Genomic DNA, 427,551 nt, shown 5'->3' with positions numbered 1-427,551 from the left:
AATTATCCTATATAATACTAGGATACATAGAGTGTGGAGTAGGATCATATAGTATAATACTAGGAAAAATCTAAAATAGATGGGTATGATCATATAGTATAATACTAGGATAAATAGATGGGGTATGATCATATAGTATAATACTAGGATAAATAGATGGGGTATGATCATATAGTATAATACTAGGATAAATAGACTGTGGATGGGGTATGGTCATATAGTATAATACTAGGATAAATAGGTGGGTTATATAGTATAAACAGGGGTCAAGTCCTGGGAAAAACAGTGTGGGGAACTCACCCAAGATTCCCAGATAAACCTCAAAAATAAAAAAAGTGTGTGTAATATACGCACTCCTTTTATACTAAAAAAACACAATGTGTGATAATGGTTCAATGCAGACTCACTGTGCCCATCATTGCAGCCTCACTGTGCCCACCAATTCAGCCTCACCGTGCCCATCAACGCAGCCTCACTGTGCCCATCATTGCAGCCACACTGTGCCCATCAATGCAGCCTTACTGTGCCCATCAATTCAACCTCACCTGTGCCTATCAATGCAGCCTCACCTGTGCCCATCAATGCAGCCTTACTGTGCCCATCAATTCAGCCTCACCTGTGCCCATCAATGCAGCCTCACCTGTGCCCATCAATGCAGCCTCACCTGTGCCCATCAATGCAGTCTCACCTGTGCCCATCATTACAGCCTCACCTGTGCCCATCATTGCAGCCTCACCTGTGCCCATCATTGCAGCCTTACTGTGCACATCAATGCATCCTCACCGTGCCCATCATTGCAGCCTCCCCCAAGTCCAAGGTGGGAAGCGCTGCAAGCCAATGGGAATTTGCAAAAATCTAAGCACATGCTGTCCTTCTCAGTGGCGGAGTGTAGCATGTGTAGTACTGCAGCAATGGTTAATAGATCATTAGGCACTCGCCAAGCTCACGCTGTTCACTGCCAGATTGTCAGGCTCGGACTGACTGACACGGTTCTATACCACCTATGGGCGCCGCTACCAGTGTGCTCAGTGCTGCCTGACAGGGTGGGCGGGACTATGGGTGGCGCTCCCAGTGTGCTCAGTGCTGCCTGACAGGGTGGGCGGGACTATGGGTGGCGCTCCCAGTGTGCTCAGTGCTGCCTGACAGGGTGGGTGCTCCTGCTGTGTTTAATGCTACCTGTCGGTGTAGAACCATGCCAGTCAGCATGAGCCCAACAATCTAGCGGTGAACAGCATGAGCTCGGTGAGTGCCCAATGATCTATTAACCCTTGCTGCAGTACTACACATGCTACACTCCGCCACTGACAAGGACATCATGTTTTACACAAGAGGAGGAGGGAGGACAGGGTCAGCCCCCTGCAGCCACAGTGCAAAGGGAACGTCGTTCCTGCTGTAGAAAAAGTACAGGAACGACGTTCCCATGTGTTCCTGCAGGACTCAAGCCCTGAGTATAATACTAGGATAAATCTAGAATAGATGGGGTATGATCATATAGTATGATACTAGGATAAATCTAGAATAGATGGGGTATGATCATATAGTATGATACTAGGATAAATCTAGAATAGATGGGGTATGATCATATAGTATGATACTAGGATAAATCTAGAATAGATGGGGTATGATCATATAGTATGATACTAGGATAAATCTAGAATAGATGGGGTATGATCATATACTAGGATACATAGAGTGTGGAGTATGATCATATGATATAATACTAGGATAAATAGATGGGGTATGATCATAAAGTATTATACTAGGATAAATATAGAATAGATGGGGTATGATGATATAGTATAATACTAAGATACATCTAGAATAGATGGGGTAAGATCATATAGTATAATACTAGGATAAATCTAGAATATATGGGGTATGATCATATAGTATAATAGTAGGATAAATCTAGAATATATGGGGTATGATGATATAGTATAATAGTAGGATAAATCTAGAATATATGGGGTATGATCATATAGTATAATAGTAGGATAAATCTAGAATATATGGGGTATGATCATATAGTATAATAGTAGGATAAATCTAGAATATATGGGGTATGATGATATAGTATAATACTAGGATAAATATAGTATTGATGGGAGTATCCTCATATAATACTAGGATACATGTGTCACTGTGCTCTACTGTGGATGTGGGTATCCTCTTATAATGCCAAGTTATATATGTCACTGTGCCCTAGTTTGGATAGGAGTCTTCTCCTAACTCTATTATCTCCCAACTGCTACAGATCAGAGGGGAAAAGTACATAAAACTTAGTTGGATGTACAGGCATCTTTTTATTGTGGATTTATAACCTGTAGCTACTGCAGAAAACAGAAATAGCAAAAATGTCACATCAGTGGTGACTGGGGAAAGTTTTTCTATAAACAATATATTAAATTGTAGCACAATGTCATATACTGTATATGTGATCAATTGTAGCATTTTCAGCATTCTAATGCCGCGTACACATGAGCGAATCGTCCGGCGTACTTAGTCCGGCAAACAATCCGGTGGATAGTCCGACGGACTTTCTACCGAACGGACTTGGCCACACACGGACACACAGAAAGTCCGGTGTTTGCTAGCGCGATGACGTACAGCACGTATGACGGGACTAGAAAAAGGAAGTTCAATAGCCAGTAGACAATAGCTTCCTTTTTCGTACTTGCTTCTGAGCAATGCGTCATTCTTAGTCCGCCGGACTAGCATACTGACGAACGTATTGTCCGCTGAAACCCAAGTCCGGCGGAAAGATTGGAGTGCAAAACTACTTTCTAAGTCCGCCGGACTTTACGCTGGAAAAGTCCGCTGAAGCCCACACACGATCGAATTGTCCGATGAAATGCGTTTCGGCGGACTAAGTACGCCGGACAATTCGCTCGTGTGTACGTGCCATTACTTGTACACCTGTCCTTTGCAGATACGTATAGGAGAGCATTTCTGTGATGGTATGAACCTTAAAGCAAAGTGACTGATCTAATCTGTGAAATCATTTATGGGAATTTCCTGGGGGCACTATGTCCTCATCTTTTTACAGCATAAAATGGGTGCATCTTGCGGCCAGAGGTGGGATTCACACCGCAGGTTACTTGAAAGGGAGGTCTGGTGGATTCACACAAGAGTCTCTCTGGGCTGGCATCAGAGCTGGGACCTTAGTTTGTACCCTAAATTAGGTGTGTGTGTTTTGCAGATCTCCTCAGCCTGCATCCATTTTCTTTTTTCTAGCTGATTTCCTGCAGCCTATTAGCATCTATTCTCTCTCTCTCTCTCTCTCTCTCTCTCTCTCTCTCTCTCTCTCTTTCTCTCTCTCTCTTTTATTATATTAAAGCTTACCAATTCTTAGACATGATGGTTGAATGAGTTTCCATTTTTTAAGATTTCTTTCTTCTATTTTCATCTAAATATCTGGCCAGTAAGCCTGTTGTTTTTCAACAGAACAAGCTCTTTGACAGTGACATGGATGAGATAAACCATTTAACACTGCCAGGAGTGCTTGCAATTATCAGTTTTTTATTTATTTATGTATAACCTTTATCACAAAAGGAAAAAAAAAACAGTTTGCTGTAACTGATTATAAAGTATTAGCTGGAGTTTAGCTTTGTTAGAGTATTTAAATCAGCTAATACATTTAACACTACCCTCCCCCAGACTGTCATTGTTGCTGTCTGCTGTGCCTCCCCTTGTCATTCCTCCAGAGTTGTGTCTCACTAATACAGGAGGTGTGTCACTGCCTAGATCACCAGGTAAATGCAGAGGGGAAAAAAAGAAAACAAATGCAGACACCACATCTAATGATTGGTAAGCTGTAACATATTACATTTTTGGTTTAATAACACTTTAACTTTTTCAGAAATTTCAGCTACAGTAGTTCTTATATTAGAATGGTCTACATGGCCAGCCTTCGCTCCTCAGGTGCATCGATGAGCCTTGGCCACCCATGACCCTGATTGCTGATTGTTGTATGTATTTATGAGATGTTAGGTAATATCAGTTTCGATAGGAATAATGGACACACAGAGTTGGCTCAAGAGCAACACCGCAGCTTGCTATGGTAGGCACTTGATGGGGAGTGGGGGCTTGGAGGGCTAGGAGCCAGGAGCGCCGGCAGGGGACCTGAGAAAAGGTAGATCAGGCTGCTTGGTGGAAAACCATTCCCCAGAGCCGGTAAGTATAAAATTTTTGTTATTTTAAAAAAGTATGAGGTTTTTTCAATAAACTTTGTTCCTATTTAAAGCGGAGGTCCACCCTAAAATGGACCTCCGCTCATCGGAATCCCCCCCCCTCCGGCGCCACAATCGGCACCTTTCAGGGGGGAGGGGGGTGCAGTTACCTGGATAATCCAGGTAACTGCACCCACTTCCGGGCTAGCTCTCTGCGGAAAGGGGCATACGTTACGCCCCTTTCCGCAAGCACCCGCCCCCTTCAGCAAGTGCCCCGCTGCCTGCTGGGAAACACACAGATCCCAGAGGCAGCGGGGACCGTCCGGATTGCGCCGCGCGGCTCGCGCATGCGCAGTAGGGAACCGGGAAATGAAGCCGAAAGGCTCCATTTCCTGATTCCCATACCCAAGATGGCGGCGGCAGGACCCGACAGACGAGCGAGCGATCGGCTTCGGGGGCCGACATCGCGGGCGCGCTGGACAGGTAAGTGTCACTATTTAAAAGTCAGCAGCTGCAGTATTTGTAGCTGCTGGCTTTTAAAAAAAAAAAAAACGCGGAGTCCCGGTGGACTCCCGCTTTAACTAAATAACTCTTAATTTACTCCAATCGGCCCTAATTAACTCCTTTGCAAATGTCTCTCTTAGGCTAATATTTTCCTGCTGCTTCTTCTGGTTCTTTTTTTTTTAAACCATTTCTTTCTTAATTTTTGTTCATTTAATAATAAAAAATAATGAATAAAAAAAAACACAAAATAAAAAAATAAAAAAAGTTCTTTAATTTGTAAATAATTTTGCAATGCATTCTACTATGATTTTAATTTTAGTGTAATATTAAACAAAACAAATTATAGAATAAACAATATACTTTTTGTATACAGCAAAATGTATTTATTTTTAAACTAACACTGATCAATGTGGAAACAACAGTATTTTTTTTTTTTTTTTTCATGTAAAGTGATTGTAAAGGCTAAGCAAGCGTTATACTTACCTGCTCTGTGCAAAACCATTCTCCTCTTCATGGGGTGCCCCCCTGGAGAGCTGCTTTCCATGGGGGCACCCATGCAGGCGCTCATGTGTCCTACTGCAGCATCCATTGACACAGACAGCAGAACTCTGCCCCACACCCCCACTCCCTTGTCATTAAATATGATTGACAGCAGCAGAAGCCAATGGCTCCTGTTGCTATCAATCTATCCAATGAGGATGGAGACAGTGGCTGGTGTTGCTGGGCTCATGCACATCACTGGAATGGATGGGCTTAGGTAATAAAAAGGGGTGGGGGGGGGGGCTCTGGGGGCAGTTGCAGCACAGAAGGTTTTTCACCTTAATGCATTAAGGTGAAAAACCTGGAGGCTTTGCAACCCCTTTAATCACATTTTGTCTATGGATTGCATAAAAAAAAAAAAAAAAACATGTTTTTGCAACACAGTGTCACCAAAAGAAAGCCGTATTTGTCCTGAAAACACTATATACTGTACGTATTATTTTGTTATCCACATCTCCTCAAAACCAGCATTACACTTCTTTCTTTCCAGAATATTTTTCAGTTTTAGGGTGCTGTGATAGTTTGAATGACAATAACTTGGTCATGCAATTGTGTACCAAAATTAGTTTTATATATATATTTTTAAAACAGGTAGAGCTTTCTTTTTGTGGTATTTAACAATCTTTGAGGTTTTTTTTTTGTTTAGCTATACAAAGGGGAAAAAAAATAACACCATATTTGGAAAGTAAACACCCCATTGTGATCCAATTTTTTGCATGCTGGTATTGCTGTGGCAGCAAATCTACATTCACATAGCTGTGCCATGGTCATTAAAAAGTTCACTGATCATTAGGTGAGGAACAAACATTCCTATGTAAATGATCAGTAAATAGAATGTTTTCAGATGCAGACTTTTAGATTTTTGGTTACGGATCTGAATGCAGTGCATGTTTACCCACCTTTGTTCATTTCTCTGTTGAAAACAATGCAGCTGTGTTCAGATTCATAAATAAAAAATGGTTGTAAATACATTTTCCCGACGCCAACATGGCAGCATACTAGTGATAGAGCTCCGCCTCTTGACCACTCCCTCAGGACCAGTGAATAGCATAAATGAAGACATGGTTAGCCGCCACCCCATTTTTCCTTTTTTCCTCATACTTCCACACACCAGTGATGAAGTAAGGAATTTTATGTCCCCCACCCTGCCGATGAGCAGTAACCGGCTGGGTTTAGGCCTCTCCCAGTGCATAGTCTCAGTGCTTGGGCTGCTAACATAGCGCTAATAAGCCTGAGAGACCCTCGTCTGTGTGGTCTTGATGGGTCCATGCAGTGTTTCCTCTTTAGGAATGAAATATGCTATTCAGCATGACTTGGTTCCGGAGCTTTGGGGGGGGAAGCCTGTCATTTCTTTTTCTAGGGGCTTCCTTGTCCGTTAGGCTATGACTTTACCTGTTTTATTCAGTTCCTGCTCTTATCCCTTCTTATTTGGCTTTAGATAGGTTCCGGGTGAGTGAGCTGTGGGCCACACGTGCAGTAGGTGTCAGTGTATCCCTATAGGCATGGGGCAGCCCCCCAGTGCCATATTTACCGGCTTAGGGCGCTCCCGATAATATCAGGTGCGCACATGAGCACTGGCCAACGGAAGCTCTGGGCGTCATTTCGGTTCTGGGCAAAACGATTTGTTTTGCCCACAAACAACAGGAGCCTGGGGGCAGGTGCTGCCTGTCCCAGGATCAACTAAGATTGTCAGTGGGATGGGTAATATACAGCCTCCTGACTGTGTCTTCTGACTGTGAAGTTTCTTCTTGGATCCAGTCTCAGCAAACTTCTGTGTCGCCATCTGCTGGCAGGAAAGTTTTCTGTACTTAAAAAAAAAGAAAAAGAAGGGTGCTTTTTCTTTGGTTTGTTTCAGCTGTTTGCTTTGTAGTAGCGTTCAGACTTTCATGTTAGAAGATTACTGGCAATCTCCATCCTTCTGTTTCTCTTTTCAGCTATCTCTCTTTTTCCACTGGCCATCCCTTATTCTCTACTACCAGTCAGCCACCACTTATGTAAGACCTTCAATATTTAAGGTAGGGGGGCCACCAGTTGGTAAGTTTTCAGGTGTCCTTAAAAGAGTGCCCTCTAATGCAGTTTGCTTTGTTTCAGCTCTGCACGCTCACGCTCTCGGAGTTAAAGAAGAAGAGAGGATAGGCGTTCTCCAAAGGAGCATAGCTCCAGACGTCCCTCCCAGTCAAAAAAAAAAAAAGATCCAGAAGAGCATGTCGCGCCTCCTCTTCTCCATGAAAAAACAGAAGAAATCCCCTGGGTGGACTTTATAGGCAACTACAGAAACTAAGTAAAAATATGTCACAATAATATAATAACAATAGATTTTATTAACCACTTCAATACAGGGCACTTTCACCCCCTTCCTTCCCAGCCCAATTTTCAGCTTTCAGCGCTCTAGCGCTTTCAGTGACAATTGCGCGGTCATGCTACACTGTACCCAAATGAAATTGTTATCATTTTGTTCGCACAAATAGAGCTTTATTTTGGTGGTATTTATTCACGACTCCGTTTTTTTTTTTTGCGATATAAGCGCAAAAAAAGCGGAAATTTGGGAAAAAAACAATATTTTCTTTTTTCTATTTGAAAAGAAATCCAATAAAATCAAATTTTGTCATAAATTTAAGCCAAAATGTATTCTGCTACATGTTTTTGGTAAAAAAAATTCCGTTAAGTGTATAATAATTGGTTTGTGTGATCACGGACATATGTACGCAAATGATCATGTACATATGTGTGCAGGTGATCACGTACATATGTGTGCAGATAATCATTGGGACATGTGATTTTAGTGGGACTGTGGGGGACATGTTTTTATTATTAGGGACATGTGTTTTTATTATTTGGGGACATGTATGTTTTGGGACATGTGTGTTTTGGGGACATATGTGGGGACTGTGTTTGTACTGTGTGGTGTGTTGTGTGTTGACACTACACTGATGATCAGTGAGTAAAAAGCTGTGAAAAGCAGCCCATACTCACTGATCATCAGCCGGCTGCAGCGATCCGCTCTCCTCTCCTCTGCGATGACTTCCGTGTGAGGAGAGGAGAGCCGATTGCCTAGCAACCGGCTGTTTGTTTACATCACATGACGGCCGTGATTGGCCGTCATGTGATCAGGAGGGCCAATCACAGAGCCCTCCTGCCGATCTGAGATGTGCCGTGTCCGGGTGACACGAGCACATCGGGATCGCGCCGCTGCGCGGGCGCGCGCGCGCGCGATCCCGCTACTCCTGAAGGACGTTCCTGAACGTCCTATCAGGAGCAGGCGGCTCCCACCCGGCCGTATATATACATTGGCCGGGTGGGAAGTGGTTAAAGATCAAACATGATTAAAAATAGAAAGATTTGAAACATTGATTAACTGAATGCAGTCAGTTGGTACTGACTGCATTCAGTTAATCTGCATTATAGTAAAACCTCCTTACACCCAACACATTTCGAGGTAAAGTGCAGTCCTTCTTCAGGGGTGCAAAAGAAGGAGGAACTCATATAGGCAGGCTGGTTTTCAGTGTTTCATTGGTTAACATTAAAAGCATTTTGTAGACAAAAAACAGCACATGAAAGGTGGGGCCGCTGTCTCAGTGCATGAGAGATGTTAGGAGAGTCTAAGAAATGGACTCAAGATTGCTGTCTCTATGGGGGGCAGTCACCTCCCCACACTCCAAGGCCAATGGCTGGCCAGATGGATAAGCTGGGACCAGATATCAAAATCCCTGTTACTGTTTGAGGTACACCAGCAGAGCTGGTAGCCAAATTTGAGGTGAGGCAACCCATAGCAACTTGTATATTAAGCAGTAAAGAGGAGACACCTACATGTCCCAGCACCCAGCCATGCAATTGCTGGGTGCAATTCCAAAGCGGAACTGTGCGTGAAACGCGTAGGCATATCTTCTCTATTTTGTCTGGGACTGGCACACCCTGACTTCAAAATTCCAAGACTGTAACTCATTTTAACTTGTTTATTCTCAGAAAACACTGCCGTAGATGGCAGATGAATAAAGTTTGTATATTTTTCTATAATTCAAGTATGTGTATTTTTTATTATACTCCTCTGAGGCACAATCAAAATCCCACTCTGTTCTAAACTTTTTTTTGAAACATAGTCACATAATAAATCATAATGTATGTAATACAGTGATATCCATCTTTATATACTGGAGCCAGCCATTACTACAGACCTAGCACTAAAAATCAAGGAAGGTAACCCGAATTTGGGTTTTCCCAGATCCAATCAGGGTATAAAAAGATCTGTAGAACAAAGAGAGGAACTAGAGGGGGAGGTGGGTTAAATCAAAAAAGAAAGAGAATATAAAAGGAGTGGGGATTTACTAATTTAAACCAATAAGTTTTAACAGATCAGAAGAAGTTGATTCTTGACCTAAAGTTTGTCCACCGAAGAAGCTGAGCAAATTCCAGAGATACAGTATCTCACAAAAGTGAGTACACCCCTGACATTTTTGTAAATATTTTATTATATCTTTTCATGTGACAACACTGCAGAAATTACACTTTGCCACAATGTAAAGTAGTGAGTTTACATCTTGTATAAAGGTGTAAATTTGCTGTCCCCTCAAAATAACTCAATACTCAGCCATTAATGTCTAAACCGCTGGCAACAAAAGTGGAAATGTCAAAATTGGGCCCGATTAGCCATTTTCCTCCCCGATGTCATGTGACTCATTAGTGTTACAAGGTCTTGGGTGTGAATGGGGAGCAGGTGTGTTAAATTTGGTGTTATTGCTCTCACTCTCTCATACTGGTCACTGGAAGCTCAACATGGCACCTCATGGCAAAGAACTCTCTGAGGATCTGAAGAAAAAGAATTCTTGCTCTACATAAAGATGGCCAAGACCATACAGTGGTTTAACAGGACAGGTTCCACCCAGAACAGGCCTCGCCATGGTTGACCAAAGAAGTTGAGTGCACGTGCGCAGCGTCATATCCAAAGGTTGTCTTTGGGAAATAGGCGTATGAGTGCTGTCAGCATTACTTCAGAGGTTGAAGGGGTGGAGGATCAGTGCTCTGACTATACGCCGCACACTGCATCAAATTGGTCTGCATGGCTACCATCACAGAAGGAAGCCTCTTCTAAAGATGATGCACAAGAAAGCACGCAAACAGTTTGCTGAAGACAAGCAAACTAAGGACATTAATTACTGGAACCATGTCCTGTAGTATGATGAGACCAAGCTAAAGTTATTTGGTTCAGATGGTGTCAATCTTGTGTGGCAGCAACCAGATAAGAAGTACAAAAACAAGTGTGTATTGCCTACAGTCAAGCATGGTGATGGGAGTGTCATGGTCTGGGGCTGCATGAGTGCTGCGGCACTGGGGAGCTACAGTTCATTGAGGGAACCATGAATGCCAACATGTACTGTGACATACTGAAACAGAGCACGATCCCCTCCCTTCAGAGACTGGGCCGCAGGGCAGTATTTCAATATGATAATGACCCCAAACACACCTTCAAGACTACCACTGCCTTTCTAAAGAAGCTGAGGGTAGAGGTGATGGACTGGCCAAGCATGTCTCCAGACCTTAACCCTATTGAGCATCTGTGGGGCATCCTCAAAAAGAAGGTGGAGGAGCACAAGGTCTCTAACATCCACCAGCTCTGTGATGTCATCATGGAGGAGTGGAAGAGGACTCCAGTGACAACATGTCAAGCTCTGGTGAACTCCATGCCCAAGAGGGTTAAGGCAGTGCTGGAAAATAATTGTGGCCACACAAGATATTGACACTTTGGGCCCATTTTCACTTAGGGGTGTACTCACTTTTGTTGCCAGTGGTTTAGACATTAATGGCTGTGTGTTGAGCTATTTTGAGGGGGCAGCAAATGTACACTGTGAGATACTGTATTTATAATATATATATATATATAGTATATGTGTGTGTGTTTATATATGCGTATGCACAAAAGACAATATTTGGGAGGTGTGGGACTTTAAAGGTGCTTAATACTGCAGACATGTATGCCACTATAACTATATTAAAAATATATTTTTATTTCATGAAAAGACATTGATAAAAAGTCAAATTTGTCAATTTGCATGCTATTATTCTACATTTTTCACCTTGCGGCTTCATCAGGGAAATCTACTGAATAGATAAAGAAATAAATCAGTAAAACATCATTACAAATTCAGATAGATACATATCTATACATACATGGGTGCATCCGCATAGGGGGTATGGATTCCCAACCAATGGTTCCTGCCTCAATGCTTTGAGGACTCAGGGCTGATTTATGGTCAAAAAATGAGGGAGAAATAAGGTCCGCTGGCCCGGTGCATCCCACCGACCAAGACCGCCCAAAATATGCCGGATTACCCACAGAGAGGGATATAGATCAGTGATGTACATATGTTTAAAACAATTTATCCTGTAAGTCAATCAGAATATAAAATGTTTGCATCAGTACATGTAAATGTATATAACATCTTTGAATAACCACTGTACAAACAAATAATAATGCTTACTTAAAAACTTCCTTTAATTGGGTGGCTGGGAGCCTATGATTTGATGCAGACGACAGTAGTTACCTGACCCAAACTAGGCCAGTCTCAAATTTCTGAAAGTAAGATAAGGTCAGAATGTAAAGTAAATGTAAAATAATTCTGGTCATGGCAAATCCCCAATATATGGTTCCTAATTGGTCATTTTCTATTTTTGTGAAGACTTGCCTTCATGTGGTATGCAGTCCATGGGTTCTTTAACTCCAAGGGAAAGGGAGGCATACATTTAACCAACAATGGTGGTCAAAGAACCTATACATGTAAAGGGGAAGAGAGAAAAGCCATGGGAACGCTGAAGCTTCCTGTGAATACAGTGCAACACCCAGACTATGAGTATGGTGATATAAACTACCTGTTGCGGGCATGCGCTGTATGTGGCTCCCAGGGACTCCAGCAAATTGGTTTCCGCCATGTGGGTCCTTTTATACCCCTCCTCATTGCGTCAGATAGACGTGAAGTAATACGTCACACCGTAATGACGCAAAGCGGATGCGAATGACAGGTCACAGGGAGTATACTGCCCCTCTGCAGAAACCACGCCCCGTGGCATCAGCCAGTGAGAGATGGCTCCACCATGTATGGACACGCCCAGAGGTGGAGCTTCATGTCCACGGGCCGTGACATGACAGAGGCTAGCTGCAAAAAAAAAGGGCTTTAAAAATCACTCCAAACATTATGCTGCAGTGCATAATAGGGACCCTTCTAATACTCTGTTTCTAGGGATAGATAAATATAGACCTCACTGGAGAGGTAGCTCTCTGGTGAGGGAGATTTCCAAAGAAGAAATGGCCTGGATGTATAGGTTCAAATCTTATGTCCCCTATGGTCTTAATGTCGATATAGATGGTCTATGGTGTCTATGGTCTTAATGTCGATATTGATGTCAATGCATTTATTAACAACTCTTAGTCGGTTAGAAATACAGATGAAGACTGTGATTTAGGGTTCTTTGATTATGATGTTTATGTTTGTGAGTCTTGGGCAGCCTTTATGAGTATAGGGTGTTTTTCTTACATTTTAATTTTTAAACTGTGAATAGTCCAATATGATTTTAAGCCACTAGATGCCGCCTCTGTGTGGGTGACACTTATGGCTTAATCATGTGGGCTTTGTTTGGTGACACTTATGTTGATTTATATTGGATAGGTTCACTTTGCACTTTGTCCACTAGAGGACACTTCTAAGCGATGTTTATACTGATTAATCTAAGAATATTATGAGCCTCTTAAAGGTTTATATGGGTAAATTGAGATTTATATTTTGGTATATTAGGGATTATTTTGACATAGTTATAGTAGTGTAGATGTCTCATGGATATATTTATATATATATATTATATATTATTTAAATAGTCTTCACTGATACAAGGGGGTATATGGTTTATTCTTTTTGAATAATACGTTTTTAATATGATATGGGTGACACCTTTGATAGAATCATAGCGGCTCTGTTCGGTGCCATCCATATAGGAAATTATTAGATGGGTTCATTGAGTAATTTTTCCACCAGAGGACACTCTTGTGTCCTTTTTTTGTCCACATCGATCAATTTATGATGATTCACATAAATGGTGGCCCAATATATAACTATGTATATGGGTAAAATGTGATCTATATTTTGCCATATTATAATGGGTATTGCTCTGATATAGTTATTGGAGTGTAGGGGTCCCTATTATATATATATATATATATTTTTTTTTTTTATATTTTGAAATTTTTATATTTTTCATTTTTTTTAACCTATTAGTTCAAATACACAGATGCTTGCTTAAAAGCAATTATGTGGGATGGTAACCACTTGTTTTTCTGCAGTCCTCTGATTTTTAATGTTATTAGGGGGTTCCTATAATAAAAAAGATTGATTCATATAGAAATACCAGAAGCACCTCCGAATCAGAATGAGGCTTGATGGTTGCATTTTGTAATTAATAATATGGCAGACCGACGCTCAGATTGAGATGTAGCTGTTTTGTTGAGTATAAGAAGCGGTGATTCTGTGCGCCACCCGTGCCCCTGGACAACATCACCCTATGACGAAACGCGCAGGGTGGAGCAATGCGTTGACGTCACCAATACCCTTGAGTCCCGGAAGGACAGGTTCTTTGGATGTGTGCAGGCTGACGTTCCAAACGTAAGGCGATTTTCTTTCTACATTTCTGTAAGTGCAATATATTGTATGCATGAATAAAGTTTTTACGGATTTACACCATGTGGAACTCTTTTATATTTCCGTACTGGGTAAGGAGTTTGCTAAGGACAGGAGAGCTCTGGGAATCATTAAAGGCCTTAAATGGGCACAACATTTGGAGCTGGTAAGCAGACATTTCTGCCTTTGATGGTGGCATTGATGCACACATCACTTTCTATGGCGTTGGATGGTTAAGATGCACATTAAGAGTATCATGATAACACTTTGGATATAAGATTTATAGTCACATCACTTGTGGACATTCTTCCTAACTTTTTTGTTTTTGTTTTTTTGTTTTTTAAATAATTTAGTGCAACTCTATACATTTACCACTTACATGTATATAACATAAGTTCAACAGTTAAAATCCAAAATCAAATCCTTCTGTGTAGATCTAATCCATGCTGTTCCTGAACCCTATTAGAAAAGTTACTGCAAGATGCACCAGGTGAGGAAAATTTTAAGACAGTGATTAACATAACTAATTGTTTTCTATATAAATCATATAAGACATCCCATTCTTAAACTCCTTAAACATTAAACAGGAATCATGAAAAAGAGGGGAGGCCAAAGGACCATTTAGTGACAGTGTCGTTATTGCAGCTCATGAATAGGTGGGTTATGTGGCATGGGTAGTTGCTCTAGAGCAGCCTTTTTCAACCAGGGTGCCTAGCCACTCTGGGTTTCCTTGAGGTTTCTTCAGGGGTGACTTGGTAAAAATGTCTAAAAATTGCCCCAAAAATATATAGAAGCCAGCAGGTGGATGAAGCTTGCCTTTAAGCTACACAAAGACATAGGTTTTCATTGTGCACCATTGGGAACGTCTATGCAGCAGATATCCTAACAACCAATAACCCTCCCCTACCCCTCTCTGTCAGTGCTGGGGTCACATTAGCTGAGTGATGGAGAAAAACTGATGAAGAAGAGAAACATTGGAATACTAGTCAGTACCAGTGGGCAAAAGTGTATTGGATTTGGAAGAATAAGTCACCTCAAACGTTGGGTGTCCTATGTGTGTGGATGTTGATTTATTATTTAGTTTTTTACATTTTAGAATAATATGCCTCAAGACTGTCCATAATTTTAGAGGGTGCCTTGAGATTGTAAATTTTTTAAAGGGTGCCTTGACTAAAAAAAAACACTGCTCTAGGGGGCGCATGCGCGGAGACGGACATGTCCCGCTGAAGCATCGTAACTATTGGGATTCCATGGCCTTATAAAACGTCCACATGGTTCGGTTCCTGACAGAACCCAACTCACTTACCTTCACAGAGCTACAGGGAACAGAAAATGGTACTCAGGGGTGCCCGTCTGAAGAATAATATTAAAAATACTAAAGACATTTAGCTCAGAGCTGTAACAAAAATGGCGTCGCCCTTTTCCTTACAAGCACATCACGAGCAGAAACAGCAGTCACAAGCAGCTTATGAGGAGACTGACTATGATTTTAATGACTCTGCACACAATATGAAAACAGACTCCATACATCCTAACATATTAAAACAATTTGAAAAGATGCTTTAGAAAGCACTTAGACAGACATCCGACCATATCACAAACAGTTTGTCTAAAAAAAACTGTGAATTAGGTCAACGCACATCAGACCTAGAAAATAGAGTTGAATAAATGGAAACAAACGTACAATCTCACATACACGAATTAGAGAATATTACGGAGGAAAACCTTACTCCGCATGCACGTTTAGAAGATTTTGAAAATAGAGCGACTGGCTCTAGTTTGTGTATTCGTGGGATTCCTGTGGCAAGCATTGATTTCCAGTCCACTATAACTGCCTTATTCCAAGAGTTCCAGTTGTCAATCCCTGTCGAGCATTTGGAGCTAGATAGGATTCACAGGGCTTTGACACTACGCAAAGCTGAAGGGCCGCCTCGAGACATAAAGTCCAAATAGAGGTGCAAATCTGCTAATGAGTTGCAAAGTGTATTACAGGATCTACATCACTTGGACAGATCGGTTTCTTTCTATGATGGTCCTCGCCGACGTACTACATCTTATTCTTCAAGTGAAGCATCCAATACCAAGGGAAACAAAGGCCAATACAGTCCAAAGGCCAATACACTAAGCGTATTCGCTTCAATTCTCCTGTCAGAGATCTTGCAGACAATATGGACTGAACGCGTCTCTTTTTTTTTTTTTTAGATCCTATTTTTTCCAACTGTTCCGACTTTCTGTGACCTAATGGTTACTGTTGGCATCTTTATCTCTAATTTGATCTTAATCAAACTGAAATATTTATTACTGAACTTTAAGCTTCTCCTGCACCTCTTATAACTAGGAAATATACTTTTTACATTATACTTTTTTATCCCTCTTCCCCAATCACAACCCCCCCCCCCCTCCATTCTTTTAAGGTTTTATCTCCGCCATATCATAGCTACAAGTGTAACCCAATACCTTCTCACATATAATCCAATAATCTTATACTTAGAATATTAGTTATTTTAGTTAGTTCTAAATATTGTTTAAGGATATACAAGACAACTTTTTCAAATATAGAGATATCAACCATTTTTTCTGTTAACAGATAAGTCCATGGACTTGCTGTACACATTAAAAAGTTATAATAAAATATAATAGATGTCTAGTTATTTTACCCCTTATCTTCCCTCACCCCCCCCCCCCCCCCCCCCACTCTCCCTTACCTATCCATATTTCCTATTTACTTTCCCTTACTGAGTACATATTAAAGCCGATTTTGGGTGCTAGCACATTTTATTTTCCAGATGTTTAACATTTTGGCTGTTGTGGTCCTGAGAGCTTGTCACTGCTCTCCCCATTACTCTATCCTCAGGTGATCTTCCTGTTTGTTTTCTAGGAGGGTTTCCTTGGATAGATTTTTAGCCCTCAGGTCTGTATTTCCTACACACCCAGTACGCCATATTTTTACTTGTTACTTGCATAACTGACTTACTGTTAACTCTTCATATGACTATTATTCCTGTTCTTCCTTCTACAATCTTTTCTATGTTCTTCTATAGATCTTTGCCCAATATGTGTGGCTATGCGATTCACAAATAAAATGCTTGACCGTATTGAGTTCATGATCTATCTATGATCCCCTTAAATGTACTTACTTTAAATGTACAGGGCCTCAACATACCACAAAAGTGTACTAAAGTATTTCATTCCCTAGCTTCAACAAAAACACATATTGTATGTCTCCAAGAGATTCATTTTGCTAAAATGTCATTCCCCTAAATATTTTGGCTCTTTATATCCTCAAGTTTTCACAGCTTCTGCTGAGACAAAACAATGAGGAGTATTGGTGGCATTTCATTTTACAATACCTTTTTCCCTCCAGGCAGAGATTAACCGCTTCCCTACCAGCCGCCTAAGTTGAACTGCGGCAGAATGGCACGGCAGGCGAATCGCCGTTACGTTACATCGGGCACGCGACCGCGATGATTGGATTCGATCCAGAACTGATCAATCTCCAGGTCCAGGCCAATGAAATCTGGCCTGGACCTGGTGATCGGTCCTGGCGAATGAGATCCTTCCCCTGTCGTGTAAGCTCTTTTCCGTTCCAGACTGAGGAGAGATAACATCTAATCAGAGTTTTTTTGATTGCTGTACTGGTGTCATTAGTGACACTAATTAGTGTTAGGGTAATTAGTCTTAGGCTCAGATAGGTCTAGGGACCCCCCTAACCCCCCCAGTAAAGGTTTAACCCCTTGATCACCCCATGTCACCAGTGATCACTGTATAAGTGCAGATTAGTTATATATTTTTATAGCGCCAAGGCACGGCTATAAAAACGGCGGGTATATTACCCAATAAAGGTTTAACCCCCTGATCACCTGGCGAGAGATCAAAGTTAGGTTTTAGCATCAGATAGGGTCTACATCGCCCCAGGTAGTGTCAGATCAGTGCCAGTAGCGCTAACACCCACGCACGCACCATACGCCTCCTTTAGTAGTATAGTATCTGAACAGATCAATATCTCATCTGATCAGAACTATATTAGTGTCCCCAGCAGTTTAGGGTTCCCAAAAACGCAGTGTTTGCAGGATCAGCCCAGATACCTGCTAGCACCTGCGTTTAGCCCCTTCCGCCCAGCCCAGCCCAGCCAAGTGCAGTATCAATCGATCGCTGTCACTTACAAAAACACAAAACATATAACTGCAGCATTCGCAGAGTCAGGCCTGATCCCTGTGAATGCTAACAGTTTTTTTGGTAGCACTTGAATCAGTCGCTGACAGTCAGCTGCTTGTCTTCTTGTGAGTCTCACTACTGTACCAGTACATTTAGAGACCAAAATGTCAAATCGAAGGTACAGTAGTGAAGAGGCCTACACATTTCTGAGCATGACAGATAGTGAAGAGGAAGTCAATCATCTGTCAGATTCAGGCTCAGAAAACAAACCTGTAGACAGCAGTGGCACACTGACAGATAGCTCTGATGGTGGAGTTGTGGTCCCTGCCAAGGCCAGGCATACCAGACATCATTCTTCTGCTGTCATTGAGGTGCAAGAACCGCAAGTCCCTCGTATATAGAGCAGAGAGCCAGTACTAGCACCGCTCATCCTTCTGGTGAACTGACAAGCACCAGCAGCCTAGTACATCCTGGTCATACATTCAGCACTGCAGTAACACTTGGTGACTGCAGTGCTGAATGTATGACCAGGGCAGCGCCGGCAGCGAGGAGAGCCATAATTGGCCACAGGCAGGATGCTTTATTTTTACTATGTTTTATTGTATTTGCATTGCAGGTATGGTATGTTATACTGTAATGTTTGTTTTATTGTAAACCATCATTTGCTTAGCAGGTACGCCATTCAGCTGGATGGGTTTATTTATCTTGACAGCAACAGCGTTTGCTCCCACGAAACACAAAGCCGTGACTCCAGCGCTGATGGAGGTGATTTCACCACCATAGTAAAAAAAAAGAAGAGCATATATGCCAAAGCATGGGGGCAGGGGTGGAGGAGAAATTTGCTCCTAACATTAGGGACGGATTGCCCCCATGCTTTGGCATATATTTTTTAGGCACAGATTGCAATGTTTTATTTTTACTATGTTTTATTGTATTTGCTTTGCAGGTATGGTAAGTCTTACTGTTATACTGTAACGTTACTTTGTTTTATTGTTAACCATCATTTGCTTAGCAGGCATGCCATTCAGCTGAAGCACGGGTTTATTTATCTTGACAGCAACAGCGTTTGCTCCCACGATACGTAAAGCCGTGACTCCAGCGCTGTCGGAGGTGATTTCGCCACCACAGTTAAAAAAAAAATGGTGCATGTATGTCCATCATTAGAAGTGGGTGGATGAAGAGCGGTATTTTAATGGTGGGCATACCCACCGATCAATCTCCTTTTTTCGTTCAGCCCACAGGCTGCATGAAAAAATGAACATTACAATGTATGCCCAACAAGGACTTTGAGTGGCTAGACCAGAATGATGCCTGCGGGTTTAGGTATCATCTTGGTATTATTCTTTTCAGCCAGTGGTTGGCTTTCATGTAAAAGCATAAAAGCAATCCTAGCGGCTAATTAGCCTCTAGACTGTTTTTTTATAAGCAGTGCGAGGGAACCTCCCCCCACCCTGGTTTTCTTGGGCTCTCCTGTCCCAACAGGGAACCTGAGAATGCAGTCGGTGGTTCCGCAAGCTGACCATAGAGCTGATCAGAAGAGACCAGAATGGCTCCATTCATCTCTATGGCCTAAGAAACCGGAAGTTACGAACATTTCCTAACTTAAGTTTTGCCAGATATAAACAGCGCCATTGGGAAATTGGCAAAGCATTTTATCACACCGATCTTGGTGTACTCAGATGCTTTGAGAACAGAGGAGAGATCTAGGGTCTAATTGTCAAGGCTGGCTTAGCCCTTCCTTCTCTGGGCTGGCTGCTCAGCTGTTGGCTAATTGCCAGCTTTCATCTCTCTCCACAGTTACCAGCTGTTCCTGATCCTGCTCGTCTGACCTGCCTACTTAAAGCTGTCCAGCTCACTTCATCTCTGCCTTCGCCTTGGTCACATCACAAGAAACCATCTCCTGCATACCTGGTTAAAGACTGGATTGCTGACATCCCTTCTGGCTCCTTATCCTGCTTGCTGTTTCACCACTTGGATCCCTGACTTCTGGCCTGGCTGAGTACCCAATCTGGTTATCGAACTCTGGCCTGCTGACTACTCGACCTGGTTACTGGACTCTGGCTATGCTTTGACCATGCTTACACTATTTACCTTTTTATTAATAAATAAGTGTGATTTAATTGTACTTCTGTCTCGGTCTGATTCATGGTTTCTGACAGTAGGCGAAGGCCATGAATTCAGAAGATACAGTCAATCCACTTGTTAGTAATATTTTTTACAAATTGGATGAGCAAGATCACTGCACGGATCAGTTTGCCATGGCGTTACAAATGCTCCTGAGTCGCACGGCTCATATGTAATCCTCCACTGTGGCTGCTCCGGTACAACCTGAGTCGCAGACCGTCCCTGCTGCTGCGCCAGTCTCTGTGCAAGCACCTGCCTCACGTATTACCTCTATAAGAGGTATGTCTGGTTCCGCTCCACTTCCCCAGCGATTTGGGGGTGATCCAGTTCAATGCAGAGAAAAATGGAGAAACCCCCTAGAAGTGGGACTTTATAGGTACTACCATATTCACATACGTAGAAAAATATATATGAAAAATGTATTATACAAAAAAAAAATACATAGTTACAATATCACAGAAACATATAAATAATCAAGGATGCATAACAATAGGATAGGTGATTAAGTGGGGGAATGCAATATTATTCCCTTGCCTTTTCCAATTTTCCTTTTTTATTTGTTTACCATCTATATACTCTTTAAAGAATATCTGGTTGGATGGGATTCGGATTGGCCCCTACGTCAGGATGTCTCTTCTGCATTTATTTTAAAATTGTTTTGGATGCTAAAATGTACCTATCTAGTGATTAGGATATATGGTGTTACCTGAAAAAAAAACCCTGATGAAGGAGAATACGACTCATCTCAGAAACGTCATTGGGTTTGGGTTGCTCCATTACACCTATCCATGATTTTTTGTGTATTGTTATGCATCCTTGATTATTTATATGTTTCTGTGATATTGTAACTATGTATTTTTTTTGTATAATAAACGTTTTATATATATATTTTCTATGTATGTGAATATGGTAGTACCTATAAAGTCCCACATCTAGGGGGTTTCTCAATTTTTCTATCCTTCTGGGGATGTGGTACACCTTTATAGCAGATTTATTTCAGATAGCTCTGTTTCAGTTCAATGCAGAGGGTTTCTTAACCTCCCTGGCAGTGATCCCAAGTCTGGCTCGGGCTGGTATTTCAGTACCATAAGCGGTAACCCCGAGCCAGACTCAGGATCGCATTGTTGGATACAGGGAGACTTACTTACCTTGTCCTCCGCGCTGTGTGAGCGAGCTGTCTTCGGCTCGATTCACACAGTGCCTGAGTGCCGCCGAGCTCTATGCCCTGCGATGTTACGGCGCACGGGAGTGGAGATCGGCGCCAAATTCAAAAAAGTTAAAACACACAAAACATAAACAGTACTGTTACAGTACTGTGTAAAAAAATTACACACCCCCTTTGTCCCTAGTGGTCTGTCCAGTGCCCTGCATGCACTTTTATATTATAAATACTGTTTTTTCTGCCTGGAAATTGGAGATTGCCCATAGCAACCAAAAACTGTCCCTTTATGTCAAAAGTGATTTTAGACCAACTAGAAAACAGCGATAATAAATTATAATCACTTGCAGAATTGAGCGATAGCAATTTGTGGGGAAATTCGTCATCAAACACTAAATCTAATGACAGTGACAATTCTGCAAATGAGCAAATTTCTGTGTTTTTGGATTTGATTACATTATTGAATCATTTTTATTATTATTTATTATATTATAAATGCTATCATACCTGTGATTTCTGCTAGACTCTGGTTTGAACAGATTTAAGAGAGTAATTCCTAAGAATTGCAGGCCTACAATATAAAAAACGCCAAATTGCCATGCAAAATAATTGTACCGCTTTCAGCACCTAAAATCAGAACTAATCATACCACTAGAGAGGTTAATCAGGTTGAGATATACTTCGAGATGCTGCCCCAGGCGTTCCCCATGGACAGAAGCAAAGTAGGTTTCGTGATATCTTTGCTTTCTGAGAGAATCTTGGCCTGGGCTAACCCTCTATGGGAGACACAAAAACCTGTTGTCTTGAGTAACCCTGAGTTTGTGGCCTCCTATAAAAGGGTATTTGACGTTCCCGCATGCTCCGTTTCTGCTGCCAAGTGCCTCATGTCCATGAAACAGAGTATGAGAACTGTTGCCGACTACGCCATTGAATTCCGTACTCTGGCAGCAGAGGTTGCTTGGAACAATGAGTTCCTTTTTCTCATGGTCTCTCGGATTCCATCAAGGATGAGATAGCAGCCTGAGATATACCTACTGAGCTGGAGAGCTTGATCTCGTTTGCCATCCTCATTGACTCCAGACTCAGAGAAAGACTTTCTTTTAAGGAGCACTTGCGGAAGCCTCCTGTACATTTGCCTCCGAGCTTTGCAGTCCCACCCGTGCCTCCCTCGCCTCCCATGCCTCCTGGTACAGAATCGGTCAGTGAAGATGAACCCATGCACCTGGGCTTAACGCGTCTCTCTGCGGATGAGAGAGCCTTTAGGAGGAGGGAGAGATTGTGCCTTTATTGTGGCCAGGCAGGTCACTGTTTAAAGTCTTGTCCTACTCATCCAGGGAACGCCCAAACCTTGAGGTCCTGTCATGGACAGACATTAGGTGGCGTTGTTTCGTCCCCAGTTATCCAGAAGGATAAGCCCCTGGTTTCGGTCAGCCTTTCTTGGGCTGAGCCGTCCATCGAGATACAGGCTCTAATCGACTCTGGGGCTACAGGCCTGTTCATTGATGCTGCATTTGTTTCACAGCACTCGATTCCGCTGCAGCTGCATGACACTCTACTTGCCATTGAGGCTCTTGACGAGAGACCTTTACAGCCTGCCCATGTGACTCATGAGACGGTTCCATTGTCCATGGCTGTAGGGGGTCTTCACCATGAGATAATCCAATTCCAAGTTATTTCCTCACCCTGGTAACCCACAGAGTTGGTCTCCATTAAGGCCTTTGAGACTCTCAAGGCTGCCTTTGTTTCTGCTCCTGTGTTGGCACATCCTGATCCAACGTTGCCTTTTATCCTAGAAGTTGATACTTCTGAGACTGGAGTTGGCGTCCTTCTGTCTCAACGTCCTAACTCTGAGAGCGCTATGCATCCATGTGGCTACTTTTCCAAGAAATTGTCACCTGCTGAGTGCAATTATGAGATTGGTGACAGAGAGCTGTTGGCGATCATTTTAGCCCTGAAAAAATGGAGACATCTCCTTGAAGGTACCACTGTGCCCGTTCTTATTTTTACTGACCATAAGAATCTTACATTCTTGTCTGAGGCTAAGCCCCTCTTTCCCAGAAGGGCACAATGGGCTCTTTTCTTGTCGAGCTTTAATTACCTTGTCTCATTCTTACCCGGTACTAAGAATGTAAGGGCTGATGCCTTGTCACAACAATTTTCCTCCACTTCCAAGTCGGAGTCAGTTCCGGTTCCTATGATTCCTCCTGATCATATCTTGGCTACGGTTCGCACCAGTCTTACTTCTCCTTTGTGTGACAAAACTCTTGCTGCTCAGGTCCATGTTCCTCCTGATTAACCTTGTGACCACTGCTTTGTCCCAGAGAGTCTCCGTACTGCTGTGCTCCAGACTTACCATTCTCCCAAGGCAGCTGGCCATCCTGGGAAGAATCAACTCATTTGGGCCATTTCCCAACAATTCTGGTGGCCTAGTCTACGGGCTGATGTTACTGCCTTCGTAGCTGCCTGTCCCGTGTGTGCTCAGAGTAAGACTCCACGACACTTTCCAGTGGGCCTCCTACAACCCATACCCAATGGAGAGAGGCCCTGGACTCACCTGTCTATGGATTTCATTGTGGAGTTGCCCAACTCCCAAGGCAACACTGTTATCCTTATGGTGGTTGACCGGTTCTCAAAGATGTGTCATTGTATTCCACTTAAGAAGTTGCCCACCTCTAAGAAACTGGCTTCCATTTTTGCTTGGGAGATCTTTCGCTTACATGGGCTACCCAAGGTGATTGTCTCGGACAGGGGAGGTCAGTTTGTCTCCCGGTTCTGGCGAGCCTTTTGGGCACAGTTGGGAATCCAGCTTGCGTTCTCTTCTGCGTATCCCCCGCAGTCTAATGGGGCCACAGAACAAGCCAATCAGTCCTTGGAGCAATTCCTACGTTGCTATATTTCTGACCATCATAACAACTGGTCTGACCTATTACCTTGGGCAGAGTTTGCTCACAACAGTGCCTTCAATTCTGCCTCTTGATTGTCTCCATTTATGGCGAATTATGGTTTCCAACCTTCCATGTTGCCTGACTCGTTTGTTTCGCAGAGTATTCCTGCGTTAGAGGAGCATCTCCGTGGTCTTCGTTCCACTTGGGTACAAGTCCAGGAGGCTTTGCGTCATGCTAATGATATGTACAGACTCCATGCTGACCGCAGATGCCTGCCTGTGCATTCCTACCAGTTTGGGGACAGGGTCTGGCTGTCATCTCGCAACCTCCGGCTTCGTGTTCCCTCACTGAAGTTTGCACCTCGGTTTATTGGGCCTTTCCGCATCCTTCACAGGATTAAACCAGTGGCTTACGCGTTGGATCTTCCTCCTAGAATGCACATCTCAAATGTGTTTCATGTCTCCTTATTGAAACCGTTGGTCTGTAACCGATTTACCACCTCGGTGCCACGTCTTCACCCTATTCAGGTTGAGAACCATGAGGAGTATGAGGTACTCCATTGTACCTCATACTCCTCAACTCCTCCATTGTTGACTCCCATAGGTTCCGTGGGCGCATACAGTACCTGGTGCATTGGAAGGGGTGCGGTCCGGAGGAACGCTCCTGGGTTTCATCCACTGACGTACATGCCCCTGTCCTCCTCCGCGAGTTCCATAGAAGGTTTCCCCTCAAGCCCGGTAGCCCTCCGGGGGAGAGGGGTCATTGAGGAGGGGGTACTGTCAGGGCTGTTTTAGTCCTTCCTTCTCTGGGCTGGCTGCTCAGCTGTCGGCTAATTGCCAGCTCTCTTCTCTCTCCACAGTTACCAGCTGGTCCTGATGATGCTCGTCTGACCTGCCTACTTAAAGCCTTCCAGCTCACTTCACCTCTGCCTTCACCTTGGTTACATCACTAGAACCCATCTCCTGCAGTTTGTTTAAAGACTGGCTTGCTGACATCCTTTCTGGCTCCTTATCCTGCTTGCTGTTGCTCTTCTTGGATCCCTGACTTCTGGACTGGCTGATTAACCGATCTGGTTTGTGAACTTTGGACTGGCTGACTACCCGATCTGGCTACTGGACTCTGGCTATGCTTGACTACGCTTTTTTCTATTTACCTTTTTATTTTTATTATTAATAAACAAGTGTGATTTGATTGTACTTCTGTCTCAGTCTGTTTCATGGTTCCTGACACGCTCCTAGTCTAATCTGGAAACCGGATCATTTTGCCCACAATTAACAATTAATCCTTAACTATCTTTGGCACTCAATATTTCCCTATCTCCTTCAGAAGTACAAAAAGCACAGGCATCTATTCCCTTCTTGTTGTCCACTACTCTCCTTTCTGATCTAGGAGTCACTATTACACCCAATCTTACTGAACTCTTCTCAGCCAATTTACCACCTATTTTATGTCACATTACTTCTTTATTAACACAATGGTCTTCTCTTCCCATATCCTGGATAGGTAAAATGAATGCTATTAAAATGACTATATTGCCCAAGATCCTTTCTTTTCCGTGTTCTGCCCATCTCTGTTCCGGCGCACTTTTTAAGAATATTGCAGCGTAAAAAATAACAACGTTTTTTTGGGGCTCTTCAAAACCCTGTTTACCTAATCATACTCTCTACCTTCCAAAATGTAAAGGTGGTTTAGGATTTCCTAATCTATCTACCTGTTATTATGCGGCCTATCTGGCACAAACAACTAAACTAATCATGCAACCTCTGAAATCCCACTCTGGGTAACTCTGGAGTCAATAGATTGGGATCCACTATCTATTTCTAATCTATTATGGCTGCAATCCTCTGATCATAAAACAATGACTATTCCTATTACCAAACATTCTCTTACTATTTGGAATAGATTTAAAGCAGCAAAACGGCCTACAATCTCCACATATCCCACTTTTATCGTTCTTTAAAAATCCCCTTTTCTACCCTGCCTGGACCTCTCCTAAATCCTTTAAAGCCTGGACCACCTCTAACTTAACTACATTATCTGATATCCTTAACTTCCTTTATACCGTTCCCTGACTTTCTTTACACCCCATATCCAAGGAAAATATACACTTAACAAATTGTCACGTTTTGAAAGCATATGCAAAAATTATCCCCATGCAAAAGGACTTATTTCGACCCTCTATGCCCAACTCATTAATAAACATGATTCTGATCCATGCTCGTATGTAGCTAAATGGAAGGCTGATCTTGGTCTTTCGCTGGAAGCAACCAAATGGGACAGCAACTGGAATACTACAAAATCCTCTTTTGAATCCTCTTCACAAAACATAATTGCTTTAGAAATGAATTATAAAGTGCTTATGCGCTTGTACTTAGTCCCTGCCAGAATTGCAAAATTTGCCCCCCAATTACTCCTCATTTGCTTTAGAGTCTGTAGTGATCTTGGCTCTCACCTTCATACCTGAGAGATATATTTTTTATGCTTTCAACCTTATTTGCAGCATCTATACCTCCAGATCCTTTGATAGCGCTCTTAAATCTACAGCCGACAATACTTTCATACAGCCAATTCAAACATTTACAAAAGATTACTACAGCTGCAAAACAAACAATAGCTAAAACCTGGAAATCTAACAATTTGGTATTAAATGAAACCAGGCATAGAATCAATCAAGTTATGGTTCATGCCAAAATAGAGGCTATAACTCAAGACAAAATAAGTTATTTAAGAGTATATGGCTCCCTTGGATGACTCACTATTTACTATCAAATTTACTGAAACCCTGTTGATGCCTTGATAATTTTACACACATACACACTCTCTGTTCTATAGCCATATGATTATTAACACACTCAGCCCTGGGGATTTTTCTATTGCTTCTCCTTTTTCATTTTCTCTCTTATCTCTTCCTTCTTCCTTTCTCTTCATTATACCTTTCTCTATCTTTTTTTTTCTTTAGGCTCAAATAGCAATACTTTTGTATACTGTACCTGGTTTCATAAAATCATAGACATAAGCTCCTAGAAGCTTTATAATAGTGATTAGTGATGGACGAACGTTTCGCCCGGCGGTCGTTTCGCGGCGAATTTCCGACTTTCGCCGTCCGCGGGTTCGAACGCCTTTTTCCGTCGTTCGCCCCGGCGGACTTACGTGTTTAATGTATACAAGAACTTTAACCTTTCGTGACACGTTTATCATGTGTTACAGGACAACCAATTGAGACATGACAGCTCATGGACACTTGGACATTCCCCCTAACCTATAAATACACCCGATCCGGTGGCCATTTTACATTCTTTCTTCTGTCACTGTAGGGAAAGGATCCTGTGTGGAGTAGGGACAGAGAAAACGCTAGCTATTTGGTACACAAAAGTTCTTTTCAGGACTGGTATAGGTGTTAGGTCAGCAGCCTGAGTTTCTTTTGTCAGTTTAGATAAAGGGACAGAGCGCTGTATGCTGCTATTTTAGGGACAGCTCAGCCAGATTAGTCTTTCTTCATCATCATCATCATCATCATCATTAGCTGTTACTATCAGGTCCACAAAAGAGCTGTTCCAGCTAATCGTTCCAGCCTACTCTTTTTTGCCAATTTGTATAGGGACAGGCAGGAAGCAGTGTGTCAGGCAGTGAGGATAATTTTAAAGACTTGCTGTTACTATTAGTTCCACAAAGGTTCTTTTCAGGACTGGTATCAGTGGTACGGTAATAGGCTTGTACACGTATAATATTCTTTCTTCCAAATATAGAAAGAATATTATACTTGACTGCTGCCCTTCTGCTGCAGTCTGCTAATCATTCACAACTCACTTGTTCCACAAAGCTCTTTATCAGGACTGGTAACTTGGTCTGTCTAGGGTGCTACGGTACATAGGCTTGGGTGCGGTACAGTCTGCTGTTCTGTAAGGACCGCTATCGGTCCACAATACATAGGGTTGCCGTGCACTACTGCTGACCGCTGCCCTATACTGCAGCAGTCCTTCAGCGGTATAGGGACTGACGCACAGTCTGCTAAACACTAATACACAACCTGCTTGGTCCACAAAAGTTCTTATAAGGACTGGTAACTTGGTATAGGGTGCTACGGTACATAGGCCTGAGTGCGTTACAGTCTGCTGTTCTGTAAGGACCGCTATCGGTCCACAATACATAGGGTTGACGTGCACTACTGCTGACCGCTGCCCTATACTGCAGCAGTCCTTCAGCGGTATAGGGACTGACGCACAGTCTGCTAAACACTAACACACAACCTGCTTGGTCCACAAAAGTTCTTATAAGGACTGGTAACTTGGTATAGGGTGCTACGGTACATAGGCCTGAGTGCAGTACAGTCTGCTGTTCTGTAAGGACTGCTATCGGTCCACAATACATAGGGTTGCCGTGCACTACTGCTGACCGCTGCCCTATACTGCAGCAGTCCTTCAGCGGTATAGGGACTGACGCACAGTCTGCTAAACACTAATACACAACCTGCTTGGTCCACAAAAGTTCTTATAAGGACTGGTAACTTGGTATAGGGTGCTACGGTACATAGGCCTGAGTGCAGTACAGTCTGCTGTTCTGTAAGGACCGCTATCGGTCCACAATACATAGGGTTGCCGTGCACTACTGCTGACCGCTGCCCTATACTGCAGCAGTCCTTCATTGGTATAGGGACTGACGTACAGTCTGCTAATCACTAACACACAACCTGCTTGGTCCACAAAAGTTCTTATAAGGACTGGTAACTTGGTATAGGGTGCTACGGTACATAGGCCTGAGTGCAGTACAGTCTGCTGTTCTGTAAGGACTGCTATCGGTCCACAATACATAGGGTTGCCGTGCACTACTGCTGACCGCTGCCCTATACTGCAGCAGTCCTTCAGCGGTATAGGGACTGACGCACAGTCTGCTAAACACTAATACACAACCTGCTTGGTCCACAAAAGTTCTTATAAGGACTGGTAACTTGGTATAGGGTGCTACGGTACATAGGCCTGAGTGCAGTACAGTCTGCTGTTCTGTAAGGACCGCTATCGGTCCACAATACATAGGGTTGCCGTGCACTACTGCTGACCGCTGCCCTATACTGCAGCAGTCCTTCATTGGTATAGGGACTGACGTACAGTCTGCTAATCACTAACACACAACCTGCTTGGTCCACAAAAGTTCTTATAAGGACTGGTAACTTGGTATAGGGTGCTACGGTACATAGGCCTGAGTGCAGTACAGTCTGCTGTTCTGTAAGGACTGCTATCGGTCCACAATACATAGGGTTGCCGTGCACTACTGCTGACCGCTGCCCTATACTGCAGCAGTCCTTCAGCGGTATAGGGACTGACGCACAGTCTGCTAAACACTAATACACAACCTGCTTGGTCCACAAAAGTTCTTATAAGGACTGGTAACTTGGTATAGGGTGCTACGGTACATAGGCCTGAGTGCAGTACAGTCTGCTGTTCTGTAAGGACCGCTATCGGTCCACAATACATAGGGTTGCCGTGCACTACTGCTGACCGCTGCCCTATACTGCAGCAGTCCTTCATTGGTATAGGGACTGACGTACAGTCTGCTAATCACTAACACACAACCTGCTTGGTCCACAAAAGTTCTTATAAGGACTGGTAACTTGGTATAGGGTGCTACGGTACATAGGCCTGAGTGCAGTACAGTCTGCTGTTCTGTAAGGACTGCTATCGGTCCACAATACATAGGGTTGCCGTGCACTACTGCTGACCGCTGCCCTATACTGCAGCAGTCCTTCAGCGGTATAGGGACTGACGCACAGTCTGCTAAACACTAATACACAACCTGCTTGGTCCACAAAAGTTCTTATAAGGACTGGTAACTTGGTATAGGGTGCTACGGTACATAGGCCTGAGTGCAGTACAGTCTGCTGTTCTGTAAGGACCGCTATCGGTCCACAATACATAGGGTTGCCGTGCACTACTGCTGACCGCTGCCCTATACTGCAGCAGTCCTTCATTGGTATAGGGACTGACGTACAGTCTGCTAATCACTAACACACAACCTGCTTGGTCCACAAAAGTTCTTATAAGGACTGGTAACTTGGTATAGGGTGCTACGGTACATAGGCCTGAGTGCGTTACAGTCTGCTGTTCTGTAAGGACCGCTATCGGTCCACAATACATAGGGTTGCCGTGCACTACTGCTGACCGCTGCCCTATACTGCAGCAGTCCTTCATTGGTATAGGGACTGACGTACAGTCTGCTAATCACTAACACACAACCTGCTTGGTCCACAAAAGTTCTTATAAGGACTGGTAACTTGGTATAGGGTGCTACGGTACATAGGCCTGAGTGCGTTACAGTCTGCTGTTCTGTAAGGACCGCTATCGGTCCACAATACATAGGGTTGCCGTGCACTACTGCTGACCGCTGCCCTATACTGCAGCAGTCCTTCAGCGGTATAGGGACTGACGCACAGTCTGCTAAACACTAACACACAACCTGCTTGGTCCACAAAAGTTTTTATAAGGACTGGTAACTTGGTATAGGGTGCTACGGTACATAGGCCTGAGTGCAGTACAGTCTGCTGTTCTGTAAGGACCGCTATCGGTCCACAATACATAGGGTTGACGTGCACTACTGCTGACCGCTGCCCTATACTGCAGCAGTCCTTCAGCGGTATAGGGACTAAGAGTTTTGTCACAGGGTGATTTAAAAAATGACAGGCAGAGGAAGAGGCAGGCCCTTCCGCAGGGGTGGTAGGGGTAGGGCAGGAGCAACAGCCTTGAGCCAAAGTGGGAAGTTGCAGAAGGTGCGTTCAATTACTTTAAAGGACGCACCAGACTTGGTTGAGTGGCTCACTCAGCCTTATTCTTCTGCACCCTCCTCATCCTCTCGATCTGCACCCTCTTCTTCACTCTCTGCTATGTGCACCCCCAAAGACACTACCACCAACAACACCACCACCACCACATACCTTCCGCTTGAGTGCAAATGGGGGCCTTCATGCTCCAGTGTTTTAATAGGGACCCCCGTATAAAAAGCATGAGGGTCAAGGACCAGTACTGGGTGGCAACGTACTTAGATCCCCGGTACAAACACAAAATGGCGGAAATGTTACCGCCGTCGCAGAGGGCTGTCAGAATGCAGCACTTCCAGGCCTTGCTTCGAGAAATGCTGCATTCTGCTTTTGCGTGCGCTGGCAGAGGAGCAATTCCCACTCCCAGAGAAGGATTTGCGGGTACCAATCCAACAGCGCCTGCAAGAAGAGGCCGGTTTGAAGATGTGTTGGTGACTTCGGATATGAGGTCATTCTTTCAGCCGACCCATCGACAGGTGTCATCCGGATCCAGCATCAGGGAACGCCTAGACCGTCAGGTGTCCGACTACATTGGGTTAACGGCCGATGTGGACGCTCTGAGGAGTGATGAACCCCTAGACTACTGGGTGGGCAGGCTTGACCTCTGGCCAGAGCTTGCCCAATTTGCAATCGAACTGTTGGCTTGCCCCTCATCCAGTGTCCTGTCCGAAAGGACGTTCAGCGCAGCAGGGGGGATTGTGACCGATAAGCGTACTCGCCTAGCTCACGACAGTGTTAACTACCTCACATTTCTAAAAATGAATGAGGCATGGATCTCGGAGGAATTCAACACATGTGATCAGTAGACCATGTATATGTCTATAAACAATTTTTGGAATCAAGCACACAGACCTTCTTAATTCATTTGGCTCACTTCCCTGACCCAAAAAAGCACACCGTACTATATGCCCCTACCCTCCTCTTTGAAGAGGTTGAGCGGTGTCATATTTCTACTGGGGCTGCTTATTATGAGGGGTTCCCACCATCCCTGTGCTGTGCTGACTTCCTCCTGGGTGTTCTTATTATGAGGGGCTCCCACCATCCCTGTGCTGTGCTGACTTCCTCCTGGGGGTTCTTATTATGAGGGGATCACACCATCCCTGTGCTGTGCTGACTTCCTCCTGGGGCTGCTTACGGTGCTGCTGTCAGCGCTGTATGTCACGGAGCTGCTGTCAGCGCTGTATGTCACGGAGCTGCTGTCAGCGCTGTATGTCACGGAGCTGCTGTCAGCGCTGTATGTCACGGAGCTGCTGTCAGCGCTGTATGTCACGGAGCTGCTGTCAGCGCTGTATGTCACGGAGCTGCTGTCAGCGCTGTATGTCACGGAGCTGCTGTCAGCGCTGTATGTCACGGAGCTGCTGTCAGCGCTGTATGTCACGGTGCTGCTGTCAGCGCTGTATGTCACGGAGCTGCTGTCAGCGCTGTATGTCACGGAGCTGCTGTCAGTGCTGTATGTCACGGAGCTGCTGTCAGCGCTGTATGTCACGGAGCTGCTGTCAGCGCTGTATGTCACGGAGCTGCTGTCAGCGCTGTATGTCACGGTGCTGCTGTCAGCGCTGTATGTCACGGAGCTGCTGTCAGCGCTGTATGTCACGGAGCTGCTGTCAGTGCTGTATGTCACGGAGCTGCTGTCAGCGCTGTATGTCACGGAGCTGCTGTCAGCGCTGTATGTCACGGAGCTGCTGTCAGCGCTGTATGTCACGGTGCTGCTGTCAGCGCTGTATGTCACGGAGCTGCTGTCAGCGCTGTATGTCACGGAGCTGCTGTCAGCGCTGTATGTCACGGAGCTGCTGTCAGCGCTGTATGTCACGGAGCTGCTGTCAGCGCTGTATGTCACGGAGCTGCTGTCAGCGCTGTATGTCACGGTGCTGATGTCAGTGCTCTGTATTACGGTGCTGCTGTCAGTGCTCTGTATCTCCTGCACCCTCTTGTTTGCCTACCCTGGTCCCTGACCTTCCCTCTCCTCCATTGCCTTCATTAGCTCCATAGTCCTGAATTGTCAGAACAATTTCCCAAATAAAAAAAAAATGCTTGTAGTTATCGATCCCAAATTCACCTCATACATGTATTATGCTATTGTCCAGGTGGTGGGACTACGTGCTACCCCCTAATAATTACCCCGTGGCCGCAAATTCGACCTAAAGGTTTGCGAAATTCGCCTCCCATTGAAGTCAATGGAGCCCGCGGCGAACGGTCGTTTTCGCGAACGTTTGTGTCCGTTCGCGTTTCGCGTTCGCGAAACGTCCCGTCGGAAGTTCGTCCATCACTAATAGTGATAATCCCTTATCACTCTTTTCTGATGAATATTTTAGTTTAGTTGTAACTTTTTACTTATCTGAGGCTTTGTTATACCTTTATTATCCATTTTAGATTCCAGCCTCTATTTACCAAACTATAAAATGTTATTTAATCACTAATCCTAAAACAGACTATGCAAAATAGGCTATTTTCAGTTATATTGTGGAGCAATAGTTGTTTATTATACCTTGACTTGTTACTTTCTAGCACTGCTTTTGAACCTATCTTTGTGATTTGTTAAACTTTAATAAACAAATTTGACAAGAGAAACACTGCACTTTAGTGACTTGGAGACATTTGGGAGCAGGAGCCATTGGCCTCTGCTGCTGTCAGTTAAATCCATTGAGGAGGGAGTGGCCTGAGATGCACTGTGTAACTATGCATGCACACAGCTCACCGCAGGAGCACTATGGGGGCACATGGAGAAGAGAAGAGGCAGGCAGCGCTGGCAGGGGGCCTCAGAAGAGGTAAGTGGCAACTCTATCCTTGCACAGAACAGATCAATAAACTACTTTTTTATTTTAGGGAAAAAACATTAAGATTTTAGTATCACTTTAATTATTATGTGTATCACTTTTTCAGAGGATACCCCACCTAATACATTTTGCAGTCTCTTCTCCTATGACACTGGGAGATCACATAGATTAGACCTACACAGAAGGATTTATTTCGGATTTTAATTGTTTGACTTGTGCTATTATATACATGTAAGTCAAAATGTATAAGGATGAATATTACTGTATTACATACATTATTATATGTTTAGGAGTTTGTAACAGTACATTCTTGATGTTTTATATTCACACCTCTGGACATATCCTGAGGAAGTGGACACCAGTCTATGAAATTTGTATGGATACAAAGCTACTCCACTAATTATGAAACTACAAGCAACATTGGATGATACATACATTGAGTGATATCAGGTGATAAGTTGATACTGTATAATATTTGTGAATTTTGCACTAAGAAGTCCTCACTGAAGGATTATATGCAATTATTTGCCATAAAAAGTGTGTGGGGACCTGGGTACTGCCCCAGGGGACATGTATCAATTACATTTTTTTTTGCATTAAAGTTTTTTCAGGAGCAGTGATTTTAATAATGCTTAAAGTGAAACAATCAAAAATTAAATATTCCATTAAATATCATGCCTGGGGGTCCCCTTAGTCTGCCTGTAAAGTGGTGCATCTTGCACCATGTTGATGGGGACAAGGACCTCTTCCCGACAACCATGGGATGTGGTTGTCAGGGTCTACGGGTGGAGGGCTTATCATAATCTGTAAGCCTCCTTTAACAAGGAGGCCCCCAGATTCCAGCCCTCCCATGTGAATTGGTATCAGGTACGTTGTACCGCTATCCATTCACCAAAAATGTTCCTTTATTAAAAATGTCTTCTTCTTCCCCGCTTCTTCCTCCTTCCTCCGGTCTTTTCCTTTTGTTCTCCAGCTTCTTCTTCCCCCGCTTCTTCTTCCTCCTCCACCACCACCGCTGAAGATTAAAATATGAACCTCCTACGATGCTGCAATGCAGCGGATGATGTCATTAGAAAACCCTGCACCTTGTGACACCACCCGGGGAGTGATGGGTCCGTGATGTCATAAGGGGGTGGGTTCTCCAGATGGCGTCATCTGGTGGCCACGTCCCATCGTTATATATGAAATGTGCACTATGGAAGCAGAAAGATTGGCTGGCCGCAGCATCGGAGGAGGGCAGTTTTGTTCATGTTAAGCGGGTCGGTGACAGGAACAGCTGCAGAGGAAGAAGAAGAAGACCGGAAGAAGAAGCAGAGGAAGAAAAAGCCAGAGGAAGACCAAAGGAAGATGGAGAAAAACAGGAGAAGAAGTAAGGTAAGAAGAAGCTGGAGAAAGACCGAAGGAAGAAGGAGAAGACCAGGAAAAGAAACAGGGAAAGAAGTAGCCAGAGAAGACATTTTTAATAAAGGAATTGTCAAACACTGGCTACTGTCTTTTGTCACATTACACTACTTGTTTTGGTGAATGGGATCTGGGGGTCCCCTTCTTAAAGGGTGCTTACAGATTCCGATAAGCCCCCTGCCCCAGACTCCATCAACCACATCCCAGGGTTGTCAGGAAGAGGCTCTTGTCCTCATGAACATGGGGGCAAGGTGCTTTGGGGGGGGACCCCAAATCAACTTCCCCATGTTGAGGGCATGTGGTCTGGTATGGTTAAGGAGACAGGTCAATCTTTTTTTTCATATTTTGGCGTGGGGTTCCCCTTCAAGTTCATACCAGATGTAAAGGGCCTGTTAGGTACTGGGGGGACCCTACACAGTTTTTTTCCTTGATTTTTGAGTAGCTGGATTTTTGGAATTCCACACCATATTATTTCTTAATTGCATACCAGCGCTTGTATTTGAAGAGTTGCAATTATGGAATAAACCAAACTGATGTGCATTGGCTAATTATGCAGAGTACAATGTACATTTTCAGGAGGAGATACCATCAGTGGGTTTCAAACCCACAGCTTGAACCTTTGACAGTAGCAGGCCATACCACTACACTACGGAGCTGAGCAAGATCCAAAATTCCATAGAAAATACATTTACTAATGTTTGATTATTTTCATTCTATACAATAATGTTTTGCATTTGAGGCATTGATATTATGGTACATGTGGCATTGGCTATTAGGCATTCACCTATTGTCAGCATATGCTGCTGATTAAGATGTAAGCTTTGTGGTTTTTATTTTCACAGTATATAGCTGGTTGCTAAGCAAGGGGCTAAGTAAGGGGTGGGAGTCCTCAGCTGTCAGCAGGGTGAATGTAAATAAACAAAAACTTTCCCAAGAAAAAAAAGCGGAAAAACAAACGGTGTGGGGCCCTCCCAGGTCTATACCAGGCCCTTTGGGTCTAGTATGGATTTGGAGGGGGCCCCGCACACACCAACATTTTTAAAAAAATGGCATGGGGTCCCCCCAAATCCATACCAGGCCCTCTGGGTCTGGTAAGGATTTTAAGGGAAATTCCACAGCAAAATGTAAAAAAAATTGGCGTGGGGTCCCCCCAAAATCCATAAAAGACCCTTATCTGAGCATGCAGCCTGGAGGTCAGAATAAAGGGGGGACGAGCAAGCGCCCCTCCCGAACCATACTAAGCCACATGCCCTCAACATGGGGAGGGTTCTTTGGGGTCCCCGCCGCCAGCTTCTCCTGCCGCTGTCTCTCCCACGACCATCTTCTCCTGCTGCTGTCTTCTCCATTTGCAATCTTCTCCCCGAGCCATCTCTCCTGCAGATGTACTGTGGAATCCCAGAGAGTCAGTGAACAACCTGTTTCTGGCATATGCCATCTGTTTTGAAGGCTGGGTATGGCTGATTACTGTCAGCATGCTGAGAGATAAAAAGCTGCCATTTTGTGGGTTTTGGCTTTCTAACAGGCTGCAATTAGTGGTGGTGGGGAAATGTTAAGGCTAATTATAGTCTTTGCCCATGGAAAACATATGACACAATTGCCAATTGTGGTGGAACCCTCCTACACATAAATACTACATTTAGGGAAGTAAAGTCAGGAGATATGTTTAACAACAGAGGAAGAACCGAACTTCTCTAAATGAAGTGGCATGTTTGGGATTGGAACCCAGAAACTCAGTGCTGGTAGGCAGAAATGCTAACCTCTAAGCCACTGTGCTGCCACATGTGGAACCCTCCTACACATAAATACTGCATTTCTTTGGACATATAGGGGTGAAATACATTGGTCAGGAGTTATTCTTGATTTATTCTGTGATATTTGGTGGTTCTTGGTGTGTGAGTGTAGAATAGTAATGTTACCCTGATGTTGGTATCACATATCACATTTTTGGTTCAAATTATGATCATTTGTAAATATTAAAAATCACAAAAAATTGTGACTCATTTTAAATTTGCATCAGCAATAGTATTGTTTGTGGTTTGTAAAGAGAATGTGACAGAGAAAAATATATTTTACCAAAACATTATACATTCTACCATTCTTAAAAACAATAATAGATGGAAAAGAAGCAACATTGTTACAAGGACAATTTCTTTGACAGAAAGACACATTTCATCTCTTTCATTTCATCTCTCCCAAAAAAACACTCTTTAGCCCAGCACTCATTTTGGCATTTACTATAATTCTTGGTAAAAAAGCCATGGGAGTTAAAATTAGTAGTTTGCAGATATGAGCATGCTCACTTGTGTTGGCACCTAGTTGTAAAAAGACAGGCAATTTATCTCTTCTCAGACTTTTAAAGATATTTCAGTGTAGAAATCACTTTTTTACACCGTTTAAAAGAAGATTATCTTTAAACAACATACTGCATGTTTCAGTAACATTTAGGCGATTATATCATGCTCTAAACATTATTTCCATGTGCAGTAGTCGTGGTCCTGACAAAAGTAAGGGTTTGGGCGCTATTTGTTTTCTGGGAGCTATAGTAAATTCGGCTTTGAGAGTATTTTTGCACCAGCGCTATAGTGAATACTCTTTTAGCGCTAATTAGTGTTATTACTGCTAATTAGCGTGATTTGCACTAATTAGCGCACTACGCTATAGTTAATGACCCCCAATGCGTTCTTGTTAAAGCAGCAAACCAATATAATAATAGCAGTTGTAATAATAATCATAAACAAACACCAATGCATTAACATAAGTAGTATAAAAAATTGTTCAAACAGTCCATAAATAGTGATGGACGAACTTCCGACGGGACGTTTCGCGAACGCGAAACGCGAACGGACACAAACGTTCGCGAAAACGACCGTTCGCCGCGGGCTCCATTGACTTCAATGGGAGGCGAATTTCGCAAACCTTTAGGTCGAATTTGCGGCCACGGGGTAATTATTAGGGGGTAGCACGTAGTCCCACCACCTGGACAATAGCATAATACATGTATGAGGTGAATTTGGGATCGATAACTACAAGCATTTTTTTTTTATTTGGGAAATTGTTCTGACAATTCAGGACTATGGAGCTAATGAAGGCAATGGAGGAGAGGGAAGGTCAGGGACCAGGGTAGGCAAACAAGAGGGTGCAGGAGATACAGAGCACTGACAGCAGCACCGTAATACAGAGCACTGACATCAGCACCGTGACATACAGCGCTGACAGCAGCTCCGTGACATACAGCGCTGACAGCAGCTCCGTGACATACAGCGCTGACAGCAGCTCCGTGACATACAGCGCTGACAGCAGCTCCGTGACATACAGCGCTGACAGCAGCTCCGTGACATACAGCGCTGACAGCAGCACCGTGACATACAGCGCTGACAGCAGCTCCGTGACATACAGCGCTGACAGCAGCTCCGTGACATACAGCGCTGACAGCAGCTCCGTGACATACAGCGCTGACAGCAGCTCCGTGACATACAGCGCTGACAGCAGCTCCGTGACATACAGCGCTGACAGCAGCACCGTGACATACAGCGCTGACAGCAGCTCCGTGACATACAGCGCTGACAGCAGCTCCGTGACATACAGCGCTGACAGCAGCTCCGTGACATACAGCGCTGACAGCAGCTCCGTGACATACAGCGCTGACAGCAGCTCCGTGACATACAGCGCTGACAGCAGCACCGTGACATACAGCGCTGACAGCAGCTCCGTGACATACAGCGCTGACAGCAGCTCCGTGACATACAGCGCTGACAGCAGCTCCGTGACATACAGCGCTGACAGCAGCTCCGTGACATACAGCGCTGACAGCAGCTCCGTGACATACAGCGCTGACAGCAGCTCCGTGACATACAGCGCTGACAGCAGCTCCGTGACATACAGCGCTGACAGCAGCTCCGTGACATACAGCGCTGACAGCAGCACCGTAAGCAGCCCCAGGAGGAAGTCAGCACAGCACAGGGATGGTGTGATCCCCTCATAATAAGAACCCCCAGGAGGAAGTCAGCACAGCACAGGGATGGTGGGAGCCCCTCATAATAAGAACCCCCAGGAGGAAGTCAGCACAGCACAGGGATGGTGGGAGCCCCTCATAATAAGAACACCCAGGAGGAAGTCAGCACAGCACAGGGATGGTGGGAGCCCCTCATAATAAGAACACCCAGGAGGAAGTCAGCACAGCACAGGGATGGTGGGAACCCCTCATAATAAGCAGCCCCAGTAGAAATATGACACCGCTCAACCTCTTCAAAGAGGAGGGTAGGGGCATATAGTACGGTGTGCTTTTTTGGGTCAGGGAAGTGAGCCAAATGAATTAAGAAGGTCTGTGTGCTTGATTCCAAAAATTGTTTATAGACATATACATGGTCTACTGATCACATGTGTTGAATTCCTCCGAGATCCATGCCTCATTCATTTTTAGAAATGTGAGGTAGTTAACACTGTCGTGAGCTAGGCGAGTACGCTTATCGGTCACAATCCCCCCTGCTGCGCTGAACGTCCTTTCGGACAGGACACTGGATGAGGGGCAAGCCAACAGTTCGATTGCAAATTGGGCAAGCTCTGGCCAGAGGTCAAGCCTGCCCACCCAGTAGTCTAGGGGTTCATCACTCCTCAGAGCGTCCACATCGGCCGTTAACCCAATGTAGTCGGACACCTGACGGTCTAGGCGTTCCCTGATGCTGGATCCGGATGACACCTGTCGATGGGTCGGCTGAAAGAATGACCTCATATCCGAAGTCACCAACACATCTTCAAACCGGCCTCTTCTTGCAGGCGCTGTTGGATTGGTACCCGCAAATCCTTCTCTGGGAGTGGGAATTGCTCCTCTGCCAGCGCACGCAAAAGCAGAATGCAGCATTTCTCGAAGCAAGGCCTGGAAGTGCTGCATTCTGACAGCCCTCTGCGACGGCGGTAACATTTCCGCCATTTTGTGTTTGTACCGGGGATCTAAGTACGTTGCCACCCAGTACTGGTCCTTGACCCTCATGCTTTTTATACGGGGGTCCCTATTAAAACACTGGAGCATGAAGGCCCCCATTTGCACTCAAGCGGAAGGTATGTGGTGGTGGTGGTGTTGTTGGTGGTAGTGTCTTTGGGGGTGCACATAGCAGAGAGTGAAGAAGAGGGTGCAGATCGAGAGGATGAGGAGGGTGCAGAAGAATAAGGCTGAGTGAGCCACTCAACCAAGTCTGGTGCGTCCTTTAAAGTAATTGAACGCACCTTCTGCAACTTCCCACTTTGGCTCAAGGCTGTTGCTCCTGCCCTACCCCTACCACCCCTGCGGAAGGGCCTGCCTCTTCCTCTGCCTGTCATTTTTTAAATCACCCTGTGACAAAACTCTTAGTCCCTATACCGCTGAAGGACTGCTGCAGTATAGGGCAGCGGTCAGCAGTAGTGCACGTCAACCCTATGTATTGTGGACCGATAGCGGTCCTTACAGAACAGCAGACTGTACTGCACTCAGGCCTATGTACCGTAGCACCCTATACCAAGTTACCAGTCCTTATAAAAACTTTTGTGGACCAAGCAGGTTGTGTGTTAGTGTTTAGCAGACTGTGCGTCAGTCCCTATACCGCTGAAGGACTGCTGCAGTATAGGGCAGCGGTCAGCAGTAGTGCACGGCAACCCTATGTATTGTGGACCGATAGCGGTCCTTACAGAACAGCAGACTGTAACGCACTCAGGCCTATGTACCGTAGCACCCTATACCAAGTTACCAGTCCTTATAAGAACTTTTGTGGACCAAGCAGGTTGTGTGTTAGTGATTAGCAGACTGTACGTCAGTCCCTATACCAATGAAGGACTGCTGCAGTATAGGGCAGCGGTCAGCAGTAGTGCACGGCAACCCTATGTATTGTGGACCGATAGCGGTCCTTACAGAACAGCAGACTGTACTGCACTCAGGCCTATGTACCGTAGCACCCTATACCAAGTTACCAGTCCTTATAAGAACTTTTGTGGACCAAGCAGGTTGTGTGTTAGTGATTAGCAGACTGTACGTCAGTCCCTATACCAATGAAGGACTGCTGCAGTATAGGGCAGCGGTCAGCAGTAGTGCACGGCAACCCTATGTATTGTGGACCGATAGCGGTCCTTACAGAACAGCAGACTGTACTGCACTCAGGCCTATGTACCGTAGCACCCTATACCAAGTTACCAGTCCTTATAAGAACTTTTGTGGACCAAGCAGGTTGTGTATTAGTGTTTAGCAGACTGTGCGTCAGTCCCTATACCGCTGAAGGACTGCTGCAGTATAGGGCAGCGGTCAGCAGTAGTGCACGGCAACCCTATGTATTGTGGACCGATAGCAGTCCTTACAGAACAGCAGACTGTACTGCACTCAGGCCTATGTACCGTAGCACCCTATACCAAGTTACCAGTCCTTATAAGAACTTTTGTGGACCAAGCAGGTTGTGTGTTAGTGATTAGCAGACTGTACGTCAGTCCCTATACCAATGAAGGACTGCTGCAGTATAGGGCAGCGGTCAGCAGTAGTGCACGGCAACCCTATGTATTGTGGACCGATAGCGGTCCTTACAGAACAGCAGACTGTACTGCACTCAGGCCTATGTACCGTAGCACCCTATACCAAGTTACCAGTCCTTATAAGAACTTTTGTGGACCAAGCAGGTTGTGTATTAGTGTTTAGCAGACTGTGCGTCAGTCCCTATACCGCTGAAGGACTGCTGCAGTATAGGGCAGCGGTCAGCAGTAGTGCACGGCAACCCTATGTATTGTGGACCGATAGCAGTCCTTACAGAACAGCAGACTGTACTGCACTCAGGCCTATGTACCGTAGCACCCTATACCAAGTTACCAGTCCTTATAAGAACTTTTGTGGACCAAGCAGGTTGTGTGTTAGTGATTAGCAGACTGTACGTCAGTCCCTATACCAATGAAGGACTGCTGCAGTATAGGGCAGCGGTCAGCAGTAGTGCACGGCAACCCTATGTATTGTGGACCGATAGCGGTCCTTACAGAACAGCAGACTGTACTGCACTCAGGCCTATGTACCGTAGCACCCTATACCAAGTTACCAGTCCTTATAAGAACTTTTGTGGACCAAGCAGGTTGTGTATTAGTGTTTAGCAGACTGTGCGTCAGTCCCTATACCGCTGAAGGACTGCTGCAGTATAGGGCAGCGGTCAGCAGTAGTGCACGGCAACCCTATGTATTGTGGACCGATAGCAGTCCTTACAGAACAGCAGACTGTACTGCACTCAGGCCTATGTACCGTAGCACCCTATACCAAGTTACCAGTCCTTATAAGAACTTTTGTGGACCAAGCAGGTTGTGTGTTAGTGATTAGCAGACTGTACGTCAGTCCCTATACCAATGAAGGACTGCTGCAGTATAGGGCAGCGGTCAGCAGTAGTGCACGTCAACCCTATGTATTGTGGACCGATAGCGGTCCTTACAGAACAGCAGACTGTAACGCACTCAGGCCTATGTACCGTAGCACCCTATACCAAGTTACCAGTCCTTATAAGAACTTTTGTGGACCAAGCAGGTTGTGTATTAGTGTTTAGCAGACTGTGCGTCAGTCCCTATACCGCTGAAGGACTGCTGCAGTATAGGGCAGCGGTCAGCAGTAGTGCACGGCAACCCTATGTATTGTGGACCGATAGCGGTCCTTACAGAACAGCAGACTGTACCGCACCCAAGCCTATGTACCGTAGCACCCTAGACAGACCAAGTTACCAGTCCTGATAAAGAGCTTTGTGGAACAAGTGAGTTGTGAATGATTAGCAGACTGCAGCAGAAGGGCAGCAGTCAAGTATAATATTCTTTCTATATTTGGAAGAAAGAATATTATACGTGTACAAGCCTATTACCGTACCACTGATACCAGTCCTGAAAAGAACCTTTGTGGAACTAATAGTAACAGCAAGTCTTTAAAATTATCCTCACTGCCTGACACACTGCTTCCTGCCTGTCCCTATACAAATTGGCAAAAAAGAGTAGGCTGGAACGATTAGCTGGAACAGCTCTTTTGTGGACCTGATAGTAACAGCTAATGATGATGATGATGATGATGATGAAGAAAGACTAATCTGGCTGAGCTGTCCCTAAAATAGCAGCATACAGCGCTCTGTCCCTTTATCTAAACTGACAAAAGAAACTCAGGCTGCTGACCTAACACCTATACCAGTCCTGAAAAGAACTTTTGTGTACCAAATAGCTAGCGTTTTCTCTGTCCCTACTCCACACAGGATCCTTTCCCTACAGTGACAGAAGAAAGAATGTAAAATGGCCACCGGATCGGGTGTATTTATAGGTTAGGGGGAATGTCCAAGTGTCCATGAGCTGTCATGTCTCAATTGGTTGTCCTGTAACACATGATAAACGTGTCACGAAAGGTTAAAGTTCTTGTATACATTAAACACGTAAGTCCGCCGGGGCGAACGACGGAAAAAGGCGTTCGAACCCGCGGACGGCGAAAGTCGGAAATTCGCCGCGAAACGACCGCCGGGCGAAACGTTCGTCCATCACTATCCATAAACAATATGATATTCTTCCAAAGTAGGTCCTATTTTTAGCTACAGTATATGGTCCCAATATGTAAGGGAGAGTAATGGGAACAAAAAAAGCATCTGCAGCAAAACTGTCTCTGCAAAAATATGCAGGGAATCATGAGCTGGATGCATATAGCCTATTGGCAAGTCAGAGCCCTTTAAGTGAGTACTAATGACCCAGGGGAGAGAAACGTTGTAAAGGGAAGATGGCGTAACAGTCATGTGCTATGTGCTGCTTTCACATAATGAATGTTATGGTAGGTCCACTATATGTGTTTGGCAAAGAATGCCAAGTGGCCCTGGACAATATGTCTGTGTAATGTGCTGTGATTTGTCACTGCCATCTTTAAAGCGGGAGACCCGTGAAATTTTATTTTTTTTAAAGCCAGCAGCTACAAATAATGCAGCTGCTGACTTGTAAAATAAGGACACTCACCTGTCCCAGGGTCCAACGATGTCGGCACCCGAGACCGAACCGTCCCTCGTCCTCGGATGCTGCCGCTGTCATCTTCGCTATGGGAATCAGGAAATGAACCTTGTGGCTTCAATTCCCGGTTCCCTACTGTGCATGCACGAGTCGCGCGGCGCAATGTAAATGGTCTGTGCTGTCTCTGGGACCCGTGTGTGTCCCAGTAGATAGTGTGGTGGGACGGGAAGAGGCATAGACTCCCTGCCCTTGAAAGTGCACTTGGAAGTGCAGTCGCTCTAAATCTAAGGGGTAGATCTGAAATGAGTGGAAGCTCTTCTGATTTTATCATCCAATCATGTGCAAGCTAAAATGCTGTTTTTTATTTTCCTTGCATGTCCCCCTCGGATCTACGAGTTCCAAGTGCACTTACAGTGCACTTTCAAGTGCACTTGCAGTGCAAAGTGGATTTGCCTTTAGTAAATAACCCCCTATAAGTGTATGGTAACTTTTATATCATATTAACTACTTAACGACTGCGCTATAGCCGAATGAGCCAGGCTGTAGCCATCATTCGGCTATAGCACGGTCGTTAAGTAGTTAAAAATATAACTTCTTTGGGATGGGATACAAAGTTGCCCAATGATTTCCTTAATTTATGGCTGGTCATGTGATATCCCTGACATCCTGTGCTCCCAGAAGTAGGTGGAATGACGCTGGGCATCTTTCAGTCTGGAAGAAGACCAGCCCTAGACCACTGAACAGTGAGTCTGTGGGGGGAGATAAGATGATCATTTCAAATGTGTCAACCCCTTCATGATGGCAGTATGCATATATGTGGCTTCATGGACGTGGGTCTTTATCTGTGGGACCGCATATATGTACTGTTGCTTTTGTGCTGACAGCGGGCTGCACAGCGTGCTTCCAACACATATCCCAGGTTTTTACCAAGAGCTCAGGTCTTGTACTAACGAAATGTAAATTAAATAGTTTTTTTTTAACAGTATCCATCTTCATAAAGAACAACTTTATGCCACGTGCTGCCATAAAGTCCCAGGACAGTCAGAAGCAATACTAAGATGCTATTTGCTGACATCTATGAGTACTAAAAAAGTATATATACTTCAAATATGTACATATTCGCTGCAGAACTATGCACCCCTTTACCTATGAACATCATGGCAACCCTTTATATCACATGGTATGCTTTAGCCTTTTTGCAGTCACCTGCATGTGACGGTTTTAATGCATGAAAAGTTGCTAAGTATTATTTTCTTTTTACAAACAATGTTGTTATTTGCCACTCCAGCCTACAATGTGGTAGAGAACTCATTAGTACAGTAAGAGGATTGCTATGACGGTAATACTCAGCTGACAATTCAGTTGATGTCAGAGCACACTTACTTCTCTGATAAGAAGTTAAGAAGTTAAATTGCCATGACACTTTTTAAAAAGAGTGGGAAACAATTAGTGCTTGTGTTGTTTATCATTCAACAGTAAGTACGTGTAATGCTTTGTCTATGCTGACTTGAGTTAAAACTACTACTGCCTGAACTGAGCAAAAATGTCAATAGGCTGCTTTAAATTGTTCAGAAATGTCCAAATGCATGGAGTGTATTTAATTTTTACTGTACAGTGAATCCAGAAAGTATTCACGGCGCTTCACTTTTTCCACATTTTGTTATGTTACAGCCTTGTTTAACCACATGCTGACCGCGCCATAGCCGAAAGACGGCTACATCGCGGTCGGCTTATCTCACACTCCCTGAGGCGCGCTCCTGTAAACATACGTGACCGATGGGTCCGGAAGACCAGGCGCATCACGGATCGCGGTAAATGGCCGCTGGTAGCAGCCGTTTACCACGTCATCGCTCTGTCAAATGACGGAGCGATCACTTGTAAACAAACCCGCGTCATGTCATGCTTCAGCAGATTCACTTCAAGATCACTTTTATTGGCAGGGGGAGAGGGCCCCCCCTGCCGCGGCACTCTGGTGCCCTCTACCGCTTACCGGAGCTGTCGGCAGTGGCAAAGGCGATCGGATCCTCTTCCTTGCTGGGTATGGAGATGAGTGAGGGGAAGATGGATGCTGGGACTGTGACATCATAATGGGCGGGGACATCATCCGGAGATGTTCCTATATAAGTCGCTGCACGCCACTTCTCTGTCATTGTGACCGGAGACAGCGACGAGGCAACATCTCCAGATGAGGAGAAGAGAAGACGGCGGCGGCAGCGGCGACAGAAAAGAGCTAGAAGAAGGCGCGGTGGCCCGGCAAGAAGAACCGAAGAGGGGAACAAGACCCCCGAAGTCAGAAGAAGAGGGCGGCGGCGAAGAAGAAAGCCGGGCTCCTCCGCTAGTAAAAGAGCTAGCAGAAGATAGCTGAGGAGTCCGGCGAGAAGACCCCCGAAGACGGAAGAAGACCCCCGGAGCTGTGCAATAAACAATTTTAACCCTTGTGTGTTGTGTTTTTTTTTTACTTTTTTTTACAGGTGAATGGGTAGGGGTACATTGTACCCCATACTCATTCACATAGGGTGGGGGGCCGGGATCCGGGTCCCCCCTTATTAAAGGGGGATCACGGATTCCGATAAGCCCCCTGCCCGCAGACCCCGACAACCAACGGCCATGGTTGTCAGGAAGAGGCCCTTGTCCTCATCAACATGGGGACAAGGTGCTTTGGGGTGGGGAAGCCACCCCCCCATGTTGAGGGCACGCAGCCTGGTACGGCTCAGGAGGGGGGAGCCGCTCGCTCGTCCCCACCCCCTCTCAAATGCCACTAGATATTCCCACACATCTTTGCTTCACTGGAAACCAGACCGCTGGCCAAAGAAGAGGATACCGGGGTTATGGCAGCTAGCTGCTGCCATAACAATGATATTCCTCTTCAAAGTTAGGACGTATATCGGCGTGCGGCGGTCTGGAAGTGGTTAATGCCTTCGACTTCTGGAATTAGATAACGTTTTAAATAGGTGATTTGAACCAGACCATTTAAGGGAGAATTCTGGTACCCTTATGTCTTTTCTTCCTCCACTGGTTTGAGATTAAAAACTAGATACAGCACACAGGGTCTAGCAGCTTCCTTCCAGCAGTCCACTCTTCACAGGTTCAGTGGGCAACTACTCATCCCTAACCACATCTCATAGAAACACTCAGAAACATCTGCCTTCCTAGTTCAATTCTTTTGATACAAAGACTCAGTGTCCCAAGTCAAAATTCCATTGAGGGCATAAGCCAGTGGGTTCCAAGCTTTCCAGATGCTGGGGAGTGCTAGAGGTGAACTTTTCAAGTCTCTACCCGACCCATACTTTATGACACACGTTACACACACCAACAGGACAGCCCCGTTTTCTGGAAGAAGGAGTCAAGCTTGGTTTTGGCATTTAAAAGCTTTACTTTGTAAACTCTTCAACAAGGTACAAGGATTCACATCCATACTTTAATTTAACATGTTACTTGTTTAACACTAATTGGTGCTCCCAAGAATAGTCATCCCACAGTATCTTTCTTGTCATTCTAGGATTGCTCCCTGATGGGGCAGCCACACTCCCTCCAAGTGGCAGATCCCCAAATCCCAATGCACTTACATGCCTCAGCTGTATACTTTCACTAGGAACAGTGGTTCCCCTCAAGTCAATCTTCCAGAAATGTAACTCCACCCACACTTACATATACATGCCTAAAATCTACATCTTGAGTGGCAGGACAGCCGCCCAGCAATCAACAGGGCAGGAATTTCCCTATAAGGGTTCTACACCAGTGAAGCAAAGATGTGTGGGAATATCTAGTGGCATTTGAGAGAATTACACATCTTACTATGTGAGTAACAATAGGGACATGCAGCCTAGCTACGAATGTTGTATATCTAGATTTTTTAATTGCCAGGGGACTGCACACATGCCTCATGTGTAAGTTATGTGTCTTTGGTTTAGAAAACACCATGGCCTGATGCACCAAATGTAAAACACTTCTAGTAATGAGAGAATCAATATATAAAGTAGGTTACTTACATCTATTTAAATTCAATTAGATATATAAATGCAGACAATCTGTGTAGGTTCGAACAGTTCATAGTTTGCATGTTGCCTGTTGACTAGACTGTTTGATTCTAGACAGAAGCGATAAGCTTCCATGAATACATTTAGGATCATACAAAAATTGCGATTCATGTTATCTGCAAATTGAGATGTTTATCACTAAATATTATTCCTTTTTATATCACTCATAATTTAAAGTGATTGTAAAGTCTAATTTTTTTTTTTTATAACAAACATGTCATACTTACCTGCCCTGTGCAGAGGTTTTGCACAGGGCAGCCCAGATCTTCCTCTTCTCTGATCCCTCTTTGGTGCTCCTGGCCCCTCCCTCCTGTTAACTCCTGTTAAGTGCCCCTACAGCAAGCAGCTTAGTATGGGGGCACCTGAGCCAAGCCACACCTCCCTGTGTCTAGTTAGACATGAAGCCCTGGCCCGACCCCAATCCCCTTTGTCTTCTTATTGGTTGACAGACTTTGATTGACAGCAGCGGGAGCTAGTGGTGCCGCGCTGCTGTCTCAACCAAAGAGGAGTCCTCTGACTGATACACTTCCTGTGCAGTCTGCACCAGACATCGCTGGCTTCTACTCCTATATCAGCAACACTAGAATGGAGCCCCTTTGTTACATTGTTCCAGACATTCTGGGTTACATCCATACTCATGTTCCTTGTGTTTCTGTTGGACCCTACTACCACAGCTTACGGAACAGGCATTCCTTTCGGCCCTAGCACCCCGGCAGTGTGGTTGTTTCAAACTAAGCAGAAACATGTATCATGCATCTGCCCCTGATGCAATGTATACATACCCACATGGTCTTCGGATTCAGGCAATGCCGTGGATTATAACATATTACAATGATTTTTATTATTGAGGACAATACTATTGTATATTCTACTCATATTTTTTAACATGTAAATGTTTTTGGATACATGATTTGTTATGTTATGTGCCATTATTGCATGGATTGTCTGCCATGTACCTACTCAATCATGGTAAACAAATAAATACTTGTTCAGGTTTTACTTTGACTCCTTCGATTAGCTACAATATAGACACCTCATTTAAAGTCCCAACCCTTTTTCTCTATGCAACCAAAGAGGAGGGGAGTCCCGGGCAGTCGAGTCTTTCGTGCAACAGCGCTGGATCTAGATGGGGCTCAGGTAAGTATTAGGAATGCTGCTGCACACAGAAGGTTTTTTATCTTAATGCATTGAATGCATTAAGATTAAAAACCTTCTGACTATAAATCATTTAATGGTTAACATTTCATTAATTAAAGGAGAAATTTGGAGTATATAAAAAAATCAAACATTCATACTCACCTCTATGCTGCAGCATCAGTGTGGCTGCAGCTGTCCCACATCGGCTCTAAGACTGAGAACAGGGCAATCACATGACCATCGATCGTCCAGTTTTTTTAAAGCTCGTGGTGTGTGAACACACTCAAAAAACTCCAAAAACTTCACCCGATGCAAAAAAAGGGCACATCAAAAAGTGAGACACAAAAGGTGCACAGGTTATACATATGGTCCTCCTCCGAAGAGAAGGGACCTTTGCCCTGATCCCCTGGGGCGTTAGGCTCTAGATGGGGACTAGGGTACTTTCACATGGTCCATTTGGCCGAAACCAGATGAACCCCGTTCTCTGGGAGGTCTGCAGGAACAAAACACCCAAAGTACTAGGTGAGGCTCCCTGAAGGGAGACCCCATGAGAGAGGACATATCAAGCCATAAAGTCATGTCCACCCCCTTCCAAGATGTTCACGGCAGGCCCGAGGACCTACACCCTATTAATCAAAGGTGAAACATGTACAAACCCAATAACCCCAAAAAAATACATAAAGCTACAAACACGAGTGCATCATTGCCATTGTGTAGTAAAATGGTTGGGCTTCCGACCAGGAATAAAAATTCCTCTGGTCCTAACCAAAAAGCCTGGCCTAAGAAAAAGGTGAAAAAAAGTGCGATGGTGCAGTGACCTAGGGGCCATAACTCAAAGTAACCATCACTCACAGTGAGATTACAGCACCCCTCCCTAGACTGCCACTCCAGGGGCACATGCACCATGGGCTTTCTTCGGGACCTAGCCTTCGGCCAGACCAGTGCAACCCTCATCCTCACCAGGGGTACCCTTCTGGCTTTCTTGTGGGGAACCTATTGCCGAGCCTCCAAGTTCGTTAGAACGGTTTGGGTTCGGTTTTCACCCATACTAACCATCTAGGTACGATTACACCAGAGGATTTGCATAGCCACCACCCCAACCTCCACCATAGTTGGAGCAGTAACACATCGCCTCCTTTTGGCAACGGATAAGAACAGATAATTTTTTTCTGAAACCCATGGCCTGTGAAACACAGTCAAAAACTTCACCCAGTGCCAAAAAAAGTGCACACACATAAAGAGTGAAACACAAAAACATGCAACAGGTGTACACAAGCCCTCTAAAATCAGAGGGCCTTGCCCTGATCCCCTTGGCATTAGGCTCCAGACGGGGACTGGGGTACTTACACTTGGTCCATCTGGCCGAAACCAGAAGGACCCCATTCTCTGGAAGGTCTGCCAAAACAGACTCATCCAAGTACTAGGTGGGGCTCCCCCAAAGGAAGACCCCATGAGAGAGGGTGAACCAAGCCAGAAGGCCATGTCCACCCCCTCCCAAGACTTTCAGGGAAGGCCCGAGAACTGACACCCTACCAGTCACATGTGCAAAATCATGTACAAACATAAAAATACAAAAAGTGAAAAACAAAGGGCTTAAATTAATGAAAGTGGGGAAGAAGGAAGTGGAGAGAAGAGGAGAGGAGAGTGAAACAATGACCAGGCCCTCCAGCCAGGAATCAAAAATTCTTCCGGTCCCAGCCAAAAAAAAGTGTGATATAGTGCAGTCACCGTGGCTACATAAATCAAGGTGACCCTTTTCTAGCATAAAACCTGGTGTAAAAAACAAACAGTTTTTTCCCCCAGGGGGCCTCAAGAAAGTCACAAATACCCAGCAGGAGAGGGATCAGGCTATAAGGGACCGTCAATTTTCCAATAGAATTGATGTCAGTCAGGATAGTTTTCCAGAATTCAACCACTCCAGGGCATGACCAAACCAGGTGGTTGAAGTCAGCACTGTCCAAGCCACATCTAGGGCAATCTGCCATTCGGTCAGGGTATATTCTCGCCAAGCGTGCCGGAGAGTAGTATGCCCGTTGAAGAAATGTCAATTGTATGAACCTGTCTCTTGCAGAGATTACAAGGGGCAGGTATTGCTGGATACCCTCTTCCCAGTCATCGTCTGCTAATTCTGGAATGTCCTTCTGCCAGAGCTTGTACAGCTGGGAGACCTTAGATGTATCCAGAGCAGCTAGCATATTGTACATTGTGGACAGTATTTTCCCACCATCAGGGGATCGGAGCTCACTCTCCAAAGCTGACATCTCCAGAACCACCAGAGAGGGGAATTGAGATCGAAAGGTATGCCACAATTGAAGAAATCTAAAGAACATGTGGTTCGATAGGCCAATATCTCTCTTTAGAACGTTGAAGGGAATTAGTTGTCCTTGAGACACTGTGTCACCCAGGGTCGTAACCCCATGCCTAGCCCAAACGACTGGGTCTGGGATGGAGCGGAAATGTGGCAAGCGAAGGTTGCTCCAAAGAGGAGTCCCTGGGGACCACACACTGGGCCCCACAAGTTTCTTGTTGACAGTGTCCCATAGGTAGGGTCATGTGTGGGTTAGATCGGGGGCCTCTGTGCACCAGATTCCTCAATTCCGCATATGAACCAAGGAGCGTCGCCTCCAAGGTGGATGCAGGGTTAGCCGGGTTCCTAGAGAGCCACCATTTGACAGTTACCAAGACCGTAGCCCAATAATATTTCAGGAAACAAGGTAGGGCCAGTCCCCCTAATGTAACAGGTAATTGTAACATTGTTTTTGCTATTCTAGGAGCCTTCCCATTCCAAACAATGGAAGAAATTATACTGTCCAGTTGTGTAAAAAAAATATTTGGTATTGGCACAAGGGTCTGTCGGAAGAGGTAAATAAACTTGGGCAATACCGACATCTTAATTAAGTTAACCCGGCCCATCAGCATTAGGGGTAGAGATTTCCATGTATAACATTTTTGAGATCATTTAGTGACCACTGGCTCAGGTTAAGGGTAACATGCTGTCCCAGGTCTCCATGAATTTCCACTCCCAGATATTTAAATTGGGAGACCCTCCAGAGCTGCCCATCCACCCGTGTCATATCACCTATTTAAGTATTGTGCTGATTTAGTAAAAAGAAAGTGTATTTAAAGCATATGTCTGGGGAAGATTAAAAAAAAAACATATGCAGTACATTTCTGCAAAATATGTACATTTTCCATTGTATTTATTTAAAGGTCTGGCAAGTATACAAAAATACCTGTTGATCTGCAGCTTACAATGTCCTGTACTGAAAAAATAGTAAAAATCCCTCTTCAATAGAGCACATTTTTATGACTGGATGGCCATTGAGAAGACAGTTCATTGCAGGTTCTAGCTTGCATGCCCTTTGGTATTAGGGATGCTTGGAGAGTGGGTCCAAAAGAAGAAGCACCCCTCTTGGTGTTCGATTATTACAGTCTTTGACCTGAGTGTTACATAGATGGAAGTTATTTTTATTTAGGCAAATAAACATCTCCTGTCTATTGTATAATGCAGGTCAGTGACCAAACCTGAGTCTGTAGCTGTCATCCATCTGTGTCTGCCCCATTTTGACACTAGGGGATTGATATACTAAAAGCGTGCAAGAGTGCAAAATCTGGTATTTTGTCAAAGCTCAATTGAATAAGCTGAAGTTAGAAGCTCGCTGAAGTTAGCAAGAGGCTACCATGCACAGCTGCACCAAATTTTGCACTCCTAAGTTTTAGTAAATAAAGCACCATATGTCAAGTAAAGAAAGCTGTAAGCAAGTATTTGGAATTTTGCACAGTAGAGCAAGGACTGGACAGAGACAGTTTACTTTGATGCAGTTGGCCAGCTTAAACTGTTGCCGGACGCATAATGCATACATGTGGTGGCAAACTGGCGGGCTTTAATGCCCACATACCACACATATGCACCACACATCACTGGGCAGCCAATGTTTCTGGGCTGAGAGCATGCTCAATGTGTGCTCTCAGCACAGAGACCAAGCTATCAAAGACAGTTCTTGTTTGCCACTAACGATCAATAGCTGGTAGGACCAGCTGCTAATTATTTGACCACTGTGACTGCCAATTACATGATTGCCAATTCTTTTTGTATTGTGGATGTATGCAAACCAAGAAACCTTTATGGAAAAGTATGCTAGAAATATGCAAGGATATAGAGCAGTATGTAGAGGATTAATTTAGAATATTTAGTGCTAACTTCCTTCGTTACCAGTGATAGGATGAATTGGGGGGAGCAAAAGAAAAAGTAAGTGTAATCGGCTGGCAGGAACAACACTAAAGTGAATGTGCCATTTTGCCATTCATGGGCAAAGCACAGTTCACTTTAATCATTTTCAAATTGTGAGGGTGTTAGCTTTGTACATCAGCACAGATGGGAAATTGGATACATCATCAAACATCGTAGGTGTTTACAATTGTGGTTTGAGATCACAGCCATAGTTAAATATATATATATACATATTTACAATAAAACTAGGAAGCAGTTTGAGAACAGCGCTGACCACAAAGAGATGTGTGAAAAGCGTCATTTCTGTATAGAGGTAAGATTTAGGCTTCATGACTTGGCCTCTCCCTTACACAATATCTGCTGCCTTCTGGTTATCTGATCAGAAATGAAGAACTTGAAGAAGCCAAATGGATACAAACAAGCGTGTTAGGCTGTGAGTAGTGCATGAGATGCAATTTGTTATGGGGAAGGAGGCTGACTGATAGGCATACTAAGCATTATTCAGCATGACTATGAGGCAGTGCTCACTTCCTATTCATTATAATTAGCATCAGTCACTATAGTTAGAAGTCTGCATTTGGGACTTGTAAGACAAAAGAATACATTTTAAATGGCATCTTAAATTGCCTTTAGAAAACCAGAATTAGAAAGTTAAATAGTTTATAAACTTAAAAGTTAACATACAAAGGCCATTTTAGAAAGGAATATGTCAGTATAGACAGAAATGAGCTGTGGTTGTTGACTTGCTGTCATCAATCCTTACCTGTTCTTTACTGCTTGATAAGTGACTGGCCTGGAACATGTAACATATTGCTAACTTCAGAAAAGGTCTGACTTTGGTCACAGTCATTGGGATCCTCAATCTTTGCATGCCCTTTACTTTCTTGGGATTGTCGAGTATGCTTAGTCTGGATATGACATGTCTAGTGGTTGCACTTCTTGGCTTTCGGCTTGGTTCATACTATAGCGCGCAGCGGCTCACAGCAGGAGTCCGGTGCTTCTCCATTCACCGGTTCAGCTCCGATTTCAGCCCGAAATGTTTGGCTGAATTTGGACCTGAAATGAGCCAAAAGACAGACAGGACTCCTGTGCAATTCGCACTGGAGCCGCCGTGGAGATGTGTGAACCGGCTCCATAGAGAGCCAGTCACAAACTCCTGCTATCCAATTCGCAATAGTGTGAACCCAGCCTCAAGCTTGCTTCCATACTGGTGTAACTGGGTCAACATAGTGTGCCATATGGTGCTTGATTGTGGCAGAAAACACCCCTATATTGTCTAAATAGATCAGGATACTTTCCTGGTTCATTTCCCCAAGGCAGTGTTCTATTATTCTCTGTAATTTGTTCAGCCTGAAGGGTATCTTTTTGAACTGGCCCACCTCATGCAAAAAATGAAAGAGGTCTTCAGCCAGGCTGCCTTTCCTGTCCTGTGGCAACAAGGGATTCCTCAATCCATGGAAGAAAACAGGCACCCCTCTTGGTAACAGAATTCAGATGCCAATAGTCCACATAGAAATGGAGGGTGCAATCCTGTTTTCTCACTATTACAAATGGAACCACCCATGACCAATTCTAACCGTTCCTGGAATTTCAGAGCAGGGTTGCTTCTATCATTTTTTCGGACAACAGTCCATCTACAAATTATTCCTTTGGCCATTCATCCGCTACCCAAGATGGACTGTTTTACACGGCCCCTTTCAGCAGTGCGTGATTATACTTATAAATAGTGTCCCTCACAGTGAAGTCCACTGAAGCTCTAGTAACAGAGATGAACAGTTGGGGGATCCAAGGCCCAGGAAAATTGAAAGGAGGATGTGTAAAAATGGTAGATAAAGAGGGGGGGGGGGGGTTAGTGTGCTGCTGTGGCCCTAGAGCAGTGGTCATCAACCCTGTCCTCAGGGCCCATTAATAGGCCATATTTGCAAGATCACTGAAATACGTGACAGGTGATATCATTTGCTGCGCAGTGATTGCAGTATTCTAGTCTGCATCTCCCCAAGGTCATACATAAAACCTGGCCTGTTAGTGGGCCCTGAGGACAGGGTTGATGACCACTGCTCTAGAGCTTCCCAAAAGAGTATGCACTAAATCTATGAAATGTGTCCCAGTAGAACCATGTTCTATGGAATGTACTTGTGCCTTTGAGGAAAGGGACGAGGGCTTCCATGTTTCATACTACATTTATTTTTACTTTTGAGAGGCTCATAGGGGATTATGTGAATATCCAGTACAGTACACCCCCCTCTTATTTCTCTTCTATTTATGTATTGCTGAGGTGATTGCCTCAGCATTGTTTACATTTTTCTTTTAATGGGATTTTTTTGTGTGGTGTATGTAAAAAGACAATATTATTGGCTTGTATTGTTTATATCTTTCACTGCAGTTTTCTTCTTTGCACTCATCCAACAGGTGAAATAAATGCCTGAGTAACTATTCTAGTGTATTTGACCATTCATCTTAGTATACCTATTCAGTCCCAGCAACTGAACAGTGGTCATGTCATGTACAATCACTTCAGTTGAACACACACATTGAAATTTGATTGTGTAATCTACCATATTTATCGGTGTGTAACATGCACAGGCATATAAACACAAACATTTTAAGAGGGAAGTTTCAGGAAAAAAACTCAAATTTAAATAAGGAACTTTGAAGCAAAATAAGGGTCAGTGCCCATCTGCAGCATTACCATTGCCATCAATGCAGCCTCATCAGTCCACATCAGTGCAGCCTCACCATTGCCATCAATTCAGCAGCCTCACCATTGCCATCAGTGCAGCCTGATCGATGCCCATCTGCAGCCTAGAGGGGACAGGGAGGGGGGCAGGATTACATACAGTGAGAATCTCCTATTATAGACAGAACAGTTGTCCAATGGCGGCCCAGAAGACGTGACTTCCTATTACAGGAGCTGCAAAGTAAACAGGAGATTCTCACTGTATGTAATCTGACGGCACTCGCCACACTTTCCTCCCTGTCCCCTCCGAGGCAGCTAAAATGTAAGTATTGGTGTATAACACACACACGCTATTTGCACCCGATTTTCATGGTGAAAAATTAAGTGTTATACTCCAACAAATACGTGTAGCACTAACCCCCAAAGAAGCTTCTGGTTTTGATTGGGCCTGCACTCTACCAGAAACCCCACTAACTTGACTCGATCCCATTGGCACAGCTGTGGTGCAGTGTAATACAGTACAATATGAAACAATGCAAAGTACCTGTATTGTACCTGTATTGTACCCTCAGCATCCACTGGCTCCACCTGGTGGGGAAAAACAAAATGCCACATAACTGAATACTTAACCAGAAATATTGTTTACTATAAAATATTTAGACAGGTGGTTAAAGTAATTGTGCTATCATCCCAACATAGGACGACAGCACAATATATTTCAATATAACAGAATATAACATATGTATGTAAATATATTTATATGAACCTGGGAGCTCCCCTTGCTTTAAAGGCTATACGTGAGGCCTCACTTAAAGTACTTTAATCCGGGGTCTTCTTTTCTTCGCTAGCTAAAGTCACTCCTTTGTATTTGTAATCCAAATGTTCATGGAGGATTAAGCTAAAATGCTCCTGGTTTAACTCCAGTAATCTACATACGCTGAGGCACCAAAGTAAATAGGCCCCAAGCCTGCTCATTGTCAGTGGCTCTGCTACGCCTCCATGGAACTGCAGATTCCAGTGAGGCCTGTATGTGAGTCTAACTGCATGCAAAGATTAACAAATGGTGGGCCGTAACCCACTCACCAACTGGATCAGAGTTCTGTGTGATCCCTTTATTCCAGTGACTGTAGCTTGTCTTTCCATCAGCTTGGCCAGATGCTCTGTATCGCTCCGCTGAATCGATCTGGTTCTCCAATTCTCCGCTGAGTGTCTTTGGACCTTCTAAATCCGGCTACCATCTCTCAGGCTCTGTCAGGTCACCTCACAAGAACAAACAGGCTGGCGCTCCGCGATAGCTGCCGGCGGTTGTCTCTTGGGACACCCCTCCACAGATCCGCACAGGCAGGTAATGTGGTCCCAAGAGACCTAAAATGGCCGCTGTAGTCCCTTATATCCCCTACCTAGCATGCACTGCATAAGAGAGTGTTCATGGGTAGGCCACACATGGATTCCTGGCTAACGAGGTCCTCCGGAATCCAAAACAGTCACTTCCTGTACAAGTCTTTAGGTTGTTCTGAGGTAATGATAAACAGGTGCGTTACCCATATTTGGTCACTAGATGGCTCTAGTACGAAACCACAGTAATGTCCATATACCTCACATTAAAGCATGTATAATCACATCAATAAACAAGGATGTCAGCGCTACATACAGTACTTTAGATCTACCAACAACTATGTATTGCAAGGAGGTTGGATTCATGTTGGATAGATTATTTAGAAAGGTCCTCGAGGTACATAATTTCGATAACTTCAGAAAATTGTACAATCCCAATGTAATGTTTTTGGCCAGTATCTCACTACTGTGTTGTTCCACCATATTCCTAGCAGAATCTGCAGTATACCCCTCAAAATTCCATATAAAAATCCTGATTTGGCTACTAAATATTTTTCAAAGCAGATGTGTCCCAAGCACATCTTTATGTCATCAAAAAATTGTGACTATTGATCACTATCACCACATTTTTTTAAAAACCTCCAGGCTGAAAAGTGATAGCAGAGAAAAGCAAGGCTATGTCTGTTAGGTATCTACTGCTAAAAAACAAATTTCTCCACATCTGCATTGGTTTGAAGGTTAGAGAAGTGATACCTGATAGAATTCTGAGTAGGAAACTAACTTACAGTAAACAGATTCATTTCCCTATATCCAGTTCATGTTTCCTGATTTCCCCAAATGTTCACAAGTTTCAGGATGACTATGTCTAGGTTCATGTATCCTGATTTCCGTAAACATTAATATTGATTGTGGTGTACTGCTATGTACAAAAAAAAAGATGTTCAGGTGCACAGGGCTGAGGACTGACTTGTCTGAGAAGCTAATCGCTAAGCACAATCACTGTAATTTGGGAGAAAGTGCTTTCACATGCTTTCCCACACCAGACAGTGCCAGGTTTTTTACTCCACTTTTCTGGCGAACCTTGTTTACAATAAGTGTGAAGAAAGGGTAGAACCATTTCTTCATTTTATTTCTGTCCGCGTTCCCATTGATTACTGGGGCCCAGAGGGAGAGAAAGTTATTGGAAATTTCTCCAATGGGGACAAAGTCAACAGGCAAAAAAATTATTTTCAGTAGTAGGGGAGGTTCAGAACCTTTGTGGTGTTATGTTGCTGTCTGTGCCTTCCTGCCCTGTTTTCCCTATCTCTTGTGCTTGCATGGAAAATTGTCAAAAGCCTGTCCTAGATGGTTCAAATCTCAGGTGGTTCAGCAGGAACCATGTATGGGCAAGCTGATTGTAATCAAGTTGATTGATTGATCAACTCTGGCACAACCAACCTGTCAGATTTTTCATGCGATTACTGCCATCGGTTAGAGCCACTAGCAATAATCACTTTGTGTTCTCCCAGCCGGGAATGCTCCCCCCTGCCAGGTGAACACAAGAGCTCCGCGGGTGGGATTCCTCCATCGAAACTGACTGCATTGATGGGGGAATCAAATCATCTATGGCTAAAGTTCTAAACCTTCCCCGCTCTAATCAAAACTTAAAATTTGGGGTTTTAAAAGTCAGTTTGTGAATGCGAATACTAAGCATAAGATTGATTTTCTTGTATTATTTACCTCTTGCAATTAGAGGATTTCACAATGTATTTCGAAAAATCATCAGTGTTTTGTTCATGAGCCAGGGTAGTACACACTTACGGTACTTACAGGAAGCAGTTTTAATTCAGTAAAGATTATTTAAGCCATTAAAAATTATTTTTGAACTGCTGCCAAAAATCTGGCCAGATTCCCATGTCTAGACAGATTTAATCCTGTGCCCTGCTCTTTTGTGTGCATTTCCTCTACCTGTAGGCTGTTTTAATTTATACTTCTCCTTAGTCTTTCTTATAAGCATTTACTTGTATCTGGCGCTAGTTTCTCTTTTTGCCCTCTATTCTCCCATGTCAAGTTTCCTACCACCTATGGCTAAATAAGTCCCTATGAAGTAATGTTAGTGATACATCCGTCAGTGATCCAAATAGTTTTTATTAGTGTGGTATGGTACTTTGTTAACATTCTACCCCTCTGGGTAGTTCCAATGTTTAGCTGGCTCTCTGGATCTTTATATCTGGCTACATCATCTTCTTAGTTTTCTTAATTTGCCTAGCCATCCTGGTTTCTGAATACAGCACGTTTCATGCTCTCTTTAATTCCTGCATCCTGGTTGTCCCTAGGAATGATTCAGATCTTTTCTGGTTTTTGATCATCTGTCTATTACCAGCCTTGTTCTTGAAGACCAAAGTTTATTGAATACTGATAATTTCTTTCTAGACAAGAATATACATAAACATTTCACCAACCTTTGAGAAGAAGGATTTTTAAGTAACGAACAGGAATGTGACAATTGGACATGATTCTTGTTGGATGAGACTAATGTTGATGAAGAATTGATTTTGCAATTAGGGTTACAACTGTACAAAATTAAAAAAGAATAAACATGTAGAAAATTTGCAGCATTAAAAATTACTCAAAACCATTATCTTTTCATTTAAGGATTTAATTGCTTCATTTTTTTCTTGTCATATGTAAAAGTTTCTTATTCAACTATATTGTTTTTATTTTATTTTTAGGGATTTTGTTCCCATAGAGAATGTCCTTGCTATACTTTGTTTAACATATTTAAAAAAATGGTCCATCAGGTTTTAATGTGTTTACTAAATAACATACCTTCCTTTTATATGAGAATAAGTGCTTCTCTGAGTTGATTAAACTTTGTTCATTAAAGGGGTTGTAAATGTTTTTTCACCTTAATGCATTCTATGCATTAAGGTGAAAAAACATCTCACAGTGCCGGCACCCCCAGTCCCCCCGCTTTACTTACCTCACCCCTCGAAAGTCCCGCGCTCGCCCCCAACTTCCTCTTCACCACTCAGCCTGGCCGCTGATTGGCTGGAGTGGATGGATTGAAGCCAGCGCAGCCATTGGCTTGCGCTGCTGTCAATCACATCCAATGACGCAGCGCGCCGGGGGGCAGGGCCGTGTGATACAGCGAGCGGCTATAGCCACCGGCTGTATCACGGGAGCACGCCCGCAGGTGCTTCCCACCATGCGAGGGAGCTCGCATGAACGTGAGAAGTACCTGTGGGAAGAAGCAGAGACAGCCGCCGAGGGACCCTAGAAGAGCAGGTTCGGGGTCACTCTGTGCAAAACGAGCTGCACAGTGGAGGTAAGTATAACATGTTTGTTATTTTAAGAAAAAAAAATACTTTACAATCCCTTTAAGCTTTTTTCATAATTTATGTTTATGCAAATTTGTAACCCTTTTGTACAAACCTTTACCAAAATAAATGTTGCCATATTGTTTTCTCTTTTCATAGGCCTGCAGATTAGCCATCTTTTAAAAATGACTCAATCTAGAACTAGAACTTTCCGTCTGGTTGGTTCAGTCATCATTTGTGTATTGTAACTGCTTGTAGAAGATTGGGTTGGCCTGTAGGCAGGTCAGATCAGTTAGTTAGGTGCTGTCCCAGCTGGGAAGGTGGGAGTTAATTCTTTAATTCTTACTAAGCTTCCTTGGTCTTTTTTTGCGGGTCCTGCACTGGGGCCAACCCATCTGTCCTGTATCATATAAATTGGGCCAGCGGTCCAGTGAGAGTGCTCATCCTCTAAAGACAGTTGGAGAAAAGAGAGTTCCCAGGGAGTGCCAGCACAGTTGTGGGTTGCGAGACTCATGAGGCATGGAGACAGATGATGAGATTCGTAGGAGTGGGAGAAGGCCGCTTGCTATGGCCTGCATGTAGAGACTTTTGACTTGGGGTTCACCGAAGACACCAGTGCTTTAAAAAATGCTTCTGAAGAACTATAATTACTGGACTACACTTTTTCGTGTATGCCAGGGCAGCACACAAGCCTATAGTCATAATTAGGGAAGTATGAAAGTATCATGTCTTGCCTGCTGGACTGGGAAATGTTCATTTTGCATATTTTCTAAATAAAGCATTGACACATTGTCCTTGCCTGGTCTGAAGTTACTGAGGTGTAGAGGTGCATCGTAAGTAACTGTCTCACACATACAGTGGATATAAAAAGTCTACCCACCCTGTTAAAATGTCAGGTTTCTGTGATGTAAAATAAAATAAAAATTAGACAAAGATACATAATTTCAGAAGTTTTCTCACCTTTAATGTGACCTATAATTTGTACAACTCAATTAAAAAGCAAACTGAAATCTTTTAGGGGGAGGGGAAGTAAAAATAAAAAATAAAAACTAGAATAATTTGGTTGCATAAGTGTGCACACCCTCTTATAACTGGGGATGTAGCTATGTTCAGAATTAAGCAATCACATTCAAACTCATGTTAAATAGGAGTCAGTACACACCTGCCATCATTTAAAGTGCCTCTGATTAACCCCAAATAAAGTTCAGCTGTTCTACCAAAAGCCATGGTCCGCAGAGAGCTTCCAAAGTATCAGAGGTATCTCATTGTTAAAAGGTATCGGTCAGGAGAAGAGTACAAAAGAACTTCACATGGAACACAGTGAAAACAGTCATCAAGAAGTGGAGAAAATATGGCACAACGGTGACATTACTAAGAGCTGGATGTCCCTCCAAAATTGATGAAAAGACGAGAAGAAAACTGGTCAGGGGGGCTGCCAAGAGGCCTACAGCAACATCAAAGGAGCTGCAGGAATACCTGGCAAGTACTGGCTGTGTGGTACATGTGACAACAATCTCCCTTATGCCACGTACACACAATCAGACTGTCGGCGGACTTAGCCCGGCGGACAAACCGCCGGACTTTGAAGCGGAGGTCCGCCAAACTTTCCAAAGGAGCAGACCTGCCCACACACAACCGGACCTTCCAGCAGACTAGGTCCGCTGGACTATGGCGGGAGTTCGCCGTACTTTTGAAAATGAACGGACTTTCCCGCACACGGAGGCTTCCCCTTTAAGTCCATACCAGGTAGACGGGACTAGCGCAGGAGGTCAATGTCACCGCCTTCGGCAGCGAGATGGACACATCGCTGGCCCCGTCACCTGGTATGGCCTTAAAGGGGAAGCCCTACGCTGAAAAAATGGTGGGGCCCCCCCAAGATCCATATAAGATCCTTATCCGAGCACGCAGCTCGGCCGGTCAGGAAAGGGGGTGGGGACGAGCGAGCACCCCCCCCTCCTGAGCTGTACCAGGCCGCATACCCTCAACATGGGGGGTGCCCCACCCCAAAGCACCTTGTCCCCATGTTGATGAGGACAAGGGCCTCTTCCGGACAAACCTGGCCGTTGGTTGTCGGGGTCTGCAGGGGGGGCTTATCGGAATCCGGAGCCCCCTTTAATAAGGGGGCCCCCAGATACCAGCCTCCCACCCTATGTGAATGAGTATAAGGTACAATGTACCCCTACCCATTCACCTGTGAAAAAAATGTAAATAAAACACAACACAAGGTTTTCACTTAGGGATGTAATTTCTTCAGTGTTGTCACATGAAAAGATATAATAAAATATTTACAAAAATGAGAGGGGTGTACTCACTTTTGTGAGATACTGTGTGTTTGTGTGTGTGTATGTACAGTGGTGTGAAAAAGTGTTTGCCCCCTTCCTCATTTCCTGTTCCTTTGCATGTTTGTCACACTTAAGTGTTTCGGAACATCAAACCAATTTAAACAATAGTCAAGGACAACACAAGTAAACACAAAATGCAATTTGTAAATGAAGGTGTTTATTATTAAAGGTGAAAAAAAATCCAAACCATCATGGCCCTGTGTGAAAAAGTGATTGCCCCCTAAACCTAATAACTGGTTGGGCCACCCTTAGCAGCAACAACTGCAACCAAGCGTTTGCGATAACGTGCAATGAGGCTTTTACAGCGTCCTGGAGGAATTTTGGCCCACTCATCTTTGCAGAATTGTCCTAATTCAGTTACATTAGAGGGTTTTCGAGCATGAACTGCCTTTTTAAGGTCATACCACAACATCTCAATAGGATTCAGGTCAGGACTTTGGCTAGGCCACTCCAAAGTCTTCATTTTGTTTTTCTTCAGCCATTCGGTGGTGGACTTGCTGGTGTGTTTAGGATCATTGTCCTGCTGCAGAACCCAAGTTCGTTTCAGCTTGAGTACACGAACAGATGGTCGGACATTCTCCTTCAGGATCTCTTGGTAGACAGCAGAATTCATAGTTCCTTTTATCACGGCAAGTCTTCCAGGTCCTGAAGCAGCAAAACAGCCCCAGACCATCACACTACCACCACCATATTTTACTGTTGGTATAATGTTCTTTTTATGAAATGCAGTGTTCCTTCTACGCCAGATATACTTGGACACACACCTTCCAAAGAGTTCCACTTTTGTCTCATCGGTCCACAGAATGTTGTCCCAAAAGTCTTGGGGATCATCAAGATGTGTTGTGGAGAAACTGAGACGAGCTTTGATGTTCTTTTTGCTCAGCAGTGGTTTTCTCCTTGGAACTCTGCCATGCAGGCCATTTTTGCCCAGTCTTTTCCTGATGGTGGAGGCATGAACGCTGACCTTAACTGAGGCAAGTGAGGCCTGCAGTTCCTTGGACGTTGTTGTGGGGTCTTTTGTGACCTCTTGGATGAGTCGTCGCTGCGCTCTTGGGGTAATTTTGGGCGGCCGGCCACTCCTGGGAAGGTTCACCACTGTTCCATGTCTTCGCCATTTGTGGATAATGGCTCTCACTGTGGTTCGCTGGATTCCCAAAGCTTTGGAAATGGCTTTATAACCCTTTCCAGACTGATAGATCTCAATTACTTTCTTTCTCAATTGTTCCTGAATTTCTTTGGGTCTCGGCATGATGTGTAGCTTTTAAGGATCTTCTGGTGGACCTTACTGTGTCAAGCAGCTCCTATTTAAGTGATGCCTTGATTGTGAACAGGTGTGGCAATAATCAGGCCTGGGTGTGGCTAGAGAAATTGAACTCAGGTGTGGACAACCACAGTTATAGTATGTTTTAACAAGGGGGGCAATCACTTTTTCACACAGGGCCATGATGGTTTGGATTTTTTTTCACCTTTAATAATAAACACCTTCATTTACAAATTGCATTTTGTGTTTACTTGTGTTGTCCTTGACTATTGTTTAAATTGGTTTGATGTTCCGAAACACTTAAGTGTGACAAACATGCAAAGGAACAGGAAATGAGGAAGGGGGCAAACACTTTTTCACACCACTGTATGTATATATATATATATATATATATATATATATATATATATATATATATATATGTATATTTGGTTATTAACCATAAACTGAGGCTCCGGCGTACCTTTGGAGTCAGACACATTGGGAAATCTAAAGCTTGGACCTTCTTGTTCCAAGCCGATAGGATACTGTTTTACAGCAGCCTCAAACGAAACTGAGCATAAGGAATGGCCTCAAATGAAGCCACTATCTTTCCCAACAACCTCATGCAAAGCTAAATAGAAGGATTCTTGTTTGCTTTGACCACCTGAATCAATTCCTCTATAGCACTGATCTTTGCCTGGGACAAGAATACACTTTTCTGGGCGTATCTATGATCAGACCCAAGTATTCTAGCCTCCTTCATGGTTTTAAGGAAGATTTCTCTAGGTTGAAAATCCAACATACAGTAGGTATTCCAGGTAGTTGAATGCGGTAACCATACTTTGGTCTAAGCGAGCTACCGACTGGTCTATCAAGAGCAGATTGTCTAGGTAAACTAAAATTGTTATACCTTGGGCCCTTAATCTGGCCAGAGGAGGGGGCAGAAGCTTTGTAAACACTCATGGTGCAGTAGCTAGATCGAAAAGCAGAGCTACAAACTGAAAATGAAGATTTTCTACCTTGAAAAGTAGATATCACTAGTGAGCGGGGAAATAGGCACATGGAGGTATGCATCCTTGATGTCGATTGAAGTTCTCCTCCTTGTAGGATGGAGACAACAGATTGGATTGACTCCATTCAAAAAAAGAGTGGATTTTCAAGAACCAGTTTAGATCTTTGAGATCTAAAGTGAGTTTAACATCTCCATTTGGTTTTGGCACCATGGTAAAAGTTTTGAACAAAACCCCAACCCCTGCTCTTTCACAGGGACTACCATGATCACTTTTTTGCCAAAAGATGGTCCAATGTTTGAAAGAAAGACTTATTTTTCTCTGGATTCTTAGGAACGTTTGATCTGAGAAAACGAGGAGACGGGAACTCTTGGAAATCCAGTTTGTACTCTGGAGCTATGGAGGAAGTCCCCCATCTGTCTCAACACTCTTCCTGCCAGACCCTTGAGAACTTCAGAAGTATTCCCCCTACTCGAGCGAGCGGGGGCACCTCCTCATAAGGAAGCTTTAGTATTTTGTAGGTTTCCTCCCCCAAGAATGTTTTTGTCCCTGGGGTTGACCCTGAGGATTACCTCTTGAACTTGACAGTGGAGGCCATCGTGACTGCCTGGAGGCTGATGCTTGTTTAAATTAAATACGTTTACTCTTTTATTAAATATCAAAGGGGTACTTTTTCCACTAGAAATTCTTTGGATGTATTACCCAAATCATCTGTTTCACTGCAAAAAGGAAAACTAGCCAGGAGCTTCTTGCGTGGAGCTTAGCGAAAGGCACAAGCCCTGAAGGATAGAATTTCTCAGCGAGTATTGCAAACATAAAGCTGCTAGTAGCTTGCCAGATCCTGGGTCTCTCAAGCATTGACCAATTACTGTCAGCTCGGGCTGAAACACTCAACCTGGCAGAGAAAAAGGTGTTTTTTATTAGGAATTATTTTTATCCGTTGGATCCCTAAGCATTTGAGCATTGTCTGCCGGACAAGTCAAACTTTTATTCACAGAGGAAACACCTTTAGTGATTTTTTTTTCCCATAGGAGAAAGTGTGAAAAAAATTTTTAGGGGGGAAAAAAATGCTTATCTGGGTGATCCCACTCAGATACAAAAAGCTTTTCCAGCAATGAATGGACAGGAAAGGCAAGCACAGCTTGAGGAGGCTTTAGCGAACCCAAACACTCAGTTAAGAGTAGCATAAATGTGGAGCGGACCATTCAGAAAGAAATTGCACCATCAATCTTACAGATTGTGACGCTGATCCCCCCGCATTTGACCCCTCAGAAGAGGAGTCATCAGCCTCACCACGGTCCCCTGAGGGAAATCAGCTTCTCCCTCCCCCAGTTCCTCAGTTTGAGGGTCCTGGGTAATGGAAGGGAACCTGTCCCTTTTTCGCATTCCACACTGGAATGCGATTAAAGCCGCTAACCTTTTTTCCAATCCTATCATGGCTGAGGAAAAATACTTCTTTGGTAATATAGACAGGGGCTGCAGCGTTGAAAACAGTTGCAAACATTTCATGGCCTGAAGCTCACTCTGACCAGCCACTCCCTCTCAAGGGAGGATGCCATTGTAGAGATGAGTAGGCTTTCCAGAGCTTTAGGGAGACACTTTTAGCCCTTTTTTTGGGTTGAACACGGATTTTGATCTTTATTTATTTTCATGATTATTTGGTGCCATGGATCTTTAATATATGGATCGGTCGGCTGAAAATCGGCCGATATGATACCACATTATGAGATCGTTTTGGATATTTTCGTATTTTTTTTTTATTTTTTAAGTGTGTATATATATATAAATTAATCTGATCATTCATTGATTATGTTTTTTTTATATATTTTTTTATAGATGAACTATATCACCAAGCATATTTTCATCTAGGGAAGGATCCTATTGTCCCGTTTTTCAGCTGTTGTTCCAAATGTTTATAGATTAAAAGTGATTTATAAGAGATACAAAGGGTTTACTATGGATAATGATTCCAGCTGATTTGAATTAATTGATTAGTGGCATTTGTTAGCTATGAGCCTTTATATATGTAGATTGTTATATTATTCATTGCAGGTATGTGGTCATGAGGAAGGGCGATATCATGCTTAGCCCGAAACGTCACCTGAAATATACCTGATGTTATGTAATTTTTATCAATACATTTTCATTTAAATGTGCAGCAATCCCTTTTTGTTTTTTTTTATATTGAGTCCCTGGGAAAGACTTGATTGCTGGCACATTTGTCTGATTGACCGTTTGTGCATCTCGACTACCATACTTGTGTTTTATATATATATATAGGGGGGGCTCCAGTGTGGATTTTCAGTTTCCTCATTATTTAGTAAAGTCCACTTTGGGACCTAGAGCCCAGGGTTTTCTTAGAGATCCAGGTGAGATGAAATCCCCAGTCCTGGGTCCGGGTTTTGACACTCAACAGCACACTGATTGTTCAGGTGTGTGTGAGCCCGATAGTAGAGTCAGGACCATGGTTCTGGGCTCCAATCTCCTGAGGAGTCCAGGCTTGCAAGGGAGAATGCAGAAAGTGCAGGTGTGCACTAGAAAACCCAGAGAGAGCAGGTGTGCACTGGAGAACCCAGAGAGAGCAGGTGTGCACTGGAGAACCCAGAGAGAGCAGGTATGTACTGGAGAACCCAGAGAGTGCAGGTTTGCACTGGAGTAGCCAGAGAAGCTTGGCATGGGTCAAGAGGGCTCCGTGTGGGAGCTTGAGCAGTGGTGCTGCTGCTGAAGAGAGCCAGGAGGCTCGGTTTTTTGTTTGCTATTTTGCATGTGTGAGCCAGGAGGCTGAACATACTGTAATTTAATGCTGATTGTGAAGAGCCAAGCCAGAATCGCTAAGTACTGCAACAAGTGACCTCAAGTCTAATTCAGACATGATGGTTATTAATCTGTCATCATTTCCTATTGTGGAACGACACATCCAATTGCTAAGACATGGGATGTCTTTTTCACCAACTACTTGTATAGATGAGTTTACTGTGTACAAAGATGTTGTTTTGTTTCTAAGAAAGGTTTTTTTTTTTTATCTTTATATGAACAAGAAGACATACAAGCTGGAGAAAAACCTTCCCCTATAGAAATAGGCGACCAAAGGACAATTGATATACTTAATTCCCTATTAGAGGAAAGCGGGGATGACCAAATTAGTGATTCCCCGACAAGAAGAACCCCGAAATTGAATATCAAATCCAAGAAGATGCCACCATTGAATAAAAAACGATGGTTGAGCATGTTCTTGGAGATGGTCCAGTCTGATCTTAGTGAAGTGCCATGGAAACATTTGGGGGAAGATAATTTATCTAGCTATGAACATAGGGCATTAAAAAAACTAAAGGAGGCAAAACAGATTACAATAAAAAGAAACGATAAAGGTGGTAATGTTGTGTTGTTAGACAATAAGGACTATGAACTTGAAGTAAAACGTCTGTTGGGAGATACTGATAAATATTAGGGAGTGATTTGTTTCCTAAGTTGGTCAATGAACTCAATAGCAGATTGGATGATGCATTGGAGGTGGGGCTTATTACTAAATGTGAATTCGAACATCTTTCTGTTGAAGATTATAATATCCCCACCTTCTACTATATCCCAAAAGTTCACAAATCGCTAGAAAGACCCCCCAGGGAGGCCAATTTTTTCCGCAATTTATGGTCCCCTCGATAGGTTGGGAAGCTACTTCGACTCCCTACTTAAAGCGGTTCTGCACACATAATAATACATTTTCCCATTCTGTTGCCTCTAGACTGTAATAGCCGAAATCACGCGAGATTTCGGCTGCATTAGCCGCAATGTCTCCTGGGATTACTTGGACGAGATCCCAGGAGACAGTGCGGGGTTCAGCAGGAAGTGATGCTGATCCCCGCAAGAGACCGCCCATCGCCGCAGGGGAGGAAAATCAAATACTACAAATTACAAAAGGTAGATTAATAAAAAATAAAAAAAATGTGGCATTATCAAATGCACGGTCTAGAGGCAACAGAATGGGAAAATTTATTATTATGTGTGCAGAACCGCTTTAAAGAAATGGTGAATGGTCTCAAGTCGTATGTACAAGATACTCGCCATGTTTTGGATAAGATTGCTGATTTGAAGATTGAGGGTGAAGCATGTATGTTAACTATTGATGTTGAATCTCTATATGCTTCAATCCCGCATGAATGTGGTATTGCAGCGGTGAAAAACTTTCTGGATAAATGTTATCCCAACTTTGGTCCACAGAATGAGTTCATCATCGAACTTTTACAGTTTGCCCTCAATAATAACTTCTTTCAGTTCTCTTCAGCATTTTATCAACAAATTCGAGGTACCTCTATGGGGGCAGCGTGGGCACCAGCATACGCTTGCCTTGATTTAGGCAGTTGGGAAGAGGAGGATGTTTTTAGTCATCCAATGTACCTTGGCCATGTCCACACATGGCTAAGGTACATAGATGACGTACTGGTTATCTGGACAGGCGAAGTAACTGCCATTCACCAATTTGTGGATCAGCTGAATGCGAACGATCATAACATACATTTAACATATGTTGTCGATCGGTTTGAATTACCGCTTTTAGATTTGCTGATCGGATTGGAGAATGGCAGAATCAAAACTAGTACTTACCACAAAAAGACTGCAGCAAATACTTTGCTGCAAGTGGGAAGTCATCATCCTCATGGCAGAAAAATGGGATTCCTACGGGACAATTTATGAGAATAAAACGCAACTGTTCCGATGCAGCGGACTTACGTAGGGAGTCCGAGGACTTATATGGGAGATTCCGTGAATGTGGATACTCTCATAAACAGATCCATAGGGCTAGGCGGAAAGCAGCGATCCGTATGAGAGAAAGTTTGTTATTTACTGGCAAAGAGCCAGCATGTGGGAAATTGGTGGAACCAGATCCAGTGAGATTAATTACAACATATGGACCCCAATGGAACTCTGTGCGGAAAATCCTGGAAAAACATTGGGACATCTTAAGAAACAATAAGAAACTGGCTGGAATAGTGGGAGATGGACCAAAAATGGTAGCCAGGAGATCTAAAAATTTAGGGACATCCTCATCCATTGGGAATATGTCAGACCACAAAGTTCCAACTGGCTCTTTGAGTATTCGCGATGTAAGAGGATGTTACCATGCACAAAATGTCAGATATGTCCTTTTGTGGAAAGAACTAATATCTTCTGGGATGCCATGGGACAAAAAAAATGAGATTAGGGACTTAATCAACTGTTCCACCACACGAGTGATCTATATGATCACATGCCCCTGTCCGAAGATTATGTGGAGAAAACAAAAAGAGCTCTCACATATCTCAAGTACGTATAGGTGAGCACCTGAGAGATATAAAAAAGGAAAAGGAAAAACATATGAAAAAAAGGAGAAAAAAAGAGGAGAGACCTGTGGCTAAACACTTTGTCCAGTATCATCAAGGAATGACGGATGGGTTAAAAGTTAAGGGTATATATGCCCTGAAGTTACTGACAAGGAGCGGGGACTTCGATCGTATCCTACTACAGAAAGAGAAATGGTGGATATATACTTTGAAGTCCCTTGTCCCTGCCGGAATGAACACAGAGTTAAATCTACAGTCATTCTTAGATCAGTGATATATTGTTTGCAAATGAAGTCTTGGTTCCCTATTATGGACACTAAAGGGTGCACATGTGCCTAAATTAATTTATACACTATGTCTTGATTAATAGTGCTGTGAACTAAAAAAAGCCATGATTATGTTTGTTGTCATTTGTCTTTTGTTTCTATTCTGTCGCTGTATGTCTTGTCAGCTTTTTGTCCTTTTTTGTTGTGTGTCTTTGACAGTGTGTTGGTTTTGTCTTTGTTCATGATGTTTATGTATATTGGGCCCCTTTAAAACAATTGAGCGTAAAAAAATAAAGAAAACATACTTTTTTTTTTTTTTTTACAAAAAGTATAATTACATGCTCTGTCACAATGTTGAACTCAAAACTGTGAAGATTGGAAACTACAGCTAAAGATATGACATATATCCGAGGTAAAATTAAACTTGTCCCGGGTGAAGCGTTTTTGAAAAAAGATCAGGAGGAGTGACGACACCTTAATATACTATAAAGGGAGAGGGAGGTGTAAGTCGGGATCCTCCACGTCCAGTTGAAGCTACATGACAATGACGTTGCGCAATGCGAAAAAAAAAAAAAATAAATAAAATAAAAAAATATCAACCTCCTTTGGGAAAATCATGGCATTTTTTTTAAAGAGGTAATTTCATTTAGCTCTGAATGTCTGTGTACCCGAGTACCTGTCCCAGCCCATCTGAGTACCCGAGTACCTGTCCCAGCCCATCTGAGTACCTGTCACAGCCCATCTGAGTACCTGAGTACCTGTCAGCCCATCTGAGTACCCGAGTACCTGTCAGCCCATCTGAGTACCCGAGTACCTGACAGCCCATCTGAGTACCCGAGTACCTGTCAGACCATCTGAGTATCTGAGTACCCGAGTACCTGTCACAGCCCATCTGAGTACCCGAGTACCTGTCACAGCCCATCTGAGTACTCGAGTACCTGTCACAGCCCATCTGAGTACCCGAGTACATGTCATAGCCCATCTGAGTACCTGAGTATCTGTCACAGTTCATCTGAGTACCCGAGTACCTGTCACAGTTCATCTGAGTACCCGAATGCCTGTCACCAGCCCGTCTGAGTACCCGAGTACCTGTCACCAGCCTGTCGGAGTATCCGAGTACCTGTCACCAGCCCGTCGGAGTAACAGAGTACCTGTCACCAGCCCGTCAGAGTATCAGAGTACCTATTTGCAGCCCATGCCTCATAGAATACACATTGGGGTGTTTGCTTTCCAAAATGGGGTCATTTTCCAGGACCTTCAAAAGTGTGATAGGTAGGAACGAAATGAGATGTGTAATTTATGCTTCTAGAACGCCTGAAGGTACCACTTCCATGTTGGACCTCTGTATATGGCCAGGCTGTGTAAAGGTCTCACACATGTGGTATCACAATACTCAGGAGGAGTAGTAGAATGTGTTTTGGGGTGTAATTTTTGCTATATACATGCTATGTGTTAGAAATATCTTATGAATGGACAACTTTGTGTAAAAAAAAATATGTTTTCATTTTCTTTCCACGATTTCCGAAGACTTGTGGAAAAAAATTAACTGTTCAAAAGACTCATTATGCCTCATAGAATATACGTTGGGGTGTTTTCTTTCCAAAATGGGGTCATTTTGTGGGTAATTTTACTGTCCTGGTGCTCCAGGGCCTTAACAAATGTAATAGGTCGTTAGGAAATTAGAGGTGTAATTTAGGCTCCTGGAACCCCTGACGGTGCTCCCTGCATGTTGGACCTCTCTGTGTGGCCAGCCTGTGTAAAAGTCCCACACATGTGGTATCGCCATACTTGGGAAGAGTTGCAGAATGTATTTTGGGGTGTAACTGGAAGTATGCATAAAAAAGTATGCATAAAAAAGTATGCATAAAAAACTCACCATGCCTCTTACTAAATACCTTGGACTGTCTACTTTTCAAAAAGGGGTCATTTGGGGGGTATTTGTACTTTCCTGACATTTCAGAGCCTCAAGAAATGAGATAGGCCGTCAGTGCATCAGGTGTGATCAGATGTGATCAATTTTCAATGATTTGCACCATAGCTTGTAGATTCTATAACTTTCAAAGAGATTAAATAAGATCCACTAATTTGGTTTATTTTTACAAAAGAGATGTAGCCGTATACATCTTGGCCCAAATTTATGAACAAAAATGACTTATTTGCAAAATTTTATCATAGAAACTAAAAAAAAGTGTTTTTTTTTCTAAATTTTCGCTCTTTTTTCACTTATGCTGCAAAAAATAAAAAACCCTGTGGTGATTAAATACCACCAAAAGAAAGCTCTATTTGTATGAAAAAAATGATAAAAATTTTGTTTGGGTACAGTGTTGCATGACTGAGTAACTGGCATTCAAAGTGTGAGAGCGCTGAAAACTAAAAATTGGTCTGGTAAGGAAGCTGTATAAATGCCCTGTATTGAAGTGGTTAACTAAGCGCCAATAAAAGTCTCTTCTCTGATCACCATTGTAGGGGGCCATAAAACTGAGCATTAATGTAATTGTAGCACTTTCCACTTATCATCAAAAAAAGCTGGCATTTCCTTACTGAAAACAGAGTGAGGGAATACTTAAATTTGCTGTTTATGCTAATATAATGTGAGCTGTAGATAAAGTAATTATTACCAGGGGGTTCCCTGAACTAAGAAAGGCTTTTTAAAAGGGTACTCAAATGTGAATACTGTATCTTGCACAGGTTGAAGCAAAATAAACTGTGATATACGTTTTTTCAGCAACAATCACCATTAAGGCCAAGACATGGCTACCATGCATGTTTGGAAGGCTATTTTCTTATGTCAAGACTTTAAGTTACAAGATATCTTTAACCACTTTAAGACCGGACCATTTTGCTGGTAAATGACCAGAGGTCTTTTTACACTTTGGCACTGCGCTGCTTTAACTGGTAATTGCGCGGTCATGCAATGTTGTACCCAAACAAAATTTGCGTCCTTTTCTTCCCACAAATAGAGCTTTCTTTTGATGGTATTTGATTGCCTCTGCGATTTTTATTTTTTGCGATATAAACGTAAAAAGACCGCAAATTTTGAAAAAAAATGATATTTTCTACTTTTTGTTATTAGAAAAATCCAATAAACTCAATTTTAGTCATACATTTAGGCCAAAATGTATTCAGCCACATGTCTTTGGTAAAAAAAAAGTCAATAATTGTATATTTATTGGTTTGCGCAAAAGTTGTCACATCTACAAACTAAGGTACGTTTTCTGGAATTTACGCAGCTTTTAGTTTACGACTGCCTATCTCATTTCTTGAGGTGCTAAAATGGCAGGGCAGTACAAAACCCCCCCAAATGACCCCATTTTGGAAAGTAGACCCCCTAAGGAAATTGATAAGAGGCATGTTGAGCCCATTGAATATTTTATTTTTTTGCCTCAAGCGATTGAATAATGACAAAAAAAAAATTTTTTTTTTTTTTTTACACAAAGTTGTCACTAAATGATATATTGCTCACACATGCTATGGGCGTATGTGAAATGACACCCCAAAATAAATTCTGCTGCTTCTCCTGAGTACGGGGATACCACATATGTGGGACTTTTTGGGAGCCTAGCCGCGTACGGGGCCCCGAAAACCAAGCACCGCCTTCAGGCTTTCTAAGGGCGTAAATTTTTGAGTTCACTTCTCACTACCTATTACAGTTTTGAAGGCCATAAAATGCCAAGATGGCACAAAACCCCCACAAATGACCCCATTTTAGAAAGTAGACACCCCAAGCTATTTGCTGAGAGGCATGTTGAGTTCATGGAATATTTTATATTTTGCCACAAGTTGCGGGAAAATTACAAACTTTTTTTTTTTTTTTTTTTTTTTCACAAAGTTGTCACTAAATGATATATTGCTCACACATGCCATGGGCATATGTGAAATGACACCCCAAAATAAATTCTGCTGCTTCTCCTGAGTACGGGGATACCACATATGTGGGACTTTTTGGGAGCCTAGCCGCGTACGGGGCCCCGAAAACCAAGCACCGCCTTCAGGCTTTCTAAGGGCGTAAATATTTGACTTCACTCCTCACTACCTATTACAGTTTTGAAGGCCATAAAATGCCAAGATGGCACAAAACCCCCACAAATGACCCCATTTTAGAAAGTAGACACCCCAAGCTATTTGCTGAGAGGCATGTTGAGTCCATGGAATATTTTATATTTTGCCACAAGTTGCGGGAAAATTACAAACTTTTTTTTTTTTTTTTTTTTTTTCACAAAGTTGTCACTAAATGATATATTGCTCACGCATGCCATGGGCATATGTGAAATGACACCCCAAAATAAATTCTGCTGCTTCTCCTGAGTACGGGGATACCACATATGTGGGACTTTTTGGGAGCCTAGCCGCGTACGGGGCCCCGAAAACCAAGCACCGCCTTCAGGCTTTCTAAGGGCGTTACAGTTTTGAAGGCCATAAAATGCCAAGATGGCACAAACCCCCCCCAAATGACCCCATTTTGGAAAGTAGACACCCCTAAATTTAGGGGTACACTAGTGAGACTAGGTAATAAATGGCGGGTGCCCTGAAACTATAAAAAAATAACTAACCAACCAGCGTCACCTGTAACAGTTATATGGTGATCACTGGTGAAAGGGTTAACTAGGGGGCAATCAGGGGGCTTTATGCGGTAGTATATGGGGGTCCCTGGCGCTATAAAAAGCTGCGGCGAACCTAAATACCTACTTGCCTAACTAGCGTCACCTGTGACACTAATACAGCGATCAGAAAAACGATCGCTTATTAGGCTGGGTTCACACTGGAGCGATGCGGGAACGCCACGAATGCGCGGCGGGTTCCCGCATCGCATGCCTCCCGGCGGCAGTTCACACTGCCCTATGCGAACTGCTGGGAGTGTCAGTGAAATGTTACTGACACCCCCAGATCAGTTCGCATATCGCAGTGCGATCTGAAAACTCGGATCGCATGGTGTGAACACCCATGCGATCCGATTCTGCTGCGGGCCAAAAAAAGGGTCCCGTGCGAATTTGCGGCGGGTGCGGCGGGTGTGGCGGGTGCGGCGAATGGCTGAACTCGAATCGCACAGAGATCGGATGTGATTTGCACTGCAGTGCGGTGCGAATCACATCCGTTCTCAAACCGCTGCAATCTGAACCCAGCCTTAGTGACACTGGCGACGGGGGGTGATCACGGGGTTAAACCTTTATTGGGGGGGTTAGGGGGGTACCTTAGAACTAAAGGGGGCTAACCCTAACTGCCCTAACAGTTATTAGTCACAAATGACACCCGCCGGGTGATCAGGGGGTTAAACCTTTATTAGGTAATAAATGGCGGGTGCCCTGAAACTATAAAAAAATAACTAACCAACCAGCGTCACCTGTAACAGTTATATGGTGATCACTGGTGAAAGGGTTAACTAGGGGGCAATCAGGGGGCTTTATGCGGTAGTATATGGGGGTCCCTGGCGCTATAAAAAGCTGCGGCGAACCTAAATACCTACCTGCCTAACTAGCGTCACCTGTGACACTAATACGGCGATCAGAAAAATGATCGCTTATTAGGCTGGGTTCACACTGGAGCGATGCGGAAACGCCGCGAATCCGCGGCGGGTTCCCGCATCGCATGCCTCCCGGCGGCAGTTCACACTGCCCTATGCGAACTGCTGGGAGTGTCAGTGAAATGTTACTGACACCCCCAGATCAGTTCGCATATCGCAGTGCGATCTGCAAACTCGGATCGCATGGTGTGAACACCCATGCGATCCGATTCTGCTGCGGGCCAAAAAAAGGGTCCCGTGCGAATTTGCGGCGGGTGCGGCGGGTGTGGCGGGTGCGGCGGGTGCGGCGAATGGCTGAACTCGAATCGCACAGAGATCGGATGTGATTTGCACTGCAGTGCGGTGCGAATCACATTCGTTCTCATAAACCGCTGCAATGTGAACCCAGCCTTAGTGACACTGGCGACGGGGGGTGATCACGGGGTTAAACCTTTATTGGGGGGGTTAGGGGGGTACATTAGAACTAAAGGGGGCTAACTCTAACTGCCCTAACAGTTATTACAGTCACAAATGACACCAATGCAAAAAAAAAAAAAAAAAAAAAAAAATGACATTGGTGTCACTGTGACTGGGGGGCAGGGGTAATTGGGGGGGTGATCGGGGGGTAAAGGGGGGGTGTGAGTGTGCCTGGCATGTTCTACTGTGTGTGTAGAGTGTTGGTGCAACTCACCGATCCGCTCTCCTCCGTGTCGGAACGGAAAATACCGACACGGAGGAGAGAATACATCACTTCCTCTCCTGTGTTTACATTACAGGAGAGGAAGTGATGTCACGGGGGATTTCCATTCGTCGAGAGCGATCGCGAGGGGGTGGCCATGAATGAATGGCCGTCCCCTCATCCCTGATCTCTCCCGAACGAATGCCGACCGCCGCAGGCACCGGGGGGGGGCCCGATCGGGCCCCCCACCCGCGGGCAGGCATGGACTTATATATACGCCAATATGCCTGCCCGTGCCATTCTGCCGACGTATATCGTCGTGCGGCGGTCGGCAAGTGGTTAAAATTAGACTTCAAATTACAAAAGGGTCTTTACTTATGGACTTTTCCACTATTTAATAGTTGCTATTAATGTGATTCATGATTTCGTCATTTATTATAAAACCATGAGTCTACTGCTGGGGTTAGACTTATGCCGCGTACACACGACCGGACTTTCCGGCAGAAAAGGTCAGATGGTGTTCCCAACGGAGTTCCGACGGACTTCCGACCGAACGGACTTGTCCACACACAAATGGACCAAAGTCAGTTTTTTTTTTTAAAGGGACGGCATACGGCGGGACTAGAAAAGGAAGTAGCCAGTAGCCAATAGCTGCCCTTGCATCGTATTTGGTCCATCGGACCAGCATATAGACAAACGGTTTTCCCCATAGAAATTGATTCTGTTGGACAGATTTGAAACACACGATTGCAATACCCGACTGAATGATTCCGTCTGACCTTTTCTGCCAGAAAGTCTGATCGTGTGTACGCGGCATTAGACTGCAGTTGCAGGACTTCAGTCAAATCATGTGAGGGTTTAAGGTTCAGTTGATACCAAGGGAAAGGGTTGACATCAGTATTTGACTTTGCGCTTCCTGTAGCAATCCTCACACATTCTTTTGTGAAATGGAGGAAATGTGGTGAGGTAGGCAGGAGAAGAAACTTGTTACAATACAGTTTAACAAGCTGATCAGTAGTAATACATTCAGGAGAGGGTCATAGAAAACCAAGGGTCTCCAAACTTTCTAAAAAAGGGACCAGTTTACTGTCCTTCAGACTTTAGGGGTCCAGATTGTGGCTAGCGGGAGCAGAAAATATCCCAGTATCAGTGTAAGTAAACAATGCCACACCTCTAGTGGGATAATTAATACCTCATCATTGATTTCAGTGGAAGTAATTGTTGGTGTCAATGGGGGTAATAGTGCCCGATTGTTGGTGTCAGTGGGGGTAATAATGCCCCATTGTTGGTGCCAGTGGGAGGAATAGTGCCCCATCGTTGGTGTCAGTGGGGGGAATAGTGGCCCATCATTGGTGTCAGGGGGAGCAAGGGTGCCCATCATAGGTATCAGTGGGAAGAATTGTGCCGCATTCTTGCTGTCAGTGGCAGGAATTATGCCCCCGTTGTTGGTGTCAGTAGGAAGAAAAAAAGCTAGAGTATGTCTGTGAAAATGCATGCACTTTTAGCCAAAAATAATTATAAAATAATTTGTAAGGTCAGGCACTGTTGTTGGATCAGAAGACCTGGCTTTTAATCGGAGTTCCAGTTTACTCTGAAGACGTTCATTAGGGTTGAGGTCAGGGCACTGTGCAAGTCACTCAGATACCTCAACGCCAAACTTGTTAAACCATGTATGCGCACCTTAACTCAGTAATTTAGAATGTGTGTCCACAAACTTTTATCCATTACTGTACATAATGAGGTTAAATACCTTTGCTTTTTCTTTTTTTCAATAAATTATAATTTTTTTGTTAAATATCTGCCTATAGACTATCTTTAATATGAGGGAAACAAAATAATAATTATTACTGATGGAACGTTTCAAGTGTCAAACCTTTTATTCCTAACTGGAAAGAGGGTTTCCAAAACTGATTATAAAAAGAACATGTCAAAAGGTTATGCTATTTGGGAGAAGTAATTACTGGGAAATTCCACTCGTGACAACTTACAATGCACTGAGCGCATTGGTTACCTATTAAAAATTAATTTGTCTTTGTTCGAATTTTCGTGCATTTTGTTGAAGATTAAAGTAAAAGATTCATCAATGCATAAAAAAAATATACACTAAGGCTGCATTTACACTGTGACTATGACCTAAAGGTGAAGAAATGTACATGTTAGTGCATTGCAGGGTCATTCGTTTTGAATGACTGAAGCAAGGCATCTGGGTAGCAGTGCATCTAAGGTAATGCACTACTGTGTGCTGTATTGAAAAATATTATGCCTATTTTTAGGTCCATTGTTCAACGGGCTGCCTTAACATAATGCACATTAATGTAGCACAAAAGCTCAGATAGATCAGAATGGGCTCTTAAAGTCTCTCTTTTTGCCATGAAATTAAGAACCCCCTATCATGCAAGCTGCCCTGTAAAGCTATATAAAGTAATTTTCTTTTAGCTTTTTTTTCTTTTTTCTTTTTAAATCAGAAGAAAGTTTTATTTGAACACATTCAAGCTTACACTTTCCATAAACACAAAGTAATGAAAAGTTGTAATATACAAAACAGTAGAAAACAAATAGGTACTGTAATTACAGCTTCCAACTGCATAGAGCTTGCTAAAGAGAAATAAAACCCCACCTAGTGGCTGAAAACAAAAATGATAGTGCCAATATTACACACTCCAAAGTCAGATAGTGATAACAAGCATCAAGTAACCAACAGCATTCTACCCCAATATCCTATCTATAATCAAGTCTACTGAGGCCAAGCCTGGTGTATCAAGCCAACCTCCCCAAACCCTCTCAAATTTAGCAGGATATCTACGCTGGTAAAAAAAAACTTTTCAAATCTTAACCACTTCAGCCCTGGAAGGATTTGCCCCCTTAATGACCTGGCCAGTTTTTGCGATACGGCACTGTGTCGATTTAACTGACAATTGCACAGTCCGTGACGCTGTACCCAAACAAAATTGATGTCCTTTTTCCCCCCACAAATAGAGCTTTCTTTTGGTGGTATTTGATCACCTCTGTCATTTTTATTTTTGCACTATAAACAAACAGCGACAATTGTGGGGAAAAAAAACATTTTTGTTTTACTTTTTGCTATAATACATATTGAAAAAATATATATAAAAAACAAATTTATTCATCAGTTCAGGTCGATATATATATATTCTTCTACATATTTTTGGTAAAAAAAAAAAAAATCGCAATAGGTGTATATTGATATATATATTGGTTTACAAACTATGGGAAATATTTAGGGACTTTTATTTATTTTTTTATTGTTTTTACTGGTAATGACGGTGATTTTTAGCAGGACTGTGACATTGCAGCGGACAAATCTGACCCCAAATGAAACTTTTTGGGGACCAGTGACATTACTACATTGATCAGTGATATAAAAATATGCTGAACAATGTAAAAATGACACTGTGAGAGAAGGGGTTAACAGTAGGGGGCGATCAAGGGGTTAAATGTGTTCCCTCAGCGTGTTCTAACTGTAGGGAGGATGAGCTGGCATGAACATGACAGAGATCACTGTTTCCGTTCACTGTGAACAGGAAATCTCTGTCATGTCTCCTGTCAAAATGGGGACTAGCCTTGTTTACAAAGGCAAATCCCCATTCAGCCTCTGTATATCGCGATTGCAGATGGACATCGAGTCCACCTGACCCATGGGCATGCTCCCACAGCGTGCAGTGGGCGGGAGCGTGTGCCGCCAGCGGCGCGTGCCCATTCGCTATCACGCCATACAGCTACGACGATCTGAACAGGAGAGCCAACCTGCCACCATATAATGACGGCGGCTGGTTGGCAAGCAGTTAAAGTAGTACCAATATGGTCTAGCAATTCTTTAGGGGATGGAGGATAAATGCTTTTCCAGTGGAGGAGAATAATTTTACATGCCTGAAACGAGGCTCTTGAAACAGCTTCCTTAGTAAAGGCATCTAGTATAATATCATCAAAAACTCCCAGCACTTGGGGTCAGAAGGGATGTCTGTTTGGAATACTCTATTGACCATTGCAAAAACAGATTTCCAGTATCTGTGTAACTTGGGACATCTCCACAGCATGTGAATGAGATCCCCATTATCTCTGCTACATTTTGGACAAACTGGTACTGATTAGGCTTGCGCAATTCATTATGTAATGAATTGAAATTCGGTCAAACTTTACATCTTTCGGACATTCGGATGTATCCGAATGTCCGTAAAATTAAAAAAAAATAAAGAATTTCAACTAATAGAAATTATAGCGTATATAATTAATGAATTTAACGTGATTCGGTAATTCGTTAAAGATCTAATGAAACAAAAGGTCAACTCAAAGTAAATCTAACAGTCCAATCAGCTGATTAATTAATTTTGTGCTGGACGGTTGAATTACTAGCAAAGTGTATTCCTGAGAACTGAATGAGAAGGGTGTTGTATTGTATTTGAGCCGAGGAGAAAAGATATTGTCATTGTGTGTGTTAAAAGATTCAATAAACAAACGACTTTCCAAACTACGAATCATTATCACGAATATATATACATACATAAATGTCGAATTTCAGCGAATACGAATGAAATTATAGCGCATATAATGAATGAATTCGACATGATTCGAGATTCAGTATAACGAATATCAACACTCTACAGAAATAATGAATTATCCAAAAAAGTATTTTACGAAATGATGTATTTTACGAATGACAATAAACCGAAACTAAACAAAATTTTCCGTTGTGCACAAATCTAGTTCTGAGAAAAGCCCCATTTTAAACTATTTACCCTGGGTATAATGAACTTGCAATAAAAGGTATAAATTGCGATAAACGCTCAGAATTATTAAGAGAACTAGCTTGCACTGCTTCCAGTGCATTTTCCCACTTCACCGGACAAGTCTTCCACATCAGACTCAGACAGATTCATGGCCTTACAAGGGTAGTCTTCCAAATACATATTCAGTAGAGATGCATAACAATTACAAATAAGGCCCTCCTGTATTTTCACTGTGCCGCAACAGCCCAAAAATGGGTGCTGGGGAAAGAGTTCTTTTACCCTTTTGCAAAGTGCACATCATTTTTCAATAATGTGCAAATACTGCACCTACTCAATCTCCCATGAACACAGGCTGCTGTATACAGTCACACATTCTGTCAAACAGTAACCTGGGGGATGGAGCTGGTAGTGGCCAGTTACTGACTGACAAGCTAGAAGGTGAGTATTCGGATTCTCAAATAAGACTATGCATGACTGGTTCTCTTTAACAATAGGGATCACCATACTTCTTTATATAACCACCTCTGTTACGAGGCTGCTATATTTTACATGAACACAGAATAAATAATTATATTAAGAGATCCTGTGTGCACAGTTATGGCTGTCAAACCTGGAGTATGAAAAATAGATACAACACAACAATGAAAGGGGGAAATAAGTATATTAAATAATTAAAAAAGAAAAGAAAATGTCCAAAAAGTTAAAAAAGTGAACAGGTGAACGAAAATGTTGTAGCTGTTAGACCTAAAGAATGATCCTCTCTGCATGCTATCTACAGTTTTATTATTTATAGAAGTTCTTCAGTCATTTAAAAAAAAAATAAAAGTCAGCAGTTACAAATAGTGAAGCTGCCGACTTTTAATAAAGAGACATTTCCATGTCCAGGGATCCAGCGCTGTCCTCACTCGGGCTATTTCTTTGCTGATCTTTGGGTTCCTGGCGCTGCCATGTTAACTATAGGAAGCCAGCTGTGACTCCTTGTGGCTTCACACCTTGCTCCCCACTGTGCACATGCAAGCCGCACTGCACCCTGTGAATAGGTGAATGGTCCTGCAGTCTCTTGGGACCTGTGATGTGTCCCAGGAGGCTGCAGGGGGGGACTTCTGGTGGTTCCGCTTAGACAATCTCAGTGGAAGCGGGTACCTTCTAGAAATAGGTACCCGCTCCCCCCCCCCAAAAAGTCCCAAAAGTGTTGGGGGGGGGGGGAGTTGGAGCATCAGCAGGACGTCCCTTTTGGGGTTAAGTTCCACTTTAAGCGCATTTTATGTCAGTGCTAGGTCTCAGATTGTGCTAAGCTTACTATGCACAATACAACAACCTTGTTACATGTGAGAGATAGCAGGGACCATGGGCGTAGCATAAGGGATTGCAGGGGTCACAATCGCAACCCTGCTATTGTCATATTATCATATCCTCCATAAAAGCTCTGATCTGCCCTAGGGCCCCACAGCCATGCTCCAGTACTGGGCTTCTACTTTTCCTTCCACAGTCCACACTCCTCTGTTCCTATTGGCTGGGGAGAAGCTGTGAGCCATTTCCTGAATGGAGAGGAGCACGAGGTGAGAACAGCCCAGGATGAGGACGTGTCTGTGCTGTGTGCTGGCAACATGGAATGGTAACCAAGCTCAGCGATGCAAGAGGAGGAGAGTGTCCCTCTGTAGCCACGATGGGACTGATGTCACTGATGAGGTATGACAGTGTCTCCTAGTCACCAGCTGGGATTCTCTGTACCCCCCACCCAGGGATGTCTACTTACCCCACTTCCCTGACAACTGGGGAAAAGACACACACCTCCAGGAGTTGACCTTCCCCCAACACCTGCCAACACTGACAGAGAAACCTCCATAAATTGCTAAAACAAATCCCTTAACACCTCCTTGGGGGGCCCCTGAAGGGCTGCAGGCTCCAGATTTTTTTTGTCACATGGCTTTGTCCTCCCAGATCTAAGTTGCCCCCCCCCCCCCCTACCCTGCATGCTATGCCTGGCTGATGAGCTCCTTTCCCATTACAGCACTCTATACTGTTCCTCCTCCGCAGGGTTCAAATCACATTCCCTTACAACACAGTCAGTCAGCCATGATCTGCATAGGGTGTATCTGCTTACTGCAACTACACTGCCATTCTGACTAGAGAATTTCACAGGTCAGAAGGGCAACATAAAAGCCAGATACACCATGTGAAGGCTGACAGACTGTGTGTAAAGGAATGTAACTTCAGCCCTGTGTAGTGTAGGGGGGAGCTGTATACAGTGCTGGAATGGGAAAGGAGCTCTGCCAAGTGACCTACCAGGGGTCCCTGTCCTCTGATTCTCCAGCAGTAATCCCTGTCCTTTGATGTAAAGAGGAACTCTGGTAACTCAAAACTCTTAAGCCACTTTGAGTATCTTGGCGTGCGGTGGATATATCTGCACGCATGTTGGAAGTAGTGTGGGAGGGGGGGCCCAGGTTAACTTTTGCCCTGGGGCCCACAAGCTTCAAGCTACGCCTCTGGCAGGGAGCACAGAGTGGGATGTTCTTGGTCACAAGAAGTCTTTTCTAAACACAAGTTTACTCATCATCGGGAAAGGACTGGTATACTATAGCAGCAATGCTCAGATGAAAAACTGAGGCCCTGAGCAGATTGTGTTTTCTGAGGGCATTTTTTTCAAACAGAAATAGTCATGCACATTAATCAGAATTTGAAACTTTAACCACTTGACCACTGGCCACTTAAACCCCCTTCCTAACCAGACCAATTTTCAGCTTTCGGTGCTCTCACATTTTGAATGACAATTACTCAGTCATGCGTATCTATATGAAATTTTTGTCCTTTTTTTCACACAAATAAAACTTTCTTTTGGTGGTATTTAATCACCTCTGGGTTTTTATTTTTTGTGCTATAAAAGAAAAATTAGCAAAAATTCTTTAAAAAAAAAATGCATCTTTCTTAGTTTTTGTTATAAAAGTTTGCTAATTAGTAATTTTTCTTCATAAATTTTGGCCAAAATTTATACTGCTACATTTCTTTGGTAAAAATAACCCCAATCTGTGTATATTATTTGGTCTTTGTGAAAGTTATATGGATATGGAAAAGTGCAGTGCTAATTGTACAAAACAAGTAAAAGTGTATAACTATACATAAACACCTCTAAATCATAATAACTCAAAGCATATGTGTAACACCACCATGTGAAAGCAAAATATGAAGTCACTAGTCTAGTGATAATTAAAAAACTTCAAATGCTCAAATACACAATGAAAAAGTCCCAATATATATGTGATCGATTAAATGTATGTGGAAATCCACCGGTAGAGCCCTGAAAATGGGAAGATAGCCAGAAACGTAGATAGGAGGCTTACCAGATCTCAATAACTTGGAGAGGCTTATACCACCCAAGTCCTAAAGGCTTGTTAGGTTAGTCAAACCCAATGAAGGCAGCTGGTCCTGGATACTTCTCATTCGACTGACATCAAAACATCAAGGGATATGGAATATGTGTGAATCGTGACTTCTGTTTCACGTACCAATCTGTGGATGGCACAAGACCACAGCCACCACAACCAAGCCTCATTATGAAAAAGAGGCTAGGAACCCTAACTTTCGTATTGCGGACCAATCCATGGATGGCACAGGACTGCAGCCACCACAACCAAGCCTCACCATGGGAAAGGAAAACACGTGCGGGCCAATCGCCAGAAGGCAAATGGTTCCAATGTTGACAGCCAAGCCTCAATATGAGGAACAGACCGAAGTTAGCATTGGCGTGATGTCAGATTATAAACCCAGCTTTATAATAAAGCGGATTTAGGGAGCGGTATTAGTAAAATTACAGCTTCAGCTGGAATTGGGGTCATCAAATGGTATAAATAAACTGAATATATGGACATATTAATAGTTCATGGCAAAAAACAAGTTACAGTTTAAAAAATTAGATAAATAAAAATTACCAAAAATTGTAAAAAATGCATTGCTAACACTTTATGCAATACCCATAAAATAATTTAAATAAAATCAATAAAAATACAAAAATCGCTCCTTATAACATGAATCCCCATATTAAGCAATAATGTATCATTAAGTTCTATTTATAAAAGAGTTGATATCCCACCCCACATTCATCCCTTGTGGGTGATGAGTCTGCAGCTCGTATATCCAAAAGGTTTACAATCTGGATACTCCTCTAATGTTGGGGCAATGTATCTATCTATAATGAAAAATTGGGTCCCTGTTGGATCACGAGCAAGATGTTGTCGATAATGTCGGGGGGCTGTATGTTTAGTACTACCAAGTTTAATTAAGCTAATGTGCTCAGTAACCCTAGCTGTAAATGACCATATAGTTCTACCAACATACTGCTTGCCACATGGGCAAGTCAGTAGATAAACTACATTGGTAGTGGCACATGTACAACACTGTTTGTGAAAGTTATAGCGTCCACAAGCTATGGTGCCAATCTCTGAAAATTGATCACACCTGAAGTACCTATGATCTAATTTCTTGAGACCCTAACAAGCCAGGAAAGTACAAATACCTCCCAAATGACCCCTTTTTGGAAAATAGACATTCCAAGGTATTTAGTAAGAGGCATGGTGAGTTTTTTGAAGTTGTGATTTTTTTCCCACAATTCTTTGCAAAATCAAAATTTGTTTTCACAAAATTGTTATATTAGCAGGTTATTTCTCACACACAACATATGCATAGCACAAATTACACCCCAAAGCAAATTTTTCTACTCCTCCTGAGTATGGCGATACCACATGTATGAGACTATTAATGAGCGTGGCCACATACAGAGGTGCAACATGCAAGGAGCACCGTCAGGCATTCTTGGAGCATAAATTATACACACAATTTCTTGACTACCTCTTATGCCACGTACACACGACCGGACTTTCTAGTAGAAAAGGTCAGACGGTCTTCCTGATGCCCGTTTGTTTACAAGTTATCGCTCCGTCATTTAATGTCACGTAACGTGGTAAACGCCCACTATCAGTGGCCATTTACCGTGATCCGTGATACGCCGGGTCTGGTCACAGATGTTCCCGGGTGCAAGATTCTGGGAGGAATGTCAATGTATGCCCTCCCAGAGTTATCGAGCCGCGCTGTAGCCGTCATTCGGCTATAGCGCGGTCGTTAAGTAGTTAACATCTGTCTACTGTAGGCTAGAAATCTTTAATATCTGAGATAATGCTTTATAACTCAATTAAATGTATGTTAGTGTGATTATTAGAGTATTAAATCAGATCACATTTCAATAAACTAAGTAGAACTAAATGACCAATTGGTTTCTGTTGAACAGAGAGGAGTACACACATATCAAAAGTCGGCCTGTTCCTGCTGAACCAGCCAACTTAGTATATGTATACCCAACGTAACTCTTAGGCCTCATGCCCGCTGGATGTTTTTGCAGCTGCTTCTAGGGGTGTCTGGCATTTTTTTTCCTGCCTCTAAACTCCCCTGCATGTTAACCTATGTGTCCATGCACACATAGGCTTTTAACAGTGTTTAGTGGCAGGAGCTTTTAGATGCAGAAAAAAAACCACTGCCAGTGTGTCCAGGAGCAGCAGATTTTTGGCAGAAAAAAATGCCAGATGCTGCTAAACGTGTCTAAATGTACCTAAACGCTAGGTGCGTTTAGAGCTTGAGCGTTAATTCATTTAACTGACCAGAATAAATTATTGCCCAAGCTCTTGACGCCTGCAAATGTGTCTAAAAGCTTTAGATACTTTTACAAGCATCAGGCTTTTTTCGGCCGATATGCTGCTACCAGGAGGAAAAGTTTCTTCTAGGTTGCAAAACCTCTTGTGTGCATGAGGCAACACAATACAGCAAAATAAGACCAAGTTTTCTCTTAATTTAACAGTTAAAAAAACTCAATAGATGACCTAGTATAAATAATAGATAAAAGTAAAGGTGAGATTGCGCTATGGATATCAAATTAAATAAAGTACAAAGGGTAAGAGCTGCCTCTACCATATATTTCCAACCGAATCGGGTGGAATAGAATATCTAAAAGGGGAAAAAAGGGTAGACTTGGCGCTATACCTTGGTAAATCTTAATTGGATAATTGTCCGGGGGCTCCGGATGACATCTTGATGATGAAACGCGTAGAGCATGGCCATAGGACACACACTCTCTCTCCAGTAAAGCTGTAGCGGCCGGCGGCAGATACAATTGTATTGCGGTTTTAAAGATTGATAAATGTGAGTAGTTTTTTACTTAATAAAATTGATATTTGGAAACATACTACACATATGAATGAGACAATAATCCATGCTGAGGAAAAACGAAGCTCCCAGGGGGACACCATAAAGCAACACAGGGGCTCACACTGTGAAGGCACATTTACCCCTGCAGGGGAAGGGTATCTGGTGAGTGCAAAATCATCACCTTGCACGGAAAAACACACCGGGTGTTTCCTTCAGCCATTAAGAAGCAGCTAACTTGTGCACAAATCCCTTTCATCACTTTTTTTGGACTATTAATTTAATTATTTAATTATTTATATGTACATTTATTGGTTGTGAATTATTATTTTTATTTTCTCTCTCACAACTTTTAAGTTTTCAATAACGTATAGAGGGTTCAACATCTAATTTGATTTTTTTCATCTAATTAATCCTTCTTATCACATTTTTAATAATTAAAAAAATATTTTTATTAATTTAAAAAATTGTATTCACCCACCTGTTTATTTATTGTCACATATTTATTAATTTTACAACATCTTTTATTACCACTCAATAGGAGCACATCACTATATATATTTTTATAATTTATTTTTCAATTTTTCGATAATAATTTGAACAGCACTGCACAGAATTTAATTATACCCTGAGTGCGATATTGAAACTATCATAGTTTCTTTACGATAAACACTCCAGGGGATCTAACACTAGTATAAAAAGCTTCCTCCCAACTTTAGTGGAAGCAAATACACTGAGGCACAATACAAAAATAACTCTCTTATAGATTTCAAATAGACAATTATCTAATTAAGATTTACCAAGGTATAGCGCCAAGTCTTCCCTTTTTTCCCCTTTTAGTATAAATAGTAGTAAAGGTCTTGCGAGCTACCAAATCAAAGATCCCCTATCTTATAATAGTATGATGACAGCTGCTAGCACTAATCACGTCCCATACTAACATGTGAGAATCACAGATAAATAAATAAATCATGTGCTGTGCTATTCCCTTAATGATTTGCTGAACCTGCAGCACAAAAAACCTAAAAAACTAAATTGTTAACTAAAGTGATGTGCCTATAAATTCCAAGAATAACAAATAAATAAAAAAAAAAAAAATAGAAAAAAAAATTGATTTTTTTTAATATATATATATATATATATATATATATATATATATATATATATATATATATATATATATATGCGACTGTTGTTGTCATACAGCTTACAAAATCCTATAGCTTGAATATATATTTCATAAAATATAAATATTGATACAAAAGTGATCCATAAAGTGCTCAGGTGCATATAGGCTTGTGATACTCTGACTATCCAGGGTCTGTTTTCAACGTCCTTAATCTAAAGATAATAAACTTGATAAGTGACTGTGAATATAGCGATCTTCAATAGTGATTACACTCAGGCTCTCCCCACCCCAAAGTACTGTAATGACCGCTCACCTCAGAGCGTGTGACCTCGCAATTAAGTTTGGTCAGTACACGCTTTTGAATCATCAAAACTGATTCCCGGTCAGGTTGCAAGGTCCAAATACTGCTCAAAGATGTGGCATCCTCATATATAAATATCAAAAAGAGACTTCCCTAGTGTAATAACGCTTTAAAAGATTTTATGTAACGCAAACAAAGCCCTACTATAGGGTACTCACACGGGTCTGGTGCGTCAGTGCACCGTTCTATACCATACCTTAATAGTTCCAAGCCTTGGATGAGATCGTGTTCTCCTACTCATATGACAGACCAACTGCCTCCTGCGCTGTCCAGTCCCCTCCCCTACGCGTGTCGATACAAGGGAAATCTCTTCATCAGGGGGATGACCCTGGATGGTCAGAGTATCACAGACCTATATGCACCTGAGCATTTTATGGATCACTTTTGCATCAATATTTATATTTTATGAAATGTATATTCAAGCTATATGATGTTGTAAGCTGTATGACGAAAACGGTCGCTTATATATATATTTTTTATTCTTGGAATTTATAGGCACATCAATTTAGTTAACAATTTTGCTTTTTAGTTTTTTTGCTGCAGATTCAGCAGATCATTAAAGCGGGAGTTCCGCCGTTTTTTTTTTTTTTAAAAGCCAGCAGCTACAAATACTGCAGCTGCTGACTTTTAAAATAAGGTCACTTACCCGCCCAGCGCGCCCGCGATGTCGGCACCCGAAGCCGATCTCTCGATCGTCTCTCGGGTGCTGCCGCCGCCATCTTGGCTATGGGAATCAGGAAGTGGAGCCATGCGGCTTCATTTCCCGGTTCCCTACTGCGCATGCGCGAGTCACGCTGCGCAATAAGGATGGTCCCCGCTGTCTCTGGGATCCGTGTTCTTCCCAGCAGACAGCAGGGGACCTGCGGAAAGGGGCGTAGATTCTGCGGAAAGGGTCGTAGATTCTGCAGATATCTATGCCGGAAGTGGGTGCAGATACCTGTACTGTACAGGTACCTGCACCCCCCTCCCCCCTGAAAGGTGCCAATTGTGGCGCCGGAGGGTTCCAATAAGCGGAAGCTCCACTTTAGGGTGGAGCTCCGCTTTAAGGGGATAGTGCAGCGCATGATTTATTTATATACAAATGACATAGTATGTCCACATTCGCAATGCTAAGATGTTCTAGAAGTTTATAGCACTAGGATGCTGTAAAAGCACTAGTGTACACCAATTCTAACAGTATAATATAAAAACAGGTTAGCAAATTGCACCATTTTTCAGCCCTTCTCTGCTTTTCATACATTAGACCTCTAAGCCTTGATTGCTGAACAAGCTGGTAAACTGGCAACACATATTCCATTGCTGACATACACACAATCTTAATCTAAATTGTCAAAATATCCCTTCCTTTTTACTGTATGTGTGTGCTACAAACATAGCATGCATGTGTAGTTCACATCACTGAAGCAGGGAGAGAGAGAGAGAAAGAACAGCCTGAAAGCCCCGGTACCCATCTAATCCTGTATAAAGCAATAGCAGTCAGCCAACAAAACAATCCAGTATAACTAAGTGCTAGCTCCAATAAAAAAAAAAATGCCCACGGGGAATGTCTGCTGCTGCCTGCTAAGTACCTACAGAAATGAGACTATGGGGATTATTTACGAAAGGCAAATTCACTTTGCACTACAAGTGCACTTGGAGGTGCAGTCACTGTAAAGCTGAGAGGTAGATCTGAAATGAGGGGAAGCTCTGCTGATTTTATCATCCAATCATGTGCAAGCTAAAATGCTGTTTTTTATTTTCCTTGCATGTCCCCCTTGGATTTACAGCGACTGCACTTCCAAGTGCACTTGTACTGCAAAGTGGATTTTCCTTTCGTAAATAACCCCCTATATCTCCAGACATCAGTGGGGTAGGAAGAGGTTTGTCAATTTCAGGTTGCTCCTCTAGTCTGTACAAAAGTCTGAGGTAGTTGAAAAGCCTTTAATTATTTTTGTTGAACTCGTCTCGTGTCAAACAAAAACTGACATACTAATTATTATACCCAGAATAAACATTTGGAAACCTGTTGAGTCACGAACTGTGTCAAGGTGTTTACACATTTTTTTTTTCGTAACTAATGTATTATTCTAGAAACCAGTGAATTAGGACAAATATTAATCATGCTACACTGATAAAAATGATTTGGTTGGCTTGTAATATTAACATAAAAATGTTATCATTTTCAACAAATAAATAAATGTTAATTCATTTACTTTGATATTTTAAGTACCATACTTAATTTTCATCAGTTCTTAAAGCACAACTTTTACAAAAATAATATATAATATTTAGTAATCTAGACAAAACTTTTAAGAAGTGTGCATTTCTATATTCTAATTGAGTTACATTTTACTTTAAAAAATTATCTTTTCATTTGACTAAAATTTAAGCAGATGTTTGCCAAACGTGCAACCGCACAAGTTTTTATGCTGTAATTTTAAAGAGTTTGATGTCTTTTGGAACTTTGAAAACCTGCACAAGGCAGTTGACCATACATTTGAGGCCCATCAGGACAGATCCTGGCTTGGTGTTCCTCCTGTTCCTCTTCCTGCCTACTCAAGGGTACCCCAAAAGAGAAACTTCCTGTTACCACCATCCCAGTATCCTCTGCTCTTCCCGCTGTATATAGCGATCTCTGGGATGCGTCCTGCAATAGTCGGACTGATGCACTCTTTAGGTCATGTGGTACTCTGGATGAGGGGCCCACCTATGAACCTGAGTAGACTCCAGTTTGCATAACCATTTACATTTGCCTGTCCTTAATCTCCCTTGGACGCACAGCCAGGCTAACTTGTCTGCAAGTTCCACAGTTGCTATGCCCTGTGATGCGATTGAGATGGTCGCTACACCTGACGATACTATTCAGTCGGCCTCTGCACCAGTTTTGCCAGTCCAGCCCATGCCCAATGAGCTTCCTGCTTCTTGTTCAGGACCTTCGGTGACCCGGCCTCACCCTACTGCTACTATGTCCATTCAAACCCATTTAAGAGGCTCAATCCATCCTTTGGATAGACTGCCTCATTCGGCCAGGTGGGGTTTTCAATCTTTTTCTCAGGGTTCTCTGCATTCTGTTTGTGTTTCAGCTATCCGGCTTGACTCTTGTGACATGTCACCTTCTTACCAACCCGACCTCAGGGATCCACTGACCTCTGCCCAGTCTAGTGGTCCTGTTCTAGATGCCCAGCTCATCTTTAAGGGCCTGGGGGACCCTGCCCAGGCTCCTGATCTTCTCATGCCCTTACCCATTCCTAAAAAGCCTTTAGTCCTCAAGTCCTCTCCCTACCTCGGTTCCAGTCTCTGAGGATAATCTAAAATACGAGGTTAGTCAAGTTTTGGATTCCCGGCTCCGTAAAGGCATTCTTCAGTACCTCGTACATTGGAAAGGGTTTGGCCCTGAGGAGAGGTCTTGGATCACTGCATCTGAGGTCTTTGCTCCTAGTCTGTTGAGGAGGTTCCATCTGGAGTTTCCCTTTAAGCCTGGACCCAGGCGGGGGAGGGGGAGGCCTCGTAAGAGGGAGGGTACTGTCATGGTTATGCAATAGAGTTAATCTGCTTACCTGTTTCCATGTGTTCATCTCTAGAGACCAGCCGACCCTCACCTGACTGCTTTTGTAATCCATCCTCTGGCATGACTCCACCTAGCTCCTATCAGAGAACTCTATATTAACCTGTGCACTGCAGGCCAACCCTGCTGATCAACCATTGTGTATTCCTTTGTGTGTTTAGCTTCCTGTTACCTGCCGTGTGCTCGTCTGTTGTTCCGTTACCGACTTTGGCGTGTCCTTGACTATCCTTGTTTGCCTGTGATCCTGACCTATTGGCGTGTCCCTGACTATTCCTGTCTGCTTGTGGCCCGACCTTGGCTTTATCCCTCACTGTCCCTATCCTCCTGTTGCCTACTGTGGGTGCGAGCTGGGGGTCGCTACCTGGAGCCAGTTGCAGCCAAGTCCATCCTCACCACTAGAGGCTCTGGTGAATACCTGCTGGCTCTTAGATTCCGTGCCCCAGGGAATCTTACGCTCTAACCTCTGTGGGAATCTGTCTCCCGTCCGCAGCAGTCAGCCGTAGGGTCCACAACCTTGCGGTGCACTCCTGATCCCTACGGTGTGCACCTGTCACCTCGCCTCAAGGTGACCTGACAGCTTTCTTTTGGTGGTACTTGATCACCTCTGTGGTTTTTATATTTTGCGCTATAAACAAAAAAGTATGACAATTTTGAAAAAAATAACTATATTTCTTACTTTTTACAATAATAAATATCCTCAAAAGTTTTTTTTTAAAAACATTTGATCACCTCTGTGGTTTTTATATTTTGCGCTATAAACAAAAAAGTATGACAATTTTGAAAAAAAAAAACGATATTTCTTACTTTTTACAATAATAAATATCCTCAAAAGTTTTTTTTTTTAAAACAAATTCCTTCATCAGTTTAGGCCAATTTATATTCTTCTACATATTTTTGGTAAAAAAACAAATCGCAATAATCGTATATTGATTGGTTTGCACAAAAGTTATAGCATCTGCAAACTATGGGAAAGATTATGGCATTTTTATTATTATTTTTTTTTACTAGTAATGGAGGTGATCTGCAATTTTTAATGGTACTGCAACATTGTGACGGACAGATGGGAGACTTTTGACACTTTTTGGGACCATTGGCATTTATACAGCGATCAGTGCTATACAAATGCACTGATTACTGTGTAAATGTCACTGTCAGGGAAGGGGTTAACACTAGGGGGTGATCAAGGGGTTAAATGTGTGTTCCCTCAGCATGTTCTAACTGTGTGGGGATGGGAGTGACTAGGAGAGGAGCCATATAGTTTTTCCTACTTAGAAGGAAGAAACTATATGGATCCTCTCCTCTGATAGCACAGGGATTTGTGTGATTACACACAGATTCCCGTGGCTGGCGCTCGTGCACGCGACCGCGCACACATGCCCTCTGGTGGTCGAAAACGGGTACGTTTGCAATAAGTCTATATTGATTGGTTTGTGCAAAAGTTATAGCGTCTACAAACTATGGGAAAGATTTATGGCGGTGATCTGCGATTTTTAGTGGTATTGCGACATTGCAATGGACAGATCGGACACTTTTAACACATTTTTGGGACCATTGACAGTTATACAGCGATCAGTGCTATAAAAATGCACTGATCACTGAGTAAATGACACTGGTAGAGAAGGGGTTAACACTAGGGATTGATCAAGGGGTTAAATGCGTGTTAAATGTGTGTTCCCTCAGTGTGTTCTAACGGTATGGGGATAGGACTGAGTAGGAGAGGAGACATATTGCTGTGCCTACATAGTAGGAACACACGACATGTCTCCTCTCCTTTGAAAGCATAGGGATTTGTGTGTTTACATGCACAAATCCCTGTGCTGGAGCTCGTGCATGCGATCGCGACTGCCGACTACATGCATCGGGTCCCCCGCCATGCAGCGGGCGCGCACCCCTCTGGCAAATCCTAAAGGAACCCCATACATGTACAGGGTTTCGCGCAGGTGAGCCTCTACCCCTGTATATAGACGTGAGCCGGTTAATATATGTAGCGATACCCCCGAAGGAGCTGCTTAAGTTTTCTCAGTCAGTTACTCTGCCTCTCAACCCTAATAATAGCCTCCGCCCCCCAATGGCACACCTGGCAATGGTGTAAGTACAATGACCAATGAGAAACATACATGTTATAATAAAACACAGAAATTGTATTTATTGCAATATTTCTGTGGAAGAATAACAAACAGTAACAGTATATAGTCAAGTAATCAACTAGAGATCAATAACTGATATTTAAAAGCAATAGAGCTCTCAATCCTATATTCAAGCTGCTTTCAGGGGATTCCAAACTTGAGAATGTCCCCAAGAGCAGAGGCACATTTTAATAGTAAATAAGCACAATATGTCACTTCAAATTAGATTGGTTACCTCTACTTGGATTGGCTCTATGAGTCCAGGCAGAGTCCAGGCAGGAGGAGAGCAGAGGAATGACTCCCTTTGTGTCAGGCCTCTCTCTACTGTCCCGTGACACCACAGGCCCAACTTCACACACCTATTCAAGTCAGCAAGTAATGGCTTAACTTTATAGATAAACTGTCCTACGCACCCAATACATACGCAGAGCCCTGAATATGTGTGTGCAGATCCATATGGCCCTAACAGCTTCAGTTCTTTTTGGTGTTTCAGCTAGCCACTTTCCTTGGTGCACTTTAACTCCTGGGTAGCAGCGCCAAACAATATAATTGTCCCATATTATCAAGTGAAACAGACAGGATTTTGTTCAACAAGGTGAGAGGACAATGGTGTCTGTATACAATGTCACAGAAATGGATAATGGATAGCCTTTGGTATACTAGGCAGAACTATATATATATATATATATATATATATATATATATATATATATACACACACACAACGGTAACACAATTTCATTAAAAAATTACTGGACACATATATACGTTGAGTTTAATGGCCGCGGCCTTTTATTATAGGTCTATATATAATGTTATATATATTTCATTAAACTTTAATAATATAACTGATAACACATTAATAACAATAACATTACAACGGCTTAGCTATCAGAGCTCAAGCCAATTAAATAACTAAAAAACAGTCCCTTTTCAAAGAAAAAGACAGACAACCTCATAATACAGGCTGCGACAAGGGAAGGGAAGTGCAGGATGTGATCTTCTCTTCTTGTTCCGGTAAACTGCAGCTTATGATGCATTTTTTTCTCTTTTATAGGCGAACAACTCGTGGCATGACCATTGATATTCATTTGGACCAATCAAAGGTAAGTAAATCAATATACTTCTCAGTCCAAGTCTGAGAATACACGTCTGCGGATCCTCTAGAGATGAACACATGGTACCATTTGGACTGTCCGTTTTCTCCCGTCTCTGTTCTTTCGTTGGGGAGAGCGTCATAGACTTAAACTTAGTTTTGGAACCCTCTACCAGTTCGGCATCTGACGGATACCCCTGGACTAACTTTTGAGGGATCGATTTTGGCCATCCATCCATTTTGGAGCTACCTGTCTGGAATCGTGCACTCCTACTGACGTGGATCCGAGCCCCAGTCTGGGTGTTACCATCAAGTCGGGCACTGACCACCATTGCCTGTTCAGCCCCTCAAGCCTGTATGACGCATTGCCTTATTGCGTATGTGCCCACCAGTTATGGTAAGAGTATCCATTCTCTTATCTGTGTTTATTAGCCCATTAAGTAGGTTATTTGGATTGTAAGCTGGTAATAGAAGATACAGTCTCCTGAGTGGACTCCAACATGTGGACATTCATCCTTTGACTATGGTCACTGCTATTGCCCTTTTGACACACTGCCAAAGACTTATCACTTTGTTGGCATTTTATTTTTAGTGCTACACTTTAATTTAGATTTTTCTGTTTGGACTTTGTTTGTCTGAGTGTTAGCAGCTTTATTGTGTTATTTCACATATTTTCATCTATTCATGTATTTGTTGTTATATTTTTATGGTTTAGCGCAGTATTTTCTCAATTGCACTTTCCCAATCCCTGGCTGTATTATCTAGCCTCACAACTGCAACATATTGCACGAGTTATGCGCCCAGCGGCAGAGGCCAAAGTGGGGGACTTGGACCCCTAGACCAGACTGCTTCAACATACAGCAGGTCGGAGGGAAATAGCTAGGAGGCTTGGAGGGCCTGGCGTTTAGCAAGTCAAACAAGTTATACCCTACATATGTACTCATGCAAAAAGTATAGAAAAAGGCCAGAGAGCTACAGCAGGTCACAGGATTCACACTGTTCAGTCCCATTTGGGGAAATGCCCACTACCCAGAACTGGCAATGTTGCCATATGGGAGCAAAGTGGATGGGATACGGCGTCACTCACTAGAGACATGTTTTTTCTGGGGGGACATTGCACCCCTTCCCCAAACTGCAGAACATGTTTTGTCTGCCCTCCTCGATGCCGTTTTATTATATATGGCTGCGTCATGCAGACAGCATGGAGTTGATTTATGGGTCCGGTCTCATGTCCCAAAATCTAACTATATGAGCGAGGTGACTACATATAAAGGGGTTTATATCGCAATGTTATTCTATGCGGTTAAACAATTTCCTTAGAGACTATCCCAATGAGGTGTTCACCCATTGGGAAAAACACATAGGTGCATTTTAAGAAGAGCAATGGGAGGATGCCCTCCTGGCAGTAAAACAGTGTTCCTTGAATGCAGCACAAAGCCTATCACAACTTTATCTACTGTTAAAAGTCCATTGCACAACTGTAAAACTCTTTTGAATGGGTATAAGAGAAAACCCTACTTGTACTAGGTGCTCTGGGGATCATGGAGATCGAATTCACAATATGTGGTTGTGTCCAAAATTGCACTTGTATTGGAAAGGGGTTATAGCTACTATCAATACAGTATTTCAAATTTCCCTTGGTGAGGACTAAGGATGAGCCGAACACCCCCGTTTAGTTTGCACCAGAACCTGCGAACAGACCTAAACTTCGTGTGAACTTTAGAACCCTATTAAAGTCTATGGGACTTGAACGTTCAAAATCGAAAGTGCTAATTTTAAAGGCTAATATGCAAGTTACTGTCCTAAAAAGTGTTTGGGGACCTGCCCCAGGGGACATGGATCAATGCAAAAAAAGTTTTAAAAACTGACGTTTTTTTCAGGAGCAGTGATTTTAATAATGATTAAAGTGAAACAATAAAAGTGTAATATTCCTTTAAATTTCTTACCTGGGGGGTGTCTATAGTATGCCTGTGAAGGGGAGCATGTTTCCGGTGCTTAGAACTGTCCCAATCACTTTGAATTGTCGGCTACCGTAATACAGAGAACTCTCAATGAGTGTACTCTGTATTACGGGAGCTGACAATTCATTCATTGATAAAAAAAAAGTGTGGGGTTCCCCTAAATTCAATTACCAGGCCCTTCAGGTCTGGTATGGCTATTAAGGGGAACTCCGCGTCAAAAAAAAATTGACGTGGGGGTCCCCCTAAATATCCATACCAGACCCTTTATCCGAGCACACAACCTGGCAGGCCGCAGGAAAAGAGGGGGGACAAGAGAGCGCCCCCCCTCCTGAACCATACCAGGCCACATGCCCTCAACATTGGGAGGATGCTTTGGGGGTCTGTGACCCCTCAAAGCACCATGTCCCCATGTTGATGGGGACAAGGGCCTCATCCCCACAACCCTGGCCAATGGTTGTGGGGGTCTGTGGGTGGGGGGGCTTATCAGAATCTGGAAGCCCTCTTTAACAAGGGGACCCCCAGATCCTGCCCCCCTCTTTGAAATGATAAGGGGGTACAAAAGTACCCCTACCATTTCACAAAGAAAGTGTAAAAAATGGTTAAATAAGACAAACACGCTTTTGAAAAATTCCTTTATTGAAAATAAAATTCCAGAGGTGCTAATCCACTCTTGCTATCCAGCGATGGATGATCATCTCTCCGGGGTCCAGCGATGGCTGATCTGATCCAGCGACGGGTGATTTTCAGTCCAGCGCACTCCATCCATGCATCCGTCTTCTGTCTCCACTGAGGAGACACTGCGCGGATCCCAGCGCTGACGGTTCTTATAATAGGAGGGCGGGGCCACCCGTCACCTGACCCCACCCCCTCTGACGCTGGTGCGGGAAGCCAGGGGTTCCCCAATGACGTATGGGTGACCCCGCCCCCCTCTGATGTAACGGAAACCTGTTTACATGCGGCTGCGTTTAGCTGTTGGAACATTCTTGCCATTCCTGATGTGCTTCCTATTAGTTTTCTTTCCTTGTTGCTGCTGCTATCCACAGGAGAAATCGTACACTGCGATTACCTGCAGTTCTGTGCAGATAGCTGCAATAAATCGGTCCTGGACGCAGTCAAATTTATTTTTACAACTGCACAAAACCCCATGTAACGAAACCATTGCTAAATGCAGTGTGTAAATGGGGCCATTTATACACCACACTTTAAGGTTATTATCTGATTAGTGAATTAATCAAAACAATAATCGAGCAACTAATTGATTATCAAAATAATCATTAGTGGCAGCCCTATATATATATATATATTGTACAGAACGCCGTGGCTGGGTCCTGGAAGGACGCTATGTTTCCCCTCTGTTTGGACTGTGGTCCCTTTAAGGGAACAAAAGTGGTTAACTCACCTGTCAGAAGTAGTGGGTTTAAAACAAGACAGGAAGTTGTAGATGGGTGAGCGTAGAGGAGATGGTGGTTTGCAGCAACAAAAGTGGACAGCAGTGTCCCTCCCAATGTTGAGGGCATGTGGCCTGGTACGGTTCAGGAGGGGGGGCGCTCTCTTGTCCCCCCCCTTCTTTTCCTGAGGCCTGCCAGGTTGCGTGCTCGGATAAAGGGTCTGGTATGGATATTTAGGGGGACCCCCACGTCAATTTTTTTTTTTGACGCAGGGTTCCTCTTAATATCCATACCAGACCTGAAAGGCCTGTGTCCTGCGATCTAGCTGGTCCCCCGAACTTTATAATATAATATATATATACACACATATACATATATAAACACACACACACACACATGTTTTACAATATTAAGTGGATTTCGTTATTTACCATATACAGTATCTATTACTAAAAGTTGTAATTTTTTGTAATTCTCTGTAATATTGTCCATGCAACAATAACATGGAGAAATTAATACATATTTGTAAAATAAATGAAACAGTGCCACCTAATGTATTATACTGTAACCTTTTTGCCAGCATGAAGTTAATAAAATTTTTATTATTTGATTTGGTAAATAGGTGGCACATACATTGCCACAATTATCCAAGTTAAATTCAATTATATCAATATCAACTGAAAAACAGCTGTCCATAAGATATGGAATGGAAGCCCATCGTTGATGTCACTGCGAGGAATGGAAGTCCATCGTTGATGTCACTGCGAGGAATGGAAGTCCATCGTTGATGTCACTGCGAGGAATGGAAGTCCATCGTTGATGTCACTGCGAGGAATGGAAGTCCATCGTTGATGTCACTGCGAGGAATGGAAGTCCATCGTTGATGTCACTCCGAGGAATGGAAGTCCATCGTTGATGTCACTGCGGGGAATGGAAGTCCATCGTTGATGTCACTGCGGGGAATGGAAGTCCATCGTTGATGTCACTGCGGGGAATGGAAGTCCATCGTTGATGTCACTGCGGGGAATGGAACCCCATCGTTGATGTCACTGCGGGGAATGGAACCCCATCGTTGATGTCACTGCGAGGAATGGAACCCCATCGTTGATGTCACTGCGAGGAATGGAACCCCATCGTTGATGTCACTGCGAGGAATGGAACCCCATCGTTGATGTCACTGCGAGGAATGGAACCCCATCGTTGATGTCACTGCGAGGAATGGAACCCCATCGTTGATGTCACAGGTGGGGGGGGGGGAATAGAACCCCACCGTTGGTGTCAGTGGACTACTGTTCTATTGTTGGTGTCACTGGGAGGAATAGAACCTCACTGTTGGTGTCAGTGGAACTTTATTCTATCGTTGATGTCACTGGGAGGAAGAGAACAGTGGTGGAATAGAACCCCATCGTTGGTGTCACTAGGAGGAATAGAACCCCATTGTCTGGGTCAGTGGAACACTTTCCTGTTGAGGACGTCACTGGGAAGAATGAAATACTCTCCTAACGTTGTGGTTACAGGGAGGAATAGAACCCCATCATTGGGGTCACTGAGGGCGGACTAGAACTCCACCGTTTGTGCCACGGAGGGGGGGGGGGGAAGTGATAGAACCCCACCGTCGGTGTCACTGGGGGGGGGGGGAGATCCCCATCATTGGTATCAGCGGGGAGGGACAGAATAGATACCCATTGGTGTCATGGGGGGGCGGGCAAGAATAGATCCCCACCTTGAAGTCAGTGGAACACTGTCTTATTCACTGGGAGGAATAGAACACTGTCCTGTCATGGATGTCACTGGGTGGAATAGAACCCCACTGTTGGTGTCAGTGGTGGAATACTATTCTATTGTTGGCGTCGCTGGGAGGAATACAACCTCCATCGGTGGCGTCGCTGGGAGGAATACAACCCCCATCGTTGGCGTCGCTGGGGGGGGGGGGATACAACCCCATCGTTGGCGTCGCTGGGGGGGGGGGGATACAACCCCATCGTTGGCGTCGCTGGGGGGGGGGGGATACAACCCCATCGTTGGCGTCGCTGGGGGGGGGATACAACCCCATCGTTGGCGTCGCTGGGGGGGGGATACAACCCCATCGTTGGCGTCGCTGGGGGGGGGGATACAACCCCATCGTTGGCGTCGCTGGGGGGGGGGGATACAACCCCATCGTTGGCGTCGCTGGGGGGGGGGATACAACCCCATCGTTGGCGTCGCTGGGGGGGGGGGATACAACCCCATCGTTGGCGTCGCTGGGGGGGGGGGATACAACCCCATCGTTGGCGTCGCTGGGGGGGGGGGATACAACCCCATCGTTGGCGTCGCTGGGGGGGGGGGATACAACCCCATCGTTGGCGTCGCTGGGGGGGGGGATACAACCCCATCGTTGGCGTCGCTGGGGGGGGGGGATACAACCCCATCGTTGGCGTCGCTGGGGGGGGGGATACAACCCCATCGTTGGCGTCGCTGGGGGGGGGGATACAACCCCATCGTTGGCGTCGCTGGGGGGGGGGGGGGGATACAACCCCATCGTTGGCGTCGCTGGGGGGGGGGATACAACCCCATCGTTGGCGTCGCTGGGGGGGGGGGATACAACCCCATCGTTGGCGTCGCTGGGGGGGGGGGATACAACCCCATCGTTGGCGTCGCTGGGGGGGGGGGATACAACCCCATCGTTGGCGTCGCTGGGGGGGGGGGGGATACAACCCCATCGTTGGCGTCGCTGGGGGGGGGGAATACAACCCCATCGTTGGCGTCGCTGGGGGGGGATACAACCCCATCGTTGGCGTCGCTGGGGGGGATACAGCCCCATCGTTGGCGTCGCTGGGGGGGGGATACAACCCCATCGTTGGCGTCGCTGGGGGGATACAACCCCATCGTTGGCGTCGCTGGGGGGGGGGGGGATACAACCCCATTGTTGGCGTCGCTGGGGGGGGGATACAACCCCATCGTTGGCGTCGCTGGGGGGGGGGGGGGATACAACCCCATCGTTGGCGTCGCTGGGGGGGGGGGGGGGATACAACCCCATCGTTGGCGTCACTGGGGGGGGGATACAACCCCATTGTTGGCGTCGCTGGGGGGGGGGGGATACAACCCCATCGTTGGCGTCGCTGGGGGGGGGATACAACCCCATCGTTGGCGTCGCTGGGGGGGGGATACAACCCCATCGTTGGCGTCGCTGAGGGGGGGGATACAACCCCATCGTTGGCGTCGCTGAGGGGGGGATACAACCCCATCGTTGGCGTCGCTGAGGGGGGGATACAACCCCATCGTTGGCGTCGCTGAGGGGGGGATACAACCCCATCGTTGGCGTCGCTGAGGGGGGGATACAACCCCATCGTTGGCGTCGCTGGGGGGGATACAACCCCATTGTTGGCGTCGCTGGGGGGGATACAACCCCATTGTTGGTGTCGCTGGGAGGATAAGCATCCTATCAGTGCAATAGTATTGTATATATCAATGGAAGGAATCATGTCCCATTGTTGGAATCAGTGTGGGGAGGAGGGGGATTGTCCCCCAGGGGCACGATGAAGGCAAGTAAAGGGCCGCAGTTTGGAGTGAGCTGGTGTACAAAGTTTGGAGCTGTTCTGCGGTATGCCAGTGAGGGGAGGTGGGCAGTGTGCCGTGTCACTGAGTAGAGGGCACAGCTCGTGCACCTCATACAGTTCCATGCCTCTCCTCATACAGCCCTCTCATACTCCTCCTCGCTCAGCTCCTGTGCCTCCATGTCCCTCCTCGTCTCCCTGTTCTCCTCCTCATGCACACAGCCGGTGTATACAGCTTTTGCACATTTGAGGCGCGGACCCGTCAACCCGTGCGCGCTCCCGTTCCCTAACCGCCCTCCGCCGTCAGTGTGTGGGCGGACGGTACCGTGTCGGGGGTGGGCGTGTTCTCGTATGTCTTCCTCCGTGTGTGCGATGTGACGTCCGGTATCCCGGTTGTAACGCTCCTTAGGGTGACGTATTGTCTAGTGGGTGTACCGAGTATCGGTTGAGCCGTCATACCGTAGCCGTGATGGAGGGGCTCTCGGATGAGGAAGTCTTACCTTCCACTTCACGGGAAGCGGCAGACTCGCCTACTGAAGAGGTAAAAGCGAAAAAAAAAAAAAAGGCGGGCGAGTGGGAGGGGCGGGGGTGAGAGTAATGGCGGGAAGTCTGGGCGGGTGTTGTGTAGCGAGTAATGGCGGGAATCCGGGCCCAGCAGGATCATTACCACACAGGCCCTCACTCACATGGCTCACCTACATGTCAGCAGGGGGACCCCATCCAACACAGGAAACTTTTATACATGTTGGTGTTTGTAAATAATTCTGGACTATTCCACTGAACCTTAAAGGCATAGCTCATACTAACACCTGCCAATACAGTAAGGGGCGTCTGTAGTACTTCCTGAACCCTAACTGTAAAACTTGCAGCGATCAGCCTGCCTCGTTGCTAGGATGTTGCTAAGAGACTCCCAGCGCTTACTGTTCACCACCCTAATACCACAGACCGTTCACCATCACGGGAGTGAGCTCACGAATGCTGAGCTATTGTGCCAGGTGAGAGAGTGCATGTGAGGGGTTGAGTCACCCCTGTAATGGTGGAGGTAAGCAGTAAGAGCGGAGTCTTCTAGCAACATCTCTTAACCACTTCCCGACCAACACACGCCGATGTATGTCGGCAGAATGGCACGGACAGGCAAATGGGCGTACCTGTATGTCCCTTTTAAATTTGCTGCCGTGCCATCGCGTGCACGCCGCTTGGGACCTCTGTGAGTCAGAGGTCCTGTGGACTCAATCACCGTGGGAATACCCGCGATCGTCTCACAGGGGAGGAAGACCGGCGAGATGCTAATGTAAACAAGCATCTCCCCGTTCTGCCTAGTGACAGGGAGCAGAGATCAGTGACGTTTCACACAGCCACGCCCCCCACAGTTAGAAACACGCCCCAGGACACACTTAACCCCTACACTGCCATATGGTGGTTAACCCCTTCACTGCCAGTGTCATTTACACAGGAATAAGTGCATTTGTATAGCACTGATTGCTGTATAAATGACAATGGTTCCAAAAATGTGTCAGAAATGTCCGATGTGTCCACCATAATGTCACAGTCACGATAAAAATCGCTGATCGCCAGCTAGTAAAAAAAAAAATACTAATAAAAATGCTATAAAACTATCCCCTTTTTTGTAAACGCTATAACTTTTGCGCAAACCAATCAATAAACGCTCATTGCTTTTTTTTTTTTTTTTTTTATTTGGGGGGATATTTATTATAGCAAAATGTAAAAAATAATGTGTTTTTTTTCAAAATTGACGCTTTTTTTTGTTTATAGCGCAAAAAATAAAAACCTCATAGATGATCAAATACTACCAAAAGAAAGCTCTATTTGTGGGGAAAAAAGGACGTCAATTTTGTTTGGGAGCCACGTCGCACGACCACACAATTGTCAGTTGAAGCGACGCAGTGCAGAATGGCAAAAAGTGGTCTGGTCTTTGGCCAGCAAAATGGTCTGGGGCTTAAGTGGTTAAAAGTGGAGTCTATTAGCAACAAGGCAGGATAGGATGATGCCATTTCTAGGAGTTTTTCAGTCAGTCCTCAGGAGGTACGTAAGTGGGCCACACCTATAGCAGGAACATTTTTCCACTTTAGTCAAAGCAGCTCAGTTTGTCTTTAACCACTTACAGACCGGACCATTTTGCTGGTCAAAGACCAGACCACTTTTTTGCGATTCGGCACTGCGTCGCTTTAACTGACAATTGCGCGGTCGTGCGACGTGGCTCCCAAACAAAATTGACGTCCTTTTTTTCCCACAAATAGAGCTTTCTTTTGGTGGTATTTGATCACCTCTGCGGTTTTTATTTTTTGCGCTATAAACAAAAATAGAGCGACAATTTTGAAAAAAACGCATAATTTTTTACTTTTTGTTATAATAAATATCCCCCAAAAATATATAAAAAAACATTTTTTCCCTCAGTTTAGGCTGATACGTATTCTACATATTTTTGGTAAAAAAAATCGCAATAAGCGATTATTGATTGCTTTGCGCAAAAGTTATAGCGTTTACAAAATAGGGATAGTTTTATGGCATTTTTATTAATAATTTTTTATTATTATTTTTTACTAGTAATGGCGGCGATCAGCGACTTTTATTGTGACTGCGACATTGTGGGGGACCCATCGGACATTTTTGACACATTTTTGGGACCATTGTCATTTATACAGTAATCACTGCTATATAAATGCAGTGATTCCTGTGTAAATGACACTGGCAGTGAAAGGGTTAACCAGTGGGTGGCAGTGTAGGGGTTAAGTGTTCCTAGGGGTGTGTTACTAACTGTGGGGGGGTTGGGCTTTAATTTAGTGAACACTGATCTCTGCTCCAATCACATGGAGCAGAGATCAGCGTCACTAGTTGCTAGGCAGAATGGAGAAATGCTGTTTACAACGGCATTTCTTCATTCGGCCGCTCCGTGAGACGATCGCGGGTATGCCCGCGGCGATCGAGTCCGCGGGTCCCGCGACCGGACTCACAGGGGTCCCGACCAGCGCGGGAGCGCGCCGCCGGCAGCGCGCTCCTGATGGCAGGGCGGCAAATTTAAAGGGACGTACAGGTACGCCCATTTGCCTGCCCGTGCCATTCTGCCGACGTACATCGGCGTGCGCTGGTCGGCAAGTGGTTAAGTGGCGCTCCACCCAAAAGGGGAAGTTCTGCTTAGACACATTTGGCGTGTCATTTTTTTTTTTTTTTGGAGGGTAGCGGGTACTTTGTTTTGACGGGTACCTGCTTCCACTTCTGCTCAGCCTGGCTACCTAGGCGTTCCAAGCGGAAGTTCTCTCCATGCAATCTTCTGGGACAGGTCTCAGAAGATTGCCCGACCGTTAAGGAGGCGGAGTGTGACATGCACACTGCGCACCCGGCTGTGAAGCTGCAAGCTTTCTCAGCCAGGTGCTCACACTTCTAATGCCAGTGCCAGGGAGAGAATCGATGATTCAGGTGACCACATCACTGGGTCTATTAAAAGTCAGATGATGCACTTTTTGTAGCTGCTGACTTTTAATAACCCCAAAAACGACTGGATCCCTGCTTTAATCTATAGGTACCCCTCACCTGCATAGACAGATATTCTTAAGTCATCTTCCAGAACGGCACCCTGAGAGATGACTGGTCCCACCTGACAGGAAACACAACAAAGAGGTTAAAACCCTCACCCCTCCCTGTGCTCCTCAGTTATTGATTGTGTTTCCCCACAGCAAAACCATTTATTTTTTTCCCAAAAAAGACCCGAGGCCTGGAGCTGGTAGTCTCCACCTGGCAGCTGGACCACAAGCTTTTGAAGCTTTTTGGGTCCGGTAGGATGTCTTTCCTTCCTGGAATGGTCTCCCTTTCTCTTGGGGGGGCACCAGATTTGGAAGAGCACCCCTGAGTACTGAAGGACCCTGAGTACAATGGGGTACCCAGAACTTCAGGGACCACTTTCCTGCTCCCTCCTCCTCACCTCCTATCCTTGTGGGACTGGGAGAGATGAACGCTGGACAACAGGGTTCCCGTTCCAGCAGAGGTAAGGGAGTCTCTACAGTGGTGGCTCTACCCTCAGAGGCTGCAGGAGGGCCACCTTTGGGGTTAACTCCAACCTCTCAGGATAACAAAGGATGGAAGCGCTTGGGGCTGGGGTGCCCACTTAGAGGAACTTTGAGTCCAGGGTCAGAGGAGTGCTTCCTCCAACTTCCGAGAACTCTTGGTGGTCAGAGAGGCCTTAAGGGGTCTAAGAGGACCTTGTTCCCTTCCCTGGGAAATTGGTCCTTAGTTTCCCCTCTGCATCTTCCGGTCTGGCAAGATCTTCTCCTTCGGGGCCCAGTCTGCTGCTCAGATCCCGGCTTCTTCAAGCTGACGGCTTGGCTCTTGAAAGGGAGAACCTACGAAAAAGGGGGTGTTCTGAGAAAGCAATCGACACACTTCTTTTAAGTGGGAAGCCAATTACCTGGCATATTTACGCAAAAGTCTGGGGAGTCTTGTCACGCTGGTGCCAGGCGAAGGGGACTTCCCAACGAGAGATCCCTGCCATCCTGGACAAACAGGATGGCGTAGATCAGGGGCTGGCGACCAAGAAACTTAGGGTTCAGTTTGCAGCTTTGTCCTGCTTTTTGGACAGGAGATTGGCTCTGGACACCCTGATTAAAAGGTTCTTGTCTGTCAGAGAAAGACTGTCCCCAGCACAGATGAGCAGATTTCCGCCCTGGCACCTTACTTTAGTTTTGAAAATGCTAACCGGGGGAACCGTTTGAACCATTAGCTCTTATCCTTCTTAAGTCGCTTACCTTAAAAATAGCTTTCTTGCTGGCAGTTACAACGGCCAGGAGGATAAGCGACATTCAGACTCTGTCAATAAAAGAGCCCTTTTTTCTATTATTTGGTGACAGGGTTGTACTTAGGTAGGGCCCCCTGTATCTCCTGAAGGTAGCCTCAAAGTTCCACAGAACTCAAGAGATTGTCCTTTCTTCTTTTTGTACCAATTTTCAGAACGAGAGAGAAAGTTCTTTTCATTGTTTAGATGTTAGATGTTGTCTGTTGGCTTATTTAGATAAAGTAAAAGAGTTTAGAAGTTCCAGCCATTTATTAGTTAATTTTTCTGGCCAGAAGAGGGGTCAGCAAGCATTTAGAGCATCCATAGCAAGATAGATCAAGCAGACTATTTCTTTAGCCTATGATTAGGCTGGTAGGGCAGCCCTGAGTGACCTTAAGGCACACTCCACTCGGTCTCTTGGGACCTCTTGGGCAGAAAGGGCCGGAGCATCGGTGGAACAGATATGTAGAGAAGCTACTTGGACAAGCCAGAGCACCTTTCTGAGACATTACAGGGTGGAGATGCTGTCACCTCAGGATCTGGCATTTGGTAGGAAAGGTCCTACAAGCTGTTGTCCCGCTCTAAGGTAGGCCTGAGCTACTTGCTCTTCTCTCAGGGTGTCGTCCTGGAAAATGACTTGAGAAAATGACCATTTACACTTACCAGTAACAGTGTATCTGGGAAGTCTTCCAGGACGGCAGGCCTACTTCCCACCCACTCTTTTGGTATGTTGGTTTTGTATGGAGTTTTGAGGTGTTTCACTCTCGTGCACTGGTGTGGTTCAATACTTTTTTTCACAACTGAAGAGCACAGGGAGGGGCGGGGCTTTTAACCTTTTTGCTGATTGAGTTTCCTGTCAGGTGGGACCAGTCATCTCTCAAGGTGACGTCCTGGAAGACTTCCCAGAAACACAGTTACTGGTAAGTGTAACTGGCCATTTTTGTATAAAGATGAATGTCATTATAAGACTGAAGTAAAGGAAATACCAGCAATGAGAACCAATAAAGCAGAATTGCACCTGAAAGTGGAACTTACACTCATTTGTCCCCCCCCCTCCGGTGCCACATTTGGAACCTTACGGGGGGAGGGGAGAGCAAATACCTGTCTGACAGGTACCCTTCCGGGAGACCAGGCCGCAGTGAATTACGTCAGCAGCTCAGCTCCCTCCTTCCCCGCCGCTGGGACAGTAGGAGAGCACAGAAGTGTCTCGCACATGCACAGTAGGGACCCAGCGTGAAGCCATAATGCTACGCTGCCAGGTTCCCTTATCCGCAATGGCGGCAGCAGCACCTGATAGCTGATTGAAACTATCAGACTTTGTAAATAATGCAACAAGAAATGTAAGGGTGCAATAAGGACGGCTAAGATGGAACATGAAAGACACATAGCGGAGGAGAACAAAGAAATTCTTTAAGTATGTAATCAGTAAAAAAGGGAGGACAGACCATATTGGCCTCATAAAGAATGAGGAAGGACATCTGGTTACAAAGGATGGGGAGATGGTGAAGGTATTGAATTGAATTTTCTCCTCAGTCTTCACGAGGGAATCGGGTGCTTCAGTAACCAAAACTGCAGTGTTCATCCTCATGACACATCACAGGAAGCACCTCCATGGTTAACAGATGACAGAATTAAAATTAGACTTGGGAAACTTAACATTAATAAATCACAAGGACCAGATGGCTTGCACCCGAGGGTACTTGGGGAACTCAGTCAAGTAATTGCCAGACCATTGTTCCTAATTTTTACTGACAGTCTACTGACTGGAATGGTACCAACTGATTGGAGAAAAGCCAATGTAGCACCAAAATTTAAAAAGGGCCCAAAATACATCCCTGGGAATCAGGGGCGGACTGACAACTCATGGGGCCCCCGGGCAATAGGGGATCATGGGGCCCCCTTTTTACCCACTCACACACAAGCCACACCCTCACAAAGCCCCACGTATATATTGCACTGCTACATTTCACACATTGGTCACAGAATTTCTCTACTGTATGTTCAAAATAAATGTTTAAAGAGTTAAGAAAATAAAGAAAAATAAACTCACATTAACCACGTACCACGTACATTTATTGCAGGGCTGCATCTCCTGAGAGCAGAATCACGTACAGGTACTTGATTCTGCACTTGCGGGTCTACGCGCTGTTTGATTGGACACACAGAGAGCTAATCAGCGGGTCTGGCGGGCCCCGCCGATCGTTTCCAACAGAGGCAGAGTGGTGGTCTGCCGATGTAAACATGTCCCCAGAGAGCCTCCCTCACTTGCATCAGGGTCTCCAGAAAGCCTCCCTTACATCAGGGTCTCCAGAAAGCCCCTCCCTTACATCAGGGTCTCCAGAAAGCCCCCCCTTACATCAGGGTCCCCGAGAGCCCCCCCATACATCAGGGTCCCCCGAGAGCCCCCCATACATCAGGGTCCCTCGAGAGCCTCCCCATACATCAGGGTCCCCCGAGAGCCCCCCATACATCAGGGTCCCCCGAGAGCCCCCCATACATCAGGGTCCCCAGAGAGCCCCCACCATACATTAGGGTCCCCAGAGAGCCCCCACCATACATTAGGGTCCCCAGAGAGCCCCCACCATACATCAGGGTCCCCAGAGAGCCCCCACCATACATCAGGGTCCCCAGAGAGCCCCCCCATACATCAGGGTCCCCAGACTTAAACCCCCCCCAGAGATTCCCCTGTACCTGGCTGTGCACCTCCAACCCCCAGCACAGGGGGAGGTGGGAGGGGGCGATCAGCAGCTCTATGGTGCCTATGGACCACGGGATCTCCCTGAGGCTTGTATTTTTCCTTCACAGTGTTTAGAGTGGAGAGGGGAGGGGCCTCTGACCTGGGCAGCAGTCGGCAACAGTGTACAGAGCAACTCACAGAAGAGTGAAACTTGTAGCTGCCCGAGTCAGAGGCCCCTCCCCTCTCCACTCTATACATTGTGAAGGAGAAATACAAGCCCCAGGGAGATCCCGCCATTACCATAGAGCTGCCGATCGCCGCCTCCCATCTCCCCCCACTGCACTGAAAGCCAGAGGTGCAGGGGGAGATGCTGTGTCTTGATGCCCCCCCCCCCCCCCCCACAGCGTCAGAACGGCTTCGCCGCAGCACTGCCAGTGGCATAGGAGCTTCTCACAGGCCCCCTACTGGCCGCGGGCCCTCGGACGGCGTCCGAATGGTCAGTCCGCCCCTGCTGGGAATTACAGACCAGTTAGCCTAACATCAATATTATGGAGGGGATTATATACAAGATTTTAGTAACATCGGTATCATTAGTGGAAATCACCATGGATTCATGAAGAATCGTTCTTGCCAAACCCATCTATTAACCTTCTATGAGGAGGTGAGTTTCCATCTAGATAAAGGCCCGTAGATGTGGTGTATCTGGATTTTGCAAAAGCATTTGACACAGTTCCCCATAAATGTTTACTGTACAAAATAAGGTTCGCTGGCATGGACCATACGGTGAGTACATGGATTGAAAACTGGCTACAAGGGCGAATTCAGAGGGTGCTGATAAATGGGGAGTACTCGGAATGGTCAGGGGTGGGTAGTGGAGTCTCCCAGGGTTCTGTGCTGGGACCGATCCTATTTAATTTGTTCATAAACGACCTGGAGGATGGGGTAAACAGTTCAATCTCTGTATTTGCAGATGATACTAAACTAAGCAGGGCAATAACTTCTTTGCAGGATGTGGAAAACTTGTAAAAAGATCTGAAAAAATTAATGGGGTGGGCAACTACATGGCAAATGAGGTTCAATGTAGAAAAATGTAAAATAATGCATTTGGGTGGCAAAAATATGAATGCAATCTATACACTGGGGGTCCTACCTATTGGATGGAATCTAGGATAGAAAATCTGATGGAATCTAGGATAGAAAAGGACCTGGGGGTTCTAGTAGATGATAGGCTCAGCAATGGCATGCAATGCCAAGCTGCTGCTAACAAAGCAAACAGAATATTGGCATGCATTAAAAAGGGGATCAACTCCAGACATAAAACGACAATTCTCTCGCTCTACGAGACTCTGGTCCAGCCGTACCTAGAGTATGCTGTCCAGATCTGGGCACCAGTCCTCAGGAAGGATGTACTGAAAATGGAGCGAGTACAAAGAAGGGCAACAAAGCTAATAAAGGGTCTGGAGGATATTGGGTATAAGGAAAAGGTTGCCAGCACTGAACTTATTCTCTCTGGAGAAGAGACGCTTGAGAGGAGATTTGATTTCAATATACAAATACCACAATGGTGACCCCACAATAGGGATAAAACTTTTTCACAGAAGTGAGTTTAATAAGACTCGTGGCCACTCAATAAAATTAGAAGAAGAGAGGTTTAACCTTAAACTACGTAGAGGGTTCTTTACTGTAAGAACGGCAAGGATGTGGAATTCTCTTCACAGGCGTTGGTCTCAGCGAGGGGCATTAATAGTTTCAAGAAATTATTAGATAAGCAACTGAACGACCACAACATACAGGGATATACAATGTAATACTGACATATGATCACACACATAGGATGGACTTTGTCTTTTTTCAACCTCACCAACTATGTAACTATCAGCGATGTTGGCAATGCAGCTAGACTCCAGGACAGGTAAGTGTCCTATTATTAAAAGTCAGCAGCTGCATGTATAGCTGCTGGCTTTTAATTTTTGCAGGGATGGGTAGACCTCCGCTTTAACCACTTGCTGCCCGACACACTTCTAAATAATTGGGCATGAATGTAATTAGAAAAACAGAACGGGAGTAAGTCAGGTAATGGCCCTATATATAACCCCCAGGAGAAGTCAGGGCATATCCCCTCTTCCTGCCTCTGCTAGACAGATTAGCTGTAAATAAGTGAAAAAGACAATGGGGTTGATTTACTTAAACTGGAGAGTGCAAAATGTGGTGCAGCTCTGCATGGCAGCCAATCGATTTCTAACTTCAGCTTCTTCAATTAAGCTTTGACAAAATATGCAGAAGCTGATTGGTTTCTATGCTGAACTGCACCAGCTTTTGCACTCTCCAGTTTTGGTAAATCAATGCCAATGAGTTTTTGATCTGGTACTCTGTACTCATGTTTATGAGGGAGCATGAGGAAATATGCCAGCAATTACAGTAAACTGACTCAGCCATCCATGTGCAAGAGCCCATATAGGCAGGTGAAGTTATATGCAGAGGTTTAGCTTGGCCCCTGTGTCTTTCACATCCCAAGTCTTTCTATTGGTCAGTGATGCTGCCCATCGCTTTATCCTGTTGTGGACCGCCCACTGTACATTTACTGCGGCAAGGCGACCACTCTGCGCCAGATCGCGTACCTATTATGTGATCTGTGCTTCCGCTGACTTGGTGGTGCTGTGATTCGTGCCAGCACCCTCCAGTCTACAGATCCAGGCCAATCATTTTTGGCCTGAATCTGCTGATCGGTTCTGACTAAAGATGGGCTCGGCCATGTTCGGGATCCTAGTCCCAACCCACCTGCCCGATCCTACCAGAAAGCCAACACTGCACACCGCTAATCACTGGCAGTAAAACATTTCCTGGTTCATGCAACTGCGGACTGGGAAATGCCTCACTGCCTGTAAAAAGCGGTGTGCAGTGTTGGCTTCCTGGCAGGATCAGGTAGGTGGGTTGGGACTAGGATCCTGAACATGCCTGAGCCCATCTCCAGTTCTGACAAATCACAGAACCGCATGTGCCTGTGTTTACAAAACATAGGCACAGGAAATGATGGTGTCTTCTGTTGTGGAGCCCTTTTCAGTTCCACAGAGAGAAATGACAGTGGCTTCTGTGAGTAAAAGCACTACACTTGCACCAGATGACACATTTAATCCCCTGATTACCCCCCAGTTAACCCTTTCAGCCCCCTGCCACAGTGTCATTAGGTACAGTGAACATATTTTTTGCTGATCACTGTATTGGTGCCATGGGAGATGCCAGATAGCTATAGTGTCAGTTTGCCCGCCACATATTCCCTAATGAATTTTAACCCCCTGATTGCCCCCCAGTTAACCCTTTCACTGCCATGTCAGTGTCGTGGTCAGATCTATTTTCTGATCACTGTATTCCTGTCACAGGTGATGCCAGATAGTGTCAACGTCAATCCTAGATAGTGTCAGTTTGCCCACCACATATTTATTATCACGTTTAACCCTTTGATTGGCAGTAATACACACACACACACACACACACACACACACACACACACACACACACACACACACACACACACACACACACACACACACACTATAAACCTCCATTGCTGTATAGTGCCTGAACGGATCACTATCTTTAAACAGACCAGAACTATACATGTGTCCCCCTTAGTATAGTATAGCCCCCCAAATATCTTGTTTGTCCAATAGTATAGTGTCCCCAAAAGCGCAGTGTTTACCGGAATCACCCCGACAGCTGCCATCACCTGCGTTTAGCTCCTCCGCCCCCCCCACTCCCATCAGTGTCAATAGGTCACTGTTACTTATGATACACACAAAACCGCAGCATTAGCAGGTAAATTTTATTTGCAGTGTTTCAAACAGTCCCTGACAGCCAGGTGCTTTTTTTTTACCTGTGAGTTGCCCTAGGTACCTGTAAATTTGGTGGCCAAAATATCCAACGAAAGGTACACTAGTGAAAAGTCCTACAGGATACTGAGCATGACAGATGAGAGCGATGGGGAGTCCTTATTGTCAGAGTCAGGCTCATTATAAGAACCTGTAGAGAGCAACAGACCCCTGACAGATAGCTCAGACAATGGATGGAGAAGAGGTCCTTGCTAAGGTCAGAGCCTGACCCAACCCCGTGCCCAGGTTGCTGAGGTGGTACAATCGCATGATGATTCCTGTATGCAGCAGAGTGCCAGTACTAGTGCTGCTCTACCTTTTGGTGAACTGGCGAGCACCAGCGGCTCAGTACATCCTGGTTGTAGACAAACCAGCATTGCAGTAACACTTGGTGATGTGGCGAGTTCCATAAGTGAAGTTCAAGCTGGTGCTGTGGCTAGCACAAGTAGTGTCCTGCAGCCACCAAGAATTCAAACACAGGCCGTAGAGCCCATAGTGCCCTTCCTGATGCACTCGCGAATCCTGATGGGCAGCCCACTGTTCTGCAGTTCCAGTATTTCCCTCGTATTCACGGGCCAACCTGGAATTCAGGTGGAAACAGCTAATTTAACACCCCTTGGTATTTTTGAGCCGCTTTTCACGGAAGATCATCTCGGATCGATTGTGAACCAAAGCAATTTATATGCCGAGCAATTTATCACTGGAAATCCAAATGCAAATCTTGTTAGACAATTCAAATGTAAACGTATCTCGGTTTCTGCACTGAAAACTTTTTTGGGCATTGCTAAAAAGAATTAGTTGCGGTCATATTGGTCCGAAGACCCAATTCATCATATGCCCGTGTTCTCTGCTGCCATGACCAGGGGTCGATACGAGAATATAATGCAATTTATGCATTTTAACCGAACATTTGCAGACTTGTATATGGCCCAACAAGCTGTCTGCGTAGATGAATCCCTCATTAATTTTTCTGCCTGCCTTGCTTTCAAACAGTTTCTCCCCAGCAAGCATGTCAGATATGGGGTCAAAATGTATAAGCTCTGTGAGAGGGCAACAGGCTATAGATGGAGTTTCCTGATTTACAAGGGAAAAGTTAGTCATGTGGAGCCCCCCACGACTGCCCAGATTACATAGGGAGCAGTGGCAAGATTGTTTGGGACTATATTGCGAAAGGGGTACCACTTGTACGTGGACAATTTTTATACAAGCGTGCCTCTTTTTAGACACCAGTGGATTTTGGAAAGGGGCATATGTGGCAGCGTGTGACTTAATCGCCGGGGTTTCCCCCAATGGCTTGTAAATACCCGACTTGTGAGAGAGAGCCTGCATGAGAAATAAAGAATTGCTTACAGTGCTTACAGTGAAGTGGAAAGACGAACAGGATTTCTTCGTTCTGTCTTCTATTCACAGAGTCCGAATTGCAACGGCAACTGGTGTTATTGAGAAGGCCGACTACAACCTTATCATAGGAGGGGTGGACTTCCACATCCAAATGATGGCGCCATACTTAATTTCCCATAAAGCCAGACGCTGGTACAAGAAAGTGTCTGTATATTTATTCCAATTGGCCTTGTTCAACGCTTTTGTACTATACAAAGCATCATGAAGAAGTGGATCCTTCCTAAAATTTCAGAAAGAGATTATCATAGCCCTTTTGTATCTAGAAGGTTCTGTGGCCCAAACCCCCAATCCAGATGCAATGAGCAGGCTGCACAAGAGGCATTTTCCGAATGTCCTCCCTGTTACCCCGACCCAAAGAGCACCTCAAAAAAGATGTTGTGTCTGTAGTAGACAGATTTAAATATGACACCCGTTATTTTTGTCTTTCCTGTCCTGGCCAACCTGGTCTCTGCCTCAAGGACTGTTTCCGTCGCTACCACACACTAGTGGAGTATTAGTGTAGGGTACAGCATGGCATAGTCTAGGGCACACAGGGTCTCGAAAGATGTTAGATAATCAGGAAACTGGCTATTGCATTTTGAGAGACCCTAATCTGGAACATTTACAGTTACAAAAAAAGTTAAAAGAAGCATAAAAAAAAGCCAAAAATAGTTGTCTTTTTATTGAGTTAATGTCCTGTTGTTACTGTGTTTTATTGTTAACCGTTATTTGCTTTGCAGGAACGCCATTTAACTTCAGCACTGATCTGGTTATTCTGACAGCAACAGGATGTGCTTTCAGAATACATATGTCAGCGATTGCAGCTCTGTAGAAGGAAGTTTCTCCACTGCAAAAAAGAATGTATATGACGAAGCATGGGGGCTGGAGTGGTCAGTGAGTGGATCGCCCCCATGCTTCGGGATATATATATTACTTTTTTTTTTTTTGGCACTGATTGCAATATTAATAAAAAAAAGTTGTTGTTTTATTGAGCTAATGCTCTGTTGTTACTGTGTTTTATTGTTAACCATTATTTGCTTTGCAGGAATGCCATTTAGCTGCAGCACTGATCTTTTTATTCTGACAGCAACAGGTTGTGCTCTCAGTCAGTGATTGCAGCGCTGTAGGAGGAGATTGTACCACGGCAGTAAAAAAAAAAAAGAACGTATATGCCGAAGCACGGGGGCTGGAGTGGTCAGTGGGCGGATCGCCCCTATGCTTTGGCATTTTTTTTTGCACTTTTCCTGGCAGAGATTTCTTCATCCACATCGATGTGGAATCTGTTAGGTTCTCTTTTGTCATTCAGCCCACAGGCGCCATGAAAAAAAGAACATTACAATATGTGCCCAACAAGGACGTTGCTAGACTTCAAGTGGTTTTACTAGGATGATACATGCAAGTGTAAGCATCATCTTGGTATTGTTTTTTTCATCCGGCTGTCGGCTTTCATGTAGAAGCAAGCCTAGTGGCCACTAAATGGCTTTTACAAACAGTAACGCCCCCCCCCCCTTCCGTCCTGCTGCCTTCTATGGTTTTCTTGGGCTCTTCTGTCCCACCGGGGAACCACAAGTAGGAGATGTATGGCATAAGCTACTAATGTTGGCCATAAAGTGCCAGGCCAGTTCAAACACCCCCTAAATCACTCCTTTTTGGAAAGTAGACACCCCAAGGTATTTGCTGAGAGGCATGTTGAGTCCATGGAATATTACATTTTTTGCCAAAAGTTTCTGAAAAATTACAAATTTATTATTATTATAATTTTTTTTATTTTTTTACACAAAGTTGTCACTAAATGATATATTGCTTACACATACCATGTATGTATGTGAAATTACATCACAAAATACTTTCTGCTGATTAGAATGGGGATACCACATGTGTGAGTATGGGGATACCACATGTGTGAGTCCAGCCACATACAGGACCCCGAAAAACCAATCACCACCTTCGGGCATTCTAAGAGCTGAAATCTACCAAATACTCACCATGCACCTTTATCAAATTCCTTGGGGTGTCATTCCTTTGGGGGGGGGGGGGGGGGGGGAGTGAGTTGTGCTTTCTATCTTAGTATTTCAGGGCCTCCAAATCAGTGATATTTGCTTTCAATCTAGGAGCTAGCTAAAAAAGTTAGAAGCCAGTGTTTTTTCACTTAGCGTGCATTGTTAGCGCCCAGGACAAGGCAAGTAATTTGCGCCCCCCTAACCCTAACTTACGGCAGAGCGGCCAGCCAATAACCCCCGATATGTCGGTGTTATAGGCTGGCTGGAAATAGGAACCTGTCATAGGAGAAAAATCTGCTCCATTAGACCTGGTTCACACCTGGTTGCTTTGAGATTGTAGCGAATCTGCCCGCAATCTCAAATTGCACTACAATCGCAAAACACAGCATCAGGTGTCATTATTTTTAGTGCCACCTAAAAAGTGGTGCGGTTTTACTGTGGGGCAATTGCAGCAAATTGCATTGCATGAAGCTTGTCATCCAAAAAGGAACAGGGACTTCTTTAGAGTGAAAAAATTCACACGAGACAATTTGCTGCTGCGATTGTCATGCAATTTACTGCGTGGCAATTCGCATGGCATAAAGCTTGTCACCTAAAAAGGAGAAGGAGCTTCTTTTGGGGCGACAAGCTTCATGAGATGTGTTTTGCCGTGTGACAATCACAGCAAAACTGCACCATGTTTTAGGTGCCATTGAAAATAATTGCACCTGAACCTGCATTTAGTGATTGCGGGCAGCGATTCTGCCTCAATCCCAAAACGCCCAGGTGTGAATGGAGCCACCCTGGTTCACACATATTCGGTTTCAAACTCACAGATTTGCATGACAAGCTAGATATTATGTGTTTTTATTGAGGTGGTTCCCACAGATTTAATCCGTACGCATGAGTGTCATTATGAAAAGGGTTCTGTGCCATTTTGTAGTGCTGCATTCCAGACCAGCAAATGATAGAGTAGAGTGGCATGCCGAGATAAGTATTCACATAGGATTGCTATTGACAGGCGTTTTTGCATTGAAGTCAATGGGACGCGTTTTTGCATTGAAGTCAATGAGATGTGATTTTGCATTGAAGTCAGTGAGAGGCAGTTGTGGAGAGAGGGAGAAAGAGCCAAAATCGCACCTGTACTGAAATTACACAGAAACCTGAATGACGTTGCGAATTCAGTACACACAGGTGTGAACCCAGATGCCAGAACACAATTTCTAGTCACCATGGCGACCTGGCACCTGGTATTTTTCGAGCCCCGATTTAACACTTTTACTACTAGCACTACAATGTGGCAGTATTGGGATGTAAACAAACTCAATTTTATTAGCAGCCCTGAGTTTGTTTACTTTTTTTATTCAGCCACCTTCAGTTTGCCAAATAAAAGTGTAAGCCCTTGTACACATGGTCGGAGATTCAGACGGAATGTGTCCGATCGGACCGTTTTGTCGGATATTCCGACTGTGTGTGGTCTACATCGGACTGTTTCTGTCGGAGTATCCGACGGACCAAGTTTTCCAACTTGTTGGTAAAATTTTCCGACAAAATGCTCCGATCGGACATACTCCGATCATGTGTAGAGAATTCCGATCGGACAAAGTGCCACGCATGCTCAGATCAAATTCCTACACCAAAGCTATTGGCTACTAGCCTGAACGTAGTCCCGTCGTAACGAAATAACGTCATCACGTCGGATTTTCCGACAACTTTGTCCTACCGTGTGTATGCAACAGTTTTGGACAAAATCCGACGGATTTGGTTGTTGGAATCTCCGACCGTGTGTACAAGGGCTTATAGGCAATCGCTCCTGTATGTTAGAGATGGTGTATCCCCTGCCTGGCCTCCTTTCACGTGTGTGGGGCTCACTTGGTGGTGTTAGGATATGAAAATGGAAGGAAAACCATGAACATCAGATTCCCCATCTTCTCTAAGAGCAGGGAACCCTAAAGTGCTCAACACCAAGCATTTCCTGGTTCAAATGTTTAGTGAAAAAAGGGGTTTACATTTTTTAAATATTAACCACTTGAGATCCGCGCTATAGCCGAATGACGGCTACAGCGCGGACCTCCTTTGCCGGGACGACGTCTATTGACGTCGTCCCGTGCACGAGCGGCCTGCGCGCCCCCTGTGATCGGTGAGTTTATGAGACTCGCCTGATCACTGATCCGAGCAAGGAGTCGATCCCGACCCCTTATCACGTGATCAGCTGTCAGCCAATGACAGCTGATCATGTGATGCAACGGAGCCGGTAATCGGCTATTATTCCTCCTCGCGCTGACAGAGCGAGGAGAAAAAAAAAGAGCCGATCACCGGTGGCTGATGTCCCGATCACGGCCAGCCCTGCCAGTGCCCACCTGCCCCCTGCCAGTGCCACCTTAATAAAACATAAGTGCCCCCGTCAGTGCCACCCAGCAGTGCCCACAGTGCCACCCAGCAGTGCCACCCACAGTGCCCGCAATCTGCCTCAACAACGGTGCTGCACCCCAGTGCCACATATCCGTGCCCATCAGTGTCATCTACCAGTGCCCAGCAGTGCCGCCCATCAGTGCCCAGCAGTGCCACCTATCAGAGCCACCTATCAGTGCCACCTATCAGTGCCCATCAGTCCCATCTATCAGTGGTACCTATCAGTGCCCCTTAGTGCCACCCATCCGTGCCCATCTTTGCCCATCAGTGCTGCCTTATCTGTGCCCATCAGTACTGCCTTATCTGTGCCTATCGGTGCCACCTTATCTGTGCCTATTAGTGCCGCCTTAACTATGCCTATCAGTGCCCGCCAGTGCAGCCTATCAGTGCCCACCAATGCAGCCTATCAGTGCCCACCAGTGCAGCCTATCAGTGCCGCCTCATCAGCGCACTTCAATAAAGGAGAAAAATTACCTGTTTGCAAAATTTTATAACAAACTATTAAACATGATTTTTTTTTTTTTTGCATTTTTTTTATTTGTTTAGCAAAAAATTAAACTCCGAGCTGTAATTAAATACCACCAAAAGAAAGCTCTATTTGTGGGAAAAAAATTATAAAAATGTAATTTGGGTACAGTGTTGTATGCCCGCGCAATTGTCATTCAAAGTGCATCAGCGCTGAAAGCTGAAAATTGGTCTGGGACTGAGGGGGGTTTAAGTGCCTAGTAAGCAAGTGGTTAAAACCGATTAAAACCCTCAACTGACCCCCCCCCCCCGCCTCCACACTCATGCATAACGCGCAAATGTGTGCATATGCCCCACAGTGATACATAAACTATGATTGCGCAATACATATTAGGCATCGCCACCCATAGTAAGAAGATTTTTTTTTTTTTTTTTAGGGCTATCATTATCACTAAAAGACCCTTGTGCAGCACCATCAATATATTTTTATGAAAATCTCCTCAAATACTCACAAAGGTAGTTGATAAAACAGCAGTTACGTTTGTCCCTAACTGCACATAACCACTTGCTGTGTGGCTACATGTGTACAGTGGAGGCCACTGTCAGCCTTTCATTAGTTTATATAGGCTGCTGTTTGCATGCACCTGTAATTCCAGCAGCAGGAATCCTCTGATACTTTACGCTGGAATCCAGTGTATGTGGTTTAACGGCCATGTGAAGGAGTCCTAGATTGCAGCTTACCAGTCCTTGGATGTAGTCACTTCATTCAATTTTCCCCCTTTATTTTGGGCAGATGATCCTGCCCGTAATGCACGTCCTAGAGTGACAATGTTTACTTACTGTACTGTACAGTGGGGAAAATAATTATTTGATACCCTGCAGATTTTGTAAGTTTGCCCCCTTACAAAGAAATGGAAGGTCTATAATTTTTTTTTTATCATAGGAGAATTTTAAATGATACAGACAGAATATCAACCAAAAATCCAGAAAAAGCCAAATGTTATAAGTTGAGTTGCAGTTCAGTGAGTTAAATATTTGATCCCCTACCAACCAACAATAATTCTGGCTCCCACAGACTGGCTACAGTATGTGCTCATGTGGTACACAGATTTTCCTGTCAATTTAAGAAGGTACTCCTAACGACACCTCATTATGTGTATAAAAGACAGCTGTCTACAGAATCTTTCTTCCATTCAAACCTCACCATCATGGGTCAGATCAAAGAACTGTCAAAGAACTTCAAAGACAAGATTGTAAACCCGCACGAGGCTGGAATGGGCTACAAGACTATCAGCAAGAAGCTTGGTGAGAAGGAGACAATTGTTGGAGTGATTATTCGCAAATGGAAGTAACACAAAATAACCATCAATCGCTCTCGGCCTGGAGCTTCATGCAAGATTTTTCTTCATGGGGTAAGGGTGATCATGAGAAAAGCCCAGAACTACACGAGCGGAACTTGTGAATGATCTAGGCAGTTGAGACCACAGTCACCAAACAAACCATTGGTAACACAATACGCCGCCATGTATTGAAATCCTGCAGCGCCCGCAAGGTCCCCCTCCTTAAGAAGGCCCATGTACAGGCCAGTCTGAAGTTTGCCAATGAACATCTAAATTAGGGGTCGACCAATTATCGGTGCTGCCAATAACTTTTTTGAAGCATCACTATTGGCCACAAACCTACCGATGATACCTATATTGCTTCAAGGGGTCGTACCGGGATCATGCCTGCAGGCATCAACTCGATGCCATTCTTTAGAAGGACACTCAGCTTTCTTGTAATAACAACCGATGCGGCTCAGCAACCGCTCGACTGTTATTACAAGCAGCGGGAGGGGACATCCCCCCGCCCCCTCTCCCACTGCCTTCCGCTGCTCTGCCCGGGCTGTCCTGTCCCACCAGGAGGTCCGAGCAGCCAGCCGGTATGTCCCGTCTGGCCGAAGATTTGAACAAAGCCAGATAGGCTTTGTTCGGTTCTTGCATCTAGCAATCTGTGCGCAATGTCATGACATCACTTACGGATTACTGGCGCCTTTACCAGTTTTAAAAAATAGAAAGTATTTAAAACGCTGATTGTGACGTTTTAAATACTTTGAAGCGCAGAGGAGTAAGGCTCGGTTCACACAGTACGCGGCACGACTTGCAGCGCCGCGACCTGCCGCGACCTCAGCGGCGACTTGCAAAACGACTTCTGTATAGAAGTCAATGCAAGTCGCCCGAAGTCGCCGCAAAAGTAGTACAGGAACCTTTTTTCTAAGTCGAAGCGACTTGAGTCGCTCCTATTAGAACGGTTCCGTAGTACAGAACGGGGAGCGACTTGTCAGGCGGCGAAGTCGCCTGTACAAGTCGCCCCTGTGTGAACCGAGCCTAATTGTCACTGCCTATTACTGTTACAAGGGATGCTTACATTCTTTGTGACAACAATAAAAGTACTAAAAAAATAATAATTTAAAAGGACAATGTAAAAATAAAAACTTCACATGTAAAGAATATTGCTGATACTGGAAATATTGGGAATCGGTATCAGCCCTAAAAAAACTATATCGGTTGACTCCTAATCTAAATTATTCAGAGAAGGATTGGGAGAAAGTCCTGTTTTCAGATGAGACCAAAATTGAGCTCTTTGGCATTAACTTGACTCGCTGTGTTTACTTGAAGAAAAATGCTGACTATGACCCTAAGAACACCATCCCTACAGTCAAGTACGGAGGTGGAAACATTATGCTTTGGGGCTGTTTCTCTGTTAAAGGTACAGGCCAACTTTGCCACATTGAGGTGCCAATGGACAGGGCTATATTGGAAAATCTTGGATGAGAACCTTCTTCCCTCAGCCAGAACATTGAAGTTGGGTCTTCCAGCATGACAATGACCCAAAACATACCGCCAAGGCAACAAAGGATTTGGTCAAGAAGAAGCACATTAACGTCATGGAGTGGCCTAGCCAGTCTCCAGACTTAATCCTATAGAAAATGTATGGAGGAAGCTGAAACTTCAAGTTGCCAAGCAACAGCCAAGAAACCGTAAAGTGATTGTAATGCCCTGTACACACGATCGAATATTTCAAAACAAATGTTGGATATGAGCTTGTTGGCGGAAAGTCAGACCCTGTGTATGCACCATCGAACATTTGTTGGTTCACTTTCCACAAACAAATGTTGGCTAGCAGGTTCTCAAATTTTCTGCCAACAAAACTTTGTTGTCAGACTTTCTGATCTTGTGCACAAAAGTTCATGAATGCTCGGAATCAAGTACTAGCTGGAAGTGTTCAGTCTTGTAAAAGCGTTCGTAATGGAGATATCACGTACGTCTTGTATGTCACTACGTTCGTAATTGTTGGCCAACATTTGTGTGACAGCGTGCATGCAAGACAAGTTGGAGCCAACATCCTTCGAACACAATTCCACGGTTTTGTTGTCGGAATGTCCGATCGTGTGTACTGGGCATGAGGCTTCATTTAAATTTTTTTTTTAAATAGCAAATATGTCATACCTCCACTGTACAGTTTGTTTTGCACAGAGTGGCCCTGATCCTTGACCTCTGGGGTCCCCCGGCAGAACTGGTAGCTCCTCCCCGCATCGTATAACCCCTAGGAGAAGCACTGTCCTGGGAGGTTACCTTGGGGGGTGTGCTTTCAGCGTCCATAGATGCCAAATGTTGCCCACATCATTGGATTTGATTGACAGCAGTGGGAGCCAATGGTTGCATTGCTATCAATCAAGAGCCGGGAACCCTGGGCAGAGAGAAAGAGTGTGTCTCTGGCGGGAGAATACAGGACTAAAACAAATGAGGATTTACAACCCCTTTAAGGATTTAGAGACGATCTATAAAGAAGAGTGGACCAAAATCCCTCCCGAGATGTGTGCAAACCTGGTAACCAACTACAAGAAACTTTTTTAACTTGTGCTTGCCAACAAGGGTTTCTCCGCCAAGTACCAAATCATGTTTTGCTTGGGGATCAAATACTTATTTTACTCACTGAACTGCAACTCAAGTTATAACATTTGTGTTTTTTTTTCAGGATTTTTGATATTCTGTCTCTATCATTTAAAATACACTTATGATAACAATTATAGACCCTTCATTTCTATGTAAGTTGGCAAACGTACAAAAACTGCAGGGGATCAAATAATTACTTCTTTCCCCACTGTATCTATCGGGGAGCTGCATTGCCACCCTAGGACAGGAAGTGTGAAACTGGACAAATGTAACCATGCAAAAAAAAAAAAAAAACATTCCTGGAATTCAGTATAATGTGTTGCTGCTTTGTACATTGTAATGTGTAATTCTCTTTAAATTATCTTGTTCTAGAAAAATGGTCCCCCCTTTCAGCTGAAACTCCCTCCTAAAGCTCAGCGTCCTGAAAAGGAAGTGGATCCTGAATATGAAGAAAAGATGGTAAGTGTTGTGTGAGTGGGCCAACAGACAGTTAAATATACTGTTAAATAAATGGCTTGAAGGAACACAATAGCAGGAAGCACAAATTTTACGAACAGGATGTGACAAGGAAAGTTAGAGAGGGAGCAAGCGAGGAAATTGTCAGTACCCATTCTTTTTTAAAACAGCCTTTGTCAGCTTCTATCAGTTTCGTGGAACACTCTAGTTAACTGACTGATAAGGTTTGTTGAGACTAATTGACAAGCTTGAATTTTGACATGAAACATACACTACAATGTTGGTACATACTGGAGTAATGTTTTTAAATGTACTAGTGTATTTTGTAGTGAAATCTTATCTTGTGTACACTGAAAGAATGGGGTCATGTGAAAACTAAAGGAAAGTATGTTGTAGGTACTCAATGCTAATAGTGAGATTTAACGACTTCCCAACCCAGGCCAATTCTGCCACTTCGTTCCTACATGTAAAAATCATTAAAAAACGAAATCTAGAAAAATACTCAGAACCCCCAAACATTATATATGTTTTTTTTTTTTTTTAGCAAAGACCCTAGGCAATAAAATGGCGGTCGTGGCAACTTTTTATTTCACACGGTATTTGCGCAGCGATTTTTCAAATGAATAAAGAAAACAAAAACAGTAACGTTAACCCAATTGTTTTTACATAATGTGAAAGATGATGTTCTGCTGAGTAAATGGAGACCTAACATGTCACGTTTTAAAATTGCGCACACTCGTGGAATGGCGCCAAACTTCAGTAATTAAAAATCTCCATAGGCGACACTTTAAACTTTTTTTACAGGTTACATGTTTAGAGTGGCAGAGAAGGTCTTGGGCTAGAATAGTTGCTCTTGCTCTAACGCACGTGGTGATACCTCACGTGTGATTTGAACGTCGTTAACATATGTGGGCGTGACTTACGTATGTGTTCACTTCTGTGCGCGGGGACGAGGGTGCTTTTTCTTTTTTTTTTTATTCTTTAACATTTTTTAAAAATTTTCTGCTTTCTCATTAAAAACATTTTTTTTATCACTTTTATTGCTATTACAAGGAATGTAAACATAATACAAATTGTGCGTGACAGGTCCTCTATATGGAGAGATGTGGGGTCTTATTGACCCCACATCTGTAGAAAAAGAAACAATCCAGATGGCCGCACTCCTTTATTGAAAACAGTCCATACAAAATATGTCAAGGCTGGGCCTCCGAGGGTCATACAGATGACTGGGGACAATCTGGTCACCGGAAATCTATATGCGCAACTTCCGGCGGCGAAAACAATTCATTCTCCGGATCGCCATTGGCATGGGTGAGACTGGAGAAGCACCTGACCACCCCTCCCGCAGCCTGTAAGAAGGATCAGGTGGCTGAACTGCCGATATGATTGTTCTTATGGTACACAGAATCAGCAGCTGAAAAAAATGATATCTTAATGATGCTTGTAGCTGCAGGCATCATTCAGATATCACCACTCAAGGTCTATGACGTCATATGATGTACCTTGCACGGGAAGTGGTTAAGCTTTACATTTTATTAGTTGTTGCTAGAAAATGACAGAACCATGGAGTTACTAAAATTTGAAGATACTGAAATCACCAAATGAAGGCAATGAAAACTTTACCTACCTACTTTCATACAGTGGGAGGAAGGCCAGTGCTCAGTGCTTTAACTAATAAATGTGTTGATCATAGTTATTGCCTCCACTACATCATGCAAAATAACATCACATTTTGCACAGGGTACTACACATTTTTTTCTGTGTAAAGACCTTCATTAATTGTTTTTCACTGACATATCACTAGACCAGCAGTTTCTGTTATTTTTAGCATGGAGTCAGAGTAAGATTTATGCTGAACCAATGGCTTCAGAATATTTTGAGTCACGGAAAAGTAGAAGCCCTTTATCTACATGTTTCTCCCTGTGGGCAGCACAGTGGTGTAGTGGTTAGCACTCTCACCTAGCAGTAAGAAGGTTGCTGGTTCAAATCCCAACCACGACACTACCTGCCTGGAGTTTGCATGTTCTCCCTGTGCCTGCGTGGGTTTCCTCCGGGTACCCCAGTTTCCTCCCACAATCCAAAGACATGCAGGTAGGTTGATTGGCTTCTGTCCAAGATTGGCCCTAGTATATGAGTGGGGACCTTGGACTGGGGGCTCCTTGATTGTAGGGACTGATGTGAGTGTGCAATGTACAGGGGTAGGGACAATTGTAGACACTCACTCAGGTTGAACTGGATGGACTGGTGTCTTTATTCAACCTAACTAACTATGAAACTATGAGGTCAGTGTTTTGGAGTATTGAAGCCAGAGGGTCAGCATGACAACCAGACAGCTAGCATTTTCAATTGAAAAGCTTTGTGTTTTGGTGATAAGGTGATATTCTTGGTAAAACATATCCTTAGGTGATATGATCAGCAGTTTGGCCCTTTGTCATCCACTATGTTGCCTTTTTCTCTTCACCCAGCACCATTTTTTACTGGTATGCATGTTTTTTTTTTTTTTAATAACCACTGTACAACCCTAATGTCAGGAAATTGGGTATGGGTCATTTACAACATTGTAACATGGGCCCGGAAGTAGTGAATTATTGACTTTAAGTTACAAAACTTTGTTTCCTTTAAAACATTAAAAAATTGCCAGTCAAAACTTCAAAACTTTTGGATAGAGTGGAAAAGAGTAAATACCTCTGTCAAATTTATTGCCTTCTCTGCCTGATAGGGAGATCTCCTCTCGCTTCCTCTCAGGACAGGAAGTGATGGGAAATCTCATCAACTGAGACACAGACAAAAACTAAAAAGCGTTGGGAAGGGTTAGAACTTCTGACATTGTTTTAATGCTGTGTGTGCCTTTCTGTCCCAAAGATGCCTGTACCCCCAATTTGTTGTATTGGGGGAACAGGTAGTGGAAAAACATTTTCTCAATAAGAACTTAGACAGCAATAAAAAATGTACATAAGTTCTGACTCTAAGCCAGGGGTCTTCAAACTACAGCCCTCCAATTGTTCAGGAACTACAATTCCCATCATGCCTACTCATGTCTGTGAATGTCAGAGTTTTACAATGCCTCATGGGATGTGTAGTTCCGCAACAGCTGGAGGGCCGTAGTTTGAGGTTCCCTGCTCTAAGCCCTTGTACACACGGTCGGACATTCCGACAACAAAATTCGTCTGATTTTTTTCAGACAGATTTTGTCCGAAACTGGTGTTGCATACACCCGGTCAGACATAGTTGTCGGAAAATCCGATCGTTCGGAACGTGATGACGTTTGTTTGTTGCGACGGGACTACGTTGCGGCTAGTAGCCAATAGCTTTGGTCTCGTAATTTGATCTGAGCATGCGTGGCACTTTGTCCGATTGGAATTCTCTACAAACGATCGGAAAAAGTCAGATCGGATTTTGTTGTTGGAAAATTTGAGATCCTGCTCTCAAATTTTTTCTGTCGGAAGTTCCGACAGAAAAAGTCTGGTAGAGCCCATACACGATCGGATTATATTGTCGGAAAATCCGATCGGACCTTTTCCGTCAGAATTTCCGACCGTGTGTACAGGGCATTACACATTCTATTGAAATCTTAAAAAATGTTTTTCTAAGGCCGCGTACACACGCGCGGACTGTTCGCCCAACTTTGTCCGTCCAACAGTTTCGGCAAACAGTCCGCTCAAACTTAGCATGGACGGACATGGCCACACACGACGGACGAACAGTTTGCTGAAACCGTGCGCGATGACGTGAACGGCACGTACGACGGGACGAAAAATACGACGTCCTATACACTGCATTATAGCTTTCGGCGTGAAAATCCTTTCTGAGCATGCGCGCAACTTTGTTTGACGAACAAGCCTACACACGGGCGGACTGTTCGCTCAAACAAGGTTTCAGCGGACAGTTTTTCGGAATTTCCGAAAAACCTTGTCCGTCCAACTGTCCGCTGAAACTGTCCGCTGAAAGCCCACACACGAGCGGACTGTCCGCCCAAACACTGTTCAGCGGACAAAGTTGGGCGAACAGTCCGCCCGTGTGTACGCGGCCTTAGAGTTGGGCTGTAATTACTAGGGCAATCACTTGAAAAACATTCAAATAAAATTATATTCAGAAAATTGACATCAAAATGTTTAAAACCTGTTAACACATGAACCCTAAAAACATGAATATTGCTTTGGACATGACATTTTAATACACCTCCTTGTCCTTAGTAATTTTATTCAACTACATTGCTAAAGGCCCATGCTATTTTTTTTTACATTATTTGAAAGGCATATAACATGATTGATGTTGCTGATACATATTTGACTTTAGTTATGACTGTTTTTGAAGAACAGAGTGAAAGTGTTCGCTATATTGAACAAGTATTTGCAGTGTGCAGTTGACGGGAAAGAAATCTAGTGGCGGGAACACTGGGCTAACAATGCAGAAGTAATTGACTAATGTTGTAACCTTAACATAACCTGCTTGTTTCTTTGTCTCTCCAAAAGTTCACAATTAGAGTAGACAGGAAGCAACCTTGTAGTTAAATTCAGACTGTCTTTGGTTTTCATTTTCACTGTTTGTTTCCTGCATTTCCAGAGGCTGGATGGAATGTAGATTGTACTATTAATATCCCACATTTTGGCAAAAAAATATATTTATAATAAGTATAGTTACAAATACCCTTGTGTGATTATCTATGCTTTTGAAAACAACAGATTTTTTAAAACTGCTTATAAACAGCAGTTCTAAATATGTTGTCTTAATGAGAACAGTCAGGAATCCATTGCCTGCAGTAATTTATCATGCCAAGAAAGGACAGCATATCCTTTTTGGTAATTTGGCGGGGCAGACCCAGAATGGCCTGGATCCTGGACTGACTCCCCTTGGATTTCAAGGTTTGGTATGTTTCTGTCAGTTCCTGGGTCCATTGTATTTGGTTGGCAGCCTCAGCCTTAGAAACATACTTCTGCGGTGGACATCACTGCATTGGCTCAGGAATAAGTCCAAAAATCTTTGTCTGTGAGCACAGCTCACGTGTCATCCAAATATGCAAGTTAAAGCTTTATCATGCAAAGAAGCCATATCTGCTCTGGACCAAAGCACATTTAAAATGGTGCATTGGTGCATATGGAACGGGCAGCTTGCATATCTGGAAAGGCACCATAAATATTGAAAGATATTGAAAGATATAGCCAGGATTTAGAGCAGCATAGTTTTTTTGGGAAGGTCTTGTATATTTCAGCAGGTCAATGTTAAACAGAATGCTGCATTTACTGTATAACAAAAGCATGACTTCGTAGTAGTAGAGTCCCGATGCTTAACTGGCTTGCCTGTAGTCCAGACCTTCCATCAATTGAAAATATTTGGCGTCAAAGACAAAGAAGACCCAGGACTGTTGAGCAGTTAGAATCCTATATCAGGCAAGAATGGCACAACATTCCTCTCCGAAAACTCCAGCAACTGGTCTCGGTTCCCAGACATTTACAGAGTGTTGTCAAAAGAAGAGGAAATGCTACACCGTGATCAACATGGCCCTGTCCCACATTTTTGAGATGTGTTTCTGCCATCAATTTCATAATTACCTTATTTTTATCTTAAAATTATACATTTTCTCAGTTTAAACTTTTATTATGTTTTTTTTTTCTATTGTGAATAAAATATGGGTTTATGAGATTTGAAAATCATTGAATTCTGTTTGTATGTAGATTTTACACAGCTACCAACTTTTTGGGAATTGTTCCTAGCACCAACTAAACAATGTACTTTGCATATATTGCTGTTTTGGGGATGTGAAGTGTGGAACAAAACCACTCTTGCTTTTTGCTTGATTGTGCAACAGTAGTGCAATGAAACATGACAGTTTTACTATTACTGCAACTAAAAGCACTACCACTCAAGGCAGTGGCGGCTGTTGAAGTGTTAGGTTGTGGGGGCTCCAGACCCCGCCCTTTTTTGGACCCTTCCCACTTCTAATAAGATATTTCAACCTCCTAAAAAAACAAAAAAAAAAAACAGCAAAATTCTGGCACACTGTGTAGAGTGTTTCCAGTGATGCTTTGCAGGTTGGAGAGAGGAGAAAGCAGCATTATCTATAAAGAGGCCCAATAGTATTCATAAAAAAAAAAAAAAAAAAATCATATTTACTTTTTTTTCGTCCCTGTCATTATAAACTAAGAATCACACAATCCTCTATATGTAGGAATACAGGAATTATACGTATGTATAGTGCTACCTATGCAAACTGAATCGCTTCAGGGTGCTTTCTTGCCACCAGAGTCCATCTGTGGCTTTTTGTGTGGTCCTTTACCCCGTAAGGTCCTGACACGCTTATAAACACATACAACATTGACATACACATATGCATATTAAGGCCAATTTTGTTTTTTAGACAAGGTCTAATTAACCTACCAGCATGTCTTTGGATTGTGGGAGGAAACTGGAGTACACGGAGGAAACCCGTGCAGGCACAGGGAGAACATGCAAACTCCAGGCAGATGGTGTCGCGGTTGGGATTTGAACCAGTGACCCTATTGCTGCTAGGTAAAAGTGCTAACCACCTCACCACTGTGCTGCCCAGCACACAGTAGTCTAAGTATTTTGCACCATAGCTATAATCTTCACATCTTCAATTCTTTGTGCAATGTTCTGAATAATTTCTAATAATTAGTAATAGTTCAGAAAAGAAATAGGTTTCTTGCCATGCCATATAGTTATCCTGCTTAAACTTTGCTGCCCTCTATTGGCGTATTGAAAATGCTGTATATTTGAAAGAAATGACAACACTATAACCCAAATGTATTGGAATGTTTACAAAATTACAATGCTTATTAGTTGCTAGATGTGAACAATGTGACAATTTGATGATGGATTTTTAAAATATACCAATTTGTATTGTATTCTAGAAAACAGATTGTTCAAAGAGATTTGAATTCCTTCTCAAGCAGACAGAGCTGTTTGCACATTTCATTCAACCAGCTTCGCAGAAGTCACCAACTTCTCCCCTCAAAGTGAAATTAGGACGCCCCAGGATAAAGAAAGATGAAAAACAAACCTTACTGTCTGTTGGAGAGTATGTAAATTAAAATAAAACATTTATAATATGTAAAAAAGTACACTCTCTCTCTCTCTCCCTCTCCCTCTCCCTCTCTCTCTCTCTCTCTCTCTCTCTCTCCCTCTTCCTCTCCCTCTCTCTCTCTCTCTCTCTCTCTCCCTCTCCCTCTCCCTCTCTCTCTCTCTCTCTCTCTCTCTCTCTCTCTCTCTCTCTCCCTCTCCCTCCCTCTCTCTCTCTCTCTCTCTCCCTCTCCCTCTCTCTCTCTCCCTCTCCCTCTCTCTCCCTCTCTCCCTAAGTGTCATTGCTAGAAGTTGATTCCAAAATTTTAGGAGCCATCCCTATACATATAAAGTTGCTAAGTGCAAGTGATTTTAACCACTTCAGTCCCAGAAGGATTTACCTCATTAATGACTAGGCCATTTTTTGCAATCTGGCACTGTGTTGATTTAACCGACAATTGCACGGGAGTGCGACACTGTACCCAAATAAAATTGATGTCCCTTTTTCCCCACAAATAGAGCTTTCTTTTGGTGGTATTTGATCACCTCTGCGGTTTTTATTTTTTGCGCTATAAACAAAAAAGGCCAACAATTTAAAAAAAAAAAAAACATTATATTTTTTTACTTTTTGCTATAACACATATCCAAAAAAAAAACATTTATTCATCAATTTAGACCAACATGTATTCTTCTACATATTTTTGATAAAAAAAAAAAACCAATATGTGTATATTGATTGGTTTGCGCAAAAGTTATAGCGTCTACAAAATAGGGGATAGATTTATGGCATTTTATTTTTTTACTAGTAATGACGGTGATTAGTGATTTTTAGTGGGGCTACGACAATGCTGTGGATAGATCGGACACTTTTGACACTTTTTTTGGGACCAGCAACATTACAGAGATCAGAGCTAAAAATATCCACTGATCACTGTATAAATGGCACTAGCAGGGAAGGGGTTAACACGATCAAGGGGTAACTGTTCCCTAGGCAGTTGTTTCTAACTGTGGGGGGAGTGGACATGACTGAAGCACCGTACCGGTATGACGATTCGTGCAATAGAGCCACCCTGCCACAGTATATACTGCGGCGACTGGTCGGCAAGTGGTTAATTGACTCTGATAATTTACATCAGTAAATGTGTGTTAAAATACAATGGGGGTTGATTTACTAAAACGGGAGCGTGCAAAATCTGGTGCAGCTGTGCATGGTAGCCAATCAGCTTCTAAGTTCAGTTTGCTCACTTACGCTTTGACAAAAAAAAACTGGAAGCTGATTGATTTCTGTGCAGATCTGTACCAGACTTTTATTTTACTTTTAATTGGAGATGCACCGATATTTTAGCGGCGAAACATATCATCTTTGGCCGATGGAGAAAAAGGTGCCCATTAATGGTGCTGAAAATGCATGTGATTTTGCTGCGATTTTATCACAATTTTACTCTGCTTATGGTGTGTTTTTCATAGGTCATGTGACTAAAAAATTGCATCAAACAGATGCGTTATTGATGCATTCTTTCTGTGTTTTCAATGCATTTGAGGTGCACGTTTTCAAAGCACGGGGAGGTGCGTTTTTGGTGCAATTTTTTTTTTAACTGACCAATAATGCAGCAAGCAAGATTTTTAACACCACAATGGAAGCGCAATGGACCAGTGTGAAGACATACATATAATTTAAAGGGATGCACTCTTCTTGCTCTAAAGGTGCCAATAATGGCCAATAATAAATTCTTGAAAAATTAGTACAGACCTAGCGCCAAAATATTTTAATAATCGACATACAAAGTGTAATAATAAATTCTTGATCATTTAAATTCACGATACTAATTAAAAGTTAATTATAATACAATAATATATCTAAATATATATATATAAAACTGTCATTTTCGGTTTCGGCCAAGTGCATCCTGAATTTTTGGCTTCAGCACCAAAATTTCCATACGGTGCACCTCTACATTTAATACCGGACTCAGTCTGTATTCACAGATTAAAGCTGATGTCCAAGTTTAGGTTCACTTTAAATGGTTTCTTTGGGCCAAGCTGGCCCAAATGAGCTATTTGCTTCACTGCTGGGCATGTTGTATAAACTGTATGTAGCCTCAGCTACATATGGTATACAGCACTCCATTCTGGGTTTGAGACGAGACCTTCCTGTCTCACACCGGGACAAAGTAGCGTCGAGATTGGGCACTCAGCCATTCATATGCAGTTTTGTATTCTATCGGTGATCGTGGTGTCATCAGCCTGCCTTTCTGAATTGGCCAATCAGAGAAAGCTTTTTATACATTGATAGAATACAAAGCTGCTTATGAATGGCTGAGTGACGCTCTGCTGATGCTTTTTAGTTCCGGATGCGAAACAGGAAGGTCTTGTCTCAAACCTGGAACACAGTGCTGTATACTGTATGTAGCTGAGGCTACATACAGTTTATGCAGTGTGCCCAGTGGGCACTCATGTTAGTGAATGAAATTAGTTCAATTGGGCCAGCTTGCCCCAAATGAACTATTTAAAATGAAAGTAAAACTAAACATCAGCTTTATTTATGTGTGATAAATTTGTATAGTTATGACAATGTTAACAGTTTGTAATTTTTACTTTGTAGCAATCGACACCGACGGACAGAACAAGAAGAAGATGAAGAATTGTTATCAGAAAGTCGAAAAACATCAAATGTGTGTGTGCGGTTTGAAGAATCACCTTCATGTATGTTGAGTCTGATTTCTTTAAACGCACTTCTGAGATTGCAGTTGCAGTTGCATCCTAAAAAAAAAAAAATTCTGAGCTGGCTTGCAAGCATAAGACTGCATTTACAAAGAAGGAACAGCTCATTATCGTGTATTTATATATCAGCATAAATCAAAGAGTTTCTAATTTTCTTGATGAACATGGAAAACGCCTTTAGACACACACCAGTGATCTTCATGGGTATATTGGGTAATACTTCCTAAGTAGCTAATTTTGTGGTGAAACCTTTTTATTTTTATGACTGCACTTGTTTGAGAATGGTTGCTTGCCTGGAATTTGGGTTAGTTTACCTAGAAGGTAAGTAAATAATCTGATTCACACCAGATGTGGTATTACTGCATTGTGCAACTATTCCAGAGCAGTCTCCTCTCCAAAGACAAGTCAAAATGTCTTGTCTCCTACCTGGTCGGTTCACACCGCCACGCTGCAGTGGTGTGTGCTTAAACAAAGTACTGCATGCTACTTTTTTCAGTGCAGCACAGTGTGACACAGCCCTCCACCTCATACTGTGCTGCAACCTCTAGAACTTAATGAAATGTCACTCTGTGACATTTCAATAAAATGAAATTAAATCAATAAAATTAAATTGACTCTGTCTAACAATTCAAGTTAAAAACAGAGGGTTTTATTGCACACATTTGCAAATATATGTGGAAGCTGCAGTCCTCTGTGTACTGCGGTCCTAACTCTATAATTTTGAAACCCTCTGTTTTTAGCATGAATTGGTAGACAGGGTCAATTTTGTTTGTTTGCAGGCTAGCTGGTACGTGTGCTGGGAAATATATGTTTGTTTGTGATGTGCAGTGCCCTTCAAGGTGCACCTTATTGCAAAGGCTAGTTATAAAATGGGGTGGTTGCCATCTTTTTGTATAGCTTATTTCAATAAAAGTTTTTTTTTTACTTAATGTGAACAGTTTATCGGCTCTTCTGTCATCCTAGTGCACACCAGCGGCTGCATTCGAATGCAGCTGCTGGTGTGAACTAGCCTTTACTGTTGGAGGCAGGTGAAGAGCTAGCGAAAAGCAGTGCAATTCTCATTGTACTGTTGAGTTGAGGTATGGTGTAGTTACAGCTGCTCTCTATATGGTTACTTGACAAAGTTATTAATCAGCAGGCTCATTTTTTTAAATTGTTGTATGACTCTTTTGTTAGCTTATTTTTAATATATTTATTGTTTATTTGTGCTGTAGATGTTAAAAGAGGGACACTGCGAGATTACCAAATCAGAGGCCTTAACTGGATGATTTCTTTATATGAAAATGGCATTAATGGAATATTAGCCGATGAAATGGTAAATCATATATATTGTTTCTGAAACATGTGAAAAAGCAAATATCAAATTATAATAAATTATCAGGAAATACATTTATAGTAGAGATTAACAAACAGTCTTATTAATCAGATGGGTTCTATGTATTATGTGACAAACTGGTCTAATAGCTTATGTTATGTATACAGTATTGGAGGAAAAATATGGGTGAATGCTTGTAGATGGCAGTGCGCATTGTGCATGTGCAGTAGGAACCCAGCTGTGAAGCCGCAAGGCTTCACTGCCAGGTTCCCTCACCGGCAATGGCGGCGGCAGCACCCGACAGCCGATGGAAACATCGGCTGGGGTGTCGTCATCGCTGGATTCCAGGATAGGTTAGTGTCCTAATATTAAAAGTAAGCAGCTACAATATGTGTAGCTGCTGACTTTTCATTTTGAATTCTGCTTTAAATCAACAAAATAACTGGCTCCTCTGTTTACATGCTTATAGGATATTAGTACAGATATTTGTGTGTTTGGTGGAAAAAAGTGTTTCTTGGCCATACAGTACATAACAAGGGCTCTTTAATTATTATGTCAGGTTTATATGCTGCTATAACTGGACAAAAGAAGGCTGCAAGGAAATCCCCCTATGTAACCCCTCCCACTCCCAGCTTTTTGCTAGCATCCTTAGGTGATGGACCTCTTCTCCTCATTAAGAGAATATTACCTCATTATGTAGTTTTCTCCCCATCTCTTTCTCTAAATGATTATATTTCCCCAAGGTGATTCTTCTATTAAGTAGCTTTTGTATTGGTTTACTCCTCGGCAAAGCCTTTGGGGACTGTCCCAGGATGTCGCTGGTTAGAATATACAGAGCTGGCTTATAGACCCCTTTCACACCAGGGCGTTTTGCAGGCGCTATAGCGTTAGAAATAGCGCCTGCAATCCGCCCTAAAGAAGCTGCACCATTGTATGTAGTGTGAAAGCCCGAGGGCTTTCACACTACAGCGGTGCGCTGGCAGGACGTCAGAAAAAAGTCCTGCTAACAGCTTCTTTGGAGCGGTGAAGGAGCGGTGTGTTTACCGCTCCTCCACTGCTGCTCCCCATTGAAATCAATGGGGCAGCGCTGTAATACCGCCGGGAAAACGCCGCTATTGCGGCGTATTGCCAGCGGTTTTAACCCTTTCGTGGCCGCTAGCGGGGGTAAAAGCGCCTGAAAGGCGCCGCAAATCCAGCGGTAAAACGCCGCTAAAAATAGCGGCGTTTTACCGCCGACGCAATGGGCGGTGTGGTGTGAAAGGGGTCATAATGTTACTGCCATGCACTGGTTATTGCCGTAGGCGCTTCCCTTGGCATGTAAGTGTATGACATGAAGTTAACACCGAGGGTCTTAACAGGTCCAGGGTCATGGTCTACTTGTCTCTGAAGTCCCCTGTAGTGGTATGCCCATTGTGGAGGGAAAAGTCAAGATGGGGTATATCCCCGTTCACTCCTACCTACTAGCTCTCCTATGGTAAGTACAGGACAAAAGTCTTTTAAACATTTAGCCATTTGGTGTGTGTGGAAGCTGCTTACCCCCTTTCTGGTGGTTGAGGCCTCTTATATTGCGTAACCAGTAACACCAAATAAAACCAAAAGGTAACCAGGAGAGGGTGCCTCAATACCATTACGGTTCATTAGGCCATTAGGGTAATAAGGATCAGTGCAGCTCTTCTGGACGATCCAAGCCTAGAGAATGAGCTACACTTAAACAATATTTCTGAAATCATGTATAATACACTAAGCAGCACCTGAGATTGACCCATGTTCGTATATAGAGATAGAGCCTGAGAGCCCTCTCAGGGGCCAACAAAAAATGGAGGGGGGGGATTTCATGCTCTGTCTGTATGTCCCACCTAGACTGGCAACCTCTCCTTCCATTCTCCTGTGGGCACAATATAGCAGCTCTCCAGAGAGGAATTTTCTGCTACCATATCAGATTTTATAGGCAGAATGTCCTCATGAAGGCCTTAGGCAGAAGGGTGTCAGGGCTGGGATCTGAACCCACAACCTCTGCTGTGTTCGGCAGTGGCTCTCTTTGTTGAGCCACCTGAGATGCTGGACAGCTCCCTATCTGATCCTTTGGACTTTCTTGCCTCGTCTCCCTACTGCACTGCTTTTTTGTGTGGATTTCCCTAGAACATGTCCTAAAACATATTTACACAATGGCCCTAATCTCTATTACCATACAGTGGTGTGAAAAAGTGTTTGCCCCCTTCCTCATTTCCTGTTCCTTTGCATGTTTGTCACACTTAAGTGTTTCGGAACATCAAACCAATTTAAACAATAGTCAAGGACAACACAAGTAAACACAAAATGCAATTTGTAAATGAAGGTGTTTATTATTAAAGGTGAAAAAAAATCCAAACCATCATGGCCCTGTGTGAAAAAGTGATTGCCCCCTAAACCTAATAACTGGTTGGGCCACCCTTAGCAGCAACAACTGCAACCAAGCGTTTGCGATAACGTGCAATGAGGCTTTTACAGCGTCCTGGAGGAATTTTGGCCCACTCATCTTTGCAGAATTGTCCTAATTCAGTTACATTAGAGGGTTTTCGAGCATGAACAGCCTTTTTAAGGTCATACCACAACATCTCAATAGGATTCAGGTCAGGACTTTGGCTAGGCCACTCCAAAGTCTTCATTTTGTTTTTCTTCAGCCATTCGGTGGTGGACTTGCTGGTGTGTTTAGGATCATTGTCCTGCTGCAGAACCCAAGTTCGTTTCAGCTTGAGTACACGAACAGATGGTCGGACATTCTCCTTCAGGATCTCTTGGTAGACAGCAGAATTCATAGTTCCTTTTATCACGGCAAGTCTTCCAGGTCCTGAAGCAGCAAAACAGCCCCAGACCATCACACTACCACCACCATATTTTACTGTTGGTATAATGTTCTTTTTATGAAATGTAGTGTTCCTTCTACGCCAGATATACTTGGACACACACCTTCCAAAGAGTTCCACTTTTGTCTCATCGGTCCACAGAATGTTGTCCCAAAAGTCTTGGGGATCATCAAGATGTGTTGTGGAGAAATTGAGACGAGCTTTGATGTTCTTTTTGCTCAGCAGTGGTTTTCTCCTTGGAACTCTGCCATGCAGGCCATTTTTGCCCAGTCTTTTCCTGATGGTGGAGGCATGAACGCTGACCTTAACTGAGGCAAGTGAGGCCTGCAGTTCCTTGGACGTTGTTGTGGGGTTTTTTGTGACCTCTTGGATGAGTCGTCGCTGCGCTCTTGGGGTAATTTTGGGCGGCCGGCCACTCCTGGGAAGGTTCACCACTGTTCCATGTCTTCGCCATTTGTGGATAATGGCTCTCACTGTGGTTCGCTGGATTCCCAAAGCTTTGGAAATGGCTTTATAACCCTTTCCAGACTGATAGATCTCAATTACTTTCTTTCTCAATTGTTCCTGAATTTCTTTGGGTCTCGGCATGATGTGTAGCTTTTAAGGATCTTCTGGTGGACCTTACTGTGTCAAGCAGCTCCTATTTAAGTGATGCCTTGATTGTGAACAGGTGTGGCAATAATCAGGCCTGGGTGTGGCTAGAGAAATTGAACTCAGGTGTGGACAACCACAGTTATAGTATGTTTTAACAAGGGGGGCAATCACTTTTTCACACAGGGCCATGATGGTTTGGATTTTTTTTCACCTTTAATAATAAACACCTTCATTTACAAATTGCATTTTGTGTTTACTTGTGTTGTCCTTGACTATTGTTTAAATTGGTTTGATGTTCCGAAACACTTAAGTGTGACAAACATGCAAAGGAACAGGAAATGAGGAAGGGGGCAAACACTTTTTCACACCACTGTATGTAGAATCTTGTGGCTAAAACCTGGGCAGCTGAAGCCTGCTGAGGGAGAACTGAGCTATCGTGACATTTGACCACTCAGTTCTATGCGTAGAGCCGGCGGGGGCATAGATGCAGCATCGGATAGATGCTGCATCCGCCTAGGCGAGTAGAATATTTTTTTTTACCATAGCCCATACTTCTCTTTTAAATCCCAGACATTATTCTGTACATCAAATTCTGGCCTACCTACAATCTAGTCTTGACTAGAACTTGGCCTTAGGCAATTTGAAAGAACAGGTCGACTCTCTTATTCATTCTCTTTCTGGCTTCACTCTACCTTGTAAAAGCTTTTCTTCAATAAGTATCTCACATTAAGCCCCCCCTCGCAGCACCCTGTGCTTCATTGGGAGCTTTACTTGTTCTTTCTAAGCCGAAACCAACCTTTGAACCCATTAGGGATATTCTCTTTGAAAAAATCTCTCCTGCAAAATAGCCTTTTTGGTTGCTATCACATCAGTCAGGTGTGTCTCTGAGTTTGCTGCCCTCTCCTGTAAGAGGTTGTTTCTCACACAGGTATGGTTGGCTCAGTCCCGGTTCACAGCTGTGCACTGTGCGATATTGCATGTGATTTGCACTGTACTGCAGTGCAAATCGCATGCAATGTCTGCGATTCTCATTGCACTCGGATCAAACTCGCACAGGTCCGCAGCAGAATCTGATTGCATGGGTGTTCCCGCATCGCACTAGTGTGAACCAAACATTACTCCTAAGACCACACCTTCTCTCTATGATGGTATCAGTCTTTCACCTCAGTAAGGACTTAGTCATGCCATCCTTATGCCCTGCTTCAAAGCATCCTAAGGAAATATCTCTTGTTTGCTTGGATGTAGTCAGAGCCTATTAGAGTCTACCTCAAAGCTACAGCTTTGACCAAACAGATGGATTCCCTATTTGTTTTTACCTCAGGACTTTGTAAGGCATACCCTGCTTCTGAATCTACCATTGTGAGATGAATTAGAACTCTGAATACTAGCGTTTACACTCTCAAGGACGAATGTCCTCCTGTGCTTTTCCTGGGCATTTTGGCACCAGGCCTCTGTTACTCAGCTGTTTAAGGCATCCATCTGGTCCTCTGTTAATAACTTCTTAGGCCGCGTACACACGCGCGGACTGTTTGCCCAACCTTGTTCGTCAAACAGTCCGCTCAAAATTTGCATGAGCGGACTTGCCCACACACGAGCGGACTGTTTGACGAAGAAGGTTGGGCAAACAGTTCGCTCAACTTTTGAAATGAACGGACTCGCCCACGTAAGGAGGAGGCAAATCCGCCCATTTCGAGCGCGTGTACAGGTAGGCGGGGCCCGCGAAGGAGACTTCGCGGGCTCCGCCGCCTGGAATGGGCTTAAAGGGGAACCCCAACGCCGAAAAAAATCGGCGTGGGGGGTTCCCCCAAAGTCCACACCATACCCTTGTCCGAGCACGCTACCCGGCCGGCCAGGAAAGGGGGGCGAGCGAGCGCACCCCCCCTCCTGAGCCGTACCAGGCCGCGTGCCCTCAACATGGGGGGGTGCCTTGGGGAAGGGGGGGCCGCGCGGCCCCCCCACCCCAAAGCACCTTGTCCCCATGTTGATGAGGACAAGGGCCTCTTCCCGACAACCCTGGCCGTTGGTTGTCGGGGTCTGCGGGCGGGGGGCTTATCGGAATCCGGGAGCCCCCTTTAAGAAGGGGGCCCCCGGATACCGGCCCCCCACCCTATGTGAATGAGTATGGGGTACAATGTACCCCTACCCATTCACCTGTGAAATAAAGTACAAAAAAAAACACAACACAGGGAAAAAATATTTTATTGCACAGCTCCGGGGGTCTTCCGTCTTCGGGGGTCTTCTCGCCGGACTCCTCCGCTATCTGTGTGTAGCTCTTTTACTAGCGGAGGAGTCCGGCTTTCTTCCTCCCCGCCGCCGGCCTCTTCTCCCGACTTCGGGGGTCTTGTCCCCCTCTTCGGTTCTTCTGCCGGGCCACCGCGCCTTCTTGTAGCTCTTTTACAGGCGGTGGCCCGGTCTTCTGTCGCCGCTGCCTTCCGTTCTTCTGTCGCCGCCTTCGGTTCTTCTGCCGGGCCACCGCGCCTTCTTGTAGCTCTTTTACAGGCGGTGGCCCGGTCTTCTGTCGCCGCTGTCGTCGCCGCCGCCGCCGCCGCCTTCCGTTCTTGTTCTTCTTGTTCTTCTTCTTCTTCTCCAGGCGATGTTGACACGTCGCTCCCTCCGGCCGGAATGCCAGAGCCGCGCTGTGCGGTCACTTATATAGTGACAATGGGGCGGTGTCACATGGTATATGTCACATGGGTTGGTCACATGGGTTGATGTCACATGGGGACTATGACATCGTAAGGGGGCGGGGTCACCATGTGACCAACCCATGTGACATATACCATGTGACACCGCCCCATTGTCACTATATAAGTGACCGCACAGCGCGGCTCTGGCATTCCGGCCGGAGAGCTCGTCGAGTCAACATCTCCAGGAGAAGAAGAAGAAGAACAAGAAGAAGAACAAGAACGGAAGGCGGCGTCGGCGGCGACGACAGCGGCGACAGAAGACCGGGCCACCGCCTGTAAAAGAGCTACAAGAAGGCGCGGTGGCCCGGCAGAAGAACCGAAGGCGGCGACAGAAGAACGGAAGGCAGCGGCGACAGAAGACCGGGCCACCGCCTGTAAAAGAGCTACAAGAAGGCGCGGTGGCCCGGCAGAAGAACCGAAGAGGGGGACAAGACCCCCGAAGTCGGGAGAAGAGGCCGGCGGCGGGGAGGAAGAAAGCCGGACTCCTCCGCTAGTAAAAGAGCTACACACAGATAGCGGAGGAGTCCGGCGAGAAGACCCCCGAAGACGGAAGACCCCCGGAGCTGTGCAATAAAATATTTTTTCCCTGTGTTGTGTTTTTTTTTGTACTTTATTTCACAGGTGAATGGGTAGGGGTACATTGTACCCCATACTCATTCACATAGGGTGGGGGACCGGTATCCGGGGGCCCCCTTCTTAAAGGGGGCTCCCGGATTCCGATAAGCCCCCCGCCCGCAGACCCCGACAACCAACGGCCAGGGTTGTCGGGAAGAGGCCCTTGTCCTCATCAACATGGGGACAAGGTGCTTTGGGGTGGGGGGGGCCGCGCGGCCCCCCCTTCCCCAAGGCACCCCCCATGTTGAGGGCACGCGGCCTGGTACGGCTCAGGAGGGGGGGCGCGCTCGCTCGCCCCCCTTTCCTGGCCGGCCGGGTAGCGTGCTCGGACAAGGGTCTGGTGTGGACTTTGGGGGAACCCCCACGCCGATTTTTTTCGGCGTTGGGGTTCCCCTTTAAGCCCATTCCACGCGGCGGAGCCCGCGACGTCTCCTTCGCGGGCCCCGCCTACCTGTACACGCGCTCGAAATGGGCGGACTTTCCGAGCGGGAACAGTCCGCTCATTTCGAAAGTACAGCGGACAGGCCCACACACGGGCGGACTGTTCGCTCAAACACAGTTTCAGCGGACAGTTTTTCGGAATTTCCGAAAGACTTTGTCCGTCCAACTGTCCGCTGAAACTGTCCGCTGAAAGCCCACACACGAGCGGACTGTCCGCCCAAACACTGTTCAGCGGACAAGGTTGGGCGAACAGTCCGCCCGTGTGTACGCGGCCTTAGGCTGCATTCACATCTGAGTGGACCATGAATATGCAAACAAATATGACTTGTGCTTGCAGTACAATTGCTTGTTAATGCCATCCCAGACACTGCAAAATGTCTGAGAAATGCGTCAAAACACATAGTAAAAAAAAATGTGAAGCTTAACACCCAAAAAGATACATATGTTTCTTTGGCATGCATAGGGCAGCCCATTGAAATGAACCACAGGCTGCAGGAAAGAAATTTGCACGATTCCCCAGACAGTGCTGACAGCGGAATCAGCAATTGTGTTATCCCAGCGGGGGAGTGGGGGTGGGCGGGGAAGCAGTTTCCGCCGGGAGAAGACAGTGATTATCGCTAGAGGCTATAGCAGCTGCTAGTGATAATCTTTAGAGAATTTGGCAGGCTGGTTGTACCCAAGTTGATCGATCGATTACTTAGTACATTTAGCCTGTCCATTAACAGTTCGAATCTTGGAAGATTCAGCAGAAACTGTCCGAGTTTCAAACCATGTATGGCCAGCCTAAGGCCTCCTTTCTAATGATTTGCAAGGCTGCTGTTCACATTTGTTAAGTTCTACCAGATGGGTGTTTGAGCCTGATGCCATTTTCAGGTACTTCAAGCTGCTTTCTGCGTCTGTCAACCCTCCTTGACCCTTTGTTATGTTGGTGGGTTTGCTATGTTACCCACTCCTCAGTTGGACTGCTTTTGGTCATCTCAGTCATAATGATTAAAGTGCCTATGTCCTGTACTATACAACAGTACAGTACAGCATGGCACACAGGACAGGCCTTCCCCTCTGCCCTCATCTCCATATTGTTTCCTACAAAACTAAGACTAGCATTAATTGGGAGGGGATATATAGGGGAATGTCCCCGCAGCCTTCCTTTTTTCCAGTGTTCAGTCACCTGAAGGTAGCTTCAAATGTCCTAGTCGTAATGATTAAAGGGCCTGGGCCTCATGCTCTACTGGATTTTATTGGTAAGTCAAATATCCTGTTTCTTTTCTTACATCAGGGGACACAGCGCCATAGTAATAACTATGTGGGTTATCTCGGACTATCAGGTTCTGGACACTGGCACGCCCCTTAAGGCGTGAACTTCCCCCATGTAACCCCTCCTATTACTGGGAGTCCTCAGGTTTTTCGCCAGTGTCTAAGGTGTTGGGCACGTGTAAGGATGTGTGTACTGAGCTCCACGGGCAGTAATCCTTTGATGATTGCCAGCCATCCTGACCGGATCCATTCTAATGTCTCCGTAATGGACTAAATGAACGGTTACCCAGGCCTCGTCATCTGAAGAAACAAGGTTTTGCCTGCGAATGCTTTTAAGCTGGGCCCTGGGATCCAGTACTTTTTGGTAGTAAGGCCAATAAAAGTTTACTGGCAGGGTCTTCTCGCAGGTCCAGGATTAAAGGATTACCTGTTCCTATAGGTTTCCTTTCAAGGTCTCGGAGCCTACCGTGAAGGGCGAAGTTTGGGCTTTTTATCTCTGATAAAGCCCTGCGGCGGAAAGGTAGGGGAGATTTTCTGCAAGGAATCTCTCCTTCCATGTATTTATGTTGTCATGTCTATGTGTCACCACTGGAGGCTGTATTGAGCACTCACCATTCTAACGCTGGAAACAGCAGAAGCTTTCACTCTCCTCTCCGTTCAAGCCAGCTCAGGCCCTCAGGTATGAATGGGGGGTTATGATCACCTCCTGGGCCCCAGAGTGGCGTTTTTTGTTCCTTTTGGATGCCAGCCCGCTGCCTCTTTTTTTCTTAAAAAAAAAAAAAGTTTTGTTTTTGGGGCAATTCGTGGCCGTTTTATCCCCCCCGTCGCCTGCCGCCATGTTGCTAGCACTCATACACAGGGGGGACGTTTTCACGTGGGGGGCGTGGCTAAACGGCGTCAAACGCCGGCCACACGTGGAGGAAGTATTTTTAGCTATACAGGAAAAGCTGAAGGCTGGGGGTGGAGGGACAGAGCAGAGTGGTTGCTGGTCAGGTTTGGTGACACAGGCATCTCCCTTTTGTTGACAACATTTTACTGTATAGCTAGGATTAATAACAGTTATTGTACTGTACTATAGCCTAGCAAGTGTAGCATTCTTTTGCTGGTACTGCCTCTGCTTTGTACTGTAAGCTATGAGTGACAAAGGGACCAGGAACCCCTCTAAGGGTTCTAAGGGGTTAATGGTATACAACAAACTAAAAACACTTCCAAAAGAATGTCTGTCTTCCTCCCCTGAGCGGTAAAAAGAAAAATACGGCCAGTCAGATGAAGCCGTCAAGGGTAGAACACTTCTGTCCCTGTATTTCATACAAACAGGTTTTTCTCCTACCATTAAAAGATTATTGCTATGATGTCTCTCCATAGTAGGACTAAACATAGCAGATTCCCATCTAGTCCTCTGGGCCCTTTTGTTGAGGTGCAGGAGGCTGGGGATCAGGTAGATCTTCCCAAATATTGGAAGATACTTATTTTCCTCTTCAGAGGATCCTAACAGGGAGGGAGTAGCCGCACAAGTCAGGTGTTGGTCTACTCCCTTACTTAACCCTTTTGTTGCCTGCCACAGGCTCTTGAGGTATCTACCTATAATAGGGTTCATTTGAACCTCCCCCACCTGGGAGTCCATTTAACATGGTGCCCTATTGAACAAGTTCTGTAGTGCAAATCTGCAAGATGCAAAAGCACTAAAAATGCATAACTATGTATTCTGAATGGGAACATTTTTATGAAAGAAGTGGGGGGGGGGGGTTCCAGCTATTAATGCTGTAATCACCTCAGTGGGCAGAGTCTCACATGTCCAGTGGATAATGCAATGATGTTAAAGGATCCAGCAAGTTAAGGTTGGATTTTCCTTTTAAAGACAAGATGTCTTTTGCAGTTCTGGCTGCAATTGGAGTGGCTTAGTCCATTAATCCCTTAACGTCTGCTCCACTATTGTGGTGGAGCACAATTTGAGTCATGCCAATGCATTGGAACGAGGACTCCAAGGGGTTAAGGAACAGGTGTGAGATAACTGAAAGATCTGCCTAATCAGCAGGCCCGGCAAGGGGCTGGTGTATTTGACGCATTGTGTCTCACAGATGCTATGAAGGACCCGATCATTTAAGCCCTATAGCTTATACTTGGACTAGTTCATTTTTGCAGAGGTCTGTGGCTGAGATATTGGTCAGCTGAAGCACCAGGTGAAAACCCTTAGCCAGTCTGTGTCCCTTCCTGGGGTACGACTATTTAGAGTGGATAAGTACATCCAAAAGGCAGTAAAAGGAGGTTCAAACAGTTCTCCTTTAATCATGCAGCCTCTCATATGCCTGGGGTGTCTGCCTTTAGCCAGTCTCAATGGTCTCAATCATCAGGTTCAGGAGAAAGTTCCCAGGGGCAGCACCAGGATCTTGGGGGCAGAAAGCCCATGAAGCAGAATGCTAAGGCCTTCTCATGAAGGAGCACCCCCACTTGTTTGAGTAAGGGGAAAGGTCCTGCGATTCTCAAAGTTTGGCAGGAACAATGTTAAGAGCAGAGTGATTTCTGCAATTTTTTTCTCTAGGTTACATCTAGAGTTTCAAGAGCCCGGATGGCCCAGTCGGCTTTCGATCCGAGGGTTCGGGTCCTGTTTGGGTGCTGCCTGTGGGGTCCTTGGGGCTGCTGATGCGGCAGTCTTATGCAAGAGTGTCCTTCTCCTCAAAGAATGCTCCTAAGGTTCCAGAGAAAAAAGAAAAAAAAAAGAGGAGAAAGAAAGAGAAAGGAGAAGTGTCTTTTTCTGGTCTCTGGATCAGCTGTTATCCCAGTCAGTGATATCAGAGATTCCCTTAGTGGAACAGGGTTTTTTGGCTCAAACCTTTTTAAGGTCCCAGAGCCAAGCAGAGAGGTAAGACCCACTCTAGATCTCGGAGATCTGAATTGGCACTTAAACATCCGATCCTTTCATAATTCGATCGGCTGTGTCCATCCTGCAAGGAGGGGAGTTGCATATCTCCATGTGCCAAAGTTTCCCGCTTACCAGAAATCTCTGCGGCTTGAAATATAAAATTATTTCTATCAATCATGGCACTGCCATTCAGCTTAGCCACAGCACTACAAGTGTTCTGAAAAATTCTGACACCTCCTTTAGGCAGGTTAAAGGCTCAAGGCATAGCGGTCCGAGCCTATTAGAAGATCTACTTTGAATAGATCATTCAGTCTCAGGTCTAAAGCCAGAGACTGATCTCAGCTATAGATAGCTGAAATCTCTAGGTTGGATTCTCAGCCTAGGAAGATTCTCCTTAAAACCATCAAGGAGGTTACTTGGGGGATGGTTATAGATACCATACAGAAGAAGGTATTCTTACCCCAGTCGTAAATCAGTTCCATTGTAGGACTAATTCAACTTATCAGGTAAGAAAAAATCATTCATTTTGGCTGCAGGAGATTTTTAGAGGAAATGGTGGCCTCCTTCAAGGCCATCCCTTACGCGCAGTTTTATTCAAAGACTGCTTCAAGACACCATCCTGTTGGTCTGGAATAAAGAGGATTCAGGCCTTGTTTGTTTCCAATACGCTTGGCTCCTGACATAGGTCAGAGCCTAAATTGGTGGTTGTTGTCCAGCAGGAGGGAAAATCTTTATCCTGCAAAGTGTTAACAACAGATGCCAGCCTTCTAGGCTGGGGAGCAGCCCTGGAAGAAGATTCTGTCCAGGGGAGTTGGTTCAGGTTAGAGGGCCTTGCTTATCAACTTTGTTGGAAGTTTCAGGTAGTACATCTGGCCATAGAATCTTGGCGGTCAGATTACAGGACTGTCCTGATAGGATTCAGTCTGACAGAGCCACTGTGGTGGCTTACATCAAAAAAAAATAAAAATAAAAAAAAATAATAATAATGTTCTAGCTTTGGCAGAACACAACACTCCTTGCCTATCGGCAATTTTAATATTTCAGGCGTACTACTTGAGACGCCAACAATTATTTCCTGGGAGAATGATCTCTTCATCCCGACATCTTCCTAGCAGTATGTCATATGGGGTACACTGGACATGGACCTATTCACGTCCACATTCATTAGTAAGGTCGACAACTTTATGTCAAACAGAGGGTCCGCTAGCAGGCGGAACAGACGCATTAGTCTTCCCGGGGGATCAGTTCTCACTGATCTATGCATTTCCTCCAGTTCTGCTACTTCCGCACCTTCTCCGCAGGATTACGAAGGAACAGAAGGAGGTGATTCTGGTGGCCCCAGTGGGTCCCAGAAGATCTGAATTTATCGAGATCATAAGGAGGGCAGTTGAAGTCTTTGGACTCTGCCATTATAGCCAGACCTTCTTGCCCAGGGTCTGGTATTTCATTCTACTTTACGGACAAGGAGTTTAACAAGTTTGACTGTTGAATCCCACTCTCTAAAAGATTGTGGGTGATCTCCTTCAGTAGTGTCTACTTTGACTAATGCCAGGAAGCCAGCTTCCAGAGTCACTTACTATAGAATCTGGAAGGCATAGGTTTCTTGGTATGAATCCAGGGGTTGGCACCCCAGGAGGTATGTCAATAGGCAGGATTCCTGCATATGGGATCTGAAATGAAGCTGGCCTTGACTTTTATCAAGAGCCAGATCCAGGCAGATGCCGATGTCTTTTCCTACGGCCTCTTGCTTCCCACTCTTGTTGCGTAGCTTATTCAAGGGGTAACACGGTTTATTCCCCTTATCAAGGCACCTCTAAATCCTCAGGATTTAAGATTGGTCTTGTCGGCTTTGTTAAATCAGCCGTTTGAACCTTATGAGAAATTCTCTTGGTTCTTTGACAAGAAAGATAATCTTTTGCTTGCCATTTCTTTTGCTAGAAGAGTATTGGAACTAATAGCTCTGTCTTGTAAGAGCCATATTTCATCGTGTATAAGGACGAGTTGATTTGATGTCTTCATCCTGAACTCTTACCAAAAGTGGTAACAGGTTTTCTCGTTCAGAATTTTTTATTTTATGTTAAAATAAATTACATGTACAGAATATAAGACAAATTATGTGATATCAGAAATAAAAAGTAGACATATTGAAGTACGGATGATACAAAGCAAAGAAGAATTTCAAGATATTCTTGTGGGAATGACAATAAATGGCCTTATATATTTTAGAATTTGAAAACATTCTTATAGCTGAGTTTTAAACATTTTAATCCCAAGAAAATATAAATATGTCTAAAAGAAAATATATGATTTTAAAGTTTTGACCATAACTTCTAAAGTATGTTTATAGTAAGTATTATATAGTAAGGGAAGAACATAAAAGGTATATAGGAGGGGAAGGGGAGGGAATAATTCTCCGGAGGAGGTTTTATATATCATCTAATGTTGTAATTCTAAAAAAGGTAACAGGTTTTCATTTAAACCAAGATATTATTCTTCCTTCTTTCTCCCCAGAAGCCTTAATCTGGGGAAGAGAAAGCACTACAGTCTCTTGATGTAGTAAGAGCGATCAGAATGTATTTAAGGGCAACCGCTCAGGTTCGCAAAACACAGGTTTTGTTTGTACTGCCAGAGGGTCCAAGATATGGACAGGCAACGTCAAGATCCACTATTTTCCAAATGGGTTTGTCAAGTGATTGATCAAGCTTCAGCTTAAAGAAGAAAATTCTTCCTTCTCATATTAAGAGCACACTCATCCAGGGCGATTAGTGCCTCTTGGGTGATGCATCATCAGGCCTCTATGGCTCAGATCTGTAAGACCGCAACATTGGTCTCTGGTTAAGACGTTTATCCGATTTTTTTTTTTTAAATCGAGTCTAAAGGTCATGAGGAGATTGCCTTTGGGCACAGCATATACTGCAGGCTGCAGTATGAGTCCTCTGGCCTCCTGTTTCCTTGATTCTGTCTCCCCCCGCTTCAGTTGTCATTGCTATGGGACATCCCACATAGTTATTACTATGGCGCTGTGTCCCCTGATGTAAGAAAAGAAAATAGGATTTTTAAAACAGCTTAACTGTAAAATCCTTTTCTTTGATGTACATCAGGGGACACAGAGGTCCCTCCCTTCTTCTTCTTATACACTTTGATTGCTTAGCTACAAAACTGAGGACACCCAGTAATGGGAGGGGTTATATGGGGGAAGTTCATGCCTTAAGGGTCGTGCCAGTGTCCAGCACCTGATAGTCCGAGATAACCTACATAGTTATTACTATGGCCCCTGATGTACATCAAAGAAAAGGATTTTACAGGTAAGCTGTTTTAAAAATCCTATTTTTTGGTCCTTGGATCACTTACTATCTAAAATTAAAGAAAACTCTATAAGTATTGTACCAAAAAGTTTTTATCAAACATATTAAGTCAACAGGATATAGACACTCATGAAACATAAATCAATACCTTTTTAAGATACGCAAATATATAAAGACATGCAATTAAAATGTCAAAAATCACATCTTCATCTTCGCATATTACTTCTTGCTTTGACATAAACATAGAAGTTCACCCTGTGTATAAGAGAGATTTGAATAGGCCCCTTCACATTTAGGAGTAGGGTTCTTAATGTACAATAAATCTTCTTCAACCAAAAGTGCACCGGGAAAGTGTTTTTACCTAATCTACTGGTTATACTAAATACTATCTCATTTCTCTGAGTACCTGTTGCAGGCAAAGTATAAGATTAGGAAAATATAAACCACATAGGTCTCATGTCAGTTATATCTAGTTACTTTCTGTCAAGAGTGATGAATAAAGACAAATGGAGAATGACAAATTAAGATAAATGAAGACAAATTATGAAATACTGCCGGTCAAATCTGGCAAACTCCGTTTTCATTGTGCTGCTGGTTTGGTGAAAGCTTTCCTCTGTGTACACCTTTTAAGTAGAGATAAACAGAGAATGCACTGTTCTTTTGAAACGGTTCACAATGCTAAGGTGTGCATGTCCCCATGCACATCTATGACCTGAATGCTTTCTCATTATATATGCTAAAACTGACAGTTCCTGATTATAGTGAGCGGTTGCACTTTAGTTCATGTTGAGACACTACACTGTTACTTCCATGTATTTTTTCTGTTTCAGTAACATAGTCTTGTTAGATTTCTATCTGTGCATAACCAAGAGCTTTATGCATTGACTTACTATATTGCTATGTATATTTCTAGTATTTTGAAGGTATTTTTTCAAACTGTTTTCTTTATAGGGGTTGGGAAAAACCCTGCAGACAATTGCTTTACTGGGTTACCTTAAGCACTACCGGAACATTCCAGGTCCTCATATGGTTTTGGTACCAAAATCTACGCTTCATAACTGGATGAATGAATTTAAACGCTGGGTGCCATCTCTTTGTGCAGTGTGTTTAATTGGTGACAAAGATCAACGGGTAAGAAAGCTTATATAATTTCTCCAAGAGATTCATTCGCATGCAAAAGAAGCAACAGCAGGCTGCAGAATTCATGTATCATAAGAGTATCACTTTATTGTAAAAGGCACACTTACATGTAAGAAGCTTAACTTTGGATCCAGAGGCAATGAGTGGTGGAAACAGAACACAGAGCAGTAATGAAGTTTACCACACCAGCAGCTACTGTGCATGGGAGAAAACCCGCCAAAGGGATGAATGGCCAGCGGTGTCTACATTAAATCCTGCACCCTGCTGCTGTTTCTTTTGCATATCTCGCTGAGGGATTCTTCCCAGAACTGTTTACCAGATGTGGCAGGGCTCCACATTCCTTTTTCATCCCTCTAAGGAGTTTATGGACTCCATGGATTTATATCCTCGGTCTCTGGAGAGCTGAGTCTGACTTGTACTTTATTGTAAGTAGTATTGTTTATTGTTAGATTCGCTCACATAAATGTTACAAAATATAGAGAGAAAAACTCTTTTATCATTCTGTTTTGTTTTTTACCACCTGCGTCTCATTGGGGAGATTTTCCTTCATTTCCTGTCCCAAAGGCAAGTAAGAGGTCATCACCAGGGTCTCCATTCAAATATTTCCCCTGTGTTCTGGTTCTCCTGACAACTAATTTTCTCATTTTCACGCCCAGTCATAACGGTAAACAAGACTAAGGCCGTCCATACATGGGTCGAATTTTGAATGAATTTTCTTTTGAAAATCTTATCTAAGAATCTTAGTTTGAATTTTGCACCATTAGTGGGCTGCAGCAACAGCCAATTTTCGTGGGACCATCAAATTTGCGTGATTGAGCATGCTGGAAATCTTTGGAAAAAGGAATGATTGTGTAAGAAATATAATCGAAAAAGAAATGCACATGGGTGCAAGAAAAAAAATTCCCAGAAAGAAGAAAAATACATTTCCAGACACAATTTTTTTTTTTTTTTGCTGTAGCAAAATGAGATGAAACTGAAGGCTTGGTTGGTCAAATTTCGAAATCATTGGTTGCACCCAGGGCCGCTGTTAGAAATCATGGGGCCCCATACAGCCTACCTGACGGGGCCCCATTGACCCCGCCCACAACCCATCCTGGCTCCGCCCATAACCCCACCCCTGCCTCCACGCTGTCAGGGCAGGAGGCAGGAGCTGGAACATTTAACATTTACAGCGCCCCACCAATCATAACTGCATCTGAATGGGAGAGATGTCAGTGTTTTGACATCTGTGCCCATTCAGTTTGTGTCTTCATACGGAGCTTTCAATCAGGTCTGCATGAAAAAGGACCTAATTGCAAAGCTTGGGTGAAAGGTTATGAAAGGAGAGTGGTTTGGGGGTGGTAAAAATGCAGCTTGGCTATGTATTTTTACTGTCCCTTCCCCCATCACATGTGTAAAAGTAGCATCTCACTATGTGCTCATGGTCATTATCATTATGATGATCAGAGCACAGCAGGTGCTGTGTGGCTCTGTCAGTGTAACATGACTGTGTGATGCTGACTTTGTTATGGCTGTGCTGAGTTATAGTCTTTAACACACAGTACAGCCATGTATCAGGAAAGTCAGCACCACACAGTCATGTTACACTGACAGAGCCATACAGCACCTACTGTGCCCTGATCATCATAATGATAATAACCATGAGCACACAGAGTCTAGGGACTGCACATGCTACAATAGTGTGACCTGTCAGTGTGTGTGTGTGTGTGCAGGGGACTGCTTGCCTGTGCACCACTGCCATTGTCCAGATTACTCCTGCTGCTCTGTCTGTCTCAGCCGTCCCAGTGATAAATCCCTCAAGCTGCAGCACTTACTGGATGAAGGGAGCCGTATAACAGTAATATCCATCCGCCGGAGAGGCATACAGTGAGCAGGAAGAACTTTAGTTTGTGCAGGTATACTGAGAACAGCATGCGGCACAGCATTGTATCCCTGCACCCGAAAATAGAAAAAAAGTCCCTCTTCTGCTTTCACCTCCTGGGCCCCTCTGGTAACCTGATGGGGCCCAGGAAATGAATATATATTCCTTATATATGTTAGTAATCAAGTGGGTGCAGGTTAATATAGTTATTTCGTTTTTTTTTTTTTTTTTTTTTTTTTAGCTAGAAGTTAAAAGCTGCTCGGGCCCCCCCTGCTGGCCAGGCCCGGTACAACAGGGCTGGTTGTACTGCCCTATCAGCGGCCCTGGTTGCACCTCTGAAACACAAAACACACAAAATTTCAGATTTTCAAAAGAAACTTTGTTTGGAATTTGATTCATGTATGGCCTGCATAATAGAGAGGGTGAATCTTTGTAACAGGAGCAAAGACAACAATACAAACCTGAGAGGGGTTCTGATCCCTCTCTACTCTATCCAAAGCTAAAAAAATAGTTTTGCCTTTAGGTATAATTTAAGCTAATTTTTAAGTATTTCACTAATAAGAGATCCAACTTGTTATATCAAAACCTTAAGGTAACATGAAAGTCACTTTAACACCTCTCACCCACCTCCCTCCCTAGTAACTGTGCCTTCAGTCTCTGCCAACTACTTTACCTCCCAGATGACAGCACATATGAGTTCAAACTCCACTCCATTATACTCACCTTTTACAGCCTCCAGAACTTCCCTACTACCCATTTTCCCCCAACCTATTTCAGTAATTTTAGTATACAGTATTCGTGCCATGCACCTCTCAAGCAGCGGCTCACAGCTCCTACCTTCTATCCTAAACACCACCCTAATCCCGAAAGGGGGGCACAGTTTGACATCTTCCCCAAACAATGTAGCTTCTGACTTTTAATATAAGGACACTTACCTGTCCAAGGATCCTGTAATGTCTCAGATGTGGAAATACAGGACAACTTGGGATCTAGTGATCATAGGATGATCACATTTAGCTTAAATCATAGAAAAAGGAAGCACGAGGGTAGTACAAGAACACTGGATTTCAAACAAACCAATTTTTCTAAACTGCAGTCACTGCTATATGACATCAATTGGGACCAGATCCTAGAAACATTGAACACGGAAGAAAAATTGGAATGCTTTAGAAGCATATTAAACAAAGGTATCACACAGTGCATTCCAATGGGCAATAAATATAGAAGAGCAAAGATTAAACCTGGGTGGCTAAACTGTAATGTAAAAAGCCTTATTAAAGAGAAAGAAATGGCCTTTAAAAAATATAAAGGGGATGGGTCATTGTCAGCATTCCAACACTACAAGGAATGCAATAAGAAATGTAAGAATGCAATAAAGATGGCTGAAAAAAGACTATGAGAGACATAGCGGAAGATAGAAAAAAAAATTCAAATACATTTTTTGAATATAATAACAGTAAAAAGGCAAGGTCAGGATGATTACAGATGACACAGAGAAGGCTAAATGCCTTCTTCTCCTCTGTTTTTATGCAGGAAAAGGAGGGGTATACCGACTGCGACAGTACTATTAATGACACATCACAGGGCATACCCTTGTGGCTAACAGAGGCCTGAGTGATGGGAAGACTTAATACAAATAAATCACCAGGACCGGATGGCTTACACCCGAGAGTCCTCAGAGAACTCAGGTTATTTTCAGACTATTGTTCCTAATCTTTGCGGACAGCATACTGACAGGAGTTGTACCAGCTGATTGGAGAAAAGCCAATGTGGTACCAATATTCAAATAAGGGCAGAGACAAATCCCTGGAAACTACAGGCCAGTCAGCCTAACATCAATATGAGGTAAATTATTGGAGGGGATGATAAGGGACTATATAAAAAAAAATTCTGAAGAAAAAAGTATCATTACTAGTAATAAGCATGCGTTTACGAATGTTTGTTCCTGCCAGACCAACCCGCTAACATTCTACAAGGAAGTGAGCTGCCATCTAGACAGGGAAAGGCCTGTGGATTTAGTGTATCTAGATTTTGCAAAAGCATTTAATACCGCTTAATTTACAAGATGAGGTCTGAGGGCATGGACTATACGGTTTGTTCTTGGGTAAAAAACTGGTTACAGGGGGGTGTCCAAAAGGTGGTGATAAATAATGTGTACTCAGACTGGTCTTTAGTGGTAAGTGGGGTACCCCAAGGTTCTGTCTTGGGACCAATTCTATTCAATTTATTCATAAATGAGATAGAGCAGGGGTCTCAAACTGGCGACCCTCCAGCTGTTGTGAAACTACAAGTCCCATCATGCCTCTGCCTGTGGGGAGTCATACTTGCATTGTAACTGTCAGCCTTCCAATGCTTCATGGGACTTGTAGTTTCGCAACAGCTGGAGGGTCAGTTTGAGACCCCTGATATAGAGGATGGGATAAATATCTCAATTCCGTTTTTCGGACAGCATAAAAATAAGCAGGGCAATAACTTCACATCAGGATATAGAAATTTGACAGAAAGACCTGAACAAATTAATAGAGTGGGCAACTGTTGTGATTAAAATGGTATTTCTATATACTTGACAAAGACCAGCTAGAGGTATAACTAACGCAATTACCAGTGGCGGCTGGTGAAGTTTTTGGATGGGGGGGCGCCAGACCCCGCCCATCATGACCCCGCCCACCATTTTGGCCCCTCCCACTTCTCATAAAACACGCCCCTTATGTAATCGGAAAAAAATTGACGTGGGTTCCCCCTCCCAGAGCATACCAGGCCCTTAGGTCTGGTATGGATTCCAAGGGGAACCCCCTACGCCGAAAAAACGGCGTGGGGTCCCCCCCAGATCCACACCAGACCCTTATCCGAGCACGCTACCCGGCCGGCCAGGAAAGGGGGTGGGGACGAGCGGGCGGCCCCCCCCCTCCTGAGCCGTACCAGGCCGCGTGCCCTCAACATGGGGGGGGTGCCTTGGGGGAGGGGGGGGCGTGCGGCCCCCCCACCCCAAAGCACCTTGTCCCCATGTTGATGAGGACAAGGGCCTCTTCCCGACAACCCTGGCCGTTGGTTGTCGGGGTCTGCGGGCGGGGGGCTTATCGGAATCCGGGAGCCCCCTTTAATAAGGGGGCCCCGGATACCGGCCCCCCACCCTATGTGAATGAGTATGGGGTACAATGTACCCCTACCCATTCACCTGTGAAAAAAAGTACAAAAAAAAACACAACACAGGGTTAAAATTTTTTATTGCACAGCTCCGGGGGTCTTCCGTCTTCGGGGGTCTTCTCGCCGGACTCCTCCGCTATCTTCTTGTAGCTCTTTTGCTAGCGGAGGAGTCCGGCTTTCTTCCTCCCCGCCGCCGGCCTCTTCTCCCGACTTCGGGGGTCTTGTCCCCCTCTTCGGTTCTTCTGCCGGGCCACCGCGCCTTCTTATAGCTCTTTTAGAGGCGGTGGCCCGGTCTTCTTCTGCTGCCGCCGCCGCCGCCATGTGACATCAACCCATGTGACCAACCCATGTGACATCAACCCATGTGACACCGCCCCATTGTTCTTCTATAAAAGTGGCAGCGCAGCGCGTCCCTGGCATTCCGGCCAGGGAGATCGTCGAGGCAACATCTCCTGGAGAAGAAGGAGAGGAAGAAGAAGAAGAAGAACGGGCGGCGGCGGCGGCAGCAGAAGAAGACCGGGCCACCGCCTCTAAGTTTTTTAAACTTTTTTTTTTTTTTACACCTAGGGAGAGGGGGGGCGGCGTTTTATATGCACCCTTATCAGCCAATCATTGTATAGAACATGGGTGTGGTTAATACAGAGGCGTACATTACACATCATCATTACATATCATTACATATCATTACTCATGTCATCTGCTTCTGAATCACAGTCATGGGATATGTGGCTCAGACATATTGTGACACAATTTCTTTATTTAGACAGCACAGAACAAAACTGCCTATGCAAGCTATATTCTCTTATGTGCATGTCCACAGAAAAACTGCCTATGTCTGCAGATACAGAGTTTAAGCTAACTAGCAAAGTTACCCAAGTTAATCTCATATGAACTTACAAAGATGGAGTCACTCGGGTTCAGCCATATCACAACAGCAACTACATGGCAAATGAGGTTTAATGTGGATAAATGTAAAGTAATGCACTTGGGGGCAAAAAACATAAATGCAAACTACTCACTAGGGGGAGAACCAATGGGGGGAATCAAGGATGGAGTAAGAGAATAACGAGAAATGACTACAAGCACTAAATTTATTCTCGCTGGAGAAGCTTTGCTTGAGAGGGCATATGATAGAGATTTACAAATACCTCAATGGTGATCCCACCATAGGAAAAACTATTCAGTCTCAGGGAGTGTAAGAGGACACAGAGCCACACAATGAGATTGGAGGAGAAGCGGTTTAACCTTAAACTGCGCAGGGGTTTTTTCACTGTCAAGACAATAAGGCTGTGGAACTCTCTTCCACGATCGGTGGTGGCAGCGGGTAGATATATTTAAAAGACTCTTGGATGTGCAGCCTAACCACTTGCCGACCGTTTCACGCCGATATAGGTCAGTAAAGTGGCACGGGTGTGCAAAGCGGCGTAACCGTCACTCTGTCATCAGAACAGAGAAATGTAAACAAGGCATTTCCCTGTTCTGCCTAGCAACATGACAGGGATCTACTGCTCCCAGTGATTGGGAGCAGTGATCTCTGTCATGTTCTAGTGAGCCCACCCCCTCTACAATTAGAAAACACTGAGGGAACACACTTAACCCCTTGATCGCCCCTAGTGTTTAACCCCTTCCCTGCCAATGACATTTACACAGTGTCCGATCTGTCCACAGACAAATGTCGCAGTCACGATAAAAATTGCAGTTCTCTGCCATTACTATTAAAAAAAAAAAAAAGAATAACAAAAATGCCATAAATCTATCCCCTATTTTGTAGATGCAATAACTTTTGCGCAAATCAATCAATATACGCTTATTGCGATATTGTTTTATTTTTTTATTTTTTTTACCAAAAATATGTAGAAGAATACCTATTGGCCTAAACTGAGGAAGATTTTTTTTTATATATATATATATTTTGGGATATTTATTATAGCAAAAAATAAATTTTTTAGCTTTTTTTTCAAAATTGTCGCTCTTTTTTTGTTTATGGCGCAAAAAATAAAAATCGCAGAGGTGATCAAATACCACCAGAAGAAAGTTCTATTTATGGGAAAAAAAGGACTTCAATTTTGTTTGGGTGCCACGTCGCACGACCGCACAATTGTCAGTTAAAGCGACTCAGTGCCGTATCGCAAAAAAGGGCTTGGTCAAGAAGGGGGTAAATCCTTCTGGGGCTGAATTGGTTAAAGGACACAACATACAAGGATTTGGGAAATGATTAGTTACACTGACACACGTACACTTACACAGGTTGAACTGGATGGACTATTGTATTCAACCTTACCTACTATGTAACTATGTAACTATAAAATCTTGGCTTGAAGTCTCCCGCAAAAATTCAGATGTAATCTTGCGAGCACCTTCAGATTGCTGAAGCAAAGGTAGATTATTATAAAACAGAGAAAGGAATGTGGAAACAATACATTGTACTGTATTTCATGTCCAGCCTGGATCTGGATGTCTGTGCAGACTGCAATCAAATTTGAACCAAGGGCTCCAATATTTACCTCCACTCCAGCTATTTGATATCAGCAAGCTCCCTTGACATTTTCTCCTCGACTTCTTATGCATTCAGGATTTTTCCCCATTTTGATTGCCCAGGATCACACAATTCCAACGCATGTATATGGGATTCATTCATCCCATCATTGAGGCATACTGAAAATATATGCTGAGCTAAGAATACTGGGAAAAGGGAAACAGAATTCTATTGGTCCCTGTTGGCAAAAAAAATTCTTCTGGCAGTTGGCATAGTCTACATTTATTTTTTTTCAGCTGTGTATTCAGTTGTGTGCCTGGAAGCTAATGATAATGTACAGTTGCTAACTATAAATGTGTTATTTTAGTGATTTCAAGAGCTTTTTATTTCAAAATTGGTTGGTTTTCTTGTGTGATTTAGGGTGCTTTTATACGAGATGTCATGATGCCTGGAGAATGGGATGTCTGTGTTACATCTTATGAAATGGTCATACGGGAAAAAGCTGTTTTTAAAAAGTTCAACTGGAGGTACTTGGTCATTGATGAAGCTCACAGGATAAAGAATGAAAAATCAAAGGTTTGTTTCCTGCTAATATGTGGTTTATATTAATTTGGTATTTAAATTGCTTATTTATTAATAACACAGATGGATACATCCTCCCGGAAAAAAGAGGCTCTCTTCTGGCTATATATAAATATATATAGCGCCCGCACATCAAAACGGTGTCCAAACCACACATGTGAGGTATCACCGCAATCGCTAGAGCGAGAGCAATAATTCTAGCCCTATACCTTCTCTGTAACTCAAAAGATGCAACCTGTAGAATTTTTTGAACGTTGCCTATGGAGATTTTTGAGGGTAACATTTTGAAGCGTGACATGTTGGGTATGAATTTACTCAGCGTAACATTATCTTTCACAATATTTAAAAAAAAAAAAAAAATGTGCTAACTTTACTGTTGTCTTATTTTTTATTAGAAAACGTGAATTTTTTCCCCAAAAAAGTGCACTTGTAAGACCGCTGTGGAAATACAGTGTGGCAGAAAGTTTTGCAACAACAGCCATTTTATTCTCTAATGTGTTAGAAAAAAATATATAATGTTTGGGGGTTCTAAGTAATTTCCTAGCAAGAAAAAAACTGTTTTTACAAAAAATCTCAGAAAAAGGCTTGGTCCTTAAGTGGTTAATTTTAACCTGTTTGTCCCACCTTCTGTGTCTGTACCAAGGCCAAACATTCTAGGGTATGTAAACTTTTCATCAGGGCCATTTGGGTGATTTCAGTTATCATTATGATTCAAAAAGGATCCAAAAAACTATGTGATAATAAATGGCTTCATGTGATCACTATCCTTAAATAAAAAGACAGTTTTTGGCATGATATTTTCAATATTAATGCCAACATTTCACAATTTCTGCCAGGGTATGCAAACTTTTGAGCACAACTGTTTGCGTATGTATATATATATATATATATATATATATATATATATATATACACACTATAGTGGTGGGGCAGGAAGTGGTTAATTTGCATGCAGTTTTGATGGATAAACAGCTGCGTTTTTTTTTTCTCTAAATAAAGCCCTTGATGTTGTGCTTGGTAAGTCATCTTTTAGATTCAGGCAGACATTTTCCATGTTCACAGATCATCCCCTGCAGCGATTACCTTCTGTACCACCTCAATAGGTAAAACCTTGTGATCTGCCACACTAGGCCTAAATTAACCGAAAATAAACACAGAAGATATAAATATACTCAGCTGCCCGCACTTCCGACACTTCCACAGATTGTGATAATGCAATATACATAACACACTGTGCAGCGCTGATATAGATGGTAACAATATAAATATATGAATCCAATAAACACTATATATAACATAACAACATATAAACACTATAAATAAAGTGCTCCGTGATATTGCACTCATTTTTTAATGAGGTTATTAAACTAAACAGCAACAGTCCATATATATGAAAATAAAGTGCTTGTGCTCGGTGACTTTCAGTTAATCCTTGATGAGTAAACAATATATACAAAATATATTGCGCTGTCCCTTTAAGTTGTACACAAGCAGCCAGCACAGCAAAGGATCAATGTTGCAAAATATGCAGTGAGAATAAACAAGTGCAGCGCTCATATAAGATCACATATCAACAGTCACCAACAAAATTTAAAAAAATACAAAAAAACTTGCGTTACATATGATAATGATAACATACAATCATAAATCAGCCAAAAGTGTCAAAAAGGAATTATATTGAAAAAGTCCCAAATACTATTAATAAATAATGTCCAGAATAACTCCAGAAAGAAGACAGACATGGTGAATCAACCGGTGAAAAAATTATATATTCTGACAAGTGTTCAATGGGTGAAAAATGATTGGACACAGATGGGCATGTACCTACTGGGTCAATCAAGCTTAGATAATGACAATGTTCCACAACGACAGACTCCAGAAATCCCTTACAGAACTTCGAATAGCATGTATTAAAGATTTAATTGCCAAGGAGGAAAAAGAATAAAAGGGCACATAGCGTAATTCTATTAAAAATACAGCTTTTTTATTGTAAAAGGAATAACACTCACATTTATGATGAAAAATCAAGCGCTTTACAAAGAGGCAGTAACAGTGGCATCAGCAATCCTTTCCGACGCGTTTCGTTCTATGGGACATCATCTGGGGTACTGATCCACTGTTTTTACTGTCTATATATATATATATATATATATATATATATATATATATATATATATAGTAGTGGTCTCCCTAATTGAATTATGGCTCAAAAAAATTAAGCTAATTTCCGGATAGACCAAAATGGCGACGACATTCGTTTGGAAACAACTCTGACATCACCGGCATGTATTACAGATCCCTGATTGGTGCATCGCGGCCAAAGGTTGCCCTTACACGTGAAACTAACGTGCCGACCAGAAGCCTGCTACACAGGAGCCATAATTCAATGGGGGAGTCCACTACTATATATGTAGGCAGTAAAAACAGTGGATCAGTACCCCAGATGATGTCCCATAGGACGAAACACGTTGGAAAGGATTGCTGATGCCACTGTTACTGCCTCTTTGCAAAGCGCTTGATTTTTCATCACAAATGTGAGTGTTATTTCTTTCATAATAAAAAAAGCTGTATTTTTAATAGAATTACGCTATGTGCCCTTTTATTCTTTTTCCTCCTTGGCAATTAAATCTTTAATACATGCTATTCGGAGTTGTTGTCAGGGCTGGCTTAGCCCTTCCTTCTCTGGGCTGGCTGCTCAGCTGTCAGCTAATTGCCAGCTCCCATCTCTCTCCACAGTTGCCAGCTGTTCCTCATCCAGCATCCAGCTCGTCTGACCTGCCTACTTAAAGCTGTCCAGCTCACTTCATATCTGCCTTCGTCCTTGGTCACATCACAAGAAACCATCTCCTGCGGTTCTGTTCAAAGTCTGGATTGTTGATATCCCTTCTGGCTCCTTATCCTGCTTGCTGTTGCTCTACTGGGATCCCTGACTTCTGACCTGGCTGATTACCCGATCTGGTTATTGAACTCTGGACTGGCTGACTACTCAATCCGTTTACTGGACTCTGGCTTTGCTTTGACTACTCTTTCTATATTTACCTTTTTATTTTTATTTAATAAACAAGTGTGATTTAATTGTACTTCTGTCTCAGTCTGATTCATGGTTTCTGACAGTTCTGTAAGGGATTTCTTTGGAGTCTGTCGTTGTGGAACATTTTCATTATGTAAGCTTGATTGACCTAGTGGGTACATGCCCATCTGTATCCAATCGTTCCGGTAAGCCTCTTTATATGTCTATGGTGGAGGATCATCAACTATTTTTCACCCATTGAACAACACTTGTCAGAATATATAATTTTTACACCAGCTGATTCACCATTTCGGTCTTCTTTCTGGAGTTATTCTGGACTAGGATTTGGGACTTTTTCAATTGAATTCCTTTTTGACACTTTTGGCTGATTTATGATTGTCACATTATCATATGTAACACAAGTTTTGATTGTATTTTTATTAATTTTGTTGGTCACTATTGATATGTGATTTTATGTGAGCGCTGCACTTGTTTATTCTCACTAATCCTTGATGAGTGTTTAAACTACACAGCAAAAGTCCATACGGTATTAACATCAACCATGTGATAATTGTGTCTTCATGCGTTGTGCACACACAACCCCCACCAAGTGTACCCTCACCTTAGGGGCTTAAAAAATAAGCCTGTAATTGATAGCAATAGCCTGCAGAGATCCTCCTTTGCTTCCTTTATCCTATGCAGGTTTATGGGACACTTGTATGGAACACAGGCCACCTCCTACTTCTGATAATAACCCAGCTCAGAGGCCACTATTTTCTTCTGGTATGTTCATATACTCTCCTCATATACATCACATGCGGGAAATGACAGATGCATGCAATAGTCTGATAATATTTAAAAAGTTTTAATTGCAAACAGAACTCCACATATAAACAACTCACATTTCAAATAAATAAAAAAACGCCTTTAAAAGTGCTATAGTGCTGAAGGGTGATAGTCACCTGTGGTCCAGTTCTGCAGCCCCGGTTTTCATGGCGTTCCCCTGTCCTATGCCAGCTCTGCAACACTTCCTGGTACCTCTCTCGTCAGCCGGTCAAGTTCCTCCTACTGGTTTCGTCACAGTCTCGTGACTTCCTCTGTACCACCTCCCCTCCCTTTAGATTATAAGCTCCATTAGCAGAGCCCTCCTTTTCCTTCTGTGTTGAACTGTATTGTAATTGTACTGTCCCCCTTTATATTGTAAAGCACTGCATAAAATGTTGGCACTATATAAATCCTGTATTATAATAATAATAGTCATCTTCTCTAACAAATGATATATAACTACAGTAAATATGTTATGCAATTACAGTGCACGAAGACACAGCAGTGGTGGACATTCTCTGTGGTGACATTCACCTGTCTTATATCTTAGACAATTCTGTTTCAATATGCCTAGGTTATAAGATACCAAAATATGTTTTTTTCTGTTTTAATTGATGTAATTGTATGTCTGGTCTCACACATGTAAATTACTCACTTTTATTTTTAAAGCTATCTGAAATTGTTCGTGAGTTTAAGACAACAAACCGACTATTACTAACAGGCACCCCTTTGCAGAACAACCTCCATGAGTTGTGGGCATTACTGAATTTCCTTTTGCCTGATGTATTTAATTCAGCTGAGGTGAGTGTTTCTTCTTTTTAGAATTAACATTACTTGATTGCTAGTTTATTAGAAAGATAAAAACAGATGCATACTCACAAACCTGAGGACTCATAGGTACAAACCCTACAGGTAGGCTTATAGGGGAGCCTCCCAGGGGGCGTGTCCTCGAAAATCATCTCAGTGTCCAATTGTCTGGCGGTACGAGCCTACAACCCAGTGTCTATGAATACTCTGCTTGTGCCTCGTACTGTACTCCAAGATATGGAATTTACAGGTAAGTCAAAATTCCACTTTTTCTTTCCCAAATGTGAGCTAAATCCTCTTTCAATTGTGTCTAACATGCTCACTGCAGTTCACAATGGGAGTGTTTCACACAACAGAGGCAGTTATATAAATACAGAAAACAGTGGACAGGACTAGCTGTGGCCAGGTCCTGATTGACAACCCCCACTCTTGTAAATCTGTAGATTCTCTTTATTTTGAAGCAAAATGTGAAGGAATTGCATAAATTAACAAGATTGTTAACAATGTTTTTGTTAATTAATGGATAACTAAAGCAAAAAAAAAAAAAAACATATGCTTCAAGTTTCAGTTCTCAATTGTTTCATCCTTTTCCTGTTTCTTTTTTTTTAAAAACATCTTTTTTTTTAAAACATCTTTTTATTGGTTTTAATGTCACAGACAAATAACCAACGTACAAACATAGGGTTGAAAAGCACGGTGACCCACACATGGGTATTATAATATTATTCATACAAATAATATCATACAGTGAAATACAGTGAGGGGCACCTTAATAAAAAAATAGGTAAGGCTTCCTTAGGCCATCAGATAATTTAAGTATAACCATTGAACCCACTGTAAAACACTGACCATTCCCCTGCAAAATTAAAATGTTTTCCAGGGGTGTCTATCAGTTCTAAGATGGATAATTGTACGACTTTAGGAATGGGTCTATTTCCTCTAAGCATACATCTTGCTTTTCTCATGCTCCATATATACAGTTACATGCCTGAAAGCATCATTAGTGGAGCAAAGAAATAGCTTGTTTTAATATGTCGACTGAAACCTTCAGATGTGTGATACGTTCCTGTGCAAATATAACACTAATCATATATTCTCCTAGAGCAGTGGTTCTCCGTTCCTGTCCTCAGGACCCACTAACAGGCCAGGTTTGCAAGATAGCTGAAATACATCACAGGTGAATGAGGTGATATAATTTGCTGCTCATTTACTGCTCAGTAATAGCAGTATTTTAGTCTGCATCTCCCCAAGGTAATACCTAGAATCTGGCCTGTTATTGGGTTCTGGGGACAGGAGTACAAACAATATAAACCCTGCGTAAACAGAGCCCTGTACCACAGTTGATTTGAACAGGGCCTTAAAGCAGAACTACACTGTATGTGAACAGCACAAAACATAAACACTTTCATTTATTTTTATTACTCAAAGCCAACTCCCCCATTTATCCACCTCTCCATGCTTTATTGTGCTGAGAAATCACTTTTAAAAACACCACTAGCTCTAACCGTGGCCATCTTGAGTAAGGGAAGATGATTCACGTAACATATATGTGATCCCCAACCCCCCCCCCCCCCCAATTGGGACCCGAAAATTACCTGAGCGATTAAGATTAAGTGCAATTGTATAGTGCCTCTGTTTTTGTGCTTAGGGCTATGCCTGCTAAAAAAGACACCACAAAGACCAAAAAGGTACTTTCACCCTCAGGCGCTAGGATCTCGAGCCACATTTCCATGCTGTCATCCTCGCCTAAATTACCCATTATGGCAAGCCAGGGTGAGCCATTGGAACAAATTGATGGGGGAACTGTTTCTCACATCTCAGCCCCTGTGTACATGACTGAAGATGTCCTTGTCTCCACCCTGCAGGGTCTGGAAGGCAGATTAGCGGCTTTAATCACATTCTCCATTCAAATGGATAGTAAGCGTGCTAGATTCCCCTCCCCCACTTCAGAACCCTTGCTAGGGGAACAGTTGGCACAGGATGAGGTGTTCCCCACAGGTGATCAGGAGGAAAAACAAACCGATGATTCCTTTACGGAGAAAACAACGGTAGATGAACCTTTTTCAGCCTCACAATCTGAGAAATTGCTGATACAAACTCTTACAGAGATGGTTCGTTCCAATTTCATGCTGCCCCTAACGGAGTCTCCTGAAAGCTTGGTTTCTTCCTTGGGTTCCTTAAAACCTTCTCAGCCTTTGCATGCGTTTCCTGTCCATGCATTACTAGAACAGCTTATTTTTGCGGAATGGGGTCACCTGGATAAGCATTTTCTCTCTCCTAAAAGATTTTCACTTCTCTATCCCATGGAGGAGAAATTCACCAAGAGATGGAAAGTACCAGCAGTTGACACTGCGATTTCCAGTGTGAATAAAAGCCTAACTTGTCCTGTAGACAACGCACAAATGCTTAAGGATCCAACAGATAAGAAGTTGGAATCCCTGTTAAAATCAACTTTTTGCTTGGCAGGTGCTGTTTCTCAGCCTGCAGTCCCTGCAATAGGCGTCTGCCAATCCCTAAAGGAACAATTTAGACAGACCATTAAAGAGTTGCTGCACAACAAGCCCGGGAACTGGCTGAACTACCAAAAGCATTATGCTTTGCTATAGATTCCATTAAAGATTCTATTCACTAGGCGCCTTGCCTTATGCTTATACTTGTACATATGCGTAGAATCTTGTGGTTAAAAAATTGGTCAGCCGAAGCACCATGTAAAACCCTCCTAACTGGGTTCCCTTTTCATGGGGAGCCACTATTTGGAGAAGATTTGGACAAATATATCCAATTTCTAGTGGGAAAAGTACTCCTTTGCCAGTCAAAAGAAAGTATAAACGCCCTTCATTTAAACGGGCTCTTTCTCCTGCACCAGGGGTTTCTGCCTCTAGGCAGTGGCGACACCGTCAGACTCAGGCTAAAAAGAAGTCCTGGGGTCGGAAACCTGCAAAGAAAAATCCTAAAGCCTCATCCTGAAGAGGCAACCCCCCTCACCAAGGTGGGGGGAAGACTTCTGCAGTTTTCAGAAGTCTGGCAAGAGAAAATTCAGAACAGATGGGTCATCTCCACGGTAACGCTGGGGTACAAACATTTCAAGCACTAGAGCGATTACTATCTCAAGGGGTGATCATACAGATCCCCACAAAACAGCAAGGTTTGGGGTTTTATTAAAATCTTTGTATGTTACCAAAACCAAATGGAGATGTCAGACCCATTCTAGATCTAAAAAATCGAAATCAGTGAGACAATCGGGTCAGTAGTTTCTACCCTTTTAGGAGGAGAACTTCTGGCATCAATCGACATCATGGATGCATATCTGCATGTTACTATATTTCCCGTTCACCAAAAGTTTCTGCGGTTCGAGTTATAACAGCAGCATTTCCTGTTTGTAGCCCTGCCCTCCAGGCTAGCAACAGCACCCCAGGTGTTCACAAAAGTGCTGGCTCCACCTCTAGCCAGGTTAAGGGCACAGGGCACAACAGTTGTAGTTGTTATGACTAATTTCTGATTGGAAATCTAAAACAGACAACAGACAAACAAAGTTAATACTCCAGCTGCAGGAACAGATTCACAGGACTCAATCACTGTGTTTAAAATGTCCATTCAGTGTCAAAGTTTATTATTAGATGTTATTTTATACATAGATAAGAGAGGGGTGGTGTGAGATGTTATTAAAAACTAACAAATAGAAATATGTTATTAAAAGCTAACAAATAGAAATATATTATTAAAAGCTAGCGAATAGAACAATTTCAAAAGTAAAACATTGAGAAGGGAGGGGGGAGTAGAGAGTGTTTAGTAGGAGATGTGTCTGTGTGTTAGGTGAAGGTTACAGAACACATTTCAACAGTGAGAACAAAATGGAGTCTCTTGTGCTTAAATGAACAGTACAGTGAATGTCCATGTCATTTCCCTCCTTTTGTTTATTTCACACCATTCTTCTCCGCGTTACATTCAGCCGATTGCTGGTAACTCATGTTACATTGGCGCAGAGAGACAGCGTCCTGTTCAGCTCTCTCCTAACTTTCTCACAATAATAGGTTCATCAGGGCTGGTGGACCATTTGTTGGTACAGCGGGTAGTCACACAGAGGAATAGCCTGATGAGGAAGTAAATAACAAATATGAGAAATAGGAACATCACAATGTAAGCGCCTAGTTTCTGTAACCATGTTGCTATGCCATATAAAAAGTCACCAAAACCTCCTAAACCCTTAAAGGGGTTACATCCATCTTTAGCAATATCTCTGGCCTTATTCTGTAGTTCTCTTATCTTAGCAAGATGCCCTTTAATAATGTCCTCATTATCAGAAATGTATATACAACAGTCAGTCCGAAAATAACTTGCACATCCCACCTTGAGCTGCAGTGAGAAGATTTAGCGTTAATCTGTGCTCTAATACTACTTTTTTAATCTGAGCCATTTCTTCACTTAATAAACCTGTATCAGTGGTAGTAAGGTTAATAATCTTATCTACAGTTCTAGTGTAATTATTTATTCTTTTCATTGCTTCAATTCCCAATCCTGTCCAGGAAGGGAACCATGACCATGCCATGTCACCTTCAGTGAACAGCTGTCTTCTGAACACTAAAGGGTATTCTGAACTTTGATCTGGTCGCACTGTATCTTTGCTAACAGCAAAAGCAGGTGCTAACTTCCCAATAAAACATGTACCTGCAACATTAGTAGGAAGCCAGGCGTAAGCTTTATTTCCACATATATAATATAACCCTCTACGTATGGACGGTATGCCTGCGCCTAAAAAACTGGAAGCAATAACATCTCAGGTAGATCTCAGGTAACCGATATTTTCACATATTAGGAACTGTGAGCAATTTGTACTATAAAGGGTTCTATTTAGTTCTGGATCTGGGATATAATAATATTGACCATGGTTTCCTCCATAAACTGTAATGTTTGCTCCGGTGCAATCTGAATTGCCCAACCGTGTACATTCAGTGTTAAACGGACATGTAATGTTTAAACAAGTCTGTGGAGTGTCTGTTTTGAAACCATCAAAGTTACTGATCTGTGCTCATTAGCTGTGTAGACTATATATGAGCCATTTATTCTGGTCCTGTTTAGATCAGTGATTTTGAGAGGCATTGCTATCATGGGTATTGTTCCTGTTTGGGGATGTAAGTGAGAACACACCCAGCAGTCACTAGCGTTGCTATGGGTTGCATACAATTTTAACATTTGGATGATAGGGTTATTTTTTCCATGTCTCAGTTCTCACAAACAGCAAAAAGAAAAGGAACAACATCATAATTTTTTTTGAAGGATATCATCACTTCAGGATTTTCTTGCAGTGACTGGCGTGAATCCAGGTGGGCTTTCCTACTTGACAGCGGACCCGGTTGTCAAAAGCACCAAATGTAGTCCGTCAAATTTTGGTTCTAGCGGCTTTCTGACATGTCGCTTGACCACCACCCAGTCACCTGGTTGGATTCTGTGAATACCTGAAACAGAATCTGGGTCGTGGATAGATTTATAAACACCTTCATGTATTTTATTCAAAGTTCTTTGCAAAATCTGAACATATTCTAACAGACTAGAGTGAGAAGCCTGCAACTGTTGGGGAAAATATAGCCCTGTTTTGGGTGGCCCTCCAAATAAAATATCATAGGGGGACAGCCCATGTGGTTGTTTTTGGGGTAGTTCGTACAGAATATAGGGCTAATGGCAAAGCTTCCACCCATCCTTTTCCTGTATCTGCTTTAATTTTTGTACATCTGTTTTTCAAAATTCCATTAAGTCTCTCAACTTTACCACTACTTTGTGGATGATAAGGTGTATGGAAAGCTTTCTGTATGTGAAGGGCTTTCATTCCCTATTTCATTACTTCCCCAGTAAAATGGGTTCCTCTGTCACTCAATAGTTTCAGGAACTCCATATTTACAAACTATTTCATTCAAAATTTTCTTTGCTGTTGTTTTTGCATTTGCTTTAGCTACCGGCCAGCACTCTGGCCAACTTGAGAACATGTCAATACAAGCTAAAGCGTACTCATAGGTGCCTATTCTGGGCAACTGAATTTAGTCTATTTGAATTCTTTGGAAAGGGAAATCTGGCTTAGCAGAATGCTTTTAGGGAACATGGACAGGCCTCCCTGCATTGTACAGAGCACAAGTGAGACATGAAGCACAAAACCTGGCTGCAAATGCACTAAATCCAGGTGCTATCCAATAGCAGTCAGTAAGTGCCAACATCGCGCCCTTAGCAAGATGACTGGCGCCATGTGCCAGTTGTGCTAAAACTGGGTACAAACTCCTGGGTAGACACCACCTGTTGTCAGCGCTCCACAGGCCCTGCTGATTTTGGGTAGCATTACATTTGATCCACTTATCCTTCTCTTCATCAGGGGCCTGGTTCTGCAACTGAATTAGAGTTTCTACATCCCACTGCTCTTGATGAGGGGAATCTGTCCCCGCTACCTGGACAACCCCTACAGTGGGTGTGACTCCAAATGCCATAAGGGCAGCATCCTTTGCCGCTTGGGCCGCTAAAGCGTTTCCTCTGGCTGTCATGTCATTTCCCCTTGCATGCCCTTTTACCTTCAAGATGGCAACTTCTGCTTGTTTCTGAAATGCCTCAAATAGCTGCTCTATGAGTTTTGCATGTCTCATTGGCTTCCCTGCACTAGTCAGGAAATTCCGTGCTTTTCAAATTGGCCCAAAATTCTGAGCGATTCCAAATGCATATCTGCTGTCAGTGTAAATGTTTCCCCTTTGATTCTCTAGGAGATGACATGCTTTGACTACAGCACACAACTCCGCTTCCTGTGCTGACATCTGGGGTGTCAATGCTTCCTGATGTAAAATGGTGTCTGTAGTGGTTACAGCAAACCGTGTGTGGCTGACCATCATCAGTGTAAAATCTGGAACAATCTACAAAGTGTGTGTCACAATCTGATAAAGGCTGATGTGACAGAGGCCCTTTCTACCTCCATCCGAGCCATACAATCATGAGAAAAACTCTCTGATTCGACATCAGTACCATTTGTTGCGTCTTCCTCATCAATTATAGGAAGAAGAGTAGCCGGATTTAAAGTAATGCCGCTTACACACGATCGAATTGTCTGGCGTACTTAGTCCGATGAAACCCATTTCACCGGACAATCCGATCGTGTGTGGGTTTCAGCGGACTTTTCCAGCGTGAAGTCCGGCGGACTAAGAAAGTATTTTTGCACTCCAATCTTCCCGTCGGACTTGGGTTTCAGTGGACAATACGTTCGTCAGTATGCTAGTCTGGCGGACTAAGAATGACGCATGCTCAGAAGCAAGTACGAAAAAGGAAGCTATTGGCTACTGGCTATTGAACTTCCTTTTTCTAGTCCCGTCGTACGTGCTGTACATCATCGCGCTAGCAAACGCCGGACTTTCTGTGTGTGGCCAAGTCCGTTCGTTAGAAAGTCCGCCTGACTATCCGCCGGATTGTTTGCCGGACTAAGTACGCCAGACAATTCGCTTGTGTGTACGCGGCATTACACATCGTTTGATTGTTAAATTCGATGTCGCAAAAAGAGTAGACTGGTACTTGTCAAATCTACTGCCAGACACATGTCTGGTATTTACTTGATTCATGATTTCCTGTACTGCATGTGGCACATACAGGATCAGAGCAGAATCTAGTTCAAGCTCAGTTACTTTTCTAGCAGCAAAATGCAGGCTGCTATGGCTCGCATACAGCTTGGGGAGCCTTTGATGACAGGGTCTAATGAGGCTGATACATACATCACAGGCCTCTGTTTGTCTCCATGTAGCTGGGTGAGTACACCTGCAGCAAATCCATTGACTTCATGACAGAACAACAAGAAAGTCTTAGTATAGTCAGGAAGTCCCATGGCGGGAGCTTCAGACAAAATTTTAATAAGCTCCTTCATCTGCAATTTATTGTCCCATGAGAGTTTGAAAGGGTTTCTAGTGGTAGCCTCATATAAAGGCGCCATAAGTTCTGATGCATTTGGAATCCAGTCCCTACAATACCCTACTAACCCCAGGACGGCACATAGTTGCCATACATTTCTTGGCTTTTCAAATTTTTGTAGAGTTTTAACTCTATCTGGGGTTAGGTGACGGATTCCATGTGAAATGCAGTGACCCAGGAAGATCACTTTCTCTTGGCAGTATTGTAGCTTATCTCTGCTAACTTTGTTGTTACTGTTATAGAGAAACATGAGAAGGCTTACTGTTTCTCTCTTACAAATGTCCTTGTATCAGAACAAATAAGCAAATCGTCTATGTACTGAAGAAAAACTGTGTTTGGGTGTGAGGGGGACCATTGGTCCCATACTTGCTTTAACGCAGTATTATATTCAGAGGGGCTACTCACACAGCCTTGGGGCAGTCTTTTCCATGCTAACTTTTGGGCATCATTGGTAAAAGAAAAAAGGTGCCAGCAATCTGGGTGCAGGGGCACCGAAAAGAAAGCATTTGCAAGATCAATCACTGTAAAGCAGGTGCTGGAGGCAGGTATTCCACTTAGTAAAGTGCGGGGATTGGGCACGATCGGGGTATCTGCCTCAATTATATTGTTAATGGCTCTCAAATCATGCACCAAGCGGTATGTCACCTGCCCACCCTTCTTGTCTGGCTTCTTTGCAATTGTGAACAGGGGTGTATTGACTTGGGACTTAATTGGTACAACAACCCTTGCTGCTTTCAGTTGAGTGATTTGATCCTTTATCCCCTCAGTCTGAGCAATACTCAGTGGGTACTGTTTAATCTGTGGGAGATGGGCTCCTGTTTTAATTTTTATCATGACTGGGGTGCAATCCAGCAGACCTACATCATATTTGCTGGTGGCTCATAATTCAGCAGGAATCACTTTCAATTCTGGTGCAAATGGCGGAGTGGAATCTTGGATTAAAAATACTCCACAGGCAGTATTTAAAACTTCTCCTGACAGACTACTGACCACTTGGACTCCTGTAGGAGTGTAGTTTATGTTTGCTAAAATTTGTTTCAAAATGTCAGCTCCCAAAAGATTGGTAGGAACTGTGTCTGAAACTAACACTTTAGTGACAATTTCTGTTTGCTGTCCTAGCCTGAGTTTAAGTGGCTTGGACTCAACCAAATCAGTAGATGTCCCGGTTAGGCCAACACCAGAGATAACATTTGTAGATAATAATCCTGGAGGTAAGTCCTCTATATTAAAAACACTTCGGCTTGCACCAGTATCTATTAAACAGGTTAATTCTGTTTCTCCTCCAGAATAGGGGAGTTCTTGTAAAAATACTTTTACTCTGGCCTCTGGACCATTGTCTCCCCTATTTAACTTGATTGATACTGGCATGCCATTTTCCTATGCCTGATCCACTGCTTTTGGCAGAGAACTGGGATCAGCATGAGGTGCCTCTAAGCTCTTTTCCAGTCTACGGTCAGGAAGATGGCAGAATCTTGCTATGTGGCCTTCCCCATTACAATTGTAGCATATAATTGGTCCCCTATTGCCATGATTTCTGAAATTGCCTTTGCCTCTTCCTCTCTGCTTCCCCATGTACATAACCTTGGGTTTGCTGTCTTTTTTGATAATCCCGTTTTCTATGGATAACAGGATAGGCAGGACGTCTCGAATAGACATATTGCCTGCCTTAGGCCTTGCTGTGAACAACTTTTCTTTCAACTGGGTTATTAAAACATCAAGAAACCTTTGTTTCACCAGTTGTGTAGATGGACTTGCAGTTTCTCCCGCCTTCTCTTCCTCTATTTCAATGCCTGCTTCCTCAGCCATTTCACTTAACCTCCTCCAATAAGCCCCTCATGCCTCCTCTTTCCCTTGCTTAGCATTCATAAATTCAGCATGTCTGGTTTGTCCATATATTTGGTGCAATTTTTCCTTCAATTTCTCACAAACCTCCCATCCACTAACCACCTTACCTAGATTTTTGACGTCTACACCACATTCTTTAAGTATATAGCCAGACATGTTGCTTCCCACTGCTTTAATAAGAAGCAGATGAATGTCAGTAGCAGAAGCCTGATATGCTTCCTGTGCAGCGCTAAGTTTGTTTGCAAACCCAATTGGAGTCTTTCTAGGATCTCCCAATCCCTCTAATATGGATCTCATATCTTGGGGACTAAAAGGTACATGCCATTTAATTTGAGACATACTGTCAACCGCATTACCTTAAAAAACTAATTGGGTTCTGACAGGTTAAACTGCAACAGATTGCTCTGTGACCGGGGCAGAAGGGGCGACATCTCCCTTCTTTCTCTCTTCATCTTGTTGCCACAATTTGGAAATTATGGTTTGCTCCGGAAGTTCAGACTCTATCTCTCTTTCTCTGGCCAAAACCTTAAGTTCAGAGAGATCTAGTTTTGCATATGTGCCTTTTGATTTATGCCAATCATCTGTTTCTAGCATACGAGCCAAATCCCTCTTTGTGCTCTGTGTCCCATGGTGTACTTTAAAGAAAATAGGATTTTTATAACCGCTTACTTATAAAATCCTTTTCTTGAAGTACATCATGGGACACAGAGGTCCCTCCCCTGTTTTTTGGGTTTTAAGTATATTGCTTTGCTACAAAAACTGATGTGCTCCTGGAAGGAGGAGGGGGTTATATAGGGAGTGAACTTCCTGGATTGGATATACCAGTGTCCATCACCTGAAGGTGGCCTATAACCCACTAAGTAATTACTTAAGGCTCTGTGTCCTCCAAGAAAAGGATTTTACAGGTAAGCTGTTATAAAAATCCAATTTTTTCAAAGCTAAAACCTTGGAACCCTGTAAATGTGTCTCCTGCAATAGGATAATATGGGGTTTGTACCACTTTATTTAATCAAATACTAAAGATTGCTTCACATTTTGAGTTTAGGCCTTTCACATTCCATGATAATAAGCTTATTTTGTTAGCCATGTATACATATCCCGGAGGACAGGTGAGACATCAGGGGTCATTAAAGAGAACTTGTCACCAAAAAATTCATCACAATTTCATGAGAAATAAAGTATAGGAAAAAAAAAAAAAAGTATAAATGTGTTTTGAAGTTCCACTTAAAGTGGTTGTATACTCAAATTTTTAACTTTTACCTACAGGAAAGCCTATAAAAAGGCTTACCGGTAAGTAAAAAAAATATCTCCTAAACCTGTACGGTTTAGGAGATATTCCCCTCGGTATGCGCCGCTGACTGCAGCGGCGCATGCGCACAAGGGGATTCTCGGCCTGAAAATCCGGCAGTGGCCGGCCGGCCGGAATGAAATCTCAGTGACGATATCGCGGCTTCGGCCACTCACAGCGCCGGAGCCGCGATACCCGGAAGAAACGCAGAGGAAGCATGTCAGCTCCCTCGGCGTGGATCGGGCCAGATGTCGGGGCCTCGTTCTAAGGTAAGTATTTCATAATGAGCTAGTATGTGGTGCATACTAGCTCATTATGCCTTTTGCTTTGCAGGTTTAAAAAAAAATTTAAAAAAATTTGCGGGTTTACTACCGCTTTAAGCACTTAAACTACCCCCCCTCCAAATTTTTTGAGCCCTCCTACTCCCACATACATACATACATACATACATGTACAAGCGTTAATACACACCTCGGGGGGCAGCCCATGCACAAAAACATTGATTGCAATACATGTTACATATCGTCACACACGCAGGATTGAGAGAAATAATTGTAGGTCCATCATTCATGGTAATACTAAGCTAATGACCCATAGGGCCTTTTAAAGCTTTGCATATGGAAAATACAAGGTACTTAAGTTGTCACTATTTCGTGGGTCCACATGTTGGGTATTTATTTACTGGGTGCAACCTCATCTTTTGTATTTCACAAAAAAAAAAAAAAAACGGGTAGTAAATTGTGTTTCTGCCCTAAAATTAACTTTAGTGTAATTTTCACTTACATTTTGTAAACCATTGCATTAATATTAAAAAACATAAAAAAAGGAACTATTTTATTTTATTGGAATTACTATTTTATTCTGTAGGGTGTCTGGTTTAGAAAAATATATAAAATTTGAAGGTTTTAACTAATCTTCATGCCAAACATGTATTTTTAAATGTGTGCAAAAACACAAAAACTTATTATGACTGTGAAAGGTTAATGTACAGAAGACAAAATACATGATTGCGGAGTTTGGGAGGACCTGCACCACTCCCCATCCTCTCTACATCGAGGGTGAAGCTGTTGAGATCCTTTACGTTAAATAAAAAGAGTAAAAGAATATCAGTGAACGCCTTTACTTTTTGAGGAGGTTGAAATATGCTGGACTTGGTTTTTCAGTCCTCATGTTGTTTTAACCAATTCCCGCCCAAGGTACATCATATGACGTCATGGACTTTGAGTGGGAATATTTGAATGATGCCTGCAGCTACAGGCATCATCCAGATATCATCTTATTCAGCTGGCAATTCTGTGCACCGCAAGAACAACCATAGTGGCAGACCTGCTGCGTAATCATTCTTACAGGTGGTGGGAGGGGACTTCACCACCTCCAGCCGCCCTCCGGTGCTTCTCCTCGGCTCACCCGTGCGATTGGTGAGTCGGAGAACGAATTGGATGTTATGATGTCACGTATGGGCCGGTGGAAGTAAACAAAGCTGAAGGCGTGGCTGGAAAGGCCGAGTTTTTTGGATCTCAGCCTTTCCAGCCTGGAGGAGAGATGTGAGGTCTTATTGACGCCACATCTCTCCATAAATAGGACCTGTCAAGCACTATTCCTATTACAAGGGATTTTTACATTCCTTGTAATAGGAATAAAAGTGATAAAACATTTTTTTTAAAGAGAAAGTGTAAAAAAATAAAATAAAAGTAAAATAAAGAATAAAAAAAAAGAACGAAAGTAAAGTGCCTCCATCCCCGCGTGCTTGTGCACAGAAGTGAATGCATACGTAAGTCGTGCCCATATATGTAATCAAATCAAATCACACGTGAGGTATCGCCACTTGTGTTAGAGTAAAAGCCACAATTCTAGCCCAAGACCTTCTCTGTAACGCTAAACATGTAACCTGTAAAATAATTTAAAGCGCCACCTATGGAGATTTTTAAGTACCAAATTCTGGTGTCTGGTGCGCAATTTTAAAGCGTGATATGTTAGATATCGATTTACTCAGCGTAACATCATCTTTCACATTATACAAAAAAATTGGCCTAACTTTACTGTTTTCAAAAACTGAAAACAAACACAGTGTATGAACTGGAAAATTAAATTGGCCTCTTACCAAATGACGTGGGCTCTGTGCGCTACTCACATATGAGTTTGCTTCTGCACGCGAGCTTGGCGTGACGGGCGCATATAAAATGTTTTTGTTTTCCCTTATTTTTTTTACCTTTTTATTTTTTATTTTTAGGCCTCATGCACACGGACATTTTTACAGCCGTTTTTTTGAGCGTTTTTTGCAGCTTAAAAACGCCTGTCCATGTCAGTCTATGGCTTCATGCCCACCTAGGCGTTTTTGAGCTGCAAATGGCATAGGCGTTTTTAAGCTGTGAAAAAAACCCAGGACCAGTGCGTTCCATGGTGCGGAGCTAGAGCTGTAAAAACGCAAATCGCGCAAAAAACACGCAAAACGTCTGTTTTCTTTGTTTTCTGTGACATTGTGGGGAATTTGGGAGTGCTATAGCCAAGAGATGTGTTTGTTTAAAAAAACGCTACTTAACGCTAACGCCAAAAATGCGCAAAAACGCCAATGCAAAACGCTGTAAAAATCAAGTTTTTAACGCCGATTTTTCCAGACGTCGGAGCTAGCTTTGCAGCCAGTTTTTTAAAACGTCCGTGTGCATGAGCACTTACACTGTTCTTTAGAAAAAAAAAAAATGTATCACTTTTATTACTATTACAAGGAATGTAAACATCCCTTGTAATAGAAAAAAGCATGGCAGGAGCTCTTAAATATGAGATCTGGGGTCAAAAAAGGCCTCATATCTCATACTTACACTAAAATGCAATACAAAATAAATAATTTAATGTCTTTTGAAAAAAAAAAGGGCCTTTAAGAGCTATGGGCGGAAATGACGTTTCGATTGTCACTTCTGCTCTGCAATGATATGGAGACGGGTGGGGCCCATCTTCTCCTCATGCTCCGGTAAGCACCAGAGCACGGCGGGAAGGGAGGACCCTCTCCCGCCGCCGGTAAAAGTGATCTTGCGGCAAATCTGCTTAACATTAAGGCCATTCTTCCATATATGCTGGATCCATACCAGTTTGCATACCATCCAAACCGTTCCACGGACGATGCAGTATCCTCTACCCTCCACCTGGCCTTTACCCACCTAGAACAGAAAGACTTTTATGTTAGAATGCTGTTCATTGGCTTTAGCTCAGCATTTTATACAATAATTCTTCAGCAACTTATCACTAAATTGAACTCGCCTCATCCTGCCCCTCTGTAATTGGACAATATAGCAAGTATAGGCGCACTGAATCAGTACTGTAAAATCTTCCAATACATTTAGCTAGAAGTCTCTAATGGTAACAGTCCAAGTTCAAATAATATGTAAATTAGTCTGAATTAGTCTAATCTGAACTAAAATCCAAAGGTATACAAACCAGGCAGCCTTCAGTTGGAAATGAAATCATATTCCATATAACTGCAAAAATAGACAAGTAGAGAGGTGCCTTTGGGTGCAGTATTTAAATAAAAGATTTTAATAAGCAACAAATTGTGCCAACGGCATTTCCATCATACGGAAGTATACGATCCAGTGCACAGCGCGATTAGATGGCCACAGCCCATTCCGGGGAAAACGTCTACCTAAACTTATATGCAATGCCTGCTATTATTCTGCTAAATGTGAGTGCACAATTTGTTGCTTATTAAAATCTTTTATTTAACTACTGCACCTAGAGGCTCCTCTCTACTTGTCCCTCTGTAATTGGATCCTTGATTTTTTAACCGGAAGACCTCAGTCAGTTCATTGTCGGCTGCAGCACCTCAAGCACTACCACACTGAGCATGGGTGCCCCACAGGGATGTGTGCTCAGACCGCTTCTCTTCACAATGCTGACCCATGACTGCTACTGCTAAGTTCAGCTCCAACCATATTATCAAGTTTTCAGATGACTCAACTGTGGTAGGTCTCATGAGCAACAATGATGAAACACTCTACAGAGAGGAAGTGGCACAACTGGTTGAATGGAATAGTACAAACAACCTGTCCCTTAATGTAAGCAAAACAAAGGAGGTTGTCACTCACTGATGATCTCTAGAGTATAAGAGATCATCCATGCATGAGGTTAGTAAATGCAGATGCCTGACCACATCCTCTGTGTGTCTCCCGACCTCCAAGATTGATGGATGGATGCATCTGACAGCTCCTGGCTCAAGAGTCCCAACACTGCTCACTCTGGACTCTGACTCCACACTGAGATGGTACTCAACAGTGTCCCAGCACAGCTTGCCTCACACAGGATGATCACTGTGCTTCACTCAGGTGTGTGTGCAGGATAAGGGAACACATAAAGAAGGCTCATCGTATGTAAAAACAGGGGGTTTATTTAAGCTAACATATGCACTTACAACAGAGATAATAATATTAGACAGTGGATGATCCAGCATGGAGATCACCAACAAATCTGAATGCTCATCATGTCACAGCTACCATCACCTTCTAACGCGTTTCCCCTTAACAGGCTGCGTCTCGGAATGGAGGGTCCTCCGTTCCCAGATGTAGCGTGTTAAGGGGAAATGCGTTGGAAGGAGAAAAATAGAAAGAGAAAATAGAAAAATACTCAGAACCCCCAATTATTATATATGTTTTTTTTTAGCAGAGACCCTAGGGAATAGGCATCTGAAACATGATGAGCATCCAGATTTGTTAGTGATCTCCATGCTGGATCATCTGGATGCTCATTGTGTCTCAGCTGCCTATTCCCTAGGGTCTCTGCTAAAAAAGCATATGTAATTGGGGGTTCTGAGTATTTTTCTATTTTCTCTTTATATTTTTCTCCTTCCAACGCATTTCCCCATTAACAGGCTACATCACAAGTTCTGAGTATTTTCTAGGGAAAAAAACGTATTTTACATGTAGGAATTGGCCCACATAGGAAGTGGTTAAATGAGTGTGGTGGAGAGCATCCTTCTGCCGTACATTACCATTTGGTATGGTAATTGTTCTACTACAGATAAACAGACACCTTGCAGGTGGTCAGTTTACAAAATCAGGTGAGATGTAGGAAGATGGCCTTCGGTATTATGGGGGACTCTTCCCTCCATGCTTATGGACTTTGTCCCCATCACTTCAGGAGGGAGGTTATACAGCACCACCAGGCTGAAAAAAAGTTTTATTCCTGATGATGTGAGATGCTGATGTTGTAGGATGAATTCTGCATTACCTTGTATTATTTCTTCTGTTATTTGTATTATTTCTCTTTTTAGGCATTGCTGCAATTTGAGATGAATAATGTTGCACTTTGTGGTTGATAATATTGCAATCTGTTCAAAGAGGGGAGAGTTGTTCTATAGGAAGAGATTGTTCTTCAGGCTTAGGGAAAAAAGGCAAAAATGTGCATCACACACATTTGCATGCACTCCCCATTTTTGGACCAAAGGTGCCTGAGTACACTGCAAAAAAGATCATGCTCTTTTTTAAGTGTAGGGCGACTAAGCATACAAATCTGAACAGGGATAATCATTTCAGGTGTAGGGAAACGAGCAGAAAAAGGCTCAAGTGTGCATTTGGGCTTATTGAACATCCTGCTACTTTTTATTTGTATTTGCTGCTCAGATTGAACACTTTGTTGTTAATTTAATATTGTTATTGTTTATGTTCACACTTTTATTATTATACTTATGTTTACAAACATATTTATTTATTTGTTTTTCATTTTATTATTGTTTACCAGGACCCGAGTACTTTTTTTTTTTGTTTAATTCGTTTTTATTGACAAAGTAAAAGAGAATATATAATGTACAGTACAATTACAGAGAGATACGGAATTGATTCTAGTGAATCATTAGTGACAGTTAACATAACAAAGCCGATAATGGTGTGAGAGCATCTTCTAACCACAACATGGATTATATTGTACATTTCTGCACGTGTATGCGAGGTGTTATTATGAAGTCTAAACAGTCAAAGATTCCCGAACGAGAGCCCTCGTGGGGGTAAATAACATTACTGCAATTCCACTGTACATAGAAATGGTGAGAGAAAGGGGGGTGAGAAGATAGAAAGAAAGATAGGAGGGAGGTGAAAGGTGAGGGTAAGAATAGGGGGGGGGGGGTAAGGGTCTGCCTCAGTCCAACCGTTTGTAGGTATTAGGTGTAGCCTAAAAAAGGGGGTACAAGTTTCATTGAGCCTCAGACAATCTCTGTGTAGGCGGTTGTAAATTTAAAGGCGAGCCAGCAGGACCATGTTTTTTTAACCAGGTCTGACATATTCCTGAGGGACTAAGTAAGACCTTCCATGTTATATGTGTTATCTACTTCCAAAAGCCATTGGCGTAGTGAGGGTATGGTTGGTTGTTTCCAATATCGTGGGATAAGTGCTTTCGCAGCATTAAGTAAGGCTCGGTTCACACAGGGGGCGACACAAGGCGACACACCACTTGCCGCGCCGCGACCTGCCGCGACCTCAGCGGCGACTTGCAAATGACTTCTGTATAGAAGTCAATGCAAGTCGCCCGAGGTCGCCCAAAAGTAGTACAGGAACCTTTTTTCTAAGTCGGAGCGACTTGAGTCGCTCCTCTTAGAACGGTTCCGTAGTACAGAATGGGGGCGACTTGTCAGGTCACGGCACGGCAAGTCGTGTCGCCTCGTGTCGCCCCCTGTGTGAACCGAGCCTAAGTGTGGGGTTAATGTTTTTTTGTATGTTCCCGCTGGTGAGCCCGTACAGTCTGAGTACCTTTTTTTTAACCTGTTCCTTTCAAGTATAACTTTTTTTTGAGTAACAATAAAAATATCCTTAAGCCCCATACACGCTATCAGTTTTTCTGCTGAGTTTTTCCTTCAGATTTACCAAAACCATATAATATGAGGTCAAACCTTAGGAGTTTCAATTTGTATGCAATCAGGCAGGCCCTTCTACTACATGGTTTTGGTAAACTGAAGGAAAACTCAGCAGAAAAACTGATAGCGTTTATGGGGCTTTATAATGTCTTCATTATATTTTACAGAGGTATTTTTTATAAATTTTAAAGCTGAGCAGGAGAAAGAAAATTGTGTAGTTTGTAGAAACTGATCAGATGATTTCAGATTACTCTTTTCTAGAAAATCACAATTGTAGTCTGCGAAACACAATAGGCTCAGTTCACTAAGCTATAACAATCATCACTTGCCACAGTGATCATTATTTTCAGCAATGGGAGCTGCCAATGAAACAAGACTGAAAATAATAATCTTTATGGCTAACATGCATTACTTTGTATTTTTTTTATTCTCTCTTATACTCAGTTAAATACAGTTATAACTTGGTTACAATATGATTTTTTTTTTTTGTGAAATCTGTTTTTTACAGGATTTTGACTCTTGGTTTGACACAAATAATTGTCTTGGGGATCACAAACTTGTTGAAAGACTTCATGCAGTAAGTATGATCTTACCTTTATGTAGACCATTTACTCCCAAAGTTTTAAATGTTACTAAAAAAAGACTCCTATATATAAATATTTTATCAGGTGTTAAAGCCATTTCTTTTGCGACGCATAAAAGCCGAAGTAGAAAAGAGTCTTCCACCAAAAAAAGAAGTCAAAATTTATCTCGGACTCAGTAAAATGCAGAGAGAATGGTAAGACTGAGCTTATTTTTCTTTTGTAAGTGTTCAAACCTTATATTTGTTACCGAAAGATGGATAAATTAACTTTTGAGTTAGGGTACTTTCTGTGAAAACAAAGAATTGATTATTCGTTCAAGTCCAGATTAGATGATCTAAAACTATTTTAGATAAAAAAAGTATGGCCGTGTTAAAGGTGCACTCCATTTTGTTGGTAATCTGTGAACCTTAACTTGCAGGAAAGCTTTTCCTTTACCGCTTACTGACCAGCTCTGGGCAATATATGTCGGCAGAATGGCTCTGCTGGGCGAAACCCAGTATGGGTACGCTGTGCCCTTTAAGAGTCGCCAGAGGGCATGCGCGCCCACTGCATGGAGGTGGAACTCCATGCGCGTCGCTGGTAGGCGCGATTGACGACGGCCATGCGCAATCGCGGGCACGAGAGCCAGCATGGGGATTTGTGTGTCCCTGTTTTTTTTTTACTAAGTAGGAACAACGATATGTCTCCTCCCCCAGTCAGTCCTATCCCCATACAGTTAGAACACACCTAGGGAACATACATTTAACCCATTGATCACCCCCTAGTGCTAACCCATTCCCAATCAGTGACATTTACACAGTAATCCGTGCATTTTTATAACTCTGATCACTGTATAAATGTCAGTGATCCCAAAAATGTGACAAAAGTGTCCGATCTGTCCGCCACAATGTCGCAGTACTGCTAAAAATCGCATCTCACCGTCATTACTAGTAAAAAAAAAGAATAATAATAAAAATGCCATAAATGGTTCCCAAGTTGCATGTTTTGAGTTACAGAGGAGGTCTAGGGCTAAAATTATTGCTGTAATGATCGCAGCAATATCTCATGTGGGGTTTGAACACAGTTTTCATATGCGCTACTCACGTATGAGTTTGCTTCTGCACGCGAGCTTGGCGTGACGGGCGCATATAAAATGTTTTTGTTTTCCCTTATTTATTTTACCTTTTTATTTTTTATTTTTACACTGTTCTTTAAAAAAAAAAAATCTGTCACTTTTATTACTATTACAAGGAATGTAAACATCCCTTGTAATAGAAAAAAGCATGACAGGAGCTCTTAAATATGAGATCTGGGTTCAAAAAAGGCCTCATATCTCATACTTACACTAAAATACAATACAAAATAAATAATTTAATGTCTTTTGAAAAAAAAAAGTGCCTTTAAGAGCTATGGGCGGAAGTGACGTTTCGACGTCGCTTCTGCTCTGCAATGATATGGAGACGGGTGGGGCCCATCTTCTCCTCATGCTCCGGTAAGCACCAGAGCACGGTGGGAAGGGAGGGCCCTTTCCCGCCACCGATAAAAGTGATCTTGCGGCAAATCTGCTTAATATTAAGGCCATTCTTCCATATATGCTGGACCCATACCAGTTTGCATACCATCCAAACCGTTCCACAGACGATGCAGTATCCTCTACCCTCCACCTGGCCCTTACCCACCTATAACAGAAAGACTCTTATGTTAGAATGCTGTTCATTGGCTTTAGCTCAGCATTTTATACAATAATTCTTCAGCAACTTATCACTAAATTGAACTCGCTGGGCCTCAACCTGCCCCTCTGTAATTGGACAATATAGCAAGTATAGGCGCACGACTCTGAATCAGTACTGTAAAATCTTCCAATACATTTAGCTAGAAGTCTCTAATGGTAACAGTCCAAGTTCAAATAATATGTAAATTAGTCTGATCTGAACTAAACTCCAAAGTTATACAAACCAGGCAGCCGTCAGTTGGAAATGAAACCATGTTCCATAGAACTGCAAAAACAGACAAGTAGAGAGGCGCCTCTGGGTGCAGTAGTTAAATAAAAGATTTTAATAAGCAACAAATTGTGCCGGCGGCATTTCCATCATAGGGAAGTATACGATCCAGTGCACAGCGCGATTAGATGGCCACAGCCCATTCCGGGGAAAACGTCTACCTAAACTTATATGCAATGCCTGCTATTATTCTGCTAAATGTGAGTGCACAATTTGTTGCTTATTAAAATCTTTTATTTAACTTCTGCACCCAGAGGCGCCTCTCTACTTGTCCCTCTGTAATTGGATCCTTGATTTTTTAACCGGAAGACCTCAGTCAGTTAGTTGTCGGCTGCAGCACCTCGAGCACTACCACACTGAGCATGGGTGCCCCACAGAGATGTGTGCTCAGACCGCTTCTCTTCACATTGCTGACCCATGACTGCTACTGCTAAGTTCAGCTCCAACCATATTATCACGTTTTCAGATGACTCAACTGTGGTAGGTCTCATGAGCAACAATGATGAAACACTCTACAGAGAGGAAGTGGCACAACTGGTTAAATGGAATAGCACAAACAACCTGTCCCTTAATGTAAGCAAAACAAAGGAGGTTGTCACTCACCAAGAAGGCGCAACAGCGTCTATATTTTCTCCGCTGCCTTAAAAAAAGCCAGTCTCCCTTCATCCTTACTACATTGAGAGCGTGCTGACCAGCTACATCATTGTCTGGTATGGGAACTGCAGTTCTGACTGCAAGACACTGCAGCATCTAGTGAAGACAGCTTAAAGCGGTAGTAAACCCGCACATTTTTTTTTATTTTTTTTAAACCTGCAAAGCAAAAGGCATAATGAGCTAGTATGCACCGCATACTAGCTCATTATGAAATACTTACCTTCGAACGAGGCCCCGACATCTGGCCCGATCCACGCCGAGGGAGCTGACATGCTCCCTCGGCGTTTCTTCCGGGTATCGCGGCTCCGGCGCTGTGAGTGGCCGGAGCCGCGATATCGTCACTCCCGCGCATGCGTGCAGGAGATTTCATTCCGGCCGGTCGGCCACTGCCGGATTTTCAGGCTGAGAATCCCCTTGTGCGCATGCGCCGCTGCAGTCAGCGGCGCATACCGAGGGGAATATCTCCTAAACCGTACAGGTTTAGGAGATATTTTTTTTACCTACAGGTAAGCCTTATTATAGGCTTTCCTGTAGGTAAAAGTTAAAAAATTTAGTTTACAACCACTTTAAAAGATTATTGGTGTCCCTCTCCCCTCCATCCTGGACATTTTCTTTACACAATGCTCCAGTAAAGCTACCAGTATCTTGAAGGATCCTACCCATCCCTTTCCACAGTCTCTTCCAGCTCTTTCCATCAGGTAGAAGGTACCGGAGTATCAAAACCCCCAGGCTGTGAGAGCCCTCAACTCCAATCCCCTTTGAAACCTTTTTTACAACCTATATATTGTAACCAGGAACGTCTCACTTATCCCCTCCTTTTTACTCTTGAATATGCACTAGACACTTTTATAAACACTTGCTGCTACAAAGACTCTTAGAAATACACAATATATGTACAGTTACATAGTTCCTAGATGTGTACAGGTTTATAATTTTTTATTTTAAGTTTTTTGCTGTTTTCTATTTTTGTATATTTATAATTATGTTTAATTAGTATGTAGCACCGTGGTCCTGTGAGATATATAACATTTCGTTCTGTCCTCACGTGTAGCAGAATGACAATAAAGCTTGACTTGGCTTGATGAGATCAATGAGTTAAAAAAATATTCCCACAATCAAATTAATTAAAACTCCCACCTTAAATCTACCGCTGCCTGCTTCACTTTCTGTGATCTCTTTCTTCAATCCCTCTCCTTCCTCTCTATGTTGTGTAAGGAAGGGGGCTCTCAAATGTAAATTCAGGCAGTGATTAGTCTTCACAGCAATCACAAGGCACAGAGCCCACTTTGATTGGCTGTGTGCATTTTGGCTGTGATCTGCACTGTCTAATTACAGTTCGGTCACAGGCATTGAAAGGGTGCACTGGCCACTCAAACTTGTTTTGTACAGAAAATGCACTATTATGTTTTTTTACTATGCATTAGCAGTAATGTGGATAAAGAAGGTTAAAACAATTGTGTGTTGTGTTGTTGTGTGTTAAGTCTGTTTTTCCTCATTGACATTTACATCATTAGCCTTTGATTGATTATTATCTCCACATAGCACTAATTTGTACCATTTTTATTTTTAGGTACACCAAAATTTTAATGAAAGATATCGACATCCTGAATTCTGCTGGTAAAATGGACAAAATGCGTCTATTAAATATACTAATGCAGTTACGCAAGTGTTGCAACCATCCATACCTGTTTGATGGGGCAGAGCCTGGCCCACCCTATACAACTGATAGTCATCTTGTCTACAACAGTGGAAAAATGGCAGCTTTGGATAAATTGCTTTCCAAACTGAAGGAGCAAGGTATATACAGTATCTGGTAAAGTTTGTTGTTATTTCTTAACCTCTTTTCATATGGCAGCAAAGACAAGACTTTAACAACTTAAAAATACTCATAATTCATAAGTTGTCATTATAACCCTGGTAGCATAGTGCAATGACTGCTGTTTGGTATTTTTATCTCAGTGCAAGTGTATGGACATTTTAACCACTTGCCAATTGCTGCATGATGGCTACAGCACAGCTGGCTAGTTCTGGGAGGGTGTCTATTGACATCCTCCCATGCACCTGCTTCACAGTGCTCATCAGTGCCCTACATTGCCACTGCAGTGCTCATCAGTGCCCTACATTGCCCATCAGTGAGTGCTTATCAGTGCCCTAGAGTGCCATCAGTGAATGCTCATTAATGCCACTAAAATGCTCATTAGTGCCACTACAGTGTCCTATTAGTGCTCATCAAGTGCCCAATAGTGCTCAAGTGCCCAATAGTGCACATCAGTGCCTATCGGTGAGTGCTCATCCTATCAGTGAATCCTCATCAGCGCTTGTCAGTGCCGTAAAAAATGTACACATTTACAAAAACTTTTTGAAAAAATGTTCAAAAGACTCATTATGCTTGGGTGTTTCCAATGTTCTGGTGTTCCAGGGCCTTCAATGATGTAATAGGTAGTCAAAAAAATTGATGTGTAATTTTTTTCCCTAGAACAACTGACAATGCTCCCTGCATGTTGGGCCTCTCTGTGTGGCCAGGCTGTGTAAAAGTCTCACACATGTGGTATCGTCATACTCAGAAGATGCAGAATGTGTTTTGGGATGTAGTTGCAAGTATGAATAATGCCCGGCGGACTCTGCTTTGCTCAGCGGGGGATCAATCCGCTGATCCCCGCTGAGCAGGCGAATGACAGGTTTGGCTCCTCTTACTATGTAGAGCGTCCTATCGGTTCGGCCTGAAAAACTGACAGATGGACCTGATCGGAAAGCCCATCTGAAAGGGGCCTAAGTGTCTTTGGAAATGAGATAGGCTGTCAGTACATCAGGTGTGATCAATTTTCAATGATTGGCACCATAGTTTGTAGACTCTTTAACCTTCACAAAGACAAAATAATATACAATGATTTTGGTTATTTTTACAAAAGGAATATAGCAGTATAACTTTTGCCCAAAATGTATGAAGAAAAATTACTACCGTATTTATCGGCGTATAACAAGCCTCCCAAGTTTAGGAGGGAATTTTAAGGGAAAAAATGTTTAGGAGGGAAGTTTAAGGAAAACAAAAACTTACATTTAAATGCCCATCAGTGCAGCCTTATCATTGTCCATCTGCAGCATTGTCCATCATTGCAGAATGATCACTGTCCATCTGCAGCCTTGCCCAGTCTAATTGCAGCCTTGATCGTTTTTAAAACCTTGCTTTGTCCATCATTGCAGAATGATCAGTGTCACTGCAGCCTTGCCCAGTCTGATTGCAGCCTTGCTCAGTGTCATTTCAGCCTTGCAGCCTTGATCATTTTTAAAACCTTGCTCAGTGTCATTTCAGCCTTGCAGCCTTGCTCGTTTTTAAAATTAGCGCCGCCGAGATACACAGAGCCGGATGTCTTGTGTATCTCAGCTCCTCTATGCTCCATTCGGCTCCACTCGCAGTCCCGCTCAGTCCCACCCAGTCCCACCCCTTGGCCTGGCTCCTATGATGGACATAACAGAGGTCCAATGGCGGGACTGGGCGGGACTGCGAGCGGAGCCGAATGGAGCCAAATGCAGCTGAGTACACAGTGCACTCGGCTATGTTGTATCTCGGCGGCGCTCACTCCTGTCACCCTCAGTCAGCAGGGATCGGTGTATAACGTGCACCCACGATTTACCCCTGATTTTAAGGGGAAATAAGTGCATGGTATACGCTGATAAATACAGTCATTTTCTAAATTTTATAATAGAAACTAAGAAAAATGAATTTTTTTACAACATTGTCGGTCTTTTTTTATTTATAGCGCACAAAATAAAAAACCTAGTGGTGAGTAAAAACCACCAAAAAAAAGCTCTGTTTGTGTGAACCAAAAGACAATTTCATTTGGGTACAGTGTTGCATGACTGATTACTTGTCATCCAAAGTGTGAGAGCACTGCAAGCTGAAAATTGTCCTGGTTAGGAAAGGGGTATAAGTGCCCAGTGGGCAAGTAGTTAAACCCATAGTTAGCCACTGAAAATAAGAGTGTCTCAGATAAAGCAGAGACAAGCAGATAAAGCAGAGTATACATGTTTAGTTTTTTGTTTTTTTTGTTCAACCAGTGGGTTAAAAAAAAAAAAACCTGACAGATCCCTGCATCAACACGAACGATGTGGATGCAGTGATCTTTCCCACTGAGCTTCGGTATTCTGACAGAATACTGTACACAGATCAGCACTGCAGCCATTGGCTGAAAGTGCTGACTGAATACTGGTTTTCCAGCAGGACCATTCGAGAGGACCTAATCTTTGTAATGGCTTCTGTTGAACAGACCGCTGCACACATAGACTGAAATTCGACAAGTTCATCTTCAGTCTGTGCATACCCTGCTTAAGATGAGACAGTGCCAGTGTAGTTTCAGAAGTGATTATCCTGTAATCCATGTTTCCACGGTTCCTATTATCCAGGTGAAATTTAGGCATTGTGTTAATTTCTCTTTGAGCACTATCCACTGCATCTGTGACTTAATCTCGGAGACTATAACCCCTGGCAACAAGTATGGAAAATATAAAATATTCATTCAATTGTTTAATTGCGTAAAAATAATAATTACAGACATGCCTCAAAACTATTTTAATTTAACATTGCAACCTTCTGGCTTTAAGAAACAGTTAAAAGAATATAAAACAGTTGCAACTGTTTTTGCAGATCAAGCAGAGGAAAAAAAAATAGAATCACTTAATTTTGAGGAAAATGTTATGGAATCACCATGTACTTTGCAGTTCTAAAACAAACCTCTACATCAGATTACATCCTGAAAATGTCATCATCACCAAATATCCTTTCAATAGATGTAATAAAAAAAATTTACAAAATTTCAATATACCGTATATACTCGAGTATAAGCCGAGATTTTCAGCCTCTTTTTTTAGGCTGAAAGTGCCCCCTCGGCTTATACTCGAGCCACCGCCGTCTGTCTACCCGATCAGTGTGTCGAGCAGACAGACGGCGGCCATTCAACTATTCAAAAGCCGCGCCTCCCTGTCTGTGATAGGCGGAACACTCAATTTCCCAGCAGTCAGTGGTCCGCCTATCACGGACATCCGCTCATCCTCATACTACGGACGAGGATGAGAGGATGTCCGTGATAGGCGGAACACAGGCTCGGGACACAGGCTCGGGACACAGGCTCGGGACTCAGGCTCGGGACACAGGTAGGCTGGACACACAAGGCTGCACACACAAGGCTGCACACACAAGGCTGGACACACAGGGATGGACGGACACACAGGGATGGACGGACACACAGGGCTGGACACACAGGGATGGACGGACACACAGGGATGGACGGACACACAGGGATGGACACACAGGGATGGACAGGCATGTCTCACCCTCGGCTTATACACGAGTCAATAAGTTTTCCCATTTTTTTTGTGGTAAATTAGGGGCCTCGGCTTATATTCGGATCGACCTATACTCGAGTATATACGGTAAACATGTGCAGTTATGAACCACTTCAGCCCCAGAAGATTTTCCTGCTTAATGACTGGGACATTTTTTGCGAAACGGCACGGCGTCACTTTAACTGACAATTGCGTGGTCCTGCAGCGTTGTCTCCAAACAAAATTGTCCTTTTTTCCCACAAATAGAAATTTCTTTTGGCGGTATTTGATCACCTCTGTGGTTTTTATTTATTGTGCTAAAAAAGAATAACAATTTTGAAAAAAAAAACAATATTGTTCACTTTTTGCTATAATAAATATACCCAAAAATGTTTTTAAAAAACAAATTTCTTTATAATTTTTCTGACGTTTTTATTCCTTTTTTTTTTACTAGTAATGGCGGTGATCTGTGATTTTTAGGGGTACTGCGACATTGTGGTGGACAGACTGGACACTTTTGACACCTTTTTGGGATCATTGACATTTATATAGCTATCAGTGCTAAAAAAAAATGCACTGATTAGTGTGTAAATGTAACGGGAGGGAAGGATTTAACACTAGGGGGGGGGGGGGGGGGCGATAAAGGGGTTAAATGTCTTCCCCTCGTGAGGTGAGTGCTTTTTGGGGGGATGGGACTGACTGGGTGAGGAGACATTGCTGTTTGTAATTACTACAAACAGCCAGATCTGTCTCTTCTCTCCTGTCAGAACAAGGATTTGTGTGTTTACACATCCCCATTCTGGCTTTCGTGCCCGCAATCGTGGGTGTCCAGTGGCAGTCACGACTGCTGGCCACACTCATCGGGTTCCCCACCGTGCAGCGGGAACACGCGCCTGCTATGGCTCTTAAATGAGGGGCGATGTACCCACAAGGCGATTCACGGGTACGTGCCACTTTGCCGACGTATATTGAAGTGAGCCGATTGGCAAGTGCTTAAAGATTTTTTATTGGTATAGAAAAATAAAGTATCCATCACAATAAAAAAATAACAGCGGCACTAGGGGTGCCGAGACACAACAAACACAGTAACAACCCTTATTTACAGAGTAACAAAGTATAGAGCAAAGTCGCTCAGCAACAAATTAGTATGACATCAGTAATACCCAAGTAAAATTTCTCACTTCCAATAATCAGTTGTTGACCACGAAGATTCCGTTCATGTTTACACGAGCAGACACTTAGCAGTTGTGGATTGGAGGAAGCCAAATTACAGAGGTATAAGGGTACCCCGGAGGGTGCTGAAACAAAAGGTGATGAATAGAGGGAGGGGAGAGAAGAGCAGAGGGGGGGGAGAAAAAGAGAAAAAAAAAAGGGTAATGGGATGCGCGAGTGCAACAGTATGAATAACAGGAGGGTCTCAATCCCCAGAGCAACCCTCTACGAGGGACTTTCCTTTGTCCGAATAAACTGAACATGTTCCAAAATGCCCATGTTTGCGTATATCTTTCTCTTCTCTTTTTGAGCGGTAAGTACCAAGTCTTCCGGGGTATTGATACTCCTAACCCTATTAAGCCACATGGCAATGGAGGTAGGATTGGGATCTTTCCAATGCAAAGTGACACAAGCCTTGGCGGCTTCAATCAAGTGATGAAGGACAGATTTTTTGTATGTCCGAAGTGGTAATTGTGAGCAATGGAGCAGGAAGAAGGCAGGATCCTGTGGAATAGGAAGGTCTTTAAATAGTTGGGAAATCTTCTGTACCTCTGACCAATACTATTGGATCTTTGAACAACACCAGAAGATATGAAGAAAGGTCACCCTCTCGTCACCACATCTCCAGCATCGATCTGAGGCCTCTGGATAGAATTTACCCAAAGCTGATGGGGTAAGGTACCAGCAAATCAGTAATTTTATAGTTGGATTCCTGTGTGCACATACAGATCTCCCCCCGTACCTTTACCTGACATAAAGCCATATATCATCAATAATTGTGGAAATTTGCATGTTTTCTTCAGGCAATCGTCTTCATACATTTCATTGGAATGGCTCCATCAAAAGCCTAGTGCAGATTCGTAATTCATCATTGAACATCACTTTTATCCAGTCTTCCACAGTCCATTATTGCTTTTCTGTAGCCCACTGTAACCTTGTTTCTTTTCTGTTAATTCATGATGGTTTTTCGTTTGGCTTTTCTGTATGTAAATCCCATTTTCTCTAGGCGATGTCTTATAGTTTGGTCACAGACATTGACTACAGATTCTGACCATTTGTTCCTCATTTGTTTTGTTGTTCATTTTCTGTTTTCTAACTTGACACTTTGATGTCCTCCTTGGTCCTTGGCTTCCCTTTAACAACCTTCCCATTTAATTTGTACTAACAAAAACCATAATTAACATCTAAACAGAAAAAAACAAGGTTACTGACTAAAGAAAAGCAATCATGGACTGGATGACTGAATGAAAGTGATATTCAGTGATGAATTACGAATCTGCATTGGGCAGGGTGATGATTTGGAACTTTTGTTTGGTGCAATTCCAATACATGCAAATTTCCACAATCATTGATGATATGGGGTTGCATGTCAGGTAAAGGTACAGGGGAGATGACAGTCATTCAATCTTCAATAAATGCACAAGTTTATATTGAGATTTTGGACACTTATTCCATCAATTAGAAGGATGTTTGGTGATGATGACATCATTTTTCAGGATGTAATCTGCTGCAGATATTTGTTTTGGAACTGCAAAGTACATGGTGATTCCATAATATTTTCCTCAGAATTTAGTAATTCCATATTTTTCCTCTGCTTGATCTGCAAAAAATGTTGCAACTGGCTACAGATTTCTTTATTTTTTTAACTGTTTCTTAAAGCCAGAAGGTTGGAATGTTAAATGAAAATAGTTTTGAGGCATGTCTGTAATTCGTTTTCTTTTATTATTTATTATTTTTTTCTGCAATTAAACAATTGAATAAACTTTTTCCAAGAGCCGTGAGTCCATAATTTTTGCCAGGAGTTATAGTAAGGTAACTAAGAGCCAGGCTTTTGCTATCGTCTATTTTGTGGCTGTCAGGGCATGTGAACTGATTTTTAGAAATAGGGTTTAGAAGTGAGTTTCTTATTTAGAAGTGCTTTGTGGGGTTGCATGGGTATGGTTTTCTGCAAAAGTGTGTTTAACCACTTTCAGACCGGTCCATTTTGCTGGCTTAAGACCAGACCACTTTTTGCGATTCGGCACTGTGTCACTTTAACTGACAATTGCGCGGTCGTGCGACGTGGCTTCCAAACAAAATTGACGCTCTTTTTTTCCCCACAAATAGAGCTTTCTTTTGGTGGTATTTGATCACACTTGCGTTTTTTTTTTTTTTTTTTTGCGCTATAAAGAAAAATAGAGTGACAATTTTGAAAAAAACGCATTATTTTTTACTTTTTGTTATAATAAATATCCCCCAAAAATATATAAAAAAACTGTTTTTTCCCTCAGTTTAGGCCGATACGTATTCTTCTACATATTTTTGGTAAATTATTGATTATTGATTGCGCAAAAGTTATAGCGTTTACAAAATAGGGGATAGTTTTATGGCATTTTTATTAATATTTTTTTTTTTACTAGTAATGGCGGTGATCAGCGATTTTTATTGTGACTGCGACATTATGTGGACAATCACATGGAGCAGAGATCAGTGTCACTTGTTGCTAGGCAGAACGGGGAGATATTGTTTACAACGGTATCTCCCCGTTTAGCCTCCCCGTGAGACGATCGCAGGTATCCCCGCAGCGATCGAGTCCGCGAGACCCGCGTCCGGACTCACGGGGTCCCAAACCAGCATGTGAGCGCGCCACCGGTGGCGCGCACACGATGGCAGGGCGGCATATAGAAATGGACATACCTGTACGCCAATATGCCTGCCCGTGCCATTCTGCCGACCTACATCAGCATGCGCCGGTCGGGAAGTGGTTAAGATTTGTGTACTCGAGTCCTTCATCTGTGAGCCACTGGGCAGGACCACCAAACATAGAAAAATGTCCCCATGTCCAAGCAGCCATTAAAGCAAGTCAATGATGCATTACCTTATAATGGTCTAGACTGGTAGGCACAGTGTACCACAATGTAGTTAGTTTCAATTGCTATTACATTATGTGAACTGGATTTAGTGGTACGCCAAATATGGTTTAAGTTTTCCCTTTCTGGGGCATATTGAGATCATTCTACCATTTGTTGACACACAAGAGAAGCGAGGGTGAGTACTTGCAAATAAGGGTTTTGTACAAAAGGGAAATCAATCCTGGGGAGTGTAGATCATTTTAAAACTTTGATTCAAATGGGGTAAAGAGGGGCTATTCCCCTCACGGCCTTGCAAAAGATAAAATGTAATTTTTAACTTGGAGATCGTGAAATATTTCCGAGCTGAATAAATAATACGATTTTTGTAGGTCAACAAAAGATTTTTTTTTTTTTATATTTTATATTCACACCACGTCATTACATCAATAATGTATAACCAACAAAACATCCAAATAAATTGCATGCGACATATCTAACCATGACGCCAAAGCAGGATACACATAACAGCATCAGAATATAAATTCATTCTATATCCTGAGAAATGAACTACTAGGGGCCAGTTCACACCATAGAAATACAGCCCGGATTCATTCCAGATGCTTTTCTGGATGCACATTTTTGATGCGTTTTTGGTGTGTTTTTGATGCAGTCAAGTGCTTTTTCCCCCCTCTTTTTTCTTAACCTTAATTAAGGACACGTACGTTCCAGTGTGTTTTTGGTGTGTTTTTAATGCGTTTTACAGTGTTCCAGTCCAGTGCAGGAAAAATGCAGCATCTTCTACTTTTTTTTTCTGGAACTGCAAGCACTGGTGTTGACTATGCCATTGAAAACCATATAACCTACTCTCCATGTGTTTTTGATGCAGAAAAGAAAACGCACTGGACTGCATGTGGTGTGAACTGGCCCTTAACGCCTACACCATTTTCCATGTACATAGTAATAAGAGATTAAAGGAATACAAATAAAAGAAGTTGGGAGAGATTAGTGGGAAAGGGAGGGGGAGGGGAGGGGATATAAAATAAAATGTAAATCCTGGGATCCTGGAATGGTGATGATTAACATCAACCAAGCTAGCAAGCATATTTTAGCTATCCGGTGGCTATGAATCAAACATAGTTATCCCCTCTTCAGACAGGACAAACGTATTCCACAGCCTCCAAAGCTTGGAGTATTTTTCGTGTTTATGCTACGCTGAAAGTATTCGATCGTTCATATTATTTGTTTCTTCTACTTTGTGAAGCCAGCAACTGATAGTTGGAGGCCATGTATTTTTCCATTTGAGGGGGATACAAGACTTAGCGACATTTAACAAGTGGCATATAATCAACTTTTATAAATTTCCGCTGGCATGGAAAAAACATGTAGCAAGAAAAAGGCTGGATCATCAGGAATCTCGTAATCGGTGCGTTTGAACAGTTTTCCAAACCTCTTTCCAGAAGTGTGCTATCTTAGAAGATGACCTTCCTCCTCCTGGCACCTCCAACACCGGTCGTCAAAGTTAGGGTAGGACTTATGTAACATCTGTGGGGTATGATACCACCTTGTCTGAATTTTAAAATTGGTTTCCTGTATCTTTGTACAGATGGACGATTTTAACAAGAATCTAATAGTATTTTATTGTTGGCCTTGTGTGAAAGTGTGGTTCAGCTCCGCTTCCAACTTCCTCATACAAGGTAACTGTGGCTATTCCGGAGGGGTGATCGATAGGTTATACAGTATCTTGAAAAAAAATATTCATACCCCTTGAAATTTTCCGCACTTTGTCATGTTACAACCAAAAACGTAAATGTATTTTGTTGGGATTTTATGTGATAGACCAACACAAAGTGGCACATAACTGTGAAGTGGAAAATTATAAATATTTTTTAAATTTTTTTTACAAATAAATATGTGAAAAGTGTGGCGTATATATTTGTATTCATCCCCCTTTACTCTGATACCCTTAACTAAAATCTAGTGGAACCAATTGCCTTGAGAAGTCACCTAATTAGTAAAAAGAGTCCACCTGTGTGAAAACACCTGTGTGGGAACAGTTGAACAATTTTAGGTGGGCTACTGGTGTAAGTTTGTTTCCCTCTCTGAAGAAGATATGGTTTTTATGAAGAATCGTATTTCCGCAGCCTAGAAACTAATAATGAGTCTTGTTTGTTAGCTTTAAGATAGAAAGTATGCTTCATGCATCTGTTAGCTTTACTTGGCTCAGTGAATGAGCAGTAGGTTGAGGTTTCTCTAAAAATAAATTTTAACAAAGCATGCTACATCTAGCTTTTTAATTGACCTTACACTTACACTGTCAGTGGGAATGAAATTGTGCGAGTTCAGCTGATTTTATTCCCACATGTCAGTCTCGACTTCGGGGGCGATCTCAGAGACACCTGTGCGGGTTTCTGCCAAAGTTGCCAAAAGTAGTACAGAAACTATTTTTGGGAATCGGTGCAGCGCCACAAATGCAGACTTGGTGGACCCTTATTATTTGTTTCTTTAAAACAGTAGATATTAAAATATATTTTTTTCATTTTGGACAGAATAGGGGAGGGCTATAACCACTGACAGTTTTTATCTGTGTCCCATTGGGAGAATTTTATTTCAGTTCCAGTCCTATAGCCAAAGAAGGAAGTGAGAGTAAATCCCTCAAAATGAAGGAATCCCATGTTGTCATCAGAGTCCTCAGAGCTTGTGTCCCCAATGGAAGATTTCCCCTTTCTTTTACTTTCTGTGATAAACAGACAAATAGAGAGTGTGAATCTCTTTAATAGGGACACAGAACAATAAAAATTTGACAGTTGTTTAAATCCCTCTCCACTCTGTCCTAAAAACAGTTTTCCAATCACATAGCTGGAGCGCGTGAACCGGAACAAAGACAGGGGGAACATGTCAGCCTTCTCAGCGGTGACATTACAGCGCTGGATGGCTTTGTTCCAAGGTGAGCATTTGATAATGTGCTAGTATGAGATGCATACTAGGACATTATACCATTGCCTTGCAGGTTTTTTTTTTTTGCAACATCTGTGTTTTACAACCACTTGAATACATTTTTGCCAAAATGTGTTGTGCTACATGTCTTTGGTTAAAAAAAGAAAATCCCAATAAGTGTATATTATTATTATACAGGATTTATATAGCGCTTAACAAAATAAAGGCAGACATTAGAGTTACATTACAATTTGGCACAAGAGGAATCAGAAGGCCCTGCTCATTAGAGCTTACAATCTAAAAAGGGAAGATAAATTGATACAAAAGGTAATAGCTGTGGGTGATGCGCTGATGGAGGAAGTAAAACAGTGTATTCGTTAGAAGCAGGATAGGCTTCTTTGAAGAGGAGGGTTTTCAGGGATCGTCTAAAGATGGATAGATTAGAATAAATCAGTGACGCGTGAGGAGACTAATGGGGCGAGCCGAGGGGCAGAGAGATAGATTTGGATGTCATCAGCATATAAATGGTAGTGGAAGCCATGAAAGGCTGTCAGCTGACCCAGGGAGGACATGTAGATCGAGAATAGTAGAGGTTCAAGGACAGAACCTTGGTGGGGACCCCAACGGTAAGAGAGGTTGGAGAGGAGGAAGTGGAGTGAAGTGACACTGAAGGTGCGATGAGATAGGTAAGATTCAAACCAACAGAGAGCGCAGCCATGGAGACCAAGCAAATTTAGTTTTTTGAGGAGGAGGGTGTGGTCAACTGTATCAAGGGCAATGGAAAGGACCAAGAGTAAGAGTACGGAATAAGGACCATTGGTTTTGGCTGTTAGTAAGTTGTTTGTGAGTTTTAGGAGGGTAGTTTCTTTTTTTTTTTTTGCCACCTCAGTTCACGAGTTTACTAAGGTGGCAAAAAAAAAGGAGGGTAGTTTCTGTGGAGTGCTGTGGGCGTAATCCAGACTGAAGGGGATCAAGAAGGTTATTCTCAATGATCTGGTCACTCAGTCGGTTGTAAACTAAATGTTCAAGGAATTTGGAGGCAAAAGGGAGTAAAGAGATGGGCCTAAGGTTGTTAAGATTAGTGGGATCTAGTGAGGCCTTTTTTGGTATGGGAGTGACTAGCGCATGTTTTGGAGGGTTGGGGAAGATGCCAGTAGAGTGTGAGAGGTTGAAGATATGAGTTAAAGAGTGTAGGATAGAGCCAGATCTTGACCATAGTATTTGAGAAGGAACAGGGTCCAGGGGGCAGGAGTTCAGGTGAGCATTAGAAAAACATTTAGTGACTTCCTCTATAGTAGTTGTGTTAAAAGAGGGAAGTATTAATTGTGCAGGAGGACAAGGAGTGTAAAGTGAGGGAGATATCTGTAGAGTGGAGATCTCAAGACAAATTGTCTCAATCTTATTTTTGAAGTGATTAGAAATCTCCTGAGCAGTCAGTAAATTAGTGGGCGGAGGTAGTGGAGGACGAAGTAGAGTGGTAAAGGTAGAAAAGAGTTGATGGGGGCTGCGTGAGAGGACGTTAATGAAAGTGATAAAATAGGTCTGTTCGGCAGTGTGGAGGCAGGAATGTTATTTTTATAGGGCAGATTTATATTGGCTGAAATCTTGCTGTGACTTATGCCCTGTACACATGGTCGGACACTTTTTCCGACGGATATTGGCCCAAACTTGTCTTGAATACACATGATCGCACAAAGTTGTCGGAAAATATGATCGTTCTGAACACCGTGACGTAGAACACGTACAACAGGACTATAAAGAGGGCAGTAGCCAATAGCTTTCATCTCGTAATTTTTGCTAAGCATGCGTGCCACTTTGTCCGTGGGAATTGTCTACACACGATTGGAATTTAAACGATTGGATTTTGTTGTCGGAAAAATTTAAGATCCAGCTCTCAAACTTTGTGTGTCGGAAATTCCGACTGAAAAAGTAAGATGGAGCCCACACACAATCGGATTTTCCGACAACACGCTCCGATCACACATTTTCCGTCGGAAAGTCTGACCGTGTGTACAGGTGTCAGGCTAGGTGCAGATAACAAGTAACAGTTCAGGTGTGCTGATTATACAAAGAGTTCAAAGCACATACCATGAGCAGGTCTAAGCAGAGCAGGTCAGCTGGGACTTGTAGTACACCGCTGCAGACGAAGGTAGATGATTGCTGGACCTTGTAGTTCACTGCTGTAGGTGAGGATAGATGATTGCTGGACCTTGTAGTTCACTGCTGTAGATGAGGATAGATGATTGCTGGACCTTGTGGTTCACTGCTGCAGATGAGGGTCCTAGTAGAATCAGGAAAAGCGTAGGTCACCTAGAGCCCAGGTGACAGGTGCACACCGTAGGGTTGGGGATGCACCGCAAGGCTGTGGACCCTACGGCTGACAGCTGCAGACGGGGGACAGATCCCACTGGGGTAAGAGCGTAAGATTCCCCGGGGCGCGGAGTCTAAGAGCCAGCTGGTGTTCACCAGAGCTTCGAGTGGTGAAGATGGTCTTGGCTGCAACTGGCTCCAGGTCGCGACCCCCAGGGTCCCCCAGCTCACACCCACAGTAGGTAACAGGAGGATAGGGATGGTGAGGGACAAAGCCAAGGTCGGGGCCACAAGCAGAACAGAATAGTCGGGTACACGCCAATAGGTCAGGGTCACAGGCAAGCAGGGATGGTCAGAACACGCCAAGGTTGGTAACGGAAATCAGAAGCAGAGCACACGACAGGAAACAGGAAGCTAATACACAAAGGTTGATCAGCAGGATAGGCTAGCAGTGCAAAGGTTAATATAGTGTAGTCTGATAGGGGCTAGGGTGGAGCCATTCCAGAGGAAGGAAATAAAAGCAGTCAGGTGAAGCTCGGCTGGTCTCTAGAAATGAACACATGCAGACAGGTAAGGAGAACAACTCTAATGCATAACCATGACAGTGAGCTATCATCGTCAGGGGAGGAGTAATGGTGGGCAGGCTTTATGCAGCCTGACTCCTCCTATAAACACAGTCCGCCTTACACTTGTACTCTGAGTCTTCTTATAGATTGTTTTAGAAAAGGAAGGAGAAATGGAGAATTGACCTGGGGTGTGCCGTAGTCACCTGGCCAGTATGCCTAAAAGGGGGCAAAAATAAAGACTGTAGGATGAAACTATCAAAAGATTTGTTGAAAACTGAATGCAACATTTAATCAGTCAAATGTAGAAAAGTTTGTGACATCTCAACCAGTGGATCCAGGATATAGCTGGAGAAGCATGACAAATTTTCACCTACCTAATTTTTTAAATCATATGAACAGTGACCCCTTGGCAAGAAGCAGCGGAAGCTGCTCCTATTCTGAAATTATTTGCCAGAATATGCTTTGGGTTCCAAACCCAGATTTGACATTAGGGTGCGGCAATGTTTCATAAATTGAGAGCGGGGAGCACTAGGGAAAGGCAACAGTGAACTATCCCTGGGCTTGTCTGCTGTTACCATCGTGAGTTGGTCTAAGACAAAGACCAGGCACCATGCATTACTGGTCTTTAAAAATCTGATGTCAGTACCGACTCCCGTCTGCTGTGTCTTGCAAGCTTACAGATGCAACCGGAAGTGGTCGGGGGTACCTGACTAGCTGATTGACCATGAGAATGTGGGAAACCATAAAAGGCCAGATACATGTCTGCCTTGAGCACCAAGCTAGGTAGCAACATGAAAGGAGACCTGGTGAGTATATCGGACATGCCCCAAAATATATGTCCTGTGATGGGAAGTCTGCTAACCACAGTAGGAGGGCTACTCCTTTGAATTTCTTTAAGGATAGCCTTGATAGGATGTGCTGAAAAAATGCATGGCCTATTGGGGTCCTGCAAAGACAAAAAAATGCTATATACCCGCCAAATATGTTCTGATAGTGCCGTGGGCCAGTTTAACCTGAAAGGCAGTAAAAGCCAGTAGATACTGAATGCTGTAGCCATCAACCCTAGGATACCATGACTGGAAAGCCCGGAAAACATTCCAGGCTTTGACATAAGCCTTTCTTGTGTTCACAGACAATGATTTGTAGATCAAGGCTGCCGTGTCGGCCCAGTGGGTATCTAGTTCATCATTAGTTGCACAAGCGTCTGCTTCTGGGACCTGCCGGAAAAACAGTGGGTAGTTAAAACGGGACAGAGCATCTGCCGCGTTGTTCTCTGCAAAGCTGATGTCTCCGTAAACCCTGGAATAGCCAAAACCTTGTCCGGCCAAGGCCCAGTCAGCCAGTGTATGTCAAAAATAGCCGCATAGCCTTTTGTGGCTGCTGCATCTGTTGAGACTTGAGGGGAAAACTCAGACTCTGCAGGGATAAACATGGTGACACCATTCCAATGTTGGAGGAACTCATCCCACATGTGTAAATTGGATAGAGCTGAAGGATCTAGTTTAACACGAGAATCAGAGTGTGAACTGACTGTAACAAAGCCAATAACCTAGAAATGAAAGACCTCCCCTGGGGAATGATCCTCATCGCAAAATTCTGCATACCCAGCAGAGACTGTAATTCAACCCTGAAACAGACTTGGGAGATTGTAAACGCATGTATACGGTCTCTGATCCTTACTAGCTTATCTGTAGGAAGACTGGCCTGCATGGACTGGGTATCAAGTGTGATTTCCAGGAACGTAAGTGTAGTAACTGGGTCTTCCATCTTCTTAACTGGCAGTAGAATATCGAGTGCTGAGAAAACTCACATCAGTTTCTGTAGATCGGCGGGGGCCTGTTTACAACTCTTCGATAAGGAGAAAATCGTCTAAATAGTGGATAAAGTCTTGACAATTTTCTCTATGTGTGAGGATCCAGCTGAGTGCTTGTGTGAAAGAATGAAACAGCCAAGGGCTACTTTTGGAGTCAAAGGTAAGTTTGGTGGCAAAATAATAAAACCCCAAAAATGGGAAAGACTCCCCCAAAATGAGGTTTTTAGGCAGCTAGAAATTAAATCAATGGTGTATAGAAAATTCTATATTTTATTAATATAAAAGGACTTAACATAATAGTTAAAAGATGAGCTCCAGTAGGAAAATGATTATAAAAAGGTACGGATATACACTTGCAGACAAAAAATTTTCATATCAACATTTTAACGAAATGTCAACAATATGAAAAGTAGCACCGACACGTTTCAACCCACACAACGGGGATCTTCTTCAGAGGGACAATCTGCTGAGAAAAATATATCATAAATATATGTATCAACTATTATTTACACACAGTATATACAATTAATAATATCATGTAGTGTGAACATATACTATAGTTACCCAGTGGTGTATATCCAACAGAAAAAGGGATGTTCCTACATGGAGATCCTTTTAAAAGAGACTTTTTTCTCCCCATAAGAGGTCCCAAGACACTCCACAAATGCCACGATCAAAGAGGGGCAGCAATCCAAAGGTATGGCTCACGAGAGGTCACACTAGTAAGGCACCCCCAAATAATAAAACCCCTTCCACTTAATTCCCTGCCACTGTCAGAGTGGCGGCAGAATCAAAAGAAGTTTAAAAGGGTCCACTATGTCAGCTTTGGACAGCCAAGCGCCCTTGCCCATCCTGATGATACATTGTATCGCCCGATCTACTGATGCATACTTAAGTGACAACTCCTCTGATGGAATCAAAGAGTTAAGGCTAGGTACATGTGAACAATGAGGGGCTGACAAGTCGTAAATTAAACGTAATTTATTAGAAAACTTCCCTTTGACAAGACCCAGGGGGTTGACCCTCCAAACCTAGAAGGGTGGTGTTGAAAAAGGACCAATAACAAAGCCCTTCTTGAGTTCAGACTGAAGCAACAAATCCACCGTCCCCACATCTGTGGCTGATGACCTCAGATTCCGACACTCAAAAGTGCCTAGTGGCAAAGGAAAAAAAACAGCGTGGAACCCCCGTGAAACCTACCAAATATTTGCTCAACAAGGATGACGGATGGGTGGCTAAATAAACCTGTAAAAAAAGGCACGTTAATGCGGCTTAGTCACATGGTCTTCTTCTATCTCAATGAACAGGCCGACTTAGGGTGAGCCTTGAAACAACCGGTACAAATATGTTAAAGAGGACATTGGCTATAGTTGCATGTACCAAGGTTGAAATTTTTTTTTTTTTTAGGTTTTATTCACCCGGCCCGTTTCAGAGTATCTATGTTTCCCTCTTCAGGGGTGTTTATCAGGAGGTCAATCATACATCTATAATGTAGTAATAACAAAAAGTCAAATACAGAGTATGAAAAAGTGTACAGTGAGCAACATTATTTATAGCATGTATATTACAATAACAATGAATATTGTGTAGACTCACATATTTTGTGGCGATATCGTAGGCGAAACATTCCAATAAGGCTATTTAAAAACAAAGAGTATGTATGGAAGTGTGTCTTCAAGAAACTGCCTGTTGGGGTAGCTGGTCTTCACAGCATATTTGAGTATTCCATCAAGTGAAAATTGAGTGCAGCCAGGGTAGCATGAGAGGCTTCGGACAGCTGACAACATTGAAGTCAAGGGAGGGCGTAGCCCTATGAGTAAAAGTAATAAATGGTAATAGGGGACATATTAAATGGTAAGATTCAGCTAGCTTACATTGACTTTTTTACATTTATTTTTTGCTGAAAGTGTTTTTATAACATGTACAAGCAAGATGTATACAGAGAGATTGTATTGAAAAGGTATATATGAAAATAATAATATACATATGTATGTTACCTGAGCTCAATGAGAACAAGTAAATGTTAAAAGGTTGATATAGAACACTATATAGTTGGTGTCCCTGAAATATAATATATGTATGACAGAGTCACTTCTGTGTGTGTGTGTGTGTGTGTGTGTGTGTGTGTGTATATATATATATATATATATATATATATATATATATATATATATATACGTATTTCAGTTTCATTTTATGAAATCATAATTATTCTTCATAAACCAGCCTCTCCTTGTTTCACTATAATTAATGCAACCATGTAGTACAGGGGTGCCCAATCAGTGGCCCGGGGGCCACATGTGGCCCACGTAGCCCTCTGATGTGTCCCGTGACCTCCTGCTCAGGGATAGAATAGAAAGAAGACTGTTATTAAAGGTCAGTTTATTACTAAAATCACAGTGTATATATGGGCATATCTTTTCTGCAGTGGTTATTGGGCTGCTTTAAAACTGATCCGCAAGTGCAGAGCAGTTTACCTGCACTGAGCCATAGACTTCTATTGTTACCTGCGAGTTTGGTGAGCTTTCTGAAAGTGCACGAAACCTTCAGAATATAATAGAAGTCTATTGCAAACTGCAGGAAAGCCAAAGGTACACTGCGTTGCAAACGTGGTGCGGGTAAACCGCAGCGCATCAGTGTGAAAGCAGCCTTGGACTCCTTTCACGCTGTCAGTCTGACAGTCCAACCAATTGGACCCTCCATTCACCTCTAAGTAGTGGCAGACATAAACTAACTTGAGTTCTTCCTCCAAAAAGGTCCGCTAAAAAGTATCGGGGGCTGCGTCCGTGTCCGCTCTGCATCCACTCATTGTGGCCCTTCGACTGGTTACCAAGTCGCTTAAGTGGCCCTCGCTCTTCAAAAGGTTGGGCACCCCTGATGTAGGATATAATGGGGCAGGTTCAAGGTGACTTGTAAAATGTAATTGACGTCTAGAACCACAAACGTTGTTAGACCATATATGTAATGTAAATCACTCTATCTCTATATACGTATATGTGAGTAGATTACTAAGCGATGAATACACACTATGATTGAGCCTGTAAAAAAATGAAGCATATCAAACAATTTATAATATCCTCAGTAGGAGGCAAAGGTTGGCAGCCAAGACAAAAAGAGTGGGGGCTTGTGCACATGTGTATGTATAATGCTTCAAAACATTAGCAGTGGAGATAAATGGTACAGTATCGGTAAAACAACATCAATCAGAGATAAATTCATCACCAGTGAATATAAAGGGGAAGCTTGTAAAGATTCATGTAAATATAAAGGTACATACATGTGCGATACCTGTAATTTTTGCAAATACATGTACACTGAAAGAAACCCCATTCTCCCTAACGGCTAAACATTTAGTTAAAGACATTTCGCTAATTGCAAGACCTTTGGGGTCATTTATATGCTACGCTGCAATTGCAGCTGTTTTTATATTTGTTAGACCAAATTGGAATTTTGGAAACATGCTTGCAGGCACATAAAAAGCATGCAAACTAGTAACCCTGAACTGCCCCTGGGCCGACACACCAAAATAGTACATGGAGGTAGTTTTCCTTAAGTCAAGTTCCTCATATTGGACCGTATCCACCCCAGCCCCAGAGCAGGGGATTTGGACAAGACCCTCCTCCAAATGGAGCTGCGATGGATACACAATCTAAATGCTACCCTACCACCCCGGCCTCAACAAGGCTGTGTGTTTTAAGTCCTTTATGGAAGGTTTCTCTTCCGGAGGTATGGAGAAATAAAACAAAATAAAAGACAAAATATATTTAATACACTCTCTGATGACCTCTGTGAATAGACAGCTTATGAACCCTAATTAGTGGCTCTCTGCAGTTTCTCTTTTCTCTATCTGTAACTTTGCATTATTATTATATTTGTTTGATTTTCTGATTATCTATTATATGTACCTTACTATGTAAGTGGGTAAGGTGGGTTTGCCTTATGTATATACATTTTCCCTAGAATACATGTGTAACTTTTACTATTGGGTTTTGTGTTCCCATTAATCTGCTTGTCATTTGTGCTTTCAGGTCTAGTCACTAGGGGGCCATGTTAACCCATGTCCCACACTGCGCCTTCCTACAGTACCTGATTAAACATTCAAAGTTTATTAAAATATGCATTACATGGTGGCCGACCCTTTAGAGGTGAATCGTTGCAATGTCGGCACACACAGCCGCCTGGATTTGGTAGTTCTTGGTGGCGTTTCTATGGTGGCTACAGCTGATTCTATGCCGACTGGCTGCCATTTTGCTACTCTGATAGACATGCGCTGTTCCCTGGTGAGGCTTGTATATCGGTGGGCCATGGATGCATGCCGTCGTTCCGTTGCGCTGACGTTGAGCATGCACAGTCAGAACGGGGGTGTGCACGCAGGACTCAGGAAGCCTGTAGTGGATGTGCACTTGATCTCCTTTGTCCATCTCAGGCGCAGCTTATAATTATCGGCTGTGCCTGCTATTGGAGGGAGACATGTATATCAGGCATGCCCTGTAGACATGGCTGACATCTACCTGAGGGTTTGAATGTCAGGATGTGTCTCTGTGCAGCTGCCTTTCATATACCAGGTATTATTGACTTTTTATACATTACAATGACAGTGGTTATGTATCAATATCATTGGATGGTTATCACTGCGGCTTTACTGATATTGTACCGTTTATCTCCACTGCTAATGTTTTGAAGCATTATACATACACATGCACAAGCCCAGAGTCTTTCTGTCCTGACTGCCAACCTTTGCCTCCTACTGAGGATATTATAAATTGTTTGCTACGCTTCAATATTATACAGGTTCAATCATAAGGGTTATTCATCGCTTAATAATTTACTCACATAGATGGTGCGATTTATATTACACATATGGTCTAGCCACGTTTTTGGGACTAGACATCTATTACATTTTACAAGTCACCTCTAATGTCATCTATATTACCTCAAACCTGCCTCATTATATCCTACATGGTTGCATTAATGATAGTGAAACAAGGAGAGGCTGGCTTATGAAGAATCATTATGATTTCATAAAATCAAACTGAAATATGTGTATATATATATATATATATATATATATATATATATATATATATATATATATATATATATATATATATATATATATACACACACAGAAGTGACTCTGTCATACATCTATTATCTTTCAGCGACGCCAACTATATAGTGTTCTATATCCACCTTTTAACAATTACTTGTTCTCACTGAGAGCAGGTAACACACATATGTATATACATTATTTTCATATATACCTTTTTATTACAATCTCGCTGTATACATCTTGCTTGTACATGTTATAAAAACTCTTACAGCAAAAAATAAATGTAAAAAAGTCAATGTAAGCTAGCTGAATCATACCATTTAATATGTCCCCAATTACCATGTATTACTTTTACTTATAGGGCTAAGCTCCCTTGGATTCAGTGTTGTCAGCTGTCCAAAGCCTCTCATGCTAGCCGGCTGCACTAAATTTTCACGTGGTATAATAAATACGCTGTGAAGACCAGCTACCCCAACAGGCAGATTTTTGGAGACACACTTGCATTCGTACTCTTTGTGTTTAAATAACTTTATTGGAATGTTTCACCTATGATATCTCCACAAAATATGTGAGTCTACACAATGTTCATTGTTATTGTAATATACATGCTATGAATAATGTTGCTCACTGTACACTTTCATACTCTGTATTTGACTTCTTGTTATTGCTACATTATAGATGTATGATTGACCTTCTTATAAACACCCCTGAAGAAGGGGACATAGATGCTCTGAAACGGGACGGGTGAATTAGGAGAATTTTACAGTCAATAATTGTGGTGATTTTGTACTTTGTACACAGTATTTGTAACCATTCCAATATATTTTGTTTTTACCGTGCTTATTGTGTTTAACCAGTTCCGGACCAGCTGCCGCAGTAATACTGCGGCAGGATGGCCGGCTGCGTGAAGCGTCTTAGCTATATGGCAGCTGTGATGATCGGATTCGATCCAGAACCGATCAATGTCCAGGCCCAGGCAAGTGATATCTGACCTGGACCTGTTGATCGCTCCTGGCGAATGAGATCCTTCTCCTGCATGTGTAAGTGTAAACACAGCAGGGGAAGGGATGACAGTGAAGAGGAAGTCACTCATCTGTCAGATTAAGGCTCAGAATACGAACTGGTAGACAGCATCTCTGACAACGGAGTTGTGGTCCCTGCCAAGGTCGGGCGTACCCGACCCCGTTTTTCTGCTGACGTTGAGGTGCAAGAACCACAGGGCTCTCATATGGAGCAGAGAGCCAGTACTAGTGCCGCTCATCCTTCTGGTGAACTGGCAAGCACCAGTGGCCTAGTGCATCCTGGTCGTACATCCAGCATTGCAGTAATGCTTGATGACGTGGCGAGTCCCATAAGTGCAGTTCAAGCTGGTGAGGTAGCTAGCATGAGTAGTGTCAAGCTGCCACCAAGAAGAAGACAAACACAGGTCCGTTGCGCCCATAGTGCCCTTCCTGCTGCATTTGCCAATCCTAAATGGGAGCCCACCACTTCTGCAGCACCCGTACTTTCCCCATTCACTGACCAACCTGTAATTCAGGTAGAAACAGTTGATTTTACATCACTTGATTTTTATTCGCTATTTTTCACGGAAGATCTCTATAAATAAATTGTGGACCAAAACAATTTGTATGCTGGTCAATTTATTGCCGCTAATCCCCAGTTGACCCTTGCCAGAGATTGGAGACCTATTACGGTCTCTGAATTTAAGACCTTCCTGGGCCTCTCCCTCCTCATGGGCATAACTAAAATGAGTGAGTTGCGGTCATATTGGTCCACTGACTCAATTCACCATATGCTTGTGTTCTCTGCCTCCTTGACCAGGACACAATACGAGCAGATATTCCGGTTCCTGCATTTTAATGACAATGAATTCTATCGTTCTCGGGGTGACCCTGGATTTGATTGGCTCTACAAAATGTGACCCCTCGTAAACCACTTCAACCAACAGTTTGCAGCCTTGTTTACTCCCAGTCAAGTTGTCTGCGTTGATGAGTCCCTGATTAAGTTTTCTGGCCGCTTGTCTCTCATAAACAGTATCTTCCCAGATTTGGGGTCCAGATGTATAAGCTCTGTGACAGTGCAACAGACTATACATATCGTTTTATGGTTTACGAGGGAAAAGATAGTCACGTAGAGCTGGAGAACTGCCCAGATTACATAGGGAGCGCTGGTAAGATTTAAGAAGGACTTGGTGTCACCCTTATTCGGAAAGGGGTACCACTTGTATGTGGGCAATTATTAGACGAGCGTACCACTTTTTAGTCACCTTTATTATTATGAAATTGGCGCATGTGGCACCGTGTGATCTAATCACCGGGGCTTCCCCCAACGGCTTGTAGAATCCCAACTTAGACGGGAGGAGAGAGCCTGCTTTAAGTGTAATAATTTGTTAGCAGTAAAGTGGAGGGATTCACGGAAAGTTTTTGTTCTGTCCTCCCTTCTCGCAGATATGACAGTCCAAATTCCTATGGCGACTGGTGTTGTGGAGAAACCCTGGTGTCCACGAATACAACCTTAATATGGGAGGGGTGGACCTCAACAACCAGTTGTTGGCATCGTACCTAATTGCTCGTAAGGCCAGACGCTTGTACAAAAAAGTGTGTGTATACTTTGTTCAATTGCCTCTGCTGAACGCTTTTGTGCTATACAAAGCTTCAGGAAAGACTGGATCCTTCCTCAAATTCCAGGAAGAGATCATCACAGCCCTTCTGTTTCCAGACGGTGCTATGGCCCACCTTGCTAATGCAAATGCAGTGAGCCGGCTGCATGAGAGGCATTTTCCGTATGTCCTCCATGGTACCCCTACCCAAAGAACACCCCAAAGAAGATGTTTTGTCTTTATTAGTGGAGTATTAGCGTAGGTGCAGCACTACACAGTACTAGGACACAAAAAATATATAAAATAAAAAAGTCAAAAATAGTTGTGGTTTTATTTTTCTTCTCTCTCTCTATTGTTCTCTCTCTTATGTTTGCTGTCTACTGTCTGCTCTATTGTTCTATATCTATTGTTCTCTCTCTCTCTCTCTATTTTTACTGTTTTATTGTATTTGCTTTGCAGGCATGGTATGTCTTACTGTTATACTGTAATGTTACTTTGTTTTATTGTTAACCATCATTTGCTTAGCAGGTACATCATTCAGCTGCAGCACGGGTTTATTTATTCTGACAGCAACAGCGCTTGCTCCCATGATACGTAAAGCTGTGACTCCAGCGCTGTCAGAGGTGATTTCACCACCGCAGTCAAAAAAAGAGCATATATGCCGAAGCATGGGGGCAGGGGTGGAGGAGCAATTTTGCTCCTAACATTAGGGGCGGATTGCCCGCATGCTTTCAGCTGCAGCACTGATTTATTTATCTTGACAGCAACAGTGTTTGCTCCCACGATACGTAAATCAGCGACTCCATCGCTGTAGGAGGTGTTTTTACCACCACAGTTAAAAAAAATGGTGCATGTATGCCCATCATTAGAAGTGGGTGGATGAATGCCGATATTCTAATGGTGGGCATACCCACCAATCAATATTTTTTTTCGTTCAGCCCACAGGCTGCATGAAAAAAAGAACATTACAATGTATGCCCAACAAGGACCAGCGACATACTGGTATGTTGCTGGACTTTGAATGGAATAATACCAGAATGATCCCTGCAGGTTTAGGTATCATCTTGGTATCATTCTTTTCAGCCAGCGGTCGGCTTTCATGTAAAAGCAATCCTAGCGGCTAGACTGCTTTTACAAGCAGTGGAAGGGAACGTCCCCTCCTCCTACTGTCTTCCATGTTTTTCTCAGGCTCTCCTGTCCTAACAGGGAACCCGAGGATGCAGCCAGTGGTTCCGCCAGCTGACCATAGAGCTAATCAGAGACCAGATTGGCTCCAATCATCTCTATGGCCTAAGAAACCGGAAGCTATGAGCATTTCATAACTTGGGTTTCACCAGATATAAACAGCGCCATTGGGAAAGCATTTTATCACGCCGATCTTGGTGTGATCAGATGTTTTGAGGGCAGAGGAGAGATGTAGGGTGTAATACCCCCCAATTTTTTCACCAGAACTGGCAAAACATTCGGACGAACGCATGCACACTGTTAAAGCCTATGGGACATGAACCTGAAAAATCAAAAGTGGTCATGTTAAATGGCCGTTTTTTTGGGAGCAGTGATTTTAATAATACTAATAATACGTTAGTAAAACAATAAAAATGAAATATTCCTTTAAATATTGTGCCGGGGGGGGGGGGGGGGTGTCTATAATATGTGCAGCTTTCCCTTGTTTAGAACAATACCACAGCAAAATTAAATTTCTAAAGGGAAAAGAAGTAATTTAAAACGGATCGCGGCTGTAATGAATTGTCGGGTCTCGACAATATAGATAAAACTCATTGAAAAAAACTGTATGGGTATGAATATTAAGGGGAACCCTGCGCCAATTTTAAATTACATTTTTTTAAAATGGCGTAGGGGTCCCTCAAAATCCATACCAAAAAGGGTCTGGTATGGATTTTAAGGGGAACCCTGCACAAAAATGTAAAAAAAATGGCGTAGGGGTCCCCCCATAGCAAAATCCATACCAGACCCATATACAAGCATTCAACCTGGCAGGCTGCAGAAAAAGAGGGGGGGAACGAGAGAGTGCCCCCCCTCCTGAACTGTACCAGGCCACATGTACTCAACATGGGGAGGATGCTTTGGAGTAGCCCCCCAAAGCACCTTGTCCCCATGGTCATGGGGACAAGGGCCTCATCCCCACAACCCTTGCCTGGTGGTTGCGGGGGTCTGCAGGCGGGGGGCTTATCAGAATCTGGAAGCCCCCTTTAACAAGGGGACCCCCTATGTGAATTGGTAACGGGTACGTTGTACCCCTACCAATTCACAAAAAAAGTGTCAAAAATAGTAAAAATTACAAGAGACACTTTTGGACAAGTCCTCCTTCCTGCCACGTGACGTTAAAGGAAGGCAAGGTCACCCGTTTACGTCACCAAGTGGCCCCGCCCTCAGCTATATTACAGCTGTCATTGAGAAGAAGCGTCACTTAGCCGGAGCCTCCCACCAAGACAGTTTTTTCTGGTCCGTCGGGCGGTGTGAGATGGATTTACATTGCGGGACAATTTTATTTCTGGGTCCCCTTGCCCGCAGACCCCCACAACCACCGGGCAAGGGTTGTGACGATAAGGCCCTTGTCCCCATCAACATGGGGACAGGGTGCTTTGGGGGTGACCCCAAAGCAACCCCCCATGTTGAGGGCATGTGGCCTAGTATGGTTCAGGAGGGGGGACGCCCCCTCTTTCCCTGCGACCTGCTAGGTTGCGTGCACTAATAAGGGTCTGGATTTTGGGGGGACCCCTACGCCATTTTTTAACATTTTGGTTCAGGGTTCCTCTTAATATTCATACCAGACCCAGAGGGCCTGGTAATGGACTGGGGGGACAAGGACTACCCATGCTTTTTTTTTCAATGAGTTTTATCTATATTCCCGAGACCCGACAATTCATTACAGCCGCGATCAGTTTTAATTGACAATTTTTCCTTTAGAAATGTAATTTTGCTGTGGTACTGTTCTAAACATGGGAAAACGGCGCCACTTTACAGACATACTATAGAAACCTCCCAGGCACGAAATTTAAAGGAATATTTTATTTTTATTGTTTCACTTTAAGCATTATTAAAATCACTGCTCATGAAAAAACTTCAGTTTTTAAAACTTTTTTTGCATTGACACATGTCCCTTGGGTAGGACCCAGGTCCCAATACACTTTTTATGGCAATAACTTGCATATAAGCCTTTAAAATTAGCACTTTTGATTTTTCATGTTAGTGTCCCATAGATTTTAACAGGGTTTTGCGGCTTTTAAATTTGCGGCGAATACCGCATATTGTTCGCTGTTTGCCGAACGTCCAAACAACCAAAGTTCAGTCCGAACTTATGCTCGAGCCGAACCGTTCGCCCATCCCTACTTACAACCTTCAGCTGCAACTCTCTTCTGTGGTGGTTACATTAAAATGACGAGTCATTCCTGGAAAATGGTGATCATTAATAAATGTGACTTGTTTTCTTTAACACTAGATGGCAGTGTTGTAATATATTTTGCCAAGCCATGATCAGCTTCTATTTTGGAGATTTTAAAAACTCTCCCAGACATTTTACTTGTGGACAGTATACATATAGGATGCCTGTTTACTTTGAGATTCCCAGGGTTGCTATGTTTAAGCATGTATCCATTTCTAATTCAATAACAAATTATAGAGGGACACCGGAATATGTTTTATTGCTTGCCTCAATGAATAAAATATGATTAGATTTATGTGCACTGTTTGCAGCTGGACACATAACAACAGTAATGCTTGTATTCTTCTGTGATAGGTTCCAGGGTCCTAATTTTTAGTCAAATGACCCGACTGCTCGACATTCTGGAGGATTACTGCATGTGGCGTGGCTATGAATACTGTCGACTAGATGGACAGACGCCACATGAAGAAAGAGAGGTAAAATCAAATCAAAATGTTTTTTTGTGCGTTGCGCTGCTGGATTATATATGTCCAGGATGGGGGGAGGGGGGAAGGGAGGAGGTTTGTGGGGAAAAAACTGAAAAAACGGAGGGGAGAAGAATGGGATGGGGAAATGGGGGTATCTGCTGTGGTTTTTGGTGTATAACAGATTTAGGGTTTCAAATCTGCTGCTCCACAGAATTTTGCAGTTCTTAGTGAATATGGCAGAAAATATGGCAGATGATAGTCAATAGGTAGCTGGCAGGTTTTGATACAGAATCATAGGTTATAGTCAATAGTCAATAGTTATAAGGATAGCCATAGGAAAAGGAGGATTTCTTAGCACAAGCAGGTAGGCAGCATGTTCAAGGGTAGAAGGCACCTTTAAAAGATATACAAACAGAAGAAAAACAGCGCCAACCTAAGTGCAGTATTTTAGATCACAGGTACAGTGGTGTGAAAAAGTGTTTGCCCCCTTCCTCATTTCCTGTTCCTTTGCATGTTTGTCACACTTAAGTGTTTCGGAACATCAAACCAATTTAAACAATAGTCAAGGACAACACAAGTAAACACAAAATGCAATTTGTAAATGAAGGTGTTTATTATTAAAGGTGAAAAAAAATCCAAACCATCATGGCCCTGTGTGAAAAAGTGATTGCCCCCCTTGTTAAAACATACTATAACTGTGGTTGTCCACACCTGAGTTCAATTTCTCTAGCCACACCCAGGTCTGATTATTGCCACACCTGTTCACAATCAAGGCATCACTTAAATAGGAGCTGCTTGACACAGTAAGGTCCACCAGAAGATCCTTAAAAGCTACACATCATGCCGAGACCCAAAGAAATTCAGGAACAATTGAGAAAGAAAGTAATTGAGATCTATCAGTCTGGAAAGGGTTATAAAGCCATTTCCAAAGCTTTGGGAATCCAGCGAACCACAGTGAGAGCCATTATCCACAAATGGCGAAGACATGGAACAGTGGTGAACCTTCCCAGGAGTGGCCGGCCGCCCAAAATTACCCCAAGAGCGCAGCGACGACTCATCCAAGAGGTCACAAAAGACCCCACAACAACGTCCAAGGAACTGCAGGCCTCACTTGCCTCAGTTAAGGTCAGCGTTCATGCCTCCACCATCAGGAAAAGACTGGGCAAAAATGGCCTGCATGGCAGAGTTCCAAGGAGAAAACCACTGCTGAGCAAAAAGAACATCAAAGCTCGTCTCAATTTCTCCACAACACATCTTGATGATCCCCAAGACTTTTGGGACAACATTCTGTGGACCGATGAGACAAAAGTGGAACTCTTTGGAAGGTGTGTGTCCAAGTATATCTGGCGTAGAAGGAACACTGCATTTCATAAAAAGAACATTATACCAACAGTAAAATATGGTGGTGGTAGTGTGATGGTCTGGGGCTGTTTTGCTGCTTCAGGACCTGGAAGACTTGCCGTGATAAAAGGAACTATGAATTCTGCTGTCTACCAAGAGATCCTGAAGGAGAATGCCTGACCATCTGTTCGTGTACTCAAGCTGAAACGAACTTGGGTTCTGCAGCAGGACAATGATCCTAAACACACCAGCAAGTCTACCACCGAATGGCTGAAGAAAAACAAAATGAAGACTTTGGAGTGGCCTAGCCAAAGTCCTGACCTGAATCCTATTGAGATGTTGTGGTATGACCTTAAAAAGGCCGTTCATGCTCGAAAACCCTCTAATGTAACTGAATTAGGACAATTCTGCAAAGATGAGTGGGCCAAAATTCCTCCAGGACGCTGTAAAAGCCTCATTGCACGTTATCGCAAACGCTTGGTTGCAGTTGTTGCTGCTAAGGGTGGCCCAACCAGTTATTAGGTTTAGGGGGCAATCACTTTTTCACACAGGGCCATGATGGTTTGGATTTTTTTCACCTTTAATAATAAACACCTTCATTTACAAATTGCATTTTGTGTTTACTTGTGTTGTCCTTGACTATTGTTTAAATTGGTTTGATGTTCCGAAACACTTAAGTGTGACTAACATGCAAAGGAACAGGAAATGAGGAAGGGGGCAAACACTTTTTCACACCACTGTATTTATTTGTAAAGTAGTACACTCACTCTCTATCGGAATGTTTCAGGCACATCACGTTTTACGTGTAAGAAAAGCTTTTGGGGGACATCACAGGGCTCCCGGGGAGAAGCGGTTCCTCTTTCAGCTGTTTCTTTCGTCCGGTGGCGCCGGTGGTTCCCAGCGTCTCATGGCCCAGTGTCGCAGCGTCAGGGAGGTCCGTTCGTTGGTCGTGCGGGGTCGCGCTGTGATGACGTTCGTTGCACGCGCTCGGAGCATGCGTGCTCCTTCCTCAGGCATATCGACCACCATATTGGAAGTGGTCAAATAGGGAGAAGGCAGTTCTGATTGGTCCATCAGGTTAGCTATGTATATATGTGTGTATGGATGTGTATGTGTGTATATGTGTGTATATGTGTATACCTCCTGGTCCCACCCACATGTTCATATACGTACATGAGTGTGTATATACATAGTGTGTATAGGTATATACCATCTGAACCCAACCTACCTACCTATTCTACCTATTCTACACTATTCGGTTATCATCCAAAGTACTCCCCCCCTCCTTTCCCTTATGTACACATATCTGTGTTTATCAACTCTCCACCATCATCAACAAAAAAAGCTCGTACCATCACCAATTAAATTAATTCTATCTTGCATATATCTATGTTCCCATATATTTTCTCTTATTTCATATCCCTCACACATGTGTGTGTGTATATATATATATATATATATATATATATATATATATATATATATATACAGTGGTGTGAAAAAGTGTTTGCCCCCTTCCTCATTTCCTGTTCCTTTGCATGTTTGTCACACTTAAGTGTTTCGGAACATCAAACCAATTTAAACAATAGTCAAGGACAACACAAGTAAACACAAAATGCAATTTGTAAATGAAGGTGCTTATTATTAAAGGTGAAAAAAAATCCAAACCATCATGGCCCTGTGTGAAAAAGTGATTGCCCCCCTTGTTAAAACATACTATAACTGTGGTTGTCCACACCTGAGTTCAATTTCTCTAGCCACACCCAGGCCTGATTATTGCCACACCTGTTCACAATCAAGGCATCACTTAAATAGGAGCTGCTTGACACAGTAAGGTCCACCAGAAGATCCTTAAAAGCTACACATCATGCCGAGACCCAAAGAAATTCAGGAACAATTGAGAAAGAAAGTAATTGAGATCTATCAGTCTGGAAAGGGTTATAAAGCCATTTCCAAAGCTTTGGGAATCCAGCGAACCACAGTGAGAGCCATTATCCACAAATGGCGAAGACATGGAACAGTGGTGAACCTTCCCAGGAGTGGCCGGCCGCCCAAAATTACCCCAAGAGCGCAGCGACGACTCATCCAAGAGGTCACAAAAGACCCCACAACAACGTCCAAGGAACTGCAGGCCTCACTTGCCTCAGTTAAGGTCAGCGTTCATGCCTCCACCATCAGGAAAAGACTGGGCAAAAATGGCCTGCATGGCAGAGTTCCAAGGAGAAAACCACTGCTGAGCAAAAAGAACATCAAAGCTCGTCTCAGTTTCTCCACAACACATCTTGATGATCCCCAAGACTTTTGGGACAACATTCTGTGGACCGATGAGACAAAAGTGGAACTCTTTGGAAGGTGTGTGTCCAAGTATATCTGGCGTAGAAGGAACACTGCATTTCATAAAAAGAACATTATACCAACAGTAAAATATGGTGGTGGTAGTGTGATGGTCTGGGGCTGTTTTGCTGCTTCAGGACCTGGAAGACTTGCCGTGATAAAAGGAACTATGAATTCTGCTGTCTACCAAGAGATCCTGAAGGAGAATGTCCGACCATCTGTTCGTGTACTCAAGCTGAAACGAACTTGGGTTCTGCAGCAGGACAATGATCCTAAACACACCAGCAAGTCCACCACCGAATGGCTGAAGAAAAACAAAATGAAGACTTTGGAGTGGCCTAGCCAAAGTCCTGACCTGAATCCTATTGAGATGTTGTGGTATGACCTTAAAAAGGCAGTTCATGCTCGAAAACCCTCTAATGTAACTGAATTAGGACAATTCTGCAAAGATGAGTGGGCCAAAATTCCTCCAGGACGCTGTAAAAGCCTCATTGCACGTTATCGCAAACGCTTGGTTGCAGTTGTTGCTGCTAAGGGTGGCCCAACCAGTTATTAGGTTTAGGGGGCAATCACTTTTTCACACAGGGCCATGATGGTTTGGATTTTTTTTCACCTTTAATAATAAACACCTTCATTTACAAATTGCATTTTGTGTTTACTTGTGTTGTCCTTGACTATTGTTTAAATTGGTTTGATGTTCCGAAACACTTAAGTGTGACAAACATGCAAAGGAACAGGAAATGAGGAAGGGGGCAAACACTTTTTCACACCACTGTATATATATGTATGTGTATATATGTATATATGTGTGTATGTATATAATTTTAAAACAAAATTTCTTTCTTTATTATTGATTCTTATATTATCGACTTCTCTATATTTTTTAGAAAAATTAACGTCCGAATATCCCTCAAAGAAATACATCCTTGGTGACTCTTTTTTGCCCTTTTTTATATAATAAGGTGTATACTCAGTTTTATTTTTGTTTTTATTTTTACTCATATAATTTTCATCTGTTTATTTTTATTTTTATTTTTTTACTTTTATTTTTATTTTTATATTTATTTTTATTTTTATTTTTATTTTATTTTATTTTTCTTTGCAAAAATCCTCTTACTTTTAATAATAAAAATTCCATCTTTTATAATTTTTTACTATTATTATTATTTTTTACCCATATTATTTTTTACCCATATATTCATAAATAAAACTTTTTTATTTCACAAATATACCACTCCTAAAAAGGTTTTTCCACAATGACCAAGTCCTCTACATAGGTACACGCACAATGATATGCAGCCAGCCTGCAACACATAGCCTACTAACACCAGGCCCTGGCCGAAATAACCCCGCCCCACAGAGGGTGGCACCCTAACCTGATGGACCAATCAGAACTGCCTTCTCCCTATTTGACCACTTCCAATATGGTGGTCGATATGCCTGAGGAAGGAGCACGCATGCTCCGAATGCGTGCAACGGACGTCATCACAGCGCGACCCCGCACGACCAATGAACGGACCTCCCTGATGCTGCGACACCGGGCCGTGAGACGCTGGAAACCACCGGCGCCACCGGACGAAAGAAACAGCTGAAAGAGGAACCGCTTCTCCCCGGGAGCCCTGTGATGTCCCCCAAAAGCTTTTCTTACACATAAAACGTGATGTGCCTGAAACATTCCGATAGAGAGTGAGTGTACTACTTTACAAATAAATACCTGTGATCTAAAATACTGCACTTAGGTTGGCGCTGTTTTTCTTCTGTAGGTAAAATCAAATGCCTTTCTTCTGCAGATATACAGAGCTTGATTAAAGGATTTGACAGCCCTTTCTGGCATCCTATATGTGCTTTATACACGGTGATACCTAATGGACCAATTTACCTGTGAAGCTGGTTAAATGAGTTTCAAATCTGCAGAGAGTTCATAATTTTTTTTTTACAAATATAATGTTTATTAGAATTTTGAACAATAAAGACATATAATGGGAGAACCCCAAGACAAATAACATCAAACGTAGCAGAAGAGACAAAAGAGGTCGCAGCCTCATCAACATGCGGTATAAGTAATGGCAAGGGAACCCTTAGACTATCAGGAAACCATGATTTATCTGCTGGCCTCGGAGACTAAACCCCCCTGGCCAGGGTCGGCCAATATGTCCCCTCTACTGCCTAAGAAGCAATTACGCCGAAGTCTGAATTAACACTTCGGCACGAGATCATTGGAAGCATGTTTGGAGTTGCGGCCAAGAAAGAGAGTGAAGATGGAAAGGAAAGTGCGAAAGTAACAAAGAAAAGGGAGAAAAGGAAGGGAGGGGCGGGGGGGGGGGGAAGGAAGGAATAAGGTAAAAAGGGGGAGGGGGGGGGGGGTAGGGCGGGATTGCCCTCGCCTGCGCGGTACTTCAGACCCCAGCGGGCGGTAAATTAGCGGCCAAAAAAGGCTTTGCCCTCATCCGAATACACAAATACATTCCAGAGGGACCAAGTCTTACGATACGTCTCCTGCCGCTCCTGAGCTGTAAGCACCAGGTCCTCCATTTTGTTTATATCCTCCACCCTCCTTACCCACATTGCCGCTGAAGGCGGCGTCTCTTGTTTCCATAGCAAGGGGATACAGGACTTGGCCGCATTCGTTAAGTGACGTAGAATCGATCGTGCGTATGCCTTAGGAGGTATGTCCGAAACATGTAGTAAGAAAAAGGCCGGGTCATTAGGGATTCGCCATTCGGTAAATTTCTGGGATATGGTCCGGACTGCGGCCCAGAACTCCGAAAGCTTAGGGCAGGACCAAAAAACGTGAAAAATCGTACCTCGCCCCTCACGACAGCGCCAGCAGTACTCAGATGCGTCTGGGTAAATAAGGTGGAGGCGACTAGGCGTCAGGTACCACCGTACTAGAATTTTATAATTCGTCTCCTGTATTTTGGTACAGAGCGAGGATCGCAAAGCAAAGCGCAGTATGTTATTAACCTGTGATTGCGTAAAAGTGCGGTCCAGGTCTGCCTCCCACTTAGCAAGACTCGCGATGTGTGGTGGTTGTGTAGGTGTATTAAGTAGCACATACATTTTAGAAAGGATTCGGGAGATCGGTCCAGTGTCAGAACAGTATTCTTCAAAAGTAGTGAGCGGTCTGGTATAGTCTAGAGGGTTCGGGAGAGAATGGAGAAAATGATGCAGGCGGCAGGCGCTCCAAAAATGCAGACCATACGGGCCCGAAGGGTCCACAAGATCCGGGATGGAAGTCCAGCCATCCCCCCTGACAAAGTGAGAGGCCAGTAAAAGACCGGAATCCCATAGCGGTCGAAAACATGCCCGTGATAGTCCAGGTGTAAAACATGGGTTACCTAAGATCGGAGTTAGCGGGGACACCGTGGTCGTCAGAGAATATTGCAACGCCGCCTTTGCGCCTTGAGAGACCGTGGTACCTATGAGGGGGTGAGACCGCACCGCTCGTGGTAGTGCCTCCAGGCACCAGAGAGCCGTCTTCAGCGGAAAGGGGCACTGTTGTTGTTCAATTTGTGCCCATAGTATAGTATCAAGATTACGACCCCAATCCAGAATCCTACCCAAGTGTACAGCAGAGTAGTATTGTTTAACGTCAGGAAGTGCCAACCCCCCATAGGATTTCGGTAGAGAGAGTTGGGCTCGAGGTACCCGAGGCCGCTTCTGTGCCCAGACGAAGCGAGTAAACAAGGTCTGGACCTGTCTAAAGTACATGGGCGGAATCTTAATCGGTAGCGCCTGAAAAAGGTACAAAAATTTGGGCAAAATGCACATTTTCAATAGATTGCACCTACCAAACCATGAATGGAGCCCCTTCCGCCATGAGTCCAGAAGCAGCCTCACCTCAGCAAGGAGGGGGGGGAAATTCTTTTCAAAGAGGTCCGACAGGTCCGAGGGGATTTTAGTCCCGAGGTAAGTCAGGGCGGTAGATGTCCACTTAAATTGGAAGGAGGATTGTAGAGCAGACAGCAATCGGGGCGGCAACAGGAGACCCATAGCTTCTGACTTGGTGAAATTGATTTTCATATTGGAAAGCTTCCCATATCTCTCAAATTCCCTTAGCAAATTTGGTAACGATATCCCTGGATTGGTCAGTGTAAAAAGCATATCGTCAGCATAAGCTGAAATCTTATGCTGTGACCGTCCCACTTGTACCCCTTGGATATCAGGGTTAAGTCTGACCGTAGCCAGAAAGGGTTCCAGGGATAACGCAAACAAAAGAGGGGATAAGGGGCATCCCTGCCGCGTCCCATTAGTTATTGCAAAGGGGGTCGAAAGCGTCCCATTAACTTTAACCTGGGCTGTAGGCGTGGAGTACACACCAGCTATGCAGTTGAGCATTCTCTCCCCCAACCCCACATGTCGGAGCACTGCAAACATGAATGACCAGCTCACACGGTCAAAGGCTTTCTCGGCGTCAGTGTTCAATAGAACACAAGGGGTTTTCGTGGTTGTCGCTACGTGAAGCAGGTTTAACACTTTCGTGGTGCTATCCCGGGCTTCTCTAGAGGGGATAAAGCCAACCTGATCCAGGTGGATCAAATGTTGGAGATGGGCAGCTATCCTAGTGGCTAGGATTTTAGTATATATTTTTAAATCAATATTTAAAAGGGATATCGGCCGGTAACTACCACAGGATGCAGGATCCTTCCCTTCCTTGGGTATCACCGAAATATGGGCACTCAAGAAGTCTCTAGGAAAGCACTTGCCCGAGCCTATGGCATTAAATAACGTGAGCATAGACGGACCCAGCAGATCTAACAACGTTCTATAGTACTGTAGGGTAAAGCCGTCCGGTCCCGGGGCCTTCCCAGGCTTCATGGACCCCACAGCCTTATGAATCTCCATCAAGGTTATCGGGGACTCCAGCTCCGCTCTGGCCTCCGAGGAAATAGAGGGCATATGGGATGCCACAATACAATCCTCCATAGCCGACCGCGATTGCGAGTCGGCCTGGATACCATAAAGATCGGAATAAAAACCACGGAACTCCCGGGCGATATCTCGAGGCAAAGTAGCTCTCCGTCCCCCGGGCGCAACAACGTGGGGAACATACGTCAAAAGTTTACGGTCTCTTATCAGTCGCGCCAGCAGTTTCCCGCACTTGTCACCCGATTCGTAGGCCATTTTACGACAGGATTGCATGGCTGCCTTAGCCCTGTAATATAAAATGTCTGTTACTTGTTTCCGGAGAAATTGCACATCGTTGTCAGAGGAGTGTGTAGGGGCATGTTTATGTCGGGCTTCCGCGATATGTAGTTTTTCTAAGAGTTGGTCGAGAAGTTCAGTGCGTTCCCGTTTAAGCCGTGCCCCATGTTTGATAAGAACCCCTCTAACCACAGCCTTATGGGCTTCCCAAAACACCCCCGGATCACAATCCGGTAGATCATTCTCCCGGAGGTAGTGGCGCAGGGTTGCGGTCACATCTTCTAGAACCTCTGGGGTCTGCAGCAAGCTTTCATTGAGGCGCCAAAATCTGGTCGTCAGAGGCGGGGTGTCAGATAAAAGATACGTCAAAAAGATCGGTGCGTGATCCGACCAAGTCCTGGTTCCGATGGAGGAGTGCTCCACCGCATGTAGTTGGGAGTGAGGGATCATAAAGTAGTCAATGCGGGTGTAAACCTTATGTACAGAGGAGTAAAAAGTGTAGTCTCGCTCGCTAGAGTGCTGTAGTCTCCAGACATCAATCAGTTGGGAATTGTGTAGCGCCTTCGCAACCCGTTTAAGCTGACTCACCGGCAAGGAGGTACGACCAGCCGAAGTGTCTACAGATGGCACTAAGGGTACATTAAAGTCCCCACCCAACAGTAACTGACCGGCTCTAAAGCCCTGCAGTTTCTCCATAATTCCCTCCACAAATGTGGCCTGAAGTTCATTAGGTGCATAAATGGATGCCAGAGTCACTTGAACCGTGCCAACGAGACCCTTCAGGAAAACATAACGGCCGGCAGCGTCTATCAGAGAATCCTGGCATTTCCACGGGACTTTGTGAGATAGAAGGATGGAGACCCCTTTGGACTTGGCCGACGGATTGATAGAGTGGTATGAAAAAGGGTAGTGTCTATTACGGAGGTATGGTAACGCACAGGACTTAAAATGTGTTTCTTGTATAAAGGCTATGTCCGTGTGCAGCCTCTTCAGGTCCGCCAGCAGAATACGTCGCTTTTCTGGTGTATTGAGGCCTTTCGCGTTAAGCGATAAAAGGCGGAGGCGAGACGGGGCCAAAATTGGGGAAGGGGAGCAGGAGGGGGCGCGAGGGAGACGGAGGGGAGGTAGGGTGAGGGCAGGGAAAAGACAGAGGGGAAGGGGGGGAAAAGGAAGGAACAGACAGGAAAGAAAGAAAAGACAAGAAAGCGAAGAAGGGTAACTGTGTTCGGAAACCGGGCCTAACGCCCTGCGTCTCCAGTAGAAACTAAATCAGTTATGTGCACACAATGCGTCGAGGGCACATCCTACCCTCTAGCAAAACGCGCCAGCCTACGGGGAGGAATGAACCGGGCAGGTAGCGCAGGGAACAGCTCCCTAAACCCGCCACCCACCTTGCAATATCACTATAGCACAATGCACATCTGCGGATAAAATTATACACAAAACAAGGAAAGAAAAAAGCCCAAGTAAACACAGAGAAAATAAACAAAACAAAATAAAACGGCAAAATAGCAAATGTTCTACATTTAACCAGTGAGCAGATAGCAAGGTCAGAAAAACAGTTGAGGACTTACATTAGCTATAAAGGTTAATCAAACCCAGATGGCGCACGACTCAGGCCACACTCATTCACAGCCAGGTACTGAGATCGCGCACCATTCACAGAGCGCCCATGTACGGGCACCTACCGAACCACTCCCTCCCACCTCCACCCCCAGAAAATGGGTGCCACATACCAGTCACCCCGCCCCACCACAGGAGACCCAACCTCAGCCCCTTCCTTCTCTGCAAACGATCTCCACCCTTACCCTACCCAATTCCCAGAACCATTAACCAAGGGTGGAGCAACGGTCACCAAACATCTCCGGGAGGGTGGCTCCACAGGCACATCAGGGGGAGATCTACCCGCACCCCACCCACCCCCCACAAGTCCCAGAGTCTCCACCAACAAGGCATACAATCCACTTCGGAGCAACAGCTCCTTACGATCTCCAAGCCGTCACAGAAATAATAGTGCACCCACTACTCCCAGGAGGGCGGGCAGGTACTTCCATTGTAGGCCACAGAGAACAGGTGTGATCGGGTAGCAGAGGGCAAAACAACAGGGGGGGGGGGAGCAGAGGAACCCGCCAACAGCCCAGAAAGAATGAAACGACATACGGTGCGGGGGAATACCTCCGCAGGCCAGAGCACAGTATGGTCTAGGTCCCGCAAGGGACTCCAAGAGTCAAAACAGGAGGCAGAAAGGTCCCTGCAGGGTCAAGTAACACTCCGGAAAAGTCACGGGCAAAAACTTGTACAGCCGCAAGGGGGAAAGCCGCACAGCAGTTCGGGCAGAGGCGGTAGACCACCGCAACAGTGTGTGGCCCAGGGAGGCGGATGGGGGATGCCACAGCAGCCATCACAGTGGTGATCATTAAACAAGGGAGAGCTGTCCAAACGCAGCCGGCCACCAGGGGAACAGAGGTGGACAGGCCGTCCCGGGTGTCAGCGGCATCAACCGCGGTAAAGGGGAGGAGGGAGAGGGCGCAGTTCAAAGGAAAAAAAAATAAGTTACCTCAGGGTTCCCGGGAAATCTCCGGAGAGAACGCTCTGGGCCTCCGACGGCCTCTCTGTTGTCTGGGTGGCAGGCCACCCCGGTGTCCAGGACCTGCATCTGTACCCTGGCCGCGGGGCAGAGGAGCCAGCCAATCCGGAAGGGTGATGGGGTCCGCTTCTAAAAAGGCAAACAGGTCTGGCAAGGAGCTAGGATGGCGAAGCGTGAAAAACCGCTGGTCCTTTCTGAACGTGACCGACAAGGGGTAGCCCCAGCGGTAAGTCGCCCCTCTGCGTCGGGCCAGCTCCAGCAGAGGCTTTAACAGGGCTCTTCTCTGCAGCGTCGCTCGGGATATGTCCGGTAAAATTTTGAGCTCCACACCATCAAGCTCCACGGTGGGGGCCTCCCAGGCCTTCCGCAGGACCTCCTCTTTGTGTTGGTAATGGTGCAGGCGGCAGACTACATCGCGCGGCCTGTCGGGGTCGGATGGTCGGGGGCCCAGGGCTCTATGAACCCTATCAAACTCCAGGCGAGGCGGTAGGTCAATACCCGGAATGCTCCGGAATATCGCCGCCACCGTGTCCGTTAGATCCTCCGGCCCCGTCGCCTCTGGGAGACCCCGCAGCCGCAGGTTGTTCCTACGGCTACGATCCTCGAATTACTCCAGCCTCAGCTGCTGCACCAGTAAAGCGCTCGCCTGGGTGTTCCGAACGTCCTCCAAAGCCGCCACCCGTTCCGTTAACACCGCCAAGGACGTCTCGCCCCCAGTCACTCTGGTGTTGAGGGCCTTCACCTCTTCGCGGACGAGAGCGATCTCTTTACGGTGAGCAGCTTCCACCGCTCCAATAAGCGAGGTGATGTCCGATTTAGTAGGGAGGGATTGCAAGAGCGAACGAAGCTCCTCATCCATGTGCAGCATCGGCACCGCCACTGGCTGGGTAGCAGGAACTTCCCGGAGGAAAGTCGATGGGGTGTCCGGTAGAGGATCCGAAGTGGAGGCATCGTGGTCGAGGTCCGTCGAGGCGCAGTCCGCGCGGCCTTCACTGCCGCGGTCACGTGGTGCCGCCATGACAGGGCCCGGGGAGCGGAGCTGAGAAAGCTGAAAAAGCCGTTCAATGTCACCGGACTGCGGCGTGGGAAGAGTCAGCTTAGCGGGTATGCTTTTCCGTAGCGCTGCCCGCTTTTTTGAGGATGGCATAGTGCGGTAGTCTGCAAACGTCCACAGGAAAGGTGGGAGACGGCCGGGAGCTCAGGCAAAGCACGTCTCTACGCCGCCATGTCCAGGCCACGCCCCAGAGTTCATAATTTAAACATATAGAGAAATCACATTTGTCTGCACCGTAAACAGTCATGCTAAGGCCGCGTACACACGGGCGGACTGTCTGACGGACTTGGTCCGCTGAAACGTGTTTCAGCGGACAATCCGCTCGTGTGTGGGCTTCAGCGGACTTTTTCAGCGGACAGTCTGGCGGACTAAGTCTTTCGGAATTTCGGTAATATTGTCCGTCCAAACTTGGTTTCAGCGGACAGTCCGCTCGTGAGTAGGCTAGTTGGACGGACTAAGTATGGCGCATGCTCCGAAAGGATTTACTCGGCCGAAGGTTGCATTGCAGTGTATTGGACGTCGTATTTCTAGTCCCGTCGTACGTGCCGTACACGTCATCGCGCAAGCTTTCAGCGGACTGTCTGTTCGTCGTGTGTGGTCAAGTCCGTTCATTCAAAAGTAGGACAGACTGTCTGTCGGATTGTCTGACGGACTTAGTTGGCCAGACAATCCGCCCGTGTGTACGCGGCCTTAGATTGTAATTCATGTTTTTATGCTTATAAATATGTACTTGCTTTGTTAAGAATTGGATTATGGGTAAATGCATTTTACGCCATCCACTGATATATACTGTATATACAAGATATGTCCCTTTTGGATAAATTACCATCTTGGACCTAAAAATAGTGATCAAACATTTTTGTAGGCTTCATACAATTCTTTCAATCTGCAGTTATGTGCACTTTCTTAACTATATCTGAAAACATGTCTAAATAGCAATTGCAAGCAGTATATTGCAAGCAGTATCTGGTGAGAAGTGGCTGTTGCTGTTTATCAAAATAATGCTTTTGTTAGATTTAAATATAGTGCACAAAAATAATATGGGTACTGGGAAATAGAGTAGCTTGTCACCTTAGCAATAGGTTTCAACAAGGTCTGCTGTCTTAACATAGACATTTAGTGATGTCCTTGTTCACTTTATTATAATGCAGGGCAATTAACTTACCCATGTTTGATTATAGTGAGCCAAATGTGTAATGCAGAGCACATAGGTCTTTTGCTTCACTTGAGGTGCTTTTATGCATTAGATAAAATCTATGCTTCCAAGCTAGCCTTAGTTAACATTAAAATGTGTTTGTCTATTTATAAGAATGGGTTTTACTAGCACAGGGTTGATTTCATCAGAACAACATGGGTTTTCTAATGTATTCATAAATGAGTCACATTACAATGTAGCAACACAATACAGCGAGGACTATGGTATAGTCAATATAAATGTCCATCTGCAAGGCACTATATAATAAATAGAGTGCCTTGACCTTGAACAAAGGAAGTTATAGATCCCTGTGTTCCAGCAAAAAATGAAGGGTAAAGGCAATTTAAAGGTCATAGAACAAGCCCAATGGTGTCAATTATACTGTATAACTAGAAAATGCATTTCCTGGGGAAAATGCTTTGGAATTCTGAATGGGTGAATTGCTAAAGCTAACTGAATGAATAGCTTAAATCCGTTGAAGAAGGTAGAATAGTTGGAAAAAGAGGAATGGTTTTAAAATAAACATGAATTTCATAAAAAAAAGTTTAACACCACTAATGTATCAAAGATGTGGAATATTTAAAGGTTTTTTTAAAAAAGCTTTTTGATCATTTATCCCCACACCTAATCAGTGAGAGACAGTGTGAGAGAACCCTTCAAACAAGCCTCAATAATTCCACAACTGTACATGCTATCGAAACAGTGACTTCACCTTTGTGAACGTATTAGTATAAAATTTATGTTGATAAACCTAAAAATGTGGGCAGGTCAGCGATTTAAATAAGAAGTTGGCTGTGCGTTTCGCTGGGAAATGGGAAGAATTTTATACAGGACAGTCAATGGAAGAAAGTGTAGAACTCTTGCCATTTGGAAGCTCAACCAGCCAAAAGTAAAAGGCGTATCACAGTGCCTGAAACTAGACAAAAATACCCATGTTTTGATGTATAATATGTGTATGCCAAGTAGATCTTGTGGGTGTGAGAGCAATTTATAGAGAAGGAACTAAGATATTATTTTTTTAAGGCTCTGTGCTCTAGCTATGACATTATCCACTCTAAGCAGCCCAATACACACTCTGTTTAATCGATAACATTTCCTGAAATGATCACTAAACTTAAATTACTTTTTCACAAAAACTGTAAAAGATAGAAAACTTAAAAAAATAGTCAGATAGCTGAATATTTTGTGAACATTTTAAAGTTTGTTTGGCGCCTGTAGGTGAAAGTATGAAGGAGCTGAAACTTTTGGGAGCGGAAGAAGATTTTAATCATTTGAAGCATGCTCTTATACACTTCAATGTTAACAAAAAGTATTAAAAAGCTTAATATTTTAAAAAGTATAAATAGTAGAAAAAAAGTTGAAGAAGTTCCATCATTAGCTGAAAGAGCTGAACATTGTTGAATGGTTTTAATAGCTGAAAGTATGCAGAAATTACGCTGAGCCAAAAAACGTACGGAATAAAATTACAATTAAAAATAAATAAAAATGAAAACAATAGTGGGACTGCTGAAGCATTCCCACTAATAAAAATAAATAAAAAAACTAATAACAATAGTGGGACTGCTGAAGCATTCCCACTAATGAGTTTCCTTTATCATCCAATGAGGGACACAGGAATTAGGGTCCATGTACACTAGGTGCCTGAAACAATGCCAGAGCCTCTGGCAGAAAAAAAGAGACATAAAAAACACTCACATTGGCTTGTATTGCACATGTGTTTATGTGCATTTGTGTTTATTAGCTTTTTTTCCAAAACATTCCCCCCTGCTCTTCTTTTTCACTATAATCAATCTATACCTCAAAACACAAATTTTTTTTCTGCGCAAAAGCCCCTCTCAAAAATGCAGTTGTGATTTTTTTTTTCCAACCTTTAACCCCTCCTCTTCAAATATGCTTGTAAATGCCCAAATGCGCATGGATGCCTAGGATAACAGAGTTGTTTCTACAGACTAAAAGAAAAAAATGCCAAACATCTGTATAGGTCAAATTTTCTATGCCCAGTGTGCATAAAAGTCTTTATTGTATTCCTTGCATTAAGGTTAAAAAAATGTTTAGGTGTCAGCACCCCCCTTCCTTTTTTCTTACCTGAGCCCTCATTTGATCCAGCGCCGTGCATGTCTGCAGCTCTTGTCTTACCTCACTTCCAGGTCTTGCTGGCTTTGCTGGAACACCGGGGGGGGTGGGCCTGAGTCAGTGCTGTCTGTGAGGGCACTGGATAGGGGGGAGAGGCCAGGAGTGCTGGCAGGGGGCCTAAAAAAGAGGAGGTTTGCGGCTGCTCTGTGCAATTCCATTGCACTGGGCAGGTAAGTATAGACATGTTTGTTGTTTTTTTTTTTTTTATGTACCTTTACAATCACTTGGGTTTGGCGACTGGCAAATAAAGAAAGTTAAGGGTTATTCCCTTTGTAACCCCACCTCTGTCTATTATGTCTACATTTTTGCTAGTTTCCTGGGAGTTCCTAGGTTGAATGCCTTTGAATCAGTTCTGCTGAGAAATAAATCTAATTATATTTTTACTAGACTTTTTTGTTTTTATTTTATTTTTTCTTTAGTCAAGATACTCGGTACACCATAGATATTTTTTCACTTATGCACCACTGCAACTAAGAGATTGCTGCTAAGACCATCTTGCTGCTACTTCTGAAGCACTGACAGGAAGTTGAATTCTTAGCTTTGATTCCAGTCTGAGTTAACTGGTTTAGCCCCCTGTCCTGTGTTGGAGGTAATTCTGATGTCAGAGCTTGTCAGTATGGAATGAACTCCCTAGGGAAGATCCTTCCACCGTTGAAGTGATATGAAGTACTGTAAATGTCTGGAGCCTTGAGTTTTACTGTTACAGTTTATTACACTCCTCAGAACTTGTTTCCTGCATAGGAATGATGTCTATACAAATGCATAGGGTGCTCTGGCTAAATGTGTGGGACATTAATGAGGCATCTAAGGAACAGCTAATTTGTCACCCCTTTGAGATATGTCGTGTCTGTGGACCAGCACTTGACAAAGTCTTTGACAAAGCATGCTCACAGATCCTCTGAGTCTAACTCTCACTCAGACCTGAGGTTCAGAAACTAGAGATCTGCTAATACCTTTAGCAAGTCTACAGCATGAAGGTGCCTCCAGTAGACAGCAGCCAGAATTCTCCTGAAGGACCCAACTCCTGCAGGATTCCACAGATTGAAGCCTTACAGATGGCTAGTGTAACTATCAGTCACCAGCAAGCAAGGCTGACAAGAGTAGATCCTTCCTGTGTACCGTCTGGGTTAGTGGATTCTTCCCTAAGGGTCACAGTACTCCCCTCTCCTTCCCATTGAGGAACTAGTGGGATAATGGTAGCCTGCCCCCTTTACATTGCTTTTGCTTCTCTCGTTGACCCTTAGTCTCTGTTTTGCCAATTGGGAGGCTGAACTTGAGATGAGAAATGCAGGCAGTTTCTATTTGAATTTCTGAATCCCTGTGTCTCTCAATGCATGATAAAGAAAACACGATTTTTGTTCTACCTACCGTAAAATCCTTTTCTCCAAGTCCTTTGGGGGGACACAGGTCCCACCCCTCTGTGTTTATAGGTCTTATGTAAAGCTTGTGAGCAAAACTGAGTCATAATGGTTAGAGGTGGACTTATAATAGGGAAGGTGTTCAGTGTTTTTTTTTCTCTGTTTGCCAGTGTCCAAACCTTTTGTAGGTGGCAAGTATAACTCCTGCAGTTTCAGAATTCCTTATTTCTTGTGTTCCTCAATGGACTTCAAGAGAAAGATTTTATGCTGAACAGACATACAGGTGATGCTGGAGTTCTCAGTTTTACACAAACCTGGTTTATAAATATTCATGCACTCAGCAGACATGGAGATCGATAATCAGTGTCCAAATGAACCAATATCTTGGTCAATTCTAGCAATTTATCAATCTTGTTTTTAGAGCAGATTGGAAAATTAATGGGAGTAGCTGTTGGTTTCAATATGATCCTTTCCATAAGGCAGAAAGCCCAGTGGTTGTACTGGATGCCCATATTTCTCTTGGCATTTAAGTAAAACTTTCCCAAGTGTTTGTTGAAAAATCCAGGTGATTTTGACAGAAAGATTTTGAAAATTTTAGGAGCAGAGTATCTTATATCTTATGAGTATGTTAAAGGTTCTTTGGTGAGGAGAAATTAAAATTACTGTTTCAGACATTTTGAATCAAGGATCTATGTTAATAAATAACTGAAGGTCTTAAAAATATAATCATTATATGCAAAGATATTCTTTCAAGTTTCTAGGAATTATTGCACAAAGTTAAACATATGCAATGTTTAAGAACATAACTAATATGTTTATAATTATTTTATTACCAGGAAGCCATAGAAAGATTTAATGCACCTAACAGCAGAAAATTCATCTTTATGCTGAGTACCCGTGCCGGAGGCCTTGGAATAAATTTGGCAACTGCTGATGTGGTGATTTTGTACGATTCAGACTGGAACCCTCAAGTCGATTTACAAGCAATGGTTAGGAAACACTTGCTTTTCTGGAATAACACAGTTATTATATTTTAGTAAATGGCAATATATATTACTCTTTCAGGTTTGTTAATTTTGTGTTCAGCATCCAACATATGGAGAATTATTTGGACCACGATGCTCACACTACTAGATAATACGGTTACAGGGTATACAGGTGACTAGTGTTTACCCGGTTACTCCGAATGAGTGAAAGGGTTAATGGGGTGCACAAAATTATCTGCTCTGTTGTAACTTGATATCTGGGAAACAGATACATTGGAAAATGCTATGATGCTCAATAAAGTAGCATTTTGTGTCTGTGCTGTGAGCCTTTATATTAATCACCCGTGCCTTAGAAACCACATGTTGTTTTCTCAAGTTACCTGCAGCAACTTTTTAAACCTTAGGCCGCGTACACACGGGCGGATTGTCTGCCCAACTTAGTCCGCTGAAACGTGTTTCAGCGGACAATCCGCTCGTGTGTGGGCTTCAGCGGACTTTTTCAGCGGACAGTCTGGCGGACTAAGTCTTTCGGAATTTCCGTAATTTTGTCCGTCCAAACTTGGTTTCAGCGGACAGTCCGCTCGTGTGTAGGCAAGTTGGACGGACTAAGTATGACGCATGCCCAGAAAGGATTTACACGCCGAAGGTTGCATTGCAGTGTATTGGAGGTCGAATTTCTAGTCCCGTCGTACGTGCCGTACACGTCATCGCGCAAGCTTTCGGCGGACTGTCTGTTCATCGTGTGTGGTCAAGTCCGTTCATTCGAAAGTTGGACGGACTGTCTGTCGGATTGTCTGACGAACTTAGTTGGCCAGACAATCCGCCCGTGTGTACGCGGCCTTAGGCAACAACACAGTTGTAGTTTGATTATCTATTTCAATTTAAACTTATCTCATACCAGTACCTACTAAAAAGAAACTCCAACAAAAGTCCACTGATGTTAAAAATACTTGACTGACAATTACTTGAGCATGCAACACTGGACCCAAATTTATTTTATTTAATTATTTTTTTTAGAGATTTGGTCTGACGGATTTTGTCCGAAACTGTTGCATACACACAGTCAGACAAAGTTGTCAGAAAATCGTACTTAACGTGATGACATTATTTAGTTAGGACGGGACTACGTTCAGGCTAGTAGCCAATAGCTTTGGTCTAGGAATTTGATCTGAGCATGCGTGGCACTTTGTCCGATCGGAATTCTCTGCACATGATCAGACAAAGTCCGATCAGATCGTGTTGTCGGAAAATTTTATAGCCCAGCTGGATACTCCGACGGAAACAGTCTGATGGAGCCCACACACTGTCGGATTATCCAACAACGCAGTCCTATCGGACATTGTCCATCGGAATGTCTGACCGTGTGTACAAGGGCTTAGAGTTTATCATGTTGAATTACATAATGAAGCAGAGAGAAAACAAACTGAATCACAAAGTGCAATCCCACAATCCCACCAAACAACAATAAATAATATGTTTCAGAAAAAAGCTAAGTGGCTAAATTCGGGTGGAAGATCACAACAGCTGGACAAAGCAATCACAGAGATGATAGTTACGGATAACCCTCCATTTACATTGCTGTCTGACTCTGGATTTCAGCAGTTGATGTCCATAGCTGAGCCAAGGTACCCACTGAAGAGTGAAAAGTATTATCGAACCAAAATTGCTGGGAAAGATTCCCCAAAAGGTGGTTGAGAAAGTAAAGGCTATGCTGCAACAAGAGAATGATGGCAACTCACTCTCATTCAAGACTGACTGCTGGTCAGGACAAACAGAGTCACTAATGAGTCTTACATGTCACTTCACTGTAAGCGGATGGACAAAAAGGCAATTGGTGTAGAATACAAAGGTGAAGCAAGGATCATACACTGGGGAGTACATTAGAGAAATGTTTCTAGGCATGTTTCAAGACAGGGGAATAAACAAAGCCGAGGGATGCTTGTGCTTTGTGACAGCGGTGCAAATGTGGTGAAAGGAATGAGGCTTGCTGAAGTGTCAGACCTCAGTTGCATGGCACACACCCTGCAACTTTTGGTAAATGAGGGTCTGTCAAGCCAGAGAGCTTTGATAGATATAATTTGCATGCTGAAGAGATGCACAGGCTGAGGTGAATTCAGGCAGACCTTTGCCTACCCAAAATCAGCCTAATTCGGCTGTTCCAACACATTGGAATTGAACACTTCACATGCTGCAAAGAATGCTGGAACAGAAGCGAGCTCTGAGCATCTATTCAGGTGAACATGGAGGATATAGTTGTCCTACCGCTGATCAGTGGGACATTATAGCCAGTGTCATTGAGACCCTCCTCCCATAGAGGAAGGGACACTAAAGGTGAGTCATTACGACTCATCGGTGTCATCTGTCATCCCATGTGTGAGAGTGCTGAAGATGCTTCTTCAAGAGAATGAAGGACCCAACACACGTGGCATTAAAACACTCAGGCAGGTCATGAGGGGCAGCCTCACCAAATGCTTTCAGAAGCATGAAGAGAATAAAAATGTTGTGCTGGCATGTCTTTTAGATCCTTGATACAAGAATCATGTTTTCTCCTCTGATATTGGCCATGACAAAACAATGGCTGACAGAAGATCAACACGAGCTGCTGGAGGTATCTGCAGAAAAGTCAAGTTTGGAAGAGAATCTTTATTGTGGTCGAATTGTGGCCATATTCAGCAGTAACCAGTAATTGACAGAAGAAGTGGTGATCCTCTTCAGTGGTGGAAAGAAAATGAGTCACGCTAAAAAAGACTAGCCTCTCATGCTAGAAGGTACCTTTCATTTCCTCCTTCATCTGTACCAAGTGAGCGTGTTTTCAGTGAAGTGGCAGCAATTTATGAAAAAAAACAGAACCCGTTTAACGGGTGAACATGCTGAAATGTTATGCTTTTTGCACTATATTGTTCTACTTAAAGCGGTTCTTCACCCTAAAGGGGAAGTTCCGCTAATCTGATCCCTCCCCCCCTCCGGTGCCACAATCGGCACCTTTCAGGGGGGAGAGGGGTGCAGTTACCTGGATAATCCAGGTATCTGCACCCACTTCCGGGCAGACCCCCGCAGACGCCCCGCCCCCCCCCCCGTTGTGTTCTGGGAAACACACAGTTCCCAGGACACAGCAGGGGACCAGAAGAGACGCGCAGCGCGACTCGCGCATGCGCAGTAGGGAACCGGGCAGTGAAGCCGCGATGCTTCACTTCCCGATTCCCTGACAGAGGATGGCGGCGGGGGCAGCAGCGAGACGAGTGATCGCTCGTCATCTGCCGCCGACATCGCTGGACCCTGGGACAGGTAAGTGTCATTTTATTAAAAGTCAGCAGCTGCAATATTAGTAGCTGCTGGCTTTTAATATTTTTTTTTTTAGGTGCAGAACCGCTTTAACTGAGAGTATTGAAGAAAGTGTAGTGTCAGTGTGTCCTGTCCACTGTCTAGCTTTTTGCACTGCAGTTGTGATTTAAATGTAATCAGTGCAATGCACTAGTAACAGTTATACTTTTCCTATGTTTTAGGAAGCCATTTAAGAAGTTATTGTTTTTCAAGCACTTTATTTTTCCCAGTTGTTTACTTTTAGACCTCGTTCATCACATCATGGTGCACTACAGACAGAGATGTCAATTTTTAAATCTGTGTGTGTTTTTCTCTGATCAATTTTCATGTGAAGTACGAGCCCTCATGTCTAACTTTAATAAACATTGACATGCTCAGTTTATACCAGATTTGTGCAAAAAAATTGGTGTTATTTTTGAAAAGTTTAAATGTACAAAATATTGTCAAATAATATCAGCTATCCTCTGTGTCTCTATGATGCCAGATACTGAAATTGTATTTTCTTCGTGGAAAAATGTGAATAAAAATATTGGAAAGAAAAAAAAAATAATATCAGCTATCGGTCAGGAGAGGTGGCTGAAATATCGCATCAGCACAGAAAAAAACCATATCGGTCGATCCCTAGTCAGCAACACGTGGTACAGATCCATTTGGATTGGCTCTGTACACTGTGTCTGTGACCAGACCTTCTAATGCCGCATACACACGAGCGGACTTTTGAACATCCAAAGTCTGACGGACTTTAGAATATGGAACATGCTTCAAATTTTTCCGACGGAACTCCGCCGGACCCGGTCCCTCCGAAAAATTTGCTCGTGTGTATGCTATTCCGACGGACTAAAACCGACGCTAGGGCAGCTATTGGCTACTGGCTATGAACTTCCTTATTAGAGTCCAGTCGTACGTCATCACGTTCGAATCCGTCGGAGTTTAGTGTGATTGTGTGTGGCCAAGTCCGCTCAGTCGAAAAGTCCGTCAGAACTCTGTCGGAACTCCGGCAGAACTCCGGCAGAACTCCTTCGGAAGTCTGTCGGACATAAGTTCTCTCGTGTGTACGGGGCTTAAGGTGTGGCTTTGTATAGATTTATACATTGCAAATACAGAAACCAGGGAGTGCAGTGGATTTGTTTGCATGGCAGATTGGAGCCTTCCAGTCTCCTACACCTGGCTCACAGGACATGCACCTGTTTATACACACATGGAAAGGATAGAAAATGTAGGTTACAGGAATGGGCAATATATGCTGTATATTGTCCATTGCCTTCCTATTTTTCCCCCTCTCAGAAAAATGTAGAATACTCATACATACTCCTCCCTTTAACCAGTCACTATACTTCACGCTTTATATCGCATGCTTACATGGGTTGTGTAATGTCTCACTATGAACCTTAAACTGCATCTGCTTCATTTTTGGTAGTGTACCACAATGCATGATAGTGCTCTATTGTGTGTTGTGGAGGTGTGTTTGGGTGCCATCCAAAATTAATGGCACCGCAGTACCCCAACATGTGTAATGTGCATACCATGTGCTTTACTGCAGCGCAGTGGTGTGAATGGGTTGTTATTAAATCATAGTTCAGTTTAAACAGGAACAAGTTTCTGAAATTGTTGAGCTTAGCCCTCCACACATGATGTTCCTAGTTTGGATAATATTCAGCAGGTGATTATAAACATTAAGTAAGTGAATAATATACTCAAGTAAAATATATGATGGCTGTTGCCTATGCATTTTATTTAACCCAGTGTTTCTCAAACTTTTTTGCATTGCAGTACACCAAAAAAAACTAACACCTGGAAAGATTTAACAATTTTTGTGGTGAAGAACTTATTTATTTTTACATATATATTTCATTATAAATTTAATGTGAAGGATGTGCCTGCTTTTAAGAGCGAATCATGTTGAAGCGTGGCTCCAAAGTCAACAAATGGAACAAACAAATGGAACGGTCTCTATTATTATAATATAATTAGAGCGATCATGTTTTCCTGAGATCGTGCACAAGTCTCGTGTTTACAAAAGGAACCAATGAATGACAGACCAACAGAGATTGCGTTTTTTTATATATGTTTCTGTTTTAACTTTTGCAACAATAATTTTCCATTTAATTTTTCGATATGTTCAAGGATCCAAAATGCTAGCCATTTTAAATATTTTTCAAAACTCCCAGAGCACATCTGCAAATCTCACGCGGCACAGTTTGAAAATCACTGCTGTAACCTGAATTGCATATTAAGGAGAATTCCTCTTTTGCAAAGAAAAGTAATAGATTAACCTATAAAATGTGCATTAATTCTGTACCAACTTTCAGTGACTGAGCTACAGGAGGTATCAATTGACTACAAGTATGCTGACATCACCACACTTGTGCTTCGTTGAGATCTTCAGTCACCCTGCCATGGTGACAGATAGGACCTGTAGTTTTATTGTTCTCAGCCCTCTGTGAATGAATGACGTGGTTGTGCAGGCTGAGCCACACACATGCCATGCCAAAATCAGTTTTGATAGGAGCCAGCAGATAGAAGAACCTTTGGATTCTGTAAGTCGGACTGTTTGCGGATAGGGGCTGTGGACTCTGAACATGCTCCATGTTACAATGTTACACCCCAGATATACGGGTGTACAATGAAACATGATCTGAAAGATTTAGCTTTTAGTTGCCTCAATCATAGTCAAAATACAACATGAAATGTAAAGAAAAATGTAATATCAATAATGTTGCAAATTCAAGTAGGCAACTATGACATCACCACCCAGCCATGTTGGTAAAAGCAAAACAGTCTTTGTTTCTTTAAAACAGGCAAAGCAAAGTATCTTTCTTCAGCATAAACAAAACAAACGGTCCATATACATGTGGGACAAAGTCAAAGTTACAGCTCACTGCCGGTGTTCTATGGAGAAATGCCTCCTGTTGAAAAAAGCTTCCGATGGGTCTGCGGATGCGCAGTACAAAATGTCGCTCCGGCTGACATGTTGAAAAGCTGGCATGACGTCAACACATCGCATGCACAGATCGTCAGAGGCATTTTATGATGGGAGGCAGTATTTAACGGACAGTTATGAAAGCTATGCAAACAGCGGAGGGAAAATGTACTTGTCAGATTGTGCCTCACTGTTGCGAGGTGGGTTTTCCGTGTGCTGAAGGGCGGGTTTTGTCAGTGTTGCAGAGCGGCTTTGGTGTGTTGAACAGCGGGTTTTGGCTGTGTCTAAGGGTGGGTTGCAACACATACACACACAACCCGCCCTTCAACACACCCACAACCGCCCCACAACAGCAAGGCTTAATCCGCCACCTACATTTCCCCGCTGTTTGCATAGCGTTGGCTTATGCCTCTGACAATCTGTGCATGTGACGTGTTGACGTCACGCCAACTGATCAACATATCAGCTGGAGTGACTTTTGGTACTGCAAATGCTCAGAATCATCTGGCCCATTTTTCAACGGGGGCATTTTTTGATAAAACACAGAGATAAACCCTGTCATATAACAAGGTTTAAAGTCCCCTTCTGCTCCAGGGGTCCAAAGACAATGTCACCACACTCAGTAGTGCTCAGCTGCTTTTCACACATGTGTCCTGCTCCACACCACACCTCATGGACACCTGCTGACTGCTTCCTGCCCTTTTCAGCCCTCTCTTAGCCCTTGTACACACGGTCGGAGATTCCAACAACCAAATCAGTCGGAGTAATTCCGACGGATTAATTCCGGAAGAGGTCCGGAAGTGATGTTGCATACACACGGTCGGACAAAGTTGTCGGAAAATCCGATTGTACATAACGTGATGACGTTATTTCGTTACAACGGGACTGCGTTCACGCTAGTAGCCAATAGCTTTGGTCTAGGAATTTGATCTGAGCATGCGTGGCACTTTGTCTGTCGGAGTAGGCTACACATGATCGGAGTATGTCCGATCAGAGCATTTTGTCTGAAAATTTTACCGGCAAGTTGGAAAAGTTGGTCCGTCGGATATTCCGGCGGAAACAGTCCGATGGAGACCACACACAGTCGGAATATCCGACAGAACGGTCCGATAAGACACATTCCGTCTGAATATCCGACCGTGTGTACAAGGGCTTACAGGTGGGTTAAACCTGGCAGGACCACAGTGGTCAGGGTTAGAGGCTCTTTCCCAAAATCTCTCCAAACCTCTGACTTCCAGGCCAAATATCAGGACTTAACAATCCTGAGGAAACTGTTTCCCTCCCTACCAAATAATTCCGGAACCGGATCCCTGAGTACTTCACAGTGCTTCTTTTTATCCCTTAGTTGGACCACAACCCAAAGACAGGGACACATAGCTCCTAATCAGAACCCATCTCCAGTGTCCTGTACACAACTTAATCCAAGTATAGGTGTGAACAGAAAAAATATTCTCCTGCATTCATGCCGGAGGCCTTAGTAGAAGGTGGTAGTATTTTCAGATGATATAATAAAATGTGTAAACAGACCATGTGTGTCCCACTGCCTAAACTGACTGGGGGAAATCCAAATACGCTAAGTAGCAAAGGAGAAAAAAGGCGCGTGACCTAACGCATGAATCAAGATAATAGAGTTTATTCTAAACAAATAAATAAATACAAGGAAAATACTACGTGTTCATAAATAAGTTGCAATATTCTCATTTGATAAAATAGTAAAAGTTGATGCCCATGCAAGGGTAAAAGCTGAATAAATGGCTAACTCACACAACTTATTCCTACATAAATACATTCATGGTTTAAGAGCAGTTCTCATTTTTAGTGTTTTTTCTTTTTTTTTTTGCACTGTAATGCGGTATACATGTATGTAAAGCATATAGGCTTTTAATGCTTAACTAATTCAGTGTTATTTTAACAATAGGATCGAGCACATCGCATAGGTCAAACAAAAACTGTTCGTGTATTCCGTCTTATTACTGACAATACAGTGGAAGAACGGATTGTGGAAAGAGCTGAGATGAAATTGAGACTGGACTCCATAGTCATACAACAAGGTATTGCATGATTAAAGACGATTTCCTTGTATAAACATTTTATACAGTACATTCAGTAGTTACATTGTTTAAGCTTGGACTAATGTAACAATGTATATAACATACCTGACCAATACCCCTGGAAACCTGAAATCATTGAAGTAGACACCGCTATCCTAGTGATCTCCACTTTCTTCCAGGTCCCAAGCCGAGCAGCTTCTCTACTGCATTCTATACACAAAAGGTTGGCATGGAGGTTGGCATGGGCATGGGTGCCATTCAAAGAATTCTTTGCATTTTCTGAATTAATGCAAAACATTCTCTGATTGGACACAGTGGAGAGCATGACATCACCACCCCGCCTCTCCACCTCATCAAATCAGCTAATGGTTCGCATTCTTTCAGAAAATGCAAAGCATTCTCTAAATGGCACCATGCCAAGTAACCTCCTGACTTCAGAATGCTGCAGGGCAGCTGCTCAGGGTATGACCTGGAATCAAGTAAACATAACTGGGATAGCCATGCCTGCTTCAGGAATTTCCAGCTTCCAGGGGCATCAACCAGGTATAGTATATGCATAATTACATTGGTCCAAACTGGACCAATTTAAGCATGTAAAAAAAAACTAGATGTTTGCCATACCAATAGTCCCGGGTTTGATTCAGACCAGTGAAAAAAAAAAAATAGCCTTTCACCTCATTGGCTGATTTTTTATTTATGATTATGTCACTATCAATACCATAAACATAACACACAATAGCTTACTTGCTTTTTTTATTTGCCTTCACTGCCTCTTTAATCTCACAAAGAATTGGATAGACATAGGTCTATGCTGCAGCTTGGTTATGTAGGTGAAAGTCTGTTGACATCACAAATCAAACTACCAGAAGCTCTTTAAAGCAAAATTCTAAGCCCATGTACACACGGTCGGAGATTTTGCCAACCAAATCCGTCGGATTTTGCCCGTCGGATTTAGTCCGACGGATTGTGTCCGAAACTGTTGCATACACACGGTCGGGCCAAGTTGGCGAAAAATCCGATCTTTCAGAACGTGATGACGTAATTTCGTTACGATGGGACTACATTCAGGCTAGTAGCCAATAGCTTTGATGTAGGAATTTGATCTGAGCATGCGTGGCACTTGGTCCGATGAAAATGCTCTACACATGATCAGATTAGGTCCGTCCGGCCCAGTTGGTCGGGAAATATTTCCAACATGTTGGAAAATTGGGTCGGACGGAGATTCGGACGGAATCAGTCCGATGCATACCACACACAGTCGGATTATCTGACGACACGGTCCGATAAGACTCATTCCGACAGATTCTCCGACCGTGTGTACAAGGGCTTACACAGGTTGTGTTTTTACACATTTCAGTTATGCCGCGTACACACGGGCGGACTGTATGGCGTACTTAGCCCGTCTAAACACATTTCAGCGGACAGTCAGCTCGTGTGTGGGCTTCAGCGGACTTTTTCAGCGTGCAGTCCGGCGTACTAAGAATTTCGGATTTTTCGAAATTCTGTCCGTCGTACTTTGGTTTCAGCGGACAATCCGCTCGTCAGTAGGCTAGTTAGACGGACTAAGAATGGCGCATGCCCAGAAAGGATTTACACGGCGGAAGGGTGCTTTGCTGTGTATTGGACTTCCTATTTCTAGTCCCGTCGTACGTGCTGTACACGTCATCGCGCAAGCTTTCGTCGGACTGTTTGGGTATCCGTGTGTGGTCAAGTCCGTTCAGTGGAAAGTATGACAGACTGTCCGTCGGATTGTATGACGGACTAAGTAGGCCATACAATCCGCCCGTGTGTACGCGGCATTACTTTGCAATGCCGAGTAAGCAATGTCTGTTATACTGCATGGTCTTTTTTAAGGCAAACGCATGTCTGCTAGTCTGCCAAACATTTCCAGAGTATTAATATTTTTTGCTTTCAGCCATACTGCAGTATATGAAGAACTGGATGCTTAAAAGACAATGATTGCCAAAAGACAAACCTTTATTCTCGGATGCTGCTTTGTCATAATTAATTTTCTCAGTCCAGTCCAGCAAGTTAATATGAAATATGATAATGAAGCTTCAAAACTAGAAGTGTATTATTAGCACAACCAGGGATGTATATCATCTGTATTTCTTATAGTTGGCATTGGTGAACTTGAGGTGCCTAGCATGCACAAGTTACTAATATGAGACAATGCAGTTTTGCAACAGGGAATGCATTAGTTATGGTTTCAAAACAGTCTGATTAAAGTGGTATCAATCTCAAAATCAAAAATATAATATATCGCAGCTTGCCAATCCTTAAATTTGGTGGTTGCATTCGTTTTCTTAGGCTTTTTCCATTTCCATTTCATTTTTGATTGTCCACAACAAGTCATTACTATGCCTTAATTTTTTAACTTGTACAGCACACCTCTACTACACTGCACAGCACACCTCCACTACACCACACTGCACAACACACCTCCACTACACCACACTGCACAACACACCTCCACTACACTGCACAGCATACCTCCACTACACTGCACAGCACACCTCCACTACACCACACTGCACAACACACCTCCACTACACTGTACAGCACACTTCCACTATACCGCACAGCACACCTCCGCTACACTGCACAGCACACCTCCGCTACACTGCACAGCACACCTCCACTACACCACACTGCACAACACACCTCCACTACACTGCACAGCACACTTCCACTACACCGCACAGCACCCCTCCACTACAGTGTACAGCATACCTTCACTACACCGCACAGCACACTGTTGCTGTATTTTATGGGCACAGTGGCTGCATATGATGGGCACAGCGGCTGTATTTGCTGGGCACAGCGGCTGCATATGATGGGCACAGTGGTTGCATATGATGGCACAGTGGCTGCAATTGATTGCACAGTGGCTGTATTTGCTAGGCACAGTGGCTGCATATGATGGGCACAGTGGCTGCAGTTGATGGCACAGTGCTGCAATTGATGGGCACAGCGGCTGTATTTGCTAATCACAGTGACTGCATATGATGGGCACAGTGGCTGTATTTGATTGGCACAGTGGCTGCATATGATGGGCACAGTGGTTGCATGTGATGGCACAGTGGTTGTGTTTGATGGGCACAGCCGCTGTATTTGCTAGGCACAGTGGCTGCATATGATGGGCACAGTGGCTGCACATGATGGGCACAGTGGCTGCATATGATGGCACAGTGGCTGCATTTGATGGTCAAGGTGGCTGCATTTGATAGGCACAGTGAGGCTGCAATTGATGTTTTTTTTAAAAGTATTTTTCAGAAGTTTTTTTGCACCCCCCCAAAAATTTTGAGCACCAGCTGCCACTGCCAGTAACACACCTCCTGTATTTAAGTGCCCCTACTCTGGACGGAGGAGAACAGGGGCACCTTTGGACAGCAGCATTCTCAATCTGTGGCGGGGGGGGAGGGGAGCGGTGTTGGATGTACTAGCAGATTCGGATACAGTAGCAAATTGAAGCAAGTTTCCAGCTCACTCTGCAGTTACACAAGCAGTTACCTCAACAGTTTTTATTACTTGTGGGATAAAGGTTTTACATGAATAAATAAAAGCAGATCATTGTAAGCACACATGACAGTGTTAAATGGTTTGTCTCAACAACACTCTAAGCCCTTGTACACACGGTCGGAGATTCCGACAACCAAATCCGTTGGAGTGATTCCGACAGATTAATTCCGGAAGAGGTCCTGAAGTGATATACACACGGTCGGACAAAGTTGTCGGAAAATCCGATTGTACATAACGTGATGACGTCATTTCGCTACGACGGGACTATGTTCAGGCTAGTAGCCAATAGCTTTGGTCTAGGAATTTGATCTGAGCATGCGTGGCACTTTGTCCATCGGAGTAGGCTACACAGGATCGGAGTATGTCCGATCGGAGCATTTTGTCGGAAAATTTTACCGGCAAGTTGGAAAAGTTGGTCAGTCGGATATTCTGACGGAAACAGTCCGATGGAGACCACACACAGTCGGAATATCCGTCAAAACAGTCCGATAGGACACATTCTGTCATTCTGTGTGTACAAGGGCTTAAAGTGATTGTAAACGATCACCTTGTAAAACAACCCATTCAGTTTAAAATATTTTTGTATAGATCTAAAAAAAAAATTATATGTAGCACTGACCCCCGAAAGGAGCTGCTGGTTTTATTTGGGCTTACCGTTACATTCTTGATCTCGTATGCGTCTAGGGGTGTCCCGTGGTAGATGGCCCAAAGAACTGCAGAAACTGACACTGGATCCTCTTTTTGGGATTTTTATTCAAAAGATAACACAGTCTCTTAATTGAAGGGTAGAGGGTTAGGAAGGAAGTTGAGGTACTTTTTTTGGAACTGCAGAAATAGGAAGTTTCTCACAATAGAAATCCAGAGAATTACCGTTTCACAACTGGATTCTCACAGCTACCGGATAGACCTCCTCTCACTAGGCCTAGCTTCCGATAGAGTGTTTAAGTAGAACAAAGTCTCTGCCACAGACTTGAATGTAGAACACTTGAACAAAGTCCCACAGACTTGGACGCAACTGAGGAACGTAGGTAAATTTAGAGAGCTATTATTATTTATTTTACCTTTTATTTTTTATTTTTACACAGTTTTTTTTTTTTTTATTGTGTCAATTTTATTCCTATTACAAGGAATGTAAACACCCCTTGTAATAGAAAAAAAGCATGACAGGACCTCTTAAATATGAGATCTGGGCTCAAAAAGGCCTCAGATCTCATATTTACACTTTAAATGCAATTTAAAAAAAGGCCCTTTAAGAGCTATGAGCGGAAGTGACGTTTTGACGTTGCTTATGCCCTGCATTGTTATGGAGAGGGGTCCTCTTCCCCTCACTTGTCTCCATACCCAGCAAGGGTGAAGATCCGATTGCCGCTGCCGATGGCTCCGGTAAGCGAATCCGCCGCAGAGACCACTCTTATAGGAAACCAGACAGCCGGCCGAAGAAGAGGATACTGGGGTTACCTAGCTGCTGCCATAACAACAATATCCTCTTTCAAAGTAAGTATATCGGTGTGCGGTGGTTCAGAAGTGGTTAAAGAGGGATTCCACCAAAAAAAAATATTAAAAGCCAGCAGCTATAAATACCGTATATACTCGAGTATAGGCCGACCCGAATATAAGCCGAGGCCCCCAATTTACCCCCAAAAAACTGGAAAAAATTATTGACTCGTGTATAAGCCGAGGGTGAGACATGCCTGTCCATCCCTGTGTGTCCGTCCATCCCTGTGGGTCCATCCATCCCTGTGTGTGTGTCCATGCATCCGTGTGTGTGTGTGTGTGTGTCCATGCATCCGTGTGTGTGTGTGTGTGTGTGTGTGTGTGTCCATGCATCCGTGTGTGTGTGTGTGTGTGTGTGTGTGTGTGTGTCCGTGCAGCCTACCTGTGTCCAGCCTGCCTGTGTCCGTCCAGCCTGTGTCCGTCCAGCCTGCGTCCCGTCCAGCCTGCGTCCCGTCCAGCCTGCGTCCCGTCCCGGCCCGGCCCGTCCCGTCCCGAGCCGAGCCTCCGTCCTTCAGCTCTTCGTCGGCGGCCATTCTAGGATTCAAAAGCCGCGCCTCCGTCGGTGATAGGCGGAACACTCAATTTCCCACTGACTGCTGTTCCGCCTATCGGATGTCCGTGATAGGCGGAACACTCAATTTCCCAGCAGCCTGTGTTCCGCCTATCACGGGCATCGTCTCATCCTCGTCCGTAGTACGAGGATGAGACGATGCCCGTGATAGGCGGAACACAGGCTGCTGGGAAATTCAGTGTTCCGCCTATCACAGGCGAAGGCGGAGGCGGAGGCGCGGCGTTTGAATGTTAGAATGGCCGCTGTCTGTCTGCTCGATACGCTGATCGAGCAGGCAGACAGCGATGACTCGAGTATAAGCCGAGGGGGGCACTTTCAGCCTCAAAAAAGAGGCTGAAAAACTCGGCTTATACTCGAGTATATACGGTACTACAGCTGCTGACTTTTAATAAATGGACACTCACCTGTCCCGGGTTCCAGCGATGCCGGCAGCCGAGGCTGATCGATCGCTCGACTCTCGGCTGCTGCCGCCACCATTCTAGGTGAGGGAATCAGGAAGTGAAGCGAATCGGCTTCACTTCCCGGTTCCCTACTGCGCATGCGCGAGCCGCGCCGCGCAATAGGAAATCTCCGCGCTGTCACTGGGACCCGTGTGTGTCCCAGCAGACAGCGCGGCAGGGCAGGAAATGGCGTAGACTCCCACGGGAGTCTATGCCCGGAAGTGGGTGTAAATACCTGTCTTTGACAGGTATCTCCACCCCCCCTCCCCCCTGAAAGGTGTCAATTTTGACACCGGAGGGGGGGAGGGATCTGATCAGCGGAGGTTCCACTTTAGGGTGGAATCCCGCTTTAAGCATGAATACTAGAGAGAATCTTTCTTAAAAATAAACATGAATGACATGGGAAAAAGACTGTCAAGTTGCTGTCATTAACACAGCCAAAAAATCATCTGATTGATCAACACAAAAAGTAGAGTTAAGTTCCAGGATAATCAAATATTGTGTGAATACATTACAAGGGGCATGTGTATTTCGCTATATCTCTGAAGTAATCCATTCTGAAACGTTGCGTTTGTGCAGGAGCTGTAATAAAGGCCAGTTACTACTGCTCTCTCTCCTTGTGCAGTTTGACTGGTCTTGTATCCGCCCCCTCCTCTAGTTTTCTGCTGACAGCCTGTAGTGGGTGAGCCTGCTGGGTTTCTCCCAAAGCTCTGCTCCCTGTACAGGCTGTGTAGCGCAGTAATGATTTCACGGCTAGTTTTACAAGGTAATTACTGGCATTTCAAAATAAATTTATATCTCTTGTGGCTATTAGGAATACATTTAAATAACGGAACAAGAGTCTAATTCGGCATTACTGTGCAATAGTGTTGTGCCACATCCTATATCGTCAGAAAAGAGGGAGAAAACCCCCTATTGTTTGGACTTTAAAGGCACGTACAATAGTCAAATAAGATGACATTTTTTTTATTATAATAAAGTATAAAAATATAACAACCAAAAAAGAGGGTAGGTATCACAAAGCAATTAAAATACATGCAGCAATGTCCGTAGTGTGATATAGATAATAGATGGACAGATCACCCATATAGAGTAAGGTGAGTCAAGGTACTCAAAACCCTACGCGTTTTGGAGATATTCTGGTCTCCTTCATCAGGGGTAAATATAGAGAAAGAGACGTATTTCTAATAGAAAGCACAAATAACAAAATGTTAACAAGTAAAGACGGCCAATAGGAAATGAGGGTACATAGAAGCATTTGTGTACTTACATATCAGGTTACAGAAATAAACGCATGTAGCATGTTGATGATTAAAAACAACACAGGTCAAGCGAATCTCATATGTGGTGTTTCAGTATCCACGGCTCACCTATCCAGGTGAGTAAGCGGTGATGTAAAGAAGCTCCAAAATAATAATAAGGGGGACCAAAAGATCCCCAATCCCCTATCCGATGGAATGAGAATGGCGACGGTGTGTATCGAGGGGGCCACTGAGGCGTAAGTGGCAGGGGACCCTGGGGGAGGAGAAAAATAGAAATATGTAATTGCAGGAAAGAAAAAAAAAAGAGAGGAGGAACGGGGCCCTTGTGGCCAAGGGATGGCTTGCAAAGCACCCTGTCAATAGGTATAGACAGCCGGCAAGGAGTAGTAAAAATCAGGAGTATTAGAGACAGTTATCTGGAAGAATGGAGAGTCAAAGACAGCGGGAGCGTTCGCTCAGCGTCCCACAGCAATCAGCTGTGGAGTGCCAACGAGCGTGCGGCCAAGGTTTAAGAGGACACAACCCTTCAATCAGCTAGTGCAAAACTAATTGCAGCAGCTGATGGAGGGGGAGGAAACACAGGGTCAGCCGCCGTAACGCCCCCCGAGCGGTGAGAGCAGGGTCTCGTCCCAGCGCGCATGCTCAAGACACCAGCCCTGCCCCCTCCACCCACAGACACGTCAAGCTTCACGAGCGGACAGCGCATGTCCGCTGGGGTTGCAAGATGGAGGGCGGCCGGCGCAGAATACGCCGGTCGCATCTTAACATAAGCCGCCATAGGAGAACAAGCCCCGGCGGCTTAGTGTGCTGGGTGGTCCCACATCTAAACCCTAGGCCAAGGGGGAAAAAATAAAAAAACGAAAATAGGAGCTAGAAAATCATAAAGGATGGAAATAAAAAAAGGGGACATATTGCAATGCAAAAAAGAAAAAGGGGAACGGAGGAGAGGGAAGCCAACAGTGAATACATACAAACCACATAATGTGGTTTGATGATAAAACACTTATGTATGTTTAAATCTTAATCCAAATAGCCCGGGAGGCTGGAAAACCACATAGTACCACATAGTACAAATCTTGCGTATACAAATATAAATACAGCTAGCAAATGTGATGAAATTCTTACGAGTATAAATCATTCATACATTGATATAGCAAAATAATGCACAACATGCAGATATGATATACATGATGGAAAATATGAACAAAAAATAATATTTTTTTTTAATAAAATTATTCTTATACTGATTCGTTTATTTTTTCCTATGTCCTGTTGAAAAACCTTCGAGAAATGGTTTAAACCAGATACATTCATTGAGGCCTGGTTGCTGTGTAGCTTTTAATTTGAAAATCCAACAGGATTCCACTTGGAGGAGGGTCTTATTCCAGTCCCCCCCCTTGTGTTGGGATGTACCCGATCTAGGATTAGAAATTGGATCTTGGGGAATTTGCCATTATGGACTGCGGTCGTATGTCGCCCGAGGGGTAGATCTGGATCACATGATTGCATGCTTGTGTTGTGTCTGTAAGCTCTTCTCCAGAACTCTACTTTTGTTTTTCCAACGTAAAAACATTGGCATTCACAAAGCAGCAAATACACTATATTTGCAGTGGCGGTTCTTGTCCTCTCCCCGAAATTCGCTATTCACTAATCTATCACCAATGAAAGTAGCCCGTCTAAAGGTGAAGTGAGGTGTAAAATTGTGAAAAATTTGCCCAGGGAAGGGTCACAAACCAACAGATGCCAGTATTTATCAATGATCTTTTTTATATCATTATGTTGGTTATTGTACCTCGTGATAATTCTAGTAATGTTGGTGTCATTGGATGATTTAGTAGAGTGGAGTAGGGACTCCCTGGTAAGAATACATTTAAATAAAGGTTTTTTTGTGCCTGGGAATTTAGATTTGAAATCCTTTTGTATTGTAATTTTTTATAGGTCATTTACATTCAACAAATTTATCATGAGTAGAGTTAATATGGAATGTTTTTTTCACGAAAGAGAACTAATGCCACGTACACACGATCAGAATTTTGGTCAGAAAAAGCTCTGATGGTTTTCCCGATGGAATTCCGATGGGATTTGGCTCAAGCGGTCTTGCATACACACGGTCACACCAAATTCTGACCGTCAAGAACGCGGCGACGTCCAACACGTACAACGGGACTAGAAAAAGGTAGTTCAATAGCCAGTAGCCAATAGCTTCCGTCTCATAGTTGAATCTCATCATGCGTGAGTTTTTGCGCGTTGGAATTGCATACACACAAACGCATTTTCGGATAGGAACTTTTTCCAACCGAAAAATTGAGAACATACTCTCAATCTTTTGCTGGCTGACATTCGGCCAGCAAGAGTCCGATGGAGCATACACACGATACACAGTAGTCACCAAACTTTTTACAAAAGAGGTAGTTTGATGTCTTTTTAAGGGGGGGAGTAAAATGGTACATTTTTATTGGCACACTAGGCGATGTCAGGAAGGGGACTATACAGGCATCATTGGAATGCCACACACTATAGTTGACACACTATCCTATTTGCCTTGTGGCTAAGCAAAATGTGAAAGTTTGTGCACAGTTTAAGAAGAGTTCAGGCTGTATGGGGAGGTGGGCAAAAGGCTGTTCCCCCTTTTATAGACAATGGGCACATACTGTATGTATTTTCTGTTGATAGGAAGGCTGATAGATCAACAGTCAAACAAGCTTGCCAAGGATGAGATGCTGCAGATAATTCGCCATGGTGCCACCCATGTATTTGCATCAAAGGACAGTGAGCTGACTGAGGAAGACATTACCACCATATTGGAGAGAGGGGAAAAAAAGGTAACTGCTGTTTTTTTGTCAGTTCATCACCTCGTTGATCAATAAATACGTTCCATTTTATTAAAGCAAAAGATAATACTGTCTTGGAAAAAGTATTTACTTGGTGGGCAGTTTTCTCTGTTGCCTCTCAGTGTATAAATAATAAATCTTTGTTGATTAAATTTGAAAAATAGAATGATTAAAGTAAATAATTATAATTGAATGCATTTAAAAGCACTCTACTGCATCCTTCCTTTACTGGTTTAGTTGAGGCTGATACCCTCCACTGTGGCCCGTTTGTGAGTCTGGTATCAGGGTATGGTATGCTGTTAGGGCTAGCAAGCGTCGTTCTGGCTTCCTGAAGATGCATGATTGGATGCAAAATACGTAGAGGCTTCTGTGTAATGCCAACATCACTTCCTGCCTCAAACGACACCAAATCAAGGCTTTGATTGTACGACCGATCCCGGGAAAAGGAACAACGCTTGCTAGCCCTAAGAGCATTGCTGGAAAGACTTAGTGCTGGTCTATAGGCACCAAACTTGTGAGTGAAAATTCCCTATACTTATTTTAACGATTGAATAAAATATAATATGGTGCGCAATGATGGCTGTTTACTTTTTATAAGATCCTGAGATTAATGTGGAGATGCAAGGAGTGATTACTGGCATTCAATCTGGAAATCTTCAGGCATGTTTATATGAGTGGAGTGGTTAACCCAACATAAACCAAAGGTTTTTACTTTGTTTCTGGTGAGTGTCCATTTTAGAAGGTGGTGGTGTCTCACGAATTGGTGAACATTTTCCAATCACGGATGTGGATTTGTGCACGCGGGATTCGGATAACATCTTTTGAAGTGGATTATTGGGACTGTTCTTTGTTTAACATATGATTTTATTCTTGATTAGGAAGGATCATTTTCTTTATAATATTGCAGTTCACTAAATATACACTTTATTTGAATTCATGATGATGAATCACTGATGAAGTTTGTTTTTGATATGTGGTAAGCTAAATATATTATTTAGGGTCAGCGCAGTTTTCATTAAAATTGTTTACCCCACAATATTGTTGGTGGATCTATAACTGTAGCAGATCTGCTATTTAAATCAAAAGGTAAAGTCACACATTATTATAAATTTATATATTTTTGCGCCGTGACACATTTTTTCACATCTACAGCATTACTGAGAGTGACAATGTCCGCCCTGGTACTAGCTGCAACTGTAGATGACTGCTTTCAATGGAGGCTTTAAAGTAGAACTATGGGCAAAACTTTTTTTTTTCATTTTGGATAGAGTAGTTAAGGGTTATAACCCCTGTCAGGTTATTTTTTCCATCTGTTTCCCATTGGGGAGCTTCACCTTCACTTCCTGTCCCATACTAAAATAGGAAGTGAGGGAAAATCCCTGCAAACTACGGGAATTCCTTAGGGATCCCCAGGTCACCAAAATTTGTGTCCCAATTGGAATTTCCCCTCTATTACTTTTCTGGAGATAACCCAAAATTTGGGATTTTCTTTTACTTTTACTTTCAATAATAATGATAAACAGCACAAACATTTAAAAAAAAAAAAACATTGAGGTGAATCTCCTCAATGGGGGCACAGACAGCAATACAAACTGACAGCTGTTCTAATGTCTTTACACTCTATCCAAAATTGCCTTTTAGTTGTACTTTATGTCTTGACTGCTTCTGGTAAGATGGGACACAGAGTCCCTTATAGGTTTAGCGTTTAGGGCTCAGTTTCTTTTTTCAACATACAAATTAATGTGATTTCAAAGGAAATTAGAAGCAACTTGTGTATAATTTAGATGCAATTCAAAAGTACACCAAATGTTGCCATTTTACAGAAACCTTTATGTTACAGTTACATTTTTTGGGGATAAGCAACTTAAATCCCAACTACAGCCAAAGCTTTTTCCAGAAATGGAGGTAACTTTTGTTAGATACACTGCCAGCAATAAAAACCTGACCAGGTTTGTAACACTTTTCCAACCCACTGGAACATAATTCATTGCTGTCTCTGTTTAGGGATATTTTTTTTCACTTTCTGTTCTGTCTGATCTCTGCTAAACAGTCAGGAAATCTCCCAAACTAGGGCACAGAAAAAGGAGAGGGCTCTCAAAGTTTGGTGCATTAAGACTGGCAGTGCACAGAAAACACACTTGCAGCATTTTTGTAACACAACACACCACAACATATGTAATGTGTTTTGCTGTGTGCTGTCTTGCAGGTGCATTGACAGCTATTATACTATTTTACTTGGCCTTCTGATGAAAGAGGACACGCTGATGGGGGCTCTGATGAAAAGGGGGCAGCTCTGATGTAAGGGAGATTTTGATGGGGACTCTCATATAAGGAACCTCTGATTTAGGGGGACTTTGATGGGGAGGGACTCTGAAGCATAGGGGCTGTGTTAGGGATTCTGTTGTAAGGGGAGACACAGATGCAAGGGGGATGCTGATGGGGACTCTGATGTAAGCGGGCTCCAATGGAGACTCCTATGGGCTCACGTTTGGGAAGGTCTTTCCTTTATTTTAGTGATTTATTTTATATTTTTATAAACTATATCACACTGATTACAAAAGTATTTATCCCACGTGATGGAAAAATAACAGGAGCAATAGCTTCAAGTGACAATCCCTTCACCTCCAAGGTAATTGCTTCTCTCACCTCAAGTAATGAACTCCTGACCTAACAGGTAGTCAAAATCTCATGTCCCATCGAATGGGTAATTAGTACCAGGAACTGGAGCTTCAGAAATCCAGAATGATATACCCAATGCAAAAACAAAGACAAATCTAAATGCTCTCTCAGTTTAGGTAAAATCAGTGGTTTATTACGGATAAAAAGCTACTCACATTAAGCCAGCTGATACGAGCATAGAACACAGCACAAATAGATCAGGAAGGCAGCAGGAGTTGTCAAGCGTAGCTCCTCTCCCCGAATGCTAGATATCCGACATGCTGGTTTTACCAGAGTCAATAATTGGATTGACTTGGGTACAATCAGCCTACCCATAGATGGATCAAATCTTGGCCAGTCAATACTGAACTGGCCAAAGTTCAAACCATCTATGGCCAGCATTTTCTTGCCATCTGTGTCCCATTGGGGAGATTTCCCTTCACTTCATGTCCCATAACCAAAACAGGAAGTGAGAGAAAATACCCCCAAAGTGAGGGAACCCCTGGTTGCAATGCAGGTCACATGAACCAGTGTATATAATGGTAGATTTCCTCTCTGTTCCTAATTTGGAAACAGCCCAAAATATGGAACTTTCTATCACTTTCAATGATAATGGTAAGCCGGATAAATAGAGAGGATGAATCTCCCTAATGGGGGCACAGACGGCAATAAAAATCTGGCAGGTGTTTTAGACTCTCTTCACTCTATCCAAAATTTCAAAAAGGTTTGACTTCAGTTGTACTTTAATGCCGTGTACACACGGCCGGACTTTTTGACGGACTAGGTCCGACAGCCTTCCTGACGGACTTTCAGCAGAGGTCCGACGGACTTTCTGAACGAAACGGACTTGGCCACACATGACTGGACTAAGTCCATTCGAAAGTCCTTTCGTTTTGAATGTGATGACGTAAACGGGACTAAACAAGGAAGTTCAATAGCCAGTAGCCAATAGCTGCCCTTGTGTCGTATTTGGTTCGTCGGACTAGCACACAGACAAACGGTTTTCCAGATTTTTAGTCTGTTGGATAGATTTGAAACATTTTATATTTCTAGGTCCGTCTGACTTTTGGGGAAAAAAGTCAGCTGGAGCCCACACACGGTCGAATTGTTTGACGGATTCCAGTCCGCCGGAAAGTCCAATCGTGTGTGGCATAAGGCTTACACCCATGTCTTTCCCAAGAGATCAGCCTGTTTAGCATATTCATCGCAAAGGAGAGTTGGTAGACCATACCAATATACCAATATACCAATATACTCAAAAAGCTCTGTTAAAATAGTTCTAAATCAGTTTATTTAAAGTATATGAGCTCATCAACTCTTGACTGTATTTATGCTTGTGAAAAACATTTTGTGGGTATTCAGAAAAGATAGGAATTTCAAATCTTATATTCAAACGAGTAACATCAGAGGTTCCAAAGAGTCCTAATTAAAGTTGAACTGTAATGAATGAACATTTTTGTTTTCATTGACTGAGAAAAGCTTGAAACCTCGTCAGGCTTTTATTTCTGTCTTTGTTGCCTTAAAAGAGAAATATGGCCAAAGCTTATTCATTAAGCTCCCTGTCCGAATATATATATCCATTACAAACTTTTTCCATTTTGGTTGTGTGAGCCACTGCTGTATGTACCTACATAGGGTGAAATTTCTTTAAAATGGACTTTATACCTGTATGATCTCTAAGCCTACCTCTCTTTCCAGTGTATATATCTGAAAAAACATATTTTATTTTATTTTCAGACTGCTGAAATGGCAGAGCGCTTGCAAAAGATGGGAGAAAGCAGTCTCAGGAATTTCTCTATGGATACAGAAACAAGTTTATATAACTTTGAAGGAGAAGATTATCGAGAAAAGCAAAAGGTAAAATTATATTTGCAAAAGTTATATACTAAAAATTTTACATTATCAGGTAAAGTGTGAAGGAATTTTTTTTGGGCCATAGTACATTGAGTATATTTGGCACAAGGGCTTAAATAGGAAGTAAACCCTGATGGGTTCACTTCCTCTTTGTTTCCCTGCAAAGGCAAAGCATAATGGGCTACTCTGCATGCATCGTATAGTAGCCCATTATGTGTCACTTACCTGACACAGGAGTCTGCAATGTCCCCGATTTCCTCGCTGGCTGGAAGCACCCATCTTCCTTCCGGGGTCACGGACTCCAGCTCTGTGACTGTCCGGAGTCGCATTACGTCACTCCCGTGCGTGTGCGCGTGAGCCGTAGTACATTGTACAAAATTAACAGAAATGGTGCTGCCAAAGTGATATATAAAATACAGTGACTTTATTTAAATTGACCTCTAAGCTTCTGCAAATACAAATTGTGTTCCCTTTAGTGCCTGAAAAATTGCGCCAGTGTGAAAGGGGTAAAGGCTAACTCCAGCTTTAGCAACATGTTACATGTTTCACCCGTATGTAGACTGTAGCATGTTGCTAAGCAACCCCCCCACCCCCAGAGCTTCACCCACCCCCTGTGATAGGTTTTTCCCTGCAGCAGATGTGACTTTTGAAATTGGCACAGCTATGTAGAGCTCCGCCCGCACAGCTGCATCATTTATTCACAGAGATCTGTGAATGAATAACCTGGAATGAATAACATGGAATATGTGAACGGTGATCGGTGTACACGTAGTTCACTGACACATTCTCCAGCTCTGCAACTCCATGCAGAGATATAGACAGAGTGCTAGAGGAAGAGTTTGTAGTAACCTAACATTGTACCTGACATTGCAATGCTTTCCATGCTCCTATGAACAAAAATAATACATGCTATTTTTTTTCCTGCAAAAATATACGCATTTATCATTATTATTTTTTAAGTGAACTTAGGCTTTAAAGCAGTGGTCTCAAACTGGCGGCCCTCCAGCTGTTGCGAAACTATAAGTCCCATCATGCCTCTGCCTGTGGGATTCATGCTTCTAACTGTCATCCTTGCAATGCCTCATGGGGCTTCACAACACCTGGAGGGCCGCCAGTTTGAGACCCCTGCTTTAAAGCTTGCTGTCTACTGAACCTTTAATGTGTAGCAAGAGAGGAGGTGTAAAGCGGAGTTCTGCCAAAAAAAATAAATTAAAAGTCAGCAGCTACAAATACTGAGCTGCTGACTTTTAATATATGGACACTTATAAGCCCAGGGCACCTGGGATGTCCTCATCCGAAGCCAATCTGTCCCCCGGCTCCTGGGTGGAGGTGCTGGCCTCTTCGGTAAGGGAATCAGGAAGTGAAGCCTTGCGTTGCGGCTTCACAGCCTGGTACCCTATTGCACATGCGCAAGTCATGCTGCATGATCTCACTGATCCATGCTGTCTTCTGGGACCTGTGTGTCTCCCAGAAGACAGCGGGGGGGGGGAGGAGGGGCCGGACATGGCGCAGATAGCCACGGATACTGCGGCGATCTATGGTCGGAAGTGGGAGCAAATACCTGAATTATACAGGTATCTGCCCCCCCCCCCGAACAGTGCCAAATGTGACACTGGAGGAATCGGAAAACCGGGAGTTCCATTTTTGGTTGGAACTCCGCTTTAAGTCTGTAAAAAGGCTATGTCTCTGCAGCTGACAATATTTTTTACTGACTCACTAAAAGTGATGAATTTTGCTGTTGCAGTCATGCAATAGTCTTTATATGTTTGGTGCACAAGTAGTTGTAACAACATGTTTCATACAGTTGGCTGGAAAATTGGATGAAACATTTTAGCCACTGTTCTTTTTGTCTCTGCTGATAAAATAGAAATGGATATCTTATTCTTTACTGTTTTGTAAGTATTTATTGGGTGTTGCATGTAAATCTGTATCCTGTGTGCAACTGAACTTGTTTCATCTTAGTTTAAAAGATGATTAAGGTTAGATTGAAAAATGTACAATTAAAGTTGAACACACTTTCAAATGTGGACCTTCTTCTTTAAATGCAGAATGTTTCATGCATTAATACATTGACAAGTAGTCATGCCACAGAGCCATACTTGCATTATAACATTCTTATATTACCTCAGTATACATTGACTTTCCTTGAGTTCTGGGCGCAGCACATTCCTGTGCAGTTCACATGCGATTCAATGTGGTGCGATTTGAGCCCATTCACTTTGAATGGGCTCAAATTGCACTGCATCGCACCAAAAGTAGGGCCTGCCCTACTTTTGGAAAAGCACTGCAACCAGATCACTTGGAACTTTTGTACCATGTGATCTGGTGCAGGCAAATGCACTGGGTTTGCGACCTACATTTTGAGTGTTTTTAAACTAATCATTGACACCCGCTGCAGTTAGCAATTGCAATTGGTTTTGAACATGGAGCGGGAAATGAGTATGGATTGCGGGTTTCATTATTGTGGTCTAGTGTAAACCTAGCCTTAGTTATAGTAACTGACTCATCAAGTAAATTACATTTCTTGGTATACGGGCTTAATTGACCCCGTAATAATAATGTTTTACAGTTTTCAGTAAAGTATACGTTTTTTTAAAGTGCTGCTTTTTTTTGCATGTATATTTAGCTGAGTATGTTGGAGTGGATAGAGCCCCCAAAACGAGAACGTAAAGCCAATTATGCTGTGGATGCATACTTTAGAGATGCCTTGCGTGTCAGTGAACCAAGAGCTCCAAAGGTAAAACCAGCATTAATAATATGATGCGTGAAACTGTGGTCTATATGAACAGTCTGATTTGTACTGTACAGTTGAGATTTTTGTGTTTTTCACTTCAAAAATAAGGAGGCTTTTATATGAATTGATATAAGTATAAGGCATAAATAACATCAAGATTACATATTACTTATGTTTTATTAGGTATTACTACTCTATTTTATATATACCACAGAGGAGAGCAGAATGTTAACCCCCCTGACGGTATTCCCGAGTCTGACTCGGGGTGGATTTTTTATACCAAAAGCGGTATCCCCGAGTCAGACTCGGGACAGCGTCGCTGGATCCAGGAGGAGGTTTCCTTACCTTCTCCTTCGAATCCAGCGTTGTCTCCCCGCTGTATGAGCGAGCCGTGTCTCGCTCGATCTATCACATCGGCGATCTCCGTGCCCTGCGAGCGTTGCGACGCACGGGCACGGAGATCGGCGCCAAATTCAAAAAGTGAAATAAACAGTATACATACAGTATAATGTAATCTTACAGATTACATTGCTGTATGTAAATATTTCACATCCCCTTTGTCCCTAGTGGTCTGCCCAGTGTCCTGCATGCAGTTTTATATAATAAAAACTGTTCTTTATGCCTGGAAACTGGAGATTGTCCATAGCAACCAAAACTGTCACTGTACATCAAAAATGATTTTAGACCAGCTAGAAAACAGCGATAATAAATTAGAATGACTCGCAGAATTGAGCGATAGCGATTTGTGGGGAGATCCGTCATCAAATAGTGAAAAGTAATGACAGTGACAATTCTGCAACTCAGCAAATTTCAGTGTTTTTGATTAGATTACATTATTGAATAATTTTTATTATTGTTATATTATTATTTGGTACAATTATTTATAATTATTTATTATATTATAATTTATGATTTAATTTTTCAAACTTTATCATACCTGGGATGTCTGCTAGACTCTGGTTTGGACAGATTTAAGAGAGTTATTCCTAAGAATTGCAGGACTACAATATAAAACGCCAAATTTTCATGCAAAATAATGGTACCGCTTTTAGCACCTAAAATCCGAAATAATGGTACCGCCAGGGAGGTTAAATTATTTACAGACACACCTCAAAGAATGGATTAGTAAACTTCTATAGGGGTCACTTGTGGATGTATGTATTTTATTGAGAAGTAATACAAATAAGGGATGCTGTTTTTCATAAATCACACAAGTGACAAATATATGTTAAAAACCTTGTAAAGGGACCCGTATGGCTCTCAGAAGCTGAGAATGTGATCAGCTTAGAATTACACATTTTTCTAAACAATAGAGGACTCAGCTGTTTTCCAGTATTAGTACAATGTTTAAACTAAATACCACATTAACATGGCTTACAGTACTTTTTGCTAAAGCATAATACAACCTCTGGTGAACCAGAACATTGATTGTAATTAGTATTGTTTTTGGCCTGTTGGGACTCACTAAAGCCTTGTACACACGGTCGGAGAATCCGTCAGTAATGTGTCCTATCGGACCGTGTCGTCGGATAATCCGACTGTGTGTGGTATGCATCGGACTGATTCCGTCCGAATCTCTGTCGGACCCAATTTTCCAACATGTTGGAAATATTTCCCGACCAACTGGGCCGGTCGGACCTAATCCGATCATGTGTAGAGCATTTTGATCGGACCAAGTGCCACGCATGCTCAGATCAAATTGCTACATCAAAGCTATTGGCTACTAGCCTGAATGTAGTCCCATCGTAACGAAATTACGTCATCACGTTCTGAAAGATCAGATTTTTCGCCAACTTTGTCTGACCGTGTGTATGCAACAGTTTCGGACAAGATCCGACGGACAAAATCCGACGGGCAGAATCCGACGGATTTGGTTGTGGAATTCTCCGACCGTGTGTACAGGGGCTAACACATAACTAGTGGTTGTGGTCATCATATGATTTCACTCGATTACCAAGCAAAGTTGGGGATAGTTCAGGTAATGATTTTTGTGATAGTTCTGTGAATTTCCTTCTACAAATCAGGAAAAAACTTGGTAGTGCTGTCTTTTTATGACAGGGTGCCACGTTCATACGGTTTTCCTAAGCCTGTGCATAGCAGGAACACCAACCCATTGTTAGTATTCTTTTCGAGAATATGGCAATGACACTTATGCTTCTCATACGTAACTCTGCCAGAGCTTAACCTGCTGGCCCTCCCACAGTAACAGGGGTAACAGTATAGTAGATACATACATGACCAGAGTGAGTCTTAAAGGCAAACTGTAATGAGAGAAATCTGTGTGCTGCCATTTCCAATGCTTTTGTAGATGTCAACTCCTTGACTGTCATAGCCTTCCCCCAGTTTTATTATTTAATGAGTCAATGACCCTGAACAAGGCAGGTAGGTAGGTCTTTCCAGTGTTATTAAATGCTTACTTGTTTTAGGTTAGGCCCTCCCTAGGTAATGACATATTCAGAATACACTAACATACTCACGAATGCAGGAATCAATTGCAGAGTCTTTCTTCATGTCTTCTCTTTTATAGTTTCATGTCTATTACAACAGTTTAGTTGCTCTAACAAAAAAACAAAAAAACGGCTATTTAGAAGTTAAGAGGGAGGGATTATGTGGATCCATAACATGATTTCTAAAATTTTAGCAAATTATTAAATGTATGTTTTCTCTCTTTAAGGCACCCCGCCCCCCAAAGCAACCAAACATCCAAGACTTCCAATTTTTCCCCCCTAGACTGTTTGAGCTGCTGGAGAAAGAAATTCTTTATTACAGAAAGACTATTGGATATAAGGTAATTTCAAATATGATCCACATGAAACACCACAAACCTTAGCTTTTGTTATGATAGGATAAATCTTAACCATCTTGTATAGCATTTTCAAATAAATTACCTTTGGTTAGTGATTTCATTCTTCTGATTGAAACGATGGTAACAGATATTCTAGCTTCCATTATTTAGACTGATAGTGTGGATATATTTCAAGAGCTTGGCTGAGCTTGTGTGTTTATTTATTGTTGCGCAGTCATCTTTGTTTCATAAAATTATATAAGCAACGTGCTATCACATTTGAAGTGTTTAAGGTTAAGTGTACAGTAAAACCTTGGTTTGAGAGCGTTTTGCAAGACAAGCAACATGTTTTAATAAATTTTCACTTATTATACAAGGAATGTCTTGATATATAAGTAGTGTCATGTCACAACTGAGTGTAAAAGAGAAGAGATCTAAGTGTAGCAATATGGTTACATTTAATGAAGGTACAACATTTAGCAACTTACATGGTTGATAAATAAAAGAGGCACATCTAAGTATGCAGGCATCCAGGCTAAAGCTGTCCACATAGACCATCTCCCCCCACCCCCCGCCATCGAGGTCATCCCTTCCACGCTGAGCTCCATGAGTGGTTCAAGCCTCGCTTTCAGATCGCTGTACTGCAGGGTAGTCTTCCTGGTCACGATTGCAGACTGAGTGGTGAGAGCCGGCGGTGCAGGGGATGGTCTATGTGGACGGCACAGTGGTGTAGTGGTTAACACTCTCACCTAGCAGTAAGAAGGGTCGCTGGTTCAAATCCCAACCACAACACTACCGGCCTGGAGTTTGCATGTTCTCCCTGTGCCTGCGTGGGTTTCCTCCAGGTGCTCCGGTTTCCTCCTACCTTCCAAAGACATGCAGGTAGGTTAATTGGCTTCTGTCCAAAATTGGCCCTAATATATGAATGGGGACCTTGGATTGTGGGCTCCTTGAGGGTAGGGACCAATGTGAGTGTGCAGTGTACAGGGATGGGGACAATTGTAGACACTCACTCAGGTTGAACTGGATGGACTGATGTCTTTATTCAACCTTACTAACAATGAAACAATGGACCGCTTTACCCCAAATGCCTGCATGCTTAGATGTGCCTCTTTTATTCATCAACCATGGGAGTTGCTATATGTTGTACCTTCATTAAATGTAACCGTATTGCTACACTTGGTGTGGAAAAACCACGCTGACCCAAATAAAAATAAATAGGCATGCTGCAGTGATGTGAGATAAACACAAACAACAGAGGTAACAAAGAAAACTGCACCACTAAAATAGGAAATACACTAAACTATAAATCAATAATTAAAAATAATTGAAAGTGTCCAAAAGGTGAATATTGGAGAGAATTTTTTTTATAATGAATAAAAGTCTCTTAAAATGTCAGTGTCCTGATTATAATGAAATGAACCACCACTGTGCTACACATAAAGATTAAAAACAATAAAAACAGAATGGATAATAAGTCTCTTGTCGTGTCAGTGTCTTTGATAAACCACCACTGTGCTCCACAACTTGGGTGAATACCACCACCAATAAGAAAGCCGCTTACCAGAGAGTAAGTACAGAAGTGTTTGCCTATACCCAGCCGCAGCTTTAAGTGTATGGAATGGGTCCCTCCAGACAACCTCTTCCAGGTAATCAAGATGCTTGGACTCAGCAATTTGTGTGGCTCGTAGCAACATAGGCCATATAAACCAAACAAAGGACCATAGCGTGATACCGTAATGACAATGTATTTATTAAAAATGTAAGATATACTTACAAAGTTCCTGTAATAACAAACACTAAAAACAAACACCGGCCGGCATTCTAGGAGCCCTTCCTCCTTCATAAACGATGCAGTGACATCAGTGCACGCCCTCCCAGACGTGTTTCGTCATACACAGGCGTTCTGAATGGGGATAGGGCGATACAGCGACTCACTGCTTAATATAGTACCATTCTGACATGCAAGGAAGTGGCTACAAGCTATCTTCGCTATGGGAAACATTGCCCATACTTAACCTAATGGCTGAGACGAGCACCCATACGGGGAATTCTATGGCTAAAAAACGTGTTAATACAGCAAAAAGCTAGTAGGCTCTATTGTGTAATAACTCACAACCCACTCTCATTCTCAATAGACTAAAATCATAAAGACCAAAGGAAAATAAATCTAATTAAATAAAAAAATGAAAAAAATGAATGATATTGCCCTGCAACGCCAGGTGGGACAAAAGTCACACGACCCCTGGCGGTAAAGGGTAAAAATGCAGACCTAATAGTTATATTATAACGAAAATGAAAAATGATGAATATGATTCATATAGTAATATATAAAAAATACTACCCACCATAATAAGTGGAGAAAAGACCACCCTCAATATTACTCCAAAACGACTATAAAAAACAACTATATATAAAAAAATAAAATTGTTTTACTTATATTTTTATATATTTATAAGACGGCCCATAATCGTCCCATAATCAATTGAGCCCTCATAGGATGCCGAATATTACTATTACACCGTGTTGATAATATTAATTACAAAAAAGTGAATTTTGAGAGAATATTCTCACAGTGAAAGAAAATTAATTAAATAATACCCTCTACTATTATTACCTACTAGGTACACACTGCCCATTCTTGCATGACACAGTGGGCTAAACTTTAGGGCCAAAAATTAACCGACAATTCTTACATACATAGTGGAACCATGTACATAAATATGATATGAATCTGGTACATTTAAACAAATAAATAAAAATGTAAAAAAATTTGTGAAAACAGAAATAAGTCAAACTTGTATTATCTCCAAGGGCCCATCAAGCATTATTAATAAAAGCGTTGACATCTGTGTCAACGTTTAACCCATATGGGACATTCAAATGGTGGATCCAAGCCATCTCAAGTTTGGAAATTTCCCGCACCACAAAACTCCCCCTCCAGTTGGGTTTAAATTTATCAATCCCCAAAAATAGAGTGTTAGCTGGGTCCCTATTATGTACCTGAAGATAGTGTTTAGAGACAGAATGGTTTTTAAAACCCATTTTTATATTCGTAATGTGCTAGTTGAGGCAAACTTGTAGGGGGCGTTTAGTCCATCCCACATATTGCAGGCCACAAGGGCACTGCAATAAATAGACCACCCCAACTGTAGCACATGTAATACAGGGTTTAATGCTAAACACCTTCTGGGTAGCAGTGGACGTAAAGGAAGTAGTCCTGCTCTGAGGGCAAGAATTAAATTGATAAACCCTACACCGTCTACACTGATAATAACCAGTGAGCTGGTTGAAAAAACCTCTACTGGTAACCGGAGGATTCAAAATGTTGGGGGCCACTCGATTTTGTAACGATGTTACCCCTCTAAAGATCACCTTAGGCCTTGCGGGCAAAAGGTTTCCCAACTCCTGTTTCAGGGCCTTACCCTGTCTGTGTGTAAAAATTTATAAATAAAAATTATATTTGCAAAAAAAAAAAAAAAAGGTTTCCCAACACAGTATCATTGGTAACGATATGCCAATGTTTGCTTGATGCCACTATGCTGTACCAAATACAAGGTCATTCTATTTTTATTGTTTTTAATCTGTATGTGTAGCACAGTGGTGGTTCATTTCATTATAATCATGACACTGACATTTTAAGAGACTTTTTATTCATTATATAATTTTTTGTCTCCAATATTAACCTTTTGGACACTTTCAATTATTTTTAATTATTGCTACACTTAGAGGCGCCTCATACTTGACTAAATTACTGACGCACAACAAATGCTCCTATATTGTTTGTATGGCGTTAGTATGGGCATCAGACAGGCGTCAATGAGCTTTAAAATGGACCATTTTAGAAGCGTAAAACACTCCCTAAACACCCTATGTATGGATTTGTAGCGTTTTGATAAGCATTAAAACTGCTCCACAATGGAAAGTGACTAATTTTAACGCACCGCGACCGCATCAATACCGCATCGAAAACGCCTGCCAGATCGTTTGCGAAGTATTACCATAGACTTGAATGGGAGGCTTTGAAAGGCTTCAAACACCTCCTGACTCGATATAAGGCTTCAATTTTGAAGCGACACAACACTAACGCTTAGTTTGAATAGCACTATGTGCTGTCTATTGTATCTTAGGCCTTTGAGGGGTGTCTTTAATGCCTGCCAAACGCCTGCTCTTAATGCCAGTGTGAAGTAAGCCTTATACGCTCAAACTCATGCTGGATTTTTCTCATGCCCTTGTGGAGGCTTCCAGCTGTGGATGGACATTTTGTGGTTACACAACCTATCACATTTCTATAATCTTTTTATATGGACTTAAAACTGAAGGACTTATGAAAAAATGCTTGTGGAACAAATCATTTGAGTTTTTATTATTTCTTATGGGGAAATTCACTTTGATATACAAGTGCTTTGGATTACAAGCATGTTTCTGGAACTAATTATGCTTGCAATCCAAGGTTTTACTGTATTTCATTAGGGCTAGATTCATACTGTTGCGTTGTTTTGATGCTTGTGGAGTGCCATTCTGAATGGCACTGTAACACACTTTCCCAATGCACCTGCAATGCAGCACATCACATTTGTTATTGCACCCTTTCTGTGCATTTTGGTACATTAGGCAGCCCATTCAGATGTTAATTTATGTGTTTTGCTGGACTAGTCGGGGGGATCAGGAGCTTCTTAGATTGTTGTCTAATAGTTGTCTAATAGTTGGTTTAGGCAGGCTTCACAGCATTTTTCTGCAGGGCCCAGCATCACTGTGATATCAGGGAGGATGTTTTTAGTTTCATCCTCAGTGCTTTTGGTGGTTCCTATCTCACTAGTCTGGTGCTTAGATCTAACCTTTTGCCTACCCGTTTGAGGGTGAATTCATTGCACCCTACTGCCTCTGCCTTGTTGACTTTGTAGGATCAAACATTTGAGCTATCTAATGGTCTTAGGAGTCACTTCCTGCCATGTGGGCTGAGCTTTTGGGTTGTAGTAATATAATACATTTTCTGGTGTGCCTTGCTTAGCAAATTTTGTTTTTCTGCTGGGTAACCCTCATTATTCTCTGAATTTTCTATCTTCTAGATCCTAAAGGGTGTAAGACCTTAGCCCTTTTTTTCATAGTAGTTTCCCTCTTTGAACTTGTTCCTTCTTGGGATTCTCCCCAGTGTTATTTTTCCTGTTAGCCGCATCAGATTTTGGAGTCCTTTTTTTCCTATTATATTCCTATATTGGGATTTTTTCGTTGTTCCACCTGTTTTGGTGGGTTCTGGTTTATTAGCTTCTATTTTGCTCAGGTTCAAAGTTATCTTCTGTGTGGAGTCATTCCCTCTGGTGACCTTCTGTATCCTGGTCTGGAGCATCTGAATAATTCTCTGTGCTTTTGCTTTGTTCATGTGGACAGGTTATGGCAGTGGATCTTGCCTCATCCATTCTTCCTAGTGAGGGGTGAGGTGAGAGTTTGGGGGAAACACTCTGCATGAACACTGCAGATCGCTTCACACAAGAGCATGGAAGCTATTTGTGGAATTCCGAATAATATTGGAGAGCATTATCAGAATTGAAATTGAATGATTTGAATTGCACGGTGTATGGGACTTACGTTATCTATATAGCTGTTTGCACGATGGAATGATTTGTATTCATATTAACTTTGCTATTTATTATTGCATTACTACACTTTATGCATGGTGCACATTTTCTGCAAATTTTTCAATTTTTTTTTGCTGTTTTGTACGTTATTTAATTGCTATTTGCACAAATTCATAATTTGTCACAATTGTATTAATTTTCTATTTAAGAACGCTATTAGTGAGTCAGCTATTTGCTGATTGTGCACTTTCTCTTTTTTTGCACATGTGGTCTTTTTGCACACCTACACTGGATGATTATTGATTTTAGGTATATATATTATCGTTATTCTGAGAGTTTATATACAGTGATTATTGAGGATTTATTGGTTATTGAGGAATATTCTTCATGAGAGCACTATTGAGTTCATTTAGTTATTTGGAGAGCTTTTATACAGTGATCTGGAGGTCTTAAGTAGTGTAGTGTTGTTGTTTTTTCCTTGCTTCCTCACAACTGTATGATCGAAGGGGAAGAGGGGGATTGCTCATCGATTGGCAGAGGCTGTTACAACCGGATTGCTGTCTACATTATCTATGAGATATTAAGCTTCAGACGCGTTTAATCCTTGTGGCGTTATTTTCTTTATAGTACCTCCAGAAGACTATTGTATTTCATTTATATTTATTTTTATATTTATTTTTTTAGATTGGTAAGCGCCACATTCATACCCATTATTATCAGTTTGTTGTTTGGTGTGAGAACACCCTGATGTTTTTTTCTCCTGTTGGTTTGCGCATTGATCTCCCCTTATTTACATATAATGAAATAAAGGTGACCCCCAGTGTTGAAGTGGAGTTTCACATATGATGCGTCTTGGCGGTAGTCAAATCTAGTTTCACAGCAGTTGTTGCTTCTTCAGAAGGAGCCAGTCATAAGCATCTATTGAAATAAATAGTTTTATATTTAAACCATTACTTATGACATTACTATATATTTCAAAACATGAAGGTTATTTTAATATCATATACAATTGATGTGAGTTTTGAGAAGGATTTTAATCAGGACACAAGAAAAGTATTAATAGATCCTGGTTATAGGCTTGTACCTTCAGATGATTGGACATTGACAAGCTTTCAAGGACATGCCCATTGGGCGCCTCCCCTATTGCCTTACCCTACTCCATGAATCCTTTGTTTTTTTTCGAGTGTACTAAGGTGATGGACCTTTACGAAAAAATCAAACATAGCTTACGAAGCAACAAAGGCTCCCACCGACTGCCTGCACCGCCGTCTGACGTCACTGGGTGACTCCTTCCCTTGGCTCTTTAAGAACTGTCTGATGGTGGTGCAGGCAGTCGGCAGAGCCTTCGTTGGGGGCGGATTTTTTTTTCTTCTTCTTTTTCGGGTCCGGTGGTATGGCGGGCATCGTGAATGACAGTGGATCTACTTTAAACATAAAGTAGGGGAAGACGCAGAGCCCCCTCGCCCCGAAAGCATGGTATGGATTTTGGGGGGCCCCATTCTGTCTTTTTCAAAAAAAATGTTGGCGTGGTGTGCATTTGGGGGGGCAGACTATTTTTTAAAATAATTTTTAATTGCCTGCATGTTTTCTTTACATTCAGCTGTCAGCAGGGTATCCACTGAGAGCTGAGTAGTTATTTGACGTTAAAGACGCAGTGACCGGCTTCCCGGCCCACTCCTTATCAACCATCTATTGGGGGGACCCCCATGCTGTTTCTGACACATACCGAATGTGATATCGCCAGCAAAACCCTGGTGATAAATATTGCATGTTTTTTTTACACTCCGTTCTGTTTGTGAATTGAACTTAAGAGCATACTGCATGTTTTTTTTTTTTTGCGATATTTACCAGCACATTTTTCTTTTTGGAGTAAATGCTGCATAATTCATTTTGTGGTAAATACCACATAATCATAATTTTTTTCTTATGTGAATTGGACTTTTTTTTTACTGCATGTGACAATTTATGCAAATGAGTTACGTGATCGTGTTACCAGTATGCGGTAAACGTTAGTAAATTGACCCCATAGCCTTAACATCTTTATGCCCTTCATTCTAAGAAATGTCTCTTCATTGCCTGTATGTACTGTAGTCAGAGTCAGTCAATATGTGTACTGGTGTTCTCTCTGCTACCACCCTACAGTTGTCAGTGAGAACCTGCCTTTGTTTCAGTTAACACAGGACTCTGTTTTTATGTCAGGCCAGTATACCTGGGGATTCCTAGCTAAATTATCAGGCTCATAGCTGTGGCAGTTTTGTCTTTTCTTGTCTAAGCCCTTGTACACACGGTCGGACATTCTGACGGAAAATGTCTGATCGGACCGTGTTTTCAGGTAATCCCACCGTGTGTGGGCTCCATCGGACTGTTTCCGTCTGAATATCCGACCGACAAAGTTTTAGAGCTGGGCTATAAAATTTCCTGACAACATGATCCGATCGGACTTTGTCCCATCGTTTGTAGAGAATTCCGATCGGACAAAGTGCCACGCATGTTCAGATCAAATTCCTAGACCAAAGCTATTGGCTACTAGCCTGAACGTAGTCCCGTCGTAACGAATTAACGCCATCACGTTATGAACGATCTGATTTTCCGACAACTTTGTCCGACCGTGTGTATGCAACACCAGTTTCGGACAAAATCTGTTGGAAAAAATCCAACGGATTTTGTTGTCGGAATGTCTGACCGTGTGTGTACAAGGGCTTAGAAGACTCCCTTGTCAATGTTTGTAGCAGGTCTCTTGCTGTGTTAGGGATTATTGCTCTTCTTGTACCTGAGGTGTTTGTGTGTGTTGTATCGCCACAGAGATGGCAATACAAATAGCTGACTGGTAAGATGTGAAAGGGTCTGTAATTTTTTTTATGAGCTTGTTGGCATACTTTATTAAGTTTACCAAGCTGGCATTGTTTTTTATTTGTTAAAGATCCCTCCCCTTTCTTTTCAGCCTGGCCTTTGATGACACACAGGTTCTGGCACCAGGGGATCAACAGCTACTGTTAGCCTCTCAGGGACATAGAAAAGGTGTATGGGCACATCCTTGTGCTCACTGCCTCACCTAAAGTGGTCACGCTATCTTACTTTGTGTACTTTATTTCACTTTAAGATCATCTGGATGTGGGTATTCCTAAAGGAGTGGGTTAGCTCTTTTTTAATTGGCAGCATGTCTGGTGCTAAATAGAAGGATGTTGGCCCTGTGGCTGCAGGCAACTCACCAGCTCAGGACCTAGTCTGATGTATATCCAAGGTACAGCTTGGTACAAAGAAGGTTGTGCTTTTCACACATCTGCAGTGGCTGTTTCTTCCTGGGGTGTTCACTCTGCTGCTTGTTTCACAATGAAAGAACACTAAAGTTTAAACTGCCCTGCACCGCCTTCCCCAGTGGAATCTGCTATAGAGATGCATAATAATTATGATACTGTTGCGGATCCCCCAGAGGATTTTCCCTTCTCTGCCACCTGAATTTCAATCAGCATTTGTTTTCTTCCTGAACAGAAAATAGTATCATTTCTAATCAAGGTTGTGTTCTATTTTAGAATCAGTGAATTCCATCACTCCTTACTATGTGGGCTCTGGTTGTCTGGACTCGGTTCTCATAGACCCAAATATGATTTTATCTTCAAAGGTTGAAAATACCCAGACCATTGCTTGCAAAGGAGACACAAGAGGGAGCTTCTAAATGTGCAGCAAATAAATATTTTTTTTAGTAAAAAATGCAAATTAGCCACTCACATGAAGTAAGAATAAAAACACATATCAAGTTTAAAAGCCATCATCCATGAGGACCTGGGTTGTCTGAAGCAGATGGGAGCAAAACCACCAGCGATAGGAGATGCATAAGCTCAAAACCAAAAATACATCAGCTCAGGAGCCAGTCTGACAGCATAGGAACTTGGCCAATGACATCAGACGCCTGAGGGCGTGGAGAGGGCGTAGCTCATTTTTATTATTTTTCAGTCTTCTCTGTTGTACATATCCTATACATCTAAATTCAGATATGTTTTTGTGTTTGTTTATGATTTCTAACGATCTTTATAACCTCAGCTTATCCGTGTGACTCCGTGTGGTTACATTTATCATGTGTGATTTTTAATATGGTGATACGTTTTTATTTAGTATTGTTATTTGGGTTGGGATATATTTAATGTGAACAATAGCTCCATTACCATTGCTATTATTATTATTGTTAATCCCTTGATTCTATTCATGCATAGCCATATGTATATGTTTATATCTTATGGCTTTCTCTACGTATATGCAATGGTGAGTACATAGTACATAGTACATAGTTAGTCAGGTTGAAAAAAGACACAAGTCCATCCAGTTCAACCTTAAAAACATAGGAGTAGTCCCGTTCTATCTCTGGCAAGCAACATCTGAGCTGCAGTAATATATCTGAGTGTTTATTCCTGCTTTCTGAGTTTGGTGGGCGGGGTTTACTGGCCCATGTATACATATAAAGGAAGTGTAGGTATTCCTCAGTATGACAGGCTTGAGAAAGAACTATTGCTGCCTGGAAACGCATAGCCATGCCCCCTCCACACCCTTTGGTGTCTGATGTCATCGGCCAAGTTTCCATGCGGTCAGAATGGCTCCTGAGCTGATGTATCTTCTGGTTTTGAGTTTGGGCATCTCCTACCACTGGTGACGTTGCTTCCATCTTCTTCAGACAACCCAAGTCCTCATGGATGAAAGCATTACTACATATATTCCTCCTAACTGCTGAGTAGCTGCACTAAGTCCTTTGAAGCTAGCTGCTATACCTCATTTGACTTTATGGACTATTTAACTAGGACTTCACCACTCTAAAGTCTACTGGCTTGTTTTGTTGCACTGTAACAGATTTTTATTCTAACAATTTCTTGCACCTAAGCAGTTTCTGGCAACCTAGCCCTTTGCTGAGGATTTTGTCACAAAATGCTGTATTCTTCCCATAATTTCGTAGAAGATGCCTCTTTTTTTAAGGACCCTACTGGGAAGAAAATGGAAGAAATGTATCGATCGATTCACTTCTTGGTGGCCTTTGCCTTTCAACCCCTGCTTGCCTCTGTGCTCATTTCCCAGACTTTTGGCTGACTGGTCAAAATCTCTAAGCAGAAATCTGCTGCTGGATAGAGTTGATCAGATGATTATGCTGCAGAATGTCCTGTGCGATGCAGCACTGGATGTCTCAGGTAACCCTTTTATCTATTCAGATCTGCTCCTTTTTCTTTGTTTTGAATAAACTTTATGCTAAGTGTACAAAACGTACACTTCATTCACTGCAATGTAGGGAAGTGCTGGTATGACTTGCATCAGCTTTTAAAGTGTTACCTATGGAAAACATAGGGTACTGAAGTCAGTCATCGTTTGCAGACACACACAATTTTAAGGCTTGAAAGGGTTGGGTATCTACTCAGCACAACCTCATCTTTTACATTTTACCAAAAAAAAAAAAAGGGTAATATGTTGTGTTTACCCTAAAATAAACGTTAGTGTATTTTTTTTACTGAAAGTTTTCTCATGTAAAACTGTTGCTTTATATTGTGTGACAATAAACATTGGAACTACTACTATTTTATTCTCCAGTGTGTCTGCTTTCAGATGTTTGGGGTTTTTACCTAATCTTCAGGCCTTCAATGATTAAAAAAACCTTTGTGCAAACATGCATAAATGACTCTGGCAGGGGAAAATGTGTAAAGAAGGAACTGGGAAGGTCCTCCATACATTTAATGGCATTTTGAATTGAACCGTTGTACGTAGGTAGGTATACACACACTCACACACACATTTACTAAATGCAGAAAATTTGATCTCTTGGAAAGTTTGTAGGGAATAAAGTTATAATGTAATAAAAAGAAAGCAGTGTGTGTTGGAATTGTAAAGTCAGTAAATGTCTGCATAGTTCAGATTAGCTTTGCTAATCATACGGTATCATCGGTCATTCAAAAGTCTCAGCTGAAGATATAGGCTGAATAGAGAAAACATAATTGTCTCCATCTGTAATGTTTCAAGGGTCCTAGGTCAGTATCTAGACGAGAGACGTGTCCTTTCTTTTTAATGTCACTGGACAATACACAGATTTGTACTTTCACACAAGTTGTTACCCCTTGTTAGGCCTCCACTCCCACTGTGGGTTTTAAATTTAGTATTGTTGTTGTTACAAAATGTGCTATCGTCGGTGTTACCTAACTTCAAACCTATCTGGGACATATCCTTAGCTTTCTTTCTTACGAGGCAATATTTCTTTTGACCATCACTTTGGCCAGAAGAGTTTTTAAGTTGGCAGCATTGTTCTGTAAGGAGCCCCATTTGATCTTATATAAAGACAAGATTGTTCTAAGACCAAGGACCTTTTTTATCCAAAGTGGTCTTTGCTCTTAATTTTTATGAGGATTATGTGTGATCTTCCCTATATCTGGCACTGTTTGATCCCCAAGAGATATCCCTCCATATCCATCCATTGGATGTTGTTAGGGTCATGTGTGTTTATCTTTCAGCCATTGCTTCTTTCAGTCTGAGAGATTCCCTGGAAGGTGGAGCTGGTGCAAACCTGTCCCCCATCAAACGTATGGGACCGTGGCAAACTAAAGAAAGTTCTAGATGTCGCATAAATAATTTGCATTACTGGCTAATTTACATAATTACATGTTATTGGTGATTTGAATTTTCACATGATTCTTTAATAGTTAAAGCTCGTTCTCCCTGCTATAAAAGGAGGAGAAATCACTATCATAGAGACAGATAGCGATAGACAGAAGGAAAAGAAGATCTGTTGCTGCTTACAATGAAATCCTTACTGCATCATCTGACTACGGTCCTCCAGAAGCTCTTCTCATCACGGATGTGATCGGCAAAGAGGTGCTTGTTCAGCTGCTCAGAGAGAGGCTGGTTCTGCATCTGCTGGTGAGGCTACAATAGTAAATGCGGGGTCTCCTTTACTGTCATGCATGGGATTGAATGATGTTAATGCATGTACTTACCCTTTCCAACTGATGCCCTCTCTAGATGTGAATTTGGTAGATGGGGCAGCCGTACCTGCAACGGGTGAGTTTACGGATTAAAATTTTTTCTCTTGACGGACACAGCATCTTCATCTTGACCTTAGGGTTATATCGCCCCTTTAGGAGGGAACTAGGCAGAAAGTGTTAAAAACAGCAATTCTTGAATAATTTAGATCCTGGTAGTCTCCCCAGCCTGGCCATTGAGCATGAGCAGGCCCTAGCTACGCGTTGGGTCAGCCACGACATGCCCCGTCTGATCCAGGGGCGGCCGGTGAGCTATATGCTCTGGGGCACACATATGACCTGGCTACTGCTGTCTGTGTCACAGTGTGCCGTGGCCGATGGCCACCCTGTACTACTCGGGCGATGTGTCTGTCCGTGAAATGCGTTAAGCAGTCCCTGCAGGAGGGGTAAGTATGGTTCCACCTGTCTCGGCAGGATGGAGCAGCTGGGCATTCCCTGGGAGATCGACTAGGGGGTCTCTCACTCTCCCTTTCTTCTCTCCCTGTCCCTTTCCATGCCGCTGTGTGACTGGGCACATGGGGGTGCGGTGCACGTACCTAGCCGGGGGTCCTCTGGGGGGGCTCTGGGTCCTGGCAGGGGGCTGCGCTGGGTGTTGGTTGTCTGCTCATCCTCTTCCCTGTCCCTGTTTCTGGGCCACGGTGGGGTGTTTTGGTTTGTATGTCATGTGGGGAGGCCGCCGCGCGCTCCGTGGCCATTTTTCTGTAGCCACAGACAGTTTTTTCCTTTCGGCCATTTTCTGGAAGTCCGGCGGCCATTTTCCCCGACGCCCTCAGACGTTTGTTGCTGAGGCTGCCGGCGGCCATTTTCTAGTAGCCTCAGCTTGTTTTTCCTCTGCGTGCTTGTTTCCTTCTAGAACAGCGTGCTTTTTACACAGAACACCTCGTGGCTGACACAGGGGAGAGCAGACATCAGCAGCACAGCGCAGTACCTGGGCTAGGGTGGTGAGTCCTGGGGGGGCCCTCAGTCTATGGCAGCTAGGAGGGTGGACATTTTGTGTTACTTGTCGTAGGTTCCTAAGTGGTGACAGGCGAATGTGGGTCAGCATGGCGTTGGAAGCTGGTGCTTCTTCCCCAGACATCCCTGTTATTGCAACTGGTTTCCCTGCACCTACGATGCCTATGGACACTCTGTTAGCGGTCCTGGAGGCCTTTGTTACTAGGGTGGAAACGGCATGCAGGCGCAAGGGGGGTAAAAAAAAGCCCCCTCCCCCACCGTCTGTGATTTAGACTCGGGCCCCGCTGTGACAGGTGGCCCCTGTTCTGACATTTCAGAGGATGTGGACCAGGACCGTTCGGACAGTGAGGATGACTCCGTGTCTGGGTCAGCGCAGGAAAAGCCGCTTGTAGGAGCACTTATCACAGCGGTGCGGGATACCCTAAAGATGGAGGATACGGCGGGGGCATCTACAGAGGTGTCGGTCCCTTTTGGGTCCCACAAGCCGGGCCGCGCGGCTAAGGTGTCTCCTTACCCAACTTATTTTGATAAATTTATTTAGAAGGAGTGGGGAAAACTGCAGCGGGCCTTTTCAGTCCTGAAGCGCATGGGGGGGCGATACCCCTTTGAGCAAAGTTTCCTGAAGAAATGGACATCTCCTACGATTGTTGACCCCCTGGTATCCAGGTTAAAGCGGGAGTAAACCCGCAGATGTTTTTTTTTTTTCTTCTACCTGCAAATGAAAAGGCATAATGAGCTAGTATGCACCGCATACTAGCTCATTATGAAATACTTACCTTAGAACGAGGACCCGACATCTGGTCCGATCCTGACATGCTCCCTCTGCGTTTCTTCCGGGTATTGCGGCTCCGGCGCTGTGAGTGGCGGATATCGTCACTCCCGCGCATGCGTGCGGGAGATTTCATCCCGGCCGAGTCCGGCCACTGCCGGGCTTTCAGCCGAGAATCCCCTTGTGCGCATGCGCCGCTGCAGTCAGCGGCGCATACCGAGGGGAATATCTCCTAAACGTACAGGTTTAGGAGATATTTTTTTTACCTACAGGTAAGCCTTATTATAGGCTTTCATGTAGGTAAAAGTTAAAAAAATGAGTATACAACCACTTTAAATAAGGTAACCACAATTCCAGTGGAAGGGACTCCTGCCTTCAAGGACCCTGCCGACAGAAGGACCAAGGCGGTTGCCCGGTCCATGTTTACGGCGGTGGGGTTAGCATTGCGGCCTGTGTTAGCCATAGCCCTGGTGTCACAGACGCTTACCGAATGGGCAAAATTGTTGCACCGTGAGTTGGAAAAGCAACAGGCTTCCCCTGGTCTGCGTGGAGTTGGCGGACCAGTTGGTGCAGGGCCTTAAGTATGTCTGTGATGTGGCCTTAGATACGGCCCCCTTGCTCTGTAGAGCCTCGGTATCAGCAGTATTGCTACGTCGCCTGATTTGGCTGAAATGCTGGTCTGCAGACCAGGCATCTAAGAAAGCACTGGCGGATTTGCCCTTCCAGGGAGAAAGGCTATTTGGAGCCTCGCTGGATGACATTATTAAGAATGTTACTGGGGTAAGAGTACGTTGCTCCCACAGTCCAGAAAAGGTAAGGAGCCACGCTGTAGGCAAGGGCCCTCCTTTTCCACTCAGAAGCAAATTTTTCGTCCGCCTGGGTCGGCAGGTAAGCGCTCCCAGTCTGACAAGGTACCCGCTGAGGGACAAAAGAGACCCTGGTTTCGCAAGCCAAACAAGCCTGCAAACAAATCTGTTACCGCATTAAGGTTTGCCTCCGCCCGACTCTCGGGTGGGGGGGGTCATCTTTGGGAGTTTGCAGCCCGGTGGATCTCCCTACTTTCCGACCAGTGGGTCTGCAAACTTGTTTCATCAGGATACAAGATAGCGTTTCTTGTCCGCCAAACAGATTTTTTCCCTCCAACCTTCATCTTCTTGTTCGAGGCAGTAAAGGACCTGCTGTTGCGTGTGGTGATAGTACCTCTGCCGATGCCGGAAAGGTTTCAGGGATTCTACTCCAATCTGTTTGTAGCCCCAAAGAAGGAAGGGGTCTGTCCGTTCCTGGACCTCCTAGTCCCAATTTCGGCTTTGCTAAGGCAGCGAGGGATCGCAATCATTGGTGACCTAGACGACCTCCTTCTGAGAGCACCTTCAGCCTCAGAATTAAGGGAGGATGTGGCAATCACCATGCAAATTCTTCAGGAGTTTGGTTGGGTACTGAACCTACAGAAGTTGGTGTTGGTGCCGACTCAATGCCTGGAGTACCTGGGCCTGCTTCTGGACTCCTCAGAGGTGAGAGTCTTTTTCCCTTCGGACAAGCTGCAGACTCTTCAAGCTGCGGTGAAGTTGTTTTTTGTCCCGCAGGTGGTCGTCACTGTATTTTTGCATGCGAGCCCTGGGTTTCACAGTAGCCACTTTCGAGACAGTACTGTATGCTCAATTCCACGCTCGAGTTTTGCAAAAGGACATCCTGTCCAAATGGGACAAATCTCCATTGTCCCTGGATTGTCAAATTCGGGTGAGCCAGCTAGTCAGGGATTCCCTGCTCTGGTGGCTGAGGTCTCCGACCCTTTAGTCTGGGAAGTCATCCCTTCCTCTTCATTGGACGGGGATCATGACGGACGCTAGCCTGACCAGTTGGGGGGGAGTTTGGGGCATACAGTCAGCCCAGGGTCACTGGAGCCAGGAAGAATCCCACCTGCCGATCAACGCGCTGGAACTTTGGGCGATCAAGCGGTGCCTCTCCACATGGTCACAGAGGCTGCAGGGGCGTCCAGTCAGGATCCAGTCAGACAATGCCAAGGTGGTGGCATATGTCAACCATCAAGGAGGATCAAGGAGCTTGGCTGCAGCACTGGAGGTCGCTCATATCCTGCGGTGGGCAGAGCGGCACGTGCAGGCTCTGACGGCCATGTACATTCTGGCAAGCAGACTACCTAAGCCGTCAGATGCTGGACCAAGAGGAATGGTCTCTATATCCGGATGTATTTTGGCTCCTTTGCCTAAGGTGGGGCACATCAGATGTGGATCTCCTGGCTTCTCGACTCAATCGGAAGGTGCAGAGGTTTGTGGCCAGATCAAAGGATCCCTGGACGGACGCAGCAGACGTGTTGGTGGCTCCATGGAGGCATTATTGGCTGATTTATGCTTTTCCCCCACTCAAACTTCTACCACGTCTGCTTCGCAGAGTGGAGGCGAAGGGGATTCCGGTAATTCTGATTGCCCCAGATTGGCCTCAGCGTCCGTGGTATGCCGACATAGTATGAACAGTGGCGGATGTTCCTTGGCTGCTGCCGATGCGAGAGGACCTTCCGTCGCAAGGTCCAATACTGCATCCTGCTTTACCGTCACTGGCTTTAACAACATGGCTGTTGAAAGCCAGGTGCTAAGGGACCGAGGTCTGTCGGATTCAGTAATCTCCACTATGCTGAGGGCACGGAAGTCTTCTTCCCAGGAGATTTATCATCGTACGTGGAAGGCCTACATCTCCATGTGTGAGGAGATGGGATAGTGTCCGCGCACATACTCGATTTGAAGGATCCTGCTGTTTTTGCAGTGAGGAGTGGATCAGAAACTTGCCTTAAGCACCATCAAGGGGCATATTTTAGCTTTGGCTGTTTTTTTTTTCAGCGACCCATTGGCTCATTCATTGGTGAGTACATTTGTTCAGGGGGTTCGACATGTGGCTCCTCCGGTTAAACCACCGCTGCCTCCGTGGGATTTGAATCTGGTGCTCTCATGCTTCAGAAACTGTCCTTTGAAAACATTAGGGCAATCCCCTTATTGACACTCTCTCAATAAGTAGGCTATTACATCTGTCAGGAGGGTTTCTGAGTTGGCGGCCTTGTCTTGCAAGTCTCCCTACTTGATCCTCCACAAGGATAAAGCGGTGCTGCGTCCGCAGCCTTCATTTCTGCCAAAGGTTGTTTCGGCCTTTCATCTAAATGAGGTCATTGTGCTTCCGTCCTTATGTGCTCGGCCGTCACACCCCAAAGAGGTGGCTTTGCATTCCTTGGACATGGTCCGGGCTCTGCAGGTGTATCTGTCTGCTACGGCTCCTTTTCAGAGGTCAGACTCTCTGTATCAGTGGCTGGTCCGAAGAAGGGACTGGCGGTCTCATTGGCCACCATTTCTCGGTGGATCAGACAGATTGTGGTTCAGGCTTATACCATAACTTTCCTGTCACTGCACATTCTACCAGGGCAATTGGTGCCTCTTGTGCTTTCCAACATCAAACGTCTGTTTCCCAGGTGTGTAAGACGGCGACCTGGTCGTCCGTTCTCACTTTCACAAAATTTTACAAGGTTGATGTGAGCGCATCTTCAGATGCTTGCTTCGGCCGCAAGGTTTTGCAGCTTGCAACTCCTCCATTGAGGAGCTCTGGTTGTTATGGGTGGAGTTATTTTCTTGCTGTTCCCACCCCTCGTTTTTTGACACTGCTTGGGGACGTCCCTAAGGTCAAGATGAAGATGCTGTGTCCGTCAATTAACGAAAGAGAAAATAGGATTTTTGTATTCACCGTAAAATGCTTTTCTCTGAAGTTCATTGATGGACACAACACCCACCATTTATGTTTGTACTGCTTTTGACGAACTGGGCTGCTGGATGCAGTGTGAGGGGTTATAGCTAGTAGGACTGCCCCTGGGCGGTACTGTGCCAGTGTTGCTGTTTTTAACATTCTGCAACTCTTCCCGAGTATGGCAATACCACATGTGTGGGACTTTTACACAGGCTGGCCACACAGAGATGTCCAACATGCAGGGAGCACCGTCAGGGGTTCTAGAAGCATAAATGACACCTCTAATTTCCTAACGGCCTATTACATTTGTGAAGGCCCTGGAGCACCAGGACAGTAGAATTACCCACAAAATGACCCCATTTTGGAAAGCAAACACCCCAACGTATATTCTATGAGGCATAATGATTATTTTGAACATTTAATTTTTTTCCACAAGTCTTCAGAAAACGTGGAAAGAAAATGAAAACATATTTTTTTTACACAAAGTGGTCAGTTTATAAGATATTTCTAACTCAAAGCATGTACATAGCAAAAATGACACCCAAAAATACATTCTGCTACTCATCCTGAGTATGGCGATACCACATGTGTGTGACTTTTACACAGCCTGGCCACATACAGAGGCCCAACATTCAGGGAGCACCGTCAGGTTTCCCTGGAGCATAAATAACACCTCTAATTTCCTAACGACCTATTACATTTTTTAAGGCCCTGGAGCACCAGGGCAATGGAATTACCCACGAAATGACCCCACTCTGGAAAACAAACATGAAGCATTATGAGTCTTTTGAACGGTTAATTTTTTTACACAAGTCTTCAGAAAACGTGGAAAGAAAATGAAAATCTTTTTTTTTTTTTTTTTTACACAAAGTTGTCCATTTATAAGATATTTCTAACACATAGCATGTATATAGCAAAAATTACACCCCAAAACACATTCTGCTACTCCTCCTGAGTATTGCAATACCACATGTGTGAGTCTTTTACACAACCTGGCCATATACAGAGGTCCAACATGGAAGTAGTACCTTCAGGCGTTCTAGGAGTATAAATTGCACATCTCATTTCACTCCTACCTATAACACTTTTGAAGGTCCAGGAGCACCAGGACAATGGAATTACCCCCAAAATGACCCCATTTTGGAAAGAAAACACCTCAACGTGTATTCTATGAGGCATGGTCTGCAAATAGATACTCGGGACTCTGACGGGCTGGTGACAGGTACTCCGTTACTCCGACGGGCTGGTGACAGGTACTCCGTTACTCCGACAGGCTGGTGACAGGTACTCTGTTACTCCGACGGGCTGGTGACAGGTACTTGGGTACTCCGATGGGCTGGTGACAGGTACTTGGGTACTACGATGGACTGTGACAGGTATTCGGGTACTCAGATGAACTGTGACAGGTACTCAGATGAACTGTGAAAGGTACTCAGGTACTCAGATGGGCTGTGACAGGTACTCGGGTACTCAGATGGACTGTGACAGGTACTCGGGTACTCAGATGGGTTGTGACAGGTACTTGGGTACTCAGATGGGCTGTGACAGGTACTCGGGTACTCAGATGGGCTGGGACAGGTACTCGGGTACTCAGATGGGCTGGGATAGGTACTCGGGTACTCAGATGGGCTGACAGGTTCTCGGATACTCGGATACTCAGATGGACTGTGACAGGTACTCGGGTACTCAGATGGGCTGTGACAGGTACTTGGGTACTCGGGTACTCAGATGGGCTGGCAGGTACTCAGGTTCCTCGTGTACTCAGATGGGCTGTGACAGGTACTCAGGTACTTGAGTACTCAGATGGGCTGGGACAGGTAATCGGGTACTGAGATGGTTTGGGACAGGTACTCAGGTACTCAGATGGGCTGTGACAGGTACTCGGGTACTCAGATGGGCTGACAGGTACTCAGATGGGCTGACAGGTACTCAGGTACTCGGGTACTCAGATGGGCTGACAGGTACTCAGGTACTCGGGTACTCAGATGGCCTGGGACAGGTACTCTTTACTCAGACGGGCTGGGACAGGTACTCGGGTACTCAGATGGGCTGTGATGAGTGATGACAGGTACTTTGATGGCTGGTGACAGGTCCTCTTTATTGGGGTGGTAATCAGTGTGGTTGGTGTGTACACTAGGCGGTAATGAGATGTTACCGCAGTCTCCCCCGCACACACGATCAGTGTGTGAGGAGGAGAACCCGGTGACATCTCGTTACCGCGGTTTGTTTACATTCTGTGACCGGCTGTGATTGGACACAGCTGGTCCCTTGGTAAAGAGCCAATTTCATTGGCTCTTTACTGCGATCGGGGTTGGGCTGTGTCAGGGTGACAAGCCGCATCCACCGATCGCCGCTCTGCACACGCCCTAGGCGCGTGCACGAGTGCTGTGAATGTACACAGTACATGTGACCGGCTGTGATTGGACACGGCCGGTCACGTGTATGGGGAGGTGGATGGGGATGGAAATCCCACAGATCGGGGATGGGCTGTGTCCGAGGGACACATCTCATCCACGATCGCTGAGCTGCGGGCCCCCGGGGGCCCGCAGGAGCGCCGAAATACCGAGGACGTCATATGACACCCACCCAGGATGGGAGATCCCATCTGTGGGCATCATTTGGCTATGGCCCGGTATTGAAGTGGTTAAAGGTCACCTTCATAACCCCCTGAAGAAAAGCCCTGAAAAAAGGATTTGAAACTAAGATCTTCGTTTAAACCAGGAGGTAAAGTCGCATTTAAATTTGAAATCCATTTCATTTCGCGCTGTAACAAAATTTTATTAAGGTCTCCGCCCCTCGAGGTTTGTTGAAGTCTATCAAGCCCTAGCACTTTAATTTGGGGCATACGGCTATTATGAACCGTTGCCACATGACGACCTAAAGGAAAAACAGGATCTGCACCTTGCATCACAGTTATGTGACGATATAGACGTTTCCACAATTTTTGGATCGTCTTCCCAATGTAGTAGCATCCGCATTTGCATTGTAGCAGATAAACTACAAAGTTTGTGTGGCAATTAGCATAATGTTTGTATATTAGTGTGTTGCCATTGGGGAGACGCGGTTTTCTATCGGTGGCAATAGCCGCAAGCTCCACAGGAAAAGGTGCCCAAGGTGTTGCAGGGATCACCTCATGTCAAACCTTTAAACTCGCTTTTTACTAAGCGGTCATCTGCTGATGTATTACGTTTGAACGTTACAAGAGGGGTCGGAGAGACAAAAGGGCCTATCACTGGATCACTGGCCAGCACATGCCAGTATTTATTCAAAATTTGTTTAATTTGTGTATGCTTATTTGAAAACGTGGTTACAATTCTAGTATATGCGTGCTTGTTAGGTGGAGATTTTTCTTGTACATATAAAAGGTCCTGTCTGTCTCTATTCTTCACTTTTTTAAATGCCCTTTTCGGGCATTTATGGCTGTAGCCTCTATCCAGCTGACGTTTTTTTTAAAGTCTTGCTTCAAGGAAGAAATCCTCCTCACTGGAGCAATTTTGTTTAATTCGCAAAAATTGGCTATACGGGATTGAATCCACCAAAGTTCTAGGATGAAAACTGTCAGAATGGAGTATGGTGTTACCTGCGGTAGGTTTCCTATATAGCCTGCAAGACAGTTTATTAGCCACATTTTTGAAGATTTCAACATCTACGAAAGTTAGAGATGTATTATGATGATATTATTTTAATGTATTCTTTAGTTTCCGAGCATGCGTGGTCTTGCTCTTCCAATTTTTATTTTTTTGGTGAATATTGTACTGATTAAATGAAAATCATATTATCTGGTATCATACGAGAAAAAAATTAATGTTTGTCCCTTTGGATAATTTCAGATGAACTGTTGTGATCATCTCTCGAAAGCTGTGTACTAACGATCAGATTATCATACCATACCATCTCTTTGAAAGCAGTATATTTTGTCAGATTTTCTGATCATGTGTGCATATTAGTTGCAAAATAAGATTCCTCCTTTTGCAATTAAAGCCCACTCCACTAGAGCTTCTTGGGCTTTTCATCTTAATCAGACTTCCCTGTCTCAGATTTGTAAGACTGTAACCTGGTCTTCTGGACATATTTTCTCTAACTTTGATGATATAGAAAATAGGATTTTTGTACTTATTTTAAATCCTTTACTCAGTTTAGCCCACTGAGGGAAAAAGCTCCCTCCTCTGCTATCATTCTTTATTTAGACGGCTTGTTACAACTGATCAGGTGGGAGGGGTTACAGCCTCAGGTGGTCTGGCCTTCAGGTTTCAATATGCCTAGTCCTCATCTCTCTTGTAAGTGGCTGCTTTAGGTTGCTTACTAAAGCTGTGTCTCCCAATAAACTCAGAAAAAGGGATTAACAGTGTGTACAAAAATCCTATTTTTGATGCTACAGAATTTCTAATGCCGCAAACACACGATCGAATTGTCCGGCGTGCTTAGTCCGGCAAACAATCCGGCGGATAGTCCGGCGTACTTTCTACTGAACGGACTTGGCCACACACGGACACACAGAAAGTCCGGCGTTTGCTAGCGCGATGACGTACAGCACGTACGACGGGACTAGAAAAAGGAAGTTCAATAGCCAGTAGCCAATAGCTTCCTTTTCGTACTTGCTTCTGAGCATGCGTCATTCTTAGTCCGCCGGACTAGCATACTCACGAACGTATTGTCCGCTGAAACCCAAGTCTGGCGGACATATTTTGAGTCAAAACTACTTTCTGAAAAAGACTGAAAAAGTCCACTGAAGCCCACACACGATCGGATTGTCCGGTGAAATGCGGTCCGGCGGACTAAGTTCGCCGGACAATTTGATCGTGTGTACGCGGCATTATAAAACTTTACTTTCAAAACTTGCAAACTAACCACCTCTATGCTCAGTTTATAACATATCTGTAAACTATACATTGCATTTTGAGAACAGTGGAGAATTAGCTATTTGCAAACTCAGACTTTAAAAAAAATATCAGAATTCAGAAAATACTTTGCTTCTTCATCTTAACTTCCCCATTACTTACCAAGATGCATTTTTTTTTTTACCATCCTTGCTATATGGTTAGAGGTTTTCAAGGGATGCGATCTCAGTATCTTCTCTATATCTGGGCAGAAAACCCAGCTAGCATGCTGTACGACTGCAAAAACTCTAGAAATGACTGCTGTATGCTATTGTTATTTCAAGTGATTTCTACAGGTAAATTTTAATAGTTCAATCTTGCTAGATCTGTGAACATCATAATAACTGTGACTATCTCTTTATACAAGACCTTTTCTTTTTATCCCTGAGGCCTGTTCTTTTGCTCCCTCAGTTTTATTTATAATATTGTGGTTGAAGGAATCATATTTCAGAAGAAAATTGAAGCACTATAATTTATTTGTGATAGTATTTTTTTTATACTGAAAATACCTTGCAACAAATCCCTGTATGAAGCAGCTCCCTTTTTTTGTGTCTGATTTGCAGCCAGAGTTTACTATAAGCTTGCAATATAATAATATATTAGTAGCACTACAGTGCTGCTATAATAGACAGTATATAATAGCAGGACTATGGTATCCATTAGACTAGAAATACAATATGCAATACTTTGCTGAACATATAAAAAAAAATATATATATATATATATATATATATATATATATAATATATATAATATACACAGTGGGTAAAATAAGACAAATCTGTTGGGTGTACTAATTTATTCTAGAAAACATTTCGCCAGCTAGCTGGATGAATTATTTCTTGCCTACATCCTTAGTATAGACAATGAACAAAAAAGGGGTTCCTGAAAAGTTGGGACTTTAACAGACCAGAAACAGTAGGGTATAATACAAAAATACTAAGTTTATAAATGAGACATTGAAAAAAAAAAAAAAAGAAAAACACATAAAATTAATCCATAAAAGCCAAGCACATAACATCACATATGAAAACATTGATCAACTGCCTGTGAATATAGGGCAGAAGTGCATCAAACAAGTTTCAACAGAAATAGTAAAGGTCTTATTCAGGGACAAAAGGTTATGCAGTTCCAAATTTCTCAAAATTATTCCTATGTGCTGATGATTCAAGGATTGGAAGTCATAGCTCAAGAGCAAGATAAAAAACCGCAAAAAAAAGTGTGCCAACTGGTAAGGAGAGACAGCACCGCCAGGCGGGACCCCAAACCAGTTGACCCCAAAAGAGGCCAAATTCCATGAAGGAACAGTGACTATTGATGGTAACTCCAAATATCTTAAGTACATGGAGTATATAGGGTCACTGGATGTGAAGGTGATAACATGCAATTCAATTATGGATGTTTTTGCTGGATGCAAAATGCAACCAGCATCAAGACTAGGGAGAGGACTAAAGATGGAGCATTAGTTACAGGTATTTTGCCGATCCAGGTAGAAACATCCTACATCATACTGTAGTGTTCTATCATATCTTGTAATGCAGCAGTGCAGTGTGCAGATGGCGTCTCCCATTCCACTTAAAGAGTAATTTGAAGTTGCTGGCCTGTCAGCTGCCTGGTCTCACACACTTGAAATTCAGAATTGGGAAAAAAAAATTTCAGGACAGGACAACTGTCAGACTTCATGACAATCTATGACACCCAAGTGCATTGACCATCTGGGTTAAATTTCGCCAATACAGTGAGGGGAAAAAAGTATTTGATCCGCTGCTAATTTTGCTCACTGACAAAGAAATGATTAGTCTATAATTTTAATGGTAGGTTTATTTTAACCACTTCAGCCCCGGAAGGATTTACCCCCTTCCTGACCAGAGCACGTTTTGCGATTCGGCACTGTGTCGTTTTAACTGACAATTGCGCGGCCGTGCGATATGGCTCCCAAACAAAATTGACATCCTTTTTTTCCCCACCAATAGAGCATTCTTTTGGTGGTATTTGATCACCCCTGTGGTTTTTATTTTTTTCGCTATAAACAAAAAAATAGCGACAATTTTGAAAAAAACACATTATTTTTTACTTTTTGCTATAATAAATATTCCCCAAAAATATATAAAAAAAAAACATTTTTTTTCCTCCGTTTAGGCCGATACATATTCTTTTACATATCTTTGGTAAAAAAAAAATCGCAATAAGCGTTTATTGATTGGTTTGCGCAAAAGTTATAGCGTCTACCAAATAGGGGATCGTTTTATGCCATTTTTTTTTTTTACTAGTAATGGTGGCGATCAGCGATTTTTATCGTGACTGCGACATATGGCGGAGACCTCGGACAATTTTGACACATTTTTGGGACCATTGGCATTAATACAGCGATCAATGCTTTAAAATTGCATTGATTACTGTAAAAATGTCACTGGTAGTGAAGGGGTTAACCACTAGGGGGTGGGAAGCGGTTAAGTGTGTCCTAGGGGAGTGTTTCTAACTGACTGGGGGATGGGCTTGTGTGATGTGATCACTGATCGTTGCTCCAGATGACAGGGAGCAGACGATCAGTGTCCTGTCATTAGGCAGAACGGGGAGATGCTGTTTACATCGGTATCTCCCCATTCTTGAGCTCCGTGACACGATTGCGGGTATCCCCGTGGTGATCGAGTCCGCAGGCCCTGCGGGCACAGTCACGGAGCTCGCGGCAGGTGCGCAAATTTCAAAGTAACGTACGGGTACGTTACTTGGCCCAGCCATGCCATTCTGCCGACGTATATATGTTGGCAAGTGGTTAATGACCAGAGCATTTTTTACAATTTGGCACTGTGCTGCTTTAACTGGTAATTACGCGGTCATGCAATTCTGTACCCAAACAAAATTTGCATCCTTTTTACCTCACACATAGAGCTTTCTTTTGGTGGTATTTGATGACCTAAAAAAATAAAAAAAATAAAATAAAAAAAGATATTTTCTACTTCGTTATAAAAATAAAAAAATACAATAAACGAAATTTTAGTCATACATTTAGGCCAAAATGCATTTAGCCATGTCTCGGGTAAAATAAATTCAATAAGCGTATATTTATTGGTTTGAGCAAAAGTTATAGCGTCTACAAACTTGGGTACATTTTCTGGAATTTATGCAGCTTTTAGTTTCTGACTGCCTATCTCATTTCTTGAGGTGCTATAATGGAAGGGCAGTACAACCCCCCCCCCAAATGACCCCATTTTGGAAAGTAAACACCCCAAGGAATTAGCTGAGATGCATGTTCAGCACACAGAATGTTTTATTTTTGTCACAAGTGATTAAAAAATGACAAAAAAAAAAGTTGTCACTGAAATTATATATTGCCATGGATATATGTGAAATTACACCCCAAAATACATTCTGCTGCTTCTCCTGAGTATGGGGATACCACACGTGTGTTTTTTTTTTTTATCAGTCTAGCCATGTAGAGGACCCGAAAACCAAGCACCGCCTTCAGGCTATCGAAGGGCGTACATTTTTGATTCTTTTGATTGAGTCAATATATATAATATTTTTTTTTAAATACATTTTTAAGGTGTATATATATATATATATATATATATATATATATATATATATATATATATATATATATATATATATTTTAGGGCCAGTTCCATGCATTTCTGTTTTTTTCTGCACCAATACACTCAGTTCCGGTCAGTTTCTGCACCAGAAACCAACCGGAAACTGACCAGAAACTGCATGGTGTGAACTAGAGCCATTGGAATACATGGAAAACACTGTGCATGCATTTTTAGTGCAGAAAAAAAGAGCACGGAACTGCATCTGGTGTGAACTGACCCTTAAATATGGTGGTATTGTATATATGTATATTCTTTAGATTAATTTAGATTAATTAATTTTAACCCGGGGTCGTTATTTTATATTAATGTTGTTTTAAACAAATGAAACGCCACTCTTAAATTATGGTCTTTAATTTAAACTGACATTGAAATAATTTATCTTAAAGGATAATGAAGTTGTTAGTATTATGGTATTATTATGACTGTATATATATATATATATATATATATATATATATATATATATATTGTGCAATAGAGTTTTTATATAATAATGCGGAATGAATATCAAGTCAGTTATGGGTGATTGTGTTTGGTACCGTGCTTGCCTCCACATACACATACGTTTGTCTGTGTGTGTTTGATGGCGCTGGCTTCCTGATTGCAATCTGGCTGGATAGCAATATCTGGATTGGATTTGCAATGCTGCACAATACCATGGGTTAAACCTCCCTGGTCTATTAGCGGTATAAAGGAGGGGTCAATTCACCGCAAAGCCACGCCTTCAAATGATGACGTTGATGAAGAAAGGCGTCAGGGTGTGACTTTACGATGACCATCAGTGACGTCAGCACGGCGCTCGGAGACACAGCGCTCACCACTGCTAAAAAGGCAGCTTAACGTGATAGGAGACACCGCGCGATCCCAGTTCTGATTTTCTGGTGCGACCTTGTGTGATACTATGCTGTTTTATTATGTTTATGTAAGTGCAAGTCCTAAAAGGGGGTGTTGTTGTGGATACTAATAAATCGTTTGTTAATGGGATTACACTATGGAGTTTGTTTTCCTTTTTCTATGATTTGAAACGAGTTTATCACTGTGTGACCCAACCCTCTGGTGCAGTTTTCCCTGGGAGATTGGATATAAGGATATCAAAACAGTGTGTTTTTCTGCCTATAATCCTGTTAAATCCAGTAAGGAGGACGGAACAAAAACATTCTGTGTATCCCTCCAATTCACTGCAAGCAAATGACTACATCTCAAGCAAGTTCTCTCCCCCTGTCTGTAAGTCAGGACTTTACAAGCCGTTGGGGGAAGCCCTGGCGATTAGATTGCACGGTGCCACAGGTGCCATTTCCAAAATCAAGAAGGTAACTAAAAAGTGGCACACTTGTGTAATAATTGTCCATGTACAAGTGGTACCCCTTTCCGAATAAGGGTGACACCAAGTCCCAAACAATCTTGCCAGCGCTCCCCATGTAGTCTGGGCAGTTGGGGGACTCCATGTGACTGTCTTTTCCCTCGTAAACCATACAACTTTATGTACAGTCTGTGGCCCTGTCATAGCTTATACATCTTGACCCCATATCTGGCATGCTTGCTGGGAGGAAACTGAAAGCACCATTGCTGCACGTACAGATAGGTGCAGCAGTAAATGTATGTGAGCTAGTCGGCAAGTGGTTAACAGTGACAGGCAGAATAACAAAAATATCCCCCAAAAAAATGCATTTCAAAAAAGTTATAAATTTATTTACATTTTAATGAGTGAAATAAGTATTTGACCCTTTCGCAAAACATGACTTAGTACTTTGTGGCAAAACCCTTGTTGGCAACTACAGATGTCAGACTTTCTTGTAGTTGGCCACCAGGTTTGCACACATCTTTTGGTCCGACTCCTCTTTGCAAATCCTCTCCAAGTCATTAAGGTTTTGAGGCTGAGGATTGGTAACTCGAACCTTCAGCTCTCTCCACATATTTTCTATGGGATTAAGGTCTGGAGACTGGCTAGGCCACTGCACGACCTTAATGTGCTTCTTCTTGAGCCACTCCTTGCATGTTGCATTGACTGTGTGTTTTGGGTCATTGCCATACTGGAATTCCCTCCCAGTGATTCAGGTCCTCATATACACCGGTTTTCAAACAGGGTCCTAGTGATTCTGTCCACCTGGTCTCTCAATAAGGTTCTCATGAGTGGATAATTTAGCACAGATAAAAAGTCTGTGTTGTGCATTTGTAAGGTTTCCCTAAAGCAGTCATATTGTCTTATCCCCTTATGATCTATAAAGCAAGTCTGTAAAGACCCTTGTTGATCAACCATGTGAATTGGGTGATCTGTTGGCCCTTGGGGAAATTAGGCTTATTGAAATGTGGAGCTAAGGATTCTAAGCTGAGAATAAAAAGAAAAGGTGACAGAGGACAACCCTGTCTCATACCATTAATGGAAAGGGAAAAAGATTATGAAATATGGGAGGAGAGCTGGACCTGTGAGGTATGACTTGAGTATAGAGCTTGAAGAGCTTGTATGAAGGGGCCTGAGATACCACATTTCGATAGGATTGCAAACATGAAGGGCCAACTGAGGTGATCGAACACCTTCTGGGCACCTAGACTAAGGATCATTGAGATATATTGTGCGTCGCGTATTATCGCCTGCATGTCTCGTGGGGACAAATCCCACTTGGTCCCTGTGTATCAATGATGACAGTATCACTGAGAGTTTATTTTCTAGTATTTTTGTGAAAATTTTATAGTCCGAATTTAGGAGAGCTATGGGTCGATGCCAGGTTTAGAAATGACGGTGATATATGCGTGGGTGAGGTAAGGTACCTTTAAGGAGAGCTCAGAATAAGTTTAACATGTGCGGGGCTAAAATTGGGGAAAAGGTTTTTTAATAGAAGTATGAGAGTCCATCAGGGCCAGGAGTTTTATGCACAGGGAGAGGTTTAATCATGTCAACTAATTCTTCAACAGTTCTAGGTACAATAAGAGAAGAGCATTGGTCAGGAGACATTTTTGGAAGTTGTAGAGATGATAGAAAGTTATTTAGCTTTTCCTGTGTGAATTGGGTTGTTGGGTCTGAACTTAAGCAGTTGTAGAGTTTGTTGTAAAAGTCTCCAAATACCCTGGACATAGTCTGTGGGCAATAGGTAGGGGTACCATCTTATTGTGTTATATGGTCAGGAATAGATAGGGGTTTGAGTTTATGAACTAGCATTCTATGTGGTTTATCCACAAATTCATAAAATTTCTGCCTCGACCATAACATAGACTTGTAATTTTGCTCATGTCTAAGGATTTGATTCGGTTCCGGACTGATACCACCACCCGTAAGTGAGCTACTGTGGGAGAGCAAAGTAAGTGCATCTCTGCTGTGCGTAATTGAGACAGGAGCTCCGATCTCTGCTTAATAGAGTCTTCCTTCAGGCCAGCAGAAAAGCATTCACCTCTGAAAAAGGCCTTGTGGGCCTCCCACAGAATGGATGTATCCATAACAGAGCCTTCATTTAACTGGAAATATTCTATTAATTTCAGTTGGAGTCGGTTGCTAGTTTCAACATTCCGTAAGAGACACTCATTGAGATGCCAATGACAGGTTTTGGGTAGGGCGGTATGTAGGTCCAGGGTAATGGGGGCATGATCGAACCAAGTGATGGGACTCATTTCGGAGGCAACAACATTAGGTAGTAGAGGAGCGGATATTAGAAAATGATCTAGATGTGAGTACATCTTATGAGAGGGTGAGTAAAAAGTATTTCTCTTATATTCACCGACTGACACAGCTCCTCTCTTAGCCATTGAGTTGTCACGCCACCTTTAGGAGAAGACTAGGCATAACATGTTATGAAAAACACAGAACTTTTATTTCTGCCCAAGGGGCGATCTCTTAGGTAACAACCCCCCAGCCTGCCATGCAGCCATCAGTCTTATTTTGACTAGTGAATGAGAAGGGCCTAGGAACCCTGACGGGCCCATCGGTCCGTGTTTTTTCTGCAGAAGCTTTGCTTTTTGCGCAAGATGAAAGATCCTGTGATCTGCTATCAAGAGCCGACTGGGTGACAGGCTGGATACCCTTATCCTTGTAGTCTCCCTAGTCTGGCCATGTGCAAGTCAGAGCTACACGCTGGGCCGACCACGACATACCTCCGCTCCAGAGGTGATCGGTGAGCTTTTATGTTCTGGGGCGCACATGTGACCGGGCTACTGATGTCTGCGTCACAGTGTGCCGAGGCCAACAGCCACCTCGTACTGATCGGAGAGTGGGTCTGTGATGGAATGTCTTCTAGCTCTTCAGGACTGGTAAGTACAGCTCTCCCTGCCTCGGTGGAACTGAGCAGCTGGGCATTCCCTGGGAGGTCAATTCAGGGGTCACTCACCTCCCTCTCTTCTCTCCCTGTCCCTATCTTCCCTCCCCCTCCCTGTGGGGATGCTGCCTGTGGCTGCTGAGCAGTGTGTGTGTCATGTACAGGGGCTCTCCGGGGGGCTCTCACCTGGGGGGGGGGGGCTGTGCTGGCTGGCTGTGCCCTGTGGTGTGCTTTTTCTCTCCCTGGGGGTGCCTGTAATCCCTGCATCGCTGATCACTGCTATTTTCTGCCACTGTTCCTCATGTTTTCAGTGTTCGCGCCCATCTTAGGTGAGGGCAAGGAACAGCATGCTCTCCTGTAACTGCCGGACATTTTCCCTGTGATATTGTCCTTTATACTGGATGCTGGTGGCCATTTTCTTGAAGCCTGAGCCCATTGCAGCTTGTTTTCAGCGCCATAAGCAGCAGCTTAGGATGACACAGTGGGAATTCCTCTGCACCTGGGAGCTGACAGAGAACACAGGCACTATTTGCTGGACATCGCAGAACCAGTCGAGGTGGGGAGTCCTGCAGGAAAGAGCCCCTCAGCCAGCAGCAGTTAGGAGGGTGGGACCATCACTGTCCTAAGTCCCCTTCAGGTGGCAGACACGGTAAGGTCAGCATGGCTTCAGAAACTGATGTTTCTTCCCCTGAAATGCAGGCAATTGCAACCGGTTCGCCTGAGAAATGCGCAGTGCCCTGGATGCTTTGTCGGCGGTCCTCAATTCGTTCGTTGCCAGGATGGAGGCAGGGCGTGGCCGCAAAGGTGCTTAAAACCGGCCCCTACCCCCCCCCCCCGTCCTCTAGGGAGAGCTCTGATGCAGACTGGGACCCTGCTGAGGCTGGTGACCCCTGCTCTTTCGTTTCAGATGATGCTGACCAGGACCATTCGGACAGTGAGTCCCCGTCCGGGTTCGTGTGCGTTAAAGTGGTTGTTGGAGCACTTTTCACAGCTGTGCGTGATAGCCTGAAGATTCAGGAGCCAGCAGATCCCTCTGCTGATGTAGCCGTCCCTTTTGGGTCCCATAAACCAGCCCGTTCACCTAAGGTGTTCCCGTATATGACTTATTTTGACAAGTTTATTTACAAGGAATGGGGTGGACCGCAATGGACCTTTTTGGTCCCCAAATACATGGCGGTGCGTTATCCTTTTGAGGAAAGCCTTCTCAAGAAGTGGTCGGCTCCTCTGGTCTTGGACCCCCCAGTATCCAGGTTAAACAAAGTAACCACGATCCCGGTAGAGGGGACTCCTGCATTTAAGGCTCCCACGGACAGGAAGACCAAGGCAGTGGCTCGTTCCTTGTTTATGGTTGTGGGGTTAACCATGCGACCAGTACTGGCATCCGCACTTGTGTCACAGACACTGTATGGGCAAAAACTTTTGCACCGCGAATTGGGAGAACAACAGGCTTCTCCTGTCTGCGTAGAACTAGCAGACCAACTAGTGCAAGGCCTTAAGTACGTTTGTGACGCGGCCCTGGATACTCTTCCCCTGTTATCCAGGGCTTCAGTGTCAGCAGTGGTGCTGAGGTGCCTGATTTGGTTAAAATGCTGGTCTGCTGACCAGGCATCTAAAAAAGCCCTGATGTATCTTCCCTTCCTTGGCGACCGGCTCTTTGGAGCCTTTTTGGATGACATTATTAAAAATGCCACAGGTGGTAAGAGTACACTACTCCCACAGGCCAGGAAGGCTAAGGAGCCACGCCGTAGGCAAGGGCCCTCATTTTCCACTCACAAACGGCTTTTTCGTCCGCCCGGAGCTTCGGCAAAGCGTCCCCGTCATTAAGTGTATAAGGGGTTGATGTCAGATGATGACCAGAGGTTGGTCATATAATTAGGCAATCTGATTTAAGCAGCACAAATACACACCTTTTTTCAATCAGCACTTACCATTGTGGGAACACAATTTGTATTTGCAGAAGCTTAGAGGTCAATTTAAATAAAGTCACTGTATTTTATATATCACTTTGGCAGCACGCAGCACCATTTCTGTTTATTTTATACAGTACTAATGACACTGTGACAGGGAGTGAAAGGGTTAACGGGGGGGGGGGGGGCGATCAGGGGTAAAACTTTATTAAGGAATATGTGGCAGGACCCTCATGCTAATTAGCTAACTAGCATCACCTGTGACACTAATACAGTGTTCAGAAAAAAAATCTGTACACTGTACGAATGACACTGTGACGGAGTGAAAGAGTTCACTGGGGGTGATTAAGAAGTTAAACCTTTATTAGGGAATATATGCTGGGTACCCTGAAACTATCTAGGATCTAGGATCTGGAAGTGACGCTAGCTACCGCTAACTGCCCCTAACGCTGTTTAGCATCACAAGTGACACCAATACAGTGATCAGTAAACAAATCTGTACACTTTACTTTGTGTCAGGGAGTGAAAGGGTTAACTGGGGGGGGGGGGGGTGATCAGAGGGTAAAATATGTGCCTATGTGTACTGGTGTCAGTGTAGTGCTTGTGTACTCTCCTCCTTGCATGCTGGAACCGAAAAGGGCTCCAAGAGAGAAGATTGCATAATTTCCTGTGCCTGTGTTTACATTACACAGGTACAGGAGGTTCTGTCATTCACCATAACCGATCAGCAGGTCCAGGCCATAAATTATTGGCCTGGACCTGATGATTGATTGGTTCGGTAACAAATCAAAATGATGCTGGGGCGCATGTGGGCCCCCTACCCATGTTCGCGCACAATGTACAGGTACGTTGTTTCACGCAGCTGGACTGTCCTGCCGCAGTAAATGTACGGCGGAAATCCGGAAGTGGTTAAGCATGCACCTGCAAGAGCACCCACCTAATACATTTATATGAACAGATGATTTCCATTTAATGCCCTGCAATTTGCAGTAATAAAAAAAAAACGATAAAGTAAATGATGCTGGTGGGGCCAGAATGGGCTCATTACTTGACAGATCTAAATGGTAAAATGTACTTCAGAATCTCTGCAGTTTCTATTTAAAACCAGTGCCTGTAGCTGGTATGTTCATGCTATACACTTTACAGTACAACAGTGTAAGCCCTTGTACACATGGTTGGACATTCTGACAACCAAATCCGTTGGATTTTGTCCGACGGATTTTGTCCGAAACTGTTGCATACCCACAGTTGGACAAAGTTGTCGGAAAATCCAATTGTACATAACGTTACGACGGGACTACATTCAGGCCAGTAGCCAATAGCTTTGGTCTAGGAATTTGATCTGAGCATGCGTGGCACTTTGTCCGTCGGAGTAGGCTACACATGATCGGAGTATGTCCGATCGGAGCATTCTGTCTGAAAATTTTACGGACAAGTTGAAAAACTTGGTCGGTCGGATACTCCAACAGAAACAGTCCGATGGAGACCACACACAGTCGGATTATCCGACAAAACGGTCCAATAGGACACATTCCGTCAGAATCTCCGACCGTGTGTACAAGGGCTTTCAAGTAAGTGATTTTCTGTGGTCGATTTACTAAAGGCTAATAGATTGTGCACTTTGCAAGTTCAGTTGTAACAGAGCGTAAATAAGGTAAAGCTTCACTTTGCAAATACCCATTCACATGCAAGGAAAATGTAAAAAAATGAATTTTTACTTGCACGTGATTGGATGATGGAAGTCAGCAGAGCTTCCCCTCATTTACTAAGCTCTGGAGAAAATTTGCTTGGAGTGTGCAACTTCACTGCAAAGTGCACAGTTTTTTTTGCCTTTAGTAAATTGACCCCTGTATCTTTTTGAGAAAACAGAACCCTGCTGGATTTGGTTGGGATGGACATACTGTCTGATGTCTGTAGCCACAGTTGAAACATTGTTCTCTTCAGTCATCCAATTATGACCCCTTTCACACTGGGGCGTTTTTCAGGCGTTTTTCAAGCGCTTTAGCGTTAAAAAAACGCCTGTAAAGCGCTTGAAAGAAGCCTCATCTGCAGTCCCAATGTGAAATGTCAGCGCCCGAAAAACGCTCGTAAAGCGCCGCTTAAACTAGCAGCGCTTTACCAGCGTTTTTTGAGCGTTAATGGCGCGCTTTTAACCCCTGCTAGTGGCCAAATAAAGGGTTAAAAGCGCCCACAAAACGCTGCTGCCAATAGCGTTTTTCAGGCGTTTTTCGGGCGTTTTACAAGCGCTTCCCATTGATTTCAATGGGAAGGGGCGTTTTAGGAGCGTTGTATTCACCGCTCCAAAAGCGCTGCAAAGAAGCTGCTTGCAGGACTTTTTTTGACGCTCTTCCAGCGCAGCGCCTCAGTGTGAAAGCACTCGGGCTTTTACATTGGGATTGCAGTTGCAGCTTCTTTCAGGCGCTTTTTTTAACGCTAAAGCGCATGAAAAACGCCTGAAAAACACCCCAGTGTGAAAGGGGTCTATGTGCTAGCAAAAATCCAAGGTTTGTTCCCTTACATGTGATTGGATCAGTAAATGTCACCTTATTTACTAGGGTAAATAAACAACCACTTTGAAAAATTAGCATTTATTTCGCTTTATGTTTAGAAACCCAACAGTATGCGACATAAAAAGCAGAGGTATACTGACAGACAGAAATAGAGTGCATGTTTGACAGCAGCAGATGAGCACTGAAACAAAGGCCGCGTACACACGCGCGGACTGTTCGCCCAACCTTGTTCGGCAAACAGTTTCGGCAAACAGTCCGCTCAAAATTTGCATGAGCGGACTTGCCCACACACGAGCGGACTGTTTCAGCGAACTGTTTGCCAAACAGTTCGCTCAACTTTTGAAATGAACGGACTCGCCCACGTAAGGAGGAGGCAAATCCGCCCATTTCGAGCGCGTGTACAGGTAGGCGGGGCCCGCGAAGGAGACGTCGCGGGCTCCGCCGCCTGGAATGGGCTTAAAGGGGAACCCCAACGCCGAAAAAAATCGGCGTGGGGGTTCCCCCAAAGTCCACACCAGACCCTTGTCCGAGCACGCTACCCGGCCGGCCAGGAAAGGGGGGCGAGCGAGCGCGCCCCCCCTCCTGAGCCGTACCAGGCCGCGTGCCCTCAACATGGGGGGGTGCCTTGGGGAAGGGGGGGCCGCGCGGCCCCCCCACCCCAAAGCACCTTGTCCCCATGTTGATGAGGACAAGGGCCTCTTCCCGACAACCCTGGCCGTTGGTTGTCGGGGTCTGCGGGCGGGGGGCTTATCGGAATCCGGGAGCCCCCTTTAAGAAGGGGGCCCCCGGATACCGGCCCCCCACCCTATGTGAATGAGTATGGGGTACAATGTACCCCTACCCATTCACCTGTGAAATAAAGTACAAAAAAAAACACAACACAGGGAAAAAATATTTTATTGCACAGCTCCGGGGGTCTTCCGTCTTCGGGGGTCTTCTCGCCGGACTCCTCCGCTATGTGTGTGTAGCTCTTTTGCTAGCGGAGGAGTCCGGCTTTCTTCCTCCCCGCCGCCGGCCTCTTCTCCCGACTTCGGGGGTCTTGTCCCCCTCTTCGGTTCTTCTGCCGGGCCACCGCGCCTTCTTCTAGCTCTTTTGCAGGCGGTGGCCCGGTCTTCTGTCGCCGCTGCCTTCCGTTCTTCTGTCGCCGCCTTCGGTTCTTCTGCCGGGCCACCGCGCCTTCTTGTAGCTCTTTTACAGGCGGTGGCCCGGTCTTCTGTCGCCGCTGTCGCCGCCGACTTCCGTTCGTGTTCTTCTTCTTGTTCTTCTTGTTCTTCTCCAGGAGATGTTGACACGTCGCTCCCTCCGGCTGGAATGCCAGAGCCGCGCTGTGCTGTCACTTATATAGTGACAATGGGGCGGGGTCACATGGTATATGTCACATGGGTTGGTCACATGGGTTGATGTCACATGGGGACTATGACATCGTAAGGGGGCGGGGTCACCATGTGACCAACCCATGTGACATATACCATGTGACCCCGCCCCATTGTCACTATATAAGTGACAGCACAGCGCGGCTCTGGCATTCCGGCCGGAGGGAGCGACGTGTCAACATCTCCTGGAGAAGAACAAGAAGAACAAGAAGAAGAACACGAACGGAAGTCGGCGGCGACAGCGGCGACAGAAGACCGGGCCACCGCCTGTAAAAGAGCTACAAGAAGGCGCGGTGGCCCGGCAGAAGAACCGAAGGCGGCGACAGAAGAACGGAAGGCAGCGGCGACAGAAGACCGGGCCACCGCCTGCAAAAGAGCTAGAAGAAGGCGCGGTGGCCCGGCAGAAGAACCGAAGAGGGGGACAAGACCCCCGAAGTCGGGAGAAGAGGCCGGCGGCGGGGAGGAAGAAAGCCGGACTCCTCCGCTAGCAAAAGAGCTACACACAGATAGCGGAGGAGTCCGGCGAGAAGACCCCCGAAGACGGAAGACCCCCGGAGCTGTGCAATAAAATATTTTTTCCCTGTGTTGTGTTTTTTTTTGTACTTTATTTCACAGGTGAATGGGTAGGGGTACATTGTACCCCATACTCATTCACATAGGGTGGGGGGCCGGTATCCGGGGGCCCCCTTCTTAAAGGGGGCTCCCGGATTCCGATAAGCCCCCCGCCCGCAGACCCCGACAACCAACGGCCAGGGTTGTCGGGAAGAGGCCCTTGTCCTCATCAACATGGGGACAAGGTGCTTTGGGGTGGGGGGGCCGCGCGGCCCCCCCTTCCCCAAGGCACCCCCCCATGTTGAGGGCACGCGGCCTGGTACGGCTCAGGAGGGGGGGCGCGCTCGCTCGCCCCCCTTTCCTGGCCGGCCAGGTAGCGTGCTCGGACAAGGGTCTGGTGTGGACTTTGGGGGAACCCCCACGCCGATTTTTTTCGGCGTTGGGGTTCCCCTTTAAGCCCATTCCAGGCGGCGGAGCCCGCGACATCTCCTTCGCGGGCCCCGCCTACCTGTACACGCGCTCGAAATGGGCGGACTTTCCGAGCGGGAACAGTCCGCTCATTTCGAAAGTACAGCGGACTGGCCCACACACGGGCGGACTGTTCGCTCAAACACAGTTTCAGCGGACAGTTTTTCGGAATTTCCGAAAGACTTTGTCCGTCCAACTGTCCGCTGAAACGGTCCGCTGAAAGCCCACACACGAGCGGACTGTCCGCCCAAACACTGTTCAGCGGACAAGGTTGGGCGAACAGTCCGCCCGTGTGTACGCGGCCAAACAGACTGAACCATGGCAGGGTGAAGATAAAATGGAGCAACCCTCATCCTTGGCATGCACAACATTGAAGTTTGGGAACTTTGTGAAATTAAAAATGTATGCTCTCGTTTACTTTTTGATGAAGACATTTATGAGTGATTTATTTACAGTATTTCATAATACCAATTCTTTTTTAACCAGCATCTTCCAAAGTTTCTTTTTATCTTTAGCAATTCTGTATTGACAAAAAAAAATAAAAAATCACATGGGGTTATGTTGTAGAACTTTAGATGCTTTAACTTTGTAACTTAGTTTAAAAAATACGTTATTTGCACGGGTTCTAAACATTTGTTTTCTTTGTGGCTACAGCAGGTTATTAAAAACGCAACAAAAGTGTTTTGTTGTTTTGGCTTTACTGCAGTTATATTTTATGGTTAGTATGCTTCTTGTTAATGCTCGAAGTGTTGTAAAAGGGGCTGCTTTGTATCACAGTGCTAAAGTGTTCTTACTTCCCAGTCTTGGGTTATTAGCACAGGTTCAGGGTTATTCTTCGTGACAAATGTTTTACTGTGAAAAGTCCGTCAATCCTTTTATCAGCTTTCCCTTGCTCCATTTCTGTATTATGTGTTGTAAAAAAAAAAAGAGTGATATGAGTGTGAACGCCTAATAACATTGCCACACCGCTGCAGATTCTCATCTTAACTTCTGATTTCAGGTCCCCAGGAATTCAGACCTCCCAAATGCATCTCAGGTTCAAAAAGAAGAACAGAGAAAGATTGATGAGTCTGAGCCTCTCAGCACTGCAGAGTCAGAAGAGAAGGAGACACTTTTAACCCAGGTATGCAGAGAATATTTCTGTAGTTGTCACAATATAAGAGGTAACTTATGTTGGCAGCTCATGTGGGCAGTTGGGTAATGGTGGACAAAAAAAGCAAAAGAGAATATACAGTAGTGGATGTTACCTTTTTGATTTTCAGACAGAAAAGCACATTACATATCATTGATAATACAGCTTCTAGTAATAAATGTCAGTTTTCATATTAGAGTAGTAGGTTCTTTCTTTGTAGAAGGGGTGAAAATGACTGCACACAGGGACTATTGACAGATATGAAGCGCAGATCAGAAGATGGCTACACCTAAGAACCAATGAATGACAGTAGTTCTGTAAAATAAATAAAAGAAATGTACAAAGCTGGCTAATATGCCTTAAAAAACACCAACCTACAAAGAACTATAGTTTATATAAAAAATACATTGATATCAGACACAAATAGCTGTACTGTACGGTATGTTCCCTTGCTTGTGTTAATCTAACATACAGCATCTCTCCCTTAAGCTGGGAGACTTTTACATCTATTTTTACATCTGTTTATGGGTGACTTGATACAAGTCCTCCTTTGTTTGTATAATTCTTTAATATGTAGAGCAGGGATATGCAATTAGCGGACCTCCAGCTGTTGCAGAACTACAAATCCCATGAGGCATAGCAAGACTCTAACAGCCACAAGCATGACACCCAGAGGCAGAGGCATGATGGGAGTTGTAGTTTTTCAACAGCTGGAGGTCCGCTAATTGCAGATCCCTGATGTAGAGTATCTCACAAAAGTGAGTACACCCTCACATTTTTTGTAAATCTTTTCATGTGACAAAACTGAAGAAATTACACTTTGATACAATGTAAAGTAGTGAGTGTACAGCTTGTATAACAGTGTAAACTTGCTGTCCCCTCAAAATAACTAAACACACAGCCATTAATTTCTAAACCACTGGCAACAAAAGTGAGTACACCCCTAAGTGAAAATGTCCAAATTGGGCCCAAAGTGTCAATAGTTTGTGTGGCCACCATTATTTTCCAGCAGTGCCTTGACCCTCTTGGGCATAGAGTTCACCAGAGCTTCACAGGTTGCCACTGGAGTCCTCTTCCACTCCTCCATGACAACATCTTGGAGCTGGAGAATGTTAGAGACCTTGCGCTCCACCACCTTCCGTTTGAGGATTCTCCACAGATGCTCAATAGCATTTAGGTCTGGAGACATCCTTGGCCAGTCCAACACCTTTAGTGGTCATCTTGGAGGTGTGTTTGGGGTCGTATGTTGGTATACTGCCCTGTGGCCCAGTCTCCGAAGGGAAGGCATCATGCTCTTCTTCATTTATGTCACAGTACATGTTGGCACTCATAGTTCCCTTAACCTCCCTGGCGATATGATTATGTCAGATTTTTTAATGTCAATGCGGTACATTGTTTTGCATTGAAATTTGGCGTTTTATATTGTAGGCCTGTAATTCTGAGGAAAAACTCACTTAAATCTGTCCAAACAAGAGTCTAATAGACATCCCGGGTATGATACATTTTGAAACACAAAATCATAAATTATAATATAATAAATATATATATATATATATATATATATATGTGTGTATATATATATATATAAAATTAAAAATAATAATGCATTTTATTCAATAATGTAATCAAATTAAAAACACTGAAATTTGTCCAAGCAAGGGTGCAATATTACTAGTATAATAATAACACGCTGTAATATTAGACACTGCATTTTGGTTTAGTAAACATCCCGGGTATGAAACATTTTGAAACATGGGATTTCACAAATTCTGACATCACAATGAAGACAATGGAAAGCGTCCCTCTACATCAAACACGGTATTAGACTAGCTAGAAAACAGCGATAGTGAATTAGAATCACTTGCAGAATTCAGTGATAGTGATAGGTGGGGAAATTTGTCATCAGACACTGAAAGTGACGACAGAGACAATTCTGCGACCAAGCTCAGTGCTACGTGATCTGTACCACAGTCACTAGGGCACCAAGTTTGCACACCACTGAGCTCAGTCGCAGAATTGTCGCAATTGTCACTTTCAGAGCCTGATGACGAATTTCCTCACGAATCACTAGCGCTCAATTCTGCAAGTGATTCTAATTCACTATCACTATTTTCTACTGGTCTTAAACCACTTTTGATGTAGATGGACACTTTTTGGATACCACGGATGTTCTAAAGTTTCCAAGTTGCAGAAAGAACGGTATATATAATATAAAAGTGCAGGCAGGGCACTGGACAAACACCAGGGACAAAACTGAGGTGAAATGATTTCATACAGTAATGTAATCTACAGATTACAATGTATTTTGTGTGTTATGTTTTTATGTACTTTTTTGAATTTGCCTCCGGGCTCCACCCCATGCTTGGCGATGTTTGCAGGGAACATTGATGCATTTGGCGAAGCATCTGGCGGAGAGCACAGCAGGAGTACATCGCAGGATCCTAGGGACAAGGTAAATAACTGTACCTGGTTACTGCACTGCAATCCCGTGGCTCGAGATTTCCACTATTGGTACTGAAAATTAACCCCGGGCCACACTTGGGAGTACCGCCAGTGAGGTTAATGAACTGTAGCTCCCCAGTGCCAGAAGCACTCATGCAGCCCCAATTATGAGACTCCCACCACCATGCTTGAATGTAGGCAAGACACACTTGCCTTTGTACACCTTACCTGGTTGCCGCCACACACGCTTGACACCATCTGATCCAAATACGTTTATCTTGGTCTCATTAGACCACAGGACATGGATCCAGTAATTCAGTAATCCAGGCTTCCTTCTGGGATGAAAGCCATGCAGACCAATTTGATGCAGTGTGCAGCATATGGTCTGAGCACTGGCAGGCTGTCCCCCCCCCCACCCGTTCCACCTCTGCAGCAATTCTGGCAGCACTCATACATCTATTTCCCAAAGACAACCTCTGGATAGGACGCTGAGCACATGCACTCAACTTATTTGGTCGACCATGGCAAGGTCTGTTGTGAGTGGAACCTGTCCTGTTAAACTGCTGTATGGACTTGGCCACCATGCTGCAGCTCAGTTTCAGGATCTTAGCAATCTTCTTATAGCCTAGGCCATCTTTATGTAGAGCAACAATTCTTTTATTCAGCTCCTCAGAGAGTTCTTTGCCATGACGTGCCATGTTGAACTTCCAGTGACCAGTATGAGAGAGTGAGAGCAATAACACTAAATTTAACACACCTGCTCCCCATTCCCACCTGAGACCTTGTAACACTAACGTGTCGCATGACATCGTGGAGGGAAATGGCTAATTGGGCCCAATTTGGATATTTTCACTTAGGGGTGCACGCACTTTTGTTGCCAGTGGTATTAATGGCTGTTTGCTGAGTTATTTTGAGGGGACAGCAAATGTACACTGTTACGAAAGCTGTACACTCACTACTTTACATTGTATCAAAGTGCAATTTCTTCAGTGATGTCACATAAAAGGATAATAAAATATTTACAAAAATTTGAGGGTGTACTCACTTTTTTGAGATACTGTTATAAAATTAGGCATAGACTACCTGATGAAAACATAGAAGGATTGATGGATGTGAAGAACAAATTCTGAAATCTTTTGTTTTTTTTCCCCCACAAATAGAACTTTCCTTTGGTGGTATATGATCACCTCTGCGGTTTTTATTTTTTGCGCTATAAACAAAAAGAGCGACAATTTAGAAAAAAAAAAACACAATATTTTGTACTTTTAGCTATAATAAATATCCCCAAAAAAACAAAAACATTTCTTCATCAGTTTAGGCCGATATGTATTCTTCTACATATTTTTGGTAAAAAAAAAACACAATAAGCGTACGTTGATTGGTTTACGCTAATTTTATTGTGTCTACAAAATTAGATTTATGGAATTTTTATTATTACTTTTAAGTCATTTTTAGTAATGGCAGCGATCTCCGATTTTTATTAGGACTGTGACATTGCGGTGGACAGATCGGACACTTTTGACTCTTTTTTTGGGACCATTGACATTTATAAAGCACTATTATGGAGATGCTGATTTCATTTTCTAGCAGGACATGACACCTGCCCACACTGCCAAAAGTACCAATACCTGGTTTCATGTTCATGGTGTCACTGTTCTTGATTGGTCAGCAAACTTGACTGACCAAAACCCCATAGAGAATCTAAGAGGAAGATGAGAGACCCCAGCCAGACCCAATAATGCAGATGAGCTGATTGCCACTATCAAAGCAACCTGGGCTTCCATAACACTTCAGGTTACTCGCCTCCATGACACGCCGCATTGATGCAGTAATTCATGTAAAAGGAGCGCCGACCAAGTATTGCGTGCATACTATAGTGTACATGGACATACTTTTTAGTAAGCCAACATTTCTGTATTAAAAATCCCTTTTTTTATTGGTCTTATGTAATATTCTAATTATCTGAGATACTGAATTTTGGGTTTTCATTAGCTGTAAGCCATAATCATCAAAATTAAAAGAAAGAGTTTTGACTTTTTGAATTGTGTTACTGAAATAAATTAGCTTTTTGATGATATTTTAATTTTATGAGATGCGCCTGTATGTTATTTTAATACGGACCCCAAATCCTGTAAAATCAGAACTGAATTTTTAGGACTCGTTCATAATAACGGAAAGGACCTTATTTATGCTTGGATCGGTTTTCATAGGGATTTGACAGACAATGAAGAGATGATTTATTGCTTCCTCTTTCCTCGTCGTCTTTTTAACTCCCTAAATGTAGCATCACTGTTCTGCTACTGAATGCAAAGCACATGGTAGCGGGGAGATTGCAGCGCAGCCCCATTTACCTGAAAGTATAATTCCTGTCACAGCTGCAGTATGTGTACAACCCTGGGTGCTGCAGCTAAAGTTGCAGCTGTTGAGGGTGGTAAAAACACAGCTCAAGCATATGGTATTACCACCTCCCAAACCTCATGTGTGAACAAGCTCTTGGTTCATATTTGTGCGACTGTATGTAGGGCAGCCCATTATTTTCAGTGTGCTGCCCTACCTGCAGAAACATAGGGATAAATGTCCCAAACGTTTTTTGTTTTTTTTTATTTCACAGCACCAAAAACATACCCCTGCATGTCTGCTAAAGAGCAGCATGTCTGCGTGTCACTTGCAATGTTGGACACATTTCCTGACATGGAGTAATCTAAACCAACTCTTATGCTGCGTATACACGATCGGACATTCCGACAACGAAATCCTGGGATTTTTTTCTGACGGAAGTTGGCTCTAGCTTGTCTTGCATACACACGGTCGCACAAATGTTGTCGGAAATTATGATCGCCAGGAAGGCGCTGACATACAACACATACGACGGCACTGTAAAGAGGAAGTTCAATAGCCAGTGCGCCACCCTTTGGTCTCCTTCTGCTAATCTCGTGTTAGTAGAAGTTTGGTGAGAGTGACGATTCGTGCTTTTCAGCCTGGTGCTTTTCCGATCGTTACTGCTCTTCAGTTTGTGCTTGTGGGTTCGTATGTGGTTTTCAGTGTGTGCTATTTATAGTACATATTTGATTTTCAGTGCGTTCTTGTTTGCTTGTTTCTGAATTTAAGCTCGTTCTCAGGCCTTTTTGATTTTCAGTGCATTCTGTTAGTTCGTTCTGACCAGCCGACCTTTTGAAGCCATGTTGGGGTATGTACTCATCGTACACCTCGTGCTGTGCGGGGCTTAGTGTTGGGGTTCTTACTTTGACCCAAGTCCAGTCCATGAACAGGGGTGAGGAGGAGTTCATAGACAAAGAATTGGTTGCTCCAGCGTGACCAATTCTCTCATATGCCTTTGTTGTGGGAGATCACTGACAATAATCCTGATGATTTCAGGAATTCTCTCCGGATGACGGACCCCGTTTTTCACCATCTGTTGGCTTTGCTGTCCCCTTATATTACCAAGCAGGACACCTGCATGCGGCAAGCCATCACTTCCGAGCAGAGGCTTGTCCCCACCTTGCGGTACTTGGTGATGGGAAGGAGTCTGCAGGACATCAAGTTCTCGACAGGCTTCTGCCCCCAGGCTCTGTGAATCATTATTCCAGAGACCTGTTCTGCCATCATTCAGGTCCCACAGAAGGACTATATTAGGGTAAGTTTTATCCTTTAAAATCACATTATATGTATTTAAATAAATGTATTTTCTCTTATATTCACCGACCGACACAGCTCCTCTCTTAGCCATTGGGTTGTTACGCCCACCTTTAGGAGAATACTAGGCATTACTTGTTATGTAACACACAGAACTTTCCAGTTCCGTCCAGGGGGCGGTCCCCTGGGTAACAACCCTCCAGCCTGCCATGTAGTCATCAGTTTTATTTTGCCTAGTGAAGGAGAAGGACCTAGGAACCCTGACGGGCCCATAGGTCTGTCTTTTTTTGTCTGCAGAAGCTTGGCTTTTTGCGCAAGACGATAGATCCTGTGATCTGCTATCAACAACCAGCTGGGTGACAGGCTGGATACCCTTATCCTTGTAGTCTCCCCAGTACGGCCATCGAGTATGTGTAGGTCGCAGCTCCACGCTAGGTCGGCCACAACGAAACCTCAGCTCCAGAGGTGGTCGTGAGCTTTTATGCTCCGGGGCACACATATGACCGGGCTACTGATGTCTGCGTCACAGTGTACTGGGCCAGCAGCCACCCTGTACTGATCAGTGAGTGGGTCTGTGATGGAATGTCTCCCAGCTCTTCACAACTGGTAAGTACAGCTCTCCCTGCCTCGGTGGGGCTGAGCAGCAGGGCATTCCCTGGGAGGTCGATTCGGGGGTCCCTCACCTCCCTCTCTTCTCTCCCTGTCCCTTTCCCCTTCCCCCCCTCCAAGGGGGATGCTTCTGAGTGATGTGTGTGTGTCTGTGCAGGGGCTGTCAGGGGGGCTCTCATCTGGTGGGGGTGGCGCTGGCTGGCTGTGTCCTGTTTTCCATCCCCCTGGAAGGTGTCTGTTAGGCTGTGCTTGTGTCCTGTGCAGCGCTGTTTCCACCGCCATTATTCCTCTCTGTCCCTCATAGTTCTGCATTTGGCAGCCATTTTAGGTGTGGGCAAGGGAAAGCATGCTCTCCTGGGCTTCGGCGGCCATTTTCCCTGTGATTTGTCCTATACTGGACATCAGCGGCTATTTTTTAGAAGCCTGAACATGTTTTTCAGTGTTCTCTAGCCGCAGCATGTGCTCCTGTGCTCTGGCGGCCATTTTCCCTGTGTTTTATGTCCTTATGCTGGACACTGGGCGGCCATTTTCTTTGAGCCTGAGCACACTACAGAGCGGTTTCAGCACCATTAGCAGCTGCTTCCACCGACACAGGGCTGTTTCCTCTGCACCTGGGAGCCAAAAGAGACTACAGGCACTACCTGCTGGGTAGCGCAGAAGCCCTCAGGATGGTGAGTCCTACGGAAAAGAGCCCCTCAGCCAGAAGCAGTAAGGAGGGTGAAACTGTCACTGTCCTAAGTCCCCTTCGGGTGGCAGACAGGGTAGGGTTATCCAAATCCTGGAAGTGACTCGTGGGCCTGGACGCTGGCAGCATAGGGAGACACAAGGCACATTTCCATCCAGACTGCTGAGATCGTATGTGACTCTACTAGACTTCCCTGCATCTGACAACAATTTTTCACATGTGAGTGTTTTAATGCTATTTGCTATTAAATTCATGCAATCTTACTAAGAGGCGCCTGTTGCTTTGTTTTCTATCTTACATATCTCGAGTGGCTTCAACTCCCCTTACAAGACTGCCCTACCATACAGACTGCACATCCTCACAAAGAGCTGTATTTACTCAAAGGATGTTGTTATGAACTTGCATTGCTGATTGTTGCTTTTCTCCTATGTGTAATGCTATGCTACCATGGATCAATTCATGGGTCTATGTAAGCACTGTCTTTCCTAGTAAGGTGTACTTATATGTATTATGAAGCACTGTATCTGTTCTTATATAATATGAAAATAATAAAAAGTTATATATATATATATATATATATATATATATATATATATATATATATAAAATAATTCTGATCTGGATACAAGAAGTGTGAAGCCTATCAAAAGAATACTACAATGGTGATAGAGGAATCTAAATGGCTAGGAGAACATAGCCTTCTCATGGTTAAAGTCTCTGTCACTCCTCATAGTATGCCTCTTGGTACAGCTAGGTTGATGATATGAGTTCTCTCCGTTTTTATTTTTATTTTTTATTTTATTTTGCTTTTTTAATAAATCTTGTAAAATACAATCTAAAGCAAAATTTGGAGGCTATTTCTGGAACTATAGCTACTTTTTTTTCATTTGTAACTCAGAACTTGAAACTTCAAATTGCCTTTGCAGATTGAAGGCAATCATTTTTTGATATTGCATCTTATTAAAGATGCACATTCTGTATAATTTAACATCAGACTTCAGATAAAAAGATCCCCCTAATCTAACAGAGCACTTAAGAAAAAAAAAACGCATGTACATTATGGAAAATTGTAGTTATATTAATAGGAGTTTCTGAAATATTTCTTCCACGGAGTAATAATTTAGATTTCATTATAAAACAAAGAAATATAAATGTTTTCTTTGCTGCTTTGTCATACGTATTATATTATATATATATATATATATATATATATGTATATATATTTGTACTGTGTGTATATTTAGATGTACTGCATGTCTTCTTGCAGGAATATGATTTTTACAAGTAGTAATCGTGTTTTATGTTCTATTGTGTTTTTATGTTCCATTTTTCTCTTTTTCTGATTGGCGTTGGCAGTGCTCAATCAATTTACATTTTCAAACGTAGCTCCACTGATATTTTGTTAAACTGAAATGCCAATCAGGAGGAGAAATAACCCTCATATAAACACGTGCAGTATCTAAGTTCCGGGGGGGGGGGGGACAACTCTCATCATGTCAGTCCAGTATGTCTTTGCCTGAATACGTGAAGGGATTGTATTTACTGTTCATTCAATAGTGCATTAATGTGTACAGACACAAAATGGAGATAAATAAGGGGTAGAATCAATGGACCACTTAGTCTTTTTCTGCTCTCACTCTTCCATGTTTCTTTAATTGTAAGACTATCATTAAAGATCATATTTTGGCAACATGTGGGACCAATCAGAGCCCTAATAGTCATAAAGTTTAGGCTTCTTTCGCACTGAGGCGCTTTAAGGTGCTATAGCACTAAAAATAGCGCCTACATATCGCCTGTAAAGAGCCTCTCCTCTCACTCCATTGTGAAATGCCGAGTGCTTTCACACTGGAGCAGTGTGCTTGCAGGACGGTAAAAAAAGGCCTGCATCTTTGCAGCACTGTAGGTGCGATGTATACACCGCTCCTAAAGTGCCCCTGTCCATTGCAATCAATGGGCAGCGCCACCAAACGACAGTGGAACTTTGCGGGTGGTTTTAACCCTTTTTCAGCCGCTACCGGGGGTTAAAAGATCCCCACTAGCGGCCAAATAGCACCACTAAAACGGCGGTAAAGCGCCACTAAAAATAGCGGTGATTACCACCGACGCCCCCAACACCTCAGTGTGAAAGTACTCTTACTCACTTTTTCACATCTTATTTCTCAATCACAGCACACACAAGAGGGTACTCTTGAAGGGTACATCATAAAGTAGGTGCTGTGTAACTTCTTCTGTTTCTGTGCTTGAAGCTTTACCAGCCAAATTCAAATTTAAGTCCTGAACCGTGAAAGCTGGCCCCGGAAAAGGCAAGCAAAACGCAAAAAAATAGTCACCAGTATTTTCTGTGGCTTCTCTGCAGCTGTTTTTTGTCCCCTTACAGACTTGCAATGTCTTGTTCCCCACTGTGTGTATGCATGAAGATGGCTTTCTTGATAGAGGAACAGGTCTTTACTTCCTCATTTCTGAGCTGCCCCTTGATTACTGGCAGGATAATTTTTTAGAAGCCACAGAATGAATGACACAGAAGGATTAAGATGCTTGCCCTGTTGGCTTTTATATTCAGCCAACTAACAGTTAAGCCGCGTACACACGTAGCCGTCTGTCCGACGTACTTAGTCTGGCGGACTTCCCGCCAGACTGTCCGTCGGACTTTCCGAACGGGCTACTTGCCCACACACGGCACTTTTTCAGCAGACTAATACGGCGTACTAAGTCCGCCGTACTATCCGCCCTACTTTTGAAATGAACGGATTGGCCCACACACGCGGAGGAAAGTCCGCTCATTTCGAGCGCGTCTCCAGGTAGGCGGGGCCCACGAAGGAGACGTCGCTGGCCCCGCCGCCTGGTATGGACTTAAAGGGGAACCCCAACGCCGAAAAAAATCGGCGTGGGGGTCCCCCCAGGTCCACATCAGACCCTTGTCCGGGCACGCTACCCGGCCGGCCAGGAAAGGGGGGGGCCGAGCGAGCACCCCCCTCCTGAGCCGTACCAGGCCGCGTGCCCTCAACATGGGGGGTGCCTTGGGGAAGGGGGGCCGCCACGCCGATTTTTTTCTGCGTTGGGGTTCCCCTTTAAGTCCATACCAGGCGGCGGGGCCAGCGACGTCTCCTTTGCGGGCCCCGCCTACCTGGAGACCCGTTCGAAATGAGCGGACTTTTCTCCAGGCGTGAAAAGTCCACTCATTTCAAAAATACGGTGGACTGGCATACACACGGCCGGATTGTCTGCCGAAATGCAAGTCCGGCGGGAAGATTGGAGTGTAAAACTACTTTCTAAGTCCGCCGTACTTTCGGGTCAAAAAAGTATGCCGGAGGCTACACACGGGGGGATTGTTTGGCGGACTTCAGTTTGTCGGACTTTTCCACCCGCTTGTTTGATCGTGTGTACGCGGCATTACAGGCAGTGGTGCTTTAGATGATCTTCCACTGCCAATATACAGCTACAAAGCTGAAGGCACAGGAAGTGGTATTTTGCAGGGCACTGCTTAGGTACAGTTAACATTTCTAGATGTTCCCTATAATATAGAAGATCTTAACTTTTTGATTTCAAGTCCACTTTAAAAGGCAATGTTAAAGCAGTACTGCAACCTGTAAATCATCTTGGGGGTGGGCATCTGAGGATGGAAGATTCTACTAAACTAGATGATGAAAGCAAGGGACACATAACACTGAAGTAATGTCCCTTGTGTGTATTTTGCACTTTTTGTTTGTAAACTCAGGCTTTAATTGTGTGCCCCTGCTGTTTACTAGTTACTGCCAACACTGAGTTATTGCAGAGAATGGTAGACCTTGGGCACATTGGACATACTAACTAGCAAATTCTAGTATAATGTTCTTATGCTGTCATGAAGTGGAAATTGCATTTTTCAGTAAGATAATGCTCAACGTCTGTGCATTGCTTAACTCAATTTCAGTCACAGGTGCAGAAGTGCTTTGTGAAGGACCTTTACATCAATGTCATGTATCCAGCAATTTTACCACTAAATTCTGTTTGGAAGTCTTTTTGCACACACTCAGCACATTAAAAATCTTAGCACGTGCTAAAAGAGAGAGGGGTAAAGGCTAAATGCTTGATTGCTTATTGCAGCAACTAGGCTGATGCTGCATAGTTAAAGATGAGAAGAGACCAGTGAGTATCACCTTTGGAAGCAAAATAAGCCTTGCTCAGCACATTTTTGGCTTCACCATGAAAATATTACCCTATGACCTTAAAGTGAATTTATTGTGTACACAAAAGAATATAACTTAATGATACTGGTAAGGTAAAAAAAATTGTGATAGCTACTACCTTGGGAGTATTCTAATTCCTAGGTTGTATAGAGGTCATGACTTCTCACTTATTCTTAAATGCTCAGATGCCCATGAGGCCATCATCTCTGGCTTCTTCCTGGTGCTGGTCTACGACCATCTTGGTTGGCCGATTCTGGATGAAGTCACTGGCAGCATGCTGGCAATGTAAACAGAAGCTACACATGCAACTCCATGTACAGAGAACTGCAAACAGAAGGTGCATTTATTTTATTGCATAAAAAACATTACATACGTGCAATTTCTTGTTCCAGCCTTTAGTTCCACTTTAAGGGTACTTTCACACTGGGGCATTGGGGGTAACCATTTACCATCATTTTAGCGTCGCTTGTCGGCTGCTAGCGGGGCACTTTTAACCCCCGCTAGCACCCGAAAAAGGGTTAAAAGTGCTGCCACAGCTACGGCAGCTCTTCCCATTGATTTAAATGTATATTGGGCGTGTATACACTGCTCCTAAAGCGCCTCAAAGATACTCCTTGCAGGACTTTTTTTTGATGTCCTGGCAGTGCACTGTTCCAGTGTGAAAGCCCTTGGGCTTTCACATGGAAGTGGTAGGAGAGGCTCTTTGCAGGCGCTATTTTTAGCGCTTCTAAAGCGCCTCAGTGTGAAAGGAGTCTTAAGCAGTATTAAACCCATTCATTTAATTGTTTCCCAAAACAGTTAGATTCAAGATATGCCATTAATGATAATTTGCACATTAGCTTGTGCTCTGAACCAAACTCTCAAATGATCAAATAGCTGATGTCATAACTAATCACATGTGCAGCACCATGGCAGCTGCAGATCAAACAGGGACCAAGATGGCAGCTTCCTTGGCTGTAAAGCTGTTTTAAGCTCTGCCTGCAGTTATTCAACTGTCAAATGCCAGCAGCTCCACTTGAATGAAAGGTTAAGGCTTATTATTGACTATTGAGAAGGCAAGGCCCTGTGTAAAGCCTGTGCATAGAATGCATAGCTCTCCTTAAACTAATAATAATAACTTGTTTGAAGATAAGAACATATAATTAACAGAAATTATATTTAATGCACTGGTAGCCAATTATATTGTATGAGATGTAAAAGATTTGTTTTATTTTCCTATTATTACTATCAATATTTTTTTTTTTGGCTGTTAGGGCTTTACAAACTGGAACAAGAGAGACTTCAACCAATTTATTAAGGCTAATGAGAAATATGGCCGTGATGATATTGATAACATTGCACGAGAAGTTGAAGGAAAAATGCCTGAAGAGGTCATTGAATACTCAGGTCTGTCATCTTTACAACAGATTATTTTTTTTAAGACGATAATGTTTCATTTATGAAAATAGTTTTTTCCGATATTATAGTAGAATTTTTTTTATTTTGTGTGTGCATGGGAAATCACTGACTGATAGCTAAGAAATACTTGCAGCTTTTTATATGTATCATGGGTTCATATACTAGGAAGATCAGAAACAACTTCAGTCTGGCTTAAATGTCAGCAGTCATGCATAGATGCTATTGTGGAGCTGCTGTTGCTGGGATGGTAAAGCATAAATAATTAAGCAGAATGTTTTGGCTTGGAGAGATATAGATGTACCCTATTGGAAGAGAGAGCAAACAGAGAAACATTTAGTGAAGACAAGCAATGCAGGATTAGAGTCCAACAGAGAAGCCTAGGTACATTTTGTTCTAAGTAAGGTTTTACTGAACTTCATTACAGGGAGTAGAGCACCTGAGTGGGGAACTGTTTAAAAGGAAGTATGTTTGATACTAGACTCCATAAATGTATTACTTAGTAAATAATGATTTGTTTGTTTTCAGCTGTGTTCTGGGAACGTTGCAATGAATTGCAGGACATTGAAAAAATAATGGCTCAGATTGAACGAGGTGAAGCAAGGATCCAAAGAAGAATCAGCATCAAAAAAGCTTTGGATGCAAAAGTAAAATTATCTTAAACCATTTTGTGTACCAGATGGGTCAAATTTACTTGCATCGGCTTCTGTTTCTAGAGCCCATGTACACTACAGATGAGCTTCCCCATAAAATATCAGTGATCCTACTGCTACACAGAGCCCCACTCTTTGTGATTTAGGCCTGGTTCACATTTTTGTGGTGCACTTTAGATGTGATGCACCTTAGTTGCATTTTGCATATGTTTTAGGTGTGTTATCATTGAACTCTAGATAACATGCAACAACGATGCAGTAGGAAGGATTTTTTAAACTCCCACACCAAATAAAAATGCACAGGTGTGAGCAGGCCTTAAACGTAAAACAGCTTTAACATGGGTGGAGTGTCTAAGCCCACGTATACACGGTCGGAGATTTTGGCAACCAAATCCATCGGATTTTGCCTGTCGGATTTAGTCAGATTGTGTCCGAAACTGTTGCATACACACGGTCGAGCCAAGTTGGCGAAAAATCAGATCTTTCAGAACGTGATGACGTAATTTTGTTACGATGGGACTACATTCAGGCTAGTAGCCAATAGCTTTGATGTAGGAATTTGATCTGAGCATGCGTGGCACTTGGTCCGATGAAAATGCTCTACACATGATCGGATTAGGTCCGTCCGGCCCAGTTGGTCGGGAAATATTTCCAACATGTTGGAAAATTGGGTCGGACGGAGATTCGGACGGAATCAGTCCGATGCATACCACACACAGTCGGATTATCTGATGACACGGTCCGATAAGACTCATTCCGACAGATTCTCCGACCGTGTGTACAAGGCTTTATAGGCTTCTAATGCCCATCTGCCCCTAACACTGGTTTTAAGGGTTAATGAAAAATGTAATTGCTTTTATGCACTGCCTAGTCCTATTTGCTGCTTTTTTGTGCATTGGTTGGCCTGCATTTTCTTGTTCAAGTGAATTACATTACATCCTTTAAAAATGAAAAAACAAACAAAAAAACAAGCATATGGTGGGATTGTAGTTTATTGTTATCTTGGTCTATAAAGGAACGTACTAAACAAATATATTTGTACAAATATGCAGGTCTGCGGCCCTAGCAACCATACCAAGTGCTCTCTGTAGCAGAGCCCTGACTAACTCACAATACTTCCATCTCTCAGTGTAAATGCTGTTTTATAATAGATTACAACAAGACACTAATAAAAATACAGCTTTAATTATAGCTGTATTCAAAGAATGTTAAAGGATTTTTAATCAATACATTATTATAATAATCTGTAAGTTATTATTGAATCCAAACTGATTTAAGAGTGTATTTTAAAATTTGCCTGGGGCAGTGTGAGCTGCTTGTACATTAATTGGATGAGTTCAAGTGAGCTGCAATGGTAGTGTTTGAGGATTGGTGATCAGGCTCAGAGCGAAGTAGCTATAGCAGTAGAAAGGGTTCTCACAGAAACCAGCAGGATAAATACACAAATAGGTCCCCCTGATGGGTGATGTAGGCTCCTCTGGGACGTGGGGTCTAAGCACTAACTGGTCTTCATCGGAGCTCCTAAGGGTGGAGAGTGGTTTTGCATTGTGCTAGTGCCGGTGTTCTGGCATATAGAGTCCGGGCATCACATAGTGTCCGCCCTGTACTGCGCATGCACAGTGCTTGCGCAGTACAGAGCAGAAGAAGCTTCGGAAAATCTCCGAAGATGAACGGCACCTGTGCCGTGAGTGGAGGGGGTAGCCCCACCATCCAAGCGGACATAGGGCTGTGAAAATTAGAGGGCCCCTCGTGGCCTCGCTTCGCTCGCCATGCTTCGGGCTCGTCCTCGCTGCGCTCGGCTCTTTTATATTCCAACTCTATGTCCACTTGGATGGTGGGGCTAGAACCTGGACTCACGGCGCAGGCGCCGTTCATCTTCGGCTATTTTCGGAATCTGTGTGTGCTGTGTACTGAGCATGCGCAGTACACAGTGGACACTATCCGGTGGGGGACTGGATATGATAGGACACCGGGTTGCAGTCCTCGGGATTGCCCCACTAAAAGGTGAGCAAGCCGGGGTCCTGTAGCAGATACAGCAAGAAGCAGAAGCAAAGTCAATGAACAAGCCAAAGGTTAGCAAGTGATTGCAGGTTGGGATTAAGTGTAAAATGAGTCAAGGAGCCAAAGGTCAGTAACAAGTATTAGTGAACATATGGATGGCAGGAGTGCAAGAAGCAAGATATTGACTGGAGAAGAGCACAATAATCTGGCAAAACACGAAGTGCTAAGACATGGCTTAGATGGGAAGTTCATGGAAGGAGCAAGGAGTTTAAGGTTCACCAGTAACCAGATAGAAAACAATGTTGTCCAAGGGATCAGGCAGAGAACTGTCCAGCATCTCAGGTGGCACAGTAAGAAGAGCCACTGCTAGCTACAACAGAGGTCCTGGGTTTGAATTTGGATTTTGACAGTACTTCCCTTTCAGGATGACCCATGGTTGTTTTAGGGTTAGGTTTGTGAGGAAACATCTGGTGGAATTGTCTTGTCAATCTAGGGGCATGAACGTTTTCCTCAGCTTCCCGAGAATTTTCCTTTGTCCCATATCCTTCCCATTGAACCAGATATTGTAATTTGTTCCTGATGATCCTGGAATTAATAATTTTTTCAGCCACAAATTCTTCTTATCCTTGCACCTCAAGAGGTGGAGGGGGTGGAAGAATTTTCCCAGAGAAAGGGTTTTTCATGAAATGGTTTGAGCAACGATATGTAAAAACGGGCTGAATCTTCATACTCTCAGGAAGTTATAAGTGAAAAATGTAAAACTGTATTAATTTGAGCTGAAATCTGTAAAGGTTCCACAAACTTTTAGCCCAGCTTTGCAGATGGAACATGTATGGTACATTTAAATATTTGGTAGATAACCAAACTTTGTTACCAACATGAAAGGTAGGAAGTCAGTCTCTTTGTAAAATTCCTGACCAAAGTCATCCAAAGTCTCAATCATATTATTAATGTAAATAATTTGTTGGTAACAGTAGGATTTGGAGCCAAGATAGGGAGGTATTAAGGTAAAAAATATCCCAGCATTTGTGTATCACCCCCCCCCCACCACCACCACTCGAACCAGCTCTGTACCCATTTGTAGCAGCTCTCTTCCCCCTCTCCCTGCATTCACAGGACAGCAGCAGGGGCCAGACTCGTACTAAGCCCAGCTCAGGAGGGAGCCCACAGGTGTGTCACCATAGGAAGCAGCTTCCAATGGTGGCATAACAAGAAAAGGGGGAGCCGAGAGCGCCAGTTGGGGTCCCCAGAAGAGAACATTTGGGGCTATACCAATATCAACGTAAACTGTACTACTGTGTCAGACACTACATAATCAAGCATTCTATGTTGTTTAAAAACTTCCCAAACCATCAGTTCTGCAGTTTGTGCGGCAGTGAGTACCACCTTAACTGGTATAAAATCAGCCATCTTTGTGAGATGGTCGATGACTACCAAGATAGTGACCATTTCTTTTGAGAGAGGTAGATCGACTACAAAGTTCATAGAACTTTACCCCATTGTTCTATTACATACACAGATCAAGCACGAGCCCATGTAGCTTTTGACATCTTCCTTGTAAGCAGACCACCAAAAGTTATGTGAGAAAAGTTCTTCTGTTCTAGAAACTCTAAAACACCCAGCAAGTCTGGAGTCATAAACCAACTGCAGGGCTTCTACCCCAGCAGATTTAGGTGAATGCACTTAAGTCCAAAAGCTGTTCTTGTAATCAAGGTTAATGTCCTTAGGAGGATGTTTCAGGAGTGGGTTATTTTTTATACACCTCTTTGAAAAGAAACGAGTTTCTTGGAACTTGTGGTCCCTAGAAATTTCTTTTGAGGAAGTATTGTACTTTTATGCCCTGTACACATGGCCGGACATTCGGACGACAAAATCCGCCTGATTTTTTTTGCGACGGATTTTGGCCCAAACTTGTCTTGCATACACGGTCGCACAAAGTTGTCGGAAAATCCGATCGTTCAGAACCAGGTGACATAAACCACGTACGACGGGACTATAAAGAGGGCAGTAGCCAACAGCTTTCCTCTTGTAATTTTTTCTGAGCATGCGTGGCACTTTGTCCATGGGAATTGTCTACACACGATCGGAATTTAAACAATTGGATTTTGTTGTTGGAAAATTTTAGATCCAGCTCTCAAACTTTGTGTGTCGGAAATTCTGACGGAAAAAGTCAGATGGAGCCCACACACTATCTGATTTTCCAACAACACAATCCGATCGCACATTTTCCATCAGAAAGTCCGACCGCGTGTACAGGGCATTAGAGTTGCTTACAAGATTCGTGACCCAGGACGATATAAGATAATAAAATTGAACCTGGAAAAGAAGATATCTTGGCAGGTTGAATGAATTGTACAATTGTTTTAAGATCAGTGAGAACAGTTACTGGTTGATTGGCCCCTCCTAGTATATTCTTCCATTTGGAAAAAGCTTCCTTAAAGTGGTTGTAAACCTCAGACATGAAAGATGAACAAAGCATGTCCCTCTATAGTGTGTATTTGTCTCAGTTAAGAGCACAAAGTGACATTTCTGTTTGCTGATTCATTCCTCTGCTATCAGCATGAATCACTTCTGACAAGTTTTCCTGACACCAAGAGAAACAAGGTAGCAAGGGAGGGGGTTCCAGCTGATTGACAGCCTCAGCTCTGTTCCTGTGCGCTGTGTGAGGAGGGCTGTGTCCCTTTCCTCCAATTAGCTCTCAGAGCTCCCTTCCCTATTTTTTCTGAATGCTCAGACAAGCGTTATACATTCTAGACTTTGAATGGATGTAGAGAAGAGAAGACTGCAGATAAACAGGTACAAGTTATGGAGGAGGATTTGTTTCTCCTCTGTGTATCACCCAAGGCCAGTCACTTCACTGGTTATATGTAAGGGTTTACAACCTATTTAATTACCAGCAGCTCACTATTCCCAGTGTCATCATTTTTTTTTCAGCTGAACATTTTAAACAAGACAAATGAGCACAAGAATGAAGCCGCTTCTTTTTTCCACTTCACTGATCAAGGATAGCGCTCGCAGCAGAATCAGATGCATCCACTTCCATGATAGCAGGCAGTTCAGGATCAGGATGTGTCAATATTGGCAAAGAAGTGAAAAGCATCTATACAGTGCATTGAAGTTATCATACCCCTTGAAATTTCCCACATTTTGTGGAAGCCCCAGTGATTAGATCCCCAAGAAAGCTCTATTTGTGGGAAAAAAAAGGACGCAAATTTCGTTTAGGTACAACATTGCATGACTGCATAATTACCAGTTAAACCGGCGCAGTGCCAAATTGTAAAAAGTCCTCTGGTCATTGAGCTGCCAAATCCTCCGGGGCTAAATTGGTGAATGGAGGGGCTGAGGTTAGAAAACCAAGGGATGCCCAGTAGGATAGGAAATTTGGGTGACAATCTGCTTGAAGCTGAGAGGCTTTCGACAGTCGGCCTTAATTTTGGAGTTCAAGAGGAGGAGTTTCATGGGTAACAGGTACTGAAAATAAAGGCGAACCATCAGTCTGTCAATAGGGCAGCTTTATTTCTCAGTTGAATATTATTGCCTTGGGCGAATTTTATATCCATAAAGTACCCCCCAGCCCAAGAGTCCAGCATAGCAGGGCAAGGAATTTGACAGCCCTCGTGATAAGTTTAATAGGGATGCCAAAAAGAGATAGTAGAGAATAAACTTTACTTTCTTCATGAATCAATGGTGAGACAGACTGAGTAATGGAGTTTTTGTTCAGGCGCTCTAACATCAGTTGCAGCAATTGTTCTTTTAACTTATTTAGGACAGTTAACTGCCTAATGCGCAGAGTCCCCACAAAATAGGCATACGTTCTCCTAATGTCTTCTCACTGTCTCCAAAGAGGAAATAGATCTTTTAACCGCTTGACCTCTGGAGGATTTACCCCCCTACATGACCATGTCATTATTTGCGATACTACACTGCATTACTTTAACTGACAATTGCGCGATGTGCCCAATAAAATGTATGCCCTTTTTTCCTACAAATAGAGCTTTCTTTTGGTGGTAATTGATCACCTAAACTATAACTATTTTTTACTTTCTGCTATGAAACATATCCAATAAAAATATAGAGAAAATCTAATTTATTCATAAATTTAGATCAATATGTATTCTGCTGCATATTTTTGGTAAACAGAAATCGCAATAAGTGTATATTGATTGGTTTGAGCAAAGGTTCTAGTATTTACAAACTGTGGGATATTTATATTTATTTATTTTTTAGTAGTAATGGCGACGACCAGCGACTTATAGCAGGACTGCGATATTGTGGTAGACATTCTGACACTAACTGACACTTTTTGCCAACCAGTGACACTAATACAGTGATCAGTGCTAAAAATTTGCACAGTCACTGTAATTATTTGTATGCTTGGCAAGGAAATTAAATCCATTACTTCCCCGCTGACAGGGCAGAGCTCTGTCTTATTTACATAGGCAGAGCTCTGTTGTGTGTGTGTGTGTTCTGGACAATTGGTGGGTGCCGGGGTAATCTATTGGCTGGTACCTGCTGATTGTCATCTGCGTGCACCCTACCCGGCGTACATGCCCCCTACCTGGAAGTGCCAGATTGCATGATCTGGTGCAGCAGAGCCGCCTTGCCACTGTAAATCAATGTTATATGGTCGGCAAGCAGTTAATAGCATCAACCTGCATAGCTTTGGGAGTGTTAGAATCTGGAAAAAACATTTGGACCCTTCTGAATGAACTGATTAGCATGAAAATTCATGCCACCAATACTTCCAAACATTCTTGGTTTCCAAATGGTATCTGCAATCTGAAATTCAGCTGTGTACTCAGCAACAGAGCATCTACCCTGCCAAAAATGATGAAGCTTCGGTAGTAGAACAGCAGTTAGGATCATCGAAAACTTGATTCATAGCAGTCACAAAAGACTTGAAAATCATTTAGAATTGCACTGTCTTGATTTACTTAAGGGGAAGCCCAAGCAAAGGCTTCCTCAGTCAGGAGGTTGATAACCAACAATATCTTCTTTTTCTCAGAAGTAAATGCAGCAGGTTGCATCTGGAAATATGTGACATTGGTAAAAGAAACCTCTGCAATGACGGTGGTCTCCATTGCATTTGGGTGGTAGAGGCATACGTGCATTAGCATCATGTCGGGAAAATAAATCCATCAATTGTCTCTGCAGAACAAGGATTTCCTCTTGTTGACCTTTTACAAAGGTTTCAGTCCACTAACCGGTCTTCACCTGAGCTTCTGAAGGTGGAGATGGGTTTCACAGCATGCTAGTGCCAGATCACGGTCTTCAGGATTGTCCCACCAGGAAGTGAGCAAGCCAGGGTCCGGTAGCAAATACAGCAGTGATCAAGCAGAAGTGTATTCAATAAAAAGGTCAGTAACAAGTGGTTGCAGGTTGGGATCAAGTGGTATAGTCAAGGAATGAGCCAAAGATATTGCTGGCAGCAAGAGTGCAAAGAGAGGGATATTAGCTGGAGAAGAACACAATATTCTGGCATACAGGAAGTGCAAAGACATGGCTTAAATGCAAGTTCATGGGAGGAGCAAGGAGTTCAAGGTTCACCAGAAACAAGATATAAAGTAAGGTTGTCCAAGGGATCATGCAGGGAGCTGTCCAGCATCTCAGTTGCCACAGTAAGAAGAGCCACTGTTAGATGCAACAGAAGTCCAGGCTTTGGCTCTGGATCCTGACAGGTAGTACTGTATTTTGCTTTTAATAGTTTTTGCTGAAATATACAGTACAGTTTTAATGTTGTGACCAACACTGTGATTTTGGTAGTGTTTTTTTATTTATTTGATCTAATGTTAATGATACTGTTCTGCTGTTATTAGATCGCAAGGTACAAGGCTCCATTTCATCAACTAAGGATACAGTATGGAACAAACAAAGGCAAAAATTACACAGAAGAAGAGGACAGGTTTCTGATATGCATGCTGCATAAAATGGGCTTTGACAAGGAAAATGTATATGAAGAATTGCGTCAGTGTGTGCGAAATGCTCCTCAATTCCGTTTTGATTGGTTTATCAAGTCAAGAACTGCCATGGTATGTCCATTTCATTAGTTATATGCATTTCCTGTTTATATATGCTTTTTAAAGGTTGATGTTAACCACTTCAGCCCCAGAAGATTTGGCTGCTCAATGACCAGGCCATTTTTTGCAATACGGTACTGCATAGATTTAACTGACAATTGCGCGGCCGTGCGACGCTTTACCTAAACAAAATTGACGTCCTTTTTTTTCCACCAATAGAGCTTTCTTGTGGTGGTATTTGATCATCTCTGTGTTTTTAATTTTTTGCACTATAGACAAAAAAAATGGTGACAATTTTGAAAAAAAACAACACAATAATTTGTACTTTTTGCTATAAAAAATATCCATGATTTATTTTTTATTTTTTTTTAAAAGCTATTTTTTTTTCCTCAGTTTAGGCTGATATGTATTCTTCTACATATTTTTGGTAATAAAAAACACAATAAGCCTATATTTATTGGTTTAGGCAAAAGTTATAGCATCTACAAAATAGGAGAAATATTTATGACATTTTTATTATTATTTTTTTTACTAGTAATGGCTGCGATCTGCGATTTTTATCAGGAATGCGACATTATGGCGGACAGATCGGACACGTGACACATTTTTGGGACCATTGACAATTATACATCGATCAGTGCTATAAAAATGCACTGATTACTGTGTAAATGTCACTGGCAGGGAAGGAGTCAACACTTGGGTCGATCGAGGGGGTTATCTGCATTCCGTAGTGTGTGTTCTAACTGTAGGGAGATGGAAGTGACTGGAGGAAATAACAGATTGTTGTTCCTAATTAGTAGGAACTCACAATCTGTCTGGCCTCTCCTCACAGAACAGGCATTTGTGTGTTTACACACACATGTCCCTGTTCTGGCTCTCGTGCCTGCCATTGCGCGTGGCCAGCGGTCATCGCGACTGCCAGTCGCATGCATTGCCCCCCCCGCAGTGCAGTGGGCCATGCCTGCTATACTGCTTTAAGAGACCAACGTACAGCTATGACAATTCATGGGATCGTGCCGACCTGCCACAGTATGACGGCGGCTGGTCTGCAAGCGATTAGTATCATGCTTCATACATGCAAATGTTTTAGGTCATACTGCCTGCCACGACTTTCAGGCGATAACTATGATTCTAGACAAGTATGACTCAATTATCTGTCCAGCAAATGTAAAGAAGAAAGCATAGATGGGCGCACATAGGTATAGAAGAATTAAGTGATCAAGACACAGATTCAAATAAATGGCATCACCATCCCTTATAGTAAATAAAAGACAATATATAGGGTGTATGGGACTTTAAAGGTGCTTGATACTACAAATACGTATACCACAATAATTGTAAAATTTATATTTTTATTTCAATATAGAACGCATGAATAAAAAGTCACATTGTTGTCAATTTCCACGCTATTATTCTACATGTTTTGCCTTATGGCTTCATCAGGAAAAAAATGTGGACTCTTATCTGATAAACAGATAAAGAGATAAATCAGCAAAACAGGTAGGAGTAAGGTCCAAAGGCATTGAGTGTTCCACCGATCAAAACTACCCAGATTTGCCGGATCACCTGCAGAGAGGGATATAGGTCAGTGACATATATCTATTAAAAGCGACATATCCTGTAAATCAATAAGAGTATGAGTATGGCATGTTCACACCAGTGCATATTAATGTATATAGTCGATCTAGACAATCATCTCTCAGCAAAGAAGGATGCTTACTTAAAAATGTCTTTTAAATGAGTAGGAGCTGGGAGCCTATGATTCGGCGCCAACAGCACAGGTTACCTGACCTGAACAGAGCCAGTGTCAGTTCTCTAAAAAAACAATATCAGAGTGTAAGAATGTTCTAATCATGGAAGGATCCTCTACATATGATTTCAAATTGATCACAAATCCCCATTTTATACCTGCATGAAAACTTGCCTTCAGGTAATGTGCAATCTGTGGGCTCTATGACTCCAAAGGAAAGGAAGGCATATGAATAGCCAGGGATAATAGTAAGAAACCTATGAGTATAAAAAAAGAGAAGTAGAAGGAAAGCCACTGATGCACTAAAATTTCCAAAGTACCAAGTAGTACAGGGACATTCTCATTCAAGCTCATAATGGGGGAATTATTGATGTTAATACATTCAAATTTTTAGATACCACGAACCCTCGTACCCCAACATTCTACGCACTACCCAAGGTGTAAGTACAGTGCATCATAGAGACTGCAGATGTGATAGGTAGTTTACCTGTTTCTGTCAAATGCCGTGTGCGACTCCCAGGAACCCCAAAAACATGGCCTCCGCCACGCGGGTCCTTTTATATCCCTCCCCATTGCGTCAGATGCACAAAATGTAATACGTCATGCTGTACTGATGCAAAGCGGGCGCTAGTGAGGGGAACCATGTCACTGGGAGCACACCGCCCCTCCACCAAAGCCACGCCCCGTGACGCCAGCCGACGAGATGGCTCCACCACGTATCGACACGCCCTAAGGGGAGCGTCAGGCGGGAGGACACCAGCCCACATGCAGCTCCAATTCTGCAAGCCGCGACACAGCAGGGGCCAGCCACTGCCCAATATGTGACGTACCCCCTCAGAAACGGGCACACCTGAATGCCCCTGTTTCAATAGGAACTCAGATTATGACCCCATACATGATAGGGCCATACTGCATATGGGCCCTTGGTCGTCCATACGGGATCAAAGGCAGTGGGGTAGATAGACCAAATGGGGCACCATTGCCAAGGGAAAGAACTAAAAATGCCTAATTTGTGTATTTTCCTCACATCGTTCCCACTGATGGCTTGCCTCCATGGCATCTTAAAGGGACATAGATCTTTTAAATGTAATCTCTGGATGGGGCTTGATGAATTTATTGATTTTCTGATCTGTCCTGAGAAGGTACCAAAACTTCTTATAGATGTTCCGATTCTTCCCACGTTGTCTATTATACTTGGTAATTATCCCAGTTGAATTGGATTGTGTCACCTTTCTCGGTTTATAGTTCAGTGAATTTTTGTCTTGAATTCTAACTTTGTTATAGGCTCTCCTGAGGCATGTCCTGCTGTAATCTCTCCCAAGGAGACGCTCTCGCAGCCTACCGGCTTCCTTTCCGGAAGTCTTCATCTAATGTACAGTTGCGTTTCAATCTAAGATACGGACTGTATGGAATGCTTTTAATTAGTTGTTCTGGGTGCAAACTAGTCACATGCAATAATGCATTCCCAGCAGAGGGTTTCCTGTACAGAGTTTAACATAAAACTCTCGCTTCATTCAAAAATATCTCCACATCAAGGGAAGAGATTCTCTCCTGGCTATAGCTATATGTAAACTTTAAATTGTAGCTATTATGTTGTAGATTGTCCAAACATTTAACAAACTAATTTTTTGATCCTGCCCAGACCATAAAGACATTGTCTATATATCAGTGCCAGGATAGTATGTTACTGAGTTCTACGACTTTCTGTTCCTTGCAAAAGAGATCACGTTCCCACCCACCCAGGTGCAACTTGGCATAAGAGGAAGCACACCCTGCCCCCATAGCCACACCCTGCACTTGGAGGTAGTGGGATTGTTTGAATACAAAGACATTATGTGTAAGAATGAAGCTGAGCATTTCTGTTATAAAATCATTGTATTTGCGAGAGTGTAAGTCGCGTTCATTGAGAAATTCCCATATTACCTGTAGTCCTCACATGTGTGGAATGGAGTTGTACAGGGCCTCAATATCTATGGCAACCAGCCAAGCTTCCACAGGGACATGGAGTCCATCAATAATTTTAAGCAATTCAGTTGTATCTTTAACATGTGAGGACAGGCTATTTACATGTCGATAAAGGTACTCTTCTATAATCTGGCTGGCATTCTCTGTTAGAGAACCACACCCAGATATAATTGCTCACCCTGGTGGAGGTATCATATTCTTATGCACCTTGGGTAGTGCGTAGAATGTTGGGGTATGAGGGTTCGTGGTGTCCAAAAATTTGAATGTATTAACATCAATAATTCCCCCATTATGCTCTCAAATGAGAATGTCCCTGTACTACTTGGTACTTTGGAAATTTTAGTGTATCAATGACTTTCCTTCTACTTCTCTTTGTTTATACTCATAGGTTTCTTACTATCATCCCTGGCTATTCATATCTATCCCTTTCCTTTGGAGTCATAGAACCCACAGATTGCACATTATCTGAAGGCAAGTTTTCATGCAGGTATAAAATGGAGATTTGTGATCAATTTGAAATCATAAGTAGAGGATCCTTCCATGATTAGAATATTCTTACACTCTGATATTGTTTCATTTTTTTAGAGAATTGATCGACTATGTACATTGATATGTACTGGTGTGAACATGTCATACACATACTCTTATTGATTTACAGGATATGTCTCTTTTAATCGATATATGTCACTGATCTATATCTCTCTCTGCGGGGTGATTTGGCAAATCTGGGTAGTTTTGATCGGTGGGACACTCAGTGCCTTTGGACCTTACTCCTACCTCAACTCCATAATCACAACTCGGTTTTGAGTCCCCGAAGCATTGGGGCAGGAATCCTTGATTGGGAACCTCTGCCATCTATGCGGATGCACCCATGTATGTATATACACGTATACGCGTTTGTTGATATATATGCATTTTTTTTTTCTTTCAATTTACATTTATGTTTTGCTGTTTTATCTATTTATCAGATAAGAGTCCATGTTTTTTCTTGATGAAGCCGTAAGGCGAAACATGTAGAATAATAGCGTGGAAATTGACATCAATGTGACTTTTTATTCATGTTTTTTTTATTGAAATAAAAATATAATTTTTGCAATTATTGTGGTATATGGATTTGTAGTATCAAGCACCCTTAAAGTCCCATACCCCCTATATATTGTCTTTGGCTGCATATAGGTGTTACATGCTAACATAGAGCAAACAGATTTTTACTTTCATGTTTCTGAAGCAGGGTCAAAGAAGCAAGAAAAACATAAAACCATCCTTTGAACCCATGTAATTTTTGACCTACTGTATATTCATTGATGCTTAACATATGTTTTTTTGGTGAGTTGAATAAAAGCAAAAATTAGCTATGCTTGTAATGGTAACGCTGCTCCTTTTCAATAGAATACTCTACATTCGTGTTCAAATGGCATGTATGCAGTAATGGCAGAAACACAGAAAGGTCAGTTAACTAAATAATGACACCAGTGTTGAAATTTCTTCTAAGGATTTATATCCCGGTGAAATGTGTAGGCACTGTCTGTTTTAGGCCAGGTGCATGCTGATGCACTGCAGTTTGGCCTCAGCGAAGGGGATATGCGCGTTTTACCTGCATTTTTAGCTGCAGACTTCCTTTCTGAAAGAGCACTAAAAGTCCTACATGTTGCATCATTGGTTCACGTTCGGAAAATGCAGTAAAAAAGTGCAACCCAGTAAAAGTTTATAGGAGCGAGACTAAAAATGAAGGTAAAACACACGAAAACTGCATACACCCGTGCTATGGCCAGACTGTAGTTCACCAGTGGCTGTACTGTGTCTGCACTGACTCAGCAAAGGGTTTATTGGTTCTTTTAAGACACCTCAATATGGCTTGCCTGTCATTTATGCTTTATCATTGGTTCTCAAGCCTACTCCATGAAAGTTTTGGTTTACATGCGATTCTCACATGATGGCCAAAAACCTACAAAACCGTATGCGGTTTGGAATTAATGGCTCTATACTTTAGATTGTATTTGTGATGCACAGTTGGCCTAGGGGCAAAAAGGAATTGTTTGTATGGAGCCACCCCTTATATTTACAGTCAAGAGTAAACCTCTTATTTTTAGGATTTGTTAAACATGCAGATATGTTCTGTTAGAAGAAGGTTTTAAAATACTCCTGTACTGACTTCTCAGTGGAGGACTGCGTGGTTCCTTTAAAAGGCAACTGGCAAATAAATAAAAAGATTGCAGCACAAGCCATTTTGTAATGTAGAGTTATTAAAAATTCCTTGTGAAACACAACATGCAACAACTGTGTTTCATTCAACCTCGCTCTTAAGCCAGCCATAGATGGTTCAAATCTTGGCTGGTTCAGCAGAAATTGGCCGAGATTAGAACTGTGTATGAGCAGGCTGAATGTACCAAATTGCTCAATCGATCAACTTGGATACAACCAGATGCCAGATTTTGCTTGCAATTATCACTATCAACTGCTATAACCGCTCGCAATAATCACCAGGGGTCATTTACTATAGCGCCGGACAGTACTGGTCACTATTACATATAATTTTAGGCAATTAAGATTTCAACAGGCGAATGTGCGAATGAAAAAGAGCGCTATTAGCTGCAAACATACGTTAGTACATTCGGAAATCAGCGGTAATTAGCGATTCCGCGTATATGCAAATGCCAATTTCTACTAAGTTATTATATAGCACTGCACTGCACCCATGATCCATGTATGTGATAGAAACATTTTTATGTGAGATGTGCTGTACCTCGTGTGCATTTATTGAGGTATATTGCAATTAGTATTCCTAGTTTTTTCCTTCTTTTGCTAACGAATGCAGTTATGAATGATTATTACAGATTAATGTCTGCTATTCTGTAAAGTTACATGTATTGAACATTTAGGTTACCTGTTTGTTGTATGTTGGCTTTTTTTCATGTTTTTTATTTTTTATTACTTTATAAAGCAGTGATTATTTATGTTCATTCTTTAATCATACTACACTATTATGCAGGTCTCAGCGTACTTAGCACAATGGCTTGGTGGTCTGCTCAGATGTCTCCACAGCACTCACAGCATGAGTTCAAATCCCAGCCAACCTACTATCCACCAGCTGTGTTTATTTTTTCAGTGCCCAAGCGAAAATGTAAACTGCCCGTTAGCTAGTGTGTGGTGTTTGGAATTCCACACCATAATATTATTGAATACTTACATACCATTGCATGCATTTGAAGAGTTAATATAATAGTATCAGCCAAACTAAAGTTGATTGGCTAATTCGCATTCGCCTATTTTCAGCATATGCTGCTTTGGCTAATTGGATATTAGTCATTCGCCTTTTTTCCACCAATGCAGTCTTTTAGTATCTCTCTGTGGGATTTGAACCCATGAGTCTTTCAGAGCCTGAGTTTTTCAAGGTAGAAGCGCTAAGCACAATCATACATAGAAAATACATTTACTAGTGTTTGATGTTTCTTCTCCCCGAGCTGTCTTCTCCTCGAGCCGTCTCTCATGCCACCTCCGCCTTCTCCTGCTGCTGTGTTCTTCTGTGCAGCCGGTTACCCGTACAGCAGGGCGGTACCTTGCCAGGATTCAGGTCAAATAAAAATGAGTCAGCTGTGTTCTGGGCTTTAAGTAATCACCAGACCAAGGCTCTAGGCTCCCATTTGGGGACGACTCCACTCTGCAGACAGGAGGTCTGGGCATGGGAGTCAGTAGGGCTTCACCTAGGAGAGAGAGGAGGGAGCCAGTGTAGCACGAGGCTACTTACTGTAGCCTACTACACGGAGGTGCTGAGCGTCCGGTGGGAGAAAAACCAAGGCCCTAAAGTGTAAGGCCTGAGCTGGAGAGCTGCGTTAAAAGTCAGGAGGGTTGAAAATCATTTACTTTGGTAGTGGGACTGAAATACTGAATACCCCTGCGAGGGATTCTTCTGTATTTTTTTTAACTTTCTTTTAAATAAAAGTGGGCAAAAGCAGCCGTGAAACGAATAAAAGCAAGTGGTGGTGTCCTCAAAGCGCTACACTTGGAGTGAACCCCTTACACAGCTAATAAAAAAAGCTGCTCTTCTATGGCCATCCGATGATGTCACCTGGAGAGCCCGCCCCATAGCTATGTAAGAGACGCCGCACAGCAGGTGACAACACAGCGGAGGAAGACCGCTACAGAAGAAGAGCGGCTTTTTTTTATTTATTATCGGGTAACCGGCAGTGCGAAAGAACACAGCAGATGGCAAACACGGCGGCGGCAGGAGAAATGGCTCTGGGAGAAGACAGCTCGGAGAAAAGATGGCGTGGGAGAGACAGCGACAGGAGAAGACGGCTCAGGGAAGAAGACAGCTCAGAGCTATTTTACATTAAAGGACTTGTCAAAAACTAGCTATTGTTTTTTTACATTTCACTGCTTTTTTTGGTGAACGGGTAGGGGTACGATGTACCCCATACCCATTCACATAGGGGGGTAGGATCTGGGGGCCCCCTTATTAAAGGGGGCTTCCAGATTCTTATAAACCCCATGCCCACAGACCAACAACCACCGGCCAGGGTTGTCAGGAAGGGACCCCAAAGCACCCTCCCCATGTTGAGGGCATTTGGCCTTGTACGGTTCAGAAGGGCAGGGTGCTCGCTCATCCCCCCTTATCCTGACCTCCAGGCTGCATAATCGGATAAGGGTCTGGAATTGGGGGGGGGGGGGGCATGTCAATTTAAAAAAAAAAATTGGTGTGGGGTTCCCCTTAAAATCCATATTTGACCCGAAGGGCCTGGTATGTACTGGTGTGTGTGTGTGGGGGAACCCTACAACATTTGTTTCCTTGATTTTTTGGAATTCCACACCATAATATTATTGAATAAGTACATGCCATTGCATGCATTTGAAGAGTTAAAATATGGAATAAACCAAACTGATGTGCATTTGGCTAATTATGCTGCTGATTACAATGCACATTTTCAGGAGGTGACTGCGTCAGTCGGATTTGAACTCATGGCTTGAACCTTTGACGGTAGCAGGGCATACCACTATGCTACGTAATATTATAGTAACAACCATGCTCATGCTGATGTGGCATTCGCCTCTTTCAGCATATGCTGTTGAGTACAATGCAAGCTTTCAGTAGGTGATACCATCTGTGTGATTTTCAGCCATTTGAGCACAATTATATTGAGAACATATGTTTACTAGTGTTTGATGGTGGAACTACTTTATGTTTGAGGTATAATAGTACTCCGCACAGTGACTTGGGTCCCTTTCACACTTGTGTGACCTGAAAGTCGCGCGATTTTGATGCAACTTTAAGCAATGCCTGTGTAATCTTGAGGTCTATGGATGCAGGAGTCGCAGGAAAAGTCGCACAATTTTCCTACGATTTTGCATCAGCACCAAATCGCACCAATTTGAACCAGGGCTGACACATACAACACTGCCTATCAACCAGCTGAATTCATTGCCTGCAATTCTCCACAGCTGTTATATAAGAAACTCCACCTAAACACCTTTATCATTTACCTGCAGGTGTGCTGAAAAGATTCGTTTTTTTGGTGCACAATTATATCTTATAACTTCCATGGGTATAAGTAAGATATAGCACATCCCCAGAACCACCACCCCCAAAACTAATTAAAAAGAAGAAAGAAAGAAGAAAAAAACAAACAAGTCCAATAATGTACTTTCATTTTGCCAGCAGAAACAAAATTATGTACATTTACCAGCATAAAAAAAAAAATACTCAACAGGATATATGGTGCTACATTTAGCAAAACCGTTAGCAATTGGGTTTTAAGGGCAGTGCTCATAGGATCTTACAATCTAAAATTTTTCTAAACCTTAGAGTGAACACAGCTTTACTTGTCCTCTTCCCTGTTTCTGGGCCACGGTTGGGTGCTTGTGCTGTGTGTGACATGTGGGGAGGCAGCCACGTGCTCCGCGGCCATTTTCCTGGGGCCGCTGTCTTTTTTTTGTAGCCAAAGCGAGTCTTTGCCTTTCAGCCATTTTCTGGTAGTTCTGCGGCCATTTTCTTGGCGCCCTCAGACATTTTTGCTGAGGCAGGCGGCATCCATTTTCTAGTAGCCTCAGGTTGTTTTGCCTCTAGCGCTGAGTGCTTTTTTCTTTCTAGAACAGCGTGCTTTTCATACAGACACCTTGGGAGAGCGGACAGCAGCAGCACAGTGCAATACCTGGGTCAGGGTGGTGAGCCTGCAGCGGGCCCCTCGGTCTGTGGCAGCTAGGAGGGTGGACGTTTTGGGTGACTTGCCTTAGATCCCTAAGTGGTGACAGGCGAGTATGGGTCAGCATGGCGTCGGAAGCTGGCGCTTCTTCCCCAGACATCCCTGTTAGTGCAACTGGTTCCCCTGCACCTGCGGTGCCTATGGACGCTCTGTTGGCGGTCCTGGAGGCCTTTGTTGCCAGGGTGGAAGAGGCGCGTGGGCGCAAGGGGGGTAAAAATGCCCCCCCCACCGTCTTCTGGGGAAAGCCTTGATTCAGACCCGGGCCCCGTTTTGACAGGCGGCCCCTGTTCTGATGTATCAGAGGATGCGGACCAGGACTGTTCAGACTGTGAGGATGACTCAGTGTCCGGGTCAGTGCAGGAAAAGGCACTCGTAGGAGCACTTATTACAGCGGTGCGGGATACCCTAAAAATGGAAGATACGGCGGGGGCATCTACAGAGGTATGGGTCCCTTTCGGGGGCCCACAAGCCGGCCCGCATGGCTAAGGTGTTTCCTTACCCAACTTATTTTGATAAGCTTATTTACAAGTTACGAGTGGGGAAAACCTCAGCAGGCCTTTTCAGTCCCGAAACGCATGGCGGTGCTTTACCCCTTTGAGGAGAGTTTCCTGAAGAAATGGACATCTCCTCCGATTGTTGATCCTCCGGTATCCAGGTTAAATAAGGTAATCACGATTCCGGTGAAAGGGACTCCTGCTTTCAAGGACCCGGCCGACAGAAGTGTCGAGGCGGTTGCTCGGTCCATGTTTACCATGGTGGGGTCAGCATTGCGGCCAGTGTTAGCCACGGTCCTGGTATCGCAGATGCTGACTGAATGGGCTACATTGTTGCACTGTGAATTGGAAAAGCAACAGGCTTCCCTGGTCTGCGTGGAGCTGGTGTACCAGTTGGTGCAGGGCCATAAGTATGTCTGTGATGCGGCCTTAGATACGGCCCCCTTGCTCTCTAGAGCCTCTGTAGTAGAATACTACGTCGCCTGATTTGCTGAAATGCTGGTCTGTGGACCAGGCATCTAAGAAAGCACTAGCGGACTTTCAGTTCCAGGGAGAGAGGCTATTTGGTGCCTTGCTGGATGACATTATTAAAAATGTTACTGGGGGGTAAGAGTACGTTGCTCCCACAGTCCAGAAAAGGGAAGGAGCCACGCCGTAGACAAGGGCCCTCCTTTTCCGCTCAGAAGCGGATTTTTCGTCTGTCCGGGTCAGCAGATAAGCGTTCCCAGTCCGACAAGGTGCCTGCTGAGGGACAAAAGCGTCCCTGGTTTCGCAAGCCAAACAAGCCTGCAAGCAAATCTGTTACCGCATTAAGGTTTGCCCCCGCTCTTGGGTGGAGGGGTCAATTTTTGGGAGTTTTCAGCACTGTGGACCTCCCTACTTTCCGACCAGTGAGTCTGAGAACTGGTTTTATCGGGATACAAGATAGAGTTTCTTGTACGCCAGATTTTTTTTTCCCTCCGACCATCTTCTTCCAGCTCGTCGGGAGGCCCTGTTTGGGGCAGTGCAGGACCTGCTGCTGCGCGGGGTGATAGTACCTGTACTGACGCCGGAAAGGTTTCCAGGCTTCTACTCCAATCTGTTTGTAGTCCCAAAATAGGAAGGGGTCTGTCCAGTCCTGGACCTCAAGGCCCTCAACAGCTTTGTGAAGGTACAAAGGTTCAGGATGGAATCCGTTCGCTCCGTGGTCGCTGCACTCCATCAGGGGGATTTTCTGGCATCCCTGGACGCATACTTGCATGTTCCCATATGCATCAGAGGTTTCTGCGATTTGCGGTCGAGGACTAGCTTCTAGTAATAATAATAAATTATGTATAATCGTATGAACTCTGCTAATCTTTTCTTTAACTAGTTAATTTGTCTCCTCTGATGGTAGGCCAGATATTTATAATGACCACTTTTTGTACAACTGCTGTAAATTGCAGTGTTTTTCCACAGCTGGTTATGCCCTTGACTGAGAACGGAAAGGAAAGGGTTATAGTGCTTGAAGAAAAACATGAAACTGTACTGCAAATTCATCTCTCATTTAATAGGAAAATATCAGTCATATCTGGAGCTTAAGATGGAAAAAACGTTGGTTAACTGAATTAATCTTGTAGGCTAATAACGTTACTGCACAGCTTGTCCGTCTCTCAGCCTGAGAGTGCATCTGCTTATTGTATGGCTCATGGGTAGTGCATGTCTCACAGTACTCTGAAAATGGGGAAAAAAAAAGGTTATAGGTTATATCAAAGCACCAGGGTTTTAGTATTGTTGGTTTAAAGCATCATCGGTTTTTAATGTTAAATGAATATTAGTAATCTGCATTTATCTCCAGGCTAATTCGTCACTGTTTCCAAAGTAGGTTAATATTTTCAGTTGGAACAGAATAACATTTGAAGATGCGTTATTTTCACAGATATATGGCTTAACGTTATAAAGTAGTTCCAATTTTCTTTATTTGTTTTAGCCTGAATCACATGATCATGGCCTATATTCGTGATAATATTAAAATTAAACATGTAGCTAGTCTAGAAATGTATACATAGATTGTGACTTGAATGTTAATATAGTTATATTTTAATTCTGCTGCAGTGTACATTTTCTCTTGGCTGCCACTAGATGTCACTTTCTACTCATACATTTCTGGAGTGTTTTCCTGTATGTTAAAGGGACTTTTTTTTTTTTTTTCTTTTGTCCATTGCCAAAATGGCTTTTGCCCTCCCATACGCTGTATAAAATTGTGTTGTTTATGCAATGTAGACAGCCAAATTTAAACATATAAACATTCAATAAACTATATGAAGATAATTTACAAAGAAGAGTGCAAAGAAAATTAAAGCAAAGGTGTAGCACTTGCCCAGAGCATCCAATTATATTTCATTTGTAATTTGCTGCCTTGGACATGAGATCATGCTAGAAACTGGTTAGATGGGAAAACAAACGTTTCTCTATAGATTTGCTGAACTATCACTATCAGGAGGAGTTTGGTCGAACACACAAGAAAACCTGTCCTGACTACCGTACTACTGGCAAGCTGGCGCAACTTCCTGTTTTGCCCCCATCCCTCTACATGGACACTCTGAGGTTGATTTACTAAAAGCAAATGGGCTGTTCACTTTGCAAGGGAAGTTGCACTGGAATAGGAATTGTTCCCAGACCTTAGTGAATGTGGCGAAATTTCACTTTGCAAAGAATACCCGTTCATGTGAAAGGAAAATTAAAAAGCAGCATTTTTGTTTGAACATGATTAGATGATAGTAATCAGCAGAGCTTTGCCTCCTTCACTAAGCTCCAGGGAAAATTCCCATGAAAAGTGCAACGTCCCTTCCAAAGTGAACAGTCTGTTTGCCTATTACTTAGTAAATCATCCCTTATAATGTATGCAGGGCCAGATTAACAATTAATATAGGCCCAGCCAGGGCCGGTGCTACCACTAGGCGGACTAGGCAACCGCCTAGGGCGCACTGCCACCTAGGGCGCCAGGCCGCTGGTTATTTTATTCCTGCACTGTCCTTGCCATGTCAAGCAGCGTCAATACAGTGTCCCGGAATGATAGTGACAGAGTGAGCAAACCCTGGGTAGCGCAGGTGCTCACTCCGCCTCCGCCTAATGCTCTACTGGCCACTGGTTGCTACAGCCGCCTGGCGTGTAACAACCAGTGATGTAATGGATGTGACTCTCTGCTCAGCACTCAAAGTGGAGGAGGAGTTCTCTTCCTCCTCCTTCTCCGCGCCTAGTGCTCTCCACCACGCTGGATGACTTCCCACCTCCTCTATCTTCTGGCAAGTGGCACTGCATCTGGGCCAGGTGTCAGTGAGGGTCTCCACTCACAGCATCCCAAAGAAGAGTCTCTGCTACTTCACTTCCAGTCTCCACAGAGAACTTTACTGGGCACCTGACCCTTCACAGCACAGAGCAGCTGACACCAGCCCAGCGATGTTCCCCGATCAGTGTGATCGCACAGTGAGTGTTATTCTAGTAGGGGGGAGCAGCCAGCCTGTGCCCACACCATAAGGGGAATCGCCGGGGACACTCTGGATTGTCAGAGGGAGTTGTAGGAGTTGTATAAAGCTGTCTGTTAGATGGATGAGCCTGTGCCTCCTTGTCCGTCAATTTCTTCACCTCCCCCCTCCCTAACCCACCTGCTTGGAATGCTCCATGGGGACCGTGCTAGAAGAATCATCAATCACTCTGAGAGGACCATGGAGCAGTGCTCGGGAGGGAGAGGGTAATGTACAGCTGCCAGTGTGTTTGTACATGTCTACTGCCTGTGTGTGTGCTACACTGAGACATGGGACAACACTAGCTGTGTGCAGAGAGACCCCTCCCCCACTCACAGCATGTCACAGTCCCTGACCTTTAGACCAGTCCCTCTCCTTCACCCACTACTGTGTATGGCATTGTCCCTGATTAATAGGGACAGTCCCTGTTTTATAAACCAGCCCCTCTGTCCTTTAATTGTCTTCTGTCCCTCTACCAAGTGTAACTATCATAGTTCGAATCCACTTTGGTAAGCAGTCCCTGATGTATAGAGAAGGTCCATGTTATAGACAGTCCATTAAAGAAACAGTCCTTATTATCCACTTGCTCTCCAAAAGATTTACCCCTCCTTAATGACCAGGCCATTTTTTGCAAAAAGTCACTGCGTTATTTTAACTACTATTTTAACTGCAACGCTGTAACCAAATAAAAATAAAAGATGTCCCTTTTATTCCCACAAATAGAACTTTCTTTTGGTGCTATTTGATCACCTCTGCGGCTTTTATTTTTTGTAAAATAAACAAAAAAAGAGCGACAATTTTGAAAAAGAAAAAAATTTTTTTTTTAACTTTCTGCTATAAAACATCCAATAAAAAAATTGAAAAAAATCTAATTTCTTCAAAGTGACACATAATGGACTACTATGCGATGCGATGTGATGCGATGTGATGCACAGTAGTCCATTATGCTTTACCTTTGCAGGGAATGAAAGAGGAAGTAAACTCATCAGGGTTTACTTCCTCTTTAATGAGATTGTATATGTGATGACAATCAAATGTAATTTTAAAATGTGTGTGAGTGTATATGTATTCTATTGACTGATCTACCAAATGTCCCCCCCCCGAGTCTGTATTTGATGGGCACTGGTGAGGCGGCATTGATGGGCATTGGTGAAGCGATATTGATGGGCGCTGGTGAAGCTGCATTGATGGACACTGGTGAAGCTGCATGGATGGGTGCTGGTGAGACTGCATTCATAAGCGCTGGTTAAGAAGCATTGATGGGCGCTGGTGAAGCGGCATTGATAGCCGCTGGTGAGTCTGTATTTCATGGGCGCTGATGAGTCTGTATTTGATGGGTGCTGGTGAAGCGGCATTGATAGCCACTGGTGAGTCTGTATGTGATGGGTGCTGGTGAAGTGGCATTGATGGGCGCTGGGGGAGCGGCATTGATAGCCGCTGGTGAGTCTGTATTTGATGGGCACTGGTGAAGCGACATTGATGGGTGCTGGTGAGTCTGTATTTGATGGGCACTGGTGAAGCGGCATTGATAGCCACTGGTGAGTCTGTATTTGATGGGTGCTGGTGAGTCTGTATTTGATGGGCGCTGGTAAAGTGGCATTGATGGGCGCCGGGGAGTCTGTATTTGATGGGTGCTGGTGAGGCTGTATTTGATAGGCACAAGTGAGATAACATTTGATGGGCAGAGGTGAGGCTGCATTTAAAGGGCACTGGTGAAAACGTTTACAAATAAAAATCTGCTATTTTATCGTTTATCGTTTTGAATTATTTGATCTGAAAGCTGGTTTGGGGGCAAAACTGTAAAATTTCCACAATTAGCTGGTCTAGCAAAGTGTCGCATGCAAAATAGTAGTGGTCATTAAAAAGGTGGGGTGTACATGGGAAGGGCACAGGGGGTGGAGTCAGGGGTGGGGCCAAGGGGGGCGGCAAAATGAGGTTTTGCCTAGGGTGTCAAAAATCCTTGCACCAGCCCTGGGCCCAGCAGGGACGGACTGACCATTTGAATACTGCACTGCATGAGACGTTCCTTGTACCTCCTGCAGCAAGGGGAATCTGAAAGTTGGGGGTGATCGGTGCGGCGGGCAATCACAAGCACCATCACCACAACACCATCACCACTCCCTCTATCAGTGCTTGTAATTGCGCCCCCCCCGTACTGATCACCCAAGACTGTCCATTAGATTCCCCCTGCTCAGGGCCCCCCTGTGTATGCAGTACTGACACCTTCCACTGCTCCATTCTCCCAAAAAAGTATTGTGAATTTTTTTAAAAAAATATAAAAAAAACTACAACAAATAATAGTAAATGAAGAAAATAATTCAAAAATGTAATAAATAATTAAAAAAATTATGGGCTCATTCACATTGGTTCTCTTGCACATACAGTATGAATTTTTTATTTTATTTATTTCCGTAAAAAGGCCCATCAAAATCCTCAGCACCAGGCCCATGATACTCTTAATCTGGCCCTGAATGAATGTATGTACTGTAAGTTTACAAGTTTGAGGGGGGTTCTGGTATGCGTTAACAGTGACTTACCTAGAGGATGTTCAGATTGTTTTTACTCCATTTACTGCTTACTAGACTGTGAGCAGCCAAAACGTCGTGTTGGTTGCTCTGTTGTTCAGTTTCTTTGCACCAGTGTTTGGCTATTATAAATCAAAAAAAAAAAACATGATCAAAGTGACCAAAACATTGCAAAATACCAATAAACATGAATATTTATTTAATGAAAACTGTTCCTTCATCATAACACATGTGTAACTCACATATTTTGAGCAACGTCAGCCATACATATAAAACAAAAGCCAAACTATACAGCCAAAATAAATGTGCAACGCAGGTAATTGAACTAAATGTGACAAATAATTTTCTTTCTTGAAATACAAAATAGCGCACGTGCTTGAGTGCTCCAATCGAAATGACCCAAAAAAAAGTCCCAGTGACACTCCCTAACGAAGTAAACAGATGCTCTGATACAATTTCACTCCACAGTGCAAGATAATCCAAGTGCTCAGGTGAAAAAAAGTTGCTTACCAGAACGCCATGACCCCCGCCATGACAAGCACAAACTCCAATGCATCTAGTGCAACTTTCTCCCCACACTGACGAAAGTACAAATCCAGCTTTCCACACCAGCAAACATGTATGTACAGGACAAGAAACACTCAGTTTATGAGGACTAGTTCACACCACATGCAGTCCAGTGCATTTTTTTCTGCATCAAAAATGCATGGAAAGTAGGTTATATGGTCAATGGCATCACACCAGTGCAGTCAATTCCAGGGTGTTCCAGAAAAAAGTAGAACATGCTGCATTTTGACTGCACTGGAATGTGGTAAAATGCATCAATACACACTGGAACACATCAAAAACACAATAGATCCCAATACAGTGAGAAAAAAAGGAAAACAAGAAGGAAAAAAGCATCTAGAATGCACCCGGAAATGCATCAAAAAACGCACTGAAGCGCGTCCAAAGCTCGCTAAAAACGCACCTGGAACGGATCTGGGGTGAACCAACCCTTAATATGCAAACTATGTTTATTAAAATGTAGTAAAATACATAAAATCATAAGCGCTTCATAAGTAAAACCCACTACAATCAGTACATCTGACATGCATGTGGACAGCACTCAAACACAAGCACTATCTTGGACAATATAATTATTTGTCACATTTGATTCATTTGCCTGCATTGTACATTTGTTTTGGCGGTACAGTTTGGCTTTTTTTATTTTGTATGTATGGCAAACATTTCTCAAAGTGTTATGATAGACGTACAATTTTCATTTAACAAATAAACATATTTATTGGTATTTTGTAATGTTTTGGCCACTCTGATCATTTTTTTTTCTAGAACAGTGCCTTGAAAAAGTATTCATACCCCTTGGAACTTTACACATTTTGTCATGTTACAACCTAAAATGTAAAAGTATTTTATTGTGATTTTATGTGATAGACCAACACAAAGTGGCACATTATTGTGAAATGGAAGGAAAATAAGTGATTTTTTACAAATAAATATGTGAAAAGTGTGGCGTGAATTTGTATTCAGTCAATACTTACTAGAACCACCTTTCGCTACAATTACAGCTGCAAGTCTTTTTGGGGATGTCTCTACCAGCTTTGCACATCTAGAGAGTGACATTTTTGCCCATTCTTCTTTACAAAATAGCTCAAGCCCTGTCAGATTGGATGGAGAGCATCTGTGAACAGCAATTTTCAAGTCTTGCCACAGATTCTAGATTGGATTTAGGTCTGGACGTTGACTGGGTGTTTCTAACACATGAATATGCTTTGAAACCATTCCATTGTAGCGCTGGCTCTATGTTTAGGGTCATTGTCCTGCTGGAAGGTCTGGCCAGCTCTGACCAGCTTTCCTGTCCCTGCTGAAAAAAAAACATCCCCACAACATATTGCTACCACCACTATGTTTTACAGTGGGGATGGTGTGTTCAGGGTGATGTGCAGTGTTAGTTCTCCACCACATAAAGTGTTTTGCTTTTAGGCCAAAAAGTTAAATTGTGCTCTCATCTGACCAGAGCACCTTCTCCAGCATATTTGCTGAGTCCCCCATATGGCTTCTCGCAAACTGCAAATGGGACTTCTCATGGCTTTCGTTCAAAAATGGCTTTCTACTTGCTACTCTTCCATAAAGGCCAGATTTGTGGAGAGCACGACTAATAGTTGTCCTGTGGACAGATTCTCCCACCTGAGCTGTGGATCTCTGCAGCCCCTCCAGAGTTGCCATGGGCCGTTTGGCTGCTTCTCTGATGAATGCTCTCCTTGCCCGGCCTGTCAGTTTAGGTGGACGGCCATGTCTTGGTAGGTTTGCATTTTTGCCATGCTCTTTTTTTATTTTCAGATAAGTGCTCCGTGAGATGTTCAAAGGTTGGGATATTTTTTTTTATAACCTAACCCTGCTTTAAACTTCTCCACAACTTTATCCATGACCTCTCTGGTGTGTTCCTTGGCCTTCAAGATGCTGTTTGTTCACTAAGGTTCTCTAACAAGACTGAGGGCTTCACAGAACAGCTGTATTTATACTGAGATTAAATTACACACAGGTAGACTCTATTTACTAATTAGGTGACTTCTCAAGGCAATTGGTTGTACTAGATTTTAGTTAGGGCTATCAGAGTAAAGGGGGCTGAATACAAATGCACACCACACTTTTCACATATTTATTTGTAAAAAAAAGATAGAAAATAATTTACAATTTACAATTATGTGCCACTTTGTGTTGGTCTATCACATACAATGCCAATAAAATACATTTATGTTTTTGGTTGTAACATGACAAAATGTGGAAAATTTCAAGGGGTTTGAATACTTTTTCAAGGCACTGTAGTACTGCCTCTATAACACAATCTTATGTATATTGCTTATCAGAATATAAGGCGGAGCTCCTCTTACTTTGCAGTTTTTGGCTGCATATGTTATATCATGAATAAAAAAAGCAAAAAAAAAAAAAATTTGTAGCTGTGCAGTTTACATCTAAAGTCCCAATGAACTGTATATGCTTTTCTATGGATATTTTATCATTAGAGCCCCCCTCCCATCACCACTTCATGTTTTTTTGTGTTCCTGTACAATTTGAAGACAAGTCTGGGTTCATTTGCTTTATAGTTTGAGACAGGGCTTGAATCTGTAATTGTTGATTGTACAGTTGGATGCCATTACTCTTTCCTACTCATGCCAGTCTTATTCACATAGCTGCGCAGGAAAGCATGCTTGTTGTGTCATGAAAATTATCACAGGTCCCATGACCAAGTTGCAGAGGACAGAATCAGTACTCTACAGTAATGCGATCAGAATTTCCGACAACCAAACCATGGATTTATTTCCAACGGATGTTGGCTGAAACTTGTCTTGCATACACACGGTCGCACAATTGTTTTCGAAACGACAGATCAGCAAAAAAGCGCTGATGTACAACACGTACGGCGCGACTAGAAAAAGAAAGTTCAATAGCCAGTGCAGCTCTTCTGCTGGATTCCGAGCATGTGTGGAATTCTGTGCGTCGGAATTGTGTACACACTGTCATCATTTCCGGATTTTGTTGTCGGAAAATATGAGATCCAGCTCTCAAATTTTTGTTGTCGGAAATTCCGACAGAATATGTCCGATGGAGCCTACACACGGTCGGAATTTCTGACAACAAGCTCACATCGAACATTTGTTGTTGGAAATTCCAATCATGTGTACGCGGCATGGGAATTGGGAAAGCTGATAATTTCCAGATACCACATTGTAAGACAAGGTAGAGGTACCTCCAAATGGGGTGCCCCAGGGAACCCATGTTTTACCATCACAAGAAGGGGTGGAGCTGTTAAGACTATTTATATTCCTTTGATCATGCACATAGCTTCATAAATAAAAGTATAAAATGGTTATCTTTATAATGTTCAGAATAGTTGTTATTTTCACCGTGGTTTAGTTTCAAAACTGTAAAACAAAATATTGTACTAGTCAAATACTTTTGAAATAGTTAAAGTGGAGTGCGACCCAAAAGTGGAACTCTCACTTATATACTCCCCCCCCCCCATTCCACATTTGGCACCTTTCAGGGAGGAGGAAGGAACGGGGGACCTATTTCTGACAGGTCCCCTTCCCCACTTCCGGAGATGTCCCTCTCCTCCTTCCAACACCCCCTGGTCAATTAGAAAGTGCAGCGCATTTCACGCATGAACAGTAGGAAACCAGGAGTGAAGGCGAAATGGTGGCGGCAGCACCCGGGAGTCAATCTGAAGATTGGCTGGGGTGCTGACATGGTGGGATTTCTAGACTGGTAAGTGTCCTAATATTAAAAGTCAGCAGCTACAGTATTTGCAGCTACTGACTTTTATTTTTTTTCACCCAGGCTGGACCTCCTCTTTAATAAGTACTTGTATGCAGTGCAGGCATACCCCACTTTTAAGTACACAATGGGGTTTATTTACTAAAGCTGGAAAGTGAAAAATCAGGATCACTTCTGTATAGAAACCAATGAGCTTCCAGGTTTTATTACCAAATCTTAATTGAACAAGCTGGGGTTAGAAGGTCATTGGTTTCTATGCAGTAGTGAGCCTGATTTTGCACTTTCCAGCTTTAGTAAATAAACCCCATTGTATACTTATAAGTGGGGTATGCCTGTACTTTTATGCAAATAGTTGTATGAAAATTTATCCAAGTGAGAAATAGAAGGTGCCTAAATTACAGTGTACAAATGGTTAAAAGTCAACTAAAAACCGCAAATGTTTGTTTTATATGGTTTCTGGCTAGTGGAATACCGTATATACTCGAGTATAAGCCGAGATTTTCAGCCTCTTTTTTGAGGCTGAAAGTGCCCCCCTCGGCTTATACTCGAGTCATCGCTGTCTGCCCGCTCGATCAGCGTGTCGAGCAGACAGACAGCGGCCATTCTATAGTTCAAAAGCCGCGCCTCCGGCTCCGCCTTCGCCTGTGATAGGCGGAACACTGAATTTCCCAGCAGCCTGTGTTCCGCCTATCACGGACATCGTATCATCCTCGTACTACGGACGAGGATGATACGATGTACGTGATAGGCGGAACACAGGCTGCTGGGAAATTCAGTGTTCCGCCTATCACAGGCGAAGGCGGCGGCGCAGCTTTTGAATTTTACAATGGCCGCCGAGGCGCCGACGAACGAAGAGGGCACGGGACGGAGGCAAGGCAAGGCACGGCACGGGACGGGACGGGACGGGACGGGACGGAGGCAAGGCACGGCGGCGAGGCACGGAGGCAAGGAGGCTCGGCACGGGACGGAGGCTCGGGACAAAGGCTCGGGACACAGGTAGGCTGGACACACACACACACACACACACACACACACACACACACACACGGATGGATACACACACACACAGGGATGGATGGATGGATGGAGACACACACACACAGGGATGGATGGATGGATGGAGACACACACACACAGGGATGGATGGATGGATGGATGGAGACACACACACACAGGGATGGATGGATGGATGGATGGAGACACACACACACAGGGATGGATGGATGGATGGACACACACACACACAGGGATGGATGGACGGACACACAGGGATGGACGGACACACAGGGATGGACGGACACACACACAGGGATGGACAGGCATGTCTTACCCTCGGCTTATACACGAGTCAATAAGTTTGCCAGTTTTTTTGGGGGTAAATTGGGGGCCTCGGCTTATATTCGGGTCGGCCTATACTCGAGTATATACGGTACTTCTTATTTATTCTGCAGTCTCTGGTAGTGAGATACACCACATCAGAATTGTCAGTTCTGGCAAGAATCCACAGCCACTTCATGAGCAGATCTTGGTTGTGTTTTTATCCTATGGAGTCTCAATAATAAAAACAATGCACATGTAACGGAAAAATCAAGTGTTTCCCAGTGATATAAAAAGCTGGTTACTATTGTGCTGAACCAATCACCCCAAAGTAACATATTTATTTATTTTTTTGTGACGTTAGCTCTTATTTTAAATTGGTTCGTAAATATACTATATCAGGCATGTCCAAAGTCCGGCCCGCGGGCCAATCGCGGCCCGCGGTCCGGTTTTGAACGGCCCGCCTGGTTATTTAAACATATACATCTTTTGTGGCCCCCGGCGATCTCCCAGCGCCGGGGTCACAAAAGATATATAGTCCAGCTGCCTTGGAGGGAGGAGGCAGGATGAGTGCCGTGCACACAGGCTGAGAATTTCCTGTGTACATGGCAGCTGTAATAGGAAGTCCCATCTCTGCCATTGGACGACTGTTCTGTCCATCAGAGGAGGCGGGACTTTCTCTTAAAGGGGCCGTTGTGTAAACAGGAAATTCTCCTGTAGGATGTCTTTGGCGCTCGTCCTGCCCTCCATGGCTGCACTGATGGTAATGGTGGCTGCATTCCTGGCAATTGCAATTGTGGGGCTGCATTCCTGGCAATGGTGAGTGAATTCCTGGCAATGGTGGCTGCATTCCTGGCAATGGTGGGTGAATTCCTGGCAATGGTGGGTGAATTTCTGGCAATGGTGGCTGCATTCCTAGCAATTGGGGGTGAATTCCTGGCAATGGTGGCTGCATTCCTGGCAATGGTGGCTGCATTCCTGGCAATGGTGGCTGCAATGGTGGCTGCATTCCTGGCAATGGTGGGGCTGCATTCCCGGCAATAGTGGGTGCATTCCCGGCAATGGTGGGGCTGCATTCCTGGCAATAGTGGGTGCATTCCCGGCAATGGTGGGGCTGCATTCCTGGCAATAGTGGGTGCATTCCTGGCAATGGTGGGGCTGCATTCCCGGCAATGGTGGGTGCATTCCCGGCAATGGTGGGGCTGCATTCCTGGCAATGGTGGGTGCATTCCCGGCAATGGTGGGGCTGCATTCCTGGCAATAGTGGGTGCATTCCGGGCAATGGTGGGGCTGCATTCCCGGCAATGGTGGGGCTGCATTCCCGGCAATGGTGGGGCTGCATTCCCGGCAATGGTGGGGCTGCATTCCGGGCAATGGTGGGGCTGCATTCCGTGCAATGGTGGGGCTGCACTCCGTGCAATGGTGGGGCTGCATTCATGGCAATGGTGGGGCTGCATTCCTGGCAATGGTGAGTGAATTTCTAGCAGTGGTGGGTGCATTCCTGGCAATGGTGAGTGAATTTCTAGCAATGGTGGGGCTGCATTCGTGGCAATGGTGGGTACATTCCTGGCAATGGTGGGCACTGCAATTCTAGCAATGGTGGGCGCTGCATTTCTAGCAATGGTGGGCGCTGCATTCCTGGCAATGGTGGGCGCTGCGTTCCTGGCAATGGTGGGCGCTGCGTTCCTGGCAATTGTGGGTCTGCAGATGGGCACTGACCCTTATTTTGCTTCAGTTCTTTATTTAAAATAAAAAAACATTTTTCCTGAAGCTTCCCTCTTAAAGTGAAGGTGCGTGTTATACCCCAAAAAATACGGTATATCCAAATAATACACTTGAGTTCATCTCTTCACCACACACAGCCACAAAGGCATGAGAATTCTTGTTGGGTAGTGTATTAGTGCTCGGCCGAACACACTTAGACCGAATTTTAATGGTTCAAAGAATGTCAGGCAAAATGGTCGGCCCTCGAGCATGTTCAGTTCATCAAATCTGGCCCTCTTTGAAAAAAGTTTGGGCACCCCTGTACTATATACTTGGAAAGTGAAGTGCATCAAACGTGCATCTATAACCAAAACATGTTTTGAAACCTTAAAACAGGCTTTCATTTTTTTCCTCTCTGTTAAAGTTTAACCTACTGGACATACAGTATCTCACAAAAGTAATTACACCCCTCACATTTTTGTAACTATTTTATTATATCTTTTCATGTGAACATTGAATGAACATTGAATGTTCAATGAAGAAATTACACTTTGCTACAATATAAAGTAGTGAGTGCACAGATTGTATAACAGTGTACATTTGCTGTCCCATCAAAATAACTCAACACACAGCTGGCAACAAAAGTGAAAATGTCCAAAATTTGGCCCAAGGTGTCAATATTTTGTGTGGCCACCATTATTTTTAAACACTGCCTTAACCCTTTTATGCATGGAGTTTACCAGAGCCTCAAAGGTTGCCACTGGAGTCCTCTTCCACTCCTCCATGACAACATCATGGAGCTGGTGAATGTTAGAGACCTTGGGCTCCTCCACCTTCCATTTGAGGATGCCCCACTGATGCTCAATAGGGTTTAGGTCTAAAGACATGCTTGGCCAGTCCATCAGCTTTACTCTCAGCTTCTTCAGCAAGACAGTGGTCGTCTTGAAGGTGTGTTTGGGGTCGTTATTATGTTGGAATAATGCCCTGCGGCCCAGTCTCCAAAGGGAGAGGATCATGCTCTGCTTCAGTATGTCACAGTACATGTCGGCATTCATGGTTCCCTCAATGAACTGTAGCTCCCTAGTCCTGGCAGCACTCATGCTGACCCAGACCATGACACTCCCATCACCATGCTTCACTGTAGGCATGACACACCTCTCTTTGTACTCCTCACCTGGTTGTCGCCACACATGCTTGACACCATCTGAACCAAATTAGTTTATCTTGTATTCATCAGACCACAGGACATGGTTCCAGTAATCCATGTCCTTAGTCTGCTTGTCTTCAGCAAACTGTTTGCATGCTTTCTTGTACAACATCTTTAGAAGAGGCTTCCTTCTGGAATGACAGCAATGCAGACCAATTTGATGCAGTGTGCTGTGTATGGTCTGAGCACTGACAGGCTGTCCCCGCAGCCCTTCAACCTCTGCAGCAATGCTGGCAGCACTCATACGTCCATTTTCCAAAGACAACCTCTGGATATGACGCTGAGCACGTGCACTCAACTTCTTTGGTCGACCATGGCGAGGCCTGTTCTGAGTGGAACCTGTCCTGTTAAACCGTTGTATGGTCTTGGCCACCATGCTGCAGCTCAGTTTCAGGGTCTTGGCAATTTTCTTATAGCCTAGGCCATCTTTATGTAGAGCAACAATTATTTTTTTCAGATCCTCAGAGAGTTCTTTGCCATGAAGTGCCCTGTTTAACTTCCAGTGACTAGTATGAGAGAGTGAGAGCGATGGTACCAAATGTAACACACCTGCTCCCCATTCACACCTGAGACCTTGTAACACTAATGAGTCACATGACATTGGGGAAGGAAAATGGCTAATTGGGCCCAATTTGGACATTTTCACTTAGGGGTGTACTCACTTTTGTTGCCAGTGGTTTAGACATTAATGGCTGTGTGTTGAGTTATTTTGAGGGGACAGCAAAATTTACACTGTTATACAAGCTGTACACTCACTACTTTACTTTGTAATAAAGTGTAATTTCTTCTGTGTTGTCACATGAAAAGATATAATAAAACATTTACAAAAATGTGAGGGGCTGTACTCACTTTTGTGAGATACTGTATATATATATATATATATATATATATATATATATATATATATATATACACACACACACACACACACACACGGCAAGTCCTGAGCTACTAGCCAGGCCTTAAGGGGGTTACTCACCACCAGTTGCCCCACCCAAACTCTACCATTCCCCGCCCCTATACACAACCTCAAAAAATTCTCATGAAATGACACTTAAATGTTTTATGCAGAGTTAAGTTACACAAATAAATATTAACAACAACTTTATCACCGTGCCTGTCAATATAGCCTTACCCATGTCCATCAACACAGCGTGACCAGTGCCCACTAACGCAGCCTCACCCGTGTCTATCATTGCAGCTTCACTTGTCCACGCACCCTCACCTGTGTCCATCATTGCAGCCTCACCTGTGTCTATCATTGCATATATATATATATATATATATATATATATATATATATATATATATATATATATATATATATATAAAATCTATATATTTATACAAAAAAATATAAATACCCTTTTTTTCTTCCTTTATAGGTGATCTGTTCTCAGGTGCAAATTGAACTCTGAGGTGGGGGTGGCAAACAGTAGTATACTGATCCTCCCAGTAAATGGCAGTACAGGGGGTGTTTGTGTCAGCAGAAGTTTTGGCCATTGGAGGACAGGCATGCAGTTCTCCCAGAACAGGGAGAAATCTGACAATGCTAGGATGGGTGTGTTCTCTTGCTTAGCGTGGTCAGTTTGCTTAAGGAAAGTAGAGGGACTGGCAGGATCACCAGGGATTTCACACAAGGGAAGTAGTACAAAGAAAACAGGATACTTTTTAAAAGAAATACAGGGTACATTCTACACATACTGATCAGGAATATGAAATGTTAGGGTAACTTTCTTTAAGTGAATTTATTAACTCTTTAAGGGGCGTTCACTAATGTACTGCAGTGTGAAAGCAAGTTGTTCTTTAGCCCAGACAAAATGTAGACATTGTAATATATAGAGTATCATGTACACATAATAACATTTTTGCACTTGTATGATATAAAAGTTACTACATCCAGCCATGAAAGTATTTAACAGTAGCAAATGTCAGTGTAAATGCTTTCTTTAATGTCATTAGGGAGACAAGATATCAGCTTTTGTAGAGTTATAGAAGCTTAATAATGAGGCTGGGTTCACATCTATGTTTCTGCTGTCATACTTTTATACTGTGATACTGTCATATTTTTCCTTTGTGGACAATAGATAAAAGCAAAGGGTGCACTGGCCTAGTGCATTATCCAATGACAGATTTACTGAAGATAAAATATAAAATGTAACTACTCACAAATGTAGGTAGTAAAATCGCTCATCAAGCCACTACACGTGGCCGCAATCCCCCAGCTTTGCCAAAGCCGCTAGCTCAAGGAGGACCTCACCAGGGTCCCTGCTGGTTGACACGTTTTCGAAGGATGTCCTTCTTCATCGAGCCGACTGATACATTTTTCCTTTGTGTTTTGTTTATGGCTTTGTTTTAGTGCATTTTAAATGCATTTTTCATGCGTTTTACATGCGCTTCCCTAACAGGTACTTGCATAAAATTTCGGACATGCCTCATCAAGGTTAAAGGAGATTTATTGATACCAGTGTTCAACCTGTTTGTCAGTTCATCTGCTTGAAACTCTACCCATCAGCAGCATAGCAATTCAGTTTGGCCACCTCTCTTTGGAGTTCATTTCCTTCGGTCAACCTCCTTAATGTGATGATTGAACAATAATCACACAGTCAGGACCCTGAATCAAGCAAAGCCTCATTCATTGTACTAAATAAGAGGAAAAAGTGTATGGAGGAAGCGAACATAGTCACGTGACTGGAATATTCCCCTATCCCAGAATTCTCTGCAGTAGTTTGCAGGTTCTTTACCACAGCTTGCATTTTACGAATGATGAGTAAAATGCAGACGCAGTGTGGATTAACCCTACAATGTCCTGTAAAAAAAGTGGATACAGTGGTGTGAAAAAGTGTTTGCCCCCTTCCTCATTTCCTGTTCCTTTGCATGTTTGTCACACTTAAGTGTTTCGGAACATCAAACCAATTTAAACAATAGTCAAGGACAACACAAGTAAACACAAAATTTTGGGCAGCCGGCCACTCCTGGGAAGGTTCACCACTGTTCTATGTCTTCGCCATTTGTGGATAATGGCTCTCACTGTGGTTCGCTGGATTCCCAAAGCTTTGGAAATGGCTTTATAACCCTTTCCAGACTGATAGATCTCAATTACTTTCTTTCTCAATTGTTCCTGAATTTCTTTGGGTCTCGGCATGATGTGTAGCTTTTAAGGATCTTCTGGTGGACCTTACTGTGTCAAGCAGCTCCTATTTAAGTGATGCCTTGATTGTGAACAGGTGTGGCAATAATCAGGCCTGGGTGTGGCTAGAGAAATTGAACTCAGGTGTGGACAACCACAGTTATAGTATGTTTTAACAAGGGGGGCAATCACTTTTTCACACAGGGCCATGATGGTTTGGATTTTTTTTCACCTTTAATAATAAACACCTTCATTTACAAATTGCATTTTGTGTTTACTTGTGTTGTCCTTGACTATTGTTTAAATTGGTTTGATGTTCCGAAACACTTAAGTGTGACAAACATGCAAAGGAACAGGAAATGAGGAAGGGGGCAAACACTTTTTCACACCACTGTATCTTCATCTGCGTTCCATTTTAAATAGGGCTCTTAGTCTTAATAGTATTACTAAACAGAGTTGTGGTGCATGCTGCCACATACACTGTGATACTAGACTTTATTATTACTGTGTTCTTCCCAGGTGCTTGTTATTGGATGTTCAACCCATTTGTTTTGTGAAGTACCTGGCTACAGTTATAGCTCTGCATCCAGCTATATAAATGCTCATTGCCTCGGGTCATTGTGAACTCAGTGTTGCTATGGGGACATGGCGGCGTCCATCCATTTCTGACCAGAAGAATGGAAATAGACAGGGGGCAGGAAGTGCAGACAGAAAATGCCTCTGACTATGTTGTTTGTTTCTGTTTCTTGTAACACTTTATTTTGAAATATACAATATATTCATATACAGTTAATACATTTTATTTATTAAGAACATTTCATAACCCTTTAAAGAGGAAGTAAAGGCTATTAAAAAAAAAGGCAACCTGCAAGGCAAAGGAACAATGAGCTAGTATGCATAGCATACTAGCTCATTATGAATAACTTACCTGAGAACGAAGCCCCCAAAGCAGTCTCCCATCTTCATCTTCGCCACTGTCATGTATCCCAGAGTGACTTCCGGGTCTCGCTTCTCCGGCGAATCACAGCGGCACAATGATGTCACTCATGCATGTGCACGGGAGCCGACATGAGCAGTGATCTGCGGCCGGCTCAGTGCGCCTGCGCGCCGATGTCTACGGTGCCTGTCTTTTTGTAAATATCTCCTAAAGATTAGGAGATATTTCTTGGACCTACAGGTAAGCCTTAATCTAGGCTTACCCGTAGGTCAAAGTGGTTTGTAAGGGTTTACAACCACTTTAAATGGCTCGATGATGGGGCCACACCATCTGTTGCACAATTCCCTGTTCCTCTTTTGACTGCAGATAGTTATTGAGCTGCGTTTAGAGTCATTATCATCATTACCTGATCAGTAAAATTCTCAGCAGTAAGGTTGCTGTAAATTTTTACTAAATCACCATTTGCAGAAATGCAGCATAGACTTACAGGAAGCCTCCACCATGCTTCACTGTTTGGTTAGAGCCAGATATTTTAAATTTAGCCCTGCCTATATTGTACTGAACATCTTGACTTTACACTTAGCCAGGGGATGAAGATTGTCTTTTGTCAATTGAATGTGTTTGTTACACTGGTATATCTATATCCTGTTAGTAGCCACAGATCTGTTTTTACTACCGGATACGCTTTTATTCCACCTGGCTGAGCAAACATATCTAGGAAAAATACTACATATTAAAAATGACAACAGAAAGTTATGGCACAGACTTCATTTGTTGCATACTGGGCCTGTTATGTTTTGTTATGTTATGTTATGTTATGTTATGCTTTAAAGTATGTTGTGATGATTGTTTTATTTAAATGCGTCTTGCATATGCTCTGAGTGTTGGTGCTGTGCACATGACTTGTAAGCCCTTGTACACACGATCGGAGAATCCGTCGGAATGTGTCCTATCGGACTGTGTTGTCGGATAATCCAACTGTGTGTGGTATGCATCGGACTGATTCCGTCGGAATATCCGTCGGACCCAATTTTCCAACTTGTTGGAAATATTTTCCGACCAACTGGTTCGATCGGACATACTCCGATCATGTGTAGAGAATTTTGATCGGACAAAGTGCCACGCATGCTCAGATCAAATTCCTACATCAAAGCTATTGGCTACTAGCCTGAACGTAGTCCCATCGTAATGAAATTACCTCATCACGTTCTGAAAGATCGGATTTTTCGACAACTTAGTCCGACCGTGTGTATGCAACAGTTTCGGACAAAATCCGACGCATTTGATTGTCGAAATCTCCGACCGTGTGTACAGGGGCTAATGGTTTATGGTCCGTTTAACAGACCAAAAGTTGTTTGATGCATGCTAGGTCCCAAAATATACTTGTCCACTGCAGCTGTCATAAGGTACGATGAAAGGAGTGTCACAGTTGCTCCAGAAGTAGACACTGATGTCACCTAATGTGTTAAAGATCATTGTAATGGTATAACAAAAACACTGATTAAACTGGTAGACAGTGCTACACTTGACAGCTTGTGACTAACAGCATAACAAATAAATTAGCATATTCTCCGATGCTATGCTTTATGCCTTTTTAGCTCGGTGATGGAAGCTGTGTCTGACAAACTTGCCTTCCACATTTCTTGCAGGAGCTTCTTTCAGCACTTATTTGGAATCACAGTAAACAGTAGCTCTGCTAAATATGTTGAAGCTGTTGACTTCAGATAAAAATATCTTGTTTTTCTTCAGTTTATAATGATTATATACAGAATTGTGCCACATATCGAGCTTTGCTTTCCTAGTAATGCTTAAATATTTAGTTGTTAATAAACATTTAATTATGGTTTCTCTCTGACAAAGTACTGTGATGATAGAAGCAAGTCGTGATGGTGGTTGTCCAGGATTCTTCAATGCAATGCCAATTGTATTGCTCCAGCAATTCTGCATCTGTATCTCTTTTCTTAAAGTGGTATTACATTTTAAAAAATATATATATTAAATTGTAGCTTATCATTTCTGTTGGCTGCATTTTTTTTTCTTTATTTTCACCTTTTGATGCCAGAAAGTCTGTTATTTTATATCTTCCTTTAACAGACCAAGCTGTCTAGCGAAAGTGTCAATTAGAGGGTTGAGACAAACCATTTACTGGTGGGATTTCTTATAATGGTCAACTTTTATTCATTTTTGGAAAACCTTTATGCAAAAGACAAAAAAAAAAACCTGTTACCGTAACTGCTTAAGGTCTCGTGCACGCTGGTTTCTTGCAAACGCTGTTTATCTTGACAGGAGAAAAACAGCATCATAAACTCCCCTAAGCTGCATTTTTTCAAAACAGTCTAGGTGAGTTTTTTTAGCATTTACTAGGTTGGAGTTTGGGAGTTTATTTCATTGTCCAGAATTTTTTATTTATTCTGGCCATTAAAATAAACAAGTGCTGAAGTGTTTAATCTGCCTAGAGTTTATGCGCATTTATGAGCCTTTCACAATGTTCAGCATTTTTTGTTGTCCTCCTGATAAACTGCTGAAAACATGTGTGCATGGACACATAGGCTAACATAGGGGGGAGTTAAAGGGCAGAAAAAACTCCCTGCCAAACTCACAAAAATGTGAGTTTAACAGGAGCAGTGTGCATGAGGCCTAAAAAGTCTTAGCTGGAGTTCAGCTTTTGTTAGTCAAGTTCATCTATATCTGCTAGACCAGGGATATGCAATTAGCGGACCTCCAGCTGTTGCAAAACTACAAGTCCCATCATGCCTCTGCCTCTGGGTGTCATGCTTGTGGCTGTCAGAGATTTGCTATGCCTCATGGGAATTGTAGTTCTGCAACAGCTGGAGGTCCGCTAATTGCATATCCTTGTGCTAGACCAGGGATCCTCAAACTACGGCCCTCCAGCTGTTGCAAAACTACACATCCCATGAGGCCTTGTAAAACTCTGACATTCACAGACATAACTAGGCATGATGGGAATTGTAGTTCCTGAACAACTGGAGGGCCGTAGTTTGAAGACCCCTGTGCTAGACCATCTCACACTACCCTCTCCCCATATTGACCTTGCTTTTTTCCAAGGTTGGCTTTGTTGCATCCGCCTACAGTAGAGCCACCCTAAGACAGGAAGTATGTAGCCACCACATTTAAAGTGACACTTAAATTGTTACTAAACCTAGGACTCTGCATTCACTATATTTTGTCTCTCACAGTACACAGAACATGGAGATGCCTTTAATGCTAGTAAATATAAACTGTTAAATACCTTTTCCCATCTGCAGTACATAGCAGTCTTGTGACTTCTATCAGTGCCTGGTTAAAGCTTGTAGGAGGAGTTTTCATACTGCACTGGCTGTCCTATCAGGGTGCAGTACCCCTGACCCTCTGTATGGACAGTGCTGATTGGCCCTGTGCTGATCACATGCACTTTCCCCCAAAAAAAAAAAAAAAACCTCTCTAGCAATACACACCAAACTGAGCATCTGCAGACTGACTCGACTCATTTTGTCTTATCTGGATATGTTTTGGGGGCAATGCAAAAAAGGGTAATATCTGTACATACAGGATCAAACAGACTTTTAGTAATACTTTAACTCCGAAAAGCACCTTCTTTCGCTTTTGGCCTCCAAATCTCCCCAAAAAATTTCTTGATACTGCAATCCAACTTGCTGTTAATGGCTACGTTTGCACTCCATTGTCCCACTATATGTAGTCATGTAGCCACCCAACTTTTCTCTCTCCCGAGAGGAACTAGGGACTATGAACTGTGTGATCTGTCCTGTACATAGAACAGTGCACATCACTGGAACATAATTGTATTGTATTGCTTGTTCCATATAAATGGAAGTGAAGGAAAATGGGAGGATCATAAGCTCATGGAAGATGTTGCAAGGAGCCAGAAAAACGGTGAGAAACAATTCAAAATAGATTACAGGGCCAATAAGTAGTGGATTTGTATAAATTATTTTTGGAGAGTGAGGATGTTGTTTAGTGTTGCTTTTAGGATGGGTAAGCTGCAATATATTAAATGTGTGTGTTTGTGTTTTGCTATCAAGTATATTGGACTTTAAAGCTGATCTCTAAGCTGGTCCAAATGAACTACTTCCTTTACAAAGTCCTGCATTGGCTCTAAGCACTGTATGAACTGCATGCAGCTTTAACTATATACACTACACAGTGTTGGGTTCTGGCTGTGAGACAGAGAATTCCTATCTCACACTGGAACAAATCGGAGTTGGTCTGAGCGGTGCTCAGCCATTCAGAAGCAGCTTTGTATTCTGTGAATGAATAAAAAGCTTCCTCTGATTGTCTGAGTCAGAGATCATGAAGTAATCAGTCTGTCTCAGCCAATCATTGTAGGCTTTGTATTCATTCACAGAATACAAAGCTGCCTATGAATGGCTGAGTGCCATTCAGAAAGACTTGTTTCGGGTGTGATGGGAAATCTAAGGTTTTGCAGTTCTTGCCATAACAAGAGCGCGGACACATTTTCCAATGGGAACACCTGTTCTGGTGGAAACTGTGAAAGAAGGTGATTCCCATTTTATTGTTGAGATTTCTCCTCAGTTCCTGTTTTATCTTTGGAACAGAAACTTAAGAGAAACCTCCCTAATGTGGGACAGACTGCAAACAATAAACTGATGGGGGTTTTAATCCTTGCCTACTCCATCCAAAACAAAAGAAAATATTTTATTGACTATGCAATACTGTTAACCACTGTTTAACTTATATACAACATTGAGATAACGTTTATTTCAATGATTTGGATGACTCAGAAGGATTGATTTAAAAAAGAGAGACTTTAGTGATTAGGGTAAAGCTATGTTGACTGCTGTCTTGCGTTTTTTTTTTTTTATTACAGTAAAACCTTGGTTTGAGAGTAACTTGGTTTGAGAGCATTTTTCAAGACAAGCAACACTTTTAAATACATTTTGACTTGATATACAGGCGATGTCTTGATATACAAGTAGCGTCATGTCACAACTGAGTATAAAAGAGAAGAGAGGCACCTCTAAGGCCGCGTACACACGAGAGGATTGTCCGTCCAACTAAGTCCGTCAGACAATCCGACAGACAGTCCGTCCTACTTTTGAATGAACGGACTTGACCACACACGATGAAAAGCTTGCGCGATGACGTGTACAGCACGTACGACGGGACTAGAAATACGACGTCCAATACACTGCAATGCAACCTTCCGCCGTGTAAATCCTTTCTGAGCATGCGCCATACTTAGTCCGTCCAACTAGCCTGCTCACGAGCGGACTGTCCGCTGAAACCAAAGTTGGACGGACTGTATTACGGAAATTCCGAAAGACTTAGTCCGCCAGACTGTCCGCTGAAAAAGTCCGCTGAAGCCCACACACGAGCGGACTGTCCGCTGAAACACGTTTCAGCGGACTAAGTTGGACGGACAATCCTCTCGTGTGTACGCGGCCTAAGTGTAGCAATATGGTTACATTTAATGAAGGTACAATGTTTAGAAACTCACATGGTTGATGATTAAAACAGACACATCTAAGTATGCAGACATCCGGGGTAAATATGTCCACATAGACCATCCTCTGCACCGCCATTGATGTCGTCCCTTCCATGCTGCAATCCACAAGGCCTCGCTTCCGGATCGCTCTAATGCAGGGTTGTTTGCACAGTCACGATTGCAGACAGATTTACCCTGGATGCCTGCATGCTTAGATGTGCCTCTTTTAATCAACCATGTGAGTTGCTAAATGTTGTACCTTCATTAAATGTAACCATATTGCTGCACTTCGAGGCACATCTCTTATCTTTTATATGAAGAAGAAATTGCAGCTCAAAAAGCTCCAGACCTGTTGAAGACACCCTCCCTATTACAATCCTGCAGGTGCTGGCTCTGCTCAAATTTAGAAGAAAGGAAAAAATCCTGGACGGCCACACACTGCTGAAGGCATCTTTATTGGAAGATTAAAATCCAAAAACAGTCATATCTTGTGCATAGAAGACTGGGAAAAACAGCTTTTCACATCAAAATTGATGCTTAGTCATAGCTTTCTTATTATCTTTTATACTCTGTAGCTCCTGCTGGGTTTTGCTTCTAATCCCCTTGTGGTGGCTTCCATTTGTGGATGGACATTTTATGGTTACACAGCCCACCACATTGCTACAATCTTTTTATATGGACTATAAACTGAAAGACCTATGAATAAATGGTTGTGGAACGAATCATCTGAGTTTCCCTTATTTCTTATGGGGAAATTAGTTTTGATATACAAGCGCTTTGGATTACAAGCATGCTTCCGGAAACGGATTATGCTTGCAATCCAAGTTATGACTGTATTATTTCCCTTCCATTTAATTGGATCTTTAACCACTTGCCGCCCGCCCTATAGGCAATTGATGGCTGCAAAGTGGTTGCATAATCCTGACCGGACGTCATATGACGTGATCAGGATTATGAGCCGCTGCGCGCCCCCGGGGGCGAGCATCGCGGCGATCATTGTTGCGGGGTGTCAGTCTGACACCCAGCAACTACGATCTCGGTAAAGAGTCTCAGACGGAGACTCTTTACCACGTGATCAGACGTGTCCAATCACGGCTGATCACAGTGTAAATGGGAAGAGCCGGTGATCGGCTTTCCCTCACTCGCGTCTGTCAGACGCGAGTAGAGGAGAGCCGATCGGCTGCTCCTCTGACAGGGGGGGGTCTGTGCTGATCGATTATCAGCACAGCCCCCCCGAGGATGCCCACACTGGACCACCAGGGACGCCACCAGACCACCAGGGAAAAGGTAATCCTCCCTAGACCACCAGGGATGCCAGTCAGCACAATGGGTGCCAATCAGTGCCCATAATGGATGCCAATCAGTGCCCACAATGGGCATCACTGATTGGCATGCATTATTGTTTGGCACTGATTGGCATCCATTACTATAGTATAACACCAATGCCGCCTATGAGTGCCCACCTGTGCCACCTATGAGTGCCCACCTGTGCCGCCTATCAGTGCCCACCTGTGCCGCCTATCCGTGCCCATCTGTGCCGCCCATCTGTGCCGCCCATCCGTGCCAGCTATCAGTGCCAATTTGTGCCACCTATCAGTGTCCGTCCGTGTCGCCCATCTGTGTCGCCCATCAGTGCCGCCCATCAGTGCCGCCTATCAGTGCCACTTCATTGGTGCCACATTGGTGCCCATCAGTGCCGCCTTATCAGTGCCCATCAGTGTAGCCCCATCAGTGCCCATCAGTGAAGGAGAAAACGTACTTATTTACAAAGTTTTGAAACTGAAACAAAAAAAAACATTTTTTTTTTCAAAATTTTCGGTATTTTTTTATTTGTAGCGCAAAAAATAAAAACCATAGAGGTGATCAAATACCACCAAAAGAAAGCTCTATTTGTGGGAAAAAAATGATAAACATTTCATTTGGGTACAGTGTAGCATGACCGCAAAATTGTCATTCAAAGTGCGACAGCGCTGAAAGCTCAAAATTGGTCTGGGCAGGAAGGTGTTTAAGTGCCCTGTATTGAAGTGGTTAAAGTGAACACTGCTTTACCTGGAAGATTCATTTGGCTATGTGAACAGTTATTTAGTACCATATGTAGTAACACATACCTCTAAATATGCAGTCTTTGTTGATAATGAAATATTTTAGGCATCCTTAGATTTCTAGGCTACAGTTACCATCTGCAGAAATCCTAGAGTCTAGGAAAATAATAGACAGCACTTTACAGACAAGATACATTTCTTGTTATATATTCTGTAGCAAAAAGCTGTGGAACTTTCTTCCCTGGAAAACTTTCTGATTAAATGGTATAAGGGGAAATGAAGCTGGGAGCTAAAAAACGAAAATGTGAAAGTAAAATGATGATTATTTTAATTTACAGCAACTATTTAAGCTGAAAGTAAGAAGTCATCAGCCACAAGCATAGTGGAGTCTGTAAGGGATTCCCAGCAGTGCATTTGATAGACTTGCTCTGAGCACAATGCACAGAGGCAAGCCTTCAGTGTCACAGAGTGTTGTTGTTTCACAGTGTGCAATCCATCAGCTGGGTTTCAAAAGAAATGGTAAAGTTTGCCTGGCTCACATTTCTCTGGGCATGAAAGACTTCGCACTTTTTTTTGACAACAAATTCAGTTATATAATTATATCTGAGCCTTTGTGTCTTTTACATACTGTACATGTTTTGGGAATGTTTTTAAAACCAGTTTTCACTCTGTACTTAAACTGGATACATACTGTATGGTTTTTGATCCTCAAGGCACAGATAACAACGCTCTGTATCTGTAGCAAATGCTTTTTTAATTTTGGACGGAGTGAGGAAGGATTGGAACTCCTGTCAGATTTTACTGCTGTTGGAGACTCTGTTAAAGAAATTCCTTTAATTTCTCTCTGGTAATTAGGTTGTCCCCAGGACAGAAAGAAAGCTGAAAACTCTAATGGAAAAACAAACATATTTTTAGAAATGCTAGAACCCTGGTTTTTATTGTTTGTTTCTCTGTTACAGGTTTTTCCTCACTTCTGTCTGCTAAACATTTGTCCCCAGTACAAAACAGCTGAGCTTACACTAGCTGCAGCCCATGCCACGCCTCTTAAAAGTGAATTGGTTTGCTTTTCAGGGGCATTTGACAAGTGACCACCTGTGATTTAACCCTGTAAATGCTGCACCACTGCGCTGCAACTGCATGCATTGCATTTGCGGTGTGGTCCCATTCTCTTCAAGGCGTAGGGGAGGTAACGTTTTGTGGCCACAAAGCATTATGGCCTCAGCACATGTACAACCCTGTCTGGCTGCCTTTGCAGCTTTTGGCAGAGTGGAAAGATTGTGGCCCAACTGCCTGTTCTTTTACCGACCCAGCTGCAAGTGGGCGGCACAGTGGTGTAGTGGTTAGCACTCTCGCCTAGCAGTAAGAAGGGTCGCTGGTTCGAATCCCAACCATGATGCTACCTGCCTGGAGTTTGCATGTTCTCCCTGTGCCTGTGTGGGTTTCCTCCGGGTACTCCGGTTTCCTCCCACAATCCAAAGACATGCAGGTAGGTTAATAGGCTTCTGTCCAAAATTGGCCCTAGTATATGAATGGGGACCTTGGATTGTGGGCTACTTGAGGGTAGGGACCAATGTGAGTATACAAAGTACAGGGATAGGGACAATTGTAGACACTCACTCAGGTTGAACTGGATGGACTGGTGTCTTTATTCAACCTTACTAACTATGAAACTATGAAGTGTTAGCAGATGCCACAGATGGCAGTGAAACCTGACAGGGGTTCTAATCTTTCTCCATTCTATCCAAAATGTAAAAAAAAAGTTTGAGGTTTAGATACACATTTAGAGGGTCTTGAAAAATCAACTAGTATATATGCTTTACAACTGATATTAACTGAATTATTTATACATAACTGCCTTCAGTTTCTTAAATCTTTGATATTGTTGGTAGGAGCTACAGAGACGCTGTAATACGCTCATATCACTGATAGAAAAAGAAAACTTGGAGATAGAAGAGAAAGAAAAAGCAGAGAAAAGAAAGAAAACTGCAAAGACATCGGTAATGTTTATTATTTTCAAACTCAAGATCTTTTAATAAGCAGAATGGGTTGTGGCTGATATGTTAATCTCCATGCTTCTGTTTGGCACTTCAGTGCTTAGCATTGGACATTTGAGGAATATCTGAACTGGAGAATCAGGGTTGAATAGTCACGAAGAGCATGTAGGCTCTCTTAGATGTAGTGTCCAAAAGGACACAGCCTAAAATACCTTTGACCATCATTAGAGGGAGACCCCCCCCCCCCCCCCACACACATCTATCTGGCGGGCCAGATGTCAAATACAATTCTTACATGCAACCTGGGGAGCTTAAGGATCAGTCTACCAATTGGTACACACTTCTGGGATTCCTCAAGCTACCCTACAAGCTTAAATAATTGTGTTATTCACTCTTCCCACTGCCCCTGCACACCAGACACATATTTTATGACAGCATTCCATCTCCTAGCAGTTTGTTCACTGACTGATCTTTTAGGCCAGCCTTTCTTAACTGGGGTGCCACTTGAGGTCACCAGGGGTGCCGCTGCATCTTGGCAGGGAAAGGCTGTCTCATGAGACCGAGCTTCCCGTTCCTCAGCCGAACTGTCAACCGGCAGGGTGAGTGAAAGTAAGTAATGCCGACTTTTAAAAAAAAGGCTATTTGCTGTGTGTGTGCGCATGTGTCCAAATGGACAAATGTGTCCATATTTCAGGCTCCTAATTTTCTTGAGATATGGATGTGAACTGGACTCTAACTCCTGGCCATTTACCCCTGAGGTGGAAATTCCCCTGCTAGGAGGAGAGGTTTTACCTTTTGAAGGGGCTATGGGTAAAATGGAGCATCAGATTCTAATGGGTAGGTTGGGGATTGGATTTCTGACAACAGTGTGTCATTCTGATCTCAACAAGTCCAATCACCACATGGCTGTCGCAAACAGGTTCCATGCAACCATTTTGTAGATCTCTCAGGAATTCTTTATAGCTGATGCATGCTGTTTTATATGTACATGTAATCCAAAAGGTGTATTATCATTAGGAATTATTTTCTTTCTGAAGCTAATATTTTAGACTTTCATGATGGATAAAATACAGTATATTCATCTGATCTTTGGCATAAAGTCAGAGTCTTCTATGTGTTCAGGCTTTTTCCCCTGCTGGGCTCATAAGCAAAACAACTACAGATTCCTTCTGAGGCTCAGTGAGGTGACAGTGAGAGATTGTTATTGGCACCTTGGTGTCATTTCTAGTCTACAGGCCTGCTCTTTCCTTTCAAATTGTATAAATTCTTTCAAAGTCTACAACTGATTACTAGAATTAAAAATGAACACAGTAGTGAGCTGATATCACAGTGTTATGTTTCCCACTAGAGGGCCAATGATGTATAGATCCCCTGATTCCAGATGACAATGATCCTTCCAGGAAAGCTGCACCCCCTGACACACCCGACACAGTTTAAATAGGTTTTATTTTTTTTTCCTTTAAAAATAACAAACATGTTATACTTACCTGCTCAATGCAGTGGTTTTGCACAGAGCAGCCCAGATCCTCCTTTTCTCGAGTTTCTCACTGCCGCTCCTAGCACCTGCCTCCTGCTGAGTGCCCCCACAGCAAGCAGCTTGCTAGGGGGGGTACCCGAGCTGAGCCAATGCTATGTGTGTCAATTCAGACATGAAGCTGCGGTTCGTCCCCCTCCCATCTCCTCATTGGCTCACTGACTTTGATTGCAGCTATCCGGATTGGTGTATCATCTGCAATAGCTTTGGAGGTCATATATGGACCCTGCTGGACAGGACAAATGTGGGGCCTGCCAGTAATGTCACTTTTTGGGCATTGGGTTCTGCACTGTGTTGCTTTCTAGACCATTTTGTACTGTTAGCCACCGATCGCTTTTCAGGTCCTGAGCTGTGGCAGCTACAGGTTTGACCCAGTAACTGAAGACTACCTGATAGGTAGGCCATGTGAGGGCTTGCATTGGAAGTTTCTTCTGTTATTAAAAGCGGGAGTCCGCCGGGAGTTCCGCTGTTTTTTTTTTTTTTTAAAGCCAGCAGCTACAAATACTGCAGCTGCTGACTTTTAAAATAAGGACACTTACCCGCCCAGCGCGCCCGCGATGTCGGCACCCGAAGCCGATCTCTCGATCGTCTCTCGGGTGCTGCCGCCGCCATCTTGGGTATGGGAATCAGGAAGTGGAGCCTTTCGGCTTCATTTCCCGGTTCCCTACTGCGCATGCGCAAGTCGCACTGCGCAATAAAGATGGTCCCGCTGCCTCTGGGATCCGTGTATTTCCCAGCAGGCAGCGGGGGACTTTCGGAAAGGGGCGTAATCTACGCCCCTTACTGCAGACAGCTATGCCGGAAGTGGGTGCAGATACCTGTACTGTACAGGTACCTGCACCCCCTCCCCCCTGAAAGGTGCCAATTGTGGCGCCGGAGGGGGGGAGGATTCCAATGAGCGGAAGGTCCACTTTAGGGTGGACCTCCGCTTTAAAACTTTTATGCAACACCATTATCTTTTTTCTATTGGCTTCCACAGAAAAAGTTGCTCCTAATCGCAATGGACACATGATTTCGCCTCAGTTAGTCTGTGCTGCCACCTACAATTACCTGGTCATCTTCAACCAACTGAACTGTTCCTGTTTTTAGCAATTGGTTTGTGAGTACCCAAGGTTTTACCAGGTTATTCTGAGCTATGTCAATCCTAGCATTTTGGATCACAAACACCAAGAGAGCAGTCTCTCTTTATCAAGTCTCTGCAGCTCACGATCCACTAACAGTTTTGGGGTGTCCTGCCGTGCTGTTTCTGGCACAGACAGCCTGGAAAATTGTTTCCCTTGAATCCCTACATTCCCTGGAGTTTTTCTCAGAGTCTTTATCCAAGGAGGATTTCCATGCAGTTATGGACTAAGTTGCAACTTTTATTGATGCTGACCACAGAAGCTATGACCTCTATGCCTTTCCCTTCAGAATTATTATCTGACTTACCTACAGCTTTAGTGGCCTTTGAGCCTCCTGCTATAGAGGCTTTTCCTGACAAAAAGTCTCAAAAAACCTTGGCAGTTGATATTGCCCCTACCAAACTTAGACCATTTGGAATCTTATTGATGTAGTACATGCCACCGTAAAAAAATGGAAGAACATCCTGTAGCTTCTACTAGCATTGTTACTAGTATGGGATCCATTAGAGATCCTAAAACTTTAAAAAAAAAATCTGTAACACACATTACTCCCAGACATTTTGAGCATGAAAAACTTCTGATAAATTGTCCACACTTCCCAAATGTTTTGCAGCTCTGTATCTGTTTAAGGAGTCCTTTTATCAACGGTCCCAGCAGTGCCATGTCCTAATAAAGCACTGATTATTACTCTAAAGAATGCACCGGTTTTTAAGAACCCCAGAGATAAATGTTTGAAATTTCTTTGAAAAAAACATGCTTTCTCTGGTAGGCCCTGCTTTGCAGCTTGTACCTTCAGGAATCGTTGCTGGAACAGACTCATCACTTGGAGTATTTGGGTCGAGCTTTCCTTATGAGAAGTTTCAGGCTGTTCACCCTGAGGTTCCAATTGTTTAATCCAGAAGCTTGCCACCTCTTTTCCTCAGCAAGAGTAGAGCTAATGATAGCCTTCTTTGACATAGCTCCCTTCACCAGATTTTACTGCAGACATCTGCAAAGCCGAATTTCATCATCATGGTTTACATCAGTCCTATCTCTGGATTGGCTGATTCAGTCTACATTCAGTCTACACAGTCTACAAGGACAAGACTATCCCTGGTTCTTTATAGTTCTGGCGTTGGATCTGGGCAAGTCTTTCCTTCCTATTCTTTGGAATATTTGTATGATGGATGCCAGACTGTGGCACTTTGGGGGAAGGTCCTGGGCACTTTGTTAGTGGGCTGGCCGTTGGAGGAATCTCTTCTTACTGTAAATATGGCTTTTTTTATGTCCATCTGACTTGGGTTTAGTCAGGAACACTTAACCATCAAGGAGGTCCCAGCAGCCTTGCCACAGTAAGAGGGGCCAGTTGGATCCTATCTTGTGTAGAATTTGACAGCCTTGTCCGCTGTTTTTATCCCAGACATGAACCATTGTCAGGCAGGTTCCCCAGTCTGCAGTGTCTGGCTGCCAGTCAGCAGAACTTCAATTTCCAGCCTAGTCCAGGATTTACAACCAAGGACAGTTGTCAGACAGACATCCTCAACTGGTAGCACATGGATCCAGGGGAATTGGCCCTACACTAGGAGGTGTTCTAGGACCTGGAAAAGCTCCAGGTATAGGGGGATGTCAGATGTGGGCTTCCTGGCTTCCAGGCTCAACAACAAATTTGATGGGATTATCTTCAGCTTCTGGTTGGTGCAGTGGATGTATCACGTACCTTCTAGTAGCGAGCCCAGATTGCGGAGAGAGGCCTCCTTTACGACTCCCACTACCGGTTTCCTGGCAATGTAACAGGGAACACAGGAGTAAGGAGGGGTACAGGTGCCTGGCAGGATCAACAGATGGGTAGGATGGGTAGGCGAGGTTCAGTGGAGCAGGTAATCACAGTGAAGGGATCAGCAGGTAGTTTATAGCAGATACACAGTTCAAAGGAGCAGGTAACTTGGCAATAAGCAGTGCAGGAAAGCAGGCCACTTGTAGCAGGTGAACAGTGTAATATACACAAGTGCTTGCAGCAGATAAACAGTCAATATAAGCAGGCACTAGGAGCAGATGGACAGTGCAATACTAGCAGGTTACTTGTAGCAGATGACACAGTTCAGTATAAGCAGGTGACTTGCAGCAGATAGGTAGTTCAATATGAGCAGGCACTTATAGCAGATGAACAGTTCAATACTAACAGATTACTTGTAGCAGATGACACAGTTCAGTATAAGCAGGTGACTTGCAGCAGATAGGTAGTTCAATATGAGCAGGTACTTATAGCAGATGAACAGTTCAATACTAACAGATCACTTGTAGCAGATGACACAGTTCAGTATAAGCAGGTGACTTGCAGCAGATAGGTAGTTCAATATGAGCAGGCACTTATAGCAGATGAACAGTTCAGTATAAGCAGGTTACCCTTTTAGCAGACGGATGGTCAGAGCAAGCCGGATCGGATACCAGACAGGAACGAAGTACAAGGGAACAGGCAGGAGAATAGTCACAACAAGCCGAGGTCGGGTGCAGGCGGATAGCAGATAGGTCACAGGCAGGCCGGGTCAAACAGGAACAAACAATACGGATCAGGTCTCACAGATATAACGCTGTAGAGCAGACAGCAAAGACTGTTGGCAAGAGGCTGGTTTAAATAGGCCGTTTGGCGCCAATACGGACGCACGCACGCGACCGTGCGCGTGCCCGCGACCGTGCGCGTGCCCGCGCACGCGCACCTGTGTACGAACGTAGGGGCATTCGTACGATCGTGCGTACCCGCGACGATCGTACATCAGAAGACCTGGAGGACAATCTCTTCGTGAGCTTTTCATGACAGGATGCTCCATCAGATCAGTACAACTTAATTTACCCTGCTCCTCTCTGAAACTTTTTGCCTGTCTGTTCTGCAGGATTGAGATGGATGGCATAATGGTCATCCCCATAGCTCCAGATTGGCCCAGGGAGGTGTGGCAGTGACCAGACTCCTGGTAGATGCTCCATGGGCTCCTCGAGATCCGATCTTGTATCCCAAGTACTGGTTTACCACAGTCATTGGGTTTAACAGCATGCCTGTTGAAGTCCAAGTCTTGGGAGGATAAAGACCTCTCTGAATCTAGAACGTCCACTGCCCGAAAAGGTCAGCCATTGCCCATGAAAGGAAATAAACTTTCACCCCAGATAATTTTTTGGTGTGGCATATTCTGACCCTTTTTACAGTTAAGCAGAACTATAGGCAAAACATTCTTTTTTTTTTGATAAAGAGAAGGTTAGAACCTTTGTTGGTTTATTTTTTTGCCATCTCTGCCTTTGGGGAGATTTTCCTTCACTTCCTCTCCCATCGCCAAAACAGGACATCAGAGAAAAACCCTGTAAATTAGGGGAACCCCTTGTGGACCCCCAGGCCATCAGAACTAGTGTCCCCATTGGAAGATTTCCCCTCTAATACTTTTCTGGGGATAACACAAATGTTGGCAGGTGTTCTAATCTCTCTTCACTCAATCCAAAACTAAAGAAAAAGTTATGCCTTTAGTTCAGTCCGGACCAATATTTGGCCCATGGTACCATCAAGTATCAAATTTTAGCACTTGCTTTTTTGTTCCAGTGACTGCTATCATCCCATTCTTTGATTAAAACTTTTTGTGCAGGCCTCATGTGGCTTCCAATGTATGTTTACCCATCACTCCATGGGATCTTTTGGTTCTTTTGCCACTACAAAACCCCCCACTTGAGGCTATAACAGATATTCCGCTTTCCATGGGGAAGGCTGTTTTGTTGTCATCACCGTTGTGATGCGCTTGTGTAAACTGGCAGCCTTGTCTTTTTAAAAAAAAAAAATTCTTGTCTTACATCTACACAAAGTAGTGTTGAGACTCAGAGGCTCTTTCATTGGTAAGTTTGGCTTTTCATCACAGCCAAGACATTGAACTGCCATTAGTTTCTGCACTATAAAGTTTATACAGTTCATACTTAGAAGGCCCCTCTCTACTTGCTTTTAGCTCCTGTACATGAGAAGCAGATTTCCCTCTATTATCTGGATGTAGTTTGTGCTACACAAGCCTGCATCACAGCCACTGCTTCCATTCAAGAGAGAATTTCTTTGTCATCCCAGTGTTAGGAAGGCTAACTCTCCTTTTGTCATACAAGATGGTACCCACAAAGCAGAATCAGCTTCTCTTTACACCAGTTCTCAAGATCATACTTCTCCAAAATCAGACTCAAGATTTTAGGCTTTAACAATAATCTAAGAATCAGGTTCCATCCTTTCTTGTCAAAACACACTTTACTGGATCTGTGAGCACTTTTTGGGCTTTTCCTTATCAGGTTACCGTTTCCCAGACTTGCAAGGCTGCCACCTGGTTCTCTGTTTTACCAAGTAGATGTTCAGGACTCATCTGATGTCAGCTTTGAGCGTAAGGTCTTTTAGGCAGATCTTTTGTGGGGTTTTTTTTGTTTTTTTGTGAGCCTGTTATAAAATTGCTTGCTTTGTTGCACATCCCTCAGTTGGACTTCTTTTGGACATCCCGTATGTCTCTGAATCCTCTGTTACCAGGAAAATAGGATTTTTGTACTCGCTGTAAAATACTTTTCTTGGAGTTCATTGAATGCACAAGTCCCACCCCTCTATGTTCACGGTCTTGCACTTGGCACTACATTGTTAAAAAACTGGTACATGTTGGGAATGGGAGTGGTTATACCAGGCTGGTCACTGTTTTTTGTTTGCCAGTATTCAAATCCTCCTGTATGTGGCAGTTTAACTCAGATGTCCTTGATTCTTATGTTCCTAAATGAACTCCAAGAAATAGACTTTACAGTGAGTTTTACCTTTAAAACTCTGAACTTTTTTATACCAAGTAAATAAAATTTGGTGCAAGGTAAAATATGTGACCGTGTTTTTATTCTTTTCCAGTCTGGTAAAAGAAAAGCGGATGCGGTAGCAGACAGCTCCAAAAGGGATGCAAAGAAAGTGAAATCTTAATCTCAAGAAGTTCTTCAAGTTATTGTTACAAAACTGCTGTTTTTTGTGCATTTCTTATATAATTGTCCTCATTTATAGTTGTAGAAAGATGTTGTTGATAAATGAACATAGCACTGTTAAGCGCAAGTAAGTGCAAAAAACAATAAAGGCTGTGTTTGACGTACTTTGCTTGCAATGTGAATAAATGGATCTCAATAGGAGATTCTGTGTCCAAAGAACCACAGAGCAAAGCTAGTCAAATGCAGCATCAGATCCATCATCCTCTTAGCTTAATTAAAGTAAATGGGAATCTACAGACTTACATTTAAAGTGGATTTCAAACATGCAGAAAAAATGCCCATCCATATAAGCCCTAAAATTGTTTTGAGTTGACACATTTTGCTTTGCTCACACCCACCAATCACATTCAGACTTTCAGATCCCAGTGTCAGTTGAAAGTTGGAATTCTTGAATTTGATTTATCTTTAGGTAAAACTAATATTGCCTTATATAAGAAATTTAATTTATCCCATCTTTGCAAAGGAATAATGGTTCATGATGCAAACTTCTTAGGAGCCATGACACAGAATAGAATATGGTGGGGCCTGCTTAGAAATGGATAGGCCCAGAGCCCATTTCTTTTGCTTTGGGGTCTGCTGTAGGGGAACTGTGAAAATGGATCATTTCATGCATGAGATAAAACACTTTAAAACACTTATATAAATTAGGCCCAGTGTCTAAGTCAAAGTTGTGCTTTATTGCAAAAATGTAAATGTGGCCAAACGTGTATATTTTTACATTTCTTTTCCTGAAATACATGTGATATTATATTTTATGCCCCCACCAGTATTTACATCTAAAGTATTTTGTGAATTTCATATATTTCATAATACAGCTGTCCTGGTTTTATGCAAGCGCAGAAGGTTTCGGCTTTTGTATGTTTTATACTGTATGCAGTTGCTTTGAAATAAAAGATCAGTTGGATTTTTTCTCAATGTTTTCTTTAATTCAAGTATAATGCATTTAACCACTTGAGGACCGCCGTATTGCCATTGTACGTCAGCACAATGGCACAGGCAGGCACAATCACGTACATCTACGTGATTGCCTTCCAGCGGGTGGGGGGTCCGATCGGACCCCCTCCCGCTGTTTACGGCGGTCCGATTCGGTCCAGGAGCGCTCCGTGATGAGGGGATGGCCGTTGGTTTTCGGCCACCCCCTCTGGATCGCTCCTGGCCAATGAGAAGCTTCCTCCCCTGTGTATTGTTTACACAGGAAGGAGGAAGTGATGTCATTCTCCTCGGGGCGGTCTTTTTGACCGGACTACGAGGAGAAGAGTAAAAGTAAGTGTGCACCAACACTACACTGACATGTAGGTACACACAGGCACACAAACCCCCCCCGATCGCCCCCCGATCCCCCGCCCGCCCCCCCTCCCCCCCCCAGTCACAGTGTCACTGATTGCATTGATCATTTCTTTACTGATCAATGCATTCAGTGTCAGTTGTGACAGTAAAAACTGTCAGGACAGTTAGTGTTAGGTCCAGGGTAGCCCCCTATCACCCCCCAATAAAGATTTAACCCCCTGATTGCCCCTAGAGTTAACCCTTTCACCCCCTTTTGCCAGTGTCACTAAGCGATCATTTTTCTGATCGCTGCATGTGTCGCTAGGTAGCTAGTTATTTTTTTAGGTTCACCGCCAGGTTTTTATATCGCTAGGTACCCCGATATACTACCCAATAATGTTTTTAACCCCCTGATTGCCGCTAGTTAACCCTTTCACCCCCTTTTGCCAGTGTCACTAAGCGATCGTTTTTCTGATCGCTGCATTAGTGTCGCTACAGTCGCTAGGTAGCTAGTTATTTTTTTAGGTTCACCGCCAGGTTTTTATAGCGCTAGGTACCCCGATATACTACCCAATAATGTTTTTAACCCCCTGATTGCCGCTAGTTAACCCTTTCACCCCCTTTTGCCAGTGTCACTAAGCGATCATTTTTCTGATCGCTGCATGTGTCGCTAGGTAGCTAGTTATTTTTTTAGGTTCACCGCCAGGTTTTTATATCGCTAGGTACCCCGATATACTACCCAATAATGGTTTTAACCCCCTGATTGCCGCTAGTTAACCCTTTCACCCCCTTTTGCAAGTGTCACTAAGCGATCGTTTTTCTGATCGCTGCATTAGTGTCGCTACAGTCGCTAGGTAGCTAGTTATTTTTTTAGGTTCACCGCCAGGTTTTTATAGCGCTAGGTACCCCGATATACTACCCAATAATGGTTTTAACCCCCTGATTTCCGCTAGTTAACCCTTTCACCCCCTTTTGCCAGTGTCACTAAGCGATAATTTTTCTGAACGCTGCATCAGTGTCGCTAGTGTCGCTAGGTAGCTAGTTATTTTTTTAGGTTCACCGCCAGGTTTTTATAGCGCTAGGTACCCCGATATACTACCCAATAATGGTTTTAACCCCCTGATTGCTGCTAGTTAACCCTTTCACCCCCTTTCACCAGCGATCACAGTATAAGTGTCACTGGTGACGCTGGTTAGCCAGTTAGTTATTTAGGTTCCCCGTCAGGTTTTTATATAGCGCCAGGGACCCCCATATACTACCTAATAAAAATTTGAACCCCCTGAAAACCCCTAGTTAACCCTTTCACCACTGATCACCGTATAAGTGTTATGGGTGACTCTGGTTAGTTTGTTTTTTATAGCATTTTATATTCAAATCCGGAAGGCAGTGCTTGGTTTTCGGGGTCCCGTACGTGGCTAGGCTCCCAAAAAGTCCCCCACATGTGGTATCCCCGTACTCGGGAGAAGCAGCAGAATTTATTTTGGGGTGTAATTTGACTTCTGCCCATAGCATGTGTGAGCAATATATCATTTAGTGACAACTTTGTGCAAAAAAAAAAAAGTTTGTAATATTCCCGCAACTTTTGGCAAAATATAAAATATTCCATGGACTCAACATGCCTCTCAGTAAATAGCTTGGGGTGTCTACTTTCCAAAATGGGGTCATTTGGGGGGGTTTTGTGCTATTTTGGCATTTTATGGGCTTCGAAACTGTGATAGGTAGTGAGGAGTTAAATCAAAAATTTGCACCCTTAGAAATCCTGAAGGTGGTGATTGGTTTTCGGGGTGCCGTGCGCGACTAGACTCCCAAAAAGTCCCACACATGTGGTATCCCCGTACTCGGGAGAAGCAGCAGAATGTATTTTGGGGTGTCATTTCACATATGCCCATAGCATGTGTGAGCAATATATCATTTAGTGACAACTTTTTGTAAAAAAAAAAAAGTTTGTAATATTCCCGCAACTTGTGGCAAAATATAAAATATTCCATGGACTCAACATGCCTCTCAGTAAATAGCTTTTGGGTGTCTACTTTCCAAAATGGGGTCATTTTGGGGGGTTTTGTGCTATTTTGGCATTTTATGGCCTTCGAAACTGTGATAGGTAGTGAGGAGTTAAATCAAAAATTTGCACCCTTAGAAATCCTGAAGGTGGTGATTGGTTTTCGGGGTGCCGTGCGCGACTAGACTCCCAAAAAGTCCCACACACGTGGTATCGCCATACTCGGGAGAAGTAGCGGAATATATTTTGGGGTGCAATTCCACATATAACCATGGCATGTGTGAGCAATATATCATTTAGTGACAACTTTTTGTAAAAAAATTTTTTTTTTTTTTTTTGTCATTATTCAATCCCTTAGGACAAAAAAAATAAATATTCAATGGGCTCAACATACCCATCAGCAATTTCCTTGGGGTGTCTACTTTCCAAAATGGGGTCATTTGGGGGGGATTTGTACTGCCCTGCCATTTTAGCACCTCAAGAAATGAGATCGGCAGTCATAAATTAAAAGCTGTGTAAATTCCAGAAAATGTACTCTAGTTTGTAGACGCTATAACTTTTGCGCAAACCAAAAAATATACGCTTATTGACATTTTTTTTACTAAAGACATGTGGCTGAATAAATTTTGCCCTCAATGTATGACTAAAATTTAGTTTATTCGATTTTTCTTATAACAAAAAGAAGAAAATATCTTTTTTTTTCAAAATTTTCGCTCTTTTTCCATTTATATCGCAAAAAAAAAAAAATCGCAGAGGCAATCAAATACCATCAAAAGAAAGCTCTATTTGTGGGAAGAAAAGGACGCAAATTTCGTTTGGGTGCAATATTGCATGACCGCGCAATTACCAGTTAAAGCAGCGCAGTGCGAAATTGCAAAAAGACCTCTGGTCCTTAAGGTGTTTATTGGTCCGGAGCTGAAGTGGTTAATAAAGAATATGTATCTGGTCAGATTGCGACAACAGTTTATCGCATTATACAGTACGTAAAAGGAAATTTAAACACAATAAGGCTCCTAGATGATATCTAGTAAAAAGGATGCTTAAGGCACTGTTTTTTTCTATTAAATAACACACACTCAGCTAGAATATTTCATTATTTAAAACTCAGTTTAAACCAGCAGTTGAGCAGCTAAATAGTTTGTCAATTTTAAACATGCACACTTTCCTTAAATGTGTGGTTTGCCATGTAAACTGAATAATGATGGAAGGGCATGCATAGCTATCACAGGGCCCTTCAAGTCTGGAATGGATTTTAAAGGGGAACAAAATGGCATAAGGCCCCCTTAAAATCCTTACTATACTCTTATCTGAGCATGCAACCTTGCTGGCTAGGAAAGGGAGAGTCAGTAATATCCTGAATCATACCAGGCCACATGCCCTCAACATGGTGAGGTCAACTTGCCAGGAGGTCCCCTCTCAAAAAAGTACCTGGTCTCTGTGTTGATGGAGAAAAAGGCTGCTTCTTCACATCCGAGAACTTATCAGAATCTGTTGGGCTCCCTTTAAAATAAGGCATCCCCAGACATCCAGCCCCCCACCTTATGTGAATGATTAAGAGGTACATAATCTGGTTTTACAGTCACAAAAAATGCATACTAAAAACAAAAAACACACACACTGTATATGAAGTTCTTTATTTATTAGAAGAAAAAAAAAAACATGTCCTGTGATATACAAAAAATTATGCTTTGTGAAGTAAATGAAATACAATAATCCTGTCCCATCAATACTTTGTTGCAAATGACAACTTCCTGGCTTGTTGCTGAAAGTAAACAAACCAGCCAATGACCAAATGTGGTCATGACTTAAGGACGTCATTATTTGGGATCCCTGGCTCGTTTGTTGACATTCACCTATCAGTGAGGGAGCTGTCTGTTGTGACAGTCTCAGGAAGAGAGGATTGTTGTAGCATTGCTCATCATGTTTGTGCTAGTAGGGTTTGCTGATTTTTAAATTGTTAGGCGAACATCCAGGGAACTGAATGTTGATTTGTACGCTTAAACTGTAAAGAGAAGAGGCAGCAGGCTCATCTCACTTTCAATTTGTTCTCTCCTCTTATCAGCTTGCATCTTGTACTGCCCTACAACTGATCCTTGTGCTGCAATAGGCTGATACCAAATCATATTGCTTGTATTTAAAAAATATATTTAAGGATGTATTGACCACTTTCAGACCGGACCATTTTGCTGGCTTAAGAGCAGACCACTTTGTGCGATTCGGCACTGCGTCACTTTAACTGACAATTGCGCGGTTGTGCGACGTGACTCCCAAACAAAATTGATGTCCTTTTGTTCCCACAAATAGAGCTTTCTTTTGGTGGTATTTGATCACTCCTGTGAGTTTTATTTTTTGAGCTATAAACAAAAATATAGCGACAATTTTGAAAAAACGCATTATTTTTTACTTTTTGTTATAATAAATATCCCCCAAAAATATATAAAAAAAACATTTTTTTCCCTCAGTTTAGGCCGATACATATTCTTCTACATATTTTTGATAAAAAAAGATTGCAATAAGCGATTATTGATTGGTTTGCGCAAAAGTTATAGCGTTTACAAAATAGGGGATGGTTTTATGGCATTTTTATTAATAATTTTTTTTTATTAGTAATGGCGGCGATCAGCGTTTTTTATTGGGACTGCGACATTATGGCGGACACATTGGACATTTTTGACACATTTTTGGGACCATTGTCATTTATACAGCAATCACTGCTATACAAATGCACTGATTCCTGTGTAAATGACACTGGCAGTGAAGGGGTTAACCAGGGGATGGCAGTGTAGGGGTTAATTGTTCCTAGGGGCGTGTTACTAACTGTGGGGGGGCTGGGCTTTGTATTAGTGAACACTGATCTCTGCTCCAATCACATGGAGCAGAGATCAGCGTCACTTGTTGCTAGGCAGAACAGGGAGAAGCTGTTTACAACGGCATCACCCCGTTCAGCCTCCCCGCGAGACGATCGCGGGTATCCTCGTGGCGATCGAGTCCACGGGACCCGCGACCGGACTCACGGGGGTCCCGACCAGAACTGCGAGCGCGCCGCCAGAGGAGAGCACGCGGTGGCAGGGCGGCATATAGAGATGGATGTACCTGTACGTCAATATGCTTGCCCGAGCCATTCTGCTGACGTACATCAACTGGTTAATGGATATAGAGCTGAATTAATTAAAAAGTTGACAGTCTATCCCTTCCACACTTTATATAAAATTGAAGAAAATAATTTCATTCTTGTCCAGTAAGGGACACAAGAAGTCATATTGGTGCCCACAGGATGATTAACCACTGAAAAACAAAAATACTTGTAGGATAACCCCTCCTTTACCCAGCTCACTTTTTTTGAGTATCCTACGAGAATGGACATCTCTTCTGCGCTGCTGGAAAAAGTCAAATTTTTTGGATGGCTTTTTTTTTTCAAATTTTCCCAAGATTTTGTCATCTAAGTCTATCATTTAAATACCAGACCCTGTTGAACTGGACATTTTAGCATGGAATTCTGCAACTATTGCGCAACACATAGTGATTTAACGCTGCACATCAGCTCCAGGGTATAGGAAATTAAGGATAGCCTCGGCCCCTGCTCCTTCCAGTAGCCATGCCACTGACATGTTTTGCCCTGCCCATCGGGGCTTAGTCATAGAGATAGGATCACGGAGCAAGACTCTGACTTTTTATGCATCAGTGAAATAAATTTAAAATACAGTTGGGCTAGCTGTCAGTATTGTTTGGTGGAGCCCAGCTGTCTTTTTCATTTATTATTTCACTTGCTCATTTGCACCTCATACTTGTTTTTTTTTTCAGTGCCTAATGATGCATAAAAAGGTCAGTCTTGCTCTGTGATCCTACCTCTATGACTAAGCCCCCTTAGGCGATGCTGGGACTGAGGCCACTCTTCACTTCCTATACCTTGGAGCTAAATAGTGTGCTGTGTTGAACCACTATAGATTCCTAGAGCTTTTGGATAAGAACGCTCATGACAGTACACTCTTTCACAGTGTAACATTTGAGCAACAGCATCTGGTGCTTGGAGTAGCATTCCATCAATGTGATATTGTGCAACACATATTGGTTATAGCTGCGCACGCTAGCGTGGAAGAAACATTTCTAGGTGTCTCATTTACAGTTAACTCTAAACTGATGATCTGCTCAAGTCAATTCAAGTGTTGCTTGCTGAAAATTCTGGGTTCTGGATTTTTTTTTTCAGTTTTGTGGGTGCACACAGTTTTGAGGCCTGACACATTTGCTATCTATTTACTCAGCACTAAAATTGGCCATTAAATTGTGTTGTGTTTTATTCTTTTTTGCAATAACACCATCATATCACCAGCAAAGCAGCTTCATTATTATCCCACAAAAAAAGAAGAGAATGTGTGCTGCATTTTGAGATTTCATAATTTGGCACGTCACGACTTGTGTACACACACTCAGAAAATCTGTCCGTTGAAGATTTTAAAACCTGCCATCCAAGTCTGACAACAATTGTGCGATGGAGCATGCAAACGGTCGGATTTTCCGCCAACAGCCTGTCATCACACATTTCCCCTCGCAAAATCCGATCCCATGTATGTGGCTTAATTGTGTGATTGCTATTGCTGCAGCAGAGTTCCATGGGAGATATCTTTTGTCTAGTGTATCAGGGGTGGAGCGGTCTTCTTCCCATGATATAATTGCTACTCTCTACTTTCATATTGATACAGTTCCAGTTCATATTGTGATTTATTTCATTTTAACATTACTTTCCATTTTTAGATTTACAGTAATTTTAATTCTAGTCCCCTTCAGCGTGCCCTTATTATATTATTACCAATATCACCTGGAGAGTTAGAGGTGTGCTCTGTGCTTTTACCTTTTCTTTGTTTTCACACATTAACTTTATTATAGATGTTGAATCTGTCAAAGTAAAAAAAAAAACAGCTGCAAGTATAAAGTGCACCTAGTGGTGCTAACACATACCCAAAGCAGCTTCTCAAACTCTTCTCTTGTGTCTCAAATATCAGGCTTTTCTAAAAGGCAAATCTTTGTAACTTTCTGTGCTAAAACCTGCCCACCCTTCTTTGGCCAATGACGCTGAACATTATAGTGATGGGCCATGAAGGATAAAGAATGCTAAGAAAAGCCTTGCATTCAGTGGTGATGGGAAAGCTTAGGAGGCTACTGAAGGTATGTGCTGGCACCTCAAGGTTTAGGCCTGCACTTTATAGCTACAGACGTTTGTACATTAGAGCCAAATTGAGCAAGCATTTTCATCTGGGTGAGTCTGTAGCATCTTGTTAAATAATTATTTGTTATGCTACCTCATGTTTCAATATCATACCTCTCAAGTTTTTGAGATAGGAACGAGAGACACATTAGCAAAAGTATGTAGGCATGGGACACACCCCCTTAAAGGAGAATTATTAAAATAATAGTTAAACCCACAAGTCTTTTTTTTTTTTTTTTTTTCTACTGCTACTATTCCTTTATACTGGCTTTTGAAATTTACAGATGCAGAAATTTTGAAATTGAAAGAAAGTTTTAGCACTGGGAAACATTTTTTGAAAGATGCAAAGTGCAATATATATGCATCTATATAGATCAAACCAAAATGAGGAGGAAAGGGGGACAGAGAGACTTTGTTCCAAATCAGGGACAGTACCTTGAAATCAGGGACAGGTGAGAGCTATGCAATATACTGTATGTGGGCATGAAAGCAATGCTCTGAACCATTGAAAACTTGGCCTGGTTTCATTTATACAACAATTCTGGACCAGTCATATGAAAAGAATAGCTTCATGGGTGCTTTTAGCGAGGCAGACATTTGCATTAGACACATACTTGGATGAAACCTAAAGCCAAACAAAAAATTGAAAAGTACCTTGTACCCTACTTGAGAAGATGTGCATCCTACAGTGTAAAAAGGAAAAATAACACAATAAGGGAGCCCCCAAAGCTGCATAACCCATAAGTATACAAAAAACACAGGAAATTTCCTGTGTGTTTTTTGCATCCTACAGTTTCCTCTGAAGAACCCCTTTTCAGCCAAGGGGTTGGTGGAAGAAGCTCCTAGGAGACAGGAGACACATTCGGTTGAATGAGCAGCCTCTCTTCTCCCTCTACTGGTGGCAGGGAGCAACAGCAAATAGAAACAAAAGAAAAATACTGCGCTAGCCTAAAAAACAACACAAACACAAAAAGAGTTGATTATTGTGAGTATGTTTTTCATGATCTAATAAAACGTTTTTTATATGGATTTACCATATGGGAGTATCTCTTATCTATATTCTATGAGCGATCCTGTTATTGGAGGTCGTGTGGAAGGGTTTAATGCTGTCCTGATTCGATGGTCCCTTGGGAATCTTAATGATATATGCTCAGATTTCTTTTTGGTTTGGTAAGCGCGCATTCAGATTGTTAACCAGCACAGTGGTGGTGAAGGAAGCCTATACTCTATACAGAATCTAGCTGGAGGAATATCTTCAATCCAACGGACTGTTGCACTTATTTTTCTTTCTTTTGAGAGCACTTTATTGGGCATGTTTGTTTATTTTATTTATTGATGTTTGCACGTTTCTCTCTTTAAGCACTATATGAGTTTATTAATTATATGAGTTTATTTATGTTTATATTTATTTATTTGATTTTTCAATGAATTTGTCTATTTATTTATTTATTCGATATTTAATATTTATTTAATACTTAGAGTGAAACTGTTTAAACACTGTACATGCATTAATTTCGTATATGTATCACGATTGATTTTCTCATTTGCATATCTTTTTCTTATTTTTAGCAGTCACATTAGATGGTGGCTAAATTTTGCTAGGGTTTATCATATGAGAGAGCGCGGTTATAATTTTTATTTTAGGGAGCAACAGCAGGCTGAGGTGGGGGAGCATGCTAATCTCTTCAAGTATGGTAGAAGGTCCTATTTATTTTTTTCCACTTTCTGTAGGGAAAACAGCCACCGAAAAGTTACACAGAAGATGTGGTTATCTTTAAAATGCAACATTTTATTGTATGACTGGAATGTACCTTTCAGTACCATTACCTTCTATAGCTGGCCACATACAGAACACAGGTTTAATCAATAAGTAATTATGTTCTACAATGAACCCCAGAATACGCACATAGAGAATAAGAGAACCAATGGCCTCTACATTGTAATATAACTGCTCTTTGCAATAACAAAAAAGTCTTGTTATCAAGAGGATGAGCAAGGGTGAACTTATTTATGTCCTTATGACACAATGAAGGCTGTGTGACTCTATAACTCAAAGGAAACCATGTATAGAATGCAAAGTTCTGAGTATTGCAGTAGAATTGCAATAAACTGTATTTATCGGTTAGATTTTAAATGGTTAAAAGACACATAATTACATTTTATTTGCAAGTAAAATGCTATGTTTTGAATACAAATTTTGTAAAATTGAAGATGATAAATGTTAATTCCGCGTGCTGACAGACCTATAGTAAACACATCTTCCAACATTGAATAATGGTTTTAAGCCTGCCTTATTGGTTTTGCAGATGCAAAACAACAAATAGCAAGGCTGTCAAACAGCAGTTAACAGTATGCTGCTTGGATAAGGTAATCATCATATCCAGATGTGTTTTGTAATTACAGACAATTTTCTATCCTTCATTAAAGCTCACACATCTCCAATGCAGCACGCTCCAACCAGCCTGCATACTGAACATATGGAAAACATATAGGGCAGGTTAAGTAGGAATTGGGAATATGGTATTTCATGCCACTGGTACCATAAAGGAAATTCTTATACCAAAAGCACATTTTGTATGGCAAAATTGAATCTGCATTTGTAATTAAGTTTTATATTTACATAACACTTACATATTATGCAGTGCTTTACAAAGTACATAGACCTATTCTTTGTCTCTGCTCCCAATATAAATCACAATCCAATGTCTCTACCTCATTAGCATACTAGGGCCCTTTTTAAAGTATAACTAAATCCACAACAGTAAAATCAGTCTGTATATGCAGCATAGCATGCGTGTTATACTCACTGTGGAACTTAAGGGGTTAATCATCTGCATTGTGTAAAAAGGCTGTTTTATCCTGTATGCATAGATCCTTCTTTCCTGCACTGTATATCTGGGGAAGGCCAGCTAACACAGGCAGAGTAGCTGACCTGCACATGCTCAGTTGTGTGTTTTATGCTGGAGAGAACAATTACTTGTTCTTAGAGATAACTAGGTCACATATTGACATCACACAAGTGGATGTGTATACAGGCTGCAGTGGAAATCCCCTTCCTGAACTCTTAGCAATGGAGAAGCTGTGCAGTTTATCATGTAACCGTGGTATACAGATCATCCAAAAAGGTATATAGTGGCAATATTTTAATGTAAGAAGAAGATTTATAAGCTGTGGGCACTGTGGGGGGGGGGGGGGGGGGTGGCATTAAATATTTTCATATTACTGGGTTTAGTAGCACTTTAAGACACTAAAGTCTGGTTTAAAAAAATATTCTATGTATGTATGCATACTTAACTCAGAAAGTACCTTATTTTGCTCTCTGTCTCCTCCAAATTTCCAAATTCCTTTTTTAACTGCTTCGATCCAACTTCCTGTTAGAGGTTAGCTACATTCATTCTACATGATCTCACTGTAAGTAGGCCTGTAGCCAGGGCCTTTTTTTCCAGCAGGAACATGGAGGAACACAGTTCTGGCACCTCCGGCACTGAATATATGTCATGGTAAGGGGTGCTGGGTTGTGCTGAATGGTCTATTGATGCTGGGGGGATCTATTGCCCACAGACAAATCCCTGTTCCCGGAACCTGCCAAAGAAGAGGCGCGTTAGTGCATGCTAACGTGTGTTCGTATCTGAGCATGCACATGTGTATAAATATGCTCCAGTCGCGAATGAATATGCACATAAACACACAAATGTGCGCGGCGCATCCTTGTTACAGATAAGGGCACCAACTGGGCTATATAAGCTGGATCAGCACCCAGGATCAATGCTCTCTTGTCTACAGCATTCTGTGATTGTCCTGTTCCCTGTTACTTGCATCTGCTCTTGAGATACTGGCCCGACTTGTTCCTAACTTTTCCTGTTCTCCACCCGCATCGACCCTGGCTTGTTATTATTATTATTAATAACGATTTATATAGCGCCAACAGTTTACGCATCGCTTTACAATGTATATGGGGGACAACACAATTATAGTAAAATACAAAAGGTACAGGAGTGCCCTGCTCGTAGAGCTTACATTCTAAAGGGAGGGGGTGGTGGTACAAAAGGTAATAGCTGCAGAGAATGATTTGATGGGGGCGGCTCGGGGACAGTTAGGTGGGAACTCAGGGAACTCCTAAAGGTGGACAGGGTAGGGGCTGAGTGGACAGACTGGGGCAGGGAGCTCCAGAGGATGGGAGAGGCTCTAGAGAAGTCTTGAAGGCGAGCATGAGAGGTGGTAACAAGGGAGCTCGGAGGAGCGGAGGGGACGATTTGGGCGATATTGGGCTTGTTCTTTGACCATTCTCCTGCCTCCATTTTTGTACGTGATCTGATCATTCTGTGTATGACCCAGCTTGTCTGACTCTGCTTATGTTCCAGTCTATTCGGAGCTACCAATTTGCTAGCACCTGTCCATCTGCCACTGGGACCTGCTCTATAGCTAAAGTACCAGCCTGTTACTGCCTTCTGTAAATCCACTGCCATCTGGTGTGCTACTCCACCAGCAGCCCAGCAGCAAACACGTCTACCGGCACTCTGCACTCCTGCGCCACCTGTATACTCTACCAGGGGCCCCAAGTCAGAGGTGTAAGTGAGGCCTTCTTCTGCATTGACCAGGCTCTACCCACCAGGTACGTGACACACAGTAAGAAATTGGTTAATGAAAAATTGATTGCAGGATCATTAAGCAGTGGATCTGTATGGATTATTTTTTAAAAATAAGGATATTGTTTAGTGTCACTTTAATCTTCCAGGATTTTTTTTTATCTTAACATAATCCTGACTTTTTAGTATGCTCTAAGTCCACAGATAGTAAAGATGATGCTGCCAACAGAAGGATAAAGTTCTTTCTAAAGGGCAAGAGGCAGGAGCATTTCTAAACGTTTATTGGGGGCTGCCAGTGTTATAAATACCACTTATACTATAAGCTTTACCTCAAGAACTCAGGAAGGCTATTGCATAGGCACTTTTTTTTTTGGGCAAGGCAGTATGAGCTGCCTGCTAGATGCCTAGAAGTCGCTCCCTTTACTAATCTGAGTCACTTTCCAGAAGAGTACACCCCTAAATCAGCAGTAACAGCTCATTTTGCTCTCTCTTCAGGGGTTTAATAAAAAAAAAAAATTAAAGAACAATGTTATATAGGAACACAAACGTCCAGCGCTACTAACGTTAAACTTAAATGTTACATATAAATGACTTAGTTTTTGTGCATAAACCACTAATAACCTTATGTGACAAGCAAATTAAGTGCAAGAATAAATAAGGAAAACTCAGGATTTAACTGAACATATACAGTATATGAGCATCACAAATGCCTTAAATTGTTATCCTTAATAGCATTAGCAGCTCTCTTCAGGTGAATAACACCTCATATCCTTATCCATGTGATTAACAGCATGTGAGTCCTGCAGTTTCTTAATATTGCGCAAATATGGAAAAAGTTAGTATACAATTTCAATCGATAACTCTCATCACCGCTCCCATCACTCCACCATAAATAAGTTTTATTGTTCATTTCTTTTGTTTGATGAGCGCTGGAAAAAGTGATTTATTTGCTTTTATTGTGTTTTTGGAATATACAATATATGCACAAAAAAAGTAGGAGTCCCCAAAGCCAATATGGTTAGATGTTAATGCATAGGAAAAAAGTCTTTCAATATAGAAGTGTCAGCACAAATAGTTCAAGCCCATCCAAAGATCCCAGATAGGAAAGCATTCTCCCTGTGTAGCAGTTGGGGGCTTACCAGAAAATATGACCACTAAATGGTCAAACTCACATTGGGTAAGTGTTATGCCCTGTACACACGGTCGGACATTCCGACCACAAAATCTGTTGGATTTTTTCTGATGGATTTTGTACGAAACTTCTGTTGCATACACACGGTCGCACAAAGTTGTCAGAAAATCCGATCGTTCTGAACGAGGTGACATCAAACACGTACGTTGGGACTATAAATGGGCCAGTAGCCAATAGCTTTCGTCTCTTCGTTTATTCTGAACATTGTGGCACTTTGTCCGTCGGAATTGTCTACACACGATCAAAACTTATGCGATCGGATTTTGTTGTTGGAAAATTTTAAATCCTGCTCTCAAACTTTGTGTGTCGGAAAACACGATTGGATTTTCCGACAACATAATCCGATCAGACTTTTTCCATCGGAATTTCCGACTGTGTTTACAGGGCATTAGAATCCTGCAAGAGCCTCCAATCCCGGGGCTTCAATATACATATCACAGGAACCTGCTAGTCCTACAGAAGGCGGTGCGTGACCAAATGAATGGGTCTCATACAACATCCTTATTAATAAAATTATCCATTTCCAATTTTTCAAGATGTTCTGCTGACAATGTAAAAAAATTGTTGGAGCACATTACTGGTAACAGAGCATAACAGAACATGACAGGAAAAACATAACTGTTAGAACAACACTTATAAGTATTTCATTCATTCATTCAAACATCTTTACACAGCCCACAAAATGATGTGTGAAAGAGCAAAAGCAGAGCAATAAAAAGCATGTTGTATAGCCTTGAATAGATATTCTAATTGAAATATTTTACTTTACAATTTGTAAATTACTAAAACAAATGCCAATCAATATCATTTAGAAGTACAAAGGAACTTAGTGACTATTTGTTATTATCTTATACTGTTTTATGCACATAAGTGCTTCTCTAAAACAGATGATCGCAGATTATGTGCACCATCACAATTTTCACCATTTTGCTGCAACGTATGCATTTGTTTTTACGTTGGTTGACTACCCCATCTGCCTTCCCTCTGCTACCTTCAGAATCCAGTGAATAGTGTTGAAATGGTACAGTGTGCAAGAACAGGCAGCACTTTCAGTTTGTATAATGCCTGGGTTTGTTAGGAAAATGGCTGCCCTTATGTAAGAAATGTATGCAATTCATTATTAGTTACAGTCAGGGCTGGACTGGGACAGAAATTTGGCCCAGGACTTCATCCAGACCGGCCCACTTACATTTTGAGTGTCCCATCATCAACCCCCTTGCAACAGAGTGTCCAATCAGCACCCCCTTACATCAGAGTATACCATGAGCACCCCCTTACATCAGAGGGTCCCATCAGCACCCCCCTTACATCAGAGTGTCCCATCAGCACCCCCTTACATCAGAGTGTCCCATCAGCACCCCCCTTACATCAGAGTGTCCCATCACGAACCCCCTTACATCAGAGTGTCCCATCACCAAACCCCTTACATCAGAGTGTCCCATCACCAACCCCCTTACATCAGAGTTTCCCATCAGCACCCCTTACATCAGAGTGTCCCATCACCAACCCCCTTACATTAGAGTGTCCCATCACCAACCCCCTTACATCAGAGTGTCCCATCACCAACCCCCTTACATTAGAGTGTCCCATCAGCACCCCCTTACATCAGAGTGTCCCATCAGCACCAACTTACATCAGAGTGTCCCATCAGCACCCCCTTACATCAGAGTGTCCCATGAGCACCCCCTTACATCAGAGTGTCCCATCAGCACCCCTTACATCAGAGTGTCCCATCACCAACCCCCTTACATCAGAGTTTCCCATCAGCACCCCCTTACATCAGAGTGTCCCATCAGAACCAACTTACATCAGAGTGTCCCATCAGCACCAACTTACATCAGAGTGTCCCATCAGCAACCCCTTACATCAGAGTATCCCATGAGCACCCCCTTACAGCAGAGTGTCCCATCAGCACCCCTTACATCAGAGTGTCCGATCAGCAGCCCCCTTACATCAGAGTGGCCCACTGAGCCATTGGCCCACTGGGTAACTCCCGATAGTCTCGATGGCCAGTACATGCCTGGTTACAGTGTACATGTTGTAGAATGCTTGAACATTGCTAATGTAATGTACTGTTCTAATTGCTCTCAGAATTATTTCTATGTTTTAAAAGCTTAATGGCATAACATTAGAGCCAGTATTTTTACAGATTGCTAACAGAGGGAACTGGACTTTGCTCGGGCAGCAATTTCTGTTACTTGGCAGCAAAGCTGACACTCATTGATGTTTCTTTATAGTATTCTGCGTAATAGTGACTGAGGCTTACATGGTGCAAACCTTATGACCCATTGAGGTTGTGCCAAACCAGGACTGGAAGTATTCAGACACATTAACTGCTAAGCTCCCATGCATCTGCTTCACCCTTCTTTTGCCAAAGATTTTTAAACCACACAGAATAGGGAAAAATCCAGGCCAATGTTGGGCTTTGTGAAGTGTTTGAAAATTTCATGAAATGTATGCATGTTTAAATAAATGATCAGTTCATACATTTAAATAACCATAGTATTGAATTATTTTGCTTAAGTAATGACTTTCATGCAATTTTGGATCCTTGAAGAATTTAAGGCTTATGAATGTTTAATTAGATGTCAGTCAAAGCGAAATGCCAATTTTAAAATGTTATCATTGCATAGCTAAGTCAGCAACACATGCAATTATAGTATCGGTAAAAGAAAAATGCTTTGTTTGCTTATTTATAGGCATCCTGTCAATTGTTATTTTTAAGGAACACAAGAAAAATTTGAAACTTTTTTATTTAACATTTTCCTCAACCTATGCTTTCACCTTTATAGTATCAATGACAATCATTCAGGTCTAAGCAGTTTGTAAAATAAATATTTTTAATATTGGATGATGGGCATTAAAAATGAGTAACATCAGGGGAGATGCTTGGATTGTAAGAGACGTAGGACACCCCAAAAAGCATAATAATATGGCGTTTATTGATAAAGAAATAAAAACATGTGGGACTTTTTATGAGGCATAGGAGCAATAAATAGCTCCCAGCCTTCAATCCTAAATATTACGCTCATAGTATGCTGATGCAAATTGAGGCAACAGTTGTCGAAGCTTAAGCTCTTTCCTACCACGCTATAGCTGATATATGGCGACAGTGCGGCTCTTCAGTTCTGCAGGGCCAAGGAAACACACCGGGGGGGGGGGGGGGGCACCAAACTAAGTGCACCATTAATAATACTGAGAAAAACTTGTAAATTAGTAAGTCACATGAGAAGAAGAAATTGCACTTTTTATATGTAATTCGTTATGTAATGTTCATGCATCAGGGATGGGGAGGATCTTGCTACAGTTTGCAGCCTGGAAAGTCTGGATGTCAGACTGGATGACAGCTAAGATGAGGAAGTGGATACCAACCAGATCCTTTCTTGTGGGATGCAGAGCAGACCGCAAGTGATGTAATCTGTGTGTGTTTTGCTTTTGTCTATTTATTAAAGGTTCTTGCAGTAAAACCAAGGAAGCTTAGACTTCTGTAGTGTATCAATGCCTTACTAAACAGAAAAGCTGCACATACAACTGTAGGATACACAATACAACACAACTCATAGCTTACAAAAATATTCCTACAACATGCACAAGCCAATTATCCTTTCTAGCAAAATATAAGCATGTGCAATATGTAAGCATTAAGTAAACTAAACAGTTGCTCAACTTAGGGTTCAAGATGTAATGTCCTTCAGGTTCCTTGGTCAAAGTCCAAACTCAAAACATCTCCAAAGCTCTCCAGCTTCTGGCAGCCATGTTTTGTTCTTTCTCTTCCAAAACAAAAGCCACGGCATGTGTACACCCCCAGCCTTTGCCTCTGTAGCCTAAAAGCCCCATGCGTGAACAAGCCCTAATAGTGCAGCCAATCACAGTTCTCCAATCACCACCACACCAGCCACAGTATGACCAGCCTAGTGTAGCAAGGATTAGTGCTCCTGATTGCCATTACACCGGACCAATGCAGCAAGCAACAGTTTTCCTGACCACCGCCACACTGGTCCCAGTGTTAATAGACTAGTGTATGCCAACAACAGTGTTTCTTATAACCACCAGTCGCAGTGTCATCACACCAGAGTAAGCCAGCAATGGTGGTAATCTGATTCTCACCACACCAGTCCCACACCAGTCCCAGTGTCATTAGACCAGAGTAAGTCAACGGGAATGTTCCTGATTGCTGCCACACTAGTCTCCATTGTCACCAGACCAGTGTAAGCCAGCAACAGTGTTCCTGATTGCCACTACACCAGTGGCGTGTTACCTTTGCCTGCCACCTATACTAACCCTGACCTGTTTATTGACCATCTTTCTGCCTGACTCTTTGTCGGTTTGACAATCATGTCTCTGCCTGGGCCTAAACTGACCCATCTGCATGTCCGACTGACTATGTTCCTGTCATTCCCTGTAGACAACTGCACTCGTGGAACCCCAGGAACTCTTTTTTTCTTTCTTTCTTTAACCTCTTGTATTTCCCGACCAGTGAATATGGCATCCCTGGGGGCTGCCACATACAAGTAGGCTAGGCTCGCTTGGCTTATAGTAACAGAGACTGTTATATGTGATGCTACACCAAGCTTTATTTTCTGACCAGTGGCAATTGGTTGATTTTTTTGATACAGAAGATACAATTTCCGGTACATAATCAGTCCAAATATTGAACCATACTAACTTCAAACTTCAATACAATGAAGATTAGCCGAGTGCTCCTGCTGGGCACAATTGTTCTCCAATTTTTCCTTATTAAAAATTCATCAAACAAAAAAAATATGCTGTGCATAAGAATACATAAATAAATATACACACACATTTACAAGGAGGGAGAAAAGAATTTGACTACAGTATATTCTGCTCTTAAACAAAAAAGATGGCTTTATGTCAAAAAGAAAATCAAATAAATCAATCTGTTATTACAGGTGGAAAACAAAATCTCAACGAGAATGACAGCAATACACCAAGCATCGAAACTGCAAGGTTAAGAAACAAATCCATGCCAGTTACGCATACAGTCTTTCAAAATGAAGATGCTAAACATAAATAAATAAATACACATTTGCAAACAGGGAGAACATTTTTTTTTGACTACAGCATGTTCTGCTCTTAAACAAAAAGATGGCTTTATGTCAAAACCGAGAATCACATCAATAAACCAAACACCGAAACTGCAAGGTTAAGAAACAAATCCACACCCGTAAACCCTGTACACCCACTCCTCATAACCCATGCGATAAAGAAAAGGATACACAGAACCCTGCCCATCCTTTTATACACTTCTATATTAAAGGGACACTGAACCAAGAAATGGTCCATTGACTTCACTTCAATAACTCATTCCACTCTTGAACAATCCTAATTATCCAGAGGGAAATACCTCAGGTTCTTTCTCACATAGATCATACAAAGGAAAAGGAGCCAGGCAATGTCCCTAATCTTTAAGGCCCCTTTCACACGGGCGACTGTTCTGCCACTGTTAACAGCATGTTTTGTTATTTTGAAATTCCAAGACTCCAGACACAGTGATCACTTGCAGTTGTACATTGCGATTAGCAGCGTTTACGTGTGTTTACATGCGGCTGCGTTTAGCCGCCGTTGAACATTCTTGTCATTCCCATAGCACCCATAGCAACTATTTTTTTTTGGTCCCTTGACTACCCATGATGCATTTCGGTCCACTGCATTTCAAACCATCCATTTCCTGTGTTTTTGTTCAGTGAGAGGACATTGACTTGTGATCATTGAACATGGAATCTTATGTAAGAAATCTGATTGCGGTGCTCATTTTGTTGCTTATGAAGATGAAAAGAAGGAGACAGATGGATCTAATTCAGTGGGGGAGATGTTGTCTTTACTGGGTGCGTCCCTCCCAGCATCTATCTATTGGCTACTTTGCCCTCATATTTGTAGAACTGCGGACAAGTTCCACAATTTTACAAGGATGTAGCTGGCAACCTTTGATCAGCTATCATACCTTGTAAGAGGACATCTGAGCCAAAGCCATACCAACATGGGATGAAGTATTGGTGAGGAGGAACGTCTGTTAGTGACTTTAAGGTAGTGACTTAGTGACTTTAATATGTTGAATAGATGCTTAAAAAAAAAAAATCATGTGCATGCAGGTGTTCCAATACTATTGGCAATATAGTGTGTGTGTGTGTGTGTTTATACAGTCAGGTCCATAAATATTGGGACATCAACACAATTCTAATCTATTTGTCTCTATACACCCCCACAATGGATTTAAAATGAAACGAACAAGATGTGCTTTAACCTCCCTGGCGGTACGATTATTTCGGATTTTAGGTGCTAAAAGCGGTACCATTATTTTGCATGAAAATTTGGCGTTTTATATTGTAGTCCTGTAATTCTTATGCCACGTACACACGAGCGGACTGTATGGCGTACTTAGTCCGTCATACAATCTGACGGACAGTCCGTCATACTTTCGACTGAACGGACTTGACCACACACGGATGCACAAACAGTCCGTCGAAAGCTTGCGCGATGACGTGTACAGCACGTACGATGGGACTAGAAATAGGAAGTCCAATACACAGCAAAGCACCCTTCCGCCGTGTAAATCCTTTCTGAGCATGCGCCATTCTTAGTCCGTCGAACTAGCCTACTGACGAGCGGATTGTCCGCTGAAACCAAAGTACGACGGACAGAATTTCGAAAAATCCGAAATACTTAGTACGCCAGACTGCACGCTGAAAAAGTCCGCTGAAGCCCACACACGAGCGGACTGTCCGCTGAAATGTGTTTCGACGGACTAAGTACGCCATACAGTCCGCTCGTGTGTACGCAGGATTAGGAATAACTCTCTTAAATCTGTCCAAACCAGAGTCTAGCAGACATTCCGGGTATGATAAAGTTTGAAAAATGAAATCATAAATTATAATATAATAAATAACTATAAATAATTGTACCAAATAATAATATAACAATAATAAAAATGATTCAATAATGTAATCAAATCAAAAACACTGAAATTTGCTCAGTTGCAGAATTGTCACTGTCATTACTTTTCAGTATTTGATGACGAATCTCCCCACAAATCGCTATCGCTCAATTCTGCGAGTGATTACAATTTATTATTGCTGCTTTCTAGCTGGTCTAAAACCATTTTTGATGAAAAATGACAGTTTGGTTGCTATGGACAATCTCCAGTTTCCAGGCATAAAGAACAGTTTTTATTATATAAAACTGCATGCAGGACACTGGGCAGACCACTAGGGACAAAGGGGATGTGAAATATTTACATACAGCAATGTAATCTGTAAGATTACATTATACTGTATGTATACTGTCTGTTTCACTTTTTGAATTTGGCGCCGATCTCCGCCCCCGTGCGTCGCCACGCTCGCAGGGCACGGAGATCGGCTCCATGATAGATCGAGCGAGGCACGGCTCGCTGGTAGAGCGGGGAGACAACGCTGGATTCGAGGGAGAAGGTAAGTAAACCTCCTCCTGGATCCAGCAACGCGGTCCCGAGTCTGGCTCGGGGTTACCACTAATGGTACAAAAATTCCGCCCCGAGCCAGACTCGGGAAGACCGTCAGGGGGGTTAACTGCAAACTTTCAGCTTTAATTTGAGGGTATTTACATCCAAATCAGGTGAACGGTGTAGGAATTACAACAGTTTGTATATTTGCTTCCCACTTTTTAAGGGACCAAAAGTAATGGGACAATTGGCTGCTCAGCTGTTCCATGGCCAGGTGTGTGTTATTCCCTCATTATCCCATTTACAAGGAAAGGAGCAGATAAAATGTCTAGCGTTAATTTCAAGTGTGCTATTTGCATTTGGAATCTGTTGCTGTCAACTCTCAATATGAGATCCAAAGAGCGGTCACTATCAGTGAACCAAGCCATCATTAGGCTGAAAAAACAAAACAAACCCATCAGAGAGATAGCAAAAACATTAGGTGTGGCCAAATCAACTGTTTGGAACATCCTTAAAAATAAAGAATGCACAGGTGAGCTCAGCAACACCAAAAGACCCGGAAGACCATGGAAAACAACTATGGTGGATGACCGAAGAATTCTTTCCCTGGGGAAGAAAACACCCTTCACAACAGTTGGCCAGATCAACAACACTCTCCAGGAAGTAGGTGTATGTGTGCCAAAGTCAACAATCAAGAGGAGACTTCACCAGAGTGAATACAGAGGGTTCACCACAAGATGTAAACCATTGGTGAGCCTTAATACAGTAATCAGTGGCTATTTTTAGCTCTGATCGCTAAATGTCACTGGTCCCAAAAAGTGTCAAAAGTGTCCAATCTGTCCCCCGCAATGTCGCAGTCCTGCTAAAAATTGCAGATCACCGCCATTACTAGTACAAAAAAAATAATACAAATGCCATGAATCTATCCCCTATTTTGTAGACACTGTAACTTTTGTGCAAACCAATCAATATACGCTTTATTGTAATTTTTTTTACCTAAAATATGTAGCAGAATACATATTGGCTTATTTTGTTTGTTTACAGCGTTTCACGACTGCTCAATTGTCACTTAAAGCAGCACAGTGCTGTATCGCAAAACATGGGCTGGTCATTTAGGGGCAAAATCTTCCAGTCTGTGGTTAAGGTATGGTTGCTATGGGCAACTGATATGACATATGTGCACCCTGCTACCCACACATCGATCTTGCTACACTCGCCTTGGTATTCCTGTTCACTTGTAGACATATTTTCCCAGTTTGGTGTCTCAAATCGGTACACTTCCTCCCATTTCAACCTCTTCATGACTCTGTCTGAGTATCTAGGGCATTCAGGGTCCCATATCTCTGGTTGGTTTTGCACCAAGGATATTACCGGCTGCCATTGCCATGCTCCTCTCTCTAGAGTACACTCTCCTCAACTTCCTGTGTCATTCCCAGGTATACTTTGTGATTATGATGTGCTTCCTGTTTTTTTTCTTTTGTTCACGCTGCTATCCACACCTGAAAGAGTGCACTTCGATTACCTGCGGTTATGTGCAGATAGCTGCACTAAATCGCTCCTGGACGCAGTAAATTTTTTCTATCTGCACAAAATGCATGTAACGAAACTGTTGCTAAACGTAGTGTGTGAATGGGGCCATAGGAAAGCATTGTGTGAGTTTATCTTTATCTGTCCCCATTTAAAAGCTGAATTCTATCTGCCCGTGTGAAATGGACCTAAAGGGATTCTTTCCAAATGTATTAAATACAAACCTTCCTTTCTAACAACATCTGGGCAATCCCTCAAAACCAGTGGCACACTGGAAGCAGAAGCAAAAATCCTCTTCTACATGAGCTGAGATGGAGCCTGTTGTCACCTACCACTGCCATAGTAATTTCAACATAAGCCAGGAGCTTGCCTTGTCTGACTTTCACTTGCCCACCATTTTCCCAGCAAGAGGGAAAATTACCTATCCATCCTAGTGGGTTCTGTGCCGTCATGTTACTAAGATCTAATGTAAAGTGTATAGTGACGATCAGCGCCTGAGTAACTTCCTAAAGTGCAATGTGCATAAAACAATTATAAATTACCACAGCTGCTAAACACAATTAATTCTGACGGAAAAGGTCCAATTGGATTATGTTGTCGGAAAATCCAATCGTTTGTGGGCTCTGTCGGACATTTTCCGTCGGAAATCCCGAAGGAAAATATTTGAGAGCTGGATCTAAAATTTTCCGACAACAAAATCTGATCGCACTTTTTCCGATCGTTTGTAGAGAATTCCAATGGACAAGAGTGCCACACATGCTCAGATTAAATTACGAGACCAAAGCTATTGGCTACTAGCCTCTACTTAGTCCTGCCTTACGCAATGAACGTCACCTTATTCCAAACAATTGGATTTTCCGACAACTTTGTCTGACCGTGTATATGCAACACAAGTTTCGGCCCAAATTTTGTGGTCGGAATGTCCGACCGTGTGTACAGGGCATTAGTGATTCACCACATCAAAATACCAAATTGCTACCTTATAGTGCAGCGCTGTGCAACCAGTGAATTGTAACATAAATCAATAAATATGTAAAAAATATATAAAAAAAAAACCTGCAATACTTTCATGTATTAGTGAATGATACAGCCATAAATTAACTAATGTTTAACTAATGTTTATTAAAACACACATAAAAGCACCCTTATAGGATAAATACCTTGTAACAGCATAAGATGGATAAATTCGTCTGCTCGTTCACCACTGGCATACATTCATGGTGGCTGTGTGACGTCACGGGCTCGGCTCCTCCCCTCTATGTCGCCCCCAGGAGCAATGTTACTAAGATCATGCTCCAAAAAAAAAAAACTGGGTTGATCATTCCCAGTGCACTCTTTTCCCTAAACATGGTAACTAATATTCTGTTTGAAGCAAAGGAGCAGGGAGGATGTGTGGACTTGAAGTCACTATCACTGTGGAGCCAAAGCCTCCCCCTCTCTCTGCCCCCCTCCTCTCCCTCTCTCTTCCACCTCCCCCTCTCTCTGCCCCCCTACCCTCTCTCTCCCTGTCCCCCCTCTCTCTGCCCCTGTCCCCTCCCTCTCTCTTTCCCTCCCCCTCTCTCTCTCTCTGTCCCCCCTCTCTCTCCCTGCCCCCTCCCCCTCTCTCTGTCCCCCTCTCTCTGCACCCCCTGCCCCCCTCCCCCTCTCTCTGCCCCTCCCCTCTCTCTCCCTGACCCCCCTCTCTCTGCCCCTGTCCTCTCCCTCTCTCTCCCACCCCCCTCTCTTTCTCTGTCCCCCCTCTCTCTCCCTGCCCCCTCTTTGTCCCCTCTCCCCTCTCTCTGCACCACCTGTCCCCCCTCCCCCTCTCTCTGCCCCCTCCCCCTCTCTCTCTATCTCTCTCTCCCTGTCCCCTCTCTCCCCTCCCCCACTCTCTCTCCCTGCCCCCCATCCCCCCTCCTCTCTCTCCCTGCCTCCTCTCTCTCCCTGTCCAGGTCTCTCCCTGCCCCCCTCTCTCTGCCAACCTCCCCTTCTCTCTCCCTGTCCCCCTCTCTGATACCTAGCCCCTCCTCAGGATCAATATCCTGATCAGGATCATCATCTTAGGCCCATAGTACCATCAACAGCATCCACAAACCATGTGCCACTTCAAATACTTAGCTGAAGTTCTGCACAGACTAAGGAACATCAACACCACATTCCCATCTTCCATTCAAAAAATACTTCAAAGAGAACAACTATTAAAAACCAGACGACAAGCAGCTCCCAACCACAGGAAGACATCTACTCGACCACTACAATTAGATTGCGCCTTGATTAACGCCAGGTCTGCAGTCAAACATAAACTGGAAGTACACGACTTCATCATCGAGAACAATGTAGACTGCCTCTTCATCACCGAAAGCTGGTTAACCTCTGACTGCAACACCATCCTCACCGAATTGGTGCCGGAAAACTACAGGATCCTAACTGAACACCGGATAGGGAAAAAAGGAGGAGGCCTAGCAGTGATCTTTAAAGGTCACCTGGATCTCACTAAACCATCATCTCAGAACCCAGTGCCTTTTATGGAAACCCTGACTCTACATTTTCAACCAACACCCCATGACACCACTCATATTCTACTGTGCTACAGACCACCGGGACCAAAGTCCAATCTTCTTTCACCCCTCAGGGAATCCTTCGCAATGCACACCCTAAAATTCAAAAATTTCCTGGCACTCAGAGATTTCAGCCTTTGGGCAAACAAGCCCAAAGACCCCATCGCGACTGCCTGCATCAATCAACTAGAAGAACTGGGTCTCCAGCAATTGATAAAGACTCCCACGCATGGGTCAGGACACACCCTGGACCTCATTTTCAAACAGAACATTGACGTCAACATACTCGACAACATGAAGGAGGACACTGGCACTCACATAGGGGGTAGAAGAACTGAAGCCGCCGGAAAGATCGGCCGAAGAGGGGGCCACTCTGGACCAGGTAGAGAGTAACAAGCTGGTGGAGAACTGGGCCAATGGAGGTGGTGCCCGGAAAGCATGGTGTGGATGACCGCAAGTGTCACGGGGGACAACAACATACTGAAGGATTTCTCCTGACAGCTGATCCCACAGTTCAGTATGTTAGGCTGTCATTGTGATAATGTGTACCCAATCAGGAAATTCTGATACCGTCATGTGATAGTGGTAAACCTTTCCTAATTGGCTGCAGTTACAGGGCTTCTGATTGGTTACATGACATAAACTTAGTGGAAAGCAAGACCAGCTGCTGTATTAGGTATGTGAGGGGGGCTCCTAGTTTAAATGGTCACTACTAATGTGAAGGGGAACTCTTAATGTGAAGGAGGAGACTTCTGATGTAAAGAGGGATTTTGACATAAAGGGAGACATCTGATGTTCAGTAGGAGGCTATAGATGTTAAGATGGACTCTGATGTTAAAGGGGGACTTCTGATGTAAAAGGAGACTCTTAAAGTTAATTAGGGGCTCATGATGTGAAAGGGGGGCCGGATGTTAAGTATGGAGCTCCTGATGGGGGACTCCTAATGTGAAGTAGGGGTCATGTTGCTGTTGCATGTAAACATGATTTTCTGATTAATTACATTTTTAGTTTGAATTATTATGATATAAAAAATGTAAAAAGTAGATATTTATACTTACCTAGGTTGATGCAACATTGATCCTACGATGCATCTGTCAATTGCTGGCTCTGCACTGAGAGATGAAAAATAAAACAGTGCTGATTGCTCAGTTCTCCCCTCCGCTCTGAGCAGAGAATGGTGACTGTCAGTGACTACCTCTCTGCTCTGCCCCTCCAGAGCTCACTGGAGCACTGGGCTGTGGAGGGGGTGGGAGCAGCTGGCTGAAGCTCTCAGTGACTCACTAAGAGGCTGAGCCAGGGGCTGATCCAGGCTTTAGGATGGATCCTGACTGAGTGATGCTAAAAATGGCTCACAGGGATGCAGAATGAACTGCATTCATGTGATTCCCAGGAGGAGTAAAGCCATAATAGCTTTGGCTATATTCCTGCAATAAAGCGGGATTGCACTGTGGAAAAAAATATTAAAAGCCAGCAGCTACAAATACTGCAGCTGCTGACTTTTAATAAATGGACACTCACCTGTCCCAGGGTCCAGCAATGCCGGCAGCCGAGGCTGATCGATCGCTCGGCTCTCGGCTGCTGCCGCCACCATTCTAGCTGAGGGAATCAGGAAGTGAAGCGCTGCGGCTTCACTTCCCGGTTCTCTACTGCGCATGCGCGAGTCGCGCAGCGCAATAGGAATTGTCCGCGTTGTCTCTGGGACCCGTGTGTGTCCCAGCAGACAGCGCGCAGGGAGAGGAAGAGGCATAGACTCCCGTGGGAGTCTATGCCCGGAAGTGGGTGTAAATACCTGTCTTTGACAGGTATCTGCACCCCCCTCCCCCCTGAAAGGTGCCAATTGTGACACCGGAGGGGGGGAGGGTTCCGATCAGCGGAAGTTCCACTTTAGGGTGGAACCCCGCTTTAAACAGGTCTATAGTTACTTGGTAAAGACTTTGCCCTCCCTTTTTTTAAATATAGGCACCACACTGTCCTTACATCAATCCAGTGATACTATTCTAGTCATTAAAAAATTTAAACAATGACTTTGAAATGACAGAGCTCAATTATGGACAAGTGGGTGTATGCCATCTGGTCCAGGTGCTTTATTTACCTTAATTCTGTCTAAACCTTTTTGGATCATTTCAATTTTGAGCCATAGTGGTTCATTTTGTCAATATCAACCTCATTATGAACTTGAGCTCCCCCATGCTCCTTTGCATATCCACAGATCTGAAGAAGGTATTTAATAAAGTTGCAATTTAATTACTACTCAGGGTGATGCCAGATAACATATAATAATTTCCCTGAGGGCACCATCCCTATACAAGTGCAGTCAGATCAACTGTATCTACTGTCATCCTGAATACCAGGAAGAAAGAGAAACATAAATAATGGAACTTTAATTAATGGGACTGTGGCTTTCAGGGAATAAGACACACTAAATTTAAAACAGCATAATTTTATTACAAATGTAAAAGCATCATAAAATGAATAAAAAACATGAATGCCACTTTTCCAACAGGAAACACATATCACATCAAAAGTTTGAAGATATTAAAATTCCACATTTTGTGGTCCTAAATAGGCATCATGGAGCTACGTATTTTTCCAAAAAGGTTAGCTTCATCAGGATCCAATGACCTTAGATGTGACAGCACAAAAAAACAAATGACAAATATGAATACAATATAAAATGTTATCAAATTATCAATACAGTAAATAATCAATGAAAAGAAAAAAAAAGAGGACAACTGATATTAAAGAATATCTGGGAGAGAAGAAAAAAACAAACACAACAAAACCAGAACAAAAAAATGCTCCACCCTGTAAGCACATCAAATATGTTACGGATAACACATGTTGGGAGATGTAAAGATATTTGCTTCTTGAGTACTGCAAATGTAAGGTCACTGGCTGTCTTGCCTGATGTCTTCGTTTGTCGCCCACATGATTGATGTGCTCACAGGGTGGAGCATTTTTTTTCTTCTCGCTCGGATATCCTTTACTATCAGTTGTACTGTTTTTTTTTTTTTTTCGTTTCATTGATTATTTACTGTATTGATAATTTATTATAATTTTATATTATAATTTTCGACAGCATGTCTGAAAGTGTGGATTATCGAGAACATACCCAACAATCGATCGAAGGTCAAGCGTTTAAAAAAAAAATTGTGAGTTGAAAGACCTATTGGATATTTTCTCAGAATATTTTGGCACTATCAGGCCTCCATGAAGAAATAGCAGTAAATACAGTAACCAAATAACGTCTCAGGACCCCCATTATATATTTTATATTTTTTATTTATTTTATCCCTATTTTATAAATTGATTATTGTTAGGCTATTGTTATTGTTAGGCTATTGTTTATTAGTAGATGACCTGTAGATGCCATGCTTTCTATGTTGGAAAGACTATCCACGAATTTGGTCAGAGAATTTGAGATCATATTCACTGCTCTGGCTCTGGAAAGATCATTACCTCTGTTACAAGACATATTTGCCTCTACCATAGGTTTGATAACAGTGTGGTTTCTTTTTTTGTGCTTGAGATTATACCCCCCAACCCCCATGGAGGAGATTGGGATAATAGGATTCTAAGAGCTGAAACTTTATGGATAGAAAAATTATCAGCTACCAACTATCCTGGTATCAATGAGACTAATTCATATAAGCCATTTCTCTAGATATTAATTGGGTAAGATTTTGGACTATGGCTGTCATTTGGGGTTTAGGGTTATTAATCTTGTAAATGTTTTTTCTTTTCTTTTCTCTTTTTCATCTTTGGTTTTTCTCCTTACTGAAGCTTGTATTCAGTTGTGGCTGTTATTGTCCCTCTGACTATTGAGTAGTTTTTACATTGGTATCCAGCCATGAGATATTATTACCACCCTTCACCTTTACTATCACTCTGGGCATTAGGTTACCTTTGGCTACATATATATTTATTATGATTTATATTCAAATCATAATAAATATGCCTGTATGTTTCAATTTTTCTTTTCTTTTTTTTTTCTTTTTTTCTATTGATCTGGCTCTCTGATAGAAGCTTGCCAGCGCCTTTCTGTTATGGACAATTGTTCTATCTCCTGGGGTGTCTCCATTATATTCCTGGGGGAGTGCGTGATCCTTCTGTCTATGTGTATGCCATTTGTGCCCACTAGATGGTGCTGGTGGACACTGGCTGCACTAGGGACAGAGGAACGGCAGTTCTGTGTGAGATATTTTCTCTCACAGGACCTATTTGCCGTTTATGGGGTGCTGCGCATGCGCATGGGGCCTGCGCAGTTCAGGATCTTATCTGGTGAGGTCACTCTCTCAGCACCTCCACGCTGGCCTGTGACACCATCCAGATAGGCACCAGGATGCTATTTAAAGGGGGTTCTTGTCCCCATTTCGGCTGAATGGTGGCCGGGATTGCCACGGTGTTGTGCCTTACTTTTGGGAGATGGCTTAAGATAAATGCATGCCCTATTATGAATCCTCAATTATTGATAGTCTAATCTGTTTGGACACTGATTAATATGTATGCCTCGTTTTAGATCATTATCTGACTGTGTTGGACTATAGCATTTCTTTAAGACGCCATCGCTGACCATCTGTCTTTCTTTCCGATGGGTCCAGCGTATGTTCTGGCTTTTGTTCACCTTTAAAACTTGCCCTAGGTAGACATGCTTATATTTATAATTCTTTGGCAGTGCTTCATATGGCCATTGGGTCTAGGCGTTAAATCTGCTGTGTATCCATGCATTGATTTGTGTATTTAGTGTCTTTCTATTGATTGTTTGAATTCTAGGTTCTTGTTGTGCTGGCTGGACTGTACCCTGGTCCCATAAAAATCTTGCACTGGGCTGATTTTTTCAGCCCCCTCTGGCCTGCCTTTACAAATTTTTCCAAGCAATGTATTAATCCTTTAGGGTAAGCCTATCTTTATTAACCCTTACTTTATAATAAAAACATGCAGAATTCTACAGGGTTTAGACTATAGATGGCTTTAGTCATATTTTTCCCTGGATTTATATATTATGTGTGGGAATTTTTCCAAATTTTGTGCATGTGCATATATATGCATATGTCTATATTTGCCTGTATGGCTCAGGGCTGGTGCAAAGATTTTTGACACCCTAGGCGAAACCTAATTTTGCGGCCCCCATTGGCTCCACCCCTGACTCCACCCCCTTTGCCCTGCCCATGTGACAGGAGGCAGCGCTATACAGGAAGCATTGGCTCTGCTTCCTCTGGTGCTGGGACTCCATTGCTGTGATTCTAATTACACAACCAGACAGACGGGGCAGCTGCCTGGGACTGAGTTAGTTACATGCTGCAGCCTGCAGAGCATGCTGTTGTGGAGGAAAATCAGCAGCTGGGCGCCCCTAGGCAGCAGTGCGCCCTAGGCGGCTGCCTAGTTTGCCTAGTGGTAGCACCGGCCCTGGTATGGCTATATGTATTCATAGTGCTCTATATATACTTTGTTGCATACAATTGTTTAGTGTTTTTTATTCTGTCTTGTAGCCTGCTCCCTCCCTATTTTAAGGCTCCCTTTACCATCTTTGGGAGACCCACCGTTTCCGATCATATCACTACAGATATATTGTAATTCCTTTGTTTAACAATTACAGATGTGTATCAAGGACGAGATATACTATATATCTATATATATATATATAAATATAGTTACATTATGGCCAACTCAATGGATTCCCACGTCTCTTGTATTTTTATATATCCCTTGCATAGAAATTTTAATTTTCTTCTCTCCTTGACAGCTTGTTTGTTTATCACTTTCTGTATCTTGTCCTGGTTCCCACACTCGCCCAGGAATTTTCCCTTAGGGGCTTACAGACGCCCTTTGAATTGTTCGATCTGGCTATGGTAAGCTTCATTTGATCATCGTTCATAGGGTCGTATCCACTAGTGTAAAATGATATATAATTCTATCCAATAACTATAGTACTGTAGGGATTGTTGAGTGTGTTCTCCACTATGGCAGAAATGAGGTGTGTACACATATGTATCTACCTTCCCCAGTATATGTATGCTCTTTTTCTTTTCTGTGAAATTACTTATTTATATGTCTATTCCTTTTAGAGACAACTACACATAATCTCTTGGGACATATACTCCTGAAGAAGCGGTCACCCTGCGAAACATGTCGAGTTTGAATCAGCCTGATCATCATTCTTTTTCCCCTATTGTGGAGGATTGAATGCCCATTTTCACTGTTCAGTTTCCATATAGAGATATATTTGTATGTATTGTGTACATTTTCTTCTAAGGATTTTTTAAACAAAACTTTGTCAATGTTTCTAAATAAATGTATACTTTTTATACTAAAGTCTATGTAAGTCTTTACCGTACCATGAAAGTCCTCAGTTGCCTCAGATTCTCTGCCAAATATTTTTTTTCAAATTTATAGGACGACGGTACTTTAATGTTTTTCTAATATACAGTAGCATTTAATTTATTGTTAGGCTATTGCTTATTATGCATTTTTCTCCGATATTGCTTAGCAGTGAGCTATTTTAGTTTTTTTTTTGTATTCTTTATAAATATCTTTTATATATTTTTTCATACTTATATTTTGCATATTTGTACCTTTTTTGTTTTTCCAAATTTTTTATTTTAAATCCTGTACATACTTTAAGATTTTTGTGTGATGTGATAGGTGTTTGCAAGGTGATTTTTTTTTCTCTCTGTTATTTAACCATATTCAAGTTTTTATCTTTCTCCTCTTTTTATTCATATGCCATCTATGTATTTCAATATTTTTTAACCATTCCAGTTTCCTGGCCTTGTTGATCCTCATGCTGCAATTTCTTTCCCTCTATATATACACAGTAGTGTATTTAGGTTTTTTGCTGCCCTAGGCCTGACTAAACTCATGCACCCCTTAATTTAAATATGGCTCACCCTTCCTGTCAATGCCACACCCTTTACTGTTTAAGACCCGCCCTGAAATTGAGGACACTAGTTCTGAGGGCCTGGGGGGGGGGGGGGGAATGGATTACCTTAAATTTGCATACATTTCCTTTCACTTCCTGTTTGGCTATGGGGCAGGTGTGAAGGGAAATCTCTGCAATGGGACAGGGAAGGTAAAAAATAAACTGTCAGGCATTATAACCATTCCTTACTCTATCCAAAATGAGAAAAAAAAGTGTTGCCTATAGTTGAGTTTACTTTAAGCACACATTTCTGATAATTTTATGGAGAGGACTAAGAAGATATAACCATGCTAATGGTGCATCAGAAAACATATAGTACAGTGAGGAAGGTTTGTGGTCCAGGATGAGAGAACAGTCAAAATTAGAAGCAGCGCCCCCCCCCCCCCCCAGAGTTGCAGAATGCTAGCTGCCCCATGCCAGAAGCAATGAGGCCTCTTTATGGGGAGCTAGACTAATTTGCCTCTCAGCCCAGTCCCCCCCATAAGACTGGTGCTACACTAACGGTGTACTACAAGCCGGTGGGGACTCATTCCACACTGCCCCCTGCAAAGTGCTGCCCTAGGCCAGGATACAGCATTGTATATATACCTCCTTGCCCAAGATACCAAGGCTTGAAAAAGGGGAAGGCATATTACTTTTATCTCTTTTTTATTTGTTTTTAAGAAATATAGTACATAACATTCAAAAGAAAAATTCAAAGACTAAACATATAAAAAAGAGTACAACCGTATACATTACATATTTACATAACACGTTACATTTAGTAATTGACATTTAACATTCCTGAAGTATATAAAGAAGGGGATAAAAGGTGTTATCCAAGTTAGGTCTAGACTTCTACTCTGGAATTTCCCACTCTCAACGTCCAAATTTGACAGATTATACCATTTCTACGGAGAGGGACAGGGTGAGAGAAAGAGGTAAAAAGAGGATGGGGGAGAAAGGGGTAGAGGGGGGGAAGAGGAAAAGGAAGGAAAAGGAGGAGCGGGGAAAAGGGGAGGGAAGGGAGAAAAGGGGTGGGAGAAGAAAAAGGTAAAGGGGAGGGAAAAACTAAAAACTAACCAAATCTTATTATCTCAGTGCTCCTATAATAGGTTTTTAAATTAATCATTTATTATGGGGTGGATCAATGGGGAGGGGATTTTGCAATGTGCCTACCCACCCATTCTACCCTATTACCGTGTACCTCTCTTGCCCAAATACTTCAAATCTTATCTTAACCTAAATAACCCAAAGTGTATTGTTTAATTTGTGACTATACAAAATTTATAAATAATTTACTAAATTATATTTCCCTCTTCACCTAAAACCTCATTCCCCTTAACCCCAACTCTCAAAATAAAAATTAGCTCCTAAGTGTTGGAAAAAAAAGGGGAAGGTAGGGGAAGGGAAGGATGGAGGGGGGGGAGGAAAAGGGGGAAAGGGAGGGGGAAGAAAGAAAGGGAAGAAAGGGAAAAGGGGGGAGGAAAGGGAAAGGAGGAGTGAGGGGGGAGGGGTGGGAGGATTAAGAAACTCCTCCTCTGTCCCCCCAGCCACCCCCAATGATGATACCTCAACCTCTCACATAATTCCAGTATACTTTTGTTTGTTTAAAACCCAGCCATCCTCTCCAAGTTTTATAAAAAATCTTTGTCTCAAATCATTTTGTAAAGATATTCTTCCATCACTCTAATTTTTTCCACTTCTCTGAACCAATCCTTTATTGGTGGATTTTTTTTATTTTCCATTGTCTCTGTGTCCCATGGGGTAAGCTCCTTAATGGAGCGATGGGGTTTTGGGAGAGTATCTACAAAGTGTTGGAGTTGCCTATTTCTCCAAATATCCCATGGTGTTTCTCCATATTTCTCACGTAATTCACCTATTGAACACAGGGCATTTCCCTTTATAACGTCTTTTAATCTTATACTATCCGAGATTGTCCACCTCAGGTATAGCTTATTCTCCTTCCCTGGTGGGAAGTAGTTTGTACCCAAGAGGGGCATCAATGGACTGTTATATTGCCATAGCCTAGTTTTAAATAGGGTATCCCAAGCTCTTAAGGTTTCCTTGTGTTATTTGCGCCACGTCCCCGGGGAGGTACCTGTACTGCCTTGGTACCCACATTATTTGACTTAAATATCTTCCACTTAAATTTTCCTCCAGCGATACCCATTTTTTCTGAGAGGCACCATGGACCCAATCGATTGCCCTCCATAACACCGATGCCTCATGGTACCTTTCAAAATCTGGAAGATATAACCCCCCTTAAACCGCGGCCTTGTCAGTGATCCATAGGAGATACGAGCTCTCCTATCTTTCCATATACATTTTCTGACCAGCCTCCCAAGAGTCTTAAAATAGACCCTCTTGATGTTTATCGGGAGAGTCTGAAATACATATAGAGCCCTTGGCAATGTCACCATCTTGATCACATTTATCCTACCCAAACCATGTCAGTTTATTTACCCGATATCCCCTCAGATCTTGCAAAATGTTGTTTAGTAAAGGTAAGTAATTATCCTGATATAGATCTACTTCCAGAGTAGACAAGAAGATACCGAGGTACTTTAGGCCTCTATGCTTCCAAGAAAACAGGTACTGAGATTTAAGAAGATTTAAGTCAGGTCGGAACAATGGGTGAGTGCTGCCTATTGACTCAGCTACCATGGCCCCCTTAAAATTTTTATCCCTGAACGTACAGGGACTCAATGCACTACCCCCCCGATTTCCTGGTTTGCCTGGAAAAATCGCAAAAAAGGGTGGGCATCCCTGATGTGCACCGTTGTACAACGCAAGGTGCCTGAGAGGGTCCCATTAACTCGTGCCTGTGCAGTTGGTCCAGAGTACAATGCTTTGATCCATCTATACATTTGTGGGCCTATGCCTGCATAGCTCAGTGTCGCAAGCATATACTGTATTTATCAGTGTATATCACGCGCCAGCGTATAACGCGCACCCCACGTTTAGGAGGGAATTTTAAGGAAAAAAAACTTTTAGGAGGGAAGTTTAAGGAAAAAAACTTATATTTAAATGTCCATCAATGCAGCCTTATCAGTGTGAATGTGCAGCTGATTAAAGCTGAAATAAACTCAGCGCCACTTAATATATACCTAGTGAAAAATAAATTAAATAAAAAAACTGTGGAATTAATTTTTAATTTTAGAGCTACTCCCTAGAAAGGTTCAAAGAAGAGATACTTAATTACTGTGAATAATAGGGGCGCTCCTGTGAACAATATTTAATTCATATAGTTGTTACCGTGGAATCTCCTACAATGCCACCAACATCAATAATAAAACCAATCATGTGTGCATATACAGTGGTGTGAAAAAGTGTTTGCCCCCTTCCTCATTTCCTGTTCCTTTGCATGTTTGTCACACTTAAAGAGGAAGTAAACCCTGAAAAGGTAAAGCATAATGGACTACTATGCATCGCATAGTAGCTCATTATGTGTCACTTACCTGACACAGGAGCCAGCGAAGTCTCCGCTGTCCCCTGTAGTCCGCCGCATCCATGTTGCTGGTGGCGTCTCGCAGCTCCGACGAATCACAGCGGCGCAGCCGCGATGACGTCACTCCCGCGCATGCGCACGGGAGTCGACAAATTAGGCAAATCCATTCTTGGATTTGCCGCATTTAGTGCGCCTGCGCGCCGCTGTCTACGGCGCATGCGCCGTAGACAGCGGTGCCCATTTTCGGGCAAATATCTCCTAAACCATATAGGTTTAGGAGATATTGCTTGGACCTACAGGTAAGCCTTAATCTAGGCTTACCTATAGGTCCAAGTTGTTTGGAAGGGTTTACTTCCTCTTTAAGTGTTTGGGAACATCAAACCAATTTAAACAATAGTCAAGGACAACACAAGTAAACACAAAATGCAATTTGTAAATGAAAGTGTTTATTATTAAAGATGAAAAAAAATCCAAACCATCATGGCCCTGTGTGAAAAAGTGATTGCCCCCTAAACCTAATAACTGGTTGGGCCACCCTTAGCAGCAACAACTGCAACCAAGCGTTTGCGATAACGTGCAATGAGGCTTTTACAGCGTCCTTGAGGAATTTTGGCCCACTCATCTTTGCAGAATTGTCCTAATTCAGTTACATTAGAGGGTTTTCGAGCATGAACGGCCTTTTTAAGGTCATACCACAACATCTCAATAGGATTCAGGTCAGGATTTTGGCTAGGCCACTCCAAAGTCTTCATTTTGTTTTTCTTCAGCCATTCCGTGGTGGACTTGCTGGTGTGTTTAGGATCATTGTCCTGCTGCAGAACCCAAGTTCGTTTCAGCTTGAGTACACGAACAGATGGTCGGACATTCTCCTTCAGGATCTCTTGGTAGACAGCAGAATTCATAGTTCCTTTTATCACGGCAAGTCTTCCAGGTCCTGAAGCAGCAAAACAGCCCCAGACCATCACACTACCACCACCATATTTTACTGTTGGTATAATGTTCTTTTTATGAAATGCAGTGTTCCTTCTACGCCAGATATACTTGGACACACACCTTCCAAAGAGTTCCACTTTTGTCTCATCGGTCCACAGAATGTTGTCCCAGAAGTCTTAGGGATCATCAAGATGTGTTGTGGAGAAATTGAGACGAGCTTTTTGCTCAGCAGTGGTTTTCTCCTTGGAACTCTGCCATGCAGGCCATTTTTGCCCAGTCTTTTCCTGATGGTGGAGGCATGAACGCTGACCTTAACTGAGGCAAGTGAGGCCTGCAGTTCCTTGGACGTTGTTGTGGGGTCTTTTGTGACCTCTTGGATGAGTCGTCGCTGCGCTCATGGGGTAATTTTGGGCGGCCGGCCACTCCTGGGAAGGTTCACCACTGTTCCATGTCTTCGCCATTTGTGGATAATGGCTCTCACTGTGGTTCGCTGGATTCCCAAAGCTTTGGAAATGGCTTTATAACCCTTTCCAGACTGATAGATCTCAATTACTTTCTTTCTCAATTGTTCCTGAATTTCTTTGGGTCTCGGCATGATGTGTAGCTTTTAAGGATCTTCTGGTGGACCTTACTGTGTCAAGCAGCTCCTATTTAAGTGATGCCTTGATTGTGAACAGGTGTGGCAATAATCAGGCCTAGGTGTGGCTAGAGAAATTGAACTCAGGTGTGGACAACCACAGTTATAGTATGTTTTAACAAGGGGGGCAATCACTTTTTCACACAGGGCCATGATGGTTTGGATTTTTTTTCACCTTTAATAATAAACACCTTCATTTACAAATTGCATTTTGTGTTTACTTGTGTTGTCCTTGACTATTGTTTAAATTGGTTTGATGTTCCGAAACACTTAAGTGTGACAAACATGCAAAGGAACAGGAAATGAGGAAGGGGGCAAACACTTTTTCACACCACTGTATAACAAATAACAATTGCAACAAAAACAAAAATGAATCATATAGTCCCATTTAGATAGTTAGGAAAAGAAACATGTATCAAAAGTCCATGCAGGTGACTATACAACACAAAGTAAAATTGTGATACACTCCAATTAATATGGCTTCCAGAATGCAGTAAAGTCTTCTGAAGATGTTTAGAGATCCCTTCATCACAGATTTCAGCACGCAGGCACCCAATAGTGATGGTAAAATAATCTCCTTACCAGATTGTAATGACAGTTGCGCTTATGCAGGTTTGTGCCTGCTCACATAGAATATGACATGGAATCCATAAATATCACTTCCTCCTTAGGCTCAAACGGGGCATAAAGAAAGAGCAGAACAAATACCCATAGCGTGATACTGCTTATTTAAAACGTAAATTAAAACATGAAGTCAAAAGGCTGTTTACATTGCACAGTGCCCGACCTGGCACTGGGGCTGCTCGTTTTTAGTGTTTCCTCATAGTTCCTCGTTGTGTACGGCGTGCGTTCCACCGGATGCAGCCGACAACCAGGCAAGCCGGAAATTGCATCAAAAACGTGACCAGGTACCGCCTCAACGTACGTTTCGTTTACACGTCCTCCTCAGGAAGCGTACCTGGTCACGGGGTCATCATTTTTTATAGTACCAATCACAGTCGTAAGCCAATTAGAAACATAGGTTTGTGCGCAGCCTCAGTCTCAGTGCTTTAAATGGACCACCGTTCGCTACATAGTTCTCCTATGCTCCATGATTAAAAAACAACTAAAAAATATATTGGCAATCCTAATATATACCTTACCAATTAAAAAGAAATCTTTAATACCAAAGAGAACATACAAAAGCTCTAGTTGCCAATAGCTACCAAATCACGATGTCTCAATCTATATAAAATATTTGGCTACCTATCATTACCAGAATAATCCTCTAGGTGTCACCCTATCTTCGATATTCAGCTATAAAACGTAAGGCCATGCATAGCGATCTCATAATAGCCCTACTAATATAGCTGATGTGGGTTGGAAAATTATCAATTAATTACCAATTAGTTTCATTAATTTATTATATGAAAGCAAATGATAAGAAAGAAAATATATAAGAACAAAATATATAAGAAAAAATATATATAAAAAAAAAAATATATATATATAAAAAAATGCAAAAAAATAATACATGTAACAAAAATATAAGTATGTATAAATGGAACTTTTATCATTATTTATAAATATGTCTCACTTCTCTCTCTTGATGATGATTAACACATTTAAAATTTAATACCTATAATCCCTATTTCCAATGTATATTATTAAATGGGGATCTAAATCAAATTTTCAGTTCCTTAGTATTCCCCCTTTCCGAAGGACCATTCCAATATCTCTTGTTTGCATTAGAATGGGGCACCGGAAGTTCGAAATACCCATGGATAAATATAAATCAATATTACATGACTTATTAATTGTTTATATTTTATAGCGGGAGGGTGTAGGGATCTTCATATGGAATACTAGTTTGGCACCATATTTTCCAATTAAGATGTAAATGAACCTTTCACCTGCACTTATAAATTTCTAGCAAACAATTAATGATTTTGCATATAGATTAGTACTATAATCTTATATTTGGGAAAAACTATTTTTCACTTAAAATAAACATAGGATAGTTGCCATTAGTCGTTGGACAGAAAACTATTTAAATCAAGCTCTATATTCATACCTAATGGTTGCATTGTTCTTAATCTATATATCCATTTGTTTTGTTTTTTTATATTTCTTTTTTCATATGTGTCCCTCTCAAATGCTTTGTAATTTTATCAATCCTATAAAATTTACAAAGAGTGGGGTCACTGTTATGATGTGATTTGAAATACCTTGATACGCTATGGTTGGGAAATCCTTTCTTAATATTTGCAAGATGTTCATTGATTCTGATTTTCAATTGTCTAGTAGTTCGGCCTACATATTGTATTGAGCACGGGCACTGTAACACATTTGTAACATGGTCTGAATTGCATGTGATTAATGGTTTAATTTTGTATTCAATCTGTGTTACATGAGATTGAACCTGAGAAATCTTTTTGGATAAGCCTGGCTTCCTCGTAAGTCTGCATGCCCTGCACCTAGTACAGTAGTGGAAGCCGGAGCCATCCAAAAAAGTTTACAGTTTTTTGGGGGGGGGGTCTGGAACGTTTCGGCCTATTTTGTTTCTCAAACCTGATGCCCTTCTATATATAAAATTAAGAATTGTTTTCGAATTATGGACACCAGGTCCCTATGTTGAAATAGAATGGGCCAATGTTTTTAAAAAATGGCTTCCACCTGTCTATACTGTCTATTGAACCCTGTAACAAAGGCTGTTGCTCCTTTATATTCAGGTTTAGCTTTTGGTATCAATAAAGATTGTCTATCCACCTGAGACACTTGTGTCAACACTTTTGTTAGGGTCTCTGAAGAATAGCCTTTTTCTAGGAACCTATTTGTTAATATCTGGGCTTGTAGCTGGAAATCATTTTCGTTTGCACAATTGCATTTTAATCGCATGTATTGTCCCTTCGGGACTGCTCCTACCCATTGTGGATGGTGGCAACTGTGTGGGCACGTAGCCATTTCTATCAGTAGCTTTGAAATATGTTTTTGTGACAAAACACTTGATTTTTTTGTGATAGTCAGGTCCAAATAGTTCACTTCTATGCTGCTGTGTTCAGCAGTGAATTTTAGGCCATAATGATTACTATTCATTTGATTTAAAATTTTCTCAAAGCTACTCAGGCTACCTTTCCAGAAGACGATAACATCATCGATGTATCTTTTATAATAAGAAATTTGTTCAGATTATTATAGATGGTTTCAAACTCCCATTTATTTAAGACTACATTGGCTACACCAGGGGCATATCGTGCCCCCATGGCCACTCCTCCTATCTGATTATAATACTCATTATTGGCCCAAAAAACTTGTTACTCATTGGTAAATCTAGGCCTTTAATTAAATAATTTATCTGAACTTTTTTTAATTTAGATTCTTTTACCAATGCCCACTTTAATACTATGAGTGCATCCTTATGTCGGATATTGGTGTACAGAGACTCTATGTCAACTGTAATCATGATGGTATCCTCTGTAGCCACCATACCTTGTAAGAGCACTATCAAATCTCTGCTTTCTTTGAGATATGAGGGACTTTGAGTAACTAGTGGTTTAAAAAACGAAGTACTCACCTAGTCTTGAAAACAGGGAATCTATCCCACTGATTATTGGTCGACCTGGGGGACATTCCTTATTTTTGTGTACCTTTGGTACTATGTACATTACTGGAATTTTGTGGGCATGTGGTATAAGGTAATCTGCTTCCTTTTGGTTTAATATTGTTTTATATAGGCCCTCTGTTACCCAGTTAGTAAGTTCTATTTTTAATTTTGCAGTAGGATCTCCTTTTAATTTCTTATATGTATTTAAATCATTTAAAAGTCTTCCCATTTCTTGGTAATAGTATTCACGAAATAATATTACCAGACCTCCTCCTTTGTCAGCAGCTCGAACTACTATTTGTTTATTTTCCTCTATGGATTTAATACTTTCCCAGATTTTTTCATTTTTAGCGTATCTTTTAATTTCCATGTTCCTAACTTCATTCTGTATCATGTCTTTAAAGACTTCAATATGATGGTGCATCCCTTTATTGGGATTAAACACGGAATTATTTTTTAAACCACTTTGTATATAAGGGTGATCTATTTTTGATGTATTTCTTATTGAATTAGGATTTGCAAAGTGTTTTTTAATATTGAGTTTCCTAATATATTTCTCGATGTCAACAAATAATTCAAATTTGTCTGCATCTTTATTCGGTGCGTATTTTAAACCCTGATTTAATATTTCTAGTTCTTTCTCTTACTCCGGCTAGATTAAAGATTCCCTGGTTTATTTGTCTCTTTTTCTTTCCCCCTCTTCCTCTCTTCCCTCGTTTTCTGTATGTTGGCACTATAAAAAACGATGACCCCGTGACCAGGTACGCTTCCTGAGGATTTGTAAACGAAACGTACATTGAGGCGGTACCTGGTCATGTTTTTAATGCAATTTTCGGCTTGCCTGGTTGTCGGCTGCACCCGGTGGAACGCACGCCGTACGCAATGAGGAACTACGAGGAAACACTAAAAACGAGCAGCCCCAGTGCCAGGTCGGGCACTGTGCAATGTAAGCAGCCTTTTGGCTTTATGTTTTAATTTACGTTTTAAATAAACAGTATCACGCTATGGGTATTTGTTCTGCTCTTTCTAATGCCCCATCTGAGCCTATGAAGAGGAAGTGATATTCCATGTCATATTCTATGTGAGCAGGCACAAACCTGCATAAGCGCAACTGACTATCTTTTTAATTAAAGTAGTCATTACAATCTGGTAAGGAGATTATTTTACAATCACTATTGGGTGCCTGCATGCTGAAATCTGTGGTGAAGGGATCTCTAAACATCTTCAGAAGACTTTACTGCATTCTGGAAACCATATTAATTGGAGTGTATCACAATTTTACTTTGTGGTGTATAGTCACCAGCATGGACTTTTGATACACATTTCTTTTCCTAACTATCTAAATGGGACTGTATGATTAATTTTTGTTGTTGTTGCAATTGTTATTTGTTATATATGCACACATGATTGGTTTTATTATTGATGTTGGTGGCATTGTAGGAGATTGGTGGCATTGTTGGTGAAATTGTATGAATTAAATATTGTTCACAGGAGCGCCCCTATTATCACTAGTTCACAGCAGCCTTATCAGTGTCTATCTGCAGCCTTGTCAGTGTCATTGCAGCCTTGTCAGTATAGCATTGCTCCAGTGTCATTTGCAGCCTTGTCAGTGTAGCCTTGCTCCAGTGTCATTTGCAGCATTGTCAGTGTAGCCTTGCAGTTTAAAAATGGAGCCGGCGACTCTCATGGCTCTCGGCTCCTCTTGGCGGCTCTCGGCGGCTCTCTGTTCCTCTCGTCGGCTCACGGCTCCTCTCGCAGTCCTGCCCAGTCCCGCCCTATGATGGCCATAACACAGGTACAATGGCGGGACTGGGCGTGACTGTGAGCAGAGCCGAGAGATGCCGAGACTAGCCGAGTACATTCGGTTATGTATGTATATGGGCGCCGCTCACTCCTCCGTTCACAATCAGAGGGGGATTGGCGTATAACACGCACCCATGATTTTCTCCTGATTTTAAGGGGGAAAAAGTGCGTGTTATACGCCGATAAATACGATACTTCTAGTCCAGTCTATCAAAAGCCTTTTTGGCGTCTACTGATAGGATTAACAGTGGTTTATTTCCCCTTTTGGCTCCATTTATCAAGAGTAAAGCTCTTATTACATTATCTCTTGCCTCCCTCCCTGGGAAGGCATATTACAATCGATAACGATTCAGTGCTGAACCTGTGTGTAAATATATGGATTAAACCAATAAAATCTTCACATTCAACCAATGTGTAAATTTAATGTTTGTTCAAACCATTTTATATACAATCCAACTGAAATATGCAATAAATGTATAAATATATGATATATATATATATATATATACACACACAAACATTGTGCATAAGAAAAAAAAGTCCACCTGAATGTGCTCTTTCAAAGGGAAAGGCATAGCCCTGAAATGCGTAGCCATGCCCACCTCAATGTCAGCATGTGACATCACACGTTTTTGCCAGTATGGAACTCCCAGCTGCTTTACTGCTTTACTCTGGGTTCCAATGTGATTTTTCCTTGGCTGCTTGCTGGTGTGACTCTGCATTACCAATTGCTTCCCTGGAGAACTCTGCACTTCACAACTAAGCTCCATTTCTCCACTGGGACTGAGGGATGATGTATCACTACATGCTGGCTTCCTATGTTTTTGTAGCGAATACAATACTGTCTTTTATTTATTTTAACCATAATAAAAAGCTGCCCTTAGATGGAGGTGCCCTCTTCTGTTTCTTTATGTGCACTACGATTACTTAAGACCCTGGTATATGGAATTTCCTACAGACTTTTGACACTGACATGTTGGATTGTTCATACTCAGTTTTGCACCATTTACTGGTCCACTAATTCTGTGTAACTATTAAATTAATATAATTGACTACAACAATAGATCTGATAAGCTATGGAACCACATCTGAGAATTTGCAAGGCCACTAAAATGACCCGTAGGGAATGTTCAGGGAGCTTCAAAAAGGGATTGATCGTTAGATTATCTGATTGAGATAGTGTTATGCTCTTTGTAAAGGAATGGGTTTGAAGAAAATGATGATCCTCTATGAAGGGTGTTCTTTCTTGGAGGAGCGAGCAAAGCTGATGCCTTTACTGTCTGAACTTTCCTTTTTTATTCACAAGATTCAAAATTCCCTTATCTAAGGACTAGCCTCAAGGGTGTAGTTTTGAATATTTACCCAAATCTGACTGGAAGGCACTTCTTATACATTAACTCAATGTTTGCCTAAGCATTGACTGTACCTACCCACCAGGTGGCAGTCTAAGACTAGGAATTCCTATTGAGGTCTTATGGTAATAAAATTGGATTTATTCAACCTTATATGAGGAATATATTTATCCTTGGGTTAAATCTACATATGTTATCCCTATAGGATGTATGCAATGCTCTGATGTGAATAATATTATTTTTGATACTAATGTTTAATGTACCTTCATTTTAATCATGTGGCGTTTGTTAAAAATGTGTGAGTTTATCCAGAGATCAATGTTGATGTGTTAATTATTAAACCTCACGGGTTATCTATATAAATCTTACACCAAGATTTTCCATTTTACTTCTGAATTATCATATTATAAAACGTAATTTCTTATTTTAAAAATCATAATAAGACATGTACATGATACTATATTTCTTATCATTGAGTCCTGTATATATTAGGATGTCCTATATAGGCATAAGTTAAAACATGTTTTAATATTTTAACCTTATTATTTCTAATCATATCCATGAGGTTAAAAGTTATTTTGTTTTAAGAATAGTGAAATATAGTCAATTCACCCTGAAGTAACCTCTCCTTATTTTTAAGTCCTTGCAGAAAGATTCCAGAAAGATGTACCTTGTTAATGGTTGGTTAGCATTTCTTGATGGAGAAACAATGGGTCCAGCGGACCAAGCATAGAGGGTTGTTTCTTGCTGTGCTAAAGATACAGACTTTGGCTTTCTTATTTATAAAACAGGTTGATGTTTGCATTGAATGATGCCTGGTAAACTGTCATGGTTATGCAGTGATCTTCTTGTTTGCTTACCTCCCCTCATGTGTTCAGACTAAGAGGCCAGCCACTTCCACCTGGTGGATTTTATAACCTCTCCTCTAAGCATGGCTCCACCCCAGGCCCTATCAGGGAACCTTATATTAACCTGTGCACTGCAAGCCAACAGTGCTGATCAACCATTGTGTATTCCTTTGTGTGTTTAGCTTCCTGTTACCTGCCGTGTGCTCTTCTGTTATTCCGTTACCGACTTTGGCGTGTCTTTGACTATCCCTGTTTGCCTGTGATGCTGACCTTTTGCCGTGTCCCTGACTATTCCTGTCTGCTTGTGGACCCGACCTTGGCTTTGTCCCTCACCATCCCTATCCTCCTGTTGCCTACTGTGGGTGTGAGCTGGGGGAACCTGGGGGTCGCGACCTGGAGCCAGTTGCAGCCAAGTCCATCCTCACCACTCGAGGCTCTGGTGAACACCTGCTGGCTCTTAGACTCCGCGCCCCAGGGAATCTTATGCTCTAACCCTGGTGGGACCTGTCTCCCGTCTGCAGCAGTCAGCCGTAGGGTCCACAACCTTGCGGTGCACTCCTGGTCCCTACAGTGTGCATCTGTCACCTCGCCTCAAGGTGACCTGACATAAACATAAGACAGTTTCAAATTAAGATGCGTTTCTTTGGATTTAAGTGTTGTTTGAGCTAAAAAAAAACATTTTCCAGGGATTGAATGTGTCCTTTCAACTAATTGCTCTGTATACAAGTTCTCAAACTCTCATGTTTCTTCGGTCTTGAGATTAGTAAATATTCATGTGACCTCTGTGGTATTGAGTTAATCTGAAGTCCTGGCGGCATATTGCATTAAGAATCCATATTATTGATAATTTTATATAAAAATAAAACTGACAAATAGATACATAGCATGTTAGTAAAACACATATACGGTCATTTTATAGAAACCATGGTAACAATACTAGGTAGATATTGGCACACAAATAGTGGCTAAGCTTTCTGATGCTGAGATAAACTTGGACAGGTACACCATGTCTTTCAGCAACAGAAATGTATGAAAGCTACTTCAATTTTTCTAGATTTGCATAAGAGTATAATTATAGCAGCAATTAACTTGAGTAAGTGGAAAGGAGAGAACATTTTCCACTCAAGCATGATAACAAGATGTGTGTTTTTTTGAATCGCTTCCTGTAATTTCCCCTTTTTTCTGGCAATAAAAAAGAGGTCGGTCATATAGCTGTCACATTTATCAAACTTGATAAACAAACAACTTGTTCATATTAGGCAAATGTTCCAGGACAACGCTGCATATAAAAAGGCTAACAATAATGGCTTGAAATTGGGTTTAATAAGTTGCAAATCTTGTGTGAAACACACTGTATTTGCATATGAAGTGCTAATTGATTATAATGAAGAAAAATAAAATAAGCTCTTTTTACCTATTCAAAAAGAATATCTATCATGTTTAGATGAAAAAAGAAAACATATGTGTATATATATATATACACACATACATACATATATACACACACACATACATTATATATATATATATATATATATATATATATATATATATATATATATATATATATATATATAGATATAGATATACATTTAAAGTGATTGTAAAATCTTGTTTTAAAAAAACAAACAAACATGTTATACTTACCTGCTCTGTGTAATGGGTTTGCACAGAGCAGCCTGGATTCTACTCTTCTCTGGTTCCTCTTCTGTGCTCCTGGCCCCTCCCTCCTGTTGAGTGCCCCCCACAGCGAGCAGCTTGCTATGGGGCATCTGAGCTGAGTCACAGCTTCCTGTGTTCATTCAGACACGGAGCAGCGACCCGGCCTGCTCCTCTCTGATTGGCTGACTTATTTTGATTGACAGCAGCAGGAGCCAATCGCACCACACTGCTGTTTCAGCCAATGAGGATAGGAGTCCCAGGCAGCTTAGACACTCCTGCAACATTGCTGGATAAAGACAGACTTAGGTAAGTATTAGGGGGCTGCTGCACACAGAAGGTTTTTTTTATCTTAATGCAATGATCTCACTGCAACTCAAGGTGGGATGTTTGAGGTTATTCACACTGACTGTTGTAATTACTGTACATTTCTTGGCTTTTCAAATTGTTGTAGAGTTTTAACTCTGGGGTTAGGTGACGGATTCCATGTGAAATGCAGTGACCCAGGAAGATCCCTTTCTCTTGGCAGTATTGTAGCTTATCTTTGCTAACTTTGTTGTTACTGTTATAGAGAAACATGAAATGTCCTTGTATCAGAACATATAAGCAAATCATCTATGTACTGAAGCAAAACTGTGTTTTGGTGTGAGGGGGACCATTGGTCCAATACTTGCTTTAACGCAGTATTATATTCAATTGCCTTGGGGCAATTTTGTCCATGCTAACTTTTGGGCACCATGGGTAAATAAAAAAAGGTGCCAGCAATCTAGGTGTAGGGGCACCAAAAGAAAAGCTTTTACAAGATCAATCACTGTAAAGCAGGTGCTGGAGGCAGGTATTCCACTTAGTAAAGTGAGGGGGTGGGACACGATTGGGGTATCTGCCTCAATTATATTGTTAATGTCTCTCAAATTGTGCACCATGCGGTATGTTACTTGCCCACCCTTCTTGTCTGGCTTCTTTGCAATTGGGAACAGGGGTGTATTGGCTTGGGACTTAATTGGTACAACAACCCCTGCTGCTTTCAGTTGGCGAATCAGTGATCCGATTCTTTATCCCCACAGTCTGAGCAATACTCAGTGGGTACTGTTTAAGTTGCGGGAGATGGGCTCCTCCTTAATTTTTATCATAACTAGGGGAATGGGATCCAGCAGACCTACATCATATCATAACTGACCACTCCTTCTATAGCATTGTTCCCTGCTGTTGTGTGATTGGCAGGTCCTGTACCTTCGCTTCTGGTTTCTCTGACTCATCCTCGCAGGTCCGAGGTTGGATGACAGGTGACTTGCTGTGAGAGGTGTGAATACAAGGGGGGGGGGGGGGCTCTGTTGGTGAAATCTAATGTAAAGGGGAGGCTATGATGGGGACATCTGATGTAAAGGGGGTCCCTAAAGAGGACATCTGCTGTAAAGGGATCTCTGATGGGAACATCTAATATAAAGGGGGTTCTGATGGGGGCATCTAATGTAAAGGGCTCTGATGGTAAAATTTGCTGTAAAAGGGGACTCTGATGGGGACACCTTCTGTAAAGGGGGCTCTGATGCTGACATGTGATGTAAAGGAGGACTCTGATGAGGACATCTAATGTAAAGGAGGACTATGATGGGAACATCTAATGCAAAGGGGGGCTCTGATGGTGACATCTAATTTAAAGGAGGACTCTGATGGGGACTGGTGACATCTAATGTAAAGGGGGACTCTGATGGGGACATCTAATGTAAAGAAGGACTCTGATGGGGACATCTAATGTAAAGAAGGACTCTGATGGGGACATCTAATGTAAAGGGGGGCTCTGATGGTGACATCTAATGTAAAGGAGGACTCTGATGGGGACATCTAGATTAAAGAAGGGCTCTGATGGTGACATCTAATGTAAAGGAGGACTCTGATGGTGACATCTAATGTAAAGGAGGACTCTGATGGTGATGGCTAATGTAAAGGAGGACACTGATGGGAACATCTAGAGTAAAGAAGAGCTCTGATGGGGGACATCTAGTGTAAAGGGGGCTCTGATGGTGACATCTAATCTAAAAGGTGGCTCTGATGGTGACATCTAATGTAAAGGAGGACTCTGATGGGGACATCTGATGTAAAGGGGGGACTCTGATGGGGGCAGCTGAGGTGAAGGAGGACTCTGATGGGGACACCTGATGTAAAGGAGGACTCTGATGGGGACACCTGATGTAAAGGAGGACTCTGATGGGGACACCTGATGTAAAGGAGGACTCTGATGGGGACATCTGGTGTAAAGGATGACTGATGGGGACATCTGATGTAAAGGAGGACTCTGATGGGGACATCTGATGTAAAGGAGGACTCTGATGGGGACACCTGATGTAACGAGGGACTCTGATGAGAACACCTGATTTATAGGGGGATGCTGATGGGTGCACCTGTTATATAGGAGGATGCTGATGGGGACACCTGTTGTAAAGGGGAACTCTGATTGGGACGTCTGATGTAAAAGGAGGCTCTGATGTGGACACCTTATGTTAAGTGGCTTTATTTTCTTTTACTTGAAATATGGATGTGATTGGCCTACTGTGATGGGCACAGTGAGGCTGAAATTGATGGACACAGTGAGGCTGTAATTGATGGGCACAGTGAGGCTGTAATTGGCAGGCACAGTGAGGCTACAATTGGTGGGCACAGTGAGGCTGCAATTGGTGGGCACAGTGAGGCTGCAATTGACGGGCACAATGAGGCTACATATGATGGGCACAATTTTATCTAGCAGTAATGATACATAATCACCTGATAAATGTCCATTTACAGCCCTACATTACTAACAGTTGAATTTTTCCATTTGTTTGCACCCCCCAAAAATGTTCAGCACTAGCCGCCACAGGCTTGAACTCAACCAAATCAGTAGAGTTCCCGGTTAGGCCAACATCAGAGATAACATTTTCAGATAATAATCCTGGAGGTAAGTCCTCTATATTAATAATTCTTTGGCTTGCACCAGTATCGATTAAACAGGTTAATTCTGTTTCTCCTCCAGGATAGGGGAGTTCTTGTAAAAATACTTTTATTCTGGCCTCGGGACCATTGTCTCCATTTTTTAACATGATTGACACTGGCATGCCATTTTTCTTGGCCTGATCCACTGCTTTTGGCAGAGAACTGGGATCAGCATGAGGTGCCTCTAAGCTCCATTGTAGTCTACAGTCAGGAAGATGGCAGAATTTGGCTGTATGTTCTTTCTCATTACAATTGTAGCATATAATTGGTCCCTGGTTGCCATGATTTCTGAAATTGCCTCTGCCTCTTCCTCTTCCTTTTCCTCTTTGTTTACCCATGTACATAACCTTGGGTTTGCTGTCTTTCTAGTAAATCCTGTTTTATATGGATCACAGGATAGGGGGGAGGTCTCGAATAGACATATTGCCTGCCTCAGGCCTTGCTGTAAACAACTTTTCTTTCAACTGGGGTATTAAACCATCAAGAAACTTTGTTTCCCCAGTTGTGTAGATGGACTTGCAATTTCTTCCTTGTTTTCTTCCTGTAGTTTAAGGCCTGCTTCTTCAGCCATATTGCTTAACCGCCTCCAATAAGCCCCTGCGGCTTCCTCTTTCCCTTGCTTAGCATTCATAAATGCAGCATGTCTGGTTTGTCCATATATTTGAGGCAATTTTTCACAAACCTTCTGTCCACTAACCATCGTATCTATATTTGTGACGTCTACATCACATTCTTTAAGTATATAGCCAGACATGTTGCTTCCTAATGCTTTAATAAAAATCTGATGAATGTCAGTAGCAGAAGCCTCATATGCTTCCTGTGCAAGTTTATTTGCAAACCCAATTAGATTCTTTCTAGGCTCTCCCAATCCCTCTAATATGGGTCTCATTTCATGGGGACTAAAAGGAACATGCCATTTTTATTTGAGACTTACTGTCAACAGCATTACCTTTAAAAACAAATTAGGTTGTAACAGCCAAAGGCTTCACTGCCGGGTTCCCTTACCAGGAATGGCGGCGGCTGCATCCAACAGCCAATCCAAAGATCAGCTGGGGAGCCAACATTGTGGGCACCCTGGACAGGTAAGGGTCCTTATATTAAAAGTCAGCAGCTGCAGTATTTGTAACTGGGGGTTTGGGGGGGGGGGGGCTGGACCTTCTCTTTAAGTCATGCACCAATGTTAACGTTAAATAATAATAATAACTTTGTTTTCAACAAGCAAGCTATATCAGAAATAGAACATCAAAATAAACAATTAGATCCCCTCCTGACAAGGATTAACAAACCACATAAACACTGTGACACGAGGAAAGGGAGAATGGGGTGCTTTTATTTTTCTGCAATCCAGTCCAAAGCAACTGCCACTAGGGAACACCTTTATATACAGTATCACTTTCAGATGTTGACCAAAAACAAGCAGTCATGGGCTCATACACCTCCAACTGCTGTACTTTCATGCATAGTAAATAATGTTTTTTTTTTTATTGATTTATAACTCCATATATGGATATACTGTATATTGAAGGATCTGGGTGATGGCTGTCATGGCACCATGAAATGGATCTCCCTATAATGGCTTTTTTTTTTCCATTTACAACCTGAGAATTTGAAGTATATTTAAAAATGGTTACATAATGTACATTCTGTAACAATTTCAGAAACCATGTTACAGATTGGTTTGGTAAAGTGGGCAGACTTAAAGCGGAGTCCCACCCAAAAGTGGAACTTCCGCTCATTTGTTCCCCCCCCTCTCCGGTGCCTTTCGGGGGAGAGGGGAAAGGATACCTGTCTTTGACAGGTATCCTGCTCCCACTTCCGGGAGCCACAGCCGCAGATATTGACATAACCGCTCAGTACCCTCCTCCTCTCCCCTGTCCCCCCGGCCAGTAGGAGAGAGTAGCAGAGCCTTGGGCATGCACAGTAGGGCTCCTGGCATGAAGCCGTAAGGTGGCATTCGCCCGACAGCTGAGGAAAAAATCAGCTGCTGTGCCAACATCGCTGGACTCCAGCAAAGGTAAGTGTCCTAATTTTAAAAGCCAGCTGCTGCAGTATGCGTAGCTGCTGGTTTTACAATTTTGCAGTGGTGGGCGGACCTCTGCTTTAACTGGATGTTAATTTAGTGACAATGGTAACTCTTTTTGCTCTTTGTATCTTTTGAGCCGGTGTATAGGGTTTGGGTATTGCATCCTCTATACCCCCACCTTGAATGAGTCAATTATTACTTTACTAAAAGTTGCCTTCTATATAGTTACTTTTCTTAATATTTCCAATTAATATTTTGTTTCTCCTAGTGAAATACAAGGCTCTCAACAAAGTATTAATTACTTTAAAGAAGTTTTTAAAGTTAACCCTCTTTCAAATCTTCTAAACATATATTGAACATTTTGTGTTTGGCAATAACCCATGCAAGCAATACAATTGCACAGATTTAACTGTGAATATTTAAGCTTTTTCGTTACTGATGCATGCTTCAACTCAGATCTTTCTAAGACAATCAGCATCAAACTTCTCAAATGCTCCAAATTAGCCGTATGCCAAGGATTTACAAAAGTGGGTTCAGTTCCACGCTGTGAGAGTTCAATCTAACACCTGAGAGCCCTGGCTTAAATATTTTCATGACAAAATAACTAAACTTACCCTACTCAAAGGTTTTGCAACTCTTTTTTTTCTGGTATCTTTGAACAAATAAACTTGTTCTGTTGAACTAAGCCTGCTGTATCTGCGAACAAAGATTGCCATTTGCCAATCTGCTCTGCTTGATTGCAAGAATTCTTCCTCTGGCACTAACTCCATTTGTGTGACAGGATGTGTAATTTGTTGCACAGATACATCACTGTTGGCTGGTGCCTGGTTCATTGGTGCACAAAGCAATAACAGAGCAGTTCTAAATTGCATCTTCCTAAGAGTAAAAAGAGAACTTCCCCAGAGTGTAGTGGATGTGTAGGGGTTGACTTACTAAAGGAATAGAGCATGTTCACATTAGAAACTTTTGACTTTAATCAATTAATCATATTCTAACAAAAATCCATTGTTTTTGTAATTTTCCTAATGCATGACTGAGTATTTAAAGCGAGCAAAGGTTCACCTTAGTTATTATAATTCATTTTGCATACAACAGGGGCATTGCTGAATGACCTGGGGCACTCAATGGCACACATGGGAGGTAAAGTTTGCATTATGTTCTATACGCTGCAGAAATCTGTGGTCATAGTCGCTGTTTACGTTTGGAGTGGCTTAAAGAGTTTTAAGTTTTAGATAGAGAAGTGTAATGTTTTTATTGCTGGCTATGTTCCCACTGGGGAAATTCACCCCTCTATTTGTCTGGATGATGTGTTGTGTGTTGTCATCAGAACAAAATGTGTGCAAGTTTTTTTTAATAGGAACACCTGTTCTTTAAAAAAAAAAAAAAAAATAAATATATATATATATATATAATCACACAAGTGATCATAATATGAAGGCCCACTACTGATATTATGGTCACTAATGTGATTATGTATTATTTTTTAAAAGATAAATAATAAAATATATATTTTATATTTTCACATTCCCTATAATCCTGGGTATTTATAATTCAGAAGTGGCACCTGACCAAGACCATTCCCTCTATTTGAAAAAATAAATCTCTTGTTGCATCTCCATGATGGAAAGTAGGGTCAATTTCACAAGCAGGGCAGACGCTGCAATAAAATAACCTAACATATGGTTTCCTACTCTAAATAAAACAAAAAATGTTCTGCCTTTTCATACACTTTACTTACTGTACCACAAGCAACAATATCACAGATGTATATAAACCTCAAAATGAGAGTTTTTCATTAAATATGGTTTTATACATACATAATATTGTCACAGAACAAACCTATCTGGGACGGCCTTCTGCTTGTATCTGGGACTGCCTTCAAGAACTTCATTAAAATATTTTGGGAAAAAAATAGCAACCAGCAATTGTTGAAAAAAAATAACACTTTGATTAGGAGTATAATGTACAATCCAAAACACATAGTGCTTTGGTCAGAGGTCTAATGTACAGCTCAGCACACATAGTGCAACCAAAGTAGGAGTAACATACAGGCCAGTGTAGTGCCAATAGTAGAAATATTGTACAGCCCAGTGCATAGGTTGCAGGAGTTAGTAGTATGTAACATACAGCCAATGTAGAGTGCAGGGGCTAGGAATATGTAACATAAAGACAGAGTGAAGAGGTCAGAAGTATGTGCTGTACAGAATGCAGGAGTCAACACACATAGTGCAACCAAAGTAAGAGTAACATACAGGCCAGTGTAGTGCCAATAGTAGAAATATTGTACAGCCCAGTGCATAGGTTGCAGGAATTAGTAGTATGTAACATACAGCCAATGTAGAGTGCAGGGGCTAGGAGTATGTAACATAAAGACAGAGTGAAGAGGTCAGAAGTATGTGCTGTACAGAATGAAGGAGTCAATACCTTCTAATTTCACTCCTCCCCCATTCATAGCAGAGCAGTATGCACACACAATGTATATCTATATACATACACCACACATGCATATACACTGTATATACATACTGTATACACATGAACACACACACTATATACACACTATATGCAATTAGATACAGTACATGCACAATCACTTATCCCTCTGGTGGCATGGCTGGCTGCATGGGGGGCTGCGCCCTGTTTAAGGCTGCCCTACTCACATCTATATACAACAAATGTTGCTGCCCTGTATTGATAGCCAGCCAGAGCCTGAGAAGATTTAAAAGTGGCATCAGGACCCCAAGTAAGAGATGTGGGGCATGTGCCCTGGTTGCTTAAAGCTGATGATGTGTATGGCATATGTGATGATAATGAGGTCCAACAAACCATAAACTGTGTGGAGAGAATGGGGGAGAGGTACTGGAAATTTGGTACCAAAAAGTGTCAAATTTTAATCCCATGTCTGTGCTAGGCAGCTAGAGAAGATGACAAATATGACAAAACACAGGCCAACTAATAAAATTTCCACTTCTAAAAACTTCCAGTGAGGCCTGCTGTAAATTCCCTTGTCATAAACTGTCTAGTGAGCAATACACATCTGTGCGGGTTTGTGTTTCTCTATACGGACCTATTGGTAGTTGGAACAATCATTAATTCACGACTGGACTACGCAAATTCGCTTTACATAGGATTACCATAATATCAACTTGTGCGATTACAACTGATACAAAACACAGCGGCAAGGCTGATAACAGGAAAAAACCCTGGGAATCCATCTCTCCTTCGCTGAGGAGCTTACATTGGCTAACCGTAAAAAATCGGATCACGTTCAAGACCCTTTGCCTCACCCACAAATGCGTGCATAGAGAAGCTGCGCAATACCTAATGGAGAAAATAAATCATTACACACCAAACCGCAGTCTTCGATCAGCCAACAAAAACCTCCTCCTCGTGCCCAAAGCCCATTATAAATCCAAGGGTGATCAGAGATTCGCTGTCCAAGGGCCTCGGCTATGGAATGCTCTACAAATCAACATCCGCCTGGAAGAAAATCACCTGGCTTTTAGGAAAAAACTCAAGACCTTCCTCTTTTAGCAGATGATCAAAGCTCGCCACAGCGCCTAGAGGCGATTCAGTTCGCATTGTGCGCTATACAAGTATTTCATTCATTCATTCATACGGACCTAAAGCTGAATTGCGCAGAAGTATCACCAGCAGATAAAAAAAGCTTGTTAAAGTGGACCTCTACCTATATTTACTACATGCTCTCACCTGTCTCCTCCTTCCACCCTCTTGCAAAACTGCACAAAACATTTTTCGTAAACTCTAAATACATATATATATATTTTTTACGTGTCTATATTTATTCCAGTGACAAAGTGACTCATCTTGATATATATGGTGAAGGAGAAATGGAAGAAGGTCTGGGACTTTAAATATAGTACTGTTGTCACCTATTTCTTAATAATCAAACAAAACACGTATCTTGTATACTAAAAGCCATAATTGTATTAAATACAATGAAAAAACATATAGCAGACATCGCTATCTTTGAATACATCACAGAAACCACAATCTGTATCCTTCAAAAAAGGTCAATGCGTTTTTGTGGATATACCACTTCCTCAGGACCTACAAGGATTTGTGCATTCAAGAAGCTTATTCACAATCATAAAAACAAGTAAAAACGGAAAAGATAAAGATTAAGATCATTAAATATCACACTGACTACATAGGTACAGATCTAAGGCCATTTTACATGATGCATACATACATACATACATACACGTTGATACATTCCTCATGTATAATTTTAGGTTATAAAAAAAATTATATATATATATATAATTATATATATATATATATATATATATATATATATATATATATATATATATAAATAAAATAAACGTTCCTTACCCTAATAAAGGTAGAGACAAGGTGCAAAGATATACATGGAGAAATCATTGACTTACTGTGCCTACCATGGGAGGGTGACCCTCAGGTATAAGATGTATGTACAACCAGATTATTCAACAGTCTAGACTATATAAGCAAAAGTAAAAATAAAAACCACAATGAAAAGAGTATAGGGGTAATAAATGAGTTGAAGCTGGCATAATATATGTACATATAATAAGGCAAAATCTTTGGAGACTGGCAAAAGACCAGCAGTAACGGTTTGTGAGTAGTTTCAAATCAGATATGGTTTTATTTGAGACACGTTGTACACACGTGTGGGGGGTCAACTGCCAATGGCACAATAAAAAAATAAATAAAATACAGTATTCCAAAACGCCGATTTGGGCGTTTTGAATACTTCGAAGTGCAAAGGAGGGGTTTGGGGTCTTTTAGAACCCCCGATCCCTCCATAAAGAGTATCTATCACTGCCTATTACTGTTACAAGGGATATTTACATTCCTTGTGACAGCAATAAAAGTGATCAGATTATTATTTATTTTTTTAAAGGGACAGTTTTCAATGAAAAAAATAATAAAATAAACAAGAAAAAAAAGAAAGCGCCCCCATCCCCGCGAGCTTGCGCACCAAAGAAAACGTATACGTAAGTTGTGTAAATGTAAACAGTGTTCATATCACACATGGGAGGTATCGCTGCGATCGTCGCTCTGTTGATGCCAAAGCTACAGTATATTACTAAATTTTAATCATATTTTACAATGCCGCAATCTTAGTATGGTTTATATATCATGTGAACACATGATACCAGTATTGGGCATGTTTATATATATATATATATATATATATATATATATATATATATATATATACTTACAGTATTTATTTATTAATATTTTTATACTTGCATTGTGTATGTACTCTATCTGTATTGTTATATGAATAAACACTTTACAGACACATAGGGGGTTATTTACGAAAGGCAAATCCACTTTGCACTGAAAGTGCCCTTGGAAGTGCAGTTGCTCTAAATTTAAAGGGGAAGATCTGAAATGAGTGGAAGCTCTGCTGATTTTCTCATCCAATCATGTGCAAGCTAAAATGCTGTTTTTTATTTTCCTTACATGTCCCCCTCGGATCTACAGCGACTTTACTTGCAAGTGCACTTTCAGTGCAAAGTGGATTTTCCTTTGGTAAATAACCCCCAATAGTGCTTTTCTGCATCCTTTTTGCATGCTTCATTTAAAGTCCCCAAAAAAACCCCCCTTGTTTTTTCTTACCAAATAGGGATGGAGGCATTGGACTTACACATCCTACACCTCATTTAAAGTCCCAAACATTCTCCTCTCAATTGTTAGAGTGTGAGCCAATAATTCTAGCAAAAGACCTCCTCTGTAACTCTAAACAGGTAACCATTAATAATTTTTAAATGTCCTGGAGATGTTTAAGTACCATAGTTTGTCGCCATTCCACAAGTGCGTTCAATTTAAAAGCATAACATGTTAGGTATTTATTTACTTGGCGTAACATCATCTTTCACAATATGCAAAACAATTGGGATAACTTTACTGTCTTCTTATTTTATTTTTTATTTAAAAAAGTGTATTTTCTCCAAAGAGCATGCTCTGAGAAAGCTTGGTTACAAGCGAAACATGTAAGCATTTAAAGACTATGTTTGTGTGATGTGAACACCGTCATGTTTACTCTTACAGCGCTGTATTTTTCCTTTATCCTATGGCTCCACTAAGTTCTATACCTTTTTCATCCTGAGACTATGTTAAGGTCTGTGCCCCGGTGACTGGAGAATATTGTAAGACTGGCGTTTCTATATATACAATGTTACTATGTGACTGAAATTGCTGGCAACGATCCAAGCTCTGAATATAGAACCCTGATGTGTTTGAACAAATCGCAAGTTGATACTTATATGGCAATCTACATGTGATGAGGATGTCTGTATGAGAAAGAAGTAAAAGAAACAAATCATGAAACAAGACCTCAATCGGTGAGCTGTATCTGATAAATGGAAAGACTGCCTATTTAAAGCCATAGCTGTTTGTTTCTATGTCTAATTGCCTGACTGATACACCTGGCTTTGAAGATAAGCCTCTATGAAGTCCTATAAGGGCTCCTTTCATATACTTGGATTAAATACTTCTTTACACAGTCCCTTTTATTCCACGGGAAAACTAACAGGATATCGGTAGCAATAAAGTTGTCACGTTAGTGGAGTCAATCAACACATCGATGGAATTTTGAATAAGACTATGTAAAGAATTTTTTCATCATATCTTTCAAATTTTTTAGTACCATGCATGGTTCAAATTTATTCCAATAGAGTGATGTGTGTGGATTGAATGGATGGTACGGAGGAGTACATATGTTAGACATTGGTGTCTCATTAAAGAGGAAGTAAACCCTGATGGGTTTACTTCCTCTTTCATTCCCTGCAAAGGTAAAGCATAATGGACTACTATGCATCGCATAGTAGTCCATTATGTGTCACTTACCTAACACAGGAGCCAGCGAAGTCACCGCTGTCCCCTGTAGTCCAGTGCATCCATCTTCTCGGTGGGTCTCACTGCTCCGCCGCTGTCATTCGGCGAAGCTACGTTGACGTCACTCCCGGGCATGCACACGGGAGCCGCCACTCGCAGCATATCGCCGTTGACCGCGGCGCGCTCAGTGTGCCTGTCTTTCGCCAAATATCTCCTAAACCGTGTAGGTTTAGGAGATATTTCTTGGACCTACAGGTAAGCCTTAATCTAGGCTTACCTGTAGGTCAAAGTGGTTTGTAAGGGTTTACAACCACTTTAAGACCTCGTCTTAATATTAATTGTTTGTATTGGAGGGGTTAATTATATTGAATTTTTGTACTATTTATCTGTGGTGTGAGAGCTATCAATAAAATCTTGTTATATCCAGTATACCCTCCTTGAACAATATCTTTTTTGAAATTTCCAGTCCTTTTCTAATAACCTCACAATGCAGTGCCTGGAGCCTAAGCAGCCAATTACAAGCAGTCCCTGAGTTGCATACATCGAATTTACATATGACTCATACTTACAAACGGAGGGAGACAACAGGACGCAAGAGAAAATCTACCCCTAAGAAGGGAAATTCACTCATGTTAGCCCCTGTACACACCGTCGGACATTCCGACAACAAAATCAGATGGATTTTGTCCGAAACTGGTGTTGCATACACACGGTCGGACAAAGTTGTTGGAAAATCCGATCGTTCGTAACGTGATGACGTTATTTTGTTACGACGGGACTACGTTCAGGCTAGTAGCCAATAGCTTTGGTCTAGGAATTTGATCTGAGCATGCGTGGCACTTTGTCCGATTGGAATTCTCTACAAACGATCGGACAAAGTCCGATCGGATCATGTTGTCGGAAAATTTAATAGCCCAGCTCTAAAACTTTGTTGGTCGCATATTCCGACGGAAACAGTCTGATGGAGCCCAAACACCGTCGGATTATCCGACAACACGGTCCAATCAGACATTTTCCGTCGGAATGTCTGACCGTGTGTACAAGGGCTTAGAGTTATCATGGGAAAAAAGTGTCTCCATTGAAGCTTTATCACCAATCCTTGTTTCTATGAAAACCCAAAATTTTCAAAATCCAATCGTCACAGGGACAGAAATTTTCAAAACAGGGGCACAGACAGCAAAACAAATGTTACAGGTGTGTTAACCCTTTCTTATGCTATCACTCCCAGAGCCATGACGCCACTTTGGCTCCAATTGCCCTATGTTGTCAATGCTTCCCCCTCTCCCCTGTAGTAGCCTCTCTATGACACAGGAAAGCTGGATCAAATAATTGGACTGTATTAAAAATAAGTATTTATACTGCTCCTTTTAATCCGGACCTATTGCAGAATAGGTGGGGGCAGCATTTATAAGAATAATTGTTATTAGCCTTATCTTCCACTTTAAAGAACATTTCCAGGTATAGACTTTTTTTTACATATTACTATAACTATG

At 43.0% G+C, this 427,551-nt stretch overlaps 1 protein-coding gene across 1 annotated transcript; it reads left to right on the top strand.

Moving 5' to 3' along the window:
- Positions 1-103,538: 103,538 nt before the first annotated feature.
- Positions 103,539-368,219, top strand: SMARCA1 (SNF2 related chromatin remodeling ATPase 1). Its single transcript, XM_077478748.1, has 24 exons — positions 103,539-103,794; positions 125,123-125,209; positions 132,076-132,242; positions 134,826-134,926; positions 136,159-136,259; positions 151,810-151,989; positions 159,900-160,055; positions 164,566-164,697; positions 183,094-183,162; positions 183,254-183,363; positions 187,373-187,599; positions 214,197-214,318; positions 232,293-232,445; positions 240,602-240,734; positions 250,697-250,845; positions 255,250-255,369; positions 257,993-258,103; positions 260,775-260,888; positions 299,448-299,570; positions 312,368-312,500; positions 313,038-313,156; positions 320,980-321,192; positions 359,559-359,666; positions 367,183-368,219. Exons 1-24 carry the CDS (start codon positions 103,723-103,725, stop codon positions 367,249-367,251), a joined length of 3,069 nt encoding a protein of 1,022 aa, XP_077334874.1. The 5' UTR covers positions 103,539-103,722; the 3' UTR covers positions 367,252-368,219.
- The last annotated feature ends 59,332 nt before the right edge of the window (positions 368,220-427,551 follow it).

Source organism: Lithobates pipiens, unplaced genomic scaffold, assembly GCF_037356315.1.
Source record: "Lithobates pipiens isolate NorthernLeopardFrog02 unplaced genomic scaffold, aLitPip1_a1.2 Scaffold_1, whole genome shotgun sequence".
In the NCBI taxonomy this organism is placed as follows: domain Eukaryota; kingdom Metazoa; phylum Chordata; class Amphibia; order Anura; family Ranidae; genus Lithobates; species Lithobates pipiens.
Note: the sequence above shows the minus strand (reverse complement) of the source record. Positions and strands in the feature narration are given on the sequence as shown.

What these genes read in the sequence shown, in the direction of transcription:
- SMARCA1 (XM_077478748.1), top strand. Translation starts at nt 103,723, where the DNA reads ATGGAGGGGCTCTCGGATGAGGAAGTCTTACCTTCCACTTCACGGGAA. An exon ending in GAAAGACTATTGGATATAAG is followed by an intron (nt 260,889 to 299,447) that starts GTAATTTCAAAT and finishes TTCTGATTTCAG; the next exon opens with GTCCCCAGGAATTCAGACCT. An exon ending in AGGAGACACTTTTAACCCAG is followed by an intron (nt 299,571 to 312,367) that starts GTATGCAGAGAA and finishes TTTGGCTGTTAG; the next exon opens with GGCTTTACAAACTGGAACAA.